This window comes from Podarcis melisellensis (genome assembly GCF_964234715.1).
Source record: "Podarcis melisellensis genome assembly, chromosome: 3".
Classification (NCBI taxonomy): domain Eukaryota; kingdom Metazoa; phylum Chordata; class Lepidosauria; order Squamata; family Lacertidae; genus Podarcis; species Podarcis melisellensis.
In genome coordinates this window covers 102,247,526-102,824,241 of record NC_138530.1, presented here as the reverse complement: position 1 = coordinate 102,824,241, position 576,716 = coordinate 102,247,526, and the positions used below count along the sequence as shown (strand labels likewise).

Here is a 576,716-nt window from a genome sequence, read left to right as displayed (position 1 = left end):
GATGTGCTAGATGTGTGGCCGAAGAATTTATGCTTTTGAATTATGGTGCTGGAGGAGACTCTTGAGAGTCCCATGGACTGCAAGAAGATCAAACCTCTCCATTCTTAAGGAAAACAGCCCTTAGTGCTCACTGGAAGGACAGATCCTGAAGCTGAGACTCCAATACTTTGGCCACCTCATGAGAAGAGAAGACTCCCTGGAAAAGACCCTGATGTTGGGAAAGATGGAGGGCACAAGGAGAAGGGGACGACAGAGGACGAGATGGTTGGACAGTGTTCTCGAACTACTAGCATGAGTTTGACCAAACTGCGGGAGGCAGTGGAAGACAGGAGTGCCTGGCATGCTCAGGTCCATGGGGTCACGAAGAGTCGGACATGACTAAACGACTAAACAACAACAACAACAGATGTGTGGCAATAGGCTCTCTCACTGCACATGTCAGAGCCACATTTATTTTTAAAAGATGGAAGAGTAACACGAAGGCAGTGAGGGCGAATAATTAACAGATGATGGCAGTTGTAGTCTAACAACATCTGGAGGGCCACAGATTACAAATTTTACATTAAGGTGATCTGCAGCTGCAGAGGCTGCTTTACTCTTCTTTGTTTTAAAAAAAATCAGATTTTCTGTAGTCTGAAATAAAGATCAGAAGAGAACAACAATTTGGTGAATGTATCTTATAGATGCTCTCTAATTAAAAATAAATAAAAATGAGCAAAGCATGACTATTACACCATAAACACCTAGTATGGAATCATTCTTGGTTAGTACTGTGGTATTATAGAGGTTAGTTTATAGTTTCCTCTTGGTACTTTAAGCAGATTACTTCATCCTGGTGAATTTAGGGCTGGCCTAACCAATTTGATCCACTGGGAAATGCCAGCTCTTATTTTTTTGTGGTAGGATCTTTTCTTATTCTGACTGCCTCGCCATTTTTAGCAGAAACACTTAAACTCTATAATCTGCTTCCATATTCATAAAATGACTTACAGGACAGGATTGAAAGAAATGGTTTCACAAAGTATCTTGTCAATTGAAATATGTTACTTTGGCTGAATGAGAAATGTTTTCTGGTTGACGATGAAGAACTGGTCTGAAAAGGCAACAGTGACAGGGGCAATAAAAGTTATGAAGTGGTTTGGATCACATCAGACTCCCTTGGTGGATCGTTCTCATTTTCCTCGGAATATGAGACACTTGAAGAAGTTGCTCATAAAACTGCAATGGCTCTGGGGCATGAATGAGCTGGGGTTCATTTCTTTCCTTACTGACCAAGATGTAAATCTGAGCATACATAAGTTAGTTTCAGCAGAGACCTCAAAGCTGTTCCTATTAAGTGTTGGTGCGGGCAGCAAGAAAACAGAGCAAGCCACGATTGAGAGAAAAAATGCTGGCGGAGTAAAAATCACCCAGAATATTTAGCTGCCAAGCTGCATAAAACGTACAATTTCAGTGTGCAAGGCCCTAGGTTCAATCACATTGAAAGGACAGTTGTACCTTGGAAGTTGAATGGAATCCGTTCCGGAAGTCCATTCGACTTCTAAAACGTTTGGAAACCAAAGCATGGCTTCTGATTGGCTGCAGGAAGCTTCTGCAGCCAATCAGAAGCCCCATCGGACATTCGGGTTCCAAAGAACATTTGCAAACCGGAACACTCACATCCGGGTTTGCAGCATTTGGGAGCCAAAAGGTCTGAGTACCAAGGCATTTGGGATCCAAGGTATGACTGTATACCAGGAATATATGGTGGAGAACCTCCTTGTGCATTGGGTTATGCTCACCTTTTCCACCCCAACTTTGCAACTCACTTTGAAAACCATAAAAGAAAAGCCCACCTCATGTGTTGCCACCTCTGGTTGCACATATGCTAACAGAGGTCTTCCCTGGTACCTGCAAGCTCCCATCCCATCCACTATGAAATTTGCATACCGCTCTACACCTGAAGATCTCTGGGTGGGTTCATGGCATAAAAATGCAGAATAAAACCACAAAGTGCATAATAAAAGCAAGAGCAAAGCAAAACATTACCCCCTTCCCCTGCCCTCCTACAATACATTTTAAAAGACATAGACCGTTGAAGAGTCTGAATGTTTTCACCTGGTGCCGAAAGATAAGTAATGAAGGTGTCAGGCAAGCCTTCCTGGGGAGAGCAGTCTACAAGTCGGAAGCCACTGCGGAAAAGGCTTGTTCTTGTGTTGTCACCCGCCAGACCTCTTGTGGAGGAGGCACATGAAGAAGGGCCTCAAATGATGGTTGCAGGGTCCAATTTGGCTTATATGGGGAGAACCAGTCACGTATTAGGAAGTTAACATGGCTGTACCTCTAATAGTCATGCTGACAAGGGTTTTTCATAAGGTGTAGGCTTTTTTTGTTCTTCCGTGAGCAAAATTTAGCTCATTCAGCTTGGACTGGTATTCCTTAGTTCAGCGGTTCTCAACCTGTGGGTCCCCAGATGTTGTTGGACTACAACTCCCATCATCCCTGAGCTCTGGCCTTGCTAGCTAGGGGTGATGGGAGTTGTAGTCCAACAACATCTGGGGACCGACCCACAGGTTGAGAAAGGCTGCCTTAGTTTAACGTAGCACCTGGCTCCAACTGAAGATAAAGGCTGCTCATAAAGAACCCGCCTTCTTCGAGATGTTGCCAATTCATATTGAAATACACCAGCCCAACTGACAGACATGGCACACCTGGAGCACTTGTGAGCGTCATCAAGTTAAGAGAGGCAGAAGGAGAGAGGGAGCAGCCAGAAAGCCCAGATGCATTGGGGCTGAGGTTAGCAATTAGTGCCCTGCTAAATTGCAGGATGCTTTAAGGTATGCTCACTTGAGGGCAATGCCCTAGACTTTGCACTGTGTGGTCCTGGCAGAGAGAATTAAACAGTCATTTTCCCTGTGTACCTTGGCTCCAGTCACATAATTATCTCGGCGCAGCAACTGCTGTAGCAACGGCCTGAAACACCCACCCACTTGACTAATCCTTGCAGCAAGGAAGAGTCACGGCTGCTTACCTTCCTTGGCTGAATTACAAAAATCAAGACCATCCTCTTAACCTTACACATGATGATCGTAAGCGAAAAGTAATGCCAGATCAACAAATCTGCTTGCCAGCCCTCTAACCACCTTCCAGTGTGGTGTAGTGGTTAAGAGCGGTAGTCTCATAATCTGGGGAACCGGGTTCGCGTCTCCGCTCCTCCACATGCAGCTGCTGGGTGACCTTGGGCTAGTCACACTTCTTTGAAGTCTCTTACCCCACTCACCTCACAGAGTGTTTGTTGTGAGGGAGGAAGGGAAAGGAGAATGTTAGCCGCTTTGAGACTCCTTAAAGGGAGTGAAAGGCAGGATATAAAATCCAAACTAATACTCCTCCTCCTCCTCTTCTTCTTCTTCTTCTTCTTCTTCTTCTTCTTCTTCTTCTTCTTCTTCTTCTTCTTCTTCTTCTTCTTCTTCTTCTTCTTCTTCTTCTTCTTCTTCTTCTTCTTCCTGGTAAGCCATAGGGTGGATTGATCTATGGGAAGTAGAAGGCGCATTTGATAAATCTCGTTGCTCCTTTCTAATTCAGGTGAACTTCACCTGGGGCCAAGATCAGCTCAATTGAATTCACTGAGGCTTCCACCTTCAACCTGATTTACCAGGAAAGCAGTAGGCAGCAGATATATCACAGCACAGAGGGTCCTATGTGTAGATTATTTGAGGTGCATCCTTTACAAAGTGCAGAATGCTGCAATCATTAGCCAGCCTGTGCTAGATAGGAAGAGTGTCTTTCCATGATCAAATGGGCTATCTGCTCATCAGTGTTTCTGCTCTCTCTGGTGTATGTCAGCCCTGCAGTGCTGAGCTAATTTGCCTTCCACATGGGAACATGCCAAGCATACCAACTCCCCTCCCTCTCAGTAAATCACTGATAACAATCTTCCATTTATTCTCAAGGGAAATCTGCAGCTATCTGAAGCAATCAGATCCCACAATCGTAGCTTTCCCCTGAAGAACCCACACATAAAGCAAGCTGGAGTCCCCAGATGGCTTTTAAAATCGGGGAAAGAAAGAAAGAAAGAAAGAAAGAAAGAAAGAAAGAAAGAGCAGGCATTGAAGTGACACCTCGCCACCAGACATTTCAAGAGAAGACGCCGGCTGCTGACTTCCACAATTTATCGCGAGAGTCTTGGGATTCGGCTGGAAAATGGTAGAATTTCATTGCAAGAAGAAGTGGCACTTCTAACCAGAATGCACACGGGAGATGAGATTTCCGTTCCAAGTTGGGGGCTGGGGTGGATTCCCTGCTCCCTGGCATGCTGGAAAATATGCACTGAAAGCCCAAACTGTCCATTAAGGGTGGTAGACCCAGATTTCCAAATACAGTGGTCCCTCAGGTTACATACGCTTCAGGTTACAGACTCCGCTAACCCAGAAATAGTACCTCGGGTTAAGAACTTTGCTTCAGGATGAGAACAGAAATTGTGCGGCATGGCGGCAGTGGGAGGCCCCATTAGCTAAAGTGGTGCTTCAGGTTAAGAACAGTTTCAGGTTAAGAATGGCCCTCCAGAACGAATTAAGTACTTAACCTGAGGTACCACTGTACAGGTCTGCCACACAGGTGTAGGAAGCAAGAGGTGGGGTGCGAATGTCATGTTTTTAAAAAAGGGAGTTTCAGCAGGTGCAACTGGTCATGCAAGGTGAAGGGAAGCTGCAGCTACTGAAATGTCCTGCTCGGCACGACTCTCCAAAAGTGCAGGATCCCTGCGCCCTCCTTAGCCTCCAGCCAACCTCATGCTGTGTCAAGATGCAAGCAGAATGAGTAGGCAGGTGGTTAGGTTTGCTTTGGCAGAAGTAGGAGTGAACTCTGCCACCTGTCCACCCTTCCCCCTTATAACTGTAGCTCACCACTTTTACAAGCCCTGACACACACACATATACCGGTATATATATGTAACTTTTTTCTCTTTTTTGGCAAAAGAAACAAACCAGGAAGAAAGTAGGGCAAGGATAATTCCAAGTCAACTGTCAACGGAAAGTAGATGCTAAAAGGCCCTGAAGATCTGGAACAGCGCTATACCAGCCATCAACAGATGTTTTAGACTACAGTTCCCATCAATCTCAGCCAGCATGACAAATTGTAGTCCTCAACTACTAGAGGATTCCATGTTGTTGACTACCCCTGAGCTATACTAAGGCTTCACTAGAGTAATAGTAATAGAGTAATAGTCAGCCAGTCGGAACATTAACCACCCAAGCAAGCCATTGGTGAAAACTGGTCCTGGCCATTTTTAACCATGCCTATGAAGCCAATTTCCGCAGGAGAGTTTTGTGGGTGTGGTTCTTATATTCACCTCCAAGATGCACATAACATAAACAGCTTCCCATCTCTCCAGGGAGTCTGTATAGGGAGTCCTTCTCTGCTCAAATGACCCAGGAGATTGTAAAGGTAAAGGTAGAGATACCCCTGCCCGTACGGGCCGGTCGTGTCCGACTCTGGGGTTGCGCGCCCATCTCGCTTAACAGGCCGGGGGCCAGCGCTGTCCGAAGACACTTCCGGGTCACGTGGCCAGCGTGACAAGCTGCATCTGGCGAGCCAGCGCAGTACACGGAAACGCCGTTTACCTTCCCGCTAGTAAGCGGTCCCTATTTATCTACTTGCACCCGGGGGTGCTTTCAAACTGCTAGGTTGGCAGGCACTGGGACCGAGCAACGGGAGCACACCCCGCCGCAGGGATTCGAACCGCCAACCTGATGATCGGCAAGTCCTAGGCGCTGAGGTTTTACCCACAGCACCACCCGCGTCCCAGGAGATTGTAAACACACCCAAAAAACTGCTTACACCACTCTAAACCATCAACAGTTGTTTTATGTCCAACTGCCTTCATCATACAATGATTTCTCAAAAGACTTAAACCTCATCATTCCATTTTGGATAGGTTATACATATGAATGAGGACGGCTTTTTATGTCGTTTAGGTCTTTTTAGATCAGATTTGTTGCACTGTGGGTGAATTCTGCAACATGCTCTTGACATGACAAATGTACAGGGGATGCGGGTGGAGCTGTGGTCTAAACCACTGAGCCTCTTGGGCTTGCCAATCGGAAGATCGGCAGTTCAAATCTCTGCGACAGAGTGAACTCCTATTGCTCTGTCCCAGCTTCTGCCAACCTAGCAGTTCAAAAGCACACCAGTGCAAGTAGATAAATAGGTACCGCTGCGGCGAGAAGGTAAACAACGTTTCCGTGCGCTCTGGATTCCGTCACAGTGTTCCGTTCCACCAGAAGCAGTTTAGTCATGCTGGCCACATGACTCGGAAAGTTGTCTGTGGACAAACACCAGCTCCCACGGACTGAAAGCAAGATGAGCCCCGCAATCCCATAGTCACTTTTGACTGGACTTAACCATCCAGGGGCCCTTTACCTTTTTACCTTTTATATTACATTATTCTGCTCTGTGATGCTTCTGCAATACAGTGGTACCTCGAGTTACATACGCTTCAGGTTACAGACTCCGCTAACCCAGAAATAGTACCTCAGGTTAAGAACTTTGCTTCAGGATGAGAACAGAAATCATGCTCCGGCAGCGTGGCAACAGCAGGAGGCCCCATTAGCTAAAGTGGTGCTTCAGGTTAAGAACAGTTTCAGGTTAAGAACGGACCTCCGGAACGAATTAAGTACTTAACCCGAGGTACCACTGTACTACCAGATTACTGCTGTCTGGAGGAGCTGTAGCACAACAAACGTGGGACAAGGAAAAACAAAACAAAACAAAACACAAAACCAGAATATTTGTGGTATGAAAAGCTACGGGATTTCAGCAGAAGTTACAGGAGATGGACTGATTGGAAATGAAGCGGTATGGCTACCCCAAAGCCTTTGCAGTCACAAACTGTATTGAAAGTGAGATCACTTATGACCACCCTGATAACATCAGGAGCACAAATCACTACGAATGGGCAATAAAAAGGACACCTGGACAGACACTAAAGATTAAAACCAGCATTCTGAACCCAAGAGAGAATGAAATTGGCAGCCAGTGGAGATGGAATAATATTGGAGTAATAGGCTCCGTAAATCTTGCTCCGGCTAATACTCAGGTGACCAGATCCCCCATGTTTTAGCCAAGAGCTGCTCCTTCTTTCTGCATCTGTTCTTTCTTTTTACCATTAAAAACCAATATCAGATTTATTTCATCTACAATTGGGAATGTGAGTTTGCTGGAAACCATGGGAGGGGAGAGTGCTCTTGCTCTTGAATCCTGCTAGCAAGTTTCCTAAACATCTTGTTGCTCGCTGTGAGAACAGGATACTTGAACTAGATAGCTTGATCCAGCTCTTCTTATGTTCATACATTCTTAGTTTTTCTATTTTTAACAGGAATAGCCCACAGCGTAGTTGTGTCCCTTTGGTCGGAAACACCAGAAATTGTACTAACAAGCTGACCCTTTCAAAACATGTTTTGGAAGCCTTTGTTTTGATGAAGAAGGTTCCGAAATAACCATTATGACATAAATTTTAACAGCCTGCCACCACTTTTTAAGGAAGGATAATTAGACATTTCGCAGAACCCTTATGACACCAGGAGGGACTTCGACATCAGGCATTTACAGTAGTAACTTGTTTTTGAACAGCTTAGTTCTCGAATGTTTTGGTTCCCAAACATCACAAACCCGGAAGCGACTGTTCCGGTTTGTGAACTAATTTTGGCAGCTGAACATCCAGCAGGGCTTCCACAGCTCCTGATTGGCTGCAGGAGCTTCCTGAAGCCAATCAGAAGCCGCGCTTTCGTTTTTGAATGTTTTGAAAGTCGAACGGACTTCCGGAATGGATTCTGTTCGACTTCCAAGGCACGACTGTGTTGTGGAATAGCCATGATTTGATCACTCACTTTTTATGGAGGGTCTGTATGGCATCCTCATCAACAAACCCTTGACCTGCATTTTTTCCATGGTTCTTCCATCATTTTTTAGGCCACTAAAAAAGAAGAACAACAACATGACAGGAACATAATATCTGCAGGTATGGATTGCCTTAGCTCTAGTCTGTCATCTTCATTAAGAGATGTGGTTTTGACATGTGCCGTGATGTGCTCTATTTACCGTACTTTTCCGTGTATAAGGCTATGTTTTTTTACTCTAATTTTTTTTAAAAAAAAAATGGGCTCATTTTATACACGGATAGTATCTCCCCCCATTTTCTTAAATCGGAGCCCCCCAAAATAGGGGGCATCCTATACATGGGGGCGTCTTATAGACAGAAAAATACGGTATTTATTTATGCTGAGGGTCTTCAACCACTTGGGCACACCTGAAAAGCAGAGAGACTGTTATGGGCACCACGCATGTCAACAGCTCTTCAATCCCCTGCTGTAATAAGGGAATTTTTCAACTTTTAAATTCCCAAACGGAGGGGTGCTTTAAAGTTCTAACATAACTTGGGAATTCAAAACATGTTTTGGCTAAATCAACATGATTCACTTTTGCTTGGTAAGTAAAAATGTGTGTAGAATTGCATAGAATTTTCATTTTTTATTATGTATTTGGTTTTTATTTTTATTAGGCATTTTTATGTTTTTATATTTTGATTTTTTCTTGTGAACCACCCTTTGAGTATAGATCGGTAAACAAATTTTAACAACAACAACAATAATATGAATAAAACTTTTAAAAAGATTGCCAAGTACTTGCAGTTATGTGTTAACATTATTTATTTTCATTTAGCATTCTCTGACATTTTCGGAAAGTAAAACTGACATTCTTTGGCTTTCCAAAAGCAGTTCATGTGCTTCTTTATCAAAGGTAGACTTGCCAAGCTAAATGTTGTCCAGTCACAAAAATAATAGCAGATTTGAATTTCTAACACCCAAAAACATAACTCTATGATTCTGTGATTCTAAATACAGGGACAACTAATGAATATAGAAGACTGGGGGGCATGAGCAAAGCCAGGATTTATTTTAGTGGGGGACAGGACACCCACCGATGAGCATCCTTTGTATGGCTCTATCACTCAGTCAGGTTGCCAGCTGATTATTTCTATTTTTAGTTGAGTATTTTTATTTATTTACTTGATGGGGGGGGAGTCAACTGGTCCCCCCCCCCCGGCTTCACCCATGCTGCAGGAGGCAAAAGAAGAGCTTCACACTTGAGATGCAATATGCAGATCATTTGTGCCGTCCCAAGTCCCAAGTCTCCTTTCAAGACGCACAATTTCCGATGTAATCATTTAGCTGTACCTCGAAACACAACCAGTGGCAGCCAATTCTTCACATGCATGGCATGCAAAGGGCCTTTGGCTGCCAAGTTACACACACACACACATCCCCACAGAAGAAGTCGAGCACAGCGATAACGTTTCCATGGCAGCCAAACTTCGAAGCTTTTTCCGCCCGGCTCTCAGGAGGTGCTTGAGACAGCAGAAACGGATTGCTTGTTGACTCACAATTGATTTGTTCACTCCCAGCCTTGCATGCCACTGACAAATCACCATTGTTTGCTAATTCATTAATAAGCGCTTGAGAGCATGCCCGCATTTCAACCCGGGCTGTGTTGGCACAGATTCATTACTTCAGATTTAGCACAAACGCCTTCCCTCTTCACCACGGCATGCACAATTTCTCAAGATGGAATTCTGCTGTGGGAAATCCCTGCGCGCCCAAGATATGTTCAAATCAGCTAGAAAGTAGTTTAACTGCCCAAGGATGCAGTGCGTAGTAATTTTCTGAGGGTGCTGATAGTCCTTTTTTAGAGACTAGCAGCCTCTTTTTTATTTGTTTGTTTCTTTATTATTACAGTTCTTTCCCACCTTTCCTTCAAGGTGGCATAAAGGATTATCCTCCCATCTCCATTTCATTCTCACAATGACCCTGTGAGGTAGGTTTGCCTCAGGTAGGCCCAAAGTCATGCAGTGGCCTTCATGACTGAGTGGGGATTTGAACCAGCCAATGCTCAGTGATGATGGGAGTCCAACATATTGTTATATGCAATATAGAAATTAATAAATAGTAGGCTTTTGATTTGAAGGGACGTGGGTAGCACTGTGGGTTAAACCACAGAGCCTAGAACTTTCTGATCAGAAAGTCAGTGGTTTGAATCCCCGCAACGGGGTGAGCTCCCGTTGCTCAGTCCCTGCTCCTGCCAACCTAGCAGTTTGAAAACACGTCAAAGTGCAAGTAGATAAATAGGTACCACTCTGGCGGGAAGGTAAACGGCGTTTCCATGCACTGCTTTGGTTCGCCAGAAGCGGCTTAGTCATTCTGGCCACATGACCTGGAAGCTGTATGCCAGCTCCCTCAGCCAATAAAGTGAGATGAACGCCGCAACCCCAGAGTCGTTTGCGACTGGACCTAATGGTCAGGGGTCCCTTTCCTCTTTACACTTACCTTTAGGTTTTTGATTAATTGGGATATGGATGAAAGTACAAGCTGAAGAACTGTGCCAGACAAGGAATCCCTGGCTTATGCAAACCAGCCTGACTGGCCTAGCGAAGAAGACATCTGTTAATATTACAAAATGGGTTGATGGGCCATCTGAGGGGAATCCTTTGGCCTGGGGAGACAGATGTGCCAAGGTGATGGGGTGTGTGTTTGAAGTGACAGGGAAAGAGTTTTTGAGCAAGGTGTTCTGGGAAGAAGAGCGGAGAGAAAAGACTGGGATCCATCTTGGGCAGGTTGGCTGAAGGCTGGCTGGGAGAAATACCTTGGACTCCAGGGCTGCACTGCTGTGAGGAACAAGCCTCTCTAAAAATGACCATGGTGTAAGATCTGAATTCCCTCCATGCAGACTAAAAGTGTAAATAGGTGAATAAACTATATTTTTTAAAGCTACGACAGTCTCCGCCATGTCTCCAAAGGAACACAGATCCTGGGTGAGTGCTTGAAACCTCCCTGGAGTCTTGCTATCTTTTGGCAGGGAGTGGCACCCAAGTTTTGTAGCAATGTGGATGGTGCCCATCTGTCAGAGACCAGGCTGAGGAGTACAACTCTGGTGATGAATGGTGGGAGCTACGCCTCCCCCTGCTCACGGCCAGGATCCTGAAACACCACAGGAGCGGTGTAGTAGTATTGATTTGGAACAGTGGTTCGCTGAGGGACACAGCTCAGAAGACAATAGTTGGGCAGAACTGGGAGGTGAACAGCAAGAAGAACAACAACAACTGGAAGAGAGTGAGCTAGCCTCTCAGTCCCAAGGCAAGGAGATTAGATAAGATGCCTTCGCAAAAGGCTCAGTGGTAGAGAGATCAGGTGGCCAGGAGACGAGAGGATGGAAGTGACCAGAGGGAAGTGGGCAGAACCTTAATTGGGAGCACGTGCACTCTGAGAATGGTGGCTTGTTCTTTTGCCGCGTTCATTAAACATTTCTGTTACTGGTAAGAGACTGCTTTCTCTTTGTACTGCTTATCTGTAGCCAAGTGGGGGGGAAGCTGAGCCCCCAAAGCCTGACACCGTCCCTGTTTGGGGGGATCTTTCCCAGTCCTACCTAGAAATGTCACATAATAAACATGGCACCTTCTGCATGAACTGAGCTACAGCAAGTTGGGAAGACACATTCCACCTGACTGGCTCGGCCACATGAAGAGATTCGGCGTCTGCCTGGCCCTGAGGCAGGACAATTGAAGAGGCACCTGCCACACCAGAACCCATGTGCAGGTGGAGCCTCTCACGTCATTTCTGGCAGGGATGGCTCCTTGAGCATCCAGAATCCTCTGTCGCATTACAGAGAATTGGGTGTGGTGCTTAATACGGGTAAGAAACCAGCCCATGTGTTTCTTGTTGCTTTTCATGCAGGGATGCCTCAACTTGGGCAGCTGAAATTCCTGAGCTAATTCTGCCATTCCCAAATTTCCCACCAGAGGTGGAAAGGCCCATTTGGGGGGGGTGACAGATGGGAAGATACATGCCCAAGCTAATGATGCAATAAATAAGGGAAGGTTTAATCTGTTTTCAGCAACTATTTCTATGTAACACAAATGGGTCCAATGTCTATAGCTGAAGCAGAAGTCAAAGGAGCAGGGAGCTGCAGCTGTGCTGTGGTTTGGAAGTTTCTTCACTTCTGTATCAAATAAATGTTGGAAATGCAAACAGTCCATAAGGTCATTTTCCTCCATATGTGGTGGACTTGTAAAAAAAAAAAAAAGCAACAGGCTTTTGGGAAATGATACGCAATGAATTGAAGAAGATGTTTAAAATAGTCATCTCCAAAAAGTCTGAAGCATTTATTTTGGGATTAATAGGGACAGGGTTAAATTGGTTAAATTGTTTGTGTATGCTACCACGTCAGCCAGAATATTGCATGCACAGAAATGGAAATAAGAAGTTCCAACAAAAGAGGAGTGGACTTTAAAATTATATGGAGAAGGCGAATTTGGAGGCAAAAATAAGAGACCAAAAATATGAAATGTTTGTGAAAGGTTGGAGACCGTTTTTAGATTATCTGAGAAATTATTATAGCCAAATGAACTGGAAATATAAGCAAAGGAATGAGAATGATAAAGGAATGCAATATAGGATATATGTTAGAGAAATAAGTATTTAAGGCAGTAGATAAATGGATTTGAACAGAAACATCATGGAACTGATGGTGGGAAGCCAAAATGTTAAGGGAAGATAATATGGGAACTGAATGGAATTTGTTAATTTGTATGAAAATCAATTTTAAAACTATGATAAAAAAAGGAAGTTTCCCTGCTCCTTTGGACCCGGAAAAGCCTTCTGAATTAGCATGGAAGAATTACAAAGGTAAAAAATGTACAGGTTGGATATAATCACATATTCATCATGTTCCCCAAAGTGGAGGAGAGGGGAGGCACTGCTCAGTTTCCCCCTTATGCCCTAAATGTACAAATATGTGCATGGCTTAGGCTCCTCATTCACAGCACTCTGCGACTAGACAGAAATCCCCACTAAGTGATGCGTCTGCTGCTGTTACAGACACCGAATGCTGCTGTTAGCACCTCTGTGGTTGCATCAGACTTATTTTGGCTTTTACCGCAAGTAAGCAAGCACAGGCTCTTTTCTCTCTCTCCCTCCCTCCCTAGGTATGAAGCACAGCAAAAGACTGCATGAGGTGCATTTGAATATTCACCATGAAGCAACTAGGAAAGTGCTTTCAAACATGAAAGGTCAAAATCTTGCTCCAATGCAGAGACAGATAGACAGAGACAGAGAGAGAGATTAACTCCTAGGTCAGAGGTTTTCAACCTTTTTGAGTCCACAGCTTCCTTGACCAACTACATTCTTTCTGTGGCCCCCCTGTGGGGCTCAAGAGCCCAGTTATGTCACCCCTTGCCTGAGGAGCTGGCAGTCTCTCACCCTTTTTTGAACACCCTCCCTTTGGGGGCCCCAAGAGAGTGGGGCCCTGTGCTATAGCTTGTTTAGCTTATACGTAAATCCGGCACTGAGAGGAGGGTATAGACCCACCCCTGAGAGTCTGTGCCGTAATCTTCAGCCAGTTCCTGATGGACTGAAGCTTGCAAGCTACATGCACCGTGTTCTTAATAAACGAATGAATGATAGTGCCATCACCCAACTGGAGATTCAAGTTCTGCACAAGCCTCCTGGAGGTCCAGGCAGGGAAACTTGTGTACTCCAGGTCAGCCCTGGAGGTCTGGCAACCCTAGCTACGGACCATCCCTCTCCATACTCTAGACCATGGAAAACACCACTATGAGAATCAATAGGTCAAGCAGGATATCAGTGTCACTTCCTTTGGGATGCTGCCTTTCCATAAAGAAAATTACAGTGGTACCTCAGGTTACATACGCTTCAGGTTACAGACTCCCCTAACCCATAAATAGTACCTCGGGTTAAGAACTGTGCTTCAGGATGAGAACAGAAATCGTGCTCCGGCGGCGCGGCGGCAGCAGGCAGCCCCATTAGCTAAAGTGGTGCTTCAGGTTAAGAACAGATTCAGGTTAAGAACGGACCTCCGGAATGAATTAAGTACGTAACCAGAGGTGCCACTGTATGCTCAAAGTGGGCTTACAAGGAAATCAACAACCACAATAATAGTTTCATAATAACATCCATGATCTGGGAAGTACCTCCTGGCTCTCCAATCTGCAGTAGGAATTCACTAGACACACCCCAGTCAAGCACACCAATCTGCAGTAGGAATTCACTAGACACACACCAGTCAAGCACACCATACTTGTCCCTCTTCAAATCCTCTTCCTGCATTGCAGGGAACTGGACTAGATGCCCCTTGAGGTCTCTTCCAACTCAGTTGGCATCTGTCTGTCTCCAGAGACAATGGAGTATGGAGTACAGTGGTACCTCGGGTTACAGACGCTTCAGGTTACAGACTCCACTAACCAAGAAATAGTACCTCGGGTTAAGAAATTTGCTTAACCCTCTCCCATCTTCTATTCCATCGTTCATCCTTCTTCCCCTTCTCCTATAGAGCAGTTCATTCACTTGTGGCACAGAAGATCCTCTAAGAGGATGGGGGTGAGGAGATGTGCATCAGTGACCTCTCCCACTTCATGTGTATGAAAGGAAATGTTGTGATCTCTGAGCTGCAACCTGGCAAGGCAAAACTTTCGGACTAGTGCCGGGGATTCTCTGTTCATGCTGATGCCTCTCCCTCCGGCTTGGAATCCTGGTCACTTTCTGCCTGTGAGAGCATTCACTGAAAAGACTATTATGAAAATGAAATACAAATCAACTGCCTACGGGTACCTGAGCACATTTCTGAATTACTGATTAATAATATTTTCTTTTATCTTTTTTTTTCCTGCTTCAGATCAACTCCAGACTTGGCTTTCTTGAATAATCAGAGATTTCCCTACCTGATGCCTAAAAATAATTGCTCCCCTAAGGCATCAGTCCTCTGACAGTGTCTCTTGAGTTTCTCTGTTAAAGCCAGTGAATTACTTGAGAATAAATGCAATGAGAGCTGAACTTGAAAGTGTTTCTCTCTGCTAGTGCCTCTGGAAAATAGAGAGGATCCCTTTTTCAACATGGATCCTTTAGAACAATATGTTTCAATTGAACTGTGGTTGAGCAGGGGCCTTCCATCCAGTGCCGTAGTGTGGGGGAGGGGGCCACAGGGGTGTTTGCCCTGGGCTCAGAATTGTTAGAGGCACAAAGTTTCAACACCCAGTGCTGCCTTAATGCAGCTGTGCACTTTCATTGCTGAAAGGACTTCTCCATACAAACCAGGAAGTGACCTCTCCAGACAATGGAACGACTCTTCTTTTCTTATCTCTACAGCTGCAATCTCCTGTCTGACATGGATGCCACTAAGGCAGTTGAATGCGCACGCGTACACCGTCCATTTCCCTCCTTTCCATCCCTTCTCCACATGGCCCCGGATGCTGGCAACACACGCTACGCCACTGCCTCCATCTAAAGTAGGGTTGGGGAAACCCGTGTTTCTGCAGACATTGCTGAAAGCTGCTCACATGGGAGTGTGGCCTTTGGGCTAAAAGAATAGGTTCTCCATCTCTGCACTAAACAGAACTGGGGAAGCTGGGAATATTGACACAATACCTGCAACCTCTACTGTTAATATGCTGTTGTCTTCTTTTCCTTGCTTCTATTTAAAGTTGTGCCGAAGTAGTATAAGAGTGCCTCAAAATGTATGGTGTTAACTGCCTTGAGATCTATGGGTATACTATTACTACTTTTACTAATAGTAATAATGGTGCTTTGGATGGGACCACGGTTTTTCTCCAACTTGCCAGTGCAATGGCAGAAGGCTAGCCTCAGATGATCCCTGGTGTCAACATCACCATGTGATCATGAAAATGACATCACATCAAGGGGAATGCAGTGACAGAGGAAAGGGAAGATCTTTGAGAGCAAGCGAGGCATGTGATGAATTGTCTGTACTTGGGAAATTGTCTTAAAATAGCTAATATTTTCCCCCACAAAAACCTCAGTGTGTCATGCAAGCACAGAACCTATTTATCTTCTTCTGCTTCATCTCAGAGGCAGCTGGCACTGGACCATGGATCACTTGCTTTCTAAACACTGATTGGCTGAAAGCCACTGGGAATTCATTTAATTACTATTAGGTTGTTTTTTTTCAAAAAAATCTCCCCCAAGCCCCTCTACACTTTAAGTTAGGGAGTCTATTTCCCTCTTGAAGTCTTAGGGCAGTGGATCAAAAACAAACATCATCAAACAATTAGGAGCATAGGAATTTGCCTTCTGCTGAGTTGCAACATAGTTCTGTCTGCTTTGGAATTGTCTACACTGACTTGCAATGGATCTCAATGATATCAGACAAAAGCATACCCTCCGACATTTCTCTGATGAAAACAGGGACATCCTATTCTATTATTATTATTATTATTATTATTATTATTATTATTATTATTATTCCCCACCCATCTGGCTGGGTTACCCTGGCCACATATAAAAACATAATAAAATATCAAACATTAATAGTAATGATCTGATTCAATATAAAAAGTCACAATGACTTCAAAATAAACAGCTTATACCAAACAAAGCAACATTCAACCATCCTTCAGAATCTAATAGAAAACAGTAAAATTAAACATGAGCAAATAATAATTAAACAGTTGGTGTTTGACTGTTAACCTGGGAAGAGCCATAGCTTATTAGAACAGCTAAAAATGTGACAAAACATTTGTTCATTAAAAACAATCCAAAATGGAAAAAAATGAATTTACACCAAAACAGAGAGCAGGGCAGGTCACAGCCCCAATGACTTCATTGCAGAAGATGGAACAGATGTTGTACCAATCAAGAATGGGTTTTGAATTTGATGCTGAGTCCCAGTTCACTGGGTCCAGCGAATGGTTTGTGAACATGCAGCACTACAGCACTGGTGTTGTGGCTTGCTAGACCAGCATGGGTCTGATCCGTAAATGCTTCTGAGTTTTCAAAAAGAAAAGCCGCATGCAAGTGTGCATTGCCTCTGTGATTGCTTCTTCTCCATAGCTAAGTGAATCCTATGTAAGATCTTATAATGCAATTCTTCTTTGGCTATCACTCGTAGCCAAGTAAGATTGTCTTCCATGAACACGGTCTTAACAGTTTGTCCATAGGTGACTGTGGAGGCCAATTCTGGATCCACACGTCCTTTCACAGTGGGGTCCTAGGTTTCTGGGTGGGAGTTGATCGCAGTGAGGGTTTGCCAAGCGTGCCTTCCTCTTAGCACATTTCTCCATTTCCTGAGTTCGAGCATCTTCAAAGCCCATGATACTTTTGGTAAAGGCTGTTCTCCAACTGGAGCGCTCGCAGGCCAGTGTTTCCCAGTTGTCAGTGTTTACCCTACATTTTTAAAGATTTGCCTTGAGAGAGTCTTTAAACTTCTTTTCTTGACCACCAGCATTACGCTTTCCATAATTAAGTTTGGAATAGAATAGTTGCTTTGGAAGACGATAATCAGGCATCTGAACAACATGACCCAACCAACGAAGTTGCTGTTGAAGAATCATTGCTTCGACACTGGTGATCTTTGCTTCTTCCAGTACACTGGAGTTAGTTTGTCTGTCTTCCCAAGTGATTTGTAAACAGTTTCAGAGACACCGTAAACCCTTCTGAGTTTTCAGAAAGGAAAGCCGCATGCAAGTGTACATTGCCTCTGTGATGTGGATCCTATGATAACATCTTAGAATACAATTCTTCTTTGGTAGCCAAGTAAGATTGTCTTCTATGAACAAGGTCTTAACAGTGTGTCCGTAGGTGACTGTGGAGGCCAATTCTGGACCCACACGTCCTTCCACAGTGGGGAGATAGGTTTCCGGGTGGGAGTTGGTAACAGTGATCCTATGCTAAGTGGATCCTATGATGATGCTGCGATAACATCTAAAAACCATGGGATTTTTAGAATGCAATACACTATACCAGCAAATTCTCACCACCATCATCATTAACTAGCATGGCTTGATGGTGCCCCCAAATACATTCAAAGTGTGAAGGAATCAGATGTGCCTGATCTCTGAACATGGAGCCGTAAGACCAGGCTCCATAGGACAACCTAAGTCTGTTAGTTCTGCTCAGTGCAATGTGTGAGCAGCAGTAGACTTTGGGCTTTAAAAGTTCAGCAGCATCCTATTCAGTGCCAAAATTTGGCACCCCCACCTCTCGCTTTCCGTTGCTCATCACTGTTGCGGTGGCTCCTGGGGTGCCCTCTCGGCTTGGCACCCGGTGTGGGCAAACCAGTCATGCTCCCCGAAATCCGCCTCTGGTGTGAGGCTGTGGCGGAGCCAACCGTACATGTAAATTCTGCCTTTCCATGAGCTCATTCATTGCCCTGAACCATCCGCTGCCACACTGGATACATAATCTTCAATTACTTGAGATGGGAGACTGATAACTGCGCAAACAGGGAAATAAAGGCATCCAGACTCCACACCCTTGCAAGGCAGACATGCTTCCCTGATCTACAGATTTTAACTTGGGGGCCCTAGAGCCTCAAGGCTTTCTCCGCAAGGGAGGTGGGAAGCCAGCAAAATGGTGTCAGGTGACTGTCGTTTATATGAGAGTTAAACTTTACATCTCAACCTCTAAACTTCAAATCTCAAAAATGTACACTTTGGTTTTCTGGCCCCAAGTCTGCCTATTGAAACAGTTGGATGGATCATTGATTCGCAAGTCCAAAAAGGGAACGAGGGGGAAAGAAATCCTTGCTAATAAACATCCTGACAAGTGAAACAAAGCCCTCTTTTCATGGAGGAATCCAGCTGAGACATGCTACTACTTCCTCTTGAAAGGAGTATCAAAGAAAAAATACACGGTAGATTAAAGGCAAGTACCTGCCTGCTTATGACAAACAGAGACTGAATGCTAATAAGCAGTTTCAGGAAAGGCAAAATTGAAGAACGTTTAGGGAGCGCACACACAAACACCTTTTTTCTCCAGGCCTCATGTGCAATTCTGTCTCTCGGCACCCAGATGCTGAGCACCTACTCCTGCCTTTCACAGGCATCCTGAAAAGATCTTTGGAAATCTCGCTGGAGTCCAACCCTCACTTGGCATGCTTGGTGGGGGGGTGGGGGAGAAACCTCTCTAGTGACATGATAATGCTTCAGCTCTATTGCATTTGGACGGCTGTTGAGGTCAATGCAAGCTATGAACCAGAGAAAGCATTGATAGCTTTGGATTTCATCTGGCAACCTTGTTATGTCTGCTTGCTTTGGTTGTGATATCTGGTGGGTTAGGGAAAGCTGTGCAAAGGTGACATGTCGTTTAATTGAATTTTACATGTGTTGGCTTTCTTTCCAAAGTAGTTATTGGAAATCTGGCTTTTCTCCCCATCTCTGAGGTATGACATTTCTCCCCACACACTCCATTCTTCGTAGGGTTGCCATATGTCCTCTTTTTCATGATGGGAGTCGTCACAGAGATCCATAGTTAAAAGTAGAAGTCGGCAAATGTGTTCTCGTTTTACCTCTTCAAAATATGGCAACCCTACCAGGGGGACAAACAACAAAAAAGAAAAAGCAGGAGATTTTTTTGGTTAATGTTTTGTTTTCCTCACATAAGAACAAAACTCAACAAATGAAAATCTTATCAACAGGGTGCTTTGATGTCTTCCCGAAATTAAAGATTCCCAAAAATCGTTTGCTAAGAATAGATTTGTTGCACATGCTGTCCATATAGGTCTGAGATGAAATTTTTAAAAATTACAATAATATAAAACTATTTAATTTCAAAACATACATCATAGACTCTGGGGAGATTATAACATGTTTGCAGTTCTTCTCCTTATTCCAATCTCCAGATGACCTTGGGCTAGTGCTGGGTTTCCCAGACTTGGGTCTCCAGCTGTTTTGGGACTACAACTCCCATCATCCTTAGCTAGCAGGACTAGTGGGCAGGGACCCAAGTCAGCTGGTGGGCCCAAATCTGGGAAACACTGGTTCTCTCTCAGCTTTGTAACTAACCTCACTTGGCTGTTGTGAAGATAAAAGGGGAGGAGATACAAGCATGCTGATTACAGTAATTTGGAAAAAGTACTGGCTGAAAAAGTGCTATCAAACTCCCTTTCATAGAAGGCTTTTCGTGGATCATCTTCTAACCTGAAGCAAAGGAGTTTCAGATTTCCTGATGGCTCTGGTCTTTCTCCAAAAGCATGATTCTAGCACAAGTTCAACTTTCTCCTCATGTGGGTTGAAGTTCCTGTTGCTTAAAATATGATTTGTCTAATCCCCAATCCATCACAATGATCGTCAGTGATAAACGATAAACATGCGTGTGAGCCTTACCTTGTTGACCTTCGTAAATCTCCTCTGAGAAAAGCCCTTCCTTTGTTAAGAAGTCAACAGATGCTAAGCCCTTTCAGCTGGATGTTGCCCAACCTCCCTTACAACTTTCGCTAGTGCCTTGGTGCAAAAGATTGCTCCTTTCACTACCTGAACTTAGACATTTCTCTTCCGGTTGGTGGAGGGATAAGACCACTGGTCACACCTGCAAACAGCAGACCGTCTGCTTACTAACACTTTGAAGGAAGGAACCATGGCAGCTGTAGAAAGCTTTCACTGCCTTTTCGCTTATCCTGTAAATCAGTGGGTTGTATTCTTCACTCCTTATGGGTATGTTTAGCCTGGAAAAGAGGAGACTGAGAGGCGATGAGATAACCATCTTCAAATATCTCAAGGGCTGTCACATGAAAGAGGGAACAAGCTTGTTTTCTCCTGCTCTAGAGGGCAGGACATGAACCAATGGCTTCAAGTTACAAGAAAGAAAATGACGACTAAACATCAGGAAGAACTTTCTGACAGTAAGAGCTGTTTGGCAGTAGAACAGTCTCCCTTGGGAGGTTCTCCTTCCTTGGATGTTTTAAGCAGATGTTGGATGACCATCTGTCATGGATGCATTAGCTGAGATTCTTGGATTGCAGGGGGTTGGACTAGACTTGTACTACATAGCGGAGGCAGAAAGTGGCGTGCCCTCCCTAAGTTGCTGGACTACACTCCCCTTACCTTGGTGGTCAACATCTGAATGGCACCACACTGGCTACCCTCCCAGGTGAGAAACACAGCCCTTCTTAAAGCAGTAGATTCCTCCCAAGCACCATCCAATTCCCAGCTGTTTACTTCTGCATGCCACCAAATATGTCCTCTTAAAAATATATAAGGTTGTCTCTAATTGGGTAGGGTGGCCTCATAAAGTCTGCTGGGTTTGTGAAGAAGAAGACGAAGATGAAGACGAAGACGAAGAAGAAGAAGAAGAAGAAGAAGAAGAAGAAGAAGAAGAAGAAGAGGAGGAGGAGGAGGAGGAGTAGTAGTAGTAGTAGTAGTAGTTTGGATTTGATATCCCGCTTTATCACTACCCGAAGAAGTCTCAAAGCAGCTAACAATCTCCTTTCCCTTCCTCCCCCACAACAAACACTCTGTGGGGTGAGTGGGGCTGAGAGACTTCAGAGAAGTGTGACTAGCCCAAGGTCACCCAGCAGCTGCATGTGGAGGAGCGGGGAAGCGAACCCGGTTCACCAGATTACGAGTCCACCGTTCTCAACCACTACACCACACTGGAATTTGCTTACATGAAGTTGTGAAGTCTTTAAGATGCCACAAGACTCTTTGTTGCACAAATTTGCTAAGTTTGTCTGCTACATCCCTGATATTTGTCAGTTTATTTTTTTAAGCACAAGACTCTTAATTTCGGGTTTGTGAGTTCAAGCCCCACGTTGGACAAAAGATTCCTGCATTGCAGGGAATTAGACCAGATGCCCTCGTGGTCCCTTATAACTCTTCTACTTTATTTATTAAATTTGTATATGGCTCTTCATCCGAAGATCACAATGTGATCAGAGTTCCAATGTCATTAAAAGGCAAGGGAGTCCTGATGATCTATTCCAAAATGAATAAAATAAATCGCCATTTGATTTGAAAGGGCCAGCAGTCCTCTCCGCACAGGTCATGCAGAGCTGGGATGACTTGGGGTTCTTGTGTGACTCATCTCTATGAAAGTACAGTCATAGTCAAGACCTCACTGAGGATCAGACACAATTCTGGCTGGGAACAGAGTCTGGGCTGGTGATCACTTCCCACAGCAAAACAGGCCACGGCAGAAAAAAGTTGCACAATTTTTCAAGAGACTAATCCAGAAAGCTGCATCTTAGGGTAATGAGCTTCAGCATTACAGCTTGGGTGCAATTTTCCCATAGACGTGTTTTTACAGCTGTGGTTAATGTGTGACTAATCCTTACTGTGGAGTAAACCACATTACCACTCCTTAAAAAACTGGGAAACTTCGTTAGTATGTTGCGGGGGCGGGGGCAGGGGGGGATGGGAATAGACCAAAAGGGCAACTGCTGAAAATGTAAGATGATTCTCAATTATTTTTTACTGGTTTGAGCTGTGCATGTTTTATGATGAACTATTATGTCTTGCTACAGTTACTTTATGACTATATATATATATATAATGGAAGTAAAAGCAAGGAGAAGCCTTTGACTTACATATAAGCAAATGCCGACAAATATTAATGGCAGTAATAAAGTCAGCTTGCTTCTTGAGCTGACATTCCTTCAAATAATTACTAAATATTCAAGCTCTCTGGCCCTGCAAGCAGACCACCCAAAATTACTTTCCAAAATTATATTCCAAAATTACTACAGTGGAACCTCGGGTTAAGAACTTAATTTTTTTTCTGGAGGTCCGTTCTAAACCTGAAGTACCACTTTAGCTAATGGGGCCTCCCACTGCTGCCACGCCACCGCTGTGCAATTTCTGTTCTCATTCTGAAGCAAAGTTCTTAACCTGAGGTACTATTTCTGGGTTAGCGGAGTCTGTAACCTGAAGGTACCACTGTACATTCTTTAGTGAAGTAAGAGGGCAGGGAGAAGGTTGGGGAACCCAACCTAGAACACATTCAATGTTATATCATCACTTTAGCATATAGGTATATAAAGAAAAAAATCATTGAATTTGGATGGGACCACAAAGGTCATCTGGTCCAACCCCCTGCAATGCAGGGATCTTTTTACCCTATGTGGACTTCAAAACCATGACCCTGAGATTAAGAGTCCTGTGCTCTACCCTCTAAAGAAAAGTTTCAGTTCGCATAAAAATCCAGCACCAGAAGGACTACCAAAATTAAAAAGAAAAGGCAGCACATACCACAGGACATTTCATCAATCTGGTGTCCTCCATAAATTTTTGACTATGACTCTCATCAACCCCAACCAGTATGCTGAAAGGGACTGATGGGAATTGTCGTCCCAAACTTCCGAAGGGCACCAGGTTGGGTAAGGCTGTAACCAAAATGTTAAAAGGGAACAAACAAAGAAGCACCGAAACATCAACTACCAACAATTCCATATAATTATATATAAGGCCTGGATATACATTTGCATATACATTTGGATATACATTTGCAAACTGCAGGAGGCAGTGGAAGACAGGAGTGACCATGGGGTCATGAAGAGTCGGACACGACTAAACGACTAAACAACAACAACAAATGCAAATGTATATTTGAGCTCCCATTGCTCGGTCCCTGCTCCTGCCAACCTAGCAGTTCGAAAGCACGTCAAAGTGCAAGTAGATAAATAGGTACCGCTCCAGCGGGAAGGTAAACGGGATTTCCATGTGCTGCTCTGGTTCGCCAGAAGCGTCTCAGTCATGCTGGCCACATGACCCGGAAGCTGTGTGCCAGCTCCCTCGGCCAATAAACGAGATGAGCACCGCAACCACAGAGTCAGCCACGACTGGACCTAATGGTCAGGGGTCCCTTTACCTTTACCTTTATGATCACAGAAGGAAAGGTCATCCTTAGCAAAGACTTGTTTTTTGATGTCTGATGTAGAGAAGTATACATCCTTCAGAATATCTAAATTTCTTGCTAAGGCTCTACAAATCTGGATGTATAGGAAATGATTTATCCTTTAAGGGTTAAGGAGCAGAAATGTACAGTGGTACCTTGGGTTACAGACGCTTCAGGTTACAGACTCCGCTAACCCAGATATAGTTCCTTGGGTTAAGAACTTTGCTTCAGGATGAGAACAGAAATCATGCTCCAGTGGCACAGCGGCAGTGGGAAGCCCCATTAGCTAAAGTGGTACCTCAGGTTAAGAACGTTTCAGGTTAAGAACGGACCTCCAGAACAAATTAAGTTCTTAACCTGAGTTACCACTGTAAATCTCTATTATTACTTAGCATTTTCATGCGTATAACAGCTATCTGCTAAAGCACAAAAAACTGACTTGGGCTGATGGGTGCTGGAAGTCCAACAATGTCCGGAGGTCCCCAAGTCACCCACACCTGCAATGGGACAAGTGCAGTTTGGGCAGGAGTTCTTCAAGAGAGCAGTTATGTTGATAAAGTAATTGCAGGACTCCTTTCCTAGCTAGTGGCTCAATAAAGCCTTCTACAGCACACACAACTAACACCATCACACAGAAATATATTTTAAGAGCTCACGCTGCCGGTCTTCGTTACCAAGAAACTTTGCCATAAATTGAAAGTCCCAATTGACCAATACTATGGACTCATGGTTTATTATCAATAGAAACGGACAATGAGTGGTATAAATGCAGTTACTCTTCAACTACTAGGGATCACTCTGGACCAGAAGGGAACCACCAGACAATCTTAATTAAGGAATGTAACCCGGCTAGCCTTGTTGCAGCAAAGAATTTTGTTTACTACCCAAGAACACAAGTACCAATGAAGAAGTGGTGCTTAGCAAATAGTGCAAAGTTTTCCATGTGCAGAGGGAAAGTTGTTGTTCTGCAAATAAAATGCTTCCAAGTTCAACCCCATGTCTTGCAAGCTCACTTAAAGCTTTAAGTTAGCAACTATCTACCACACAATAGAAGGAAAAAATGTTTCATTGCAACTGTGTGGTGTCAGGCTTGAAACACTGGAGGAGAATGGTTTTTTCTTGTTACCTGCCCTGAATATATTAGTACTTCCAGGTGGTAAATATATGCTCTTTTTGGTTGTTGTGTACTATTTTACTGTTGTTATTTCATTTTTAACTAATTATTTCTTTTAATGCTTTTATTTTTATTTTACTGTTGTAAGCCCACCCAAGGTCTGGGAGGACTAAGGACAGCAAAGTGAGTAATTTAAAATCTTACTCATCTAAGATGCAACATGAAGCAATTTTACCCTCATTCCACACCCACACATTTCTACTCCCCAAATCAAATATGCAGTAAGCAGCCAAAATGGCCAATACAGCAAGTGGTACATTTTGTGTTTCCCCAACAGCACCACCGCACTCTCTGCTTTTGTAAATCCCTTTCGTTTTTATTAGAAAGAAAATGTAGCGGAATACTTTGTAATTCAAGGCAGCAATTATCACAAAATTGTAAAGTTGGAAGGGATCCCGAGGATCAACTAGTCCAACCCCCCTGCGATGCCGCTGTCCAATATGGGGATTGAACCTGCAACCTTGGCATTATCAGAAGAGGAGGAGTTTGGATTTGATCACTACCCTAAGGAATCTCAAAGTGGTTAACAATCTCCTTTCCCTTCCTCCCCCACAACAAACACTCTGTGAGGTGAGTGAGGCTGAGAAACTTTGAAGGCTTTGAAGTCGCTGAACAGAGAAGTGTGACTAGCCCAAGATCACCCAGCAGCTGCATGTAGAGGAGCAGGAAAGCAAACCCAGTTCACCAGATTACGAGTCTACCACTACACATAGGCGCCGACTCCATGGGGCCTGAGGGGGCCCGAGCCCCCTCAAAAATTCGTTTGGGGGGGCTCTGCCCCCCCAATAATTTAAGAAAATTATTAGTTATATTATGCTTTGTAAAATCACAAAATTATGTTGGTATTTTTTATTTTCCTTGTTTGACGATAGTTACCTTTTAAAATACATTCAGTAATGAGTTAAAACAAAGCCACTCCCGATCTAGAGAGGGGGTGGGGTTGCGGGCTCTCGACCCATCAACAATCTCGCGGGGCTGGCGTCAGCCCCGCGAGAAGCGGGGATTCCCCCTAGCTCATTAATATTCACCGCCCACGGCGGCAGCCAATCGGCTGCCGCAAAGGGCGGGCCCTCACAGGTTCACTTAAGGTCGGGGCAGCCCGGGGCTCGCCCCTTTCGTTCCCCCAGCAGCAGCGGTTTGGAGGTCTTGGGCCCCCCCAATATGTTTTATAAGTCGGTATGGGCCCCCGCCCCCCCCCCAATATTTTTTATAAGTCAGAGCCCCTGCCACTACACCACACTGGCTTACCAGCATCACATTCTAACCAAGTGAGCTACCCAGCAGATTCTAAGCATACTTACTGGTCTTATTGAACAGGTCAGCAGGTCTGTCTGTGCAGCAAATATAGATAGGTCCAGGCTCCATGTGTTTCAGACCAGTTCTTCCATCTTCGTAGCAGAGCAGTTGTCTGGATATAGACTGGATGGGCAGTGTTTTGTGTCTTTCTGCTCCATTTTCCTGCCTTTATTGCCACTGACATTCTGCATGTTCAGTAGCAGACAAAGCATAGTATGGGCCTCCAGAAATTGCTGGACTACATGCACCAACCCTGACTATTGGCTGTGCTGGCTGGGCTTGAGGGGAGTTGGAGTCCAAACACAACATCTGTAGGGCCAGACATTCCCAGCTCCAAATACTTTGCTAACACACTCAGTTTCAGGTGCCCAGGAGAATTAATAAGCCTTTGGTTAAGGGCAATAGAGACATCTTAAAGATAAAAGTAAATCAAGTGGGCAAAACAAGACTGCATTCAGTACACAGAGCTGCAACTCTGTGTTTCTAGTGCATTTTTCTGAGGAAACAGCCTTGCAACTCAAAAGAAGAAGCTGAAAATAAAAATTTGGGGGATGGACAGGTGGTTCAGGTAATGACACGAAACAGATTATTTTGGCAGACTGCCTTTTTATTGCATGTGTTCTGTTTGAGAAGTACAAAAAGAACCAACTGAAGGACTTGCGTTTCAAAATTAGCAGTTTGCAAGTTACAGAATTCCAGTTTTTGCTCGACCGTTAAAAAAGCACACGCCAATTTTATCACTCAAGTCTTGCCCAAAAGAAGTGTGTTTCCTAGATCCGAGAAAGGCAGTGATATCTTTTTTGTACATAAAAAAGGGACACACAATCACTTAAAACCTCATTGTAAAAAGGTAGTTATGGGTAGCTGAGTTGTATTGAATGCAAGTCAGGAGTTGACAGCCTGGTTTCACATGCTGAAAAAAAAAAAGTATTCAGCCTATCAAATATAAAGAGCTTTGCGGCAGTGATATACGGAAGGCACCAATTGTTTGGTTGAAAACTCACAATTATGCTTTATTTGAAAGGTTCTTACTTTACTGTATGTATTTACAGTGCCCTAGTGTCAACTCATTCTTCTGCCTACACTTTTTGCTAGAAACAGAAGCGGCTTGCAAGCTAACAAGTGTAAATGGTGAAATAAAGAAGAGCCTAAAACAGTGATGTATGTGGTTTTCCCCCCACCGCTAAAAAAAACAACCCCAAAGCCTTTACCAAAAAACACACACAAAAAAACTGTTCAGCAGAGAGATAATTCACATCCATGTCATCCTGTACATTACAGAAATCATATACCTATACTTATTCTACACCAGCTAGCTGTTTTTCAAGAGAGCTCCGCCTCCCTCCACACACAGTGTAACTTAACACACATTTAAATACTGCTTTGGAAGTGCTGACATTCACCAGTTTTGGTCCTATCGATACACATTCCCAACAAGACCCCCAACTTCACTCTTTGGGCATGCAAGGGAGTTGAAGGCACCCTATCCATCTTTGACCTCCTCTTCTACACAGAACAGCTTCTGAAGACATTTGCTCTCCAAACTCTCTTAATGCTCTGACACAAGTTGGACCGAGATAAAAGCCAGCCGCGTACATTAATAGATGCTAACTCCCTTAGGCTCTGCATGTTGAGCCTGCGCTCCCAGAACCTCGACTACAAACGCCAGTCTAATATGATTCTAGTCCCTGGGACTTGGCAGCAACAGAAGCTCTCATCACCCCTTAACAGGCTCCGTCCTGTACGCTGAATTCCACACCCTGCATTTTAGGTGCCGGGTGGCAGAGGGAGTTTGGAAATCCAGTGGAGAAGTAGCCACTATCCCAAAAATGCAATGCAGAAGAGGTAGATAACAAACGGTGGCTCCGGGACTACTATGTGGACCTGGTACACAGGGAACAAGGACAACACTACAGCCATTAGGACCAGAAGTAACTGGAAAAGTGTGCACACCTCAATGCTTCCACCTCTATGTTCCCTCATATTACAAAGCACAGTGTATAAAATTTCTCCCGCTAGAATTCCAGAGGAGTCATACGCCTAACTTTTAAGAACTCCATCTCTTTGGACGAACCTTTTAATTTGAGGGGGGTCTTCGTTCACACACCATTCAGCTGCAATAGAGTGACCGAGTGTTACCGTTGAAAAGGGGGTGGGAACATTGAAAGCCACATAATAACCAGTTTTATTATTATTATTTTAAAAAAGAAAAGAACATTCTCTAATGCACACAGGGATGGCTACTAAGTGTTGGGGCGCCGAAATGTCTTAAGCATACAGACACGCACATATTATACCTTACTAATTTCTTGGTGCATGTTCCTAGGACGTCAAGACTATATACAATCGGTTCCTTTTCTTTTCCCCAGGAGTCCTTAGACTAAGGCTAAGGTTCCACTTTAAAGGTAATCTTTGTGCAAGAAAGCAGGTATGGTTTTAATTAATCCAGATTGACTTTGGAAAAATAGAGGCGTTCCCAATGGCAAGGAGGCAGAGGCTTAAGCTCAGTCCTATGGCTTTTAGTTCCCCCCACCCCTTTTTAAAACGCAGTGAGAACTCATGATGTCCAGGAGACATCCAAATGTCTTTTAAGCTTTCTTTGTTCATGCGTAGAATTCTTCTTGTTTCTGTGGTTTCTGATAGCCTCCATTTGACTGTTTTGGCTCATCCAGTGAGTAGCTTCCTTCATCTTTTTTCTTCATTCTGTACAGCATGAACCCAACTAGGAATCCAGCAAACAGCAGACCTACTAGTCCGCCAGCGATGACCCCTGTGGAAAAAGCAAGTGCCGAGTTAGATGTATTCAGATTAGGAATAAATGAAGTGATAAAGTATACTTTTCACACGAAAAACCCAGTAGCATTCCTGCTCGGTATCATGCCCTCGGAAATCAAGACAACATGTAGACCACTCTTTATGTATGCCACCACAGAGGCAAGAATTCTCATAGTGAAAAATTGGAAAAGCAACATAATCCCCATCAAATCTGACTGGTTAGCTAAAACGATTGAATATTTACATCTTGCAAAACTAACGGGGAGAGTAAAAGGAAACACTGTTCAAAAAGTTAACAAAGAATGGTTAATTCTTAAAGAATATCTTAAGAACTATATGGACAATGCAAATCTCCTAGCAGATTCAGACTAAATCTTGTAAATAGAGGGAAGATATGGTAAAGTATATAGAGAGAAACAAAAGGAAACTGTGACATGCGTATTGAGTTAAGACTGATAACAAAGCATTAAGGGGAAAGTTGAAAGTCAAATGTGTGTGGTGTGGTGTCCAGTGTAAAGGTACGAGGGTAGGTATTGTATGAAATGTATGTACTGTGTATTGTGTAATATCTGTTGAGTTTTATGCCATTAATGTGTGATAACAATAAAGATTATCTTGAAGCACAGGCCCCAATAGCAATCCTTGAGGGACTCTACTTTCTACATCTCTCCATTTGGAGAACTATCCATGGCTACAAGCCATGATGGCTATGGTCTGCAATTGGAGGCGCTAACACAACTGGAGCTGCTAACACTTCCAAATACTAGTTGCTGGAGACCACAGGAGGGGAGCATGTCCATGTATTCAGACCCTACTTGAGAGTTTCCCACAGGCATCTGGTTTCCCCCCACTGATGCTTCTTATGTTTCTCCAAGAGCGACCAACGCTTCGTAAAAAGAACAGCCAACCAGAGGCATGCTACAAAGAGTTTTGTTTCTGTGGAATCTACAGTCTGGATCAGGGCTAGACAACATGATGCCCTCCAGATATTGTTTTGTCTATAAATTCCCACCACCTGCCATGCTGGTTGGAAATTGAGAAGCCAACAAGGCCTGAGAGCCTACAGATTCCCCATTTCTGGTCCAGGTGAAACAATCCAAGTGTCCAGCTTTGGGGGTTCATCTTTTTCCTCCAAGCTGCTAAGAATGGGGCATGCGACAGTATTCTCCATTGAGCACAGCCTTCTGAACAGATATTTAAGGTCCTGATCATGTGCCCTCTACACAAAGGCCCTGCTCATCCTCCACATGCTGAGGAAGCAAGAGTGGGGATGCACTAGTTGTGCTTAGGCTTTGTCATCTGTTGTCACAAAGCCATATAGTAACTTCAGCCCATAAGATGCTTGCCATAGTACTGGGTTGCCCTGGGAATAATTAACCATACAGTGATGCCAATGTGAGCAGCTAATCTGCAGCTGCTGTTGAGGTTGTGACAAGTGTAGAGCTCCTCAAGTTCATACTGCGGCTTTGCTGTGCAGAAAACAGTATGGCAGCTCAGCAACAGTTGTCAACTGAGATAGTGCTAGAGGTTGCACAATAAGTAGTTTTAAACTAAGCAGGAAAGAGGGAGAGGGAGGGGGAGGGGGAGGGGGGAGAGGGAGGAGAGAGAGAGAGAGAGAGAGAGAGAGAGAGAGAGAGAGAGAGAGAGAGAGAGAGAGAGAGGAGATCTTCTAGTTTCACATACCTCCTAGAACTTCTTTCCTGTCCATTATTCCTTGGGCGGTTCCTGCAGATTTTGCATTCTTTGTTTCTGTATCTACTGATTTATCACCGGGCTGAGATCCCACTCCTAGTACTGAATTTTCTCCACGTAGATCAATTGAAAAGTCATCCTGCATAGAAGAACAATCACACCATTTTAAATTTCCCTTCCACAGATTCAGTGCATGTATGTTGTTCACACAGCTACAAGAGTTTATGAGGCAGCGTTGCTACTCAAAGTTCTATCATGACATGTGCTCAAAGTCTGCATTTAAACAGTCTGCAAGCTATAGCACAGGTCAATGGCAAAGCTGAAGGTCAATTAATTGCATTTCGGCGTAAGAATTTAATTTATGTAGCAGCATGGTGAGCAGCGTCTCGTTCTTACCTTACTTCCAGAACCATCCTCAATTAGAATGCCTCCGTCATCAGGCAAAGAAGGGATTTCATTCTGGTCACCAGAGGATATTGTAGTGGGACTTGCAGTATCCAGACTTCTCTCACTAGTCGGCACAAAGTCCAAAGCAGGTGTTGCATCATCAGTGCTTGATGCTTGATGGACATCTTGGTAGACCTCTGCCTCAATGAAGTGTGTGCTAGAAATTTGCGACGTTGTGGTTCTGACTGTGGAAATGTGGTGAGTTGCTGGGATTCTAGTCGTTATGACTGGAGACCTTGTTGTTCCTTGTTCAGTAAATGAGTCCAGCTCATATTCTGTAGCTACTTCTGTCTTGTCGGTCACCAGATCCATCAATGGGACTAAAGGTATGCTCGTTTGGGATACAGGTCCTCCTGGATAGTCTTCTGTAGGGCTGTCTGTTTGCTGTACCTCAGGCTGCTTATATTCCGAGTCAGTTGAGGATTCGGGCAACGAAGACATATTTGTTCTTCCTTGTACTGAAACTTTTACGAAGGTTGCAGGATGGCCTGTCAAAGAACCCAAAGCATCAGTATTTGTTTTAGTCAGTACACAGGAGGCCTCTAAAAACACACTACATTGCGTAAGAAAAAGCTCACCCAAGTGGTTCAAGAAGTCTGAGGAATCCCTATCTCTTCAATAGCCAATTCCCACCCTGTGGCCAATTAATTATGATACAGTGGTACCTCGGGTTAAGTACTTAATTCGTTTCAGAGTTCCATTCTTACCCTGAAACTGTTCTTAACCTGAAGCACCACTTTAGCTAATGGGGCCTCCTGCTCCTGCCGTGCCGCCAGAGTACGATTTCTGTTCTCATCCTGAAGCAAAGTTCTTAACCCGAGGTACTATTTCTGGGTTAGCGGAGTCTGTAACCTGAAGCGTATGTAACCTGAAGCGTATGTAATCCGAGGTACCACTGTACTCCTCTCCAGTTGTAGCACACACACACACACACACACGTTGACTATATTGGTCTCTGTCAGGGTACTTACTTTCATTATTAATTTTAATGTTCTTTCTAGAACAATGAAATCCCTACTTACAGGGTCTTAATATTTTAACATGCAGTCAATTTTAAATGAAATCTGAACTAGCCACCATTTAACTACCATAGCCTTTATTATATTCTGGTTATGGCAGGCACTACAATATTCTGGATGGCCCCATTTGATAGGTGTGGGGAGGCTTTGGCCATCCCAATGTTGCTGAACTACAGCTCCCATCAACCTCAGCAAGCATGGCTAATGGGCCAGGGATGATGGTTGCTGTAGTTCGGCAACATTTGGAAGGCCAGAAGTTCCCCAGACCTGCCATATGGCCTCTGTCAAACTCACTAGGCGGCCCTGACTCCCAGCCTAACTTGATAGGCAATAAAGGCACAGCAGAGTTACTCTAAGGAGGACTGAGAGGCAGGATGGATTGTGAAGCAGGAAAGACCCAGATTCAAATCTCCACTCAGCCTGAAGCTCACCAGAGTGTCTCTCTCTCTCTCTCTCTCTCTCTCTCTCTCTCTCTCTCTCTCTCTCTCTCAGCCTAACCTACCTCACAGAGTTGTTGTGAAAATAATAAGTGTGTGCAGATCCATATACACTAAGCAATGTGGCACTAGGCCTTTAGTTAACTATAAGCTTACGGAGTTAGAGCTGTTCAGAACCCAAGAGTTCAAGAAGTGCTTTGTTCACAGCTAAGCAAACACTGAAACAAGCTTACCTGCTCCAGAACCAGAAAAAGAGTCGTAATCATCACCAGATGAGTCCATGTCTTCAGGTGGGAAACTGATGTCTGCTGGTTGCTACAGAACAGAAAACAAAGTACATTTAGAATATTCTCCGTTGATTGTTTCCTGCACACATGGAAGCACACATTACAAATCCTAGCAAAATGCCCATCGCTATGCTAGGTGGGATGCCATATAGAGGAATACTTTTTATTCTGCAAGGACTACAGGTAGGGCAAGAGGACACAGTATGTGTCCGCAATACCCTTACAAACAAAGACAAACACGTACTCTACACATATAAACCCTGATAGACCCTTCTTGGCAAAGCTGGACCATTCAGCATTGAGAACAAAGGGCAGTTAGTTGCACTGTAAAGAACACTGCTTTATTCCACCTCCCTACTCCTTTCTGAATATACCCATACTGTAAGCTACAAAAATGAAGCTTACTGCACAGCCATAGTGAATAATAATTACATGAAGAACAAAGATTGGAAGAACCACAGAGGAACTTATTATTATGATGATTCATTTTTGCATAGCAATAAGACACAAAGATTCAGAATTATGCAAGGCACACATGGAAGTTTTGTATAAGGGTTCCAATTTACACTCTTTTCTGCAATGTGTCTTTTAGACACTTACACAAGCGATACTGGAATCATTTCACTCCACTATTTGTTTAGAAAAGTATTGGCATGAGAGAAGAGATGCAATTAGTATAATTAAACAGATACACATGGTCAAATAAGAAAGTAAGTAAGAGCAGGGGAAAAGTAAGAATTGGAAAATTTTAGAGCAACTTTCATTAGGAAAAAAAAATGGTTTACTATGTAAAATGTTCTGATGCCCTAGAGAGTGATCTAATTTAGCAGGTTTACTTTCTTTGAAACAGAGAAGCTTGGCCAATATCATACTTGCAACTGACATCTTTTTATGTTTATGAAATGCGGGGGGTGGGGGGGAGATGTGGAAAAATAAAAGAACTGGAAACTTTTCTGCTCCGCATCACTGCCTGTGGGCCATGAAAAAGGCACACAGAAACTCTACTCTGATACTAGAGCTTGTGGTGAACGTGTTCAGAATACCCCTGAAGCCATTAAATTCTTTGGCTGCATTATATCAAATGTAGAAATTTGATTCTACATTCTTTTCAAGCCATTTGGCCAGCTGAGAGCCCTCAACACAAACTTCCTTATCCAAAAACAAGCCTACAATCCTTGCTAAGTGATGGTCTTTTTATTGGTGATGAGATCAAACAAGGGTTGTACTTGGGAGCATCCGTTGAACTCCTTCCCCAAGTCCCTTTTCACAAAACACTGGACACTACAGAAACACAACATGCCCTTGTTTGGGCAGACAGGTAAAGTAGGTAATGACAGCTTTTCACATGTATTTTGGGCTCATCCTCTATCTAGAGTGCTGCAAGGCTGTTTTCTGCAAACCTTTAAGTTATATTTCCCTTTGTATGTGTGCCTATCTGCACTCTTTGCTACATCAAGATAAACACACACAGAGAGAGAGACCTTCCCTGCAGCGCTATCTTATCTATACGGTTTGATTCCATTTCTCCATTGTGTTCCAGCTATGTCAGCATGCCTCTTAAGCATCCGTTCTACTGCTAAAGAACAGCAGTTTTCCTGCCTTCAAGAGGATATCAAACTAGACAGAGCAGAGCTGGGGAACCTTTTCACTCTTGAGGGATGCATATCCTCCAGTCTATCCTGCCAGGGGCTGCCGGAGCAAAAAGTGGGCAGAATTTGCAGCCCTGTGCTACTCTGTGCCATCGCCATATCCCTCCTTCCCTCCGGCGCACAGTGAGAAAGAGGTTTCCCAGAGGGGTGGTCTGGGAAGTCAAAGTGGGCCTGCAGCATCTGGAGGGCCACATGAAATTGAGCTGGGTGGCGGTAGTGGGAAAAGGTTGCCCACTGGAGGGAAGGATCAGTTGGGATAAATGGTCACCAGCACCAAGACAGATGATCCTATCTGCATGAAGTTGCTTCCATACAAACACAGTTAACAGCCTTGGTGGTTCTGGTGTGTCAATGCACAGCCTCTGAAATAGCACTTTGTCTCTTTCACATACCTCCACAGCCGCATCACATTGCTGACATCTGAGGCAAGGATTAGGAGGCAACCGATTTTGTGCATTTTTATGTCCTTAACCCTACAGGGTTTACAAGGCAACCTTTCACATTTGGGCTAGCAGCACCAAATGCTTAAGGCATACACAACCCATTCTGCTGGCATCGAAGAAAGCTAGTTACAGATCATTGCTTTGGAGGTCTAAATCTGCCTAGAAGATCAAGAGAAAGTTCCTCCAAGGATGAGAAACCAAACACAGCCCTGGGATGTTTGGCAGCTTTCATTCCCAACGAAAGGTATTGGAAGCTGTCTTAGAACTTATCTCATGGATAAGTTCCCTCATCTCATAGATATCAAGTGAAAGGTTTCAAATACCAGACACTTTTCAGTGATACTAAAGCATGCAATGTGGATTCTGTTCTGAACACTTTCTTGTAGAAGCTTGTTTTATGCAGGTGTTCAGTTTGTTAAAATAAAAAAGCATCTCTATACTGGAGCTACAGGGGAGGCTTCTGGTAGCCCTACACTCTTCTCATGAACTTGTGAGAAGCGCTTGTTACTTTTCACCTCCAGGCAATTTGACTGCACATGCATACCTTTAAAAGTAAAAAATATATAGTGTTACAGGTTCTACGATTTTGGCTCTCAAGATATTGAACAGTGTTAGAAACTGGTATAGAAAACTAGGAGTCCAATGGCTAGGTTGTGGGCACTAAAACAGAATATCTAATCACCTATTTTTTTGGCTTTTTATTATTTTGATAAGCATGAACTAATATGCAATTCACATAAAAGACACATTGTTAATATCACTTTTTTTTCCAGAAACTGTTAATACATTTTAATTCCCAAGTGCGAATTCCAAAGGATCAGCACACCCCAACCCACGCATTATTGTAGGAGTTGCGGATCCAGCCTCTTTGAATTGAAACCTCCAGAAAGTTCTTTGAACGCTGTGGGTTAAACCACAGAGCCTAGGGCTTGCCGATTGGAAGATCGGCGGTTCAAATCCCCATGACGGGGTGAGCTCCCGTTGCTCAGTCCCTGCTCCTGCCAACCTAGCAGTTTGAAAGCATGTCAAAGTGCAAGTAGATAAATAGGTACCACTCCGGTGGTAAGGTAAACGGCGTTTCTGTGCACTGCTCTGGTTCGCGAGAAGCGGCTTAGTCATGCTGGCCACATGACCTGGAAGCTGTCTGCTGACAAACGCCAGCTCCCTCGACCTATAGAGCGAGATTTGCGCCGCAACCCCAGAGTCGTCCGCGACTGGACTTAACGGTCAGGGGTCCCTTTACCTTTACTCTCTGGTTGGGTTTCTTTGATAACAAGAGATTGACACAACTATTTCCTATTAAGAGTCTCCGAATGCTGTCCTTGGTATAGCAAATGTTTTTGTTGGGTTTTCCTTATACTTCCAGCATATGAAGACACTCTGAATACATGTGTTTCAAGGGTGTCTCAACTGGAGGGCTGTGGATGGGAAAGATGTATATTCTCCAGGTGGAGACAAAGTAATAGTCTCTTCTTTCCCACCCCATTTCAAATGAGACATGTGTGGGAAGGATTTTAAGATACATATGCTTTTTCTTAATGCTTTCCTAAAACAGCTGGATTATCAGCTTGAGTTATGGCCATAGTAGTTACATCAAAACGGGGGGGGGGACTCCAATATTTTACAGGCTACATACTCAATATCTTGGGTAGGTCATTATGCCATGGACTATGGTCATTATGGCAGGGATTATGCCTTGAGGTAGACCACAAGGAACCTATTTCAGAGCTGACTGAAGGAAAGAACTTGTGTCCGAAAAGGTACAGCAAGATCAGTGCTGGCCCTAGGAAGGTGTGTGTCACTAAGGCTCTGCTTCAGGCACCAAAATATATTGGATTGGTGCCAACTCCATCACCGTAGTTCCAAGAATATATTCTGTTGAGTTCAAGCCAGACCCCTTGTGGCATTCAGACCAATGCAACCAAAATTATCTTCCCAATTTAGTCTTTTTTTAAAAAACAGAAAACCCAGCAAATCATCTTGTAGGAATTAAGGTTGAGATCAGCTATCTCTGAGCTTCAATAAAGGACAGCTGTATGTGTGGTGATGTTGGTCACCATCTGCTAATTTTAGCTGCTCCAAGTTTCCAAAAGATTCTGAAGTTCAAGAACAAGGAAGGCGATAAGAAAGCTTTGTAAGCTTCACCACTTTAACCCACCACTTTGCAAACTGTGCAGCTGCTCATTTTACTCAGTGTGCAAGTTCTTAATGAGCTACAGTGCCATGCACTTTGCTCAGCTACAGCCTGTTGGGCTTCAAGCAGAGCAGGTCCAACTGCTTAGACAAATCGATGGCTCTTAATGTGGGTTGCTTATTAAGCAGCAGCTGGCCTTCAAGGGGGGAAAACAACAACAAGCTCTATTGTCATTTGGGGTTCTAACAAGATTGTCTCTAAATTCTAACCCTCCCTTAGCTGCCCGCTGATAATTCCACTCTGCAAAAAAAACAAGTTCTAGAAAGTTATTTGACTGAAGCAACAGCTGCCTTTGGGTGAAAGCAGCTGACACAGCGGTGATTGGACTGTACCACTTCAAACTGCCTGAGGAAGATTGCATAGTTGGAAGCCATCCCATGGGGTAGGTGGAATTCTGTACTTGCACATCAGGAGGTAGAAGCTAGATGAAAACTCTTCACAGTATCTAATTTTCTAGCCTCAGCTGCTTTAATACGGAGGAGCCTTCAACCATGAGATCTGGCAGCTGTAGTCTGATGTGGCATTATCCAGAAACCGATCTTATCATCCCATCAACTATTACTGTAAGCTAGACCAAAGACATATTGTGATGTGTACAAACCATTCAGATCTTGTATGGAGACTAAACATGCTTGAGTGGCTTCTGTCAATTCAAGGTTGAGTTGGTAGATGAAGGAATACCAGAAACCCCATTAGCTGGGCTTGGAAGAGTGTGGAGAGCACCACACCTTTTTCATTTAACTATATCTAAAAGTGTTTAAATTTGAACTTTTTTTTAAAAAAAAAAAAAGGTAAAGGGACCCCTGACCATTAGGTCCAGTTGTGGACGACTCTGAGGTTGTGGTGCTCATCTTGCTTTACTGGCCAAGGGAGCCAGCATACAGCTTCCGGGTCATGTGGCCAGCATGACTAAGCCGCTTCTCGCGAACCAGAGCAGCACATGGAAACACCGTTTACCTTCCCGCCGGAGTGGTACCTATTTATCTACTTGCACTTTGACATGCTTTCAAACTGCTAGGTTGGCAGGAGCAGGGACCGAACAACGGGAGCTCACCCCGTCACAGGGAGTCGAACCACTGACCACCTGATTGGCAAGCCCTAGGCTCTGTGCTTTAACCCACAGCGCCACCCACGTCTTTTTTCTTTCTTTTTTTCTTTTTTATTGCAACCCAATGTTTCAGATTGCTACAGTGGTACATTGGTTCTCAAACACCTTGGTACTCAAACAACTTGCAACCCAAACACTGCAAACCTGGAAGTAAGTGTTCCAGTTTGCGAACTCTTTTTGGAAGCCGAACGTGCTCTGTTTTGAGTGTTACACTTCCTTTTTGAGTGCCACACTTCTGCTTGTTTTTGCTATTTATTTTGCATTTTTGTTTTTGCAGCTCTTTTTTGTTTTGTTTTTGTGACTGTTTGGAACCCAGTTCAGCTACTGATTGATTGTCTGACATTGTTTATTGCTTTCATTTTATTGCTCAATGGTCTCATTAGAAAGTAAAAAATCCATGTTAAATTGCTGTTTTAGGGGTTGTTTTTAAAAGTCTGGAACGGATTAATCCATTTTGCATTACTTTCTATGGGAACGCGCGTCCTGGTTTTGGAACAGACTTCTGGTACGGATTAAGTTTGAGAACCAAGGTACCACTGTACTGTGCTGTCCTTGCTTGCTTTGCTGTGACGCTGCTAGACTTGCCTCCCACGTGAATAACATTTTAGCAGGTGTCTGATCCAGACCGTAGGTTGTCCTTGAGAGGGAGACACCAGGCAGTTTCCATGCTGACTCATTGCTATCTCTCTCAGACACAGCAAGGTAAGCCTGGACACTTGATATCAGGAGATCTATTGGCAGATACGGCATCTTTTGAGCAAAGCCCATCAAGGTGACAGATTAGGATGTTCAGACAACACCCACATCCTCCTAGTCAAGCTTTGGCCATGACTTTAAATCTAGATTATTTCCCACCTGAAGGATTTGCCTCACCACTTACTGCAAAAAACAGGAAGCATGAGCCAGGAGTAAGCAAAGCGGATGCAATGAGGTTTTCCATTCATGGAATCATAAAATTATAGCACTGGAAGGGACCATGAGCCTCATCAAGTCTTACAACACAAGAATCTTTTGCCGAACATGGGGTTTGAACCCACAGCCCTGAGATTAAGAGCCTCATTCTCTACCGACAGAGCTATCTCCATTCCTTTCATTCAAAGGTGAGAGGGAAAGACTTTTAAAAGCAATTTACTGGGATAATTCACCATTTCTCCCAACAGTACATTAAAGCCGTAGCTTTTATGTACACCATTAAGATACTATATAGGTCAAGATGTCACAGCACAATTATAGCATGACAAAAAGTATGTCGGAAGAGGCAGGTTAGCCCACACTTTGTCCACAAGAAACAAGAGAGCAGCCACCCTTTTCCTTGGGACATTTCCACATACTATAATTCTGGTGGTTGCACAGTCCGCATGGCTGGTGGCAAGATGGGCTGTTGAGATCACAAGTGCCAAGAGTGTGCCAGGTCATCCAAAGTTAAAAGCCAAGTAGGAGCACTCCAACTATTTGCAAACATGGGGTTGTTCACCAAGACACTGGTGTAGTTCATTGTACCACTAACGAATACTTGGAAGCTCACCATTTCCCAGGCACTGCACTCTTCCCTTTGAAAAATTTGAGTACCCAGTTTGGTCCAACCAGGACCTATCCTTATGCTAGTTGCACGTCAACAATATTTTATCCTGGGAACCTGAGAATAGTTACCAGTGTTTGAAATTAGCCAGGCACCAGGTCATTGGATCTGGACTGTTTTCACACACTAATACCCCACTCTGTAGAATTCTATCAGTGATATTTTATCTGAACTAGCCAAATGTTTAATTGAGAATCAATCACAGTCAGTCCATCATTTGAAAAATAAGACTTTAGAGCTGCCTTGCCCCAAAATGGCAACTAGACATTCTGACTACCCTCGGTTTAAGGAGCCATTTTGGCACCTAGCTTATATATCTTAAGTTTCCAACACTGATAGTTACAGTTCAGAGCAGGTTTTTAGATGGATGTCATGGTGGACACATTATGACAGCTTTGTTAATACTGTATTTTTCGCACCATAGGGCGCACCGGACCATAGGGCGCACCTAGTTTTTAGACGGGGAAATCATTAAAAAAAAATATTTCCCCCCCCAGCCCCAAAGAGCAGCATACAGGCTGCGCACAACCTCTCCCTGCCGGAGGGGTTGTGTGCAGCTATGGAACAAGCCAAGGCAGTGAGCGGGATGGATCCCGCTGGCTGCTTTGGCTTCCTCTTTAGCCCCGCGCAATCCCTCCCTGCTGGGAGAGGCTGTGCAGGACTAAAGAAGCCATAGCCCCGTGCAGCCTCTCCATGCCAGAGGGGTTGTGCATGGCTATGGCACAAGCCTGCATTCACTCCATAGGACGCATACACATTTCTCCTCAATTTTTGGAGGGGGAAAACTGCGTCCAATGGAGCGAAAAATACGGTAAGTTTCAAGTTACTAGCTCCCAAGAATCTCAACTAGCCCACATGGCCACAGATACCAGCTTCAGTTGTATGTGGTTCCAAGGACTTAGGGAGAGGTGAAGACATGCATTCCTCATAAAGCTTCCCTGTCTGGTCACCTGGACACAATTCTTACTCACCACAGGTGACCAGGAGTGTGACTATTTTACACGTCTCTGTTCTAAGTCCGCCAGCCAACTCTACAGTGCCAGTGCTCTACTGCCAGTGCTCTACAGTGGGCATACAGTATTTCCCCCTTTTACAGACATCTGTTCCTACTTACAGTTAAAGAAGCACCATATACTAGTCCTTGGCTTCAGCAGGATGGAGCTGTACATTTAAAAAGACAGTTTTAAAAGGTGCCATTTCCTTATGCAGACCTCCATCTGGGGTGTTCAAAAAGCTCAAAGAAAGGACTTGGCATATTATAACTCGTTCCTCTGAAAGCTGTGGCATTTAAGTACCTCCCTGCCCCCCCCAACCCTCGCAAATGATCTTCTAAAATGAAGCAAAAGTCATTAATAGTTTTGCCTGTTTAAAAAGTTCTGCTCTTTGAGAAACATATACCAAGACATTGACGGACCTCCCAGTTTCTCCTGAACACAAGCCAAGAATGAATGGAATAATAGGTAGCATAGCCTATTCCACATAATGTGCAAAGTGATGGAGGAAACTGAATTTAACCCAATATAGCCATCAATAAAATATATTAGGGTTTTTTTGTAACTTCACAGCAAGTACTGCTCTCTCCTGCTGAGCTTGTATGACCAGAAGGGGAAAAGGCAGTTAAGCATTTCAAACAAGAGTTGAGTCATGATTTACAAAGGCTACAAAATGGCAAAAGAGAAGGTAGCATATCACTTCAGACTGCAGGTGGGACGGTCGTGGTTTTCAAATGCTCCCTTGCATAAAAGATTCCATGCAAGTAGAAAACTGGCACAGCAAGAAGTGGGCTGGGATAGTCCTCCTCTTCTTGCTATACTTGGTTTTGGGCAGGGTTGTGTTTACCGTGTTTAACCATGTTTTAATTGCTGCAACCCACTCCGGGACCTCAGGCTGAAGGATGGGTGATAATTGTAATATTAGAATAATAATGGGGTACCATAATACACACAGGATTCCTGCCTGCAATCTGAAGCTCTTGTCTTCTACCACCTGCTTCTTGTGTAGGCCAGGCTTTACGGGTATTACACAACCAAGAAATGAAGTCTTGCAGTTGTTTGGAGTTTTTCCTTCACCTGAATCAGAGACATTTATTTACTCTTTATCATTGCCTATTCAACCCAGGGGGTAGGGGCAGATCTACTGATGGATCTCTGCATGATTTCCAGTAGGTCAGCAAGGGGTTTTAACAGCAGCAACAAAAGTACTTTTCCCTAAAGTAGGCTTCCGATATGAAGGAAGCTAAGGAGGAGGGGACATGTGAAATAGCTGGGAGCTCAACTTAGTGCTTTAAATGTATGTTGTGAGTGTGACCTAACAGTCATCTCTTCTTCCCAAAGAATCCAGGGAACTGGACTTTGTTGAGGCTGTTGACTTCACAGAGCTATACTGTGGTACCTCAGGTTACATACGCTTCAGGTTACAGACTCCGCTATCCCAGAAATATTACCTCGGGTTAAGAACTTTGCTTCAGGATGAGAACAGAAATCGTGCTCCGACTGCGTGGTGGCAGCGGGAGGCCCCATTAGCTAAAGTGGTGCTTCAGGTTAAGAACAGTTTCAGGTTAAGAACAGACCACTGAAACGAATTAAGTACTTAACCTGAGGTACCACTGTGATTCAGCATCCTTGAACTACAATCCCCTGGATTCTCAATGACTGCTGAAGCGGTACAATAATGTTTTAGATGCATGATGTGGACGCTGACCTCAGTTAAGTTCTGGTACTGAAAGCAAAACTCTAGACTCAAGAATGTGTTCAGAGGCACCGTGATCTTTAAACTGCATTTCCTTTGCTCTTGGCTCTCGTGGTTCTATTATAAGTGTATCTGACAAGCCTGAGGTCTGCCCATGCACGATTTAGCCTAGCGTTTCCCCAGCTATTGTTGGACCACAATTCCCATCATCCCTAGCTAGCAGGACCAGTGGTCAGGGGTGACGAGAGTTGTGGTCCAACAACAGCTGGGGACCCAGCTTTGAGAAACACTGAGCCTACCGTATTTTTTGCTCTATAAGACTCACTTTTTCCCTCCTAAAAAGTAAGGGGAAATGTGTGTGCGAATGCAGGCTGCACAGCTATCCCAGAAGCCAGAACAGCAAGAGGGATTGCTGCTTTCACTGCGCAGCGATCCCTCTTGCTGTTCTGGCTCCCGAGATTCAGAATCTTTTTTTTCTTGTTTTCCTCCTCCAAAAACTAGGTGCGTCTTGTGGTCTGGTGCGTCTTATAGAGCGAAAAATATGGGACTTGTCCCCCTACTCCTTCAACCAACCAGATGCTTTTGCCTCCTGGAGCCGTGTCAGGCCCAAATATTTAATTCTGCTACCTCCCTCCCCTTTTTGTGCTTGGCACGCAAGTCCCATTATGCCAAGGACCAGACAGACTCTTTGGCTCACAGGAAGTGCATTAGTAATCGCCACAAAATTACCCCTCAGTGACCTGAGGATCAAGGCCGATAGTTAACACAAACTCAATTAGAGTAAAAGGATGACAGAGACATCACTAGGGGCATAATCTTACAAAAAGTAGTATGTGAACACTCAGCCATCTCCACTTATTACATAAGTAATCCCTTTCACCACCCCAGAGGTGATTAGGCTAGCATTAATTCAACTTTTAGAAAGCAAGGGCTGAAGCAGAAAGACACCGAAACTGGCTAAGGGTTTGCAGCAAATTTTATGACAGAGCTGAAAGGGTGATCGCAAGCTGCACTTATCCCCCGTGGTTGGAAAAGCACATTAAGCCCATCAAGCTAACCTATTATTTTTTTTACTTTAAGACTCCTCCCAGCAGAGGTGACGGCTGATTCCTTTCTACTTAACAAAGCATATACAGATGTCTTTCCCATCAGACCTCACAGAGGAAGACACAAACACACCCACATGCTCTTATCTTTCAGCTCTGTGAGGCCTGCTGAGCTGTGAAGGTTATCTCTGATCTGAGCACAGCAGAGCCAGCTGCATGGCACTGAGCAGTCTAGGGAGCTGTTTACGTAGGCAAAGGACCTTCTGCTGCTGTATTCCACAAGCAACCTCCAAGGCTTACAACTAAGGCTCCGGAACTAACAATTTCACAAGGAGCCACCTTCTGCAAGCTTGATGTGGCACCGTCATGCTTATGGTAGAAACAGATCTGACCTACAAAACAATGGATAAGCTGAGCGCATCTGTATGTGGCCTGGATACTAGAAACCCTCCTCCTCTTGCACAATTCTACCTGTGCATTCAGATTATATTCTGGAGACTCTCCAAGTCCCCTGCCATCAGAAGTAATGCGGGTGGCAACCAGAACAACCTTTTTCAGTCGAGGCACCTTGTCTATGGAATTCCCTTACTAGGAGTTTTCTACTGCACCATTCCAGGTTTTGGGGCACGAAGAGAACATTTGGCCAGGCATTAGACAACTCTCACACTGAAATTCCTAATTCTTCTGCTACCTTTTTGCTTGAATTTGATTTCTGATTTTATTTCGTTTGTGTACTTGAATTTTCAACAAGCTTCTGACACAGTCTTCATCAGAGACTCCTTAGTGAGCTTAGCAGTTATGGGAAGATAGGGCAGGTGATCTTATGGACCAGGTTAAGAAACAGGAAAAAGCTGACAGTTCTCAAAATGGAGGGATGGAGAAATTGGAGCCCCCCAAGGATCTGGATTTGGGATCCCTTTTAATTACCCCCAGGGCTCAATTAAGCCCTCCGGGCATCTGTCTGACCCTTGAGTCTCTCTCCAGGCCAGATTCCTCACTTGCCTTGCTTCACACACTTAAGCACTTTGGTTTTTTGGCTCGAATGTGTCCATAACTCTTATACATTATTTTCGATTGCCTAGATAGAGGTTAGCAAGGGAGTTTATGTAGAATCTGGCCAACTGCACAGAAGTAAAGCAGTTGCAAAAGGAACTCTCCAAACTGGATGAATTGGGAAATAACAACAGCAAACACTGTTCAGTGTAAGCAAGTGTGAAGCGATGTACATTGGGATGCAAAAATAAAAATCCTAACTTCACATATATGCTAATGGCATCTGAACTGGTTATAAGAGAGAAGAGGTTTGGGTCATATTTGCTAGCACAGTGAGGAACATAAGAAGAGTCTTGCCAAAGACCCATCAAGCCCAGCATCCTATTCTCACAGTGGCCAAACAGGTACCTGAATAGGAAGACCCCAACCTAGGTCCTATGTCTATACGCAGCACCATTTTTCCTCACTTGGTATTCCCAGGAACTGGTATTCAGAGGCATGCTGCCTCTGACACTGGAGACAGAAAGAACATAACCTCATCCTCCATGAACATGCTTAACCCCCTTTTACAGTCAAAGGGACGCGGGTGGCGCTGTGGGTTAAATCACTAAGCCTACGACTTGCCGATCAGAAGGCGGGCGGTTCAAATCCCCGTGACGGGTGAGCTCCCGTTGCTCGCTCCCTGCTCCTGTCAACCTAGCAGTTCAAAAGCACGTCAAAGTGCAAGTAGATAAATAGGTAAGGTAAATGGCATTTCTGTGTGCTGCTCTGGTTCGCCAGAAGCAGCTTAGTCATGCTGGCCACATGACCCGGAAGCTGTACTCCCTCGGCCAATAAAGTGAGATGAGTGCCGCAACCCCAGATTCGGTCACGACTGCACCTAATCATCCCTTTACCTTTACCTTACAGTCATACAATTGTAGCAGCAAATTCCAGTTTTAACCATGCACAGTGCATAGGACTGGGGTACAAAGCCTTGCAATACAAGGGTCCTAGGGAAGCTCATCAAAATAAGAAGCTACTCCTTAGCCCCACCCTCAATAAGATACCATCTTGCTTTTATTCAGTCTACAAACTTGTCTGGAGCTTCTGGCTGGTTTAGATTTCAGTGTCTAGCATGCAGCTTAGCTTTCAAACTGCAATGTTACTCAAATGCTAGAGGAGTGATTCAGATGATATACAAGACATTGCCTTGTATCACTGATAGTACCTTCAGGATGCTGCATGCATAGGTTTCATGCTTGGCATCAATGCTTGTTCTGAGAGCTCGCATAATTTCCCCCCCCTTGTGATATTCTAATCAGTTAGTCCCAGCAAAAAGCAGGTAGTATACAAAGTGTTGCCAATGTAAACTTTTAATATTTTTTGGACACTTGCAGACTGGCTGTCTGAAACAGATTCTCATCTACTCACTCACACGCCCCTCCTGAATTTAATTAAACATGGTGCTGATTGAGTATGTAGGCCAATTTTCTCTCGAATTAGTTTTAACCTTGAGTCAAAAGACATTTTGATAGACTTAAGGTATATAAAAAATGAGTTCCATTGTGAAGGACTATTGTGTATTTAGTCATGCCTCAGCATGCCATTTTAAGCCACAGTTCATTGAGTAAAGCCCTCAATTTAGTGCAGAGAAGAGTACAACATTCATTGTGCCTCTAAGCTTCTCAATTGAAGGGTGGGGTTGAGAATTGGGAATTTCAGATGCAACCAAAACATAAGAGGCCAAACTTGGCATTGAGGCAGCTACAATTGCAGGAACTGACAAAATACTAAAGGAGACAAACTTGAAATAACATTCAATACTCTCTGCTATTGGTGATTAGGGATGTGAATCTAAATCTCAAATATCCTTAACTATAATCCCTCATCCTCTTCTAGGTTACCCATAAAATGCAGCCTTCATGCAACTATGGAGCATGATTTATTTTATTTTAAAAAGACATCCATTATACCCAAGCACCACATTGGTAAATATACTTGTTTCTGTTGTCTAAATTGATGATGGGTTTTTCCAAATATAAATACCTGTGATATGCAGTACCTGCAGTTAGCACTGTATATCATTAAATTAACATGTAAGGATGGGGCTGTGTGTGTTGAGTGTTAATAATTCACCCCTCGTGTTTTCCTGGCTTAAAATTGTCCCCATTGGAAAACAGATGTGGAAGGTTGAAACTCTCCTCACAGTTCCAATTTGGGGGGAGGGAATCGGCAGCTGTTAAAAAATCATGACAGATGATAAGAACTCTTATATCATCGCTAGTTTGGTATGAAATTGCAAACTAGGTTCTTTTCTCTGTGATATTACTGAAATTTCTGCTATCACATGGGGAATCTATTCAGATAGTGGTTTTTTAAAAGGGGGGGAGGAATAACCACAGACCAAGTAAATCTAAAATACTACAAAAGTCAGGAATGAATGTGCATGTGATGTTTCACTCCCCATCATTTCCATTCCCTCAACAGGACAACCCTATGCATGCTTGTTTATTCGTAAGAAAATACCATGGAGTTCAATGGAATTTACTTCTGGAGCATGCATGGCGTTTTGAGCAGGAATATGTCTCAGCCTACAAATCACTTGAGGCAATCTACAAAAGGCAAGTTTTCAGTGCTATTCCCCCCCACACACTTTTGTTATCATGCAACCTCCATGTATTACAGATATCTATGGTCAATATCTGCATTTTCAGGCAAACAAGAGGCCATGCACTCTCACCTGTGGAAACCAGTTAGGAGACTCTTCTATCCTGTTAGCCACCATATATCCTATTACCCTTATGGAGCCAACAGTCTTTGAAGCTGTGTTGCAAAACTGAATAGCTCACCACTAGAACACTATGCTGCCCTTTTCAGCAAAGCTTACTCCTGCCTTTCAACACTATATATTCTTGCATTCACATTTCACAAGGTGCAATATTAGCAGAATACCCAGACATTAAATAATAATAAAAACCATGTAAAGCTTGAGATGGCAAGAGCTGTAGGGTAAGAAAGGATTGGGGGGGGATTGGTCTCCAAATCTGTTGCATAGCTTACCTGGGAGCAAGTTCCATGGAATTCAGGGACACTTACTTCCAAGAGGACATGTACAGGATTGCACCGTCATCCAGCTTTGAGCAATGAATCCTCCCCGCTTTGCTGGAAATCCCACCCACCTTCGTACAAAAGTGTTTTCTCCAGGGAAGAAAACCAATGAAAAAAGCTGGCTGCGAGGCTCTTCAGAGAAAAACTATAATGACCCTTCAAGTACAACTTGGTAAATGTGCAAGGTCCTCTTGAGAGCTCCCTTATCATTTACTAACAGTTAAGATGGCATGGGATAGCTGCACTTTTTGATATCTAATCAAGTAGCTTCCCCATGTCCAGAACTTGTAATGGCATCAATAGTTTTATACTGTGCTGGAGAACTTCCCAATAACAAGGAGTTGTGTGTCACCTTCTCTCTTGCAGCTAGAACGCTCATAGATTAGCCTGCTTTGTCAGATGAATTTGTAGAGTGCAGGGCCTCTTATCAATCATTTTCAATCAAATGTGTTGAAAGCCTCTACGCCAAGTTAGCCAAAAGGTTCCTAGAAGCCAGAAGGTGCTTCACCATCGAGTCTAAACAGGCCTTAGATCAGAAAGGAACAAGCACTGCCTGCTAGACAATGTTTAGATCATCCAATAGCACCTTAGGCGTTATCTCATGCCAAACTAGATCAGCTGAACTCCCACAATGCCTGGCAGTTCCAACTGTGGGAGTGTTGCAGCCTAGAGCTGATTTTCGGTTATTGGTAGAAACTGGTATTATCAGTTTGCTCAGTACAATAGCCTAAACTTTGGACTAAAATGGTGCTTTCATGACCAACGTTTCGTTTGCATGACTTTAATCCTGACAAATTCTCAAGATACCCCATATCAAATTTTAAAGACAACTACTAATTTATTTTTTGCTCCTGTAAGCACTTCATATTACTAAGGAAGAATGATAAAGGATGCTCCGTGAAGCTTTATTGATTGTAATATATGTTGTGCAATATTCTAAAGAGTCACACTACCTCATCACACAAAGGCAAATACCAATGGAAGTGTCTAGACTAGGGTAGTCAGAAGTATATGCTTTACTTCTCGACTGTTCACACAATATTCCCAAGTATTTTCCCTCCTTATAAGAAAATAAGAACTGCATTGGCATTGTGCTCAGTCACAACAAGCAAAAAAGAGGTGGTTTCAGAAGTCGCCGCTCTTGTGCTTTCTATAGTTTTCACTAATCAGACTCCATCCATTAGAAGCTATCAAACATTGTTTCCTGAAAAAGGGTGGGGGGGGAGAGAAACCGTACCCCTAATCCTTTTCCTTTTTGCTTTCCTGTTTTGACGAAGAACAGATGGAGATCACACTTTTTAATGGGAGTCTATGTAGGTGCAAGTCCACGTAGGAGTTCACTCCATCAAAACAGGATGGGGCAAACCCTTATAATGAGAGCCAGTGTGGTGTAGTGGTTAAGAGGGGTAGACTCGTAATCTGAGGAACCGGGTTCGCGTCTCCGCTCCTCCACATGCAGCTGCTGGGTGACCTTGGGCTAGTCACACTTCTCTGAAGTCTCTCAGCCCCACTCCCCCCACAGAGTGTTTGTTGTGGGGGAGGAAGGGAAAGGAGAATGTTAGCCGCTTTGAGACTCCTTAGGGTAGTGATAAAGTGGGATATCAAATCCAAACTCCTCCTCTTCTTCTTCTAAGCAGAATGCATTGGTTTTAGCGGCACACAGTATTTTGGACAGACTCTTCATCTATATGGGACTATAAAGGCAGTTAGAAGATTCATAAGCATTCAGGCAGAGTTGCTTTCTTCTCCTCCCTACGTATTAAAAATGGACAGGGAGCAGGATTAGCTAAGCCATGATTCATATAGCCACCACGTTTGAACCAGGAAGTTAGTTAGCTTCGACTGCAATTGACAGCGGCCTTTCTCTTCCCATGTTACCAAACCATCAAACTGTTTTAATAAAAGCCTTCGGTGCAAGTCAGCATCCCCAGGGTGGCTTGTAAGATGGAAAAACAGAATGCAAACAAATGCATAAACATGGTACAACATCCAGGCTGAAATAAATCCCAGGAGATAAGAAGTTTAGATGAACTGCTGGATTTCCTTTCCCGAAAGCTCAAATTCTGAGCATTTGAGAAAATAAAGTTTGGGCGATCGAAGTCTTGCAACCAGTTTACCCTAGGTGCAAATCTGAGCTAAACTTCATTCCTAGCCAACAGCCTACAACATTTGCGTTTAACTATGAGGTATGTTTGGAGAACATGGAGCACAGGGACTCCAACTACGTAAATCAGGCTCCTTGTGATACTACTAAAAACATTTTGTACCTTAAGACAGGCCTGCATGAAGGTCATCTACACAGGACAGGAAACTCCCATTCCTGGAGCTCAAGAACCTGTGGCAATTCTGCTTACCATACCGAGATTTCTCAAGAGTTTTAGTCCTGCACAGTCTCAAGGTAACAGAAAGGCTAATCCAATCCACAAATTACACAACTTTACAGGGGAACACAAAAGCTAGCACCGCCTCTTCCCTTGTTAGATTGGTACGTTTTTACCACACTGTCATATGAAGAGATGTAATTATTTTAGGATGCCATTTTGTTGGCTGGAAGACACCAAGTACATGCTGGTGTTTGTGTTTCAAGCTCCAAGTAACCCTTTACCTATCGTTCTGAGGCACTTGGGTTACGCTATGCAAGACCACACACGCTTCAGAAAATTTGGGCCTGCTTGCCAGGCAGACTGTGAGATTATTAAGAGAATCATTAAATTAAAAGTGTGCATTCATCAATTGAACTGTTCCTTTCGCCAACTCTTGACAGCTTCTGTTTAGGTTATAGTGTCCTTGTGTGTTCTACACAGGACAACAGGATAGTCTCTATACAAAAGAATCCATGAACACAAATCTGACATCAGAAATAATGTATCATAGACTAGGAAAGAATTTCTGCTACTGATCTTAAGGGGGACCGTAACTGAACAAAGCAACTTATTTCAAAGGGAGATACCAGCACAAAATTGCAAAGTTGAATTGTATTTATTTGAGTCTGTATAAAGGCAACTGTTTCACCTCCCACCACAGACAATCCCAAGATGACTGATTTGCTAGTTAGCCACTGCTGTCGCAAAAGGACACTGACCTTATTTTCCAGGAACACATTCTAGTTCTGATTGAATTATCATTATCTGTACTTCATGCCTTCCAGCTCCCTCTGGTCCTACTGCTTGCAACTTAAATCTCCCCTCATCCCTTACAGTTGTATGCCTGCAACTGAAGACGACACTTCACACAATCACATCTGATGAAGCAGACTCTAGTTCACAAAGCTTTTATGCCGTAATACAATCAGCTAGTCTTTAAGATGCCAGGGTTTCCCAAACTGGGGTCTCCAGCTGTTTTTGGACTACAGTTCCCATCATCCCTGACTACTGGTCCTGCTAGCTCAGGATGGGAGGAGTTGTAGTCCAAAAATAGCTAGAGATGCAAGTTTGAGAAACCCTGGGCTACACAACAGCATGAGTATGCTACCATTTAATCAGCCAGGCATGCTGCTAACCACACAAATTCAATATAATACACTGACAGGTGCAAATATGAAGGCTCAGAATTATGTCAAGTGTGCAGAACTCCCTAAACTACTATTTTCCCAATTAAGTTAAGCAGCTTCGATCTCTTCTCTAATTAACTGTTGACCGAGTTAGGCTCCGTCTGTAACCCTTGGGAAATTAACCTTTAAACGAGCATGAAAGTTGCAGAAGTGCAAACCCACTGCCATTTCTACAACCGCTAAAAAGGTTTTATGCTGTTATACGTTTACAATTGCACTGTGGCAAAATGAGGAGGAAGGTTGGAAGAATTTGGAGTTGTAAGGTTGGAAGAATTAAGGAAGAGCTCATTTCTTGAGAGTGTAGAGAACTGGGGTAATTTTGAGGGGGCATGAAGACAGGGGAATAGCTAACCTGGTCATTTATCGAACCCACATTCCACACAGGAACCTTTAAAAAGAAAAAAGAAAAAAACAGAAGTTGCTGGGGTGTTTTAAGTTCTCCCCCTGCTGCTTCTGAAATACTGTGGACTGGAGTACTGTTTAGCAGAGATACCTTTAATATCCTACTGAAGCTGGTGGACAAGCCTTGCAGTATGTTCTCCAATGCACTATTACATTCATGCAGATTTTCAGAAGTCCTGTTTATTATGCAGTGATCTCCCTTAAATCAAAGGTAACTCATACTGGCTTCAATCAAACGGCCTCAGTCCTGTATACATGAAGGAGCGTCTCCACCCCCATCGTTCAGCCCGGACACTGAGATCCAGCGCTGAGGGCCTTCTGGCGGTTCCCAAGTGAGGTTACAGGGAACCAGACAGAGGGCCTTGTTGGTAGTGGCACCTGCCCTGTGGAACGCCCTCCCATCAGATGTCATGGAAATAAGCAGCTATCCTATTTTTAAAAGACATCTGAAGGCAGCCCTATTTAGGGAAGTTTTAAATATTTAATGCTGTATTGTTTTTAACACTCAATTGGGAGCTGCCCAGAGTGGCTGGGGAAACTCAGCCAGAGGGGTGGGATATAAAGAATAAATCATTATAACATTATTACTATTCAACTCAATTTCACATGTGCACCCACAGATTATGCGTACTTTGATGCAATATTTAAAAGAAACTAAAGTTGAGTAAGGCCAGCAAGCAAGTTATCAGTTACAGATACAGAACTGTGCAGCCAGGGTCAAGGGTTCAAGCGTTCAGTTTTCTCCCCCCCCCATATGGATTTGACACATCCTTCCAAGGAGAGGCCGTTGATTCATAATTTATACGCACTGCAATCAGAGTTGTGGTGGCCAATGGTGACAAGAGGCAACCTCTGAACATAAACAATGAGTTAAATGTCAGAATGAAAAGTCTCAGAAATGAAAAGGTGCCTATAAAATATTCACCCACAGTCATTTCTCAGCACCAGTCCTCAGACTGGAGAGGTGGCAGCAGAGCAATGCTATGCAAACTCTTCTCAGTTGCCTTTCTGTTCATTTGTATCCATCTTCCAAACGAAGCAGCAAACTGAGCAACCACAGCTTTGTCCTCTAGATGCAACATTTGTCCTCCGGGTGCAAATGTTACTGGCAACAATTATAAGTGGACAAAGAGTTTCATGTTGGATGAAAGCTATTCAGACAGGAGTCATTACTGAGTGTTTGGATGTCAGAGATCCCCCTCTACTCTCAGAGCTCCTAAGAACTTCCCAAATAAGATGCAACTCAGAATCAGCAGCTGTACATGATGCAGCTGACACTGGACTGAACCATTTCAGTGAGTGGATGGAGGGGAGACTGAATGTCTCTCCATAAATGCTCTGCCCATTCAGAGCTAGCATTTCCCAGAAAAATGCCGACCACCTGAAATCTCAAGAGGCTAAGGTAAAGTCTTGAGATTTCTGGCTATGATTGCTTGCTGAAATTTTCTAGTTGGATTTTAGAGCACAACAACTACTTCTAAAATCAAGTGAAATTCACCTGCTGCTGCTTGAGACTAGCTAGCCCCATTATTTTAAAGCAATGGAAGTGTTAGGAGCTCATCCAGTTCCTCTAGACAAGCCTTCGGAAATGTGGCAAGATCCATAAGCTTTGGGCTACCATTGCCATCAGCCTCAGACAGGAACAGGGTGGATTAAAATCAATGATTTTTTTAAACAATTTTTTTTAAAAAATCAGTGTTGTTGTTTTTTTAGTTTAAATCGGATTTTTAAAATAAAATGCTTCTGGAGGAAAAATCTTCCTAAAGATCATTTTCTATTTAAGTTACATTATAATCCAAAGTAATAAGGATTTGATTTAAGTTTTTCATGTGTGCTAAAACTCAATCTAATGTTTTGTTTTGTTTTTTTAAAAATCATTTAACCACATCAGTTAACAAACATGGATACATGTGCTATAATGTTATTGTTTTAGTTAAACTGCTGAAATTGTTAAGGAAATGATTATTTTCCTCCTTCCAATAAAGTACAGCAGAAAAGTTTGTCCAAATATAAACAGTTAACTTATTGAACCTCACAATAATTTCAAAATTATCTATGTATTTCTAATAGTATAACCAAATCAGTATTTTTTTGATATAACTGTAAAAACTACTCTGAAAATTTATTATTCCAAAAATGAAACTTTGTCTTTCTGTAAAAAAATAAATTAAATTAAATCAAGTCTTTCTGACTAGTGATTTAAATTGATTTGATTTAAATCAAATCCACCCTAGTCAGGAATAGTAGAAGCTGTTGTTCTGCATCTGGAGAGCACTAGGACACTTTCCCCTTCTCTACCAAAATGGTAGAGCTTTACTGCTTTGTCTCTTCTGTCCATAAGGAAGCAATACTATACTGGATTTCTTGGTTGACCTCCAGGTAAAACAGATCTAACCATTTCAGATGAGAAGAATCATTAAGGTTGCAGCAGTAAGGAGTCTTTCAGTTTCAAACAATAGTAAACTACTCAGTCTGTACATACAGTCATACCTCGGGTTACAGACGCTTCAGGTTACATTTTTTTGGGTTATGGACCGCCGAAACCCGGAAGTACCAGAACGGGTTACTTCCGGGTTTCGACGGTCATGCATGCGCAGAAGCACTAAATCGTGCTTTGCGCATAAGCGCCGAATCACAACCTGCGTGTGCAAAGACGCGCTGCTGCGGGTTGCGAATGTGCATCCCACATGTATCACGTTCGCAACCTGAGCGTCCACTGTAGTTGGGTAGCTATAAAATGTTGAGTCACCACTACAGTTGAAATTATGTTTTAAAGTGAAATAGGAGGAAAGGCTATATAGGCCTACGTAAGGGTAGAAGAGATGGATCAAACCTCCTCCATACCCAATACCCAGGTAATGGTGCCACTAGAAAAATATCACCTTTCCTTACTAAGGTCCTCTGCTGATTAAATTCACCTTTACTCAAACCACCACAAAGCTCAGAATGCAGGCAAAAAATGGGGGGAAGGAATCACAGCCAATTCCCACTTAATTTTTTTAACAACCCAACTCTTAACAAGGTCACTCTACAGGAAAGGAACTTCACTGGAGAAATCAATAGACTTGCTTGGCAGCAAGTAAGGATTTTAGTGTGGGAATGTTTAAATGCAAATATAAAAGAGAGAGAGAGAGATTGATTGATCCCAGGAAAGATCATTCAGAGCCCAAAATCCTGGCATACTTACTGCGAGTATGCCATTTTACATATAAACAATACACAAGGAAGAACAGACTGGTGGATTATCTCCCTCAGTAAATAAATGAGGTAAGTTTGTTGCCCAACACTGAGTGAGTTTGAAGGGTTTGCAGCAACTAAACCTCCAGTACTTTTATCAAGACCTTTTGCCAGGTATCTCTCCACTTGTATAAGCAGGAGGAGGTCAACTTTCCGTGGGCATGACTCTTTAGAGCCAGTGTGGTGTAGTGGTTAAGAGCGGTAGTCTCGTAATCTGGGGAACTGGGTTCACGTCTCCGCTCCTCCACATGCAGCTGCTGGGTGACCTTGGGCTAGTCACACTTCTCTGAAGTCTCTCAGTCTCACTCACCTCACAGAGTGTTTGTTGTGGGGGAGGAAGGGAAGGAGAATGTTAGCCGCTTTGAGACTCCTTAAAGGGAGTGAAAGGCAGGATATCAAATCCAAACTCTTCTTCTTATTATTCTTCCTGTGAGAAGTAGGATCAGATTCAAGGAGCCTCCATAAGTTTTCAGCAAATCATACCCTGCTCTTTGATAAAGCACGTATAAAGCCTAACCAGAATTGAAACTAGACAACTTACAGTGGGGATGATTTGTAAGTGAGTCAAGTCTAGCTAAAAGGTTGCTAAGTAATTATTCACTTGCCATGTGCAGCACACGTAAGCAGAGCTCCGACAGATGAACTTGTTCCAGATGTGCATTCTACAATCCAAGAGTTTAACCCTTGAAACAGTTTGGGGAAAGCGTCCCCAAATATGCACAGCAAGACTCCAGATTTATTACCTCTAACTTGAAATAAATAGTACTGGCACCAATGGGCCTTAAGAGATAGTTAACATATGTGTGTTCTTATCACGATGGCCTGCTCCGCTGAGTCATGAGTTGCATGCGTGAATGAACCCTGCTCTGCCAGATCAGCAGAGAGAAATTTCATGCAATCTGCCAAGATGGCAAACAGAGGGATCAATTAACACAACCAACCCTGTTGTCTTCCAGGTGTTGTTATTATAATTATAATTTATTAAATTTGTATACTGCCCGTCATCCCAAGATCCCAGGGTTGTTCACAATAGAACGATGCAAAATGAGAATGCAAAATACGTAACAAAAATAAACCAGTAACCTCCCTCCCACAACACATTTTAAAAGCCATAGAATGTTAATCAGCTGAACGCCTGGTTGAAGAGAAATGTTTTTGCCTGGTGTCTAAAGAAGGTGCCAGGTGGGCCTCCCTGGGGACAGCATGGCACAAACAAGGAGCCACTGCAGAAAAGGCACTTGCTCGTGTTGCCACCTTCTGGACCTCTCATGGAGGAAGCACACAAAGAAGGGCCTCAGATGTTGATTGCAAAGTCTGCGTAGTTTGCATGGGTCCTTTTGAGCTTTACAGGTCAAAAGCAACACTGTGAATTGGGTCCAGAAACTATTTGGCAGCCAGTGCAGTTGGGCCAGGATCAATGTACAGTAATATGCTCAAACCATCTTTCCCTGGCTGCTGAATTTCTGCACCGTTTTCAGAGGTAGCCCTATGTATAATGCATTGCAAGATGATATTTGATTCCAACTCCCTTCAGCCCCAGCCAGCATAGCAAACAGTCAGGGATGACCGGACTTGCAGTTCAACAACATCTGGCTAATGGGATACAACACATCGTCATCGTCATCATTATTATTGCAAACTGTTTTAACTGATTTCAACAGAATGCATCTTATATATATTTACCGTATTTTTCGCACCATAGGACGCACTTTTTCCCCTCCAAAAATGAAGAGGAAATGTGTGTGCGTCCTATGGTGCGAATGCAGGCTTTCGCTGAAGCCTGGAGAGTGAGAGGGGTCGGTGCGCACCAACCCCTCATGCTCTCCAGGCTTCGCACACCTCTCCGCAAGCAGCAGGAGCCCAGCGCTGGGCTCCTGCTGCTTGCGGAGAGGTGCCTGCATGCCGAAGCCTGGGCGCACTGAGCTCAGTGCGTCCAGGCTTCGCGGACCTCTCCGCAAGCAGCGGGAGCGTTCCCGCTGCTTGCGGAGAGGTGCCTGCATGCCGAAGCCTGGGCGCGCTGAGCTCAGTGCGTCCAGGCTTCGCGGACCTCTCCGCAAGCAGCGGGAGCGTTCCCGCTGCTTGCGGAGAGGTGCCTGCATGCCGAAGCCTGGGCGCGCTGAGCTCAGCGCGTCCAGGCTTCACGGACCTCTCCGCAAGCAGCGGGAGCGTTCCCGCTGCTTGCAGAGAGGTGCCTGCATGCCGAAGCCTGGGCGCGCTGAGCTCAGCGCGTCCAGGCTTCGCGGACCTCTCCGCAAGCAGCGGGAGCGCTCCCGCTGCTTGCGGAGAGCTGCCTGTTTGAGGGCTGGGGTCGGGGGAAGCTCTAGCTTCCCCCGCCCCAGCCCCGCACCTGGGGGGGAAATAATTTTTTCCCCTTTATTTCCCCCCCAAAAAACTGGGTGCGCCCTATGGTCCGGTGCGCCCTATGGTGCGAAAAATACGGTATCTCAGGTGTCAAAACATCAAGGTAGGAAGGTGATTTTTCAGATATTTGGGACACAAGTCATTTAAGGCTCTAAATGTCAACATATTGAATTTATGCTCTCAACAATGTAAACCTCTTGAATTAGACCCAGAAACAAAGTAGCAACCAACCAGTGCAGCCGGTTATAGGAGCTGTAAATGGGATTGTGGTCAGTTAACTGGCTGCAGTGTTTTGAAACAATTGAAGTTTTTGCAACAATGTAGAGCATTATTGCAATAATCTCGCAGGAAGTTCAAAAGAAGTCAAAGCTGATGAACCAGCTATAGATTGACATGACAAATCTGATGCTGGCTCCCATGGGGAACATGTGGGCATGTTATGTAGCATAGAGGGTTAGATGGAACCCTGCAGTACGTCACAAGACAATCCCCATTACCCTGAACAACAGGCCTCCCAGTAACTACCGTACTTTCTCAAAAGAGCCCTGAACCACATTAATGCAGCTTCACCCACCTCTCAGTACCATTCAAGAAGGTCAAGAACAAAGAGGGAGGTCACACTCCTCCATCTCTGTTCCAACAAATATTATCAACCAGGGCAGTTGCAGTGCCATGACCAGGTCAGAAACTAAATTGAAATGGGCCAAGTTAATCAGTTTCCTCAAAGCATACCCAAAGGTGGGCTGCCAAAACAAAGGGGACAGTCGCCACTGTGTGACACGTGTGATAACTGACAAGAGAACCTCACTGGGTAAGGAAGAGCTCAAGGAAAAGACCCACTATTCCTACCCACTTCTATTCCTGCAATGACGCATTAATCACCCTCTAGACCCAAACGCGGGTGGTGCTGTGGGTTAAACCACAGAGCCTAGGACTTGCCGATCAGAAGGTTGGCGGTTCGAATCCCCGCAATGGGGTGAGCTCCCGTTGCTCAGTCCCTGCTCCTGCCAACCTAGCAGTTCGAAAGCATGTCAAAGTGCAAGTAGATAAATAGGTACCACTCCGGAGGGAAGGTAAACGGCGTTTCCGTGCGCTGCTCTGGTTCGCGAGAAGCGGCTTAGTCGTGCTAGCCACATGACCCTGAAGCTGTACACAGGCTACCTTGGTCAATAAAACGAGATGAGCGCCGCAACCCCAGAGTCGGTCACGAATGGACCTAATGGTCAGGGGTCCCTTTACCTTTACCTAGACCCAAAGAGTCACTCTCCATCAGCTAGCTCTAAGATGACAAGAATGCAGGTCAAGGGTGGTTGACCACACTTCTCCAAGCAGCTTGCTCACATCCTCAGTCAAAAGTGACACAGCACAGATGGAAAAGACAGTGCTCCAGATTCCTCATTACGATGCCTAATTCTGCCTGAACCCCGCAAAACTGACGCAGCAGACTTCCAAGACTGTCGAAGCAACACTTTCTTAGCTAGGTAATTAAAAGCCCATTCACCACATCAAAAAAGGCCTGCTAGACAGGCACTTTCCTTGCCACTGCCACCACCCATGGCAGAAGCAAAAATGTGCTCTCACCTACACTGAGTCATGTTCAGACAGAAATTTGCACCACCAGTGCTCAACCGTTGGCTGTTTTATTGCATGCAGGTCAGTAGAGTACACACACCAAACTCTCTCTTTCTCTCTTTACAGTACATACTGCCTTGGTTGAGCAATGGTACAGATCAATTTTAAGATTCTACAAGTGAAACAAATTAAATTTTGCACGGGGCACAGACATGCTGTAAAAGTACGAACATGTGAATTTCCAGATTTGTTAAGGTAGACGCTATGGGAGTGGCAGATAGAAGACGGGCATTGTTTATTCAGTGGCGACATCTGCTGGTGCAGTGCTCAGAGGGGGAAAAAGATAGTATTGAGATTTATTATAGGTTCTAGAGTTTGAATACGGTCTGTTTTCACTTACAGACTAATGTTCTGTGGTTGTAATTTTCAAAGCAGACAACTCATTATTTTGCTTCGGATGTATAGCCGCAAAAAAATTCTGTCTTTAGTTTTGCTGCAACTGTACAAGTATCCAGAATGATTGCCTGGAACTTGAATTCAAAGTACATACTGCCGTTTTTAAACTTTTTAATGATGCAATTCTCTGTGCAAGGTAAATAGGCAAAGGGGATGCCAAGTGGCACATGATAGGGAACATCAAGCAACAGGTATTATGAAGATAGGGGTGTCTGTTTAAGCTTTTAAAACCATGTTTCAGGCTTTAACTGCACAAGCCATAGAAATAGATTTTTAAAGTCACATGAGGCACGGAAAGAAGCCAACAGATTCTAAAGTCATACAGTATTATATCTGCTGAGAGGTGCCAGTGCAGAAAGGTGCAGGTACCCAACAAACTACCTATGCCCTCTTTTGATTATAACTAGTGGGACCAAGTTAATTATTAAGTTTAATCCTGCCCAACACTAGGAAAAAGAAGTGTTCTTGAGAACTATCCTGTCTGCAATTTAGTTTTAAGTGTCATTTTATCAGCTGGTACCTGAACTATTTGATTAAACCATCTTAGAAAGGAGGGGGAAGAAGAAAATTACTTCATTTAAGCATAAAAGAGAAGATTCTTGCTTGTGCAAGCAAAAGGTGGGGGGAGAGAGAAAGAGTCTCTTTGAAGACCTATTAGTGTTCTGCCTTCAAGCCTGGGTGTTGAGCAGTTCCGCTGTTTCAGGCGTTTTGAAAACCAGAGCCCTGCCCCTTGTTATTTGGACCCTTGAAACAAAATTCAAGATCCGTCTTAAGGATCCAGGCATCTCAATAAGGAGAAGCTCTTCCTTTACCCCACCATCAGTGATGAAGACAAACAAAATTGTACAGTTGGAAGGGACCCTTCAGGATCCTCTAGTCCAACCCCTCCCATACAGAGATCAAACCTGTAACCTTGACATCTACACCTCTTGGGAACAAAGCCAATGGTAGCTCAGGTCAAATGGCTGGGGAAATGCAGGGAAGTTGTGTGGGTGACTTTGGTCAGCAAAGCATCTCACAAGATCTACTTGGCAAGACTAAGTAATTGTGGTGGCTCTGTCAGCACTCTTTTCGCCAGGCTGTCACAAGTTTATAGGAAGAAGTCTGCCTATTCCAGAAGCAACCTCATCTTTTAAGTTCTCACAGGGGCATGAATTAGCAAAAGTGCATTTGCCCCCATCTGCCTTAGTTCCAGAAATCCTTGCTCTCCCCCCCCCCTCCCATGTGAAAAAATCCAAGTCCTTCACACATCATCTGTAGGATTACCATATGTCGCAACTTCCCCACCCATGATGGCACATCAGCGCCTCCAGAGTCACCTCCCACAGAGAAGCTTTGTAACGTGTGAACCGGCACAGCCCGCCGTGCCTGTTTGCTACTTCTCCAGCTAGTCTATTCCAAGGAAGCCCCTTAATGAGAACCCGGGACTTCTGCACACCAAAAAAAAAAGGGGGGAGTATAATTGAACAACTATTTTGGGGAGGAGGAGAGCAGGAGAGCCGCCCTTAAGGGGGACAAGGCGTGCCAACTCCTGGCTTAGGTAGCCGAGTTGCAACCTGCCCTTCGGAGTTTGAAAAAACACCACCACAAAAAACCAGGGAGCAAAGCGGGCAGGCCGCTTCCCAGAGCAAGGCAAATATCCGGCTAAGAGCAGGGAGGTGGAGGAGGAGGGGGAAAGAAGGAGCAGGGCGGCACAGAGAGGGAGAGAGAGGCGCTTTGAGGTGGAGGGGAGAAAAATTCCAATCAGGTTATGAGCCTCCATGGTCTGGTTTGAATTAAACCCTTCAGGCTCTGGAATCCCCCCGCCGACACAATAGGCTGGTCTTGAAGCCCGCTAAGCTGGGCTTTTCGAGAGGGCTCTGCGCCCCAGAACCTGTTGAAAGGGGAGGGCGCACCGGGGGGGGAGAGATGTGTAAGGAAGGAGGGGAAAGGCGCTTGGGGGTTTCCACCATTCCCAAGACACCAGCTGGAACCGCTTTCCAGGGCAGAGGGAGGAAAAGGCGCGCGGGGGGGGGGGAGGTCCCGCGTTTCCCTCCAGTTCAGGCCAAGAGAGGGGAACGAGGAGGACGGGGAAGCCGAGAAAAAGAAAGTGCCCCCGAGTCCCCCCGGAGCTCTGGGCTTTCTCTCCGCCGACCACGTGGAGCCAACCATCCCTGCCTCCCTGCCGGGGAGCCCGGGCGGCGCTCCAGCTCGCCTCCCGCGCTGCCTACTCACCGCCGAGAGCGCCTGCGAGCAAAAGACCAAAGCGCACAGCAGCCGCGCCACGCTGACCGCCTTTGCCATCGCCAAGGTAGGTAAGTAGGTAGGTAGGTAAGGCAGGTAAACCCTCGGCTGCTGCTGCTGCTGCTGCTTCCTCGCTGCCTTCTCGCCACCGGCGGCTGCGGAACCAAAGCGCACCGAGACGGAGCAGGACCAGCTTCTTCTGCCTTCTGATATAAATCTAACCTTCACCTAGAGCCCAGGCGCCGCCCCCGGGCCGGCTGAGGCGCCGCCCCTCGGCCCGCCCGCCACGCCCCCTCCTGCCTGCCGCTCGGACCATAAGGAGAGCTTCCTTCGCCCCGCCGAGGTTCCCCCCCCCCCCTCCGCCCTTGTCTCTCTCTCCCTCTCCCGCGTGGCTGACGAAATCCTCCCGCCTCGCGCTCGCCTTCAGCCGGGTCACGTGGGTCGCCGGACCTTGGCTTCGAACCCCGACGGCTCCGCGCATTTTAGGGGAAGAAGAGCTTGGAAGCGTGTGTGGAAAGTCCTCCCCCCCCCCTTGGTCCCTGTGTGCGTTCAATTAATTGCAAGAAAAGCGCGTTAAAGATAAAAGAGCGGGTCTCCAGCACCTGGGAACGATAAGGCGAAGCGAACAAAAGAGCAGGGAGTTACTTGAGGGCGGGAGGGAAAGCCAGGGAGACTCGACGCCTCAGAGGCTGCAGCCGCCCCTCAGGTGTGCGGCGCGCGACTGGGGCTGCCCCTCGTTCGCTCCCTGCGCTTAGGAGGACTTTGAAGTGAGTCCAAGCTGGGAGGCTTTGTTGCCATGCGCGACTTGAGAGTTCGGTTTCCTTAATGGCCCCACAAGACGGGCCGGTTTCTGAGGGCTTGGAAAGCTGGCGAAGTCAGGTCTGGCTGAAGAGGCGGCTCCTTCCTCAGCTCCTTTGCTTGTGGATTTTGCAAACATTCCCCTTTGTTTGGATGACTTGCAGGATTTTCTATTTTTTAAAAAAAAATTAATATTTATTAAAGTTTCCATTTTAACAATGCAATAAAAACCACATTAAAACATTCCAAATTATGATACAATCAAAAAAAGCCAAATTATATATCTTTGGGTGCCTACCCATGCTCTGCAGAGCGGATTTTCTAGAGGTGCAGAAGCTCCAGGCCTGCCTGGAGGAGAAGAAATCTCCTGGTAACACAATCTCTCTTCCTAGGTTGCCATGCTGTGGTGGTTGTTGCCTGCCAAGCTTGGAAAAGCTGCCTCTTTGGATAGGAGGTTAAATTGTGAGGAAAGCTTTGCCAGCTGTCAGGTAGCTGTTCAATGCACGAGAGAGAAATAACTAAGAGCTAAGAGATGGGTGTGAGGTTATTGGCAGCAACAGTGCATGTTCAGTTCTCCTGAATAAAGCATGGCAGTCTGTGTGTCTCACGTGAGCTGCTTATTTACGAAAGCCGGGAATCTGATGCTGTACAATTCTATGATTCTTCAATAGTGTTTGAAATAGGCACATTTTGCACCTGGGTTTCGACCACTTACGCCCAATGAAGATGCCAGGATCTGGAGGTGCATGCCTGGGGAATATTGGATCTGGGCTGTTTTCACACACTCATGCCCCATCTTGTAGAATTCTATATTTTATAGGCACAGTCAGTATGAATTTCTGGAACCAGAATGCTGCTTCTGTGCAGTCCGAGTAGGAGCAGTTACCATTAAGAAGAGGTCAAAATTGGCCAATATGTGGACTGTCCCTGGATCAAGTGACTTTTCGTCTTTAAATTCGCAAAGCTCTTAACCTAGCTCAGTTTTGTCATCTGAACTAGCCAGTTGTTTAACGGAGAATCAATCGCAGGCGGTCCATCATTTGGAAAATAAGGCTAGAGATATCTTGCCCCAAAATGGCAACTAGTCATTCCATTTTGGTGACTACAACCTTGGTTTAAGGAGCCATTTGGCGCCTTACTTATAGTATACCGGAGTTTCTAACACTCTTTCAAGGAGCACTGCATCTTCTTCAGGGGAAAAACATAAGGAATGTTGATATTATCGGTGCTATGTATTGTTCACTGAACTATTGGCATGTTTTGTGATTAAAGTTCTGAAATGCAAATTAACTTTTTCATATTGTTGTATTTGTTAGTTGCCTTTTTAAATACAAAACTAAATAAAAACACAGTTCAACGAAAAGGCAGGACTACTGGGATGGGGAATCCTGTGGCGCTCCAGATGTTGCCGGACTACAACTCCCATCATTCCTTGCCATTTGGCCATGCTGGGTGTGGGCTGGTGAGAGTTGCAAATCAACAATACCTGCTCACTTTAATGCCTTGTTGAATTCCCAGTATTTATATTGAAATTCTTTAGAGCTTTCATTGTGTATTTATGGTTATTGCGCTGTCAAAAGCACTTAAATTGCTGCCTCTTTTCCGTGCAGGCTTTGAGCGCAGTACATTTGTGTAAAATGTAGCATAAAAATAAACTGACAATGGCAAAGGGGTGTGTGTATGGAGATATTTTCTCAAAAACTGAGCTGAAAACCTATGGGAGCTTCACTTACACCAAATTTATTAGGCAGAAATTCCAGGTGCAGTTTTACTGCTTTCAGATAAGAACATAAGACATGGCCCATCTAGTCCAGCATTCTGTTCTCACAGGGGCTGACCACATCCCTGTGGGAAACCAGCAAGCAGAACATAAGCACAAAAGCACTCTTGCCCTCCTGTGGAATCCAGCAACTAGTATACAGAGGCAGGGGCGTAGCGTGGGGGGTGCAGGGGGACCGGCCGCACCGGGCACAACACCTGGGGGTTAGGGTTAGGGGGCGCAAATCCACGGGTTAGGGGGCGCAAATCCACGGGTTAGGGGGCGCAAATCCACGGGTTAGGGGGCACAAATTACTTGCCTTGCCCCGGGTGCTGACAACCCACGCTACGCCACTGTACAGAGGCATTACTGCCCACAAGCCCTCTCCTCCATTAATTTGTCTAACAATCCTCTTTTAAAGTTGCTGGCCATCACTGCCTCCTGGTGGATCAGTTTCCATAGTTTGGTGATGCTCTGCACAAAGATGGGTGGTGAGACATCCTGCATAGGCTTAGAGAATCTGTTGCTTTCTTCCCAAGTTGACTATGGATAGCTACTCCCCTTTTACCATGTTAGAGAATAAGAGAGATTGGGAATGTTGCACAGCTGTGCATCATGAATTAGGAACCTATGGACTTCCAGATGTTACTGGGCTCCAACTCCCATCAGCCCCAACCTGTATGGCCAGTAGTTAAGGATGATGTGAGTTGGAACCTACTCCCTAAAAAGTGTAAGATAGGTTTACAGCATTAGGTTCACACATCTGAAGCTTGAAATAGTTCAGTATTAACAAGTGTAGCAAACAAGCTACAAAACCCAAGGCTTGGGCATGCCTAGGGAGATTTTTTAAAAAGAAATATTACTGTACTTTGAACAACATATTTTAATCCAAACTGTCCCCTAGTTGTTTACGGACCTGGCATGTTGCATGGCTATCTACTAGAGCTTCTTTCGCTGTGGTTCCTGCATTGCAAGGACTGGAAGTTCCCTTCTATGATTTATGATTACAGTGGTGCCTCGGGTTAAGTACTTAATTCATTCCGGAGGTCTGCTCTTAACCTGAAACTGTTCTTAACCTGAAGCATCACTTTAGCTAATGGGGTCTCCTGCTGCCGCCGCACTGCTGGAGCACGGTTTCTGTTCTCATCCTGAAGCAAAGTTCTTAACTCAAGGTACTATTTCTAGGTTAGTGGAGTCTGTAACCTGAAGTGTATGTAACCTGAGAAACTACTGTACTCAGAGGGCTGCAAATCTGAGGTTTTCTATTTTTGCCCAGCATACCTTTACACAGCTCCATTGATCCCAGTGTAAATTACTTCAAAGAGATATGCTTAGGGAGGGCTGCCAGTTGCTTCAATCCTTTATCTGGAGCAATTAATATGCAGATACAAGGCCCTTTGAGGAGATAATCACCCTTGTGGTTCAGGCTGCCCATGCGGCAGGGAGGAAACCCAACAAATTTGTCAGATTTGGGGAGATGGGAAAGTCACTGGAGATGCCCTCCAACAAGTGATCAAAATAACCATCAGTTCGCAATGCAGCATGCTCCTGTCTCTGAGGAAGGCTCTCTGGCAAAGTAATTGCTTTGGTTTCTGCAAGACTTTTGTGCTAGTTGACATTTTAGGAATATGTCTAAATATAATCCAGTTAGCACTGATATGAAGATGTGAAAAAAGAAAGAAAAGAAAAGATAGATAGGCAGTGGACTTTAACATTTTGAATGAAAAGTTTTGCGTTTGAAATCAAAATCCCAAATAAGACATTCCTGTGTGTACTGTTGGCATCCCATGAATACTTTAATTGTGGACAGTGGCGTATACAAAACCTTCTAAGTTGTCAAACTGAGTAAATGAATACTGATGCTGCCATCAAAAATCGTTCATTCACAGCATAAGAAGTCTGTTGGACTGAACCAAGGATGGGCATCTGGTCCTGTAGCAGCTAGCAAAATGCATCTTGGCAGCTGATAAGCTGGGCATAAAAAGGAACAGCATTCCTCCACAATTTGTCACAGATAGCATGATAGTTAGTATTTTGACAATATTTTGGATGCTAACATTCCACATTCCTTTCTTGTTGACGCTCATGATGACTAGCAAATCTAACTAAAATATAAGGGATGGCCCAAGCCATGTAAGTGTATGGCCAACATTTTTTCCACAGTGCATTAAAAATGTGTCATTATCATTATGTTTTAAGGCCTGCTTCTTAATTATAGCTACCCTTTTCCTTCCTTCAAATCCTTATTTCCAGACTTTAACACCAGTGGAGGTTTCGCTTCTTTGCAATTAGACAGCAGCTGGAGCAACCTACCTTTCTGCAATATTGAGCTACTGGGCTCTGTTTCTTGGCCAAACTAATAGGAAGTGTGATGGCTCTTCCCCCCCTCACCCCAGGAACCCTGGAGTGAGAATCCTACAAAAGATAAGCATGGTTTTGCATCTTAATAGTCAATTTTATGAGATGGTCAAATTTACCTAGAAATACCTCTGCATCATGCAAACTGGGACCACAAACAATATTTGTTTTGATTTATACAGCTCACTCTGTTTCAAGGGCACGTTAATGTGAAACAGTGATTCTACATAAATAAATATGACCCTCTCAGTTACTCATTTTGCATTAAAAAAAGTAAGCCCTAGACTCCTGATTGTGAATTACTAACAAACCTAAGAACTGCTTTTTACAGTTTGTACTTGCAGTATCAACAACCAGCTACAAAAGGCAGAGGCTGTGCACTTGCCACTTTCCATTTAAAATACATGCACATTTCTGACTCTTTATTCAAACATATTTGAAAGATCTACCTGTGCACTCTTCAGAAATGTGATACTGTATATCTTTTGTACTTGTGATATCAGAACCCGAGTACAAAATTATAAGCAGCAAGCAGTCATAAGTTAGTCTGGGTCCAGCATGAAAGAGGAACTGGGTTTATTAGGTAAGCACTCCTTGACTCAAGCCATTCTGGTGGCAGAAGAAGAGGAGAGTTTTGCATATTCCCCTCCTCTATCCCAAACTGTTCCCCAAAAGTTTAGGGAACTTTCTGGAACAGCATGGGAGGTGTTGCTGGAGGCTACAGTGAGAAGGGCAAATTGGCGAACATCATGTTCTCTCCTGCTGCCAGATCCACTGGACAGAATGCACCTTTCCCATCGTGGAAGGCAAAGTCTGGATCCAACTCGGAAAGAAAGACATGTTTCAGATTACTACTCCATTCTTCCTTTCACCCCAGTGTCCAATAGACATAAAAAAGGGTATTGCAGGACCGGAACAACAGACCACCTATCTCAGCATCTGGTTTCCAAGAGCAGTCAACCAGATTATTCCCAGAAAACTTGCAAGTAGGGGAGGAAGGCAATGGCCCTTCCACATTGCAGGCATCGCCGCAACTGGTATATTTAAACATGGTGACAGATGGGTTTGTGGCTGCCTGCATTCGCAGGAGAAGGTACTAGCACAGTCCATTGCAAAACTGTATTTTTCCATCTTTCTTTGGCTTATCAAATTATGCAACCTGCTAGGATTTCTCACCTTCAGTCTGCCTAGCAGCAGTCTCCCATCTGGTAGGCGAACGTGCATTTTGCGTATCCTGTTGAAACAATGCAGCTTAATCACCATGCAGGCAGTCTGCCTACTGTCCTGTTGCTAGTGAGTCATCTGTCTAATGCCCTTTCTGTAAGGCTGAGTGGAAGTGGGGTGAAAAGGATGAGGAAGGCAAATACCCCTGTGCATCTCTCTTGGCATTGTCTCAAGTTGAGTTAGGTAAGGCAGGAGATGGAGACAATGGAAAGTGTGTGGGCAAGACTATGGTCATGTGAGAGGCTGGATGGAGGTGGCAGAAGGCTAAAGAATAGGGAGGCAGAGAAGGAAGAGGGGAGAGGGCAAATGATGGTGTTGATGGACTAGGAAGGAGGAGGTGTAAACCAGAGTCTGAGATGGGAGTAAATCTACTTTTGGGGTTTTTTAATAATAATTTTGACTGTTCAGAGCACTGGGTGACCTTGGGCTAGTCACACTTCTCTCTGAAGTCTCTCAGCCTCACTCACCTGTTTGTTGTGGGTGTGGAAGAGAAAAGGAGATTGTTAGCCACTTTGAGACTTCTTAGGGTAGTGACAAAGTGGGATATCAAATCCAAATTATTCTTCTTCATGTGCATACGCTGCAGTAAGCCTTACATACAACAACCCCTAACAATGCAAACCCACCAAGACCTAACTTCCGAGGAGGCTTGTGCTCTTAAGTCATCATCGTAACTCCTCCTACCAATTTCCATACTACAGATGGAGGATTAGATAACACAGGCCCAAACTCTATGATTTTGGAAGACTCATAGAGTTGGAAGAGAGGCAAGGTTTAAGTCAGGAAGGCTTCTCAGCCGACCCTTTTGGCCACTGCACGGCAGCCCCAGGATCTTGTCATTTCACACACACACACACAACATAAACATTTTTAACATGTGAAGAAATAAGTTGCTAGTATGTCAAGACAGCCCACAACCATAGGCTTGCAAGGATACTGGGTGGTCCAGGAGGAGGAGCATGACGGAGGACCTTCCTTAGCTAAGTTACCAACTGGTCCCTGTCTATTTTCACTTTCAACATTCAGGGGTGGACTTTGGTAATGTGGTGCCTTGAGCGAGGACAAAATTTGGCAATCCCAGCCACCCCATATTTCTTATTTCCATAGCAATTCCTTTTGGTACCCATATAATTTACCTGCTGCTTTGTGCTTTTCATTTTTTTCCCTACAAGGCATCTGTTTTTGACAATTGAAGTTAGCATTCATTTATTTTTGAAGGAGAGGGTTCTCAAGCCTTGCTTAGGGCACAAAATAGACTTGCACTGAGTATGAGTTTCCGCTTTTACCTCCGATGATGGCTCTTTGGACGGGTTCCTTGGCTCTTGTGTCCATTGAGGCATCTGCAGAATTGAAGTTCTTGTTCATGGATCCATGTGGTGAGATCCATATAGGAAACCTGAGATCAGAGATGTCAATCATGCTGTGCTTTTTTGTGTTCGTTCTGAGCTTGAGCTTGTAGCATGTGTGCAAGTGCTATCCTTGATATCTCTTTCAACTGTCTTATCTGTCACCATTCATTTACCCATCCTGTCGCTCCTATATAGACTCATCTTGTGCCACCCAGTGGCAGCACTCTTGCATGACTTTTTTCATTTGGCAGTGGATCCATGCGTTCTCTCCCGGCAAGTCCTGCCAAACATCCCATGTTCAATTCCCAGCAACTTCCTAAAACGAAAAGCAAAAAAGCACCCAATCTATCAGCTTCTCCTACCCTATCAGCTGTGCATGTGCAAATATTGATTGACCAGATTATGGTCAAAAACATATAGAGAAGAACACAAATAATCCTTCTGGTCTTCTACTCTTTGTTAAGACTTCTCCCAAGATCTTGGAGAGGCGCTGCTGCCAGGCAGAACCTCGATAGACTAAGGCAGCTTCCTATTTATGGTAGATTCTAATGTCACCCCTTGTAGGGACGCGGGTGGTGCTGCGGGTTAAACCAAAGAGCCTAGGACTTGCTGATCAGAAGGTTGGCAGTTCGATACCCCGCGACGGGGTGAGCTCCGTTTCTCGGTCCCTGCTCCTGCCAACCTAGCAGTTCGAAAGCACGTCAAGTGCAAGTAGATAAATAGGTACCACTCCGGAAGCAAGGTAAACGGCGTTTCCGTGCGCTGCTCTGGTTCACCATAAGCGGCTTAGTCATGCTGGCCACATGACCCGGAAGCTGTACGCCGGCTCCCTCAGCCAGTAAAGCAAGTTCAGTGCCGCAACCCCAGAGTCATTCACAACTGTACCTTGTGGTCAGGGGTCCCTTTACCTTACTTTAATGTCACCCCTTATTTTATTAGAGTCTTCCCTAACCTGGTGCCCTCCAGCGGTTTTGCACTGCAGCTCCCATCAATGCTGGCTGGCTGTTGTAATCCAAAACTGATGGAAGGCACCCAGTCGAAGAAGCCTGTTTCCTTAAGACAATCCTCCCAACAGGGCATCTGCATCAAACAGGTTTTTGCTCTTTTCTTCCTTGCTGTAGTGCTTTACCTCTTGCCACGGGGCATGTATGTGTCTGCTTCCATGCCCAAATCCTCTCTGCACTGGGGAACTGAGCACGTAGGTGGAGGCTTGTAGGTCTGCCTGTGGAAATGATCCGTATGACAGGTTTGTTGTCTTGTGTTCTGTGTGTGTGGGTTTGCCTTCGATGCTGTTTGCCAGACTTGCTTATGTTGACATCTACCCTGCATAAAGTCTAGGTGGGGCGAGGAGAAGTAGGACGGTTTTTCTTCTTTGAGGAAAATATTTTCCTTTCTCTGTATATTACACCACATGTTACAGACTTAAACTCTTACTGTCATTTGGAGAAAAGAGGGACAGGTATTCAGAAAGTGCTCTGAGAAAGATACAGCTACTGTTCCTTTCTTCCCTTGGGGGAGCCTGATGGTGATGAAAATACGGATGCAGCTTAATTCTTCCAAAGAGGAGCTATCAAGATCTGGAACCCAATGATCCTTTGACTGTGCAAGACTTCTTCTTTCGCTTTCTATTTCTGGGGTTTTCCTGCCTCAGCCACAAGTCAATTTCAGGGGCCACATCTGATGTGGGGGGGACCCCATTGCACAAGTGAAAGTGCATGTGCAGGGCTTCTGCTGAGAGGGCTGGTTTGGTGAATCCCATTTGTGTGTGTTTGTATGTGTGTATTTGTGTGCGCACACACACACACGAATGAGAGACTGAAAATCAGTAGTAGTTGTTAGTGGTAATAGCAGTAGTGTTTTGATTGCTTATCTGTCAGGGTGGGTTATAGAAAAAGAGTTTGGATTTGATATCCCACCTTTCACTCCCCTTCAGGAGTCTCCTCCCCCACAACAAACACTCTGTGAGGTGAGTGGGGCTGAGAGACTTCAGAGAAGTGTGACTAGCCCAAGGTCACCCAGCAGCTGCATGTGGAGGAGCGGAGACACAAACCCAGTTCACCAGATTACGAGTCTACCGCTCTTAACCACTAGACCACACCGGTTATAGCAATTTAAATGTACAATAGCAAAAAAGAATTTAATACAAATAAGAGGAAGAGGGAATAAAAGGCTGCTGCTGTGTTACACAGTCCACAAACTCAGTTGTCAAGGTGCAGGAGTTTCTGTTCCACCAGAGACAGCCATCTCACGCAGAAAAAAGACCTGCCACAAACATTCATGCTCCGAGAGCAGTAATATTGGAAGGGAAATACCAGCAATCACACAACTGCAGGCCTTCTGCTGCTGCAGCACATTTTAAAATACTGTTTGCTCTTTAATCTTCCATGACAATGTTCCTTTTTTTTTTTTACAACTTCATCAGGTTTCCTGACGAAAAGGTCTATCTTCTTGCAATTTTTTGTAGTTTTTATTGTAACAGGGTTGGGGGTGGGGGGCTCGCGGGGCTTAAGCATGTACAGCTGAATATCCCTGGGCGCGTGGTTTTATTATGCACATTTTAAGAGATGTGCATACTTTGCTACTATTATTTTGTAACTGTTATTTCGCTTGTGGTGATTTTTCTGAACCACAAAGGAGTAAGTCGGCAAATATGACTTGCACTCCTCACCCCTCCCCACTTCCCAACACAAATCAAAGCCACATTGTTAAGTGAATTTAACTTTTTTAAAATTAAAAACAACAACAGCCTACCCATCAATAGCAGGATTGGGAAGGGGGACTCAGCCAGAGACTCAGCAAGCCCTCTCCTATCTGCAATATAATTGCCAACCTACTTTAAAGTGTCATCGTAAGATTGCTGAGAATAAAGCACAGATGTACACAGATGGTGCTGGATACATAAATAAGTACGTGGAAGACTTTGTCGTTCATTATAGCAGGCGTGTTATTAATAGCAGGTTATGTCAATGAGACAAAATGTTGGCCACATGTGGGGTTTCATAACACATTTATGAATTTATGAGGTGCGCCCTTAAGCAAGGGGAGAGGGCATGGCAAGTACCCCTGCCAACCCCCATTGCTGGACCCCTGTGGAAATTATAACTTGAAATTAAAACAATGATGCAACCCTAAGCATACTTCCTTAAAAGTTAAAACCACTTTTTTAAAAACAAAACAAAAACGCCAATAGGCTCTGCTTCCAAGAAATTGTGCCTAGGAGAATATTATTATTCTGAAATAAGTAATTCCTTTTTCACAAATTCAGTGGGTAGGACAAAAACTCCCATACTTCCATTGCACTTTGGTCTTTCTGTCCCAGTCCCTTCTCTCTCTCTCTCTCTCTCTCTCTCTCTCTCTCTCTCTCTCTCTCTCTCTCTCTCTCTCCCCCCCCCCCGCATTATTATTATTTTTTGTTAGAATAATTTTTTATTGAAGATTTAAACAAAACATATTATCCAGAAACATAGCATCCTTAATTTCCCCATTTCCCCCCTCCTACACAACCCCCCCCACTTCTCTCACAAAAACAAAACACAACCCCCCCCCCCCACTTCTCTCAGTTCCAGTCTTTGGTTTCTCTGTGAATGCTGTTCTCTGCATGTTACAAAGTTGTATGAATCCTTAAATTATTTAACTGATTATTGTCAATAAAAAATTTGTGAATAGTTACAGATAGGTAGCCATGTTGGTCTGCCATAGTCAAAACAAAACAAAATTTCCTTCCAGTAGCACCTTAAAGACCAACTAAGTTAGTTCTTGGTATGAGCTTTCGTGTGCATGCACACTTCTTCAGATACACTTCTTCGTGTATCTGAAGAAGTGTGCATGCACACGAAAGCTCATACCAAGAACTAACTTAGTTGGTCTTTAAGGTGCTACTGGAAGGAATTTTTTTAAAAAAAATTGTGAATGTTTATTCAAAACCTGCCAAGGAGACCAATTCACTTTGTTGCGCCTTCAAATATTTTGTAAAGGGTTCCCATTCATCTTGTAAGCCACAGTTATCCTTGTCCCGTAGCTTATGTGTCTCCCCCACATTATTTTTGCTTTTGTTTCTGCCACTCTCAATGTGCTCCGCAGATATTATTCAAGTTATTCTGTCTTTTGGGCAGGGAAGGGGGCAATGGGCGAGGGCAAGAGAGATAACCCAACTCAGCAGTCTTCAGATGTACTGACTTAATTCGTGCATGAATTATGGTGAAGACCGACACCAAGTAATGATTTGCATGTAGGAAATACTCACCTGAGACAGAACTTCCCTGTCACCTGATACATCAAAGGCAGTATGTTGCAAGAGAGGCTGTGCATGTATCCGGCTGTGAGTCATACTGATTGATGAATCAGCACAACTTCACAAGTCTTCACAGGTATCCACAGGGAGACCTGAATAGCCCTCCAGCTGAGCCTTTAATTGATGGCTGCTTTCGTAATCCAGGCTTCCTGTGGTGAGTCAGCAGCTTCTTAAAGCCATCCTTAGTTTGGGACAGGGATTCTCTGACTTCACACACACACACACACAAACACAAACAAGCATTTTAGCAAAGCATTGCATGGTCTCTCTTGAAACTGCAAATGCAGGAAAGCCCAGAGCTATTAAATACTTTTATCCAAGAGAGGATTTTGCATCTTTAAAGAAGATATTCAAGAAAGTGCTTTGGCAGCAGTAGTGACTGGACCATGTCACATTCTGGCATGAGAGGTAACTGTTCTTAGAAGAGAAGAGTTTGGATTTGATATCCCGCTTTATCACTACCCGAAGGAATCTCAAAGCGGCTCATGTTCTTCTTTCCCTTCCTCCGCTACAACAAACACTCTGTGAGGTGAGTGGGGCTGAGAGACTTCAGAGAAGTGTGACTGGCCCAAGGTCACCCAGCAGCTGCATGTGGAGGAGCGGGGACGTGAACCCAGTTCCCCGGATTACAAGTCTACCGCTCTTAACCACTACACCACACTGGCTCTCCCCACTTCTGAGCAGAAGATGTTCTGGAGTCAGTCGTACTGAGTCTAGTGTCATTTGGATGTACTGGAGTATTGGATGTTCTAGTGTATTTGCAGGCTTTGCTCTATGTACAAATATACCCACAAAGTGCACACTGGAAGCAAATATACACTGCTTCATAAGGCAGCCAATTTTGGGAGAGCAACACACCTCTGTTGTGCTTAATTCAGGCTAGAAACTCACCTCCAGTACGTTTCCAAGCACAATTCAAAGTGTTGGTGCTGACATTTAAAGCCCTAAACGGCCTCGGTCCAGTATATCTGAAGGAGTGTTCTACCCCCATCATTCTACCCGGACACTGAGATCCAGCACCGAGGGCCTTCTGGCGGTTCCCTCACTGCGAGAAGCCAAGTTACAGGGAACCAGGCAGAGGGCCTTCTCGGTAGTGACACCTGCTCTGTGGAACGCCCTCCCACCAGATGTCAAAGAGAACAACAACTACCAGACTTTTAGAAGACATCTGAAGGCTGCCCAGTGTAGGGAAGATTTTAATGTTTGATGCATTACTGTATTTTAATATTTTGTTGGAAGCCGCCCAGAGTGGCTGGGGAAGCCCAGCCAGATGGGTGGGGCATAAATATCGTCATCATCATCATCATCATCTCCCTCTACTGTAAATTCATTCAAAGGGAATTTTGTTCCCTTTGTTGTATCTTCTGCTCCTCCACTCAGATGGAGGTGTGTCATCTCTGATAGGAATCCTATTCCAAAATATGAAGGGAAATAACAACAGCAGCAACAAAAATTGTATACTGCTCTTCATCTGAAAATCTCAGGGCGGTTCACAGCATACAAATACAAGATACGTAATATAAACAACCAAACAGTAGCACCCTTCACCCCTTCCTACAAACACATTTAAAAGTACAGTATATATAGGATCCTCAGAAAGCACCTGCCGCAATAGCTCCAGCACTGATGAAACATCAGCAAATTGCCACGGGGTATCAGGCAGCTGAATGAAGGAATGAGCAGCCACAGCGCAAAACTCACAATTTAAGCAAAGCAATCAGGCAGGGGTATTTACCACTCAATCCTATCCACATTCAGAAATCGGTCCCACTGACTTCAGTTGGTCTTTTCCCACAGATGACATGCTTTGGATTGCATCTTTAAGCATTTGTTTCATTTAATCCATCTTTCTAACTGATTGGTCTGGTATTCTGCATCTGTATCACTCCACTCCCACCTCCAAAACTATCTGGTTAGAGCTCCTCTCCCTACAAAATATATATTCTGGTACAGATCAGATTTAGAGCACCTGCTGCCTGCTGGCATCCCCAGGTAAGGCTATTAGGACGCATTTGCCAGTTCCCCTTGCGTTCAGTTCTTAAGATGTACCTTCGAATTTAAAAAAATTACAGCAGGCACTACAACACATTCCATTGTCCAGCTGCCACAGATCTTAAGCAATGTAGCTGGAATCTGAACAGCAGAAATCATCACTGAATTATGAAGAAGAGTTTGGATTTGATATCCCACTTTATCACTACCCAAAGGAGTCTCAAAGCGGCTAACATTCTCCTTTCCCTTCCTCCCCCACAACAAACACTCTGTGAGGTGAGTAGGGCTGAGAGACTTCAAAGAACTGTGACTGGCCCAAGGTCACCCAGCAGCTGCATGTGGAGGAGCAGAGACACGAACCGAGTTCACCAGATTACGAGTCCACTGCTCTTAACCACTACACCACACTATGACTATGCATGAAGAGTCCACAGTCTTAATAGAAACCACAGAGCCAGCATAAAATCACTAGCAAAGTCTCTGGGAAAAGGGATGGCCCATGGGATAGCTGTAGGATGTTTTGGCTATGAAAAACCTCGTTCATTAGGTTTCCCTGTTCCCTTGCAGGAGCGGTAATGGAAAGAAACAAGAGTGCTCTGAATAAATGCAGAGACCTTAAAAGAAAACAAAATAGGTGTGGCTCTGGAGGTGTAACCTGTGACTCAACATTGCAGTCCAGAAAAGGGCGGAAAGCCTTGCAGCAAAATGCAAGCAAGAAACTTGCCAGCACACTGTATATGGTCATAAGGAAGTGTGTTGGTGGTTTCCCCATTACTGAGTTAAAGCAACTACTATAAGGTCACAGTTAGGAAATCAGGTGGACCTGCTTATCTTATGTCTGCTAAAACTCTGAGCTCCACTACTTTGCTGAAGAGAGAGAATAGTGTCATCTAAATAAATAAGTCAGCCAACCAACCCACCAGCCTGGGATGCAGTGTGACCACCTAGGCCTGGATCCAAAGGACTAGTTCCACAGGGAGCCCATTTCTCAATCTGCAGCCATCTGGTGAACTTTGTTTCAATAGCAGCTTGATGCAAAATCGGGCCAATGCTTCTCAAATGGGAAAACTCCACTGGGGGTCATCAAGTTGATGTATGTTTAACAGTCTGGCTGAAGATTCTGCTTCTATAAAGGCTGGCTGACCAGTGGCCTCTTACAACTTGCTTAAGTACCGTTCCCATACATTTGGCCATTAGCTATTCTAGTTGAGTCCAACAGCAACTGCAATTCAACGTTTTGAGGTCCACAGGTTAGTTGCCCCATTCTTATATATTACTGTAACGTATTTGACCATTTCTGCCAAGTCTTATGTGATAGGGTAGCGACCTAGGGATGTATCTCTGCTCTGGCTTGCAACTAAGGCTCCATTGCTAGTTACTGTTTGACACTACCAAGATAAAATACCTGAAACATTGGAGTCTCTGGAAATGCTGTGGTGTGGATTTAATGGTGAAAATGCTGACAGACACTTCAGGGAAGGGGAACCTGTAGCCCTTGAGATGTGGTTGGCCTCCAACTCCCATTAGAGCCAGCCAGGTAGTTGGAATATGGGTCATAGGTTCATTGGTATTTATCTACAGCAGCCTTACATGACATGGTGCCTCTCCGGTGTCTGGGACTAAAATCCCAGCAACCCTAACCATTAGCCACACTGGGTGAGGCTGGTGGGATTCTAACCATGTCTGAAGGGCCAAAGGCTGAGAAGACCCAGAAGTTCCTGTGAGCAGGACTGCACGCATGGAACACTCTCACTGAAAAGCGGGCTGGGGAAGACAATATTTTTTGGCACTTACCACCTTGCTCCTCTGCTGAAAAACTGCTCTGGAATTTCAAAGGTGGTAGTACTGAGCATTATAGGAGAAAGGGGAAATTGACAAAAAATCACCTTCCGCACTCTTCCTCTCAGGGGTGCCAACTTGAAGAAAATATTGGAGGGACCCAGATAATCCCTGCCCCACATAATCAATCACATGACACGGCACACACACACCATTGGAATGGCAATGCCCATCAACTTTGGGGTCCCCCAGCCCCCTCAAATCTAGATGAAGCCTCTAATGGACACACAAAGGCCCACTTTTACTGTGACTTCTACAATGATTTGCTCAGTTTCACCAAGTTATTAGGGTCCAAAGTCAGACAGTTAAAATACTGTTAAGTGGCTCTTCTAGCAAATGGAAAACTGTAGAGGTGATTAAAAATTCCACAATTTTAACTGATTAAACCCAGGAAGAAAATACTGATAGAAACTTCCTTTGGAGATCTGCTAAGCCCAGAAATGAAAGTAGCAATTTTAGTCGAGTGTTTAACCCAAGGCTTTTTGATAAGAATCAAAACATAAGACCAAGCATATTGCATAAAGTTATTCACACATTTTCATTTTGTTGTTTTCTTTACAGCATATTACAAGTGAACATTACATTATTCAATATGAACTAAGAGCAGCCTAGAGGCAGAACAGACCTAAACAGACTAGGGAAAAATGTTCCATAACCAAATCTACATTGGGAATAGACTGTAGGGGGGAGAACATCCTCAAACCTAGAAAGCTTATCATGTGGCAAAGTATGTTTGGTTTCCTACACTACTTCTGCAGAAATATACAACTGATTAGAGAAAGTATTGGTCAGATTAACAGAAGATAAAATATTATTAGAGTATAACTATGCCACTTAGGCCAGCCAACAGGTTACAGAACAGACTTGAAATGTACCAAAGAATACTGAATTATTATAAGACAAATGGAAGAAATTTTAACTTGGTAGACTAGAGGTATTACACCCCTCCCCTCTCATGAACCACCATATCCAACGGCAAACTCCCTGGAAAGATTAGTAGTTTCCTGTATCTACTGGGAAAATGTTCTATAGCTGTCATTAAACTTAAATTCAAAAGTTAAATATAGGGAAAGGAGGAAACTACTATATAAATTCAAATTGCGAGAGATACTTGAGTTATTTTAAGGTGTAAGTAACTGTTGAGCAGTTGTGTTAAATTATCAACATACTAAATTTTGTTGTAAGCCAATGTCTGTATGCTGTGACTGTATTTTTAATAAAAATGAGCGTTTTGTAAATGGGATGACATGTTGCTCTCCTATCTTCTCTCTAGGCCTCTCCACAAAAGGTTTCAATGCAATCTATAGTCAAATCACTACTTCCAGCAGCTTTGAGACAAAGCACCTATGTTATGACATCAAAATGAAGTGTTTACACAAAATACTGACTTGAACAAAATACAAAGCACTTTATCTTTCCGAAACTGAATATACAAAGTAAGCTTCTTTCCAAAATATTTTCATAGGCAAAGGATTAAAAAGGATTTTAATTATACACATATGGTCACAATTCTGCCTTAAAAAGGAAACTGGGAAATGTACATAAGGCCGCTTGTAAATGTACAGCTTTTATCTTACTGTTACAGTGTCTTGTTCAGAGAAAAATTGACAGTATCATACATATTTGCTTTAGGATGAAGTAAGCTGTCCAAAAATACAGTACTCTTCTGTACAAAAACAAATCGTGCCACGTTTAAGATGGAAGAAGCACTGGTTTGTGTGGTCAGTATTTCAGTCCATTAATTTGCCTTTATTCTCATTAATGTTTAAACTGATTAAGTTCCCCAAATATCCATATTAACAGAACAACTATGTTAAACAAAAACATTTCCTCATAATAGATAAAAGAAAGCTGGTTCGTAGTTCTGAAACCATATAAAGATAGAATCTTTTTAAAAATCAGTCTTGATTTGCTGAAATAAATTTACATTATACAACACTATGTCAGGGCAAAAAAGGGACAGGGGTATGAATATACACTAAAATGCAAATTTTCTTCCCAAAAGGGGTAAAACAAATTACATTTACAGCATGGAGGTTTACAAATGTACATCTGTACAACCAAAGTAAGCGTCACTACTCAATTAGCAAGGCTTGTAAAACATTGAAAACAAGAAATCTGCTTACAAACGGTAAACTTACATCTATTAACTATACTTATATAATGCTTATATTTATAAGGAAGCAAAAAGTTATTTGAATATTTAATCATGCTTTAGATGTTGAGCTATCAAAGTCTCAGTAGGCCTTTCCTCCACCATTAACTGCCTACCGTTTGCAGCTACCTGTGAGAACACAAAGCCTATCAACACTTTCAAATCCTGTATATGCAAAGCAAAGCACACACCTTATGCCCACTGACTGCCTATTATTTTAATGCAGGTTTACTCTTTTCCCAGACAGTACGTTGCTGGACCAAAGTACCACCTTGATTTTTATTCCCCTATCTTGCACATCAATTAAATATTTAAGTATATACATGGCTTTTATACACTGCTAGAGAAAAGGGCACATTACATTAAAAGAAAAAACAATTGTTTCCAAAGTAAAAAGGTAGAAACTATTCCTCAATGTTCACATTTTATCATTCCTTACTGGTATTCTTCAGTGCCCTGATTGCTATTTGGATTATAAAATTGTGAACCACCAAAATACAGAACTTAACTTTCTGTAATATGTTAAATAATAATTATGCAATCATCTATTTTCATCTGTTATAAAAAAAGGATTCCGCACAAAGGGGTGGGGGGAGAAATTAAACTAATTTCTATATACAACTATATAAACATGTGCTGTGATGTTGGGGAGACCTACCAGATTGTGAGCCAGTATATTAAAAGAATACTGTACTTTTTTCCCTTTAAAAACTATTTTATTCAATGACTTTACAAGGTAAAAATTTACAAAATGTGAGAGCTATTCGGATAGTTACATCATTTACAGGCATTCTGTGCTTTGTGAGCCACACAATCTGATAGGTCTCTGATAAGAAATGGCAATATGTTGCAATTCATTCCCCAAAAATATACACATGAATAAAATTTTTTACAAATGCATGAAGAGTCAATAAATAGGGTTTTTTTTATATAAAAAAAATCACAACGTTTTGAGTTAAGTTGTATGTTTTGATAATTCACAATAAAATTCATCTTCAAGATTTTCTGAATGTGTCCTTAAAGCATTCCATTAGTTGGCCCTCCAACTGGGCCCAGGTCAGCACTGTTCTTCAGGTAATACTTCTCCAGCTTGGCAAGGATATGTTTGCCGTAGGTGTATTTGCGCAGGGTGGTAATATGGGGGCGAATCTGCAATAAGAAAATCCAGGTTTTAGCCAAAACATTCCTACCGTGAAGAGAGCAGATGATAAACTGAAGCAGAATATTCAAGACATCTTTGTTAGTTTTACGTTAATGTTTGTGAACTCCGAGATCAATGATAAAATGTTCAGAGACAAATAATATTTAAGATGAACCCAAGTGAGGACCAGGCAAAAGAAAAATTATAGTGGTACCTTGGGTTACCAAACGGCTTATTTGTCAAACAAATCGGCTCCTGAATGCCGCAAACCCAGAAGTAAGTGTTCCGGTTTGCGAATGTTTTTCAGAAGCCGAACGTCTGCTACAGGAAGCTCCTGCAGACAATCGGAAGCCGCGCCTTGGTTGTCGAACAGACTCCCAGAATGGATTAAGTTTGAGAACCAAGGTACCACTGTACTACATTTTGATCCACTGCTTCCTAGCAAGGAACTCTTCTACTGGGGCAGATATGTCTTCCTTTAAGCCTTCCCTTCTCAAGAGTTCACAGACAATGATGTTCACATCCAAGCTAGCGGTTTGCTTCTCTGAACAAGCAAGAGGTAAGCCAAGAACAAAATTTGGCTTCTGAACATGGTTTGTTTGGAGAGGAGGAATGAATCCAGTTCAGGCATCACAACAAGCCACGTTGTGGAATGTTTCTGGGCAGTGCAAGAGCAGCACCTTGGAGACCAGGATTCAAATCCCCACTCAGCACTGAAGCTCAGTGGTTTGGGTCAGCCACTCACTCTCTGCCTAACTGACCTCACTGTGAGGCTAAAATGGGAGAATCATGTATTACATATACCGTATTTTTCGCTCTATAGGGCACACCAGACCATAGGGCGCACCTAGGGTTTTTTTGGGGGGGGGAATAAAGGGGGGAATTATTCCTCCCCCCCCACCGCCCCAAAGAGCAAAGAAGCCAAGATCCATCCTGCTGGCTGTCTTGGCTTCCTCTTTAGCCACGCACAACCTCTCCAGCCGGGAGAGGCTGCGCGCGGCTTTGGCAGAAGCCAAGACAGCTAGTGGGATGGATCCTGCTAGCTGTCTTGGCTTCCTTTTTAGCCGTGGGGCTGGGGCGGAGGAAGCCCAAGCTTCCCCCGACCCCAGCCCCCAGAACGGGTCCGGGACCTTGCTGCTATCCGCAAGCCCTCTGAGCCCGGCGGGAACTCCTGCTGGGCTCCGAAGGCTTGCAGATAGCTGCCCGAAGCTCGGGGTGCACAACGCTGGGCTCCCCAGGTTTTGGGCTGCAGGCGGGAACTCCCGCTGGGCTCCGAAGGCTTGCTGATAGCTTCCTGAAGCCTGGAGAGTGAGAGGGGTCGGTGCTCACGGACCCCTCTTGCTCTCCAGGCTTCAGCGAAAGCCTGCATTCGCTCCATAGGACGCACACACATTTCCCCTTCATTTTTGGAGGGGGAAAAGTGCGTCCTATAGAGCGAAAAATACGGTAACCAGTGGTTTTTTTCTTTAAAAAATGTTTAGGGGTACTCTCATTTTCCTACTCATATTGAAATAATGCCCCTCAATGAGGCCAAAGCACTGCATATAAGTAATAAACAAAGCATGGAAAGAGTGAAGCAGGCATTACACACAAGCATGCTGCTTGTTCACATTTAGCTATCGTTTATTTTTAACTATAGTTCAACCTTATTTGCAACCAGGTGTGTATCTACAGTCAAGTAAAAAAGCATGGTTATGGCTGAATCATAAGAGATGGAAGAACTCCTGAGGATCTTCTAGTCCCTGCAATGAAGGAATATGCAGCTGCCCCATACAGGGATCAAACCTGCAATCTTGGCATTATCAGCACCACGTTCCAACCAACAGAGCTATCCAGGTGGATAAATTATCATTTCCATCCATATGTATATGAACCTGAGCCTCTTCGGCTTGCTGATCAGAAGGGTGGTGGTTCGAAACCGCATGATGGGGAGAGCTCCCGTTGCCCTGTCCCAGCTCCTGCCAGCCTAGCAGTTCAAAATCATACCAATGCAAATAGATAAATAGGTACTGCTGCAGCAGGAAGGTAAACAGCATTTCTGTGCACTCTGGTTTCCATCATGGCATCCCGTCGCACCAGAAGTGGTTTAGTCATGCTGGCCACATGACCCGGAAAGCTGTACGCGAACAAATGCTGACTGTCTCAGCCTGAAGTGAGATGAGTGCCGCACCCCATAGTTATGTTTGACTGGATTTAACCATCCAGGGGTCCTTAACCTTTACCTTTTTCATATGAACAACACAGAAATTTTAAAATAACCTATTCGAAATCAGTATCACTAACTTTCATCCTATTTTCAATTATGCTACTTACAAAATGAGGAATTAAAACATGGAGTTACTGGGTTGTCGGGGAGAGAGAGAAACTGTCAGACACAAAAGCATGCAAGAGTCCTCCAAAGTTTGCAAAAGCTGGGAAATAATTTTTAAATTAAGAGTTCTTTCAAAGTCTGGAGCAGATAGGCACAATTACCTTGTGCATTATAATCTTTCGCTGAGCAGGTTCAGCCATGTCAATCATCTTCTGAACAACGTAGTTTGCATATTGGTCCTTCATCATGGTGTATAAGGCACTGTGAGGACCGTCATTCTGGCAACACACTTCATCAATAAGTAAAGCTCTTTCCGCACGAGATGCGTGAGTGACACATTTTTCTACCACATTGCTGAAAAAGATTACAGAACAGAATACAGGAAAGATTACTGAATGGAATGGAATAAAGAATAGATAAAGAGACAAATTAGATCCAGCTAAATACATTACTAAGCAGATTAAACGCAACACATTGAAATGAAATACATGGCACTTAAACTATGAGACAACACAACATTACTGTATCGTGCTAATCTATCCCTGTGGCCTCTCCCGTACATTAACCTCTGAGGTGCAGATTCTGCTGAAATGACTTCTCCTTGTGTCAGAGGAGGTAACATCGCAAGCTCATATCCATCAGAGAGAAGTACAACCGCTCCCCATGGCGGTGTTGTCCACTTTTTAGGAAAGGCGATGCTTGGAAAGGGAGGAATCCCAGCTTGGGTTCCTATCACGTGGCCCAAGTCTTTTGAGTTATCCCGTGGAGCACTTAGAGTAGCAATGGCTAAACTGACCCTATTATATTTCAGGTCTGGGTTTGGTCGGTGCCTTAAAGGGGTGACTGCCTTAGGTTCCAAGATGAAAGAAAGGCAGATATAAAGGCACAGAAAGGAATAACAAAGCAGTCACTTACTGCCCAATATTAAACAGCAATTAGTAATTTACTGTTAACTATACCTGGCAAATTTATGCTGACTCAGAGTTAGAACCTTCCCTCTGATTTCAGACACAATTTTACTCTTGTCTTCAGGACGTCCATGTTCCAGCACATGTTGAATAACATAGTTCCCATATTGATCCTGAAAGTAACACACTTAAGTTGTCTCAAGCATATACATTAGTTTAGCATTTTTAACGCACCCAAAAAACCTAAGTTAAAGAGGAGGCCACTGTTACATAACCATGTTTTGGAATTGTAGCATTTAAAGTTCTATAGGGAAACTGATAACGCCCAACAGATACTACACGAAAAATCTAATAAATGAAAAGGTTGACATGATCTTTTTTTTAAGAATTTATTTCCAATATACCCAAACTCTGATTAATATTTGCTAATAAAAATACAGCAACACAATATATTTTGTGCTCCCCAGAATATTTCAGTGTACACCAACCTGCACAAGCTGTTCTGTGTGCTGATGCAGTTCTTCTAAAATGGGAAGTGTCTGTTCAGCGGTGCAGTGCTCCAGAATACGTTGAATTACTCTGCAGCCATAAGGATGAGTTGAAAGCACAAACACCTTAAAATGACAGGATTATAATTATTAACACATACTGCATTAAATTTGCTCTATTCCAGATGAAGATGCCTCAGGTGTCCAAAAGGAGAAATTGCCACCTTTAATTACACCACATTATTGAAAAACATTCGATGTAAACATGGTTTTTGGAAGGAGGGAAAACAAGTGACTTTTACTTTTTAATATATTGTGTAACACTGAACACAGATATTCGTGCATTTTCCCTTTGGCAAGAAATTACACCGCACCTATAGGAAAATTCTGATCCCCACAAGACAGGAACTTTTTCTTCACGACCCATTACAGAGTTTAATATGTGAAGGGGTCTGTATTCTGAAGACCACTACTGTGGGGTAGGGCAGCTGAAAAAAATTCACATCTGGGAACCAATGTGCCCTTTGGTTTCAGGTAGTACAAGGGTAGATGAGTCTAAAAAGCCAGGGACACAAATTTTCATGGCCCTCTAGCAGCTATGGTGGCTCATTTACCAGAAGTAATGTATTTAGTGTTAACTCTGAAAGTGTAGTAATAGTAGTAATAAAAATAAAAATTAGTAGTAGTAGTATTCATTCATTCATTCATTCATTCCCCAGCCACTCTGGACAGCTCCCAACAAATGATGATGATGATGATGATGATGATGATGATTATGTACACTCAGTATGACCAAACTAAGCCTCCTAGAGCACAACATACACCAGGAGGCTTAGTTTGGTTATAATTGAGTGTACACTTCCCAAGTTAATGCCTAATACATTACTTCTGTATTTAGGCTACGCTAAATACTTCTGTATTTAGGCTAGATGGTTGTGTCCCAGGCTTTTTATATTTCTCTACCCATGTACCATCAGAAACCGAAGGGGTGCATTGGTTGCCAGATGCCAAATATATTGGCATTATTTAAAGCTCTCCGACCCCGCTACTGAAAAATAACCAGGAGTCTTCATGAAGCAAAGCCACTTATCTAAACTGAGATTCTGTATGACAGGGAAGCTCTTCCCTGTTCAGAACCAACCTGGCAGGGCAGAGCAATGCATGCAGACTCCAAAGCACATGCCACTCTCATCATACATAGGTAAGCAAACTTTTCTTTCTTTGGTGACTCGCTACAGAGAAAAAAAAGGGGGGGGCGACTAGCAAGCTTTTCTTATGGAGAACAGTATACTGCAATCCCAAGAAGCAGCATACATCCCAGGCTGTGTGTACCTCCTGATGGCAGTAACAGCCAGACCCAAAAGCAGCAAGGGACATAGTGAGCTTCTCGCCCTCATCTGCCTGCCACCCCGCTCATCTGCACTGCCGTGGTAAGCACAGAGCCTGCCAGTGGATGCATGCAACCATATCCCTGTAGCTGATGAAGTTGGTGACCAACCAGAACTTCTGGATATAGGTGGGCCATGCTCCCTCTGAGCAGAGGGGCCTGTGCAGGGCTGGCCCACCCATGAGGCCAGGTAAAGCAACTGCCTCAGGCGGCACGATCCACAGGGCAACAGATCCCGATATAGATCTTTATGCCCCCTTTATTCCTGACATCTATCTTCACTCCCCGTCTCTTCCCTGGCAGAGAGGGGGAAGCCATTTTGCAGTTCGCCTCAGGTGGCGAAATGTCTTGGCTGGCCCTGTGTGGCAAATTAAAGGTTGCATCCGACCCTGTGTGCACACAGTTCTGCTCACACGGTGGAGCTTCCCTTCCTTGGCCTGCTGCAGAGGGTCTTCCAACCCCCTGGATCAGATTTTGAGGGTTCGGGGGGGGAGGGGTTCAGGGGAAATAATGTTCCATTGCACCAGCAGAACAACAGCACTGGATAGGACCCTAAACAAATGAGACACACTTAGGAAGACTATATTTGCAACAGGGTGCTAACCAATGTTATCTGAAAAGCTGTGATTATGGATAGCAAGGGTAAAGGGACCCCTGACCATTAGGTCCAGTCATGAGCGACTCTGGGATTGCGGCGCTCATCTTGCTTTATTGGCCAAGGGAGCTGGCCTACAGCTTCTGGGTCATGTGGCCAGCATGACTAAGCCGCTTCTGGTGAACCAGAGCAGTGCATGGAAATGCCGTTTACCTTCCTGCCGGAGTGGTACCTATTTATCTACTTGCACTTTGACATGCTTTCAAACTGCCAGGTTGGCAGGAGCAGGGACCGAGCAACGGGAGTTCACCCCATCACGGGGATTCGAACCTTCGACCTTCTGATCGGCAAGTCCCAGGCTCTGTGGTTTAACCCATAGCGCCACCCACATCCCGACTATGGATAGTAACCACTCAGTTAAATAAAGTAAATATAAAAAAACCTATTTACCTGTCCTTTGAAAGCATCAATAATAAATTGGAGTGACTGGGGCTGGACACATTCTATACATTTTTGTACCACGTGGTTTCCATTTTGATCCTTCACGCATTTCAGGACGTGCCCATCGAGCTCCTTCACCATTTCATTCTACAGAGGAATAATTTGGTATTACCAGGTTACACAGGTCCGTAACAGGTTACTTTCCCCGCAAGTGTGCATTTCCCAATTATGATTTAACAAGAATAGTGCCTTCTATAAAGAATCAGACTACAGTGGTGCCCCGCAAGACGAACGCCTCGCAAGACGAAAAACCCGCTAGACGAAAGGGTTTTCCGTTTTGGAGGCGCTTCGCAAAACGAATTCCCCTATGGGGTTGCTTCGCAAGACGAAAAAAATCTTGCATCCCCCCGCAGGTTTTTTCCACTTTTTCCGCCCTTTTCTTAAGCCGCTAAGCCGCTTATCAGCTGTTCCGCTGATAAGCCGCTTAACAGCTGATCGCTGGAAGCCGCTTGACAGCTGTAGCGCTAATCCGCTAAGCTGTCAATGGGCTTGCTTCGCAAGACGAAAAAACCGCTATACGAAGAGCCTCACGGAACGGATTAATTTCGTCTTGCGAGGCACCACTGTACTATATTGTTACAAGCATGTTTCCCAGCAAAGCAAAACAGGAAACATTTTACATTTGTGGGTTTTTTTGTAATGGAATACAAAAATATTGTTCTAACTTACAATTACCTGCTGGTCAGGGGAGATAGACTCGAGGGCTTTCTGAATTACACGGCAACCGTACATCTGCAGAGCTAATGGGAGAACATGCCCACGAATGCGCGTAGCAAGGGCTAACTTCTGGTCTATGCTTCCAAACTACAAGAGAAGGGAAGGCACTGTTAACAAAAACCAAGCACACCTCTCTGCGTGTTACTATGAAAGTCATCTCACGCCACTATAAGAAATTTAAATCACCTATCAGTAGATTATTCAAACCTGTAGAAAGGTGGAAAGAAAAGCATGTGAGCAGCCTTCAACACCACAAACACGGGAGTCGTAATATAGTCTAGGTTTCCCCTCATCAGAACAAACTCAGAGGTTAAAAACCTTTAAACAGCTTCCTTTACGCACTTACCTCAAAGAATTTCTGTATGACATAGTTGCCAAACACATCCGTCATCAGCTGATATGCTGCTTGCAGAATCTCACTAAATACCATTTGACGTTCAGCTGGAGTGGCTCTTTCTAATTTCTGCTGTATAAATCTGTAAGCACCAGAATTATACATAAGTAAAAACCTCAAGTTGAATAGAAGTTGAATAACTAGAGCAAAGTAGTTTTTTAAAAAAGCTGAAAATAACATAATAATAAGAATTTTTTTATTTATACCCCACCCATCTGGTTGAGTTGCCCCAGCCACTCTGGGCGGCTCCCAATTGAGTGTTAAGAATAATGCAGCATTAAATATTAAAAACTTCTCTAAACAGGGCTGCCTTCAGATGTCTTTTAAAAATAGGATAGCTGCTTATTTTCTTGACATCTGATGGGAGTGCGTTCCACAGGGCGGGTGCCACTACCGAGAAAGCCCTCTGTCTGGTTCCCTGTAACCTTAATTCTCGCAATGAGGGAACCACCAGAAGGCCCTCGGCGCTGGATCTCTGAATGATGGGGGTGGAGCCGCTCCTTCAGGTATACAGGACAGAGGCCATTTAGGGCTTTAAAGGTCAGCACCAATACTTTGAATTGTGCTCAGATACGTACTGGGAGCCAATGTAGATCTCTCAAGACCGGTGTTATATGGTCCCGGCAGCCACTCCCAGTCACCAGTCTAGCTGCCGCATTCTGGATTAATTGCAGTTTCCGGGTCACCTTCAAAGGTAGCCCCACATAGAACGCATTGCAGTAGTCCAAGTGGGAGATAACTAGAGCATGCACCACTCTGCTGAGACAGTCTGTGGGCAAGTAGGGTCTCAGCCTGCATACCAGATGGAGCTGGTAGACAGCCACCCTGGACACAGAATTAACCTGCACCTCCATGGACAGCTGTGAGTCCAAAATGACTCCCAGGCTGCGCACCTGGTCCTTCAGGGACACAGTTACCCCATTCAGGACCAGGGAGTCCCCCACACCTGCCCGCCCCCTGTCCCCCAAAAACAGTACTTCTGTCTTCTCAGGATTCAACCTCAATCTGTTAGCTGCCATCCATCCTCCAACCACCTCCAGGCACTCACACAGAACATTCACCACTTTCACTGGTTCTGATTTAAAGGAGAGGTAGAGCTGGGTGTCATCTGCATACTGATGAACAACCAGCCCAAACCCCCTGATGATCTCTCCCAGCGGCTTCATATAGATAGTAAAAAGCATGGGGGGGGGAGGATGGAACCCTGAGGGACCACACAAGTGAGAGCCCAGGGGTCTGAACACTCACCCCCCACCACCACTTTCTGAACACGGCCCAGGAGGAAGGAGAGGAACTATTGTATAACAGTACCCCCTGCTCCCAGTGCCTCTAGACAGCCCAGAAGGATGTTAAGGTCGATGGTGTCAAAGGCCACCGAGATCCAGCAGAACTAGAAACAGCTCTCACCTTTGTCCCTAGCCCGCCAGAGATCATCGACCAGCGCAACCAAGGCAGTTTCAGGCCCATGGTGAGGCCTGAATACTGACTGGAAGGGATCCAAATGGTTCACGTCCTCCATGATATTTGGTTTCTTTATGAAATTTTAGTTAAATAGTAACTGGTAAGCTACTCTGGCATAGTCCTAGAAGGGATTACTGTAAATTCATATCTCCATTATTTATTATGACTACACTAGGATGAAATCATCAACTTCAGTGGAATGAAATCCGTATAAATTGATTGTGATTCATTACTGAGAATGAAGATTTCTCTCAGCCTTTTTTTTAGAAGACAGGGCTTGAAAGCCAGATGGCCACGCCTGCTTACTCCTAAAGTTCCCAGGTAACAATGCATTGTCTGAACAGGCCCATTAAGAAGCTCTAGCTCTTTTCACGTTGAGAATTAAAATGACAAAAATTCCATGTGTTTCCCCGCAAGACCCAATTAAAGGGAATGTTTATCATTGTAAGTGTTCTCCAAACTCATCAGCATAAGTTACAAATACTAACCTAGAGCCATGCTGGTCCCGTGAAAACTCAACTATGTGTCCAACTAGATCTCTTAGTTGAAGATTAGGGAAGCGATTGTTTCGGAAATCTTCCAGTAACCTACTACGTCCAGAAGGCATAATGTCAGACCGACTGTAACGGAGGCGCGAAGGAGGAAACAACTGGCTGCTGGAGCTAAAAAGACTGGAGGTGTTTGCTGCACTGCGATACTTTGCTTCTGCTCCAGGGGCTGCAGAGATATAGCGACCACTACCGTTGGTCAGTCCTCCTACAATGAAGCAGCCGTGTTAGTAAGAAGTCTTAATTATGCCGTAAATACTAAGAATATAAATTGTACAAGAAATCAGGAAGACTAGAATAATGAGCGTCTTCTCGCACTTCATTTTCATTAAATTTCGAGTAAAGTAGTTTCTACCACTAGAAAGGAACGAGCAAATCTTTTTTTAAAAAAGAAATATAGTAATAATAATAAAGGTGAAGCAGCAATAAAATTGAGACAGCTCCAACATAAAACAAGAACCCCACAACTAGCTTTCGGACACCAGTGCACTTTGCACAAAAGAAAACTTGAACTTTCAACAATGGGCAACTAGTATACACGCTATGCCAACCACAGGAACTAAAGCGAATCATCAGCTACTCTTTCCGGACTCTCACACTTGGCACGCTAAGTTGTATCAATTGAAGTCATACTCTGATTTAAATCATACACTGATTTAAATGAGCATGACTAATCTAACTTCAGTGATTTCAGTGGGTCCGTTCTATGATATAAATCGAAGCAACCCTTCACACTTCCTCTCTTAAGGATTAACGTGAAAGTTCAGTAGGGCAGCTTCTTAATATGCTATCAATGTTTGTATAGAAAAAAGAATCTGGAAGTCTGATTTTCAGAGGTTTTCAGAAGAGATACTCAAAGCCCTGCCTTGACTGCTATGTTATTGCTTCTCCCAAAACAGCCACATCGCTCCCGCCTCTACAAAGCACAAGATCAACTGCTACTAAGACAACATCAAAATTGGAAGCTTTTGCAAAGAAGACATCTTAAGCCACATTGATTAGCCAGCACTCACCATGCCAATTTGGTTCATGTTATTTAAGCACTAGTCTAAAGACTTACAGATAGTCTACAGCAAACATTTGCTGATGGTACTAGCATGGAACCAAGCCTGTGAGGTAACAGAGGGGAGGCCAATCCAGCATTCACTGTGTGGGATGTGAAAGTAAAGTATGGCAACTTGTCATCCACACGTAAATTATATTGGTTTAGAATCTTTGATGCAAATATGGGGGGGGGGAAATGGGGGGTGAGTAATTAATTTAAATAAAATACGGATCATATTAAACATACAAGTCTAACCAGCACAGCTTAATTTAGCTGATCACTTAGGAAAGGTGATAGAACATTTCCAAGCTGACACTGGGATAGAGCCACAGTCTGTATATGAGTTGAAGACCACTCATGCAACTGGTATTTCCTCTTAGTCTGCATCTCCGCAAAGCGTCTCTGGAGGGCTGGGAGTCCTCCTGAACAGCATGAGCTGTGGCTACAATAAAAAGATTGGTTGCATGAGCTGTCTTCTGCTTGTGCAACCTTTGGATTCAATCAATTGCTTTTTTTAAAAAAAAACACCCAAACCTATAGCTACATTATCAACACATCAAACTTACTGCACGCTTACTAGACCCAAGTAATGGCAGTGATTTAGCAAAAGACACCCCCCCCCCCAATTGCTCAATTTAAGAAAATAGCTCATGCTGAATTATTTCCCCCCAGGAATAGGAGTGAGGAACCTGGATGCGGTCTCCCAGACCTCTACTTGACACTCAGAACTTTCTCCAGACCATTTTTCGTCACTGGCCCCTGATTCACACCCTCCTTGGGAGTTTTTCCCTGTCCAGAACGTGCCCTGGACAACACCTCTGGCTTGCCCAGGTGGAGGTCAGTGGTCGGTGCTAGGGCTGGGCAATATATATCAATATATCATCCAAAACAGGTTTAAAGTCCGTAGCATGATATCGGCTTTTAGCAAATCTGAAGAAAGCCAGTGAGATAGATAGTGATACACACAACAGCTTAGAATGTACATATTGAACAAGTACTGCTCACAGCGAAAGGCCAGCACAAAGATTTAGTAGCTTGACTACTATGTTAGTTACAAGATGGGGGTAGGGTCCAGAGAGCCCATTGTGGAAACAGATTGCCCCTTTTTGCTACGTCCCATGTTACTGCAGAGGGGCCAGCAAATTCCCTGGCACAGTTCATAGGAAGAAACAGAGGCTGTAGTAGCAAAGAGGCAGTGGGGGAAAGTCTCTTCTGTAAGCAACAGTTCCTTGGATCCCGCTCAATGGACTTCACTTATATGAGCTACTCAAATGACCAGATCTCTTTAACCATTGCTTTTATATAGATTTTACAAACAGCCGCTGTTTTCAGAGATAGAGTGACAGGTAAGTTATGCACAGGTAAAACACAGACACATCAGTTTTGCATTTCTTAAACATCCACAGAAGAGGAAAGGACAGAATAGTAGTGAAGCAGCTTGATGTGTTAAGAATATAACCTGACGTTTCCTTCTGCCCTCTTTTCTGAAGGTACAGAGAAATAAAAATGACCAGTCCTTGTCCTGGAAGTCAGCCTGCATGAAGAGGAAACTTACTTTGCAGTGTTATTAATATGGACATCTGAAGACTAAATGTTGATTTAAATCTGGGAATACAGGCACTAGGTTCAATGCAGTAACAAGGTGAACGCCACCAGGTGGCAGCAAAGTTAGCTTAATAATCAAGTGAAAAGAATTAGGTACCATTTCCTGTAATTTAAGTGCACAGACTCCAAAGTCTGTATTATTGATCTGCATAAAAATTCTTATTCATAAGAAGAATTTAGTTTGCACCCACTTTGTGGTGTTATTAGCGCACACAATCAAGGCATAACAAATGAGGAATATCTTGCACACAATTTGTTTTTGTTTGTTTTTTAAACAAAAGCCCGTGAATTTAAATCATAACATTTTTCCATTTTAATTTACTTGATAGCCAAAGTTACTAAATATAAATGTGTGATCAGATTTGCATTTAGCATGTGATCCTTCAGGCTATGAACAAGTTGACTTGCTAATCTTATTTGGAAAATAGTCCCTGGAAACAATTTTTTCTTTTAGTTATTTAGCAGGTAGTGGCAAATACAAAAGGGGAATAATCTTGTTTTGTTCTCCATCTTCTACAGAAAATCTTGCCCCAGTCATTTTATAAAATGTGACATGAAATAATCTGTTGATGTTTTTACCACCAACGCTGTAAGAAATCAAACTAGCTAGATCAAGACTTCTGTATATATTCAGGTATGTGGAAGGAAAGCAGTGACAGAACGATGGCAGAAATAATAAACACAGCAGAGGTGAAAACAGCATCTCTATATCATGGTGAAGATGAGGGCAGGTAAGGTAAAGAAATAGAGCAAACACACTGGGAAAAACAATTCATAAAAAGGGGTCAAGAAAGGAGCGATGCACAAAAGATAAAATGAGATTTCTATTCTGAGATAAACTATTCTCACTAGTTTGGGCCTCTGAATTTTCTCTAAGACAGAAAATAATACAATATAAACAGGCTAAGAAATCCTTTTTGTGATATTGAAAAAAGGAGATACCCAATGTTCCACCATCTTAAGAGACTTCTGCTTGTAGAACAGAACTTTTCCTTCCTATCCCCTTTCCTGAAGCCATCCTTTAAAGTCAGATCCCACCAGAGCAGATTTTTGAGGCATTCAGGGGAGAGGAAGGGAAAGCCTTGTTGCATGAGTGGAGTTCTGCTCACAAAGCACTGAGTACAACCCAGACACATTCTGATATTCTTCTTTGTAGAGCTAACAAAGAACTAGAGAGGTGACAGTCCTGATCCATAAGCAATTCAAATCTGATTTTTTTAAATGTTTTAATGTCTGAAAGCTGGAATAATAAGTACAAATACAGATTCTCATGCAGCATAAATTTTGCAAAGATGAAATAATGAAGCCTATTCTCTCTCTCTCTCTCTCTCTGACTAACCCATTTCTGTACAACTCCAAAAGCTAGCACTTATTCTCGAGAGAGAAACTCTCCATAAATCTTGATGGTGTATACCATTTTAGGTACTGAGAATTTTGGGGTGAGAAACCCTCATCTACTTTAACTGCAGGTTTGACTTTTCTCTTAACCTGAGCTTTTGGCTTTTAATCTGAAGCATGCCATTACAGCCTCTTTTAGTGGGATGCAATCCCTAAGTCTGCATCTTTTATCTGTATAACTGTGCTTTTAGATGTTTATAGGATGTTTTCAATTGCTTTTATTATAGCTATCTTCAAATATCTTAAGGGCTGTCACATGGAAGAGGGAACTAGCTTGTTCTTTCCTGCTTTCCTCCTCTGGATGGTAGGACTCAGAACCAATGGCTTCAAGTTACAAGAAAGGAGATTCCTACTAAACATTTGAAAAAACTTTCTGACCAGACCGTAAGAGCTGTTCGGCAGTGGAACAGACTCTCATGAGAGGTGGTGGACTCTTCGTCCTTGGAGGTTTTTAAACAGAGGTTGGATGACCATCTGTCACGGATGCTTTCGCTGAGATTCCTGCATTGCAGGGGGTTGGACTAGATGAACTCTTGGGTCCCTTCCAACTCTACTACTGTATGATTCTATTGTAAGTTACTTTGAGCCACTATGGGAAAAGTGACTCATATACTGTATATAACAAAGAAAAAAAACAATCTGCAGATAATTTAACACGTTAGCTACTTTTTCATCCACTTGCAAGGAATTCTCAGTTTGAAACCTTATTAATATGATAACTGGGCATATTAATTCTACACCTCCTGTCAGTGTGCAGAGGTTCCTTAATCAAAGCATTTTTGTCTATCCAGATACTATGGGTGAAATTTAACACTATGGGTTATTTCCGTTCATAAAACAGGGCATCCCCTTTCTCTCCTCTTCTTTGCAGCCCCAAATCTGCTCCATGGGGTGTCCCGCAATTTCCCCCTCCCACATCAAATTGAGGGGGTGCATGTCAGGAACAAAAGAGGAAGAGGAAGTTCTGTTGCATGAGCAGGTGTCTGTTCTGCAAAGGTATGAACACCCCTGGGTTCAAAGCACTCTTCTGCATCAAAGACCTGTAAAATTTGTTCAACTAACTATTTAGAAGGAAAATGTGCACGCTTCAAATTGTCACTGAAATTCTGCGCAAAGTTATGCTTTAGGAAATTCTCACATCATCATCTGAAAAGCTAACATTTTAATTTCCTAGATGATGTTTTAAAAATTGATTTTTAATGTAAAAAGCGTCCACACAAAAGCATCCTTCAGAGCAGATGGCTAGACAGTCATAAAGGCGTATTAAGAGGTTTCTGTTACTGTACAAAAAGACACAGTCTAATTTGAAAGCTGGAATTATTGTAATTAAAAATGCAGCAGCTTTTACAGCCTGCTTGGATTATCATAGAATCATAGAGTTGGAAGAGACCACAAGGGCCATTGAGTCCAACCCCCTGCCTGATTGAGGGCCTCTATATTAGATTGCCTCCATTTTGAGTCTTTTTGTGTTTGTGCTTTATGTAGCCCACACTGTACCATCAATGCACAAGCTGGAAGTCTCGGCAGGCTTGAGACTAACCTCAAGGTGTACAAAAGCATTAAAAAATCCAACAGAAAACTCTCTTTAAAACCTCAATACAGCACTATAACTCCTCAGTGGAACTGACAAGTGGGTGGGAGGAGGGAATTGACTGAACATGAGAACAGAGAAACAGACGTCTCCAGTAACAGACGTCTCCAGTATTTTTTGGAAAGCTGTTTTTTGCCACATATCTGAACACTTTTTAAGAGATCATAACCAAATTTTGCATGATCATTACATGTTTTTAGGTGCCAGGCAAGAACATTCCTCTTTACCCAGCCCATTCACCATTAGATAATACATGGCTTGTTAAAACTTTGGGGCGGGGAAGGAGAGACACTATGATTATTTTATTATCCTTTTATTTTTATGCTCCATAAAATGTGTTCTTAATGTTGCACACCAACCTGAGATCTTTTGATAAAGGGTGGTATATAGTTCCTATTATTATTATTTATTATTATTATTATTATTTCCTGAGAAGAAGCAGGTTGCCTTCTTTGTTTGGATATAACTGGCTGTTGTTTGGAATCCAGATGGCGGATTGGACCTTTCAAAACTACTGATTTTAGCCACTGATGTCAAACTTTATTACAGCAAGGTATGAAGGTGCAGGTATATGTATAAAAGGGTAGAAAGAACCATCTTACTGGCTGGATAGATCACTTACTGGTTCACAATGAGAAGCTATTTCTCAATATCCTCAAAGGCTGGAAGACAGAGCTGCCCATAGACAACAATGGAGAAAATAATAATTTAATATAGCTGGGATTGGGCATGAGCATCCAGATGACTCCATCTCTTCCCTCCCCACTACATCCATCTATCTTTCTATCCATCCATCTATCTATGGAGGGGGAACTCCAAGAAGCAGCCCAACAAGGGCTTTGTAGGCTCAGTGAGCATAGAATGCTGCCTACCTGGATGAGGCTGGATACAGACCTTCAGGACAGGGAGGAATGGCATTGAACATCTAATCCTAAATGACAATACTGCACACTGTGACCTTTGGGTACAGGTTTGAACAAGGGGTCATGTTCATAGCACAGTGTGTGCCTGCTATATTTCTGATCAAGCAGAAAAAGCCACAGAAGGTGTACTGGGTGCAGATTTCATAGTGTTATGAATCTCACCTTTCATTTTTAGACATTTCAGAATTAAATGAAGTGTCTAATGTATGGTAAAATATCAAAAGCCTGAGGAGTTGCTAAGTTCCAGGCTTCCAGCAGGCAGGGCTTAATAATAATAATAAATAATAATAAATAAATAAATAAATAAATAAATAAATATTTTGTGTCTTCCATGAATATTCAGAAGCAGAATAAAAAATGCAGCACAAACTATGCAAATTAAGAACCACTTAATTCATAACTTGCACAGCTATAGAACAGCTTTTGTTGTAGAACTTGGGATTATCCCAATGCAGAATTTTAAAGTTTTTGCCAGAGTACAGCCGGCCTAATCATATGTCATTTAGAGGGGAGTAATGTCAAACCAAGAAGCGCCTCAGGTCACCTTTGCTCTTGACTACAGAGAATAAATAATGTCTGATTCTGGATGGAATCTAAAGAGTGGTGTGCTATTTAGGCAAGTGCTTCTTTTGCCAAAAAATAAATTTCAAAAATCACACTGAATTCCACTTAGGAATACAGTCATACTTTGGTTTTCGAACAGCTTAGTTCTCAAACGTTTTGGTTTCAGATGCTACAAACCCAGAAGTAACTGTTCCGGTTGGCGAACTATTTTTGGAAGCCGAACGTCCAACGGGGCTTCCGATTGGCTGCAGGAGCTTCCTGCAGCCAATCAGAAGCCGTGCTTTGGTTTCCAAACATTTGGAAGTTGAACAGACTTCCGGAACGGATTCTGTTCGACTTCCGAGGTATGACTGTATTTAGTAACAGCTTTTCTGGGTGTGCCAAGCATTTTGGTAGGAAATGGGCTTGGAAAAGCCTGGGTATATGCACATAAGTCTCTTGTCAACCACTGTGCTTACAGGAAGCTAGTATTTTTCCTTGCGTTGTGACAGAGAACCTCAGTTCTTCCTGAGGACAGATCAAGAGGCAAGATGCATAACCCTACTCAAATGTAGCGGTGCAAGAGAACCTGAAACACATTCCAAGTAAAAATGTCTCCAAGTAGAGACAATATTCAAGTACCAGGCCAGACAACCTTGAATACTGTTTTACATCTGGTAATTTTGTTTCAATGCAGTTAGAACCAACTTAACTTCACGAGAATGGGTTGAGTGCTACCTTCATCTTCTAGCTATCTTATTTTAGGAAAAAATAAACAAAGAAAAAACATAGAATGGATAATAAAATCTATCTTTTTATTTGGGGCTTATTAGTCCAGCCTCCTGTGCTCACAATGGCTGCCTATTGTAAGCTTACTATCAGGACCTGCTTTATAATATAATTTATTATAAATAAAATGCCAATATTTTAGACTGAAGCCTCATTTTAATAAGGATACTTTGCACTTTATAATCTACACATCTTAACATAGGTTTATTTAGTACTACTTCTAAATGCAGCACTTTTAAAAGTACTTTATTTTCTATATACAGCCATACAGGGCCAATAAATATATGCCCAAACTGCCTGTTTTTACAAGTCAATGGGAAAGACCAAAGAGCATTTATTTAGGTACTGTGCCATTATAGCACAAGTAGATTTATAATATATATGACATTTTAAAACATGTCTGGTAGTCATATTTTCAGATCTGTGTGGTAGAGAAACCCTTCTCTAGCAAAATTCCCAGTGCCTCTACAGTTCACAAGTGTAAAGTATACAACCTTCAGTTACACAGCTTATGCTAACCTGAAGTTACATAGCTCACAGCATTACTAACAGGAAAGTTCAGAATTGCAAATTGCACAAAAGGCCCCCACAAATGTATGTAATTCAATCTTTTAAAAATAAGCCTAATACCATGCTAAATAAAACATTTATCAGCATAAACAAAATTTGATGAAAATATTACTAATGCAGTAGGTGTGATGGAGAGGATGTATTATAGACTACATATCACTGCTGTTCCCCCTCCAGCTGTTTTGAAGGCAAGTTTCTAAAAGACTTCCTGCAAAACCATTCTAACCTGTTGGTTCAAAAAGCAGGATTTTTCAGTACTGCAAACTTTGCATGTGCTTTTCTTTAACAAAGATATAATAATTCATGTCACTACCACGCACCAAACATTAGCCTAAAGCCGACTCCATAAATAGCAGACATATGTTTAACACAGAAACAAGAGGAATATATATACCTTTTCCTGTCGTACAACAACAACAACAAAACAACCCAATCTTGGTTTGTTTTTCTCTCTCTAGAAATCGGGCTTTCGTTCTGATGCGGCAAGGGTGGTTATGGAAAAACATGTTGCTCCAGGGGGCTGATTTAACTTTCGGTAACTGCATCCGTTAAAAGATTTGACTGTGCTGAGCAACACACTGGGACCCGGCCCGTTATGCAACATTTGTTTCCTTTACTGAAGAGGCAAATTGACATTTAACCCAACATAAAATATTTAATATACATAGAAAAATACATATACACACATACATACACAAACAAAAAAGGGCTTTTGTTTTTTTTACCTAAATGCAAACTGGATGAGGATCCATGTGATGAAAGTGAAGGCGGAGGCGTAAGTGAATGTCCAGGAGTTTGGCTTGGCAGAGGCATGCCTATTGGGCTTGGAGAGGAGGAAAATCCCAGACTATTGTAAAATGGCTGCCCTATGGGTGCTAGGCTGCTACTAGATCTTTTGTACAAGTCAGAGCTAGTAGATAGAGACTCTCTCCTTGTGGCACTACTACTTGCAGAACTGCCAACTGAAGGAAGAAATAAAAAGACCCTATTACATACAGCGTCAACCAAGGAAAACCTAGCCCCAACCTACAGCTGGGTCATAACAGATGTGATCACAATCATTATAACAATCAAAATTATTCCAAAGACAAATTAACTGTGATAACCACACATGATTTAATATAAATCACAAAATGAGCACAAGCATCATCCCTCAAATCAGGAAGGATTTTTAAGCAATCGCCAAGTCTCGACACACTCAAGACTTAGTAACATTTCTGAGGTTATTTTGATACACTGGAGTCGGGCTTTGGGACCAATAGTCAGGTATGTCGTACTGTGTTAAAATGAACCAATGAAGCGGAGTATTAATTTGAAATAATTTCTGTAAATGGTGTCCCCTCCCCCCTCCAGCTGAATTACTATATTGACAGGAGCTCCCCCCGCAACAACCCCCAGCTCAGTAGTGCTACGGGATTTGGTTCTACAAGAGAACCCCTAAGAGACATTTTGTTCCATGCTACTTCACAATTGCTACCAAATTTTTTTTCCTGAGATTCCATACTTCTCAGAAGCATTCAAATTGATCACACTCTCTAAGTAAGCACTCTTTTAAAAAAGAAAAAGTCCAATGACATTTTGAAGGCAGATCATAACGGGATTTGAACTGCAATAGCCAAATATATGTGGTCACGTTTAAACAAGGAACTGGGATATGTACTTAAAAAGTATGGACTAATAGTTCAATGACGTACTTGAATTTTGTAGGATAAATGTCATACCATTTAAAAAATCTTAATCTGTAACTTTATGTGAAAGTAAAGGCAATGGGCAGATGTTGAGATTACCTAAACATATTTGAAGACACTAGGTAAAACTTTGCTTCCCTGTTTAGCAAATGCGAGCAAATATCTTGAACTGCTTCACCTGTTTGTTAAGAAGCAGTCAAAATTATTCTGCTTTTAATTCAGAAATGCAGTGTATGTCCAGATTAACTGCCACTCATCATTATGTCAAATTAAATACAGAAGCAGGCTGGTGTCTATCAATCATCTAGGACTCAAGAAACATATAACATTTGCCTGAGAGGATTAATATACTACCCACCCACAACCTGGAGATGTGTGCTATATCCCTACTCTGCTTTGTAGAACCTGATTTTAGCACACTACAAAGGACTAATCAAGTAACAAGAAATAAGTTGCAGCTAATATTTTAATTCTAATTTAGGATAGCATTATTAACAAACATAATAACTGGGGAAACAATTTATCAATATGAAGAGCTCTTTTAAAAATAGTATATGCATAACACTTTCAAACATAATTGGGGACTTGAATGGACTTCTGTTTATATAATCTAACCAAGATTACAGGATTAAACTTGGAAATGACAAATGGCTGCAATTAACTAGTTACGGGGTACAAGGAGCACAAGACTACAATAAGGTTGTTTTTATAAATGGGCACATCTGTATCATACTCAGCTAAGGGAGTGAAAAACAAAACAAAACTTTGGAAGTCTTAAGGGTATTCTATGTAAAAATCACATGGACATAATTCTCCATTTTGCCATTCATAGCTTTCTGTTGAAAGCATTTTAAGATTTGTACAAAGGGCACCTTTTTTTTTTACACTATATTATATCTCCTCATTTAAAAAATGGAATTTACTGGCTAAGATAAAAACAATCCTACAAGACTAAAAAGGGAAACTGCTTATAACGGTCAAAACTGAAGAGTTTTATTAAATTCTCCAATACATTAAAAAAATTGTTTCACATGGGACATTTTCCACTGTCAGGGTGTGCAAGCGCACTTCTATTTTGTAACGTGCGCAGAATTGTGTGTGCTTCACACATACCTTCTTCTATGCAATGCAAACAACAAACTACTCATGTGTGCTTCACCATACATTCAACACTTCCTTCAATAATAAACCAATTTCCACAATCTTAACAGCCTAACAAATTCTATAAAGGTGTACTTGTGTTACCAAAGCTGTGAATAAACAGTAAAGATCATTGTCCAATGAAAATAAAAAATGGCTATTCCTAAACATTTATAAACTAAAGCAGGTCCAATAGGAATGGGAGGGCGGGAATTTCGCTTGCCCACTGCTCAGCCCATAGTTGCATTTAAGGGACATAAACTTTGAAAAGCACAAGACAAATCAACCACAATAGAGAATTGGTTTGAAAAGCTCCAGATGTGAGCTGTCTGTGAAAGGCATCAACACGCTCAACCCTGTTTCTCATGTACAAGGCCTAGCAGGCTAAACTGCCTTCCGTTGAAACTCAAGATGTACCATTTTTGATGCATGTAGGAAATAAATATGCAAAAACAGGATTTTCTTTCATCCACAGCAATTCATGCAACCTGTTCAGTTTTCCTTCTTTAAAAATGTAACTTACTAGATGCGCCAAATCCACCGAGTGCAGAGCCAATGGCAGCTCCTAAGGAGCTGCTGCTTCCAAAGCCAAGGGATGTGCTTCCTGGTTGGCCAGGACCATGCGAAAAGAGTGAACTGCTCTGGGAGTTATTGGTCAAAGTATTGTTGCCATAAAATGAATTGGACTGTAGGCTACTGTTTGTTTGCTGCTGCTGCGGCTGCGGCTGGGCACCAAGGGGCCGGAAAAGCCCGTTTGTGGCTGCTGTGAGGTTGTTTGCTGTTCCTCCAGCTGAAGCTGCTGCTGCTGTAAAGAGACATGGTTTTCAGTCATCAGATTCTAGAACATTTCAATTTTAGAAAAATGAGATTACTATTTTCATGACTCTCTCCCATAAAGGCAAATCATCAGTGAACAAAAGAAATATCCAACGCAAAAACGATCCCAGTTGCATAAGGTGTTAAGTAGATGAAATGAATTTTAAATGAAAATACAAGAGCAAATTGTTGGGGAAATGAAAAGGGGTCTACAAATTCAACAGCCTTTCCCACTGTGGAAAGCTGTCTTGCCTTGGATACGATCTTCACAAACTGTAAAGAGCTTGGAGGAGTGGGATCTCCCACTTGTATGCTGGTCTTTCACAGAAAGCTGCAGGATTAAGAGTAGTTATTGCTTTCTGCAAAGGACAAGCAGCAAGGAATTAAAAAGACCTTTCCTCCTTTCCAAATCTTCCACTCCACTTGCAACATAGGGGTCTTATCTCTTTGCCTCAGGTGCTGTCATCTTTCTCACTGCTTTCCCCCTTTCAATGTTTGCTGTTAGGGTGAATCTGATGGGCCATCACTTCACTTCCCTGCTCACTGTTGAGGGAAAATTGTATTTGAAACCCAGTCACTATCATATACTCTTTTCCCAGTATGGCTATTCAATTTCCCCCACTTCTTCTTCATGGGTTATTACAGTAAGCACAGGAATAGGATCCATGTACCTTTCTGCCTCATCCAAAGCAATCTCTTGAAAACTAAAGGCACCCTTAACTTTAAGCCAGATTTGGGGGGTGGGCGGGTGGGGTTTGATGCCAAAATTTTCTGAACGCAAAAACAAAACAAAAAGAATCAAATCATCAAGCCCGGCATTAGAAACCACTCAGTTCCTTTCTTATTATTCACTCTATAGCTACACCAAGCTTACCTGCAAGACTTTGAAGCAACCCCCACATTAGGAGAGCAGAACAAAGCAAAACACTCCTTTAACATTCAGCGATTACCCTTCCTCTCCCCAAACCACTTCCTGGGCATGGCTTCCTATGTTATGGTAAAATGTCTGTGTGTATTAGACTGAGCATAGAATCATATCAAGGTGAAAGGGACCACAAGGGTCATCTAGTCCAACCCCCTGCAATGAAGGAATCTTTTTGCCTAACGTGGGCGTATCTACAACTTAGCAATGGCAGGAGGTCCCTTCTGTAATTGCAACATGCTGCCATCACAGAAATTACTACCAACATGTATAGCGGCTGGGGTGGGGGGTGGTAATAAAAACATGCTAGGTTGCCTTATACAGAGCCCAAATATTGCTACATCTAGCTCATTACTATTCACACAGTCGGAAAGCAGTTCCTCAGGGTTTCAAATCAGAAGACCTTCTCATCCCTACCTAGAGATGCCAGGGAATGAGCCTTGGAACTTATGCATGCAAAGCATGCAAGTTACAGCACTGAAGTATGGCAGATTTAATTTTGGGATTTCTACTTAGGTTTTTAAATACAGCCAAGTACAAAAAAGGAAAAAACCAAGGTGCCTCTGAGCACATTCTGAGCCTCAGCATTTCATTTCTGTATCAGAATTGAACCGGGCTAAGCTCCCAGACCATTCACACAATGGCTTTCTTTATTTCAGCAGTTTAATTCAAGGTGAGAAAGTCATTTTGTGGCTGATATTTTTTTAAGAACTGAGATTCAAAAACCCTTGCAGGTCTACTGCAAATCTCCCAGAGCATTATCAGCAGATCTCAATCTACTTTCTGTTCACCTATGTACAACCTGGTTCATACAATCATTTCTCCACATGTCCAATATCTAAAGAGGGCTGCATTTGGTGGTGGTGGTGGTAAAAGGGAATATCTGAAACAATCCAGGAAATAGTCCTTCAGTAATTTAGCATTTTATGCTTGGGAAGGGACAGGAGATGCAAATCTTGAGAGAAACAACCCGAACACAAACTTTCTTGCATATATGCGGGAGCTACGAGCAAATAATGCTAGCTATAAAGCAACACTATTTGAAAGAGTGCAAGCAGGGGGTTGAGAACTGATTACTGTTAGAATGTTTCCCCATCAAATTGTGAAAGTGTTGCGAAAGATCTACCTACCTGCTTGTGCAGCTGCAGAACTGATGATGACAGGTGTTGAAGCCACCAATCTGACAGGACCTCCAAGTCCAGTTCTGGCCCCAGGACCCACTACCAATGCACCAGTCTGATCGTAATAGGCAGTGGGGGCTAAGACTTGATAGCCTAATCAATACAAAACAAACACTAGTAAAATTTATTTATTTTGGGATAAGCGTTTTATTTTGGATCTATATGACGGATCGCTTTTTAAACAATGAGCAAACTGACAGCTTTTTTATCTCCGAGAAAAGATGAACCAATTCTATTCCAAATCTAGTGGCAAAGGTTTGGCTCGGACGAACAGTTTGCCACACACCTGCTTGTCTACAGACTAGACAGAGGAACTGTCTCCAAAACACTCCCCCATCTGCCTTCATCTATCTGCTCTCCTCACTGTCTGCCCCAACCTTTCCAAGCAAGGAAAAGAAATGCAAAATAACTGCTTTTCTGAGACAGTGGGAACAGATGTAACAAATGCTGCACGAGCCGCCTAACATGACCTGAAAGAGTGCTGCTTTTATACAGCCAAGGCAGAGGCATCTGTTTTTAGAGAACTGGTGACACCCCCACCCCCACCCCAAGCAGCAACACTACAGAATCACAGTGGAGGACACTTCAGCATAACAGGTTTTTTTTTTAATTAAAAAAACTTATTAAAAAGCATTTTTTTGGAAGGGGGAACAACCCCCCCCCCCAAAACTTAGGGGAGTGGGGCTGATCCATCCTGCAAATCTGTCACCTCTACAGACATGTAAAGGTGCTGTGTATTTGTCACAACGTGTGTGGAAACCCAGGGCCAATCAAGGAGATGGGGAAAAAGGTCAATGGTTTCTTCTGAAGTCCCCCTTCCATGCATGTAAGGGCTGCATGCAAGTGGCAGCTTATGCCCAGGAGGCTCTGTGTTTTGTTTTGTTGTAAATACAAGCAAATAGTGCACATTAAATGGGGAGAAAGGGATACTGGAGATCACATGCATGTTCATAGGCATGTGACACCATACCATTTGAAATCAACAAAGAACTATATATAGTTACAGGGATACTGAAACCTTCTGAGGAACAGGAGAATTGCAGTTTCATATTACAAATGCATATTCAGAACTAGACTGTGCTGTTCTTTTCTACTACCTTCACTACCATTTTCACATGCTAGCAAATGGGTCAGGCTTTCACTGCACTCTGCTTTACTGCTCCTCTGTAAAGAATGCAGAATAGGCCGTTAGAGAATAAATGTTACAAGTAATATAACAAAAACTCTTTCACAGATAAAAACTGCTCTTTATCAGATAGATGGCCCTTCTCTAGAACAAACAGAGCCAAGAACTGGTTTATTTTTTGTTTGTTTTTTTTGCATAAAGAACACTCCTCGGGAAATGTACCTGCTTTTTGAGGTCAAGCACATCACACAATAGTGCAATATATCACTATAAATATGCATGATACTGGAGGCTCAATTTTTTAAATGTATGAGTGCCAATATAAAGGTTGAGAGCAATGTAGGTGTTGTGCAAGTTCCTTTGTATGGTACAAAATAGCATTTGCATTTTGTTTTGTGAAATTTTAATTACTGTACTGCAGCCTGACAAAAACTTAGGTCATTTTGCCTAGTGAAATATTTATTGAAAATACAGTGGTACCTCGGTTTTCGAACGCAATCCGTTCCGGAAGATCATTCGGCTTCTGAAACATTTGAAAACCAAGGCGCAATGGGCAACCTGCAATTTCAATGGAGAAAATTTTGGGGGAAACTCAGCGGAATCCGTTCAACTTCCGAGACGCGTTTGAAAACGGAAGTATTTACTTCCGGGTTTTTGGTGTTCAAAAACTGAAATGTTCAGCTTCCAAGACGCTCAAAAACCAAGGTACCACTATAGTTAAAAGATTTAACTTAGGTCATAGAGAAGCTACTACAGTGTTCTTCAGTCTTGGGCTCCCATCTGTTTTCGGACTCCAACTCCCATCATTCCCAGCCAGTTAGACACTGATCTGGGATGCTGTGAGTTGTAGTCTTGCAACATCTAAAGACCCAAGTTTGAAGGTGGCCAATCTAGAAGACCCTAGGAGTTTTATAGAACACTGTGTATGATCATACAGCAGCCCACCCTCCTCACAGCAACTACAATGGATGCTTTAACACCTGTGCTCTGTGCCCCCTCTGATGATGGATGCATGGGTTTTCTCCATGTTTCTTGCAAACTGCAATTCTGATCAAAGCAGCAGCCAATTACAGCATACAGCCAATGAAAGCTATGACGTGTGGGTCAAGAGGGAAGTGGCTACTCCTAGATAATGGGTGTGAAGAAGTGCAATCCTGATTCCTCTAATTGCTGCCATTTTTAAAAAAGAAAAAGAATGTATTGACAGAGTCAAGAAGGGAATTCTTGACTTCAGAGAATTATTTGTTTAGTCAATTGACTGCCTTTCCGGCCCTAACAAAAAGGTGACCTAATAATCATGTACATCATTATAGTACGACTTTAATACCAATCATTGCTACATTAATGACAGCAAATTCAAAGGCACACTTGTGCTATGGGTTAAAGATGTTATTTTGTTTAAAAACTTTATAAATCATGGCAGCAGAACAGGCACTGTAGTGATCTTGCACAAAACAGAAATGTTATTTTCATTTATCTGATCTATCACCTCCAATATTCTGAGCTAAAGGACCTTGATCCTTTACCTTTCTATGTGTCAGAGGTTCTCAAACTCTGGTCTGCAGAAAGCTGGTGGTATGTAAGTTTCATTTAAGAAAGGTTACGGAACAGTCAAGACTATCTGGCCTTGATTTTTTTCTTCTTCTGACAAATAGAGGCCATTTTAACCCAACCCAGAATTAACAAACAGGCTAACGAGGCCCTGACCTAGGGCCTGTGATTTTCATGCTATGGCACTTGTGTAGCCTAATTTATTTTAAACATCTACCAGTTAGTTGAAGGTCCCTAGCTGGCCAGGGCTCCGTGATTTTCATATCACAACACTGATTTTGACAAAGCTGGTACTGAAGGAAATTGAAGTTTATTGTGGTCCACCAAGACCTCCAGTAATGTTTAAGTGGAAATTTCCTTGGAAAAAAGGTGTGAGAATTGCTGCTTTATATGAAACAGAGAAGTTGTTACTATTTCTGTACCATTTATTCTTTTAAGGTATTTACAAACTGCCCTTCCAGAAACTTTCCAAGGCAGCCTTTGAATCTGTCTTAAATAATTTGGTATATTTGCTAATATTAATTCATTAGTTAATTACTGTGTCAGTGTTCATTTCATTTACCAAGGGAGTAATTCAACAAAGTGCAATGGCAACTGTTCCATCAGCACAAATATTTCAGCTTACCAGACAAGATAATCCCCCTTCCCAACCGCTACGTGCTATTTAGGGGGTTCTCCCGATCCCCGAACCAGTTTTGGGGGACACAAAAGTGGAAAGCCCCACTGTGCCAGCAGAGGTCCTTATGTGGGCTTCTGGTAGCGGGACTCATAAGCTGACTCCTGCCCCATATCCTGAGTTAGGTACAACACACTTATACAGTAAATACTGAGCTAGTTTCTGTGATCCTTTCCTACAGCATTGTCATTTGTTGTATTGGTTTCTGCTTTTCCCTAGTACAAAACCTAAGCATTGCCTCCCTAAGACAAATCAGCAACCTCACACCAATCAATTTTATTAGTCTGGCCTCAGAAGTTACATTGATTCTTGTCCTTGCCCACCATGTTGAGCGGAAATCTGTTCCACTTCTGCAGGAACACCATTGAACAGAACCCTACACAAATTAGATGTTACATATGTAGATAACAAAAAACAAACCACCTCTACTCCTCTCCAGCTACAGGTGTTTAGTGATTGAGGCTCCAGTCCTATACCCAAATACACAAAAGTAAGTCCCATTGAGAACAGTAGGACATAGAACTGTGCTAAGCCGGAGCTTTCCAAACTGTGTGTCATGACATGTTAGTGCATCGGCTGAACTGTGCAGGTGTGTCACACAAACGCTCCCTGCGCTCCTCCTGGGGCTAGAAAGGGTCCGTTCAGGTTTGCTAGTAAAATTACTGGCACGAAATGCAAAACTGAGTTACTGTGTTGTGAAACGATGCATGTCCTAAGAGTATGTCAGCAACACGGAAAGTTTGGAAAGCTCTGTGCTAAGCAGTGCAATCCTATGCCTCTTTACCTGAATTGTCCAATGGGGGCTACTCCCAAACTACCTTCATGTATGCCAAAAGATGAAGTTGCAACACAACAGAACCAGAGAACGTTCCCATCTTTGAATGCCAATCAGTTCTTTAGATGTTCAATAATTATAGAGAATAGAGTCAAAGAAACACTCCAGAGCAAATGATACCAAAACTGTGTTATAATCACACAGTGGCTTAAGTTCAAAGGACTTCCCAAGCAAGCTTATGCCAGGAAAAAAAAAAGTTAAGCCTGATACTTCAACAATCCTACTTGTAGTGGCCACTTTTTTTTTCTTCGGTCTTTGAAAGATCATCTACCACATTCACCACCAGCCCAAGGTGCCATTTTCACATGACACTAAACCCATAACAAGGTTACAGCTTCAACTGGACCAGTTCAGATGACCTATTCACCAGAGAGCCAAAATGTTTAGAAGATGCTTTGTATATATAGTCAAAGTAGCAGCAGCAAAGCTCTAAAAGCATCTGTATATACTTAGCACTTTTGAGCTGTCTTAGAAATATTACTGTTGTGCTACTAACCAATCTATAAGTATTAGATATTCTGGACTGCTTGATGACCAATGATACTTTGTAGCTTGCATAAAAGCAGACAATAGAGAAAATCAGTGTAGCTATCCTTAAATGTCATGCATGCAAGTCTAAGTTCTTAATGTAAAAATGCATGTGACAAATTTAAAACATCCATTAGCCAAAGGTGAAGCTCTTCGAAGTGCATATTCTAATGTAGAAATATATTATGAACCAATGTAAGGAATGTGGTTTCAAATCTGTTTTTCTGAAATTCAAACTTTCCAGAATCAACACCAAAAACCTGCTAACAAAACACTAAGCTGTGTGTTGCATATTCTCACAAACAGTAAATATTACATAGTAAGATACACACAAAAACTACAATGCCTTGGATCCAAACAGCTCATTGCACAAAAGGAAAGCATTTCTGTTTGTACGAGGAGATTTTCTCTAATAGCTGGCTTTCCTTCCCAGCTGCAGCTCCCTCACCTCAGCAGATCCCATCCCATAACTCTCTCATAACTCTCAGCAGTAAATTTTTGGCAGCTGCGAGGGGCTGAAGCACGAAGGAGGGATGGGAAAGTGCCACTGCACAACTGGAATGCCACTCATGTTTCTTAAAATACAAGTCATTATTACTCCTGATAATCTGAAGGTGTGATAATTAAGAGATTAACACTGGACAGTTGATTTAATTCTCCCATGGAGAGGGCACAGACAGACCACTTCACGTTAAGGGGGCTGGAAGCAGCCTACATTATTCTCCCCCATCTTGTACATACATTTCTTCAGCCAGCTGTAAACACGGTTAATGAAAGTCACATTTCAATTTTTTACCGAAGCTTTAAAAAACATGTTACAAAGAAATTGCATCTCAGCAGTCTATTACTGTGAACACAGAAGGATTTTTAGGATATTTAGCTTGAACTCATTCTTAGTTTCCTTAACTCATCATTAGATACCTGGCATGCCTGTGGCAAGACCCTGACCAAAAGCCAAAGTTGGATTTGCTGCCGCAGCTGCTGCAAGTGACTCTGCCTGCTGCCCTTGCTGACCCTGATTGGGAGTTAGAGGACGTTGACTTCCTCCAGTACGAAGAACCTACAAAAGACCAATGGCGACACTAATTGCTTAAAATGTGAAGTATAAAAAGGTAATATAGCATAAAAACGCTGGAACATGTTGTGCATACTTTGGGGTGGTGATTTTTAAAAAACAACAACACCCCCCAACAACAGTGTATAAATACCGTATTTTTCGCACCATAGGACGCACTTTTCCCCTCCTAAAAAGCAAGGGAAAATGTGTGCGTGTCCTATGGAGCGAATGCAGGGGGGAGGCAGGCGGGAAAAGCCCCCAAGAGCTGCACACAAGCTCCGTGCGCTCTTGCGGGTTTTTCCACAGGAGGGAGAAGGGACTGACTGGCCGCATCAGTCCCTTCTCCCACCTCCCAGAAAAGCCAGGAGAAGCCGTGATCTCTTTAAAGGAGTTGCACGGCTTCTGCCGGTTTTGCGGGAGGTGGGTGAATCCCCCCACCTCCCAGTAAAGCCAGGAAAGCCCTGCGCAGCGTCTCCCGGCAAGGAGAGGCTGCACGGGGCTATGGAGTTTTTGGCCCCACGCAGCCTCTCCCGGGAGGCAAAGGCTGCACGGGGCTAAAGGGGAATCCAAAACAGCGAGCGGGATCCATCCTGCTCGCTGCCTTGGCTTGTGCCATAGCCGCGTGAAACCCCTCCGGCAGGGAGAGGTTGTGCGCAGCCTGTACGCTGCTCTTTGGGGCTGGGGGAAATTTTTTTTCCTTGATTTCCCCCCCTAAAAACTGGGTGCGCCCTATGGTCCGGTGCGCCCTATGGTGCGAAAAATACGGTAAGTTAAAGTAAGCAGGCATAGACTAGTTCAATGGAAGAATTTTGACACAAGAAAGGTGCTAGGCCTTTTGTAATTCAGTAACACTGAAAAGTAGTTTAAAAATAGCAAGGAACCTAAAGTGGAGACATTTAGTAGGTTAAGTGTGGTGAGGAGGTTATCGTTTTAACAGTCTTTCTACCCACTTTCAGCCTGCAAATTTTAAATACTGAACATTTTAAAATGCAATTACTGTTAAACTGTAATTATGGAGTTTAGCGATCTATTTAGAATTCAAACCTTTGCAGACAGCACTTGCCAGCCCTAAAATGTATTTAAGGGATTGTTAGCCGACCGTGCAATGACATACTCCATTCACCAGTGCCTCTCCGCTTATGAAAATTCTTACTACCGCCTTTAACCATGGCTCCTTACTGTATTACCAGTATCAAGCATATTCAGTATGAACCAGGCTGTGCTCCTAAGCTTCAATTTGAACCTTGTAGTGAGCAAGGTACAGTGGAACCTCAGTTTTTGAACTTAATCCATTGCAAAAGACCATTTCGACTTCTGAAACGTTTGAAAACCAAAGCGGAAGCCTCAATAAAATAGGGAAACTCAAAATGGAAGCCACGTGGGACGTTCAGCTTCCGAAATTCATTCAAAATCTGAAGCAGTTACTTCCAGGTTTTTGGCATTAGAAAGCCAAAGCATTCGACTTCTGAGATGCTCGTAAACAGAGGTTCCACATTCTGGTACTGATTTTGCTATCGAAAGAACACACCCTGCAATTGCCCGTGTTTTGCTCTAAATATCCAAGTCAAACGCAAATTTCACTGGAATGTATAACTAAGGGGTTTTTTTATTTCATTTCAAATATCCTTAATGAATTTAAATAAGGACAATTTTGCTTGTAAGCAAAGCATAGCACTAGTATCACTATGTTGCAAGTTGAGATAATTTTACTATTATACTATTACTGAACATATTGCAACTCATTGTCCAGAAAGTCATCCAACTCTTATCTCTGCTCACTGAAGCTTCATATGTGCTTCATGAGATATGGGATGGTATGCAATTGAAGTAACCACTGAACTTAAGAAACATGACTAAGTTAGGTCCATTAATTTTACTGGGTTAGCTCTTAGCTAAGTAAAACGTAGCCAAATACTGCCCAAGAATGCTTTTAGCCAGAAATCCACTGTTGTTCAATATGGCAGCTTTCCCACAATCTGGATGGCCCTGCCAAAATAAATACTTGTTATATTGTGTTCTGAAGTTCCTAAACATGGTGCCCCTTCTCAAGGCGTACATGGTTAGCTTAACAAAGCCTTTCTCAACATGTGGGTCTCCAGATGTTGTTGAACTACAACTCCCATCACCCCTAGCTAGCAAGGTCAGATCTCAGGGATGATGGGAGTTGTAGTCCAACAACATCTGGGGACCCACAAGTTGAGAACCACTGGCTTAACAGATTCTTTTTAGCGTAGTGGCTCTTGCAACTACTCCATATCACACCTTTCTTGTTACCCAAGGAACCAGGCAACACTGTATATTACTCAAAACTAGGAGACAAGCTAGACTCCTTGCCACCTTGTAAAGATAGGCCTGTTTCCATGTTCCAGCCACCCCGATTGCACCTAGCAACTGCATACTCTGGGAATGTAGTTTTTAAAGAGATAAAGGAAATGGTCTTTCCCCTATGCGGCTTGTGGATGGAGGAGTGTATTTCTGCACAGGAAATTAATAGTGGCGGCCATCTTGGGTTCCAGATGTGCCTCCCTCTAGGGCAGTGTTTTTCAACCTTTTTTGGGCAAAGGCACACTTGTTTCATGAAAAAAATCACGAGGCACACCACCATTAGAAAATGTTTAAAAAGTTAACTCTGTGCCTATATTGACTATATATAAAGTAATTCTCTTGAATAGGAATCAAATAAACACAAAGAAAGTATTTTATAATTACTTTATTATGAAATAGTAAGTAAACAGAAATATGAAAAATTATAAAATACTTTATTTTTAAATCTTTCTAATTTTTCAATTTTTCCCACGGCACACCAGACAACATCTTGCGGCACACTAGTGTGCCGCGGAACAGTGGTTGAAAAACACTGCTCTAGGGAACCCAAGCTTTGTCCTCAGGATTCCTTGAAGATGTTACCTACACTGAGATCCAGCGCCGAGGGTCTTCTGGTGGTTCCCTCATTGCGAGAAGTGAGGTTACAGGGAACCAGACAGAGGGCCTTCTCGGTAGTGGCGCCCACCCTGTGGAACACCCTCCCTTCAGATGTGAAGGAAATAAGTAGCTATCCTATCTTTAAAATACATTTGAAGGCTGTAAAGGAAGTTTTTAATATTTTATGCTGTACTGTTTTTAATATTTGATTGGGAGCCGCTCAGAGTGGCTGGGGAAACTCAGCCAGATGGGCGGGGTATAAACAATATATTATTATTATTATTATTATTATTATTACCTAGTAATAATCCTACTACCTAGGATGTCTGCATTGCATTATGCCACTGCATTGCTGACACAGACTGCTTTGTGGTCCTTGCTAGGTGGAGAAGTGAGAGTTGCAGTGGCAGAGCACACACAGTTTCTGGTCCACGCAGGACATGAAAAAGAGGTGGTGGTACTCAGCTGTCCTGAGGGCAATGCTCCTCAACTACATTTCCTTCCGACATATGTGGGTAGAGGCAAAGTGGGGATGGGGTCAACAGGAGGAGGCTTTTCCCTTCAGAGCCAGCACTAATGTTTTAAGCAGGTGGAAGGTTTCAGTAGGAGACATCCTGACAGCTTGTTTCATACTGGCCTCTCTGTTCCCTTCTCAGTTTGGGCTTTGCTGACTTGTTGCTGTTATTTTGGCAGGCAAACTCGCAACACTTAACTCAGATGAAGCCTGCCTACCCCAATAACAAAGCCAACTAAAAAGCAAAAAGAGAGGCCTGTCTTTCAAGTTATAAACTTTAAACTGACCTTTGTAGTTCAGAAGGCAAACTCAAATTTTAACCTGAATAGAGGCTTTCCCCCATCTCTGAGGGATGAGCTGCCCTCATCCCTCAGAGAACTGATGTCTGCTGATTTGATAATGAAATACACTGACAACATTAAGCTTATGGACTGAATAGACTGCTGTCCAGCATGGCAAACACACAAACTGTGCACTGTTAGGTATACCATTATTTTTTTATTCAACAATACGCATTGCATTCAATAAAACTGCATAAGCAGACAGATATATTAATTCCTCAGGTGTGTCCACCCAGCTTACCTGTTGCTGGCCTTGTTGTGCCTGTGACGCAGCCTGTTGATTGGCTGTGTTGTTTGCTGCAGCTGCTGCTTGCTGCTGAAACAAGTTGGCTGGATACACTCCCCAAGGAACTCCGTAATACTGAGGAGGGACCACTGCTGGCCCTAACAAAACAAAACAAATGGCTTTACACGCAAATATTTACAGTCTCTCCTCAAAAGCCTCAAGATCAGTGCTAACTTGGTTGTGTGAAAACCACACGTATAAACAAACCCAGTATCCTATGCCAAAAAGGGAATCTCTGCACACATACCTGAAAGCAGAACTCCTCCCTCAGGACAGATTTTCCCCCTCCCTCCCTGTAAATATTCCAAGAGGACCATTCTCACCCTCTGATCAGAAGAGGGAGGAAAAGAATTACCTTCCCATAGAGAAATAAGCAAGCACAGCAAAGAGACCAATAAGAAGGGGTATACAATGGTACCTCGGGTTAAGTACTTAATTCGTTCCGAAGGTCTGTACTTAACCTGAAACTGTTCTTAACCTGAAGCACCACTTTAGCTAATGGGGCCTCCTGCTGCTGCCGTGCCGCTGGAGCACGAGTTCTGTTCTCATCCTGAAGCAAAGTTCTTAAGCCGAGGTACTATTTCTGGGTTAGCGGAGTCTGTAACCTGAAGCGTATGTAACCTGAAGTACCACTGTACCAATAGTGGAAGAGCTACCATTTAGCTAACACCTTTCTTCCTATATATAAAAAACAACCTACACCATTTAATATATTGGAAATAATCCTCTTCTGCACAGGGGCAGGAGCCCTAAAGAGCCATCCCTGTAAGAACTAATGAACATGCTACTTCACTCATCTTCAGTACAGTGGTACCTCCGGTTGTGGACGGGATCTGTTACAGAGCTCTGATCAGATCCAGGTTTCCACAACCAGAGGGAGAGCTTCTGCGTATGCATGCAGTGTGGTAGAATGCTTCTGAGGATGTGTGCGCGGCGAAACACTTCTGGGGTTGCCGCTTTCGCAATCCAAAGTTTACGTTACCCGAGGGTAACGTAAGCCAAGTTGCTACTGTGTATCTGAATTGGAAGTGCAACACAGAACCCCAACAATTCAGAGATCTTCTCCTCTCAGAGTTACACAAGCTCCAGAACTCATGTAACATGAGTGAGGAAAGGGGGGAAACTGCATGTGGTATATAGGAGACATGCAAAGACCGTTAACAGGAACAACCTGTGGTCCAAAGATAGTGGTAGTGTACAAACAGAGCTCTACTAAATTCCACAAAACCTCTCATATCATTTATGATTATCAGCACAATTTTTTAAAAGATCACTCCTAAACAAGAGCATTTTAAAAATGTTCTCACATGCTCTCTCACGGCTGTGGTACTATGAAAATTAGCTATTTTATATATCTTCTAAACTGTTTGGATCATGCATGCATGGACTCAAAGTGCTAAGAAGTAGAATCAGCCTTGCAATCTGCCACAATGCCTTATTCGCGCCCAGGGTGAACAGCATGCCAATTCCCCCAGGTAGCAAAACCATGCCTTAAGGTAGCTATTTAAGTCTCTAAGAAGGGAAAGATTTGCACATCCATGAGAATATCACAGACTGTTGCCATCACAATTTGCCATCTCCTCATCCTTTAAGGGCTACTAGCTATTCAAGCCAGAATAAAAAGCTATTCAGAGCCAAATGTATAGTACACAGTGGTACCTTGGTTCTCAAACTGAATTCGTTCCAGGAGTCTGTTCAACTCCCAAAACTGTTCGAAAACCAAGGCGCGGCTGCAAGAGCTTCCTGCATTCAATTGGAAGCCATGTCGGACGTTTGGCTTCTGAAAAATGCTCACAAAGCAGAACACTTACTTCCGGGTTTGCAGCATTCAGGAGCCAATTTGTTTGACAACTAAGCCATTTGAGAACCAAGGCACCACTGTATATCTACTCCCACTTCTCTCACGACTCCCAATTCCTCTGCTCCTCTTCACTCAGCTGCAAAAAAACCAAGCTGAACATAGGAATTAATACCCTATGCTTCTCTTCAATCTGCAAGACCCACTGGTGACAAGGTGAACTCAAGAGGGATGCATGACCACCCTTGGTTATTAGTTAAAAGGCTGTAGACCATAAGAAAGGCAATTTCTTTTAAAATGTTTCAGTAAATAGATGTTTGAATCCCTAGTGTCTGACAACCCCTCCAGGTAAAGTAGGAATAATTCTTGATCCAACATCGTTGTTCCTCACATTTAACATGAAATCCAAGTCTTGGGCAACAGGAGCAAATGGGAAAAGAGTACTGTGATGTTATATCTAAACTAGTTCTCAGTCGTACCTTGGAAGTCAAACAGAATCCGTTCCGGAAGTCTGTCCGACTTCCGAAACGTTTGAAAACTAAAGCACGGCTTCTGACTGGCTGCAGAAAGCTCCTGCAGCCAATGGGAAGCCACGGAAGCCCAGTTGGATGTTCAGCTTCCAAAAGAACGTTCGAAAATTGGAACGACTCCAAAGGCATTCAGGAGCCGAGGTATGACTGTATTTCAACCTTCTTGTGCGTTTTTGATGGTTTGTGCCCAAACACTAAAGTTTTCAAATTTCTAGAGAAAAAGAGATTGTTGTAATTGACTTGAGCGATGGTAGTTTCTTACCTGCTAATGTAGCTGCTGCAGCTAAGCCTGCTGCCGTGTATGGGTCAGCACCCGGTGGAGCAGCACTGATAATGTATGGGTTTGGCACAAAAGCAGCTGGAGCCAAGCCTGCCGAAAATACACCTGTTACAGTAACAAAAAGTTCAATTTCACCAAAAACAAGACACCACACAAACCCACACCATTACATTATTCAAATTGTAAACGCATTAGCTTTAGAAATTTATGCCACCTGTTCTTGAAGAGGCTTCAAAAGGTAATTAAGACTAAAGTATCTCTCACTTCTCTCATTAACTGTCAGGTTCATGCTCTACTTTAATTCATACCATAGTCCTGAGTTACTGCTGCCATTTCTATAAAACTAAATTTATAAAACCAAATACTTTTTAAAAATGTATCACACTGCCAGAACAGCAGCTTTTTAAATTATTACTATACCTTTAGAACTTCACTTTTAAGCAATGAAAATTCCAAGTTTGTCAAAAGGTCTGCCCAAATTAGCAAGCTTTTAATTAAAAGAAAAGCAGCAATCATACATTGCCAGTTTTTTAAGCTTGAAATTTAAGTAAATAAACTTGGGAAAATGTCTCACCTATGTGTGGTTGCTGTGCCGCTGCCAATGCGTATTGTTGCTGCTGAGCTGCTGTTAACTGCTGAACAGTGAGAGGGTTAGTCCTCTGAAAAAGCTAAGAACAACAATTTAAACCTTTTAATTTTAGCAACAATCCCACATCAGAATTTAAAAACCAACTGTGTGTAGATGCATTCACAGGATTGTCCAAGATCCATAGTACTATGTATGAAGTTTAAATTCAGGTGTAATTCATTCTTAAGCAATATCATGGCAGAATTACACATTATAATAAGCATGGGACTACAGTAAAAAAAAAAAGAAAAATAGGCAGCTCTGTGTTGCAAGCTTCTGATCTTTTACTGTTAACATGCAGTCAAATATAGCCATGTCCTAAGGTGATCACATTTTTAGCTTCCCTACCAGCCAATGATGCAGAACTGATGTTGGGAACTAACCATGACTCCAGGACATAGGTAAGAACGTGGGAATAAATCTCTACAAAGCTGCAATTTTCAGTGGCAGCCTGTGATTGCCAAAATGTTGTAGTTCCACTTTTTAATGTGGCTGTATAAAAACACTAACCTGCTGCTGTGAATTGTAATCAAAGAGTCCCACAGTAGCTCCTGAAGAGTCCATTTGTACCTGATTTCCAGGATAATCAAACTGCAGAGAATCAAGACCCACTTGTTCCATAGCATCCAAATTCTGAGATTCAGAGTTTGAAAATTCTTCCACCAGTGGCTTGTGGGTTGCAGGATTAGGAAGGGAAGCCAATCCTTCAGCAGCGCTTGGGTTCGGCCCCAGACGCTCAGTTACTTCAGTTGGGGAGGCTTGCCGACTTCCAGGAGTACGACTGCTTAGGAAAAGAATGCAAAATAGATGTCAGCTTCATTGCTTAAACAACAGCATTTGTGAAAATGCTTCTTTAATTAGTATCAGCTGTAGTTGCCTGATCTAGGGGGAACAGCATACAGCTGGGCTGAATGGCGTTAACAGAACAGTTTGAAATGCTGGGATTATGTTTGGAAACGAAAAGAATTAGTCTCTATAACAGCAAGCTCAGGTGGTTAACTACAAAAACAGCCCAATGAGGACTGATGGCCTTCAGGAGCCAGAGAATGTTAAAAGTCAACCAGAAAAGAAAGTTGGGAATAGGAGAGAGTGAATTGAGCCCATATTGTAGCACTCCTGTCAGAAAGGATACTCTGCAACATTTAGTTGCAGGATGCTCTTATCACTACTGTATCTGAAGTGAATGAACAAATCTTGTGGACGGAACAGAGTGGTCTAATGGGGGGGGGGGAGGAGACACCATTTAACACGGAAAGCAACAAGTGCAGATGGTAGAGAGAACGTAGAGGGGGAGGATTAAGAAGAGCTATTCTATCAGCTCTGCTGAGAAGTCAACTCCACCCTATTTCTCTTGCTCTTCAACTGTCATCCAGCAACAGCCACTCCACCAGACTGCAGTATAGAGCGAGAGAGAGAGACTGTAATCAAGGCCTCTTCATCTGTTCACCTGGAAGACCACTGGCAGCCCTGTTTAGGGACGTTTTTAATGTTTGATGTTTTATCGTGTTTTTAATATTCTGCAGGGAGCAGCCTAGAATGGCTGGGGAAACCCATTCAGATGGGCAGGGTATTATTATTATTATTATTATTATTTCTAGTTGTCATCAGCCACCCACCCAAAAGAGCTTCCTGCATAACCCCTTCTTGCCCTTTTCAACATACAGAGGCCAAGTAGACCCTGGCAAAAGCTGTCCCTGCTCCAATAGGTCTCTAGCTTAAAGGAACAGAACTCAAACCTCCTCTATGTCACTCCAGATGTGCCTAAATCTCTTACTCATTTCCCCACTGGAGATCAAGAAGGTGCTCACCTTGGAGCTAGGGTTCTTTTAGATCCTTACATTGCCCCAGATATATTGCAAAGTTTTTGACACTGCTGGTAAAGCTGCCTCACCTGCCTAGAAATTTCCTTCAGCCAGTGCACACACATCAGAAGGCAACTGAGGCTCTTGGGACATGGTAAAGAATCCTGTCAATTACATACGAGTGAAGATCTAAACACATCAAATGTGTGAAGAGGGGGAAAGAGAGGCAAGCAAGCAGCAAGAGTGATCCTGGCTGGGGAGCATTAAATAGAAAGATCTGGATAGACAACTTGTGTGCACAAACCAAGGCAAAGCAGGACAGGGGATCAGTCAAGCATATTGCCACAGAGTAGACATGCTGGTGGCCCATGTAGAAGGATCGTTGAACAGGGAGCGGCCAAAATCATACCCACAAACTTCTAATACAGTAGTCAAACAAGCCAAAGTGAAATATGGAGACAGACTCTCCTATGTCCCCCCAGCCATTTATTTGGCTATGATGGCTTTAAGACAACCTTAGAACAGCAAAGCCTTTCGACTTGTTTTATAGCCTACACAAATAGAACCTTAAACTATTTAAAGATGACCTGTCTATTTAAGGTGAATTCAGAGAGAGAGAGAGAGAGAGAGAGAGAGAGAGAGAGAGAGAGTGCATGCAAGAGGCTGAGTATTATGCAAAATAGGAAGGTAGGACTTGAATCATCCATATGAAAATGAAACTCAGAATTTTTATTTCTTAAAAAATATACTTTGTATCTTTAGAAAAATGTAAATGCCTACTTAAAATCTTTGCAGTCAGCATCCATTCCATTTGGCAAACCTCTGCCATTTATTTTAGTAACATCATCATCATCATCTCCTTGTTTAAGATCTCTGTTTTTGTCCTCCTCAAATGGAGAAGCCTTGCCTTTCTGGTCTCCTTTCTCAGGTCCATCTGTTTCAGCTTCTCTAGTGCCCTGAAGAAAAGAATGTTTGATTCTGAATTTGACATAATGCAAGAGCACCACCACAAAACAATCTAATTCTATGTTATACTGCACACTGATTCATATAACACTCAGTAATATACCTTGATTGAGGAAGTTTCAGTCTTATACAAAACAAGCATGAAAGCAAACTGCTGGGATAAACAGAAAGAACTGCTGGGCTTACCTGCAAAAAGTATTTTCCTTTCAATGAATTTTTTTTTATATATCTCAGGTGGGATGTGAGCTCCCTCTAGCATCTGAGGACAGGATTACAGTTGAATCAGAGTTTTGCTCCCAATTGGCTAGGCCCCACAAGTTTACACAACTGTCCAAGTTGCATCCACCCAACATAAGAAACAAGTAACACCACAAAGAAACAAACTATTTTTCTTTGGTAGTATTAGGAAATATTTTCAACTATTGCCTAATGATCCCCGGGATGGAACTTGCCTCTTTCAAGCTGCCACATAATGGGTCAACTCTTTCATCAAGCTATCCACACATTCCTGGTCAGTTACTGCCAGTATAGAGTCCAGACCCCATGAGTGTATAGGTGAGATTCTTTGCTCTGGCAAAATGTTCTATTCAGCTGTAATCCTGCCTCCAAGCATTAGAGGAAGTTCAAATCCAAACCACGAGCATCTTCACTCAAAGGAAAAAGTCCAACTTTTGCTAAAGCAGTGTAGCCCTTTTCATCCGTGGAAGAGCTGGTGATCTAAGAGAATCCCGTACACACAGAGGCAAGGAAAATTTTGCTGATTCACCTTCTGCCTTCTCCCACCTGTGGCCTCCTCCCACAAGGTTCAATAAGGTCTTCTGCCAACCTTTCAAAACTGATTTGGGAGAGGGGGACAAGCAGGAGAAAATTGGTAAAAATCAACTCCCCTCATGGAATCTCTGTATCTAACCCACTGTCATGAAGCTGTGGGATGAAACTTATTTTCATACCTATTATTTTTTCATTACTGACTGTTCTCCGTAAATATGGAAGTGTTAAATAAAATACAACTTTCAGCTGAATACGAATAAAAATGTCAAATAGTTTATACCCTGGTGAACACATAGAATCTTAGGAGTTCATCTAGTCCAACCCCCTGCAATGCAGGAATCTCAGCTAAACATCCATAACAGATGGCCATCCAACCTCTGATTAAAAACCTCCAAGGAAGGAGAGTCCACCACCTCCCAAGGGAGCCTGTTCCATATGTGTAAAGTGTCCCATATGGAGTTTCTAAACACAGCTATTATTTGGAAGTAAATCATAAAGATTTCAATGAAACTGAATTTCATACAAGCAGAGACTCATGCGGTTATGCATACATAATTCTTGTCTACATATATGCTCAAATGCCCTACAGGAAATAATCATGTTAACACAAAACACTGCTTCCCACAGGTCAGAATGGGAACCAAAGTTTGCTAGTCCAACTTCTTATTAATACTGATTTGGAACCAGTGCGGCATAATGGAGGATCCAGCTTAGGATGGTCTAATATTTTGTTGATGTAACCAAGTTACTTACAAAAGCTCCTTTTCTAAATCGGGAGTCCAATTTATCCGCTGGAGAAGAACTTAACACATATTCTACCATGCTCACGCCAAGGCCACCACTCTCTGATCGAGGAGATAAGACAGCATTCACTTCACTGTTTCCATGAAAAACATGTCCAGGCTTTCTCTGAACCATAATAGGCTGAGACATAGAGTGGTCTGTTTAAAAAAAATAAATGTTACTTGCATGAATATATATAAAGTTTTTAAATACTTAAGTTAATGACACTTTGTTCAGTGAGCTTGTTTAGATCACTAAAGCATAATGAGTGTGATTCCTTCCCCCAGTAATTTCTTTCCCAAGTGATTTCTGACCATAAGTTCCTTAAATGCACATCACTTACGAGGTGCTCCCCAGGCAGTTTCTCTCCATTCATCACCAAGGAATATGCCTTTTTGTCCATCCTTTGCTGGATCATCTGGTTCCCAAAATTTTTTGGCAGGTAGCAGCTATTTAAAAAGGATATACCACAGTTAAAACTGGTTAATTTTCAGTTTATTTGTAAACTGGTGCTGACACAAACCTGTGGAACAGGCATGCTTTGCTTAACAGGAGGTGTTTAGAAGAGTGAAGCAGTGGTATAGCCCATTATAAGTGAACCTTGCTAAATTTAGTACTAGCATGCATTAGTACATAAAACTTTAGAAAAAGGATGGGAAACCTGTGGTCCTCCAGATGTAGTTTAGCTACAACTCCCATTATCTCTGACCTAGTGGCCTAGTCTGATGAGAGTCAAACAGGGTCATAGATTCCCACTTTACATAGTTTGTAATTAAGACTTCAACCCTATCTCCAGGTACCTGATTTAATAACATCTAAATTAAACAGGACAAAATGCACAGAACTGCAGCATTACAGGTTAGTTCCTTACCTATCCAAACTGAAATACATTTTAATGAAAATCAAACCAGAAACATGTCTAAAACGTATTACACTTCAGCACCAGTATACATGCCTGAGGGCCATGGAGAATGTAACACCTATAAAAAGCTCCAAAAAATAAAGATGCACTGGTCCCTTCAGCCAAGGCTGCTTCCGAAGGATTATTTTCCATTCAGACATAAAACTTGTTTGTACAAAGTGATCTATGCTACTCTTTGTCAGGTGCAATTCTTATAAAAATCTTGCTACTCTCAGTCTTAAAAAGTGTTATACACAAATGGCTGCAATTCTCAGCATTCACTCATTAAAAGTATGTAAACTGATCTGGCTTTCATGCAATATTTGAAATTCAGTTAGCATCTTTTTCTATATAGACCTGGGGTTTCCAAGTAACTAATTCAAAAAGGGTGGGGTGGGATGATTTGATCACCCTGGATGAATCTAAACTGCTAGCACTCAACATGCAGCCCTTTCCAAGCAAGTCTCTAAAATCAAAAGTCAGAGATATGGGGCAGCAGTAAACTTATGAGTCCTGTCAGCAGAAGCTGTGCAACAGGACTACGTTTGCACAATAGGGTTTTCTCCCCTCCTTCCCCAAACGTGGCTGGGGGGGTGTCAAAACAATCACCTTAGCACAGCACTGAATTCCTTACACTGAGCTTTATTTAGCATTATCATTCTGTATAGACATGAGGTTTCCAAGTTACTAATTCTAAATCCAGGAAAATATGTCAGCTATTTCAATACATTAAAAGGTTCCGGTTTAAAGAAAAAATACTTGCTGGAACCCTGTGCATGTGTCCAACTGAAACAGATGCCATTCTCCATAATATAAGCAATGTTTGCTTTCTCTGAGTGCTTGCCAATATTAACAGTACCTCATTTAAAACTGATATACCTCTACCCAGTAATTTTCACGTAAGCATTCCAATGAACTGAGGAAGAGCTCTAGGTTCGTTTAAAAGTGTAGAACAGGAAGCAAAAGGTGAATATATTAGTACACTTTAGTATTTCACCTTTGCCACAAGCACCAGAATATTTGGAGACATGGTACTATGATTTTGGATCTTGAAAACTGTGGCTTGAAGAACTCACGTTACTGATAGCTTTGAACACTAGCTTGACACACAGAATCAATCCTTCATCAGATGATGAACTTTCTAGAAAAACTCAGTCTTGCCAACGCATTCTCTCCCACAATGTATGTGCTATTTGTGTTAAGGCTTTCGTGCCGAAAGTACAATGCAAGACTCAAAGTGTACTTGCATAAAAGGTGACTTGAAAATTCCTCCAACAACAGAAGATACATATCCTAAATTGTGGTTCTTTTAAGTGATGCCAAGATTAACAGAACGGTGATTTATAAATTCTTGCGACAATCCATTCTATACATTTCAATTAAAGTTATTTACCTCTCCCATTCCCCGAGATTCTAGTGCAAGAGCTTGAAACTCATGATTCATTTCATCCACAGAGCGAACCTGGAGAAAATAAAAATAAAAATTAGATTTCACTAGAAAGCTATGTGCTATATTTTTAAAATTTAGAAGTAGTTTCCAAATTGTTATGCCCCTGTTCACTATGCCCCATTTTTTATTAATTGAACTTCCTTGGTTGAAGAGAAACAGACAATTCTCTTGAATATTCACTTGGTGAATGAAAAGAACTATGAAAAATATTTGAAAGTACATTATTTAGTCACCATGAACTGCTGGTATAATACCCAAATAAGTAAAACTGATGTGATAAACTTCCTAAGTAATTTATTTCAGGCAGTTACTAAGCACTCAGATGAACCTTACAACAATAAGAAATGCCTTGATAAAAACAAAAAGCACCGAAAACATGATTTATCATCTCTCCCACAACCCAAGCATGCCTTAAATATATTAACTAATATAAATCATCATAGTACATTTTAAATCCCTTGTTTGCATCCATTTGTACCCTTCTACAACCAAAAATAGCCATTCAATTTTCAGAAGAGTCTTTGAAACCATACCTAGCTTTGCAAATATGCTAGCAGTTTTACTACTGCACCACTAGAGTGCAAGAGGAGGGGCAGCAAATTTGCCTGTCCTCCTATTTCCAGCAGCCTTTCTCAACCTGTGGGTCCCCAGATGTTGTTGAACTACAACTCCCATCACCCCTAGCTAGCAAGGCCAGAGCTCAGGGATGATGGGAGTTGTAGTCCAACAACATCTGGGGACCCACAGGTTGAGAACCGCTGCTTACAGCCTTCCCCAATCCCCAGCCCAACCTTCCGGGCTGTTCTGAACAGTTCTCCCAACACCCTGACACCCTGGAGCAGATTTTCAGAGGGAAAGTAGGGAAAGCTGCTGTAAATTGCCTCCTTCCTATTCCATTAGTACAGGCGTCCAATGGATCAAAAGCTCTTCCACTAACCAAACAGCACAACTGGATTCAACTTACTGGCTACCTCTGTGACATTCAAATGCTAAGGAACATCAGTGAGCAGATATATATTATTTTAAAAGCAAGGACCCAAGACTCAAAGCTCTGCTGATTAAGTAAATTTACTGCTGGGTTTAAATGTTACACAAATCAAATCAATGTTTTATAATCAAATTGTTGCATTATTAGTGTATTTTCAAAACACCAAATTAAATTCGGAGTTAACAGTAATCAACAACAAAAAAAGTCCTGTATAATGAAAATTAAAACCTGAATACACTGATTCTCATTAAAAAGCATTTTAGTAAAGTAGTCATCTTCTCTTCTATCATTATAGCAAACCTGCTGCCCAGTCATGCAAAAAATACTGGTTATTGTTGCTGTTGCTATTATAACACAACATAGAGTTAATGTCATCATTTTGAACTTTGAGCTCCAGGTGAAAATGCTGACAGTGCCCCCACTACTAGCTTGGAGAACAATGGGCACAGAGAACTTGAATCAAAATCTGAAGGAGACATGGGCTCTATTGTCCATTTCCAGAGCAGAAACTCCACCTCTTCAGATAAGGAACTGGATCTCTAGTTGATGTCTCTGGTTGAGCCCCAAAATATGGTGAAGAAGGATATTGATTTATATTGCTCGACCGGCAAACACCAAGACATGTAAAGGATTTGCTACAATGATGAAGGAATCAGAACTGAGCTAAAGAAAGGAAAGCATGTGTTCAAAGGACAACCCTATATGAGGTGCAAGAGAACAGATCATAAAGTTAGCTCCTGAAACAAAGAAGCTAGAAGGAGGATGACATGACATGAGTAACATTAGGAGAAGTCTTAAAAAGATAATCAACACAGAGTGCTGCCTTTTCTCTTCATAAAGAGCAAATCTGAACTGCTAAGATCCACTAGCTGTTTGATCTACCCATCTCTAAACAAGTGCAGGTTGCTGGTTGTGGTTTGTTGATGAATACCATAACACCCTGTATGCAAGGCAGTGAAAGCACCCTTTTCAATATTTACAATTGGAAAATGTAATTTACACGTTGACCTAACACAAGCTGCACAGCAGTATGCTCTTGTTCAACGTTCCAGGCAGCCAGCCATGCCTTCCCTGAGATACTCCATTCCACTCTCCCTCCTCCATTGTTTTTCCCTTCTCAGGCAGAAAGATTTAGCATTCTGTGCCAGCCACGCATGCTCCATCCCGCTGTGTTAAGGCTTTTTGTGCTTCTGCAAAGTTCAGAGTTCGCCCGAGCATGCCAATACCTCTCTTAGTCACTACTGGTGCTGTCTTGGCTACATAGGCAACAGAACTTGATGAATGAGTTCGCTATTAGTATACAGAAACAGGGTTACATACAAAAATATTGCAGTGCAACTGCTGGAACCCACCTCATGGTCAAGCATGGATATCTAATCATCATCATCATCTACTGGAAGAAACAATTACAGCACCCTAGTTTGTAACTAAGTAACTTTACACTAATGAGGAACATAATCCAAACTTTCTAGCTGTGCAACCCACATGATTTCCCTAGAGTTTGCATAGGTTTAGACACTTGGGAGCAAATTCTGTGATTCAGGATTACTGTTTAGAGCCATGCATGGACACTTCATTTGAAGACTTTACAGAAGCACTGGCTATATTACTGGGCAGAATTTTTGATTATTTTTTTTTAACTTGTGAAGCGTGGTCAACACTGTCCATACATTCTAATTTTTACTTGATGATGTGTCATTAACACAACTTTCAAAATCAGATTTTTTATCCTGGTCTTACATAAAAGCATGTTTTAACATAGGGGTTAGATAGAGGTTCATAATTTGCTTTATGGGTGACAGCCAACATTATTCACTCTCACAGAAGACCCACTTAAATCACAAAACTAATGTTGACTTATCATTCTACGTTTACTGCATCCAAGACAGACATGAACTCTGAAAACTAACTACAGTGGTACCTTGGTTTGCAACCGCTTTGGATTACAACCATTTTGGATTACAGCCACGTCAAACCCAGAAGTGTGTGTCCCTTTTTTTGGATTACAACCCTTTTTTTATTGTTACAGTGGTACCTCGGGTTAAGTACTTAATTCGTTCTGGAGGTCCATTCTTAACCTGAAACTGTTCTTAACCTGAAGCACCACTTTAGCTAATGGGGCCTCCCGCTGCTGCCGCACCGCCAGAGCACAATTTCTGTGGTCATCCTGAAGCAAAGTTCTTAACCCGAGGTACTATTTCTGGGTTAGCGGAGTCTGTAACCTGAAGCGTATGTAACCTGAAGCATATGTAACCTGAAGCATATGTAACCTGAGGTACCAATGTACAACCAATTGAGGGGGGGAGGCTCCATTGGCGAAAGCACACCTTAGGTTACAACCTGCTTTGGCTTACAACCGGACCTTCGGAATGGATTATGGATGTAAACCAAGGTACCACTGTACAATGCTAGGACCTAGCTCAATAAAAAAAATTAAGAGCACTAAACAGATCCATGCAAGAAAGTAAGTTTTACCCCAGACTACAGTCACCTTTATATAGTAAAAACAACAAATATTAAAAATAATGAACTTTTCTTAATTTTGTTAGGAAAAATCAGAGCAAGACAAAACCTTTTAAAATCAAGGATTCCTAGAAAGACTGCATTCCAAAGGTATAAATCAGTATGCAGAAAAAAATTATTTGACAAGTCAATTATTTCACTCTTTGTCTTCTCTTGAAACACTAAATTCAGAATCAACTTTGTGTCCTTGGTTACCATGTCATGTTCCAGAAAGCATGGTGCCTTTTGCACTCTCTTTATTCTAAATATTTCCAGCACTCTGCAAGATACAAACAATTTGCATACCAAAGGAAAAGCCAAAAGCATGCTACAGTAATGAGAATAAATAGGAAGTGTGATCTGCAGGACTATAGAACAGTAATTCATTCTATCTGCTAAGCTTACTTAAGCAACCAGAGAGCTGGTGAGGAACCTTAGAGCCAAGGCTGGAATGTGGCCCCTCTACTTGACCCTTAGAGATCTCCCCAGGAAACCTCACCAGTTCCACTTCACACGAAACATTTCTGCCTAGCTGGAATGTGTCCTTGAACTCCAATACTGCCTTTTGCTTCTCTGGATGGAGGACAGAGCACTGTGTGAAGCACCTTGCCTCCTGTGCAAGGGCAAAATGTACATTTATTGCTCTACATACTTTTGCCTCAAGACACGCCCACCACTGAAAAATGGCCCTCGGAATTTTGTCTAGAAGGGAATATGATCCTAGAGAACAATCAATTCTGATCTCTATAAAGCTCTTCATAGGAAATAATTTATACAAGATGTCCTATTCAGAAGTGTAGTTGTTCATGCAGCCATAGATGTTTCTGCAGGAACCACGCAATTACAATGGAAAAAACAATTTCCTCTACAGCAAGAAAGTTGAAGATGAGTACCCCTGAGTTATCGAGCCGCTACAGACCTATCAGGTATTAGCAAAGAAACTCTTTTAGGAGTAGAATCCTGAATTTAAAGAAAAAAATATTCACATCTTGAGTAGGTAAACTCAAAGCAGCAGCAGCAAGCTGTACTTGAATTGTTCCAGAGACTAAAGGAATCTCTCTAAAATGCCAACTACAATAAACAAGGCATGCTGAAACAAAGTACAAGAAAGGGTGGCATTCAACTAAGTTTTATGCAGGTACAACCACTGAATTTAATGAACATGACTAAAGGTAAATCCAGAGTTCAGTGTACAGATCATGTGGCTGTAGTCTACATGTTATGCTGTACCACAGGGGTGGCAGGTCTGTGGCTCTCCAGACTACATTTCCAACAGCACCAGTCAGTATAGCCAATGGTCAGGGATGATGGGAGCAGGCCCAACAATATGTGGAGGGTTCCCTACCCCTACTGTACACATAAAACTCTAAATAAAAACGTCAGTCCAACTTACGGGCATCTGGGTAGGCAGATGCAACCCCAGATGTGACATCACGAGTCTCCAAAGCATTAGAAAAATAACATTCAACAGGATGCAATATTGTGTACAATAAGCTTATGATGTAGGTGTTATTACTGAGATTCAGTGAATCAGCAACAGTTAGCCATGGCTAAGTAACATGCAATGGAAATTAACCATGATCAATTTATTCTGTACTGAATGTAGGATATAAGTGTAACAGGCAAGATTACATGCAAAATTCATTTTTAATTTCATCCTGTCACTTTTCTTTGATTTGTCAAGATGAACCACTTGGTACCACCTATCCACCTGCCATGAAGTCTAATACTTTAAAAACTACTAAAAGTATCCCTGAGGGGGAAAATACTAGGTATTTTCATATTAATGTGTATCATGCCTTAAGCCAGTTACACTGAGAAGTTTAACTTCCAACAGCCATGATTAAATGCTGTGCTTATGATAAATTAACCTATACATATCTTTCTGAAAGATATGAGTTAAAGGGGGGGAGACTATAAGCAAAACACAAATAAGCTACCTACCGAATGATCTACATGAATGCTATCTCCTGTGGGCCGACGGTGCTTACTGAAGTAGCCACTCAGTTGCTCACCAGCCTGCCTCTGGAAGACATATCCAACTGTGGCATCATCCTGAGACCATCCACTGAAGGGTACCTGGACACTGGAAGCACCTGACACTGCAGATGTAGGGATGGAGTGAGGATTGGTTCCACCTGAATTGGGCCCTGAAGTTGTTCCACCTACTGTTCCAGCTGAGGTAACCCCTTGTTCAACCCCTCTGGTTTCCTGACCAATGTTCACATGCATCATTCCTCTGGTCTCCTGCCAGGACACTTCATTCATACCTAGGAGGACACATGTAATTTCATACCATGTAGATACCTAAAAAGAAAAAGGATAACGTAAAAGGCTTTCCACAGAAGGAGCGTAAAATATTCAGTTCTTATAATTAGGATTTCAAAGCTAAAAATCCAAACTATAAGGAAGAGGGAGTTTGCTATGAAACACTGGCTTCTCTTTGGAAGCCCAACACAAACGTCTGACGTTACCCTAGAAACAGGTATAGGCAAACTCGGCCCACCATATGTTTTGGGACTACAACTCCCATCATCCCTAGCTAACAGGACCAGTGGTCAGGAATGATGGGAATTGTAGTCTCAAAACATATGGAGGGCCAACTTTGCCTATGCCTGCCCTAGAATATGTAAGGTAATATACTAAAAATGTTCTAATCCATCTGCCTGTCAATCTTCTAACCAATGCTTTTTGGTGGGGGTACTTAAGGGAATGTAGTACCAACCTTTTTTTCCTAGAAGAAAAGCACTAATTAAAAGTGCGGCACTTACTATAACAACTTCGTGGTGAGTACCGGTACCTTTTTTCTAGAAGAAAAGCACTGCTTTTAACTATTCTTCCAACAAGCCATACCTTTCAAATCAGGAACTCAAAGTAGTTACTCATTCACCATGTATCAATAAATGAAAATTAAACCTCACTCCCCTCTCTGCATAGGAGCCTAAGAGCACTAAAGGGTTGGCATGCCAGTCAACTACAGTGGTACCTCAGGTTAAGAACTTAATTCGTTCCAGAGGTCCGTTCTTAACCTGAAACTGTTCTTAACCTGAAGGACCATTTTAGTTAATGGGGCCTCCCGCTGCTGCTGCACCACCGCCGTGTGATTTCTGTTCTTATCCTGAAGCAAAGTTCTTAACGCAAGGTACTATTTCTGGGTTAGCGGAGTCTGTAACCTGAAGCGTATGTAACCTGAAGAACCACTGTACTGACCTTGGTTACATAGTTCATAAAGCCGTAACACTGATGAATTGGTCTGCTGCCTACTTAGTGCAACAACAAACAGGCTTCTGCAACAGATGCCGTTGCTTTATTTGTTTCGAATTATTTTCTTTTTAATTTTGTAACTATAGTCTGTTCAAAGATAAAAGTCAAGAAGTGGGCTGTATTCAAAACAGCAGAGTTTCATTGATGCAGCGGCACTTCTATTTCCACTCCCCACACCACGCTACAAAAAAACTCCTTTGAAGAGTCCCCAAATCCCCCTAAGCCAATTCTGAGTGTGGGGCGGGGGGGGGGGGGGTCCGCAGAGGAAATGTGTATGTGCAATGGGAGCCTTGGATACCGCCCATTGTTCAGTAAAGCACTCACCTTTATACAAATCTTTATTTCAAAGGGTCTAAAATTTTCAGAAATTACTGAAATTTTTTAAAGGAGTAATAAAATTAGCTTTTGTATTGTATTTTATCTCACACAAAACAAATGTGAGAGTAAGAGCATAGGGAACATGAAAATCTCCTCTTTCTGGAATTACTAAAAGGGAACCACGATAGACCAGAATTAATAAAAAGGCACCTATAGAAAAATCCTAGAAATCCATGCTTAGTTATTTAGACCGAGGGTAGGCAACTACCAGCCTGCAGGTCAAATCTGACCTATGGTATACAGTGGAACCTCGGAAGCTGAACGCCTGTAAACTCAAATGTTTCGGCTCCCAAACGATCAAAAAACGGAAGTGATTGTTCTGTTTTTCGAATGATTTTAGGAAGCCGAAAGTCCAGTGTGGCTTCCGATTGGCTGCAGGATGCTCCTGCAGCCAATTGGAAGGCACACCTTGGAAGTCAAACATTTTGGAAGTCGAATGGACTTCTGGAACAGATTCCGTTTGACTTCCAAGGTACGTTTGTATATGGATCTGGCCCACAGTCTTTTCTACCAAGTAACCATTAGGATTAACAAAAGCTGTGGAAACTACCAATTTATGACTAATCTCATTGCATGCAAATTATTTCACCACTAAAAGTTCCATCCTATTTTGGCAGACCTCTTGCCGAGTTGTTCCTACCATCAAGAAATTTCTACTCATGTTAAACTGAAATCTACCCTCCTGTAACTTAAGTCCATTATAGTTAGTTCTGTACTATAGGACAGCAGAAAACAAATAAACATACCCTGTTATTTCAACTTTTCTTCAAAGGACATTTTCTTATCTTCCTAACCACCTCTAAGCCCATTACAGTTTGTTTACATCCATCTTCAAATGCAGTGCCCAAGACTGGAGGATTACAAATGAGGTCAGAATAAAGTGCAGCCACTTCAAGACTTGGAAATTATAGTTCTATTAAAACAGCCTAGAAATAGCACCAGCCTTTTTTGCATCCCCACATGTTGACTTGTGTTTAGCTTGTGATCAAATACAATCCTGAAATCCATTTCACATGCATTATCCTCAAGTCTGAGACTCAATATTCTGCACTTGCTTATTTGATCTTTTGTGTAATAGCAAAATTTTGCATTGGTTTCTGTTGATTTTCCTGGAAAGTCTCAGTTCAGATTCACATTTATTCTAAATTTTATTCCTTTCCTCTGTGGTGTCACCTATCCCTACCAGTAGGGTCACCTACTGCAAATATGATCAGGATCCTTCTACCTGTTCATCTAAGTCACTGCTGTTTAAGTTTCATAAAATGTTGACGAGTTTAGATTTCATAAAATGTTTAGGTTTCATTAAAATGTAGACAAGTACCAGGACCGAGCTCTCACTCAAAATTCTCTCTCCAGGTTTTTTCTGGCATGGAGTACTCAAGAGACTAGTTTCCCAACAATATCATTATCTAACTCACATTTACCCAGTTTCCTAACTAAAATGTAACAAGAAAAATATACATTACATACAGTTTTCCAACACCCTTTAAGCTAATAAAGAGAAAAATGCAGTTTGTGTGGCAAAATTTATTGTTAAACCTATGCCACCTTCTACAAACCACTACATTATTAACAAGGCACTCATTATTAACAAGGTTTGTGGTTTCCTAGATTCTCTTCTCCAACCACCCCTTTCTTAAACTGTCTCAATCTCCAGGATTTTGGCAACTTGCGTTATTAGAATTTATCAAATATGGCAGAAAGAAGTTCTAAGAGTGCATCAACAAATTATTTTATTAGTCCATGATGCAATTATCTTACCCAGATCACGGGTTCAACTGGCCCAACATTTTGTCCCCAACAGTGGCCATCACATGCTCCTTGGAAACTCAAGAGCTGGGCATGACAACAAGCAGCTCCTGCAAGCTCAACCCAGCCACTAGCCCCTATTGTTTGTCACCTAGCACCTAGAACTTAAATGTTGGTAGTTATTTTGGGCTAAACCATGTCTTTTCATGCTACATTAACAAACCTACCCTCCTTCCACTTCCCCATCCTCCTAACGCAAAGCCAAGAGGCGTTGGGAAGCTTTTGCTTCCATTTTTAGCTCATTTCAACTGTCAACTACAGTGTCATTTTAACTAGGAACTGTAGTTACCGTTATCTATTGTCATAGTTTAAACAATTCAGCTTCACAAACTACAGTGTAAAGTTGGCTTATTTTAACCTAACTCCACATTGTTAAGAGTTTGAAGGAAGAGGAAATGCACACGTGTGGAAGGGGGCTCAGCTTGTTCACATAGCACTAAACAAGGGCTAGTGCTAAATCCATTACTAGGATCAGCTTACCTGTTGAGTTTTTATCACAACTATTGTACTTTCCATTCAAGTGTTGAAGACTACTTGTTTCTGTTTGCATTGCCTCAAGTTCTTTTCCAGAAGGGAGCAGTGTCACCTACTCAAGGAAAACACTCATTCCCAAATGCAGGCAAGCCTCTCCATTGGCAAAGCCCAGGCACTAGAATCTAACCACTGTTACTGCTAGCCAAACACTCAAGCACTTTTGCCTTATCAGATCACAGCACAGATAAATGAAGCTGACTGAACTGTCATTGCACACAAGAGTTCCACTACAATCCAAAGGGATTTATTGACAGAGTCACTGAAATCCCCCACCTCCACAGAGAGTTGGAAGGCCAGGAAAGAGTACTGGCAGAACACTGAATTGGCACTGCTCAGCTTTCTTGTTTCCTCAAAACACCTACTACTTGTGTGCACAGGTCAGGGTGTTCCAGCTACAGGCTGTTTGCCTATTATTATCTCCACAGGTCCTCTCCCAATGGAACAGGACCTACCAACACACAGTACCACAAAGGAGATCCATGTCATTATGGTCAACCATAAGCAGGATGCTCCCAGCTGTTCCTCTATGATATGTTTTCCAAGCAGGCTCCTCACAGGTTATGTGCAAAAGTTATGTCAAAAGTGAATATATTCCTAAATGGAGTGTTATAAAGGTGCTAGTGCTATGACTTTCCCATGTGCATTGTTCCTTTCTAATTTGGGATTGGTAGCTAGGGACACCTTTTCCATCCCCAGATGCAATCTAGCTTCAGCTGGACTCAGGGTGGGACACGTAGCTTGCTACCAGTGGCCAGAGCCAGAGACCCTCTACTCTCTGATCAATCAGGTTCCCAGGATGGCAAAAGGACATGCCACTCAGGGTGCTGTGGGGTAAGTGCTGATACAAGGGTGTATAGAAGCACCCAGTTTAGAGGAGGAAAGCATCAGTCAAAAGGTGTATGGGACTATTCAGTGTTCATGCATATTGGTTAAGATGTTCCTGAATGTCAAAGTCCCTTTCCTTTTCTAGTGATACCTGGATTTGAACACAGTATCTCCTGCATGTGAAATTTCAGCTGCTTTACCAGGGCTCCTCTTGCAACCTACAGGAACCTGGTGTTCATAACTGGGTCTTGACATTGGCAGCCCAATGATATCTGTTTCCTGCCTGCTGGCTGACCAGGCAGGCACTGTTCTGTAATTTTTGAAGAATTGCCTCAAATTGAAGGAGCTTCCTCTTGTGCCTGTAACATGACTGTTGCTAGACAAAGCATGTAAACAGCGAGGGAGCCATTTTCTCCCCTAGCCCCACCTGGAGCTACTGCTCCAATCTCCTGTTTCCCAACCCCATGTGGCAGGAGTGAAAAACCTGTGGCCTTCAAGATGATGTTGGACTGCAACTCCAAATAATCCCTGACCACTGGTTGCACTGACTGGGTCCAATGGAAGTTGCAGTCCAACAACAGTTCTCCCTTTGGCAAATATTTATTTTCTGCCACAGTGTGTCTTGAATCCTGGGAGCGAGGAGGGACACGAGTCCTCTCTGCAGATCTCCTGCCAGTGGGACAATGCAGGTACTATACTCAGCAGCCTATCCTTCATTCCCCTTGTATGTGGTTAAATGCAATTATTTTGAGCAGTATGCAACATAATGAGACCCAAACACCTGCCTGAGGAGGAACGGTGACATGAGTGTGTATGGATTGGTAGAGGACTGTCCTGAGGCATGTATCACCATCAGTGCACTGACTCCCTCAATCATAAGAGTGGTATGGGGGTCAGTACTACAACAACCCATGATTAGCGGATACTGGCAATATTGTCATAGACAAAATATTGCTCAATTGTATGTTATTCCATTTTCCAAAGCAGTTTTTTCCTCTCTCATGTATGGGGCTGACCCCATATAAGATGCAACAGTAGCTGCACCAACATAACAATGGCTGCTCACTCTCACCTCCCAGCATGAGAGGCATATAGGATCACACCCTGAAAATAGTTTTTCAATGTGGACTAGAGAATATACCATGTTTCCTATAAAGCTTAATCCAGAAAACAGCAAGCATGAGGATGTTTCCACAAGAGGCCTTTCCCACTCTATTCCTAAAAAGCCATTTTCCAAACTGAGAACAGTATGCAACAAGTGAACACTGGTACAATGTGGCAATTCCATGCTATTTTGGGTGGTTCCTAATGAGGCTTTCTGAGGGGCTCATGAGATTTCAAATGAAGACAGAAGGGAAGTCCTCTTGCTTGAGCATCCTTATACACATATATTGGTGTTAAGTTTAGGAAACATCTACAGAGACATTAAGTGCCACCCATCTAGTTCAGATGTTTATGGAACAAACCAGAGAACCTTTGTGCTATGGGCCAATCTTGGCCAGTGAGGCCATTCTGCCCAAACCAAACCCACCAATTTACATTATTTATGACATCACATAATAGGCAAAGATAATTTCTAAATCAAGAAGGCGTTTGCTAAAACAAAGAAAACAAACATCCGTTTTAGCAGAGGATTTCACTGCAAACACGTTCCCTGCTAAAACAAAGGCTCCTCCACTCTCCATTTTTGCAGGAAATTCCTCCCCCGCTGAGAGGGGAGAAAATAGTCCATTGTAGGCATGGCCTGCCCATTTCAAAGTTGCTGCAGCAACAGTAAAATTTTGGGCTCTTGGTGCTGTTTGCTTTGCCCCTGGACAGACGGGCTGCTCCTCAAGTGTGTAGTATCAACTGTTCCCATTCTTGCTGCTCATTTCTGAATAGTTGCTTTTGCCTTCTGCATACTGTGCATTCCTTGGGGCAGCCAGTCAGTTGGCACTCTCTCACTCTTGCCTCTTGGTGTGCATCAGCAGCAGCAGTAAGGACTCAAAAAGTATCCATATGTATTTGGGAAGGAAATTAGAAAAGCACCCAGGTAAGCTCCTTTCAGTCTCTTCCATTGTTTCCTGTGGCAAAGTAGTGGGCAGAAGGCAAAGAGGTTCCTTCATTCCAGGAGCTGAAATGTTAGGGGCCTTCTGAGAAAGCCTCCTCACTGTCTCCAGAAGATTTTTTTTTTAATTTTTGCATATAGGTCATAAACCCCCTCCTGATTCAGCAGCACCTTGCAAGTTGTTTTGAAGTCTGTACTTCAAAGCACCTTGAACATGACCTCATCATAACATTTGATTGAGAGGTGGGTGGCCCCACCCACCTGTCAAATTTGTCCCACAGGGTTGATTCTGATAAGGATCTGTCCCATGGAGCCAAAAATATTTACCACCTGCCAGAGAACCAAGCTATTTATTTATTTTAAAATATTTCTTTTAAACTCTGGAATTTTACCTTCCTATATCACTAATCTGGAATTGGGGGGGGGGGGGAGTATTCTCAAAACTCATTACAGCGTTAAATACATTAGAACATATGCTTGTTTACCAGGTTTAATAAAAATGAACAAGCTGTCAATTAGCCCTCCTCAATATACAACAGAAATGTATAATGCACTGATAGGTCTGAAAAGTTGCATGCTCCAATATAATTTGCTGCAGAGGAAGTCAACACTTAAACTCACATACCCTACCTAAAAAACTGTTTCCTTAAAGACTAAAGGGGGGGAATGCTGTATGTGAAACCACATTTACCAGAATGTATAATCAAATGTCAGTTACTCATTTCATGCAAACTGCTTCCTCACACAGATACTATATTTACATTTTTTCCTAAGGCACATTATTCAAACCTTCTACTGAACAAGAGAAAATCTGCCTGTATGACCACCACATGTCTTGCATATCCGACTCTTTCCCTTTTTTCTACTCAGCATCTTACCATACCTCCAATAACCAAACTTGCTCACAGTTCCCCCACACTAGTTCCTGTTTTGCTGACTTCTCTTGCGGCCTTCACCACACTTCTTGCTGATCCTCCCACAGAGACGTGCTAAGTTTTTCTTCCCCAGACACCAAAATAAGTTCACCTCACAAATTCTTCCTAACTAGACTAATTTCCAAGTCACCATGTTCCAGATTCCCCGTGGCATCTCTTTGGCTGGCCTTTCAACAAATCCCAAGGACTCACACTTTAAGCCACATGGATGCTTCCAGCAGACCCAAACACCTTCTCAAGTGTCTTCCAATCAAGAGAATCCCATCAATTTGTAACCTATTTCCTCACCTGGAATCATGTCTACGCTATACAAGGGGCATCCACACTCTTTCTTCTACAGGGGGAACTGACAATAGGCATCAAACCAACAACCCACAGAACCAGGATTATTATGTCAATGAATGTTTTAAGACATACTGTGCAATAAGTCTACAATAAGTCTTTGCACACCCTCCCCTAGAGCCAGTGTAACAGAAGAATGTTCCAGTTTACCATCTCCACTTCTTTAGTTGCCATTTCCCTTCTGTGCACCCTTTTGTTACATCTCTCTCCTTTCTCAGGTTACCAATCCATCAAATACAGTCCCCTGGCTGGAAGGGACCAACACCACAACAAGCACCCATCCACAATACCCACTTTCCCTAAAACACCCCACGGTTCAGAGCCTCCTCGCTACTACCTTAGTCCCACAGCAGAAGGCTCACCAAATTTGGCTGAGCGTGTCAGACCAGTTTCTGCAGGCAAACATTTAACCTTTTTGCTTCGTGCTCTTTGCTGTGGTTAACAGTCCTTTGGCTGGCACCTCCAAAAAAACCCTCTCGCCTCTTTGCAGCCCCACAATAGCAGGCCTTCAAACACGATTGGGGGGGGGCAAACCTACACAAACCCTATTCATTCCCCTAACCCTCTCTGTTAAAGAGGAGAAACTGAAATCCTTCTCCCCCACCCAATACCAAAAACAGGGGGGGGGTCCCTCTAACAACCCCCCTCTTTCACAACACACTGCCCCACCCACTTCCAAAATTATCTTTCTCGCCTGTCCCGCGCTCCCCGCTTGGCAGAGACGAAGCAAAACGAGACGTTTTAAAACGGAGAGGGCGAAACAAAACAAGCAGGAGACGCGGCTGCCCGGATCAGGACACGGCAGCCCGCCCGCCGTGCAGACGTCGTCCTCAGCACCATATTGACTCCTTCCTCTCTTTGCTTCCAAGCAAGCAAGCAAGGAAGCAAGCAAGCACCACACCCACACAGGCGCCCTCCTTTCTTCTCCTCCTCCTCCTCCTCTCTCCCCACCCCGCTTTCCCCTATGGCTTCCCCGCCGCCTCCAGCAGCGAGGGCCTGCCCGACGGGCCTAGTGCTCGCCAACACAAAGGGAGGGCCGGAGAAAGAGGTTGGTGTGGGGGGGGGGTGGAGACAGAGGGCATCGAAGACGTGCGCTCAGGCCCGGAGCAGCTGCAGGAGCAGCAGCGGCCTATTCTCCTGGTCTGTCTGTCTGTCTTTCTCCCCCCCCAAAAAAAGAAAATACTCCAATCCCCGGGTCTGAAACAATAGGACGTGGGTGAACGACCGTGCGGCGGGCGAGGATAATAATGGACTCGCCCTCCTGCTCCTCCCTCAATCGCGCTCCCCCTCCCCCGCCGTTCCATGGGCCGTTCCATCCCCTCCCCCACCCACCTCATCTCGTCGCCTCAGCAGCCGAATACTCACGAGCTAGTGTGCCTGTAACGGACACACGGGGGGGGGCGGGCTCCCTCCTCCTCCTCCTCCTCCTCTTCCTCCTCCTCCTTCCTCCGGGTACACCTTCACCTATAATTACCCAACCACCCCGTCGCCTTCCCGCCTCCCCCTCCTCCTCCTCCCCCCGCCGCCGCCGCCGTCGTGGTCCCTCCCCCTCCTCCACCCTCGCCGCCGTGAGGGAGACTCACAACAACATGGCGAGCGACTGAGAGAAAGAGAGGGACGGGCATAGACAGCAGCAACGGCGGCGGCAACGGCAACGCGCTACGGCGCATGCGTGCCGCCGGCCCGTCCGTCCGTCGACGCCGGGAGGGAGGGAGGGAGGGAAGGAGGAAAGGGAGCGTATCGGGAGCCGCGTGCGTCGCCGCCCAACGTGCGCGGCGCGCGCTTTGCGCCTGCGCACAAGGCGCGAGAGAGGAGGAACGGCTTCCCAAGCACAAAGGCATTGTAAAACCAAAGAGGTGGTGAAAACGAGCCGGTGCTCATTACTTCCGGTTCTCTGTGGGCACGTCCAGCGGGCATTCGCGTTCCCAGGACCCGTTGCAAATCCTAGAGTTGGGAGGAATTCTCTCTAGGGTCATCTGGTCCAGTCCCCTGAAATGCAGGAATCTCTGCTAAAGCACCCATGACAGGTGGCCATCCACCCTCTGCTTAAAAGCCTCCAAGGAAGGAGAGTCCGCTACCTCCCGAGGGCGACCGTTCAAATGCATGGGAACGGTTTGGGGGGCGGGGAGGCGGGGACTCCAGTAAATGCAATGCACTTTCTCAGTTGCGGTTCTTTGAAACCGTCATGCTCAAAACCAACACCGAAACTGCTCATGGGGACTGGCCCACTCATCAGGCAAGGTGAGGCGACTGCCTCGGGCGGCAGCGTCCCTAGAGACGGCAGATCCAATGCTGCCTCTACAGCGGCCCCATGGCGAATAGGAGGCGCAGCTGGTCTCCTCCGTCAGTTGTTCCCATTGTGCAACATTGTGTATGCTTCCTCTGAAAATTTAACTCTCATGGCTCTTAGGAGAAGTTTCCATGGATGGAGCTGATGTAGACAGAATGACTTTAGCCGGGCAGGGGTGTGTGGCCTGAAGTACACACACACTTTCCAGAGGCAACAGACGCCACTGTTTCCATATAGCTATGATATATAGGTCACAGTCAAGGTCACAACCACCTCTGTTTCCTTGATGATGAGATCTGAAATATACTCGGAGTCGAGAGTGGATTTCATGCTCTTTATTTGCAACTCAGTACATAACAAGATCTGTACGCCCGCTTCCGTTTCATTAACTAATAAAGTCAAGGTTTGTGGTTGGTGCAAATCGTAAACTGCTGGCAATATATGAGTGTACTACAAACATCGTAGCAAATGGATTCTTTCTCATACGGTTGTCTTCAGCAAGTGACAAAGTTTGTGATCATATTGGTCTGGCTGGCCCATCCTCTCTAGACTGAATGAGCCAACGCTGTTCCAATCCCATTAAAAAAATCATTGCATATTACAGCCAGCTCTTTACCAGATGGATAGCGCAACAACTTATGGGGTCTGTAATAAATGCTTAAAGAGAGCTCAGGTGCCTTTTCTAGAAAAGCTCTTCAGTGCTGCTTCAAGCAAGCAAGATGGATTGTTGGTAAGTTAGGCAAAAAATTGCTGCAATGGTTGCTGCAGCATCTCCACAGAGATTTTACTCTGAGGTGCGATCTTAGGCACAGGAACTACGTACTGTACCTTAATTCATAGGATCATAGAGTTGGAAGGGACCCTGTGGATCATCTAGCCCAACCCTGTGCAATATAGGAATATGCAGCTTTCCGATATGGGGATCAAACCTGCAACCTTGGTGTTATCAGCATGTAACGAACTGAGCTTGCTTTTATTTTGTACATCACAGGGTGTAAACCATGTACCTCTCCTGTATATTCCCAGAATGTCATTTCTGGTAGGAAAAAAAAGAGCATTTATTCAACCCCTGGAATTGCCAGGTAGGGATGGCAAAAGATTCTATGTCTGAAACTCAAGAGAGCTGCTACCAATGAATACTGAGCTAGACAAACTGTTCCTTGGTGACCCTCCAGCATTGCTTTACTCCAGGGGTCAGCAACCTAAGGCCTATGGGCCAGAAGCAGCCCGCGGAGGTTGTTTGACCGGCCCACGAGCCACCCCCGAACTGAGCCGCCTGCTAAACCACTGCGCTAAACCGGCACAGCGCGGTGCAGGGACTTGCTTCCACAGTGCCGGAAATAGCGTCTGCGCAGACGCCGAAAATCATGGACAAGCACAATCCAGCCACAAAGGGATCTCCACGGGACCAGGCAAGATAAACCTTGCCAACCCCTGCATTACTCAAACATCTGCGTTGTTTAAAGCAGACATTTCCCCCACTTTCAGTGTCTTCTTACTTTACTCAAAGTTCTCCATCTTCCATTTCTCAGCTGCATCATGTGAGAGAGATAAAGGATGCTGAGCACTCTTATATTCCATAGTGCTTTACTCAAACCTCTGCCATTGTTTAAAGCTGTCATTTACTTCCCTCCCTGCAGATATTTTAAAACATGTCTTTCCCCCTCTTAGTATCCCACCCTCCTGACTCCCATGTCATTGTGCAACTTGCCTTCTCTTTCCCTCCCCTCTCTCCAGCCCTGACTGGGGAGAGTTGTGATGCAGCGCTATAGAACTTCCAAGGGGAGCTGCATGGCGACAGCATTTTTGTGTATATAGGAAAATAAGTCATATCATTATATATGAAATAGTGAGTCAGCATTTCACAGGGCAAATTGTCAGATGTGGTGTTGTTGATTAAATGGTGGAAGAGTTCCTAACGTGGCTGCCGTTATCTTTCAGCAGCTGTCTTTATCTTGGTCACAGCGAGAACAAACATGCATTCCTATTCCAGGACTCTACAGAAGAAACACAAGAGGACAAAATTTAAAAATGTGAAACCAAACCTTATGTCATATGATGTTGTAAACAAAATCTGCCCTTCTTCCCTTATAGGGTATCCAAGAGCCCCTATAGAGTCCTTAAGTGGGTTTGCTATTGGTAGGAGAAAATAACAGAGGCCAACCAGAGAATATTGAGAAGCAAAGCAGCTAGTAAGCCTGATGTTTATTAAAGCTGTTGCAAGAGGGTGCTCCCCTCACACGCAGGAGAAAGGAGGAGGACCCAGAACAAAGGTGTGCCTGCTCTTATATAGACATTTTAAATTCCCTGCCCTGGAGCTCAAGACCACCCCTCCATACATCATACATACATCACAGAAGGGGTGTAACCCAAGACCACCCCCCACAAACATCATACCTACATCAGAAAAGGCGGTCTACAACAGAAAATTGAATGTTGTTGTTTTTCCTGTCTGCCAGGTTATCTGACAATGCCTTATCTGATTGCCTTTCCTGGTAGTCTGGCCATTCCTTTGAGATGGTGATTACCCAATTCCTGAGACAATGAGAAGGTTCCCTCACCCCCCCCCCTCCTTGCAGAGAAAACATTTGGTCAGTTGGGGAGTCAAAATGGTTTCAGGATGGTCTTCCAGACATGTGGTCCACATATCTATGTACGTGCTTGGTTGGTGCATTTATGAACATTTATTATATATATAAGACCTTAATTATTATTTTTTATTACAATGAGAATAGAAGGAAAGGCATAGAGCTGCAGGAGCACAAGGGGCTGACAGCAGATGAATTTGTGCACAATAGGCATGGTGGAATGAACAAAGAAAGTTAGAAAGCCTTAAATGTAAGGGGAAAGCATTGGAGCCAATACAGAAGCCAACATTGGGCCAATAAAAAGTTATAAATAAAAGCAGACCTATATCCCCACTCAGGTATGAAACTTACTGGGTGAAGGGGGAATCCCTTTTTCAGCCTAACCTACCTTGCAGGCTGTTCCAAATATAAAAATCATGTATTATACACTATTTATTTATTATTACCTTTATATCCCACCTTACCCCCAAGGAGCTCAAATAAGTGCACATGGTTCTCCACCAAATATATCCTTACAACAACCCTGTTGTAACTGTAACTGGCCCAGGAAACTTCAGGGCTGACTGGGGATTTGAACCCAGGTCTTAATCCAGTGCTCTTACCACTACACCACAGTGGCTCTTTTGGAAAATATTTTTTGGTGAGAAAATACTGCTTGGCAGGGGGTTGGACTCGATGGCCCTTGTGGTCTCTTCCAACTCTATGATTCTACTGCTGAGCAACAGGCCAAAGAGGCTCAGAGGAGGGTGTCTCGCTCTCATTGGAGTCTACGGCTCCTTGTGAGGAGTCTAGAAGGAGAGGGCTTGAGAGGGATGGAGGGGCCAGGTGCTACTGCCAGCAACATCTAGAGCAGATTAGCCTAGATGGACTTTGTTGTCTTTTGACTTTTGTGAGTAAAAGCTGATTGCACTTCACACCTCAAGTCCGTTTCCTGACCTATGGGTGAAACTGCATTCCTGACAGCCCCTTGACACTGATAGCGGAGATAGCACATAAGCAACACGGCTAGGAGTCATTGATAGCCTTATCCTCCAGGAACTTGTCTAAGCCTCTTTGGACGCCTTCCAAGCTGGTGGCCATCATTACTTATTGTAGAAGCCATCCAAGTTGGTGACCACCATCCCTGAACTCTGGCTAGGGCTGATGGGCGTTGGGAGTTCAGTAACGTCTGAAAGGCCATAAGTTCTGCTTTAATTAAATAGGCATGCCTGTGCGCCTTTAATTTGAAGCTATATATGACACACACATAGTACAGTGGTACCTCAGGTTACATACGCTTCAGGTTACATACGCTTCAGGTAACAGACTCCGCTAACCCATTAAATAGTACCTTGGGTTAAGAACTTTGCTTCAGGATGAGAACAGAAATCGTGCTCCGGCAGCGCAGCAGCAGCAGCAGGAGGCCCCATTAGCTAAAGTGGTGCTTGAGGTTAAGAAGAGTTTCAGGTTAGGAACGGACCTCCAGAACGAATTAAGTACTTAACCCGAGGTACCACTGTAGTCACATTTTGTAAATTCTGGTTGCTTTACTAGTTAAAGACCAGTAGATGGCAACAGGTGGATGGTACAAAGGGAGTTTAGCTGCAACCACAGAATCTCTATGGGATGTACGGATGCTTTTTTAAAAACAACAAAACCAGAAATAGCTGTTTTTAAAATGTGGGATGCCCAACCTTTTAGGTTTTGGCCATGCCTTCATTAAAAGGTGCAAAAGGTCATAAACAGATAAAGATCACATGCAAGTCACTGAGTTCATTCAGAGCCATCATGACATTCAAATAATCCCCATGCAAAATGATAAGCTCACATTCTTCCCATGGTACATCCACTCTCCAGAAACATGAAAATAGGATAGGTCAGAGATGTCCAACCGGTTGACTGCGATCGACAGATAGATCCCTGTTAGATTGTGGTCGATTGCAGTTGATTGTGGAATCATTGTCGATTGCTGGATAAAAAAGCTGTGGAAGAAATGTCTCCTCTCCCAACCCTCTGTCCCTCCATTGCATAAAGTGGATGGTCATTTGCCCTCTGCTGCTGGCAACTGGTGAGACAATAGTTTGCTTTAGCGCTGGATACGTTTTTTAGCGGCGGATAGGTTAGCGAATTATGTCATTCCCCCTAAGAAAAGCAGGGTAGTAACAACAACAACAACAACAACAGGGTATGAGGTTGCACAACTCTGTTCTACATAAATAAACTTCTTGAACGCGTTGTGCTCATTTTTTGGTTTCATTCACATGATCAGGCATAAAATGGTGTTTGAAAACATAGTCGTAAATGTTCTTTTATTTTAATGTTATTTATTTTATGAAGTATTTTAGATTTTCTAATGTATGCTTTTCTAACTGAAAGTTTCTTTGAGACATTTTTGTAGTAAGTGACAAATAAAGGTAATTAATACTAACAGAATAACAATAATCTATATCTGTGGTCACATCCACGCAGCACTTTTAAAGCATTTTGAAAGCACAAAGTTTTCCCCAAAGCAGGGGTAGGCAACCTAAGACCCGTGGACTGGATCTGGCCCAATCGCCTTCTCAATCCGGCTGTGCATGGTCCGGGAATCAGTGTGTTTTTACGTGAATAGAATGTGCCCTTTTATTTAAGATGCATCACTGGGTTATTTGTGGGGCATAGGAATTCATTCATTCCCCCCCCCCAAAAAAATATAGTTCAGCCCACCACATGGTCTGAAGGATGGTGGACCGGCCCACTGCTGAAAAAGGTTGCTGACCCCTGCCTCAAAGCCACCTCACAACTGCCATTTCTTAAGGGTCCTGGGAACTCTAGCACTGCAAGGGATAAACTCCCCTTCCTAGAATTCTTTGCAGGAAGCAATGTGCTTTGATGTATGGTGTGTAGTGAACACAACCAACGACAGAGCTGGCTGTGAACTATCCTCAAATGGCTTTTATTAATCAGTCACAAAGAATAAAGTACAGGGAAGGTGGCAGCTTATCTGTCGCCAATCTCACCAGAAGCAGGAAGCACAAAACTCACCAGCCTGTGAGACCCAAAAGAGAGAGAGAAAAATCCTCTTGCTTTTTTTTTTGCTTGCACGATAGGTCTCAAGGTGAAGACATCAGTAGGGCCTGTGTCAAAACGAAACAAACACTCTTGTCTCCTGCCTCCTTGTAATTTTCAGCAATTCTTAAAACAAGCCAATACGAGGAAATACTTCAAGGAACTCAATTGCCAGAGTCGCACATGGCAAGACACTTTCTTTCTTTTTTTGCTGGCTGCATATAATCATTAACTTAGAAGGGAAAGCTCTCTTTTTATTATTTCACTGCTGTCATGTGCTGATTCTCAAGAAGCAAGTTCGACTAGTTCCATCATGGGAAAGGGAAGACCAAGCCAACCAGGCTCAGCCAACGCTCAGCCGAGCACAGCCACGGAGATGTTGAAACTGAAGCGAGAGATTGGGCTGGCCAGCGCAGTGTCATTAATTGCTGGCACTATGATCGGTTCGGGGATTTTCATGTCCCCGGAGTGGGTGCTGCGTAACATAGGCAGCCTGGCCGGCAGCCTCATCATCTGGGCATCCTGTGGGATATTGTCCACTTTTGGGGCCCTGTCCTATGCTGAACTGGGAACTTTAATTAAAGAGTCGGGAGGCGAATATATCTACATCCTGCGGACCTTTGGCTCCCTCCCCGCTTTCCTCTTTGCCTTCACCTCTGTCATTGTCGTGAGACCCGCCGGCGTGGCAGCCATCTCCCTGAGCTTTGCTGAATACACTGTGGCTGCCTTTCATCCTGAGTGCCCTTCTCCCCAGGTAGCAGTCAAATGCACAGCTGTGGCCTGCATCCTGCTTTTAACTCTCCTCAACTGCCTCAGCGTCAGGCTGGCCACCTACGTCATGAACGTCTTCACGGTGGCCAAGCTGTTGGCGTTGCTGGTCATCGTGGTGGGAGGCGTGGTGCTGCTCGTTCAGGGGGAAACGCACCGTTTCCAGAATGCCTTTCAAAACACAAGGTTGGAAGCCGGGGTTATCGGGATTGCGTTCTATCAAGGGCTTTGGTCTTTCGATGGATGGAACAACCTGAATTATGTGACTGAGGAGATTAAGAAGCCGGAGGTGAGTGGAGAATAATTGATGATAGATAGATAGATAGATAGATGATTGATAGATAGATAGATAGATAGATAGATAGATAGATAGATAGATAGATGATATATATAGATAGATAGCCAGATAGCTAGATAGCTAGCTAGATAGCTAGATAGATGATAGATAGATGATAGATGATAGATAGATAGAGATAGATGATAGATAGATGATAGATAGATATAGAATACTGAATTGTTTATATTTTATATTGTGTATATGTGTGTATTTGTACAGTGGACACTCGGGTTGTGAAAGTGATCTGTGCGGGAGGCATGTTCGCAACCTGCAGCGTTCGCAACCCACAGCAAACATCTGTGCACGCATGGGTTGCAATTCAGTGCTTCTGCGCATGCGCATAGTGCGATTTAGCACTTCTGTGCATGCACGACCACCGAAACCCAGAAGTAACCCGTTCCAGTACTTCCGGGTTTCGGTGGGTCCATAACCCAAAAAACCCGCAATCTGAAGCGTCTGTAACCCGAGGTATGACTGTACTTAGATTGGCAGATTTCACACCTAGAGTTGCTATATAGCCCATGTGTCTGAGTTTAGCTTGCATTCTGGACATGCCAGTCGATAGCTGGCTGGCCTATTTGTGGGCCTGGCTTCATTTTTAAAACAAAACAAAACAGCAAGTAACTAGCCCTTATGAAACCAGATCAGGGAGCAGGCATGTCCCTTTGCATCTCCAACTTAACTAGAACTAGAACCCCTTTACTATCTAAGCATGTATTTCCTATAATAAGATTTGGTGTGATTGCTTTAGAGTTGATGAGGGTCAGCACAGACAAAGGACTGAGATACTTTCGGAAGTTTGGAGGTTCCTCTCTCGGTCTCCTCTTTCCCCATGCAAACCAGTACAATCTGAGCTGCATCCCAACACTTCCAACAATGAGAGAAAGAGAGCCATTAAAAAAAAATCTCTATAATCTTGAAGACAAGGGGGAGGAAGGGTGCTTCATTTTTCCAAATCAGGATTCAGACGCAGACCAGACTCAAAATGAACAACCTTCTGACTGAATCAGGCTGCTTCCAGAGTGCTAAATTGGGATCTGGACCAGTTCTAGTATACATACCGATGGTTGTGAAATTATGCATATATAAGAGCCATGCATACCTAGGCTAGAAAAGCATCTTAGGCAGTGGGTTTCTACACATGGCAAAATGCTCACCATTAACCTTGCATAATGTTGTCCTCTGGCATCCTGTATTTGAAATTTCACTGACACCCAATGTGCCTGTAGAAATAAAGTGTGAAGTTACTCTAGCTAAAACTCTTTTATCCATTCAATTCAGTCGGAATTCTCACTTACCTGGGTGGATTCCCTGAGTTATAGATTACTGTACTTGTTTTCAGAGAAGTGTGGTAGTATTTGATTCAATTATGTTACCTTGATGGCTTTAATTTGCAATGGATCACTTGCACATCTCTGTGCTGGGCACATTCTCATGAGTGGTTATTTCTGGGTTGTATTATTCGACTTGCACAGCAGACGTCCGCTTTTGCCAGGCAACTTTCCATTCCCCCCTTTTCCCCTACAGCTCCATGTACCCACAAAAATCAGCTCCAGAGGGTTGGAGGAGATGATTGGAGTCATGTAGGGAGAAGACAGTGAATCTGCAGGAGTGGAATTCTGTTCACACAGAGCTGATTACAGCTCTAAATTTTTTTACATGCCATCATTTTCAAACACTGCAAATTGTTTACTTTCAGCCCTGGGCTGACAACTTTGCTCCCTTGTTATCTTGTTTTTGCTGTTTAGAGAGATGCGATGGGAGCCTCCTTAAATGAGAAAAATGGTTGGCAAACTATGGGGTTCCTGAAATTTTGCATTTATGACATGAGATGGCAGCACTCAGTCGCAAGGCATACAAATATCGTAACAAAAATTCTGAGTTCACAAATCATGAATCTATGAATTGCAGCTTTCCAAATGGTGTACAATACCAGGGGTCAACAATCCAAGATCTCAGCTGGGATTTGAAGTTCAAACTTGTAAAGTGCACCTTACAGCTCTGATACATGTGCAAACTGAACATTGATACTTTTTACCACTTATAGCTTAAATAGCAAGCAAAGTCTAAAGTTATAGAATGCCTAAGTTTTTAGTCAATCAGTGTCAGCTTTCACTATTCATTTCCTAAAGATGTGCAGATTATACCATCAGCTAAGTAACTGACAATGCAGATGCATTTGCGCTAAAGGAGAGAGTGGAGGAGTGAGGAAATAACTATGATCCGTTCAGGAAAACAAGATACTAGTCCTAAGAATTCAAAACTGGACAATACAATAAAAATGTCCCAAAATAGTGAGCAAGCTTTTGAATTTTCCTGAGCTCTTAACTGGGCTAGATTTTAAGCCAAGTGGGTGCATCTGAACTGTACTTTTAAACCAGTATGCTACTACTTTAAACACTTGTGCTTTCCCCAGATAAATCATGGGAACTGTGGCTTGAACTGTGGGAGATCCCTATTCCCTTCACAGACCTACAGTTCCCAGAATTGACTGCTAGAAGTAAGTCCTCCTGTCGTCAATGAGATTTACATAAATCTAAGTGTGCCTAGGCATGTCTGCTCAAAAGTAAGTCCAACTGAATGCATTAAGACTTACTCCCAGGTAAGTGTACATGGGACTGCAGCCTTAATTATGCAGTCTACCTATCTCTCTATAACATTATAAAAGTATGACCTCCAACTAGTGAAAATGAGCAGTGTAGAAAGGACTGGGAAGCTTTCTAGTATCATCACTAGTTTGTATATGCGTCTTAGTTCCCTGGAACCCGCAATCTCCTGGCTTGTATCAAATGCCTACCATGGGGAAAACAACTCTCTCTCTCTCTCTCTCTCTCTCTCTCTCTCTCTCTCTCTCTGTGTGTGTGTGTGTGTGTGTGTGTGTGTGTGTTTTCAGTAAAAAAGATCAAATACAGAGGTGCATATCAGGCCTTGTTTGCTTTTCTTTACTCTTTCTCCAGGTGAACCTTCCAAGGGCCATGATGATTGCTATTCCTCTAGTTACCTGCTTCTATTTGCTGGTAAATGTGAGCTATTTTGCAGCCATGACTCCTGCTGAACTTCTGTCTTCAGGTGCTGTGGCCATTACGTGGGGGTGAGTGACGCTCCAGAGCTCTGAAGACTTACCTACATATTCACCAAAAGCAACCCAATATTATTCATTCTGCAGTTCCTGCAAATCTACGTTCAGCTGCAGGCTGGATGAAAGTGGCTTTTCTGTTACTGCTGCACATCACCCCACATTGTTGCAACTGATCAGGAAATAGTATTTTTCCTGAGTGTGTCAAGTATCTACTCTCTAGTATAGAATCCTGGAAGAAATGCAGACATGGGTGCAAGAGTGATGGAACTACTACTCTAGCTTCCCAGCAGATGAGATGCTGTTGCTTGCCAAGAGGGGGAGCAGCAAGGTGATGGGGATGTTGGCAGGGTGCGAACACGCCAGCAGGAGCCCCCGATTCTCTCTGCCATTGTGTTTGCAATGCATCAACCTCTCCTCCACTTTATGCTTCTCCCTCAGGATTAGTGAGTCACTTGCTAGGAACCTAGCCTAAGGCTCTGTCCCACCAGGCAAGCTGCAGAGGATGGCTGTGGTTTGGAGAAAAGGAGGAAGGGAAAGCCAAAACCACACTGCCTATGGGGATCTTGTCATTGGAATACTATAATCCACTTGTCACAGGAATACCATAATCCACCGTGTCAGCCCTCCAGCTTAGAAAAACTGGGATGTGGAACTGAGGAAAGTAGAATTGTGAGAACAGATTGTGAAAGCCAAACTGAAATAAGACACAGAGATGTCTGTCTTGGTTAGGGGTTGTATCCAATCAAGTCATCCCTTTACTGCAAGAAATTACACCTGTGAAATACAACTCCCTCTCCTTGTTCTCCCCCCATTTCCCTCTGCTTCCCTAAAGCTTCTCCAGAGGACTGGGGGGGGGGGAGACACAGAACAGATTTTTTTTGTGGTGTCACAATACTTAGGGGTGAGAGGGAGAGGAAGTCCTGTTCCACAGGCAGAAGTCCTTGTGCTAACAGGACGACTTGGTTGGATGCAACCAATAGTTAAGGCTATTTCAGGCTTTCAAGTTTCCCTGAACTCTCAGTCAGTCAAAATAAAATGAGTTGGCAAAACCAAGTCGCATCAGTTATTACATGCCTGTGTTAGTATGCACGTGTACACACACACACACACACACACACCTTTAGCTGCTGCTGTCTGGAAAAAAGCAACAAAGCATCCTGTGTCACCCTGAAGATGATTTTGTGTGTGTGTGTTATGAGCTTCCCTGGGGCTGATCCGTGCTACACAAAGTGGGCAGTGAAGGTGTTGGGTTTTTACACAAGCCGGGGGTCTGAGTGTGCACGAGACGCTATGGTTCTGCAAAGACAACGGAAGTGAAATTGTCAATTGCAAAGCATCAACCTGCCTATATATAGGGATCATCTCAGAAACGTTCAAGCCTTTACCAGCTGGTGTTCAGTCTGCGCCTTATCAAACTTGCCCCACATAATGCTTATGATGCATCTTTTTATAGAGTTTATGTTAATACCCATTCACATGATGAATATATACTGAGACAAGTGACAAAGCTCATTTCACTGTGTCAAGACAACTTTTCCATGCACCGCCTTCCCTATTACTCCAGATTAACAAGTTATTTGTTACTGTTCTTCTCTGTTACAGTTCTCTGCCCCACCCCTTTAAAGTCCTACACCCTCTTCTGCCTGATTAATCTTGTCATTCCAGGGAGACGGCAACAAGGGGGTAGAATGACTAAATGGTGCATTCAACAGAACTGGGTATTTCCTAGAGCAGATTAGGGTGACCATTTAAAGGTAAAGGTAAAGGGACCCCTGACCATTAGGTCCAGTCGTGGCCGACTCTGGGGTTGCAGCGCTCATCTCACTTTATTGGCCGAGGGAGCCAGCGTACAGCTTCCGGGTCATGTGGCCAGCATGACTAAGCTGCTTCTGGTGGACCAGAGCAGCGCATGGAAACGCAGTTTACCTTCCCGCTGGAGCGGTACCTATTTATCTACTTGCACTTTGATGTGCTTTCGAACTGCTAGGTTGGCAGGAGCAGGGACCAAGCAATGGGAGCTCACCCCGTCACGGGGATTTGAACCGCTGACCTTCTGATCACCAAGTCCTAGGCTCTGTGGTTTAACCCACAGGGCCACCCGTGTCCCTCTTGTGACCATTTACAAGAGGAAACTTGTCACCCAAAGAGAAAAGAAAAGAGGATACCAGATTTGCACATAATTTGTCTATGCTAATTTATAAGCATAGATGAAAAATCATAACCGTAATTTCAGCAGAATAAAATGCATCTAACTTCATCAAGGGAGACAGATCAGGTGAGCTATGTGCCTGTGTTAGTTTTATGATGTTAGCCACCATGAGCCCGGGTCTGGCCGGGGAGAGCAGGGTACAAATAAAAATTTATTATTGTTTATCATTTATTATTTATTATTTGAAGGCTGCCGTCTTGGTGCTGCTAATGACAGACAACCTCTGAGGCCTCTCTCTTCCTCCTTAATGTTCTTAATTGGAGCTGGACCAGACAGCTCTTTAAACAGGAGACTCATTATTTATGAATTTTGCACTAATATGTGCATTTTCATTCTCATCTTACCCTAATATATGCATTTTGTATGCAAAATTGTGTTGAGAAATGCAGGGATGTGCAGATCTTGAAGGCTATCTGTGTTTTTATTTGCTGATTGTTCCAGGAAGTGTAAGCTAGGGAGCTTCACATTCAAATTGCCTCCACTCCTACTGGCTTGCCTTTCAAGTAATACCTACTGACGCATAAGTTGAGTGTGTGATTTAACAAAACAAGGCTGCTGCTTTCCCTTCTTAGTCATACTATCATAATCCCTTCTCCATCCCCCTCTTTAGGAACAAGGTCCTCGGTAGCTGGGTCTGGCTGATGTCATTGTCCGTTGCAATGTCTTCATTTGGATCAGCGAACGGAACATTCTTCAGCGGAGGCCGCATGTGTTATATTGCGGCAAGAGAAGGCCACATGGTAAGGGCTGTGAACCTACTAATATTCCTGTGTGTATGTGAAACAATGGTTTAGTCTCTTACATCCATTGCAACGCAAGCCAAGCGAAACCCATCTCTTACTATCACATGTATGTTTGACTCTTCTGTGTAATGTTCTGGTCTGATTCCAGACCCTACAGAGAAGGCAGGTCAGGAGTAGCAGCACCATGGAGAGCTCAGAGTGAAGAGACGTGAGCCCTTTTAAGCTTCTGCCTCCGGACAACTCTCCCAGGCCTTGCCCTCTTGTGACTTAACTTTATATTCTTAAAGGGGCTACCGTCTGGCCTAAAGACGGACACTCCTCCTCCATTCTCTAGCCTCTGGTATGGTGTACTTTCTGTTTCGTTGGACTGGTGAGATTCTGTGGGAGGCATTATGGTCTATAGGCTCAGGCAAAGGTGCCTGTAAGGGTCCAGGCTCTGCCCTGCAAAAATGGGAGGTTCTTCTGATGGTTCGTGTTTGTCAGCCTCGGGCTCAGGCAGACTCAAAGCCCTGCACCTGGTCTTACTACAGTGGTACCTTGGGTTACAAGCGCTTCGGGTTACAAACGCTTCAGGTTACAGACTGCACTAATCCAGAAGTAGTACCTTCTGTAGAGCCAGTGTGGTGTAGTGGTTAAGAGCGGTAGTCTCGTAATCTGGGGAACCAGGCTCGTGTCTCCGCTCCTCCACATGCAGCTGCTGGGTGACCTTGGGTCAGTCACACTTCTTTGAAGTCTCTCAGCCCCACTCACCTCAGAGAGTGTTTGTTGTGGGGGAGGAAGGGAAAGGAGAATGTTAGCCGCTTTGAGACTCCTGAAAGGGGAGTGAAAGGCGGGATATCAAATCCAAACTCTTCTTCTTCTTGGGTTAAGAACTTTACTTCAGGATGAGAACAGAAATCGCACGAAGACGGCGCAGCGGTAGCAGGAGGCCCCATTAGCTAAAGTGGTACCTCAGGTTAAGAACAGGTTAAGAGTGGACCTCCGGAACGAATTAAGATCTTAACCAGAGGTACCACTGTATTTAGCTGGAGCTTCTGCAGCCTCCGACTCCTAGTCATGATAGTCGCTGGACTCCTGGGTCATAACAATACTCTGTGGACTAATGTGGCTGCTTACCAGCCAGCTAGGGCAGCAGTTGCTTTTCGCGGGGAAGGGACCTATATAAAAGGCTAAAAATACGAGACATTTATGAGGTGAGGAATTCTATACTGTACTCTGATTTTCCTTCCCTTTTTAATTGCTCACATCTTTTCTCTTTTGTAAGAGAATTATCACTGTGGTAGACAACCTGTGCCAATAGTCAAGTATAACAGTAGCAGCAGCAGCAGCAGCAGCAGCAGTAGTAGTAGAAATACCCCCCATCTGACTGACTGCACCAGCCACTCTAGGCGATTTCCAACAAATATAAAAGCAAAATAAAATGCAGTATAACATTGTGGTTCTCTTGTGCACACATATGACATCCCTGGTGCCTTGATGTGGTTTCTCTTCTGATCTGACTAGATGACCTTCAGGATCTCTTCCACCTCTATGATTCTATGATCCAATGAGCTCCCATTCAAGTCAAGTTTCCAGAGAACTAGGATTTTTTATATGAGGCCTGACTTCAAGTTTGCAGGCTGTTGGGTAATACAGTGACAATCAAAATGAAACAAATGTATAGCAACAGAAATCATCTGGTGGCGATTTCTGATTATTTCTCAAAGTTCAACAGCAATGTTTACTGCTCTTTTCCTAATCAGAGCCTTGTGTTTGATCTTTGGAGAAAGCTCCGCTGAAGTGAAGGAGAAAAAAACAACGTTTCCAACATGTTGATGATTGCCTTGTACTTTGTGCCTTCATTTTCAGCCAGACATTCTATCTATGGCTCACGTAAGATACCTTACACCTTCTCCTGCTCTGATATTCACTTCTGCTGTGTCGATAATTATGGTTATAGCCGGAAGCTTCAGTCAGATTGTGAACCTTTTCAGGTATGTATGTTTAGTATTCTCACCACTCCATGGGTTTCTCAGTATCATATTAATTCTATTTTTGCTTCCACCGTCTTCCCTCCCCCCCCCCTTTGTTTTAAAAGCGATGAAAGAATGGGTATCAACTTTTTAGCCATCATTAATTTCATTAAGCATGCCAATGCAGTATAACCATAAAAGCAACACCAGTAAAAAGAAGAAAAGTGAAAGTGAAAACAATTTCAAAAACTCTCCTCTGAAAAGCCTTGTCGGAAAAGGATGGTCTTCAAAGGGTAGCAAAAAAGATAAGAGAGGCAGGGCCTGTCAGGGATATAATGTGAGCATGTTCCAAAGACTCAGTTCCTACATTTCATGGAATAGACTGCCTGATGAGATAATCTTTGCAAGATGAAGAGAGCAATGATTGACTGGGTAGATGACTCTCACCCATTCAAGCTGTGTGCATGAGAGAAGGAAATAGAAGTGTAATTGTGTGTGGTGTGTCTGTGTGTGTGTGTTAGTGTTATAGGACTACAGCCCCACTTGACTCCGACTGTTGGCCATACGGACTGGGGCTGAACTGCATTGGAGCCCTACAATGCCAGAAAGGCTCATGTCTAGAGTAAATGCTACTAACATTATTTCTGCACAGTTTTACAGCTTGGCTTTTTTACGGGATAACTGTTGCTGGTCTCCTGTACTTAAAGATTAAGAAACCAGAATTGCCAAGATCTTACAAGGTGAGACTTTAAAAAGAAGACTTAAACACACTGCTTTCTTGATTAAAGAGAAAAATGGCCCTCCAGATTTTGTTGGACTACATCCTGTGATTTTTAAAAAAATATTGTTACCGGGGGGGGGGGGGGGATCCTTCTAAAATATATGGCTATAATTCTTTTTTACAATTTTTTTTTACACAGGTACCAATCATCATACCAGTAGTTTTCCTGATGGCATCTATATACCTTGTGTTGGCACCCATCATTGACCAGCCCCAAATGGAGTTCCTTTACGTCATCCTATTCATTTCCAGTGGAATCATCTTTTATTTTCCCCTGATTCACTACAAGTACCACCCCACCTTCTTAAGAAAATTTACTATGCATTTCCAGCTGTTTCTGGAGGTTGCCCCAACTGAAAAGAATGTGGACTGATCAGTCCACATTGTCACATGCCTGCTTTGAGAGATGCGCGGCAAAATCTTTATATCTGGTCTGAACTGTCGGTATAAACATTTCGGATCAAGGCACCATAAGCCAGGCATGTTCAAAGTCCGGCCTGCTGGTTGATTTAATCTGGCAGTTTATTTCTAGAAAAAGCTTGGCAACTGCAATCCTAAAAGAAGTTCAACAGCTTTGGGGTAAAATCCTAAAAAAAGGTCAACTTTGGTTGGCCCTCACGCAGGTTGACTTCATCAGATCTGGCCCTCTTTGAAAAAGGTTTGGACCCTACCATAAGCCACCATTCTTTCCAAAACTGGAGAGCAATTATTTAAGTGACCTGGATGTTTCTGAAACAAGCCTTTTAAATTATGGTGTGTGTGTGTTTCTGAGTGTGTGCATGTACACACACACACACACACACACACACACACACACACACATTTTCCCCTATCCACTATAGCCACTGATATTTAATACAGTTAAAAGCACATAGAAATCAAGGGGAGGTTTCGTATTTAATGGCTTGATAGTTTTCTGCTGGGGAAGATGCAGATCTTACCATAGAAACGTACCATTTGTAAATAATAAAAATGAAACTTTCTAAGCATATGCCGGCTGTTCTTGAATCTGTAAACGGGAACTGATGAGGTTGACCTCCATAGAGGGTGTTTGTAACAGCTCCCATTTCACACTTTTGTACAAATTTTGGCCTAACTCCTGCCACTACCTACACACATGCATCTGTCACTCTGAAAAGCTTCTTCGTGTGAGTTTTCTTCTGCAAACTGGCATGACACGAGTGCTTGTGGGTAGCTTAGGCTTATGCCAAGGCATTTCTGCTCTTTGCTAAACATATGGTCCCAGGAGAACAGTCGGGAGGCGTATTAGCTACCGCAGAGAAGGTAGGCAGATGTGTAGGAGGGTGAAGCTACAGAGTGTTGGGAAATGTCCTGGGAACTTCAAAACATAAGAAATGAAATCAGCAAATGAGGACTGAGGAAGAAGACGTAAGCTGGTGGCGGAGAAGAACAAAGGCATAAGATTAATTGTGTAGCCGTGTTTGGGATTTTGCAAACGCACGGAGGAACACATTGGGACAAAGTGGATTAAAGTGGTATCTCAGGTTACATACACATCAGGTTACATACGCTTCAGGTTACAGACTCCGCTAACCCAGAAATAGTGCTTCAGGTTAAGAACTTTGCTTCAGGATAAGAACAGAAATCATGCTCCAGCGGCGTGGCGGCAGCAGGAGGCCCCATTAGCTAAAGTGGTGCCTCAGGTTAAGAACAGTTTCAGGTTAAGAGCAGACCTCTGGAACGAATTAAGTACTTAACCTGAGGTACCACTGTAGAGATGCCAAGATGGTTACAGTCAAATAAAAACAACAAAATGAATTTGGGAAGGGAACTAATGTAACTGAGTCCTCTGTGAGGAGACCGTAACATGATTTGAAGTCACTGATATATTCCTTTCAGTCACCTGAATTAATGACAAAGCTCTAGTGGTTCTTTAACTGAGTCAATATACTCTCTGGGTAGAATACAACTCAAGAATCTTGGCTCCCTTTATGGGGGCCAAAGAGGCTGGTTGCATAGATTCTCTGCTGTGACAGTGTTATAACCCTTTGGCTGATATATCAAAACACACTGCTGGGAAGCATTTTGACCGGACCTACTAATCCTTGTCTTTGAAGTCAGAAGTCATGTGCTGAAGGGACTGCTGGAACAGTGAAAAGTACAGAACAAAACTGAATTGATGAAAGCATTGTTTCTGCATGACAGTGCTCAATTGCCTGGAGGAATATTATATATTTTCCTATTATACCTAGAGTGTTTTTTTTAATAAATAAAAAAACTTTTTTAAAAAACAACCCTAGTATTTTCCTAGTTTAGGCCATGAATTTAGATTGTGTAAATTAAATATTGATTCTCCTAGCTTAATAAATGGGAACAGACTCAAATCTTTTTGCTATGCTGGTAAATAGGAATTGATCTACACGTTAACCAGAAAGGGGTAGATACAAAAACTTGCGGAATATGCATACCGGAAGAATAAGAAATCAAGATAACAATTTATATATATATAAAAGAATAGAAATGGTTTATTGAATATTTACAGATATATTATAAACAGATAAAAACATTGGCAGGGTTATTGTAATAATCTGCAGTTTCATAAGAGTATATATTTAAAGATGAATAAATGAGCAAATTAAGTTAATTTGGATATGCAGAAGATACTAAAAACAAATTTAAGGAACCAGAGAAAGAGGGGGAAGGAAGTCAAGTTTTGAAATGTCAAAATGATTGTAAAATTCATGAAATGTATAAAATTAGTGAAATGTATAAACTTGAAAAGTACAAAATAAAAATACATTTAAAAAAAACCAGAAAAGAGTGCTAGATTGAAAAAGGAAGAACTTTTACCTTTGCCACTCTATAAATACTCATTGTCTTAAAAATGTTCATCTTTAGGAAGGTTCATCTTTAGGAATGTTTCCTTAGCAAACTGCTCCCAGCTACTCAAAACCTTTCTCTCTGCGCTCTTAACATGAGGCAGCATTGAAAGATATGACTCACCCTGCTACAAATCTGCAGGCTGAAGCAGTGCAATCCAGAATTCTATCGCCATGCTCTGAATAATGTGCAAATGAGGGGTTGCCAAGTGGATCTTTTATTTTTATAAAATCAAGAGGTGATGCCAGGAAAGTACTTTATAGAGTTCTCTGCCTTTATTGTATTGCATTGTTTGAAGCTGTGCTTCATATGCTGTTTCACACTGTGTTTCTTATTGGATTTGTGCTTTGTCCATTATATGTTTGTAAGCTACTAACAAAGGATATTGTCCTATCAGGTGACCTAAACAATAATTAAAATAATAGAGCATCAACTAGACAGAGCTTGGCGGTTTTTCGTGTGTGTGTGTGTGTGTGTGTTTGTGTGTTTGTGTATATACACACTGTGTGTGTGTGTGTGTGTGTGTGTATTTGTTGATATGTAAAGTAACAGAGTAGCTTACAGCTAGGAAGCTAAATAGCTCTTCTAAGTGATTGATAACTTCTTTCTAAAGACTATACAGTGGTACCTCGGGTTAAGAACTTAATTCGTTCTGGAGGTCTGTTCTTAACCGGAAACTGTTCTTAACCTGAAGCACCACTTTAGCTAATGGGACCTCCTGCTGCCACCACGCCACTGCTGCACGATTTCTGTTTTTTTCATCCTGAAGCAAAGTTCTTAACCCGAGGTCATATTTCTGGGTTAGCGGAGTCTGTAACCTGAAGCATATGTTACCTGAAGCGTATGCAACCCGAGGTACCACTGTACAATGTCCAGACTCTCTATATTCAAAAAGAACTTTCATAAACATATAACTGAAAAGAACATATTTGCAATCTTGTGCTTATTCACTTTGTTCCTTGCAGAGAGCTCCTGCACAGGTTTCTCCCTATTAACTTTTATTTTATTTATTTATTGATATTGAGGGATCTTCCTCTGTCTCTTTCACTTCAGACAGATCACACTAGCACAAATTGTCCTCAGCAGTATCCCGAGAAGTCTGCCTCAGCAGCCATTCTCCCTCACACAGAGAGAGAGAAGCAGAAAGACAGGTAAAAATGACAGCTACTAGAATAACAGTCACAACAGAATGGAATGCCTCTGTCATATAACTCAAAGTCAGCCAATCACATGAGAGCTACTGCCAGAGAAAATGCCCCATGATAAAAGTACACAGTAATTTAACCTGAGTAAACATCCCCATTTCAGAAAATTAAACCATTATCCTTAATATGCGCACAGTAACCTAGTGAGTTTTCACACACCAGGAAGAGAAGCCTAGTGGTTCTAGATGTAGGGTATGGTAAAGGTAAAGGAACCCTGGATGGTTAAGTACAGTTGAATTCAACTATGGGGTGCGGTGCTCATCTCTGTTCTCAGGCCGAGGGTACCAGCATTTGTCCGCAGACAGCTTTTCCGGGTCATGTGGCCAGCATGACTAAACCGCTTCTGGTGCATGGAAGACTATGAGCAGTGCTTTTTTCCTGGGGGAGACGCAGGGGTACGCATACCCCTAAACTTTTTGCGAATCTAAGTTCGACCTCATTGAGTGGCAGTATTTCAACATGAGTAGGAAAATGAGAGTACCCCTAAACACTTTTTTTTTAATAGAAAACAGCACTGGGTAAGAGATTCCTGTTGTCTGGCCAGTATAGGATTTTGAGGGAAGAGCTTCATTCTCATGAAGGCAGAGATCTGAGATCCCTGACTTTCTGTAGCATCAGAAGCACTGAGTTTGGAATAGGAGAAATTTCAGACCCCGCCAAGTGCCCCTATTTTCAAGGGACAGTCCCCGATTTACAGAAGCTGTCCCAGTTTCTGATGTGATCCTGGAATGTCCTGCTTTTCCTTAAGACCTCCCTATTTTAAATGTTCCCTAAGACTCTCATGGAGCGTTACCAGCACAGAATGCAGATGCTGATGAGAAAGTCTATTTACATCTCCATCCACTTTCTCTCTCACTCGCTGAATGATCAAACCAAAGGAGATCACTATGCCTCTAGAGCCCCAGTGACCAAGGAGCCAGCAGAGGGAGATGTCACAATGAAGGGCGTGTCACAAGGACCTCCGCAACCTAGCAACCACCAGCACTCAACTGACACTACTCTCAACTGACACTTCTAAGTTTCCTTATATGGCTTTTAATCCATGTTCAGCCCCAACACATTTTAAAAGGGCATTGGATGTCAATCAGATTGACGAAAGGCCTGGTTAAAAAGGAACCTTTTTGCCTGGCGCCTAAAGGTGTATAATGAAGGTGCCAGGCAAACGTCCCTGGGGAGAGCATTCCATAGATGGGGAGCCCGTTCTTGTGTTGCCTGAGATCATAAGAAGATGATCTCAGGGTCCAGGTAGGTTCATCATGCTTTGAACAATTATTTCCCTTTAGAAAGTATATGAATCAAACACAAAGTTTTTTCCGTTGCAGATTGAAGGGAAGTGTGTGATATATACCGTCCTATACCCACAGATGTCAGGGCAGTTCACAGGATAAGATCACAATATTAAAATACAAAATGCATAATAAAAACAAAAACAGCCCAATAACACACACCCCCAACACAAAAGGGCATTGGGTGGCAACAGGGCGAGTCTTGAAAACACAACTCTCTGGTGTCAAAGGCCAGGTAGCAGACCCCCTAAGTGCCTCTATTTCCCAGGGACAGTCCCAGATTTACAGAAGCTGTCCCAGTTTCTAATTTGATCCTGGAATGTCCTGCTTTTCCTTAGGACCTCCCTATTTTAAATGTTCCCTAAGACTGTCATGGAGCATTATCAGCACAGAAAGCAGATGCTGATGAGAAAGTCTATTTACACCTCCACCCACTTTCTCTCTCACTTGCTGAATGATCAAACCAAAGGAGATCTCTATGCCTCTAGAGTCCTAGTGACCAAGGAGCCAGCAGAGGGAGGTGTCACAAGAAGGGCGTGTCACAAGGACCTCCGCAACCTAGCAACCACCAGCACTCAACTGACACTACTAAATTTGCTTATATGGCTTTTAATCCATGTTCAGCTTTTTACAAATATATAAAATGAAATTTATTGCTTTATATTCAAGCTTCCGTTGTTCCTGCACCTGCTAAGCATTAGCTAGCTAATCTACCTATCTGCCTCTTTGGTCCTATATTACTGAATGGTGGAAAACCAGAAATCATCCCTTGTGTATTTATTCATTTTATTACCGTTCTTCTAGGGCTTTTTTTTCAGGGGGGACGCAGGGATACACATACCCCTAAACATTTTGTGACTCTAAGTTTGACATCATTGAGGGGCAGTATTTCAATATGAGTAGGAAATTGAGAGTAGCCCTAAATATTTTTTTTATTTTTAGAAAAAAAGCACTGGTGACGAGACCCAGAGCGCACGGAAATGCCATTTCCCTTCCCACCACAGTGGTACCTATTTATCTACTCACGCTGATATGCTTTTGAACTGCTAGGTTGGCAGGAGCAGGGACCGAGCAACGGGAGCTCACCCTATCCAGGGGATTCGAACCAGCAACCTTCTCATCGGCACGCCCAAGAGTGGTTTAAACCACAGCGCCACCTGCATGCCTGCTGGTATAGACAAAATTGAGCTAGATGCCTGCTGCACTGATTCAATTATAAGGCAGCTTCCAATGTTCCTGTAATTTCTCATATCAGGCCAGACATTATCATCACCATCATCATACTTGTACCCAGCTTCTCCAACTGCCACTCTGGGTGGTTTCCAACATATACTGTATATAAAATCGTAAGACCACAAGATGGCAGTAAACTCCAACAAAAATCAACAGTATTAACTCCTCTTGTATACTTCTAGTTTAAGTAAGACTACATGAAAATATGTCACAGAATCGTAGAATAACGGAATTGCAGATTTGAAAGGAATCCCAAGGATCATGTAGTCCAACCCCCTGGAATGCAGGAATCTTCTGCCCAATGTGAGATTAAGAGTCTCATCATGCTGTCCCAACTGAGCTATGATTGGTGGTTTCCCATAAGCAAGCCAAATTGTCTTTGAAAATGAGGCATGATTTGTGATGGTCTTAATAATAATATCTGCGCAGTAAATGTTCTACAGATCAACTGGTCTATTTCTTAGGAACGGAAGAATCTTTACAGGCAGGTTTGCTAATCCCCCTCCCCCACAACCTGCCATGCCTCCATGTCTTTATCAGCAGACTTACATGCAGAATATATATATATATATATATTGCTGCAAAGAGAACTCACCTGAGTTGCAGTTGGTGGTAAGAGTGCAGCTAAAGGCAGGAGACAGCCAGGCCCTTTATTGCTTTGTAGTAAGAAGAGAAGGGCTTTTCAACCTATATATTCCCAACACTGCCTTGGAAGCAAGCAGATGATAGAACTTTCAGACTGCTACAATTCAAGATATGCTGCTTTTATTTACATGAGCCTCAGGAGCTAGGGGTCTATATTAAGACAGGTGTATAACAGGAGCTTTTGAATTATGGTGTTGGAGGAGACTCTTGAGAGTCCCATGGACTGCAAGAAGAACAAACCTATCCATTCTTAAGGAAATCAGCCCTGAGTGCTCACTGGAAGGATAGATCGTGAAGCTGAGGCTCCAGTACTTTGGCCACCTCATGAGAAGAGAGGATTCCCTGGAAAAGACCCTGATGTTGGGAAAGATGGAGGGCACAAGGAGAAGGGGACGACAGAGGATGGTTGGACGGTATTCTTGAATCTACCAGCATGAGTTTGACTAAACTGCAGAAGACAGTGGAAGACAGGCGTGCTCTGGTCCATGGGGTCACGAAGAGTCGGACGCGACTAAACGACTAAACAACAACAACATAACAGGAGAAACCTGTGCTTACAGATGTTGTTGGACTCCAACTCCCATCAGCTCTAGCCAGCATGGGCAATTGTCAGGGATGATGGGACTTGCAATAATAAAAATAAAAATGATGATGATAATAAGTTATGATTTATACCCGGCCCATCTGGCTGGGTTTCCCCAGCCACTCTGGGCAGCTCCCAACAGAATATGAAAAACACAATAAAACATCAAACATTAAAAACTTCCCTAAACAGGGTTGCCTTCAGATGTCTTCTAAAAGTCAGATAGTTGTTTATTTCCTTGACATCTGATGAGAGGGCGTTCCACAGGGCGGGTGCCACAACTGAGAAGGCCCTCTGCCTGGTTCCCTGTTACCTCACTTCTTGCAGTGAGGGAACTGCCAGAAGGCCCTCGGTGCTGGACCTCAGTGTCCGGGCTGAATGATGGGGGTGGAGACGCTCCTTCAGGTATACTGGACCGAGGCCATTTAGGGCTTTAAAGGTCAGCACCAACTTTTTGAATTGTGCTCGGAAATGTATTGGGAGTCAATCCAGCAACATCTAGAGGTCTCCCCCGCCCCCCTCCTGTACAGCAGATATACCTGGGAGAAAATCCCATCCCCTTTGTGATGTCAGAACACATTTGAGGACAAGAAACTTTACAGTGATGTGCTCTAAGCTAGTAAAGGAGCTCCATTAGAAAGAGATGGACAACCGATCCGTTTCAATGAAGCTTTGGACAGTATCTTTTGATCTTTAAAATTAATTTTTAATTTATGCTTAGTGTATTATATGAGATAAATAACTTTTAACACACTGTGGCTTTATGTTTCAGTTAGGGTTTTTTGTGATTTGCAAACCTGTAAGCTGCTTGAAAGCTTATGGAGACAACATATACACACACACCAAAAACAAACAAACACTGAATCACACACTTTCAGCAATTGTTTAGTAGAACTGCCCTGAGATCTACGAGTATAAGGCGGTATAAAAATACCCAACTAACTATCTAAATATTAATTTCCTGCTAAATAAATAAATAAATGTAATGCCGACTAACTGTAAAAAAGTGGGGGTGAGGTTTTCAGATTGTTTGTTTGTTTTAAGGCTTAGTCATTCTTCAAGAAACATATTCTTTTCTGGCACTGTAAAAAATAAAAATAAGATTTGGAAACTCCTTTCCTCAGCTGACCTCTCTGGAAATAATAAGCAAACAGCTGAGTTTCATTTTGTCACATCTTTCATGGTTAATTCTGCTGTGTGGTTTGCAGTGATGATATCTGGTGACAGGGGTGTGTGCCCCTGCCCCAGGTTTTGCTGCTCATGCAGGCAGAAGATTGGGTTTCATTGCCATTCCGTGTTCTAAATGAAGCCACATGGGCTGCAAATCGATGGGAATATTTTTATTGCTCTTGTAGGTTTAGGTTCTTATTAGGACACAATCGCTTTCCTGGAAATGTTGCTTCTCTCCCACCCCCTCGCCAACAGCTCTGACACTTGCAGAACAAAAGAAAATGACAGGACAAGATGATGATGGAAGTTGTGTGTTGGGCAGGGAGCAGAACCTATGAGCGATTCACCAACCTGTCAAACGGCTCAATAAATCCCAGTTGCCAACGCACCACTTATGCCGCAGCAGTTTCATTCCCTTCCACTGGGCAGTTTCAGGGCCATCTCCTTGACTTCGGCGGTGTTGCGCCTGGCAACAAGTGACCAGTTGCAGCTTGTGTACAAATACACACACACACAGCGAGAGGTGTTTGGAAAACAGCTTATGGAGAACTGAGCAACATTTCACGACCCTTTTTCTGAATGATGGAGCAATAGCTGCTGCGCACCTCTCAAGCAAAGAATAATAGAACTGGAAGGGACCCCAACCCCCTGCAATGTCAGAATCTAAACATACAGTCCCCCCCCATCCGATTTCAAACCACACTGTACTCTACGTTAGCTTTGCAAATGCTAAAGTTTCATTGCTAGCAGCTGAAATGCTAGCAGTTTCATTGCTGCATCAGAGGGGCAAAAATGTCTTTACCGTGGAGAAAAGTTGGAAGAAAACTCTCCAGCCCCGCGGAGAGCTCGTCGGAACTGGGGGCGCTTCCTAAGGGACGGGGGAGGTTAGAAACACAAAGGTGGAAGCCGTCTCCGCTTCTAGCTCTGCCGGATCCCTCCCCATCCTGCAAAAACCCCTCCTTGCAAATCTCAGCGCCTCACTCCGGAGCAGAAAGGGCTCCGCCCTCTTCCCATTGTTGGCTGTCAGTCACTCGGCACTTGGCCCCGCCCAAGCGCCTGCAGTCCCCGCCGCCAATCGCGGGCTTCCCGGGAAAGGATGACCTCACCCTCTCCGTCGCCATTGGCCAGCTATATTAAGAAAGTAGCCGGCGCCTTTAAATACCACAGCCCGAGTTGCCGCGGCGCCATGGAATAAAGTCGACGGGAGCAGTCGCTTGTTGGAAGGCGCAGAGGGCGAGGCGCGCGTCGTTGTTGCAGAACAGATCGCGGCCCGGAGGCTCGGCAAAGCAAAGCTGCGTCGGATTCCTTCCTGCGAGGGTTTGCCTGCCTCCACTGATCCCTTTCTCCGGAGCCGTCGGGCAACAGGCGGCGACGAAAAGGGCCGCGCCGGTCCAGATTTGGAGCGGAAAAGAGCAGCTCGACGGCGCGTCGGAAGAAGCCGGTGGAGGAGAGCCGCCGATAGACTTGCCCCGCCTGGACGTGGCGAAGTGGGCGGTTCCCGCGGCAAGGCCGGAGCCCGCAGGCGAGCCTCTCCCGGCCCCGTCGGCCTCTCTCCCGGCGTCGGTTCGCGACGGTGCCCTGCAGAAGGCGCGAGCAGACGGCTGCTGCCGATCGCGGGGAAAGGGTCGCCGCGGTTTCCCTGCTGGAGCAGTATAACCGCGCGGGCTTGGCGCAGCTAGCCATGGCGGCGATCCGCAAGAAGCTGGTGGTGGTGGGCGACGGGGCGTGCGGCAAGACGTGCCTGCTGATCGTCTTCAGCAAGGACGAGTTCCCCGAGGTGTACGTGCCCACCGTCTTCGAGAACTACGTGGCCGACATCGAGGTGGACGGCAAGCAGGTGGAGCTGGCGCTGTGGGACACGGCCGGCCAGGAAGACTACGACCGCCTGCGCCCGCTCTCCTACCCGGACACGGACGTTATCCTCATGTGCTTCTCCGTTGACAGCCCCGACTCCCTGGAGAACATCCCGGAGAAGTGGGTGCCCGAGGTGAAACACTTCTGCCCCAACGTGCCCATCATCCTGGTGGCCAACAAGAAGGACCTGCGCAACGACGAGCACGTGCGCAACGAGCTGGCGCGCATGAAGCAGGAGCCGGTGCGCACCGACGACGGCCGCGCCATGGCCATCCGCATCCAAGCCTACGATTACCTCGAGTGCTCGGCCAAGACCAAGGAAGGCGTGCGGGAGGTTTTCGAGACGGCCACGCGAGCCGCCTTGCAGAAGCGCTACGGCACCCAGAACGGCTGCATCAATTGCTGCAAGGTGCTATAATGGCGCGCGCAAAAAGGCGCAAAGAAGGGGCAGTTTTCTGGAGGGGCGCGCTGGAAAGCCGAGAGCCGCGCGCAGGACAAACCCGGGGGGAGAGATGGGTGGGTGCCGTCGGAATGCATGCTTCTAGAAGGGGGCGCGGGAGCATGTGTGAACCCCCCACTGGACACGGGGAGGCCTTGATCATCTTCGCAGAGGGCGGACCCCTCGCCAAGGCATCGCCCTGTTTGCTGACACTGAGAGGCAACGACTCTCCCCGCCTTCCAAAAGGGCTACTGTGAGACTTGAATGTACCGGGCTCCCTCCTTCCTTCCTTTCTTTCTTTCCTTGCTGGGGAGGACTGCAAACCCATCGCCAAGCCAAATATGGGAATCCATTTCTCGAGCCATTGTGATGGAGGCTATAGTAAGACTATGGAGGTGTCTCCCCACCCAGGACTGAACGGATAGTAGCTCTACAAAGAGACATTGTGCTGGACAGATTCGTTCTCTCCCCGCTCTCCCACGCCCAAATCTCCTGCTGTGAATTCGTATTTTCCTTGAGGCTTTGAAAAGGGGAGGAGGGTGGTGGTTTTCCGAGGGGAGGGATCTCTGCTGTGTGTACATATAAAATATTCTCTCGTTTAAACCGGAATACTGAAATAGTGTGACTTCTTTAACACTGGACTGGGCCGCAGTCTCTCTGGAGACTTGTTATGTTTCAGTTTGGGGAAATTGTGGCCTATTCTCTCGCCTGCCTCTGCTCCCTCAGTGTTTGTTCTTGTGATGGTTTTTTAAGAAAGGAGTTTGGAGGTATGGAGAGGCAGCAGAATGAGTTTGGGGGTTGGAGCAGGGGAAGTGGGTTGACAATTTTCATAAGCCTAGTGCCTGCTCTCCCTCTTGCTTCCCATCCCCTCCCCTTACTTTTTGAGTCAGCAAATGCTTCCCTGTGGTTTATTTAAATAAATTATCTTCCTTTGCAAAAAAAGAGCCTACTTTGCACAAACCAGGATGTTTTTGTTTTTTTATTTTAATTTTGAACACTATGCACTTGCTGATCTTCCATCTGAGCACTGTAGCATTGCAAAACGCCCTCTTGGAACCTCAGACCTCATTCTGAGCACAAATCAACTAAGCACTTTCCAGCAAAACACTTCGAAAACACCCCTGGTGATGTCATGATTTAAGCACCTAAATCACTTTCACCAGCTGGTGATCAAGAGGGGGCTTGAAAATGTTTAATTTTGACTCGATTGTGCCAACTTTGTTTTCTGTGTTACTGATTTACAAAGAAGTAAAACCACTGTAACTTCCTTTTGGTTGCCTTGAAAAAACAAGTAGGAACAACGTCTTGTGACATTTACTTGTCTTTTTAAAAGTTTTTTTTATATATAGTACTAAGTGCACTCTTTTGGGCTCATTTAAAATAGCAGTACACTTATTTTCACAGGGCAACTTGTAGGCCTGTGTAAGAATAATCTGTACTTCTGTTTTGGAGAACACCTTTAGTTTTCCCTTCCCCTTTACATTTTTTTTTTTACAGTGGTACTAAAGACTTCTAAAACACACACACACACTACTAAATCAACCTGGTTAAAAAGAGAAGACCTGTGTAGTTTACATTAAAATTATATAAGCTGTGTATGCAGGTGGTTTTTTTTAATGTAAAGTATTAAAAAAATTCTATGACTACACTCACAAATGCTCTTTGCACTTTTTTTGAGGTGTAATGAATCCTGGCCCTGGATTTAAAAAAGCATTAAAAGGCTTAAAAAGTGAAGCTGATGATGATTCTGGAGACAATATATTTATAATTCTGGCTGCAGAACTCTGTCCCAACTGTAATAGTGGGGCACCCTTGGAAGAAGCATTTATTCTTTAGGACAGATTGAAATGCTGTGCAGTGAATTGTTTTAAATCCCATTGACTTTGTGGATTTAAACAGCCTAAATGCATGCAGAGTTGCAGTTTTGTGGGCTGTGCTAAGCTTATGAGTATCTTGTAGTAAAGGAGAGTTTTCTTTCTTTTATGGGGGGAGGGGAAAGCTGCTTTAAAAGAGAGAGAGAGAGTGAGTATTTGAGGCTGATCTCTAGTTCTATAACAAGCAGCTGAAAAGCATAAAAAGCCTTTGTCCTGCTGGGGTGAAGTCAGTGCCTCTTCCGGGTCCTAAAGCCCGCTGACTTTTGTTTACATGCCGTAAATGGCAAAGTGCTATGGGAGCTGCAGACACTGATGAGATCAGGACTGATATGGGGCTGTTGCCAACCAGGCAGAATTCTTGTTCTGACAAAGATTTACGAGTTTTGACATGACCCGCTTTGCTGTTGTGCATATGTTCCTGGCGACTTGAGCTTAACTAAACTAAAAGTAGTGTGTGAATGTGAGCTTCACTGGCGTGGGCTTTTGCTACACTTTGCCCTCCCTGTCGAGAAAACATAAATCCCAGGCGGCGCTGGCATAACCTGCTGATCTGTCTTGATTTACAATACTAGTGGGAAGAAGCAAATCAAGAAGATGCCATCTCACTAGAGCAAACCTCTGGAAATAGTTTTCCAAATTGTTGCTGCTTTTAAACAAATTGAACCCAAATGATTTCATCTGAATTCATCCCGCTTGTATCAATGCAAGTCACTTGCAAATTGTTCCTGTAGGTTTCAGGTGGCTAACCCTAGTTTGGGAGCCTGGTCTGGCCCCCTGAGCAATTTTTTCTGACCTCCGATGCCCCACCAATTTCGGTGGCAGGGCAGGGCAGAACCCAACACCCTAATGAGGATGCAAATTGCCCTGTCCCTAGTCATCACATCGTCGTCCTTTTCGTGACCCCCTGGACCAGAGCATGCCAGGCACTCCTGTCTTCCACTGCCTCCCGCAGTTTGGTCAAACTCATGCTGGTAGCTTCGAGAACACTGTCCAACCATCTCATCCTCTGTCGACCCCTTCCCCTTGTGTCCTCAATCTTTCCCAGCATCAGGGTCACACCCTGATGCTGGGAAAGTGGCTTGTGGGTCCCTGAAGGTTGGTCAAGGGTGCCTGAAGTTCTCAGATCCTACTCCCCTTTCTTTCAAAAAAGTAAATACCCTTTGTTTTAGGTACAGAACCATCTTGCTATATACATGGAAGTTTGATTTTTACAGAGCTGCTAAAACAAAGTCCATTCTGTGTGATCACACAAGCAACTGGAAGCTTTTATTTGGTGGGGTGGGAGAATGGGTGGAGCAGATACTTCCCCTAACCCGGCACCTTCTGAATGTTCAATTCCCTTCAGCTCCAGCCAGAATGGCCAGTGTTTAGGGGTGATGGGAGTTGTAGTCCGGCAACACCAGCAGGTTGATGAAGAAACTCAGGAGAAGTTGACATTAACTGTTTTTAATTTTGGCAGGGATTTGGAAACCTCCCAGCCAATCACATGCATCTCTTGATATGAGTTAATTATACAACCTACAGAGGGTTTCCCCCCCTTCTTTCTGTGAAGGGCAAGGGGGATTTTGTCATTTGGAAGGCAAAGGGGTTGGCAGATGGTTCTATAAAAGGGCATTGCTGCTGATGTGATACAAAGGAAGCCTTCAGCACTGCCAACATAAGCTCAGATGACATTAGCCTACAACCTAAATGAATACACATAACTCTTCAGAGTGGTACTCTGAATTTAACATTCATGTATCTCTGGGTATTAATCGGGTCATGTTGGGATACCAAATCCTGCTAGATATGCACGGATCTGGACAAGAAAGCACAGAAGACCAAGAGAATTCGGGAGGTGTTGCCAGAATAGGTTTCTAATGGGCAGCTTGTGATGTTAATTTGAGATAGGATCTGTTTTTCTGTTGCCTTTAGCCTCAGCCCATAATGAACCCTTGAAGCTGATATGTTGGATTTGTGCTGTGCTCGCTTCATGATCTCCGTGAAAATTCAACTGAATGGAATCCTTGAGTGGTCTGATGAAACCAGCATGCTCCCCCACAATAATCTGCCCAGGGTCCATGGTGAAAAACTACAGGTGGTGTTTTGTTGGTGACAAGGGCTGCAGACCTTATCAGCTGCTTGATTTTGCCCTTATACCCTGTATGGGCTCCCCTCAACTGCCATGAAATTAGCTGAGCAAGCCCATAAGCTACTATAAGCTACTATTTAGGTACGCAAACAATGCAGGCTATAAATTGAATAAACAGCAATAAGTAACTCCCATTCCACAACAACAAGGAAGATTTGTATGCAGCAGTGCTGTGTATCTGGATGATTTTTCTGCAGGACTCATTGAGACCCCAATGAGCTAGCTGTGTGTATTTGCCATTCAGGGTCAATACTTCCTTTGCAAGATTAGAACTGAGTTGGGACAATTGTTATTAATCCTGGCCTGGCCACTTAATACACATTGCCCACAGAGAAAAGGAGCTTCTCTCCCCCTCCCCCACCCTCCTGCCAACACATGTGTTAGTCTAGTGTGTGTGTATGTGTATACACACACACACACACACACACACACACACACACACAACCCAGATTATCAATCAATATACCTATTTACATTTCCCCCCCTTTTTATCCCCTCCCCCCCAGGACTTCTCCGGTTTCTTTGCACATATAATCCTCTGCATGTTGTAAAATTGTACATATCATTGCCTTATCTATCATATATTCAACAAATAAGTTTGTGGGTGTTTATTCCAAACCTACCAAAGAGTCCAAATCATTTTGTTGTCTGTGTTAGTCTAGTTTAAATGAAGAAGACTGTCGTAATATTCATCGCTCCATGAAGCAATAGGGGGATTGGGGCACATTATGGTTGAGCGTGTTGCGGCGGATAGATTTCTTCAGCTTTGGAGAAGGTCCAGGTCCAGGTCTTTTCTTGGCCTTTGGAAGGGTTTCAGAGAGCCTTGGGCAATGCTCACACCCCTTCAGTTGAACCTGCTTTGCAAGGTTGCTTCAGTGACATGAAATAAGAATTGTGAAATGCTTTTTGTACCGTGCAAAAAGTGGCATTGCTCCTCCCTCTGTGTAAATTTAGATGTGCAGTATTTTAAGATACGATGCTAATACAGTGGCAATGGATTACCAGTTGAAAAATAAAAACTGTGCGTGTTTATTCTTTGCAGCTCTCCCATAAGTCTTGCTGTCTATATTGTGAGGAGCAAGCAAAGGCATTTCTGGACATGTTGATGTAGAAACCCCCTCAAAACCCTATGCATACTCTGAAAATTCAAACTATTGGCCTTCACGGTTTCCATGAGTAAAGTTTCCCTTCAAATGCAACTGTGCTGATCTAGGAAAGTAATTAGGCCTCTGATTTGACAAATGTACATTTAACACACTACAGTGGTACCTCGGGTTACATACGCTTCAGGTTACATATGCTTCAGGTTACAGACTCCGCTAACCCAGAAATAGTGCTTCAGGTTAAGAACTTTGCTTCAGGATGAGAACAGAAATCGTGCTCCGGTGGTGCGGCAGCAGCAGGAGGCCCCATTAGCTAAAGTGGTGCTTCAGGTTAAGAACAGTTTCAGGTTAAGAACGGACCTCCAGAACAAATTAAGTACTTAACCTGAGGTACCACTGTATTTCTTCCAAACAGAGTATCTTTTCCTCATGTTACTTTTTCAGTGGCTCTGGCTAACAAAGGTTACATAACTGAACTGATACATTAATCATCTTATACCAAACTCGATATTCTGTTTCCAGCAAAATTCTCTCATGCAGGTTTTATAACCCCTGCACTCCAGTGATTTGAAGTTGTTGAGTAGCTTAAGGAAGACTCACTGTTTGTCCACTGCTGGGAGTGGGGGAAGAAGAAGAGATATATTTTACCTCCATTGCCAGAGGGATTGTGCCTCTCAATGCCAACTGCTGAGATGGGCGGAGGCTTCCCAAGGCATCTGGTTTGGCCACTGTGAAGACAGGATGGCCATTGGCTGGATCCAGCAGGCTTGCCTTATGTTCTTATGAGCATGGGTGGATGGCTTCTGCCTCAGATGGTGCAATCTCTTGTAGTCATCCTCCCAGAAACATTTGAATGTGATGTGGAGGCAGGCAGGTGTACTGGAACATCTGGGAGAAGGCATCTCCTTTCCTTTATGAAGGTCTTCGTTGCCAGTGCTTGGACCAGAACAAATAAAGGAAGGGTCTATGTTTTCAGAAGCCACATGCTGAAGCCTTGTGTGTCCCTGAAAATTTTATGGAGAGCAGACTTGGGTCTTCAAGGGACATAGTAAGACACTTGTCCTCGTCTCTTAGTAAGACACTTGTCCTCTTCAGTATACCTGAAGGAGCGTCTCCACCCCCATCGTTCTGCCCGGACACTGAGGTCCAGCTCCGAGGGCCTTCTGGCAGTTCCCTCACTTCAAGAAGCCAAGTTACAGGGAACCAGGCAGAGGGCCTTCTCGGTAGTGGCACCCGCCCTGTGGAATGCCCTCCCACCAGATGTGGGAAAAACAACTTCCAGACTTTTAGAAGACATCTGAAGGCAGCCTTGCTCAGAGAAGCTTTTAATGTTTATTAGGTTATTGTATTTTAATATCCTGTTGGAAGCTGCCTAGAGTGGCTGGGGAAACCCAGCCAGATGGGTGGGATATAAATAAATTATTATTATTATTATTATTATTATTATTATTATTATTATTATTTCCTTCAAGGAATATCCACATTCCAGTACAGGGACAATCTTCTGTATATTCCTGGGTGGATGACGCTGGGATCTTGGTCAGCACATGGCAGTGTCTCTAACCCGATTCAGAACCACATATGGAACTTAAGGGGCAGAGGGGTGGAGCTCAAATAGTGACTACAGAGCAGTTTGCTTACCACCTGGAATTATAGGTGTGTTTTGGTGTAACCTCCAGAATGAGCATCAAGATGCTAGTACATTTTGGTGCATTTTAAGCAGGATTCTTTTAAATGAGGTGTTTTTTTAAAAAAACAAGAAGCTTTAAAATGCTGGTGAGCTCAAACAGGCACATCACACTCCCTGAACAAAACCTGCAGTTTCCCCCCAAAGCAGTACTTATCTTTGCACTTATCTGCCTTAAATAATCTAGACATTTGGCTTTACAGTGGTACCTCGGGTTACATACACTTCAGGTTACAGACTCCACTAACCCAGAAATAGTACCTTGGGTTAAGAACTTTGCTTCAGGGTGAGAACAGAAATTGTGCTCCGGCAGCGCGGCAGCAGCAGGAGGCCCCATTAGCTAAAGTGGTGCTTCAGGTTAAGAACAGACCTCCAGAATGAATTAAGTTCTTAACCCGAGGTACCACCTTATAGAACTCATGCAACGTTAGTGTTGTTAAGTTTGATGTAGCCACAAAATCCATTTTTCCAGTAGCTGGTAAGCAAACCACTTCAGATCTGCCCACGTAGCCTGATATTACTCGACATCTTCTAGTCACCAGGATGATAAGAGCCAACAGAGGCTTTTCTAATGTCGGAGCACTACTGTTCTTCTTGTAATAACTCTTTATAAAGTTAAGTGTAAGCAGAACACGAACTGTAGTTTGACAATTTCTTCCTTATCAATGAAAGAGGCTTCTATTTTCCTGCGTCTTTTGAAGGGCACTTTAGAATTTCATTATTCTTTTGCTGGGAGCAAGATTGAGCTTTCTTTAGCATTGCAAAGGGCCAGAGGCTCGTGTGAGTGGTTTCTCCTCCTGCTAAGCATTTTCCACTACTGTGTAGCCTCCGCCTCTGCTTGCACTTCCTGACTTCAATGAATTCTCATGGGAGGAGTTAACTCACACAGTCTTTCTCCAGGGTTTAACTGAAGCATGAGAACCCTGGGTGTGCAGCTGACAAGCACTTGAGATCAGTGCACTCAGTGATACAGTACTGGTTTTTTAAGGAATGTCATTCCGTTAAAAAAAAGAAGCACTGATTTGTTTAAAAGTAAAGGTATTTCACTTAAAAAGGAGATATGCATTTGCAGGGTGCACACCAGTGGAGATATGATTTGTAGAATGAAAGAAGGGACATCTGCATACCACCTCTTGGCTTCTAATCTAAAAACTTCTTTTTTTCCAAAAAAATTTTATCAGTTTTCACAATATTATAAACAAACAAACACATAAGACAAACAAACATAAATCATAGCCTTATTGAAAATTACACTTATTAACTTTGTTAAGTGACTTCCCATTGGTTGAATTTCATTGCATATCCTTTTAACGGTTTCCCAAATCACAATTCTTATAAAATTTAACTTAGACATTAACATCCTTAAATCTTCACTTTATGAAATTAAACATATTAATTCATCACTTAACATAAATAAAATCCTAAGCCAATTAAGTATCTGCAAGCTGTTCTCAGTTAATTTAACTTAACGTATTTAACTAAATAATCATTAAATTTAATCCACTCTTCCTGATACTCCTCCTCCTTCTGGTCGCGGACTCTTCCGGTTAGGTTGGCTAAAAACTTCTTAAAAGGTATTTAACTGTTACCAAAAGGACAATAAGTTGTCTTCCAGGTGTATGTTCTCTGAGCACAGCATTCCCACAAGTGGAATGCCACCATCATCACAAAGACCCTGCTTTCTGGTAGTCCCACCTCCTCACCACAGATGACAGGGCCATCCATAAGGTAAAAAAGGTAAAGGACCCCTGAACAGTTAAGTCCAGTCAAAGATGACTATGGGGTTGCGGTGCTCATCTTGTTTTCAGGCCGAGGGAGCCGGCGTTTGTCCACAGACAGCTTTCCGGGTCATGTGACCAGCATGACTAAACCACTTCTGGCACAACGGGACACTGTGACAGAAACCAGAGCGCATGGAAACACAGTTTACCTTCCCGCTGCAGCAGTACCTATTTGTCTACTTGCACTGGTGTGCTTTCAAACTGCTAGGTTGGCTTCAGCTGGGACAGAGCAACGGGAGCTCATCCCATCGCGGGGATTTGAACTGCCAACCTTCTGACTGGCAAGCCCAAGAGGCTCAGACCACAGCACCACCCGCATCCCCTTACCTTTCAGGGCCACCCATAGGAGACCCTCCACTGAAGAGCTTACTGTATTCGTAGGGACATATGGAGGCATTGTGCTGCGGTCCTGAGCTTTGATGAGCGTGAAAGACCAAAACGAAGACTTTAATTTGTGAGCAGAAACCATGCACAGATGTAATGAGATCATGATGCCCAATCCCAGTGCTAGCAGTTATATTCTGCATTGTCTGGACCCTAAAGTCTTCAAACAGGGCACTAACAGGGCAGGAATATAAACTGGAGCTAACTAAGAGCAGACTACTAAGTTTTGCCCTCTCTCTTCCCCATTTCCCCTTCCAGGATAGAAGCGGTGATTCTTAATGCAAGCACTAGCTCTCTGCCTGCCAAACTGGATGTGGTGGTAAAATCTCCCTGCTGCTAATCTAGAGACCCCCCCCCCCCCGGCTGAGTAAATAGTTATTTTGCTCATTGTGAATTCCTTTAGTTTTTTGGACTACAGTTCCCATCATCCCTGACTGCTGGCCCTGCTAGCTAGGGATGGTGGGGTTTGTAGTACGAAAACAGCTGGGAAGCTCTAGTTTAAAGAGTACTTGTGTCTGAAACAAGGGCATGGATTGGAACCTGTAGCCAAGATGTTGTGGGACTTCAACTCTCATTAGCCCCAGGAAGTATAATCAGTCGTCAAGGATGATGAGAGTCATAGCTCAACAACATCTGGAGGGCCACAAACACCCCCCTGCTTGGAACACACTCTTGGAGTGTGGTCACCCAATGAGTAAATGTACTAGATCCCAATTCACCCTTTCCATGTTATTACTAGCTGTGCATTCTTGTTTTCAGCCAGAAAGCTTTAGCGAAACAACCGGGACATTTCCCCCCACTACTGGTCTCCCCAGCAATCAGACAATGTCTGGCAGAATTTCAATTCCCATAACTGAAGCCTTATTTTTTCCTTTTACACAATGGATTTTATTGTCTTCTAAACAGGTTTGTCAAAACACAATGGCTGAATTCCCCACAGAATTTTGTTTATCAGGGCATTTAAGCAGTTCCTCATTTTTGTTATGGAGAAGCCCTGGTCACAGAGTTGATTCCCCACCCCCACCCCCACTGAAGACCACTGGTTTCTCAAATTTATTAATTAATTTGTTTGCTTTTTGGAATCTAGGTTGCTCTTTGGCTAATCTTTATTAATGTTTGGATTTTTAAAGTTTTTTTTAATGAATTTATTTAGTTTTTCAAATTTTGAAATTTACAAACAATTGTCAAAAAACCAAAATAAAAAGAGAATTCTGTAGATTCCACTGGACTTCCCTCCTCCCCTTTGTGGGTCCTTAGGTAATTTTTTTCCTCCTGCATCTTCTCTATTAACCCAAATCTATTAAATCTCCATTACGGCCATTATTTAACATTAAACTACAAGTATTATTAGATCCTACTAATAATTTAAATTGTTTACAGTGATTTTTAAGGTAAATTATACATTTCCCCATGGATTCCTTTACATTTGAATCAATTTTTCAAGAATATCCTGGTGTTCTTATAATATCTTGGCAGGAGAAGACTTGCTCTGTCTCGCTAAGCTTTTCCTTTCTCTTTTAATATAATTGTTATTAGTTTTTTAACACAAAATTTGATACTCAATTCACTTTCAATGTAATAATTTCTTACAATTTGGCTTCCCAAAACATTTGTGATGTTCCTGTTGAATTCCTTTATCTGCTGCCATAACTGCCATTGTTTCTCCATTCTTCACTTTTTAAAACTTCACACTGTGTTGAATTTCATGACAGAAAGGTGGGCTTTAGGTGCAGCACACAACTAAACAGGCTCATTGCATTGTTGCAATGTTCTTTTGCTGGAATCCCTAGAAGGGATTTCTTTGATCCATCGTGTGATTGTTTTCTCAGAAAGTAAATGCCACTGAGTTTCATGGGGGCTTATTCCTGGGCAGGAATGTGTAAGACTGCTGCCTAAACCTGGGAAATTGATGGTTGAGAGGTAGAGAGGAGAAGATGGCAGGAACTCTGGGACTTGGGTTTAAAACAGCTTGTTTTGTGTGTGGAGGAAGTGAGATCTGGACCATAAAGAAGGCTGATCGCTGAAGAATTGATGCTTTTGAATTATGGTGCTGGAGGAGACTCTTGAGAGTCCTATGGACTGCAAGAAGATCAAACCTCTCCATTCTGAAGGAAATCAGCCCTGAGTGCTCACTGGAAGGACAGATCGTGAAGCTGAGGCTCCAATACTTTGGCCACCTCATGAGAAGAGAAGACTCCCTGGAAAAGACCCTGATGCTGGGAAAGATGGAGGGCACAAGGAGAAGGGGGACGACAGAGGATGAGATGGTTGGACAGTGTTCTCGAAGCTACCAGCATGAGTTTGACCAAACTGTGGGAGGCAGGGGAAGACAGGAGTGCCTGGCGTGCTCTGGTCCATGGGGTCACGAAGAGTTGGACATGACTAAACGACCAAACAATAAAAGTGTGTGGAGCATTGTAGAACAATAATCCAAAATGGGTTTCGCGCATGCACAAAAGCGCCAAATTGCAACCCGTGTGTGACCTTCGGGTGCGGGGCACCCCCCCCCCACACACAGACAAAGCCACAGCTGTCTGAACATCATGCCCTCTGTCTAACCTTTTGCTGTCTTAGTAGTCTGCCATGCCCTGTGACCCCTGTCTCCTTCAAGTAAAAACATTGTGCAAGGGGAAAGTGACACGGTGGAAACAGGTGCCAAATAACCTGTACCACCCCTCGATCTCGGGATTGGAAGATGTGTAAAGGTCACAGTCCAAAAGTATCTGCCTGGTTTTGCATATTGTGTCAATAAAAGGAGCCTCTGTGGGCTTTAGCGAGCAGCTTGCTTCCACATAGCTCACCTGATGATCAACACCTGTCTCGTGCCTTCACTACAGACCACTGTGCCAGCCTCTGTGCAATACTACCCTGCTTCTGTATCTCCTCACTGACCAGTACTGCAAGACGACCATTGTGAACTCATCACCTTCTGCTGTGCAGTTTAACAGTATAGGAGGCTGATTTAGCTTGATTGTTGGTGGTAACAGAAGCCAATACAGTGGTACCTTGGGTTACAAACACTTCGGGTTACAAACTCTGCTAAGCTGGAAGTAGTACCTTGGGTTACGAACTTTGCCCCAGGATGAGAACGGAAATCGTGTGCCGGCGGTGGGAGGCCCCATTAGCGAAAGCGTGCCTCAGGTTAAGAACGGTTTCAGATTAAGAACGGACCTCCGGAATGAATTAAGTTCGTAACCCGAGGTACCACTGTATATCTTTCCTTTATACCTAAAGTGGAGCTAGAAGCCCTCTGGAGTCAAGTCTCGTCTCTAGCTCATTTTGCCTACTTGTTTATGAGCAGCTATGATTCAGCATTTTCCTTTTTTTGTTTAGATTATTTTCCTGCTACCCCACCCAAGCCTTCTCCTTTGGTAATCTTGGCACATGCTCTGAAATTTATTTCAGGCTCATTTCACTTCTGCACTTCCTGCCGCAAACTCTTTCATGCTGTATCTACGGATAATCAGCTTCTGAGGATGTCTGGTCATGTAAAATGGGGGTTGGGGGGGGTTGGACTATCTTTGTAGCTTGCTTGTGGGGCTTCCTGGAAGCACCTGGAAATGGAAAACAGGATGCTGAACTAAATGACCCCTCAGTCAAATCCAGCGGGGTTGTTTCCACTTCATTCTACAGCCTTTCTGACTAGAAGACAGAAGATGACCTTCCTCACAAATGACCACTTAGCTTAACACCTGAATATAACTCTATGGAGGAAGGGATGGGCAGGGAGAGTGACATCACATGATATCGTATTACACTGGGCTGCTAGGAATATCCCGAGTGAGAATCAGTGGCATCAGATCTCAAGAGTAGATCAATGGAGGGAATAAAAACATCCCCTCTAACAAGCCACTGCTGAAAATTGGGACACGCATCTTTTGGGACCACGATCCTGAGCAAGTCATGTGAGATCACGTCCCCAAAAGATGTGCATGGGGATGGGGTGGGGGCTGTGATCTCATACGAGTCACACAACTTGCTTAGGATTGTGGCCCCAAAAGTTGTGTATCCCAGTTTTCGGCAGAGAGCCAGTGTGGTGTAGTGGTTAAGAGCGATAGACTCGTAATCTGGGGAACCGGGTTTGCATCTCCGCTCCTCCACATGTATCTGCTGGGTGACCTTGGGCCAGTCACACTTCTCTGAAGTCTCTCAGCCCCACTCACCTCACAGAGTGTTTGTTGTGGGGGAGGAAGGAAAAGGAGAATGTTAGCTGCTTTGAGACTCCTTAGGGTAGTGATAAAGCGGGATATCAAATCCAAACTCTTCTTCTTCTTCTTCTTATGTGAAAGCATGGCCCACCAAAATTTAAGAGCTCAAACAGTTCATCCTGGGATCCAATCAGAAGCTAGGATGGCTTTTGTGATTCTGGGGTGCCCCGCTTAAAGCTGGACAGTTTAGGGGTATGCAACAGATTGACCCATTTGCCCGACTATCACTCTAGCCATGGGCTCACAGTGGTGCCTGGGACAAGTTGCTTCTCTCAAGCTCTGTTTCCCCATCTGTGACACAGGATTTCCAGCAATTGACCTCACAAAATTGTTCTGAGGATGAGGACCATCTAACACTTTGAACACTCACAAGTTTCTCAGCCAGGTCTTCCAGTCTTCTTTAGCACAATAAGGATAGTTTTAACTTTAGAGTTACAGATAGGTAGCCGTGTTGGTCTGCCATAGTTAAAACAAAACAAAATTCCTTCCAGTAGCACCTTAAAGACCAACTAAGTTAGTTCTTGGTATGATCTTTCGTGTGCATGCACACTTCTTCAGATACAACACTTCAGCCATCCCAATTTGTGGGTCATGCTGTACAATTATTGGAGACTGACTCCGATTGAAGGAGTCAAGGAGTGTGTATCTGAAGAAGTGTGCATGCACACGAAAGCTCATACCAAGAACTAACTTAGTTGGTCTTTAAGGTGCTACTGGAAGGAATTTTTTTTGTTTTAACTTTAGAGGTTATCTTTTTTAAGTGGGTTGTTTTTAAGTTTGTTTTAAATACTTCATTTGTCTCTTCAGAAATAAGCAGCCATTTTCTTTTCCCACATAATACAATCAAATTTGCATAAAACAAACTCATAGGAAGGAGTCTTATCATATTTCGTACTGGAAAGATCTATGTATGACGAGGACATATACTAAAAACTGGAACGATACGGAGATTACCCCATGGTATCAAAACACTTCAGCCATCCCGATTTGTGGGTCATGCTGTACAATTATTGGAGACTGACTCCGATTGAAGGAGTCAAGTAAGGTCAGTGTAGACAACCCTTTACAAGTTAGCTTTAGTCCATTGTGCATGTAACCACTCAGCAGAATTATGAAGGAAGGACATTTCTGTGCATGTTCAGTAGAGAGTTGAAGCATGGAGTAGCCACCTTTATGGCAGTGAGTCTATAGTGAAAAAATGAGATTTTTGTTCTCTCAGCACAATTAGGAACTGGTTGTTAAGCAAGAGAGATGCCTGCTTATGTCCTCTCTGAAAAGCCCTGAACCCATAGGAAAAGCTTGCTGCCGAGGTTTTCTTTACAGGCTTTCAAAATAGTTGTGAAATACCCCAACAACATTGCAAGTTCCTTGCCTGCCTATGTTCCTTTGTGTTATAAGGGGCTTGTAAGTTTCCTTTTCTTCCTGAATCTGTTGGCAACTGGCAGCCATTTTAAGGAGACTGCTTTGTAACTGCAGCGAGTGAAATTGAGCCAATTTCCCCTCTTTGTTACCAGCAAAGACCAAGCTTCAAAAGAGAACGTCTGGTACTGTTGGGGGGGTGAACCAATTAAAAACATGATGTGGTAACAGTCTGAAGAAAGAACTTTAAAAGGACAGCACTCCATTTTTTCTTTTTGTTTTATTAAGGCATTTATGTGAAATCCATATTTACACCTACATACGATTAAGGCTGCCCACACGTTACGCCTTTAGAGCACATTCAAAGCACATCCTTTCCCTCAAAGAATTCTGGGCACTATAATTAACTCCTCACAGAGTTACAATTCCCAGAAATCCTTAATAATACTGATGACCAGTTTACCAAGTGGCTATATGCATGCTGTTCTATGTTAATACTTGGTAAACGACTGTCATGTAATTCATCTTATATATCTGAACCTCCTCAATGTCTAGATTAGTCATATGAATCCATGCTTTCTGCCTCCCACTGAGACAAATTCTCTGCTTACTTATGTTTTTGAGGTTACTGCACCAGTTGCTAGCTGGAATTTATTTTTCTATAGTAACACTAACAGACATTCCAGTTGCTTTATTTTGATTTTATTGTACTGTTAGCTACTTTGAAATTTCTTAAGGATATAAAGCAGTGCATGCATTTGATAAAGAAATAAATGAAATCTCCATTCAAAAAATGGTACATTTTCAGATCATCCAGCTAGCGCCTCTCCATCTCTGCAAGATCAGGGCTGCTTTCCTCAAAGTTCCTTTGAAACTTACATGTGTGGTCTGAGACTCTGGACTCAGCTACACTGGCAAAGAAAAAGCGCTTTATATGCATTGTTTATACATTCTAACACTTGGACCTGATGGCACTGTGGAGTTCCATTTTTGCTAACCCGATTTATAATATAATAATAATAATAATAATAATAATAATAATAATAATAATAATAATAAAATTATTTGTACCCCACCCTCCTCAGCCGAAGCCAGGCTCAGAGTGGCTAACATCACACAAATAACACAGTATACATAAAACCGGGCATCAATTAATTAAAATACATCTTAAAATTAATTCAGGCAAATTAAAACCTGGACAAATGGCAGTTATCGGTTAAGATTGAGAGCGGTTAATACTTGCCAGGACCAACTGTTTTCACTGATCATATACAAACCTATGAACAGGCTGGGAGGCCTCCTTCATGCTTGTTCTTATTCACAGGAAAACAGGTCAGACTGCCCCCTAGCCAAAGGCCTGGCGGAACAGCTCCGTCTTGCAGGCCCTGCAGAAAGATGTCAAATCCCACAGGGTCCTAGTCTCTTGTGGGAGAGTGTTCCACCAGGCTGGGGCCACAGCCAAAAAGGCCCTGGTTCTGGTACAAAGTTTGCAACGCATTTAATAGAAACACTTCTTTGATGTGTCTGGATCCAGCCTAAGTAGCTTTGATTTCCAAAGATCTATTGGTTCCTGGTCTCCAGTGTTAAGCTTGTTGCTCTTAAAGAGTCCCACAAGCTCACATATCTTGCTGATGTATTGGGGTAGGGTTGCTTTCTTGGGGAAACATCTGGATTTCTAATGCATTTTTGCAGCCTGATTCCCGGACGTATGGGGGCCTCGGCTCCCTCACTTATATATTTAATAAAGTCAAATGACATAAAAAGAGACTTTTTCTAACTTTCTTTCACATCCTTGTGTGCAAACAAGCTTTTTGCTTTCGTTGTCTGGTTCTGGCCATGTCAGGAAATCTCTGATGAAGGAAAGGATAATGCCAGTCTACAATGCGGACTATGCAGCTGCATTTATGCCTTTTCTGCTGTGCAGTGAAGCCACGCAATGATGAACCTAAGAGGAGCCCAGCAGATCAGAGGTCAATCTAGTCTCACATCCTGTTTCCTACAACAACTACAATGGTACCTCAGGTTACATACTCTTCAGGTTAAAGACTCCGCTAACCCAGAAATATTACCTCGGGTTAAGAACTTTGCTTCAGGATGAGAACAGAAATTGTGCTCCGGTGGCGTGGCAGCAGCAGGAGGCCCCATTAGCTAAAGTGGTGCTTCAGGTTAAGAACAGTTTCAGGTTAAGAATGGATCTCTGGAACGAATTAAATACTTAACCTGAGGTACCACTGTAATCAAACGCCTCCAGGAAGCCTACAGTAGCCCTCTCCTTTTGTTGCTCTTCAGAGACTGATACCCTGTCTCTGGTGCAGATCACACAAATCAATTCTACAATGGCATGTAACCAGTTGGAAAACCAACCAATGGATGTTTGATCAGCCTTGAAGGCTTCTCATCTTAGGCCCTATAAGGCAGCCTTTAAAAAAAAACAAAAAACCACAAACTTCCAATGCTAATGAAATAATAATAAAAAAGGTCTTATACACACACACATTAAATATTCATAATTGCATATATAAACCACATGTCCGAAGCAGCACAGGAAAACAGCCCTGAAACAATTCTGACTCCCAAACTGACCAAATGATTTCTCTGCAAGGTCGAAAGAAAATGGAAAACCCTCTCCAGTGTCTTTTCATTCACAAATCCTGTCTTAAGGGTATGTCTGTGTATGAATAGGGTGAGCCTGTGACCTGGCTCAGGAACTAAGTATTTATCATTACAAAAGACTGGCCAGGCTCCCCAGGGTATCCATCAAGTGACCATTAAACAGGTAACCTGTCAGACAGGAGATAAACAGTGTACTCAGATTTCTGTTGTAGACTCTTCTGTGATGTAGGTATATTTCTTATATTTCTGGGACTCCAGGGTGGGCAATTAACAATGTCTTTGTAAGGGCAGGCACATCTTTGTTCGGGGTGGTCCTCCTTTCCTGCGTGTGAGGGGAGCACCCTGTTGCAACAGTTCAATAAAGATCAGGCTTACTAGCTGCTTTGCTTCTCAATATTCTCTGGTTGGCCTCTGTTATTTTTTCTGACCACTGGAGAACCTGCAAAGGACTCTGTAATGGCTCTTGTGTCCCCCATAAAGGAATAAGGACAGATTTTTGTTTATTACACTAATAATATTAGGCAAACTATTTTCCTAACTCTTCCTCGCATCTCCTCTTAAGTCAAAGCTCAGTTACCGTTCTCCCACTGTATCTGAAGAAGCTTATTTTTAAAATCTCAGCCTAGCAACAGATATCCAAGTTGGCATTGGAGAACAAATGGACAGTCAGCCTAGTTTTTTGCAAGAGACTATTTTTTTAGTTAGCAATAGGCAATAAGCTCCTCACTTAGCAATAATCACATATTGGGTGAACTTCAGAGGCTGTGGTATTGCCGCCATACCTTAACAAAGGAAAGATTGGGGAGTGTGTAACCTTGATCTATATCAGTTTTCGGCGGGTGGGGGCAGAATACTGTCTCTATAATGACCATTGTTTGTTCATGCTGTTGCAACTTTGATAATGACCAGTTTATACATTTTTCCTCCGTCTGAGGCACTTTGTTGGACAGATCTCAAATGAGAGGCTGGAGTGTTTTATAGAAGACAGATGCCTTGCTTTTTCTCCTGGGAAATCACATCCCTATAAGTCTTCATTTCTGCTGACATTCCAATTTGCAGCTTCGGTGATGCCACAAGAAAGGCTTTGAATTTTAGCTCCTGTTAATAAAAGCCAGGATGGGAAGGAAAGAAAGAAAAAGAATTGGAGAAGGTTTCTCTTCTTCTTTGCTTAGCTACAACACCAATATGCAAATCAAGGACCTGATCCAAGCCAATATTGCCTCTGAACCAAGGCAAAAACACAATGGGGAAATATGGCAATCAAAAACACATACTGACTGCCTTAAAAAATATATTATGGAGTCTTGAAAAAACATTGCATCCAGTCTTCTGCTGAACATTATGGTAGTTCTAATACTATACATGCAAGCAGCTATCTATTTTCATTGGAAAGGTTTCCCAGGTTTCTTGTAGAGTGGGAAGGGAGATGCATAAGCTTTCTCCTGATTCACATGTATATTCCACCTTTTCTCAAAGGAGCACACGCCAGCATGCATAGCCTCCCCTCCCCCATTTTATATTCACAACAACCCTGTGCAGTAGGTTATTTTTACTCAACCAGTGAGCTTAATGGCTAAGCAGGGGTTTGAACCTTAGTTTCCATGCACCAGAGCGCAGGGAAACGGCGTTTACCTTCCCACCGCAGTGGTACCTATTTATCTACTCGCTCTGGTATGCTTTCGGACTGCTAGGTTGGCAGGAGCTGGGACAGAGTGACGGGAATACACCCCGCTGTGGGGATTTGAACTGCTGACCTTCCAATTGGCAACCCCAAGAGGCTCAGTGGTATAGACCACAGCGCCACCCGCGTCCCTTTCTCTCCACTTCTAGAGATTGTCATCTCGCTAGGTGGGCTGGGTGGTGGGATCTTCAGATTGCTGGGTTTGTCTGTCTCTCCCCTCCTCTTCCTGAGTCCCACCAGCAAAAATAGCTTGTGGGGCATAAGCCTCCTTGCCTTCTGAAAGGCAAAAGAGGAAAGGATACACATGCCCCAAAGCTGAAATGGGACAAAACAGGAAAAACATTCAGCTCACGCATATTTGTCTATCCCTGTCTGCTTCCTGAACTTCACAGCCAGGTCCGAGCCCCCGAAGCACAACTACCGTAACTCTGAAACATTCCTTTGGCAACTGTGAGAAATGATAGCAATGCACAGTTTTGTCATATTTTCTTTTAAAATGTGGCACACGGAAAATACCACATCTCCCGGGGCTTTCAACTCATTTCTCAGTGGAATAATTCTGTATCATTTTGCAAGGAGAAAGACCTTACTGGGAACAGGGTATAAATGTGTGCATCCTGTTTTGTGTCGGGGGAGGACATCGTCCCTAAAGGCTTTTCTGTTCTTTTCCAGCTATTTTTATGGTGGGCAGTTTCGCTTCCATTGACGTTTTGCTGGACGTGTGACAAAAAAGTGCATGAGGATTATTTTAGGCACTCTGATATTTGTGCAACGCTTCCTGCCATCCCTTATTTACTATCCACAAATACATACAGGATATTGCAGTGTCTTTGGGGTTTGGGGACAATTTTTGCATATTATTCACCATGCTGAATCCAATACAATATCCAAGGAAGTTCTTAGGAACATGACAGAAGTACAGTTAGAACCCAAAGCCCAGTGCAACAGCCACAAGGAGGTTGGCTGGATGCATGGGGAAATGAGAGATTTTACATTCCAAAGCTTAAAGTGAGAGAGGAATTATGAGGCAGGTGTTTTGTGGGAACCACTCTCAGAGCTGAAATCTTTGTTGCTCTTTAGCAGCAAGAGGAGAGTGGGAATAATGGCTGTGGGTGGGCAGCTGATGACGCCAAACTCCTTCCCCTCGGGACCAACACCTGGGCTAGATGGTCAGCTGTTGGGGAATTCCCAGGCCGGCCACTGGAGATTGCTGGGCTTTCCTGTCCCCTGTTGATCTGAATTCTGGCCAATCCAGCTGGACCAGGTGGGCGGGGCTTGGGGCCCAATAAAGGCTGGCTGTCCTCAACCTCAGGGGCAGCAATTAGCTGAAGAACAACCTTTCCTACCCCTTCCTATTAAATGATGCAGCGGGTTTATACATGGTAACCTTTTCCTTCTAGGGACTGCGTTCAGTGACAGGAAGCGTTTTCTGTGGTTCAGTAATGGTTGCCATTTTCAGAGCCGGGAAGGAATTTTCCTCCAAACAGATTGGCCCAGTTTGGAGGTTTTGCCTTCTCCATAGGAATACAGTGGTACCTCGGGTTACATATGCTTCAGGTTACATACGCTTCAGGTTACAGACTCCACTAACCCAGAAATAGTACCTCGGGTTAAGAACTTTGCTTCAGGATGAGAACAGAAATTGTGCTCTGGCGGCGTGGCAGCAGCAGGAGGCCAAATTAGCTAAAGTGGTGCTTCAGGTTAAGAACAGTTTCAGGTTAAGAATGAATTAAGTACTTAACCTGAGGTACCACTGTAGTCACAACTTTGGTGGATAAGGAATTGGGTGGAATCCTTTACATCTAACAACATTCGGGTGAAATTATGCATCATCCCCACCCCTGAACGGTTAAGTCCTGTCAAAGGCAACTATGGGGCTGTGGCGCTCATTTCGCTTTTCAGGCCTAGAGAGCCGGCGTTTGTCCACAGACAGCTTTCCAGGTCATGTGACCAGCATGACTAAACCACTGGTGCATCCGTGACAGAAGTCAGAGCACACGGAAACGCCGTTTACTTTCCCGTCACAGCGGTACCTATTTATCTACTTGCACTGGTGTGCTTTCAGACTGCTAGGTTGGCAGGAGCTGGGACAGAGCAATGTGAGCTCACCCCTTCGCGGGGATTCGAATTGCCAGCCTTCTGATCTCCAAGCCCCGGGTGCTGACAACCCACGCTACGTCACTGTGTGCGCCTGTCCCAATGACAGATGAAACACAATGACATAGCAAGGCCAAGTGCAAAGCCCTAAAAGTAGGGAGAGGTGGGCGGGTGTTCCAAATGCACGCACCAAAAGAGGAAGCTCTGGGCCATGTGCATGGGTATAAATAGGTCCCTCAAACCATTTGGACTGTTTCCCATTGCCCAGATTGCACCCAGCTACGAGGGACCTACCAATGGGGTGTTGTGGCTGACCAATCGGACCCACCCACAACACAGGGTGTTGGTTTCCAGGTCTGACTGCAATACGCGCCCTCTTTAAGGGAGGACCCGCTATATCAAATATGCCGCCACTCTTACATTATTACAATCTCCACCAGCCTTTCTTTCTGTAGCTTAGCTGTTTTGTTCAATTTGACTACATTTGCAAAGTTATGAAATGATAATATTTTTAGTCCTCTGCATGCATAGAGCCTACGCAGAGACAAATTGTACCCTCACAGCCTCTGTTCACAGAGGACTTATCAGTGTGTGTAGGTTGCAGGGAGGTGGAGACAGCAGGTGTGATCCTGCTCCCCTACTATGTGCACCAATTTGCAAAGAGCTGAAATGGAACTCTTGCCATTAAACTGAATATGTGGGAGGAACTCAGTTGACAAGCTCTTTGGCTACCTAGGATAATACTAGCAGGAAGAATTTCAAACAACCAGACAGGGCTTTATTATATCTCAGTTGAGCCGGAAACTGCACATTCTCAGAGAGACTCATATTACATATGGTTTCCTATAGAGCAGGGGTCAGCAAACTTTTTCAGCAGGGGACTGGTCCACTGTCCCTCAGACCTTGGGGAGGGGGAGGGAATGAACAAATTCCTATGCCCCTAAATAACCCAGAGGTGCATTTTAAATAAAAGCACACATTCTATTCCTGTAAAAACACGCTGATTCCTGAACCATCCGCGGGCTGGATTGAGAAGGCGATCGGGCCGGATCCAGCCCCTGGCCTTAGTTTGCCGACCCATGCTATACAGTTACAGGAGTAGACTAGTTTCAGGCTCTTCCGGAAGCAAATTTAAACTTGGACTGCTCTACCATATTTCAGCAAATAGTGCACGGTGAACCAATAAAATTCTGCACCACAATAGTAGCATCGTATGATACTGCATGCATGCTGCAATAAATAGTTAAGAAAATTCTCAGAAATGGGATTTATACCAGAAACGGCTTGGCAGAAGTTTTGATCATCCGGACTTAGGTTTTTGCAGCTGAACTTCACAGTTTTAGAGACTCAGAACAGAAAAAGTATTCTCTGATTACTAAAGTAGCTACCATCAAAGCAGTAATGGGGGCAGAAAGCCAATATGGCAGCCTCCAGATGTGGAGTGCAACTCCCGCCACTTCTGACTGTTGGCCATGGTGGCTGAGCTGATGGGATTTGGAGTCCACAATATCTGGAAGGTGCTAGGTTGGTTCCCCCTGTTGTAATGGATAGCCCATTGATCTTGATGTTCTTATGGATTAGCCTAAGAAGAAATCTCACAATCCATCCAAGAACTGTGCATACGTTCTAGATGACAAAACGAAAAAGGCCAGGGCTTCTACACCTTTAATAGGAATTTATGATAAGCTACACCTAGCAAAATTTCTTGTTCTACACAATTATTAAAGGTACAGGACCTCTGACCGCTTTTTCATCTGGTTAGCTTAGTAAGTAAGGATCCTTCATTGCTGATTTCTTTATCCATGTGTTCTGGAGCCACACTTGGAAGCAATTCTCTCTCTCAGTTTCTTCCCAATATAGTGGAATTATGATTGAAAGAAAATGCACGTGACACGTCTTTTTTATTAGGGCCATGGCACATTTTAAAAACAAGAATTCTGTTTGGTTTTTTTCCTGAGAGAGTGAAATACATGTTGTTCCATCTCTTTAGGTCTTTGTTTATTTGTCGCCACAGGGGTTTGTAGTTGTGGAGGTATAATTTATTGAGGTTTCTGGTTATTTGTACCCCTAGGTACCTGAATCTGGTGTGGCAAAGTTTTATCTTGGTGACATTAGTGAGTTCTTTTTGGGTGTGGGGAGGGATGTTGAAGCACATAGCTTCTGACTTTGCAAAGTTTATTTGTAGGCCCAACACCATTGCAAATGTGTTGAGTTCTCTGATTAAGGAGGTTGCTGTGTTTATGGGGTCTGGTGTTGTGACCATTAGGTCATCTGCAAAGAGCCCTAATTTGTAGGTTCTGCCTTTTATAAAACAATAATTCTGTGTGAATGACTACAAATTTGCTTAACTGTTGGGTGGGGGCCAGGAAGAGGGAAAGGGCACCCACCTTGAAACAATATGGATATCTTCCAGCTCGTTTGGCCTATGGATGTGGACAAACTTTTTGGAGCAGTGAGGCCAACCACGTATCTGCTTGGTTCTTGCTCTTCATGGCTTTTGAGACCACCAAGACTGGGGTTGGGTGTTTGGATCTTGGAGGTAGTTAATGCTATTATTCTTGAGGCAATAGTAAGACCACTCCTTAAAATGCCAAAAATACAGTGGTACCTCGGGTTAAGTAGGGTACTTAATTCATTCTGGATGTTTGTTCTTATCCTGAAGCAAAGTTCTTAACCTGAAGCACTATTTCTGGGTTAGTGGAGTGTGTAACCTGAAGCGTATGTAACCCGAGGTACCACTGTAGATCCTTTAGTCACGAACAGCTACCATCCACAATCTAGTTTGTCTTTATTTGGAAGAAGAGCAGATAGTGATCTTTCCACTCCAGGCAATTTTGGATTATATTGACTACTTGGGTCCATTCTAGTTTGGGTTTAGCCTCAGTTATGGGACATAATCCACACTGGTCACCCCAGTGGAGGACTTAAACTGGAGGATGGATAAGAGAGTCCTACCTGGTTAGTCTTCCTGTACCATCTGCCAGCTTTCAGTACCATCAACCATGGTGTTCTTCTGGGTTGACTATCAGGATTGGGTTTAGGAGGTCCTGTACAGTGGTCCTTATCCTTCTTGGATGGTTGTACTTAGAAGGTGGTGTAGGGGGACTTTTGCTCTGTCTCGTGGCCATGGGCTTGCAGATTGAGTGTGTGTTTCTGTTTTGTTCCCCATGCCAAATAACAGCTACATGAAACTCCAAAAGTTTGGGCTGCAGTGCCAACAATACGCTGAGAACGTTCAGTTCTACCTTTTGTCTCCACCCTCAAATTCCAGGGAGGCTTTCAAAATCCTAAACTGATGCCCAGAGGCAGTTGTGGGATGAATGTGAGCAAACAAGTTGAGGTTGAATCTGAGCAAGACAGTGGCTGTGGGCAGGGAGATCTCTAGCTCCAGAAGATGGTTTGCATCTAGTGTTGTTGGTTGTGGGAGAGGGACAACCTTCCCACTAAAAGACAAAGGACACAATTTGGGAATGCTCCTGGGCTTGGCTTTAAATGAGGAAGCCCAGGTGGTATCAGTGTCTAGCAGTGCCTTTTACCAACTTTGACCACTATGCCTACTGTGTCCCTGTTTGGGCAGGACTGACCTTTCCCCATGCTCTCTGGTCACATCTAGCCTAGACTACTACAATGTGCTTTACATGGGGCTGCCTTCATAAATTTCAGCTGGTCCAGAATGCAGCTGCTGCTGGACTCCTATTGGAGGCGAAACAGTCAGCCTCTGTAACACTTCTAGTATAGTAATTGCACTGGTTATTGTTGCATTTCTAGGCTCAATTTAAAGTGCTGTTGTCTTGTGACCTTAATTGTTTGGACCCAAGCTATTCAGAGGACTGGCTGCACTTGCCCTATCCTGCCCATACTTTCAGATTCTTCATAGGCTTTCCTGGCATGCTCATTCCCTAGGTAAGTGATACAGGTGGCCATGGTGATGAGGTCATTCTCTATTGATTTATGTTTTATGAAAATACATATATACTGCAATTTCATTTCTGTATAAAAACACACTGATTACAAACGTTATACACACACACAATAACAGCACATAAGATTAAAATAACAACCCAGCAGCTAACTACGTATTACAGTGGTACCTCAGGTTACATATGCTTCAGGTTACAGACTCCGCTAACCCAGAAATAGTACCTTGGGTTAAGAACTTTGCTTCAGGATATGAACAGAAATCGTGCTCTGGCGGCACGGCGGCAGCAGGAGCCCATTAGATAAAGTGGTACGTCAGGTTAAGAACAGTTTCAGGTTAAGAACCGACTTCCGGAATGAATTAAGTATTTAACCCGAGGTACCACTGTATAGTCAATGCTTCCTTAATTATATACATAAGCTTGGTAGCATAATTCCCCACCAGCCCCAGAAAACACTTAGAAGTTGATACAGAATACATCTCCTGAATCTCTAATGCAAGCCCATTCTACAGGGTTGGTTTGTGTCAATGTCCAATGAGCTTCATCAACTTGGTGGATAACAAGTGACATTCCGACAGATGATCTACCGTAAGTCATCGAGCTAGGATATATAGGTTTAGGCAGTCCCTGAGGTACCCTGTACCTAAATTTGGTTATGGACCTGAGTTGGCAATAACTTAGGTACCATTGACCTAAGTGCTCTCTGTGGTGGTCCAACAGGTTTGGAATTCCCTTCCGTTGGACCTGAGTCAAATTTCTACATTCTAGGCTTTTCAGAATACTTACTTTTCTTCCCCAATCGGCCTTCCAGGCATTATTTTTATTAGACGGATGATTGAATTATGTTCTTTCTGGCTCTGTTAATTCTTGGCTTTAGTGCTAGTTTAAATTTTTTAAAAATTGTAATTCTTGTTGTTTTATCTTTTGTTGTTTTTAGATGGGCCTTTGCCCAGAAAAGCAGCCTAATTTTTAAATAAGCAAATATCGGAAAAGCTTTGTCTCATGTTTGCACATCTACAATACTGCTATCTGACTGTATATTGTCAACCAGCCAGCAACAGCAAACATTAAACAGGACAGGGAGCATTTCTGAGACTGATCTCAAAGAGCCATTGCATCATAGGTTAGGTCAGGTTAGTAAGATTGACTTCTTGGTTGGAAAATATTGCCTGGAATAAGAACACAAAATCAAGTCCTCAAAACATGTTGACAGCTGGAGATAAGTTTTGAAAATGGCTGTTTTAAAGCTGTAGTCCTTTTGGGCAGACATGCATGCGATTACGCACTGTAAAGCTTGAATCCTAAGTGTAAATATACACCTGTATATTCACAGGTGTAAATGCCACAGAAACCAATGGGACTTACTTCCAAGTAAACAAAGTAAAGAATGGAAAGAAAGCTCACGTTGTAATTCACTTTTTCCAGATGTAAATGTGGAACAGGGTAGAGGTAGCCAGAGTCTTGCACACTTCAGAGCCTTATTTTAGTTCTATGAGAGACGGTTTGGTACTTAACAACTCAGAGATTTACAATTTAATCGTGTAATCGTCAGCTCAGCAGAAAGCCCCATTGACGCTAGTGGGATTTCAAGAAGTTCTGTAAATGATAGAGGACTATTGTATTGATGAAAACTAAGTGTGTGAAGGTTTATAAAATGCAATATAAAATTAGGAAATGCGTATTTAAAAAATTGAATAATGGATGATTGTCAGAGAGGTTGAAGGAAGTCTAAAAGAGAAAATATGTGATAAATTTAGATTGGATACTATAAATGTATGTTGGAAAATTTAATAAACAATTAAAAAACAAAACAAAACAGAAAGCCCCATTGAATTTGAAGGAACTTACTACCAGTTGGTGTGTATAGGACTGCAGCCTTAAATAGGACACCACACTTCAAACACAGTAAACCTATTTCTGCTAGCACCCAGCATGAAATAAAACCTTTTTAAAATTCCATTCCTATAATTCAAGCAAGCATCTCTGGGTGGGTAGCCTAAGGTGAGTGATTATAACAGAATTATGTTTCAGATAGAATATACATCCTACTTGCTGTATTAAAAAAGAGCACATATTTCAGAGACCCAGAGGTCATGCTTATGGCAGGTTTAAGATGTTTTTGGAGTGCCATTCCCATCATCTCTGACCATTTGGTCATGTTTGTTGGGACTGATGGGAGCTGGAGTCCAGCAACCCTGAGGGGCACCATGTTGATTACCCATTCAGTATCATGCACAATACTCAAAAAAAAGCTATTTTTTACATGGTAAAATCACCACAATATGATTTATAAAATTCTACACGGAGAGTATTTCCTAACTGCATTGTTATGTGACGAGATATCATATTCTGCAGGCACACTGAAAGCCAGTGTTCTCAAGGACGTGGTAAATCTCGCATTTCACCAGATGGGATATATTCGCGAGAAGCATGTGTGAAAAGCAGGAGATGAAAGTTACTTTGGTGATGACTTCTGCCATGGCAAAAAATATATGGGAGAATGAGATTGTGGGTCTTGTGAAAACATAATGCATTGCAGTTGGTGTACAGTGGTACCTCGGGTTACAAACATTTCGGGTTACAGACTCCGCTAACCTGGAAGTAGTACCTTGGGTTAAGAACTTTACCTCAGGATGAAAACAGAAATCATGCACTGGTGGCGCAGTGGCAGTGGGAGGCCCCATTAGCTAAAGTGGTACCTCAGGTTAATAACGGCTTCAGGTTAAGAACGGACCTCCGGAATGAATTAAGTTTGTAACCAGAGGTACCTATTTGTACTCAATTACAAAATAACTCCTGCAAAAAGTAACATTATTTGGTGATTGTTGGGTTACAGTTTAGAGATGCTATCTATCTATCTATCTATCTATCATCTATCTATCTATCTATCTATCTATCTATCTATCTATCTATCTATCTATCTATCTATATCTAAGAGTTGTTAGGAAACCCTTAACTAGCAACAGTTCCCAAGATTGTTTGGGGAAAGCCATGGTATAGCGGTGCTTTAAATGGATGGTGTGGGTGAGCCCTTTGCTTTCATCTCAGGTCACAAAATATCTTGAGCTGACCCTGATAATCATGTAGAGTAAGTCAGTATTCTTATACCCCTTTGCCAATGGAGGGGGGTGTGATCTGAGGGGTTGATGCCTTGCCTTCTGTTCATATCTGAAAGGAAGCGTCTCTGCCTGCACATGTATGTCTATAACTGAGTGCATACATATATTTGTGTAGTAGTGTAGCATGGGTTGCCTGTGTCCGGGACAAGCACGCTCATGTATGGGGGCAGGGCACAGAGCCTGAACAGAGCCTGTTGTAGCAGCCCACCCTTTGCTGCTGATGCTGCTGGAGTGACCGAGCTGTGGCGGTCTGACAGGTTACACATCACCAAGAATGCCAGTTTTGACTGTGACTGTGTGCCTTTATTTTAATGCAAGCGAAAGTAAACATGGGCAGCAAGGAGGGCGCCAAAACCCGGCCACAGGAAACTATCAGCTCAGCCCGTGCACCTTCATATTCTTACGCTTTGAGATTGCTTTCCCAAATCTGTGTCTCAGGTAGAAATAGGGACAACACTCTTCAGACATCCCTGCTGGTCTCGCTGCCAGAGCCGTCTTTCCCATAGGGCTTAGTGGTGTGTCGCGCCAGGGCGCTGGCCTTTCAGGGGCACCCCAGCAAGTGGGGGAGCTGCACAGCTTTGCTGGCAGCCTCCCCTTTCCCTGCACGCCCACCAGCTGTGCCCCACCAACCATAAGGCTGGCAGGCACGTAGCTTCCCTCCCAAGCCCCACAAGCTCTGCGGGGATCGCTCTCCTCCTGAGGAGGCTTGGGAGGGGCGCAACTTCATTCCCAAGCCTCTACGGGGATCACTCTGCGACAGTGGCATGGGGGAGAGTTGTCCCCCTGATGGCTGGCAGTGCACAGCTATGGCCACCCCAACACTATCTGTGGTAATTTGGGGGCGCTGGCTGGATATTTGCACCCTGGTGTCGCATCTTCTAAAGATGGCCCTGTTCGCTGCAAAGCTCGCTGCCTCTTCTCTCACTTGCCCTTTGCTCGCCTCCCATGCCCTCCTGCATGGGGGTGCCTGGTTGTGCCCACTCAAAATTGTATGCCCAGGGCCACAGCCCCCCTGCCAACCCCCACTACGCCCCTGTGGTTGTGTGAAGGACTTTCCATCTGATACCCTTAGCTACTACAAACCAGCCCACTCTCTCCCATTGCCCTCCCATAATGCAACAAAGAAATGGAACGTAACGGTGCAGACTTTAATGAAGAGAAAAACAGGATGCCAGTAAAGCAAAGGAAAGGTGCCAGACATAAGTGTTTCGCCATTGCAGGAAGCGATATGTTGTGCTACTCAGTTTAGCTGGAGACACGACCTCCTTGCCTCTTGTTTGTGGGCTAACAGCTCAAGGCAGAGTGTCTGAATTGATAATATGGGCAAGCATTCAGTAAGCAGAACTGTGTCGAGTTACTGGAAGGGAGAACAAATCAAGCTGTTCTTTCAGCGCTGGTCAATACCAGACTCCCTGCAACATGGGCTTCTCCCTGTCTCCTCACAAATGCCCATTCTGCTGCGTCTTGTGCCAGACGAAAGCATGTGCCCAAAGAATGTACATTGTTCACATAAAGTACTTTAAACGCAAAGCAAGGAAGTTGGCGATATAACATAACGGGAGCCAACACAGAGTCCAGATGATTTGTTCAAATCTTTAAATTGGTCCAAGAGACTCTGATCTGTTATAGGGAAAAGGTCTCTGAAACTATTTTGAGCAATTACCAGCCAACCTGATAATGAAAACACACATTCAGAAAAAATGAGAAATGGTTGCAAAGCAGCAAATTTATCTTAAAACAACATAGCTATTTTTAAAGAAGTTTTGCCTTGGCTTCACTTTCCACAACATGATTTTTATTTTTTATTTTTTGATAATTCAGCTATTTCTAGAACACTTTTGAGCAAACATCAAATCTGAACATGATTTTGCAGAGGTGCACTTCAAACAAAGGGCTGATTTTTGAAGATTTTTAAACTCTTGATGTCAGCGTATTTTTTTGAAAAAAAATATTTATCATGAAGAACATATGGAAGCTTTCTCTTCATTCTGAATTCAGGAAAAGACTTTTTGCTGCTTTGAATAAACTGATAGCTCTGCAAAAGACAGACAGAGAGAGAGAGAGAGAGAGAATGGATTAAAAGGTAAAAATGTAGGTAAGAAGTTCAGAATAAAATCCATTTTGAGTAATATTTATTGTTAACTACTAATAGCTGCAGAGCCAGAGCACACCTTACAGCTTCTACATGTGATGGTGACTAAAATGTCCTTCTGCTTGGCAAGCGGAACTAATCCTAGCTATAATAACTAGGGCTGTGTGTGGACTGCTCAATCCACCCTGTGGCCCCTATCTGTGGTCCCCAAATAAGGGTGATTCTCCTGGTGCAACACTAGGGGTACCCACTCCACCCCCTGGATCCATCCCCCAAACAATTCAGGGATAAGACTAATGGGTTATTTAAAAATGGATTTTTAAAATAGGGTTTTGAAACAGGGGTAGGCTACCTAAGGTCCATGGGCCACAAGTGGCCCATGGGAGTCATTTAACCGGCCCATGAGCTGCAGAGTCTCCCACTTGGCGAGGCCCCACATGCTGAGCTAAACTGGCGCAGCATGGGGACTCACTTCTGCGGTGCCAGAAATCGCGTCTGCGCATGCTCAGACACCGAAAGTTGTGTCTGCACAGATGCAGATGCCGGAAATTGTGGCTGCATGCATTCACAGACGCGTGCGATCCACCCCACGGAGGGATCTCTGCTGGAGTAAACCAGCCCAGGTGAGGTAAACCTTGCCGACCTCTGTTTTAAGAGGTGTGGGGAATGTGCAGGAGGAGCTCATTCTGCATGGAACTGCTTCCAAAGCAGCATCTGCAACCCACAGGAAAAATGGCTGCACTCAATAGCGGTTGGACTTCATGCCGTGTAGATAAAAAATGGGTTACAGCACTATTTTGAGGTCCCTCTTCCCCACCCGCTTTTAAGACTGCAACCTGACAAAGGGATAGGCCTCATTTGGTGGTACAGTGCTATATCGGGCTAAGAACTTAATTCATTCTGGAGGTCCGTTCTTAACCTGAAACTGTTTTTAACCTGAAGCACCACTTTAGCTAATTGGGACTCCCGCCGCCGCCACACAATTTCTGTTCTCATCCTGAAGCAAACCTCTCAACCCGAGGTACTATTTCTGGGTTAGCAGAGTCTGTAACCTGAAGCGTCTGTAACCTGAGGTACCACTGTACCTGTTTCCTGAGCCAAAGAATTCCTCTCAGCCTTAAATTGAATGAAATAACTGAGAAGCAGGGTAAAGATTCCTCAGAGACTGCGAAATGGCAAGCATGTGAGCTGAGCCATTAGCTTTAGCCATTAATCCAAACAGTTATTAATTAAATGTCCAAATGATGTAGTTCTTCCATAGATGACTTGGCCAGGATTTATACTTGTAATAATACATTGGATGGGGGAAGTGGAGCAAGATACAAGTCTAGCCTTTCAAGCTGGCGGAATGCGGCCTTGCTTTATAAATGAGCGCATTAGAAGTCAGAGCACCAAGATAGGAAACTGACATTTTCATGGCACAACAAGGCGTAGTGTTTTGTGAACAATAACAACAAAAAAGAGGACTGAAAGAAAGAAAGCCAGCAGTTTACGCATTTGAAATATTACAGAAAGAGGAAAATGTGAATCATTGTCTACGTTTATATTTTGGAAAGCAGATTGTCTGCCTGTATGTCTGCCACCTCTTGAGATATCATTGCCAAATTTGCCACAATGGTTCCCAAGAAAGAGGTAGAAATGGCTGATGATGTTTGGACACCATCCGCCATTTTGAATCAAGATAGTAGACCAACACACCACCCTGGCATTACTTTGTCTACCTTTTTGGCATAGGTTCAGTTTCCTCTTGAGATATTTTCACCAAACTTCATCCCAACAAATTGGTCATGTCTGGACCAAAGAAAGTAAAGAATGACCCTACTTGCTGCCCAACAAGCTAACTATTGGGGAACCAGTTTTTGAGGACATCTTACCTGATCTGCTCCAGGATGAGCAATCTGGATATACCGTAGATTACAGTTTCTTCACAGAACTGAAATTCAAATGAAAGTCATGATCATTTTGGTGTATACTCTTGTTTCTTTTCTTCCACCACTGCAGTGCTTAAAAATCCAGCAAAACTTTTTGAACAGAGGCAATAATGGTATAAAAGCAATTTAGATGTTTACTTCAGGGAACAATGGCATCATCAAACTATCCTCAACTCTTGGGTTGGTGGTGTGGAGGGAGATCAACTGTCTCTTCTCAAAGTTTCCTTTTATACATGCATCCAGCCTATATTTATTTTAGCAACACCCACAGAGGCATAAATTAAATCAAAACAGGGAACATCCATAAGAGAACAGATTGTTAGTGGGTGTTACAGTGTTTTCTTTTCTTTTTTTTAGAATGGTTGTGAACTATTTGGAAATTAAATAGAACACTGTGTAGGTGAAAGATAAATGCTGAAAGTGTCGACTGACCACAATATTTGTTTCAGACCCCTCATTAAGTGCTTCAGAAAACAGTCCACCTTGGTTTGAGGCATTTCATAGACGGCTTGATTTGACTCAGGCTCTATCCAAGTTTGCTTTGTTATTCTCCTCCCACCCCCATTTACTATCGGGACATCAAATGCAGCTGTATCATTTTTTTCTTTTTACAAAAGTGGATGAAATTTGCAAGCATATTAGTACCTCAGAGTGGATAAAGCTTGCCAAATCATGCACAAATGGATCCAGGAGCTTTCGGGCTGAACATCTTTAAAGTGTGATTATTATTCCCCCCCCCCCAAGGAAATGTCTCTAATCTGTTGTATTTTGGGGTAGTATTCAGTTGTGGCACCTACCCCGTAGAATGCCTTGCCAAGTGATGTGTACCAAACCCCATTGCAGTGGTACCTCGGGTTACATATGCTTCAGGTTACATACGCTTCAGGTTACAGACTCCGCTAACCCAGAAATAGTACCTCAGGTTAAGAACTTTGCTTCAGAATGAGAACAGAAATCGTGCTCTGGCGGCGTGACATCAGCGGGATGCCCCATTAGCTAAAGTGGTGCTTCAGGTTAAGAACAGTTTCAGGTTAAGTACGGACCTCCGGAAAGCATTAAGTACTTAACCCGAGGTACCACTGTACTGTACCGTTTTGGGTGGGTGACAAAAACTCTGCTGTTAAAATGCTTTTGGTTGATTATTCTCCTTTCTATGATTTATCTTTGATGTTAGTTTCAATAGCTATTTTAGATTTTGTTGCAAGCACTTGGCTTTTATCCAATTGTTGTAATTTTAATGAGGATTGCTATATAATTTGTTGCTGTTTTTGTGTTCTGAATTGTAAGTCACCTTATGTTTCTTTGACTTTTAAATAAATAAATATTAAATGTATTTTATTTTTATTTTCTTGCATTCTAGCTGGAAGGCCTCATACAAACCATAGTCTGCCAGTTTGGTTGTAATGGCTAACTATGGTTTGATTGTACCAAGAAGTTTTTCATTAAACTTAGTGTGAGAGCGGAAGAAGAAATATATGAGCACAGAACATATTCCCAATTCTCCAAACTATGGTTTGCAGGATCAGCAACATTACATCTGAACCAAATAAGCTGCGGTACTACAACTAGCCAATTTTGCTCCATTGACTTAAATCCAAGGACATAAACTTAACAATATGTGGACGAGATACTATATTTGGCCATTTAGAACGGCTCAGAGTTTAAACAACCACTGTTGAAATAAGGAGCTTTAAACAAAGAATTACTCATAAAAAGACAGCTAATTTTTCAAATGATATGTGTGGAAAAGAACATCTACTTGTGAATGATTCATCAAGGAGGGTGTTCTGACATTTTGACTTGTTAGTCATTTACCTTGCTCCAGTCTGTCAATACATCCAGTCACTTGCACTGTCTCCGGTACTTTCTGTGTTTATAACACTCTAGAGGTAACCGAACAAGCTGTATGAGCTGAAATTAAACCACACAGGGAGCTGAACGTTCTTTGTGCTGAGCACAGCAGGCTGGTTCCAAGGAGGCTCACATCTAGGCCTCTTGGAAGTGCTTACAAACTACCAGATCTACCGTATTTTTTGCTCTATAAGACTCACTTTTTCCCTCCTAAAAAGTAAGGGGAAATGTGTGTTCATCTTATGGAGCAGCTGCAGGCTGCGCAGCTATCCCAGAAGCCAGAACAGCAAAAGGGATCGCTGCTTTTGCTGCGCAGCGATCCCTCTTGCTGTTCTGGCTTCTGGGATTCAGAATATTTTTTTTCTTGTTTTCCTTGTCCAAAAACTAGGTGCGTCTTATGGTCTGCTGCGTCTTATAGAGCGAAAAATACAGTAGTTCTTATCTGGGCAAGGATTGCATAGAAAGCCTACTCTGCTTTATCCAGTTCCGGGTATCATACTTTAGAAAAGCAAACAGGCTCCAAGGAGATGGTGGTATGAAAGATGAGTCATATCGGGGAAGGAGTGGAGCACATGGCACGGGGAGAGGAAAAATATAAAGGAAAATCCTTCTCCACTGGAGCAGCAATTTTGCCTAACATGTAGCAGCTGAGTCACAAGATTTACAAATGTCTGTACGGTCATACCTCGGGTTACAGACGCTTCAGGTTGCATGTTTTTGGGTTGCGCACCACGCCAAACCCGGAAGTACCGGAACGGGTTACTTCCAAGTTTCAGTGCTCGCGCATGCACAGAAGTGCTAAATCTCATTTTGCGCATGCGCAGAAGTGGCGAATCACAACCCGTGCATGCGCAGACATGGCGCTGCGGGTTGCGAACGTGCCTCCTCATGGATCACGTTTGCAACCTGAGCGTCCACTGTACTTCACCTGAGGAAAGCTCAGCTATGGGACTCCTTGACACAAGGGAAATGCTGTGGCAAAGGGTTTATCCATTTCCAAAGAGGGTTAGATATCTGTAGAATGTGACAGCAGTGATTGGCAACTGATGATGCCAATCTCTGCCTCTGTCTGCCACCATCATGTCATCATGTGACTGGCTCTAGCACTGTACCACCATTTTGTGACCATTGGGCCTCAGTAATTTTCATCACGAAGTTCAAGTACCCAGCTCTACAACACTCTCCTCAGTGCTACAGCCTCACCTCTAAAATCGTACCCAATTTTCACCTTCCCTGTTGTGTATTTCATTTCTTGGTGTTATGCACTGAGTTGAATAGGATCCAAATTGCAGCAGTCTGATTGGTCCTAGAACAGTAGGATTCAGAATGCAGCAGTCTGATTGGTCCTAGAACAATAGGATCCAGAATGCAGCAGTCTGATTGGTCCTAGAACAATAGGATCCAGAATGCAGCAGTCTGATTGGTCTGCAGGAGCCACCCAATCCAACTCCAGGTGGAAGTGAATCTGATTGGTCTACAGGAGAATCCCGGAATTAGCCAATCACATGGGGCCCATTGTGTAAATAATGTATATAAAGCAGACATTTTGGGGGAACTTCCATTCCTCACTACTATGAGCATGAAATCCACACTCGACTTCGAGTAATACATTTATATTTCACTTTGCCACTAAGCATACCTGTCTGATTTAGGAATGACTCAAGAGTGGCGGATGGGGACTAAGAATGGAAGAGATTATCTTAGGTGCTAAGGGCGAATGGAAGCAGACCTAAAGATTTCGATTAACCTTTGATAACCTCCTTGGGGAAAGGAATTTTACTCAGGAAAATATACCCTTTTCCCAGAAGCCAGTGTCTGAAAACAAGTTGCAGCTTTCCTCTTTCTTATCTATATGAATCACCATCATTCGAGAGGTCAGAGTTATGCCAAGCGAGACATGGCCTCTGTCTTCCGAGGTTGTTTATATATGAGACTTAAGGCAGCTCTTGCCTCAGCTAAGCTTATAATGCAGAATGTAACGCTACAGTGGCCGTTCCAAATGCCTCTTCTTGATTTCTCTTCCACATCACAAGCAACCAGATGTTAACACACACGGTGTGAGATTCAGGCACAACTGCTTTGCTCCTCTCTTCATGCAAGCGATGACACAAACCAGGAAGCTGCAGTAAACCATAACTTCCTGCGTGTCCAAACTTGGAACTGTGGCTACTGGTTTCTCATCAACCCATGCAACAGATGTTAGCTTTAAATCATGATTTCATATTATGGCTTGTCTGAAAGCCATAAACCAGAGTTTCCCGGTTGACACTTAACGGGACGAGTTATTATTTCTGACTTCCTGGCTTGTTCACTCATTTGCATGGAAAGAGGAACGTAGTCGCTGCATGTGGGTGCCTAAAACTAACGCAAATTTCAATTAAGCCACTCTTGGATGTCTGAATCAAAGCCTCTGTGATGGATGGGTGCTGCACCAGCAGAGTTGGAGAGTACAGATTGTGTAGGAAGCATATTGCATTTGAAGTACATCCACACCTTGAAAAATGTTCAGTAGAAATCTAGTTTCGGGCAACAAATCAAAACCAACAGGTGCGACAAATTCTTGCAGTTGTGCAAAAATCCCATGGAAAATTCCAGAATTCCCTGCTTGTTTGACTGTACTTCTTAAAGGAAATGGCTCATTAAAGTAATTTTGGCCACTAGTGTAAATGGCAGTTAGGTTTCTCTTTTGGTCAATTCAGATTGTAGCTGGTTTGGCGGGAAATGCATTAAAACACACTGTTTACGCAGTTTCCAGTGTGCTCCCACCTCTGGTTTGAGAAGTGGTTTACACACAATGTTCACCGCAATCCTATTCTGTAATTTCCTATGAATTTTGATGCATTCTCTCCCAAACTGAGCCACATTTTAAGCTGGTAATGTGTACACAGCCACAGTATTTCATAAGAAACAACTGGATAGATATGGATTGTAACAAACGTTGCATTTAAACTGTTTCCCAAGCAAGCAGTGGGGACACACTGGATGTGGAGTAAACAGAAGTACCCAACCTTATTTTACAAATAAACCGGATGTGGTCAACCAACACCTTGCAAAATTGTAGTAACTAGCATGCAATACAGGCGTGTCTGTAAGGGCAGGGGAAAACAGAACCTTTTTACTTTTATGTTGCTGGAGGTTCATAACAGTGCAATCTGTTGAATTAAGCCATTCCTGCTAAACTTTCTGACAAAGGAGCACAGAGATCCAGTCCATAACATAACTGTCTGTGGTTTATAAAGCGAAGCTGAACTTTTTCTGTCCTTTCCAATAGGTAGAGTTGGATTCGTAAGGTGATTGCATGGCTATCTCAGAGTCCTCAGTGACAGAAAGCAGAACTGATGATTATCTCAATACTGACTACACACAAAATTTGTTAGCCTTGTTTGGATTTCACAATATTGACATCACTTGTTTCCTGCTCAGAAAGGTCACATGAAGTTCACCTCTGAAGTTTAAAAGTGAACCCTGCATGATTTGTTTTGTTTTACAAAATGCAATGACCACCCACCACAAAAAACTCTATCCTAAAACAATATCTATAGGACTAGTTGTTACAAGTCCTGATTTTTACATTTTTTAAAAACACACAAGTTTCATGACTTTTCTGCTCCCCCCCCCCATTTGAAGATGACAAATGGTACTTCTCTGATTGGTGAACCAATTAGATTGTATTTCCAAGATTGTTGAAAGAACCTATTGGTTAATTGGCAGGGAAGCAAACATTAAAAATAACTGTTTGTGAAAGTTACTGTGCCGTTTCAATTTTTCAGTCAAGCAATACATCTTTTAAAAACAAACTATAATTCAAACAAATAAACAGAATTTGTTTCCATGTAAACATACCCAAGACCATACTATTAGGCTGTAATCCTGCATGCATTTACCTGAGAGTAAACACCACAGAACTCAATGAGATCTACTATTGAGCAGATATGCATACGATGGCACTGTTAGGCTGCTTCCACAAGAGACATTGCACAATCCCATACATGTCTACTCAGAAGTAAGTCCCAATGAATTAAGTGGGTCTTACTCTCAGGTAAGTGGGTATGGGTAGGTGTATAAATACCATTTCTCTCCATGGCAGTATCAGATTAACCTGCCTCATATTTTCCTCAAGAATGTATATTTTTCTATGCGCTGAAAGCAAAGCACCCATGAAGTGTTTTCAGGGCCAATTTGCAACCGACACACAAACAATAACAAGAGCTTCTTACCTCTTCTTGCTAAGCCCTTTAGTTTATTTATTTCCTTACTTGAATTTCTATCCTGCAGTCTGCCCCAAGTGAGTAACCGCGTGTTGTAAAGAGCAAAATAAAACAAGGCCAATTGAAATAACCAGCTACAACAAAGACTGCATCTCATCATAAATAACTGGGGGCCCGAGGGGAATTAAGGAGCAGAGAGCAGCTCACATTGTTTATGGTATCGAAATGCCTGATCAGATGCACAGCCACACTCCTCTTCTTTCATCTTGCACGCAGTCCCAGAAGTAGGGAGAATCTGCTTATTTCTTCTTCTTTCAGTTGTGAATTCTCCTTGCTTCAGAGAGCAGCCATTCACTTTGAAAGGAGCACCACACTAGCAAACATAAGCCAAGAGGAATGAAAAATACTTGGGATGCTATCAGGGGCATGGCTGGCGTGAAAGCAGGCAATAGGAAGGTGGTGCTTTTAACCTTCTGCACTGAACAAAGGAGAAAAGTTGTCTGAGGTTAGAAGAGAAGTAAGTGGAAAACACACCAGAAAGCATGTTGCCAAAATTAGATACAAGGAAAGGGCTGTTATTATCTGTGTAGTGACGGATAACGCTTTTCTGCCAGCTCTCATTTGTCTTACTGTAGTCATCCCTACTCCCATCCCAGTCGTTCACTGCTCTTTATCTTAATGGGCTGGAGATGGGCAAGTAATAGATTTTGCAAATGGGTGCTGCCAATCCTAAACTTCATTTTTTATTAGTTGACAGGCAGTATTCAGGTTTAAGCAGGGCTCTCCCTCCTCTCCTCCTTGCATTAAGTAGCAATCACCCTGCTCTGGCATCTGTCAACTCCCCTTAACTGGATTGCTGAGGTTTGTAACTCAGGTCCTTCCAGGGTGCATAGATTCCCCGGTCTGATCACACCACCCTGTTAGGGCAACAACATTAAATTATCACCTCTGCTGATTGGGAGGAAGATGAACAGAAAGCAGGAACCTGGAGAATATTAGAGACACTTGCAGTGACATGGAAAGGAGCAAATGGAAATTTAAAGCCATTGGACTCAGTTATACACCCACAAATAAAATGTTGTAAAGTGCAGTACAAAAATGTGGCACTAGGTGGCGATGGTGAGCTATGGTAAATTCAATATATTTTTCAAAATGTTTTTTGAAAACAGCTTTTTCAACTGTGTTTTTTTTTATATGTGTGTTCATCAAAGGCTGTGAAGAGCTGTAAAATTAAGGGGCAAAAGCCAAGAGGCTCATTGTGTCATCTTCCAACAACTCATTCATTGTGAACTCATTGAGAAAAGGCAGAACCTGTAGCAGTCACTCATTCATGGCATCATATCATATATTATTTTATTTGAAGTGGCATCATAGAATCTTTGAGTTGGGACCCAAGGGTCATCTAGTTGAACCCCCTGTAATGCAGGAATCTGAGCTAAAGCATCCTTCATCTCATAGGGCAATCCTTGACCCTATGAGAATACGTATCATGACACCTTCTATAAGACCCCCAAAGAGATGAAGTTCACAGATCCAAAGTATTCTGTGCTCAGCTCATGCCAATTCCTGAGATTTTAAGCATGCTACAACATTTCCTCTTCGCATTTAATGCATCTATAGAGGAATGTAATCTCCATTTCCCATGATGTGTTTGGCCTAACCCTTAATCCACCACCACAATTGAAACAAAGCTCAGATTCAACCCATTCTTCTGCCCCTGGTCTCCCGCCAACCCACCTGTGAAATTTAGGTTGCAAGCTTTTCTTTGTTTCTTATTGCAGTGCAGAGACTAAAGCCACAAGGAATTCCTGAAAAATGCACTTCCAATGGGTGGGGGGAATGGAATAAAGCAGATACAAAGAAATGCCTAACACTGTCCACCTGCTGATTGCAAAGCACATTCGGAGGTTTTCTTGGGTACAGAGCTGAACTGAAACACACACACACACACACACAAATGCCTTTTTGCTTCCTGCTCCTGCAGAGTGAATGATGGAGCACTCTCATCTCCTTAAGAACTCAAAGGCACAAGGTTGTGGCAGGTAGATGCTCCTGCCGCAGGGTTCGCTACTGGTTTGGCTTTGATCGGAAGTTGGCCCTTGTTGTTGAAAGGAGACGTTTCCCCTTGCCAGCTTCTCTAGACAGCCTGCTCATGTCCGCTGCCACAGGCCTTGTCAGACAAGAGAAAGAGCAATCGCTCTCTCCTTCTCCCCCAACACAAACACACACCGCCCCGCCTTCCCGTTCCCAAACAACCACCGAACAAAAGCACGCGAGCTGCCAAATTATAGTTCATCTCTATCAGGCACAAACTGTCTGAGCGTGACTCACGTGTTCATTATATTCCTGTGTTCTGCGAGACATTATGCAGGTGTTTCTGATTGTTACGGACTGTTTTATTTTGACAGGGAATACCAAAGCTGGCTTTCAATGATCACCCATGTCCTCATAGCTCTGTGTCTGGCATCGTGCATCTCATTGTTCCTTCAGCCAAGATGATAATTGGAGTCAGGTTACCCAGTGTGTTAAGTGCAAAACACTCCTCTACCCCTGCTTCATATTAATCAGATTGCAGTGCAGACAAGTCTTTCTGGACCTCCTGTGCTTTCTCATCTGTCACTGTCCAATGGTTCGACAACATATTGAGCCTTGTGTGAACAGGTTTACCGTTGTTCGCTCCTCAAAACATCCTGTGGTTAAATGTGCTGCCAGAAGGGTGGAAGGAATCTGTGCAAAAATATATACCTAAGAGAGGAGGACAACATTTATTTTTATACAACCCTTAGGAGCTTAATAATAATAATAATAATAATAATAATAATAATAATAATAATAATAATTGTTATGTACTGAAGTTCTCACCCTGGGCCAGCAGGGAGAATACTGTAGATAGTTTTCACTCAGGTCAACATATGCAAATAAGGGATTGAAAGTGACCTTCAGTGATTGGATAGTTACAGAAAGTGTTACAGTTGCGTTGTAGTGGAGCTTTATATAAGCAGGCTGGCTGAACCCTTCAAGTTCAGTTCTGTTCTGGCCTGTGAATAAAAAAGAGCTGTTTGAAAAATCGCTGTGTCATCTGATATGTTCATCCACAACTTAACAACAACAATAATAATAATTTATTATTTATACCCTGCCCATCTGGCTGGGTTTCCCCAGCCACTCTGGGTGACTTCCAACTGAATACTAAAAACAATACAGTGTCAGACATTAAAAACTTCCCTAAACAGGGCCGCCTTCAGTTGTCTTTTAAAAGTAAAATAGTTGTTTATTGCCTTGACATCTGCTGGGAGGGTGCTTAGGACATTAAACAATGTTCTTCCTCTGTCTTCACATTTTTGTTGGGGACTGGATGGATGTAGAAGAGTGGTGGAATCTGCCCAACCAAGAGCCCCTCATGGAAGGCACAGAGGAAGATGATTTTGAACCTCGGGATTGGTGGTGGGACGCCGGCCACACCTCAGAGGAGTGGACGAGCTGGGAAATGCTAGAATCAGGGCCCTTGAGGAATAGCGAAGAGACAGGACAGGGTGAGGAGGTTTCCACTTTGGACGCAGGCAGCAATGACAGAGGGGAGGCAGGCCCTGCAGTTCTCCCTCAAAGGCACCCTATAGCTTCTCTGCTGACAGCTTGCCACTCTCCCACTCTGGGAACAAGGCATTTAAGGGATGTTGCCGTGCAGTGAGCCAGGCAGATACAGTGGTACCTCGGGTCACAGACGCTTCAGGTTACAGACTCCGCTAACCCAGAAATAGTACCTCGGGTTAAGAACTTTGCTTCAGGATGAGAACAGAAATTGCGCAGTGGCGGTGTGGCGGCAGCAGGAGGCCCCATTAGCTAAAGTGGTACCTCAGGTTAAGAACAGTTTCAGGTTAAGAATGGACCTCCAGAACAAATTACGTGAAATATACTCAGAGTCGCAAAGTGATTTCATGCTCTTTATTCAGCTCATAGTGGTGAGGAGGAATGAATGAATGTCCCCTCAGAGTATCTGCTTTATATACATTATTTACACAATGGGCTGCACATGATTGGCTAATTCCGGAATTCTACCGTAAGCCAATCAGGTTGTGGATTCACTTCTATCTGGAGCATGATTGGGTGGTTCCTGCTAACCAATCATACTGCTGCATTGTTCTAGGACCAATCAGACTGCTGCCTTTTGGAGCCTATTGTTCTAGGACCAATCAGACTGCTGCAGTTTGGATCCTATTCGACTCAGTACATAACATTACGGTAAATTCTTAACCCGAGGTACCACAGTACTGAATTATCTGCCTACTGAATTTTCTTCCCAAGCACATTAGGGACAGTCTAAGGAAAAGTGAAACATTCCGTGATCATTCCGGGGCCTGACACAGAAGGCTAGAGAGTGAAGATGGGGCTACATGCCATTCCGAACAACTGCTTAATTAAGACCGGTTTTCCCAAGAAAAGTCTCTGTGTGTTCTTGATTTGCTTTCCTTAATAAAGCCAAGCGTCTCTCTCTCTCTCTCTCTCTCTCTCTCTCTCTCTCTCTCTCTCTCTCTCTCTCTCTCTCCTGCTCTGCCTGTTGGCTCCTTGACAATTTTATCCTTAGGAGAAAATAATAATAATAATAATAATAATAATAATAATAATAATAATAATAGTTTATTCTTTGTACCCCACCCATCTGACTGGGTTGCCCCCGCCACTCTGGCCAGCATATACAAAAACATAACAAAACATCAAACCTTTAAAAGCTTCCCTATAGAGGGCTGCCTTCAGATGTTTCCTAAATGTTATATAACTACTCTTTAACATCTGATGGGAGGGCATTCCACAGGGTGGGGGCCACTACCAAGAAGGCCCTTTGCCTGGTTCCCTGTAATTTTACTTCATGTAATGTGGAAACTACCAGAAGGCCCTCGGTGCTGGATCTCAGTGTCTGGGCAGAAAGATGAGGGTGGAGAAGCTCCTTCAGGGATACAGGACCGAGAATGCAGACTGAGTCAGACCATTTATCCATCAAGTTCAGGAGCACTGGCTGGCAGTGGTTTTCTGGGTAATCTTTCAGACAAAGGCCTCTCCCAGCCCTTCCTGGAGGTGCCAAGGTTTGAACCTGGGAACTTCTGCATATTAAGCACATGCTCTACCACTGAGTTATGGCTCTGTGAGGTAGGTTAGATAGCGACTAGCCCAAAGCCACCTTGTGAGCTATGTGGTTGAATGAGAATTCAAAGCAGAGGGACGGGACGTGAACCGGTTATTTTCAGACATGGAAGAGAGGAGGACTTTAAGCACTGCTTTGTCTTGAGAGGAACTGGCTTCTCTTGAGAAGATGTCATCGCAAAGAGAGCTCCCAGCAACCTCCTCTTGCGCAATCCTTACATTGCGATTCCAAAGAAATTTCAGCACAAGCCCTGAGGCTGCCTTCGAAGACCTGTGGGTGATGTCATGTCTGCAGCAAACGGGATGACAACAATTGCCCATTATATGACCCTGTTTATTTTTGCAGGGAGACACACAAATGCAGCTTCAGAAAGAAGCCTCATGGGAGGCCGTCTCTCAGCTCCCTTCTGTCCCTGGCCATGTGGTTTTGTTAAGAGGAAGCCATTAAGTCTATCATATTTAATGGCTTCCATCAGCAAAGCTGTTAATATGCAAAGGTTTGATAAACTTGGGTTTATCTGCCATTACAGCACCCCTGAGTTGCATAAAACAGATTCAAACATCAGGTTCCAGGCAGGTGGAGTGATGGTTTATCAATGTCAGACATCACCATTTGGAAAATGTTTATTAGAGAAGATGAGGAAAACCAGTGTTGTGTTGCAATTTGGAAAACAAACACAAAATTGATCCACGCATGTTTGCAATGCATGCACGCCTAGAGCACCCAGATTTTATAAAGCAATTTGCCGAACAGCCAATGATCCTTAAGCTGTTTTGGAGGAGGAGGAGGAGGAGGAGGAAGAGGTCTTTAAGCTTGTACATGTTAAATCACAGTTCAGGATCACTGCACACAACTGATGAGCTCTAAGCAGAATGGATTGTAAGCGAAGTACCTTTAGCATAATGCATAAGGAGTCTCTGCAGGCTCTGGAATAGGGGCATTTATCACATTAAATTCATGATCTCACAAAGACTGTTACGGAGACATTTGTAGCTCTGCCTAATTTAAAAGCAGGGATGAAATCCATTTTAAATCCATTTCAGGGTCTGCTCCCATTTGAGTTGGCGGAGCAACGTAAACACAGGGCAAAGCTGTTATAGAGCAAATTAAATCAACCTTTCTGCAGAGCAGAATTGCTGTGTGTGCGTTCCTTAGCATTTGTGTGTGTGACTTCCATTTCAAAATATGCGCCACAGAAATTTGATTCAGAAGCGATTCCTTGGTTCTTTGCTGTGTCTATTGCCCATGAAGATAAACAGTGGATTGCCATTAGGGCTGTGAGTGAGAAATAGATCTGGAGAGGCCTTCTGTACCTTTAAGATTCATATAGGAAGGGAGGGGGGAATGGTGCTTGGTTACATTTCCCCCCTCTATGCATTTTAAAAGGTACAGATGCCAGGTCTGAAAGGGGTCAGATTGCCAGTGGTGTAGCATGGGTTGTCAGCACCCGGGGCAAGGCAAGTAATTTGCACCCCCTAACCCGTGGATTTGCGCCCCCTAACCCGTGGATTTGCGCCCCCTAACCCTAACCCCCAGATGTTGCGCCCAGTGCGGCCGGCCCCCCCTGCACCCCCCACGCTACGCCACTGCAGATTGCAGTTCTGCATTGCATAGGTTTTAGTGTGGTAATGGTCACTAGTAGAGAAATTAAATGCCTTCTCTGCTGGGGAAAAGAATCAGACTCTGCAAGTAACAAAATAGTGGTCTTTAAACACTGGACAAAATTACAGTACATACCCCTGCAGCAGTTATGCTGCCCTGAGGTCAGATATCTCATAGATCCTATGAAGCACATATAAGTAATTGTCAGGAGCTTGTCCTACACTAGAGTAGGACCCTGGCAGAGACACATGCCCAACTGGCATGTTCCCTCCCTCCTGGTCAATCGTTCGGGAGCTTCAAAAGCTTTCTTCAGCCCGAACATCACAGCAACCAATGCCAACGGACATCGGCACACTTAGGGATCTGCAGAGTCTTTGCAGCTTGCGGGACAGACCTCAGCAACTCAGCATTTTTGCTAATCTACTTTATTTACTGTATTTTTTGCTCTAGAAGGCTCACTCCCCCCCCCAAAAAAAGTAAGGGGAAATGTGTGTGCGTCTTATGGAGCGAATGCAGGCTGCTCAGCTATCCCAGAAGCCAGAACAGCAAGAGGGATTGCTGCTTTCACTGTGCAGCGATCCCTCTTGCTGTTCTGGCTTCCGAGATTCAGAATATTGTTTTTCTTGTTTTCCTCCTCCAAAAACTAGGTGCGTCTTGTGGTCTGGTGCGTTTTATAGAGCAAAAAATGGTACATATAAACACACACGGAGCACTGCAACATGGCTCCCTCTCTTTCTAGCATCAGGCAGCAAAGAGAAAAAGAACAAAGGATAGTACAGTGGTACCTCGGGTTACATATGCTTCAGGTTACATACACTTCAGGTTACAGACTCTGCTAACCCAGAAATATTGCCTTGGGTTAAGAACTTTGCTTCAGGATGAGAACAGAAATCATGCAGCGGCGGCACAGCGACAGCAGGAGACCCTATTAGCTAAAGTGGTGCTTCAGGTTAAGAATAGTTTCAGGTTAAGAACAGACCTCCAGAACAAATTAAGTTCTTAACCCAAGGTGCCACTGTAGTCCCACTTCACGGAACACAGTAACACAAACATCCTGTCTCCGTCACTTCCCACTCTGTGGAATCAAAACATCTACTGTCATGTGATAGACAACAATCCCATGACTGCAATTGTGGAGCAGGAATTCTAACAGTAATAACTGTGCATATGTTGCGTGTTTAAACAACAGGCTTTCAGAGTTCTGTTTTTAGAAAAATTATTCTCCAATTCATTCCACTGTCGGAGCAAAAACAACAAACTGCTGCATTTCTCTTCCCATGACTCATCTGGAGCATTTTTAAAAATAGATGCTTGGTGCATTTGGGCTTTTTCCAAAGTACATATTTCAGAAGTTTGCGATAGGTGCAATTTCTGTGCAATCACAATGCTTCAGAGGAGAAGCACAATTCATTACTTCTTATCTCTACCGATACAAGGCAAAAGTGGAAACCGCCTCCCATTCTTTCAGTTCTGTTCCAGGCATTTGGGGTTGGTTGGTGAACATTAATTGCTTCTTTGTGACTGAAATAAATGGCGCCTCACACCAAAGCCATTTCTCTGGGAACAGGAACAGCATTTCCCAAGTGTATTCCTCCTGAGAAAAGAGTTGATGCAGGTCTGTAGCGGATGCTTTGCAGAGAAACAAAAGGAATCCTGGGCAGCCAGAACCATTTGCAGAATCCACATGGAGCTGCTAGAAGAAAAATAATTCAGGCTTTATATTAACTCTGCCTATTAGAAGTTTTGCTAATTCACCAACATCTGCCTTAAGTAGTCATTGTCTTTAGTAGCAATTAGACTCTCATCTCTCTAGAGAATCTAAACTGAATTCTGCTCCAGGTTCAGCTGAAACCTTGCCTCCTGGGACTCCATTACTCTGAACGTTTTTCTCACATAAACATGAAGAGCTTCCTGGAAAATCAAAACCCAATTATTCTTACTGTGGGTCACCAGTCCCCTTGATCGATACATACGCAAACAACTTTTTAATAATAATATTTTAAAACTTTGAATCTCTCGCTACAAAAAAAGAAACATTGGGCATAACCCAAGCGAAAGTCATTGTAACTCTGTAACTCTCTCCAGCTAAAGTTAAATCTGATTAGCTCTCATATGCTACATGATAGCTAATCCTGTTGTTAATGTCACATATATTTAGGCCCTAAATTGCACGCACTGCCCCAAGCACAGCTGCTAAAACAAAAATGGGGAATGCATAGACATTTTCTCTACAGGCAGAACAACACCTCCAACTACAGGCTCTGTCCTGGGACATGCAATCTGTCCGGGGAGAAAAACATTGTTATATTTACCATTCAGAGCCTGGTTGCAGCAGGTATTTTATGGCTGCTGCATGCTAGGCACCATGGGATGAGAAGCAGATGTTAGCATTTGCAAGGGTTTTCCGGTGAGTTAGTGTCAAAGACTTAGGGCTTGGACATACAGTGGTACCTTGGGTTAAGTACTTAATTCGTTCCGAAGGTCTGTTCTTAACCTGAAACTGTTCTTAACCTGAAGCACCACTTTAGCTAATGGGGCCTCCCTGCTGCCGTTGCACCGCTGGAGCACAATTTCTGTTCTCCGCCTGAAGCAAAGTTCTTTTTTTTAAAAAAATATATTTATTAACAGTTTAAAGATTACAAAAAGAAAGAAAAAAATTAAACAAGACAATACAATACATTACAAAAACAAAAACACTACATAAAACATTGAATTAACAAAACAAAACAAAACAAAACAATTAAAAACACATCCAATAATTTCAAAATCTTATCTTTCATTCACTTGTTTCAGCGACCTCCTCACACCTCCCTTTTTGTATTCCACTTCAGTTAACTGTTTCAGCAATTCCTTTCCATCTTCCTCTATTTTCTGTCCTGTAATTTATCTTAACATATTCTAACCTTATTTTTCCCTTTAATGCATTAACAATCTATTTGTACTTAATTCCTTATAACATTTCTGCTAAAGCCATATAACTTCATTCCAACATTTTTCTAACATTCTGAAACAAAGTTCTTAACCTGAGTTAATATATCTGGGTTAGCGGAGTCTGTAACCTGAAGCGTATGTAACCTGAAGTGTATGTAACCCGAGGTACCACTGTATTTAACCTGAAACTGTTCTTAACCTGAAGCACCACTTTAGCTAATGGGGCCTCCTGCTGCTGGAGTATTGGCGGTTAGGCATTGGAATATGTGTTGTGCGTTGGTGGGCGGGGTTTGTCCATCACCTACCCCGCTCCTTGTAGGGTATTCTGTTAAAGGAATCCGGCGGTCATGCATCCTGTCCAATGCCCTGCTGGTGGCTAGGGCTAGGGCACAACCCCCAGTGACATCAGGGGACGCTTCCAGTTGTATTTGCATCAACAAGCTCCTCCCACTGTTTGTTAACCATCAAAAGACCTAGGCCAATACCACTCACATACTGTAACCAATAAATGTTGTGGCCTCTTTCAGCCCATTAACCTGAAATTCTTGTGTCCTTGTTTCTTATTTACCACCACACGAGAGCAGTTCCTCGACTCACAAGCATGGGTGAAATATACTCAGAGTCGAGAGTGGATTTCATGCTCTTTATTCAGCTCATAGTGGTGAGGAGGAATGGAAGTTCCCCCACAATATCTGCTTTATATACATTGTTTACACAATGGGCTGCATGTGATTGGCTAGTTCCGGGATTCTCCTGCAGGCCAATCAGGTTGTGGATTCACTTCCACCTGGAGCTGGATTGGGTGGCTCCTGCGGACCAATCATACTGCTGCATTGTTCTAGGACCAATCAGACTGCTGCATTTTGGATCCTGTTCAACTCAGTACATAACACCGGGTCTGAGAGCTTTTCTGCTTATCCCATTCTTTCTAGGTAAGGGCCGAAGCGGATTTGCTTTTGTCCCGCAGTTTCCCTGCCTCGCTCAACCCTAGAAAGCCCACGCTTTAGTGCTAAATCGTAGCAAACATCAATCTGGAGACAGCGGTGGAGCAAGCCGATCAGACGCCTGGGGCTGCGCGTGTGCCCTGTGCCCAGGGGTGGGGCCAGCCGGGGCAGGACACTCTGTGGGGTCTCTGAGGAGTCTGCCTGCCTCCTCCCACTCAGCTGCCCTCCAGGAGAGACACGTGGCTCAGGCACGCTGCAGGCCCCGCGGTGAGTGCCGCCTGACATTTTGTCACCCCCCATTGGTGACACCGGGGGCGGACCGCCCTCACTGCACCCCCTTCCTCCGCCCCTGTCTGGAGAAAACCCAATTGACATTTGCTCTGATTCAGCAGTAAACAGCAGGGCAAGTGAAAGTGTGGATGAGCCCAGTATATCTGAAGGAGCGTCTCCACCCGCATCGTTCTACCTGGACACTGAGGTCCAGCACTGAGGGCCTTCTGGTGGTTCCCTCACTGTGAGAAGCCAAGTTACAGGGAAGCAGGCAGAGGGCCTTCTCGGTAGTGGCACCCACCCTGTGGAACACCCTCCCTTGTCAAAGAGAACAACAACTACCAGACTTTTAGAAGACATCTGAAGGCAGTCCTGTTTAGGGAAGCTTTTAATGTTTGGTGCATTACTGTATTTTAATACTTTGTTGGAAGTTGCCCAGTGTGGCTGGGGAAGCCCAGCCAGATAGGCAGGGTATAAATAATAAATTATTATTATTATTATTATTATTATTATTATTATTATGAAGGATCTCTTGGATTGTCACCACCATCCTTTTGCTGTGTATTATTCAGATATCACAGATTTATGGAGCTGGAAGGGACCCCATGGTTATCTAGTCCAACCCTCTGCAACGCAGGAATCTCTCACCCAATGTGGGGCTCAAACTCACTACCCCGAGATTAAGAGTCTCATGCTCTACCAACTGAGCTATCCCTCAATATGTATATATTTGGTGGGAAATGTTTTAACTGGTTTCAATACTGCATTATTGTGTTATTGTAACTCATCCTGGAACCATGTGGTGAAGGGTAGATAAGAAATTCCATCCAAAAACTGAATATAACGAGATTCATGGGTTCTACAGACAAGTTAACAAGATCTGTCAGTCAAGGTGATGAAGAGCTCAATTCATCTTTCTTTGAATAATTTGCCCTTAGTTAACGTTGTTGTTAGCCATTCTAGTGGCATGCAAAATGGGCAGGCAACTTTACGCAGCGGTATGTATAAGAATCAGTATCCAGTTATATGTCTATAATGCACATAGGAGTTGTCTTTGATGCATTCTTGATGCATCTTCCATAACTTTGAATTTTTATTGCCACAGCAATAAAAATTATCCGTCAACTGTATAATATGAAAATATAATTGTATAATTATAACAAAGGAATATATAAATCCACTGATATATGCATCCTTAGTAAGCTTCTTTTTAAGATTTTGAAGTTGCAATCCCATTTAATACTTAATAATAAGTAATCCCATTGAATACTTCATAAGGAAACACGCTAAGGATTTAAGCGCAGAAATATTAGCTATTTATTTGGACAATCTACTAATCTACTACATTTTTATGTGCCTTTACTCCTCCAATGGAACATATATAATTAAAATTGTTGATGTTCCTGACAATTTTAGTATCTGCTTAAGAAAACCAGCATTATTTTTTTTTTTAAAAAAAAAGTCAACTTACAATGTCATTCCTGAAGTGTGTCATTCTGACATTTTGGACAGCGTGCTTTATATTGGAAAGATCACAGTTTCTGTCATTTGCATTTTTAAGAGAAATCAGTTTTAAAACAGTCTGGTTTAAAATTGACAACACTTTTTTTTTAAGCTGCTGTCGATGAGAAGTTCATCTCAAAATAGTGATGCATCTTCAAAATTATGTGACTTCCTCCCCAAGCCCCAACCAGGTTGGATTACCTTTTCACGAGACCAGAGTGTAAGGACTCTGCCACAAATGGTTTGGAACATGTTAAACTTGAAATAGAACTTCATGGGGGGCAGGGGATATTGTTCAGATTGACAGTGTCCACCTATCTCTTCCAAAAAGAGAAACATACACCTCGTTTTTTCATAAGCAGTGATGTCAGAAGAATGGACTTACTATCTTATATCCATCACATTGCCTTGGGTATTTTGTGTCAGAAGTATGCAGGGGCTGAACATGATCACACACACACACACACACACACACACACACACACACGTGTCCAATCACTCAACCTTAAAAGAAAGAAAAAGGCAGCTGGAAACATCAAAATGACATTAAGTATGCTCTTTGATGATGAGTGGGTTGAAGAGGAATAATGAAAGACCCTGCATGCGAAATCATCTCACTGCTGGAGGAAGATCTAAGAACCCCTTCACTGCTCTACTTTCAAACAATAAGCCTTAATTCATTGGTGTAGAATTACAGAGGTCTCATCCCCTCACCCCTTTCCATTCACAAAGGCTTCTTTTCTTTAAACCTTCTTTTTAGGAAACAACATCCTTTAAACAAGGGAAGTTTTGCTTCTGTTGCCACTTTAAAGGAATTTTGCAGAAGGGCCCCCATTCCCTTTAAGATTATCTCGACAACCTTCCCTAGATATTTTAAAGGTGAAATCAAATGTTTCCATTGTTTCGGTCTTCATAAATGGTTTAATAATGTTTTGTTCAAGGATCCTCAGTAATGAGGTTTTTTTAGGGCTCATCAGATATGGGTTAAAGATTACTGGTTGCGTTTAAACGGATCTGATGACAGACACTGCTCACTTTTTGTGGATGGGCAGAATTTGAAAGCTTCTGGGCTATTCAAAATTTGATATACAGTGATACCTTGGTTTGCAACTGCTTTGGATTACAACTGTTTTGGATTTCAACCACTTCAAACCCGGAAGTGCGTGTCCCTTTTTTTGGATTACAACCCGTTGTTTTTTTGGATTACAACCCATTTGGGGGGGAGGCCCCATTGGTGAAAGCGTACCTTGGGTTACAACCTGTTTTGGTTTACAACCGGACCTCTGGAATGGATTATGGTTGTAAACCAAGGTGCCACTGTAACATGAGCATGAAAAAACTGCTCCAGATATCATCCCTCTGAATTCAAATGGGGTGAATTTCATAGTCAGTGTGCATCAGATCATAAGCTGAGTTTAAACCCAGGGATTTAAACCCAAGTCTGAGGCCCACTGATTCTCCATGGATAGAGACGGAAAACCTGTGACCCTCTGGGCTCCAACTCCCCAGGCCCAGTCAGCAGGACCCATTACTAGGAATGATGGAAGTCTAAAATCTGTTCTCCATTCCTGACCTAGAAAGTGTGCACAGGATAGCCTTCTACTATAATTATCTACTGATACTTGTGTATCCTACACATGTATGCTCAGAGGTAAGTACAATGGAGAATGTTTGGCAAATCCTCACCTTGATCAACTCCTGCCTGGAAACCTGTGTCCCTACTGTGGAAGGGCAGGTGGATCAAGAATTGGCCTCCACAGTCATTTATGGACACACTGTTGATACCCTGTTCATGGAAGACAATCTTACTCAGCCACAAGTAATCGCCAAAGACATTTGAGTTCAATGGTTCTTGCTCACAGGTAAGTGGGCATAGGATTACAGCCTAAGTCATCTAAGAAGAATGTGTGTGAGAGAGAGTGTAGGGGGATGTTTTTTGCTTGTGGTAACTGAGATGTATGGAAGTGAGAGCTGGACCATAAAGAAGGCTGATCGCAGAATTGATGCTTTTGATTTATGGTGCTGGAGGAGACTCTTGCGAGTCCCATAGACTGCAAGAAGATCAAACCTATCCATTCTGAAGGAAATCAGCCCTGAGTGCTCACTGGAAGGACAGATCCTGAAGCTGAGGCTCCAATACTTTGGCCACCTCATGAGAAGACTCCCTGGAAAAGACCCTGATGTTGGGAAAGATTGAGGGCACAAGGAGAAGGGGACGACAGAGGATGAGATGGTTGGACAGTGTTCTCGAAGCTACCAGCATGAGTTTGACCAAATTGCGGGAGGCAGTGGAAGACAGGAGTGCCTGGCGTGCTCTGGTCCATGGGGTCATGAAGAGTCGGATACGACTAAATGTCTAAACAACAGCAAAACTGAGATGAACATTTAGTGAATATTAGTGACTGGTAAACAGAGTTTTCTTTCCTCCTTTCTCCACCAACTGATTGGTTGCAGGTGATTGTTTCTTCTTGCTGTGTTTTTGCTGCTGCTCTGTACAAGATGTAGACTGAAATATTTTGACTTTAGGTTTGATTATAGTTTTATTTTAACTCATTAAAAAGTATCATTAAAATCCTAGGGAAATGGTTTTAAAGCAAACAAATCCATGAGCAGTAACAAAGGTCATTATATATAAAATTCATCCCATTATAAACTGACCATCCTTTATACATGTCGTTCTGGCTATAAGTTATAAGAGAGGCCCTGAGATTTGTGTTTCAGCTTTATTAGCATTTAAATGCCCAGTTAAATAAGCAGTGTTGGTTTTAATTGCATGGAACATGGAATGCTGATGTTTATTTTGCTTCCAGAGATCTCTCTACAAAGCAGCAGACTGTGTATGCCGTGAACAATGATGTTCTCCAATAAAGAGATGGTCAGTGTCACCAGTCCATCTGTTGGGGAGCTAGGAGAGGAAACAGGGAAGATGAAGCTATTCATGGCTCCTAATCACAATGGCTATAGAGCACCTCTAGGTCAGAGGGAGTATGCTTCCGCATACCAGGTGTTAAGGAACAAAGGCAGACCCTCCAAGTGTCCCTATTCTCCAGGGACAGTCCCAGTTTCTCTTTTGATCCTGGAATGTCCCGCTTTTCCTTAGTACATCCCCCAAGCCAAGGAGATAAGTAACTATACAACCTTTAGAAGACACCTGAAGGGAAGTTTTTTTTTTTTAAAAAAGTTCCATGTTTTATTATGGTTTTATATTGGTTGGAAGCCACCCAGAGTGGCTGGGGAACCCAATCAGATGGGTGGGGTATAAATAAAATACTAGTACTAGTACTAATACAGTGGTACCTCGGGTTACATCTGCTTCAGGTTACAGACTCTGTTAACCCAAATAATTACCGCCCAGTCAGTCTGACATCAATACCAGGGAAGATTCTGGAGCAGATCATTAAGCAAACAGTCTGTGAGCACCTAGAAAGGAATGCTGTGATCACCAATAGTCAGCATGGATTTCTGAAAAATAAGTCATGTCAGACTAACCTGATCTCGTTTTTTGACAGAATTACAAGCCTGGTAGATGAAGGGAACGCAGTGGATGTAGCCTACCTTGATTTCAGCAAGGCATTTGACAAGGTGCCTCATGATATTCTTGTAAAGAAGCTGGTAAAATGCGGTCTTGACTATGCTACCACTCAGTGGATTTGTAACTGGCTGACTGACCGAACCCAAAGGGTGCTCATCAATGGTTCCTCTTCATCCTGGAGAAGAGTGACTAGTGGGGTGCCACAGGGTTTTGTCTTGGGCCCGGTCTTATTCAACATCTTTATCAATGACTTGGATGATGGACTCAAGGGCATCCTGATCAAATTTGCAGATGACACCAAACTGGGAGGGGTGGCTAACACCCCAGAGGATCACACTTCAAAATGACCTTGACAGATTAGAGAACTGGGCCAAAACAAACAAGATGAATTTTAACAGGGAGAAATGTAAACTATTGCACTTGGGCAAAAAAAAATGAGAGGCACAAATACAAGATGGGTGACACCTGGCTTGAGAGCAGTACATGTGAAAAGGATCTAGGAGTCTTGGTTGACCACAAACTTGACATGAGCCAACAGTGTGACGCAGCAGCTAAAAAAGCCAATGCAATTCTGGGCTGCATCAATAGGAGTATAGCATCTAGATCAAGGGAAGTAATAGTGCCACTGTATTCTGCTCTGGTCAGACCTCACCTGGAGTACTGTGTCCAGTTCTGGGCACCACAGTTCAAGAAGGACACTGACAAACTGGAACGTGTCCAGAGGAGGGCAACCAAAATGGTCAAAGGCCTGGAAACGATGCCTTATGAGGAATGGCTAAGGGAGCTGGGCATGTTTAGCCTGGAGAAGAGGAGGTTAAGGGGTGATATGATAGCCATGTTCAAATATATAAAAGGATGTCACATAGAGGAGGGAGAAAGGTTGTTTTCTGCTGCTCCAGAGAAGCGGACACAGAGCAATGGATCCAAACTACAAGAAAGAAGATTCCACCTAAACATTAGGAAGAACTTCCTGACAGTAAGAGCTGATCGACCATGGAATTTGCTGCCAAGGAGTGTGGTGGAGTCTCCTTCTTTGGAGGTCTTTAAGCAGAGGCTTGACAACCATATGTCAGGAGTGCTCTGATGGTGTTTCCTGCTTGGCAGGGGGTTGGACTTGATGGCCCTTGTGGTCTCTTCCAACTCTATGATTCTATGATTCTAACCCAGAAATATTACCTCAGGTTAAGAACTTTGCTTCAGGATGAGAACAGAAATTGTGCTCTGGCGGCACAGCGGCAGCGGGAGTCCCCATTAGCTAAAGTAGTGCTTCAGGTTAAGAACAGTTTCAGGTTAAGAACAGACCTCCAGAACGAATTATGACTTAACCCGAGGTACCACTGTACTTGTTATAGAATAGAACGTTCCTATTTCCATGGGAGAAACTTAGGAAGGTTTGCAAAGGTTGGGGCAGGGCAATTGCCCTCAATTTGCTTGCCATTCTTCTTTTGTTGGAATGTTGTCATCTTTTCATTTTTGGGCTAAAACACCAAACTTGTCCAAGACCATTTTGTTAAGGATCCAGAAGACCCAAAGTCTTTATGGACCATTTTTCACATCTAACGGCTAGGCCTGCCATTTCATATCTAACGGCCAGGACACAGGACTGGCCAGGATGGTCTTCCTGTTATACTCTCTGGGCTTTACAAGGCATCTAACCCTCACCTGAGCCTACTCCAGCTGAGGCATCACACACCTACTCCCCAAGCTAGCGAGGCCCACCTAGGCTATATCATATTCAGGTCAACTTTACCAGGTTTCATTTCCATTCCTCTCAGCAAACCTTTCTTTGGCAGGTCTGCTATAATCCTGAAGTTTCTGTGTCCAAGCCTCTTGTACCACAGATGAACACAGGTTGCACTTGCACAAAAGGACATAACAAGAGAAACTAAATACAGTAATATGAGGCAAGCCTGAGGCAAGAAACAAAACGAGAGAGTTGGTTCCCTCTTAAGTGACATTCTTAACTGAACACACCAGATACCAAGCACTCTACTATTCAAATTAGGCCCCAGTGTTTTTCTTACAATCCCCTTCTCAATGTGCCTATTTTTAATCCATCAGTTTTAATCTACCTTGTAAATTCTCAAAACTTTCTTATTTGGAAAATCAAGAATTTTTTAACAATCTTGTTTGTTCTCAGTAACCAAATTTATATTCTCAACATATCCAAGCAGGAAAGTTATTTCCCCATTTTGTTGTTTTCCCCATGAGACATCGGTTGAATTGGACCACATATATCAGTATGAATAAGTTGCAAAGGCTCTTTCCTGGTTTTGCTTGGGGATAGAAGGTCTTGTTCCTTTGCCCACCAAACAACTTTCCCATATTTCACTATCCAGGCCAACTTGACATGCTTTCATTTCTGTTCCTCTCACCAAACCTTTCTTTGGTAGGTCTGCTCAAATCCTGAAGCCTCTGTGTCCAAGCCTTTGGTGCCACAGATGAACACAGGTTGCACTTGTAGCTCCTTTTCCTTGCACAGATATTTTGTTTGTTTGTTTTTTAATAATAAATTTTATTGCGTTTTACAATTTTCATATTTGACACAATCATCATAAACACAGTAAAAAAATTAAAAATACAAATCTCACCCACTCACCCCTCCCTTGACTTCCCTCAACCTCCCCTTCTGGTTCTTTAAATATTTGCTACTTCTGCTTATTTTATTTTACCTTAATTTTAAAATCTGTCACCTAAATATTCTTATCATTTTTATCACCTTCCCAAATTACATCTTGCGCTTTGTTGTTTTCCCAATTGTTGCTCCTTATCTTATACACTTTCCCCCTTAATTGTGTTTACTCAAACCCTGCTAATGACTCCAGTTCTTTACAGTATTTCTGTAAGTACATCATAAATGGTTCCCAATCTTTTAAAAAGTCTTTATTGTCCTTGTCTCTGATTCTTCTCATAATCTTCGCCATTTCTACGTACAGTGGTACCTCGGGTTAAGTACTTAATTTGTTCCAGAGGTCTGTTCTTAACCTGAAACTGTTTTTAACCTGAAGCACCACTTTAGCTAATGGGGCCTCCTGCTGCTGCTGCGCCATTGGAGCACAATTTCTGTTCTCATCCTGAAGCAAAGTTCTTAACCCCCATCGTTCAGCCCGGACACTGAGGTCCAGCACCGAAGGCCTTCTGGCAGTTCCCTCACTGTGAGAAGTGAGGTTACAGGGAGCAAGGCAGAGGGCATTTTTGGTAGTGGCTCCCACCCTGTGGAACGCCCTCCCTTCAGATGTCAAGGAAATAAACAACTATATTACTACTACTACTACTACTACTACTACTACTACTACTACTCCCCTTGGTGTTTGACCTGGTGACAAGCTGATTCAGAAAGCATATTCCTCTCCAACCTTCTGACCTCATTTTACTGAGGTGGTGCCATTTACTCTGGGTCCAGTGCACTTCTGGCTTTTTGAATCAAGCTAGCCTGTAGTTTCTTGAGAAATGCCACTGCTTGATGTATTTCCCCTCAAGTCCCAATCGCTGTTAAGCTGAGGTGGTACCATTGAGAAAGCCATTGCACTTGTGCTGAGGACAGCGCACACAGAGGTAATAGCTTTGCGAATAGGAGTCAGGGGCTGTTTGGCTCTAACTAGCCATAGTTTACCACCTTTCTGTTTAAGTTTGGTTACGTACCACTCTTCCATTCAAGTAAACTGCCAATGCACCATCTTGCGGCCCACCAAGCCAAACCTGGGCCACTCACATATTTGGATCACTATTTGCGAAGAACATGAGCACCTCAAGCCTTGTTTTTAAAACTCTCTGCTTTTAAAAGAAATCACTTTATGATTTAAATATTTGGATCTTTTCATACCAGCTTTCAAGATTGCTCCGGATTAAGATGCCTCAGCGGCAGAGATGGGTTATGTTACGAGTTCCAGAATGTTAATTGCTACATTTGTTCAACTTAAGCTTGTCATCCTGCACTTAGTTTTGCAAGCAAAAGGTCACTAGAGCTTATATGCAAGAAACAGGTGCCAGGATCGCAAGTGTATGGCTATGATCCAAAGAGCTGGTTTAGTCGCCACGAGGGATTCTGAGCTTTCAGTGTTTTGTTTGTAACTTAATTTCTTTCTGGGAGAGGTACCCAGCCTGTAATACAAATTGCCTTGGAAACTCACATTTTCATGAAAGGGATTTACCAGCAGGGGCAGAGAAAGGGGGTGTGGGTGGGGGCGGTGTGCCCTGGGTGTCTTTGCTGAGGGGGGTGACATTTGGCACGTCACCCGTGCTGGACATTGTGGGCATATGTTCCACCGCTGTTTACCAGGTTGCAAGAGTGGAGGTGAGAGCTACCATTTGAGAAATACCAGCCAAAAGCCCACTTGGGATGGCTTGTAACTTATGCTTTGTTCTTCTTCTTGTACTTTTTGTCATGCTAAATCTCTGCTCAGGTTCTCTCACTAAAGAGTATTTGACGCAAGGGATCTTGGCTTCCAACATTTCACATGCTTTCTGAATGCAAGTAAAGAGGAATACTATCTAGAAGGGACAGTGGCATATCATGGGTTGCCAATGTCCAGGACCATACGGTGTGTGTGTGGCGGAAGGGAGAGAAACGGACACAGCATGTCTTTGCATTCAACTGCTTAATGGCATCCACATCACCCAGGAAATCACAACCTTAGAGTTAAGAAACAAAGGGTGATGGGGCAACCCAGCCAGATGGGCAGGATGTGCAAATAATAAAATTATTACTGTTATTATAAAGAGTCGTTCTGTTGTCACTTCCTGGTTCGCATGGAGAAGCCGCTTTCAACAATCAAAGCATCTGAAGAGCACAGCTGTATTCAGGCAGCAATGGGTGTTGAAATTGTGTGCCCCCTAACCATTTTGCACCTGAGGGCAACCACCCCTGTGCCCTGCTCCCCACACTCCACCACTGGGAAGGTAGTTTCCCAGTTGGGGTGTGACCACTGAGGAGGCCTTGTCTCTGCTGCCCCATTCCATGGGCTATTCTTACTGGTGGGACTACAAAGAGAGCTGCTCCCTAAGATGACAAATTTTGGCTTGATGTGTACTTGAGAGAGTGCCCTTTATATTGCACACAGCCTGATTCTATCCTTTTTACTTCAGAATTAATCAGCAGGGTGATCCCAAGTAAGTGTCGTAGGGTTTCACCTTCAGATGAATTAATTCTCCCCCCCCCCCCGCCCTGAGTGTAAATTTTCACTGGTGACATCCAAGCTACAAATCAAGTTGACTTTTGGTTTGCGGTGCTCAGAGAGGTATTTTAGAGATTGCCCTTAACCTTTTCATCAAGAGGAACAACTTCTTTTTTTAACAGCAATGTCAAAAAAGAATTTGCTATTATATATGCAGGCTATTGAGTTGAACAATTCTTGGAAAATGGTTCTGTAACATCCATCTGGGGAATATAAATTTGTGAAGCCTGTGTGTGTGTATGTGTGTGTGTGTGTGTGTGTACACACACAGAGAGAGACACACAGGAGTCTATTTTGAACCAAATATATGGGAGAGGCTTTCAGACTCTCCTAAAGTTAGAACCTCATTTCTGCCAAAAGAAACAATGCAGCAGAGAGTAGAATACCTTAGCTAGACAGCTGTCTGCTAGCAAAAATGCCCTGTTCTCATGCCCAGTGGTCCGGCTAAGCATATATACATCAACAACCTCTGCTTGATGGCAACAATAGATTGGGGTCTTCCAAGCTGATGTACCCATTAGATAAATGTAAGTGGTACAACATGGAACAATTAAGCCAGGCTGTGTAGCTCTTGTGTAGGCAATGGAGGTACTGCGTATCAGCTGCAGTGCTAGCTCAGTTGGTAGAGCATGAGACTCTAAATCTCAGGGTCATGGGTTTGAGTCCCACATTGGGTGAAAGATTCTTGCATTGCAGGGGGCTGGCCTAGACCATGGGTAGGCAACCTAAGGCTCGGAGGCCGGATCCGGCCCAATCACCTTCTAAATCTGGACTGCGGACAGTCCAGGAATCAGTGTGTTTTTACATGAGTAGGATGTGTGCTTTTATTTAAACTGCATCTCTGGGTTATTTGTGGGGCATACGAATTCGTTCTCTCCCCCCAAAAAAATATAGTCTGGCCCCCCACAAGGTCTGAGGGACAGTGGACCGGCCCCCTACTGAAAACGTTTGCTGACCCCTGGCCTAGACGATTCTTGTGGTCCCTTCCGACTTCACTATTCTATGTCAGGGAAATCCAGTTTTTCCTCTGGTACCCTTGGGTAGCAGCCAGGACCTCAAAGCCCTGCCAAGTCTCACTGCAGGTTCCCCTCTACCAAAAAGCTCTGGGCAGCTGGTTCTATCTGCCATTTACATTTTCCCCAATGCCCCACAGACAGTGGCGTAGCGTGGGTAGTCAGCACCCGGGGCAAGGCAAGTAATTTTTGCCCCCTAACCCGTGGATTTGCGCCCCCTAACCCCCAGATGTTGCGCCCGGTGCAGCTGGGCCCCCCTGCACCCCCACGCTACGCCACTGCCCACAGAGATGTTACATTGAGGGCATCGGGGGGGGGGGAATGAAACGAAATGGGTGGCTGAACCCAGCCATCTGGCACTGTCTGGATGCTATCTGCTGATGGAAGGGAAGACCACCAAGGCCATACCTTCCAACATTCCTCAGATGAAAATAGGGGCATTTCCCACTCCCCCACAACTGAACCCCACAGTTTTGTGCCCCCACCCTGAGCATACCCTATCCGAAGAAGGGCAAGTGCCACCATCAGTGGGATACAAGACACACCCTCTCCATCCTTCTGAGAAAACCACTTATTCCTGATTTCCTTTTATTCTTTGGTAGATTTACAGAAAGAAATAAAATGGTCGAAGAGAAAATTACCGTATTTTTTGCACCATAACACTCACTTTTTTCCTCCTAGAAAGTAAGGAGAAATGTCTGTGCGTGTTATGGAGGAAATGCCTACGGGTGGCATGCCTACGGATTTTCCTTCTCTAAAAACTACGTGCGTGTTATGGTCGGGTGCGTGTTATAGAGCGAAAAATACGGTATATGAAAATGATATATCAATGGTATGTAACACCGAGTAAGCTGGCAAAATGTATAAATCTAAATCAAATAAGCGTTGGAAATGTAAAGAGAAAGACGGTCCTTTTTATCGTATGTGGTGGTCTTGTAGTAAGATTAAAGCTTACTGGGAAATGATATATAATGAATTGAAAAGATGTTTAAATAACGTTTGTAAAAACAAACAAACCAGAAGCTGTTCTTTTGGGAATTATAGGGACAGAACTACCAAAACTGTATAGAACCTTATTCATGTATGCTACTACAGGGACAAGAATGTTACTTGCCCCAAAATGGAAAGAAGCAGAAGTCTCAGCAAAGGAAGAATGGATATAAAAACTTATGGAATATGCAGAAATAGTGAAACTTACTGGAAGAGTAAGACATCAAGATAACAAACTTTTTATATATATAAAAGAATGGAAATGGTTTATTGAATATTTACAGATAAACTGTAAACAGATAAGAACATTGGCAAGATTATTGTAATAACCTGCCAATTTTTGTAATTGTAAAACCTGCAGTTTTGTAATTGTTTATATTTAAAGTAGATGAATAAATGAGCAAATTACCAGTAAATTAATTTGGAAATGCAGAAGGTATTTAAAAAAAATGTAAGGAACCGCAGAGAGAGGGGGAAAGAAGTCAAGTTTTGAAATGTCAAAATGATTGTAAAATTAGTGAAATGTATCAACCTGAAAAGCATAATTAAAAAAAGAAAAACACCAATGAAAACCAATAAATAAATTTTAGGAAGTGGTTGCTTTCAGCGGAGGACATCTAGATTATGTACAAATGTCTGCAGGTATCTTGGGACAATCTTGATTGCCTTCTGCCTCTTATTGATCACACTGTGACATTGGAAATCAATGCATAAGGATAGGTCAGGCTCCCCATTAATACCAAGAGAACATGGTATTCAACTTTTTATTAGGGAGGTGTATGTGTCAGTTCATGCTATCACTTCACTTGTGGTCTGTCACTCTTTTCCCCCCGGCCACAGACACAGCAAATAGCATCATTTGCCAAAACCCCAAAGCCCACCATTTTTCATGCCGCTGCCAATTCCATTCGTATTGGTGGAAATGGAAGCAACAGGAAAAAGCATTTTTAATTTTGATGTGTTTTAAATGAATATATTATGCTTCAGGGAAGTTTTTAATATTTAATGCTGTATTGTTTTTAAAACTCGATTAGGAGCCACCCAGAGTGGCTGGGGAAACTCAGCCAGATGGGCGGGGTATAAATAATAAATTATTATTATTATTATTATTATTATTATTATTATTATTATTATTATTAGTTCTTAGGAGATAGACACTTTTCAAAACTTCAGTACCACTAGGACCTCATTACCAGTTGACTGCAAAATGTTTCTGCCCCACTTCCTGAGATTATATTTCCACGAGTAAGAGCTCTAACCAGAGAGGCTATGAAGGAAAATCAAAATCACCACTGACTGGCAGAAAAAACTATTCGCATCCTGCCAGAGATTTAACATAGAAGAAGAGGTGAGCAGCTTTTTCTGGTGGCTATTCTCTAAACATGTTCTTGAGAGTTAGTGCTGTGCTGCCAAATATCAAACCACAGAAAGACCTGTTGTTTTCCTATAACAAGTATCCTGACTCTTGACCACAAAAATGGTTTATTTGTTTGTTTGTCTATTTAGCTGTTGTCTCATAACAGCTTTCAAGAGGCTTGAAAGAGGTATTTTGTTGGGGATTGTAGAGAAAGACCTGCCAAAAAGGTTGAAAAACATCTTCATGTATGCGACAACGGCCGCGAGAGTTCTGGGAGCACAAGAATAGAAGACTGAAGAAACCCCAACTAAAGAATCATGGCAAGAAAAATTGATGGACTATGCAGAACTGGCAAAACTGACATATAAGCTACGGGACAAGGATAACTGTGACTTTAAGGATGAATGGGAACCCTTTACAAAGTATCTGAAGATGCAACAAAGCGAACTGGACTCCTTGGCAGGTTTTGAATAAACATTCACAAACTTTTTATTGATAATAATCAGATAAATAGTTTGAGGATCTATACAACTTTGTAACATGCAGAAAACAGCATTCGTAGAGAAACTAAAGACTGGAACTGAGGGAAATCGGGAGGTGGGGGTGGGGGTGGGTGGGTTTTGTGTGGGAGGGTGGGAGGAGGGAGGAAAAAAGTGGGGTGGGGGTGGGAAACAAGGATGATATGTTTTTGGATAATATGTCTTGTTATAATTTTAAATAAATAAATAAATAAATAGAAAGAGGTATCCCAAGTAACACAAATAAGACATTTCTTAAAGGGAATCATAATCATTGATTATGTTTGATGTTATCTCAACATCCATGATGAGTTGAGGGTCTTTAAAATTCTGGTTTTCTCCTTGCTCCAGCATGTCTCAAAAAGTGATAATTTGTGAATTAGTTTCACATGGATGAAGCTCCCTGCTTTCAGGGTGGGATGTTTCAAGGAATGAACAAACACATTTTTTTGGAAACTCTTGTGAGAGCCCTTGGAATTGGGGTGAATGGGGCCAAACCCAATTTCCCAGTCTCAGTTTTCATGTAAAACAGTAAAGCAAGGACATGCCCCAAATTTTGCAATGATATATTGAAAGAGTGCAACCAATGGCGTATCAGAAACCAGAGTGGTTCCTTAATAAGATTTTTGGCTGGAGGACAGGGGACATTTTTCTCAAAACAAAAGGATGGTCACGTTTTTCTCGGGATGGGTGGCAACCGTAGAGGGGAGCGAACTTCAGTGCTCAACCCCCAATGATTATAAGCAGTCTAAAGTGTACAATATCCCAATTGGGATCCAACAGGCTCAAGTCTGCATTTATTTATTCTGTGGAATACAGCAAAGTTGGGTAAAAGGATGGCTGCACCCTTAAGAGACAACTTCCTGGTTGTTAAACCTCTGGTGTAAACACAGGATGTGTGTCCGTAGGCCTGTTCTGTTGCAAATGTTCATTTCGCTGTCATCTTGCTTTTTTATGTTCTTTGCTCTTCTAATAACTTTATCAGACAGCATGTGATGTTTATTGTCTATGCATAATAGTCACAGAATCCAGCTTTTCCTGAAAGAGGCTTTGGTGCAGAATACCTAGGACTTTAACTCTCAAAATACAAACATTATCAGCATGTCACGGCCTCCTGCATTCAAAGGGATGTCTTTTGTTTCTGACCCGATGTTGCAGGCAATTTGGTTTTTAAATGACATCTCTAAATGACAGTTTCATGGTAGTATTTTTTAAAATAAACAAATTAAATAACTGATAGTTTGCTGCACCATGATCCAGAGGGCTAGCTGTATGTATAATAATAATAATAATAATTTATTTATACCCCGCCCATCTGACTTTGTCTCCACAGCTACTCTGGGCAGCTCCCAACAGAATATTAAAAACACAATAAAACATCAAACATTAAGAACTTTCCTAAATAGGGCTTCCTTCAGATATCTTCTAAAATTCAGATAGTTGTTTATTTCCTTGACATCTGATGGGAGGGTGTTCCACAGGGCAGGTGCCACTACCGAGAAGACCCTCTGCCTGGTTCCTTGTAACCTCCCTTCTTGCAGTGAGGGAACCACCAGAAGGCCCTCAAAGGAGGACCTCAGTGTCTGGGCTGAATGATGGGGGTGGAGACGCTCCTTCAGATATACTGGGTAGACGCCATTTAGGGCTTTAAAGGTCAGCCCCAACATTTTGAATTGTGCTTGGAAACGCACTGGGAGCCAATGAAGATCTTTCAGGACTGGTGTTATATGGTCTCGGTGGCCACTCCCAGTCACCAGTCTAGCTACAGCATTCTCGATTAATTGTAGTTTCCAGGTCACCTTCAAAGGTAGCCCCACATAGAGCACATTGTGGTAGTCCAAGCAGGAGATAACTAGAGCATGCACCACTCCAGCGAGACAGTCCGCAGACAGGTAGGGTCTCAGCCTGTGTACCAGTGTATACATGTACACTTGCAGAAAACAGTTAGCAGCACATCTCAATGCCCAAGAGGTTTGTTATAGTATTGGTGGGCTACAGACCACAGCATAGGAACACAGGAATGCTTTCCTACGTTGGCAGATTATATGTGTGTTAATCACACACACAGAGAGAAAAATATGTAAACACTGGAGGCAAAAGGCCACAAAATGCACAAATGTACACTCTGGAATTTTTTTATCCTGTGAGTCATCCAGAGAATGTTTTGTTATAGGGGCAGCTTGCAGATCAACAAATAGCACCTGCAAGAGCCTCATTTGAATGTCGGCTGCTTCCTTTGCATCTTAAGATTGTGAGCAAATGAAGATTTATTCCCATTAGCTAGATTTGTGCATAAACTGCAAGTGTCCATGGAAAACCGGGACATCCTGTTTTCCTCCATGAGAACATGGCAGCCATTTTGGTCGCCATCATTTCGCGTCATTTTGCCCTGAGATCTCGCCCTGAAACAGCGCTTTTGGGGGGGAGAGCACGGTCTCATGCAGTGCACCCAAACACATGTTTTGGGCTGCTGTGAGAGCACGTCCCCCCAAAAAAGCATGTCTTTTGGGCTCTGTGACCTTTCGTGGGTCATGTGACTCGCATGGTAGCACAGACGGGCTGTGATCACAAGGCTGTGATCTGCCCTGTCACTGTGGGAAAGCTGCTACATCTGTTTTCTGTATTCTGTCAAAAATCTCTGAGATTGCGGCAAGGTTCAACACTGGCTGACTGCCATGGAATGGCCCAAACCCAGCGGATCCATCCCATCAACATCGTGTTTGTGGAATGATGAACTGATCCTGGGACTCAATGCCCTTCCCTTACTTGCTGCTGTCAATAAAGATTTGGCCTGATTTTATCCCATCACCGTTATACAGTCTGGTTATTTTGCTGCTCTCATGGGTCACATAATGTGCCTACCTGGACAAACTAGGCAGTTTTCAGGGGCAGCAAAGGAAGCCCATTCTGAACTGTGGGGTTTGCCCTGCTTTCCATCAAGCTCTTTCAGCAATGCTGTGATCCGCCCTGTCACTGCCAAAAAGCTGCCAGAGATATCCTTTCAAACATGACTGAGATTGCTAGCCTTTAAGAAGAAACACATCAAGTAGACTCGGCAAACGGCACATCAGTATTGCGTTCTGCAGAAGGAAGAAGCCTGGCTTGTTGATGCCTGAGGTTCACATCATTCCAGAGTGCAAGGCGACTCAGCAATTCAGTCAAAACTTCTTTGGGGATTTGCATGTCAGCTGTGACTCTCAGTTGATATGGGCAGAATTTAATTTGTCAGAAGCTGCTATCTCCCTCAGCCATGATAATGAAGTATAGCAGGGAAGTAGTTTTGTCTCAAGGGGCGGGGGGAGTGTCAGATTGGCTGGCTACTAGTTACAGAGCATTTGTGGAGTATCCCATGTGGGCTGTCACTTTTGATAGGCAGGTCTTTGCTCTCTATTGTTGCGAATCAGAATTGCTCTGCAGTATTTGTAGCCCTACACCTGCAAAGGTGAGGGACGCGGGTGGCGCTGTGGGTTAAAGCACAGAGCCTAGGACTGCCCGATCAGAAGGTCGGCGGTTCGAATCCCTGCGATGGGGTGAGCTCCCGTTGCTTAGTCCCTGCTCCTGCCAACCTAGCAGTTCAAAAGCATGTCAAAGTGCAAGTAGATAAATAGGTACCGCTCCGGCGGGAAGGTAAACGGTGTTTCCGTGTGCTGCTCTGGTTCGCCAGAAGTGCCTTAGTCATGCTGGCCACATGACCCGGAAGCTATACGCTGGCTCCCTCAGCCAATAAAGCAAGATGAGTGCCGCAACCCCAGAGTCGGTCACGACTGGACCTAATGGTCAGGGATCCCTTTACCTGCAAAGGTAGCAAAATGGGGTGGAGATGAGCTGTTAGGAACCTGAGGAAATGGCTATTGATGGTGCCAAGCAGTTATCTCAGGGCTGGCCCACCCATGAGCCAGGGTGAAGCAGCTGCCTCAGGCAGCAGGAACCAAAGAGGTGGCACCTCTGTGGGCACCCTCTCTACCTCTGGGGCTGCTGGAGAAGCAGTGTTGGCTTCCGGCGAAATTTCACTGAAATCTAATGGAGAGCACAAGATCTCATGAGTTCGGTGCGATCTCACTGGAACCACTGCTTCATGGGCGCCTTTGCAGAAGCCCAATAAAGGAAGCGTTGAGGGGACAAAACAGGATGTGCCACCCCAATTAGTGTTTCTATTGCAGAATAAATCAGGGCCCATGAAAGGACCCTGTTGGTCTCCTCACTCATAAGCCTGTGCAATTCTTGGGAACAGATACAAGAATCCCTTTGCAAGCAGTCATGCTCTTGGGGTCAACAGTGCTGTCAGTTGGCAACTCAAGTGTTTCCTCAAAAATAGCTCAAAAACTTTATTTTTCTTGGAGATTTTGCTTCTGAGCTTCCCCATGGCACCTGACCACACTGAGAATAAAATGCTGGACTGGGTGGGTCGTTGGTCAGACAGATCAAAGCTCCTCTTCATATGTTTTCAGTGCTGTAGTGGCAAATTCTGGAGTGCAGGTGATCTTCATGACAACCCCTTCTAAGACTGTACGCCAATACTAATTTTTTCATCCCATGTAGAAATTATGGGTTGAATAATGAGCTAACTTTTTCACCCCAAACCACCACCCACTTTGCTTATTGCCCAGCCAGATGAAGAGTTCTGGTGGACTCAAAAGCTTGCTAATTTTTATGGGACATTCCGTTGGTCATAATAAAGGGACTCTGGCAATTTGTCAAATAAAAGTACAGTGGTACCTCGGGTTAAGAACTTAATTCGTTCCGGAGGTCCATTCTTAACCTGAAACTGTTCTTAAACTGAGGTACCACTTTAGCTAATGGGGCCTCATGCTGCTGCTGTGCCGCCGCCACGCGATTTCTGTTCTCATCCTGAAGCAAAGTTCTTAACCCAAGGTACTATTTCTGGGTTAGTGGAGTCTGTAACCTGAAGCGTCTGTAACCTGAAGCATCTGTAACACAAGGTATCACTGTAGAAGTTTAAGCCTTAGCCCTGCATGCTGATAGAGCCTCCCTCTTTAGCTTAGGTGTGCTACTCTGGCCCCACAACAAAGGGGGCCAGGGGCCATGAGACATCACATAGCATGCTGATGTCACGCACATCTCAGGGGCACATTGCCACCAGGGTATATTCACTGTTATAGGCAGAGGAACCAGGAAAGGACATTGCACTCTTGTTAGGAAGTTAGGTTTCTTAACTGGGCATTTTATTCATTTGCAATGAAAGTGATTATGATCGCAGTTCTGTTTGATGTTATATTCCATATTTATAATCCAATTTCTTCCATTCTCACTTGTACAAATAATAATTTGAACTACCGTAACATTCAGAGGAGATGATCAAAATGATCACCCTCCCAAAACTAACCTACCTATTCCAAACCCTCCCAATCTGGATTCCCCAAACCGAACTCCGCAGATGGCAGAGAAAACTACACTCCATTATCTTCTCACACAAAAAAAAACAAGAATAAGCCCCAAATGCCTGCAGCTCCCCACCTCAGAAGCATATTACAGTTCCAACCAAATACGCCATATAATCCCATATATACTAGAAGATGAGACAAAACAATGGATACACCTAGAGAGGGACACAATTGAAAATACCTGCACCACAGCATACCCCCTCCTCCTAACATTCAGAGGAGGGTTGCCAAATCATAAATGCAGAGAAGAAAATTTTAAATAAAGAAACCGTAGGCTCCCCTCCCTGCTCACCATCTTTTGCACTGAATAGGGTCTTATCTCAAGTTCAAACCTTACAGTCCTTGCAGTTGGTTTGTTACACTGTTTGTGATCTCATCTCTTCTAACACACGCCTGTACTTTAGTCCAATTAAGCTCTAATTAACAGGAGAACCTCTGTTTCTTAATGGCAGTGTAGGAGGGTTTTCGGCAGGCAAAGTGCTTTTACACTCATGGCCTCCCTGCCTCCCGCATTCCATGCTGGAGCGAGATCCAGGTACCAAGATGAACTGCGAGTGAAGCCCATCCCTCCCCATCCCTGGGGGGGAATTTGCAGGGATAATTAGACTCAATCATCCTTGTTTTTCTTTCGCCAATGATCTCCCGCTGTCGTGGGGGCTCCATTAAGGCAGAGTGGAACCGGAAGCCGTTTTGTACACAGTCTTGGCTCTTCAGAACTAACTACCAGAAACCTCTTGAAATTGAGGTTAGTCCACACTATTTAAGCATCAGGTAAGGTTCAATCAATTACGGAAATTAACTTGCTTTATCACTGACTACTTCTAGGACCTCAAACAAGAAGAGGACGTCAGTGACATTTACTGAAAGCCACTTGACGCAGGCATCAAGTAAGATTGCTCTGACCTGCACCTTAGCAACCAGTTGGTGGTTGTCTAAACAAGACGATTCTACAGGAACCCCCAAGAAGGAAGAGAACTAAATAGAAGTACTGCTGGCTTCAAGGATATCTGCCACCTCATCTAGTTTGTTGCTTCTCTGTTTTATTTTATTGGTACTGAATTATCTGGCCACTGAATTTTCTTCCCCAGCAGATTCAGGGACATTCTAAGGAAAAGCGAGACATTCCGTGATCAAATCAGAAACCAGGATTGCTTCTGAAAATATGGGACTGTCCCTGGAAAACAGGAGCACTTGGAGGGTCTGTGATGTTACTTACACATGTGTGATCCATGTCATTGCTAACTTGAATACAGGACAGACTTCCTGGCAGCCATCAATTGTTTTTCTCAACCCTCAGTTCTAGTTTATAGTGTTCTCTTTCTCCCTTGATGTTTGCAATTCTTTACTTGTTCCCTCTGTATCCGGGAAGTGAATTTAAGGCCTCCATGTTCCTTTTGGTTAAAATGGCCCAAGAGTCTCTTAAATGTGAAAGTGCGTTGGGAACAAGTTGCTCACTTGGAAAGTCTGCGTTTATCATTACTTCACTCCTGTCCATTGCTTTTCTCTCTCTCTCTCTCTCTCTCTCTCTCTCTCTCTCTCTCTCTCTCTCTCTCCAGTACAGTTGTACCTCGGGTTACATACGCTTCAGGTTACATACGCTTCAGGTTACACACTCCGCTAACCCAGAAATAGTGCTTCAGGTTAAGAACCTTGCTTCAGGATAAGAACAGAAATCAGGCTCTGGCGGTGCAGCAGCAGCAGGAGGCCCCATTAGCTAAAGTGGTGCTTCAGGTTAAGAACAGTTTCAGGTTAAGTACAGACCTCCAGAACGAATTAAGTACTTAACCTGAGGTACCACTGTACTGGCCTAGCAGAAGGGTTAAAATTCTGGCCTGTTTAACAGATATAGATGTTGTCACCAGCTCAGCCTCTGTTATTGATTGTTCTTCTGTCTGACCTTTGGAAAGGCACTGTGCAAACACAGTGTAACAAAAAGCCTTCATCTCCAATGTTTCTCTCTTCCTTTCTTGCAACACATTTTTGACACAGAAATGCATGAGTGGCATATTTACTCCAGAAGTGCCAGCTTGGCCCTGCGACTGTGGGTGCTTAGGGCCGTGGGTGCCATGCAGTGTGCATGGCCCTGACACCGAAATTTGTGGGCGCCCAGCCCCTTCATGGGGAATTTTGTGGGTGCTCAGGGTGTTTGTGGGTGGTTTTTTTTTCTTTTTTCTGCTTTTTTCTATTTTTTCTATAAGTTAAATGTTTGTATTTTTTGTATTTTGTAACTTGATATTTTTATTTATGTGTTTTTTCCTTTTTCTGTTTGTTGTTATTCCTAAAATTTAATAAAATATTATTTTAAAAAAAGAGAGAGTTGGCACCTATGCCCTGCTTCATTATTTGTTCTGGGATTTGTTCGTGCTGATATTTGAATATTCCCCAGTGTTAGAACAAATAATCAATGAACAACCCTCCCTGCACACAGAAAGCAAGCATGTCAGGAAGAAAGATAGCCAGGAACCTTCTCCTTGACATGAATGTTTATTATTTGCCATGGAGATTGCGTTTTGTTTTCAATGTGGAGTGCTTTCACACGTGTGATCCTCCCAAACCCTCTGGGATGGCAAGTGAGCCCCAGCCAACTCAGCAGGACTTAAACTGCATTCAAACACACAGGGTCAGTGCAGATACCTGACTCACTTGTGAAATGTCCGCCGTGAAGTTGCACTGACGATCTGTGGAACTCCAAAATGTCCCAGTGGGGGTGCTCAGTTACAGACTGCTTTTCAGATGTAGTGTGTTGGATCCAGACTTGGATACATTTAGAGTAGGCCCACACTGGAAGCAACAGGACTTGGTTTTAGTGGGTTTGCTCTAAATATGAGTAGGTCCGGATCTAACTCAACAAGGATTCCCTGCATGCAAAGAAAGGCCGGGGGAGCGGAAGAGTGGAATGGGAAAAACGTGGAATTTCCAACTCAGCACAGACATTGCTAGCACTATACATCCTGTGCTGGGATTTTCTGAGACAAACTTAGCACAACATCTTTCAGACTTTCCTGTTTGGGCAATCCGGTCTCCCTAAACAGGATTCAGCAGATTTTGTTTCAACACTTCTCAAATTGTTTGTAGTAGAACTGGTTTGCTGTGGTATTCAGCTGACGAGCAAGCAGTATGGACCTTACTTCTTGGAACCTGTAGATCTGGCACATGTTTGGGGATGCTTCCTGGAGATCTGCGTATACCGTCTATTATCCACAAGCAAATAAACGTCCAGCACAGTCATGCCTTGATATCAGGGACATAGTGTTCGCAGTGAAATTCTATTTCTTTTTATTTTCTCTTAGGAGATGACTCCATTTCCTGTTGCTCCGTCTCCCTGGACACAATAAACAGAAAGCAGAATAGATTAATTACCGGTCCGTTTACTAAAGGAGAGGTTATCAAGAGGCCTGCCTGATGCAAGGCAACCTCACACCCTCCAACATTTCCCTGATGAAAACAGGGACATTCTATCCATATTCTCCAACATATCTCTAATGAAAACAGGGACGCCCAATGCTATTTTTGGTAGAAAAAGAGGTGCTGGAATTCACCATGAACACCTTCCTTGTTCTCTTAGAATGGCAATAGTGCCCACCTGAGAACTGAATTGTGGTGAGTTCCAGCTGAAAAAACACACTGTGGACACCCTGTTCCATACCCCAGTGGCGTAGCGTGGGGGGTGCAGGGGGGGCCGGCCGCACCGGGCGCAACATCTGGGGGTTAGGGTTAGGGGGCGCAAATCCATGGGTTAGGGGGCGCAAATCCACGGGTTAGGGGGTGCAAATTACTTGCCTTGCCCCGGGTGCTGACAACCCACACTACGCCACTGCCATACCCTTCAACATTCTCTGACAAAAATAGGGATATCCTAAGGAAAAGTAGGACATTCCAGGATCAAATCAGAAACTGGGATGTAAATCCAGGACTGTCACTGGAAAATATGGACACTTGGAGAGTCTGTGGCCTTACTCCTAACTTCCTCATTCCAGAACACTCCAGATGTTGTTGGACTATGAGTTCCATTATCTTTGAGCATTTGTCACACTGGTTGGGGCTTGTGGGAGTTGCACTCAAAAATATGAGGAGAGCATTAGGCTGGGGGTGCTGCCCTTGCACCTAAATCTCAAGTGCATGGTTTGGGGATTGTATCAAATAGTCAAAGGCACTTTGCATATGCACAGATGCATGTTTCTTTAATATTGGTTTGCACATTCCAGGGCTAAATCCAGGAGCTGCAAATAAGATTCTGGAGCTCAGCTCCAGTGAGTTTTGCCTGAAATTAAGCCATATTGTCACTCTTTTTCAGTACGCTCTTTGGGAAGCAAATGCAAGAGTGTTCTCAGCTCAAGGGGAAGTGGGGAAAGCAGGAGGGCCAAATCCCAGAAACCTTCATTCAGAAGAAATGAAAATAAAATAGATTGACTGGAAATGATAATTTAGTATGGAGAAAAGGAGACTGGTAATCTGACTCAAAAACTCAGATTATTGCTTCTCTATGGCCTCCTATGTAAAATGTAAATACGTGCATGTTTGATTAATTTGTTTAGCGACAGGAAATTCTAGTAAAAGATAAAGGGCCCCTAAAGAGTAAAGTCCAGTCAAAGGCGACTGTGGGGTGCAGCGCTCATCTCACTTCAGGCTAAGGAAGCTGGCGTTTGTTCACAGACAGCTTTCCAGATCATGTGGCCAGCATGACTAAACTGCTTCTGGCACAACGGAACACTGTGACAGAAACCAGAGCGCATGGAAACACCGTTTACCTTCCTGACACAGTGGTGCCTATTTATCTACTTGCACTGGCATGCTTTGGAACTGCTAGGTTGGCAGGAGCTGGGACAGAGCAACCAGAGCTCACCCCATCACAGGGATTCAAACTGCTGACCTTCTGATCAACAAGTCCAAGAGGCTCAGTGGTTAAGACCACAGCACCACCCTTAAACAATGCTGTAAATATTTTTCAAGGGGTGAATATTTTGGTAGATTTTTGTTTATCAGAATTTAGGCTACAATTAATGCAGTATTGTACCACTTTAAAAAGTCATGTTTTGCCCCAAGGAATCCTGGGAACTGTAGTTTGTTAAGGATGCTGAGAGTTGCTGGAGACCCTGTTTCCCTTCACAGAGATACCATTTGCATTGTGTTTTAACATTTCAACAGGTCTACTCTGAGCATGCCTAATATTGTATATCACACATATTATTCTAAGGACTTGGTGTCTTATTTTCTGCCAAATAATAATGGCATTAGAACCCTGAATATTTTGAGCACGGAAGTTGGTGTCTGAACAAAAATGTTCTAGTTATAACTCTGGCTGCCAGCATTGCATTAACTCCTTCCCCAGATATCTCCCTAATTTGCTTATACAACAGAGCAGATTTATGCATATAAACATAAAACAAACATCTCCCTCTTTTTCTCAAATATGCAGAGATTATTGTAGTTTGCATTATGCAATCACATACACTTATGAATTGCATCACATGAATACTTTGACAAGGAAAAATGCAAATGTTGCATCCAAATGAATGTTTGGTCATATAGACAAGCATAATTTTGAAGGAAGATGGAGAAATGATTATCTGTCTCCTGACAGCCATTAAGGATCCATATTAGCTATAATTGGAAAAGGAAGGAACAAACAACTTTTCAATACTTATTGAAAATTTTGGATGCGTTAAGCATGATGAAGCTTATAAATTATGTCAAACAAGGGAAGGAAGAGAAGATGCAGTTGTGAACAAATGGAGCCTGTTTTGCTATGTTCTCAAAACTGAAATCTACTGTTGTATACAGCCATAGGCGGTGTTAGGTATTGCTTTAAGAACATTGTGAGAAGCATTATTTAATGAAGGAGGATTAATTTCCTTTATTGTATCTCTGGAAGTATTAATATTCTTGATCTGACATTTTATAATTTATCCATTTATCTTCAATTAAGGATAATATGTGCAAACATTCATTTTCTGTTGTAAACAAGAGAGAGAGAGAGAGAGAGAGAGAGAGAGAGAGAGAGAGAGAGAGAGAGAGAGAGATTAAAATAAATAAATGTTTGCCTGTGCATGGACTACATATCTATTTCCTCTCTGAAATAATCCCAATCTCTGGCAGAGATATGTACACACAGGTCCTGCTTTATGGAAGTTAGCTATGTGAAAATTCACTTATCTGAACACAAAGCATTGGTACCCAAACCTCGCTATGCACACCACAGATTCAGATATCCAAACAGAGAGCATTTTTCACTTCCTTGTTGCTTATTGCTGTTTGGCTGAGAAACGGAAGGAAGAGGAATAATCAGACAAATTAGATAGATAGATAGATATATCTTTATTGTCATTGTCCCATGCAGGACAATGAAATTGCAAAACTACATAAAACTACATAAAAACTACATAAAACTACGACAAAACTACATAAAACTACATAAAACTACATAAAAACTACATAAAACATTCAAAACCCCCTAAAAACTCTAAAAACCTATTTTAAAATACACTATACTGTAGAAACCCCTTATGCTGCGTTTAGAACCAGAATTGCATTTGTGTAGAAACTGTTTCTCAGGCGGCTAGTCCTGGCCTTTATAACCCTATACCTTCTTCCAGAAGGCAGAAGCTGAAAGAGATCATTTCTGGGGTGCGTACTATCCTGTGCTATCTCTGCCGCTTTCTTATGGCACCTGGCAGCATAGATTTGATCTAAGGTGGGAAGAGTGCACCAAATTATTCTCTCTACAGTCTTTACAACCCTGGATAGCATTGGTTTTTCCCTGGCCGTGCTGCTCCCAAACCACACACACAGACCATAAGTTAGTACACTCTCCACAGTGCAATGGTAAAATGCCATCAACAGGTCCTTTGAGAGATTGTTTTTCCGGAGGATTCTCAAAAAATATAACCTCTGCTGTGCTCTCTTCACCAGGTCTTTGCTGTTCTTTCCCCAGGTTAGGTTTTCCTCTTTCTTTCTTTCTTTCTTTCTTTCTTTCTTTCTTTCTTTCTTTCTTTCTTTCTTTCTTTCTTGTTTGTTTTGCTTTCTGGGGCCAACATTCCACAGCTGAAAACACATTAGAAACTTTTGCATCTGAATCAATGGACATCATTGAATCATTTTGCAAACTCTCGCTAATGAACAACATCCAGGCAACGGCATTGTGTTTGGTAAGCAGGTCCTGTTTGTAATAACAGCACTTTAGCGTAATAAAAAGAAAATAATACTAATGGTAATAATGTATTTCTGTCTCTGTTTTCAAATGTAAGTCGCTGGGTAACACTGTAGGTCACAAGCGACTGATGAGTCTAATAAACGACAACAACATCAACAGCTGGAGAGCCAAAGTTTAGGCACCCTTGTTCTGTAAGTGGGGTGTACGTGTGGGCAATATGTAAGGAATGTGATTTATAACTAAGATTGCCATGGGAGGCAACTTATTTATTTATACAAAAGAAGTTTAAACTTCACTTTTGGAGGAGTGAAGGCCAGAGGAATTGTTAGAGAGTGGCTAAAAAGGGCCTGAATCCCAGGACCTTCCTTCTCCTGTGCCTTCTCCTCTCTTTTAAACCTTTTAAAAAAACAAAACAAAAACAAAACACCTAGGTTTTCTTACAGTGTGACAATTGGCACATTGCAAACTACAGAGCCAATGAAATCACAGCCACTTTCCAACTTAACCTGCCACACGCAAATTATGAATATTTATGACCTAGCATATACATAAGAGGACCTCAGCAGCAAAATCTAAGCCCTGGCAGCAAGAGACAGAGTCCCCCCTGCCCCCCCAAGCTCTGAAAGGCTACCAAAATTTGCATATGTACTTCAAAATTAGAATATGTTTATGCAAATTTTCATTGCACGCCTGTGCTCCGAGTCTGTTAAGTGCCTAGCAACCCCCTTCTGCAGTAGATAAGCGCCTACAAAAAGTGTAAACAAGCATAAACCACATTAACAGAAACACATTTAAAATCAGCAATAAATACAATCATAATTTAAGCAGCATGAAAAGGGAGAAAACCTTCACAGTTAGTCACAGGATCAGGCAGAATACCTCAGTCAAGCATGGAGAAACAGTTAAAGTTTAACTGATGGGCTAGCCAGTTTGAGAGCCTAGTTGCAAAGGCGCCCATGCAGGATTTAACAAGCGCAGACACCGAAAATCGGTCACCTCGTGCTTCAATCCGAAATGCACTGCCTAAGAATTTATGTGCTGAAGCAGAAATAAGTTTGGGCTCCTGGTCAACTGCAAATTATACTCAACATCAGCTTAGACAGGAGTCTTCTCTGAAAGAGCCAAGGGCTTTGTGCAATTGATGTTAAGCTGCGTTAAAGCTTTGGGACTCCTTAGCCAAGATCAAAGAGGCAACGAAGCTGAGGGTCAAGGCGCAGGCCCTGGGAGTGTTTCATCCTCCATTGCCGTGCTCACTGGAAACGTGACCTGTTTCTCGCTCCTTTGAAGTTTCAACACAGCTTGGTTTATTTCTGATCATAGACTGCCCTTGTGTCATCTTCAGGCTCCCTTTTCCTTTGATAAATAATGTGAACCTAGAAGAAGCAGTGCCTTGTACAACCCCAATGTAGGTGGGGAAACAGTCTTCTGGCAAGAACAGGGCTGTATCCAAGCACCATCGGTGATGATCTGTGTGTGCCTTTTGATGGTTTAAAGGTAAAGGTAAAGGGACCCCTGACCATTAGGTCCAGTCGTGGCTGACTCTGGGGTTGCGGTGCTCATCTCGCTTTATTGGCCAAGGGAGCCGGCGTACAGCTTCCGGGTCATGTGGCCAGCATGACTAAGCCGCTTCTGGCAAACCAGAACAGCGCACGGAAACGCCGTTTACCTTCCCGCCAGAGCAGTACCTATTTCTCTACTTGCACTTTGACGTGCTTTGGAACTGCTAGGTTGGCAGGAGCAGGGGCCGAGCAATGGGAGCTCACCCCGTCGCGGGGATTCGAACCGCCAACCTTCTGATCGGCATGTCCTAGGCTCTGTGGTTTAACCCACAGCGCCACCCGCGTTCCCATTCGATGGTTTAGGGGGAGCCTAAGGAAAAGCGGGACATTCTGAGATCAAACCAGAAACTAGGACAGCTTCTGCAAATCTGGGATTGCCCCTGGAAAATAGGGACACCTGGCAGAGTCTGCCAGGGTGGGCATGAACCACCATTGAAAAGGTCCAGCCAGCTGGGCATCACCAACAAGGCCTCACCTGTCAATCAGAGGGTTTAAGAAGATTGAAATGGGGTCTTTTAGATTACATGGGTCTTTTAGATTACTAGGGTCCCAAGCCGTTTAGGGTTTTATGTGCTATTACTGTCACCTTGAATTTGGCCCAGTAACTCACTGGCAGCTAGAGCAACACTTTCTGGACTGGTCAGACATGTGGACTGTGGGTTTGTTGTGCAAAAGCTCCAGAACAGCTATAACTGCATGACCAGAATTTGCCATTATGCGATCTAATCCCACCTGAAATCAGTGACAGCCTGGAAACGCCCTGCGTCACCCAGGAGATTGTTATTTGGTTTTCCCTGTGCCACTTTAGTATTCCAAATTGCAGCGCAAGCATTGCACTGTTTGCTATAAAGGTACAACATTGCATAAATCATTGCAGCAGGGGCCCCTGGCACATTTGCCCGATTATGTTCCCGCCCACAGGTATTTGAGCAGATGAGTACTGGGCAAAGTTCAGCTCATCCCTCTCTCTCAATCTCAACTCTCTGGAGACCGTCCTCTTCCTACCTTCGAAATCTGGGTGGTCTATGGCAATGTTCCTTTTTGTCAGTGCATGAGGAATAAATAGAGGAGAGAATGTTTCAGCACCGTAAGACTCCACCGTTCAATGACAGGTTGTTGGCAGGAACATATTTGCCTGAGGAATAACAGTCCCTCTCTCTTCTGTTCTCCACCCTTCCCAGCTTTGGATTGTCATAAACACTGAAGTTGAATACCACACTTTCACCAGGACGCAAAGACAATTGAAAGATCATAGGACGTCAACAACTTCTAAATGAGTGTGGATACGAGAAACAAAGAGGCGAGATTCGAGTTGGTTGAAAAAAGTACTTTTAAATCGTTAAAAGTAAGCATAATGAATTAAATCCTTATCTCACTTCTTCACCCCCAACCATATGTAATGGGAAAACAGTGACTCAGCCTCTCTCCTCTTCATTCTCATATCTGGGAAACTCCACCTTGGCTCAGAACATCAATTTGTTGCTAGCTCTGCCCAAGGAACCCTGCAACTCACACATATCCAGGCATGTATTGAAAAAGACCTGGTCTTCTTGTGTAAAATGTTCCACTGGAACTGGCCTGGAATCAGTGACTGCATATGCGTTCCCTAAAAACCCTGGCAAAAATCAGTTCACCACTCCCCAGACTTTGTAATCTTTGTAGGCACAGCTGGACTTAGTGCTACAGGGGAACTAGAATGGCTTTTTCTGGACTGATGGGCCTTAGGACCCTTCCAGACAAACTGTTTATTAGTAAGCATGCATCCCGAGTTGTTTGCTAGGAGATAGATAGCCTTGGCTTTTTAATGAGCATTCATTTTTATTTGGGAGGTATGGGGACTGTTTCCAGTTACCCCACACTTTCAAACTTTCACTCTGTAAACATATGCCACAGAGAGATTGGCTGCCGTTAGATCCCTTGAAATGAAATCTAGCCTGTGCTAGATTGAAATCTTCATTGTTACTGAGGTTTTTTTTTTAATGTCCTGAAATGACAAAAATTAATTCTGCTCGGGAAGAAAATTCAGTGCAAATAATTCAGAACTAATACAATAAAACGGAGGAGCAATAAACTAGATGAGGCGGCTGATTTCCTTGAAATCAGCAGTATTTCTGTTTGTTCTCTTCCTTTTTGGAGGTTCCTGTAGAATCGTCTTGTTTAGACAACCACCAGCTGGTTGCTAAGGTGCAGGTCAGAGCAACCTTATTTGGTGCCAGCGTCAAGTGGCTTTCGGGAAACGTCACTGACGTCTTCTTCATGTTTGAGGTCCTAGACCTAGTTAGTGATAAAGCAAGTTCATTTCCATAATTGATCGGACCTTATCTGACATTAAAGATAAGCAGCTGAGGCTTAAATAGTGTGGAATAACCTCAATTTCCAGAGGATTCTGGTGGTTAGTTCTGAAGAACTAAAGCTGTGTACTGTTTAAAGGTAAAGGTAAAGGTACCCCTGCCCGTACGGGCCAGTCTTGACAGACTCTAGGGTTGTGTGCCCATCTCACTTAAGAGGCCGAGGGCCAGCGCTGTCCGGAGACACTTCTGGGTCACGTGGACAGCGTGACAAAGCTGCATCTGGCGATCGAGCGCAGCACACGGAAACGCCGTTTACCTTCCTGCCAATAAGCGGTCCCTATTTATCTACTTGCACCCGGGGGTGCTTTCGAACTGCTAGGTTGGCAGGCGCTGGGACCGAGCAACGGGAGCGCACCCCGCCACGGGGATTCAGACCGCCAACCTTTCGATCGGCAAGCCCTAGGCGCTGAGGCTTTTACCCACAGCGCCACCCGCGTCCCACAGTGTACTGTTTACTCAGCAGCCAATGTGCAGTCATTGCTGATTTTGGAAGCAGCATACACAAGGTGTTGTGGGCCACAATCCACATTTTTTCCTGTACTTATCCTGCTATTCCTTAGGAAATGCTTCCTTCTAGTGTGTTTTCCCCGCAAACCAGCTTCAACCCAAATTGAGAAACAGAACGACTTAACTTAGCTGCCTTTTAAGTCTGTAACGTGTACACAGCCTTCATCTTGATTCGGCTCCTTGTTCCTTGTTGTGATAGATTAGGAATCTTCAGCATTTGCAAGGCTCCGATTCTCCGCTGTGTGCGAATGATCAAAGATCATCGATGATTATCTGCAGGGAAAACCTTTGAGTTTCTCTCTCTTTGTGCATAAGAATGTGAGGGAATGTTGTTGTTTTTTTAAAGAATGCTGGGTTGTGAATAATGCATGCCTAATCTCTCTCTCTCCCTCCCCCCCCCCACTTCTTCTAAATTGGAGCGTTTTCTCTTTTTAATGACGCAAAGAGATTTGAGGCAGGGAAAAAAGACATTCCCTCCGGAATCTGCTGCCCAGGAGATTCAGGACAGACAAACGGCACATAATTAATGTGTGGAGTGTGGCAACTGCCTCTAGCCTGGATGGCTCTAGAGACTGGGAAAATTCATGGAGAATTAGTTAATCAATGACTTCTATTCCTGATGAAATGCAGCAGCACGTTTATACCTCCAGGTTCAGCGACTGCTGGATGCCAGCTTCTAGGAGCGATAACAGGAGTGGACAGTTGCCCTCGTCTGAGCCACCTTGTGGACTTCCCATAGGCATCTGGTTGCACATTGTGGGAAAGAGGATGTTGAATGAGATAGGCCTTTAGTTTGATGAAGCAGGACTGTTCTGATGTTTCCCATTGCTTCATGGTTGACCCAGATTGTGATGGAGGTGCCAGTGAATGGACCACTAAGTGAATATTGCGTCCATGCAGGGGCAAAACTAGACTTTATTTCGCCCGGGCCAAAGACCCAGTTTGAAAACAACAACAATGCACACAGGCTGGGAGCCTCAATAGCATCCCTCATGAAGCTGAGGCTCCAATACTTTGGCCACCTCATGAGAACAGAAAAGACCCTGATGTTGGGAAAGATGGAAGCCACAAGGAGAAGGGGACGACAGAGGACGAGATGGTTGGACAGTGTTCTCGAAGCTACCAGCATGAGTTTGACCAAACTGTGGGAGGCAATGGAAGACAGGAGTGCCTGGTGTGCTCTGGTCCATGGGGTCACGAAGAGTTGGACACGACTAAACGACTAAACAACAACAACACCAGAGGCTTCACTAAGGACAATAAAATCTGGCTAGCTCCCCCCTGCCTGCAGCTACAGCACTGCATCAGCATACATATTTCGGCTTGTGCAACTAACCCTAAATCTGTTCCGGGGGTTCCCAGAACCATAGCAGATTTGGGGAGGGCACTGAGCACACACAGAGGGCAGGGAGTCTCATTGCAGAAACAGAAAACCTTGAACTAATGGGAAATGTTAGTTGAACACCACCCAGTTCTGGCCAGGGCTCATATCATTGCAACTATTCAGCAGGTTCCCGGGTGTCCACTGGCCAGCAACTATTGGTGCTGCAAGACAAAGCAGGCTGGGGAAGAACCCACATGGGTTCAAACAGAGGACAAATCTACTTGCGTTGCCTGATCCTTGGAATCCATGTGCTCTAGGCTTCAGCTCCACCTGTCTCCTGCCTGAATCAATGGCTGACAGGAGGCCAGTGAGTTGGGAGGGATCTGTATGGCTTAGCTTCCTGCTGCCCTCCTTTGCACCTGTCTACTCTACTGCTGTGCTGTAATCAATGTATAAAGTACAGCTTAAAACTTCAACGGGAATTAGAAGGACTGAAAACGTCCCCAAAATGACAGCACCTCCCCTTCGTACAAGTACATGGGTAGGCAAACTAAGGTCCGGGGCCCGGATCCAGACCAATCGCTTTCTAAATCCTGCCCGCAGATGGTCTAGGAATCAGCGTGTTTTTACATGAGTAGAATGTGTGCTTTTATTTAAAATGCATCTCTGGGTTATTTGTGGGGCATAGGAATTCTTTCATATTTTCTTTTTACCAAAATATAGTCCAGCTTTTTACCAAAATATAGTCAGCAGTGGCGTAGCGTGGGTTGTCAGCACCCGGGGCAAGGCAAGCAATTTGTGCCCCCTAACCCGTGGATTTGCGCTCCCTAACCCTAACCCCCAGATGTTGCGCCCGGTGTGGCCGGCCCCCCCTGCACCCCCCACGCTACGCCACTGGTACTCAGCACTCCAATTCTGCATATTTCTTCTCAGAAGTTAGTCCTATTGAGTTTGGTGGGATAATAATAATAATAATAATAGTACAGTGGTACCTCAGGTTAAGTACTTAATTCGTTCCGGAGGTCTGTTCTTAACCTGAAACTGTTCTTAACCTGAAGCACCACTTTAGCTAATGGGGCCTCCTGCTACTGCCGCGCCGCTAGAGCATGATTTCTGTTCTCATCCTGAAGCAAATTTCTTAATCCAAGGTACTATTTCTGGCTTAGCGGAGTCTGTAACCTGAAGCGTATGTAACCCGAGGTACCACTGTAATAATAATAATAATAATAATAATAATAATAATAATAATAATAATAATAATAATAATTTATTATTTATACCCCACCCATCTGGCTGGGTTTCCCCAGCCACTCTGGATGGCTTCCAACAAAATATTAAAATACAATAGTCTGTTAAACATTTAAAGCTTCCCTAAACAGGGCTGCCTTTAGATGTCTAAGACTAAGAATTCTTGACCAGGGTTGCTTTGCTTCTTGAAGAAACAGCAGCAGCAAAACGGCAGCATCAGATCAGATTTTAGAGCCAAGCAGGGCACCATCAAATGGTGATTCAGATTCGGTGGTGATTTAAAACAGATTCCTGGCAGGTGACAATGCAGTCCTTCTCTGTGGGAGGCTGTTATAGCACAATCTTCCTTTCTGCAGGACAGAAAGTGTATGTGCACATACAAATTCCCTTCTTTTGTTTTTTTCCAAAGGCTTTACTTCCTCAAACGCTTGTAGGTTAAAGTGCTCTCGCTTTTGTGAAGGCCAGACAAGAGAAACCCTTCAGGAGTGCCTGACATTTTTATGCCCAGTTGCACAAGGACCACTGTAGTGCCTTGGTTCAAATGTTGGGCTTGGATGAGTGAAGGTCCAGGTCCAAATTTCCCATCCGACTTACAGCTCAAGGTAACTGTGTACGTGCACCCACATATGTGCCTACACCGAAGTAAGTCCCATTGACTTCAATGGAACTTACTCTCTGGTAATTGTGTATAGGATTCAACATGCCTAAGCTAATGTTCTCTGCTGGGGGCAGAGAAACACATTTTTGGAGGAGGAAAATAAATGCATTAAATGACTAAATACCGTATATAGCTTATATTTCTTGCATGCAAATGACCACTCATTGGGCGAGGGAAAGCAACCCCCCAACACACACACACACACACTAGATACCGTAGGTTTGGGGGTAATTAAATGTAAAGGGACCACTGACCACTAGGTCCAGTCGTGACCGACTCTGGGGTTGCGGTGCTCATCTCGCTTTATTGGCCGAGGGAGCCGGCGTACAGCTTCTGGGTCATGTAGCCAGCATGACTAAGCCGCTTCTGGAGAACCAGAACAGTGCGCGGAAATGCCGTTTACCTTCCCGCCAGAGCAGTACCTATTTATCTACTTGCACTTTGACGTGCTTTCGAACTGCTGCGTTGGCAGGAGCAGGGACCGAGCAACGGGCATTCACCCCGTCGCGGGGATTCGAACCGCCGACCTTCTGATCAGCAAGTCCTAGGCTCTGTGGTTTAACCCACAGCACCACCCGCGTCCCTTAAGTTTGGGGGTAGTAATATAAAATAGCATATTGTCAACGATGAAGCTCATTATAATATTTTTATCACCTATGGGTATGTACAAATTTTCTGTCTCAGGAACCAAAACACTTTGTGCTGTCTCTGACAGTCATAAAACATTTTGTTTACTAGAAAGTGCTGTAAAAATTGTGGATGATGGAATGTGTTGGTTGTTGTAAACCAAGCTACCCATCTGCCCCCCTCCCCAGTAATGTTAATCTTACTATTTTTATGTCTGCAGCATTGAAATATATGCCTAAGAACATGGAAGGTTCATTCTGTGTTATTTTCCTGCCCTCGACCCATAGATGTTTAAAGATTTTCAAGAGCAACAAGGCAAATTGAAGTGTTTTGCTGCAGAAAAAAATGAGAAAAGGATCACTCCTTGAGAACATATTAGGGATATTTAAGCTCTAGATAAAGAAGCATTTCTGAAGGGAATTGGGCTGGCTCCTTCCTTAATAGCACTGCATTAGTGCAGTCCAGAATTTGTTGCCTGATGATAATAATGATAGTGATCATGATAATGATAATAATAAAATAAACACTATACAGATGTTAATGGAGGTTGCTGCAGGAAAGCCTTGAAGACACAAAGTTGCAAATCCTAATCCTACACAAATCCTACACAAAAAAATGGCCTGATTTTTGCACTAATGCAAACTATATCTTAGCACAAGTTTGATAACATGTGAGCTTCAAGATTTTGGGGAGAAATGTTATTTAATATGCATTTAAAGTCAAATCTACTTCTATTCGTGATGACACATTAAATGATTTATAGAACTAAAAGTGAGGCACTCCAACTATATCCTTGTTCTTCCTGTGTGTGGCAATTATTCTGTCCGTGGTGTTTCTTCCTTTCCTTGTGAAATGTTATTTCTATCTTTTCCCAATTGTTGCTGTCATCATGCCTTGGGCAGAGCTCATATCCCATTGTTGTTCCAGAGAATTCTCCATGCTTTCGTTGACTGCTTGGGACTTCGAAAATGAGGATAATGTCAAAGCACCCAGGAAGCCAGAAGACATGGCTGGTGCACTCTTTGGCTTGGTGAATTACAAATTCTGCAGGAACTAATGGCGTTGGATGTTGTGGTGGTGATGGTGGAAGATTTGTAAGCAATTTTGAACCGGGAAAATTTGAATTTGAATCCCACCTCCCATTATTTTCTTCTCTACACAGAAATGCGATGCCTTAAGCTTCCCTAGGAATCTTGTGAAACAAGAGAGAGGCTCCCTATTATGCCTGTGGAATGCTGGGAAACTGCCGGGCCTTCCACTCTGAAGCGCTCCTGGTGATCATGAATCCACATATTTGCTATTACACTCTGTACCCTCACTGCCTTGACACACACAGCCCAACGGGATGTGCGCTGGGTCATCAGAATAATTTGTAACCTTGTCCATTAGGATGATCCATGGGGCCGGCTGCTCAGCAGCAATCCCCTTTATGATGTTTCGCTTGAGCCATAAACAGCATTCTTGGCAGCAGAGCTCATTCAAAAGCAGGGAGCAGGAGGAACAGGGGGAAAGCACATTTTTCTCCAAGGCCTCCTGTCATGCAGGAACTTTTGATACTTCCCAGACCACTTGATCTTCCATTTCTCAGAAGCAAAGGAAGAGGCAGGAAGCTCCAGTGCTTTTAACAGTATAGCCTGTGTTCTTCTGAATAGTTGGGATATCAAAGCTGTGTGTGCCCTTTGGACATGCACTCTCAGTTTTAAATGGGCTTCACTCCTTAGAAGTGACTGAACTGGGCTCAAAAGGCACTGTGCAAATTTTTTAAAAACAAAATCTATCTTTGCTAGTTTTGCTGCAACGTTTAACGACGGCTCCTCTATTGGAATTTGTCACTGTGGAATATATTGGATTTAGCAATATGAGGACAAAATACATTTGTCTTAGTTGCATCAGATGAAACATGTTCTTTTTTAAAAAAATATTTTTATTAATTTTTCCAAATTATTACAAATCAAACCAAATTGCTTAAATTTAATACAGTTTCTTAAAATCAGGTTTCCCGCTCCAGTTGTAGACATATGTCAATCATTTCATATCTTATTTAATGTCAAATTGATCCTTCACTTGTTGTTAGTCCATTCTCGCAGCTGACCGCATTTTCCCCCTCCTTACAAACAGCGCCTCTGTTACATCTTATAAATATAAAATCCATTTCACGTTTGTAGTCCTCCATGTATGTTGTTGTTTCAGACCTGGTGTGCTGGGAGAATTAATTACTATCTCCCATTGTTCAGTTATTTGCAGTGTTTACCTGGATGGTACAAGGTCACATCCCATTCCTTCCACTGTTCACCAACCAGCGTACGGGCTGTGGCCATAAATAACTCACGGATTACATATCCAGTCTTGGCTATTAAAATTCTGCTCTGGAGTTCTTCCTCAGCACACGGTTAAAGACAAAATCTTTTCTGATGAAACATGTTCTTGTCCACTAAAACACACAGAACAAGGTGAGATTACTTGTCCATCTATTCCAGGATTGTCTGCTTGCACTAACTCAAATTTCTGGGTTTTGTGCACACGCAATAAAAGAATTTAACCGTGCCTCGTGATATTCACGTACTTTGGAGACAGACAGACAGAGAATATGTTTGAGATAGAACAGTGTTTCCCAACCTTTGGTCTCCAGCTGTTTTTAGACTACAATTCCCAGCATCCCTGACCATTGGTCTTGCTAGCTAGGGATTATGGGAGTTGTCAAAAAACAGCTGAAGACCAAAGGCTGGGAAACACTGAGATAGAACAATGTCTTTCTCCCCCTGGAGAAATAGGGGAAGGGCTGTAGCCCAGGGATAGGCCATCTGCTTTCCAGAATCAGTCTCCAGAATCTCCAGGTAAGACTGGGAGACACCCCAGCTGAAACTCTGGAGAGCAGCAGCCAAGCTGTGCAGGCAATACTCAGTAAGGGTGACCAATGGACTGGGTTGGAAAGAGATTCCAGGACATCTAGGGCCCTTAAAGCCTATGATGTATCTGATCAAATTTGTCAGGCTAGGCTATAAGCCTTATCAATGTGATCAGCACATTCTGAAGCTCATCTGGTGTGTACATCCTCCTTAGGCTTGCAGATTCCTGCTATGAGTGATTTCATGTAAGTGCCATTAAGAATTTTAAAGCATCGGGTTCTATTTGTGGTAGCAGATCCTATGTTTCACACTGCTTCTTTTAGAGCATTTTCCTATTATGTTGATAGCAATATCCATCCCTTTTTAGTGTCCCTGTTTTCCTATTTATTTTACAAACATTTGCCTCTGTTCTGAATGCCAGCACATTCCACACAGGATTATAACATCATAAACTTGAAATGGTGATTACATAAAGCAGAAATAGCTAAGTGATTCTAAAAAGGAAGCGAAGTACGGTCTTAGAAAAATGACTCGCATTCCGTTCCGCGATAAGCGTATATCATCATTTATATATAAATGACCCTTCTACGTTCACCCAGCACATGTCTCAAAATTGACAAAGAAACTAACTTCATAGCTAGGACCAAAGGCAGGACACAAAGGAAGAAGGTCTGCAGTCCCTTCCCTGAATCACTGGGTAAAAGATCTGTACAGTTGTCCCTGATGACTGGTGCCCACTGGGGCTGGTGAGACTGATTGCAAGTAGGCCAACAGTGACAGAGCCAATGACAGGCGGAGTCAACTTATTCTAATTCTGTCCCCACCCTCCTCCCTGCTGAGTTCTACAAAGGCAACACTAAGGCTGTGTACACTTTGCCATTTACATCAAGGGAAGTAATAGTACCACCACTCCACAGTGGTACCTCGGGTTACAGACACTTTGGGTTACTGACGCTTCAGGTTACAGACTCCGCTAACCCAGAAATAGTACCTCAGGTTAAGAACAGAAATCATGCGGCGGTGGCGTGGTGATGGCAGGAGGCCCCCTTAGCTAAAGTGTTGCTTCAGGTTAAGAACAGCTTCAGGTTAAGAACGGACCTCCAGAATGAATTAAGTTCTTAACCCGAGGTACCACTGTATTCTGCCTTGGTCAGACCACACCTCAAGTTACTGTCTCCAGTTCTGGGCACCACAATTCTGGAAGGATGCTGAGAAGCTGGAATGTGTGCAGAGGAAGGCAACCAAGGTGATCAAGGGTCTGGAAACCAAGCCTTATGAAGAACGGTTGAAGGAGCTGGGCATTTTTAGCCTGGAAGAGAGGAGACTGAGAGGAGGAGAGATACCAGCCATCTTCAAATGTCTGAAGGGCTATCACATGGAAGATGGAGCAAGCTTGTTTTCTCCTGCTCTAGAGGGCAGGACTCGAACCAATGGCTTCAAGTTACAAGAAAGGAGATTCCGAATAAACATCAGGAAAAACTTTCTGATGGTAAGAGCTGTTCGGCAGTGGAATGGTCTCCCACGGGAGGTTGTGGACTCTCCTTCCTTGGAGGTTTTTAAGCAGAGGTTGGATGGCCATCTGTCATGGATGCTTTAGCTGAGATTCCTGCATTGCAAAGGGTTGGACTAGATGATCCTTGTGATCCCTTACAACTCTATGATTCTATTATTCTACTCTGGCTCCAGTGTGACCCCACCACTGGTGTTTGAAGTAGAAGACACATGATGCTGGTCATAATCTATTGGTATCCCGCAGTTTCTTGAGAACAACTTCTGTTTCATGCGTTTTCCCGCAAACCAGTTTGAAAACATAAGCAGCAGTGAAGCTGAGGTGTGTACCTTTGAGACAGCAGTTGCACATGTGCAGATAGCAGCTTCACTGAAGATGAATTTGGAGCAGTTGCAAGCAAATCAAGTAATGTGTGAAGACAATCTCATCTGTACAGCAGCATAGAAATGTACTTGATAAGGAAAAAGAAGGCACCTTTTATCATATGTGGTGGAAATGTAAGGTAGTAAAAGAATCTTGGGAAATGATATATAACGAGTTGAAAAAATGTTTAAAGTAACCTTTTCCAAAAACAACAACAACCAAAGCCTTCTTTTTAGGAATTCTAGGTGCTGAAATCCCAATGGAGCAGAAAAGACTATTTATGTATGCGACCACGACTGCACAGGTGTTACTGGCCCAGAGATGGAAAGAAGATAAAATCTCTACCAGAGAAGAATGGCAGATTATGCCAAAAGGACTAAAATGACTGGAAGAATCAGAAATCAGGAAAGCCAAAATCTTAATAAAGAATGGGGGAAATTTATAACTTATCTTAAAAACCATTGTAAGCAATTAAAATCGTTAGCAGGATTGGAATATCACTTGTAGTTTAATGGTGAATTTTGGACACAATGGAGATGTAAAAGATATGGATTATTATAAAAGATGCAGGAGGAAATGATTAACAATAAGATCCAAAAAGGGGAGGATGGAAGTCTAAGAGATTCCTTGGAATCTTCTTTTTATGTTGTATGTTGGATATGTGACTGCAAAATTTTAATCTGAAAAACAAAAACAAAAACAAAAATAAATTCTTGAAATGCTGGGGGGGGGGGGAGAGAAATGACCTTGCTGCCTTTTAAGCCGCTAATGTGTACATGATCTATTTTTATTAAATAAATGAATAAAATTCCATTACCCACTAGGAAGTTGGGACTGTTAGGATGCCTGAATCTCTAAAGGGAAGCTATGCTTGGTAACCAAAACCAATCAACCAACCAGCAGCTAGAAAATCAATATGGAAAAGACTGTGCTAAATCTTGCTGTTTTTCTAGCAGCAGAGCTTGACAGCAACTCACAGAAAGGGGTAGAAAACTGGGTGTTTTATGATCTTTTGTCGAAGAGCTAAGGCTCGCTGTCAGCTGCTGACAGCAGTCGCAGGAAAAATGTGCAACATGCTTACTTTGAAAGCCAACATGTCAAAGCAAAAGAAAGTAGGCTGCAAATCAGCCTCTGGTTTGTTCTGCAGTAGTTTACTGGCACAGTAAAAGTGTCCAGCTGCTTGACAATATTACATAAAATGGACCTGAGCAGAGCACACAATGTGCTCTTTCTCCAGGTTCTGCAGTAGATGTGACTGAATGCATCTGCAGGTGCAGTGCCTCTGTTTGCTTTGCTGGAAGCCTTCGTTTTCTGCAAGAGACAGCCATGCCCTGCATCACACAGTATAGCGACTATTAGCGGACTGGTGGGACTGCAACAAAATGTGCTAGTGTGGAGTGCTCTTTTTCAGGGCTCTTCCAGCTGTGATCTGCAATATTCCCTTCCATTCTCCATCACCCCAGTTTTGCAATAAGGTAAAGGTAAAGGCACCCCTGACCGTTAGGTCCAGTCACTGACGACTCTGGGGTTGCGGGCTCATCTCGCTCTATAGGCCGAGGGAGCTGGCGTACAGCTTCCGGGTCATGTGGCCAGCATGACTGTTCTGGCGAACCAGAGCAGCACACAGAAATGCCGTTTCCCTTCCCGCCGGAGTGGTACCTATTTATCTACTTGCACTGGCATGCTTTCGAATTGCTAGGTTGGCAGGAGCTGGGACCGAGCAACGGGAGCTCACCCCGTCACGGGGATTCAAACCGCCAACCTTCTGATCGGCAAGCCCTAGGCTCTGTGGTTTAGACCCCAGCGCCACCCGCGCCCCTGCTAGTTTTGCAATAGTCCACCTTAAAAGACACTTGGCATTGGCTGTTTTTGAGAGGGGGGGTTGCTCCCTTAGGGTCCCCCCAAAAAAGATGGACACACATCTCCAAGCCTTCTCCCAGGGTGGATCTTAACAGAGAGAAATTAGTCAGAAATTAGATCATTTTAACAAAAAGAAATCTCTATGGGAAATCACACTTTAAAATTTCCTGCTCTCTGGTGCCATCTGGTGCTGCATGTTTATAGTGCACTCAAATCGCTGTTTCTTTACTAATGTAGCTGAGTCTCTACTTTGCATATTTCACAAAATGAAAATCCGGACACAAAAGTGGTTTGAGGTTTTTTGTAGGGTTTTTGGCCAAAGCTATTTGCAAAATCTATTATCTATTTCTGCCACATCTCTAATGTTCTGAGATTTTGGCAGTTCTTGCTTACTTCTTCACAGGCCAAATGCCCAGACAAAGCGGTGAGGGAGAAATTTGATTCAGTTCACAATTATAGACAAATCTACCTAATCCACACTTTCCACAATAGCATGAGACCCCAAAGGCAGCAATCATCCTTCAAAATTTGCACTTCCCACACGTTGAATTTTTCAACTTTCAAATTTCAAAAATGAGAAGTGCTAAAAAGTTGTAATGTGACTTGGGAATTGAAAAGATATTTTGGTTAAATTAATATTTAGTTTAAGAATGACTGCCAAGTACCGGTACTTGCAGTTATATTATATATTAATCTTATTATTATTATTTAGCATTACCTGACATTTCCAGAATTAAAATTCTTTTGTTTTCTGAAAGCAGCTTATGTGTCTCTCCATTAAACATAGACATACCAAGATAAATGTCGTTCAATCACAGAAACAATTGCAGATTTGAATTCCTTACACCCAAAACCATATTTTCGAGTCTCCTCACTGAAGAAATTCGCAAATGTGACGTTTCACCCCATAAATGACATGTCCTGCTGGGGCCTTCTCCTGTCACCTTGTCACAAGAAGTGCAAGGTTTTGGAGAAGCAGGTTTGCACAAGACCTCCTTGTTGATTATAATTGTGCAACCTGAATACAAATTCCATCCAAAAGATTGAATCTCATCCCCAAAGAGCAACAGCCTCACAGATTCTCAGGAAGATGAATTCAGCAACAAATGCCACATTTTATCTGACGGGCAGTTTTTGGTGTCGGGGAAGTCTCGCTGTCCCCCCAGGCTTTTGATAGACTGAGGTGGTTGTGTTTAGTGACTAGCCTGTTGTCCAAGCTTCTGGTGGCAGCTATAGGAGGTTGTTTTATGTGTGTATTTATAATGGTGCAATGTATTTATGGTTATATTTATGGTGTAAATCACTTGAAGACTGCAATTTCCTAAGGGGAGCCCTTTGGAGATGCCTATTTGACCACAATTCAGAGTTTCCTGGAAATAAGGATGGACTGTCAAATCACTCTGGGAATTGCCATTCTGTGAGTGGAACAGGTGTTTTCTCACAACTCTCAGCACTCTCAACGAACTGTAGTCCCCAGGATTTTTTGCGGGGAAGCTATGACTGCTTTGGTACCGCTTTAAATGTATAGTGCAGATTGGGGCCAGAGACGGGTGAGAATGGTTTTCTGGAAAATACATGAAGATGAAATTGTCTTGGTTAATTTTGAGATCTCACCAATACAGTGTATTATTATTTTTAATCAAAAACACTCACTTGCAGTTTGATGTTTTTTATATGTAAGATGAGCTCCCCTTCCATATTTACAGTTATGGGATTTTTTTTATCACTGATCTCAGTGATAAGTGGCATGCATTTAGGCTTTTAAACTGGAGCAGAGTTTAATTTAAACCATAAGGGGGTAAATATTTACAGTATCCCTTAAACCTCAAGCAGGAACAGAATGTGTGGGTGGGGATAATCTCTTTATCTCCATGACCAAAAATAAATAAAGAAAAACAACCAGAGTGAAAACTAATATTACTTTAACTTAGTCCCACCCACCCATGCTGGGATGAGCAATTCCAGAATAAATTGTGCAGGGAAAGGTCCAGGCTGGCATTTTGATGACAATTCTTATGATTTAAATATTTTTGTTTCTTTTTACGGAAGAAACTTAAAGCGACTTACAATATAAAACAGATAAACAAACAGACACATTAAAAGTGGCAAAGAAAAATCAAAACAACAAATTTATTTTTTAAAAGCTATATTAAAACATCCCACCCACTCACTGAGGCCTTAGATAATTACAGGCCAAAGGCCTGACAACAAATACTGTACATGTTACTGCTTGGTGCCTAAAGATACATAATAATGGCACCAGGTGAGCCTCTCTGAGTAGAGCATTCCACAAGTGAGGAGCCACCAGTGAAAAGGCCCCTTCTCATGTTGCCGCCCTCCAAACCTCTAGTTGGAGGCACACAAAGAAGGGCCTCAGATGATGATAGCAGGGTCTGAGGTGGTTCTTATGGGCAGAGGTGGTCCTTGAGGGACTGAGGTCCTGAGCCACTTTATATACTTTTTTTTTTTTGAATTGCTAATTTGTTTTTATTCGGCATTCAGTTACAGCTCCCTTCCCCTCACAGCTTCTGAATTCGGCCTGGGATTTAACCATTTTACAAATCTGCATTCCGACATGGAACAAGGAACAGCTATTCCCCCAGTCCAGGGTGCCTTTTCTGGTCATGAAGACACTTGCTAAAACTCATTATGAAGCCTGCCTCTTCTGGGGGAATGGGGCATAGTCTTTTGCCCAGAGAAAGCCCATCCCAATGAATATATTATTTGAATGCCCAATTAAAAACCACAGTTATAAAGACAACTCAAGTTGTCAGCTGAGGGGCCGGACAAGTAATTTAAAAACCTGCCCAATGAAGTAATGTAAAGAAGAACATCTGGCCAATCAAAGTTCGGCAGAGAAGCCCATACCCTCCAACATTCCTCAGATGAAAACAAGGGATTTTGAGCAGCTCAGTGCCAGAGTTGACTGTACCATTGCACAGCACTTTTTTTTCTTTTAAAAAATGTTTAGGGGTACTCTCATTTTGACTCAAGAAAATCACCCATTTTATAGTTCAAATTGGGAAAAATAAATACAATAAATGGACAAAAGTACAAAGATTTGCAAAATGTTTAGGGGTACCCCTGCGTACTCCCAGAAAACAGCACTGCCATTGCAGACCACGTTTTTGGACAGGAAGCAGGGCAGGAAGGAAGAGGAGAGGGTAAATCTATTTTTTTTAAAATAGATATTTATTGGGGTTTTTAGAAAAGAAATACAATAATAATAAACAGTGTTGCTTTGTTTTTACAAAATTTCATAACATCCTTAGACTTCCTCACGTCTCCCGCTCCCACTTGCATCATTACTAAATTTTTGTCAAGCAAATTATTTCCAAATTTATAACCACTTATTTAAATACAATAAAATAATTCTCCTACAAATTTTATTTCTCTTATTCTCTCTTATCATCAAATTCTGATCTATTTTAGTGATGGCCAATTATTTATAACCAAGCATCCTTCTTAACATTCCACTAAATCACAATGTTTCTGTAAATAAATCTTGAATTTCTTCCAATCTTCTTCAATCCTTTCTTCTCCCAGGTCTCGGATTCTGCCAGTCATCTCCGCCAATTGCATATAGTCCATCAGTTGCATCTGCCATTCTTCCAGTGTGGGTAGATCTTGAGTTTTCCAATTCTTAGCGAGTAGTATCCTTGCTGCTGTTGTTGCATACATGAAAAATGTTCTGTCTTTCTTTAGCACCTTCTGGTCGACAATGCCCAGAAGAAAGGCCTCTGGTTTCTTAGTGAAGGTATACTTAAATACCTTTTTCAACTCATTATATATCATTTCCCAGAAGGCCTTCACTTTAGGGCAAGTCCACCAGAGGTGGAAGAATGTTCCTTCATTTTCTTTACATTTCCAACATTTGTTATCAGACAAATGGTATATTTTGGCAAGTTTAACTGGGGTCATGTACCATCTGTATATCATTTTCATTACATTTTCTTTCAAAGCATTACATGCGGTAAAGTTCAACCCAGTGGTCCACAACCTTTCCCAGTCCTCAAACATAATGTTATGCCCAATGTCCTGTGCCCATTTTATCATAGCAGACTTAACCATTTCGTCTTGTGTATTCCATTTCAACAGCAAGTTATACATTCTTGAAAGTACCTAATGTCTTTCAGGAAGGATTACCCAAAAATAATAAAATTTAATGTCCAAAAGCCTTCAAATGTTAAATTTTTGGCAGAGTTGGTGTTAAAAAGACACAATGTCTCAAAACAGTGCTTGCTGGTACTTCAGTTGGTGTTATAAAGTAACAAAGTCCAAACCTCTCAGATTTTCCCAGTTTATGTATCAAAATGCTTGAGTCTGCAAACTGACTGCTACTGTTACCAGGCAGTTCCAGCCCCTGGTTTCCTTCTTTAAATTGTAACTTCAACAGAGGAAGATTTCACAGTCCATGCTAACACATAAATCCAATGCTTACACTCCTTTTCTGCCTTTAGATACAGTTCAGTAAATGCTCAGATCCAATCAATAAAAGATTCACTCACAGCCTCCACTCCTCCAGCTCTTTGCTTTGAAGTTCAATGGCAGCGGAAGACGGACTTCCTTTTTCTTTTCGTCCTCCGCTTTCAGCCAAATTCAGTTGCTTTTTAGTCTCTAATTGATTAAAAGTCTCTGTTACTCACGGGTTGCTATTTTTCAAAGTGCCAAATCCAGGAAGAAAGGTCAGCGCTCACCGGCAACAGCTTCGCGGCTTCTCTCCGCCGATTGCGGAACGACCCTCAGCGCCGCTGCCTCCTCCGCGATCCGGAGCCCCTTACGGGGTTCCTTCAACGTTTCGGGGGCAGCTTCTGGCGCCCGCTGGGTCCCAGGACTGCAGGCTTCTGCCGCCTGCAGTTTTCCGATGTGGGTCTCCGCTTCGCCGTAGCGGACGACCCGTTTTCGAGCGGAGCTCCCTTCCCGGTTAGGAAAGGGCAGCCATTACCCTTTGCGCCGCCTCCGGAAGCCCACTTTATATACTTTGAATGGGGCCCAGAAACAAATTGGTAGCTGGTGCAGTCGGGCCAGGATTGGTGCTGTGTTCTCAGACTGTCTTGCCCTGATGAGCAAGCCGGCTGCTGAATTCTACACTAGCGGCAGATTCTGAAATATCATCAGAGGCAGCCCCACTTATGATGCACTGCAGTCATTGAAGCTTGAGCTTACAAGAACAAAGGCAATAGAAGTTAGGCTATCCTTGTCCAGATAGGGGCATAGCTGGGTCGCTGGCTGAAGCTGACTGAAGCTGGGGGAAGACAATCTGTGCCACTGTGGTCACTTGAGGCTCAGGCTATATTGATGAATCCAAAAGTTATATATATATATAATATAATATAATATAATATTATATATATATATATATATATATATATATATATATATATATATATATATATATATATATATATATATATAATATAGGTTTTGGTGTCCTCGGGTGTCTTCCCGTGTAAAAGTTGGGGTGTCTAGGCGACGTTTCGACGAGGTCTCACCCGTCATCTTCAGGCTGGTGCTTTCGGCTTCTTGTTACTGGAACAGAGCAGGATCTCAGTGTTTGAGTTCCTATAAATACTGTTGAGGGGGTGTGGTGTATAGCCTCCAATGTTCTGGGCAGAGAGGAAGTTCCCAGGCTAGTGTGCCTTTTCTTCTTTTGTTCCTTAATTACTTGAGGGATATCTTGAGTGATTTCTTGAGTGATATCCTGAGTACCACTTAGGTGGGTCATTAGGTGTGGATTAGTTGCTAAAGTCTTTGTGTCTTGACCTCTTGAACTTTGTGAAGAGTTTTTCTGAGAAGAAGCAAAACCTACATCCTAATGACCTACTTGTGAGCTTCGATGTTGTATCTCTCTTCACACAAGTGCCCATTAATGAAGCCTTGACAGCCATTCAAAACAAATACAATCCCCCCGAATACATCTTGGACCTGACCAACCACTGCCTAACCAACACGTACTTCATCCACAATGGACAAAGATACAAACAGATAGAAGGAGCACCTATGGGATCACCCCTCTCACCGGTCATCGCAAACCTGTACATGGAACACTTTGAAACCAATGCTTTAGACAAGTCAGAACACAAACCCAAACTTTGGCTCAGATATGTTGACGACACCTTTGTAATTTGGCCACACGGGAAGGAAAAACTGGATAGCTTCCTCACACATCTCAACAGCCTACACCCCAAAATACAATTCACTATGGAAATAGAAGCCAACAACCAACTTCCCTTCCTTGACGTCCTAATCTACAAAAAACCTGATGGCTCCCTAGGACACACTATCTACCGGAAAAAAACACACACCAACCGCTACTTACATGCACAATCACACCACCACCCTGCACAAATAAACTCCGTAGCCAAGACTCTCATCTCCAGAACCAAACGCCTGGCTGACAAAGACCACTTGACAACTGAGTTACAGAATCTCTCAAATGTGTTAATTGCCAATGGATACCAGCAAAACAGGGTTACGAAGCTAATCCAAAAAGAAACACCCCCCAAAAACCAAGACACAGAAGAAAACAATGGCATGGCCCTCCTTCCTTATATCAAGGGCACTACAGATAAAATTAGCAAAATCCTCCATAAACACAATATCAAAACAGCCTTTTGCACCAACCAAAAAATAGCCAATATCCTCAGAAACCCCAAGGATAAAATCCAGTTGGAAAACCAAGGGGTCTATGAAATACCCTGCAAAGTCTGCCCAGCCACGTACATTGGACAAACAAACAGACGAATAAATGCACGTATCGCAGAACACAAGAATGCCGTCAAAAAAGAAGAAAAAACTTCCTCTCTTTTCCAACACATGAAAGAAACAGGACACGAAATTAATTTTGCAGATTCCAAATTGCTCTTTAACATGGAACATCACCACAAGAGAATAATCATGGAAGCCATCGAGATAGAGAAACACCCTCACAACATGAACAAGCGTGACGACACATCCCGCTTGCCAGACATCTGGAAATTAGCCCTCCCCACAAAAACTGACACCAGATCCAGAGGCACACAGAACGCTATCACCAATCAACCACACCAGACCCAAACCCAGACCCTCTCCACAGATAAATTACAGACACCATCCAGTAGCCAAACCATGGTGGCACCTCCGGATGCTGCACCCCCCTGCAATCCCTACACAGATCTGGCTGACACAGGCCACAAAACCACAGCTCGCCCCTATACACGAAGCCAAGCCAGAGCACAACTAAGTGCAGTACAGCCATCTTCTCAGAAAAACTCTTCACAAAGTTCAAGAGGTCAAGACACAAAGACTTTAGCAACTAATCCACACCTAATGACCCACCTAAGTGGTACTCAGGATATCACTCAAGAAATCACTCAAGATATCCCTCAAGTAATTAAGGAACAAAAGAAGAAAAGGCACACTAGCCTGGGAACTTCCTCTCTGCCCAGAACATTGGAGGCTATACACCACACCCCCTCAACAGTATTTATAGGAACTCAAACACTGAGATCCTGCTCTGTTCCAGTAACAAGAAGCCGAAAGCACCAGCCTGAAGATGACGAGTGAGACCTCGTCGAAACGTCGCCTAGACACCCCAACTTTTACACGGGAAGACACCCGAGGACACCAAAACCTGCATTCCTGTACCCGTGAAAATCTACGAAAGCATATATAATATAATATATATATATATATGGATGAGGAACACAGAGACAACAATAAAGACCTGTCTAGAAGCACCCACAGAGCAAAAGCTTAAACAAAAGCTTAAATTAGTGCATGCCATGGTTGTATAGGAGTCTTCATTAGTAAAGGTATGTTGTTGTTTACTCTTCGTGACCCCATGGACCAGAGCACGCCAGGCACTCCTGTCTTCCACTGCCTCCTGCAATTTGGTCAGACTCATGTTTGTAGCTTCGAGAACACTGTCCAACCATCTCGTCCTCTGTCGTCCCCTTCTTCTTGTGCCCTCAATCTTTCCCAACATCAGGGTCTTTTCCAGGGAGTCTTCTCTTCTCATGTGGCGGCCAAAGTACTGGAGGCTCAGCTTCATGATCTGTCCTTCCAGTGAGCACTCAGGGCTGATTTCCTTAAGAATGGATACGATTGATCTTCTTGCAGGCCATGGGACTCTCAAGAGTCTCCTCCAGCACCATAATTCAAAAGCATCAATTCTTCAGTGATCAGCCTTCTTTATGGTCCAGTAAAGGTATAGGAGTCTTCATTAGTAAAGGTAAAGGGACCCCTGACCATTAGGCATAGTTGTGGACAAGTCTGGGGTTGCGGGGCTCATCTCGCTTTACTGACTGAGGGAGCCGGTGTACAGCTTCTGGATCATGTGGCCAGCATGACTAAGCTGCTTCTGGCGAACCAGAGCAGCGCACGGAAACACCATTTACCTCCCTGCTGGAGTGGTACCTATTTATCTACTTGCACTTTTACATGCTTTCAGACTGCTAGGTGGTGTAGCAGGAACCCCCCACCCCAATCATTCAGTTTGTACAAATTTCACACACACTCACACTCACACACTACATGCGCCGCGCTTCAACCATGCATCGGATTTGCACTGTTCAAATTTGCACTGTTCAAAATCAACCATGGATCGGATTTGCACTGTTCCACTTTTGTTTTACTCCATGAAGGAAAGACTACAAAATGGGGAAGGTTTGATACAGGGCACCATAATCCCTTCATCATCCCAGCACATCCACAGGAGCCCTGCCCAGTTGCTAGGCCAACCCTGATGGTCCTAGACAGAAGACAATCAAGATCACAAAGAACTTCCATATGGGAGTGGATTCAGCATGGACTGGAACAAAGGACAATGATCAGATCTTCCCTCAGGGGGCAGGAAACTGTGACTACCTTTTGTCTTCAGAAAATGACTCATGGGGGTGGGGGAGAGAAGAGAACCAGCCAGGTGACAGGACTCTCAGGTTACTACCACAACTCCTCCCTCAACCCCTCCTTTCTGTAATGTATGCATGATGTTTCTGGGGGTGGGCTTGACCTAGAGGATGGGAATTTCAAAAGTTTTTATAAGGTCTTGCACACCATTTTTCTGTGTCTTTCCTCTCTCCTGCAAGTGAGGGGAACACCCTGTTGCAACAGTTCAATAAAGGCCAAGCCTACGGGCTGCTGTTTTGCTCCAAGTTATCCTGGTTGGTGTCTTTGTTTTTGTCCAAGGGAGCCCTCGGATTTTTCCGGTAACAGTGGGCAGGAGTTGGGACTGAGCAACGGGAGCTCACCCCGTCGCGGGGATTCAAACCCCCAACCTTCTGATCGGCAAGCCCTAGGCTCTGTGGTTTAACCCACAGCGCCACCTGCGTCCTGAGGGAGTCTTCGTTACGAATACATAAATTGAAATCGAGAATGGATGAAGTGAATCTTAACAGTCTGGATTTCACCTGGCTACAGAGAAACTCATCTGTAACTCCCACCACCACCACCAAAAAAAGAGAATTCCACTACTGAAAACAAACCCTCTTGAGTCTAAATCTCACCTCATGATTATTCAGGAGCCCGGCATCTGCAGGCTTTTGAAGCATTTTCATATATACAAATTCTGATTAAATAGGTGCAGCAAAATCTATATTCAGCTGAATATGGAAATAGCTACACTCTGCTGCTGCAAGTAAACAGCATAAATTCAGCTGAGAGCATACTGCTACGAAATGGGTATGTGTGTGTGTTAAACTGTAGCCAGATCCTTCTAATCCCTGGATCCAGCAAGTGTTAACATCTAAGCAAGGCTTCTAATTCTTGGAATAGCCGAACTTGCCTCCTGGTGAGGTGCAAAGGAAGGGACTCTGCAGGAGACAATGTGTGGGACCCCTCTCTCAGTTTGAGGATCGTGAAAAAGGCAAAAGCCAGAGTTGAAAGGTGTGATGTGATCTGGAAGCAAAGCAGCAAAAAGAGAGAGACAAAGAGAGAACGCCATGTCAGAACTCTCCTTTGAATCCAAAGCTGTAGGTATAGGAGAAACTAGACCCTCTTGGGATGTTAATGCTGTGAACCCCTCCATCATAGCCTCATGGTGTGTGTGTGTGTGTGTGTGTGTGTGTGTGTGTGTGTGTGTGTGTAAATAAACCCCATATCATAAAGACACCACAATCTCTGCTGTGCCTCATTCTGAAGGAAGCACAATTCCTGGGTAAATTCCTGGGACCCCTGGGATCTTGCACTGCTTGGAGATTGGGGTGGCATGCACTTAAGAAATAGGGAAAGGTGGAACTGCATCTTCTCTAGGAAACAACAGTTGCCTAAAACAAACAACAAATTTATCATCATTAGAAGCAGCAGGTGGTAACAACATTGTCTTTGTTTTCCTGTGCTAGGAAACAGAAATTGTAGCCATCAACCACTCTTTCATACACACACACAGTGCTTTTTTCTGGGGGGACACAGGGGTAAGCATACCCCTAAACATTTTGTGAATCTTTGTGATTTTCCTGAGTCAAAATGAGAGTACAGTTGTATCTCTGGTTAAGAACTTAATTCGTTCCAGAGGTCCGTTCTTAACCTGAAACTCTTCTTAACCTGAGGTACCACTTTAGCTAATGAGGCCTCCCGCTGCCACCGTGCCGCCGTTGTACGATTTCTGTACTCATCCTGAAGTAAAGTTCTTAACCCGAGGGACTATTTCTGGGTTAGTGGAGTCTGTAACCTGAAGCGTATGTAACCTGAAGCGCCTGTAACCGGAGGTACCACTGTACCCCTAAAATTTTTTTTTTAATGAAAAAAGCACTGTGTGTGTGTGTGTGTGTGTGTCCCATTTCCTTTTGGATGTTCAGTCAAGAATTTTCCAACCTGACAAATTGTATGCATGTGTATTTCGCATTTCCCCGTGAATGAAAAGCTTCATCTAGTTAAAAACTGCATTTGGCTTAAAATATCCCTCCATAGGTCTGTGCTACATTAACACATTGGGGGCGGCATTTTCCAGACGCAAAGATGTTCTAAGGGTTGGTTCACACATGTGGTGAAACTAGTTGCCTGTTTGGTGAGGTATAGCTGCAGAGCCACCTGACTTCCTGACTCCAGCATCCCTGCAGTTTACCTGGAGTGGCCAAAATGGCTACAAGGTTAGCTTGTGCAGGTGCACTGACAGAGACAATTCGGTCCTGTCTCTAGTGCAGTTGTTCAGCCTTGATCTTGCCACTAGTTTGCCCCGGCCACATGCAGGTGAGTTGCAGAACACCACTTGTTGGGAGGGTGGTTCTGTCAGGCCACATGGTCTACCAATCCACTAGTATTGGGATGGCTTATACGTGTGAATGAGCCATCTCCAATGAATAATCATGGATGGGCTTGGGCTGGTAGATGTGGCAGTCAAAAAGACTTTGGCGAAGACTGGAAGATAGCTTTCCTTTCAACACAGGCAAGTATGTTTTCAAGCACAATTCAAAGTGTTGGTGCTTTAAAGCCCTAAACAGCCTTGGCCCAGTATACCCGAAGGAGTGTCTCCACCCCCATCATTCAGCCTGGACACTGAGGTCCAGCTCCGAGGGCCTTCTGATGGTTCCTTCACTGCAAAAAGTAAGGTTACAGGGAACCAGGCAGAGGGCCTTCTCGGTAGTGGCACCCGCCCTGTGGAATGCTCACCTATCAAGGAGATAAAGAACTACACAACTTTTAGAAGGCAGCTGCAGGCAGCCTTGTACAGTGGAACCTCGGAAGCTGAATGCCTTTGAACTTGAATGTTTCGGCTCCCAAACGATCAAAAACCGGAAGTGATTGTTCCGTTTTCTGAAGGACTTTTGGAAGCCAAACATCGGGCGCAGCTTCCGTGGCTTCCGATTGGCTGCAGGACGCTCCTGCAGCCAATAGGAAGTCACACCTTGGTTTTCGAACTCAAACGGACTCCCAGAAAGGATTAAATTCAAAAACCAAGGTACAACTGTATTGGGAGGTTTTTAATGTTTGATGTGTTATCATGTTTTTATTTTGTGTTGGAAACCACCCAGATGGGTGAGGTATTATTATTATTTCAGCAACTGAAAAGTCTCACATTGAAGGATTTGTAATTTGTGCTCATAATTACATTTTGCAATATAGAAATTGTTCCTATTAAATTGTTTGTGTGTGTAGGGGTTGGGTTTGTTTTTTTTTAACTAGCTGGCAAACAAGCTTGCTCCAATTAATTCTGTTATCATTATCATTCCTGAAGCTAGGCTCCGAGGTAAACAAGGAGAAACCTGACAGCTGGGACTTTAAGCTCCAGGTAAAATGGAGGGCTTTTACAAGCTCACATGGCACAAATCTCTATTGTTTTCCATGGAATAAGGAAAGCGAAGGAGTAAAGGGGAATCTAATCTCCCCGGAGACTGACTTTCTCTGCTTCACCTCTAATAAATCCTCAGCTTGCAGTGTCTGCCAAGTATATGCAATGTGCAGAAACAGGGGGGAATAGAAATGAGAATAAAAATTCAGATGAGAATAAAGATTCAGAACTGGGATCCAGCCAATGTCTTCCTGCAGGAATTCTGCTGCTATTCTGCCTCTGTATTGGGATAATTGGCTTCTTGCCATTGAGAGTGGAGGAGTTTCAGAGGTAGGACTTAGGTGTCCCCACACATACACCCAGTACACCTCCTTTCTGCTTCAAATATGATGCGGCAGTGGAAAGGCTTTCGAATGCCAATGGTGAAAGATACATAAAAGAACTCAACACCAATGCCTACACTATAGGATTGTTTTGTTTTATTTACCGTATTTTTCGCTCTATAAGATGCACCAGACCACAAGACGCACCTAGTTTTTGGAGGAGGAAAACAAGAAAAAAAAATTCTGAATCTCAGAAGCCAGAACAGCAAGAGGGATCGCTGCGCAGTGAAAGCAGCAATCCCTCTTGCTGTTCTGGCTTCTGGGATAGCTGTGCAGCCTGCATTCGCTCCATAAGATGCACACACATTTCCCCTTACTTTTTAGGAGGGAAAAAGTGAGTCTTATAGAGCAAAAGATACGGTATGTATGTAGATTATCATTCAAAAATGATTGCTCATAACACCGCTATGAACACTTGAAAAATGGTTCTCCTGAATTGTAGAGGATGTAGGAAAAAAATTATTATGAGCAGCTTTAAACTGCCTAAATGGATGAGCCCTAAATATATTTTCATATAACCCCTTTTCAGGGCCAGTCTGAGCAATCTGTTTTGGGTGCATGCCAGCAGTGGGTTGGGCCGGAGCCAAAGATGAGTGAGCCCACCCCACATTTATCTCCTGCTTAGTCATAGCCACTTCATAGATTTAAAGTGCATTTAAAGTACACAGAAAGGGACGCGGGTGGTGCTGTGGTCTAAACCACAGAGACTAGGGCTTGCCAATCAGAAGGTTGGCAGTTCGAATCCCCGCGATGGGGTGAGCTCCCATTGCTCGGTCCCTGCTCCTGCCAACCTAGCAGTTCCAAAGCACGTCAAAGTGCAAGTAGATAAATAGGTACCACACCGGTGGGAAGGTAAACGGCATTTTCGTGCGCTGCTCTGTTTCGCCAGAAGTGGCTTAGTCATGCTGGCGACCTGACCCGGATGCTGTATGCCGGCTCCCTTGGCCAAGAAAGTGAGATGAGCGCCACAACCCCAGAGTCGGCCATGACTGGACTTAATGGTCAGGGGTCCCTTTATCTAAAGTACACACACAAGAATTCTGGGTAGTTTAAATTGTAGTTTACTCCTTACAGAGCCACAGTTCCAAGCACCCTTAACAAACTACAGTTCCCAGGATTCTTTGGGGTGTTAAATGTGTAGGGTCAACCTTTTTTCCAACCTCTGTTTTTCACCTGCTGCCACTTCCCTGAAATTAGGCCATGGATCAGTTCCCCACTCCTGGGCTGGATCTATACCCGGGGGGGGGGGACCCCTGCTATAAATAAGTCATAAATTTAATTGTTATAATATAAGAAAAAGAACCTCTATGTAAAATCGCATAGAAAAGTTTTGTGCTCTACAGCGCCATCTGCTGTTGCATGTTTATAATGCATTCAAAACACAGTGGGTTTTGTTTTTTGTTTTTTTACAAATGTAGCTGAGTCCCTAGTTTGACATTTCCTTAATCCTTTTCCATCTTACAAATCCCTTTAGCATGTGTTAAGGTGAATACATCTAGAACTACAGTGGTACCTCACGTTACATACGCTTCAGGTTACAGACTCCGCTAACCCAGAAATATTACCTGAGGTTAAGAACTTTGCTTCAGGATGAGAACAGAAATCATGCAGTGGCGCCACGGCAGCAGCAGCAGGCCCCATTAGCCAAAGTGGTGCTTCAGCTTAAGAACAGTTTCAGGTTAACCTGAGGTACCACTGTACTAGGTATAATTGAGCAAACACCAGGACAACAGTACTGTCTGAGATAAAAAGAGAGAAAAGACCCTCTGAGTCTAGAATGGAAGCCAGTTACCTCTGGACATTCATAAAAACAATTCCAGCAATTGAAGTTGACTCGGGAAATATTTCCAGCAATGTTAGTGCGTTCTTAGTTTCTGTGGACCATTCCTCTTCAGGAATGCATCATTGTTTCTTGTGAAAGATTCAAATAATGGGGGTGTTTCATTTATAAAATGACAGCTGCTGCCTGAACGCCATGCCCTTTGACCTTGAAGTCTCAGCCTCAAGTGCCCTCATCCCACGCATGAAGGAATCGGTTGTAAATTGTCATCAGACGGTGAAAGGGAAAAAAGCCACATGCTCAAACTCATCATTTGCATTGCATCATTTGGTAACTCATTGCAATATGTAATACATCAAATGCTCAGAGGCTGTGGCTTATAATAGTAGATTTACTATTACAATCCTGTACATGTCTACTCAGAAGGGTGTGTGTGTATGGATAGATACTGTAGATAGATTAGATAGATAATGGATATAGATAGATGATCGATAGATAGATATAGATGATAGATAGATAGATGATAGATAGATAGATAGATGATAGATCTTCCCATGAGGCCTCCTGAAACAATTACCAATTTAAACACCAGCAATAAAAACACACATAGGAAGCAATTTCAAGTCCAATATAAATGCAGATGGAGATAAAAATCTCCCCTTAAAGGTATTGTTGGAAAAGGAAGGCTTTCAACAGGCACCCTGGCTGATAGATTATGGGAGGTGAAGTACATTGGTTCTCTCTTTCTCTCTGTTCCTAGTCCACAAAGAAATATTCTGTGTGCCTCAAAGGAATCCTATCCTTGCCACCAGTGAAAAGTATCGTGATGAGGATGTGAAATGCTAACTTCTTTAATATAAAACTCCTACAGAGTGCAGTGATCCGGGTGAGATTGTCTTTTAGGTCCACTGATCCCAAGCTGTATAGGCCAGCACCATGGGCATGGCTTGTGTGAACTGACCAATCGCATCGCGGGTAGCTCAGTTGTGTCCTGCTCCAGAACTGAGCTACCTGCGATGCGATTGGTCAGTTCACACAAGTCATGCCTATCGCTCAGGTGGGTTGCCAGTTGGGTCACCACAAAATCATCCAAGTGAGCTCAACAGCATTTCAGTTTCAAATATTCTGATTTTTTCTACTTTTAGTACAGTCCTTTTATTTATTTATTTATTTACTTCCTTCCTCTGCTTCCTCAGCTATGCCCATGGCCAGCAAGTTGTTCAATGGGTCTTGCTGCCAGGAAAGTGACCTTAGGATTGCAGAGTTGGGTGAACTGTTGTCACAAAATTAGCCCTTGTTACGTTGCACCCTGCTCTGCGCCAGTAACAATGAAGAACAGACTAGAAATCTTCTTGTAAATAAATAAATAGGGAGTAGGAAATGGGTGCGGAATCTGCCCCGCTCCCATTAACTTCCTTTCCTTCCTTCAGTTGGCTAGAACTTATTGGAAATGCAGAACGACAGCATCAGAGGCTGGAGTGAGGAGGAATGGTGAACTTTCCCGAGAACAGGAGGACAGTATAGATTTAGAACAGTGGTTTGCAGAAGGTTCAGAGGCTGCAGAGCGGAGAAGCTGGGAAATATTGGGAGAGCAGGAAGAAGAACCAGGGGAGAGAGAACTGACCAACTCAGTGTCTTTGGAAAGCATTCCTGACTCCCCCTCTCAGGACCAGATGGGCATTGAGAACAGAGATGGGCATGGTAGAACAGAGAGCTCAGCGGAAGAAAGCTCAGATTAGCTGACGTAGGAGTGACGTAGAATAGGAGACACGTAGGGGGGTGGGACTTTGCTTGGAGCAACGCCATTATCTGAAAGGCGGCATCATGCATCTCTCTCTGTGAATATTGAATAAAATACCTAGGTAAGAACGTCTTGTTTTCCCATTTCTGGCTACCAGCCATGAAGGAGGAGGTTCAGATTCCCAGAAGCCTGACAGGCAATGGGCCTTCCATGAAGAAGTGTGCATGTACACAAAAGCTTATACCCAGAAGGGCGCCGGTTCGAATCCCCACTGCGGGGTGAGCTCCCGTTGTTTGCTCCCAGCTCCTGCCAACCTAGTAGCTCGAAAGCATGTCAAAGTGCAAGTAGATAAATAGGTACCGCTCAGGCAGGAAGGTAAATGTTGTTTCCGTGCGCTGCTCTGTTTCGCCAGAAGCGGCTTAGTCATGCTGGCCACATGACCCGGAAGTTGTCTGCGAACAAACGCTGGCTCCCTCGGCCAGTAAAGTGAGATGAGCGCCGCAACCCCAGAGTCGTCCGCAACTGGACCTAATGGTCAGGGGTCCCTTTACCTTTAAGGTGCTACTGGACAATTTTTTTTAATTTATTAAGGCAGTGGGCATGTACTATGGACTCTCTCTCTCTCTCTCTCTCTCTCTGTGTGTGTGTGTGTGTGTGTGTGTGGATCTAGACACATCCAAAAAAGCGTTTCAGAAAAACGCATTGTAAACCTCAAAGTGGAAATCAGATTGGCGAAAGAGGAACTCCACAGCGCCATCTGGTGTCACAGTGTTATAACACAAATAAAACACTTTTCCTTTACTAATGTTGCTGTGTGTGTGTGTGTGTGTGTGTGTGTGTGTGTGTGTAAAAGGGAGCAGGGGACACTGGGGGTCTTCAGGCACAGCATTCTTAGTGGGTCCCTTGAACTTGGAAGGGGTAGGAGATGCAAGCTGACCATTTCACAAAATGGCCTGCACCTGAATTTATTGGATGTTCTGTACAAACTGACAGTGGGACCACTGATAGGGCAGTGGGTTCTCTGCTGGTCTTGGGGCCCTGGCAAATGCCCGGTGTTGCCACCCTCTAGAACCAACCCTGAAAGACAGGAGGAGAATCCATCCTTGTCAATTCGCTTTAGTCTGGAAGTCAATTTTTTTAAAATTTTTATTTTTGCCTTAAATAGGAATGGCTTGTTAAAGATTTCTGGTGTTTGCCAACAAGCACATACTGGGCCATCTTGAGAAGGCATTCTTGCAAACCAAACAGGAGAATTATGTGCACAGTATATAAGACAAAGAGCAGCAAAGCATTTAATGGGAAATGTTAGAAACCTGCATATTGTTAGCAGGAGAAGCGCGCGATGAGGTTAAAGCAGACAATATATCTGTTTTACTGACTGTGAAGTAGCAAGAGACAGAAAATAAAAGTGAAATTGCCCGCTTCTCCCTTTGCAAATGTGAGCAATGCCGAGACCACTAAATCTTGACAAAGTGTTGGCAATTTGAACTCTGATGGCAACAGTCTGTCAACTGAAATGTGAATGATTTTACAAGCGCTTTCCCTGTCTTATGGTGCTCTTGGTCTATTGAAATAAACAGGGCATTTTATTTTGATTACATCTTGCATTTTTCTCGGGTACTTTTGGGTAGAAGACATAAATCTATTACTGGGAAGAAAGCACAACATCCTGCATAAAGGAAGCCTGAAAAACGATGTGGCAAAGTAATCAGGGCTGAGACTGTCCATCATTTAGCCCCTGAATGGGCAACAAGGTTGCAGTGTGTGACTCCCAGTTCCCTAAGCCAGGGGTTGGCAAACAGGATACATGTGTGCCCATAGATGCCTTCCTTGGTGCTTGTAGGGTCCTCTCCCCTTGCTGAATTTTCGCTAGAAAGAAGCTTTCTACTGCAGCCAATAGAAAAGGTTGTGGTGCCTGCTTGGTTTTAGTGTTTGTGGTGCCCAGTAGGACTGGTCGATATTTGGTTTTCAACATCATGATATATCACCAAGCCTTGGCTAGAATCCCGGTTGTTCCTGCACTGTGATTTTTGCATAGCACACACATATTCTGATTTGTGAAATATTGTCAGATCCAAAAATTATGTTTGCCCCAAGTGGTGACAAGTTCTGGGGGACAACAGCACCCACCATTGGTTTCATATGGGTGAAGATGTACTGGAGACTTGCTGCTTTGTTTGCCAGTCTCCAAGCAGTTCATAAGTGGAAGCAAAGAGCAAACACTCCTATAAGGGTAAAGGTAAAGGTAAGGTTAAAGGCACAGGCCATCAGCAACATCTAAGGGTTGTCTAGGGTCAAGTTCAGGTAAGCAGTAGTTCCAGTAAGGATTCAGGCAAGAGGCAAGTTGTGGGGCAGTTAGAGGTCTTGGTAAACAGGGGTTCACATGCACAGAAGGCAAGCCAATGGGCTATCCAAATTCAAGGTAAGTAAAAACCCATCCTCTGGTACACAGCATATGTAAGGAAAACCTCATTCCAGCATCTTTCTCAGCTTTACAGTGAAGCATTTAAACCAGAACTGCCAAAACCCCGACCCTCGGCCCAGCAGCAACCTCTTACAGGTTTCTGCAGAGAGCCCTCCTGATGAGGAGGTCCCTCCTGATCATGAGTAGCTCTTTACTGTCTGTTTCCTTAAGTGCTGCTGCTTAGATGGGCTTGGTGGTGGTGGTTCTGTCTCTGTTTTGGCAGCCTAGCTCCCATTCTGTAGCGAGTGATCCCTTACAATCTCCCAGCTCATCCCCTGCTTTTGTTTTGGGCTGTTCCTGAGTTTCCGGGGGCTCCAGATCAGAGAATCATAGACTCCAAGAGTTCGAAGGGCCCCCATCTAGTTCAACTCCCAGCAATGCAGGAATCTCAGCTAAATCATCCATGACAGATAGCCATCCAAACTCTGTTTAAAAACCTCCAAGGAAGGAGAGTTCACCACTTCTCTTGGGAGTCTGTCCTACTGTCAAACAGCTCTTACTGTCATAAAGTTCTTCTTGATGTTTAATCAGAATCTCCTTTCTTCATCATCCTTGGCCAGATCCTCAGAAGAGGATCTAGCTGGAGCAAGACCCTATGTTTTAGCAAACCAGGATCACAGTGCCCAACAGATGTCTTGTTTTGCTTTCTCATCACTGGCTCTAGAAAGAATTTTAAAAAGAAATACCATGGCAGCTGGTCCCTTATACCTCAATCTGTCTTCAGCCAACCCCCTGCCTGTCTTTTTGCATACATCCAGTCTAGGCTGCCAGGTCCCTCCTCCTCCTGAGTCTCCATGTTGTCTTTGTTGAATGAAGCATGGAGGAGGAGGAGCCTGAATTCGTTGGCTCTGCCTATCCTATTGTTGCCTCTGGCTCCACCTGCTGTTGACCTCCCTGCTCACAAACTCTCATTTTGCACTTGTCGAAAGCTTTTCAGACAAAACAGGCATAGGTTTGATCGCTAGCAAATTTCAGAAAAGTACCAAACTTATTTTTATGAAGGTTAACAAAACCAACATATCTGATATTAATGCAGCAGAATCTGGACGGAAGATAATGACTTAAACAGATGAAGCCAACCCTAGCAATAGGCTTTATTTTAGAGATGAGGTCTGGTCTGTTTTGTGCTCCTGCATGTATTGTTCCCTACTGGATAAATGTGCAAAACGGAGAGGTCGTCTTTACATTTTCCCTATCTGCGCATGCAAGGATGCGAGTGCTATGTAAATTAAAGTTCATGCTTATCTGGTTTAGAATGGGAATTTGTCCAGCTGGAAATGCTCACCTGCCTAATGAACAGATCACCTTTGTAGGAATGTGCATGAAATGTTCAACACCTTACATGAGCAGAAACCCTCTTTGTCCATTGTTAGGCATATGCGGGAGATGTGATTTGGTGTGAAACCTCTGACTCACCCTGAAACTCCCTTTGATCGCTGTGAGAGACTCAGTGAACTACAAAGTCCATGGCTTTGTAGAGCAGCAATGTTCTTTCATGTTTACCCTCCTCTCTGAATGCAGCTTGCCTTGGCTCTTGTGAACTAAGTGACCAGACTATGACCTGGCTAATTGGCCGTTTGTTTGGTTTCTCTCTGTTTGGGAGAGTTCTTTTGATTGCTTCGGGCAAATGTGTGTGTTTTTTCTTTGCAGAGGCTTATTACCTCCTTCCAGATCTAACTCACAGATCTAACTAGGCTCTAGTATGGGTGTTTTGGGAGAAAGGTAGGGGTGGCTGTAATTCCCAAGCTGCTCACTAACATAGGAATGGCAATATCAAGGGGACTAATCAAGAAAGTGTCCTGCCCCACCCCCACCCCTTGGCTACACCCATGTTGAGAGGAGTACCAGTATGTCCACCATTAAGGCACACAGAAAATACTTAGAGATTGGCCTTTTTCTGGCTTTTTCCTGAAATCTGCCTTGTTTGACTTTTCTGGCAAACATTTTATGTTGATAGTAGGCTTGGATATTGAAGTGCAAGTATGGTGAGTTCCAACTGCTCCTCTTTCGGCAGGTTTGAGGAACCCTAAGTACTTGGCATGATGGAAAAACGAACTGTAGACACCATCACCAAAGATACCACACCATACATTTAAAGCACATTTACAGCACTTTAATATACAGTGGTACCTTGGGTTAAGTACCTAATTCGTTCCGGAGGTCTGTTCTTAACCTGAAACTGTTCTTAGCTAATGGGGCCTCCTGCTGCTGCCATGCCACTGGAGCACAATTTCTGCTCTCATCCTGAAGCAAAGTTCTTAACCCAAGGTACTATTTCTGGGTTAGCGGAGTCTGTAACCTGAAGCGTATGTAACCTGAATCGTATGTAACCCGAGGTACCACTGTACATGGCCTCCCCTAAAGAGCCCTGGAAAGTGTAGTTAACCCCTCACAGAGCTATAATTCCCATCACTCTTAACAAACAACAGATCCCAGGATTATTTGAGGGAAACCATGACTGATTTGGGGCACCTGCATGATGATGATGATTGGTTCAGGCAACAAAGCATCCTGGGCTGGCTGTGCTTTGTCTTATTTGGACCTTCTGAGTCCTCACTTCACAGCCATGGGCAGGCTAAAGTTTTCCCTCTTGGAATAGCTGCCCCTCTTCTCACCCAGCCCCACACGGTCAATTTCCTGCTCCTCCCCGCCCCCTTGAATCAGCCTGCATGCTGAGCTTTCTGTTACCTGACCCCGTTTCCCACCCCTTTCTTCTCCTGTTCTCACAGGCCTATCAATCTATGCAAATGACTTTCCTTTCCTTCAACGTGAATCTTGAGAGCAAATCCTTTTTAAGACGTCTTGGAAATGGAAGCTTGAAAATGCCTTGGCGATACTTTCAGATGGCTGATTTGCATATTCATAAGCCAAGCAGATTACTCTGGCTGGAGCACTAACATCCGTTTAATGCAGATCGCAGGCTGGAGAGTCCCTGAGAAATAAATCACCTGATTGCATATAGGACAGCTTTATTCACATTCCCCCCCCTTCCCTATATTTGATGCAGCGCCTTCTCCCACACCAGCTGTCCCATGCTCTGCAGTTGGGTTGTGGGGTGCAAAGAGGCTCTTTTTATCATTCCACCAGTGGGATTGGCCCACTGAGAGGTGCCACAAGAGAGGGTCTTCTCTGTTGTGATCCCCTAACTGTGAATGTCCTTCTGCTGGAAGTACAGATGGTGGAAACACTGCTCAGATTCTACCTTCAAGTAAAAGCAATCTCATTTGGAGTAACTAATAATAATTACTCATTGTTTTTGATACAACTGTACTCTGTTTTGCTTTAATGCCTGCTTTAATTTTATTGCAGACCCACCAAGTGTCCCTATATTCCAGGGACAGTCCCGGATTTACAGAAGCCATCCCAGTTTCTGATATGATCCTGAGTTGTCCTGCTTTTTCTTAGGATGTCCCTATTGTCATCAGAAAAAATATTGGATGGCACGGTAAAGGTAAAGGGACCCCTGACCATTAGGTCCAGTCATGGCCAACTCTGGGGTTGCGGTGCTCATCTCGCTTTATTGGCTGAGGAAGCTGGCGTACAGCTTCCGGGTCATGTGGCCAGCATGACTAAGCCGCTTCTGGTGAACCAGAGCAGCTCACAGAAATGCCATTTACCTTCCCGCCGGAGCAGTACCTATTTATCTACTTGCACTTTTGACGTGCTTTCGAACTGCTAGGTTGGCAGGAGCTGGGACCGAGCAATGGGAGCTCACCCCGTTGCAGGGATTCAAACCGCCAACCTTTTGATCGGCAAGTCCTAGGCTCTGTGGTTTAACCCACAGCACCACTCGCATCCCTGGGTGGCATGGTAGCACATCCCTATTTTCATCGGAGAAATGTTGGAGGATATGGAGTAGGACGTCCCTATTTTCATCGGAGAAATGTTGGAGGATGTGAAGCAGCTTTCTATGCTTTGGCAGTTGGGAAATTTAGAGCAAAAGAACCAGATAAACTAGTGGTCAACTGCAATGGGGATTCAAATATTTAATTTGTAAATTTTATATGAGAACTACCTTTTATTCTATGTAACAAATAATTTTAGTAGTTTGGCTGTGTGTTTAGTGACTGTTGATGTTTTGGATGATATGGCCTTTGGCTAGGGCAATGAAAGTTTACAATGATGTAATTTTATTATATGTTTTGTGCTTGGGATATGTCTGGAAACTGCCCTGGGATCACTTTCAAGGAGACCCATTAGCAATAAAAAGGTTCACATATATATATATATATATATATATATATATATATATATATATACACCTTTTAAGGTCCTGAACTGAGCTCGGAATGAAGGAAGAAAAGTTTGTAGCATGCAAGAGACAAATCAGTTGTGCGATGGATGCCTCAAAAATGTAACCCTTCTTGATGTTGATTTATTTGGGGTAAAGGAACAAAAGAACACAGATGTATATACATGCTGCTTTTCTATATTTTAGAAAGCAACACAGCACCTGAAGCAGGAAGCAAAGGCGAAACCCAGAACAGGCACAGTACATGTTAGATGTGCAAGGCAAAATGTGAAGCTGTGTGTTCAGGTGAAGAATGTGCCGTCGCTGCTGTTAAGGAGGTCTTTTATCGTCTCGGGCTTTGCGCCTCTGAAAATGTGCCCTTAGCGCCATTTCATAAACGTGAAGGAAATTAATAGGCAGCTTATTTGCAGAAAGGGAAACTGGAATAATCCCATCGACAATAAAGCTAACGGCTGCCGTGAAGGGAACATCATCCTTTGAAGAGGATAGAGGTGGGGTCAAAACTGGGCAAAGTTAGGCATCTGTTGAGCGCTCACATCTCAGCAGGGTGCTTCATGAAAAGAACTCCCTGGACCTGCTGCACCCAGGAGGCCGATTCAATTCCCTTAGGGCCCTCCAAAACCCAGTGCTGACATTGAGAGAGAAAAAATATCTTCACATGCAGAATATTTATTAGTCAGTCTGGCTTTTGCAAGTACAGTAGGCATATGCTTAGCAGATGGAGACATGGTGACATTTCACTGTTTACCTGGAAGGCAAATTTCTTTCTCTTTTTTTCTACAGGAACCTTGGTGCCACACGCCTACAGAAATAGTTGCACAGGTGCTGGAAATATATATTTTTAAAAAAATCAAAACTTTGGCATCTGAGAATTCATATCTGCAGGAACACAAAGAGCACACAGCTATGAAAGAATGCAAGAAGACAGCATGGCGCAGTGGTTAGAGTTTTCAACTATGACCTGGAAGACAGGGGTCTCAATCCCCACTCAGACATGATGCTCACTGTGTGAGCTCCTCAGCTGTTCAGAGGATAAAATGGGCTGGGAGAGAACCCTGCATGCCACCTTGAAAGCCCTTGAGGAAAGGTGGGGAATAAATGTGATAGTGAAGAAATGTACTGGAAAAACAAAGCTACTCTCACATGATGAGCCATTGAGTATATCTTAAAACTATTTGTACAATACAGTACAGTGGTACCTTGGGTTAAGGAATTAATTCATTCTGGAGGTCTAGTCTTAACCTGAAATTGTTTTTAACCTGAGGTACCACTTTAGCTAATGGGGCCTCCCGCTGCCGCTGCGCTGCCGCCGCATGATTTCTGTTCTCATCCTGAAGCAAAATTCTTAACCCAAGGTACTATTTCTGAGTTAGTGGAGTCTGTAACCTGAAGTGTCTGTAACCTGAGATACCACTGTACATGAATGGTGTTCCTACACTATAGGAAGTGGGGGGGGGGGCTTGAAATCCATTGTTCATTTTGTCCAAAACCAAAACAAATTTCAGCCTTTTGTACAAAGTCAATCCTGTTCAGGTGCATGATTCTCCCAAGCAGTGTTTTCCAAGATGCAAGCATGTGATTCGTGCAAGGCTATTAATATTGGTATGTGTGGAGACAAATGTTTCATACTGAGCCTAGATGTGGCTCAGAGTCGAGATATACCATAACTATAGACCAGCAACTGCCCTCATGCACCAAAACAAAAACAAAATTGAAGCAATAAAAATGATTTCCTTAAAGGGTGAGGTTTTTTGGAGGGAGGGGGGATTGTTTTGCAAATCATATATTAGGAAAAGGGAGTCTGTTTCTACTCTCTCTATCGCCCACCCCAAACTTTAGAGATGGTGAAAACCCATGCCCAAACTACATGTTGCAAACAAATGCACGTAACAGTAGCCCAGTGGCCTCCTTAAATGAGAAGAAGAGGTCCCCTGAGCAACTATGAAGCTGACAGAGCAAATGTTGCCATCACAATGCCTCCCTTTGTTAAAAGTTAGCTGTACAATATAGACCACAGCAGCTGCATTGCCCTGACAGGATAAGAATATGGGCAAAGAGAAGATAACTGTGTTTGGCAAAGGATTTGGAAAGTTAGAAAAAGGGCATTTAGACAAGTAGACTCCTTTAACAGATTTAGATGTTTAGAAGAGCTATATTTTAAACAACAACAACAACAACATGGAGTTATTCAAAAAGTGGGTCATACACTGTGTGGGAGATTAAGAATCAAAGCCATTGATTGTATAGCATCCCCCCCCCTTTGAATAGTATATTTTCAGTAACAATTATGAATAAAGGTTAAGGTTACAGAGGCATGGAAGTTGATGCCAACCAGTCGGAAGGAACGATAGATTAATCTTTTGGTTAGATAATTTTTTATAATTATCAGAGAATCAAGGTACAGACAGTGAAGCAGAATATTTAAACACACATTTAAACACATCACTTCCTCCAAACAATCCTGGGACCTGTCCTTCCTTGCCCCCCCTCACAGATCTGCAATTGCCAACATCCTTCACAAACTACAGTTTCCAGCATCTTTTTTTTGGGGGGGGGGAACAGGTGCATTGGACGCGCTAGAAAGGTATTTGGTTGCAAAAGCAATAAAAAATTGCTTCACTCCTTCAAAGTGTACTGAAGCACAAATTGATGTGGACTGGAGGAGTCCATTTTATCACTTCATAAAACTTCACAAATCCGCTGAAATGAATTCTAGCCTACAAAAGCTGTGCCATAATAAACTGGTTAGACTTTAAATATACTTTTGGTCAGTCTTAACTCCTCTTCCTCTCCCCCTTTCCTTTGTCTCCCTTCTCCATCTCCTGTCCTTTTGTTCCCTAATGCAGAGCTTTTCAACCTTTTTGAGCCCACAGCTGCCTTGACCAACTACATTCTTTCTGCAGCACCCCTGTGGGGCTCAGGAGCCCAGTTATGTCACCCCTTGCCTGCAGAGCCGGTAGCCTCTCACCCTTTCTCGTTTTCAAAAAAATGTTATTATTAACCATTTCAACATAACAAATTATCAAAACATATCATATTCATTGTTTTCCTCCTAACAAAATAATGATAATAAAATCCTTCCAGTAGCACCTTAGAGACCAGCCAAGTTAGTTATTGGTATGAGCTTTTGTGTGCATGCACACTTCTTCAGTATTGTGCCTGTTCACCATTTTCTTAACACTTTTCTGTCCTGGAAAGGTTTGTCTCTCTTACACTTGAAAGGAACTTCAAATGTAAATTGGAACGGAATGAAGTAACCTTGGAATCCCTACCTTAAAGTAATCCAATGCCCTAAGTTACTAAGTCCTTGTTAAATGAAATTTGAAAGGCAAATGAAAGCACGGTCTCTGGAGATTCCATTACATTCTGCATTTGCTCTCAAACACCAGCAATCATTTTACTGCGGTGCAATTGAGACATCCTTAATAATGAGTTGTTTAAGGAAAGCATGAATAACAGCAGCAGCACCAATGGCACAACGGATGGCCTTTGCTCTGCTTCTTTAGAATAATCCTCCAGGTACAAGCTTCAAATACATGAACTCTGTGATTTCCCCCTTTTCAGGCTTATCACAGTGCTGCCTTTTACTGTCTTCTTATAAGTACCCATCCCCTTGCTTCTATCTACTGAAGATAAAATCCTGCATATTCCCTCAGTTATAGAGACCCGTTCAATTTGCATATTTTAATATCACCTTAAAAACATAAGGGATGCTGGTGGCGCTGTGGGTTAAACCACAGAGCCTAGCCCTTGCCAATCAGAAGGTCGGCGGTTTGAATCCCCGTGACGGGGTGAGCTCCCGTTGCTCAGTCCCTGCTCCTGCCAACCTAGTTCAATTCTATGAATTGTGGCCTGAATCGAAATAACTGGATTTTCCTCACCCCCCACTACAGGCATTAAAATTAGACAGGACGTTGCTTTACCATCAACAGCGCTTTATGAATGTTTACTGTAATCATTTTAAATGCATTTCAGCCTTAATACAATGACCAAAGTCTGTCTTTATTGCAATTCCTTTTGCTCTCTAGGGTTGCCATATTTTGAAGAGCAAAAAAGAGAGGACGCTATGACGACTCTCATTTTAAATACCCCTACTATATGTAGGCTATAGAAGCTGTGATATATTGCCGGGTGGGGGGAGAGAAGAGAAGAGAAGAGAAGAGAAGAGAAGAGAAGAGAAGAGAAGAGAAGAGAAGATGAAAGCATGTCTTCAACCGCCAATTATGTCTACGTCCAGAAAGTATAGCCAGAATCATTTTGGCAAATTTAAGAAATCCAGCCGAACAGAAATTTTACCCCTGAAAAAGAGGATGTGTCCTGGAAAAAGAGGATACATGGCAACCCTACTGCCATTTTCCTCTTTCTACAGTCACCTACCAGCACAGGATTTCAGGGCAGTTGTTGTCATCCATCTGTCTCAGCAGACAATGGAAGAGTGTGCCTTTGGTGGCGAAGTCAAACCACCAAAGACATGTTTCGTTGCAGCTGGGGCTGATGAAGGCGTCCGGTTGTGCTGCTGCAGAGGCACCATGATGTTTTTCTCTCTGAGCTCCTCCCATGGTCATTTCTCCTCTGGTCACTGCTATGAATGCATGACCTGACTGCAGTCTCCATGCACTGCAGTCATCTGCAAGGCAGTTTTGATGTTTCGTTTGCAGACGTCTTTGTAAGGCAGAGTTGGTCTGCCAATGGCCTGCTGCCAGGATCCTGCCACATTTCATTCTGTGGACATGGCCAAGGCAGTGTAGACGTCACTGGGACAGAAATGAGGACATGCTGGGAACGAGGGCTTGGGAGAGCATATCCTGTATCAGATGAACCCGATTCCAGTTCATGAAAATGTGCCATAATAAAATTGCTATAAGGCAGCAGCAAGGCTCTTGGTTGCTTGTGCAGCAACAGACCAACACAGCTTCCTCTCTGGAAATCAAATAACTATACAGTGGTACCTCGGGTTAAGTACTTAATTCATTCCGGAGGTCTGTTCTTAACCTGAAATTGTTCTTAACCTGAAGCACCACTTTAGCTAATAGGGCCTCCTCCTGCTGCTGCGCCGCCAGAGCACGATTTCTGTTCTCATCCTGAAGCAAAGTTTTTAACCCGAGGTACTATTTCTGGGTTAGCGGAGTCTGTAACCTGAAGCGTATGTAACCTGAAGCGTATGTAACCCGAGGTACCACTGTACAAGCCAGAAATCAGGGGCTGTATTTTCTCTTCCATAAATTTCAAAAGAAATAAAATCGTTAACGGTCAAAATGGACAACCCCACCACAACCTTACAGACTAGGACACAAAGTACTCTAACATTGTTTTATTCTTTCTTTCTGCTTTCCATCTGCCATTTAAGCCATCATAAAGTTTGACTTAAGTAATACATGTGCTTGTTGTTCTCCACAATATTCGCACAGACTTTTCATCCCCTCTACGGAAGGTTTGGTAAAATCCCAGCTGATGCTGTTTATTCAAGCCAAAGATCAGAAAGAAAAGATTTAGGGAAAGTGGACTTGCAGAACAGAGAAGTGCCTTTACATTGGGGAACACAGCTATATTCCTACATGTTCCTTTTCTTTGTTTGTTTTGCTAAGCAGAGATGAGTCATTCATTGTAGCCTAATAACCTTTAAGTTGGCAAATTTTGCTTCTGGTAAGTTAGCTTTCTTAATGCAGGCTTTTCATCCGAGGACTGTTGGAAGCTGTGCAAATTGTTGGAACCCATCCTGTGACTTGCTGCTGAAAGGCAGGTACCTTAATAATAACAGTAAGAGTAATAATGGCACTTCACCACGCTTTCCAGAAACAAGTAGTTGAGCAAGGCACGTTATCCAGCCTGCGAAATGTTCCTTTTTTCCCCTTACCACTTGCACCGTCACTGCTTGCCCCAGAGAATCCTAGCTTCTGTGGTTTGGCAAAGTGCTAAGACTTCTCTAGAAAAGAGACTTAGTCCCTCCTCACCAACTATAATCTCACGGTTCCTAAAGGGGAAGGAGCGACTGTTAAAACTCGCTTAAGTCTGTGGTGCAGACACGTACCAGAGGCTAGAGGCCTTGTTTAATGCATCTTGAGCTGGAGTTACCCTGCCTGTTACAACAGGCTTTGGTGTATTTGGCCCAGTGTTTCTATGAAAGGGAGGAAAAGACAGTAAATCTCTGCGATTTAGGTGATCTTCAGGTTGCAAAATGATTTGCGGGCGCTGCACCTGGACCCCCATCAAGAAAATGCCTGTCTGTGGACCCTGCCTTCCCGGATCTTGCAAAGCCAGCCTCGTTCCTATTGGCATGCAATTAGCAGCTGGAGAAGAGCATTATGGATTTATCAACTTGGACCATCTGCTGTTTTGGAACATTGCCTGCTTCTTCCAGACGTGTTTGTCTTTGGGCTTGCCCCCTGAACAGTCACTCCTGGGTCTTTGAGGATATTAAGTGTTCTTTCCTTTTCTTCTGTGTGTCAAAACAATAACATTCCAGAGGAAATGTCAGCATGACCAAATTATTCAAACTGATTTGTTTTGCAGGTGAGTCTTTGTCTTCTTTTTAAACATGAAAAAAATAAAACAAAAACAAAAGCCAGATACTGTATTCATCCAGGGTGGGCAGGAGGTAAAGGGACATATAGTTGCAATTGAAATTATTCAGCCCCCGTTGCAAATCAGGTTTATTATCAACATTTACAGACTTTCAGCTGTTTGCAATGAGCAAATCAAACAAAAGCAACTGAAATAGCTCAGCGCAATGGATGCTTCAGATGGTTTCCCCCAAATTCAGCTCAAATTGCAACTTATACTGCAACTTGCATAATGCATACTAAAATGAGCCATTATTACCAGTGTGTTGGATAGCTGCTGCCAGTCAGTGCTGGGTGTAGCCACGATCTGACTCAATATAAAGCAGTTTCCTATGTCCATATGTACAAAATTAAAATATTCCGCACCTTTTCCAAAAGTTACACACAGGCAGCCCTTTATTTGTTTGGAAAAAATATTCATCGCTTTATACTCAAATGAATTTAAAAGTGATGCGCAAAATTGAAATCAAATACAGGATCATATGCTAATAATAAAACAGAAACCTATTAAAATAGGTTTGGGCTGGATGTTCATCAACATGCAGATGATACCCAGCTTTACCTCTCTCTTAAATCGGAACCAATGAGGGCAGTGAAGGTCCTGTGGGAGTGTCTGGAGGCGGTTGGAGGATGGATGGCGGCTAACAGATTGAGGTTGAATCCTGACAAGACAGAAGTACTGTTCTTGGAGGACAGGGGGTAGGCAGGTGTGGGGGACTCCCTTGTCCTGAATGGGGTAACTGTGCCCCTGAAGGACCAGGTGTGCAGCCAGGGAGTCATTTTGGACTCACAGCTGTTCATGGAGGTGCAGGTCAGTTTTGTGCCCAGGGCAGCTGTCTACCAACTCCATCTGGTATGCAGGTTGAGACCCTACCTGCCCGCAGACTGTCTTGCCAGAGTGGTGCATGCTCTGGCTATCTCCCACTTGGGCTACTGCAATGCGCTCTACGTGGGGCATTCTTTGAAGGTGACTCGGAAACTGCAATTAATCCAGAATGCAACAGCTAGACTGGTGACTGGGAGTGGCCACCAGGACCATATAAAACCGGTCCTGAAAGACCTACATTGACTCCCAGTACATTTCTGAGCACAATTCAAAGTGTTGGTGCTGACCTTTAAAGCCCTAAATGGCCTCAGTCCTGTATACTTGAAGGAGTGTCTCCACCCCATTGTTCAGTCTGGACACTGAGATCCAGCGCCAAGGGCCTTCTGGTGGTTCCCTCACTGCAAGAAGTGTGGTAAGAGGGAACCAGGCAGAGGGACTTCTCAGTAGTATAGGGAAGTTTTATTAATGTTTAATGTTTTCTCGTGTTTTTAAATGTGTTGGAAGCTGCCCAGAGTGCTGGGGCAACCCAGTAAGATGTGTGGGGTAAAAATAGTAAAATTATCATTATGGAATAAAAGGTAAAGGGACCCCTGACTATTAGGCCCACAGCGACTCTGGGGTTGTGGCACTCATCTCGCTTTACTGGCCGAGGGAGCTGGCGTTTGTCCGCAGACAGCTTCCGGGTCATGTGGCCAGCATGACAAAGCCGCTTCTGGCGAACCAGAGCAGCGCACGGAAATGCCATTTACCTTCCCTCCGGAGCGGTACATATTTATCTACTTGCACTTTGACGTGCTTTCGAACTGCTAGGTTGGCAGGAGCAGGGACTGAGCAACGGGAACTCACCCCGTCGTGGGGATTCGAACTGCCGACCTTCTGATCGGCAAGCTCTAGGCTCTGTGGTTTAGACCACAGTGCCACCCACGTCCCTGGAATAGGACGTCCCTATTTTCATCAGATAGATGTTGGAGGGTATGTTATACAGTGTCATCCTTTACATAGGTACTTGGAAGCAAGTCCTATTAAGTTCAATGGGACTCACTCCCAGAGAGGTGGCTATATGTTTACAATCTTTGAGAGTGAAGTACAAGGGTTGCTCTCACTTTGCAAAAATCTGAGGCCTTGATTCAGTGTTCAAGTGCACATCTGGCATAGTCTCCCACACAACTGTGCCATCTCAGAATGGAAAGTCATGTGCAAAGCCAAGTCAACGCTTCCCAGCCCATGAATCCTTGACTGAACAGGAGAAAATGTGTTTTTCTCCCTGGTATTTAAAATGTTGGAACAGAGGGTTGTGCTCATTATGCATTCAGCACTGACAGTCTGTTTGTCAAAGAATGCTTTTCAGAGAGAGGAAGAAGTGTGTAGAAATAATCCTTCTATAGCATTTCCTTTATTTCCGCCTCCTCCAAAAGCTGCTTTCGACAATGAACCTCTTGAGAATTTCAACTATCTCTGGCATGCAAGGAAAGCAACCCCGACTCCAATTAACGTGAGGTCTGGAAAAGACAGAATGGAAGCTTAGAAGCCTTGACCCCGCCAAAGAATAAGCAAACATTCTGCACAGTTTTGGTCTTGATGGACGAGGGGTTCCCCAACAGATAGCCCTGATGAGATCATTTGCTTGTTTAAAGACCCCCTCCCCAAGCCCCCTGGCTAGATTTTGAGAAACGGGAGTAAAGCACACCGAAAATTATCCTGCATGAGTCATTGTCGCTAGAGATGAGTGTGGGGGGTTCCTTCCTGTGTTTGAGAAAAGAAACCAGACATGTCATCATCACTGATTTCGACAGCTTGGAACAGAGTGACATGAACTAAATAGAGCCTGGTGATGTAATTTCGGGAGCCGCCATCGTGGACTTTGTCAGCTGTGAGGTTCAGCTAAGCAGAAAGCCCAAGCCCAGCAGCTATAATTGCTTCCTTACACTTCAGCACACAAACAGAATCACAAAATCGCAGCTCTCAACAATATATTTCCAGCAAACAACGTGGCTTCTGAAATGCAGTTTATTTTTATTTTTTTAAAAAAAATACTTTTTAATTTCCAATTATACATTTCCCAACATTAAATATCCACCATTATTATAATATATTAATCAAATTCCCTTCTTCCTCTTCCATGGTTCTTTTAGTTTTCCCATTGTTTCCGCATATTCTTTTACGACCATTTAATTGCCCCCCTTTTTATATTTCCTCATTTTACTTTATATTGTTATAACTGCTAGCTTTTTCACTTGTTTACAATTATTTTCCAAATATTGCACTCCTCTTTTTAAGCTCAAACTTCTTGTTCTCTTATTCTGCTGGTTAGGCCTGCTAACTCTGCATATTCTGTCATTTTAATTTGCTATTCTTTCTTCTTAGGGACCTCTCCCTCCTTCCATTTTTGGGCTAACAAAATCCAAGCTGCTGTAGTTGCATACATAAATCATCTCTTTTCTGAAATGCAGAAGTTTAAAAGTCTCCTGAAGCATTGTACACATCACTTCGTGTTGTGAGCCTGACCGTTTCTCCTTAAGGGTTTTTAGCCAGTGCTCCTGATTCTTCCTCCGCTGCCCTGTTGAGACTTGACGGTTCACTGGTTGGCTTTATACAAACTGGCATTGTTCTCCCATCCCTCCCCATTCCTACTGCTTAGGGTCGCCAATTAAGAAGGGCAGAGGGAGAGACAACCCTTTTTGCATTTCTTGTGATCATTCAGCAAGTACACCCCTGCCTGTGATCAAATCACTAGGGGTGGGTCTACACACAGAGAAAAACACTAAAAATATGTCAGAAATTAGATCGTTATAACAAAAGGCGGGGAGAAACCCTATGGGAAATCACGTTTAATTATTTCCTGCTCTCTGGCACCACCTGGTGTTGCATGTTTATAGCACATTCAAATCGTTTCTCTACTAATGTAGCTGAGTCCTCAGTCTACATAGCGAATGAAAAATAGGTTACATTTTTAATCAGGGAGGAGTGCTAAGGGCAAATCAGTGGGAAACAGCAACCTAAATAGAAGTAGTCAAGTACTATCTTGTCATAAGGACATCTAGTTCAGTATTCTGCTCTCACAGTGGCCAACCAGATTTCTATGGAAAGTCCCTAGAAGGACCTTATTATCCATGAATTTGTTTAAACCCTTTTCATGCCATCACTGCCATTGCCATGACAAGAGAACAAGGGAGGCATTCATGGTGGGTTCCGGTTCCAACACCTCTTTTTCGAGAAAAATAGCACTAGGGATAACTGATTTTTATGTGTTCCTTGTATTGCATTGCATTGCATTGACTGTGGGACGTGGGTGGTGTGGTGGTCTAAACCACTGAGCCTCTTGGACTTGCCAATTGGAAGATCGGCAGTTCAAATCCCCATGACAGGATGAGCTCCCGTTGCTCTGTCCCAGCTTCTGCCAACCTAGAAGTTTGAAAGCACACCAGTGCAAGTAGATAAATAAGTCCCACTGCAGCGGGAAGGCAAACGGCATTTCCATGCACTCTGGTTTTCATCATGGTGTTCCGTTGCACCAGAAGCGGTTTAGTCATTCTGGCCACATGAACCTGGAAAGCTGTCTGTTGACAAACACTGGCTCCCTTGGCCTGAAAAGCAAGATGAGCACTGCAACCTCATAGTTGCCTTTGACTGGACTTAACCATCCAGGGGTCCTTTACCTTTACCTATTGTATGAACTGTTGATGTGTGGCTGGGTTGTTGTTTTTTTGCTTTGTTTTTTACTGCTTCAATTGTATTTTTTTATATTCTGTAACCCACCCTGACACCTTCTGGCAAAGAATACAATTATCAACCACCACCATAGAACAACAACAGCACACCCTAGTTAAATTTTTATTCTTGGAAGGAGAAGGGATGCTAGGAAGCCTTTTTCTTCCTGTGACATTGGCTGGTGACGCTGGTGTGGTTTTACACACCATGATAAATCTACTTGACAGACTGCAGATCTTGAAAGCATTTCAAGAACCATGTAGTAAAATCTATTTTACCACAGTTGGATCTTAAGAGTCAGAACCCCTGCAATGCAGCAAATGGAAAAGATGAACATGACTGAATGATTGTGAAACAGAAGAAAATGCATCCAGGTATTTTAAATATCACTCTAGATTTTCTCCAACAGAGAATTAGAGGCAAGTGCCATTGAGGCTGGGGAAGGATACAAGGGTCCCTGTCCAATAATAAAACACTGGTGGGTAAAGGACCCCTGGACGGTTAAATCCTGTCGAAGGTGACTATAAGGTTGCGGCGCTCATCTTGCTTTCAAGCCAAGGGAACCGGTGTTTGTCCACAGACAGCTTTCCGGGTGATGTGGCCAGCATGACTAAAGCGCTTCTGGCGTAACGGGATGCCATGACGGAAGCCAGAGCACACGGAAATGCCATTTACCTTCCTGCCGCTGCGGTACCTATTTATCTACTTGCACTGGTGTGCTTTCAAACTGCTAAGTTGGCAGAAGCTGGGACAGAGCAACAGGAGCTCACCACATTGTGGGGATTCAAACCGCCAACCTTCTGATCGGCAAATCCAAGAGGCTCAGTGGTTTAGACCACAGTGCCACTCAATGAAGAGACTTGTAAGGGGTTTCAAGGCCTCATATATGTAGGTCATTTCTTTAATATTCAGCGGTAACCAACATGGGGCCCTCCAGATGCTGCTGAACTACACCCCTCACCATTGGCCAGCAGGGCTGGGGCCCCGAATAATGTAGCTACCCTTGATTTATGTAGCTGTTACTCAAAAGTCTGCCATTTCACAGCTGTGTGGAGACCCAGGTGAAATCGGCTTCAGGAGTCAAGCTGCTAGTACAGCAGAAGCAATGTGGTACATAAAAATACCATCTTCCCAAATGATGGAGATTACTGTTTTTGAGCCACAGCATGTCAGCAGTCACACACAAAGACACATTCGCCCCCAGAGCACACTGATTTTGGCAGTGGCAGCAAAAGCAGGAGAGAATTAAAATAGACAGTGCTGGGGTATGTGCGTCTTTGATACAACTTGATGCAACCAAGCACCTGGAGAGGTATACAAGTAAGTCCTTCCCACTCATTTGATCGATCATTTGATGAACAGGGAGGAGTCATAACACTCTTCCCAGTGGTGTAGCATGGGGGTGCCACAGGGGTGGCTGCACCGGGCGCAAAATTGTTAGGAGTGAAAAATTTCAGCACCCGGTGCTACCTCAGTATAGCTTCCATCGCTGGGCTTCATTGAAAATGGCTTCTCTATACGAACCAGGAAGTGAACTCTCCAGATAACGGAATGACTCTTCTTTTCTTATCTCTGTGGCTGTGATCTCCTGGTTGATGCGGACACCATTAAGCAGTTGAATGCACATTAGTACTCTTCCGTTTGCCTCCCACCCCACCCCCCCCCCGGGCTCTGGCAATCCACGCTACGCCACTGCCTCCTCCTCAGCTGTTCTGCAGGAATCAGTCCATCTTGTTTCCCTGCAAAAGTCTGTATTGCTTCCATACAATTGCTCCCTTCCCTCGGAGTTCCCACCTAATTGACCTATCTGAATATTTGCTCTGTCTGCAGGCCTCACTGCAAGGTAAACAGATTATTTGTTAATTGAAGAGGATAAACTTTCATCTATGCCTTGCTCTCTTCTTCTTTTAAACTGAGGGAAAATATCCTTATTATGGATTAGATGTTTCCTCTTGAATGAAACTCAGTCCCGGTTTGAAGATGGCTAAATCGTTTAATCTCTACTAAAAGGCCATGTGTGGGAATTTAGCAGCGATTAACTGGTCCACATTAGATTTACCGTCCTAATTAAAGTGGATTAGGACTGCAATCCTATGCCCATATTCTGGGAACAAGCCTCACAGAACTCAGTGGAACTTCATTCTGTACAGGCATGAATAGATCAGACTATTAGGTATATATTTTGTATTTTTGTGTAGGCAAGCCTGACTTACCTCTATAGAACAAATCTCACTAGGTAGTTTCGGAACCCCCAACTGATGTACTGGTTATCAGAGATTATAGTGCAAATAAGTAGACTGAAATGTAGAGACCTTCAACCAGAGTTAGGTACATAAAATAAAAGGGTCTTATCAGCAGAAGCACTGAGAACTTAATCCAATGGAAAAACCCACTGGATTTTTCAGGAGGGATCGACTTTGGCTTTCTATAAATATTTAACTGATTTCTATAAAAATTAATCCGAAAGCCTATAGACTTTGGGGATTTGAGTGTTGTTTCTTCTTCTAGAATTCTGTGTCAATAGAACACGTCATTACTCAGAAGTTATACATGACTACCAAAGAAACTCTGAAGAGTTTTGCCGTTGGTACATGCATACAAAACAAAACAAATAAAGCTCTCCAAAAGATGCATAACAGACAGGTCCGTAAATATAAAAGAGCACAGAAATATGGTAACAATAAAATGCAAAAAGTACAGCACATCGTAATTGTATATAGCATCAGATCTGACATATAAGTGCAATTGATATTAAATATTTTAATGTGAAATGCCTGAGAATTTAATGTGAGGGTGGTTAAGTCATTTCTGTGTCTCTTGCCACTTAGCCAACCATAGCATGAAATACATATAAGCACCAGACTGCTCTGGCCTGCAGACAGAGCAAATATTCAGATAGGTCACTTACCTGAGTCACCCAAAGCACAATAAGTTGACTTATTGCTCTGCACTTTTGTTTCAGCCCAGGAGCCTTCAATGAAGCATAGCCAGACCTGTCCTCTTCTTTCTATCTCTTATTCTGGAGTGACTGAATCCACAGGGCTTCTGTACTTTTCCAGAGATACACATAACAGCAAAATCCCCTGTCCTTCAGAAGTAGGGAAAGCATCCTTTGCTAGAATTCCTCCTCTTATATGAGACAAATGCCATATCCGCTTTTGTATGTGGTATAGAAATAGCCTGTCTTGGTTGAGAATATCTCTCACACCCTCTCACATATTTAACTGGACGCCTGAGACTTCAACCCTAAACACACTTACTTGGGTGTAAGCTCCACTCAGAGGCACCAGCTCGCAAGGGCGATTGGGGGGGGGCAATGTCTCACATGTGATGCCATGCATGACATTGACGTCCCAGTACATTTCCGAGCACAATTCAAAGTGTTGGTGCTGACCTTTAAAGCCCTAAATGACCTCTGCCCAGTATATCTTAAGGAGCATCTCCACCCCCACCGTTCAGCCCGGACACTGAGGTCCAGAACCGAGGGCCTTCTGGCTGTTCCCTCACTGCAAGAAGTGAAGCTACAGGGAACCAGGCAGAGGGCCTTCTCGGTAGTGGTACCCGCCATATGAAATGCCCTCCCATCAGATGTCAAGGAAATAAACAGCTATCTGACTTTTAGAAGACATCTGAAGGCAGCCCTGTTTAGGGAAGTTTTTAATGTTTGATGTTTTACTGTGTTTTAATATTCTGTTGGAAGCCACCCAGAGTTGTTGTTGTTGTTGTTGTCCCAACGTCTCACCTCCTCCTGATGCAGGAGGAAGAGGAGAAGGAGCCAGCTCCATGCTTTGCCTCCATACCTTTTGAAAATTGAGGGTGGGGCATACCCTACCCCAAAAGTATTTGGGGGCTTGGCCTCCAGGAACTGGCACCTCTGGCTGCACTGAACACAGTGAGGCTGACCTCTGAGTAAAATTGTAGAGAGCTTCAATAATAGGTTTATTTCAAAATATCTTGGGAATGGCTTGCTATTTAAAACTTCTGAGCAGTATACAAGAATGCAGCATAAAAACAGGTGGACATCGTGAAACCAGTAAAGCTGGTTGCGCTGCCAGTCAGTGAAATAAATGGGCAGCAACCACATGGCCATTTATTCCATTTTTATGTCTGTTCCATAAATAGAAAGCTCTATATTATATTTGCGCTTTGACACAACACGAAAGCCACTTCTAGAACTATAGTGGAATATAGTGCAAGCTTAGTGCTCACTTCTGTGCTGTTTGCTTCCAGGAGGAAAAAAAATCTGTTGGCAAATAATATGGAAATGAGTTCTAAACTTGTGCTATATACTACGGTGTAATAATTGGGTCATAGGTACCCTCCTGCTGAAACCTGTAGCCAGCCAGCCAGCCATTTACATGCATAATCACATAGTTTCCACAGTTTGCAAGACATACGAGCAATAATTCCACTTTATTCGACTCTAGTCAGATATCACTATGCGGTGTCCAATTCCGGGAATCGCACTTCAAGAGCTGAATGCAGGCAAACTGGAACAGATTCAGAACAGGGCAGTGAAGCTGGAAAGGGTTATGGAAGAAAACAAGTCATCATACGAGGAAAGGTTGAAGGAAGGAAATGGTTTTGTTTAGTCTGGAGAAGGCGGAAGGAAGACATGATAGCACGAGGGGCCATTTGCCTTTTTCATTGTGTTTAGCTGTGTCTAACAGCTTCTGTTCACTGGTGTTTTTAAGAACAGGCTTTCGTCCTACTGATGGTTGTTTATAATTCATTTTAATGTTATAACCAGTGCTTTTTCAGAGGGGTACGCAGGGGTTTAGGCATACCCCTAAACATTTTGTGAATCTAAGTTTGGCCTCTTTGAGGGGCAGTATTTCAAAATGAGTAGGAAAATGGGAGTACCCCTAAACATTTTTAAAAGAAAATAAACACCTGTTATATGCCTGTCCTGGTACCAACAGGCTTTGAAATAACATTAAAAATAGTATTCTTCATAAACCCAAACTGCTGAAAAGGGCAATCAATGACTTATCCTCTGCTACTCCAAGAGCCAGGACTCGATCTAATGGGCTTTGGTTGCAGGAGAGTAGATTTCAGTTGGATCTTTAAGAGAAACCTTATTAGGAAGAGCACTTTGACAATGGGACCAATTGCCTTGGGGAATGGAGTGGTTCTTCCATGACCAATGGAACCAGTTGCTTGGAGAGTGAGGATCCAACAGTGTCAATGAGCCTATTCTGAGTATGGCATCAAGTCAGGCTATTGGTCCATTGAGCTCAGTATTGCCTACACTGACTGGAAGTGCTCTCCAGGGACAAAAAGGAGATGACAAGGATGGAGCCGGAGATGTCCCACAACTCAAAGTGTTGGTGCTGACCTTCAAAGCTAACCTCAGCCCTGCATCTCCACCCCTGTCGTTCTGCCCAGACACTGAGGTCCAGTTCTGAGGACCTTCTGGCAGTTCCCTCACTCCAAGAATGGAAGTTACAGGGAACCAGGCAGAGGGCCTTCTCAGTAGTGGCACCCGCCCTGTGGAGCCCCCTCCCATCAAGTGTCAAGGACATAAAGAACTATTCAACTTCTAGAAGACATCTGAAGGCAGCGTTGTATGGGGAAGTTTTTTTATATTTGATGTTTCATTATGCTTTTATATTTGTTGGAAGCTGCCCAAAGTGGCTGAGGCAACCCATTTAGATGGGTGAGGCACAAATATGCTGCTGCTGCTGCTGCTGTTGTTGTTGTTGCTACATGCAAAGCAGATTCTCTACCACTAAGCTACCAGCAAAGCTTGCCAATTATCTCTCCTTAGGAATAACTGCTTATTGTTCCTCTCCAGCTTTGTTGACTGGTTTGCAGAGTGTTACTTTGGAGGGGAGCACTGTGGCGATTTGTGAGGAGGGAAAAGTCCTGCAGCTGCCTGTCTTTGCCAACGGCATGAGGCGGCAATTACAACTCTGCCAGACAGCGTGGAGCCCCTGTTTTTAACACAATTAATTATGTCATGGCTTAATAAATTCATTGCAGTGTAGAGCAGTGAAAAATATGGTTGCACAATTGCAGCGGTGAGGGAGATTGAAAAACAGGGAAACGTTTCCTCACTCAACCGCTTTGTTTCTGAAAAACAGCAGATAAGAGGCAGCTTTGAGCTTATACAGTGTTGTGCTATAAGGATATATGTGACTGCATTTTGAACACCTCCCATATCTAGTTTAGAGTGGCCCATGCTTGAGGCAGAGCTAGAAGCCAGAGTGAAAAAGCAATTTTTCAATAATAATAATAATAATAACAATAATTTTATTATTTGTACCCCACCCTACCCAGCCACTCTGGGGGGGAGTCACTCAGGGAGAGGAAAGTTGTTATATATAGATCTTTAGTAAAATTGTTTCTTGTTTAACTTCTCTGACCTGCTCATCATTAAACTGAGAACATTACAAATGTTATATGTTCTCTTGGAACATACGGACCCAGTCCCAAAAACATTCCCATTCGTGTCACAAATACTATTTGTTGTGGGCTTTGCAGGAAGTTGCCATCGCTATATTCTTAGCCTCATTAAACTTGATCCGTATAAAAATAATAATAATCATAAAAAAACACCTTGCAACACAATTCTATAGCTTTTGCATGGGAGCAAGCCCCACTGACAATGGTGAAATTTTCTTCTGAGTAAGCAGGCATACGGTTGCACTTCAGAAAAACAAAAAACTCAAGGACGTGGCCTGAAGTGTTTTGAAATAAGCAGACAAGAGGCTGTGCTGGCTGAAGGAAGCAATATGAAGGGAAAAAATCAGAACACTGCATGGTATTCAACTAGGTTTTACTCAGAGTAGACCCATTGAAATTAATGCACCTAACATAGTCATGTGACATGTCTATGATTTCAGTGGTTTGATCTGGGTGCAGCTTGCCCAATTTGTCAAGTTCATATAGCAAAAAATTGAAGTTTAATGCGAAATTCAACTCTATTTATACTATGGAGAACAGACATGGAGCAAAAGAGTTAATCCCACCCCCCCACCCAAATTCACTACTACTGTCCGGATTGATGGAAGTGGGGGGTGGCAGCTGCTTTTAACTTTTTTAAACCTTTAACCATCTTGGGGTTTTCTTTTTGTTTGCTATCTAGCTAAGTTTTCAGAGCAGTATAAGTCATAAAAACAAACAGGAACTCTGTAACCGGGGATGTTGGTGGGAGAATTTAAGAAGAGAACAAGGCACTATTTGTGACCAACATATCAGCAGAATTTCATGATAGACAGTTCCCAGAATCTCTGTAAACCTAAGTGGAATGACAAGAGTACAGTTATACCTCAGGTTACAGACCCTTCAGGTTGCACGTTTTTGGGTTACGGACGCGCCGAAACCCGAAAGTACCAGAACGGGTTACTTCTGGGTTTCGGCGCTCACACATGTGCAGAAGTGTTAAACTGCACTTTGTGCATGCGCAGAAGCACCGAATCATGACCCACATGAGCACAGACGCGGCGCTGAGGGTTGCGAACGTGCCTCCTGCGTGGATCACGTTCGCAACCTGAGCCTCCACTGTACTGATATTGGGAACTGTATGTTTTCACTGACTCTTTGAAAACACAGTTGTACAGAGGCTATAAAGTGCTGTGTCTCTGATGGGTTTCAGAGGGTGGGAAACTTATTAGCTGGTTTGCTTGTTTGGTTCATTAAATTTATATAGTGCTTGATAACAAAAAACAAAAAGCCTTGAAGCAATTTGAAAGCTCATTTGTCTAGCCAGGTTTTAGCAGTCCCCAGAAATAGGTAGTTTTCATTTGGCAAACCAGAATTTCTTTCCCCTTATTTTCAAGCCTAAGGTTTTTGTCAAATAGCTTTTTAAAAAATCTGTAGACTTGTCCACCCTGAAGCATCCTCTCTCCATCTCAGTGTTGTCCTGGGCCGTCCCCTATTTAAATATGGTTGGTTCCCCCCACCTCCCCAATCCGAGCCATTTTTCGGAGCCATAGGGGAATAGAAGAACCATGAAACTCCTGAAAAAAATATAACCAAACAGTTGAGGAGCAGCTATAAACTTTGTTCCCCTGAGGGCATTACAGAGGCTGCGGAGAGCTAATCTTTTGACTTATGTGAAAACAACCACCTCCAGTGCTTTGTAAAAAAAAAACCACAACCAAAAAAAACCCAAACCCTCTAAGTGCAAGTCAGTGATTCATAGCCTTCTTGATGTGGAAAGGCATGCAAAAATTTGAAGGTCAATGGCAGGACCTCCCCTGGATACAAACTTGAAACAAATACCACTCCATATTTTTTTCTGAAAATGCATTTTCCTTCCCTACTTAGGGAGAACACACCCCTAGGGTGCATTTTATTTAGATGTGTCATGCTTTGATCAGATGCCTGACCTGGTGATTTTCTAAAGAAGAGATCAGACAACCTTTTCTAAAAGGCTGCCTCTTCTGTTGACGTATATGCGATGGCACCTTGGAATGCACATACCTGCTTTTATGTAAGGAAGGAAGGCCAAAGAGACAAAACAAACACAGCTCATTTTATTCCTTCCTCTGTAAAATAAATCAAGAGCCTCGGAGATTCGTTTATCTTGCAGGAAATGGGATGAAGTTAGCAGCAGTTGCTGGCCTACTCAGCTGGATAACATCAGAGAAAGCCAACAGTTGTTTGAGTGTTCTGTTTTCAGCACCATCTGGGATCAGTGCTCCAACTGCAATGGAAGCATGTGCCTATGTGTCTGTAATAAACGAAAATCTGCCCTTATTCCCTTATGGGGGACAAAAGAGCCCTTATAGAGTCCTTTGTAGATTCTCCATCGGTTGGAGAAAAGAACAGAGGCCAACCAGAGAATATTGAGAAGCAAAGCTCTTGGCCTGATCTTTACTGGACTGTTGCAACAGGGTACCCCCTTCACACGCAGGAGAAGGAGGACCCAGAACCCGGGTGTGCCCACCCTTATATAGACATTTTAAATTGCCTGCCTTGGAGTGCAAGACCACCCCCAGATACATCAAACCTACATCACAGAAAGGGCGGTCTACAGCAGAAATCTGAGTGGGTTGTTTATCTCCTGTCTGGCAAGTTACCTGTTAATGCTTACTTGACTGGATACCCTGGGGAGCCTGGCCAGTCTTTTGTAATGATAAATACTTAGTTCCTGAGCCAGGTCACAGGCTCACCCTATTCATACACAGACATACCCTTAAGACAGGATTTGTGAAGGAAGAGACAATGGGGAGGCTTTTCCATTTTCCTTTGACTTTGCAGAGAAAACATTTGGTCAGTTTGGGAGTCAAAAATGGTTCCAGGGCTGTTTTCCTGTGCTGCTTCAGACATGTGGTTTATATATTTATGTACATGTTTGCTTGGTACATTTGTGAACATTTATTATATATATAAGGCCTTAATTTTTTTATTTCATGTCCAAGGATCACATGAGTCAATCACAGCACTACCAGAAGATGCTGAGTTAACTAACATGGATGCTCTGATAAACCTCCAACATTTCTCCGATGAAAATAGGGACATCTCAACATTTCTCTGATGAAAACAGGGATGTACTATACCCTTGAACATTTCTCTGATGAAAATAGGGATGCCCTACCATACTCTCCACTATTTCTCTGATGAAAACAGGGGCATCCTGGCACTTCCCTGAGGAAAATAGGGACATCCTATTCCACATCCTCCAATATTTCTCTGATGAAAAAAGGGATGTCCTGCCATACCCTCCAACTTGTCTCCAATGAAAATAGAGACATCCTAACATTTATCTGATGAAAATAGGGACATCCTTTTCCATGCCTTCCAACATTTCCCCAATGAAAATAGGGACGTCCTAAGGAAAAGGAAGGGACGCGGGTGGCGCTGTGGGTAAAACCTCAGCGCCTAGGACTTGCCAATCGCATGGTCGGCGGTTCGAATCCCCACGGCGGGGTGCGCTCCCGTCGTTCGGTCCCAGCGCCTGCCAACCTAGCAGTTCGAAAGCACCCCTGGGTGCAAGTAGATAAATAGGGACCGCTTACCAGCGGGAAGGTAAACGGTGTTCCGTGTGCTGCGCTGGCTCACCAGATGCAGCTTGTCACGCTGGCCACGTGACCCAGAAGTGTCTGCGGACAGCGCTGGCTCCCGGCCTATAGAGTGAGATGAGCGCACAACCCTAGAGTCTGGCAAGACTGGCCCATATGGGCAGGGGTACCTTTACCTTTACCTTTAAGGAAAAGTAGGAAATCCTTGTAGTGTTTTTCTCTTTTCTTTTAGTAGGGGGAGAGACCTTTAGTACGCTTGTAGTTTGTGTAGAAAAGAGATGAACACATCACCACTGCCACCTCCTTTTAAATATCAGTAGGCACCTCAAGTATAAAGATGGGGAAGGACATTGTCTTTCAGAGGCACTTTGTATTTTATATTTCAGTTTTTAAAAACGGGGTGTTATACTAAAGCCATTCACGCAGAACGTCTCTCTTGACAGCCCAGATGGATGGCGTACCGGGACGGAACATCATCAGGCAGAGAGACAGCAGAATAGAATGTTCTAGCCAAGCAGAAGGCAGTGGGGTGAGGAGAAGATGCAAGAGAGAGACCATCTATGGTGTGAACAACCCAACAAGCCATAGCACTTCTTTTCAAACTTGAGAGAGGTTGACTTTGGGTTCTGATATGACAGATGTACAATTTAGCTGTTTTTTGTTTTGTTTTGAGATCAAAGGTTTTGAAAGCTTCCAACTATGCTTCACACGTGTTCACATCACTTGAACTCAAAGGGGAGACTGTCTCTGGTCATTGGGTTGGCGTATGTTTTTAACCTATCATGCTTTCGTAGTCATGCTCTGCTTCTGGACGTCCCATTGAAAAACCAGGTTGGCCACTGTGGGAATAGGATACTGGAAAAGGCGAGCCCTTGGCCTAATCTAGCAGGCTATTCTGATGTTCACAGTGATTTGCTGGGACATTGAGTTTTTAATTCCTCCCTGTCATTTGATGACCCACACTTTGAAATTTGTGTTTTAAATCCAAGCTGTTTATGCTGTCTGTGTTGCAGTGAATGCTTTTGGCTTCACAGTCTCTCATTGTTTCATTCCTGATTTTCATCTGGCTGCATTGTATATATTTATAGCATCAGTCGGTTTGTGAGCCACCCAGGGAATATGTACTGATGGAAAACCAATTGTCCTTCTAAAATAGAATGACTTACAGATGAATGTGTGAACTCTTTGGAAAAGGCCTGCAATCCCAGTGTTGGCAGGGAGAGTAAAGTCAACAGGGAGCCGGAGCCAATGCAAATTCCTGACTTGGATAACAGTACTATAGATGCTTTTGCAGACACATACATTGCAATTTTTAAGTCTGCTTATTCTGAAGGGGGGGGGGACCAAACAAATTGAGCTGTTTTGCATGTAATACTAAGCCAAGCTATAACTTGGCATATGGATGCACCATCTCACAGTTCTAGTGGCTCATTACAGGCAAGGACGCTGCTTCCTCCCAGTTCTAGCCTGGTCATTCCTCACAATGAGTGAATTTCAGTAGCATGTCACTTTTCTCAGCCCTATATAAAGGTAAAGGTAAAGGTACCCCTGCCCGTACGGGCCAGTCTTGACAGACTCTGGGGTTGTGCACCCATCTCACTTAAGAGGCCAGGGGCCAGCGCTGTCCAGAGACACTTCCGGGTCACGTGGCCAGCGTGACATCGCTGCTCTGGCGAGCCAGAGCCGCACACGGAAACGCTGTTTACCTTCCCGCTGGTAAGCGGTCCCTATTTATCTACTTGCACCCGGAGGTGCTTTCGAACTGCTAGGTTGGCAGGCGCTGGGACCGAGCAGCGGGAGCGCACCCCGCCGCAGGGATTCGAACCGCCGACCTTTCGATCGGCAAGTCCTAGGCGCTGAGGCTTTAACCCACAGCGCCACCTGCGTCCCTATATAGGAAGCAACAAAAGCCCCTCTTTTCCACCATCATTACAGACCAGGCATCCCCAAACTTGGCCCTCCAGATGTTTTAGGACTACAACTCCCATCATCTCTAGCTAACAGGACAAGTGGTCAGGGATGATAGGAACTGTAGTCCTAAAACATCTGGAGGGCCAAGTTTGGGGGTGTCTGTTACAGACTTACAAATGCACTACATGCATCTCTGAAAGCTTTTGGAATAATAAATGTGTTAGTCTTTAAGTTGCTACCACACTCTTCTTTTTTGGTCATTGAGGCAGCAGGTTACACCAACCTATCCTAGAATCATAGAATCGTAGAGTTGGAAGGGACCCTGAGGGTCGTCTAGTCCAACTCCCTGCAATGCAGGAATCCCAACTAAAGCATCCAAGGCATCCAACCTGTGCCCAAAAACCTCCAAGGAAGGAGATTCCACCACCTTCCAAGAGAGACCATTCCACTGTCAAACACCTCTTATGGTCAGAAAGTTCTTCCTGATGTTTAGTCAAAATGTCCTTTCTTGTAACTTGTATCCACTGTTTTGGGTCTTACCCTCCAGAGCAGAGCAGAAGAAAACAAGCTTGCTCCATCTTCCAAGTGTCAGCCCTTGAGATAGTTGAAGATGGCCATCATATCTCTTCTCAGTCTCCTCTTTCCCAGACCAAACATACCCAGCTCCCTCAACCGTTCCTTAGAAGGCTTGGTTTCCAGACCCTTAATCATCTTGGTTGCCTTCCTTCTGCAAAATACAGTCATACCTCGGATTACAGACGCTTCGGATCGCGCGATTTCAGGTTGCACACCATGCCGAACCGGGAAGTACCAGAACGGGTTACTTCTGGGTTTCAGCGGTTGCGCATACGCACAAGAGCACATGCACAGAAGCACCAAATCACAACCCACACGTGCACAGATGCAGAGCTGCAGGTTGTGGATGCTGCGGGTTGCGGACGTGCATCCCGCACGGATCACGTTCGCAACCCGAGCGTCCACTGTAGTAAAAATCTGGAGAGAAAAGTGGTTTTTGATAATTTCAGGACATTCTGCTCCTGCTTCTCTGCCCCCTAATGCCTATGTTTGTATATATGTCTCCCACGGTCTCTCCCATAGACTGCCCTAATAGAGGCCGCTGAGAGCTTCCCATCACCTGGAAAAGAGATAAAGTGAAACGATGCAATAGGGTGAACATTCAGCCAGTCTGCATGTGCATTTTTATCCCAGAGATAAATACTAACCACTTCCCTTTAGTGTGACAGTAGAGGAGGAGCAGCAATAGGCAGCTGAGCTGTGGAGTCTGAAATCAGAAGTGTGTCCTCCTAAAAGCAGATTGAGTGTGACACATGCATGAAGCACCGTTGTATTAAAGTGACTATAAACTGCCACGCCGTGTCCCTGGAGTCTGGGCAACCTCGATGCCGCAGTGCAGCATCAGGCGGATAACCCTCATTCACTCCGACAGTTATTCCGCTTCTCATAGCCTCACAGCTATGGGAATTGGGAAGGAAATTGTTTTCAGCCACAAGTGGCTGCCATTGTAAACGTCAGATGTGTGTGTGAAAGAGGCTAGGCTCTTGTTATTACTGCCTCAGTGATGTATTCATTATGTCCAGGCACAGTTAAAGAACCAACTCAAAAAGTGAAAAGAGCATTTTTAACAGCTCCCACCTGAATTCCCAACTCCTTCCCTCTTTCTCTTTCTTTCTTTCTTTCTTTCTCCCCCTCCCCCCATTGTCTGTGTGTTGCTAAGGAAAGCGGAAGCCAAACCAGTTAACCTAAATCGTTTCAAATGTATCTCATTTCCCTCTGTCAGGGAATAAAAGCACAGGTTATCATAGAATCATAGAACTAGGGTTGGAAGCGTCATCTAGTCCAACCCCTGCAATGCAGGAATCTCAAAAAGCATCCATGACAGATGGCCATGATGATTTTTGCTCGTGATGTTACTGGGCAGGTTATAAGCGATCCTGCTTTCAGTACCTGTCTGTTACTGAAAAAGTTCCAGAGCAGACATTCTGTTTGTTCAGTGGCGTAGCGTGGGGGGTGCAGGGGGGGCCCGGCCGCACCGGGCGCAACATCTGGGGGTTAGGGAAATCCACGGGTTAGGGGGCGCAAATCCATGGGTTAGGGGGCGCAAATTACTTGCTTTGCCCCCGGTGCTGATAACCCATGCAACACCACTGTGTTTGTTTCCAAAAAGTGCATGTCCCATAGCTTCCTGCTAAGATGCTGTAACTTTTCATACCACAAATGTTTAGGGGGCATTTGTCCAGCTTTCGTTGTGCTGTGGTGTTGTGCCAGATGGCAATAATGCAGCAACATTGGGGAAGCATCGCACAACTAATGAAGAGAAATGAGTGGATGGTTCAGTACAAGTCCACCATTCATACATTCTTACTTATACCTGAAGGAGCGTTTCCACCCCCATCGTTCAGCCCGGACACTGAGGTCCAGCTCCGAGGGCCTTCTGGCGGTTCCCTCACTGCAAGAAGTGAGGTTACAGGCAACCAGGTAGAGGGCCTTCTCGGTAGTGACTCCTGCCCTGGGGAACGCCCTCCCATCAGATGTCAAGGAAATAAACAAGTATCTGACTTTTAGAAGTCATCTGAAGGCAGCCCTGTTTAGGGAAGTTTTTAATGGTTGATGTTTTATTGTGTTTTTCATATTCTGTTGGGAGCCACCCAGAGTGGCTGCAGAAACCCAACCAAATGGGCTGGGTATAACAACAACAACAACAACAACAACACAACAACAATATCAATGACAAATACAGTCAGAAAAAGGACCTTTCTGGAGGGGCCCACTGTGTTCATTACCAAAAAAGGGGGTAAAAGGAAAAAAATCCTCTTTGGGGAAGGGCTGTACCTCAGTGGTAGAAAACACAGCAATGGGAATATACACACTGTCTGGACCAGGCTCTGCAAAAGGTCCCTAATTTAGTGTCTCCAACTAGACTCTTGCTTGAAAACTTGCAGAGCCACTGGCAGTCAGGGTTGACAATGGCCCAATGATCTGGCATGGTATGTTCCCTGGAAATTATAGGCTTGGAGTTTATAGGTGTTCAGATCATTGTGTAATGTCCCATTTTTGAAAAAAAGAAAGAAAGATCTGCTGTATTAAGAAAAGTGAGGCAAATATGAAGGCTTAGCTAATTATCTGAAAGCAACCCTACAAACTAGTATTACGGGATCATCAGCTCCTCCCTGTGACTGTTTAAATCCAGCCTTTGTGGCATTGTGAAATATGCTGCTTTGCTCATTTCAGATCAGATGGGAACAATGCATGAATAAAGGCAGCTAAAATAGCTCCCAATGTACTGCGACTGTCAGGTTATCTGTTTCCATCTGTAGCAAACTGCTGTACCAGCAAAAAAATGCCCACTAAGCTATTATGCTTCATTGCTCCAGATATAGCTTCAGTTACTTAAAGGATATTTAATTACTGAGTTTTCAGGAACACCCACACTCTTCTTGGTGCTTCATAGCTGCCCTTCAGCTTTATGTTTCAAGATTGTATCTGGCCATTGCTCTCCTTGCCTCCTGTGGGCACTTTAACTCCACTTTGCTGCCTGCCTCTCAGCTGCGGCTTGCGTCAAGTCTGTTGACTTCTCAGGACCAGCTGAAGGCTCTTTTATCTGCCTCTACATTTGGAGGAGTCACCTGAATTTGTTTACCTAACTTGTTTATTTATAAAAGTATTTCTGTGCCACCATATCATAAATTATCAGGGTGGTGTACAACAATAAAACACAATTAGAAACCATAGAAGTGTAGAGTTGGAAGGGGTACTGGGGAAAATCTAGTCCAAACTCCTGCAATGCAGGAATCTTCACTAGATCATACACGACACATGACCACCCAACCTCTGCTTAAAATCATCCAAGAAAAGGAGAGTCCACCATCTTTCACATGGGGGTCTGTTCCAGTGTCAAACAGATCTTACTGTTGGAAAGTTCTTCCTGATACAAAAAATTGATGAAGTGACTGGCTAATTGGCATAGAAAGGTCTTCGAGAGATGACTGGAAGTCAAAAGCAAGGATGGCTGCCGAATCTCTGCCAGAAAAGAGTGTTCTTCTGCATGGAACCCATTGTTAGGGTGTTGTCAGCCGCTCCTGGCTGGTTGCCCAGGAAATGATAAAGACAAGGGAAAGTTTCTTACATTCCTTTTTTTAATTCAGACTTTACAGAGAGAGGCTATAGACCCCAGCCTCTTGGCTAATGGTGTTATACCCCTTCCTCATTCGTCATCATCTCCTCTACGGGTGCTAAGTGTCCTCTGCCTTAGAGCTCTTTGCTCTCCTACTTTTAAGGCTTGCCAGGTTCTGGGAGATGGCTTTCTAGTGACAACATATCAGCCAGCTGCTGCTCTGGCTCTGCCTGCTGCTCCTCTCCCATTATTTCCTAACTTTTGCCCTCATCTGTCTCTGTGCTGTGACCTCCCATAAACAACTGTTGTAAATCTATACTGTCTTCCTCTTCCTCCTCCCTGGAAAGGTCAGGCTAGGGAGGCAGTCTCCACCATTCCTCCTCTGCCCCATCTCTGAAACCCATGATCCTAAATGCCTTGCAAACCTGACCTCTGTAACATGGGGGGAAATTCTTCATCCTGTTTATTTGTTGCTTTTTACATAGGAAAGTCCCCTATGTCAGCCCATTGGTCCATCTAATTCGGTATTTTCAACACTTATTGGCGTTGGTGTTCCAAGTTTTCTGGTAGGAGACACTTCAAATCCTAACCAGAGATGGAGGGGATGGAACTTAGGACCAGTGCTGAATTACCCAACAGGCAGACTAAGCATGCGCTTAGGGGCCCCTGGAAGTCATCCAGAAGGAAATGTGGTCCTTGGGTTGCAAAAAGTTCCCCACTTCTGTTCCAGGGCCGGGCCCTTCAATGTTAAGGGGGCCAAGCATGGAGATGAGTGTAGCACAATTCAGGGTACTGGCTCCTCCAGAGCATGTGAGAGGAAGACACACTGTGCTGGGCTCTACGCTCTGCATCCTCTTGACTGGATTTACACTAAAATCCTATAAGTCCTCCTCCTTTATCACCACCATCATCTTGTTGTTCACAGGCCAGTCCCTAGTCTAGGTACCTGACAATCGAGTTTAAAAACGCACCTGGTAGAAAGCAGCTTTGAATGCCTAACGGTGCTCTCCTAGATATATTTCTGAAAAGGTTTATTACAGTTCCAAAGCTTGTCCCACTGCTTATTTTTGTTCTATTCTAGTGTCCTTTTGATTAACTGTAGGGTCTTCAGAAAATTATACCCACCACAATACGCCCCCACTTCCTTTAGCAAATTCCAGGATGTACAACCTACACATAATGCCTTCTCCATATAGTGAGAAGTGTGTTGACCTTTGAAAAGTCTATTTTAGGAGCTTTCTATATTCTTCATACATTTGTAGCTGCAGTCTAGCAACTGCTAGCTTGTGCAAATAAAAAACAATAAAAAATCAATCATAATAATACATGCCTTTTTCAGTATTATGCCTAGATAAACTCTTGCCAAATAATCCTGCTATTTGCTTTTGCTTTGAGACTATTTATTTCCACAGCGATTCCACCAAATCTCTTTTTGCTTCCAGCGATCATCTGCATTTGTATCTTTGTTAGTCATGCTCTACCACGTAATAATTTTGCTTGCTTGTTTTTCCATTTTCCGTCTTCTGTATTTCGACTGGGGTTGTTATGCCCCCTGCCATGGAACAGTTTCCACCTAGTTTAGAAGAAACAGGAAAAGCTTCCTGACAGATTGCTCTGTGAACTTCACATACTTAGCAACTCAAAGAAAAGAAATGGGATGTGTTATCTGAAGTTCACCGAGCTCAAGTTCCATTGGTAAAAATAAGCCAAGTGACTTATAAACTTGTGCCACATAATATTTGGGCAGCCCATAGAGTATCTGATTTTTTTTGTTTTAGAAACAGCAACCTTTAGAAATGTTTAAAAATTGATGGTTTTATCAGAAAATGAGACTAAAGAGAAACAATATTTCCTTAAGATAATAATAATAATAATAATTTATCATTTATACCCCATGCATCTGGCTGGGTTTCCCCAGCCACTCTGGGCGGCTTCCAACAGAATATTAAAAACACAATAAAATATAAAACATTAAAAACTTCCCTAAACAGGTGTCTTCTAAAAGTCAGATAGTTGTTTATTTCCTTGAAATCTGATGGGAGGGCTTTCCACAGGGTGGGTGCCACTACTGAGAAGGCCATCTGCTTGGTTCCCTGTAACCTCACTTCTCACAGGGAGGGAACCGCCAGAAGGCCTTGGAGCTGGACCTCAGTGTCCTGGCTGAACGATGGGGGTGGAGACGCTCCTGAAGCTGAAGATAGTAACTGATGGGGCATCATTTCTCTTAGTGCGTTCATGTCTAGTAAACTAGGTTTTGCATGATTTTGTAGGGCTTGAAAAACCTCTCAAGCCCATTTCCTTAACATTGACAGGAGGACCAAAAATGAAATAAATAACAGCACTCACACTATCTTCAGTTCTCTCCATAATGATGGCCCATCTCTGGTTATGTGTGTTGAGTTTCCATCCTCTGCTGTCAGCTCATGATGACCCAAGATTCCCTTTAGAATTTCCTGTGATTCAGGAGGCTGACTCAAGAGCAGCAAGCCACATATTTGTTGTTGTTAAAAGCAATAATCAATGCAACATTTGACACCTGCTCCCCACAGCTGTCACACTGCCTTCCCAAAGCCGAGGAAGTGAGGTGCTGGACAGTGGCGTAGCGTTGGTTGTCAGCACCCGGGGCAAGGCAAGTAATTTGTGCCCCCTAACCCGTGGATTTGCGCCCCTAACCCCCAGATGTTGCACCCGGTGTGGCCGGCCCCCCCTGCACCCCCACGCTACGCCACTGGTGCTGGACTTTGGGAAGGAGGCGTGTGGGCTCTGACAGGGTCCTAGGGTCCTTCCTTCTCCTTCTCAAATCTAGTTAGCACATTCCTGGTTTTGGGAAGGCAGCTCGATAGCTGGGGGGGGGGGAGGATGTCAAATGTTTGTCTCACCACCACCCCATGCGTGCAACAAGGCAATGTGCAGCTTGCGGGTTCTGGGTCAAAGTACTCTTGTGGACCACTTAGGCTGCCCTGACTTAGGTAATGACCCTCTTTAGAGGGAAATAGGTATACCTTCACTTCCTTCAGAAGGTTGTCAGCCAGCCTATCTAATTTGCTGGGTCTGGGCTTCTGCCCTAAAGACCTGCCCTGATGTCTCCAACAGGAGACACCATGGCTGTCTCCAACTGTCTCCAACTAGACTATGATTGCAGAAACAACCCTCAGTCATAATTCACATTTTCAGTACAGATTTCACACTGTCAGTGATTTCCTATGTGGGTAAACAATATTTACATTTGTTAATGGAATGCTGTCAACAAGACTACAGGAGATGAGGGCAACTGGAACATCAGACTCTTGAACTGAATTATCATGCTCTGAGTGTTTTAGATGGCGCACTCTTTCTTTCTGATTAATTTATATGTGTTTTCCAAGAGCCGTGCTTCCTTCAGGGATTATGTTCTCCTTGCACTTTTTGGATAAAGCAATTTTCATGACAACAGCTTGAGTTATTGTCATGGAAGGGAGGGGATTATGAGCTTCCATTACACAAGACGTGGTTTTATTCTGAAAGTTCAGGAGACTATTTGCAATCAGAATGACCACCAAAACATTCAGTTTCCATTAAACAAGAATATCTTCATCCTCATCAAAGTAGAATTTTAATGATTCAGTTCTTTGTCATGGAAAAGGATTATAAATAGCCCCTTAAGGTTTAGCCTGGCAGAATTAACAGTGTACATTGATTAAACATTCTCCTTTGAAACTAATGGTCCTTAAGTAGTACTTGCATTTTAGTTTAAAGTATGTTTAAATTACACTAATAGAATAATTTCAGTGGTCCTGTCCCAGCCTCTAAAGCAACAACAGGCTTTGTACTCACTCTAATTGTAAAGCACATTTGAAGCACATTCATTCCCTCAAAGAATTCTGGGTACTGTAGTTTGTGAAGAGTTGCTGGGAATTGTAACTCTATGAGGGGTACCCACTTTAAGGATTGGAACTAGGGCTGGGTGATATATTGAAATATTGTCCAAAACCAGTTTGAAGTCCACCTCATGATATCAGTTTCATAATTTTTGACCTGGAAATATATCATGAATAATGTGTGTGTTATGGAAAAATCACGTGGGGAAAAACGTGAAGCCAGCCAAGGCCTCTACATAGCTTCATCCTCATTTCAGACATCATTTCACAATATTTAGCTGGTGATATATCACAATGTTGCAGACCAGATATCACCCAATCCTAATTGGAACATGCTATGGCAATTAGGGCATGTCGTTTTAGGGGGCATTAAGCACTGCACATTCTGTGGCCCATGGCTTTCAGCACTGAATCCCAACCCTCTGAAAATCAGTGACCATCACAAAAGACTTGAGCCATTTGAAGCATCTTGCTTACAACAAATAGGTTCTAAGCAAGAATTCACAATGCCAGTCAGTAGCGGCCACCTGGTATACCATTCAAGGAGTCGATTGCTTTTTATGTAAAAGATTGCACCACCACAATTAATTATCGGGTTGGTATTTTCAAACAAGACTTTTGTGGTTTTCTGACATAACAACTGCACTCAGTTCAAGGGGCTGCAAAGGAAGGTTTGAATAATACTGTATACATAAGCATCTAATCCATTTTGGGGGCAGGCGAGATGAGCATAAAAGGCAAGTGTGCACATAATTATTATCACTACTGCAGAAAAGTGTTTCACATCCTGAGATAAAGGTTGAGTTTTATCTCTGTTGGAAGTGATCAGGGAACTGGAAGAGATACAAAGCTGTGAAAGGTAAATTCACGAGTATTCAAAGTGCCTGGCGAAAGGCATTGCACTGTCTACAAAAAGCTGTCTGTTGACTGTGGCGATCACACAGGGTCTCTGGACATTTCACCGTCTATGGATCTCTGTGCCACCACTTTATTTCTCACTGCCATCACCCAGGCCCTACCTGGTACAATACTGAGTCCAGTAAGGGTTAAATTGGAACATAAACTTTTGTTTATTTATTGCAGTTTAACAAGCGTGTGGTTTCATAAACGGTATCGGTCCACTACAATCATGGGATGCCTATCCAGACCTATAACTTCCGCTACCTGCTCTCACTCACTAAACCACCTCTCAGATATTTACTTGTCTTCCTAGCCCCTAACTGTTCCTGACTCAGCTTATTTCGCTACACTAACTCAACCTACCTACAGACTCTATCCAAATTCACTCCCACTCCAACCAACCAACCAGCTCCCACCGAACTCCTGCCTCCACCCCTCCCAGAGCTGGTTTTATAGTCCCTCTGACTCCACCCCCTGGGTTCTGATTGGGTAACTTGTTTAACTATTGCACCTCCAGCACTCTCATATGTTAACGTCACACTTATGCCAAAGAAGATAAAATCTAAAACAGCATCACAAATACGAACAGAGTTATAACTTAGGGTGGCCCTCAGCAACATTTGATGCGCCCAGCCCCAGCCCTCACACTGCATTCCCAAAGTTAGGGACGGAGGCCCTGGGCTTTGGGAAGGAGGTGTGAGGGCCCTGGCAGGGTCCTAGAGTCCTCCAGTCTCCTTTCACAAAGCCTTGTTAGTGCTTTCCTCCTTTAGCCAGCTTTTTTGAAAGGCAGCATGGGGTGTGTGTCAAATTTTGGCCTCACTCCTCCCTCCCAGCCCTTTTTAGGGTGGGTTGTTAATTTCCCCCATGCATTAAACAAGAATGTCAAGGAATGAGAACAGTCCCATAAAAAAAAAACATCTTGTTGCACCCTGTTTACATCTAACCCTTCTGGGGCCCAATGATAAGGTCTTTATAACTTCCACTGAAGAGGACGAATTTACCCTCATTTACTTGTGGTTTTTTTAATGGCTCAGTCTATCTACTCTATTATCTACCAGTGCCCACGATCAGGAACTCTTGCCATATACAAAATCCCATGGGAACTGAGGTGATGTTGGGTAGAAATCTCAATACACTCATGGCCAAGGCTTTGTTTTTAGAACAGTGTTTTTCTTACTGGATTCTACATTTCAGAATTATCTGGGTAATTGGCCTTAAAAAAAAAAAGGATACTAGCTTCCGAATCAAATCAGATGTTCTTAAAGTCTATCTTGGCAAGACAAAAGGCTTTAAACCAAACAAATCAAGGGGGATGGGGACAATTCCCTGGTTCAAAGGAGATTTAAAACAACATGCTAGAACAGGAGCCTTAATGGAACAGGAGATGAGAGGTTCTTATTTGACTAATAATTAGATGGATCACATAAGATAGTTTATTATACTCGCACACAAATTCCCTCTAGAATTCTCTGTGGTTTTTTTTTGGGGGGGGGGGGTTGAGTCAAGAGCAGCAAACCATATATTTGTTGTGGGGGGGGGGGAGGTTAACCAAAAATAGTGACATCAATGCAGAGATCCATTAGGCATTAATCCCTATTTGATGTGGGTAGTTTTAATTTTGTTGTGTTTTAGGAAAAACACAAGATAAGCCTCTGGGACCAAGGCCATCCCAGAAAGCCGGGAAAAGTCAAAGGAGTCTTAAAGCACCATCTGGAGAGGCTGTCATGAGGACAGCTTTCTTCCAAAGACAAAACAAGCCAGGGCAAGTGAGCAGCAGCCGCAGTCCACTTGGCGTTGCCAGAGGAAGTTCTTTGCTTCAGTTGCATTCAGAAGAGGCAGCTGTTTTTTTAACCAGAACTCAAGCTATCCCACTGTCTTCTTAAAAAAGAACAACAACAAAAAAAACTTTTTAAAAAAGTAAGTGAAAATATTATGGGGAAAAGTTGAGGAGCGTGTGCTCAACTCCTCAGATGCCTAAGCCATTAGAGATGATCTAATGCAGGGCAAGGGATGCAGGTGGCGCTGTGGTTTAAACCACAGATTCTAGGACTTGCTGATCAGAAGGTCGGTGGTTCGAATCCCTGCGATGGGGAGAACTCCCGTTGCTCGGTCCCTGCTCCTGCCAACCTAGCAGTTTGAAAGCACGTCAAAGTGCAAGTAGATAAATAGGTATCACTTCGGCAGGAAGGTAAATGGCGTTTCTGTGCGTTGCTCTGGTTTGCCAGAAGCGGCTTAGTCATGCTGGCCACATGACCCGGAAGCTGTACGCCGGCTCCCTCAGCCAATAAAGCGAGATGAGCGCCGCAACCCCAGAGTTGGTCACGACTGGACCTAATGGTCAGGGGTCCCTTTACCTAATGCAGTGCAAAGGGTTGCAGAAAGAAGGAAAAATTCTTTGTGTGCCCCTTTTCTCATGCAGAATCCCAGGATCCCAGTCCTAGTGTATATACAGTGGTACCTCGGGTTACATACGCTTCAGGTTACAGACTCCACTAACCCAGAAATAGTACCTCGGGTTAAGAACTTTGCTTCAGAATGAGAACAGAATTTGTGCTTCGGCAGAGCAGCAGCAGTGGGAGGCCCCATTAGCTAAAGTGGTGCTTCAGGTTAAGAACAGTTTCAGGTTAAGAACGGACCTCTGGAATGAATTAAGTACTTAACCTGAGATACCATTGTTTTGCTCCAGATGAATGATAATTTTACAACTGATAACTATGTAAACAGCAATTGGATTTTGAATTGCCAAAAATCTCAGCCCTGTTTTGATGTTGGATGTTTATCTTTGCTTTGGTTGTTTTTTAAACCTTGTGAAAGGTTTTTAATAGCTGCTGGTACAATAAGACATCTAAACCTGAATAAACCAGCATTCAAGGGTTGATTATAGACCTGTACTCACTCTTGCATGCTAGCAATATTGAATATGAACCTATGTTATGGAAACCTCTGTGTCGTAAACAGAGTCCGTTTAAAAGCAGATTAGGCTTAAGAGAAGCAGATATCATGTCCCATTTCAGTCATGGTGAACCACTAAATTTCACTGGCTACCACTCTGGTTATATTCTGTGCTGGTTATATTCTATTCTGTAACAATGTGGGAAGCTAAATTACATATTTTTATGTGAAGAGATGTTAGTGAAATGAAACTCTTATTCAGAACGCAAACCAGGAACAAAAATCATCATGTATGTAACACCTGTGAAGTAAGCAACAAATGTGAGAAATGTAAAGAAAAAGAAGGTACCTTTTTCATATGTGGTGGGAATGTAAGAAGGTAAAATGCTTTTGGGAAATGATTTATAATGAATTGAAGAAAATGTTGAAATATACATTTGTTAAGAAACCAGAAGCATTTTTACTAGGCATTACAGGTAATGAGATAAATAAGAAAGAAAAGAAGTTATTTTTATATGCAGTGACAGCAGCAAGAATATTGATGGCCCAGAAATGGAAACAGGAGGAATTACCTACGATAGAAGAATGGATAACTAAAATGATGGACAATGCAGAACTGGACAGAATGACAGGAAGGATCCGGAATCGGCGAGATCAAAGATTTACAAAGATTGGGAAAAGTTTATCCAATATATGCAAAAACTGAGTGATAATAATATTACGTTTGTAAGCTTTAAGGAAGCTCTGTGAGGGGAAAGGGTTAAAAGGGCAGAAATGTGTAAAAAGTAACAATAGGAAGGAATGGCAGACAAATTGAGGGAAGTCAAAAAAGAGAAGTAAGATGTAATTAAGATGTATGGAATGTATAAATTTCCTTTTGTATTTGAAAACTAATAAAAATATAATATATATATTTAAAAAATCATCATGGTTCCATACCTGGAAAGAAAGAGAATGGAAGGCAAGCTGCCTTGAGACCAGGAGATTGCCAGTAGACAGCCATACCGGCTGCAGTGTGACGATAGCCTTACATTTTTATGCATATAGGAAGATATAAGCATAACAGTTGTTATCATACTAGGACTGGGGAAATCCAAGTTCTATCCTGACTCAGCTCTGAAGCTCACTGGATGATCTTGGGCCAGTCATGACCTTTCAGCCTAACTTACCTCACAAGTCTGTTGTGAAGACAAAATCGAGGTGGGTGGAACCGTATATTTCAGCTTCTTGGAGGAAAGATGGAGACATAAATGTAATAAGTTTGATGATGAGAAAGGAACCTTTTTCTACAGCCAGACCATAATTTGAACCAGGGCATCCTCTTCTGAGTGCACCAAGTCTTTTCATCTCCACAATCAGAGGCCAGAATGAACCACTTCCCCTTCCTTTATACCTGATGAATAAATGGTTGGGATTCCAGGTCAAAAATCTTCATGAAGTCCTGGCAGGCTTGAGGCCTGAAGCCTTTCTGTTTAGGCTGAAGGCAATTCACTGGTAATATATGATGACCCACATTTCCCTGGCTTTGGTGCATGCCTGGGAATGCAAATTTGCTAACTGAGATTGCTGAGCAGCTGTCAATAGATGGCTCAGCAGGTCATAAATTTTAGAAGGAAGCCTTGGCCGCCCACTTACTGTGTGAGAAATAGCCTTATTTCTGCTACTTCTCCCCCTACAGCTAACTCGCAAAAAAGCCCCTACCCATTAGCAATGACCATCAGCTAATGTATCATCTCCTTAGAAGAACACCAAGCAAATTACTGGCTTTTTTTCCATTCCCAAGGAGACAGGAATGATGTAGTGTTGATTCTCCAGGCAGAAGTTTATACATTTTCTGCAAAATGAAATGGAAGAGGGTGGGGTGGCTGACAGATCTTTGCAGTGTAATCTTGCACTGACAATATGGCTTCCTGTTAATATGCCTATAAATAAAGCTTCTTCCCACCCCCTCCGCAAATTTTCATACTTGCTTGCATTTCATACTCTTATCAGGACAGATCTAAATTGCTGTTCGCTAATGATGTGCAGTAATTAAATCCAGCTATCCGGAGCTGGCCTGTGTAGATTGCAAACATCCCCCAAACAGTTGAAATTTGGAGAAGCAGCTGCCATGGAGACACAACAAAATCATTCCCTGGAGTTTCCCCCCACCTACCCACCCAAAGGTTGTTTAAATTAAACTCCATAACTACTTTCTAGATTACAATTAGCACACAGACTCGCCATACTCTTCCTTGTGGTTACATTCCACTGAGGTCAATTCCTGGCAAAGTTTACAATTTAAATGAAGGCCCGTGTTCTCGTAAGGTAAGGTACCCTAGAACTGGTCTTTATACTGGTTAAAGGTAAAGGGACCCCTGACCATTAGGTCCAGTTGTGACCGACTCTGGGGTTGCGGCACTCATCTCGCTTTATTAGCTGAGGGAGCTGGCGTACAGCTTCCGGGTCATGTAGCCAGAGCAGCGCACGGAAACGCCATTTACCTTCCTGCCGGAGTGGTACATATTTATCTACTTGCACTTTGACGTGCTTTGGAACTGCTAGGTTGGCAGGAGCAGGGACCAAGCAACGGGAGCTCACCCCATCGCGGGGATTCGAACCGCTGACCTTCTGATCGGCAAGTCCTAGGCTCTGTGGTTTAACCCACAGTGCCACCCACGTCCCTTATACTGGTTACTTGTTAATAAATTCACCTCCCAAACCCTCCAAGCACACCTATTTTCCAGGGACAGCCCTGGATTTACAGAAGCCATTTCAGTTTAATCTCAGAATGTCCAGCTTTTCCTTCAGACTTTTCCTCTGTTTTCATCAGAGAAATGTTGGAGGGTAGGACCTCAAAGTGGCAACCACAAATGTATATATTTATTTTTATTCATTTGTTGGTCTTGCATTTATACCCCGCCTTTCTTCTGTCATTTGCACATCATGGCTTCCTCTCTCTCCTCCCCCCATGTACCCCACACCCCTAAAATTAGTTCAATGGGGATTGGAATAGCCCTCAGAACAGCCTGTGGGGAGACAGTCCTATTCTATGGGGACAGCCCTATTTACAGTAATCAGGTGGCAACAATATTCCAAAGACAGATGCAACCAACTAAGTTCCTGTTAAATATGCATGCTTGCAAATGCCTGTATGCCATGTGGTTATTGGTCCAGAGGGTCTTGCAAACCCTTATTTGCTAACCCTGAGGCTATTTTGCTATAGCAACATCCCCAAGTCCCTGATTGTCTTTGCTTATATTGATGACCGCCATGATTGTTGAAATAAGGCTGTCCCAGTTATGATAGGGCTGTCATACGTACCGTCGTATGGCAAGAAGGGCAATTTTTTTAAAAATAAAAAAATGCTATGAAATTTCTTTGACATGCCCCCTCCTCAAAAAAGCTCAACTTTTGGGAATATGGCAACCCTATATTTTTTAAATATATATATATATATTATTAGATTTTCTTCCAACCATACAAAAGTGAAAATCACCATAACAGGCAGACAAGAGTAACAAACACACACAAACAACTATATGCCAAAACAATTTCAAATCCAAAAATAGGGATTCTCTGAACCCCGTGACTTCCCTCCTCCCACCCCTGGTTCCTTAATTTTTCTTTTCAACTGCATATTGTTACTATTCCCCCAAAAAATTCACCCAAGTTTCCTTATTACGTCTCTAAAATTACAAGTGTTCTTTATATCCTGCCAATGTGTTAACTTGTTTACAACACTTTTGCATATGTACAAGAAACATTTCCCATTCCTTTCTGAATTTCTTGTCATCTTGATTCCTGAGCTTTCCAGTTAATTTTGCCATTTTGGCATATTCCATTAACAAGTTAAGTTATGATGCTTCTTCCCAGCCAGTGGCGGAGGAACGGCGTGCGGTGGGTGCGGTCCACCCCGGGTGTCATCCCTGAGGGGGGTGACATCACGCCGCTGCCCCCCTGGGACGCTCACCACTTGCTGCTGGCAGTGCCCCCACGAGTGGCTAGCCCCGCCCCCAAGTGCACAGCTCCAGGTGCCAGAGCAGCTAGCTCCGACTCTGTTCCCAGCCTCCCTTTGGGCAATTCAAAGCTGACCCTTTCCTTTCATTAAACAGTTTTGCTCCTTGACAAGTGCAAGGAGACATTGAAATTGCCTTCCTGAAAAGTTACTGGTTTGTGGAAGGGGGCCTCTCATGGGCTGGAGGTGGCATCAGCATAAGATGCAAATCACATATTTGATAGTCTAGGACATGGGTAGGCAAACTAAGGTCCAGGGGCTGGATCTGGCCCAATCGCCTTCTAAATCTGGCCTGTGGATGGTCCGGGAATCAGCATGTTTTTACATGAGTAGAACGTGTCCTTTGATTTAAAATGCGTCTCTGGGTTATTTGTGGGGCATAGGAATTCGTTCATATTTTTTTCCAAAATATAGTCCGGCCCCCCACAAGGTCTGAGGGACAGTGGGCCGGCCCCCTGCTGAAAAAGTTTGCTGACCCCTGGTCTAGGAGCTGCTCACTGAAACTGATTTTGAATGCTTCCAGGTGCATATACCTAGCTACAAACCAGGGTTTGCATATAACAATTTTGCAAACTAACTCCCACCTAATCTCCTTCACTGCTGCATTGCTGTACCATCTTATTTTACTTTGGGTAATCACCGTCCAGTTATATACACACACCCCATAATACAAATTAGAATACACATGACACCCATATGCACTGAAAATTTGTTGTTGTTTTTCGCAACTATACATTGAAGCAGCAATGGGACATTCTGTTCCCTCTACTGACTTGATTAGCAATATCATAAGGTGATGGTAAACATAAGTTGTTTCTTTGTTTGTCTGCAGTCCATCTGACTGGGTTGCCCCAGAAACTCTGGGTGGCTTCCAACAAATGAAAACACAGTAAGACGGTAAGACAGTTATGTCTTCCTTTTGGTTAATACCAGCAGGGTGTTGCTCCAGTTCAGACGTCTGATGCCAACCTCCATTAGCAAACATTCCAAGCTGAACAATTATTTTTGTAAACCTGTTTGGGGTGGGGAACAGGGAGACGCAGGTCTGATTCTGAATCTAGTTTGCTGGCATTTGTAACAGTGCTGTAACACCAGGAGTCCTTTCCATTCCAGACTGTTGTTTAACCCCCTTTTCGCCACGGACAGTATGAACAGTTATTAGTGTTACAAGAGCTCCACCTGCATTCGGTGACAGGGACAACAAAAAGCTTTATGAAATAGGCGAGGATTTCCGCAGCCAAAATGCCTGCATCTGCTCTAGGATTTGTGGCTTAAGGTGATAAATAGGAAGATGGGAAGGGTCTCTGTACCAAGTCAGGACATTTTGCTCACCTGGCCTTGTTTTGCCTATTTTGATTAGAAATTGCTCTCCAAGGTCCTAAACAGGGAGCTTTCGCAGCACCTACCAAGTACAGATGCCAGAAATGTTTTCATGTTTGCTTTTATTAAAGGTAAAGGACCCCCTGACAGTTAAATCCAGTCACAGAAAACTCTGGGGTTGCAGCGTTCATCTTGCTTTACAGGGGAGCCGGCGTTTATCTGCAGACAGTTTTTCCAGGTCAGGTGGCCAGCATGTTTAAGCCACTTCTGGCATAACAGAACACCAAAACCAGAGCAGCCCATGGAAACGCCATTTACCTTCCTGCCCGAGCGGTACCTGTTTATCTACTTGCACTTTTTGCGGGTGCTTTCGAACTGCTAGGTTGACAGGAGCTGGGACTGAGCAATGGGAGCTCACCCTGTTGCGGGGATTCGAACTGCCGACCTTCTGATCGGCAAGCCCAAGAGGCTCAGTGGTTTAGACCACAGCACCACCCGCGTCCTTTGCTTGTATTAGTATTTCTAATTACTATTTAGGTTGTTGTTTGCAAGCCACTTAGAGGTTTGTTTGTTTTTCATTGACTAAGCAGTACATACCTTTTGCCAAACAACAAAAATAAAATAAGTGTAAAGTAAAGAGGGGAGAAGACAAGCTATGCCAGAGTTCAGCGAAACTTAGTGTGATCAGTGTGAATTGGCTTCTTTTAGATGAGAAAGGAGACACATGAAAGTGCTTAGTTCACCCAATTTTCCAGACTGACAAAAAGGCAGCGCTATAATTTAAAGGTCTATAAAGCTTAGAAGCTCGCACATTCATTAGAGGAGCTTGTAATTTAAATAGTCAAGTCCTAACTTATTTTCTGGGAACAATACATCAAATTGCTCTCTGTGAGAAAAAGTTGCAAGAGCCTACCATCTTTTGGAAGCAGTTTCATGTCCGTTTACCTAGGAGCAAGTCCCATTGAACTCATGGGGCTTACATCTGAGTAGACATGGATAGGTTTGCCTTGTGTTTGCTTTTAAAATTGATCAAATTTACAACAAATTTATAAATATAACACTATTCGATAAAAAAATTGAAAATAATAATCTACTGCGGATCTATAAGAAACGGTAGCCAGTTTTGCTTCCTTGCTGTCATATTCTTGTTCAGCATGACAGAATCTATAAGAAATGGCTACTATTATCTCAGAGGCATGACTTTTGTCAAAAAATGGTTGTGCGGAGTTATGACAATAATTCAATTTCTATTTAATTCCCAGGAACTGGTAGTTAGAAGCAGTGCTTCTTTTCTGGGGGTAAACAGGGTAAACACATACCCCAAAATATTTTGTGAATCTAAGTTTGGCCTCATTGAGGGACAGTATTTCAATATGAGTAGGAAAATGAGAGTACCCCTAAATATATATTTTTAGAAAAAAGCACTGGTTAGAAGAATGCTTGTCACACCCACTATTCAGAATCTTCCACCTGAGGCAGCTGCCTTACTATACCTAATGATAGGGATTGCCCTCTTCAAAATATCCCCCAAATACCCTATGGGAATAGTGATTTGCCAGGGACAATAGCCAGAAAAAATAAATACAAATAGCCAAAGTATTTCATGGAACCTCTTCTGTTTACTACAATGTTTGGTTCCTCCATTCTGGACCATGAAGAAGAAAATATCCCCAATCCTTTAAAAAGTATTTATTTCCCATCCTTAGAGCACCCAAGGACACCAGAGAGGGTGGAGTAAGACAACTGCTCCCATATTTTCTCATGACACTTTCCCCCCTGAAGCTTCTGCTATTGTCCATTTTCGGAAATCAGGTTGAGAACTGGAAGGATCCTAGCTCATGCCATGACTCATACTACCCATCCTTGTGTTGAAGTGTCAGGCATACCATGAGATGGCTCTGGGCCCGCAAAAGATTTCACCCAGGAGGTGATAGTATGCTCCTTTGATACCAGACACCAAAGCCTGACGTCTTTCCATTCCACTCTCCGCCTGAAACTACATTTCTTCATCTGCCCCCAAATTCCTGCTGCCAACTCTAGTTTATTTGGGAGGCCTGGCAGCAAAGATATCAAAAGCTATCCAAACATTCTCTCAGAATGCCAGTCCGGTGTTACTGGCACCAGTCCTCCGAGATCTTCTTCCACCAACAACTTGCTTGTCATTCAAAGTGTTCCCTGCTAATACTTGGGCAATGTCTGCATTGCTGGAGTCCTGCTGGCCTGGTATGGGAGGAAGGTAGAGTTCACTCTTTAAATCAGGAATGGATTGAAAAGTTTGATCTAAGAAAAACACGTAGACCTATAGTAGATTAAGGTCTGGTTAAGTACAACAAGTCCCCCCCCCCTTTTGTAACATACAGTGGTACCTTGGGTTACAGACGCTTCAGGTTACAGACTCCGCTAACTCCGCTAACTCCGCTAATAGTACATTGGGTTAAGAACTTTGCTTCAGGATGAGAATAGAAATCGTGCAGCGGCGTGGTGGCAATGGGCGGCCCCATTAGCTAAAGTGGTACCTCAGGTTAAGAACTGTTAAGTTGTGGGTGAACATATCAGACAACACAGCGATTCTTCAAACAGCTCTTGTTTATTCACAGGCCAGGACAGAAATGAACTGATGGGTTCAGTCAGCCTGCTTATATAGAGCTCCAGTACAATGTAACTGTAACAATTTTCTAAAACTATCCAATCACTGAACGTCACTTTCGATCCCTTATTTGCATAGCTATCTACAGTATCTCCCTGCTGGCCCAGGGTGAGAACTTCAGTACATAACAAGAACAGTTTCAGGTTAAGAACGGACCTCCAGAACTAATTAAGTTCTTAACCTGAGGTACCACTGTATCTTTGTTGTTGTTCTGTTTTCTACATGGGTACTATTTCTTGTTTCTTCTTCTTATTTGTGTCTTCTCTTGCTCTGTGCTCTCTGGGGTTTCAGACAGGAGTCTTTCAAAGCCCTACCTAGAGTTGCTGGGGATGGAAGCTGAGACCTTGAACTGTAGTCACAGAGCCACAGTCCTTCCTATATGCCCTTCCAGCTTAGTCTTTCACCTCAGGGGAAAGTCTCAGGGAGAGCTCTGTAGGCTCCTAACCAGCACGAAGGCCTAAACTTGGATAAAACCCAGTCAATGAAACAGTGAGTGTGAGATGTCCGAGTCTGAAGGCATCATAACACAAGTGTGCTCAGAACTGTCCAGCAGCATTGGTCTGCCACAACAGCTGCTGGTAGAAAGATCATGTTGCTTCTTCCATGGGGAACAAGCATTCGAAACTTGCCCACATGAACTCAGCTGGGGATTGTTTGGCATGAATTGAAAGCAGCAGGTGCCTAGATGAAAGGACTTTTAAAACAGTTACAGTCTTTGCTATCGCCAGCAGCCACAAACAATTCTGCTGTAACAAATCATTAAAGGAAGCATGGAATGGGGTGGGGGATCTGTGGTCCTCCAGATGTTGGTGGAGTAGATGTTCCATCATCCTGAACCATGCTGGATCCTGATAACATCTGGAGCAAGTGTTCTGGCACTGAGCTACGGCCTCAACCAGTTAATGCCAAAAATGCCTATGTGGAGCCTGAACTCCACAGTCAAGATTCCACACATGGAATATTCCAGCCTTTGACAATCTTCCAAAGGCTGTAGACTCCAACTCCCATCAGTCCCAGCCAACATAGCGATGGGAGTTGCAGTCCTAGGTCTTTTGACTCTGTCGGGTTTGTAGTACAGTGGTACCTCGGGTTATATACGCTTCAGGTTACAGACTCCGCTAACCCAGAAATAGTGCTTCAGGTTAAGAACTTTGCTTCAGGATAAGAACAGAAATCGTGCTCCAGCGGCGCGGTGGCAGCAGGAGGCCCCATTAGCTAAAGTGGTGCTTCAGGTTAAGAACAGTTTCAGGTTAAGAACGGACCTACGGAACAAATTAAGTACTTAACCCGAGATACCACTGTATTGACATTTCAACAATTGTTTTGACAAATCTGTGCTTATTAGAAAAGCCTTTTGCAGTCCAATGCTCTGCCACATTTCATAGGTGGTGGATCGTAAGTATGCAAGGGTATTTTGGGAAATGATATATGATGAGATAAAAAAAAAGATGTTTAAAATGAGTATACCAAAAAAACAAACTAGCAAACCCTGAAGTGTTTTTATTAAGGATTATAGGGTCAGAAATCCCCCTAAATATGTTAAAGTTGTTTATGTTATGCAGCAGCTAGGATTGTATATGAACAGAAATGGAAGGAAGAAGTTCCTACCAAAGATGAATGGATAATGGACTATGCAGAACTGGCAAAATTAACAGCAAAATTAAGAGGATCTAATGATGAGTGTTTTATGGAAGAAAGGATGCCTTTTTCGGAATACTTAAAGAAATATTACAGTATGATGAACTCGTGAGCAGGTTTTGAGCCATGAACAACAGAAATAATTAGATTATAATATTGTGATTCTGATTTAATAGATAAAAGATAGCAGAAGGGGAGAAATAACAACTCCTTTGAAAATGGGGTGGCAAGGTGACAAAAAGAAAAGATGTGATTGTATTTTGATTGTTAAAAATATTGAAACTTAATGGAATATAATTGGGAGGGGAAAGAAATGCCTTTTGCAAATGCTCATTTGGAAGAGAACTGTATCCTTCTCAACAGACATCCTTCTGACTTTGATTACCGGATCAAATCTGAGGTTGTCATCTCTGAGCGCATCAACATGGCCCACGCTAGGCAACACTTCACTGACGATGAGATGCATTATCTTACATCCAGACATTGCAACATAGTAAACAGGGAAATTACATGGTACCCCTAGCTGATAAACAAGCTAAGAAGGCAGGATTTGTATTAGACTACGACTGGAAAGTGTGTTGGAACATGCCTGCAAACATGTGGTAAGATAGCATTTCTAAAACATTCCATGGATAACAATTAGATTTGCCACAGTGACCTAGAGGAGTCTACTTCTCATTGTTAGCACGGCTCTGTTTACAAAGAGTCTGGTCACAAATTTTAAATCATGGCTTATGGCTAAGTATTTCATAACACTGAATTATTGTCTGACAACATTCATTATCAGGATTTTACATCTTTACTCAAAACACTCAGTTATCGGGGTTGCTGTCTCCACTATTCTTTCAATCTTTGATCTGTGGCTGTAGATTAGTAAAGGTAAAGGGACCCCTGGCCATTAGGTCCAGTCGTGACCAACTCTGGGGTTGCGGCGCTCATCTCGCTTTACTGGCCGAGGGAGCTGGTGTACAGCTTCCGGGTCATGTGGCCAGCATGACAAAGCCGCTTCTGGCGAACCAGAGCAGCACACGGAAACGCCATTTACCTTCCCGCTGGAGCGGTACCTATTTATCTACTTGCACTTTGACCTGTTTTCAAACTGCTAGGTTGGCAGGAGCAGGGACCAAGCAATGGGAGCTCACCCCGTTGCGGGGATTCGAACCGCCGACCTTCTGATTGGCAAGTCCTAGGCTCTGTGGTTTAACCCACAGTGCCACCCGCATCCCTTGGCTGTAGATTAGGGTTTCCCAAACTTGGGTTTCCAGCAGTTTTTGGACTACATTTCCCATCATCCCTAGCAAGCAGGACCGGTGGCCAGGGATGATGGGAATTGTAGTCCAAAAAGAACTGGAGACCCAAGTTTGGGAAACCCTGCTGTAGATCAAGGGCCTTCAACTTTTTAAAATCGAAGACTCACCTTTAATCTGAAACTGCAATGGGGATTTAGTTTAAAATACAACAGCTGTTTCTTCTATAGCAGGGGTAGAGAGCATGGTGACCTCTGGGTCTTTTGGATTACAATTCCTCTAATTCCTGCAAATTGAGCATGCTGCCTGGGGCTGGTGGGAGTTGTATGTCACAGTGTCTTGAGGGCACCGTGTTGGCTGTCCCTGTTCTATGCCAGCCTGCCACTCTGCTTCCCAATCCTATCCCAGTACTGGGAATAATACATATTTGCTCCACTCTTCAGAGAACTCTAACACTGCACATGCCACTTATTTCAATGATGCTTCTCCTGCTACTTGAGAATGAATTAATGGCCTAATTTGTGCAGTCCTTAATGATGTGTCAGTGTGGTGCTAGCCCGTTGTGCAAAACAAAGAGATAGGTTGGGGGCTTTATTCCTCTAGATTCTTGCATAGTATGATTCTTGATGGTGAAGAAAGGCTGTTTCCGAACAGTCAATAATGACCCATCATGGTAGTTTGGTCAGAAAAAAAGCTTGAGGCAAAATTTACTGCCTTTCATAGAATCATAGATTTGTAGATTTAGGAGGGACCACAATGGTTATCTATCCCAATGCCGAAATATTTTGCCCAACACAGGGCTCGAATGCATGACTCAGAATTAATTTTGGAGAAACAGAACCTACGCAGGGCACCCAAAGGCGTGGGAGAAGTGTGGCAAGGAAATGGTCGACGTGAGAGGGAGGGAGGGTGCTTGGCCTGCTGCCACCGCTCCGCTCCCTCCCGAGCTCCGCTGCTGCGGGAGGATGAGGGTACTGCTGCGGGATGGGACGGATCTGGGTAGGGCTAGGCAGGGTGCCCGACGGCACAGGAGGAGAAGCGCAGAAAGGAAAGGAAATGGGTGGGGTGCGGAAAGGAAAAGCTCTGCCCGCAGTGCTGGGTGGAGGCGGACTAGCCACCGTGCTGCACCCACAGCACTGGGACCTCTGTGCCCTTACCTGGGCTTGCACGCCTTCCCTGCATCCATCCACAGTGAACAGATCTCCCCTCTAAAAGTTCCTAGGGAGGGGGATGTCCAACTACAGCCTCCAGGGCTGTCTTTAGCATTTGGTGGCCCCCAGAATTTGGTGCTGGGGTGCCCCACACTCCTTGTACCCTGGGTAAAGATGGCCCTGTTCCTATGTACCCTACCTGTAGATTTACAAAAAACATATACAAGTCTTCAATCATCTAGTCTTCCAAGGAAACAATATTCTCCAAATCCGGCTTGCAATTCCCTACTTCCAAGAAGCAGGAAACACAGTCACGCACAGAGAATATCCTGAACATTTGTTAACTAGGACAACAACAAACTTAATCTAGTTTGATGTCCTAGCTAATAAAAACAAACGTTAGCCAGTTCATTTCTTGCCAGCTTTGTAGGGATGCTGTGTTTTTGAGGCACATACTAATAATCCATTGCCAGCTTTCAGTTGATGTGTAACTGTGGATTTAAGCCTCGCTGACCACATTGGATGGGATCCTTCACCACTTTCTTATTATGATCTCTTCTCAAACTTGGCGTGTCAGAGCACACACGTTTCGCAACACGGCTAATTATTTAGAAATTGGATACACCAGGTGAAACACACTGTATCAACAAACCCAGCGGTTTCTTTTACAGGAGAATCCTGGGTCTCTGAAAAAGAAAAAGCGGAGAGCCTTCAGGAAAACAGAAGGAATAGTACAATAGAGTCAGAGAGCAAATGGAACCTTTGATTCATTTAATTATTTCTCAAAAACCCAGCCAGCACCAGCAGCGTTGATAGCTCTAAGCCAATGAATCAATTACGTGATGCTTCTGGAGCAAATTTTTTCTCTCTTTGCATTTTTCACTTAATAAGAGGGCAGGATATGACCTCTTGGCATTTCTGGGTGGATACATCTGATCCATTCACTTCAAAGATAACAAGTATTGTTCTTTTCATATTCTAAAACATTCTGCATGTGTTTTCCTTTGCCCATGTGCTTGCCAGACAAAGATAGGATTCCTGTGCCTTTTAAAGTTAACACTGTCCAACTAACCAGTGGTTAAACCACTGGTTTCAGTGGTCTGGATGCAAACCAAGCATGCAGAAAGTGCCAGGTTCAACATCTGGCATCTCCGTGTATGCTGGGTGGGCCCGTGCCTGTAACATAGCTGTCAACTTACGGATTTGAAAATAAGGGACCAGCAGCCTCAAAAATAAGGGATCAGCAGCCAAAATAAGGGATTTTGCTTAGCTTATACATCAATCCGCCACTGATGGAGCCATGCTGCTTTGGCTGCGACTGACTGTGTTTTGCAGGGGGTTGGACTAGATGATCCTAAGGGTCTACAACTCCCACCAGAAAATACTGTAGTGACAGACAAAACTGATGAATGATGTCGAGATGGCAAAGCTTACAGGCAGAATTAGAAACCAGGAAGAGGACCTATTTAATAAAGAATGGGGAAAGTTTATAATTTAGTTGAAAAGCTATTGTAAAGAGTTACATACATTGGTAGGATTGACAGAAAACTTGTAGTGAAAAATTGAACTATGGATGGACAAATGATCTATAAAAATAGAGTTATGAAAGCGATGCAGAGGGGGAAATCGCTACATTAAGATGTTGCACTGGTTGGAGGGGATGCTAAGCAGCACGTCGGGGCTGCTGTCATCCCAGCGCAAGGAGTTCCATCGGCCCTTCCCTGCCCGAGAGAGGGAGGGAGGGAGACTCTCGCCCACACTGCCCGCGAGCCTGGCTTGAAGTGGTTGCGGTGCCGCTGCGGCCGCTGAGGCGCTGCCCTTCTGCGTCCCTCCCCATCCCCTCCTCTTCCTCCTCCCTCAGGCCGCCTCCTCAGCTGCCACCGCTGCTGCCGCCTCCGGCTTCCCCTGGCAGTGCAGCGGAAGTCTTGCAAGAGAAGGGCTGCCCACCCGCCACCACCCATCTCCTCATGACACACCTGAGGGGGGAAAGGGAGAGACAGAGATGTGGCAGCTCGTGCGCGTGCTCTCTCTCGCTCTCTCAAGGCAGAGGACCCCAAGCCGCTGCTTCTCGCCTGAGCCGGGCGAGGATGAAACCCAGAAAATTTAAGGGACATCATCAATCCGGGACAGCAGCGGGACACAGCGCTGGGATAAGGGAGTTTCCCGCCAAATAAGGGACAGTTGACAGCTATGGCCTGTAACCTTGTAGAACAGCTGTCTGTCAGTATAGACAAGGGTTTCAAAAACTGCTTTTGGACAAAATTTCCCATCACCCCGGCTACTGGTCCTGCTAGCTAGGGATGTTGGGAGGTGTAGTCCAAAAGCAGCTGGAGACCCCAAGTTTTGGGTGGATTGGTGTAGACAATAGTGAACTAGGTGGACCGACAGTCTGATGCTGTACAACTTAAATTCCCAGGTGACAATAGCTATTTTACAACGGAGGATTGCCTTGGAATCTTTGCTGAATCCATAGTTCCATGTGTGTCTTGGCCCGAGTTTGCCTCTGCCTGACTAAGCTGGGGTGTAGACTGGGCAGTGCAAGGTTAGGAGGCAGGAGGGTGGGCCAAACTCTGTGCCATAGACTGGCCCACAGGATCCAAGCTTCAGTCTGGTCACCTAAGGAGTATGTATGAACAAGCAGCAGAAACTGTTTGTGGCAATCAAGATGTTCCTATGCATTAGTTTACCCATCTGTATTCACAAGAGTGTTTCTATTTACTCTAGAACATCGGTTTAGTGTCAACATTATGTACTGTACTTCATGAAACATACTATTTCTACCTTTAATGCTTTACAAATGTATGAATAAATAAATAAACAAACTGCACTGTGCATAAAGAGGAAAGATGTTACTAAACAGTCTAACAGACCCAATCTAAATTGCACTGCTCATTTGCTCTTATAATATATAATAGCATATACAGGTAATTTGATCTACGGGGCTATTTGCCTTTCAAATCTCAATTTTCATAGTGCTTAATACTTTTATTCAAAACAGAATGATGAACATTATACATTATAAACACAACTCATTTAAAGTGCTTCAATATTTTCCCCTCCATTCATTCTGGTGTATATTCAAAAGGCAACAGAGGTAAGCTTACTGGCTTGGCAAGTCTCTTGATATGGCTTAACTTCTCCTCAAGAGATATTTGTTTTGTGGGCCTCAGTTACCCAAGAGAGAATGAAAAAGACATAGGATAGGTTCATATAAAAAGAGAAAAACAATTTAAAAGCACTTTCGTCAGCTGTCTAACTGAATTATCAAAATACAGAATCGAGTTGGAAGCAATCATCTCGTTCAGGTGTGCAGAATCTTTGGCTCTCCAGTTGTGGTTGTTGTTGTTGCTAATTAAATTTCAATACCACTCTTCATCCAAGGATCACAGGCTGGTTTACAACATAAAAACACAAAAATATGTAACATACTAACAAAGAAAAACAATAACCCTTACCACACACAGTTTAAAAGGCCACATAGACTGCTTAATTAGCCAAAGGCCTGGGAGAAAATTAATGGGGTTTTTTCTGGCACCTAAAGATATGTAGTGAAGGCATCAGGTGAGCCTCCCTGGGGAGAGCATTTGACAAGAGGGGAGCCGTCACAGAAATGGCCTGTTCTTGTGTTGCTGCCCTCCAGACCTCTGACAGTGGAGGCACATGAAGAAGGGCCTCAGATGAGCACTGCAGGGTCGAGGTCGGTTCATATGGGAAGAGGTGGTCCTTGTTCAGTTACAACTCCCATCCTTCCTGGCTACTGACAACGCTTGCTGGGACTGATGGGAACATCTGGAAGGTCAAAGCATTCTCCATGCCTGATCTAGTTGAATGTCTTGCAAGAAATCCACCACCCAGTTGTGGCATCTGCTCAAAATCCTATAATTATGTTCATCTTAATGTTTAGTCCAAATATAACCCTTCTTTTGCAATTTGAACCCATTGGTGCAGGTCATATTTCTGTTCCTTTTCCTAACCCTCTTACAAACAGCATAGGCATCTATATCAAGGGCTTGACATCTATAAAGCTGCAGCTTTTAAATAAACTCACAAAATGCTCGTGAACGTTGTCAGAGATGGATTTACGGGGCTTTTAGCTTACACTGTTCCATATACAACTTAATCTCTCCTCACCCAAAGTGATAGCAAGAAATGCAAAAATTTCAGCTTGTAAAAAGAAGTCTGCACCTACCTTAGCCCTAGGAATGGAGCTGAAGAGACGAAAACCAGATGCCATGATCAAAACTCCCACATTCCCCCCCCCCTTTTCCTGCTACGTAACAAGCTGCTCCTGAAACTCTGGGGGCTATTGAGCATAGTCTCCAATACACCACAACAAACTATGGTCAGAAGAGAAAATCTAGTGCTTCTCATGAAGAAGCATTTGGACACCCCATACACATATAAAGGTAAAGGGACCCCTGACCATTAGGCCCAGTCGTGACCGACTCTGGGGTTGCAACGCTCATCTCGCTTTATTGGCCGAGGGAGCCGGCGTACAGCTTCCGGGTCATGTGGCCAGCATAACTAAGCCGCTTCTGGCGAACCAGAGCAGCGCACGGAAACACCGTTTCCCTTCCCACTGGAGCGGTACCTATTTATCTACTTGCACTTTGACGTGCTTTCAAACTGCTAGGTTGGCAGGAGCAGGGACCGAGCAACGGGAGCTCACCCCGTCGTGGGGATTCGAACCGCCAACCTTCTGATCGGCAAGTCCTAGGCTCTGTGGTTTAACCCACGGCACCACCCACGTCCCATCTACACATATAAATACCATAAATATGGGGCAATATGGGTCTGGGGGTAAATGCTCTATGTGCCCTGTAGCCAATCAATCCAGGGGGTGAAGGGGTTTTTTGGCATATTTTCTAGAAAGTTGTTTCAAGGAGATATTTCAACCAAGATGATTAAAGGTCTGGAAACCAAGCCACATGAAGAATGGTTGAAGGAGCTGTGTATGTTTATAGCCTGCAAAAGAAGAGGCTAGGAGGAGATACGAGAGCCATCTTCAAATATCTAAAGGGCTGTCAAATGGAGGATGGAGTAAACTTGTTTTCTTCTGCTCCAGGACTCGAACCAATGGCTTCAAGTTACAAGAAAGGAGATTCTAACTAAACATCAGGCGAAACCTTCTGACACTAAGAACTGTCAAGTAGATAAATAGGTACCACTCCAGCGGGAAGGTAAATGGCGTTTCCGTGCACTGCTCTGGTTTTGCCAGAAGCGGCTTAGTCATGCTGGCCACATGACCCGGAAGCTGTATGCTGGCTCCCTCAGCCAATAAAGCAAGTTGAGCGCCGCAACCCCAGAGTAGGCCACGACTGGACCTAATTGTCAGGGGTCCCTTTACCTTTACTAACTTTCTACATGTGAAAAGGATCTAGGGGTCTTGGTGGACCACAAGCTTAACATGAGTCAACAGTGTGATGCAGCAGCAAAAAAAAAGCTAATGCTATTCCTGGCTGCATCTACAGAAGTATAGCATCCAGATCAAGGGAAGTCAGTCCTACTGTATTCTGCCTTGGTCAGAACACAGCTGGAATACTGTGTCCAATTCTGGGTGCCACGATTTAAGAAGAATACTGACAAGCTGGAATGTGAGCAGAGGAGGGCAGCCAAGATGGCCAAGGGCCTGGAAACCAAGCCATATGAGGAACAGTTGAAGGAGCTGGATATGTTTAGCCTGAAAGTCTGACTGCCATCTTCAAACATCTTAAGGGCTGTCACATGGAAGAAGGAGCAAGCTTGTTTTCTCCTGCTCTTGAGGTAGGACTCAAACCAATGGATTCAAGGTACAAGGAAGGAGATTCCAACTACACATCAGGAAAAACCTTCTGACACTAAGAACTGTTTGACAGTGAAACGGTCTCCCTTGGGAGATTGCGGACTCTTCTTCCTTGGAGGTTTTTTAGCAGAATTTGGATGGCTATCTGTCATGGATGCTTTAGCTGAGATTCCTGGATTGCAGAGGGTTAGACTAGATAACCCTTGTGACACCTTCCAGCTCTACAATTCTCTGATTCTAGGGACAAGGAGAAGCAGTTAAAACTATTTCCAATTAAGAAAAAAAAGTTATTTTACTTTACCCAACCACCTTACTAAGTCCGCTCCCTTTATCCCCTCTACCTCTCAAATAATCAATTTGCCCCAAATTATGTTGCATGAATGTATTCCAACAGTTTGAACTACAACTGTAGTACAAAACAAAACAAAACGAGATAGCACTCTCACTTTCAACAAAATTCTAGGCTTGCTCTTGAAACTCCCTGAAAAAAAACAAACATAAGGCATCTTTGATCAGATCCCAGCTGCTCTGCAGTCAGAACACACACAAGCCGTTCATTGATTTGCTGCTTACAAATCGGCTCTCTTTGCCATAATGAACCAGCAGGCAAGCTGTCAACCGAGGGCGCTGGGCCAAAGCCTGCTCTGTCCAACCAGATGCAGAAGGCTGGTGGAAGTTCTTCCTGAAGAAAAGTCTGGCATAGTCTGTGTTTCAGAACAGGCTTGGTTCTTCACTGCTGGTAGATTCGTTTTCTTGAATGTACTGGAGGATATCAACTTCGCCCATGGTCTGAGCCTTTACTTCAGTTGGCTTTGTTTTGGGGGCTGAGGAGAATGGGGGTTTTGCATCAGTTACTGCTGGCTTCTTTGGCAACGCTGGCTTAGGTGGTAGCTTGGGCTTGGAGCTTAGTTTCCACATCTTCTCAAAATCCTCTTCCACTCTGAGGAGGAAGAACAAGTTCAAAGACGTGAAGCAAATCTTATTGTGGGGGTGAAGGAATATTTATTTTTGGGTTAAAGATGAAACTTCTACTTCAAAACCTCACCAACACATAGTAGTAGTAGTAGTAGTAGTAGTAATAAATCATTTTTTATTTGTATACCGCCTTTCTATCTTACAATACTCAAGGCGGTTAACAAGCTGAAGAAACAAAAAATGTACATCTTATAACAATCTAATGCAATACAAAAATGTGATAATAAAACATAACTTTAAAATAGGCAACCTACATCAAAAAAGTAACATTCAACAATCATTAGAATAGTATAAAATTTTATTTATACCCCGCCCTCCCCAGCCCCGACCGGGCTCAGGGCGGCTAACACCAGGTATAAAACAATTGATTAAAATACAACTTAAAAACAAGATTAAAATACAACATTAAAATGCAGCCTCATTTCAGTAGAAACTCAAATCAAAAACTTTTTGGGGATGAAAACGTCATATCTAAGGCCAAGGCCAACTATCCAGACTGGTCCTACATTGGCCTGGAAAAAAGCCAAGGAAGTCCCCAAATAGGAGTTCCATCACAGAAGGAGAAAGGAAAAAGGATAGATAGGAAGGGGATCAAGTTGATTCCAAGCCAAAGGCCAGGTGGAACAACAGTACTCCTGCTACATTAGACTTTTCATACAAGTTTCACTTTATCACGTAAACCCTGGGAAAAAAATTGGGTGATTTCCAGTGCCCTAATTCTATCCACAGAAGGATTTCTGCTTGTGCAAAGGACCTTCTCAAAGGTACAGATTTAGGTTTGGTCAAACTGTGTGCAGAGCCTTGGGGGCATTGTAACCAGTGCTATTTTCCTAGAAAAAGGGGTGCCGGGGCTCACCACGAACTTCTCCTTTGTTCTCTTAGAATGGCAGAGAGGTTCCAGAGCTGTGAGCTCCGGCTGAAAAAAGGCCCTGGCTGTAACAATGATGTAGAATGGAAAGCGAGAGGCACCAAATTTTGGCAACGTGCAGGGTGCCGCTGTAATTTGAGACTCCAAAATCCACCACTGTTTCTCCTCTCTCCCCACCCCCACCTTCCCCAAATCTGCTCCAGAGGGTTGGGAAGAACACCTAGAACAGATTGAAGGGTATGAGGGGGGAAAGTTTTCTGTTACACTGATGGAACAATAAAAAGAAGAAGAAGAGTTTGGATTTGATATCCCGCTTTCTCACTACCCTAAGGCGTCTCAAAGCGGCTAACCATCTCCTTTCTCTTCCTCCCCCACAACAAACACTCTGTGAGGTGAGTGGGGCTGAGAGACTTCAGAGAAGTGTGACTGGCCCAAGGTCACCCAGCAGCTGCATGTGGAGGAGCGGGGAATCGAACCCAGTTCACCAGATTATGAGTCTATTGCTCCTAACCACTACACCACACTGGCTCTTAGCACTACTTTGCATACAACTCGTGACTCCTATGAAAGAACGAGATACATCAAACCCAGGCCAATAGAGAACAGTGTTTTCTGATATTTTATGCACGCTCCGTAGAACACAGGAGGCAAAGTAACTATCTGAAAAGTTTAAGAAAAGGAAACAAAAAGTGTATCTCGTTGTTTATAAGCGTTATAAAGAAACATGGGCTTATGCTGTCTATTTTTAATTTTAAAGGTTTATAAAGAGCACAGAAACCCACATTCTATTTTTAAATTTAAATATGTTAAGTTTGGTTTAAAAAAGGAAAGCATGTGTTAGAACTTCTTGTCATAATGCTGTAATGGTTTACTAGCAGCTGGGTTTGCATGGAAAATATGGGCACTTTCTAAGTAGGTCAAATAAGCTAGAAACAAGAAGTTGGTTGCCATGCCAGTTCCAAAGATTCAGCATCTCCACCACCATTTAAAAAGAGAGCAAGAAACAATTATATTTGTCGTAAGAAAATACCAAAGGATCACACCTCAGGGATCAGGAAAAGAAAGAGTGGTTCTAATCTACACCACAAGTTTCCCTATTCTGCATAATGGATGGATGAGGTTGAATCCTGACAAGACGGAAGTAATGTTTTTAGCAGACAAGGGGTAGGCGGGTGTGGGGAACTCCCTGGTCCTGAATGGGGTAACTGTGCCCCTGAAGGACCAGACGTGCAGCCTGGGAGTCATTTTGTACTCACAGCTCTCCATGGAGGCACAGCTCCAGGGTGGCTGTCTACCAACTCCATCTAGTCTGCCAGCTGAGACCCTACCTGCCCCCAGACTGTCTTGTCAGAGTGGTACATGCTCTGGTTATCTCCCTCTTGGACTACTGCAATGTGTTTTACATGGGGCTACCTTTGAAGTTGACTCAGAAACTACAACTAAATCAGAATGTGGCTGCCAAACTCGTGACTAGAAGTGGCCGCCAGGACTATATAACACCAGTCCTAAAGGATCTTCACTGGCTCCCAGTACATTTCCAAGCAGAATTCAAAGTGTTGGTCCTGACTTTTATTGCCCTAAAAACAGCCTCGGCCCTGTATACCTGAAGGAACATCTCCACCCCCATCGCTCAGCTCCGAGGTTCAGCTCCTCAGAGACCTTCTGGCAGTTTCATTGTTGTGAGAAGCGAAGTTACAGGGAACTAGGCAGAAGGCCTTCTCAGCAGTGGCACCCTCCCTGTAGAACACCCTCCCACCAGATATCAAGGAGATAAAGAACTACACAACTTTTAGAAGACATCTGAAGGCAGCCCTGTATCAGAATGTTTCTAATGTCTGATGGTTTCTTACGTTTCTGTACACTGGAGCCAACTGCTTTGGCACCCACAATTTGTGGGGGCTGCCCTCCAAGTCAATGCGCAAAATTGAAGCCTTTCATTGCGGGCACCCGCAATATTTAGCACAAGATGGCACCTATGTTTCTATATGTTTTGGAAGCCACCCAGAGTGGCCTTTTTCTTACTTTACCAAGGTGAAAGAATCAGTATAATGTGATGCATATTCATCTGACAGATGAAGAAGCTGTTTGCAGTGGTTTATGTTTAATTCAAAGGTTGCATAAGGTGGTGTTTTGCCCATACAGACAAAATGTCCATCTTTGATTACTGGGGGTGAGAAAGAAGAAAAACAAAAGATGGCAGCTAATGACTGTGTGTGTTCTTCCTTCTCAAATATTCCACTCCAGTAACAATCAGGCTGTGCCCTGAAGACATCATGCCTTAGAAGATCAAATGTGTTGCCAATGCATAAGACAAATTTTTTACCTCCGAGTAGATTAAGGTAGGTGTTGCTGATGTGACTTGTTAATAAAAGTACTCTTTGTATAAACAAAGGAAGGCCCACAATCACATATTCCAAGGGACCTCACACAGTGGATTCCCCACCCCACTCACATTAGTAAGTAATCATTAAAGCTTTCGGAAAGTCACTCAAAACATGACTTTTGGCCTGGACATTTTGCATGCAAGTGCATTCTTGTAGTTAATGAAATGTGAGTCTGTAAAATCTCCCGGATCGCTAATAAAGTGCGCCATTTATTCTAGTCACCTGAAATTCTAAATCATGTTATCGTATGTCTTTAACCTGCAAATAATTGCGAAGCCAAAACTGACCATAAGGATTTGTGCTATAGATGATGAGTAAGGTTGGTGCCACAATGGACAAAACTATTAACAATGGGTATTGTTACTCAGAGTAGGCCCATTGAAATCAACAGACCTCACTTAGTCGTGTTCATTCATTCCAATGGGTTTAACGCTGGATAAAACTAAGTTGCATACTACCTCGTTCACTATGAATCCTAAGGCCTAAGGGTGGCATCCAGTGAACTTATGCTGCTCACCCAACAACCTGTACAACAGAACTTCCTCTCCGTCTCCCTTTGTACCATGTGCCCCCCCAAATACATTGAGGGTTCCCAAACCCCTCCAGAGCAGATTTACAGGGTCACAAGGGGGGGGGGGAGTTCTGTTACACAAGTGGAAGTTCTTGCACCAAAAAGACAACTTTGTTGGATACACCGTAGCACTGAATACACCTCAACGCTCAGGCTTCATATACAAGTTATTTGGGGTTTTTTGTTTTGTTTTTAAATGCTTTTTATTGACTTGTTCCAAAAAAACTAAATAAAACAATCTTTACAGTCATTTTTACTGTCATCTTATTTACATTGCGTAGAATCACGCCTCGACTTCCTTCCTTCCCTCCCAGTTGCGGTTTTCTTAATATACATCTTCTCTTACAGTTTCTTCTACTTTTCTATACAGGTCACAAGAGTTATGTTAACCCTGCTGTAGTTCTTAAATTTCTACAGTTGATTCCTATATACGTTACAAATTTACCCCATTCTTCTACAAACTTTGCCCCTTTTTGGTGTCGAATTTTATATGTCATTTTCGCTAATTCCGTATATTCAAAAAGTTTAGCCTGCCATTCCATAACTGTTGGGATCTCCGATGTCTTCCATTTTGGGGCTACAAGAACCCTAGCTGCTACCATAGCGTATTGGAATAATTTATGATCCTCCTTTTTTATTTTGTCCCTAGTAAGAATGCCTCCGGTTTTTTTGGGGAAGTGTACCTAAAAAGTTTCTTAAGTTCATATACAAGTTATTTGCATCATGCGTTAAAAAATACAAATTCTTAGTAAGGGCTAGATCAGATACCAATTTACAGATAAAGAAAATCAAAGTCTCAGGCTATCGTTTAGCCTGTTGACATTTCCAAATGCGAACCCTTCCAGCATAAGAGTTGCTACATGTTTGTTGCTCTGCAAAGCTAGGGAACACTGAAGACCCTACGACTTCCGATGCATCCAAGATTAATACCGTACCTCAAGAGCTCCTCAGTGTCCTCCTCAAGGCTACCGCTTAATGCATGTTTCGTGCTTGCACAGGCGGTTGGCAACAGCAGCGAGTCACCCAGAGTCACCAATCCACCAAGGTCTGGATCTTCAAACAATTTCAGATCTGATAATTGAACAAAGAGATAACAGCTACATTTGACTTGTACACAGCAGTAGCCTGAATATCGGATCCTCCAAGTGTCCCTGTTTTCCAGTCCCGGATTTACAGAAGCCATCCCAGTTTCTGATTTGATCCTGGAATGTCTCATTTGTCCTTAGGATGTCCCTATTTTCATCCGAGGAATGTTGGAGTGTGGGGGACGCAGGTGGCGCTGTGGGTTAAACCACAGAGCCTAGGACTTGCCGATCAGAAGGTCAGCGGTTCGAATCCCCGCGACGGGGTGAGCTCCCATTGCTCGGTCCCAGCTCCTGCCAACCTAGCAGTTCGAAAGCACATCAAAGTGCAAGTAGATAAATAGGTACCGCTCCGGCGGGAAGGTAAATAGCGTTTATGTGCGCTGCTCTGGTTTGCCAGAAGCGGCTTGGTCATGCTGGCCACATGAACCAGAAGCTATATGCAGGCTCTCTCGGCCAATAAAGTGAGATGAGCGCCGCAAGAGTCGGCCATGACTGGACCTAATGGCCAGGGGTCCCTTTACCTTTTTATGGAGATATGGGACCCATAAGTAACTATATAACCTTTAAAATACAGGCAGGTTTTTAAATATCTGATGTTTCATGATATTCTTATATATGTTGGAAGCCACCCAGAGTGGCTGAGGCAACCCAGTCAGATGGACAGGGTATTAATATAATAATAATAATAATAATAATAATAATAATAATAATAATAATAATAATAATGGATGCCCCTATTTTAATCAGAGAAATGTTGGAGGGTATGGAATATTGGCTTCCCGTCTTCCACCCAATGGGCATAAGCCACCACTGGTGACCTCATTCAGCTTGATTCTGAATGCGTCCTCCCCACTGCTGGTCTGTAGCCACTGGAAGAATATCCCTAAGGGAATGCAAAAAGAAGGAGATAGGGGTCTTCGCTTTTAACTCAACTCAACCATTGGAGTCATCACACATATCTAAATGAGTGTACTAAGGCATTTTCCATCCTGGAATAAATAACCGTATGCACAAGCTGGCAAAGAATGATTTGGAGTTTTGCAACTAAGCTTTGCGAAACTTTGGCACATGTTTTCGGAGCGCACATCAAGGAGCTGACTACAAATACGCTTACTTTTTTCGGCTGCCAATATCCTCTTGCTGCCGCTGAATGAAAACCCTTTAACTGAGCCAAACAGTCCTTCATCGGGAACAGCTTCTTCGTCAAAAATCGTTAACTTGGGCTTCCCGTCTTTGACTGGAGGAGGTGTGGGTTTCTTAGTCTTTTTTGATCTAAAGGTTTAAATGACAGCAGAAAAATCCAGCAGACACTGTTAAGAGTGTTTCTTTTCCAGGAACAGCCACCCTGTGGACTTACAAATTGAATTTTGGGGAGGTGGGAGATTTGTGGCCTGAAGGAGGTGCCCTTTAACATTCTCCCCCATGTCTCTAATCAAAAGCAGCTATTAGCCTATTAGCGGCAGAGAGGAAAACACGCTGGCACAATTCCACTCGACAGCTGCTTTTCTGAGAGAGAGAGAGAGAGAGAGAGAGAGAGAGAGAGAGAGAGAAGGGAAAAAATAACAGTGGTATTTCTTACTGTGCTGGAAGATAAGAAGAAAGCAGTACAGAACCCTGCAATGTGCTCCTAATGGTATGAAAAGAACTGGCAGCCAAAATTGTAATGGAAGACCATTCCAAAAAGAGAGCCTTCTCTGTGCTTTCTGGAGAGGGAGCCACGGAATAAAGCTCATGTGAATCCTGCAAAGGATGCACGATCAACCCCAAGATGTTATCTTAAAGTAGGCTTTCCATAGTACTGATCCATCAGGCTGTTTGAACTGGAAGGGATCGAAGCTAAATAACGCAAGGTCCGAACGGCCACCCACTGTCAAGCCTTAACAAAATTCTCCCCAAAGCTTGTGCTCATTCCAATCAACGTCATATTAGATTTCAATAGCGATCCACCTTAGCTTTGGACACAACTGCCACAGAACTTCTTGAAATGTTGCAATGATCACACTATGCTCTCCTTATTTACCATTGACACTTCCACTTCCCAAATCTGATGATACTGGAGGTTTCAAGTGCAGAAGAAATTGGCATATTAATATTCTACAGCTTTTAAAACATGTCTTTGGGAAGGGGGGAAGTTGTCGTTTTGCTGTTTTGTTATACAATGGTACCTTGGGTTACATACGCTTCAGGTTACATACGCTTCAGGATACAGACTCGGCTAACCCAGAAATAGTGCTTCAGGTTAAGAACTTTGCTTCAGGATAAGAACAGAAATCGTGCTCCGGCGCCACAGCAGAAGCATGAGGCCCCATTAGCTAAAGTGGTGCTTCAGGTTAAGAACAGTTTCAGGTTAAGTACGGACCTCCGGAACGAATTAAGTACTTAACCCGAGGTACCACTGTACTTATTTACTTGTCTTTATCCTATATTTTGTTCTGTGAACCGCCCTGAAATCTTATGATGAAGGATGATATATAAATCTTAATAATAATAATAATAGGGCAGTCACAGACACTTAAGGTCAATGGAAGTTTTTTTTTAAAAAAAAACAACCAACCAATAATCCATCTGCAAAGTCGAATAATTTGCTGGTTTAGTGACACATCTATTTTTAGATATGCTGAAATAATAAAGACACTCGCACCCCAATTAATACATTTTAGCTACATTTCTGTGTGTGTAAAGGAAGAAATAAAAGTTGTGTGTGTATCAGCATTGGCAGTATTTGCAACCATGTTTCATCCTGCCGATTCCCTTCTATGGAAGGGAACCTCACATGAACTGCTCAGTGACTAACATTTTACCAGCGACACGGTTCTCCTGAGGTCACTTCAAAACAAGGAGGCACCGTTCCCACGAATCTGCATTGAGAAAGTAAGTGCCTTCTCTCCCAACCTATTGCAAAAAAGAGTATCTGTCAGCAGTGTAAAATGTACAAATGCAAAATTGTAGGGATTTGTGGGAGAGATGAATGGCGAAGCCAGCTGCAGCCAAAGGGGGATGTCTGTCCTGCTCTGAATAAGGGTAGCTGCTGAGTCAAAATCCAGTAAGAGGGATTAAACTGAGGAAGTGAAATTGATCAGAAGTGCCACCGAGCGCCCAGCATGACGTCACCACAAAGAGCCAGGAGAGCACAATGTTCCGTGGGAACAGACAGAAGCCCTCACAATTCGCCCTGGCGCTGGTTTATTAATAGCACTGTTTGCAGCTTCCCTGAAGTAGCCCTTGCTTTTCACAAAACTGGGCCTTTGTCAAACTTACTTCAAGAGGCTTGTTGCTGGTGGAGAGGCAGAAAGTTGGCTCTGCCAACATCCCAATGTCGTTTTTACCATTATTGGCTCATTGGTGCTATTTTCCGGAAGCAAAATAGTGGTGGGTTCACAGAACGCATTCAAGGTCTAATGCTGCAATTCTCAAACTTCTTTTTCTCTGGGTCAGAATAAAAATTTGCTCACACTACACAGATTTTTTTTTTAATTGATAAGAAATACCTTGGAAAGCGAAAAGGAACAACTCTTAGCAGTGATTGATTTAAAAGCATAGAACACAACCACAGTGGTACTTCGGGTTAAGTACTTAATTCGTTCTGGAGGTCCGTTCTTAACCTGAAACTGTTCTTAACCTGAAGCACCACTTTAGCTAATGGGGCCTCCCGCTGCCGCCGTGCCAGCAGAGCACAATTTCTGTTCTCATCCTGAAGCAAAGTTCTTAACCCGAGGTACTATTTCTGGGTTAGCGGAGTCTGCAAACTGATGCGTATGTAACCTGCGGTACCACTGTACTTTATAATATGATCATGGGAACTCCAAATAGTATAAAACAATGCAACGACAAGAACATGACGCATTCATTGGGGGGGGGGGGACAAAAATGTTACACAAAACTCTAGCTCTATTTTTAGCACTCAACGTTTCTTGCCCATCCCCCACTCTCCTCCAAACATTTGTCATCTGCAAGATGCTTTATGAAACATGACAGGCCAACCTCGTTAGCTGGAAATTCTATGATGATTTCAAGCATTCCCCTAAAATTGTTTGAATGTGTTCACAACTAAACAATTGTTCACAATAAACTGACTGGGATGGGGAGACATTTCGGGTTCCAGCCTTCCCTAAGCTAGTGCCTTTTGCATGTTGTACCTGAAGGGCACCGGGTTGGGAAAAGATGCCTTAACGTGTTGAAACATGGAAGCCCTGTGTGCCAGTCTCACATCTAGATGACCCTTGAAGTCCTTTCCAGCTCCATGATTCTATGTATATCAACTCTTCTCAGGATCATAGACATGACAAAGGATACCCTTGCAAATAGCCACTTGCCTGGTAACCAGTGGTGACTCTTCAGGACACCAATACAGATGACTAATGTAGCCAAATGGCCTGTGTGGGCTTATTTGCAGGAACATTTGCAAAACACTGAGAAGCATGAGGAAATGCCCATCGCAAACAGTCAAGACCAGACTTCTGCTAACCTACATACACTTTCGCTGCTGTGAATAAGCCTTTTCAAAAGCCAAGCCAGTTATTCATTAAAGGCTCAGCAAAAGAGGCCACTGAAATCCACCCCCATTAAGGTTTACCATTGTCAACAGAACCCACTCTGTGAATCCAGTGATTCAACATTTCCTGTTCCTTGGGAAGCTGGTGGATGAGGTAATGCCCATTCCAAATTCTATTTTGAGAGCTGAGTCATCCTATTATTGCAAAGTCCCTAAGACAAAAGGTGCTTCAATCTGCCCAGTTTGCTCAATTCCAAAGCTGCAGAAAGAAGCAGCCTTGAATTGTACTTAGCTGTGGCACTAAACCTTCTTAGCTTTTTTTAAAGACTGCTATCCTATTCCACATAAACTACAGAGTAACTGCCAAACCTGTATCTGGGCTCTTCAATTTCAGACTGCCAACGCTCCCCTACTTCATCCCCATGTTTCGTTTCGTTTTTAAATAATGAATTTCAAATATATCCCTATTTTCCATCTGTTCATTCGTCTAAATATCTAATATGTCATACAAAAGCGATACTACATACTACTTGTGTGATGTGCAATAAATAGGATATAATGAACACACAGAATATATTTTGTTATCTTTGCTTATAATAAAACTTAAGTTCTCTCTTTTTTTCAAATAGTGCAACAGGCAACCATTCACCTAGTCTTTATTTACCATTTCCATTTTTCTTTAGAGTGATTGTTAATATGACTATTGTCATCAGCTCCCATGAATGTCGAAGCAGTTCTCTTTTGCTCAATTTGTGCTCATCTTTCCATTCTTTTGCATGGGACTCTCTCCCATTTAAACACAATAACTCTGCGTTAAAGAAAACCCTATGCTTTCGGTAGGATTAAAGCCTCACCTTTTCCCATACAAGACTAGCATTTCACATGTAGGAACCGATTTTACGCAAGGGGAGTATTTCACAATGTGAGCCCTGCTGCTCACCTTGCAGCCTGAAATGTCCACACAGGTAAGTGTGTCTGGCTGTTAACCAGAAGGTTGATGGTCCAAGCTCACCTAGGGACAGCTTGTGGGATGTAATACATTGGAGCAGTCAAATACAACATTCCTTAGTTCCCTAGAGTGGACACATGCAGGGGATGTTACTCCAGCCAAAATAACTTCCTGTTTCACTGGTCTGGAACATCCTCCCCCTGCATGTGACCAAGCAGATGGGTGTGACCCTGGCTGCCATGCTGCTATCTTTCTCTTGATGCCATTTTCTTCTCTTGATGCTGTTCTCTTAATGTATTTTGCTGTCTGCTGGCTCTTAGCCAGCAGCACAGGGGCTCAATCCCCATACGGGATGAGCTCACACTTTGTTCTGTAACTACTAGCTAAAGCCTGCCTTCAGGGATCATACTGTGAACTGAACGTGAGTAAACTTCTTGTTACTTTTAAGGAAAGTCTCTTGTGTCTTCATTCTTTTAAAAGAGATCAACGGGGACTTAACAGGAATAATCCAATCTGGGCAAGCCAGAGTGGATTGCTTAACTAAAGAGATTCAAACAAATCTGCAAACTAGCTTCCTGCTACGTGACTCACTAGCGTGAATGAAGGAAGGATGATATTTAATCAATATATCCTCTCCTACTATCCTTTACATTCCCACACAGCTGTGGGCAGGTTTCCTGCATTGCAGAGGGTTTCCTTCCAACTCTACAATTCAGTTCAGTTCTGAGGTACAGCTTTGTCACCTCAGCAGCTGTTTGTGGAAAACAGACTTTACAGGGATTCTCTGTATTTTCACAACAACAGCACAGGCCTTGGCGATTCCGTTTTTTCCACCCAGTGCAAAACTTTCCCAAGCTACTTGCAAGGACGTTAGCTCAGGCTTTATCTAGCCCTCACATCACCATCATGTCATCTGGTTTCCCAAAGCTGCCAAGCTACAAAATGTGTGATTGTTGCTAAATATACTATGAAGAGAAGGGGAGGCAAAGGGGATACAAAGACAGCTGTGGACCTGAAGCGACCAGCAAGCATTACTGCTGCCCTACTCTACATAAGCAGATGGTGTGGCAGTCCTGGGTTGGATGCACACACAGGAAGAAAAAGCACTATAAAGCACTATAAATAACTCAAAAATTAAATTGCTATAACAAAAAAAAACGCTATGAAAAAATTGCACAGATTTTTTTTTGCTCCCTGGTGCCATCTGGTGTTGCAGGCTTATAACACATTGGAAATGTTGTTTTTTGACTAATGTGGCTGAGTGCCAGGATGATGCCATTACAGCAGAGGCAAGGTAGATACAGCGTTCAGCATGGGTGAGGATTGGACAGGCTGTTCAGCCATTACGAAAACAGAACCTCACTCATTAAGTGGGGAGGACTTTGTACAAATATTTAACGACTACCTTACCTCACATCTGAGAAGAGTCTTAAACTGCACATTTAAATTATACTGGAGAAGGATCCCCCACTCATATGTCTCTTTTGTATTAAACTAAGGGGATTTGCAGAGACATCACCTTGCCAACAAAGGTCCGTATAGTTAAAGCCATGGTTTTACCAGTAGTGATGTATGGAAGTGAGAGCTGGACCATAAAGAAGGCTGATCGCCAAAGAATTGATGCTTTTGAATTCTGGAGTCCCATGGACTGCAAGAAGATCAAACGTATCCATTCTGAAGGAAATCAGCCCTGAGTACTCACTGGAAGGACAGATCCTGAAGCTGAGGCTCCAATACTTTGGCCACCTCATGAGAAGAGAAGACTCCCTGGAAAAGACCCTGATGTTAGGAAAGATGGAGGGCACAAGGGGACGACAGAGGACAAGATGGTTGGACAGTGTTCTCAAAGCTACCAGCATGAGTTTGACCAAACTGCGGGAGGCAGTGGAAAACAGTACCTGACGTGCTCTGGTCCATGGGGTCACGAAGAGTCGGACACGACTAAACAACTAAACAACAACAAGGGGATTTGCACAACATAAAACAAAGTACCTAGTTCAACGGCTGCCCGATCAAAGTACATTGGTGTGCCAACATGTTTGGAGGGGAGCAAGGAAGTCAGGAAGCGACTCTGACACAAAAGGGAGTGTCACAGGGTTGACAAAAGTTGTCTAAAAATCTGACAAGCAGCTGGGATTCAAAGCACTTGCAAACACTTGCATCACTTGGCACTCGCTCAATGGCCGAGTGAAGGCTTCGGCCTGTAAGGCGGCGATTGTCAAAAGCGGGGGGGGGGACCCAGAGGCTTTGCAGCTGTGCGTGCTTGAAGATGTGGAACCCTTTTGAACAGGTGGCCATGTAAGTTGCATGCTTTGCACTGTGCCTCAGGACGGAGATAAGTTTTCTTGTCATTATTGGAGGGTGCAATCCAGGCTAAGTTAGCTCGTTCCTTTATTTCAACCATTTACTCCCTCTCCTATTTTGAGGCAGCCTACTCATTGACAAAAATCAGTTAAGAGGGTGACCACCCATGCTTGCAACTAGGAGGGCAGGACCGGAAGTCAAGTAATTCAGGTCCACATCAAAAGCAAATTAGTAGATACATGCATCGTTTTACAGTGGTACCTCTGGTTAAGAACTTAATTCGTTCCGGAGGTCCGTTCTTAACCTGAAACTGTTCTTAACCTGAAGCACCACTTTAGCTAATGGGGCCTCCCGCTGCCACTGCGTGATTTATCTTCTCATCCTGAAACAAAGTTCTTAACCCGAGGTACTATTTCTGGGTTAGCGGAGTCTGTAACCTGAAGCATCTGTAACCTGAGGTACCACTCTATTTGTATGCTGTCTTTCCATAGTTAGAACCATGGCCCCTGTGGCAATATTGGGGCTCTCTCATGTGGCCATTGGGTCCAACATATTAAGCCCACTTTGTTTTGGATGTGAGGGGTATGTTTAGCCTGGAAGAGAGGAAACTGAGAGGAGATGCGAGAGCCAGCTTCAAATATCTCAAGGACTGTCACATGGAAGATGGAACAAGCTTGTTTTCTCCTCTCTGGAGGATAAGACTCAAACCAATGGCTTCAAGTTACAAGAAAGGAGATTCCGACTAAACATCAGGAATAATTTTCTGACAGAGCTGTTTGACAGTGGAACGGGAGGTTGTGGACTCTGCTTCATTGGAGGTTTTCAAGCAGAGGTTGGATGAGCAACTGTCATGGATGCTTTAGCCGAGATTCCTGCATTGCAGGGGCTTGGACTAGATGATTAATTGGCTTTTCGCTACCTTCCCTGAAAAGGAGATATTTGTGACTGGTTGGTAGATAGTCACAAATATCTCCTTTTCAGGGAAGGTAGCGAAAAGGGTCATGGCAGGCCAACTATACATATTCTTGTATGATATGAATCATCTAGCCCAAATTAAATCTGAGTTTGGGCCTGGTGATGGGACTGAATCAGCCTTGGTCACCCCGATGGATGACTAAGAAGAGGACAATCAGAAGACGATTCTGTTCCTCCTTGATTTCTCTGCAGATCTTTATACCATTGACCACTCCATCCTCCTGGACAGGCTCTTTGAGATGAGTATCAGGTGCATAGCAGTTCTGTTCTCACATATGGGGTTGCATGCAGAGAACCATGTTGGAAGAGTGCTCTTTGGACCCCTATCTGTGGGGTACTGCTATAGGGTATCACTATGATTATACTCCCAATGCTGTTTAACATCTACATGGAGCAGTTGGGAGAGGTCTTTAGAAAATACAGGGCAAGATGCCATCACAATTCTGACGACACTGTGCTCTATTACTCCATAAAAACTGAACTGAGAGAGGCTGCGCAGGCCCTTTGCCAGTGCCTGGGTGCAATGTTTGTTTTTTCAAGCCAGAGCTCCACGCTCCATTGATGTTTACAAAAGTTTGCCCATGTTTCTGGAGTGGCCTGTTGAATGAGGAAAGGTAGCAGAGGCTTCACCGGGAAGAAGGCCTCCCTCTCTGAGTTAGAAGCTTTTCTATGGTCCTCTGAACCCTGAACAAATGGCTTTTAAGAAAACAGATTGGCCAAAGCCCAAGAAGCAGGTTTTCTGTTTCTTTGGACATTGGGATATTATTATTATTTTAACTACATACCTTTCGTTTCAGCAGAATATCCAGGAAAACAGTTCAGAAAGACCTTTTTCCTATCCAAATAAGGACACTCTCTTTTGTATATGCCTGCAGCCAATGACCATTTCACGGAAAAACAATGCTTTATCAAGGTTCTCAGCAAAAATAGCAACCCAGATTGTGGCGTGTGTGAGAGTGTTTTAAATCCAGGCATTCTGGAATTTTAGATATCCAGAGGGACAGTTTCAGTGTTGAGCAATAAAGAAGTTGTTAAATGAAAATGCTTAGAGTGCATAATGACTAGACAGAAAATGATAACCACTCAGGAATCTTTTAGGAATTGTAAAATCATTGCAGTATGGCTATATACCTTAAGCAAAAAAAATGGGGGAACCCATAGCAATTCTTAATTACCAAGTAACATTTTGTTCTTATTCTGAGCTGCCAAAAATAAAAAAGCATTCCTTCTTCCTTCCTTCCATTTTCCATTTTGCAGTGGAACATATGAGGAAATGCCTTTGTTTTGGGCCAACATGGATGGGTGCAGATTTTGGAATTAACTGAATACCTTTTGTCAGTGATGTGCAAAAAACCCACAAAGAAAAGCGAAAGAAGTGAAGACACACTATAGCCCCAAGTTGAAAACTTCAAAGTGCTATTTACACATGCTTAACATTGTTTGGGATTTGCCCTAGTTATGACCATCATGCTTGCTCATATGTTTTCATGTAAATAATCTAGTCCAGCTTGTGAGGGCTTCTCATAGAGAATCCAGAGGATTAATCAAGAGCTCCTGATAGCTCCATCCTTGGGTCTGAGACCCACATTGCGCAAAAGATTCCTAGGTGATCTAGGTGCCTTCTTTGATTGCTACCAGCACTGAACACAAGCAAATATCTTTAAGCACCTGTCAGGTGGTGGTGTGGTTGCTCGAGAGCAAACAGGCAAGACCCCAACCTGTCTTTTCCAGGCTTTATTATCTGTACAAACTATTTTATAGTGCAGAGTGTCGCAAGTCCATGTCTGCTCAGTCGCTAGCAGAATCTGGAAGTGGGCGGTCCTTATACCTTCCCCAGCATAACAGTTGTGTGACCCCCACCTCCCCTCTCTGCACGCAAACCTACTGCACAAAGTGGGCGTTGGCAAAGGGGGTCTTGCCTCCCCTAGCATCTTCTGATCCCTGCGCCCCTTCCCCACTGGAGGCGGGGCTTCCCTCCTCGCCAGAGGAAGAACTGCTTCGCAAGATCTTCAGAGGCTCCCTATAACATAACTGCCCTTCCACCTCTTGCCTCTGAGCTGATGGCAGTTCCCTGACAGCACCTGAATTGGAGATGCTGTAAATGGAGAGATCTTCCCCATACAATTGAGTTGTTTCTCTCTCCTTTCTCAAGCCTTTCTTCTTTATTGGGCATCAACGCAGCTACTACACCTCAGAAGTACACACTAGGACAGTATGGCAGAACAGATTAAGTTCGAATTACTGATGGACATTTTGCATAAGGAGCACGGTAAAATTAAGAAGTCATACTTGATAACACCAAGTGGGTCTCCATCGTCATCCCCGTCCTCCTCTTCCTCTTCCTCTTTTTCTTTTCTCTCTTTAACACCCTGCTCTTCCGAGGATTTGAACAGGGGAACGGGGTCAGGCGTCCTTTCCTCTTTGAAGAAATCAAAGGCTTCGTTTTCATCGTCCTTGTCTTCCGCATCGGGGAGGTTTTTACTTTTGATGTCCGTGGCGCTGGTGGATCTGGTTCCTGCAGAAGCACAACATGGAAAACTGAATGCAGAGGCTTCAAGAGAGGGTATTCTGGTCCCGTGCCAATGTCACCAACTTCTGACTATTTGGCAAACAAAATGGAGAACTATTTCATCATCAGCATCAGCATTAATTAGACTTGTTAGCCACTGGTTGGCCAAAGGTCTCCAAGCGACTTACAACACATTTAAAAACATTAATATAAATACTTAGACAACAAAAATAGAACAAAACAACCCTCATAGCAGCTGCAGGAATCTTGGCAGCACATTAGAAAACATAACAGCATCTCAGTCTACTAAAAGCAGATGGGGGAAGACCTCACTGACAGCATTGTATATGGAATTATATTTACATTACATTACATTACATTACATTAATTAACCTACCCATATGGCTGGGTTTCCCAAGCCACTCTGGGTGGCTAACGCACATTAAAAATTGTAAAACATCAGACATTTTAAAATTTCCCGATAACAGTGCCTCGAAACAGTACATTTGAGCATCATAGAGTTTGTTTGCTCAGTTGTTAGTTGCCTGTCATTTTCAGCTACTCTGATGTAGGATTTCAAAGAGTGCCATGGACACATTACAATAAACCACCTAGAGATCTCAGAAAAATGAGATAGGCTTCATTTTTGTAACCTTGCGTCAGGGCACCAACTTTAATAAAATATCTGGGGGGAGAGGGAACAAGTAAGCCCCACCCCACACAATCAATCACATGACATGATGCACCCACATCATTTTAAAGGCAATGTATATCAACCTTGGGGGCCCAGTCCCCTCAAATGTTTTAGGGAGGAGTAAAGAGACCTCAGCCCCTAGGAGTTGGCTCCTATGCCATGTGAGATGGGACGATGAGCTGCTTGTGCGTAAAATGCAAGTCCCTCAGAGTTTGATCAGGTTTTCAAACCTCTGCCTGTGACGGAGCCCCTCCAGCATGGCTGCGTCAATCACTAGTAGAATCCGAAAGTGGCTGCTTTCGGAATCTTTTCCAACATAAAAGCTCTTTAACGGAAACACGTCGTCTGGCCTCTCGGCGTGACAGTTTCCGGCGAGGTGTGGGTGTCCCTATAGGAGGTCCTGAGACCTCCCCACTGTTTTCGCTGGAAGTGTCTCTGAGCCATCCCTCCGACTCACTTTCCCTTGGAGTTCTTGCTCGCCCTCTACTGGTTCCCTCTTCCGCTGCTACTCCTCTCTCAACCTCAGTGAGCCTTTGCGCCCCCGGCGCTTTAGATGGCAGTTCCCTGACATCCACCTCCCCTCCAGGGCCCCCTTCACCCCCTCCCGTCTCCTCCCCTACTGGCGGTGAGGAGGTAAAACCCCTGAAAGAACCTCCCTCATCTTCCGACGTCGCGAACACTTCCCTCCACTTGTTGCTGTTCCTACTCTCTCGGTAATCTTCGTCATCGGAGTCCACTCCCTCTTCCAACTCCGACTCCGCGAACCCTTCCATTTCCTCTTCCTCATCGGTGGTGCCGAAATACTCCCTCCTAAACCTTGCTATCGGCTGAGGTTTCCTCGGGAACCTTTGGTGGAACGTTTCTGTTAAAACCTCGTCATTGACTTCCTCTGCACTTACCCAGGTGTTTTCTGACTCCGGTTCCCCTTCCCACGCCACCAAATACTCCACCTGATTTCCCTTCCACCTGGAATCGAGGATTTCCCGCTACATGGTTGCGGCGTTCCCTCTCTTCCAAGGCTGGTCCCCTGACGTACTCCCCTTCACGTCCCCCCCTGTATGGTGACAGTAACGACCTGTGGAACACTGGGTGCAATTTCATGTGGTTGGGTAATCGGAGTTTGAAAGCTACCGGGTTGACCTGCTGAATGACCTCAAAGGGTCCCAATCTTCTGGGCCTCAATTTCTTACAACCCCCTTTGAACGGCAACCCTTGGGTTGACAACCACACTTGATCCCCCACCCTTATGGTTTCACCTTCCCTTCTGTTCTTGTCTGCCTGCTTCTTATATTGTGCCTTAGCCCTTTCTAAGTTGAGCTGGAGCTGATGATGGATCGCTTCCATCTCTTCTACAAAATGTTCAGCCGCTGGGACGCTCCATCTCTCCCCTCCTTCCCCTGGAAATGCCCTGGGGTGACACCCGTAATTAGCCAAAAAGGGACTCATCCCTGTGGACACATTCTCCGCATTATTGTAGGCAAATTCTGCCAACGCCAACTTTTCGACCCAATCGTTCTCTCTGTCATTGACATAACACCTCAGATATTGTTGAAGAATGCCATTTGCTCTTTCCGCCTGCCCGTTGGTTTCAGGGTGCCGGGCGGTTGAAAAATTGACTTCCACGTGCAGCAAGCTCATGAGCTTCCTCCAGAACCTGGAAGTAAATTGTTTGCCGCGATCTGAGATCACCCTCAAGGGAGCCCCGTGCAACCTAAAGATGTGTTCTACAAACAACTTCGCTGTTTCTTCCGCTGTGACTGCATGTGAGCATGCTACAAAGTGGCACATCTTAGTTAACAGGTCTACTACTACCATGATGGCTGTTTTCCCCTTGGACTTTGGCAGATCCGTCATAAAATCTATTGATATCGCTTCCCAAGGCCGTTCTGGTGTGGGTAATGGTTCTAATAACCCTGCCGGCGCCCTTCTTTCCCCTTTGGCTCGCTGACATTGGTCACACCCTCTTACATACTCCCTTCCATCTTCCCTCACCTTAGGCCACCAAAATTCCCTGGTAACCAACCACATGGTCTTGTGTTGTCCAAAATGTCCCGCCGTGGGGTTATCATGCAACTGCTTGAGTACTCTCCCCCTCAATTCACCTTCGGGTATATACAGTGCCCCTTTGTAATACAATGCCCCATTTCTTTCCTCAAAACCTCCGGGACTCTCGCCCTCCCCCCTGAGACCTCTGAGCTTATCCTGGGCATATTCATCATTTTCCGTTTCCTCTACCAGTTCTCGTTGCCCCACCAGCGCCGCCCCACACACCCAGCGGTCCTCAGGGATGACATGTCTCTCTTCGATCACCCCCTCCCCTTCCCAATACTCTGGTTTGCGTGAGAGCGCGTCCGCCCTGACGTTTTCTGGGCCTGGCACATAACAAATTTCAAAGTTGAATTTGGAGAATTCCTGTGCCCATCTCACTTGTCGTTGGTTGAGCACTCGAGCTGTTCTCCAATACTCTAAATTCTTGTGGTCGGTGCACACTTGCACCTTGTGTTGTGCCCCAATTAATAAATGTCTCCACCTCCGGAATGCTTCGTGAATGGCAAGTAGTTCCCTGTCATACACCGTGTAATTCCTCTCGGATTTATTCAGCTTCCGCGAGAAGAAGGCACACGGTCTCCACTCCGACGCACTCCTCCCCGGTTGAAGAAGGACCGCCCCTACCGCCCGGTCGGATGCATCGGTTTCCACTCTCATGGGTTTTCGTAAATCCACATGCAGAAGTTGTTCTTCCGAGGCGAAAGCCCTTTTCAGTTCTTCAAAGGCTCGATCCGCCTCTACCGTCCAAACAAATTTCTTCTTGCTGCTGAGGCAGTCGGTGATGGGCGCCGTCAAGTGGGCAAAGTTCTTGATGAACTTCCGATAAAAGTTCCCAAACCCCAAGAATCTTTGCACGTCCTTCTTGGTCTTCGGTGTCTTCCATTCCAGTACCGCTTGGACCTTGCCTGGATCCATGGCCAATCCCTTGTCTGACAAGCGGTACCCCAGGAATTCCACCTCCTTGGTATGAAACTGGCACTTCTCCAGTTTCACCCACAGCTGGTTGGCTTGCAGCCTGCCCAACACTTCTCGAACGTCCCTCACATGCTGTTCCTCATCTTCCGAATACACCAACACGTCGTCTAAAAAGGCCACACAATTCTTGTAGAGCAAAGGTCCCAGAACGTGGTTTATAAAAGCTTGAAAACACGCGGAGCCCCCTTGTAGACCGAAGGGCATAACGAGGTATTCAAAGGCTCCCAAAGGGGTAAACATGGTGGTCTTCCATTCATCTCCCTTCCTTATGCGTATCAGATTGTACGCCCCCCGCAGGTCCAGCTTTGTAAAAATCTTTCCCTTCCTTACTCTGGTCAAAATGTCATCAATTCGGGGCATAGGGAAAGCCAAGGGCTCCGACACTGCATTGAGGGCCCTAAAGTCACACACCAGTCTCGGTTTGTCTGTGTTCTTTTTGTCCACAAAAAACACTGGGCTGCCCCCCACCGCTCGGGACTCTCTGATGAAACCTCGCTTCAGGTTTTTGTCAATGAACTCCCTCAGCTCCTGCATCTCCCTGTCTGACATGGCGTACAGCTTGCCTACTGGGAGTTGGGCCCCAGGGAGTAGGTTGATTTGACAGTCAAAGGGTCTATGCGGTGGCAGTTTGTCTGCTTCCCTTTCGCTGAATACGTTGCTCAGATCTGCGTATTGCGGGGGCACCTTCCCTTTGTCCATTACTTCCATCCCGGCTAGGGTGACTCTGTCTCCTCCCGAAACCTTCCCCTCCTTGCAGTGTTCTAGGCAATGCGCTGACCCAAAGGAGACCACCCTCTGATGCCAGCCCACTAGCGGATCGTGTAGCGCCAGCCAGCTCATCCCCAAAATGATGGGCGCTCCTCCCAGGATGGCCACATTAAACGCTATCTGTTCGGTGTGCCTTGCCACCCTCATTATCATCGGGACAGTCTGTTGGCTAACTTCTCCCCCCAACAGCTCTCTGCCGTCAATCGTAGTCACCTGCAAGGGGTTACTTAAAGGGATGGTCTGTATCTGATGCTCAGCTGCAAACTCCTTACTCATGAAATTACAGGAGCTGCCTGAATCCAAAAGCGCCTTGATCTTTAGTGGGTGTCCGTTTGGCAGTTCTAGTAACACCTCTATCACTAAAGCGGGTCTGGGAGGTTCCGGCGTGGGCACTTTCACTGCTCTTTGGCCTGGCTGCTGTGCCCCGACGGTGGCAGCCAGGCGTTGGCTTTTACTTGCTCCTTGCCTTCCTCTTCCTTTCCCCCAACAGCTCCTGCCATCCCTTGCCATTCCTTTCTTTGTGGGCAGACTCTGGCAAAGTGCCCTGGCTGTTGGCAGAGATAACATCTCTTGGCGCTCTTTCCCTCCTTCTTCCGCCCTTCACTGGGATTTGAAACTGCGCGCGCCCGCGCTGTTCCAACTTCCATCGGCTCTGCCGGCGGGAAAGGTGGCTCTGGAATATCTGGAATGCGGAACTCCCTCCAACGGTCTCCTTTCCCTTCCCGCTTTTCCAAAGCCCTCGCCTCCTGGCGCGCTCCTATGGACAGCGCAGATTTGGTTAACTGATCCATAGACTCCGCCCTGGGCCCCCGGGAAAGCTCATCTTTGACGGTTGAAGAAAGCCCCTCTTCGAAAAGCATTTGGATGGGCTCCGCCGATAGGTCCCACCCCAATTTATGAATCAGCATAGTAAATTCAGTCCAGTACTCACGGACAGATCTGCTTCCTTGCTGGCAAGCCATTAACTGCCTTCGCACCACCCCCTGCTCAATATCGCTGGAAAACATCAGGTCCATGGCACGAAAAAACTTCCTCGTGTCCTTTAGGATCTCATTATTCGCTGCCATCAGGGGTCTAACCCAATCTTTCGCCCCGGATTCGAGATGGCCAATCACAAAAGCCACTCGCGATTCCTCGTCGGGGAAGTCATCAAACTGCAAGTTTAGAGCGTATTGCATCTCTGTTCTAAAGGCATGATAGTTCCTGGGATCCCCCCCGAATTTCTGCACCAATCCTGGTACCTTTCTGGCGAGCGGGGTGGTTTTCTCCTTTCCCTTTTCTGCATCCTGAGCCCTCCTCTCCTCAAGCCTCGCCGTTTGCAGCGCCAACTGGATCTCCAACGCCCTGTACCTTTCTTCCAGGCTTGGACCCCCTCCAGCTGCTCCTGCTCCTCCGGTTCCGGCTGGGTTGCTCATGATGCTTCTCCCTGCACAAGCTGGCTTTCGGTGACTTTCGGATTGCTGAGATGGGACGATGAGCTGCTTGTGCGTAAAATGCAAGTCCCTCAGAGTTTGATCAGGTTTTCAAACCTCTGCCTGTGACGGAGCCCCTCCAGCATGGCTGCGTCAATCACTAGTAGAATCCGAAAGTGGCTGCTTTCGGAATCTTTTCCAACATAAAAGCTCTTTAACGGAAACACGTCGTCTGGCCTCTCGGCGTGACAGTTTCCGGCGAGGTGTGGGTGTCCCTATAGGAGGTCCTGAGACCTCCCCACTGTTTTCGCTGGAAGTGTCTCTGAGCCATCCCTCCGACTCACTTTCCCTTGGAGTTCTTGCTCGCCCTCTACTGGTTCCCTCTTCCGCTGCTACTCCTCTCTCAACCTCAGTGAGCCTTTGCGCCCCCGGCGCTTTAGATGGCAGTTCCCTGACACCATGTATGGATGCGGGTGGGACACGGGTGGCACTGAGGTCTAAACCACTGAGCCTCTTGGGCTTGCTGATCAGAAGGTTGGCGGTTCAAATCCCCGTAACGAGATGAGTTCCCATTGCTCTGTCCCAGCTCCTGCCACCCTAGCAGTTCGAAAGCACACCAGTGCGAATAGATAAATAGGTACTGCTGTGGCAGGAAGATAAACGGCGTTTCTGTGCGCTCTGGTTTCCATCATGGTGTTCCATTGTGCCAGAAGCGGTTTAGTCATGCTGGCCACATGACCCAGAAAGCTGTCTGTGGACAAACGCTGGCTCCCTTGGCCTGAAAGTGAGATGAGTGCCACACCACATAGTCGCCTTCGACAGGACTTAACTGTCCAGGGGACCTTTACCTTTTTACCTTTATACACACCAATGGCAGTGTTATAAATTGTTGAAATAAATGAATACTTTCCTGTAATTCAGATAGAATTTTAGAGCTGGAAGGGACCGCAAGTGTCATCTAGTCCACCCCGCTGCAATGCAAGAAGGTATAACCATATGACGTTAGAGCCCCAGACCAGCCGTGTTATGGAGGCTGCTATGCAGATGGTTGACTGCCACCCAGTTTCAACCCCAAAGAGAGACTTTAGTTTCTGCTACTCTCAAAAGTAACCAGGCGCCTAGTCTTCCCACAGTGCATTTGAAGCAGGGGTGACGAACCTGGAGCCCTCCAGATTTTGCTGGACAACAGCTCCCTGTCCCACCTGCCCACACTCGGCATACTGACTAGGGCTGGTGGGAGTTGGAGTTCCCCCACATCTGAAGGTTCAGAGGTCAGCCACCCAATTTTAAGCCATGCATACATATAATGAGCAGCTGTGCAGGTCCACCACTGGTAACATCACCACATCAACGGCAGTGCGCGTCCTGCAATTCTGCTATCATCTGGTGCAAACATAGTGGCTGCACTCCATGAAGAACTCAGTGTTTTGAAAATGTCAGGGAGGGTTTTATATAAAAAATAAATCTGGCATCTAATTCATTGTGTGGATAACGCCTAGAGAAACCTCAGAGGTAAGATCCTGAGTGATTCAGACAGGGATTTTACACTTTACATCACTCTCTGCCCTCCGTACAGTGAGCAAGTTGTATGGAATAAATTATATAAAACAAGAAAATACACACACACAACATTAAGGCTACAAACTCTTACTGGAACACTTGGGTTACCTTAGTGTAGAATTCTGGCCTTTTTAAAAAAGAAAATTACACAGCCCATGTTGCCTAGATCGTTTCTCATATTAATAACGAAGGTGTGGCTTTTCCCTCTTAAATCATATTACATGTCTAGGTCATGGGGTGCTTTTACAACGAAATCTCACAATGAGGCAATGGAGTATTTATGAAATTCAAGACCAATCTGAGCACAGGGTTTGTGGGAAAGCAAATCTAGCAGGTTGCAGAGGTGCTTGGACATGAGAATTTAATACCTGAAGGGGGGAAAGTGTCTTGAAAATTGATAGATGCAGCTGATTTTGCGAAATTTCTCTGGTATTCAAAAGCTTAAAGGGTCACTGGATACTGAATAAACGACATGTTACCATTACAGAAACGTGCTTGGGAGTTACCTAGGAATTCCATTAACTCGGGACTTGTTGCTAGATCTGTGTCTTTGGAAATGGATCTCATGATCTCATTGAACGCAGCTCTCCGTTCCCGGATGTCAAACTCCCCAACAAACAGCACTTTCCTTGGCAGCGGTGGCAGAGAGGATTGTGGGTAACGTGTAGCCAGCTTCTGATAAAACTCCTCAATCTCGCTGTACTTCTTTGAGACCTGTAAGCAGAATAGGCAGAATTTGTCTTTGTTGTTAAATGACAAATATGGAGAAGCTTGTCACGGCGCATAAACTTGAAAAGCATAAATAAATAAACAAAAATCGAAAAAAGGAAAGAAATGAATGCTTGCAAATTTTATGAGCTTAGGAAAGCAACGGTTGCCCTGAAGAGCCCATTCTTCTGCTATATGGGTCCTTCTGGACACAGTTTCTGCCTTGTTTACAGAAGTGCCTTTGTTTGTGGCCCCAGAAATGCTCACAAGGGATTATCTGTACAAGGAGCAAAAAGCTTCCGTGGATTTGCGTTGACCACTTTGACAATCTGTTCACATTTAAGGACAAGGCCATTTCTTGGCTGACAGAACTAATCAGCAATATGCCGAGCAAGATACTTACTAAGTGATAAATGAGTGATACTTATTCAGAGCATGGGTGGCCAATTGTCAGGAATGCTATATTGCAGATTCAAAGCTCCTTCCAACTCTATAATTTTAAAGACTGAGAAGAAAACCATAGCAGCACTCAAACAAAAACTGAATGTGAACACAGATCCATAAATCTCATCTTGTATTCTAGGATGTAGCCCATGGGTAGGCAACCTAAGGCTCGGGGGCCAGATTCGGCCCAATCGCCTTCTAAATCCGGCCCGTGGATGGTCCAAGAATCAGTGTGTTTTTACATGAGTAGAATGTGTCCTTTTATTTAAAATGCATTTTTGGGTTATTTGTGGGGCATAGGAATTCGTTCATTCCCTCCCCCCCCCAAAAAAAATATAGTCTGGCCCCCCACAAGGTCTGAGGGACAGTGGACCGGCCCCCTGCTGAAAAAGTTTGCTGATCCCTGATGTAGCCTAAGTTCACCACCAAACGATTAGGAGCAAATCTGGTTCAAACCACCACCAACTTTTAGTTTCCAAATATGCTTGTATTTAACCTTAAAGGGCAGATCCAGATGAGCTGTTTATTCACACAAATTTTGACTGCTACCTTGCACTTCCTAGTACAATCATTGCATGATTTTTCTTACTGGAAAAAACTCAGATAACAAAAATGATAGAAAATTGCACTGGAAAAGTGTGAGGTAATCACCAGAACCTGGCAATTTCATATAACGTCCATGATAATGTATCAAGATGAATGTTTAATAAACTGGTGGTGTTGAAAAACCTCCGTGAAAGCTTTATGCAAACATGTCAGCTTGAATTCTCAATAAACAGCCACACTGGAAGCTCCTCTTCTTATAAATTCACAGGACAGAACTCCTTCACCATCACATTGGATAATAAACATATTGATTGGTGTAGAAGATCCATTGATTTCAAATAAGAACAAGCTGGGGTACCTCAATCGGTAGAGCATGAGACTCTTAATCTCAGGGTCATGAGTTTGAGTCTCGCACTAAGGGTCATGAGTTTGAGTCTCGCACTAGGCAAAAGATTACTGCATTGCAGGGGGGCTGGACTAGAAGACCCCTGGGATCCCTTCCAACTTTACCATTCGGTGATTCTACCATTCCAAGCACAAGCACTCAGTGCATTCCCTGTTCTTAACATCACCAGAATGAACTCTGTCTTTCTGGTCACCTCCAGGCCTAGGTAAGTATACTCTTGAATGGTGTTTGAGTGCCCTCTACTGGAACCACCCATCATATACCGCTCAAAAGATTCAGGCTCTTCTACATTTCTTAATTTTGCTACAGAAATGACGTCCTTAAAAATAAACCTGTACACACAGAGAACAGCACATGCTCCCTATTAATGGACGATCCAGGAAGATACGTCACAGTAGAGCTTGTCACTGCATCAAGGGTGCTATAAATATGTCCCCAACTCTAAAGTACAACATAGGAAGAATAATAGCTGGGAGAAAGTTTGCATTAAGTTTAGCAACTTAGGCAGCAAAGTGGGTGTCTCCTGGTCTGAAACCACCGAGAGCTAATGGTCTCACTTCTGCACAAGGCAGGGTGGCCTAGGGAGTCTGAGGCCCATATCTTTTGGTCCAGCCCCTTCTCACCCCTTTTTAACTGCAATTTTTTCTAGGGGTGGCTAGTGACATGGCAGCAGATTCTGGCACCCTCCATGCTGATCTGGCCAGAGGCAAATTTATCCATGCATCCAAAGTCTTTTAAAGTACCTAAAATGATAGTATCATAGAATTGTAGAATTATAAGGGACCACAAGACTCATCTAGTCCAACTCCCTGCAATGAGGGAGTCTTTTGCCCGACGTGGGGTTCAAACCCACGACCCAGAGATTAAGAGTCTCATACTTGACGGACTGAGCTGTAACGCCTTCAATCCTATACTCACTTGCTGGTGGTCAACGAAAGAGGTTTAAAGATTCTCTCAAGGCAAATCTAAAAAAAAGTAGTATAAACACTGACAACTGGGAAACACTGGCCTGCGAGCGCTCCAGTTGGAGAACAGCCTTTACCAAAGATGTCATGAACTTTGAAGACGCTCAAATTCAGGGTGAAAGGGAGAAACGTGCGAAGAGGAAGGCAGACTTGGCAAACCCTCACCGTGATCAGCTCCCATGCGGAAACCTATGTCCCCACTGTGGAAGGACGTGTGGATCCAGAACTGGCCTCCACAGTCACTTACGGACTCCCTGTTCATGGAAGACAATCTTACTTGGCTAAGAGTGATCGCAAAAGACGACGACTTGCCTGTGTGTAAGCTCCACTGAACTCAAGGGCGCTTGCTTCTGTGAAGACATGTATGAGAGTCTAGGCCAGGGGTCAGCAAGGTTTATCTTGCCTGGCCTGGATCGGTCCCACAGAGATCCCTCTGTGGGCCGGATTGCGTGCCCCCGCAATTTTTAGCGTCTGTGCAGACACAATTTTCAGAGCCACGGAAGCGAGTCTCTGTGCTGCGCTGCACCCGGGGCAGCTTGTGGGCCGGTCAAACGACCTCCGCTGGCTGCTTCCAGCCCATGGGCCTCAGGTTGCTGAACCCTGGTCTAGGAGGCTGGCTTTGTATGCTTTTTACAGTGGTATCAGAATCATAGATAAAAATGCCACCTAAATGTGTTAGGAGAAAAAGAGAGAAAGAAAAAAGAGAAGGAAAAGAAAGGATCAAATTCAATACAGCAAGGAAAAGAGTAAGGAATTTCCAAGCATAATTTGGGGAGGGGGACCTGCAGCTTTTGCAAGCGATGAGGGTTCAGGGCAACCTTATAAATGTTTACTCAAAGAATCATAGAAATGTAGAATTGGAAGGTACCCTTAGGGTCATCTAGTCCAACCCCCTGCAATGCAGAAATATGCAGGTGTCTCAATGGGAATCGAACCTGCAACAGTGGCATTATCAGCGCCACACTCAGAAAGTAAAGCCCACTGTGTTTAATGGACCTTACTTTCCAGATAGTATGCACTGGATTCTGGTCTCAGATGTGCTACAGTATATAATTGTGTGGCGTGCTCTGGTCCATGGGGTCACGAAGAGTCGGACACGACTAAACGACTAAACAACACAACAACATAATTGTGTGGATTTTTATTTCTGAGGGTGGAAGCATACATTGCACCCAAAAGTATCTCAGAGAACCCAGCTATCTGATAAGCCCACCAGCAATTACATGAAGGAAACCCACACTGAAAGAATGGGTGGCGAAACATTGGCTAAAGACATAGCCCTGGCATAAATGCTCTTGAAAACTCACCCTGTTCCCAAGGAGAAGAAATAGAGAAATGAAAAGAAGGGTGGTGGGATTAAATGAAACTACGAGGAAGAACAAGCCCCTGAGACAGAAAGAACACACTTGCCTCCATGGGTACCTTTGGGAGAAAGAAAGGGAACATGCTGGGGAGGAAGTAGAGTAGAAGGAGAAAAATCCCTCTTGCCCTCTGCAATTTCTTTTCAGACTTCACTTGTGTTAGACTAACCAGTGTTAGAAACTCAGATATATTAACTAGGTGCCAAATGGCTCCTAAAACCAGGGTTTCAGCCGCCAAAACAGAACGTCTAGTTGCCATTTGAGGGCTGGATGGCTCAAAGACTACTTCCTGGTTCCTGAAATTCGTTCTGAATGTGCAGATAAATTATCGCAGAGAGAATTCTAAAGGATGTGTTGTCGGTGTGTGAAAATAGGCAAGATCCTAGGTTCCCCAGGAATGCACCTCCAGATGGGGGAGAGGTCAGGTGCCATCCTGGCACCCGGGCATCGTCACGTGGTCGCAAGTGGCCTATAGCCAGGCACTAAATGCACCTGGCGCCTGGCAAATTTTGAACGCTGCTAATCTCTCCCATAAGGGACACGGGTGGCACTGTGGGTTAAACCACAGAGCCTAGGACTTGCCGATCAGAAGGTTGGCGGTTCGAATCCCATGACAGGGTGAGCTCCCATTGCTCGGTCCCTGCTCCTGCCAACCTAGCAGTTCGAAAGCACACCAAAGTGCAAGTAGATAAATAGGTACCACTCCGGCGGGAAGGTAAACGGTGTTTCCATGCAATGCTCTGGTTTGCCAGAAGTGGCTTAGTCATGCTGGCCACATGACCCGGAAGTTGTACGCCAGCCCTCGGCTAATAAAGTAAGATGAGCGCCACAACCCCAGAGTCGGCCACGACTGGACCTAATGGTCAGGGGTCCCTTTACTTTTACCTTAATCTCCCCCATAGGACTTCTACTGAGTCAGGTGACTGCTCCCTCTAGCTCAGCACTGGTTACAATGCCAATCAGGGCCTCCCTAGGATTTGAGACAAGGCTCTCTCTACCTGGAGATGCCAGGGACTGAAAGTAGAACCTCCTGCATGCCAAACACAAGCCCTGCCCCTGAGCCCTACCCTAGTGCCTAGGAGATCTCAGGTTCGTTATTCCAGCTTTTACTTATTGCTTAGGCTTAAAATCAAAAAAATAATAATAATAGAAGGAATCTTACTAAGTGTGTTGCTGTATATAATTACAAACATACACAAGACTTCAGAGGTTGGTGGCTGGCAAGATGAAGCTGCTCAGATAAGCTTTAAATAGCTCTGGATAATGTAACAGGTCATGGTGAAACTGAGTAGGTTTTCATGCCACAACTACTTTGGTTGGAAACACCAACAAAACAGAGTGTGACATCTCTCACTCATGTGGGGAAAGAATACCTTCTTTCCCTTTCAACTGCCTGCAACAAGCTCAGGAATTAAGATTAGCTACACCGGCTAAACTATTTAAGGTATTTGACCATGCCACAGTGACCCAAAAATATTTCACAGGATGAAAATGCCATTCCAGTGGGGGACTGGAATGTTTAAATTAATTATCTCCTGAGAAAGGGATGGAAATTGGAGCAGCCGAGGTGTCTAACAAGGAACCAAGGAACCAAGTCGCTTTAATGTCGCATGGCTTTGTGCAAGTATAGGGGACATGTAGTGTCATCAGTGCCAGATTACCAAATAGGCAGAGTAGGCACTGCCCTATGGGCCCCATGCCTTTTAGGGACCCTGCAACAAGGGATCAAAAAAATATTGACTACAATCAAGTATTAGGAGATAATCTGCAAGGCCAGATTTTGACTGCCTAGGGGCCTCCACAGGGTTTAATCCTGCACTGGGTGTCAATAGGACTACACCTCCCATCATGCTTTACAATGCTGGCTAGGGATGATGGAACTTGGAGTCCAACAACTTCCAGAGGACCACAGGTTCGCCATGCCCTGCATAAAAACTGAAGCTGAAGAAAACTTAAGCACTGTTCACTGCCGCAGATAGGGGTGTTGCAAGACTCCACTTCCCATTTTCTCTGGTGACTGGGCATATTGGCTGGGACTGATGAAAGCTGGAGACTGACAATATCTGGAGGTTGAAAAATTGTCCATCCCTCCATTAGAGGCAAAGGAATGGTTCACAAGCATTTTCCTCACTTGATGGCATCAAGTGATGGGTTGCATGTGTGTGAATGAGTCATGACAGAATCCTTCTTCTCACATTAAAGGTAAGGGTAAAGGGACCCCTGACCATTAGGTCCAGTTGTGACAGACTCTGGGGTTGTGACGCTCATCTTGCTTTATTGGCCAATGGAGCCGGCGTACAGCTTCCAGGTCATGTGGCCAGCATGACTAAGCTGCTTCTGGCGAACCAGAGCAGTGCGTGGAAATGCTGTTTACCTTCCCACTGGAGTGGTACCTATTTATCTACTTGCCCTTTGATGTGCTTTGGAACTGCTAGGTTGGCAGGAGCAGGGACTGAGCAACGGGAGCTCACCCGGTCATGGGGATTTGAACCGCCAACCTTCTGATCGGCAAGTCCTAGGCTCTGTGGTTTAACCCACAGTGCCACCCGCGTCTTCTCACATTACCTCCATGCAAATCATTGTTTGACAATACGGTTATCAAAGGATGGGCATGTATGTAGGAACCAGCTTACAATTATCCATTAACATAAACTGCCAAAAAGCTTTTGGTTTCCTCTGTGCTACAGGCAAACATCTTAATTTGTCTTCTAAAATCAAATGCTTTCTTCACACCCAAAGTCTATTGGTGCAAGATATAGATCTTTCCCTATGAAACAAGAAACCTGCACAAATGGCCGTTTTCTTAAACCGATCTGCTTCAGATATTTCGCAGTATGAGCATTTGTTTGCAGGGTGTGCTATCAACATAAGTAGCTGCTACATTGTTCCACTGAATACTTAAGGCAACTCTTCTTCTTTTTTTAATTGAACCAATTTTTGTAGCAAAAGGGGATACAATCTGTCATGTTTTCCCTCGAAATACAGTCACACCTCTTGTTGCATTTGCTTCACGTTGCGGCTTTTCGGGTTGTGAACACTGAAAACCTGGAAATGTATACTTCCGGGTTTCACCCTGCGCGCACACACAAAAGCGTTCTGCATACTTTGTGCATGTGCAGAAGCATTCTGTGCATGTACAGACGTGCTCTGTGCTGCGCTCCGTACTTGTGCAAAAGTGCTGCTCTAGTTGTGGACTTTTCAGGGTGCGAACAGCACCCTGTAATGGATTCTGTCCGCAACTAGAGGTACCACTGTAGAAACATAATGCCTTAAATCAGTGATGGCCAAACGTGGCCCTCCAGCTGTTTTGGGAGTACAATTCCCATCATCCCTGACCACTGGTCCTGTTAGCTAGGGATGATGGGAGTTGTAGTCCCAAAGCAGATAGAGGGCCAAGTTTGGCCATCACTGCCTTAAATCCTAGGAGAAATTACCAGACAAAGGTCCTTTAAAGTCCAGGGTCCCTTCCTCCCCACATTGTTCAGAAAGGGGCCCCAAGCCCCCAATGAGGCTCCAGTCATGAAGTTAAAAGGTAAAGGACTCCTGGATGGTTAAGTCCAGTCAAAGGTGACTATGGGGTGCAGTGCTCATCTCACTTTCAGGCCGAGGGAGCCGGCGTTTGTCCACAGATAGCTTTCTGGGTCATGTGGCCAGCAGGACTAAACTGCTTCTGGCACAACGGAAGACCATGATGGAAACCAGAGCACACAGAAACGCTGTTTACCTTCCCACCACAGTGGTACCTATTTATCTACTTGCACTGGCGTGCTTTCAAACTGCTAGGTTGGCAGAGCAACAGGAGCTCACTCCATTGCGGGGATTTGAACCGCCAACCTTCTGATCAGCACACCGAAGAGGCTCAGTGGTTTAGACCACAGTGCCATCCACATTCCTACACCCGCATCTCTAGTCATGAACATCCTAGATTCACAGTGTCGCTCATGAATCCATATGCACTTTCTCTGTTACATAACAACAGTTCAACAGAAACAACAACTGATTCATAATGGATTACCATAAACTGAATTATGTCTTCCGGCTTGTGCTTTGCTGATTTGAAAGCAGGCAGCTGCGTCACGGCGACAATATTATATTCCACATGGCCTGACATCATCTTCCCCCGGATTTCCTGGTACTCTGGAACGGACAGATCGATCCCTGTGTGGGTGTTTTGAAGAGGTCTGCGAATGAAAACACAGAGTTCAATCAGAGTTCAATGCCACATTTCAGTGCCAACTGACTCCCAACGCTAGCATCCGTTTTTGATCCAGAGTTGGGCAAAAGGTTCAGATCTGGTCAGTTTGGATGGGGGACTCAGTGTTGCGATTCCTACATTGCAGGGGGTTGGACTAGATGACCCTCAGGGTCCCCTCCGCTACAATTTTACAAATCTCCATTCAACCATGAAGCTCACTGGGTGACCTTAGGCCAGCTGCTGCCTCACTGCCTAACCTACCTCACAGCGTTGTCGTGAGAATTAAATGAGGAGGATCCCACCGAAGAAGAATGGGTAAGTAAGATAGCAGGTGGTGCAGAACTGGCAAAATGAACAGCAAAATTAAGAGAATCTAATGACGAGTGTTTTATGGGAGAAAGGATGCCTTTTTCGGACTACTTAAAGAAATATTATAGTATGATGAGAGCAGGATTTGAGCTATGAGCAACAGAAGTAATTAGATGATAATAATGTGGTTATGGTTTAATAGATAGAGGACAGGGTGCAGCAAAAGGGGAGAGATAAGAACTCCATTGAAAACGGGGTGGGAAGTCGACAAAAATAGGAGACAATAGTTGATTGTGTTTTGATTGTATATGTTGAAAATGTCGAAAGAGTAACATGTAACTGAAAAAATAGAATTTGAATTGCTACGTAACAGTCCTAGCCATGATATGAAAGGGGCCGTTTCTTTAAATATCAGAATATTCATTTAAAAGGTAAAGATAAAGGTATCCCTGACAGTTAAGTCCAGTCGCAGACGACTCTGGGGTTGCAGTGCTCATCTCGCTCTATAGGCCAAGGGAGCCGGCGTTTGTCCACAGACAGCTTCCAGGTCATGTGGCCAGTATGACTAAGCCGCTTCTGGCGAACCAGAGCAGCGCACGGAAATGCCATTTACCTTCCCACTGGAGTGGTACCTATTTATCTATTTGCACTTTGACATGCTTTTGAACTGCTAGGTTGGCAGGAGCAGGGACCAAGCAACGGGCGCTCACCCCATCACGGGGATTCGAACTGCCAACCTTCTGATTGGCAAGCCCTAGGCTCAGTGGTTTACTTTAGACCACAGCACCATCCGCGTCCCTCCAATATTCATTTAGCCAACCTTAAAATATCAGTGACTTCCCTTCTTCTCTTTCCATGGTTCATTTTGCATAGCAGAAATCCCTGCATGTTTCATATAAACTTCAGTATTCTATTGTTTCTGAAAGGGGCAGTTTCAGTGATATAGGGTATGATATTAGACAACTTTGTGGGCAACACAAAAGATATTTGAATGAGATGGGAAACTGACATAGAAATTTGAGTAAGTGAGAAAGCATGGGAATCTATATGCCATAATCCATTTTTTAAAACAATTTTGGCTCACCTTCAGGAAATTTCCCTTAAAATTTTGGCGGTATTGGACCCCCACATGCCTTGCAAAGATAAATTCTTCAAGCTCACCATTATGTTGGAAGGGCTGTAGAGATCAAGGGTCCTATATTCATGTTTGGTGGGGGCGTACCATGGTCCATGCCTTTTGGGGAAAGGTTTTTATCTGACCTCCAGCAATCAATCCCTCTTAATTTGGCACTTGCCTTAATATCACTAGATTTGACCCCAAATTCTACCTTTAAATCTAAAGAATTAATTTCCTTCCTGTTCAACCAGTAGACTAGTTATTGTCAATGATGAAAGGAAACCTCTAATATACCAATAGAGGCTTGGGTTAATAACATATGGAGCATTGCTCTATCAGAATGCCTCACATACCATCAATGACTAATCAACCAGATTGGTAGTTGGGTTCCTATTGAGGGTATTTGGGGAGCCAACATGACAGTGATGTGGGACTGAGGATTGGAATGGTCATTCTGAGATATTATGGCAGTGGAGAAAGCTGTATTGTAACATTTGAATAAACGGGGGAAAGAGTAAATTAAATGAGGCGGAGAACCATAGTGGGGGGGGAGTACTGATTTTGTTTTGTTACTATGTAATGCATTTTGTGCTTTTCTATTGCAAACTGCCCTGTGATCCTTGGATGAGGGGCGGTATAAAAATGTAATAAATAATAACAATAAAATGCACGCCCCCTCCAGCTCCTTGGAGAAAAAGGCGGGGTGGTACCAATGCACCGAACAATAAATTAACCCCCCACCCACCCACCCAAGGCTAAGATGGAGGGAGCTGGCTGCCAGTTCCACACCCTCTGGACTTGCTTGTAACCGAAGCAGGCGGACGGGTGCGCAAAGATCCCCGTGCGCCCTGACGCACCAGCTACCCTTTGGGACGAGGGAGAAGGAAGGAAGCGCTACTGGAGAGGCAGGAGGCGCAGGCAGCGAGGCTCGTCCTGCTCGGCAGGAGGCGGAAAGGAAGCCCATGCCAGCTGCTGCGCCGGGCCCAAGGCGCACATCTGGATCCCGGGGATTGCTCGGCCAGGAAGGCTCCCCTGAACTCTCCAAGCCCCGCGTCCTTCTCGCTTTGGGAAGCGGCAAGAGGCAGGCCGGCAGAGCAAAGCGAGGCCCCTGCACTGCAAGCCGCCTTACCTGGTGGTGACCAGCACGGCAGGCCCCGAGCTGGGCTGCATGGCGTCGCCAAAGCTCCACCGGCGCAGCGCAGACTTTGCTGGGAGTTGCGCGCAGCGAAAGTGCCGCTGCTGTTGCAAGGCTGGAGAACAGGAGGAGGAGGAGGAGGAGATCGGCGTGTCACGAGTTTCCCTTCCCAAGAGCTGGGCTTACGCTGCCTCTGGCGGCCCCAGCCTGGTTCTTCCGGGAAACCCCCGCCCTGCTGGGATCCAGGCGCTTCAATTAAAAGTTTGGCCCTTTGAAAAATAAATCCGCGCCGTAGTCGGCAGGATTCGAACCTGCGCGGGGAGACCCCAATGGATTTCTAGTCCATCGCCTTAACCACTCGGCCACGACTACTCCTAGTGGTGAAGGATTTCTGAACAAGTCTTTTTAAATTCTCCTTTTCCCCAACTCCTCCTCCTCCTCAAGGATTTTTATACAGTTGTTAACAGTATAGAATGGAAGAGTTGGAAGGGAACGTAAATTGGAGGGTGATCGAGGCCAATCTCCCAGTATCGCGATTCGTATATTGCAGAAGGAAATGAAAGCTAACCCCCTTGTCCCAAGAAAACGTTTAAATCTGCATTGGGGAAAACCAAAACGCCTCCACGGAGAGCAATTTGCACGGAGCTATTTACTATTTTGCCACGTCGACCTTGCTTTACATTGTGAATTCGGGTAAGGTTCACCAAACCCTTTGCAATATCGTAGTTGTGCCTCTTCCTTGAAAGCCGCATGGTATCATGGGCGGAGGCAGTTGCCCGCCTTCCCTCAAGTAAAACATTAGAAATACTTAACTAACTGACCAATCATGTCGGTTCTGCCTCCCCTAACAAAAGTCCTGCCCCGCCCCCGCCCCTCCCCCACAACAAAAATCCTGGCTACGCCCACGCGTGGTTTTTCATTCTTTCATTTCTTAGTACAGTATTGCTGCGGATCTGGAAGCGTCGCGTTCGGATAAAGCAAGCCACTTTATCCTGATGAGTGTATTAGTTGGGGTTGGTCCAGGATCCGGAGGAAGTGGCTTGTTTGCGGACGGCAGGTGGAGCAAGAGAATTCAGAGAGGTCAGCCTCAAAACGCCTTGCCTCTGGTTTGGGAACATTATGCGATTAACACTGTGATTGCATGCCTAAGATCCTTTTTTTAAAAATAGATATTTATTTATTTTTTTTTATAAATATTTTATTAGGTTTTTAATAAACAAATTTCCACTTTCAAATACATACTTCCATAGATCCAATAGACTCCCCCCATCTCCCGAGCACTGCATTCCCTGTGTAACCAAAACCTCAGCAATTTGTTAACTTATTTTATACATAACAATATATCTTCCATTTTATCGTGTTATCTGATGTAAACATTTCAGTACAATTGCATTAATTTTTAATTTCCACACAATAAAAATATTTCATTATCTCACTTCTGTCTTATAGTGTCTTATTTATCAATTCAGAAATTTGCCGATACTGAAGCTATACCTTCCTAGAAAGGAGCATTTTTTAACATTCATACAACTTATAATGCTTTTTCAAATAGTCCTTAAAATTTTTCCAAACTTCCTCCGTTTCTTCTTCTCCCGAGTCTCGAATTCTGCCAGTCATTTCAGCCAACTCCATATAGTCCATCAGCTGCGTCTGCCATTCTTCCAATGTGGGTAGATTTTGTGTCTTCCAGTGCTTTGCCAACAAAATCCTCGCTGCTGTAGTAGCGTACATAAAGAAAGTTCTATCTTTCTTGACCATCCTCTGGTCTACCATGCCCAGAAGGAAGGCCTCCGGTTTCTTAGGTAAGGTGAATCTCAGCACCTTTTTTAGTTCATTATGTATCATTTCCCAGAAGGCCTTCACTTTCGGGCAGGTCCACCAGAGGTGTAAAAATGTCCCTTCCTCTTCCTTACATTTCCAACATTTATTATCGGACAGGTGATATATCTTTGCAAGCTTGACTGGGGTCATGTACCACCGGTATATCATTTTCATAATGTTTTCCTTCAAGGCAGTACATGCCGTGAATTTCATTCCGGTGTTCCATAACCTTTCCCAGTCTTCAAACATAATGTTATGCCCCAAGTCCTGTGCCCACTTTATCATAGAGGATTTGACAATCTCATCCTGTGTGTTCCATTTAAGCAGCAAGTTATACATTCTCGAAATTAGCTTAGATTTTGGCTCAAGCAACTCTGTTTCTAGTTTCGATTTTTCCTCCTGAAAACCCACTTTTTTGTCTGCTTTAAAAACTTCCTGGATTTGAGCATAATGCAACCAATCTCGCACCTTGTTTTTTAACTTTTCCATACTCTGTAACCTCCATTTATCTCCAATTTTTTCAATTATTTCCCAATATTTAGGCCAGTGGGCCTCCATATTGAGTCTTTTACGTGCTTTGGCCTCCATCGGTGAGAGCCACCTCGGAGTTTTACTCTCCAATAAGTCTTTATATTTTGACCAGACCATGAAAATTGCCCTTCTGACAATATGGTTTTTGAACAATTTATGAACTTTAACCTTGTCATACCACAAATATGCATGCCACCCAAAAGCATTATCAAATCCCTCCAGGTCAAGGACATCGGTGTTCTCCAATAAAATCCAATCCTTCAACCAGCAGAGGGCTGCAGCTTCATAATATAACCTCAAGTCCGGCAGGGCAAACCCCCCTCTTTCTTTCGCATCTGTTAGTATTTTAAACTTTATTCGGGGCTTTTTGCCCTGCCAGACAAATTTAGATAAGTCCCTCTGCCATTTTCCAAAACATTCCACCTTATCCACGATCTGGAGGGCCTGAAACAAAAATAGCATTTTCGGCAATACATTCATCTTTATAGCAGCTATTCTGCCCAGCAAGGAAAGTTTTAATCTTGACCATATTTCCAGATCTCTTTTGATCTCTGACCAACATTTCTCATAGTTGTCCTTAAATAAATTCAAATTTTTGGAGGTCAAATGGACCCCTAGGTACTTTACTTTTTTGACCACATTTAGTTCTGTTTCTTTTCTGAACTCCTCTATTTCAGTAGTTGTCAAGTTTTTTGCTAAAACTTTAGTTTTTTGTTTATTCAGCTTGAATCCCGCCACCCGACCAAAGTCAGAAATTAATTCTAACGCTCTTTTAGTACTAGAGGCTGGCTCCTGTAATGTTAATACCAAGTCATCTGCAAAAGCTTTCAGTTTATATTGTTTCTCTCCGACCACAATTCCCTGTGTCAACCGGTCATTTCTAATCATGTTCAATAGCACCTCCAGGACTGAAATAAACAACAGAGGAGATAGAGGGCACCCCTGTCGTGTCCCTTTTTCAATTTTGAACTCCTCTGTCACCACGTTGTTTACTATCAATTTAGCTTTTTGTTCTGAATAAATTGCTTCTATTCCATTTTCAAACCCCCGCCCTACTCCCATCCTTTCCAAATTTTTCTTCATAAACAGCCAAGAAATGTTGTCAAAGGCCTTCTCCGCATCAATAAAAATCAACACCGCTCTTGTGTTTGAATTAATCTGTAAAAACTCCAAAATGTCAATGATGTTTCTTGTGTTGTCAAATAAATGCCTACCAGGGAGAAAGCCTGCTTGGTCCTTATGAATCACTTCATTTAAGACTTTCTTAAACCTACTTGCCAAAATGTCTGCAAAAATTTTGTAATCCACATTTAGGAGTGAGATAGGACGGTAGTTTTTAAGTTGAGTTTTTTCAGATTCTAGTTTTGGGATCAACGTGATGAAAGCTTCTTTCCACGTTTCCGGTGCCTTCCTCCCCTCCATAATCTGGTTGCAAACTTCCAGCAATGGTTGTATCAATGAATCCTTCAGTACCTTATAATATTTGGAAGTAAGCCCATCAGGTCCCGGAGATTTGCCCAGTTGAAGGTTCTGAATGGCGCATTCAATTTCTTGAGTTGTAATATTACAGTTCAGGATTGCTCTCATTTCCTGGGGTATTTTTTGTAATCCATTAGTTATAACAAATTGGTCCACCTCTGAGCTTTTTTGTGGCCTTTGAGAATAAAGTTCTTTGAAATATCTCTGGAAGGACTTTCTAATTTCGTCGGGTTTCTGAACCATTCTCCCTTCAATCTCTAGATTTGTAACTGTGTTAAGTTTTTGTCTCTTTTTCAACTGCCAAGCCAACAATTTTCCACATTTGTTAGCAGATTCAAAGGATCTTTGTTTCATTTGTTTAATTTTCCATTCCACCTCTTGATTTATCAGTTTCGAATATTGTGCCTGGAAAAACTTCACTTCTCTCAATACTTCCTTTGATTTAGGCCTGGATCTCAGTTTTCTCTCTCCTTCTCTTATTTTCTCCAAGATCTTCTCCTTCTTTTCATTCCAGAGTCTTTTTTTAATCGTGTTCTGTTGTATTAGAAACCCTCTTATAACTGCTTTGCTTGCGTCCCAGATTATTCTTTTTTCCACATTTGTCTTTAAATTTATTTCAAAATAGTCCTTTAAAACTTTTTGGGCCTTCTTAACAATCTCCTGATCTCTTAACAAAGCGTCATTCATTCTCCATCTGAACGATCCGGTTGTATTTAGTCTCAATTCCATTCTCAAGGCGTTGTGGTCGGAGCAGGTTTTTGGGCAGATTTCCACTTTTCTGGTCTTAGGTGCCAGCCCTCTAGTTATCCATATTTGGTCGATTCGCGTCCATGTCATATGGGCCTCAGAAAAAAAAGTTCCTTCTTTCCCTAGAGGGTTCTTGATCCTCCATATGTCAATCAAATCCAAATTGTCAGTCATTTCAAAAAAGGTTTTTGGTAGTCTGCCATCTTTCGTTATATTAGCACTTTGTGACTTATCCATATTCACTGAGGCGACACCGTTCATATCTCCCAACATGATAATGTTGTTATAGTCCAAATAGTCCAGCATAATCTCGTGCAGCTTCTTAAAAAATTCCGATTTTCCATCGTTTGGGGCGTAGATTCCTAGAATTAAAAACTTTTCTCCTTGTGTCTGGATTTCAATTGCCAAAATTCTGCCCTGTTCATCTTTAAATACAAATTTTGGGGACAAGTTCTCCTTTGCATAAATCACCACTCCTCTTTTCTTAACTTTATCCGATGAAATAAATTCTTGGCCTAACCTTTTATTGATTAACACTTTTCTGTGGAGTCTTGTCACGTGCGTTTCTTGCAGGCAAATAATGTCCAATTGTTCTTTTTTCAAAATATGAAATACTTTTCTGCGTTTTTCTGGAGAATTCCCGCCATTTATATTCCAACTAAGAAGCTGTAGAGACATCCCGGCCTACTTCTTGGGTATCACAGTTGGGTATCTAATTTATCGTCCTTTTCCGGAAGCTGTGGTGCCGGGCCGCCTCCAGATGGTATGGATCCTGGTGGTACTCCCGGTGGTGGAGGCCAGGAATCTGCAGCTCTCTTTTGGAGGTCCTCCTCGTTGTCGTGTAGGAACTTCTGGTGGTCTTCTGGTGTTTTAATTCTTACCTTCTTTCCTCTATAGGTGAATGACAGACCTTGAGGAAATTCCCACCTATAAGGGATTGCGTTGTGTCTTAACAATTTGGCCAAGTCTGTGTATGTGGCTCTAAGGTCCAACAAATATTTAGGAATGTCTCTATAAATTTCTGCCCTTTTGCCTTCAACTTCCAGGGATTTTTTAAAATGTTGGCCTAATATCTTGTCTCTTTCCTCTCTTGTTCTCAAACAAACCAAACAGTCTCTGGACTTATCTTTCTTAACCGATCTTCCCAGTCTGAAGGCCGTCACAATCCTGAAATCTTTATCTTCTTCAACCCCCCAAAATTTAGAAAACAACTCCGTCAAGAATTTCTCTAGGTTGCCCTGTTCCAACTCTGGGACAGCCCTCAGCCTAAGATTACATTCCTTACTTTTCAGTTCCACCATTGACAGGTAGGCTTGCTGTTCTCCTACCTGTCTTTTCAAAGGTCTTACTTCCCCTTTGATCTCTTCCACCTTCTTGCACGCTTGCTCAGCTTTTTGATTGGCTTCCGCAGCTAGTTTGTAGTTCTCCGCCGTAGCTCCTTGCAGTTTCTCAATAGCCTGAGTGTGCTGCGAAACCTGATCTGTTAACTTGCTGATAGTAGATGTAGCTCTATCAATTTTAGATGACTGATCGTCCACCTTCTTATTCAGAAGTGCCAGTTGTTCCAAAATTTGTTTCAAGACTGGATCAGTTCCTCCAGCTGCCATTTCTTCTGTAGCAGGCGTTTCAACTTCTTCCTCCTGCGCCGTCAGCACAGTTGGCACCGAGGATCTACGATGATGAATCAAGGTTGTTTGGACAAGCTGCCCAGCTCTCTTATCTTTTTTCTTTTCTTTAGCTTCCTCAGCTAAAGCTTCCTTAGCTTTAGCTGCTCTTGTTTTCGCTGGGCCACTCATTCCCCAGCTGCTGTTCAAGGTCGAATAGTCTTTCAATCCATGAGAAAGGCAAGCCCAGAGTATAAACAATTAAACCACAAAAAATCCCAATAGGATACAGTTCCCAGACCTCAATGCCTCCGCAAATCCACTAGGGGGGGTTTTCATAGGAAAGAAAGTTTCTTTTCCACCATCAAAGCTCCTATTTCAACTGAAGTCCCCAAGTTCAAAAAGGAGGCTTTCAGAAAGTTCTGTTTCAAATTAGTGCCACAAGGTAACGGAGAGGTTTCAATGACAGTATTAAAGCGATAGTGTATCCATCAATGCAACAGTTTATGTTAAGAAAAAAGTTTCAGCAGCCTGACAGTACTCCTTTACAACACTGGCAGTCCAATAACTCGGTTATCCCCTTCAATTCCACATCTCTTCACAGTAGGAGGAGGATTCTCTAACACAATGAACCAAAAAATTTACTTCTTCACTCTTTTCAATTTCTAGAAACACACAGTCTATTAATGCCCCTTCTTACTTCTTTCAAAGTCTCTTTTTAGCGCTTCAGCCCGCATCGGGTTCTTTTGCTTTGCTCTGATTAGCAGGACCGGAAGGCGGACTTCCTGTTACTCGCCTCCCGTTTTCAGCCGAAATAGACAAATTTAAATTAATCCTTAATCAGTTCTTTGGTACCCCTTACTCACGGGTAGATTGCAGCCAATTTCGATGTTTTTCAAGAAGAAAGGTCGGCGCTCATCAGCAACAGCAGCGCGGCTTCACTTCCGCGAAAAGAGCGATGAACTCACAGCGCCGCTCCCCCGTTCACGATCCGGAGCCTCTTACGAGGTCCCTTCCTCGCTTCTGGGGGGGCTTCTGGCACCCGCCGAGTCCCACGGCCACAGGCTCGCTCTGCCTGCGGTTTATCTGAATGGGTCTCCGCTTCGCCGTAGCGGACGACCCTTTTTCGCGGAGCCCCTCTTCACTGAGTAAAGAGGACCGCCATTGCCGTTTTGCGCCGCCTCCGGAACTTCAAAAAAAATAGATATTTATTAAGGTTTTGCAAAACAGAAACATAAGTAAAACAGACATACAACAAAAACAGATATATCCAAAAAAGAAAAAAAATCTAATTTTTTAACTTCATAACTCTATAACCCTCTTTCCTGACTTCCTCACATCTCCCTTTTTTGTGTTCCCCTGTACTCAATCAAGTTCAGCAAATTCTGGCCCTCTTTCAAACCTCGTTTATAATTATATGTTTCAACCTATTATGTCTCTAATTTTTCTTCTCTTTCCACATCATTTTTTATATGATCCTTTATATCTTAATCCTTTATACCACTTTATATACATTTGCCATAATATTACTCTGGTCTTTCCCACCTTTTCTTTTTAATCATTTTTGCATACTCCTTCTAACCATGTCACTAATGCCATATTGCCTTTATATCCAACATCATTTTAACATTCAAACATTTTACAATGCTTCTGTAAATAGTCTTTAAACTTCTTCCAGTCCTCTTCCACCGACTCTTCTCCCAGGTCTCGGATTCTGCCGGTCATTTCTGCCATCTCCATATAGTCTATCACTTGCATCTGCCATTCTTCCAGGGTGGGCAAATCTTGTGTCTTCCAGTATTTTGTGATAAGTATTCTTGCTGCTGTTGTTGCGTACTGCATGCCTAAGTTCCACCGAACTCAATGGGGCTCCCTTCCCCTGATTAAGCAATCATCTGATCTGGCATCAGGATTCCCAGTGGAGGCAGCTGAGAGAGAGAGAAAGAGTGCCGCTGCTTTGAGCATCTCCTTTGTGCACTGTCTAGGTATAATGTAGTAAAATAAATGCATTGATATCCCAGCTCCCTCTGGATAACGACAGCATATTTTCTGGAATAATACACATTGAAACAGAATGCTTGGCAAGGTTTCATTTCATAGTGTAGCACACCAGTGCCCCCTAAACTAGGGGTGGGAACTGTGTGGGCCTCTAGGTGTTCATAGAGTTGGAAGGGATCCCAAGGATCATAGATTCTAGTGTAATCCCCCTGCAATGCAGGAATCTCAACCAAAGCATCCATGAACCTCAGGGTTCTGTCCTCTCCCCCATGCTTTTTAACATTTATATGAAGCCGCTGTAGAGTTATCATCAGGGGGTTTGGGCTGGGTGTTCATCAGTATGCAGATGACACCCAGCTCTACCTTTCCTTCAAATCAGAACCAGTGAGGGCAGTGAAGGTCCTGTGTGAGTGTATGGGGGGCAGTTGGAGGATGGATGGCAGCTAACAGATTGAGGTTGAATCCTGACAAGACAGAAATACTGTTCTTGGGGGACAGGGGGCGGGTGGGTGTGGAGGACTCCCTGGTCCTGAATGGGGTAACTGTGCCCCTGAAGAACCAGGTGCACAGCCTAGGAGTCATTTTGGACTCACAGCTGTCCATGGAGGCGCAAGTCAATTTTGTGCCCAGGGCAGCTGTCTACCAGCTCCATCTGGTACACAGGTTGAGACATTACCTGCCCGCAGACTGTCTTGTTGGAGTGGTGCACGCTCTGGCTATCTCCCACTTGGACTACTGCAATGTGCTCTGTGTGGGCTACCTTTGAAGGTGACTCGGAAACTGCAATTAATCCAGAACATGGCAGCTAGACTGGCGACTGAGAGTGGCCAACGAGACCATATAACACCAGTCCTGAAAGACCTACATTGGCTCCCAGCACAATTCAAAGTGTTGGTGCTGACCTTAAAGCCCTAAATGGCTTCAGCCCAGAATGAAGGGGCATCTCCACCCCCATCATTCTGCCCAGACACTGAGGTCCAGCACCAAGGGCCTTCTGGTGGTTCCCTCGCTGCGAGAAGTGAGGTTGCAGGGAACCAGGCAGAGGGCCTTCTTGGTAGCGGCACCTGCCCTGTGGAACACCCTCCCACCAGATGTCAAGGAAATAAACAACTATCTTAATTTTAGGAGACATCTGAAGGCAGCCCTGTTTAGAGAAGTTTTTAATGTTTAATACTGTATCATGTTTTTAATATTCAGTTGGGAGCTGCCCAGAATGGCTGGGGAAACCCAGCTAGATGGGTGGGGTATAAATAAATGATGATGATGATGATGATGATAGATGGTCATCTGGTATACATTTAACCTGTATACATTTAACCTGTTGAGCACGACTAGTAATCTAACTAACTAACTAACTAAATAATACCAGTGGGGATAATAGCTCTGAGAAAAGCCTTAACATCTGGTCATGTATTATCTAGGGTGGCAGGGCAGAATTATGCAGATGCAGAAAATTAGAAGCAACAACTCACCACTGAATTGAAATCCTATTAAACCTCATTTAAATTCTATTTATTTCAATCAAGTTTTTGCTAAATAAGTGTGTTTGGGGCCGATGTGTCTCTCATGAAAGCTGTCTCTGAGAGAATTGATATCAACTACCTCTCTGGATGACAGTTACAAAAGCCAGATGTGAACTTGTATAGGGCCTTTTTTATTATTATTATTACATCAGGCCTTGTTTGGTTGAATTGCAAGATTTAAAGTCTGCTGTTTTATAATGTGGTAAGGCTATTGATGGTCTGGCAAGTCTGTTTTGTGTGTGTTTTTTTAGTCTATGCACACATTCTCAATGTAGGCTGTATTTATGGCAGAGAGCTGGGAGAACTCGCCCCCGCTGGTGTTCTCCATTATCTCTGATGTTCTTCCATCTCCATCCTTAAACATTTCACTTTTATGCCATGCAGAACACGTCGGTTCCAATCAAGGCAAAGTCCTAAGCAATCCCCCTTGAAAAATAAACCTGCCACTTGCCTGGCTTGAGACATAACTCCCGTCTCAAGTTTGGGATGCCCCATTTCTGACAGCCTTTCAGGGGTCTGCCTAAATCACCCAACACATTTCAGGGCACCTGCGATGCAGAAGAAGCTCACGTTTCGTTGCTTGCCGCAGATTAATACAAGATTCCTGCGGAACCAAGTCCCTGACTGACAGTATTTGCAAGGGAAGGACTGTGTTTGGGGGTGAGAGAAAAAAAGGGGGAGCCTGACAAGGAGGTGTTAAGGGCTTGACTGAGCTGTTTAACTGAGCCTTCTCGCTGTCAAATTATTTTTCTCAGTGCATTGGAGTCTGAGGTCCAGCTCCGAGGGCCTTCTGGCGGTTCCCTCACTGCGAGAAGTGAGGTTACAGGGAACCAGGCAGAGGGCCTTCTCGGTGGTGGTGCCAGCCCTGTGGAACCGCCCCCCCAGCAGATGTCAACTATTTGACTTTTAGAAGACATCTGAAGGCAACCCTGTTTAAGGAAGTTTTTAATGTTTGATGTTTTATTGTGTTTTTAATATCCTCTTGGAAGCTGCCCAGAGTGGCTGGGGAGGCCCGATCTGATGGGCGGGGTATAAGTAAATAATAATAATAATAATAATAATAATAATAATAATAATAATAATAATAGTATATTTCTCATCCATCCACCACCACTTATTTTTTTCTCTTTCTCTTTTTTTTTTTTTTGCAACCTACCACAGACCCTCCAAGTGCCCCTATTTTCCAGGGACAGTCCTAGATTTACAGAAACTGTCCTGGTTTCTGATCTGATCATGGAATGTTTCACTTTTCCTTAGGACATCCCAATTTTCATCAGAGAAATGTTGGCGGATATGGAGTTATGCAACCTTTGAGCCAAGGAGATAAGTAACTATACACCTTTACAAGACATCTGAAGGCAGCCCTGTGTGGGGAAGGTTTTTTATGTTTAATGTTTTACTGTGTTTTTATAAATGTTGGAAGGCATCCAGAGTGGCTGGGGCAACCCAGTCGGGCAGGGTTTAAGTAATAAAGCTATTATTATTATTATTATTATTATTATTATTATTATTATTATTATATAGGATGTCCCTATTTTCATCAGAGAAATGTTGGAAGGTGTGCCTATCACCTGCAGCCTGATGTGATAGAGTCCAGGAAAAAACTTTATTGCTTGTGTAACTAGCTCTTACACCAGTACAATCTGAAAGCAGTGACCAAAGGTCTGGATCTTTGCAAAAGCAAGGTTTCCTTGATAGCAATCTCAGTGTGCAGAAAGTTGAAGAAGAAATCAGCAACGGGAAAGTTTTCAAACATTCCCACTACAGTCATACCTTGGAAGTCAAACGGAATTCATTCTGGATGTTCGTTGAATTTCCAAAACATTCGGAAACCAAAGCACGGCTTCTGATTAGCTGCAGGAAGCTCCTGCAGCCAATCGGAAGCCCTGTCAAACATTCGGCTTCTAAAAATAGTTTGCAAACCGGCACAGTCACTTCCGGGTTTGCGGCGTTCGGGAGCCAAAATGTTTGAGAACCAGGCTGCTTGAAAACCAAGGTACAATTGTAATGACAATTTCTAGCATGGTTGCTGATGGGACACAAACGTTTCCAAAGCCTCTCACGATGGGATTGTAAAATAAAAATGCAGTTTCACTTGAATTAACGCTGCAAAAGTCTGACAAAATAACAAAGTGGTTCTCTGCAGCCGCTTCCCCAAATAGCTTTATTCAATATTTACAATGACTCACCTTGCGAAAACATGTTTCGGGATCTAATTATTAACGGCAGCATGACTAACGTTTGCAAAGAAACGGAAGGCCACACATCTAAATTTCTCAGAAATGGGGGCAGCAGGAAATTTGGAACATTGCATTAATGCAAGAAAAAAACACTAACTGATAAAATAAAAGCTACAGAGAATGGCATGGAAGCAGGCAAATTTGCAGATGTTTGGCACTGCTCTATTGAAAAGGCATCCTGAGTAGAAAATAACTTTATGTGAGTATGACTCCCATGGAAACTTATAGAAGAATGACTTTGGTTAATTACATAAACAGACAACTGGAAGCCTACCATAAAACCTAATGTTCTTGCTATACTGTTGTGATAATAGGTTTATTTCTCCAGACATTGTATAATGATAGCTGTTTTTGTAATGTTCAATTTGTCTGAAAGTTAAAAATCTCATAAAGTCTTTTTTTATTTTTTATTTTTAAAAAATCAGTGGTAGACCATCGGCTTTGCATGCAGAATGTCCCAGGTAGCACCTGGGAAAGATTCTCTGCCTAAAATCCTGGATAGCTTCTGCAAGTCAGGGCATCAATCTGAGAACAGAAGAACTGGAAAATAAACATTTTTCTTATGTTACATTGGATGCTAGTTTGTCCAAACAGCCATAGTCAAAGAAATAGCAATATATATTTTTAAAAACAGTTTTATAAGTTCTGCATTTTTGTTTCTCAGCTTGATCCTTTTAGATGGCTTTGTATGTATTGTGGTATTTTTATTATATCGTGACTTGCAGTTCTTTTTATTGATCATAGTTTAGTAACTAGTTATTGTAATTGTTCAGAGTTAATTTCTGTTTAATTATTATTTGCTGATGTTTTGAGAGTTGATTTTATTGTGTGCTATTAGATTCTAATAGATTATTGAATATTACTTAATTTTATAAAAGTTGTTCCGTTTTGAAGTTGTGTTCTATTATGACTTTCTGTATTGGATCAGATTATTGTAAGGTATGTGTTCTTTGTTGTATATTTTGATGTTGTAAACTTCCTTGTGCATAGTAATATAGAAAGGCGGTACACAATTTAAAAGTGAAATGAAATGAAGAAATAAGAAGAACTTCAGTTCTGTACCCACAGTGGACCAGATGGACCTACTATCTCTTGCTTCACAGATCCTTCTTGTATAATTATTGTTTATTCTTTAATATGGAGCATGTATTTAAGGATGAGATAGACACCATCAGCCACCCGGTGGAGCTCTTTTCCTGTGTATGACTTGGGAAAGGCTTTTCCTTGAGCAAACTTCTAGGAAGAGTCTTAAATTCAGATGCTATCAGTTCTGGGTGCTGATGTTTGAAAAGGTTTGGTAAGTTGTCTTCTCATAACAGGAACAGTTGTACATATTTTATACAAAGGAGCTTATCCAGTTCAGTGCCAAACTGATGTTATTAGAGGCTGTAGACATGTACAGGACTGAAAACCTGTAGGTCATCTGTAATGTGCATTCTGAAAAGCTCTGATGGTGCATAAATAATATATATTTTTTCATCCTAATTTTTTCATTTTTTTAAATAGAATTTCCAAAAATACAATACAATTAATCAAGCAGTTTCCCTTACTGATCAAGTAAGTTTCCCTTAATTAATCAAGCAGTTTCCCTTAATTAATCAAGCAGTTTCCCTTACTGGTTTCCTCTTTTGCCTATTGCTGCTGCATATTATGATTAATCTATTCCTTCCTTTTCTCCACCTGGTTTTCTGAGTAGCTTTTACTGCTGAGCTTGCTCCAAACCAGCTAGTGTTTTAACATGTCTACAGTCATTTTTAAAGTACTCTACAGTTTCCAGCCATCCTTGAAGGTTGTCTCATATCATTCTCTAATTATTTTACCAATTATTTAGTACCCAGAGTTGTATTGCGGTCCTGAGCCTTTATAGGTCAAAACCAGCACTTTGAATCAGGCCCAGAAACTAATTGGCAGCCAGTGCTGTCGGGCCAGGATCGGTGTAATATGCTCAAACCGCCTTGCCCCAGGGAGCAACCTGGCTGCCAAATTCTGCACCAACTGGCGTTTCCAAACACCTAGAAAACCACAGGTTCCCTTTCCCTGGTATAATGTAACTCATAGGGTTGCTGGAAGTCTTATTGATTAATTCTACCACAGACTCAGTTATGCAGACACTATTCGTAGGCAAGTAGAATTTCTTTCGTCACCCAGACTAAGCTTAGTGGGGGACCAAGATTTGTGACCACTGTCACAGAACCCAATAAAGTTTTCTCTGTTAGGATATAGGGGTTTTTTTCCCAGAGAAAGAAAATTGTGCATTGGTTGCCTGCATTTATTTACTTACTTACTTACTTACTTTTCATTGTAACTGTGCTTTCAGTAGAATTCTAGTTTTATTTTAACACTTTGTTGGCTACTGAGAGAGCCTGTGCTCAAGAATAGTATATAAGTATACTACTCCTATCTCACTTTATTGACCGAGGGAGCCGGCATACAGCTTCCGGGTCATGTGCCCAGCATGACTAAGCCGCTTCTGGCGAACCAGAGCAGCGCACGGAAATGCCGTTTACCTTCCTAACGGAGCAGTACCTATTTATCTACTTGCACTTTGACGTGCTTTCGAACTGCTAGGTTGTCAGGAGCTGGGACCGAACAACAGGAGCTCACCCTGTCATGGGGATTCGAACCGCCGACCTTCTGATCGGCAACCCACAGCACCACCCATGTCCCTTCTTTTTATTCTTTTTAGGAGGGATAAAAGGGGAATTTACCAGGAACAAACCCAATCTGGGCAAATCCAGACTGGATTGCTTAAGTAAAGAGATTCAAACTAATCTACCAACTAGCTTCCTGCTATATACTGGGGAATGTACTCTGCTACTGACTCACTAGCGTGAGTGAGGAAGGATAATATTTAATCAATATATCCTCTCCTACTATCCACAACATTCCCACAGGAAGCAGAAGACCAGGTAGCAGAGGTCGCAGCTCTGAAGACCACTTGCTCAAAGGATTATTTCCCACTCTGGGGATTGACTGGCCACTTGGGGAAACAGGACGCCACATGAGGTCTGGCAGGGCTCTGCTTGTGTTTGACTCTTCACATTCGCTGGCTTAAAATGCAGCTAGGTCACTTTTTCAGATTGAATTGAAGCTGGTTTGGTAGAGATGCATCAAAATGCAATGTGTCATAAGAGGAAATATAGATGCAGGCTAACACCATACGTCAACAGCTTCCCAAACCACAGATGTGTACATAGCCTTGATCTGAATCATCACTTGATTTGACCAGAGAAGGTAACAGACAGCCAAACTGTGAGACCCACTTACCTGGGAGGAAGTCCTATTTAACTCTGTGCAGTGCTATTTTTCTAGAAAAAGAGGTGCCAGAACTCACCATGAACACCTCCCTTGTCTTACAATGGCAATGGCACCCACCCAAGAGTGCCGGTGAGTTCCAGCTGGAAAAAAAGCCCTAACTCTGTGGGAATTACCCTATTTTTTGCTCTATAAGACTCACTTTTCCTTCCTAAAAAGTAAGGGGAAATGTGTGTGCGTCTTATGGAGCGAATGCAGGCTGCGCAGCTATCCCAGAAGCCAGAACAGCAAGAGGGATTGCTACTTTCACTGTGCAGCAATCCCTCTTGCTGTTCTGGCTTCTGAGATTCAGAATACTTTTTTTCTTGTTTTCCTCCTCCAAAAACCAGGTGCGTCTTGTGGTCTGGTGCGTCTTATGGAGCGAAAAATATGGTACTTCTGAAAGTTGAGGTGTGCAGGGTTTTTGTCAAGGGGAAAGAGCGGGAACTCTTAAGTTGTGGGGAGGAATCCCTGCTAGTTTCAGTTCCATTTCAAGAGTGACCAGGAGGACAGTTAAATGATTTATCATCTGTCGGAGAGTGCTCCAGAGAATGTGTTAGTACGAAGGGAAGGAGATGGGCATAGACTTTTGGCAGTCAATGAAGCCTTGGAGAGGGAGGTTTGCCTACATCTGATTAAGGGCAGGTGTCGGGGATTAAGGCTGAGACTGGCAAGTCCCCCGGAGTGGAAAGGGATGTTATCCTGAGCTGGAACAAGTTTCTGATTGTTGGAAAGTTCAGATGAGTCAAAAGAGAAAAGTAATAAGGCTTGGCTACATGTGTATATGTCCCCCCCTCCCCTGTCCGTTAACTCACTAATTGAGTTATAAAATAAATTGCAGCTTTTCCTCTCCAATTTCTGTTATGGCAATCTGTTAATTAGGCTTTTATTTTTATATAAAAAAAGAAAGGGAGTGGCAGGTCCAAGGAAGCGGTTTGCCAACACAACAGTGTATGTATACACAAAGAAAAACAAATGTTTGTGTTATTACCCAAAGCAGTCCCAATCTGTCCCAAGGAGGGGCGGCAGAACGGGGGTGGGGAGGGGGAGGGGAAGATTCGCTTGAGGAACTTCTGAGCCACAACAGTATTGGAAGGTCCTGCAGCTGGCCTAGGCTGGGCAGAGTAGATGGAAATTTAAGAAAACCCAAAAGGGTTTCGATGGAGCTTCAATGCAGAACAGATGGGGGAAACGGACTGCGTTTCCTCGTTTTGATGGACACTCTGGGACGGAGAGGACAGAATGTTCAGTTACCACGTGCATCCCTTAGAACACATCGGCGGAAGATGGAAGGGTGGCGATGGTTGACTGTCAGCATAAATCAGAAGAAATCTCGCTGAAGTCCATGGGATGCGGACTGCGGAGCAACCAGTGGAATTATTAATCAAGCCACATATCCAGACCTGTATGAAGGGACTTCCCGGATAATCCAGCTGGTGGGTCGGGCATAGTGATAAAGTAGCACAGGCGTTCTGTGAAGGGGGTCTAAAATTCATTGTTCTCCAGAAAGGAGAGGGGTGGGTGGGTCTCGGACAGCAAACCTGGGTTAAATCTTGGCCTGAGAACTTGGAGAGCTAGTGATAGCAGACACGACGACAGGCAAACAAGACCAGTAGCTTGACGTAGGCCTAACCACACAATGTATTTAAATCGCTACTTCTCCCAAAGAATCCTGGGAACTGTAGTTTGTTAAGGAGACTCCAGATACATCGATTAAAACTTGGGTGTTGCTCCTTCTCTCTGCTGAGCAGTGGGAAAAGTCTATGGGGTTCCAGTCACCCAGGGTCTGTGTTCCTTTGGAGAACTGAGACAAGATGGAGACTGGCATAGCTATGAGAAATGTGGTTCATTCACCCATTTACACATTCACTCTTCATGGAGGTAGTCCAGAACTTACACCATGGTCATTTCAAGAAAGCTTGTTCCCCACAGCAGGGCATCTCTCTCAGCCAACCTGCCCAAGATGAATCCCAGTCTTTCTTCTTCCTCCTCCTTCCTCCCAGAACACCTTGCTAAAAACGCTGTCCCCTCATACCCAGTTATGCAGGCAACCTTCCAAATCCCCTGTCTGAGGTCACACCTCAGGGCAAGGGGGAATGAGTTCTCTTGCATTGCCAATGGCTCTCAATGGCCCTAGCTTGGCCAGGTCATTTTGCATAGGCCAGCCCAGGGATTCCTCTGGAGCTGGTATTTCTCCCTTCACACCCCAAATAATCAAAATCCTACCATTTATTCATTTCTAGGGAATTGGGGGTGCCCCAAATCCATATGTTAGACTCCACCCCCCCCCCCACTTCAGCCACCATGGGCAATGGTTGGGTTGTTGGGGAATTGATTCCAGTGTCCATGGAGGAGAACAAGCTCTCAGTCTAAAACAAGGAATCTCTTTAGGGATAATTGGTACAGAGATACCAAAAAGAGCAAAAATAAATAAATATGTGTTTATGTATGCTACGACCGCAGCCAGGGTGATTTATGCTCAGATATGGAAAGCAGTTTCTGTATCAGCCAAGGAAGAATGTCAGACTAAATTAATGGACAATGCCAAAATGGCAAACCTTACGGGAGCATTCAGGGAGCGAGAGGAAAGTTTTGTGGATTATCTGAAATGTTATTGTACCATTAGCAGGATTAATTTAAACCAAACAGTTAAAATTAATGTTAAAATATAACTAGGGAGTAATTATTACAGTGGTTAAGTACTTAATTCGTTCCGGAGGTCCATTCTTAACCTGAAATTGTTCTTAACTTGAAGCACCACGTTAGCTGATAGGGCCTCCAGCTGCCGCCGCACCACCGGAGTACAATTTCTGTTCTCATCCTGAAGCAAAGTTCTTAATCCGAGGTACTATTTCTGGGTTAGCGGAGCCTGTAACCTGAAGCGTCTGTAACCTGAAGCGTATGTAACTCAAGGTACCACTGTAATTGGAGGAATGAAGGAGATACAGTGTTATTCATCTAAAAATATAAGAAACTGCAAAAAAAGAGCAGGGGAAAGTCAAAATACATATATTTGTTGGGAAATGTTGGGTTGTATTTTTGTCACTGAAGAATTGAAAAGAAAATATAAAAATTAAAACAAAACAAGGAATCTCTGCACTTTCTGCAGCTGCGCCTACCCCTTTGAAGAAACAGCTAGCCTAGGCTGTGTCATAGATGGTCCAGCGTGGCGACTGATGCTCACAGAGCGCCTCTCTCTATCCGTGATGGAAGCATTTCGGCGCCATGGGAGAGGGAAAGGCCGCGGGGATGTGTGAGGGAGAGAAGCGGAGGAGGAGAAGGAAACGTTTTCTCCTTTCGCCGACCCTTCCTCCGGCCTGAGACTCTTCTGAAGGCTACAGGCAGCCTTCAGCCACCTTCTTTGCAGCAGCGTGCGCCCTGAGCCTCTTCGGCTGCCCAGCGCCAGATGACCCGACGTAAGAGACCCGTCACTTCGAGGGAGGAGAGAGCAGGAGGCGAGGCGGCGGGACCTGTCGTCGGGGAGCCTCGCGATGATAATGAAACACCTTCGGGGGCGCAAGAGAGGTGTTGGCGTCTATCTCACTCGCACTCCCGAGAGGAAGCGCTGGAGATTCTCCCCCGTGCGCAAACGGAGGCGTCCAGTTTCTCTCTCCCCTCTTTGTGCATCCCAGATTTCGGGGAGCTACTAGCGCATTGGCCATTCATGGTTTTTGGTTTAGCGACTTTAGCCATTAAGGGATGATCTGAGGCGGAGAACTCCCCTCTCCTCCACCCAAACAGCGCCCCTTTCTCTCCTGCATACAAAGGCATATATAATTTTTTTATTATTACATTTTCAGAAACTTTAACAAACTAACTTCAATTTCAATATTCTGACAGCCTAGTCAATGACCTCCGGTTGTCACTGCCATGGCACAGGTCAAGTCTCCTTCCGCAGGGCGACTCCACTTTCCGTGAACCTCCCCGAGGTAGAAACTTAGAATCACAGAGTTGGGGTCCAGGGGTCATTTAGTCCAACCCCCTGCAATGCAGGAACCTTTTGCCCAACGTGGGAACCGAACCCACAACCCTCAGATTAAGAGTCTCGTGCTCTAATGACTGAGCTAACCCAACTTTTTTATTTGTTTGTTTGCTTGCTTGTAGTTTCTAACTGTTGAAGAGGCGTCCTTAAAAGGAGTAAAGAAAGAGGATTTAAGGCTTCTGGTCCGCCTCAAGCACCCTGATATAACAACAGGACTAAAAAGCAGTGGTGAAGAATCAAGTTTCCGTCTTCTTTCCCTTTCCCATCCTCTCCCCCTCTCATTACAGTGGCACCTCGGGTTACATACGCTTCAGGTTACATACTCCGCTAACCCAGAAATAGTGCTTCAGGTTAAGAACTTTGCTTCAGGATGAGAACACAAATTGCGTGGCAGCAGCGGGAGGCCCCATTAGCTAAAGTGGTGCTTCAGGTTAAGAACAGTTTCAGGTTAAGAATGGACCTCCGGAACGGATTAACTACTTACCGGAGGTACCCCTGTATATGTAAAACCTGCTTTTCCGTTTAAAGCAGACACCGCGGCTCACCGGTGTTTTGCACTGCTTTGTAGCATAGACCACAGAGAGTTCCCTGGCACCTTAAAAGCCTTAGCAGCGTCAAGCCCGATTGAACTCTATGGGCAGCCCAGGTGGTTAGAGCATGGGGCTGATAACGCTTGGGAGTAAGCCCTGTTGGGCAGAGTGGGGCTCCCTTCTGCGTGGGCACTGGTAGGATGACACTGTCAGGCTGCGCTCTATTGCTTTCACACCTGGAAGTAAGCTCCCAGGAAAGACTGACTTCCGCTGCAAGAGAAGCACTGGGGCATGAGAGCATATATTCGAGGTATGTATGTATATATATCCCCTAGCCTTTAACTTATCTTACTAAGAGGTTTCCCATGGCATCAGCTCAGGAGCAACCTCAAAGGAAAGTGCATTTGGGTCTGCAGTGAACTCCGTTGCGCGGCGATGTTTCTCCGTGGCGCTTCCGTTCGCTCAGATTTGCTCGAAGGGCGTCCCGAGGTGTCCAGGATAAGCGCGCAGAAAATTGTCTTGAAGGGAGAGGCGATGCCATCGAAAGCACTGAGAAGCTCTGTATGACTCCAAGGAAACTAATCTCCCAGCAAGCGTGTGTTGGCTGCCCTTGTTAGGCTGACACCCAAACAAGCAACCGGGCATTCATGGACATCTCATTGCTGATGACTTGAATTGTGGGGCCGAGGCTCGGGTTCAGAGGCGCCTAAGTAACTTCTGTTGGCATCGGCGGAGCTTAATGAACGAATAGATTTATAGGCTGCCTTTGCAGGCTCAGGTCTACCCGTCTAACTGGCTGGCATACTCCCAAGTAGATAGAGACCAAGATAGAGAACTAGTTAAGGTGGTCTGTAAAGCGTTTGGAAAATCAAACCCCGTTTCGGGTTGCGAACTGGATTGGGAGGCTGGAGAAAGACTACCTGGATTGCTAAACTCGCTTGCAGCCCCAACCACAAAGTCTTGAATGCAGGGGGCGTATTATTTATTATTATGTTATTTTTACTGCATATGGGATTTACAGTAGGATTGCATACCTCCTTTGGGGCTAAATGAATCCCGTGGGATTTTTAAAGCATGGACTGGGTTGTGTGTCGGGTTAACATCGGGAGCCCGCTGAAATAATTTATTGTGTGTTTACTTATCAAACAAAGAAACGTACGTGAAGGGCGTTCAGACGCGACGATTGCTACCCTTCGGGGAACACAGGTGAGGTCTCAGAGGAAGCTTCGCGAGGGCGGGGGTGGGGAGTGTAGTTGGCTGTCGCTTCTGTCCTTGGGGTTCAGCCTAGGACTGAAATGCGAAGGGTTCGCTTGTGTTCCTTTCCCATGGTGTGGTCTAAAGATACGTGAAGCCAACGCTTAGCTGAGATGCAGCAGGAGGAGTGGTTCTGGTCCTGCACTTAGATGGGAAATATCCTGGGTACCATTCTGGAAGACAGGCGAGACAGGCAGGCAGATATTCATTTAAGTCTGAGACAGCTTCAGCCTCCATGTTAAGAAGGGCCTGGTAGAAGAAACGCGGATATTTCGTCTCTTTCTCCCTGTTCTGCTTTACCCGACGGTCAATTGCTCACGAATCACCAAGCAGATTAAACACAAAACGAAACAATGCAGGGCAATCGGAAGTTTCCTGGGGATGCAACAAGGCCATCCACATGGCGTGGAAGAGAGGAAGCGCCATAGAAATCCACTGGTGGCTTCCACATGAAATGGTGTTTTGTTGTTGTTTTTTGCAGACTGTGTGGTTTGGATGGACTGGGCGAAAGGCCACTCTCCTCGCTCGGCAGAACTCGCCATTCCTCTTGCTGACTGCATTATATTTTTATTATACAGGAGCATCATTTAGACAGAAGACTGCTCTGGTGGTAAGGAATCCAATCACGGCAGCTTGTGCCAGGGGCACGAAGACCCCGCAAACACCCACCAGAGAGCCACAAGCCCTTAGCGTGGCCAAGCCCTTGCAGAATGAGCGAAACGAACCCTGATCTCTCAAATCTGTTCCCTAGCAGCGCGCTCCCAAAACGATTGATGGCATTAACCGCCGCCGATCTTGATGCTTTGGGTGTTGTTTTATTATTTGTGGAGAAAACAGACATTCCCCATCTCTCTCCTTTCCCCCTCCCTTCCCCACTCCGCCCTCCACACACACACACACCCCGCAAAGGGCTGAGAAAACTTGAAATAACATCCGAGTCAATACCGCGGTTTGTTATTTTAACTGGGATCCAAGGAAACATCTGAATTTTACCAAGGAAGCCCTCGAGAGGAGAGAAAACAAAACATTAACGCTCAGGCAGGCGGGAGGGCGGCTTTGCGGGGGCGGAGAGAGAGAGATTTGAGCGACTTCATTTCCCCCCTTTCAAGCGAGGATCTCCTTCTGTCCTAAAGATTAACGACCATTTTCTGCCAGCATCACCGACAAACTCTTGGTTTAAGGACGGCGGTGCCAAACAGGCCACAGAAGCGAGGAACTGGCTTCTGAAATTCTGAAATACTTTATTTTGGCTGGTGATAGAAACCAGCCTCGACTTTTAAAAAAGATCCCTTTTCTCAGTCTGCCCCTGAACATACAGACTCGGTAAGAAATGGGTCCCACTCAATTGAAGAGGAGGAGGAGGAGACAGGCCCCGTGGCCCTACACCCTGGAACGATTTTTGTTGTTGTTATTTAAGGCGTGTCCAATTTGGGTGCCACTGTTTCCTGCATCATTCAAGGTTGGGGTCTCCAGAAGTTGGCCTCCAGCATAGCTTTTACTCCAGTCACATCTGGAGTCACACAGGTTCGTCCCCGTCTCCGTCCCCCACACGATCTCTGCTTAAATGAAACGCTTCCAACTTGCACCCGCGCGCGAAATGAAACAGGTTTAGGTTGGTTCGAAATCAAGTTCGCAGGGGAACGAATGCGCGCTCCTTGTGGTTAGGGTGGTGGCTGTTCTGTGGCTTAATGAGTACGTATCCACAGCAGCAGCATTTAAAACGCAGCAAAGATCTGTGGAGGAGGAAAAGCACAGCAATAGCACTACAGTGGTACCTCGGGTTACATACGCTTCAGGTTACAGACTCCGCTAACCCAGAAATATTACCTCGGGTTAAGAACTTTGCTTCAGGATGAGAACAGAAATCGTGCAGCGGCTGCGCAGCGGCAGCAGGAGTCCCTATTAGCTAAAGTGGTGCTTCAGGTTAAGAACAGTTTTAGGTTAAGAAGGGACCTCCGGAACGTATTAAGTACTTAACCCGAGGTACCACTGTACTGCAATACTGGTAGTAAGAGTAACAACCTTTCTGTCACTTTTTTACGCCTCTTTCATTGCAAAGGCGGCTTACAAAGGGCAATTAAAACTATCAGTTGTTGCCCCTACCCAAAGACACACACAGCCCACAATTGCACAGTGTGTCTGGCTGTTAATTGGAAGGTTGGAGGTTGGAGACCTCCCTCCCCCATTGGCTGTAGGCAGGATTCCTGCCTTACAGAGGGTTGGACTAGATGACCCTGGGTGTCTCTTCCAACTCTGCGATTCTATGATGAAAAACTAGAAACAGCAGCGGTTTAAATCGAGCAGCGCCCTTGGTGCAAGGAATGCTAGGAGTGGTCCTCTCTGCGACAGCCAATTCGAAGCATGATTCTTGCAAGTAACTCCTCACCGGGGCCTCACTCCCAGAGCAAAACGATGCCACTCCTCCTAACACACACACACACAAACACACATGCTTCTCCTGGATTAAACTGCCAGGGGGTGTCTCTCCCCCCCCCCCGCGCGCTCTTTTTTCCCTCCCCCTTTTAACATCTCTTTTGTTGGTGCTGGCGAAATGATCTCTGATTTCTATCGAAAAGGACACAGAGCAGCAGGAGGGGGGAAATCAGCAAACGCAGCGCGTTTCCTCTGCAAGTTCAGGGAAGTTTATAAAGTCTGTGTAACTTCCTCTCGGGTGCGTCCAATTCCTGCCACCTTGGGAGAAAGAGGGACCCCCGCCCCCTCGGGCTCCGGGTGAAAACCCCTCTCTGGACATCTCTCTGCCTCTTTCTCTGCACGATCCGCTTCCCTTTAACGTGTCCTCCGAGGCGCTCCTCTTGGCACCCGGCTGCGCTCTGCCCAGTTGGCAACGGGCGCACGTCGAAAACACCTCGGCCAGTTTGTTACGGGTGTTATTTCCGACGGATTCAGTTAAAAAGGGGGTTTTCTTTTTTCCCCTTTTTTTAGGAGAGAGAGAAACATTTTTTCAAAAAAAACCGAAGAGGGCAGGCAGGAAGGAGCTCTTGCAAAAAAAGCAAATATATGACTCAACAATGTTTGTGTTTTGGTTCTGGGTTTTTCGTTGCGCGCGCGGCGGAGCGGCGTCCGAGGGCTTGAGCGCCGTCGTTGCCAAGCGGCGGCCGCTCGGCAGGGGGCGCTGCGCGGGGTCCGAAAAAGCCTCCTGCCGCTGTCGGCGGAGTCGGCGTGGATTGTGAACACAATGTTAAAAAGCGGCCGGGGAGTCCGAGGAGCCCTCAAAGCCCCTGCGCAAGCCGCCCGGAGCCCGCCGAGCTCTGTCTGCTGCTGCTGCTGCTTCAGACGGCAAGGACGGCGACGGCGAGAGGATGGAGCTGAGAGCGGCCGCGGCGCTTTGCCTCTACTGCCTCTGGAGCGCTTGCCGCCTGCGCCCGTGGCAGCTGGACGCCGCCTCCGTCAGGCCCCTGCTGCCCGCCTCGGCAGCGCAAGCGGCAGCCGCCGACGAGGAGAACCTCGACGTCAGAGACGCCGCCGCCTCGGCAGCCTGGAAGGCGAAGCGCGAAGGCGCGTTCCGCAACGGCACGGTGGTGCCTCACGACTACATGGTAGCGCTTTACCACAGCCTGGCCCGGAGCAAGGAGCCTCCTGTGCCCGCCGTCGAAGGAGGCGGACGAGCGGACACCGTCACGGGCTTCGTAGACCAGGCGCAGCCGCGAGGTGAGCCAGCCCGGGTAGGGTGGTGGGTGGGATGGGTTGGGATGCCCAGCGCGCACCTGCGCCCTGGAGCAGGAGCCGTCGAGCCCCGCGCGAGGGGACAGGTGGGACTGCCCAGGACAGGTGGGATCCTGTTTGTGGGAGCCGGTTCTTGCGCTCATTGTCTCCGAAGTGAGTTCCGCTTCGCTTGAGACGCTTCCCCCTCTCCTCCTGTGGTCAAATCCCCAAGTAAGCGGTTTGCGTAGGATTGCAGGTTTCACCCGCCCCCTCCCAGCGAACAAAGAATCTGACCGGGATCGCCCCAGTTAAACCCAGTTCTTGCTTTAAACGGTGGAGGAGAGAGAAGGAAAGGACCTCGATTTGCCTCGGGCAAGCGCCCGACCTTCAGTTACGCCGGGTGTTCCGATTTGGATTGGATACCTTGCAATTCCACTCCAAAGCGAGAATCGGGATTCTTGCTCGGAATGGTTAGTTTGAAATCAACATTGCCAACCTCTTGGGGTAGGGTAGCGGTCCAAATCTGATGCAAAGTACTTGGAAAAGTTACTCTCGGTTCTTTCAGCTAATACTCTCTAAACGATCTGAAATATTAATCTCGATTTAATGCCAAGCAACAAACGCCCCTCGACTGTGTAATACTGACCTCGTCTCTCTGCACTCTGCGAGTGAGAGGTTGGTCTAAATATTGCTAATTCGAAAGAAAAAGAGAGTCGCTGCTTGGTTGTTGTTGTTTTTTGGTGGTTTTAAATAGCAAAACATTAATATATATAATATTTGTGTGTACATCACACCCCACAGGTTTCGAGAAAAATACCCCGTGTATCCTCAAGCTGGGGCGGGACGGACTTAATGTGAACCCAAACTGTTAAATAAATGTTGGCCCGAAGCAAAAGCATATAGGGAGAGGACGGGGAAACCCAGAGAATTGCTGCCGCTACAGTCCTATGAGCGTGCAATTCGACCATACGAAAACAGCCAAGGAAATGTAAAGCTGGAAATAGTTTTGTTTTAAATCCAAGCCGCGAAAGCAGAGGGGTCTATTTAAAACTGCGGTCAGCCCAAACCTGATAGGACACAACCCCACAACTGCGGAGGATTTGCTCACCCCAAATCCAAGGGGTTTAATGGGAAGTCAAATGTTGGAGTTCTGCTCAAGAGCTGCAAAGATTTCTGCAGAGGCTGGCATTCGTTCTCTGACAATCGGTTGCTTTTGAGAGCCAAAGGGAGCTTGAGGAAGGAAGGAAGGAAGGAAGGAAGGAAGGAAGGAAGGAAGGAAGGAAGGAAGGAAGGAAGGAAGGAAGGAAGGAAGGAAGGGAGAGGGGGGAGGGAGGGAGGGAGAACTGGACCAATATTTTTTTTGAGAGCAGAAAAGAGGTCAGACCGGACCAGATAAGATTTTTCAGCTGAAGCGAGAAGCAAGAAAAATCTGTCCAAATGCACTGTGTGGCGGATTTTCTGCAGACTGCAGAGGGCTCAGCGCTGTCCCGCCGCTTCCCTCTCCGGGCCCTCTCTCTTCTGCCAGTGGGTGGGCCAGCTTTTGGCACCCAGCGAGCGTGACAGCTCAGCGGCCCGCTTTGACTCGGGAGGCCACCTGGCGTCGGGCAAAGAGAGCTGAGGTGCTTCTGGTTTGCTGGCTGGACGACGGAGTGGGTGGAGATAGCAGGTGTAAGGCAAAGGAGGGAGGGGGGAGGCGGCGGTGGCCGCCGGGCGACCAATCCTCGGGGGCGCCTTCTTCCTCATGCAAATACAGCTCCGCCGCGGAACAGAGCGCAACCTGCCTGCAAGGGTCAGGAGGAGGGTTGAACCACCTTCTTCCCCAGAGCATCGCTGGGCAGGCGGGACTCTTGTCCAGGCAGTGCGCTCCGCGCTCCTGCAAAAGACGCACGGTTCCAGTCGCCTCCCCACGCGTCGCGCGCCACTTTGCGCCCTCCTTCTTCCTGGGCTGGCAGAGCCAGGTTGCTAGGGAGGGGGCAGCCCTCTCACCCCGTCACCTGGGGCGGTAAGACCAACGTAGAGCAACTTTATTCCCCCCGCACCCACCCACGTCGCTTCCCTTCCTTTAGCTTTGGGGGGGTCCTAGTCTTGGGTGGTGGCATTCCTGTTCCCCCAACTTTGGCAAGGTACGGAAGCGGTGCGGTGGGGTGGGGGAAGGGTGCGCGGGCTCGCGCGCTTTGTTTTACAGTTTGGTTCATCTGGAGCGCATTAATCTGCGCTGGAGGAGCCATTAAAGTGTGGAGAGGTTCAGGACGCTGTAAACGCATTTCGAGTTGGGGGGGGGCGCTTCAGCCTGCCTCCCACCGCACTGCCTCCCACCGCAACCCCTGTCCCGCTTGCCCTGCCCGGAGCCATTTGGCACGCGACCCCTCTTGGGAAGAAGGTGACACGCAGGAACTGAAGGGAGAGGCCAATTTCTCACCAAAAACGTAAAAAAATCCAAAAGCAAAACAACCCACCGCGCCTGCTCCGCGGGGCGGAAATGGTTTGTTTTCGCCTGCAGCGGACTAACCAACATCTCAAGCCGCTTTTGAGTGCTCCACTCCACTCTGCTTCTGACAGCAGCTATTTTATTTACTTAACCGGCCACAATCCAGCCAGTTTTAAAACCATCAGATTGAAGATGGAGCGATGTAAACACGCGCTCAGTAGCCATCTGTCACGGATGCTTCAGTTGAGATTCCTGCAGTGCAGGCGGTTGGGCTGGATGGGCCTTGAGGTTCCTTCCAACTCAACAATTCTGTGATTCCTCTGCAGAGCCCCGGCGCTTAACGGCGCTTTAATTGTGTTCGGCTTTGGGACACCTATTTATTCGTGTGAGTCCCCTTCCCATGAGTTTGCGCCGAGGCTGACGCACAAACCCGTGTTTCAAAACGGGATCAAATGAAAAATAAACGGCGAAGTCGCAGAAATAAGAGAGAGAACGCGCGACCCAACCGAAGTTAAGCATTTAAAAAAATAAAATACAACTGTGTATCTACTTAGGCTGTAACCCTCTCTGCCATAGGAGTTCCGGGACATTATTCGTCTTTTTGTCAAAGGCTGCGCTGCTAAGCATTCTTATTGGGGAGCAAACTTCCCGGTAAACGCGCGCGGTGCACCCCAAGTCGTTCTTTATTGCGGGTGGTGGAGAGGAGACCATAAGCCAGGAGTTAATTTAGTTTTGGGGTGGGGTGCGGGGGAAGCGCCAGAGTTGCGCGCTATTTCTAGCAGAACGAAAAACCCAATTTTTCAGGCTGATGGGGGCAGTTTGCACCGATCAACCTGGCTGGTGGAGACATATAAACGTGGAAGGGTTCGATACGCTTCAGAATAGAATACAAGCGAATTAAAAAAAGAGAAAGGACAAAAGGGGATCCCGGGCTATATAGCTGAAAGGAAGTGCTATGTGAGTTCGGCGAAGTTTTGTTCTTTATGGGTCCCCCAGCACCCATGAAGACGGTCTGCCTCAGGGAGAGAGAGCCCGGAGCCCTCAAAGGGAGGCGAGCGCGCGAGTCCGTGGTTCGAGGTTCCGCTGTCCTTAAAAAATTAGGGCGCCGCCAGGCTAACCATAACTCCGGCTTGTCCCTTTTGAGCTGAAAAGGAGGCATGTGGGCTTTGGGCGCAGGATAACTGAATTTAGCATAACTGAATTCAGGGTAACTGAAGACTTAGCACGCACACACATACGAAATTCCTCCTGAAATTGTCGTGTCTGAATGGGTTGAATAGCAGGTCATCATCGCCAGGCGCTGTTGGAAAGATCTCCCCGTTCGTTAATGATTGCTCGCAAATAATCTAGCGGCCAAACCCAGCTCAGCATGGAATATCAAGGGGGGTTAACTTCCTAGTGAGAATGTTTAGGAAGGGATCCAACCTATATCCCTTGGTGGATATAACCTAAGGGGGCATTTGTAGCTATGGTGTACCAGTAAGTTTTCCCATAAAGGATGCTATCCGTCCCAGGAGGACTGAAAATGCTCCTGTTGTATCTGATTCAGACTTCAACACTGAAGTTAACGGAATTAGACCGATTTATGCTCTGCAATTTCAGAGGTTTAAACGGTAGATCGGTGACCTGGTTTTAAAGAGAGGCATACCGAGAGATCTTGAGTCGCACGAGCTCCAACCGTGCAATATTTAGTCGTTTGATCGATTGATTTAATTACGCACCGAGGTTTGCATCACCGAGGTTTGCATATGAACAAAATTAAAGTACGTATGAGTGAAATAAAAGTGAACTTCCTTTCCAGAGGAGATATATAAAATCAATCTCATCTATCAGCTAAATCCAGGGGTGGGGATTGGGGAAAATGTCCCATCCTCCCTTCTGATATTGTTGGACCACCTGCCCATTGGCCAGATGTTGGTTGAGCTGGAAGTCCACCAACATCTGGAAAACCATAGCTTCCTCGCTCCTGCGTGTATCTAGGTCTAGGGGACCAGCTGCGTGGCTGGACCCTCCCGTTAGTAAATATCATAAGCAGCAGCTTATTTCTTCCCGTTTATACAGTACTAGAAGAGTAAACACGAAAAAGTGGGTCTGTTTGCATTCCGGTCTGCGAGTTTACGCACATTCTAAACATATATAAATTAATCCACCCCACCTGAGAGAGTTGAACAGGTGAAGCACCTGCTGAAAGCAATGGGTTTTGTGAGAACTTAAAAACCGGAGCCATTTATTGCAGCATAAGCTTCTGAAGACTGGAAGCTTATGCGGTTCCTGAAAACTTTCGCCGCGGTAAAACTGCCGGCATTTAAGGTGTCTTAATACCCTTTTGGCAAGTTTTTGCGGCAACACGGGAAAACCCCCACTGTGAATATGGTTACTGGAATCTCGTGGGACTTGGGCTGGGTCGCGGCTCTGCTCAGTGCCAACAAAGGAAAAGGAAAGCCTTCGTCGGAAGCAGCCCGGTTTTCAGGGGGGGGGGCTGAAACCGAGAAGCCCTCTGTGCAGGCCCATTGGCTTCTGAGAGGGCCCCCCCAAATCTCTCTTTGAAGGCCAAGAGGAAGGAGGACTCGACGCCGGGGAATATCTGTCCGAGCTGCTTGCTTTCCCTCTTAGGAATCTGTTTCCAAGAGCGCAGCGCAGGTCCCGCAGGCTGCGGTTTCTGGGAGTTTCAAAGCAAAACTGAAACCAGCTGAGCAATTCAAAGGGGTCTCCTCCTCTCCTTATCTGTTCCTATCCAAACTTTTACGTCAGATTTTTTGGGGGCGGATGGGGGGAGCAAACAACTCAGCCCGGTGTTTTCCACCCTAGTGGAGATGTTTTCCACCCCAGTGCGTAAGGGGGTCTTTGATTTGAGTTCCCCAGGAAAGCCCTGGGCTATATGAATTAAGACATCAATGAAATGTTCCTTCTTATCATAGAATTGTAGTTGGAAGGGGTCCTTGAGGATTCTGGTCCAAGCCCCTGCAATGCAGGAATCTCAACCAAAGCATCCATGACAGGTGGTCATCCAAACTCTCCCCCAAAACCTCCAAGGAAGGAGAGTCCACCACTTCCCGATGGAGTCCGTTCCACTTTCTAACAACTCTTACTGTCAGAAACTTCGTCCTGTTATTTAGTGTGAATGTCCTTTCTTGTGCCTCGAAGCCATGGATTCGAGTCCTACCCTCCAGAGCAGGAGGAAACAAGCTTGCTCCATCTTCCATGTGACAGATTTTTGAAGATGGCTACTGAACAACCAAAGTGGGACGCGGGTGGCACTGTGGGTTAAACCACAGAGCCTAGGACTTGCCAATCAGAAGGCCGGCGGTTCGAATCCCGCGACAGGGTGAGCTCAGGTGCTTGGTCCCAGCTCCTGCCAACCTAGCAGTTTGAAAGCGCATCAAAGTGCAAGTAGATAAATAGGTACCGCTCCCGCGGGAAGGCAAACTGCATTTCCGTGCGCTGCTTAGTCATGCTGGCCACATGACCCAGAAGCTGTACGGCTCCCTCGGCCAATAAAGCGAGATGAGCGCTGCAACCCCAGAGTCGGCCACGACTTGACCTAATGATCATGGGTCCCTTTACCTTTACCAAACGATCAATACTCTAAGCGTCCGCCCCACCAGGTATTTAAAGAGCTCCACTTTCTCTCTCTTCCAAGATATGATCACTTTTTAAAAACAGCAGCAACAACAACAGATCTTTTAAATGATTCTCAGCAGCTCTCCATTCTTTCCCGTTCTCAAAGTCAAGCTGGAAGGGTGGGTTATCATCACCCTTTCAGGATTTACTTAGCAAGGGAAAAATGGAAGAGCGAGTCAATCTGGAACAGGGAGAAGGTCAATTGAAATCCCTGGACACGTATCCTCTCAAACGCGAAGCTGTGGAGCCAATACAGGCTCTTGGCTCCTAGTTGGAAGACCCAACTTCGATCGGACCCAACACCCCCCCCCCCTCTTTGAGAGTGGCTTCCCCAGCAATACACTTAAGATCGTGATTCGGAGGCAGCAACCTATTGGAGCCAATGAATAGGATCGCGCTGTAAGAATGATTCCAATAGACGCTCAGCGTATTTTCAGCAATGCCCGTTTTGTGCGTGTATATAAGAAGCGACGCGTAGTGGTGCTGTGCCGGAGGGGCCGCATTTGAGGAAATCTTCTTTCCCCTTCTCCTCCTCCCTCCTTTTATTTATTTTAATCCGATTGTGTTTATTTGTTGTCACGTCTGATGGGTTTAATCAGTCCCAGGAAAAGGGCCACGTCCGGCTTGGAACATTTACCTGGGAGGGCGGGTGGGAAAGGGTTAAGAATATGTGCGCAGGGTCAGACCCCTTCAACAGCAGTCAGACCCCTAACTAACGCGGCTCGTCCTCTTTCTCCTCTCTGCGCCCCCAACTCCAAGGATATAGATGGACACACACGTGAACAAAATGATCTTTGGCAGATTGGGAAAATGTTTAACTTGGCACGGAGGAGACAAAAAAGACATGAAACAACCTTCCAGAACCTGCTCGATCCGAGGGCTGGGAAATAAATACAGATGGTTACTGTAAAGATCTTTCTCATTGTCTCTCCCCGAAGGAAGGCGCGGGCTGGCGAGAGGAGGGAGGGACCCAGGCTCGTCTGTTTCAAAGGCAAGCCTCTCCAGGGGCTTGTTTTTCGAAAAGGAGACGAAAAGCAGGTCCAAAACGCACGGCCCTTTCCCCTCAGCTGCGCTGTCCGCCCGGCAACCTTAGACCGGGTTTTCTGCACACGCTCAGAGGTGACGTTGCACATTCCACCAGGCCTGAGCAGCGAGAACGAGTTTAGGAGGAGCTGCTCTGTAAACAGTCCCACAATTGCCCACCCTGTCTATACATGAGAAGCGCGGGGCTTAACTGAACTGTCAGACGCATCCCTTCCCCTTGAATGTCCGGCGGAGCAGCAGTAGGGATCAAATAAGCCCTTTCTTTCTCCCGTAACAAATAGAATCGTAGACTTAGAGGGGATCCCAGGGTCATCTAGCCCAACCCTCTGCAATACAGGAAACTCAGCGAAAACATCCATGACAGATGACCATACAGTCTCAGAACTGGGGCGCTACTGGCCCGGCAACTGACAAAGTAGAGTTCGCTTCATAGGCAGCAGCTTCCTATCAGCCAATTAGGCGCATTCAGGGGCCATGCCTGGCAGTGGCGTAGCGTGGGTTGTCAGCACCCGGGGCAAGGCAAGTAATTTGCGCCCCCTAACCCGTGGATTTGCGCCCCCTAACCCGTGGATTTGCGCCCCCTAACCCTAACCCCCAGATGTTGCGCCCGGTGCGGCCGGCCCCCCTGCACCCCCCACGCTACGCCACTGATGCCTGGTAAGTACGCATAGCCTGATCCAGGAGAATCCAGACTCGCGGCAGAGGGTTCCCGGGATCCTGCTGGACGACAGCTCCCACCACTGGCCCTGCTGGCTGGGGTTGATGGCAGTTGAAGTCCCCAAGAGACACTTCCAGGTTCCAGGTCTTAATTGGAGGGAGAGGCCCGGGTAACAAGGCAACCGCGCCGTCGGGCCAGACGCGGCTTTTAGGGCGCACAGCTCTGCGCTTGCTCTTGATTCACGTTTCCTTCTGTCCCCCTCCTCTCTTTCTGCAGATGACTCTCCGTCGGAAGCGGCGCAGCGCTACCTCTTCGACATCTCCAGCCTGCCCGAGCTGGACGAGGTGGTGGGCGCCGAGCTGCGGATCCTGCGCAAGCCCCCGGGAAACCGGAGCTTGGCCACCTCCCCAGAAGGCCTCCTTCACCGGCTGCTGCTCTCCTCCTGTCCGGAAGGGGAAAGCCACCAACCGGGCCTCTTAGACTCCAGGGCCGGCGACCTCTTGGACTCCGAAGGCCTTTCTTCCTCGTCGCCCAACAAGTGGGAAGTCTTCGACGTGTGGGCAGCCTTGACGGGTGGGGCCGAGGAAGGCGGCAGCCCCCGCCACCCCCGTCCGTCGCTTTGCTTCCTCCTGAGGGTCGTCTCGGAGCAGTCCGGGAGACTCCTCCCGCCGGGACAGCTGGGCTTCCGCAGAGAGCAGCCGTCGGAGCCGCACGAGAGGGCGCTGCTGGTGGTCTTCTCGCGCACCAAGCGGAAGGAGAACCTCTTCAAGGAGATCCGAGAGAAGATCAAGGCTCTGGGCGGCGTTCCCGGGCTCTTGCTGGAGCCCCCTGACTCGGGACAAGATCCCCTAGCCAAGCAGCAGCGGCGCCGCCGTCGGAGGACCACGCTGGCGGGCCGGGCAGCCGGGGGGCGAGGCCACGGCAAGAAGGCCAAGAGCCGCTGCAGCCGGAAAGCCCTGCACGTCAACTTCAAGGAGCTGGGCTGGGACGACTGGATCATCGCGCCCCTGGACTACGAGGCGTACCACTGCGACGGCGTGTGCGACTTCCCTCTGCGCTCGCACCTGGAGCCCACCAACCACGCCATCATCCAGACGCTCATGAACTCCATGGACCCCGACGCCACGCCGCCCAGCTGCTGCGTGCCGTCCAAGCTCAGCCCCATCAGCATCCTGTACATAGACTCCGGCAACAACGTGGTTTACAAACAGTACGAGGATATGGTGGTGGAGACGTGCGGCTGCAGGTAGCGGCGTCGGAAGAAGCGAAGGCCTCTCCTCCTCCTCCTCCTCCTCCCCCATCCTCGCCTGCTTCGCTTCCCGGCTCAGTGGCGCGCCTCTTGCATGCAGCGAGTTAAGAAGATGCCCAGATTCGCCTCGATATCCTGCCTTTGGCTGCCTGGTCCGACGGCACTCGTGCATTGTGCGTGTGTGGCACAAAGAGGAGCCATCTTCTTAGGACCCTTCCCCATATAATATTCCAGGGCGCCTGCCCCCTCCCCAAAGTTGATAGGCATTGCCATTCAAATGGTGTGCCTGCCCATCATCATCTGATCGATTATGTGAGGCGGAGCTTCCCTGCCCCCCCCCCCTCAATATTTTGTTCCAGGTGGCACCGCTGGCATGTGGAAAAGGGGGGATTTTGCAGGCTTCCTCTCTTTTCCTCCCTCCCTCTGCAGATGCTAGTGACCTTTTCCCCCTAGACAATGAGTGAGTGACCTAGCACCCTTCTGTAAGTCTGCACCCCACCAAATGGGCACTTTAAGAGAAGGAAATGGGATGACAGTCTCGAGAAACACCCTTGCCAACCAGTCTAGGAGGTTAGCTGAGGTGAACCGTTGTGCGTGTGTGAGTGTGTGTGTGCGTATGAATAATCAGAAGTAGTGGTTTTCAAGCTTTTTATCTCCAGTGAAGCCATTTCATATTCACTTTTGCTCATGGTTTTGTTTTGTTTTGAGAGTGTTGGTGGTAGATTGTCTAGGCGGCACACAGTTCTCAATAGTCAGTTTCCTGTGTGAATAGAGGCCTGCAACCCACCAAACATATCTCTGGGGCTGCATGTTATGGGGGAAGATTGAGAGTGGTGGACCAGCCATCTTTTAAAGCAGTTTGTCTGCCATTACCCATCTGCGATAACGTTTCGGAGGAGCCCCTGAACACAGTTTGGACACCACTGCTCTGTGACACCTCTCTTTTCCCCTTTTCCCTCTCTCTCCCCCCACATTCCTTGACTTTTCTTTCTTTTGGAAGATTGCTTGCCTCTAGTGGCATATCAAAGAAACGGGCAGTATGTTGTTTAGCTGCACAATCTCTTAGGCATAATCACCAGGAAGTAAGTGGTTCCCTCTGCGTTCAGTGGAGTCTGCTCTCAGGTGAAATCTTGAACGCTTACATGGAGGCAAATCCCACTGAAATAAGAAGGTCTTACTTAAGTACCGTGGTGCCTTGGTTGTTGAATGGCTTGGCTCCTGAACAAATTGGCTTCTGAACGCCTCAAACTTGGAAGTAAGTGTTCTGGTTTGCGAACGTTTTTTGGAAGCCGAACGTCCAATATGGCTTCCGCAGCTTCTGCTTGAGTGCGGGAAGCTCCTGCAGCCAACTGGAAGCTGTGCCTTGGTTTTCAAATAGTTCCAGGAGTTGAACAGACTCCCAGACTGGATTAAATTCAAGAACCAAGGTACCACTGTACACACATTTCATATTGCAGTGTAAGGCTGATATTGTTGTGTGCGCATAATTGCCTGGGAGTGCCATTGAATTCCTTGGGATTTCTGAGTCAACATGCATAGGGATCATGTGTTGCTAATCAACAAATCCTTGGCCGCCCCCCGAACCCTGGTGGATTTTCATAGGACTTACAGTCATACCTTGGGTTACAGACGCTTCAGGTTGCGTTTTTTTGGGTTACGGACCCGCCAAAACCTGGAAGTACCGGAACGGGTTACTTCCAGGTTTCGGTGGTTGCGCATGCGCAAAAGCACTAAATTGCTTTTTGCGCATTCGCAGAAGTGCCGAATTGCAACCCGTGCATGTGCAGACATGCCGCTGCAGGTTGTGAACGCTGCAGGTTGCAAACATGCATCCCGCACGGATCATGTTCGCAACCCAAGCATTCACTGTATTTGGAGATGAAAATCCACTGGCCATGCTTGGTGGGTGGCCAATTTCTGAATTCTCAGGGCTTCTCTGATGGTTGTCCTGGCCTGGAAGTGTATTGTGAATACATCCCCTATTCCCTGTTAGATATAAAGCTGCTACATGTCAATGAGGGTTTGACAGTTAAAGAGCGCATGTTCTCAGAATTTATCCATGCCCGGAGAATGACTCACAAAATGCGAAGACAGCAAATGTGGAATCTTTTGTCTGCCCATCTCACTCTCCCAGCTTGGAAGACATTTTCCTGCTTTTTCATAAGTGATATAGGTTATCATGTCTTTGTACCAAGGCTCTCAGTCTAGGCAGGCAAGGCTTCCACGGGCAAGAGCAGGGGCTAGATTGTGTTCACAGGCTGCTAGCTGACCATTCCTGCTTTAAATTCCTCTATACCCCTGCCAGATGTTTCTTCACTGGCCTGCAGATGGGAGCAGGTTAAACAGCATTTGGGGCTGAGGACTCCAGATGTTGGCCTGGGCCCCTCCAGATGATATTGGACTCCCATCAGTCCCAGCCAGCATGGCGAAAGGCCAGGGGTGATGGAAAATGTTGTAGCAACATCTGACCAGCCACAAGTTCCCCATTCCTGCCATAAGAAATCCCTCTTTCCCTGATGTTGACAAAACCTAATTGTATAACTGGCCTCATCTAGGTTTTCTGTTTCTTGGTTACATTAGAGCAGCAGTCTTCAGTTCTTCAAAAGACCCAGAATCCGCCGTTAACTCAAAGATGAATTTGAGACCTGTTCCATATAAAACCATATATAATTGTATGCTATGTTCGAAACTCAGACATTTAATCTAATAGCCAAATGGCACCTTAAACCGAGGTTGCAGTTGCCAAAATGGAATGCCGAGTTGCCGTTTTGGGAAAGACTTATTTTTCAAAGGATTGACTGGCTGTGATTTATCAGTTAAACATCTGGCTAGTTCAGATGACAACCTTGAGCCAGGTTAAGAGCTTTGACATCTTAAATAAGAAAAGTCACTTGATCCAGGGACAGTCCACATACAATATATATTGGCCTATTCCAACCTCTTTTTCTTAATTGGTGACACAGACCATTCATAGGTGTAGGAATATTTTTCACAATGGTGAGCAAGGCAGTTGGTTGGGGTAAGTGACGACAAGCTACAACAATTCACTATAACACTGTTCACCGCTTCTACTCAGGCTGCACAGAAAAAGCATGTTGGTTCCTGAAATTCATTCCAGTTGTGCGGATAAAGTATAACTGATATAATTCTGAAAAATGTGGTGTTAGTGGGTGAAAACAGTCCAGAACCAATGACCACCAGGCATGCACATCCTGATGGTGGAGATGCCAGGTACCATCCTGACACCCAAGTATCTTCACTTTGTCGCAAGTGGCCGATAGTCAGGTGCAAAAATACACCCAGAGCCTGGCTAATTTTGAACACTGTTTGTATGCTGGTAGTGTTGGTGTTCTGACTCACCTTAGATCAGGCTGCAACTTGGTATAGAGTAGCTGAGGAAACCCAGCCAGATGGGTGGGGTATAATTAATTATTAGTAAAGTAAAGGGACCCCTGACCATTAGGTCCAGTCGTGACCGACTCTGGGGTTGCGGCGCTCATCTCGTTTTATTGGCCGAGGGAGCCGGCATACAGCTTCCGGGTCATGTGGCCAGCATGACTAAGCCGCTTCTGGCAAACCAGAGCAGCACACGGAAATGCCGTTTACCTTCCCGCTGGAGCGATACCTATTTATCTACTTGCACTTTGGCGTGCTTTCGAACTGCTAGGTTGACAGGAGCAGGGACCGAGCAACGGGAGCTCACCCCGTTGCAGGGATTTGAACCGCCGACCTTCTGATCGGCAAGTCCTGGGCTCTGTGGTTTAACCCACAGCGCCACCCGCGTCCCAATAACCTGCATCATTATTGGTAGTGGGTCCCAAAGCCAGCAGCTAAAGATCAATGCGCTAGAGTATAATGGCATGCTAGGAAACAACTTTTGTCTGTTGTCTAGATCTGTTGATATAGATATAGCAGAAAGCTCACATTCATGGCTACGTTTATTGCCTTGCTGTTAAGAAGAATGCTTTAAGTAGCCCAAATAGCCTTTAAGCCTAGTGGCCAACTCTTCCTAAATTATATTAAATAAATAAAGGTGTTTAGGTAAGAGACCTGAAATATTCAACATTCGAAAACAAAAAACAACAACAACAACAACAACAACAACAAAAACAAATCCATATCTTACAAGTTTATATTATAAAACTAAAACAACAAAAACAAGACATTGACTTCCACCAATCCCACAGCACCTCCTTTATCTCTCATTGTGTCTTCCTGTCTTCCTGTTTTCTTTATCATCTCTATCCTAACATCTAGATATAAATCCTTCTTTCATATCCTTTCACTTCACAAGGTTATTCCAGACTCAGCCAGATTTCTGCCCTCGAACCTTGACTTTTGAGGTATTCATGTAGGCACTCCCATTCTTTTTTTACATCACTTTTTGGTTTTTGTCTTATTATATCTGTCAATTTGGCTATCTCTAAGTATTCTGAGAGCTTACATAGCCACTCTCTCCTAGTGGGTAACTGATTCCCTTTCCAGTACTTAGCCACCAGGATTCTTGCTGCAGACGTTGCGTATAAGAAAAAATTAGTTTTGTCTTTTGGAATATCATCATTTAAAATTCCTAAGAGGAATGCATCTTGGCCCAAGACATTTTGGCGCCTGAGGCCAACCACAAAATGGTGCCTCCTTCCCACCAGGGAAGAAAAGGTGAGTAAAGACTTGCATCAGGAACAAGGAGGGAGTAATGGTCTACATCAGGATCCCTATAGGATCTGCTGCGCCCTGAAGCAGTCGCCTCACCTTGCCTCATGGACGCTTTTCTTGCATGTTCTTCTTTTCGCTCCAGGCCTGCATGGAAGTTCTCGTCAAACCCTTGCGTAGCAAAGAATTCTGAATGGATAATAAGGATGCTAACATGGCGATTCATTACTTGCATCTTGAAAATTCGCCAGACGCATTTTGCACCTGGCTATTAGCCACTTGTGACCGAGTGAGGATGCTTGGGTGTCAGGATGGTGCCTGGTATCTCCACCATCTGGAGATGCATGCTTGCGGATCCTTGGATCTTGACTGTTTTCACACACTAGCAACACATCCTGCAGAATTCTATCCGCTATATTTTATCTACACAATCAGAACGAATTCCAAGAACCAAAACGTTGTACAGTAGTACCTCGGGTTACATACACTTCAGGTTACATACGCTTCAGGTTACAGACTCCACTAACCCAGAAATAGTGCTTCAGGTTAAGAACTTTGCTTCAGGATAAGAACAGAAATCGTGCTCTGGTGGTGCGGCGGCAGCAGGAGGCCCCATTAGCTAAAGTGGTGCTTCAGGTTAAGAACAGTTTCAGGTTAAGAATGGACCTCCGGAACGAATTAAGTACTTAACCCGAGGTACCACTGTATTGAAAAATGCAACTTTTGAGCTGTCTGGCCCAGAAACAGCAACTAGGCTTTCCTTTTTGGTGACTGTAATTTTGGCTTAAGGAGCCATTCAGTGCCTAGCTTATATGTCTGAGTTTCCAAACACTGTCATAGCTGTCAACTTTCAGATTTGAAACTAAGGGATCAGCAGCCTCTAAAATAAGGGACCAGCAGCCTCACTTGTCCCGGGGGACAGTCTATGCAATGTCTAACAATCTGAGATAGCAGCGGGAAATGGCGCTGGAATAAGGGAATTTCCCGCCAAAAAGGGGAAGGTTGACTGCTATGAACACTGTAACTAATATATTGTTCTCCCTTTTGGAGGTAAGACACATGGAGGTATACAATAAAACCTAAGGCCTAGTGCTACTCCCTCAAAGCGATATTTTGTCATCAAATTTCTGGTGTCCAGAAACTGTTAGTTTTTCAGATAGGAATTTTGTTCCACACTAGGCATGAGGGAGAAGGAAGACAGAAAGCCTGTGCACACTTCAAATTCAGGGGAGAGGAGAGGAAGCCAGCACTGGAATGGACATCTTGTCAACTTGTTTGATGTTGGTCAGTCGGTCCCAGGGAGTGATTATAGAAGATAGGGGATATCTTTTCCCAATGAGCTTCCACAAGCAGAGTCATACAAACCTTTTACAAATAGATTCCCTGCTGTGAGTGCATTAGAACAACAGTTCATATTACTATATGGTTTTAGAAGTTTGTTATCAGCATTTTGAATGACACAGTGCTTCTTTGCAGGCATAAAACCAGTGTGTTCCGTGTCTGGGGTTGCGGCGCTCATCTCGCTTTATTGGCCAAGGGAGCCGGCGTACAGCTTCCGGGTCATGTGCCCAGCATGACTAAGTCGCTTCTGGCGAACCAGAGCAGCGCACAGAAACGCCATGTACCTTCCCGCCGGAGTGGTACCTATTTATCTACTTGCACTTTGACGTGTTTTCGAACTCCTAGGTTGGCAGGAGCAGGGACCGAGCAACGGGAGATCAACCTGTTGCGGGGATTCGAACCGCTGACCTTCTGATTGGCAAGTCCTAGGCTCTGTGGTTTAACCCACGGTGCCACCCGCGCCACATTACTGACAGGCTAAAACCTGTTATAAGGAAAGGGAGAATTGATGATGTGGATTAAACTTTTAAAATACATTCCTAAGAGGAGAAAGAATTTTAGGATCATTCTCTTTTTATGAACACAGCAATGGAACATGAGCAGTGTTTGGGACTGTTGATGCCATGCTAAACAGCTGGAGCACACCATGTTGGAGGAGACTAGCTTAAAGTTTTTGCAGTTGAAAGCCAACTTCTGTCATGCTCGCAACCTGCAAAGCTCTGCTTTCACACCAGAGGCCTCGCTAAAGTTTGGGATATATGTAAAGGCTGCTCCACACAATATGCATTTCCTGCACAACAGATGTTGTGTGTCACTATAGATTTACAGATTGTGATTTAGCCTCATCTATGATGAACAGGTTTTTACAGAGGTCCCCTGTCCTATTGAAATTGGTGGAACTCAGCCATATGTGCCAACTCCTAGGGGCCAAGGTCCCTTCACCCACCCCCCAAATATATTTGAGGAGGTTGGGCCACCCCAAAGTTGGTGGGCATTGTCATTCAATTTGTGTGCCTGCACCATGTCATGTGATCAATTATGTCAGGCGGGGCTTACCTGCCCCCTCCAATATTTTATTCAAGTTGGGACCCCTGAACTCAGCTGTGCTGGACTTTTCTCTTTTGATTGCTCCCATTGAGATGAATGGGAATCACCTAATGGGAAGAAGGACTGTGGCTGCATTCTTGCAAAACCTGCAGCTAATGAGGCATGCATGCATGTAGTGGACATTTGGTTTTTTAAAAACAGTAACCCCTGGCTTGCCATTTAAAGTCTCACAGAGAGCCAGTGTGGTGTAGTGGTTAAGAGCAGTGGCCTCGTAATCTGTTGGCCTCGTAATCTGGTGAACCGTGTTCGCTTCCCCGCTCCTCCACATGCAGCTGCTGGGTGACCTTGAGCTAGTCACACTTTTCTGAAGTCTCTCAGCCTCACTCACCTCACAGAGTGTTTGTTGTGGGGGAGGAAGGGAAAGGAGGTTGTGAGCCGCTTTGAGACTCCTTAGGGCAGTGATAAAGTGGGATATCAAATCCAAACTCCTCTTCTTCTTCACATGGCATATGCTCCTTGGACATACCTACAGAAGCCTTTCTGAAGCTAAAGAAACAACAGTATAGTAGCCTAGGTGTTTTGCAAAGCCATCTGCGCTCTTGCTTTTGCAACAAGCGTTAGGCTGGATCTAGGCACTAAAAAAATATATCAGGAAAATTCATTGTAAACCTCAAAATGGGAAATCGCATTGCTGAAAGATGGGAACTCCATAGCGCCATCTTGTGTCAAATTTAAGACGCTTTCTTTTACTAATGCTGATGAGTCCCTAGACAACCGTTTCAAAGGTAAAAGAAGAAAAAAATCTGCTAAACAAGCTGCAGTCTAATAAAGTAGGTACAAATGCAAGCAGACATATAGATACACATGATCCCCTCTGCTCCCCACCCCAGTGGTTGGAATCCAGCATAATTTCATTGACTTTGCTGGAGATACGGCTGATTTACTGTGAGATCGGAATCAGGTTCCATGAATGCAACTTATTTCAAAACATGACCAGAGGGGAAGAGGGTGAAAAATATCTAGAATTAAAAATAGTGTTGCACATCTTGACATTTTTCACATTGTTGGGTTCCAAATAGTTTTAACTATAACCGTGGTCAGACCTCAGGAATGCCTCCTCAGTGAAGGACTTCTGTTGCAGAGCTTTTTGGCAACCCTCCTGGCTTTTTAATCAGCATTTTCTCCAGTATCAATTATATACGTTTGAGGGTTTCTTTCTGCAGTGAGTGCAGCTACTGTTCACCGGAATAACTGTGCAAAGGGCTAAGCATGTTTGGAAGTCAAAATATCGGCAAGGAGGCCCTAAAGCTCTCAGTATTAGGAACAAGGCCATTAGCATCCGGATCTGAAAACTGCGGCCAAGGTTGGGACTGTTGTTCCTTGTGTTTTTCTTTCCCCCTTATCAAGAAACTAGATTCCATTTTTGCAGGAAACAGGCTGCATTCTCGTTGCTCCATATTTTTAATGACCCCTAGAGAAACGTTGTCAGAACATATTTCTCCAACTGGCTAAGGCAAACGCTTTTACTGCCACCACACTCCAAAGTACAAAAACACTGCTTGCCATTTTACCAAGAAAAGAGAGCTCCACGCCCACCGCTCCACATTTTTAATTCATACATTTTCTTCTCTCGTGTGTAGAAAACCCACAAAGAATTTTCTCTTTCTCCCTCTTTCCTATTTTTCATTCCCGTTGAAACTATCGTTTACTGTATTTCCATGTGTGTCTTTTCATTTTAAAAAAGCCTATTTTTCTCTGGATAAAAAAATATATTTGGGTCTGAATGTGTGAAATGTTCTATGGAAGAGAGAAGTTAAGTGATGGTGTAAATGCATTGTGTGTATGTATTCTAAAATTTAAATAGATTGTACATATTGGATTGTAAATGAACTGTAAACAAGCAATATATATTTTCTTGAACATATATAGTGGTATATATTTGTTAAATAAGCAAACTTGTATACTCTTAATTAACCTTTTAAATATTTTGTACAGATAAGTTTATTAAATATTTTATTGATATGTGCTTCATTTGCCTTTTTTGATTCAAACCTGAAGCAGCGCAGTTGATTTTTCTTCCAACTAGAAATGCAATTAGTTTCACTGATTGCTAAGTTTTCCCAATAGAATCCTCTTAATATTTATCCATGTTTACTGCACTTTTCATGTGCAAATTACTTTACATTCTTGTGTGTTTGTGTGTGGTGCTGGTTGGGCTTATCCTTCCAACATCTTTGTGAGATAGGACACTATTTTTTTTTCTTCAAATCATTTTACACATAAAGGACCCCCAAAGTATCACTCAGTTTAGCTGTGAATTCTTTGTACTTGTGTCTGTCATGCTCAGGGCTTTTTTCCCCAGCCGGAATTTGCCAGAACTCAGTTCTGGCACGTCTCAGGTGGGAGCCATTGCCATTATAAGAGAACAAGGCACCTCTTTTTCTAGAAAAATAACACTGGTCATGATGGAACATCCAGGAGTTTAGGCATGAAACTAAACCAGGTGTGAAGTCTGAAGATACTGTTCCCTAAATGTGCTTGGAGTGAAGGACGAAGAATAAGATCCATTCTAACAAGAGAGCTAATCTATGGAATGGATGGTATATGATAGGATTATATAGACCTCCCTTCTGTGAAATAAGTGGTAGCACTTTATGTTTGCTCCACTTCTCCAGTACCTTCCAGGTATTGCTGGACTACCACTCCCATAATCCCAGTCCATTGGCCATGTTGTCTGAGGCTGATGGGATTTGTAGTCCAAAAAAGCATCTGGAGGACCACAGCTTCCTCATCACTGACATACCGGAAGGAAAGTGGATTGAGCAATGCTGGTTTTAAAACCACTGAAGGTGCTTTGATTGATGGTCAAGGTGCATTCACAAACTACTTTTATCCCACTGTCTCCTGTGCTGAAACAGGTTTCTGAACCAATATAAAAGCCCAGGAGACCATTTACCGGAAGAGGATAGTGAGGATATGGCATGAGAAAAGGGCTCTTTTCAAATGAACTTCATAAGATGCTAAGTTAGCTCAGTTGGTTAGAGCATGGTGCTGATGATGCTATAAGGTTGCAGGTTCAATCCCTACGTGGGGCAGATGATCCTCAGGGTCTCTTCCAACTCAACAATTCAAAGATCCAGCTAACTATTTTAAGTTTCCTACCTAAGATTAAGATGTCTAATGGGGATTTCCTTCATCCCACCCAAGTCAGGCTTGGCCTGAGCCTGTTCATTTTTTGAGATTAGGCATGTTCAGGGTGTTATTACTCAGACTGTGACCATTTCAATTCTGAATAACTTTGCAGATGGCTTTTTTAGAATGCACCAGTCAGAATAAAAAAACAAAAGCACAAAAACCCAGGAACCTCTGCCATTCTATAATTATGCAACATTTTTATTAGTTATTGATTTTAACTGTTAATATTTATTAAGTCTTCACAGTAACATGAAAGAGTATTTGCAAGCACTTTGGTACAAAATACAACATGGAGAAACCCATTCCTCGAATCATGAAACCAACAGACAAACTTAGATATTTACCATGCCTTATTATAAGGCTACTACTGAACACCAACCATTTATTATATTATTATTATTATTATTATTATTATTATTATTATTATTATTATTATATATTTTATTATTATATTATATTATTATTATTATATATTTTATTATTAAATTATTATTATTATTACTTCCTTAAAGCAAAAACAATGGCATTTTCTCTCCAGCATTCCACTTACACACGTGCTATTTGCTCCATATAGGTAAAGGTAAAGATAAAGGACCCCTGGATGTTTAAGTCCAGTCAAAGGTGACTGGGGTTGTGGCACTCATCTCACTTTCAGGCAGAGGGAGCTGGCGTTTGTCCACAGACAGCCTTCCAGGTCATTTGGCTAGTATGACTAAACCGCTTCTGGCACAAATGAACACTGTGACAGAAACCAGAGTGCACAGAAACACCGTTTACCTTCCTGCCACAGCAGTACCTATTTACTTGCACTGGCATGCTTTTAATCTGCTAGGTTGGCAGGAGCTGGGGCAGAGCAACAGGAGCTCACTCCGTCACAGGGATTTGAATCGCCGACCTCCTGATCGGCAAGCCCAGGAGGCTCAGTGGTTTAGACCACATTGCCACCCACATCCCTTTACCTTTTGCTCCGTATATTCTGCATTGGGATGTGGGTGGAGCTGTGGTCTAAACCACGCTTGGGAAACTCCCTCTGGATGTAGAGATTTAGAAATTCCTCCATGAATTGGTTTGGTCCCTTTCCATACCAGCTTCCATCATCATATCACATGGCTTCTTGGTCACCTAGAGGAGATATCTCACCGGTTTCTCCGAAAGTCAGAATGTGTGGAAAAGTGGCTAGGAAAGTTAATGTCTAAAGCCCCCACCGGGTACTATGTGTTCTTTCAAAACCACTATTAAACAATTTCCATAATAACGAAAATTGGTTTCAAAATAAACTAATAAATAGGACCGGTGCTTATTTTTCTAAAAAAATGTTTGGGGTACTCTCATTTTGACTCAAGAAAACCACCATTTTATAGTTCAAATCAGGAAGAATAAAAACAGTAATTGGACAAAAGCACAAAGATTCACAAAATGTTTAGGGCATGGGTAGGCAAACTAAGGCCCGGGGGCCAGATCTGGCCCAATCGCCTTCTCAATCGGGCCTGCAGATGGTCCGGGAATCAGCATGTTTTTACATGAGTGGAATGAGTCCTTTTTAAAAAATTGCATCTCTGGGTTATTTGAGGGGCCTGCCTGGTGTTTTTACGTAAGTAGAACTTGTGTTTTTATTTAAAACGCATCTCTCGGTTAATTGTGGGGCATAGGAATTTGTTCTTTTTTTCTTTCTTTTTTCAAAATATAGTCCAGCCCTCCACAAGGTCTGAGGGACAGTGGACTGGCCCCCTGCTGAAAAAGTTTGCTGAAGGAGTATGTGTCCCCCTGCGTCCCTCCAGAAAAAACCCACTGAATAGGACACAGGGTGGACTGTTGATGAATGACAACCCCAAAGGGTGAAAAATGCACCCAAAATTTAGCATTTCTTGCGTATAATTTGCAAAACAGGCTTAAATCTATGAACAATCCAATGCGTGTATCATCTCAATAAGCCTACCCGCAGTAAGCACGCCATTATACTGTGCTTCATGTCAAGAAAACAGAAGTTCTATGATTAAATTTGTTGGAAATCTAGATGTAGAGGCTTATAGTGAAAATCTTGCAATTATTCCAAGTTAGGTTCACTGAGATGATGGGATTGTAGCAAAAATGCAGAACCACCACATACAGTACTTGAATAAGGCTTTCTTGGCCAATGTTGCAAAAGGACAAGATTTCCCTGCTTTAATATACCGGAATCATAATCTACGTAGGCAGGATGTTTTTAACTAATCGTTGAAACATTTTAAGGGCTGGATTTCCCTCTTCTGTAGGTAGGCAACTCTGTTACTATGAACACACAAATATTTCTCTGCCGACTACATCTGACACACAGAAATATTGTAGGAATGCACACAGCTGTGTAAATGTTAATTCCTACACTGAAGAACAACACGCTTAAATTCCAAAAAACCCTCCTTCAAATTAAAACAAAATATTAGTCAGTAGGTTTTCTTTTCGACCAACAGATTTTTGCTGAAATAGACCAGGGGTCAGCAATCTTTTTCGGTCATGGGCCGGTCCACTGTCCCTCAGACATTGTGGGGGGCCGGACTATATTTTGAAAAAAAATATGAATGGATTCCTATGCCCCATAAATAACCCAGAGATGCATTTTAAATAAAAGGACATATTCTACTCATGTAAAAACACGCTGACTCCCAGACCGTCCGCGGGCTGGATTGAGAAGGTGATTGGGCTGTATCCGGCCCCTGGGCCTTAGGTTACCTACCCCTGAAATAGACCAACAGCCTTCTTATCTGCACAAGCAACAATATTTACAGAGATGAATCAGAACATTTAAGACAGCAAGCATATCACCTGGTCCAACATTATGTCCCCGTGAAGCACGGGTGCAAGTTATCATCATAAATATTCCAGCACCGGTACGAAGGGACAAGGAACCCCTTTAATCCACTTCCTGACGCTTGCACACGAAATCAGACCATTTAGCTCAGTATTTTTAACACTTGACTAGTGCCACACCACTGGGCCCTCTCACGCTGTTGTGAATTGGCACAACAATAGCTGGAAATGGGGCATGAGATGAATGGTCATGGGTCGAATCACTGTGTGTGCCTACAGAGATTTCTCCTTTCTTCCACACAGGATTTTGGGCTCGTGATGTCACTGCCTGCCATTTTGAGTGCCGCTGCTGGCAACCATTTCAAAATATTCGGTCTTAAGCAACAATGATTCTTCCTCAAAATTCCCAATTCATGATTGTGGCGTTTGCCCTCCTATGTGTGTGACATCATACTGGGTTCATAGGGAAAGGTTAACTAATTGTAAAATGACTAATCAATGGGAACCCAGGGGGCAGAGTTAACTGTGTATAAGGTTTAAGCACAGAGGTTTTTCAGTTAGTTAAGAATTGTTGAGAAGACAGTCTGGAGTTAGAAGAGACAGAGAAGATAAGTCTGTGGGTTGGGCTAGTCTGGTGTGAGAGAATTTGTTAAGATGAGTCAGTCAAACAGTTGAGATAATCAGTCAGAAGGTATTAGGAAGGTCTAGGCCAGTAAAGAAACTAAAGTTAAGATACTGACAGGAATATTATCTGAGAAACGATAAACTTGTTAATGTTTGTAAAAGAAACTTGGTTTTTTGGTTCACTTTTAACAACTGACGGGACTCAGTGTTTTACCAGAGAGTAACTGGTTGGTGGCAGCGGGGAAGGGAGCACAGTGGTGGCACAGGGATCAATAGACCGTTAAACGTCCGAGGACCCTGTGTGATCGCCACAAAGATGTCCAAAACTATTTCCATTCTCAGATTTTTGACAACAGCTTGGCTAATGCAAATACTAATACAAGGTTTTAAGGTGTTTGGTGTGTGTGTGTATGTGTTGTTATACTTGGGTAAATACATTTTTAGGGTCTATTTTTAGAGTCACAATGAATTCCAGAGATAAACCACTGACTATTGGAATGAGCATAAAGGTAAAGGTAAAGGGACCCCTGACCATTAGGTCCAGTCATGACTGACTCTGGGGTTGCGGCGCTCATCTCGCTTTATTGGCTGAGGGAGCTGGTGTACAGCTTCCGGGTCATGTGGCCGGCATGACTAAGCTGCTTCTGGCGAACCAGAGCAGTGCACGGAAATGCCGTTTACCTTCCCACCGGAGTGGTACCTATTTATCTACTTGCACTTTGACGTGCTTTCAAACTGCTAGGTTGGCAGGAGCAGGGACCGAGCAACGGGAGCTCACCCCGTCTCGGGGATTCGAACCGCTGACCTTCTGATTGGCAAGTCCTAGGCTCTGTGGTTTAACCCACAGCGCCACCCGCGTCCCTTAGAATGAGGAATGAGCATAGAGGTGGGCAACTAAGATGACCAAGGATCCAGATGCCAAGCCTTATGAGGAACGGTTGAAGGAGCTGCACATGTTTAGCTTGGAACAGAGGAGACTGAGAGGAGATATGATAGCCATCTTCAACTATCTCCAGGGCTGTCACATGGAAGAGGGAACAAGCTTGTTTTCTCCTGCTCCAGAGGGGAGGATTCAAACCAATGGCTTTAAGATACAAAAAATTGAGATTCCAACTAAACATCAGAAAAAACTTTCTAACAGTAAGAGCTCTTTTGACAGTGGAACAGTCTCCCTTGGGAGGTGGTGGACTCTCCTTCCTTGGAAGTTTTTAAGCAGAGGTTGGATGGTCATCTGTCATGGATCCTATAACTGAATTGCAGGGGGTTGGACTAGATGACCCTTGGGTCCCTTCCAGCTCTACAAATCTATGACTCTATTATTCTATGCAGTGCTTTTTCTTTAAAAAAAAAGCTTAGGGGTACTCTCATTTTGACTCAAGAAAATCACCATTTTATAGTTCAAACCGGGAAAAATAAATACAGGAAATAGACAAAAGTACAAAGATTCACAAAATGTTTAGGGATATGCGTACCCCTGCGTCCCTCCAGAAAAAAAGCACTGATTCTGTTATTCTTCCCCAAATGAATGAGCACTGATATACAATGTCAGGTGCCAACTGGTCAATGCCAGCTTTTTGAGACTGGGAAGAAGTGTTCTGGAAGGTATAGAAAACCACAGTCTGGCTTGAGAAGAAAGCTACTCAGCATTCTTAATTTTTCAGCTAGCTTGCCCCAGACAAGTAGGAACCTGTTAATGAAACTGACAGCAGACCTCCTTTATATTATTATTGTTATTATTATTATTATTATTATTATTATTATTATTATTTAACAATTCCCACCCTGCATTTGGAATACTAGCAGGTAAGGGGAGAAACAATAAACTAGGTTTAAAAAACCCTGATGGCTAGGTTTTTATTTGCAAGGCCACATTTTTGTATGGAGGAGCATTCAATCCATCATATGAGTCTGCTGCTGCAATCCCAAGTATTATGGTCCAGAAACAGGTTTCTTTTCTCACATGCTGAAAGAAAAGAGGCCCTTAAGAATTGAGGACAGTTTAGAAGGCTTATTCTCTCACCCAGTTAATTTTCTTTCTTGGGTCTCCTGAAAAGTGGATATTTTAAAAAGTGGAATTGTTTGGAATGGAATTAGGAGACTGAAAAAACAACAACAACCCAGTAATTTGTGGCTTATATGTACTCAGAACTGTTTCAGATATTTTTTTCTCTCCTTGCCTCTTTTAAAATTTTATACAAAAAACTTTTCAAGGAAGTATTTGCACCAAAAATAATCTCCCTGGCATTCTTTGAGAACAATTTTTTAAAACGTGAGATAAAAAAGGAATTTAGAGCTTGGTGCTGTGGCCAGCAAATGATTAGCTTTATCAGGGTTTTGCTACACCATACTGAAGTATTTTAACATTCTGATCTTAGGGCAGATTCACACATGAAGCTACATTCATTAACATCTCACCCTCAGTGATTTGCCCCTGAACACATACATTCACAGTATTGCATTGGAGGGGATAGGAAAGCTTTGTTTGTGATGCTTGACCTGCCTTGACTTTCTCACTCAAGTCTCTAGAGGTTGGGGGAAAACAACAACAACACATAATTGCATATGCATGTCTGAAACTCAACCTCAACCACTCCTTCCACCGAGGGGATTGCTCCCAACTGGTAGCAGTGATTTATCTCATGCTAGTTTAGCGTTCAGAAGCCAAGGCTGGTAGCATACTCTTGTTTACGGTATTGTTTTGCATTTGACAAAATCCATTTGAGGCACTTAGAACCACTCCTTTGGGATTCAGAGGGTCAATGGGACTATCTTTCAGGCCACAAAGTATAATCACACACCCATAAAACAGCTAAAATACTTCCCGTCCTGTTGCTATTTGCTTCACCCCTGTTTACAGCCTAGCCAGATCATCTCGCACCCAGTCTGCAACCATTTCCGCCATCTCCTCGCTGGAACCAATGACGAAAGCATGTCGGAATCCTTTCTCACACAGTCGGATGTCTCCATCTGGGAAATCCCTCTTCATCTCTTCATAGTATTGCCGAGGACACCAGAGGTCTATAGTTCCATAATAAAAAGTCAGCTGAAAAACAAAACAGAGATAGGCTAGGAGAAAAAACAAACAAACCCCACACGCAAACCAAGTAAATATATCAGAAGAAAAGACAGAGATAAATCTAAGGGTCAGATGGGAAATGGAAATTTGGCACCCTGGGATGGCTCAGTTGGTAGAGCACGAGATTCTCAATCTCAGGACTGTGGGTTCAAGCCCGACGTTGGGCAAAAGATGCCGGTATTGTGGTACCTTGGTTCTCAAACGCCTTGGTACTCAAACAAGTTGGAACCCGAACACTGCAAACCTGGAAGTAAGAGTTCCGGGTGGCGAACTTTTTTTGGAAGCCAAATATGCTCCTATTTGAGTGCCACACTTGCACTGTATTGCAGTTGTAGAGGTCCCCGTGGTCCCTTCCAACTCTAAAATTCTATGATTCTATGACTCATTGGACTGCCTTAGCCTCAGTTTCTGTTTAATGCACAAACACAACAGTGACCTGTACAACAACACTAGGGAAGTAGAGACATTACCTTGCCAACAAAGGTCCGTATAGTTAAAGCTATGTTTTTCCCAGTAGTGATGTATGGAAGTGAGAGCTGGACCATAAAGAAGGCTGATCGCCAAAGAATTGATGCTTTTGAATTATGGTGCTGGAGGAGACTCTTGAGAGTCCCATGGACTGCAAGAAGATCAAACCTCTCCATTCTTAAGGAAATCAGCCCTGAGTGCTCACTGGAAGGACAGATCCTGAAGCTGAGGCTCCAATACTTTGGCCACCTCATGAGAAGAGAAGACTCCCTGGGAAAGACCCTGATGCTGGGAAAGATGGAGGAAACAAGGAGAAGGGGACGACAGAGGACGAGATGGTTGGATAGTGTTCTCGAAGCTACCAACATGAGTTTGACCAAACTGTGGGAGGCAGTGGAAGACAGGAGTGCCTGGCGTGCTCTGGTCCATGGGGTCACGAAGAGTCGGACACAACTAAACGACTAAACAACAACAATAGGGAAGATCAGAAAGCATTGTGCATACTAGGAATTCTATAGCAGTGTTTCCCAACCTTGGGTCTCCAGCTGGTTTTGGACTACAACTCCCATCATCCCTAGCTAGCAATACCATTTGGTCAGGTATGATGGGAATTGTAGTCCGAAAACAGCTGGGGACCCAAGGTTGGGAAACACTGTTCTATAGCATCATGATGCTCACAATTTCTCAGACAAAGAAGATGAAATGCGTAGAGCGCTTTTCAGCAAAGGCCCCAACCAGAAGGCAAACACACATTGCACAGGGCCAGAAGCCTGGAAGGGCAGGTGTGGGTACAACTCTGCATTGTAGGACAAGGCTGCATGCCAAAGCACAACAAGGGGGAAATTAATAGGATTTGTATCAAGCTTCCCCTTTGGCATGTTGGTCTCAACCATATATGATGCTACATGGGTTGTTTGCTATCGCAATTAAAAATTAAAATGAATGAAATGATAAAATAAAACAGCAAGGCGTTGGGGAGGGGAGGTTTCCTTTTCCACCAGAGTCCTGAGGAAACTGGAAAATGTTTGTAGAGTGTTTTAAAAATCAGTACAGTGGTACCTCGGGTTACATACGCTTCAGGTTACAGACTCCGCTAACCCAGAAATAGTACCTTGGGTTAAGAACTTTGCTTCAGGATGAGAACAGAAGTTGTGTGGCAGCAGCGCAGCAGCAGCAGGAGGCCCCATTAGCTAAAGTGGTGCTTCAGGTTAAGAACAGTTTCAGGTTAAGAACGGACCTCTTAACTCGAGGTACCACTGTATAAACAAGTGAACAGATTAGCAGGACTTGACTAATGTCCAGCATGGTAAGAGGAAGGAGGAGACGAAGAATAGAATTTGGTAATTTAGCGTATGCGGGGAGAGGTGGAAAACAAAAGATACCAGAGAAGGAGAGGAATGGAAATCCTTACATGTTCTGTTTGTTTGCCCTTAGTTTGTCATGGTTTCTTTTTCATTTTACTCTCCCCAGCCCCCTTTCCTCCTTCTTTTTGAATTGTATGTAAAAACGCAAATACAAATTTTTATATAAAAAAAGAAACTTTCCTCAGCCCCTCCATTAGAGGTGATAAATCTAAGAAACATCTAACAGAATCAAAGGCTCTAATCCAGCGATGGCCAAACTTGGACCTCCAGCTGTATTGGGACTACAGTTCCCATCATCCCTGACCACTGGCCCTGTTAGCTAGGGATGATGGGAGTTGTAGTCCCAAATCAACTGGAGGGCCAAGTTTGGCCATCACTGCTCTAATCTTAATCAGGGTTACTGAATTCTACTGAATTCAATAGGACTTATTCCCAAGTGAGAGAGGGCTAGGACTGCAGCTGGGCAGAACAATCCTAAGTAGAGGAGGCAGACAGTTAAGCTGGTGGAAGCAGTGGCATAGAGTGGGGGGTGGGGTGGGTGGGCACAGGGGCGGTTGCCCTGGGTGCAAAATTGTTAGGGGGAGCAAAATTTCACCACCCGGTGCTGCCTCAGTACAGCTGTTTGCTTCCGTTGCTGGGCTCCATTGAAAAAGCGTGGCCCCCGACACTGGCAACCCATGCTATGCCACTGGGTGGAAGTTACCCCTATTATAAGCTCTGCTCAGTTACTGCCACTGCTGCCTGAGCTAGCCTAACCCTAACAGAGGGAATGCAAACATTTAAAAGAGAGTTTGACTTAAACCACCCTTTTCTGCTGGTGTTAAGTTATGCCAAGTTGCCAGATCATGTGACTGAGCTAAAAGAGGTTTGGAATAGGTGCAAGTCTTTCCTTGCCCAATCCTGCACCTTTTTGGGGACTTATCGAGTAGCATAAATTTCACCAGCTAAAGTTCTCCTGGCTGAGCCTCATCTTAGCTAGGATGTGGGAGTGTGGTCCTGACTTATTTTATTTTTATTTATTTATTAAGATTTATATACCACCCTTCATCATAAGATACCAGGGCGGTTCACAGAATAAAAAACAGGATTAAAAACAAGGAAACAAGTAAAACTAAACTAAACTGACTGAGCCCCTGGCTTACCTGCGACCGATTTAGGTCTGCCTGTTTCAAATCCTGACGGATCTTGGGTTTAGATTGCTATGTAAATCTTGAAAGTATGTAAATAGCTCTACAAACCCAGCCATGTGGATACATAATTCACTATAAGAATAATAAGAATAACCAGACATATTTTCAGTCTGTACAGCAGTTCACGCCTCAGTGCCATCGATAAAGATTAGCTAGCAGAAAATTGCTCTTAATTTAGACCTTGTTGTATTCCAGTTATTCCCATCTATCTTCTTTTTGCCAGAGCGCAATTTCAATGCTCCCCTACTTTTTGGCGTCGGGTCACGTAATCAAATGCAATGTCCATAAAACATGGCATGAGGATTCAGATATACACAATGATGGCAGATGCTGTGAAAACACCATAGGAATCAGAGATTGGTATCAACAGGATGTTTAGATTAAAGAGTTTCTAAGAAAATAATGAAGATTTCCTGCAGTTCATTCTGACTGGCACTACAGTTATGACATCTTGAGAAAGTGCAAGTTACTGACAAAATAATTCTGTCTGGAAAAAGAAAGCAACTGTTTAAATGTACAGCAAGCATAGTCCTAAGAATTAAGTGTCCTTGATTCAGACATGAAGCCTCATGGCAACTAGATTAGATGGCTCCTGTTACTGGGTGGTTTCCAAATCCTCGAAACTGTGTCTCTGAAAATTTTTACACATCACCTGGGAAGGCAGATGAACTAATGCCAGTGTACTGGAAGAAGCAAAGATCACCAGTGTTGAAACAAAGATTCTTCAACATCTACTTCGTTGGACTGGTCATGTTGTGCAGATGCCTGATTATCATCTTCCAAAGCAACTACTCTACTCCGAACTTAAAAATGGAAAGCGTAATGCTGGTGGTCAACAAAAGAGGTTCAAAGATTCTCTCAAGGCAAATCTAAAAAAATGTAGTATAAACACCGACAACTGGGAAACACTGGCCTGCGAGTGCTCCAGTTGGAGAACAGCCTTTACCAATGGTGTCATGGGCTTTGAAGACTTTTGAACTCAGGACAAAAGGGAGAAACGCGCTAAGAGGAAGGCACACTTGGAAAACCCTCATTGTGCTCAACTCCCACATGGGAACCTAAGACCCCACTGTGGAAGGGCGTGTGGAACAAGAATTGGCTTCTACATTCACTTACAAACTCACTTTTAAAACCGTGTTTATGGAAGACCATCTTACTCGGCTACGAGGGACTGCCGAAGAAGAAGAAGAAGAAGAAGGAGGAGGAGGAGGAGAAGAAGAAGAAGCAGAAGGAGAAGCAGAAGAAGGTTTTCAAAATATGACATGTAGCTGGGGGTAGAAACTGTGGTATGGAAAGAAGGTTTTTTTTTGCATCCAATATTTTCAAGCTTGGGACATACTTTCTGCTTGGAACCTCAGATTCTGTTGGAATCTGGTTGGCTACTGCAAGAAGAGAACGCAGGACTGAGAATAATTATTACTTTGCTTTATTACTTGCCCTTCAGCCTAAGGTCCCTAGGTGGTCACACCCATTGTGCCAGTGTGGTGTAGTGGTTAAGAGTGGTAGATTCGTAATATGGGGAACCGGGTTCGCGTCTCCGCTCCTCCGCATGCAGCTCTGGGTGACCTTGGGCTAGTCACATTTCTCTGAAGTCTCTCAGCCCCACTCACCTCACAGAGTGTTTGTTGTGGGGGAGGAAGGGAAAGGAGAATGTTAGCCGCTTTGAGACTCCTTCGGGTAGTGATAGAGCGGGATATCAAATCCAAATCCATTTAAACCACATTAAAAAAGAAATTGCAAGAAACATAAAAACCAGAACTTTTTTTTTTTGGTAACTCAACAATAGCCACTTTCTTCCATTTCCCAAGAGCTCGATTTCTGCCTACCCTTGTGTTCCAATGCTGCTTTTCAAATCTTGTGTATGTCACAGAAGGATTAATTTGAGCATGTGGTGCAGAAATTTCGGATACTGCCGCATGTGCCAGAGCACATGCTTAAATGCTATGCGCGACAAAACCCTCATGTGCAGCTTTCCTAACTTCCATTCTGAACTTCAGCAAAACGCAGTCCAAAAAGCATACGGGAGCTGCCAAAATAAAAGGTGTTCCTGGCTGCTGAGAGCATTTCAGGCCTATTCATGCGGCGTATTTGAAAGATTTTCCACAACTGGAGGCAAGTGATTTACTCTGGCTGTGGGTAGAGAGACCGCATCTGTGGTGTCTTCCGTACTGCTGCCTTCCAGATTGTGAACCTTTCAAGGGCAATAACTATTAAACTGCTATGGACAGCTTTGGACACTGGGTCAAGAAAACTGGGCAACACCAGGCCAGCTGTTTCAATAAAACCAGCTCAAGGTTGGTTTTGGCTGCTTTGGTTTGCAATTTTCTTCAAGCTGGTTTAAACAAAATGAGCCCGTGCTTTAAAAAACCTGAGTGACGTTAATTTGAAGGAAATGAGAGAGAGAGAGAGAGAGAGAGAGAGAGAGAGAGAGAGAGAGAGAGAGAGAGGCTTCTTCAAAGGCATTTTGGCTGAGATCCTTAAAGGGCGGTATATAAATTTAAGAAATACACAAATAAATAGCTAATACGTTTTTGCATTGCAAAATGGATTTATGAAAGCCCTCGTGATTGAGAAGAACCCCTCAGTTGCTTAGAAAACTCAGGAAGCTGCCTTATACTGAATCAGACCATTGCTCCATATAACTCAATATTTTCTATACCAGCAGCAATTATCTTGGGTTTCACAGCCAGGCTGAATGTGAACATAAAGGTCTTCTACACATGCAGCGGCTCACTGGAAGGACAGATCGTGAAGCTGAGGCTCCAGTACTTTGGCCACCTCATGAGAAGAGAAGACTCCCTGGAAAAGACCCTGATGTTGGGAAAGATGGAGGGCACAAGGAGAAGGGGGCGACAGAGGACGAGATGGTTGGATAGTGTTTTCGAGGTTACTAGCATGAGTTTGACCAAACTCTGGGAGGCAGTGGAGGACAGAGGTGCCTGGCGTTCTCTTGTCCATGGGGTCACGAAGAGTCGGACATGACTAAACGACTAAACAACAACAACACACATGCAGCGAGGGTTTACCTTCTCACTTCCAACAGGAAATGTCAGAAGCTGCCTTATCTTGACTCAAGACCATTGGCCTCGGCTCAGTATACCTGAAGGAATGTCTCCACCTCCATAGTCCAGCCTAGACGCTGAGGTCCAGCTCCGAGGGCCTTCTGGCAGTTCCCTCACTGTGAAAAGTGAGGCTACAGGGAACCAGGCAGAGGGCCTTCTCAGTAGTGGTGCCTGCCCTGTGGAACGCCCTCCCATCAGATGTCAAGGAAATAAACAACTATCTGACTTTTAGAAGACATTTGAAGGCAACCCTGTTTAGGGAAGTTTGATGTTTTATTGTGTTTTGAATATTCTGTTGGGAGCCGCCCAGAGTAGCTGGGGAAACCCAGCCAGATGGGTGGAGTATAAATAACAAATTATTATTATTATTATTAAATTATTATTGGCCTTTTGATATCAGTACTGCCCATTTGGGCTGCCAATAGCTCTCCAGAGTTCTAGACAGGGATCTTTTGCCATCTATTACCTTAAGGCAGCAGAGATCGAACCCGCAAGTGCCTGCATACTCAGCATGAGTTCTACTTTGGAGTTATATTGGAGACCATTGATTTAAATTCTGTGTGGTGAGATGGTGATGGGGGAAGGTGCTTTCTTCCCAAAAGGAAGAAACCCAAAGCCTATAGCTGTGTGCACGAAGCCAACTGCATTCCACTCTGAACCAGGAGAGGATGTTTACATTACACAACCATGATGCAATAATACTCAAAATACTGAATTTGCCCAAACCAGGTAAAAACTCACGCCTGTAAATGCAGACATCTCTTGCAGGCTAGTTAGGGATCCTATGCGCACGGCTGGAGGGGCACCTAACACCGTGGATACACAACGATGTGTATTCATATACATTTGCCATCATCACGGACACATTTTTGTGTGTGAGAGCAACACAATTGTGTACGTTTGAAGCACAGCAAGCTGGCTGAAGGTGCCCCTCTTTACCCTGGCTTTGAGGAGGATATTTTTTAGGACCCAGCTTATTTTTGTGCTTTTATGTTGTGAACCACCCTAAGCGGTATACAAATTAAACAAAGAAATAATAAAGTTGTTTTAATCAGTTTTAAATACAGTGATACCTTGGGTTAAGTACTTAATTCGTTCCGGAGGTCCGTTCTTAACCTGAAACTGTTCTTAACCTGAAGCACCACTTTAGCTAATGGGGCCTCCTGCTGCTGCCGCACCGCCAGAGCACGATTTCTGTTCTCATCCTGAAGCAAAGTTCTTAACCTGAAACACTATTTCTGGGTTAGCGGAGTCTGTAACCTGAAGCGTATGTAACCTGAAGCGTATGTAACCTGAGGTGCCACTGTATAGTGTTTTAATGCTGTAACCTGGGACCTTAGAGTGAAGGGCAGGTAAAGGATGATGATGATGATGATAATAATAATAATAATAATGCTCATTTGTCATGTTATTTTTTATACCTTGTGGGATGTGCACTGCTGCCTACGGCGTGGACAGGACCCCCAGTTAATAAGGGCATAAAATGTTCTCAAGCATGTGAAACAGCCAACACTGCCCCACATGATTTGTTTCGGGATCTCTCAGAGGCGGGATCAACACTTGGCCTTTAAATAGTCTACTTTTGCACCAGAAACAGGGCAGCGACTCTTCCTTTTCGTTCAGCATTTGAAGCCGAGGGTTTAAAACCTAGTGACCCACTTCTGCTAAAACGCCTCCAGCCCCCTTACCTGTCAGCGTTTGCTGCACCTGAGATGCCCAGCTCCGAAAAGGCCCATATTTTCTCTTACTCCCTCCTCGACTCCTACTAATTATGCTGTAAAACTGGGCTTGAAAAGGCAGGAATAATTTAGTGTCTTTTTTCTCTCACCTCCTTCAACACACAACATGCAAATGGGATCCAGAAATAACTTTTCTCTTCCCCAGCAGCTGGCACCGTCAGGTGTTAAGATTGGCTTTACACTTATGATCACACTGACTACTAAGCAGCATAAATTTCTCAAAGTGACAACTTGCCAACTCTATCGCAACTTGGGCTCCAGTTCCTGTTCTCGTCGGCTTCCAACCCTTTATTAGTCAAGCCCTACTTTTAACGTCAGTACACTTCAGGTTGAAGTCTGTGCCAACTCACATTTCTCCCCTAATTTTCACATTCCTAGAAATTATTAGAAGGAAGAATTAGGGGGGAAAGTTGAGAGTGTGGGGTGGGAAGTAGAAGTAGAAGAAGAAGAAGAAGAAGAAGAAGAAGAAGAAGAAGAAGAAGAAGAAGAAGAGGTATTTAACTCCACACTTCTAATCTGTCCTGGTCTTGCCAGCTTTCTATAACTTTGCCTCAATTTTAAAAAATAAAAATAAAATAAAAATTCCCTGGGTAGAGCACACCACTTTAAAAGTGCAATGACACAGAGGAACAAATAAAACACAGGTTTTCAAAGTAGGCCTCCAGGTGCAAAAGCATTGCTCAGGTTGACGTAGTCAAGGAAAACAGATGGAAATAGACAGAAGCACCTGCGAGGCACTTGCTGCCTGCCATAGCCTTTAATTCAGAAAGGAAAGTAAGCATATTTTACAACTATAATGAGCAAAAGGTGAATGGCGCCAAGGTCAAACTGGCTCGCACATCTTGCATAGAGATATTCTGAGGTGAATGTATCATTGAGAAAGTGGACAGGGGTCAGCAAACTTTTTCAGCAGGGGGCCGGTCCACTGTCCCTCAGACCTTGTGAGGGGCCAGATTATATTTTGAAAATAATAAAAAATGAACCAATTCCTATGCCCCACAGATAACCCAGAGATGCATTTTAAATAAAAGGACACATTCTACTTATTTAAAAACACGCTGAATCCCAGAACATCCCGGGCCAGATTTAGAAGGTGATTGGGCCCAATCTGGCCCCCAGGCCTTTGTTTGCCTACCCATGAAGTAGAACAAGTGTTAACTGGCCTGTATCAGGCAAATGTCAGTGTATATGCATAGCACATCAGCCCCATGAGAAAGCAACATTCTGTTCTCTTGCAAATTCTGATCGGGCTGTTGATCTCAACATAGCACCAAAGAAATGTGCTATTCAAATAATTCTAATTTGATTCTGGAATGTCCCGCTTTTCCTTAAGGTAAAGGTAAAGGGACCCCTGACCATTGGGTCTAGTTGTGACCGACTCTGGGGTTGTGGCGCTCATCTCGCTTTATTGGCCGAGGGAGCTGGCGTACAGCTTCCGGGTCATGTGGCCAGCATGACTAAGCTGCTTCTGGCGAACCAGAGCAGCACACAGAAACGCCATTTACCTTCCTGCTGGAGCGGTACCTATTTATCTACTTGCACTTTGACGTGCTTTTGAACTGCTAGCTTGGCAGGAGCAGGGACCAAGCAATGGGAGCTCACCCCGTCGCGGGGATTTGAACCACCGACCTTCTGATCGGCAAGCCCTAGGCTCTGTGGTTTAACCCACAGCGCCACCCGCACCCCACTTTTCCTTAGGACGTCCCTATTTTTATCTGAGAAATGTTGGGAGGGCATATGGAGTTATGCAACCCCTGAGCCCAGGAGATACAACCCTTCGAAGTCATCAGAAGTCAGCCCTGTATAGGCATTTTTTTAATGTTTAATGTTTTATTATGTTTATATATATGTTGAAGCCACCCAGAGTGGCTGGGGCAACCCAGTCAGATAGGAGGGGTATAAATAATGAAAATTAATATTGTTATTATTATGGAGTAGGATGGCCCCATTTTAATCGAAGAAATGCTGGAAGGCATATAGAAGACCTTTAGAAAGTAGCATAAAGTGTTGCTGATTAGGCTGGCTCTCTTAAGATTTTTTTTTTTTTAATGGGTAGTATAGTGTCTTACTGTTTTTGATAGAGCACCTAAATATTTAGACATTTAGCTGAACTTTCTGGACTTTGTCAGATGTTTCTGTTATTTTGTCGTTTTTATTTTGTGATATTTAAAAATATTTATTATAGGTTATGTGGAATAAGGCCAGAGACGCAAACTCTTTCTAACCAATAAATGCAGACAAACTATACATAACTGGCCTGAGATCAGAACAGAATCATTTGGGTGCTGAAAAGTGAGACAGTGAAATATCTGCAAATGGGCAACTCATTAGAACTGGGAAGAGTAAAGAATTACCTTCTTTAAGTGCTTTCTGATGGCAGTGTTATCTCTCTCTACGACCATCTTCATCTCTTGATTTCCCATGTATACGGCGTTTACTGCAAAAATAAGAGACCCGCATGCAATTATGGCAGTATAAAAACAGCTTGTGCAGAAAACAAAAGATGCTGGCTGGATTTTCCAAGTCAAGTTGAGTCTAAAACACGACTGTCCTCAAAGAAACTGTTCAAGACCTGAAGTCCCATAGCAGCTTGCCATATTGGGAATGCCACCGAATCTAGGGTTGCCATTTTTCAATAAGTAAAACGTTGTTCAGCTTTTTTGGGGGGGGGGATTTTGCCCATTAAAAAAAAAAAATCCCACGCAGATGGGATGGAAACCCGGACGTGTCCAGGAAAAAACGAACATATGTGTATTTTTAAGAAAAAACTGAGAAATTATATGATGCAGTAGAAAAAGATTTACAATGGAACCCATGGAGGGGTAGAGGGAAGTATAAGGCTTCAGGGAATCCTATATGTTTATGTTTATGATTATTGTTTGAATTCAAATGTAAATGGTAAAACTGAATAAAATAATTATCTAATCTAATCTAATCTATCATCTATCTATCTATAGAAAAACCGGACATATGGCAACCCTAGTGAATCCGTCATTATTAACAACAGCAGCTCAGTTCAAAGACAGTGAATGGACCTTCTGTACTCATTGCAGGGTGAATGATGTTGACAGTGCAATGTGCGCCATGGCAATTTCACACAACCCTCCTTCTCCTTCATGGACAGGGGTGTATGAAGATGGCACAAATCAATTGGTCATAAAAGAGCCATCCAACCGAACACCGCAGGAGAGTGGAAGCACCCATGCTTTCCCACCATGCTTGCCTTTGGACGCTTCTCAGTAACACGTGACGTGTGGCTCTCTCAACCCTCAACTGGCGAAGAAGAAAGAACCTCATTCATGGTCAGAGTTCAACTGTGTGCGATTGGCCTTGCAACGGACACCATGGTTATTGTTATTCATTTAATTATGTGAGGGCTGTGGTGCCAGTTTTGACCTATAAAACAGTGAACTGGTTCAACATGGCATAGGGCAGCGTTTTCAAACGGGAGTTCCACATTGCATTGTTTCAAATTGATTTTAGCATCTTTCGTTTGTTTTAAAATAGTTGAATATGCATTGTTAAGACTTGCTACCTACTCCAAGGCCCTACAGATGTATGAATAGAAAGTGAAATAAATCTGTGGGTTTTATCCAACACTGCAGCTCCATTCTTGGAGCAGATTCCCTTTCTTGCCATCCTTAAAATTGAGGGACCCTCTGGGATCCGGGGGGCAGAGAGTAGGAGATCTGCTGCATGGATGGAAATCACTTGTGCAGTGTGAAATAAAATTATTTGCAGCTGCCGCATATGTTTATATAGTTTATAGCCTAAATTGGTTACTTACTCAAATGAGAATGTTATCAATTCTGCTTTCCGAAGGGAATTAATTGATCAGAATTAAAGGGTTTGATCATCCTTTGCAATCGCAAGGTAACTAGCTTCCCACAAGTCCTTCTGTGCTTGCCATCTAATGGGTAAGGCTGCCTTGAAACATTGGAAATTTAAACGGATTTCTTCACTGATTAGCAAAGGGGACTCACAGACCGTCCTAGTGTCCCTGTTTTCCAGGGACAGTCCCAGATTGTTACAGAAGCTGTCCCGGTTTCTGATTTGATCTTGGAATGTCCCACTTTTCCTTACGATGTCTCTATTTTTATCGGAGAAATATTGGAGGGTATAGAGCAGGCATGTTCAAAGTCTGGCCCGGGGGCCTAATCCAGCCCCTATGACAGTTTATTTCCTGTATTAAAATCCCGAAACAAGGTCAACAACTTCAATCCTAAGACAAGTTCAACAGCTTTGGGGGGAAACCAGAAAAAAGCTCAACAACTTTGGGGAGCCCTCACACATGTTCATTTCATCAAATCCGGCCCTCTTTGAAAAAGGTTTGGGCACCCCGGGATAGAGTTATGCAACCCCTGAGCCAAGGAGATGTAATTATATAGCCTTTAGAAGACATCTGAAGGCAACCCTCTATAGGGAAACTTTTATTATGTTTTTATATATGTTGGAAGCCATCTAGACTGGCTGGGGCAACTCAGTCAGATGGGTTGGGGATAATAATAATAATAATAATAATAATAATAATAATAATAATGGAATAGGATGTCCCTATTTTCATGAGAGAAATGTGGGAGGACATGAACTCTCACGGCATATGCCATATGCCTGGGAGTAGCAGCTGGCAGAGTTTCAAATCGCACGTCACTGGTATGGGCAAGAGCAACACACTGTCCCAACAGGCAGAGAAAAAGGAAACAGCAATCAGACAGATCCTTTTGAGTGACCCCAAAACATTACATTGAGCAAATTCCTGAAGCACTTGGAGGAAATGGAAGCAAATGACACTAAGGAGGGAGAGGTGAGAGCTCAATAGATCTCTATGCCAAAAGGGAAAGTTTTCTGTAGACAGACACAGTTGGAGAACCCAGATCAAAAGCTAAATGAACAAGGTGCTTGGAGCTAAGGAGGAATTAGAGAACTGAGTGGCTCTGCATAATCATAAGCAATGTATAAAACCCCGATCTGTTATCTGTTATTTACCAGAAGAGTTGCTATTTTCTGTGACAGTTTCTTTATTGGGTAGAATTTTTCCTTGGTTTCCTTGACACCAAGGAAGAACTTAGATATTCTCCTGGATGTTCCTTCCCCAAACTAGCAGGATTGTGACTGAGAAGGGGGTTTGGATTGCATTGTTTTGTTTTTAACGTATTTTTATTAAAGATTTCTTAGTTTACAAAAGTATGTGCAACGTCTCTTTTTTCAAGTTACATTTTCTACAGATCAGTATCATTTGTTGAGACATTAGTGTTACATTAGGACACTGGTGTCCAAACTTTTTTCAAAGAGGGCCAGATTTGATGAAGTGAAGGGCTGTGGGGGCCAACCAAAGTTGTTGACCTTTCTTTAGGGTTGGAGTTGTTGATTAAACCAACTGGCCCCCGAAATGGACTTTGGACACGCCTGCATTAGGAAGAAAAGGGGGAAAGAAGTGGAGGGGGGGAATGGTGAGTGGGGGTGAGGTCGGGTGGCCTATGCTTCTATTCTACTTGGTGTATGTATGGGGTTTTGTGTCAGCATCGCTTGTGCGGGTTCCCTTTACTATTCGCTTGTATTCCTTTGGTGGTGAGAAAGGTTGATTGGCCCCCATGCCAGTTTCAGTTTATTGGTTAGTTTTTCTAATAAGGCTGTTTCCCATACTATTTGATACCATTGGTCCATGCTTACTCCTGACAGGTCTCTCCAGTGTCTGGCTATGATGCTTCTGGCTGGTGAGAGTAGGTGGCTTATGAGCTCTTTATGATGTGAGTGGGCCCTATTATCTTGGAAGATGTTAATCTAATATCGACACCTACATGATGGGAGTTGGAGTCAACAGTACCTCTAGAGCCACAGGGCTCCCATTCTTGAATTAACCCGAAATGCCGGTGTGGCGATCACACAGGGTCCCCGGACGTTTCACCATCTATTGAGCCCTGTGCCACCACTTTATTTCTCGCTGCCACCACCCAGGCCATACCTGGTACAATACTGAGTCCAGTCAGGGTTAAAAACATTAACTTCTGTTTATTTATTGCAGTTTAACAAGCATGTGGTTTCATAAATGGTATTGGTCAATTACAATCATGGGGTGCTATCCAGACCTATAACTTCCACTACCTGCTCTCTCTCTCACAAAACCACCTCTCCGATATATACTTGTCTTCCTAGCCCCTAACTGACTCAGTTTATTTTGCTACACTAACTCAACCTACCCACAGACTCTATCCCAATTCATTCCCACTCCAACCAACCACCCAACCCCCAATAAACTCCTCCTTCGCCCCTCCCAGAGCTGGTTTTATAGTCCCTCGGATTCCACCCCCCTGGGTTCTGATTGGGTAACTTGTTTAACTATTTCACCTCCAGCACTCTCATATGTTAACGTCACAGCCAGTAACAGGGAGTTGGCACTCAGGGACAGCCTCAGCTCCTCTCAAAAATATTCCAGAAAAGCCAGACTTTCATCTGGCACACGAAGTCATGCAATGTTAGTGCCAGGTGGGCCTTCCTGGGTTGACAGTATTTGTCTGCACCAAGCAAAAGAAAAAAAGTTTTAAATTTGTTAAAAAAACCCCAAACAAACCAGGGCCAGGACTGTGGGGTTTTTCTTTCACAGAATGTCTATTTTGATTTTGGATTAGATTGCGATCCTCATATTTTTATCATACCGTCCATTATTTCTCCAATGAAAACAGGGACGTCCCAAGGGAAAGTGGGACATTTCAGGATCAAATCAGAAACCGGGACGGCTTCTGTAAATCTGGGAATGTCCCTGGAAAACGGGAAAACTTGGAGGGTCTGGTCCCACAGAAGTGTTGAGAAAAATCAGGATTGTAATATAACAATTAATCAGTCTGTGGGTATCAATTAATCAGTCTGTGGCTTGGGCAATCCAACAGCTTGACAAAGCTATCTCGAACTGATAAGACTTGGGAAGATCATATATTTCTAGTCATTTATACGTGTCATATGGGAGGAGGCAATGAAAGACTAGGAGCTTGAAGGCTTTCATTTGCTTCTAGGTCAGGTCTAGTGCACTTAGATATAGGGGGGGGGGGGAAACCACACTATGATCCTGCCGGTGACCTCTCTTCTGACCTGGAAGATGAGATTGCTGGCTTTCACCCTCCTTTTCTTCCCAACACCCCGACAAACGGAGGTGATTAAGCATTGGTGTCAGTTTAGTCACATGCCTTTGCTAAACAGAGATGGCTAACTGTGCCAAAAGGCACTTGATTTATTCCTGATGCCGCAACGTTGATGGGACTCAGAATCAAGGACCATGAGAAGAAAAGAGAGCTTTATATCACCAGTAGCTATTTAACCCAAAGTGTCATGGCCAAAGCTTAATATCCACATCAGCTAAATTAATAGTTCTTCCCCCACCCCACCCAAACAAAGCATAATGACTGAAATCAATCAAATCCCCCAGCCTTAGTCTTTAGGGCTATTTGACACCCATTCAATTAACCACCAATTGTCTGACAAACAAAGTTGCATGTACAGCACTGAAGTTCAAAACCATTCATACACTTAGACTACACAACAAGGCAAGGAAACTCGACATTTTCAAACCATATTAGATCAATTTCAAAAATTAATTTAACATTAAATGAAGAATGACTTCTGCTTTGAGGCAGCAACGGTCTAGTAAATAAAGATTTAGTGGTCAAATTTTCAGTTGGAATAGCCTTTATGTATATATGGAGAGACATTGATGGACTGCCTTTTTTTTAATAAAAAAAATCATGTTCTTGGTCACAGACCAAACAAGAAATCTATTACATTCCCTCTAGGGCTGCATTCCCACCCTTCCAAACTTTAAAGTTCGCCAATGGATAGTTTTCAATTTGCATAGATTAGAGTGATTTGCACAAAGGAGCAATCACCATTTCTCTTCCTCTGGGAGAAGTGGTAACTTTCATTCCATCGACAGAGGGATTCATCTAGCAATTTAATCTAAAATCTGGAACCCACTTCCATGGTCCATAGTTATATCAGCCACAGTACACATGTTTGTTCTCTGGAAGCCCTCAGGTTTCTGCTTGATTAGAGCAACTTCCCAATGCCACCTGGTTGCTGGTCTGCAGCAGAGAAAATTGTTAGCGGAGAAGTTAACTGAAAACTCTCATTGGAAGTTGAACAGTCATAATGTGTTGCTTGCGGCTATGTGCACTGTTAAGTTAGAAATTTGTCAGTTAAGGGGGGGGGCAGGGATTCCAAACAAATGTGGTCTACACATGTCAAACCAATTTAGGAATACAGGAGGGTTCAGCATGACAGACTTAAATTTAGAAGTGGATGTGAGCCCTGCGCCAAGCAAAAAATGTACGATACCGCAACCGTTAGCTCTTGGTCCCCACAGCACAGCGGCGCAAGAGACAATGAAGAAACAAACAAACAAACAAAATCATATCTGATTCCTAAGCCAAGCATCTGCATTCCTCTGTGACATAAAACATGGATACGAAGTGATGTCACACTAATGGAACAATACAGAAGTTCCAAGTAAGATTGTTTTCCACTTGGTTAGCCAAAGCATCTGAGGGGCAGAGGGGAAACGACAAAGAAAGAAAAACACAAAGAAATTTCCAACAAAGATGCTCACAGCGATAGCTCCAGCCTGCCACCTTTTACAAAGTCGTTCTTGCAGATACAGACAACCTAGAAAGTTTGCGCTATAGACTATAGGCATGTGGAGAACCAAAGAGCTACTCAAAACCAGTAGCCTATCAATTTCCCTTTGTGCAAATTTGGTGTTTCGGAGACTGTTCTCTCTAGGCAACCTCTCTAGGAGGTTGTTTCTTTAGTGTTTTCTTTTCTTTTTTGGAATCAGTTGTGTCCAAAGGATTTCCTTACCTTTATTGCTGGGTTGACTAAAGGTAAACGTAAAGGGACCCCTAACCATTAGGTCCAGTCATGGATGACTCTGGGGTTGCGGCGCTCATCTTGCTTTACTGGCCGAGGGAGCCAGCGTACAGTTTCCGGGTCATGTGGCCAGCATGACAAAGCCGCTTCTGGCGAACCAGAGCAGTGCACGGAAATGCCATTTACCTTCCCGCTGGAGCGGTACCTATTTATCTACTTGTACTTTGACGTGCTTTCGAACTGCTAGGTTGGCAGGAGCAGGGACCAAGCAACGGGAGCTCACCCTGTCGTGGGGATTTGAACCGCTGACCTTCTGATCGGCAAGCCCTAGGCTCTGTGGTTTAACCCACAGCGCCACCCGCGTCCCTGCTGGGTTGACTAGCACAGTCAAATGATGGTTAAAATGTTGCACTAAAAGTTGTTGAATGCAGACAGGTAGCTGTAGGTGGTAGGCTCAATGACAGGTCCCAAGCTCCAGCATTTCAAGATAACAAGGATCTCAGGTTGATCAGCTCAGAAAGGTTTCTCACAAAGGACCCCTTTCCCTATATTTCTCCATCATCAATGGCACAGGATACAGCATGAGGGTGCTCCTCTTCTGTGCTGCCTTTGACTTTGCTCAGTCTTAGCTGTCTATCTGGCACATATCTGCTGGCAGAACGGCTCCAGTGGAAGTGCATTTTGCCTGCATATCTGCAACGATGCCAGTGTTTCTTGCATTCTACCTGTGCAGTAGGACTCCCAGAGCCTCACTGTTGATGCAACATTGGTATAAGATTGCATCCTTAGACTTTCAAAAATTTGTTTTCTTAGGGGCAACGTACCACCATCTGCTAACATTTTTGCCTGGTAAGCTGCCCATCTTATTGTAGAATTCTTTCAGAGGAGCGTAACACTAGTTTTCTTTCCAGATTATTATTTGCTTCCAGGAAGGAATGCTTTGCCATTCCTCATACATCCCCCCCTCTCTGGTAAGCAGAAAACTAGCAAGTCAGGAAGGGTATAATTCTTCTATATGCTAGCTTTCTACAGGGTTTTGATGTGGGAAGGCACATAGGCATCTGATTCCCCCACCCTGCCGCCATTTATGTTCAGAAGTCACACAGTCCCAGGAGGAGCATTTTATGAATGCCACAATTCAACTGTTGAACAGCAATGGAAAAACTGAAGCATTCCCTTGATTCATCCTGGGCCTGTTTGATTTTTTTATTCTTTGCTAACATGAGATTTGTTCTTGACAACTTTCCGCCTAAGGACTGATTCCCATTCCTATTTTCACACGGTCAAAGTCGGAACAAATTGGCATTTCTGACAAATGGTGCTGAATCTGAACCAGAGCTGTAAACAACCCCGCTTTCGAGACCGCAGTTGAGTACAGTCAATCCTCAGTTCTCGAACGGCTCCGTTTTCGAACATTTTGGCCGTCGAACGCCGACAACCCAGAAGTAACTGCTCTGGTTTTCGAACGCTGAATGTGCTACATGGTTTCTGTTTTGAGTCTCCCCACTGTACTGAGGCTTCTGTTTTCAGTTTTCGGTTATCAAACGTTTCAGAATTCGAACAGTGTTCCGGAATGGATTACATTTGATAATTGAGGTTTGACTGTACACCCAGGTTCAGCAGTGGCTGGTTGTGGTGAGGGAGAGCCATGAAGTGTCTCTTCTGGCACTGGGCTAATAACTACAGCTTATCTGGACTGGGCTGGGTGGGGGAACTAAGTAGCAGTGAGGTCAAGGCTGTGGCAATCATGCAGATGTATCCATACAGCCCCAAACCCACCACATCTCAGCCCCACCTCAGACCAAACCCACCCAGGTAAATTGTGGTGATGCTGGTGTTGAGGGGAATGCCCCACAGCTCTGATTGACCACATCTGTCAGGGGCTGAACTGAGGAGGAATGGTGGGGACCACCCTCCCTTCTCCAGGACAAGAGGACAGTATAGATTTAGAACAGTGGTTTGCAGAAGGGCATAGTTTGGAGGCTGCAGAGGGCAGAAGCTGGGAAATATTGGAAGAGGAACAGCAAGAAGAAGCACCAGAGAATAGACAGCTGACAGACTCAGTGTCCTTGGAAAGCATTCCTGACCCCCCCCTCTCAGGACCAGATGGACATTGAGGGTAGTAGAACAGAGAGCTCAGAGGCAGAAAGCTCAGATTAGCTGACGTAGGAGTGATGTAGAATAGGAGAGAAATAGGGGGTGGGACTGTACTTGGAGCAACGCCATATTTAGGGAAAGCTGCATTCCTTAGTCATTCTCTGTGAATTATCGAATAAATTGCTTGGTTATAATTTTTATGGTTTCTCTGATTCTTGGCTGTTACTGCGGGAGGGATCTGGATTCCCCAAAGCCTGACAACACCAGTGGTTACTGCCCTGATTCAACAGGGATACTAATATATATTTTCCCCAGAACCCAGCAAGTGATGACACAGACAAATATTCATATAATTGGATCAACATTTGGTGGTAGAAGGAAACTGTATAAAGACGCTGCTATAACTGTGGTTGGATCAGCCTTCTATTATTCATTTAGCTCTGCAATTCAGGGCACAGCCTGACCCCCTCCTTTGGCAATCCTCACAGAATTCTAGCTCAATGGTTGTCATTAATTTGATTTGAACTGATTTTAGAATGAACTGATTTTAGAATGTTGTATTATTTTACTGTTGTTGGCCACTCTGAGCCCAGCTTCGGCTGGGGAGGGCAGGATATAAATAAAATTTTATTATTTATTATTATTATTAATAATAATAATCCACATCATCCCTATCTCTCGAAAGAGTCCCTGGAATTCTTGAATTCATCCTTGGACTGGTCCTTTAGTAGTTAGGAGTCTGGCTGTGATAAAGGCATTTTACCCCCCCCCCCACCCCCCAAGCAAGCTCAGGTGTTATAACTTGGAGTGGTTGTGGTTAAATAGCATGTTTGATATAGGCTTTGGACGAGGTAGTATGGCCAATGTTTGCCTCCTGCCTCCTTTTTCTGTGCCCTGTCTCCTTGTGCGTCACAAACCCATTCAAACCACATGGCCCTACTGGCATTTTTTGTTGTTACCAGAGGGAACTCTGGAGGTTCCTCACTGTGAGAAGTGAGGTTACAGGGAACCAGGTAGAGGGCCTTCTTGGTGGCGGCACCCTCCCCGTGGAACGCCCTCCCATCAGATGTCTAGGAAATAAACCACCACCTGACTTTTAGAAGACATCTGAAGGCAGCTCTGCATAGGGACATTTTTCATGACTGATGTCTTACTGTGTTTTAATTTGTTGGCCAAACTGGCTGGGGCAAGCCGGTCAGATGCATGGCAAATAAATAATAATTTGTTGTTGTTGTTCGGCCAAACAATGAAGCCCATATCTGACTTGGGCTGGTAGGAAGAGGAAGGGCTAAGTCACCACTGCCAGAGGAGGTGAGACTGAGAAGCCCTTCCATCTTGACCTCGCTTCTCTCTTGACATGAAATTTATGATATCTGGAAGGGAAGGGATAGGGCAAATCCCAAAGTAGAAAGGGTCATTCTTCAGACGAACTCCTCCACCACAACAGGAAATTTTAGTTGCTGGAAATGAGGCCTTATTCAGATTTGGTTACACCAAATGACATCAGCAGTGGTGAATGGGACCTTGCTATAGCACTTCTCCCTTGTGCCTGAGGCACTGAGGACTGCTGATTCCCATGCTTTGACACCTGGCATAGGGGCCGGCCCTTATATTTAACTCATTGTACACAATGTTTCAATTGTCATTAACACAATTCGTTATTTATTTTATTTGGCAGGATTTATAACTTTTAATAGATGGGTGGGGTATAAATAAAACATTATTGTTATCATTAATCACTAACTAGTTTACTATAGAACAGTATATTCATCAACTATATATTTTGGAAAGCTTTTTTTTTTTGGCTCTTTCTGCTGTATGCATTTGTACACCTCTTAATAATAATAATAATAATAATAATAATAACAAACTTTTATTTGTATCCCACCCTCCCCGACAGAAACCAGGCTCAGGGTGGCTAACAACAAATATATAACACTGGTATAAAATCAAACAATAATTAAATTACCTCCTAAAAACAGGTCAGGATCAAAGATATTATACTCTATGGTGGTCCTAAGATGAAGGAACAAGTTTATGTCAATGTCTTGACACAATTTGATTCTGTTTTGAATCATGATATCAGACAAAACCTTTCAAAACTGCACTGATATATATTTTTTCAAGTCTTAGAATTCCCGAACACCAGGCACTTTCTGCTCGTTAATTTTTTAAAATTAAATTAAAAACCAGTAGCCATATGAAAATTATCAGATCTATAAATAAAATTAATCAATGTTGTAAGCAGCCTGTGGCGCTACAAAACTCAGAAATGTTAAATTAGCACATGCTTCTTTAAGGATCTGCAAGCTTTCGGTTAGTCATTCTATTATCTCTTAACGTTGATGCCAAGAAATTTGGGAGTAAAAAAAAATTGAAAACTGAAGCCTATGCATTAAAGGTCAGACAAATTTTGCCGCTCTATAGATGTGCTGCCTTGGAATGTCTTACAGTTTTGCAGATATGCCGGCACACAAAACTCTTAGAAGACCTGCTACTTCACTATTTCCCCTAAATACTACTGCCCCTAGAGACTGTGTGGGGTGCTTGGGTGCAGTTAGGCTGGTCCTGCCTAATGACCCATATCTGACAGAAGTATTTCCGCATATGGGTCTTTTTCAATATCTCCTCAATCTCACCTCTCTCTCTTTCCTTCCTTTCAGCACGGTGCATGACTCACTGCAACTGAGTTCTCCTTCAAACGGGAACCTCAGGAAGGATGTCAGAAACCCCCAAACTGTGCTTAATATTTCTTGGAAGTCATGAACCGTTTTCATTATCAAAGCATTCAAGCTTCATGAGCAATATTTATGATGGAAATAAAACTGACAGCTTTTAATATTTTTTTATTTGAAAAAACAAAACAAAACCAAAACCCCATAATTATGGAAACCAAACCAAAATGGGGTTTTGTTTTGTTTTTTTGACACAGGGCATCTGTAGGGAAATCAAAGCTCTTACCAGCAGTAAAGTGACCTTGTTAAACTTTCCCCTCTTTCTCTATTTCGGAAACAGGGCAAATTATAAAGCAGAGTCACTTTGACAAATGAATAGGTACGTAAACATAATAAATCCTTTAAAAGCCATTCACTTCTCTTCACTAAGTTAATATGAGCATCGCACTCTTAAATAGGGAAAACCTTAGTTCACTTGCAAAAAAAAAAAAAAGAGGGAGGGAGTGAGGGGGGACAAAGCAGACCTGGAGTTTCTTTCAAGCCACACTTAAGTGCCGTCTTGGGAAGGTGAGTTGTCCGACAACATTAAGCAAACATTTTAGTCAGGCATCACACAGGAAAATAAACAGTAGCAGAGGAAATGTGAAAATAGTAGAGGCTGCTATTCCTTGGCCTCCTTTCCTGGAAGGCAGGTGGTAAAATATAACGTGTTTCCACAGGTAAGGGAAACACTCTCCTGAAACTATATATTATGGAATATCATTCCTAACGTCAAATAGCATAGCTAACAACTGTGGAAGCGCAGGACCATTCAAGCTATGCTGTCACTGGGTTTTCTAGCAGCTAGGTATAAGATGGGAGCTGCAAAGGCACTTTAATGAAGAAGGCACTCCAATTTGCAGAAGACTGTGGGCATATCCACTTGTTCTGGGGTAATGACTCGGTATATGCTTATACAACTTCTCTCTTTGATCAAATGTACCTTGGAGCTCAGCCATATACCATGCCATTCAGAAAGCACAGAAGAAGAAGAAGAAGAAGAAGAAGAAGAAGAAGAAGAAGAAGAAGAAGAAGAAGAAGCAGCAGCAGCAGCAGCAGCAGCAGCGGCGTTTGGATTTGATATCCCACTTTATCACTACCCTAAGGAGTCTCAAAGTGGCTAACATTCTCCTTTCCCTTCCTCCCTCACAACAAACACTCTGTGAGGTGAGTGGGGCTGAGAGACTTCAGAGAAGTGTGACTGGCCCAAGGTCACCCAGCAGTTGCATGTGGAGGAGCAGGGAAGCGAACCCGGTTCACCAGATTACGAGTCTTCCGCTCTTAACCACTACACCACACCAGCTCAAGGTGAAAGGACACCAAACAGGAGTGCCAGCTTGGCCCTGTGGCCATGGGTGCCAGGCAGCATGCATGGCCCTGGCACGAAAATTTGTGGGTGCCTAGCCCCAGGAAGTTGGCACCTATGGCACCATAGGATATCTGAGTGGAAGACATATGAAAAAGGTAGCACGGGAATGTTTCTACACCAGTGTTTCCCAACCTTTTTTGGGCAAAGGCACACTTGTTTCATGAAAAAAATCTCGAGGCACACCACCATTAGAAAATGTTTAAAAAATTAACTGTGTGCCTATATTGACTATATATAAAGTAACTCTCTTTAATAGGCATCAAATAAACACAAAGAAAGTATTTTATAATTACTTTATTATGAAATAGGACGCACCTACTTTTTTGGGGGGCGGAAATAAAGGAAAAAATTTTTTCCTTTATTTCCCCCCCCAAAACCAGGTCGGGGGACAGTGGGATGGCGGTGCTGCGCCTCCCCGCTGTCCCCGAGCTTGTGGGGCTGGCCCATGTCTGCCTGGCGCGGGCGGCAGGCTACAGTCCGCAGCATGGGGAACCCTCTGTTTCAGGGCGCCCCACGCGCCCCCAGGTGCGCAAGGCTTGCCAACACGAGCGCGGAGTGCTCCGCGCTGCCAGCTGCCGCCCGCAAGCCTTGCGCTCTCGGGGGGAGATCCCCCGAGTGCGCAAGGCTGGCCAACACCAGCGCGGAGCACGGGGCGTCCTCCAAAGGGCGCCCCGTGCTCCGTGCTGCCTGCTTCCGCTCGCAAGCCTTGCGCTCGGGGGGGGGGAGATCCCCCGGGTGCGCAAGGCTTGCCGACACCAGCGCGGAGCACGGGGCGTCCTCCGAAGGGTGCCCCGTGCTCCGCGCTGCCAGCTGCTGCCCGCAAGCCTTGCGCTCCTGGGGGGAGATCCCCCGGGTGCGCAAGGCTGGCCAACACCAGCGCGGAGCACGGGGCGGCCTCCGAAGGGCGCCCCGTGCTCCGTGCTGCCGGCTGCCGTGCGCAAGCCTTGCGCTCCCGCCGCCCGACTCGCCTGCCTCCCTCCCACGGCACACCAGGCAACGTCTCGCGGCACACTAGTGTGCCGCGGAACACCGGTTGGGAAACACTGTTCTACACCACCATGGAAAGGGCCATTTACAGCAAGATTATGAAAGTTTGTACATATTTTCCACAGTGTAAACCCACAAAACTTTTGTAAAAGGTTGTACAAAGCTTATTAGATCCATGCTTAGACACTGTCAGAGCTCTCATTTTTGGAACTGAGATTAGTTGTTCCAATGAAATAAGCAAAACCTATGTCCAAGTGAATTTACTGAGAATCAGGGCATCACTCTCATACTGCTGCGTTCTCAACGAATACCCACTCTTTTCACAATTCCTATTTGTTAGCTCTTAGTGTTAACCAAACAACGGCTGTGCATTACTAATTCATGCATGAATCACTGTGATGCACAGTACTGTATAATGAATCATGCTTAACACACACAAGATACACTCCTGGGTTTCCGCTTTTCTTTTTCTTGAGGTTCAGCTGAAATAAACAAGAGGTCTGTGTTGAAAAGACAACAATATGTGTCCAGGGGGAATTCTGAAAAATCGGCACAACTTTTTTGGCAATTTTCCCTCCCCCCCCCCATGAAAAGCCCAACAACTTCTTTTGTGTCCAGATTTTTACTTCTTGAAATACGGCAACCCTAATTTAATGCTTAAGAATAAAAATTTAAATATCTACTACCATAATTACTTTGACCATTTCCTAATGGTAGCACCAGCAGTGCCATGGAAGGATTTTTATTATTTTTAACCAGCTCCTGAAGCTTAAAATCTTATCTGAGCACTGGCGGTGTTTAAAAAGCTCCGAACTAGAAAGGATAACATCCCACCCACCATTGTTTCATTCTAGCCAGAATTATCTGAATCTGAAGGACTTGAATGCTGAAAAGTACCAGCTCATATTACAAAACTGGCCTATTCAACGTGGGCTGAATGGATCCCTTCAGAACTAGCTGAAGCAGTCATCTAATGGTCTTGTCACGTCGGCAATATGTAAGTTAAGCCACATTTATTATCAAAATGCTGCGTAATGGACATAAAGTAGGGACATATTAGGAATGAAGGAAGATGCCTTAAATTGAACTAGACGAGGGGTCAGCAAACTTAAAAAATAAAATAAAAATAGAGTGCCACACATGACCAGCAGTCGAAAAACTTAACTGTCCCAAGTGGACATTTATGGTGCCTCAGACACATATTTCAATATTAAATATAAATCAGACTTTAGACTGTGTTAACAGAAAGTTCCATTCCTGATTCAACACTCATTGCTTAATATCAGTAATAGGCAACTGGTGGCCTGTGTGCAAAAACCACCACTAACGCACATCTTGTAACAAATCAAAAGAGACCTTTTAGCTTCTGCTAATCTCTTAACTACAGGCTTCAGAGAGCCAGGACTTTCTTTCTGAAGACTCTGTCTTCAACCCTGGAAAAACGTTGCGCTGGCTTTTAACCTCTCCCCAAGGCCAAAAGTGAAAGGAGGAGGAAAGGAAATGAGAAAGCTATGCTGCTCTGCCCAAAACTGGCCCTCTAATTGCCAACTATTAGGCTTTTATACCCATCAATATGATTTTCTTAATATACAGCAGGAAGAAGAAGACTGTTACTCAAAAAAACAAAACGGAGCAAAGAAACCATTTCAAATGCTGTTTCCCAAGATAAGATTCCTCCCCGCTCCCTGGTCTCTTCCACCATTTCCAAGTATCATAAAATAAACCGTCTCCATTACTCCCCTGGTCAATAAACAGGTTAAACAAACAAGGAAATTCCTCAAGAGAAGCCACAGATTCAAGATTGCAAAGACCAGACACGTATAGGCTATTCAGAGGGAAGGGTTGGGTTTTTTTTTTCCATTTTTGCTTACTGTGCTTATCTGTATCTTCATTGTCATCCAGAAGTTAACCTCTGACCTACAAGCCTGCCTCTCAAAAAAAGAGAAAGACTCGCAATGTTTATCCATTATGTAATGTCTGTGCTTTTGTGGAAATTTTACCGAAACAAATGGAGGAAGTTTGCCCGTCAAGCTAGTGGACAATAAATCCTGTGCTGTATAGACACAGGCCTGTCTGCCCTCACCTTAAAGACCAATACATACATGTTTGCGGGAAAATATTTTTTCAGGTGGTACATTAATAAAATTGATAGAAATATGTACTGCTCTTTTAAAGCATGCTACAAAGTAACAATGCATTGCATTCAACCAAGCTGTCATACCGGACTCATTGCAATCGATGGACATGATCAAATAAGGTCCATTGATTACAGCAGATCTACTGTGAGTAGGATAACTTGGTTGGATAAAATCCAAACTACATTGCAAACTGTTTTCTTTTTGTAGAACCCCACATTCTAGAAGAGCTTGCATCTAGCAGCTTATACTGTTTCTACAACTGGAGAAAAAGACTTCTGAATAGACCAAGTTGGGAAGTTCCATTATTTTCCAAGGGGAAATGCTTGGGGATTTCATCTGGGATGCAATCTGTGTAAAAGTGTAAGGCTGGAGATGTCTACTGAAGAAGCTATTTTAAAGAGTCATGGCTTCACCCCAGAGAGTTCTGGAAGCTGCAGTTTGTTAAGGATGCTCAGAGTTCTTAGGTGTTATGTACTGAGTTGAATAGGATCCAAAATGCAGCAGTCTGATTGGTCCTAGAACAACAGGATTCAGAATGTAGCAGTCTGATTGGTCCTCCAGGTGGAAGTGAATCCGCAACCTGATTGGCCTACAGGAGAATCCCGGAATTAGCCAATCACGTGGGGCCCATTGTGTAAATAATGTATACAAAGCAGACATTCTGGGGGGACTTCCATTCCTCCTCACCACTATGAGCTGAATAAAGAGCATGAAATCCACTCTTGACTCTTGAGTATATTTAATTAGGAGACACCTATTTCCTTCACAAAACTACAACTCTCAGAGAGGTATAAGCATCCACCCCTCTTCAAAGGGAAAGAATCTTGTTAATGTGAGCGTTATCTGGATCAGCACCAGGATTGTGTAGTGAGGAGCACAGGCTAATGCAATTTCAGTTGTTGAGTCTTCCTATGTACCTGGGAGCAAAATCTTGATTTTAGCAAAAGTCTCCCATTAACCAACAACACAACCAGAATCATGCCTCAGGTCCCGCTCTTTCTTAATGGTGCTTTGCTTTTTGGCCTGGGTGGAAATAGGGCTGGGTGCTTAGGTCTTGCTATAATTAAGTTTTCTAAATCTCATTTCCTTTTCAGAGGAGAGAAAACATATTGTTGTGAGTAAGCTCCGGACGTGGTAACGAGTCCCTGGCAGGTTAGTTTGTTCTGACAGATGCATAACTTTTAAGGAAACTTTTTACCATCTTTTCTGCCCTTCATCGTGGTTTTTATTGCAATTACAGCAATGAGGCAGATGTTCGTGCCAAAGGTAACACACATACATTTTTTCATGAGTTGACACAAACTTCCTGGAGAGGAGGAATAAATTCATTTGCTGAATATTTCTGAGCCATACTTAGCAGGTTATTAAAGGGCAAGAGGATATGGCCCTAACAAAGTTTGTTCCCATTTTCTTTCCCCGTTCAAATTCACAGAGGTAAAGTGGAGTTAGAATAGGCAAGATCGCCGACCAAGATACTGTCAGTTATTGCTAATCCAAAGCATGTGCTACGGGCCACGCCACTTCCTAGATTACTTACCTATACAGGAAGGTCTAAGAGCTTGTTGCTATATAAAACTCTTTCCCTCTCAAAGTCTTAATGTTTGTGGGCATTTCCTTTGAACTCAGTCAACCACAATGATTCATTTCCAGCGAAGGCCACTCATTGAAATCAATGAGTACTTAATTTTATTTAAAGGCAGCTAGCAAAGTACAGCCAAATAAAACTAGTCACTCTCAATACTGGCTAATTACGTAAAGAGATTTCGAAAGCTGTCAGAGAGGGGACCAAATCCCAAAATGGTGTAACGCTATTGGAGCCAAAGGAGCTCTCTTGCTGCATTGCAACAGCGAAGTTTCCAATGCTTCGCCCAAATACCACAGCGTTCTCTCTCCTTGTGCCTGAAATCATTCCCTTAGCCAGAGCAAAGCCATTTCTGAGTCCCAGGTTGCTTAAAATAAGGTCTGTCTCTGGCCTGTGAGTCCCACCTCAGGTATGGATGGAGAACTGTTGGCCCAAAATTGTCACGGAAGAAGGTTCACCTGGCCATATAGGCTTTACCTTGTCCTTCCTACAAAATTAATCATTAACCTCTCATAGACTTTTTGCATGCAATACACACACACACACGGTTTTGCTGGGTGTTATACTAGATATGAATATTGTCTTCATATAGCGGACAGATGAAGAACTGGGAGTTGTTTATTTTCTCAATTTTATTTTGCTATCTTTCTTTTTTAACCTATTTTTGACACTTTTAAAAAAGTTATTTCTCCCCCCCTCCATTTCTTTCTCCCTTCCCTCTCTTTTTTGTATTTTTACAGTGGTACCTTGGTTCTCAAACTTAATCCAAAGCATTCCAAAACCAAGGTATGCTTTCCCATAGAAAATAATGCAAAATGGATTAATCCATTCCAGACTTTTAAAAACAACCCCTAAAACAGCAATTGAACATGAATTTTACTATCTAACGAGACCATTGATCCATAAAATGAAAGCAGTAAACAATGTACTGCAGTCGCAGAATCAATCAATCAGTAGCTGAACTGGGTTCCACATAGTCACAAAAACAAAACAAAAAAGCCGCAAAAACAAAAATACAAAATAAATAGCAAAAACAGAGAGACCTCAGCATAACACTCAAGACAGAAGTGTGGCACTCAAGAAGGAAGCACAACACTCAAAACGGAGCATGTTTGGCTTCCGAAAAATGTTTGCAAACTGGAACACTTACTTCCAGGTTTGCAGTGTTTGGGTTCCAAGTTGTGTGAGTACCAAGGTGTTTGAGAACCAAGGTACCACTGTATTGTATTTAGATAAAAGTCTTGGTTTGGTTAAAATAAAGGAAAATATATTAAGTTTTGTATTTTCCTCTTTAAACCATAATAAAATTTATTTTAAAAATAAATTAATCAAGGGGCGTTGAAAAAGACAATTCCTCTCAGCATGTCCCGATTTCACTTGAGCAGTAAGTCTGCATGCATTCTGCCAAATGTGGTCTTTCTGAATGCATGTTTTTTCCTCTGCCATCCCAATTGATGACGTAACACTACCTGATGATGTTTGAGACACAACTGCCATATCTTTATTATAAAGCTAAGTTGGGTGTGCTTTTTCTGGTTTCTCTATTACTGACTGTTATGAAGTTTTCACTGCACTCCAATGCGGGGGCTGGAGTGGCCCATGTTCCCATCCATGGTGCCCTGCAACGAGTTGCGCCCGATCGTCACCGTCGCCTGGCGCATCATGAACTCCACATCGCAGCCCTGCAGGCGGTCCAGATCGGGGATCGGGGCTGGCACCAGGCCCTGGGAGGAGAGGTGGGCACCCCGGAGGCAGCGGCAAGGGTGCGGTGTGCTGCAGCGCCAGCAAGTCCCTCGTGCCGGGCCTGTCCTCGCCCGCGGCTGCAGCCATTTCCCCAGCGCAGTGGGCAGCCGCAGTGGTCAAGGCAGGCAGGCAGGGCCACTGACTACGCACTGCTGGCCTCTGGGGCGGGGAGGTGGGCGGGCAGGCAGGCGGGCGGGGAGAGGTCTGCATCTGCGCGGGTGGGCAGGAAGAGGCCCGGGCTGCCCAGTTGGTGCGCAGGCAGACGGGCGGGGAGGCCGCAAGCAGGAGAGGGGGCACACGGGGTCCAGGGCACGCGGGGTGCCTCTCTCCTCTGCAATCTCCTCCCGATCCCAGGCAGGCCGGATCCAGCCCGCGAACCATAATTTGAGGAACCCCAATCTAGTCCAACCCCCTGCAATGCAGGAATATGCAACTGTCTCATACGAGGATCGAACCTGCAACCTTAGCTTTATCAGCACCATGCTCTACCCTATGGAGCTATCCAGGCAGATCTTGGCTGTGAAAGCAGAAAGCAGGACTACATGAGGTTTTGTCTAATCCAACAAGGCTCTTCTTAGGTAAACGCTGCAGATCATGGAAAGAATGGCACTCAGAAGGCTATTCTGAAAATCCACGAGTTTTCCCTAAAACAGCAATTTATTCCCTTTTTTGGAGACAAGGCATTTTCGTTTTTCTTCAATTCTGTACTGAGGAAAACAACCAGATCCACCGCTATACGCTCAAATCCTTAAAAACTTCTTATCCCTAGGTTATTGTCCCCTTAACATCCATATCCTTCAAAACAGCATGCTAGACAGGAATATTTAGGGGAAAAGAGGAAGTATTACTCGCTGTTTCTACTTACCAACAGAATCGAAATTGAGAAAATCTATAGTAGTTGCTAGTGTAGCGTCATCTAGGTGCACTATGACAGATGCCAAACGTAACATGAAGTGTTTTATTCTGTCTGGGAGAAACGATGTGAAGTAGGAAAGCATGTACAAGGGATAACGAAACCAGGTGAGCAGGGGTGTCATGAGCTTGCCTTGTGGGGACGCAGCCATACGTTCCACTGTAGGAAACAGCAGCAGACTGCGGAGAATCTGAAAAGACATGAAAGGGAAAATGGTCAAACAACGTGCGACTCAGAGAAAAGGCAGAATTTGACTAGTTCTCACTCCCACTGCCCCAGATGAATATATTCCTGAATGGAAGCTTATGCTGCAATCCAATATACTCTTACCTGGGAGTAAGCACCATTGAGCTCAATGGGACTTACTTCTGAGTAGACACGCATCTCACTGCGCTGTAAAGTAGCAAAAACATCAAACTCCCTCCCTAGAGTCACTAAGGTTTCTTCCAGTCTTGAGATAACAATGGGTCACAGTGCCTCTTTGAGTTCTTAGAAACAAACCCCTCCCAAACTCGATTCACTTTCCCCTGGGAAAATATGTACCCTCCACAACCAGAAGTCAAGGTAAAGGGACCCCTGACCGTTAGGTCCGGTCGGGAATGACTCTGGGGTTGCGGCGCTCATCTCGCTTTACTGGCCGAGGGAGCTGACGTCTGTCCTCAGACAGTTTTTCCGGGTCATGTGGCCAGCATGACTAAGCCGCTTCTGGCAAACCAGAGCAGCGCACAGAAACGCTGTTTACCTTCCCGCCAGAGCGGTACCTATTTATCTGCTTGCACTTTGACGTGCTTTCGAACTACTAGGTTGGCAGGAGCTGGGACCAAACAATGGAAGCTCACCCCGTCGCGGGGATTCAACCGACCTTCTGATCAGCAAGCCCTAGGCTCTGTGTTTTAGACCACAGTGCCACCCACATCCCAGAAGTCAAGGTACAAACATGAAGACATATTTCTTGTCCATGGGGCCATGAGCCCAGATCACCCCTTCGAGGGTTTGAAAAAGGGCTTCCCCCCTATTTTACTGAATTCTCTTTCCTTGATCTAAGCAAAATCCCCTTCTTCAACCTAGTAACTCAAAATTCTGAAATACAGTCAGAAAAAAGAATCATCATAATGTATTTTTCATTTATTGTTATCAGTTTTTTCAATTTGTCCCACAGACTCTTGCCAAATAAGAGCTTCGGAATTCCTAGCTGGTGACAGTCAAAGCTTAGCCCCTGGTAAATCCAGACAATAGTAGCCTTCCTTACACCTAAGTAAGCACGGCATGCAAATATCGCAGCGAGGGATCGCTGGATCATGTCCATCGGAATGACTTGGGAAAACTGGCAGGCAGGGAAAGGCAACGAATGTTATCAGGGGGCGCTGGCATCAAGGACAGATTGCTCATCAAAGCTTCGGCAGCCACAATCATGCATGTGCACATGTGTTTATGCGTGTCTATTCTCTTCTATAAGAGCAAACTGTTTTGAATATGAAATAGGAAACATATGTGGGTGTGCAGATCATTTCCCTCTCATCGAAGGGAATGCAAAGTCCTGCTTTTGTTATGAGCTGACTGGCAGGTGGTTGAAAACGCTTGGAGACTGATATGAAATTCTTAACGTTTGCAGATTTCTGAATCTGCACGAATGTTTTGTTTTAGAGTGCCTGGGACCACCCAGCCAGATGGGTTGGGGTATAAATAATAACATTATTCTTATTCTTATTGTTATCTTGGACTCTTCGCTTGAGACCACCACCTTGGAGAAATGAACAAATTCAGCTTTTGCCCTTTGCTTGCTCTCCTGCCCATTCATCGAATGTTAGGTGGCATGTTCTTCATTGAAAATGTAGTTATAAATAATAATGTCAATTACAGTGGTACCTTGGGTTACATACGCTTCAGGTTACAGACTCCGCTAACCCAGAAATATTACCTCGGGTTAAGAACTTTGCTTCAGGATGAGAACAAAAATCGTGCTCCGGCGGCACAGCAGCAGCAGGAGGCCCCATTAGCTAAAGTGGTGCTTCAGGTTAAGAAGTTTCAGGTTAAGAACGGACCTCCGGAACGAATTAAGTACTTAACCCGAGGTACCACTGTATACTAAATTTTAAGGCTGCATAAACTACTATTTTTTTTTGGAGGAAAGCTTATACTTGGAGAGAGCAGGGTGGGGCTCCAGGGTAACAGAAATTCAGTAGGTATTCTGCTTTGTGGTTCAGCTTTCAAGCATAAGGTCTTATAATTAGGCAAAATGGAAAACAAAATGGGAAATGTGTGTGCCATATCACGCTTTAGGAGAGAAATATTTTTGAAAGGCTTTCTTCTGTCAGCACAAAGGAGGAGGTCAATTACATCTGAAGGACTCTGCACAACATCCAACACAACACACTGCGTTGATTCTGGATGAAGAAAAATGCATTCTGCAAAGAAAGAAAGAAAGAAAGAAAGAAAGAAAGAAAGAAAGAAAGAAAGAAAGAAAGAGAGAGAGAGAGAGATATTGAGCTCCCCCGTCTCCTCCCTTTAAGACATCCAACAACTGAAGCAGGAGAATACAGTGCTGTACTGATATTAGATTATATTGTGGTTTTATGCAATTAAATTTAGAAGCAGCTCTGTTTCCGAGGCAGATTTTGTCCTCTTCTTGGGCACATCATGGTCTACAGATGGGGGGAATGGCATGCCACACTTACAACTGGGGGGAAAACCAACAGACCTAATCAAAGAAACGAGGACCATCAAACATTGTAAGCAGCTTCAAGAGCCATATTTTCCACGTACAGTGGTACCTCGGGTTACATACGCTTCAGGTTACATATGCTTCAGGTTACAGACTCTGCTAACCCTTCAGGATGAGAACAGAAATCGTTTTCTAGCAGTGCAGTGGCAGCGGGAGGCCCCATTAGCTAAAGTGGTGCTTCAGGTTCAGAACAGTTTCAGGTTAAGAACGGACCTCTGGAACGAATTAAGTTCTTAACCCGAGGTACCACTGTATCTGGATCTTTAGCCGACTCCTTCCAATCAGAAAAACTTAAATAGAAAACTTATACTTAATCAATAGCTCACAATGCATCTTGAATGACTGAAGTTAAAGAGACTTGCAGGCATCCTTTTAACCATGCTCACTGAGAGCCAGTTTGCAGATGATGGAGCTTTTGCACGTCTTCCTCGGCAGGGATTCCATATAAACGGAAGTGGCAAAGTGAGAATTGCCTTTTTATATGACCTCATAGAAGAGGGCAATGAGGGGGAAAGGCTGACCGGCCTCTTAGGTGTGGGCAGAAAGCTAAGTGATTTAAAACAGATAGGCAAGGAAATGTGTAATCTCTTTTGCTCTTTAACGGTATATGATGTATCGATAAAACAACAGCTGATGGGAAACGGGAATTGAACATAAGGAATGGATTGTGAATTATAGATGCCATTATAGATGCCATGTGAATTATAGATGCCATATCAAGAAGCAAAGGGGGGGAAAAACCTGAGATATACCTAGGATGAAGAGCAAAAAGTCAATTTTTCTTTTAAAGCTGCACACACAAGATGAAAAGAAGATAGGAAAGGGAAATTAACATAGAAATAATAAGCAATGATTTAGAACAGATAGGCAAGGGGTTGTATAAGGGTATACAATATTGTTTGGTAAATATACAAGTAAAGGTAAAGGGACCCCTGACCATTAGGTTCAGTCATGGCTGACTCTGGGGTTGTGGCGCCCATCTCGCTTAATCGGCCAAGGGAGCCGCCGTACAGCTTCCGGGTCATGTGGCCAGCATGACTAAGCCGCTTCTGGCAAACCAGAGCAGCGCACGGAAACGCTGTTTACCTTCCCGCCGAAGCAGTACCTATTTAACTACTTGCACTTTGATGTGCTTTCGAACTGCTAGGTTGGCAGGAGCTGGGACCGAGCAATGGGAGCTCACCCCATCGTGGGGATTCAAACCGCCGACCTTCTGATCGGCAAGTCCTAGGCTCTGTGGTTTAACCCATAGCGCCACCCGTGTCCCAAAATATACAAGTAGGTATGGATAAATCAACAGTTGATGGATAATGGGAGTTGAACATAAGGAATGGATCGTGAATGAGGGGAAAATGTGCAATACTAAGCTGTAATGGGGAAAAACCAGGAACGCGTCTAGGACGAAGAGAGAAAAGTCAACTTCTTGTATTAAATTTGATGTAATATGATGTAGCTTGGCATTGATTCATTGAAAAAACTGGAAAAACCAATAAACATCAATAGGCAAAAGAGGTGCAGGCAGAAAGCAAGGGGATGGAAATGCTCAGCGGGGGACAAAAATGGGTCGAGGAGGGTCAGTTGGGGAGGAGTGAAAAATGTCACTATTTTCATCTGAGTAATGTTGGAGGGTATGAAAGTATAATCCTGAATTGGCAAGGATATATATGCATGGCTGGGGTACAGGGTCCGTGGGGAGGAATGTAGGTGATTGAGGTCAGGTGGAAATGAAATGCAAAAAGAAAACTGCCAGGAAAGCGCTTTTGGATCACATTTAACTTTAAATAGGAATGATAAAATTTCTATGAAAATATTAATATTTAATGCGTTCCATTTAATTATGAATGCACCCGGCAATCTACCAGCATACATAAATTCTTGAATACGACATAGCTCTTTCTTGCCCTCTTCCAAGGATGTTTCAAAGATGTGAAGAGGCAAGTAACACACCATTGTGTGTCGTCTCATGTGTGGCTTTGACGCTAGGCTTTGCTACGTGTGTTTTGACTATTCAGTGTACAAATGTTTCACTTAGTACAGTGGTACCTCGGGTTACATACGCTTCAGGTTACATGCGCTTCAGGTTACAGACTCCACTAACCCAGAAATAGTACCTCGGGTTAAGAACTTTGCTTCAGGATGAGAACAGAAATCGTGTGGCGGTGGCTCGGCAGCAGTGGGAGGCCCCATTAGCTAAAGTGGTGCTTCAGGTTAAGAACAGTTTCAGGTTAAGAACGGACCTCCGGAATGAATTAAGTACTTAACCTGAGGTACCACTATTCAAACGTTTCACTTAGTAATCAATATGTGTTGGACCAAATTTTAGACCAATTTACACAAATTACACCAAATTTTAGCTTTCTGACTTTAACAAATGCAGCATAACTATTCTGACCTACAGTGATGCCCAAGTGTCTTTGAAGACACTTCTGTTAATCATAGATGTTATATTTCCATCTCGTTGCAGATGACGTCAGAAGACCACAAGTCTATAAAATATCCTAAGCAGATATTTCAAAACTTGATATAGTATTTATTTAATCACGTTCAGAACCCCACACATTCCTTTAATATTTGCATATTTAGGTCAGCCAGTTAACTGCCACTTTTAAACTCGCCAAAGCTTTAAGAAGATTATAGATTACTCTTTCAAACCATTGGCATATTTTGGGGTGGAACTCAGACCTAGCTCTTCATTTTAACATAAGGAATCTATAGCACCACCTACGTTCCTATGAACCAGTGCACGATCCCTCACGAGATTCTGAGCCCCCCAGAACTTTAAAAGTCATAGTCCAGGCTTTCTCCTGTTGCCCACACTCATTATTAATGTATTTCCACTGACTGAGAGGCTTCCTAGATGTTTCTGCCTTGAAGGCCCAACAATTTTTTTATAATTTAGGCAGAATATTTGGACTATTTGATATGCATTTGTATACAGTGGTACCTCGGGTTAAGTACTTAATTTGTTCTGGAGGTCCGTACTTAACCTGAAACTGTTCTTAACCTGAAACACCACTTTAGCTAATGGGGCCTCCCACTGCTGCCGCACCGCCGGAGCATGATTTCTGTTCTCATCCCGAAGCAAAGTTCTTAACCCGAAGCACTATTTCTGGGTTAGCGAAGTCTGTAACCTGAAGCGTATGTAACCTGAGGTACCACTGTAATTTGGAACATTAAATGTGATTTGATTGTATTGTTAAAATGGGAAACTTAATAAAAATGATTTAAAATAATAATAATAGATTCTTCTGCCTATCTCCTCTGTTTACCAATCAAAACGATCATTACAAGTAGGCCTCACCTGTGTCTATCATCTCTCTTCCATAAAAATGGCTTGGGGAGGGCAATAGATTCTACTGACATTTGTCCTTTTTAATCTGTTAGAAGCCATGGGGGAGAAAAAAAGCTAGAAGATTATAACTGAGGTAGGGTGGTGCATGAGAAAACTCATATCACCCTAAGCCTAACAGAACTATGTGTTCTTCCTGCGGGTGTTCATCTTTTGGAGTCTGCAGGGAGAGATTTTCCTCACAGAACACGCTGTAGAAGAAGCAATCTAGCCAGCCTTGTTTCTGTAGGAACCTTTTAAACTTAAGGTAAGGTAAAGGTAAAGGAGACTCTGGAGAGTCCTGTGGACTGCAAGAAGATCAAACGTATCCATTCTTAAGGAAATCAGTCCTGAGTGCTCATTGGAAGGACAGATCGTGAAGCTGAGGCTCCAATACTTTGGCCACCTCATGAGAAGAGAAGACTCCCTGGAAAAGACCCTGATGTTGGAAAAGATGGAGGGCACAAGGAGAAGGGGACGACAGAGGAAGAGATGGTTGGACAGTGTTGTCGAAGCTACAAACATGAGTCTGACCAAACTGCGGGAGGCAGTGGAAGACAGGAGTGCCTGGCGTGCTCTGGTCCATGGGGTCAGGAAGAGTCGGACACGACTAAACAACAACAACAAAGGTAAAGGACCCCTGGACAGTTAAGTCCAGCCAAAGGTGACTATAGGGTTTTGGCGCTCAGCTTGCTTTCAGGCCGAAGGAGCTGGCATTTGTCCACAAACAGCTTTCCAGGTCATGTGGCCAGCATAACTAAACTGCTTATGGCGCAACAGCACACCGTGACAGAAGCCAGAGCGCACGGAAACGCTGTTTACCTTCCCACCACAGCAGTGCCTATTTATCTACTCGCACTGGTGTGCTTTCGAACTGCTAGGTTGGCAGAAGCTGGGACAGAGCAACGGGAGCTCACTCCGCTGCGGGGATTTGAACTGTGACCTTCTGATCGGCAAGCGCAAGAGGAAGTGAGTACAAAGAGTGTCCATGTTTTTTCTCTCTTCATACTGTGCTTTCTCACTTCTCAGAAAAATGGGACAAACAAGGTAGGCGTTTGTGGTGCGTTCTGGCACCCCTTTTTCTAGAAAAAATAGCACTGGGGCAGGGGCAGATTTTCTGTCCACTAACCATATCTCACCGATGCCAATTAGAGGCATCGGGACTGAGCATTAGACCTGCCAGATTACCGAGTTCACGGACGAAACTGAAATGCTCCATCAGACACTAGAGCCAAATAGCTTGTTGGCTCATGGAATGTCAGCAACAGATTCAGCGGTGGTTGAGGTTCACTTCCACTCCTGAGGAGGAAATAACTTTGGAGCTTGATCGCTTGCTTTTGCCGAATAACCTGCTTTGAATTATTGGGGCGGGTGTGCGCGCACAAACAGTTAATGTAATCAGCATCAACCAACAAGAATGTATGACTTGGATTCCATGCTATATATGTAACTTGCAGTTCCCAATGAACTTCAGACTTTGATCAAATCAGCTGGCAGGAACAGGAAGCAATCCATTATTTTTATAACTGATGACCCCAGAAAGAAAAGCTTTATCCAAATGCAGCACTTGTAGCTGCAGAGCACCGATCCATATAAAAGAAAAAGCCTCTGCATGTAAAACAAAAAGCATAATTTAAAACAGTGTCTCCCAGACTTGGGTTTCCAGCAGTTTTTGGACTAAAGTTCCTATCACTCCTGACCACTGGGTCCTGCTAGCTACGGATGATGGGAGTTGTAGTCAAAAAACAGTTGGAGATCCAAGTTTGGGAAAGAGATTTAATATAAGACAGCTTGCACGGGGGTGGGGATAACAGTGTGGAAATTTCACAAGCGCTCATAATAGATCACTAGCGATTGCCAACTCTTTGAAGAAACCCATGGAAACCAAAAAAAGTTGTGTCTGTCAGATATAACACTTAATTTTGATATATTTCTATTCACTTCCGTGTCCACCAGCTGTGCTGGCAGCAGGAAAGTCCTTATCTGTCAGGTAAAACCTGATGCAGTTTTAAAAGGTAATGTAATGATGTATTTAGTGCTAGTTTATGGGCCACTTTTGACTTAACGTATCACACAAATCACCTTTTTGTTTAAGGCACATAGAAACCATTAGGCATCATCACTAGGATCAAGAGAAAATATTTTATTATGAGAGACGTAACATGAAGGTTTCTATATCATAAAAGAACTCCCACACTGATCCTTTATCAGGTCAAGATTACGGTACATCAAAAGCAAGCTTAAAACCTGACCTTGCCATTTATATAAGCTTGTAATTATATAGATTGGAATACAATGAACCAATCACACCAGTTAGAGAACAAACAAATGACTTCACAATGAATCCAGTCAGTCCCACAAATGCACTGCACATTACTACTACTACCACAACAACTACAACTACTATTAAAATTTGCATAGCTCCCTATACCCTTAAGTCTCAGGGCAGTTCACAACATAAAATCACAATATAAAACGCAAAATACATAATAAAAACAAGAAGAATTCAACAATCCCCATTCCCCAACCCATTTTGAAAGGGCATTGAATGTCCAGCCCAAAGCCTGGTTAAAGAGGAACGTTTTTGCCTGGCGCCTAAAGGTGTATAATGAAGGCACCAGGCGAATCTCCCCGGGGAGAGCATTCCACAGATGAGGAGCCACTGCAGAAAAGGCCCATTCTTATGTTACGACGCTCTGGACCTCTCATGGGAGAGGCACATGAAGAAGGGCCTCAGAAGATGATCTCAGGGTCCAGGTAGGTTCATATGGAGAGAGGCAGTCATTGAGTTGTTGTGGTCCTTCTGTTCCACAGCCTAACCCTTCCCTCCCATGGCCACAGCTACACCAACAATTCCTCACTAACAGACGTTCAAGAACAGGCTTGAGTAAGGGAAGTAACCTGAAGTTTCATCTCACCCCTTACTAATCCAGTAGTTCAGGTCAACAGGCCTATGGGCCAGTGACCACATCTGCCACCCAGAGTACAGAATGGAGAAGCAACCCATATACTTACCCTTCCTGAGCAAGGGGTTATCTAATGGACATTAAAGGGCATGCAGCTTCTTACATACTAAGCACCATGCCATTATTTCTTGAGTCTATTCTATTGGGGTCTGGGTTTTTAATTTACTGTGTGCGTTTTTAGTGATAATTTTTTTAAAAAAAAAAATTGTAGGCTGTTTTGAGGGTTTCCCCTACCATCAAGCAGTATCTAAATTTTATGAAATAAATAAACATGCCATTATTTCACTGCATATGGAAGACACATGCCAGGACCATGTGTTGCCAGGTTCATAGCACACAGCAGATTTTACAAAGCTCACAGCAAACTGTTTGAATAACTTTTCTTGTTTTTTTACGAATACTACTTTAATATCAAATTAAACTACTGGCATATCTCAGTGCTTGCTCTCTCTCCTGTGGGCCTTTGAGGCTATAAATTCCTTGTACTCGCTTGTCTTCACTTTTACATGCGATACGAGAAACAAGCTGAATGGTGTCTCTGTGTAAATAAATAAATAAATACCACCCCATAAGCATAAATTGAAAAATTGCATTTGCATCTGGGTTCGTACGCTAGGCTATCAAGACATGTTTATAAACAATAAGTCAGCCCAGCTTTACTCTGCCAATGAGTGATGCAAATCTTAATGTGCTCAGAACATGTTCATCCAACTAAAGGAACCTTGTTTGTTTTTCGAAAGCAATCAGCGAAGATTTCCATGCAAAGAGAAACATTTACTACTGTTAAGGCAGGCCAAACCAGTTAACAGACTTAGTCATTCTCAATTATTCACCCCATCTTTCCCCTTGTGTTTCTAGAAGGTGCAGCTATTTGATTTTCTTTCAGCCCATCTTTGTACAATATGTAAAACTTAGATTAGATCTCTTGGGATCCCCTTAGGACATACACACCTGTGTTTCAGCAGACCTCTGACAATACATTTGCTACCCTGCGCTAGCATCACTTCAAAGAAAGAAAAAAAACATTTGGCACAAAATCAACTCTCTTGGAATCTGACAGAAAGCCTGAAAGGTTTCCATTCTTATTTCAGTATTAAGTTAAAACGACTATGATTTATTTCACAGAAGAAACAAATCTTCTGTTGGAAAGGCTTCCTTGCAAACCACAAATGTGTTTTGTAACTAAACCGAAGGAGATATGCTGCGTTTTGGCATTACAACCTAGCTTTACTTAGTGATACCGCAGAAACTTGAAATCAGGCAGTTCATAAGTCGAACTTTGCAGGCTCACAATTCCTAAATGTATGTTGAACCCTGGCTTTATTCCCAGAAACTTTATATATATTTTTGTTTTTCAAACCAATATGGGTTTTGAGCTAATGTATATTTTATCTGCCTGTGTGGCACACAAACTAACCATTTTTGTGCATGTTCATATGTTAACTGCTGTAACCCTTTACTTTATGAAGGAAATGGAAAAAGTTGTTTGCACTTGTTCTGTCTCTGCAAGCTAAAACACTCCCCTTAAAATCCTATTCCACTGGATGCTGGAACTAGACACCCTCCCATTCACTCCAAACAGAGGAAAGATGCAAAAAGCTGCTCTCTGGGGTAGCTCAGTCAGTAGAGCATGAGTTTCTCAAACTTGGGTTTCCGGCTGTTGTTGAACTACAATGCCCATCATCCCTGGGCACTGCTCCTGCTAGCTAGGGATGATGGGCATTGTAGTCCAACCACAGCTGGAAACCCAAGCTTCAGATCCACTGGACTGGGGTGTGGCAGGAGGTTCATCTTGCCTACTGGCGACCTATACAGCAAAGATTCCCTCTGATCCCTTGCAGCTTGTCAGCAGTCACCGAACCTTGGTGATGCAGCACAAGGCATAGGCACAGTGCAGAATAAGCCTGCCATTAAAAATAGGATTAGAAGTCATGCTTTTAACGGCCCATGTGGAAAAAGAACTGTGTTTTCCTAAAATCTCACAGTAAAGCAAAGTTTGCTTTCTCATCCCAGAGGGCCATGTCACTGCTCTGATTAACAGTCAGAAACAACACTTTGCATTTGGTCAATGTTTGTGGACACGGTCTACGAGCTACAGATAGGCACCCCTCAGAAGAATTTCCTAATTGCAGCCACTAAATTCCTTTTATTCCCCCTGCAGTGAAATTTCACCTTTCCATGAATGCAGTGCTTCAGCAAATGCCAAAGCAACTTTTCAAGGTTCCAACTCGAGCACCTGTAGCAAGATGCTTGCCTTACGCAAAAGGGAAAACCAAACATGTTCTCTTCACAATGCAATCAAGTGCGGTGGTGTATGTGCTTCTGCACGTAAGCGAGAGAAATGGAGCAACAGGTACCATTATCCACCGGCACCAATAGCAGAACTCGGTACCTAAGTTTAAGTTTGCGTCAACATCTGAAATACGCACACACAAAAATCCATTACAATAAATCTAAGTTTAGAATTAAATATTCAGCTTTACAGCATAGGTCCTATTTTGGGGGTTCCCATAGGCATCTGGTCTGGCTGATGAGAAAACAGGATGCACAAAGGAAACAAATCTAACCAGGGCAGAGAGGGTGAAATGGCTGCTGGGTGATACTGATGACCCTGTGACTTATAAGGTGGCTCTCTGTGCCTTGGCAGCTAGGAAGATTAGAAAGAAAGAACTGGATGGGATGGCATTCAGTTGCAAAGGGGACTCAGAGATGTAATTTGCACATTTGAGAATTACTTATTATTCTGTGTAATAAGAAAATTTGGTGGATTTGACCATGGTTTTATTGCATATGTAGTGATTGCTGTTTTGTTTTTTTTGTCTTTGAATGATGCCATGGTATTTGGCAAGAGCAATTAAATTTTATCTCATGGGAACAGGACGCTGGACTAGATGAAATCTCTAGTGAAACTCTAAAATTGCACTGTGTCCATGAGCCGTGGGCCTGATCCAGCACGTTCCATTCTTATGTTCTGGATAATGGTTTATGGATATGATAAAAGCCAAATCAAACCAGAAGGCCTTGCACTTCTTCTAATAACCTTTCAAATGAGAAAGTAGGCGTTTTATGGCAATCAATCAATCAAAACCATTCAAAACATGTTGAGACGCTAAATTGAGATGCTAGAGAATGCCCTGGGTTGAAATGATAAATGAGAAAGAAAAAAGAAATATTTGTGAGTATAAGGAAATATTTAAAATATATATTTCATGATCTCTCTGCAGCAAGGGGAAAAACAGCTTAAATAGGTCTCCCTTCCCTCTCAAGCCCAATTTCTTTCCAGTGTTTCTAACCTACATGCATATAAAGGCCTCAGGTAAAGAGTACATGCATCTTTCATCTGAGGACAACTATACTGAGAACAACATCACCATGAGGAATATTTAAAGTAAATTGGAATCATTTGTTTTGCTTTGATTGCATTTTCTCATTTGCCTGAGTTGGCCCGTTGCCTTCTGCACTTGCAAAAACTGATCTCCAACACCTTGCAAGGCTTCTTGAGGAAGGCACACAGGCAAGCAAAAAAATAGTGTGGGATTTCTGCACCCACCTATAAACTAAGCAGATAGGACTGCGATGAGCAGGGAGAAGATATATGCATTAATAACCTGTCATATTTCCTTCACCCTCCTCTCTGTTGCAGCCAGCCTTTATTGTCTTTCAATAAGCAAACAATAGACCAGTATGCATCTTACAAGTGCAAAGCTGAAATGATGACTGTCTTCACAAACTTCCCATTGTTCTTCTTTGGCAAGTCTGTCACTTAAGGGTCAAGCAAGAGCAAACTCAACTACAGCTCAGGGAAAGGGGAGGTGGTAGCCAAACTCAGGTCAACTGCTCCTCTTGGGAAAACCAGCGTGCAACACACAGCATGCTGTCAACGAAAGAAGAAAATGCATTCCTCTGCTATATTGCACAGCACACACAATCAAAGCTTCCAACTGGCCACTTCTGGGCTATCTATACTTTGTCTGGGGTCAGAGGTAGGAAAATAGAGAGCCATCTTCTACCGTTGGTCTATCTAGCTCAAGATGGTCTACAGATAAGTAGCCCTTAAGATGTTTCTTGACCCCAGCTCCCATCAACCAGACCACTGGTCATGGCAACTGGGATTGATAGCACTTGGTGTTCAACAACATTCAAGCCAAGTTTGCAGGTTCAATGCCTGCATGAGACAGTTGCATATTTCTGCATTGCAGTGGCTTGGAGTAGATAATCCTTCGACTGCCTTCCAGCTCAAAAATTCTATAATTCTATGATTTGGAGGGTCAAAGGCTCCCTGCTCCTGGTCTACAGGGGGCAGCTCTCCAGCATTTTGGATAGGACTCTTTCACTGCCCTGCTCAGAGATTAAACAAAAAAAATCCTTCCAGTAGCACCTTAAAGACCAACTAAGTTAGTTCTTGGTATGAGCTTTGTGCATGCACACTGCTCAGAGATTGCCAGGGATTGAATCTACGGCCTTTTGCTTGCAAATTGTGCATCCTACAATTAAGTCATAAACCCAAAAAATGGCATTTTACTATGAGGTGAATAATGGGGGCAAGGTCTGTTGTTTTCAAAATGTGTTCCTGGGAAAACCTTGGGAGTCCTGGAAGACTTATCAGACGTTTGGAGCAGCGATACTAGTCCATAGCTGCACAGGTTTTTCAGAGTATGCAAGGTTTGACCACAGGGTGGGGAGGTAACAGGAAGGTTATGCTTCTGGGAGATCAGTAGTAATAGCATGGGGAGATAGTGGTAACCTCTGCCTGCTCCCAAGAGCAAAGTGAGGCCTGCAGTGTATATAAAAGAAGGCAGGAAATAATTGCAAACTCCTCAGGTTCCAAACACTTCAGGTTACAAACACCGCTAACCTGGCAGAGCTACCTCGAGTTGAGAACTTTGCCCCATGATGAGAAGGGAAATTGTGTGCCGCTGGTGCAGCGGCAGCAAAAGGCCCCATTAGCGAAAGCAACGCCTCTAGTTAAAAACAGTTTCCGGTTAAGAACGGACCTCCAGAACGAATTAAGTTTGTAACTAGAGGTACCACTGTAAATGAAAGTACCCGGGGCACGGTCAGTTTAATTTTAGTATCTCTTACATATTAAGCCAAGCTATTTTGCAATTCCGTATGCCAGAGGTTTTCAATCTTTTTGAGTTTATGGCACCCTTGACCAACTACATTCTTTCTGTGGCACTCCTGTGGGGCTCAGGAGCTCAGTTAGATCAAGGGTGCAGAGCTGGCACCCTTTTTTGAGCACCCTCCCCTGTGTTCCCTCAGCCTCCTCTCCTCTCCTCTCTCCTTGGGAGTCCTCTGGGTAACCAATGCTGCCACTCCTGCTCTCTGAGCTGCCTCCCGGTCCCAAAGAGAGGTGCCTCCTCCCACTGCCTGGGAACCACCCCCGTGGCCAGCCCCAAAGGCACCATTTGCCTAGGGAGCTTGTAGCCAGCTGTGCAAGCCTTCGGGAGGCAGAGACACAAGAGGACATCAGAGGAGGGAGGGAAGGAAAGAGGGACAGAGGCCAGTGTTGCCTGCAGCACCCCTGACCATTATTCAAGGCACCCCAGGGTGCCACAACACCCTGGTTGAAAATCACTGCCTTATGCCATGGGCAGACTGATCTGACGACCCTGCTCAGTGCTATTTTTCGGAAAAAAGAGAGATGCCAGAACTCACAATGAATGTCTCTCTTGTTCGCTTATAATGACAATGGCGCCCAACTGAGAGGTACCGGAAGCGAGTTCTGGTGAGTTCCGGGTGGGGGGAAAAGGCCGTGACCCTGCTTTCATACCAAAGTTGCCTACTTCTTGAGGGGATTTTACATTCAGAGCTAAATCCCCCCCAAAAGCAGACAACACCATTCTGTGGAGAAAAGGGCTGGTATTCACAATGGTATGGAAGATGGGCACAGAGAAGCTTGTGGTATCACAGCTGCACACCTTAAAACTTCCGGTCACTCTCATTATGGAAGTCTGAGAAAGAAAGAAAACCAACCGTCACTTTCCTGTTGGACCTTGAGCCTCTCCAATGGAAAAGTTTCACAATACACTTTTGGAAGGAGAACCAATTCAAGGCAAGTTCTCTCTCTCATACACGCATGCACTCATCCCATACATCACTGCGTTCAGTATACGTGGTGCTGAGCATTAATAATGCCACACAACTTCCTGTAGATGGGAGTATTGGCCACCGATTAAGCCCTCAAATCAGTGCCATGTTAAATGGCAAGGAGAGAATGCCTTTGTGCATACAAAGAGTGCCTTCCCCCACAAAATGAGCACCCTGTGCAACCTTTTCCCATTCGCAGTTAGAACCAAATTATTCGTTTAATACACGGAGAAGCGGGAAGAGAACCATTTTACAACACTAGGAAGTGACACAGTGAAAGACTAAAAAGGACGGGTTTGTTTAGCCTGGGAAAGAGAAAACTGACGCATATATCCAAAAAGCTGTTTTCTTGGTGCTCTCTTGCTGACCTCAGAGCCATACCTAGGTGATCTTGTGCCCCTGGCAGAACCACCCAGATTGCGTCCCCTAGCCATGGACAAATTAGCTCTTCTTTCCACCTCTCCTCCAACCTCGCCCCCATTCAATTCACCCTCTATTTAAAACCATTTTTTATAAGGCAATAATCAATATTTATATTTATGGACATATTTTAAAGCTGATTTTTGCACCCCCCCCAATAGCCTGCGCCCCTGATGGGAGCCCAGCTCACCACCCCCGAGCTACGCCCCTGGCTGACCTACATAGAAAAACTAAAAACTGATTATTTCAAATAGCAATTTAGGTGGAACACACTTTTGGAGTTGGCGAGTGAGGCAAAGAGGCTTGCGAATAAAGCCTCTTTCATTATGTTTAAGAGGAATATGCAATTGTGCCCAAGAGGAACAGAAGCGTGGGCTCTCAAAAGGAAGATTCAGGGAAGGAGTTTCCTCCACTGTGCCACATTCTTGTCTCACCTTTCCTTTCCCTCCAAACACTTCCATGAAATTCAGCAATGTGAGTTATCAGTGGTCACTTTGAAATACCCTCCCATGGTCCAAAGGGTGTGCGTGTGTAAGAAAAAGTGGTGAGAAACACACCACTGTTACCCAGAAGAAGAAGCAATGGTCAGCCTGCTGCCCAGCTGATGGCAAGAAGCTGAGGAACTGAGCATGGAAAGCTGGGAGCTTGGTGCCGCTAACTCCAAGGTTGCAGGTTCAATCCCCATAAGGGACAGCTGCATATTCCTGCATTGTGGGGGGTTGGACTAGATGATCCTCAGGGGCCTCTCCAACTCTATGAGTCTATGATTTGCAACTAAGGCTCTCAATCGCAATCTGTTGGCTTGCCCACCAATTTCTAGCAAGTGTAGGTAAAAGGTAAAAGAGCCCCTAGACAGTTACGTCTGGTGCAATGGGACACCATGACGGAAGCCATAGCGCACGAAAACACCGTTTACCCACAGTGGTACCTATTTATCTACTTGTACTGATGTGCTTTCGAAGTGCTAGCTTGGCAGGAGCTGGGACAGAGCAACAGGAGCTCACCCCATCCAGGGGATTCAAACCACCAACCTTCTGATTGGCAAGACCAAGAGGCTCAGTGGTTTAGACCACAGTGTCACCCACGTCCCAGCAAGTGCAAGGCTTTGTGGTGGATAAGAATGGGAAACAGGGCTTTCAAAGCCCCCTCTGCTCCGGGGTCATTTCCCTAGCTTGGAGTCTTTTCCTGCATCTAGAAGACCTTTTTGCTCCTTAACGCCGCTTGTTCAACGAGGCTGCCATTCAAAGGTTCCTCTGGAGAAATCAGTGGACCCTTGTCCTTCCAGGACTTTGCTTCTCTGAGGTTTTGCTGAGCTGAGCAGTTGCAGTTTTTCCTCCAGCTTTAGCTGGCAAGGATCTTGTATTAATCACACTTACTCAACAACCGATTTGGACAGTTCATTATTATCTGGCACGGAGTGATCCTCACATCTGCATCCTGATTAATAATGCAAGATCTGAATTGCTGACACGCTGATCTCAGCTGCTGTCAGATGCATGTGCTCTGGGGTTCATTTCAGGAGACCTACAAGTCAGCAATGTGAATGTTTCCCCCCGTAAGTTCTCAGGTGTTTGCAAAGCACACGAAAATGCAATGAATGCGTAAGTGTGCCTTAAACAGACGGATGACCTAGAAAAGGCGCAATTATATATCCTTCATCATTGAAACCCGAGCCTTACATTTAACATACCCTTATGTTAAGCCTGTACTAACATGAAGGAAACAGCAGAAAGCCACAAAAGCAAATAAATTAATGCATATAGAATTACAGATGGTTGCTAGATTATTGATTATTGCTATGCGGAGACAGAAAACAGGAGAGGGAGCCTAACAACAGCCGCTCAGAGTGGCTGGGAAAACCCAGTCAGATGGGCGGGGAGTATAAATAATAAAATCAGCAGCAGCAATCCCAGACTACATAGTCAAACGTCAAGTATAATGAGAGTTGCATGGGATCTCTGGGATGTTAAGGGAGGGGTAGTTCCTCTGATCATGCTCCTTTTGGAGTAGCATGTCCTCCTTTGGTCCCCACTGCACCACATTGAGCTCTCACCTGCGGCTCCTAAAAGTTGTATGCATGTGGCAGCGGCCACACCCTGGGGACAGCTTTGACTGGCTGGCTAAATCAGGTGATGGTAGCCGATGGGTCTCAAACCCTCAGTGAGTTAGGGACCTTCCCTGCATGCAAAGACAGGCTCGGGTGGATTGTGAGGATGAGACCACTGGTGGGTCCAACAGCCAAGAAGGCGGTTTCTGCATGTGCTATAGGGGGAAGTAAGGGGCAGATGGGGCTCGTCAACCTGGGAAGGTAGTCCATTTAGGAGAAGGAAAACTGTGATCCTAAACCTTCCCTGCCTTACGGGACATCTTTAGGAGGGGAAAAGGCTAAGGCGTGAACCCTGAACAAATCTGAAGTGAAGTCCCTGAGGCGGTCGGGTGGTGCCTTGTTTGCCTCCTTAAGGCAATTCCTGCAGCCAAGCTTTGCTCTGCTTTCCTTTGGACCACAACAGCAAGGCTGAGAGAGGGGTCCTTTCACCTGGACAGCCCAGGACCTCCATACACGCTGCCCAGGCTTGCACCCCTGGAAGTGCACTCCATTGTCTCTCGAGACAGATGGCTGCCTAAAATGTGGAGGCAGAAAACAATATAAGCCAGTGGGAGCCCAACAATATCCAGAAGGTCCACAAGTCCCATCAAGCATAGACAATCATCAGAGATAAGAGGAGTTGAAGCCCAATATGCTTAGTGTCAAACTAGGATGTGGGGGGGTTGATATCCCCACTAAGCCCACTGGGCCATGAAACTACTGGGTGCCCTTGGGCTAGTCAGTACCTCTCAGCTTAGCTGACCGCACAGGGAAGGGGAGAACCATGTCCCCTTGAGGTTTTTGGAGAAAAAGGTGGGATATAAATGCAATAAACAAACAAAGAAGCAATTGGAGGATACCCCATCGACTATCCTGATATAAATCGAATATCCAGATAAATGAATTCCCTCTTGCCTAAGTAATATTATAACCAATGTTGTAATAATCTCATTCATCTCACTAAAACAAAACACAAAGTGGTTGTTAAACAGATTGCTTAATGAATTCTGCTTACTACTATTTATTTTACCAGTCATTTGGATTCTAATTCTTCATTTCCCCTTCAGTGTAATGTTGCACTTGGACTACTGCAGCGGAATAACAGACTTTTACTTTTATGTTCTATTTTGGTATGTTTTGCTATTTTAATGTCATGTAACTTCCTAGAAGTGTTTTAAGTGGGTTTTTAAAAAAAAATGTAGATTATTTTTTTTAAAAAAGCACCCAGATGAATCACGAGTAATATTTTATTAAAAAAAACAGAGAGGGCCAATTCCCTTCACAGAGGTGCTCCAATAGATCTTAGATATTTCTAATGTCTTTGCCCCTTTTTACTAGGCTATACAATTACTGTAAATTTTAAAACAGATATTTCCAAAAGCTGCAGTGATATTCTTTTTGCCATGTTTTTTTTTTTGCCTGAGTGAGCTGAAAAACAAAGAAGTGGTAAAGGGAATTTGCTAGATTCCAGTGAAATCAATGAGACAGAGGCTCGCTCCCAACTCATTTGGTGAACCACAATCTAATTGTTTTACAGGATGTAAAATAAGGAAAGCCTCTGATAAATTTCCTGTTTTAAGAGTTCTGCTTTAATTGGACCCTGTAGAATATCAAGACCAAACTTGATAGCCTTTAAAGATATGAGAGCAGAATAAATATATTCTGTGAGAGTAGCTTGCAGAAGAATAAAGTAATAAACCCAGTCAATAACATCTGTCTCACAATGCTAAAAGTCATCTTCAGTTATCTATAAATAAATGCTAGCTCACAGGTGGTCAATCTGCTCCAACATCTGTGACTCTTCTGGTTGATTGAACTCCACTGCCCTGGGCTGTAAAGTTAAAAAGAACCTCAAAAGCTAGAAAATGTTTTCTATCAGTTTCAAGTGGGATTTACCCACTTCAAACCTCCTTTCAGCATTCCTTTGTGTCTCAAGAACTAGCATATGTCCAAACCAAGAGTTGAATTTGTTATTGCAAATGGTGATAAAAACCTCACATAATCTTTTGCTTATTTGTCTATGGGTCAGGTCCAACCATTCAGCCCATCAGCTTCCACTTGTGCAACAGGATTCCCCCCTCCCTCTCTCCCTGCACCCCCCCCCCAATTTGGCTGGGAGCATCCAGGAAAAACCCCAGAACAGCACATCCGTGTGGGGTGGGATCATTTCATCTGGCAAGCTGAAATGCTTCAGCTGATGGAAAGTATAGAAAAACACAAAGTTCAGTTCCATCCAGTGACATAGCATGGGTTGCCAGCAGTCGGGGCAAGGCAAATATCCTCAGCACCACCCACTGATAGGCTGGAATGAAGGGGCAATAGCTTGGCGGCCTACCTGAGTGGAGAGCACAGTGGAGAGTGGGACGGGGGATTGGCCGGGGGTGGGTATCTTTCTAAAGCCCATGCAGAGGGCACCCTAGCCACTGGTCACCACCGAAATCTGCTCTTCAATTTGCTCACACGAACATCGGGAGATTTTCTATGTGAGGGGGGCAGTGTGCTACTTTTTATTGAATTATCACTACCTTTTTTTTTTCCTTTTGAAATTTTGAGCCAAAGCAACTACCACTGTGGCCCTGCCCACACTATCTTATTGAAATCTCGAGGGTAGGATACATGATAGTTACAGAATTCTTTTGTGCCTGAAGAAATTCTTCACTGAAGAATTATGTTTTTATCTTTAATGTTCTGTAATGTGTTTTTAATGTTGTATACCACCTTGGGAATCTTTTGATAAAGGGTGGTATATTATTATCAGTGGCGTAGCGTGGGGGGTGCCAGGGGTGCCGGCCGCACCGGGCGCAACTTCTGGGGGGGCGCGAGTCCAGAGGGAAGGGACAAGTTCCTTCCTCCGCCGGGCTCCCCACCGCCGCCAGCCTTGCTCCCTAGTGCGCGCGCGCCCCCCGCCGCCGCCGCTGCGGCTGCGCTCCACTCACTGCTCGCAGGAGGAGCAGCCGCTGCAGCAGCGCCGCCGCCACCACCAACGCCTGGCCGGCACGGGCAGCCTCCGCACCCCGCCGCCGCCGCCATCCCCTCGGCCCAGCCACAGGCGGTGGCTGCTTCTGCCGACTGGGGGGGAGGAGAGCTCCGAGGGGCCTCGCCGCGCCCTGCGCTCCCCAACACCCTCCGAGAGGAAGCTGGCGGGCGGGCGATGGTCTCCCGGCGGAAGGGGGCGCCGCTGGCTCCGGCTCTCAGCGCAACTCTCAGCTGCGGGGGGGGGGGTCGGGCGAGGACGGAGTACGGCTGGAAGCCCCCGGTCCAGGCCGGGGGGGAGGAGAGGCGCTCGCCAAGCCCCGATCTGCAGCGCCTCGGAGCGCGGGCTCCACCTACAGCCCAAGGAGAGGAGGGGGCGGGGAGGCGCCCGAGGGGAGGGGGCTTTGGCTGCCTCGGCCCGCGGGGGCGCCGCAAATAATAAATTTAATAAATTCCTGCTGAGCCTTAAGGGGGGGTCCTTGGCTCCTTGGCTCGCCCCCAGCCCCAGTGGCGTAGCGTGGGGGCGCAGGGGGGGCCGGCCGCAACATCGGGGGGGGCGCGCTCGCACTCGAGTGCTAAAATCCAGGGGTTAGGGGGCGCAAATTACTTGCCTTGCCCCGGGTGCTGACAACCCACGCTACGCCACTGATTATTATTATATTATGCCTCATTTATACTTACCTTAAGCTCTCATCATTTTTTAAAAAATTGGCAAGCGGAAGAGATAGAAAGCAGACTGAGATTCAGTAGCTGCTGGGACTGGATTCTCTTTTTCAAACATTTAATATGTCTTGTTTAGAAGCTAAATAATTAGCATTAATTAACACTGCTGCGTAACTGAGTTCACACTTCACTGAAACAAGTAGGTTCAATTCACACTCAAATATTACCCATTTCCCAAAATGAAAAATTATGCAAGCATCACAAGAATGGGTACATGTTTAAAATGCATTTCTGCATCTCCGCAAGGAGTGCAGTGATACAATTTTTAAAAATGAGATCATGTGTTTCTGGGAGACAGTCACGTAGGAGGGCAGGATAATCCTTTAAGCCTGGGTTATATCACAAGGCTTTAAAATGAATCAATTTAATTGATGAGAAAAGGTGACCTATGATCACATACACAGTTAACACCTTTGATGACAGACATGGGAACAGTGATACAACTGTACCTTGGTTCTCAAATGCCTTGGCTCCCAAACGCCGAAAACCTGGAAGCAAGTGTTCCGGTTTTCGAACGTTTTTTGGAAGTCGAATGTTTGTGACTATTGTTTCTGGGGTGCCTGTACCAATCAGAAGTTGGCTTTTCCAGGAGGTTTGGGAAGGGACAGAGGGCAGCCCGTCAGTCCCTTCCCCCACATCCTCGGAGAAAAGCCCCCAAGAGCCGCACACACACTCCACGCGGCTTTTTAAATGAAGCACTGAGCAGAGCCTCCCTCCTGCATTCGCTCCAGAAGAAGAAGAAGAAGAGGAGGAGAAGTTTGGATTTGATATCCCGCTTTATCACTACCCTAAGGAGTCTCAAAGCGGCTAACATTCTCCTTTTCCTTCCTCCCTCACAACAAACACTCTGTGAGGTGAGTGGGGCTGAGAGACTTCAGAGAAGTGTGACTGGCCTAAGGTCACCCAGCAGCTGCATGTGGAGGAGCGGGGATGCGAACCCAGTTCACCAGATTACGAGTCCACCGCTCTTAACCACTACACCACACTGGTAATGCATACACATTTCCCCTTACTTTTTAGGAGCGAAAAATACGGTAACTTCCTACTGGATAGGCGTGCCAACTCCCGGGACACCCCCCCTCAATATCTGCTGGAAGGGGGCCCGGGCCCCTCAATGTCGAGGAGGCTGAGCATGGTGCAGTTCAGCGGCTGGCTTCTCTTAAGTGCAAGAGAGGAAGCTACATCACTCTGCGCTCTGGGCTTGGCCTCCTCTCAACAATGCAACATTACGCATTATGTGCATGATGTCACATGTGCGCAATGTACCCCCGGCACCCACAATCTTGGACGCAAGACGGTGCCTCTGTTACGGGAATGCTTTCAAGTAATGTGTGGAAGCACGCTGAAGACATACTTCAATCCTTGGCTCCAGGCAACCAGTAATTTATGTGACGAAATCACACCCATCCTTCCTTATCTGCATTAAAGTACCGCAAAGAGAAGCCGGGATTATCCTAACAGCAGCAGCAAGAGCTTTGATGTCATGATCCGCCCACATGACAATACGCACTTGTTGGATGTCCTATTTTCACAAGGCCTTAGAGGTGTAAACCGCCTCTTCCCATATGAACCTACCCGGTCCCTGAGATCATCTTCTGAGGCCCTCCTTCGTGTGCCTCCTCCTCAAGAGGTCCGGAGGGTAGCAACACAAGAAGTGGCCTTCTCTGCAGTGCCTCCCCGTCTGTGGGATGCTCTCCCCAGGGAAGTTCGCCTGGCGCCTTCATTATCCACCTTTAGACGCCAGGCAAAAACATTCCTTTTTAACCAGGCCTCTGGTTGACCTGATCAACATCTATACCCTTTTAAAATGTGGCTCTTTGCAATATTTTGCTTATATTTTGTAATTATTATGTTAAATAAAATTATTAAAATAAAATAAAATGTGGCTCTTTTTTGGGGGGGGTATTATTGGGTTACTGCTTTTGGTGTGATTTATATGTTGTGGTCTTGTTGTGAACCGCCCTGAGACCTCCGGGTATAGGGCAATGTACAAGTTGAATAAATAATAATAATGATGGCGATGATGACGATGATGATAAACCTAGGGTTGCCATACACCTGGATTTTCCCGGATACGTCCTCTTTTTCATGGTTAAAAGTTCTGTCTGGGCGGATTTTTAAGATACAGTAAAATATCAGTTTTTTTGGTTTGGTTTTGTTGACTGGCCTGGTGGCAGCGGCAAGGGAACACAGGCAGGCAAGCAACGGTGGTGTCAGGGGCTGGAGATAACAACAGCAGCAGCGGTGGCAGGATAAAGAGGATGGAGGCCTGAGAGAGAGGGTGCAGAACTGAAAATAGGTTGGCAGGAGGAAGAGGCAGGGGCAGCAGGCGGGAGCAGCTGCTTGGACCCCGGTCACGAGGAGGAGACTGTGGTGCGTGGAGGAATATCAGTGACTGATTGAGGGGAAAGCAGGTGGGCGGGAGTGTGAATGGGTCCTTGTGTAGTGGGGGAGAGAGATGCATGAGGGTTGGCCATGGATGCTTGGAACAATTGGCGCTGCAAGGGGTGTATGGGGAAGGACGTGCAAGATGCTGGGTGTTAAAAGCGAGGGGTTGTGCAGAGAGAGGGTCCCTGGGTTTGGCTAGGAGGGTGCTGGAGAGGGTGGCCAGAGGCCCAAGGGACTGGAAAGCGGAGAGGGAGGAGGGAGGAGGAAGCGGGGCTGTGGGGCCTTTGTGTAGGGCAAGGACGATGCACAAGGAGTCGCCAGCAGCGAGAGCCAGTGTGGTGTAGTGGTTAAGAGCGGTGGACTCCTAATCTGGGGAACCGGGTTCGCGTCTCCGCTCCTCCACATGCAGCTTCTGGGTGACCTTGGGCCAGTCAGACTTCTCTGAAGTCTCTCAGCCCCACTCACCTCACAGAGTGTTTGTTGTGGGGGAGGAAGGGAAAGGAGAATGTTAGCTGCTTTGAGACTCCTTAAAGGGAGTGAAAGGCGGGATATCAAATCCAAACTCTTCTTCTTCTTCTTCAGCCAGGGGAAACAACTTCTGCTAAGGCATAGGAAGGCTTTGGTACCAACAAAAGAAGAGTGGCGGATGAAAATGATGGACGTTGCACAACAGGCAAAGATGACGGGGAAAATCTGAAACCAGCAGAATCAATTATTCCAAAAAGACGAGTAAATTTATACAATATTTGAAAGATCAGTTGTAAGCAATTAACAACACTAGTAGGGTTATATGAAGATTTGTAATGAGAATTTTTTTACCTTTCTATATTTATTTACATTTTGAGGTATTTTGTGATATTAGAATTGGAAAATATAGAAAATGCTGTGATATAAAGGTTAATTTTGAAAGCCAAAAGGTGGGAGGGAAGGAAGTTGATAGGCTCTAAAGAACCAAAGAGGTAAAGTGGATAATAATAATGTGATTATATATGTTTAAATGGAAAATTAATAAAAAATATTATTTTAAAAAGGGCTAGGAAGGCTTTGATTTTAGGGAATGAGAGAGGACCGGGGGAATCTGGAGTCGCATCGCCAGGTGAAAAGGCGGAGCTTCTGCACATTTAGCAGAAGGTGCATTTGTGGCAAAAGGAATTTCAGCTGGTATGGTTGGAGTCTGCAAGTTTGTCCTCTTTTTTGCTCTTCAAATTATGGCAACCCTGTGTAAACCTCGTTGCATGGAAGCTTCATTTGGGCATCCCCATTCCAAAGTATATAGACTGTGCAACTCTAGTGTACAAATGCCCCCCATGTAGATATGGTAAGTAAGATGAGCAGATGTCAGGGGCGTTGAAAGGGGGCAGGGACAGCTGGCGTTATCACAGTGCCCAAATAATTCAGATAGAACACTTGCATGTCACTCAGAACAAAGACAGGATTCGTCTCTGTTACCCCAACTATGCAAAGGATTGTTTTCTTCCATATCACCCACCAAAAGGCAGTTTCGGCTTTCAGCAATGTTCTATAATTCCCCCAAATTATGCTTTTTCATAGCGTATTACTTCTGGGTTTCGCCGCTTGTGCATGCGCAGACGCTCAAAATGACACCAAGCGCATGCGCAGAAGCGCCGAACGTGACCCGGGCACGCACATAAGCGCGGACACAGGTTACATTTGCTTCTAGATGCGAATGGGGCTCCGGAACGGATCCCATTCGCATCTAGAGGTACCACTGTAGTGCAATGATTAGAGAAACCTAGAGAGTGACTAAAGTAATGTTACATTCTAGTTCAGAAAATTAAAATGCAGCAGCTTAAAAAAACAAAACAAAAACAAACAAACCCACAGTGCATTTAAGACTAAACCAAAACTGGAATACTATAATAAAGGAATATAGTGAAAGCACTCACAAGCACACAAACAAATGATCCAGCTACTAAACTACACATATGAGCTGGAGCTCTACTGGGAATAAAATATTCCAGTAACAATAAGAAAAGAGACAGAAACACAAGTTTCTTATTATCACACTTCATATGTCATAAAACATAACAGCTAACTTATTTCTGGCAAAGGGACAGGACTTGCGTAGCAATTTGGCTTACAGAAATATTTTCTATTGTTGAGCACATCTTAAATGCGGCGTGTCGTAAGTTAACTTCAAGCAAACTGGGCTCTCTCAAAGTGTCCTAAACATACCTTATAGTTTCAACACACTAGCAAATCATTACTCTGCCAGCAGCATCCATGGAGCCAGGTAAAAGAGAGAGAAAAGACAACTCAACCATTCAAATATAATTGAAACCAGGTAGTACTATGTGAGCAAAATATCCTGGCCAAAGAAGCATTCTTATTTTCTAGTTTACTCCACTGCTTAATATTGAATGTAATTATTAACTTCCCCACCCCCTGAGGGTTACAAAAACAACTCTTTTGTGGAAACCTAAGCTTTCTAGTTGGACTGACCTAGGACTTGCCAATCGTATGGTCGGCAGTTCGAATCCCCGCGGCGGGGTGAGCTCCCGTCTTTCGGACCCAGCTCCTGCCCACCTAGCAGTTCGAAAGCACCCCTAAAGTGCAAGTAGATAAATAGGGACTGCTTTCTAGCAGGAAGGTAAACGGCGTTTCCGTGTGCTGCGCTGGTGCTGGCTCGCCAGAGCAGCTTCGTCACGCTGGCCACGTGACCCGGAAGTGTCTGCGGACAGCGCTGGCTCACGGCCTTTAGAGCGAGATGAGCACGCAACCCTAGAGTCGGACACGACTGGCCCGTATGGGCAGGGGTACCTTTACCTTTATCTAAGCTTTCTAGTTGGACTGACCATCATGTATTATGTATAAAATATATGATATGGTCATGATACACTGTTTTGTAGATCTGGTCAGAGCTTGGATGGGTAAGCACTGGTAATGACATGTTCACTGCCCAGGGTTCCATGTAAGCTGCTTTGAGGGTTGCCTGTTTGCCTGTTTTACATTCAAATGGTGTTTACAGGTTATACTACTACTAATTATTATTTGTACCCCGCCCAAAGGACTGGGTTGCACCAGCCATGCTGGGCAGCTCCCAAAGGAATATTAAAAACACGACAAAACATCAAACATTAAAAACTTCCCTAAACAGGGCTGCCTTCAAATATTTTCTAAAAGTCAGATAGTTGTTTATTTCCTTGACATCTGACATCCACAGGGCGGGCGCCACTACCGAGAAGGCCCTCTGCCTGGTTCCTTGTAACCTCACTTCTCACAGTGAGGAAACCGCCAGAAGGCCGTCGGAGCTGGAATTCAGTGTCTGGGATGAAGGATGGGGGTGGAGACGCTCCTTCCAGTATACTGGGCTGAGGCCATTTAGGGCTTTAAAGGTCAGCACCTACACTGTGAATTGTGCTTGGAAGCATACCAGGAGCCAATGAAGATACTTCAGGACGGATGTTATATGGTCCCAGCGGCCGCTCGCAGTCACCAGTCTAGATGCTGCATTCTTGATTAGTTGTAGTTTCCGGGTTACCTTAAAAGGTAGTCCCACGAAGAGTGCATTGCAGTAGTTCAAGTGGGAGATAACTAGGGCATGTAGCATTCTGGTGAGACATTGCTCAGGCAGCTAGAGACTCAGCTGGCATACCAAATGGAGCTGGTAGACAGCTGCCCTGGACCCAGAATTAACCTGCACTTCCATGGGCAGTTGTGTGTCCAAAATAACCCCGAGGTGTCACCTCATTCAGGGCCAGGGAACCGCCCCCCCCCGCCCACACCTGTCCCCAAGAAACAACACTTTCATCTTGTTGGGATTCAACCTCAATCCGTTATGAAATAAGGAAAATAAGTTCTGAAATAAGTAAAATAAATAAATAATAAGGGTGTTTTTTTTAAAATGCAACACAAATAAATTTTTTAAAAAGGTAGGTCCTGTTTGCAAGCTCAGTTACCACAAAAGGGTTAATCCTAACCTTTGAGTGCAACCAGAAACCATTCTTAACCTGAGGTACCACTTTAGCTAATGGGCCTTCTGGTGCTGCCGCGCCACCGCCACGCGATTTCTGTTTTCATCCCGAGGTAAAGTTCTTAACCTGAGATAATACTTCCGGGTTAGCAGAGTCTGTAACCCAAAGTGTTTGTAACCCAAGGTGTTTGTAACCCAAGGTACCACTGTATATAAATGGAATAAATAACAATAGTAATAATAATCATTTACAGGTTGTGATGTCAACTTTTTCGCATTTATACCCTACGTAATCATTAGATCGGGATGTGGGTGGCACTGTGGGTTAAACCACAGAGCCTAGGACTTGCCAATCAGAAGGCCGGCGGTTCTAATCCCCCTGATGGGGTGAGCTCCTGTTGCTCAGTCCCTGCTCCTGCCAACCTAGCAGTTTGAAAGCACGTCAAAGTGCAAGTAGATAAATAGGTACCGCTCCGGCAGGAAGGTAAACAGCATTTCTGTGCGCTGCTCTGGTTTGCCAGAAGCGGCTTAGTCATGCTGGCCACATGACCTGGAAGCTGTACGCCGGCTCCCTCGGCCAATAAAGTGAGATGAGCGCCGCAACCCCAGGGGTCCCTTTACCTTTACCTTTAATCATTAGATCATCAGACTTCTGCACTAAATATCAGTAAAAGCATTACCAAACCATCAAATAAACCAACAGGTTTCTCAGCACATCTTGAGCAAACGAAAACAGTTGCTAGAAAATTACACAGTGTGTGGAGAAGGGTCAAGGGGAGGGGAGGGGAGGGGATGGCAAGAGGTCAACATGTTCAGGCATCTCTGACATACCTCCACATCTTGTGCGCGCTTCATCATTTCAATGATTATGTGGGCACCGATGGAATGGCCAATGAGCACAAGCTTCACATCTTTTGGTACATTCTTTCGAATAAAGCTCAACTTGTGTTCTATTTGTCCACGAAGTCCAAAGCCATCATCTAGTTTATTAACATCCGTCTCTGCAAAGAACCCCAAAACATATTTCATTTCCTTTGCTTTGAAGAGGTTTAATCTCATTCATTCTAGCTTCTTACGACCATTCTTTGAAAAGACCGCCAAAACATTTCGCAACTTATTTTAAGATGACATTAGCCGTGATGAGTGATTGATTAAGGAACGAAAGGACCAAGTTCTCTTGAGAAAGGCCAACTTTATGCCATGGGATTCCATGTACAACAAGGGTGCCCTCCATCAAGAGTGGACTACAACTGCCCTCAGCGTCAGCTAGTGCGGTCAATGGTCAGGGATAAGGGTCGCCATAGTCCAAAACTTGTGGAAGGCACCATGTTGGCTACCTCTGACATACAACATTACCTAATGTTGAGAGCCAGTGTGGTGTAGTGGTTAAGAGCGATAGACTTGTAATCTGGTGAACTGTGTTTGCGTCTCCGCTCCTCCACATGCAGCTGCTGGGTGACCTTGGGCCAGTCACACTTCTTTGAAGTCTCTCAGCCCCACTCACCTCACAGAGTGTTTGTTGTGGGGGAGGAAGGGAAAGGAAAATGTTAGCCGCTTTGAGAATCCTTCAGGTAGTGATAAAGCGGGATATCAAATCCAAACTCTTCTTAAACCGTATTTTTTGCTCTATAAGACTCACTTTTTCCCTCCTAAAAAGTAAGGGTAAATGTTCACGCGTCTTATGGAGTGAATGCAGGCTGCGCAGCTATCCCAGAAGCCAGAACAGCAAGAGGGATCACTGCTTTCGCTGTGCAGCGATCCCTCTTGCTGTTCCGGCTTCTGAGATTCAGAATTTTGTTTTCTTGTTTTCCTCCTCCAAAAACTAGGTGCGTCTTGTGGTCTGGTGCGTCTTATAGAGTGAAAAATATGGTACCTAAAATTATGGCAGCTCCATGCTGTGACTTCTCCCGTACATGGAATTACATTCCATGGAAGGGCATATATAGGGCTTTAAAAGCTGACTCACGAACTCTCTCCTTGTTCCAGAGGAAAACTCTCACCCCACTTTAGCAATGTTCACAAAGGAAATACCCAGTGTGTCATAATGGATGGAATTCCAGACTAATACACGTCCTATACACATTTACCTGGAAGCAAACCTCCTTGAATTCCAATGGACTTACTTCTGAGCAAGAGTTGCCGGGGAAACCCAGCCAGATGGGTGGGGTAGAAATAAATTATTATTATTATTATTATTATTATTATTATTATTATTATTATTATTATTATTATTATTCTACTATTAAGACCCAGGTTCAGATCTCCACTATGCCATAAATGTAATATGCCACTATGTAATAAGGGCTAGCCACCCTTATGGGGGGATTGGTGGTTGTGGGGTGGGGTGGGGGGCATGGAGAAAACTGTTGAATGGTCTCTTTAAATTTGAAGGTTCATTATTGTTCCATTGTGTATTTCTTTAAAGGCCAGAGTAAATAATGTGACCTAGTTTTACAGCTGTGAAGCAGAATAGCAGGTGCTGTTAAATTGTGGTAATTAGGCTGTTGGGTATGTTATATAAAAGGGTGGCACTGTGGATTAAACCACAGAGCCTACGACTTGCTGATCAGAAGGTTGGCGGTTCGAATCCCCGCGACGGGGTGAACTCCCGTTGCTCGGTCCCTGTTCCTGCCAACCTAGCAGTTCGAAAGCACCTCAAAGTGCAAGTAGATAAATAGGTACCGCTCTGGCGGGAAGGTAAGCGGCATTTCCGTGAGCTGCTCTGGTTCGTCAGAAGTGGCTTAGTCATGCCGGCCACATGACCCGGAAGCTGTGCGCCGGCTCCCATGGCCAATAAAGCGAGATGAGCGCCGCAACCCCAGAGTCGGTCACGACTGGATCTAATGGTCAGGCGTCCCTTTACCTTTACAGTATATAAAGAGCAGCATGTAGCTCTCTCAGTACCCTGGAGAATGGGTCATGCTTATTGATATATTGTAATTTAGTGTAAAAGGAGTTTTTGTTTTTGTTATTAAAACCTAGCAAAAGTTATTTTGTGTTTCTTGAATGTGTGGTCGCTTGGCCCATGGAATCATCTCCCTTCTCTTTCCCCCCATGGGCTGTTCAGGGGATTCTCCTGGTCATCCATAGTTGATTGGGGGCACAAGAGAAGGGAGAAGCCCTGTTGTGCTACCACAACTATCTAACAGAATCGGGGCCCATGTTTGCTGTCACGAAGTCCCATCTCCTGCATCAAAGAAGCCACCCTCAACTATACCTCTGGATTTTTAAAAACAACAACAACAGTGGTATACAAAATATAACTGTTGGGTATAAAATATGTGCTTCAATGTTGTCTTCTAATGACTGATTTTCAGCTTCTTGTTTAAACCTTCAGCAAAGGAAGTGAGGTTCCTACAGAAAGAGCTCTGAGCAGGCCTATTAACGCAGCTATTAAAGCTGTTCATTGTCAGGCTCCCGAATCGTGGAGAGAAGCATTCATCTCACTTATACCGAAGACAGAAACTGAGAAACATCAAGTTAAAAACTACCGCCCTATATCACTCTTGAATGTGGATTATAAAATTTTTGCAGACGTTTTGGCAAAAAGATTTAAGAGAGTTTTGGTGGAGGAGATTCATAAGAACCAAACAGGCTTTCTCCCAGGGAGACATATGTCAGAGAATGTGAGGAACATTATAGACATTTTGGAGATGCTAGAGGTAGACATTAACAGGAAGGCAGTTCTGATCTTTGTGGATGCGGAGAAGGCCTTTGACAACATTTCTTGGAAATTTATGAAGAAGAATCTCCATGGGATGGGGGTAGGCCAAGGGTTTGAAAACGGTATAGGTGCAATATATTCTGAACAAAGAGCGAAGCTAATTGTGAACAATGTGGTAATGGATGAAATATCAATAGAGAAAGGTACACGACAGGGATGCCCTATATCCCCTTTACTGTTTATATCTGTCCTGGAGGTTTTATTAAACATGATTAGGAAGGACCAGCTGGTAAAAGGAATACAGGTCGGATCCAAACAATATAAGTTAAGGGCATTTGCAGATGACTTAGTGCTAACTTTGCAACAGCCAGAAGCTAGTACCAAAAGAGTTTTAGAATTAATGGAGATATTCGGCCAGGTCGCAGGATTTAAATTGAACAAACAGAAAACAAAGGTGCTGGAAAAAAATCTAACAAAAGAGGAGAAAGATAGGTTTCAAAGTGAAACTGGGTTGGAAATAGAAAAAAAGGTTAAGTACCTGGGGGTAAACCTGACATCAAAAAATGTGAATCTATTTAAGGATAACTATGAAAAATGCTGGACAGAAGTTAAAAAAGATCTAGACATATGGTCTAGGCTGAAACTTTCCTTGTTAGGCCGAATTGCTGTTATCAAGATGAATGTATTGCCAAGAATGTTGTTTTTATTTCAGACGTTGCAGATTCTAGACAAAATGGATTGTTTCAAGAAGTGGCAGAAAGACATATCTAAATTTGTCTGGCAGGGCAAAAAGCCCAGAATAAAATTTAAGATCTTAACTGATGCAAAAGATAGAGGGGGCTTCGCCCTGCCGGACTTAAGACTTTATTATGAATCAGCAGCTTTTTGCTGGTTGAAGCAATGGCTACTTCTTGAAGACACAGACATTCTTGATCTGGAAGGATATGACAATAGTTTTGGTTGGCATGCATATCTGTGGTATGACAAGGTAAAGGTTTACAAAAGTTTTAAAAACCATATTGTCAGGAAAGCATTGTACAATGTTTGGAATAGATATAAGGATTTACTGGAAAGTAAAACCCCTAGGTGGTTGTCACCAATGGAAGCGAAAGCAGTGAAAAAAATTAATATGGACTCAAATTGGCCTAAGTATTGTGAAATTTTAGAACATGATGGCGAAAAACTGAAGTTACAAAGTTTTGAGAAGCTAAAGCATAAAGTTCGAGATTGGTTACACTACCGTCAGATAAATGAGATGTTTAAGCAGGACAGGAAACTTGGTTTTCAGAAGGAGAGGTCAAAGTTAGAAACAGAACTGCTAGAATCCAATACTAAAAATCTATCTAAAATGTATAACTTGCTGCTGAAATGGAACACACAGGATGAAACAGTGAAATCAGCTATGATTAAATGGGCACAGGATGTTGGTCATGACATTATGTTTGACGACTGGGAACAGTTATGGACCACCGGTGTTAAATTTACGGCATGTAATGCCCTGAAAGAGAATATAATGAAAATGATCTATAGGTGGTACATGACCCCAGTCAAACTTGCAAAGATCTATCATTTGCCCAATAACAAATGCTGGAAATGTAATGAGGCTGAAGGTACTTTTTACCATCTTTGGTGGACCTGCCCAAAGATTAAGGCCTACTGGGAAATGATCTATAATGAAATTAAAAAAGTCCTTAAGTGGACATTTGTTAAGAAACCGGAGGCTTTTCTCTTGGGCATGGTCGGCCAACTGGTATCAAAGAAGGATAAGACATTCTTTATGTATGCAACCACAGCAGCAAGAATCCTGTTGGCAAAGTATTGGAAGATGCAGGAATTACCTACTCTGGAAGAATGGCAATCGAAGGTGATGGAATATATGGGACTGGCAGAGATGACCGGCAGAATCCGTGACCAGAGGAAAGAGACAGTGGAAGAGGACTGGGGGAAATTTAAAATATATCTAAAAAACTACTGTAAAATTGTGGACTGATAAGATGTTAAGGGGTAGGAAACAAAGAATTACAGCTGTAAATCTTAAACTTTAAGAAAATTCAAAAGGGACTTGACTAAAGACTGATCGATGAGTTGCTCGAAAAAATGGTAAAACAAGGATGTGGCGAAGGGAAGGCATGGGGAAGTCAATTTTTGTTGTTTGTTTTGAATGTTTATGTTTGTTTTGTTTGTCCTTTTATGTGTAAAAACCAATAAAAATATTTAAAAATAAAATAAAAATAAAGCTGTTCATTGTCACACCGCGGCGGTATTTATGTCTTGTTAAAGGAATACTGGCAAAGTGGATAAGGGCACGGAGAAAAAGAAGTATAAGAATGCACACACCCGCCGCAAAATGAGAAGCAACATTTTCATCTACAAGGCTTTAAACAGGTAATGGGAAATGATAAGGTTAGTTCTGGGCCTAAGGCTGAAACATTGTTTTCAAACTAATGTCTGTTTTTTAGTCCAAGTTGCTTCATTTTTAAAAAAAATGTATTCCATAGCCTTCTCATGCACACGAATTCGCTGACCACCTAATTCCCAAACTTGGGCTTCCAGCTGTTTTTGGACTACGACTCCCATCATCCCTTGCTAGTAGGATCAGTGGTCAGGGGTGATGGGAACTGTAGTCCCAAAACAGCTGGAGACCCAAGTTTGGGAATCCCTGATCATTTATCCCATTCAAAGTATACGTGCAGTATGGAACATGATACATAAGATCCATTGAGTCACGGAAGATAACAATTTCCGTCCATGCTTTAATGATGGCAAATCTCATCCATCCTCTTTTGCCTCATCAACCCAGCAATATCATTTAGCTGAATGATACATGGTTCAGCCATACAATCAGATATTTAGGTAAAAAAGGAGTTTTAAGCTGCAGCCCCATGCAATAATTTTTGCTAGCTATTTCCCCCAAATTGCAGTTGTGTATACCGCTTTTATGGAGATTCGCCTTTTACACATTCTGCATCACAGAATTCGGAGAATAATAATAATAATAATAATAATAATAATAATAATAATAATAATAATTTATTATTTGTATTCCGCCCATCTGGCTGGGTTTCCCCAGCCACTCTGGGCGGCTTCCATAGAAACCAAAAATACACTAAAATATCACAGCGTGAAATTCAAAGGAGAGCTGCCTTTTGGTTTGTGTCTTGGTTCAGGAACTGCACCTTTGATGAGTTCATATTTAGATGCAAACTGTCCCTAGTCGGGAGGCAAGCAGATTCTGGACTAGGCATTCCATCTGTTTTGGAATGGGCAGCACTCCCCTTGAAGAATCAGGCTGTATTTAACTAACCATTGTTTCAATTATTGAATGTTGATTAATTTCTATCTATCATCATGGGGCAGTTGGTTGGGGACGAGGACAGAATTTTCAGTCAACTTTTAAAAATCCCTATAGATATCTGCGGGCAAGGTATGAAAGCACTGTGTTTTAGATTAACCCTGAGACCTTATAAAAGCCTCCCCACCCTTGGGAAATGTTCCTGTGACTTCCAATATAAACACCCACTTCATTAGTGTTTATTGGGGTAATTACTTTTGGTAAAAGTATCCTCTACAAATAAACGAACATGTGCTCAGGATTCTCAAACAGGGTGCTAAGAGAATTGTTTACTGCTGAAGGCAGACCTTAAGTTTACCAACCTCTGTTATCGACAATAAACTTCAGTTTGCGATATTGGTGACAACTGTTCAGCACCAATAGCTAACTTATACAGGGAGATTCGAAATTGATAGTACTCCTTTGGATTAATATAGACAGATTTCTTTGTGTGCTCAAAGGACTTGGATTAACTCAGCATTCCATACAATGATAGATAGTAGCTCATATTATTATATATTATCACTGTATTATAATTATTCGCCGAAGAATTGATGCTTTTGAATTATGGTGCTGGAGGAGACTCTTGAGAGTCCCGTGGACTGCAAGAAGATCAAACCTATCCATTCTGAAGGAAATCAGCCCTGAGTGCTCACTGGAAGGACAGATCCTGAAGCTGAGGCTCCAATACTTTGGCCACCTCATGAGAAGAGAAGACTCCCTGGAAAAGACCCTGATGTTGGGAGAGATGGAGGGCACAAGGAGAAGGGGACGATAGAGGATGAGATGGTTGGATAGTGATTTCGAAGCTACCAACATGAGTTTGACCAAACTGCGGGAGGCAGTGGAAGATAGGAGTGCCTGGCGTGCTTTGGTCCATGGGGTCACGAAGAGTCGGACACGACTAAACGACTAAACAACAACCTTATAATTATTTCAATTTTTAATAGCTCCGCATGAGGCATGCAGAAACAAAGTACATTGTGATTATCTAGGTTACCCAATTAGCTCATGGCTGAAATTTGAACAGAGGAGGTCTGGATCTCAGTACATGCGCTACATACCAGGCTCTGACAAATCAAACGATAAGGCTTGTGCAAGTACTTAGGCAAACAAACCAAGAGCTAAGGCAACATTACAATGTGGCTGTTTACAATGGTTCCCTTGCGAAAGCAGCCTCAGGATGAGATGATCAGCACAGAATGAGCAGGAGAGGAACCTGTGATTTAACCCTGTTACCAGCATTCATCTCAACTTCTCTCCATCAAATGCTCCATCTCACCCTTGGCATGCAACTGTGAGCAGGGGAGAAAGTGTTTCAAAGGAAAATGGGACTGTGAGGTAAAGTGTCAAGCACCCTCCCCCCTCCCTTTCAACTGCAAATCGCTGCTCCTCATAAAGTGCTTTGTGAAACAGCCATGAGGTCCAGCTACACAGCCATATTCTCACATTGGCTGACACTCAAAGGCTCCTCGTCGGGCAAGTCAGCTCATTCCTATTTTTATTACGATTACAAGCAAGATGGTGGGGGGTAGAAAGAGAAACAATTTTAAAATTGAGCTAATCGTAAAGGTAAAGGTAAAGGGACCCCTGACCATTAGGTCCAGTCGTGACTGACTCTGGAGTTGCAGCGCTCATCTCATCTCACTTTACTTGCCAAGCTTCCGGGTCATGTGGCCAGCATGACTAAGCCGCTTCTGGCAAACCAGAGCAACCGCACGGAAATGCCATTTACCTTCCTGCCGAAGCGGTACCTATTTATCTCCTTGCACTTTGACGTGCTTTCAAACTGCTAGGTTGGCAGGAGCAGGGACTGAGCAACGGGAGCTCACCCCGTCGCGGGGATTTGAACTGCCAATCTTCTGATCGGCAAGCCCTAGGCTCTGTGGTTTAGACCACAGCACCCATGCTACATAAGCAGTAACAAATGCTGAGAGGTTAAAAAGAAACAGCTCAGGTGAGTGCAGGTTCAACCACAAACAGCTTCCAAAGAAGATTAGACACCTCTCTTGTAATGTTGACCAAACTATTCTTACTTATGTCCTTTCTGTCGGCCTTCTGCCCTCAAAATCTCGTACATCTTTTTCAAAAGGCTCCAAGCCAATAATAAAATAATATATTGTCCAGACAGGGCTTTTTTCCCCCAGCCGGAACTCACCAGAACCAGGAGTGCCATGTTGGCCCTGCAACCATGAGAGCACAGGGTTGTGGGTGCCATGCGGTGTGCATAGCCCTGGCACCAAAATTTGTGGGTACCTGGCCCCTTCATGGGGAATTTTGTGGGTGCCTGGGCACCCAGGGCCCCAGGACCAGCACCTATGACCAGAACTCAGTTCTGGCAGCTCTCAGGTGGGCACTATTGCCATTATAAGGGAACCTCTTTTCTATAAAAATAGCACTGTGTCCAGATCAGATTAACTCTTACTAGTTTAGTGATGTTACTCCCATAGACGGTTGTCTTCACCATTGCAGCATGGGAAGAAGAACAATATGCTAAGGAAAAACCTTCCTGAGTAACCACATCAAGGCAATAAATCTGTTACCCCAGATTATTATTATTTTTAAATATGTTAATCGTACTTCCTTTGTATCATTTATCTGCACAGAAAGCAGATAAGCACAGGAATTACATACTAAGGACCTGGTCTAGCAAGTTGGGAGCAGCCACCAGAGAGTGAAATTAACAATAATTAAAAAAACAAGCCACACAGCTAAGATGCAATTATATGTCATTTCTCAATCTTAGTGCCTCCACTTGAAAAGAATAATTCTCATTTGGTATCTCATTACATAGGTACCTTGCCAGATGAGTTATTTAAACCAGCTGGATGAGAGAGAAAAAAGAAAATAAATTATCTTCTAGCTTCAGCTCCTGAATCTGACTTTGGTATTCAAGGTTCAGTAGGAATTCAGTTTATTTATTATCCTATGTAATTCCTTTAGGAACCATCCAGTGTTCTTGCTCTTTCTCTCTCTCCCGGCTCCCCCTCACCCCCTGGCTAGACTAACATAAGCATGCCCCTGTTTTAGCAAAGAATTTGTATCTTGGGTATCCAACGATATTGTTTATTATTCAGATGTGTAATATATTATTTCATGAGCAATTATCTCCAACATATATACCTATCTACACCCACACCCACAGTGTGTGTGGGGGGGGGGGTCATTCTCACCCTGCCCCTAAGAAATCTTGTTAGAATAGAGGAAATGCAATATGAAACAAGGCATAAAGTTGTATTCCAAGGTAACAGATAAATGCATAAGTGTGAGGATGGAGTTTTACCAACTATTTCAACTCCACAACACCAGCTGAAATGGTCACAAATATCACGATACCCACAAATTACTTTAAGAGGGAACTTAAAGACCATTATTATTATTATTATTATTATTATTATTATTATTATTATTATTACTATTCCAGCTTTTCCCCTGATAGGGACTCAAGGTGGCTTATGGATAAAAACAGAAACAGCTGAAAACCTAGAAGGAAACAATAATTTAAAAACAATAAAGCATGGATACAATTAAAACTATACAGAGAGAGACTTTTAAAAACACACACACAATAACAATAAAAACAGCACGGCACTAGTCTTTTCATTAAAAGTTGCCCATTCCCACAAGTCTGTTGGAAAAACAAGGTTTTCACCTGCCAGAGGAGGGACAACAAGGAGGGAGCCAGTCTAGTTTCTCTGGGGAGAGAATTCCATTATCTGAGAGCAGCCACTGAGGAAGCCTTGCAGCACCTCCTGCCATTGTCTGAAGCAAACGTGATCAACTTTGTGCTGCCATCTTGCTTTTTGATTGTTGCTTTTTACCCACTACAAAAGCAAATGGATAGCACAAACAGGTAACCAGATTACGGCCCTTAATTTTGGGAACCAAAGTTTATTAACTCAGGAATTAGCAAATTATATAGTCCAGGCTTGTCCAACTTCCAAGAGACCACGATCTACTCCCACTATAACAAAATTGACCAAAATTGTTGAGCTTTTTTTAGAAAGTCAAAGTTGTCAAGTTGTTGAGCTTTTTTGGCAAATCATAGTTGTTTTGGGAGAGGGGTGGGAGGGGTCCTGCAATCTCCCGCAATCTGTCACAGACACCTCACAATCTACCAGTAGATCACAATCTACCTGCTGGCCGTCCATCTGAGTTGCTTTTTTAAAAAAGTGTCTGGGAAAATAACTGTTGTCCCCCCCAAAAAAATACTAGTGTTTTATTTTGTGGTTGTCCATTTTGCTCAAGTTCAAACTCAAGATCTGGGGACTATCCTGTAGTGTGGTGAGCCAGTGTGGTGTAGTGGTTAAGAGCGGTAGTCTCGTAATCTGGGGAACTGGGTTCGATTCCCCGCTCCTCCGCATGCAGCTGCTGGGTGACCTTGGGCCAGTCACACTTCTCTGAAGTCTCTCAGCCCCACTCACCCCACAGAGTGTTTGTTGTGGGGGAGGAAGGGAAAGGAGAATGTTAGCCGCTTTGAGACTCCTTAGGGTAGTGATAAAGCGGGATATCAAATCCAAACTCCTCCTCTTCTAGTGATAGATAAAGAGACACAAGTGTGGATGTGATGGTGGAGGGAACACCAGGAGAATTGCTTTTGGGGGAGAGACAAGATGGCTTGTGTGTATGAAATGAAATATGACAAGAGATAATCTAGAGTAAACTGTTTAAAAAGACTAATCGCCATAAGAATCTGCAATGAAGACAATCAAGCAGATCTGTCTTTGGATTTATGCATGGATGGATTTGCAAGTAGGGCACCTTAGTCAAGAAAGAAAAAAGGCAATTCTGAATTAGGCATATTTCTAGAAGCTGTAAGAATATCACTTCACATTCCTTAAGACGCAAGGCAGGTCTCCGAGATGTGAAAAGAAACACATTATAGATTTGCAGTAGTGGCTGAACTTTAAAAGGCTCCTTTAATATGCATAACTGCATGCTATGCATAATCCTTTTATAATGTCTAAATGTGTAACAGCTTTGGAGAAGGTGCAAGCAAGACAAAGCTAAGAAAAGAAAATGGTTTGGAGAAGTGGTGGACCTCTTTATCTGGGTAGCCCACAACATGCAAGTAAGTTAGCCACACATTTTCTGGACCAGAAGAACACTGGTGTGGTTGATCTTCCAAAAATGGTTCTCACAGTTATACTCAGATATTCTAATGCAGAAGCATATCATAGCACCAGTGCTTCTTCTTTTTTTTCCCCTAAAAAAATGTTCAGGGGTACTCTCCTTTTGACTCCAGATAACCACCATTTTATAGTTCAAATCAGGAGAAATACAGTAAATGGACAAAAGTACAAAGATTCACAAAATATTTAGGGGTGTCCATACCCCTGCGTACCCCCCAAAAAGCACTGCATAGCACTCATTCTGAGACACAGTAACTTGTTGTTGTTTAGTCATTTAGTTGTGTCCGACTCTTCGTGACCCCATGGACCAGAGCACGCCAGGCACTCCTGTCTTCCACTGCCTCCCGCAGTTTGGTCAAACTCATGCTGGTAGCTTTGAAAACACTGTCCAACCATCTCGTCCTCTGTCGTCCCCTTCTCCTTGTGCCCTCCATCTTTCCCAACATCAGGGTCTTTTCCAGGGAGTCTTCTCTTCTCATGAGGTGGCCAAAGTATTGGAGCATCAGCTTCAGGATTTGTCCTTCCAGTGAGCACTCAGGGCTGATTTCCTTAAGAATGGAGAGGTTTGATCTTCTTGCAGTCCATGGGACTCAAGAGTCTCCTCCAGAAATGTAGGGCAGGATAGCCAAGATAGTAACCTGACATTACTTTAAGGTAGGTGTTTGAAATTTGCTAGGTGTATTTTGCTATCGGCCACTTGCAAACAAGTGAAGATGCCTGGGTGCAAGGATGGCAACTGACGCCTCCAACATCTGGAGGTGTATGCTTGCGGGATCCTTGGGTCTGGACTGTTTTCACACACTAGAAACATACCCTGTAGAATTCTGTCTATATATATATATATATATATATATATATATATATACTTGGTACCTCGTCGAGCATCCAGGATCCGTTCCAGAGCCCCGGATGTTCAACGGAAGAGACGCTCGACAGAGCATCACTCTGCGCATGCATGTGGAGCGGTTTTGTGCTTCTGCGCATCCACGAAGCACGATGTAGCGCTTCTTTGCATGCGCGAAGCGGCAAACCTGTAAGTAACCCATTCTGGTACTTCTGGGTTTGCCGCGGACGTCTGCCGAAATGGACGATCGAGGGGTTGGACGTTCGGAGAGGTATGACTGTATATATTTAACTTTATTGAGTTTTTCATCGTACAGAAAAAGAAAGGAAAATACACCCTGCCGATATAAAAAACACACAAAAATAAACTACTATTTACACAGACATAAATCCTTCCCACCCCACGACTTCCCGCCACCACACCTTCACTTCCTTATATTTTAAATTCAATACTAACATTGCGATCCTTAAGTTTTAGATTTTGGCCTCTTTATAACATTCCTAATTAATGTTTTCCTTCTGTTCATTATATACTGATAAAATTTAATTGCGGTCCAAGACCTGTAACATAGAATAAAATACAGATTCATACAGACAACCCCTTCAGATTTACCCGGCTGATTTGCCATTAGGGGTTTAATCAATAGATCCCTAGCTTGCTCATATTGTCCGCAATGAAGTAGGAGATGCCTCATACAATCGCCATCCTGAGAGCATACACAGAGCCTATTCTGATTAAGAGATCACTCTCAGTCTGCCATTTAGCACTTCTGATGGAAATACATTTACAGTGGTACCTCAGGTTAAGTACTTAATTCATTCCGGAGGTCCGTACTGAACCTGAAACTGTTCTTAACCTGAAGCACCACTTTAGTTAATGCGGCCTCCCGCTGCCGCCGCACTGCCGGAACACGATTTCTGTTCTCACCCTGAAGCAAAGTTCTTAACCTGAAGCACTATTTCTGGGTTAGCGGAGTCTGTAACCTGAAGTGTATGTAACCTAAAGGTACCACTGTATTTTCTCTGGACAAAATAGGTGATATGTGAGTGCTTGTTTGTTTACTTTTTTCAAAAATATTTCAAACCGAGAATTTTCTCTTCCACATTTATTGAGAAACAAGTCATACTCAGAGTTGCAATTGACTAAGACCTGAAGCGTATGTAACCTGAGGTACCACTGTAATCTGGCTTTGGTAAAAAGACGCCAATATGTTGGTACAGACAGGTCCGTTATAATTTATCTGCGCAATCAAAATGAATTTCAGGAACCAAAAAAGCCATATTGAAAAATACGACTTTTGAGACATCAAAAATGGCAACCCGGCATTCCGTTTTGGTGACTGTAACCCTGGTTTAAGGAGTCATTTGGCGCTCCTTAAATTATATATGTGAGTTTCTAACACTGGCTTAAGGGCTTGTTGTCCTAATGTGAACACATATATGTTACTTTAAAGCAGGAGTGGTGGGGGTGTTTAAAAAAAACGGGGGGGGGGGACAATTTCTTTCCTATGGCTACATCCTGTCCACAGCAAGTTTCCTTAAGCTCCATGGACTTCAGTGGGATTAAAGCAGTTTAACCATATTAAAACTGGAGCCTGTGCAAAGTCCTCTACCTACTTCCTCTCTTGGTGGCAAGCCTATGGTAAACATTATGCTAATGTATACGTGCGATTTACAGACCTCAATGGCAGCTCTGCATGCCTGACACTGAAATAATTTTACCACGTCGATTACAATAAATAAATCTTAAACAGATACACACACAAACAAAAGCAAATAATAATAATAATAATAATGAAAAAATGAAGGCATGTAGCATTTTGCAGGCTGTTTGCTTCCACACATTCTTCTTGGGGCAAAAATGTTTGCCCACTTCCTTAAAAATAGACATCTGGTAATGAAGTCCAACAAGAAAGTGAAATAATGATGCGTTATGAGTATTTGCACTTTGAAGTGTCCCTTTAACCTTCCGAAGGGAGGGACAAACTGCCCAGCAAACGCTGTAGCATCAAGATGGACAAAAACGACTGTGCTGAGATAGTTCCTGAGACACACAAGGGAAAACAACCAGTTCCTCTACACACACATTGATGTGGGATACCTCAATGTTGACGAATATCTTACAAAATGCTCAAAGTGAATCATTGCTTCTTGCAGATGGTTCTATAAACAGGAAGCTCACCCTCTGAACTGAAATAGCAGAAGTATTTTGCAGGGAAAATCTGTCCCCACCCCCCATATATTTGTGGCAAACAGTATGTAAAAAAAGGTAGACCTTTTAAAAAAATAAAAATAAAATAAGATACACTAATTGCTAACGTATCAAGAATAGCACCGTCAGCATCGTAGAAATTTCAGGGAACAGAATTCTGGGCCAGATGAACTTTTGGTCTGGCCCAGGACAGCTCTTTTTTATGCCCTCTCTTTTTTCTTTATTGCATTATAAGAGAACAAGAGAGGTATTCGTGGTGAGTTCCGGCACCCCTTTTCCTAGAAAAATAGCACTGCCTAGGACCTTTACTAGTATTGAAGTCAAGCTGACCAGTCAGTAGTTGCCTGGGTCCTTCCCCACCCATCTGATTTCTGAAGATCAGACAACATTTGCCCACCTCTAGTCTGCAGGGACTTCACTTGTTCTCCAGGAATTCTCAAACACAGAGGCTCTGAGATGACGCCTGCAAGTTCCTTTAGCACCCTTGGGTGCCGTTCATCAGGACCAGGAGATCTGAATTCATTCAAAGTAGCAAGGTGTTCCCTCACTGCCGCTTTTCTGATCCTGGGCTGTAACTCTCTCTCTGCATCATTTATTCTGTTACCACTGCTTTCCTTTTGGGTGAAGACAGAGGCAATTCCATCTTCTGTCACCCAAAAACATTTCTTTATCTTCTCCACAGAAGACCCACTTCTCCCTTCTTCCTCCTGTTTCGAACATAACCAGCCCCTTTTTATTAACATTTTAAACTTTTCATTTGAACTTTAGCCTGTCTGACCTTCTCCCCGAAAGTGTTGATTACTTGTTTATAGTCTTCATTTATGATTTTCTCCTTCCATTTCCTCGGCATGCCCCTTTTAAATCCCAGCTCATTTGAAAGCTCCTTATACAGCCACGCAGGTTTATTTAGATGCCTCCCACTTTTCTTCCTTAGTGGAATTGTTTGTGACTGTGCCTTCAGTATTTCACCTTTAAGAAACTTCCATTCATGTTGACCTCCCTTCTTTTTCAGTATTTTTAATCAGTAGTTCCTTAAGCTTTTTGAAATCCATTTTTTTCTAAATTCACATGACTACACTCAGCTTTCCCTTTCCTCTGTGACACTTAAAAAACACACACCCCATAATACACTGGTTGTAATGGACAAAACTACAGGATATAAAAAAGAACTTGGTGTTTATAAGATTATAAAAAAGAAGCTGTTCAGAGGTAGTATCTGCACACTGAGTCAAGCAAACTAAACCTTAGGAAAACTTATGAGTCAAAGTGTCAATATTGGGCACCAAAAAGGAAAAAACAACATTTAAGATTTTGCTAATGTTTACTCAGCATGTATAGATTGTTTGTTTTTAAGCAGGATAACAGAATTTTGGCAAGTTCCTTTCTCCTCTGCCATCCTAAATAATGTAATACAAGCACACGTGTACACACACAGAACTTTAGTGATGTATATAAAAATACAACTAATATATCCTATAGCCCCATGACTAGCATTCTATGTGCAATAACACATGTTGCCGGTGAAGCTAGAAGATGCATTTGGGACAGAAACTGGTAACTGGCTGGAACGTGTTAGTGGCGGAAAATTATTATTATTTAATCAATCAATCAATCAACTTCAGAGTTTGAGGCTAAGTAAATACACATGCACAGCTTAAATTATTCCAAAGGGAATAATTAAAGAACTGGTTAAGGAAAGGGTGCTGAGAAGCTTTAAACCAACAGCCACTTAAAAAAATATCACATTCTGCCGCTGAATTTCCAGCAAATTACTATCCTAATTATTTGAAAAAAAATGTTGAACAAAGAGGTTCCATTGCATCTTTAGATACATTTGAACACACCTTCATTAGTTACAGCAGTGAAATTACACTTTGTAGGTTGGTTGTTCTCAATACAACAGGATACAATTATTCCTAAATTTCTTTTGCCCCCCTTCCCCAAAGCCCTTTATTGGCGGTCAAGTTCTGTGGTGTGCTGTGAACTGGAAGATTGTTCAGTTGTCCATGAGATCTCTTCTAACAGTCAGGCAACCAGCCACAGAGGCTGCTTATCAGTTTTCCTGAGCCCTTTTATGCGCTCAATAGATGTTATAATTAAGTTTCTAGAGCCCAATAATAGAAAGCATTAGGAGGAATTGGAACATTTATCAATACATACAGTCTGTGTGATGCAAATAATATCCCATGAGTTACCGTACTAAAATCTTGTACGCAAGAAAGCCACCATTAAAAACTGATCTCTGGCAGATTGTTGTTCTTTGGCGATCACTCGTAGCTGAGTAAGATTGTCTTCCATGAACATGGTCTTAACAGTGTAGGGGACTGTGGAGGCCAATTCTGGATCCACACATCCTAGGACAGTGGGGACATAGGTTTCCGGGTGGGAGTTGATCACTGTGAGGGTTTGCCAAGCGTGCTTTCCTCTCAGCACATTTCTCCCTTTTGTCCTGAGTTTGAGCATCTTCAGAGCCCATAGCACTTTCTCCAATTGGAGTGCTTGCAGGCGAGTGTTTCCCAGTTGTTGGTGTTTATACTACGTAACCTATGGTACACATCCAACAAGAAAACTGAAAAACTACAACACAACCTAGAAACTAGTTCAAATAGTTATTTTTCCCTTCTGCTGCTGCAACATAACAACAGCAGCAGCATTAATATTATCCTGGCCATTTGGTTGGGTTGCCCCAGCCACGGACATATCAAGGCTCTCCAGGTTGCCAAATGCCTTGCTCCAAGGCAAAGGACCCCAGAAGACACGTGGTCATTCTGGAATTGGCAATGGGTGAGGTTGACTCCCATGACTGCCTGCTCTGCTGCCACTTTGCCAAAGTTGATGAACTACTCAGGCAGCAGAGAGGACAGCCCTTCAGTCAACCACTGCCTATTTTGCCAGAGTTATATTGACTGCTATTTTCCCCTTTGCAGGTATTATGTGGGTGGGCGGCGGAAGGAAGCTTATAGAAAATGCTTGTGTGCACCCATTCTTATGCTTTTAAAGTCACCAGTCGAGCAAAGAGTGGAAATATATAAGGCTACACTCAAGTTCTCCTCCTCTGAGAGCACCTCAAAGCTTTTGTCCCTGAACAATCCACCAGTTCTACCACCAAAAAAGGAAAGGTTATTTTAAGGCAATTATTTCCGCACTGAGGTATTTTTTGAGGACTGACACAACCGATAAATACACACAAACCCATCTAAAAGTGAAAGTCACATGAAAATTTTGCTTGAGGTCAACATATCATGCTTTTCTACACTGTGTGTGGGGTCATGGGCTTACCGGCAAACATTAATTCTCAAGATCTGCTAATAGTTTGAAGCCTAGGGGGTGTCTCTCCCCCCTACCGCCTCCCAGTGCCAAAGTGCTAATGTTTGCCTTAGAGCCTGACATTTGACCACAATGATTAGCAGCAATTTGACTAAAATATCATGAGGTATTGGGTTTCACTTGTCAGCCTTGAAACCACAGGAGGAAGAGTTCAGGTGCAAAAAGCCAAGCGGTAAAGGAAAAAAAGCTAATGTCAAATATTAGCGCTTCGCTTCAGAAACTGGATCTCATAAGTGGTTTGAACAAGACACTAGTTCTGAGAGTTTCACAGATTCTAGCAACAACAGTAAGTTAATACCTGTATTAGGACCAACTGTCTAAGTAGTGAGCAAATTCAGCCAATCTCATGTTTAGATATTATTCTGAACATCTGAAGTCAGCTCTGCATGGGGAAGTTTTTGATGTTTGATGTCTTATTGTGTTTTAATTTGTTGGAAGCCACCCAGAGTGGCTGGGGTAACCCAGTCAGACAGGTGGCATATAAATAAATTACTCCTACTCCTACTACTACAATACCAGTATATTTGAGGGTTTTTTTTCTAATGTTTTCTCCACCACTGCACCTTTGCACTACTTTTGACAGAAAACAGTCTAGGAAACAGCAAATATATATTCAAATTTTGTTTCAAAGCAATTTGATCAATATAGTGGTACCTCGGGTTAAGAACTTAATTCATTCTGGAGGTCTGTTCTTAACCTGAAACTGTTCTTAATCTGAAGCACCACTTTAGCTAATGGGGCCTCTAGCTGCCGCCACACGATTTCTGTTCTCATCCTGAAGCAAAGTTCTTAACCCGAGATACTATTTCTGGGTTAGCAGAGTCTGTAACCTGAAGTGTATGTAACCTGAAGCGTATGTAACCCGAGGTACCACTGTACTTCACTTTCTCGTAGAAGGTATCTACCAATTCAAATATTCAAGTTATACAGCGTAGCATTCATGTATGCTTTCAGAATGTAAGCTAAACTTCAGCAGGCAAGGATGTTTCCAACCCACAGTCGAAAATGTTGAAACTTTAGTAACTCGACAATATTGTTCTTTGAATGTCCTGTCTTCTCTGAATGTACCGTGTATAAGACACCCCCATGTATAAGACAGCCCCTATTTTTTTGAACCCAAAATTAATAAATCTGGCTAGAACCCAAACCCATGCCAAAGCCTGGACCTGAACCCAGACCACCCACGTCAGAGCCCAACCCAAGCCCAGACTGCCCAGACCTGAACCCCTGTGCATTCACTAACCGTATATAGTGGTACCTCTGGTTACATACTTAATTCGTTCCGGAGGTCCGTTCTTAACCTGAAACTGTTCTTAACCTGAAGCACCACTTTAGCTAATGGGGCCTGCTGCTGCTGCCATGGCGCCACTGCACGATTTCTGTTCTCATCCTGAAGCAAAGTTCTTAACCTGAGGTACTATTTCTGGATTAGCGGAGTCTATAACCTGAAGCATATGTAACCTGAAGCGTCTGTAACCTGAGGTACCACTGCATAAGACAACCTTCAATTTTTAATTATTATTTTTTTAGCAAAAAAATCTGTCTTACACATGGAAAAATACTATATACTGGCTGTAGATGATCACTGCATGTGTGTATCAATCGTAGCTGATCACTGTATTTATAAAAATCCCTCTCACATTAAAAAACCCCCACCTCCTTTCATATTTTATGTTTTGCCTTCTACTGCCAAATGTCTGTCTTGGCTGACCTGTGCCAGTAATCTGAGTCTATCTGTGCTGTATGAAGTTTGACATGATGCTTTGCTTTGCTGCTGCTCTTTTGGATTACACAAGCTGACATGCATTGATTATACACGTCTAACATGCAAGCCTTGGGGCTTGAATTAGACTTCCAAATTCATTGCAGCCAAGAGCCTACTACTTTCTCATGGGTCAGTGGCAAACACAAGCTGATTGAGCCCACAGCTAGGAAACTCTGTAGATAGCCATGCGAAAATGGATTTGCATGGTTATACCCGTTTTGGAAATCTACAGAACACACACAGATCTAGGAAGGAAAGAGAATTCTCCTGCAAGCTGGCGCAGTTGCTGCTTGTGGGTTCTCATAATCTTGTTGCTTTTTACATTTCTGTCATTCCTTCAAGACGCAAATAGTAAGTATTATTAAAATAATTATAAAAATAAGTATTCCCCCTGCCCCAAACAACAACAACAACGGTATACAAAATATAACTGTTGGGTATAAAATACAGTGGTACCTCGGGTTAAGTACTTAATTCATTCCGGAGGTCCGTTCTTAACCCAAAACTGTTCTTAACCTGAAGCACCACTTTAGCCAATAGGGCCTCCCGCTGCCGCCGCGCCGCCAGAACACGATTTCTGTTCTCATCCTGAAGCAAAGTTCTTAACCTGAGGTACTATTTCTGGGTTAGCGAAGTCTGTAACCTGAAGCGTATGTACCACTGTACCTCCTTTCCCCAGTTATTTCATGCACAACTGTGCATCTGCTTTTACATGAATCATTGGCAGCCGTCTGTCTCGAGAGACAATGGAGTGTTCCCTTGGGGGGTGAAGCCTCCCGCCTTTGCTGATGTGGTCCAAAGGAAAGCAGAGCAATATGCTTGGCTGCAGGAGTTGCTGGAAGGATGTGCAAGGCACCATCCAACCATCTTAGGGGCTCCACCCTGGATTTGTGAAGGATTTACTCTTTAGCCTTTTCTTCTCCAGAAGATATCCCCAAAGGCAGTGGAGGTTTAGGATCAGTTTTTCCCTTCTCCTGGATGGGATACTTTTCCAGGTTAGCGAACCCCATCTGCTCCTCACCTTCGTCTATCTACAGCTTGCGCAGAAACCGCCTTCTTGACTACTGGTCTATTCTGCTCAATCCACCAGAGCCTGTCTTCTCATGCAGGGGAAGTCCCAAACTCACTGAGGATTTGAGACCCATCAGCTACCCTTGCCTGGTTTAGCCAGCCAGTTAAAGCTGTTTCCTGGGGTGTGTCTGTTGTCATATACTACCAACTTCTAGAAGCCACAAGTGAGAGTTGAGTGCAGGGTGGGGACCAAAGCTGGACAAACTACGCCAGAAGGACCATAACCAGAGATACTACCCCTCCCGTAACACCTCGTACACCCTTTCAATATGAACAGTGTCATCTTTACTTCAGAAGGACATGGAAAAAAGGGGAAATATGCAGTCATCAAGAACCTACTAAGTATATAATAAAAACCTGCTACAGTCAAACCTTGACTGTCGAACGTAATCCGTTCCGGAAGCCCGTTCGGCTTCCGAGATGTTCGACAACTGAGGCACGGCTTCCGATTGGTTGCAAGAGCCTCCTGCACTCAAGTGGAAGCCATGTCAGATGTTCGGCTTCCGGAAAACGTTTGAAAACCAGAGCATTTACTTTTGGGTTTTCAGCTTTTGGGAGCCAAAATGGAGAAGTTCGAGAACCAAGGTTTGACTGTACTATCAACCTTTGGACAACTCAACACTTTTGTCCCAACATTGATTTTCTTTATATATATATATATATATATATTTGCTATATATATATATAATGTCCCAGAGTTCTCCAAGGTGAGCCAACTGCAAAATATTTTAATGTTGCTTATAAGATATTTATTCTCATTTCGATACCTTCTTACCTTGGAATATATAGTCTACGTCCTTATATTCTCTAAGGAGGATAGTCTTGGGCATATAAGTAGGAACTGTGATAAGATTTACAGTACAGTGGTACATCGGGTTAAGTACTTAATTTGTTCCGGAGGTCTGTTCTTAACCTGAAACTGTTCTTAACCTGAAGCACCACTTTAGCTAATGGGGCCTCCTGCTGCCGCTGCGCCGCCGGAGCACAATTTCTATTCTCATCCTGAAGCAAAGTTCTTAACCTGAGGTACTATTTCTGGGTTAGCGGAGTCTGTAACATGAAGCGTATGTAACCCAAGGTACGACTGTATGCTTCAAATCTCACAGAGGACAGTAAAAAAAAGAGATAGCTATATTTTTGCACACACAAAGCAGTCACAGATGTCAATGGAGCAAGTAACAGCATTGCAAGATGGCAGCGTGTTAGCAAGTCAATTCCACAGTACCTTCTATTATTTTCATGCCTTGGGGGAGTTTACAGTGTCCAGCATGCCCTACAACCCAGACCGGATACTGTTGATTCAGGCAAGAGTACAAAGCTTTCGAGAATGCCCGGTAGTAGCCTGGTAAACCTGGATTACCTGGAGGAAAAGCAGAGAGGAAAGTCTATTAAGACTAAAGGTCATAAACTGAAACGCAATGGTCAAAAGACTGCAAAAGCCACATCATTACTAATAGACCATTTGGACTTGCAGCCAACTCATGCATCGTCGCCACATGTTTTTCACAATGCTGACCCCTTTGTACTTAATACAGTGGTACCTCGGTTTAAGAACATTCCGGTTTAGGAACGATTTGGATTACAAACCCCGCAAAACCAGAAATAGTGTCCCAGTTTGAGAACTTTACCTCTGTCTAAGAACAGAATCTGAATGGTGGAAGGGCACAGGCGGCGGGAGGCCTCATTAGGGAAAGCGCGCCTCAGTTTAAGAACGGATTTGGTTTAAGAACGGACTTCCGGAACGGATTAAGTTCATAAACCGAGGTACCACTTTACAGTGGTACCTCAGGTTAAGAACTTAATTCGTTCTGGAGGTCTGTTCTTAACCTGAAACTGTTCTTAACCTGAAGCACCACTTTAGCCTCTCGCTGCTGCTGCACCACCACTGCACAATTTCTGTTCTCATCTTGAAGCAAAGTTCTTAACCCGAGGTACTATTTCTGGGATAGCGGAGTCTGTGACCTGAAGCGTATGTAACCTGAAGCGTATGTAAGCCGAGGTACCACTGTACTTGAATTCAACTATTGAAGAAAGAAACACCTCAATTGTATGCTACCATTCACAGAGGGTAAGATGTTTCACTTTAAAGTTAAGTGACCCAATATAGATCATAGAGATTGTGATGCTACATCATCAGTCAGATTTAGATCATAGAATTGTGGAGCTGGAAGGAATCCTGAGGATCCTCTAATCCAACCCCCTGGAACGCAGGAATGTACAGCTGTCCCATACAGCAGGAACGTCCAACTTCCAAGAGACTGCGATCTACTCCCACTAAAAATAAACCGGCAGTGATCTACCCATTGGATTGGCCAGAGCTTTTTGGGGGGAGGATGAGTCAATGTTGTTGGGCATGCCTGCCATACAGGGATCAAACCTGCAATCTTGGTATCATCAGCACCATTTGTCTACGTGATGAGTCTACTAAAAGCATTTACGCTGAAGAATATGCCTCCTAGATGAGAAAAAAATGAAGTAATTACTCTAAAACAATATATCCAGCAAATAAAATTCTGGGCTTAACCATAGGGACATGTAACACTAAAATCCCCCTCCCCATTTTTTTAAAAAGAATGGTTTCCATTCATTTTTTCTGGTATTGAAGCATGTGATATTCTGGTTCATTTAGACAAGTTCAATTAGCTTTAATTAGCCTTTTCTTTAAACACACACACGTTTCCAAAGACCTCTATTTAGCCAAACATACTTGGATTGAATAAAAATCTTGCAAGGTTGTGTCTACCAATATGCAACAAAACCTGTAGATTCGTGTAATATTGAGGCAATTTCTCGTCCAGTGACAGGGAAAATCAAAATGTCCAAGAGTGAAACACACTTTTAAAAAAATTGTATCAAAAGTGCATCCTTGCTGTCCCTGGGTTTACTGCAAACTGGTGTGTTCTCCTAAAAAAATAATAATTCATGCATCTTCTGAAGATTATTATTATTTCAATCATATTCCTAGCACCAGAGAAAATATAAAGGTTTACATTGCCAAAGCTTTCCACCTCTTTTCACTCTTTTCCATTACCGGTAATTCTATAGGGCAGTATACTGAATATTTTCTCACTTCCACAATCAGTTAAACAGTGAAAGGAAGAAGTGTTTGCATAATCCTTGTTAAGTAGTATTTAGATAATCCTGATAAGCTTTGTGTTCAATGATGCATGCAATTTATGGCACCTGTGAGGTTTTTAAGGGTGTGTGTGGGTGAAATACTGTTATCCTGGGGCAAATAGTCACCGCCTGAGATCTTCTTTGAATTTTGGATTATCTTTTTTACTTCTTGCTTCAGAAAATGCGTTTCTAGTGTGACTAATTCTGTATAAACATCACTTTGATATTGGAATTGTCAACTGGTGGCAATATCGGCTTTTTCAACCTGAATAAATCTTCATAAAGCTGTTGAAATTCAAATGAAATTTCTTGTCCTAAAATTTCTTTTAGAAAGGAAACAGCTAAGACCATATAAAAACAGGCACAATTGGACAGCATCTGCTTAGTCAAATATATGTATTTTTGTGTATGTTTGTGTATACAGTGATACCTCGGGTTAAGTACTTAATTCGTTCCGGAGGTCTGTTCTTAACCTGACTCTGTTCTTAACCTGAAACACCACTTTAGCTAATGGGGCCTCCTGCTGCTGCCACGCTGCCAGAGCACAATTTCTGTTCTCATCCTGAAGCAAAGTTCTTAACCTGAAGCACGATTTCTGGGTTAGCTGAGTCTGTAACCTGAAGTGTATGTAACCTGAAGCGTATGTAACCCAAGGTACCACTGTACACACACACACACACACACACACAGTGTTCCCATCATCACCACTCATCTGTAGTGCCACTGTTTACCAATTTATGATTCCACAGCAGGGATGGCTAAAGTTGGAAGGGACCATGAGGGTCATCAAGTCCAACCCCGGGCAATCCAGGAATCTTTTGCCCAAGTTGGGACTCGAACTCATAACCCTGAGATTAAGAGTCTCAGGCTCTACTGACTGAGCTATTCCTTAGAATTGCTACTGACCCTGAAAACCACTCCAAACAGACAATGCCAGCAGAGACCAAAAATAATGCTGTCAGAAAACTGAACGAGCCCATAATATATTTCTTATTGAATTACCAGACTGTTTATTGAGGTTGGACCAAGGTTTTCCAGCGTTTCTGCCATGTATCTACAGCCAATATGTGAGCAAATCATCTTCAGAATTTGGCAGTGTGATATGCAAGCTAATCCCAAGCAAAGAAACTTCATTCTACAGTAGTTTGATCATCTGCGTAGGGATTTTTTTGGAAAGGGATCAAAGTAATGCAATCTTATTTGTCCTGTTCTACAGGACTAAAATCTAAGTCCACAGTTAAGAGCGCTGTCTGCAGAAGAAATTCTCAAATGTTTTGTTTCCTGTTAATATCCACCAAAAGAGTTTTCTTGCAATGGGCTAATTGCATCATCTCTCATTTAAGAAAAGACTTTTAGTCACTAACAAATTATGCCATTCACAGAGTCGTACAGTGTTCAAAGGGGCTGAAATACTGTACACCACAATCACAGCACTTCTGATAATAGAATAGCACCAACATTATCCTTATATTTCAGATACAGGATGAGAGAACAATGAGTTGTCCTAAGACCACCTAGCAAGTTCACAGCAGAGGCAAGGTTCAGCCCTGGCAGTTCCTTGTTCAATTTCTTCCCCACCATTCCACCTCGAAGTTTTTAGTTCAATGGAAGGATATGCTCATTATGCCAGTTTTGAGAACATGGTTCTTCACTAGGTTAAATCAAGGCAGAACAGAAGCAGATCCCTTGACAGGCAGCAGTGATCAGTAGTGATTTGCCACTTGGTGCCATAGGACAAACTTCTTCCCTACTGCAAAGGGCAAAATGAGGTGCCTAGCGATGACTTAACGGGAAGAGGGAATGGGGAAGAGGGACCCGAAACAGCATTTTTGTAAAATGAATCTAAAGCAAGAATGAACACTTTTTGGAATGCCAGTCTCCTATGGGTTTAATGTGAAACAGACTAGATTTCCCAGGATTCTGGCACAAGAGGCATTGTGATCTAAACCACTGAGCCTCTTGGTCTTGCTGATTGAAAGATCAGCAGTTTGAATCCCCGCAACGGGGTGAGCTCCCGTTGCTCTGTCCCCAGCTCCTGCCAACCTAGCAGTTCGAAAGCACACCAGTGCAAGTAGATAAATAGGTACTGTGGCAGCAGGAAGGTAAATAGTGTTTCCGTGCGCTCTGGTTTCCATCATGGTGTTCCGTTGCACCAGAAGCAGTTTAGTCATGCTGGCCACATGACCTGGAAAGCTGTCTGTGGACAAACGCCGGCCCCCTCGGCACCTTTGACTGGACTTAACCATCCAGGGATCCTTTACCTTTTCTTTTACTGAAAATCCAAATAACGGTTGTGCTAAAACCAGCAGGGCAAAGTCCCGCTTTTTTAAAGTGTTACCTATTTGACTCTAAAACACACCTACAACACTTTTGAGAGCAGAGCACTAGTTTTTTGAAAACAGAATACTTTGTTTCATGCCCATGCCGGAATGCTACCCACTAGCTCAAAGGACCATTGCCTTAGCCTAAATTCCCACCTTCCTGTGTGCCAATCAAATGTGGAAGAACACTGAAATGACAACACTTCCAATTTGGGTACATAAAGATTTCTGGAAGAGAGCAGCAAGGTTCAAAGGACCGCTCTTAAGTATAATAAACTACAACAAAAATCACAGTTTGTTCAAGAACATATGCTGCAATTTACTATATCTCAAAATTAACCATAGATATATATTTTTCAATTCCGAGAACAGGCTCATCAAAACAATATAGAAAACACATCCATGCTTATCTTTAAAACAGCACCATCTTCTGGTACTTCTGTTTCCGTGCTACAGTCAGAAAGTACAATTGTTTTGTTTTCATAATTACGTTGTTTTTGGTTGGTAATAAATGCTGCTCGCAAAGCCTGAATGGCAAGATTTGCAAAACGTAAACACACCAAATTCTAGCGTTAAGAAAGCTTCTGCCGCAATTTTTTTTAAAAAACAAAAGAAAACAGCAGCTGTTGGACCTTTTCCTCCCTACTGAAACTCCAGGGCCTTCTCACTGAAACAGTAACAACAACAGCAACAACAACAACACAGTCGTACCTTGGAAGTAGAATGGAATCTGTTCCGGAAGTCCGTTCAACTGCCAAAACCAAAGCGCGGCTTCTGATTGGCTGCAGAAAGCTCCTGCAGCCAATCGGAAGCCCCATCGGACGTTTGGCTTCCAAAAATAGTTCACAAACTGGAAGAGTCACTTCTGGGTTTGCAGCGTTCGGGAGCCAAAACTTTCGGCAACTAAGCTGTTTGACTTCCAAGGTACAACTGTATCTGAATAGAAAGAGAACAGGTCTTTGCTGGCTCTCAAAAGCAAGTCTAGATTTCGGGTAGCCATTTGGGTGCCTTCCAGATGTTGCTAGAGATAGGCACTGTGGCTGGCATTGTCTGAATCTGACTGCACTCTCCCTGAAGGAATAATAGAATTGTAGAGTTGGAAGGGACCCTGCGGGTTATCTAGTCCAACCTACTGCAATGCAGGAATATGCAGCTGTCCCATATGGGAATCGAACCTGCAACCTTGAAGAGCAGGTTCACAATTTGGAGGTTCTTTTGGGTCCAGCTCTGCCCCTGGAAGCAGGTGACAGGTTTGACTGCTATAGGCAAGGAAAGCCTTGCCACGGTAGCTCACGTGTTGGTTATTTCAGGACTGGATGATTGCAATGCACTCTGTGTGGGGCTCCCCTCATGCTCGATCTGGAAGCTGCTGTTAGTGCAGAATGCTGCAGCACAATTGCTGACAGGAGTGAGGTCTTTGCCAGATATAACAGGTGCACTCAGAGATCTGCATTAGCTGCCAATTTACTACGGTGTTACTATTAGTATAAAGTAAAGGTAAAGGGATCCCTGACCATTAGGTCCAGTCGTGGCCGACTCTGGGGTTGCGGCGCTCATCTCACTTTACTGGCTGAGGGAGCCGGTGTACAGCTTCTGAGTCATGTGGCCAGCATGACTGAGCTGCTTATGGCGAACCAGAGCAGCGCACAGAAGTGTGTTTACCTTCCCACTGGAGCAGTACCTATTTATCTACTTGCACTTTGATGTGCTTTTGAACTGCTAGGTTGGCAGGAGCAGGGACCGAGCAACAGGAGCTCACCCCGTGGCGGGGATTCGAACCACCAACCTTCTGATCGGCAAGTCCCAGGCTCTGTGGTTTAACCCACAGCGCCACCTGCGCCCCTTACTATTAGTATATAAGGTCCTTAAAAAAGCCGTTTACTACAAGTTCGCCTTACTCCACATGCTTTTCGGCTGACGGAATTGGTACGGCTACAGGTGCCATATAATACCTGCTTCACATTTGCGAGAACTTGATTGTTTAGTGTGGCAGCACTTTGAACTTTGGAACTGCCTGCCTATTGAGATTAAGCAGGCGTCTCGACCGTACGCTTTTGGGCGCCTGCCAAAAACCTTATTTAGGCAAGCCTACTCAGATGCTTAGGATGCTGAGGTAATTATAATCTGTTTCCGCATTTTAACCTTCGTATGTTTTGAAGTACTGTTGTCAATTTGTCTTGATTTAAAAAATACTACTTCTTTTTTGCTAAACCACTTTGAGGTTTCTTACATAGAATCACAGAACTGTAGATTTGGAAGGGACCCCGAGGGTCATGTAGTGTAAACTCTTGTGGCGCAGGAATCAAGCGGTGTTTATCAGTGTTGTGAAATAAATCAATTGGGTTAAGAAGTAGAGTTTACCAGCAAAGCCTTATGTAACCTGCAACTGTCATTTAAAGACACAAGACATACACAAGATTACAGGAAACATAAGCATTAAAGAAACAGAAACAAATTGAAGCATAGTGTTTATGATATCATTTATAATACAACAAATGAATAAGATCTTGTTACTTTTATTTAAATATAAAAGTATCTCTGACTGTATCAGTATCAAACGTTATTTTGGTTGCAGACCAGCATAAAATAAAACATACAGATAAACTGAACACATAAGACTTAAAACAGGTAAGGGATAAAAACTACTAATTAAAAGCTGATTATACTATACATAACTTAAAAAGATAAAAACATGGACAAATGGTTAAAAGTGAGTATAAGGGAGCCCTGTTTAGGGAAGTTTTTAATGTTTGATGTTTTATCGTGTTTTTAATATTCTGTTGGGAGCTGCCCAGAGTGTCTGAGGAAACCTAGCCAGATGGGCAGGATATAAATAATAAATTATTATTATTATTATTATTATTATTATTATTATTAACATAAAGGAGCACAGGTCTTGCATTTTGGGCCTTCAGTTTAGGCCTACAAAAAAAATTCCTTCCAGTAGCACCTTAAAGACCAACTAAGTTAGTTCTTGGTATGAGCTTTCGTGTGCATGCACACGAAAGCTCATACCAAGAACTAACTTAGTTGGTCTTTAAGGTGCTACTGGAAGGTTTTTTTTTTGTTTTGACTATGGCAGACCAACACGGCTACCTATCTGTAACTGGAGTTTGGGCCTAGTTTGTGGTGCAAGTCATCCTTCGACAAAGAGATCTCTGACTGGTTTTGTGCCACATCTACAATACCACAAGCTTATCAATTAAGCTTTCTATTAAGGTTTTTCAATTAAGCTATCAATGAACGTCATTCCTTCCTCCCTTTTTAACTTGCTCAACACAACCATACTCAAGTCTTCCTCCATCCAAGTCATGGCTTGGTTTAGTTTTTGGAATCCAGGAAGCACGCACAAAAAACAACAACCCCAAGTGTCAGAAAACTTACCTGGAATAACCAGAAGCAAGGCTTTGGGAGCACTTTTACGTTTCCAGAGATCTTTCCAAGGGCCACACTTAATGACTTGCGTAGCCATTCCATAAACGTAGGTGAACTCTTCGTGCAGCGGAACTTCAGGTTCTGATTTCATGCTTGCGGCTGAAAACAACAAGAAAAAGCCTTGAAATGTATCTAGCTAGACAATAATATGTCCTCCAACATGGGCTTTCTTGTAAGCAAAGGAAGAAGCGACTTGTAGCTCCTGTGTGGCCAGGCAACAACCACGGCAAGAGTTTCAACAAACGTTCATATATTTGAGAAGTTCAGAGCAGCTGCCAGATGTTCCCTCCCATCCAATTGCTGCAATTAGTGCAGAATGCTGCAGCACAGTTGCTAACAGGAGTGAGGCAATTGCTATACACATAGGTTTTTTTGCTTCAAGAGTATTACAACAGACCATATTGTTCTTTTCTGTGAACCACCCTGAGACCTATCTCTCCCATCTCTGCAATCACTGATCAGGCAAGGGAAATTACAGGGTGTCCAGATGCAACAGTGGACACAATAACAAATATTGGCAAGACAGAGGCATTGTGGGTGAGCAGCTCCTTTGTCTGAGAAATGGGTTAGTTTTCTACCCTGGATGGAATTGCACTCTCCCTGAAGGAGCAGATTCAAAGGGCTATTGAAGTCCGTGGCTTAGGAACAGGGGAACGTGGGCTGTCTAGAGTCCAAAGGATCAGGTGGAAAGGGTTTGAGGGCTACTTTTGGTGCCTGGGATTCCTCATTCCTGTTTTAAAGGAATAGATTTTCCTTGTGAAGTACTAACAATGTTAATACCTCAATGCACCAAGCCAGATTCTGAAAGCCAGAAGTCCCCAACAATTTAGAAGCATTTCAAGCATTCAGAAGAACAGTCATACCTCGGGTTAAGGACGCTTCAGGTTGAGCGTTTTCAGGTGACTTGGAAGTACTGGAAAGGGTTACTTCCAGGTTTCGCTGCTCGTGCATGCGCAGACGCTCAAAATGACATCACCCGCGTACGCAGAAGCGGTGAATTGCGACCCGCGCACAGGCAGATTGCGTTCTGCTCAGGTTGCGAACGGGGCTCCGGAACAGATGCCGTTCGCAACCAGAGGTACCACTGTACAAATATTTTATTCGTGAGAAGCAGAAAACCACGATCTCCAGAAACACTAGCGGACCGCACTTGTAATATATAAGTGTCTCCACTCTTGTCGTTCAGCCCAGACATTGAGATCCAGCTCCAAGGGCCTTCTGGTGGTTCCCTCCCTGAGAGAAGTGAAGTTACAGGGAACCAGGCAGAGTGCCTTCTCAGTAGCAGCGACCACCCTGTGGAACGCCCTCCCGTCAGAATGTCGAGGTAATAAACAATTACATGACTTTCTGGGCTGCATGGAGAATTAGAGCAAGCTTGTTTTCTCCTGCTCCAGAGAGCGGGATTCAGACCAATGGCTTCAAGTTACAAGAAAGGAGATTCCAACTGAACAGCAGGAAGAACCTCAGGAGGTGGCAGCCATCTATCACAGATACTTTAGTAGATATTCCTGCATTGCAGGGGGTTGGACTAGAATACCCTACAATTCTATGATTCTATGTCACATTCCAGCCAGGTCAAAGCACTTGAGGAAGGCATGGAGCAGGGTCAGAGGGATCATAGCCTGATCTGGGGAAAGTCCTATAGGCTGGATAGAGAACTCTGGGGTACCACACACAGCCCCTAGCCTTGAAGTCCCCCACCCCTGGCTTTTCTTTTTTTCAATTTATTTATTTATTTATTTATACTTTTCCAATTTCTACATTTCATTAATTTTATACATTTCACTAATTTTAATACAGTGGTACCTCTGGTTATGTACTTAATTCGTTCTGGAGGTCTGTTCTTAACCTGAAACTGTTCTTAACCTGAAGCACCACTTTAGCTAATGGGGCCTCCTGCTGCTGCCATGCCGCTGGAGCCCGATTTCTGTTCTCATCCTGAAGCAAAGTTCTTAACCTGAAGCACTATTTCTGGGTTAGCGGAGTCTGTAACCTGAAACGTATGTAACCTGAAGCGTATGTAACCCGAGGTACCACTGTATTTTGCTGGAAGCTGCCCAGAGTGGCTGGGGAAACCCAGCCAGATGGACAGGATATTATTATTATTATTCTCAAAGCTACCAACATGAGTTTGACCAAACTGCGGGAGGCAGTGGAAGACAGGAGTGCCTGGCGTGCTCTGGTCCATTTGGTCACGAAGAGTCGGACACGACACAACCACAACATCATCATCATCATCATCATCATCATCATTATTGCTTTTATTCTTGCTTTCCCCCACTGCGCAACGGAGAGAGAGAGAAAGCAAAGCGGCCAAGGGTCGGGGAGGAAACATTCAGCAGCCGAAGCGAGCCCAGCGGCCAGGAAACCAAACACGTACCTTGCCCGGATCAGTCCCTCCGGGCGCTTTCCGTGGTTGACAGAACCAGACAGGGCAGCTGCTGAGCAGGCCGGGCGGAAGCAGCGAAGCGGCCGGCCCAACTCTCCTACGGCGGTCGGAAGGAAGCTGCTGGTCGGCTCTTCCGCCAGGCCTGGAGAAAACTGACAGACGGGCTGCGGAGCCAATGCCGAGCCCAGACGTCACGGACATCCCGCCCTCGCCGAGGTAAGCGGAACGCCCCGAGCTGGCTGCGTGCGCTGGCGCTTCTTGGAGCCTTTGGCCACCGGTAGGTTTTGTCTCCCCTATGTTAGGGAGATCTGGGTTAGCTGGGCAGTTTCGCCATTCGCTTAAGCCCCTGTTTCCCACGCTTGGGTCTCCAGCGGCCGTCGGACTACAACTCCCATCATCCCTAGGTAGCGGGACCAGCGGTCAGGGATGATGGGAGTTGTAGTCCGACGGCCGCTGGAGACCCAAGCGTGGGAAACACTGGCTTAAAACTGCTTAGAGGCGGAGGGTGGGAGGGAATCCCATTGAGAGGTTATTAATTAAGATGGCAAAGGTGTAGAATGGGGTCCCCCTTCCCAGTCCCTGCTGTGTTGAGGGCTATCAGGATTTTGCTATTTATTTTAACACCGCATTGAAATAAATTCCAATTAGGTCAATTTAGGTAAACCCCTGTTATAGGGAAAAAAAGGGAGGGGTTAACATTTGAAAAATAAGCCTTTTTTAAAATTACGTTTCCAAAAAAAATTCCACATGGCTTTCAATACATAATAGCCCCGCCCGCCCCCCTTTTTACATCCTACTCCCTTTTCCATGGAGTTTGTGTTTCTGTCCCTCGGCTGCACCCTATCTTCTATCTCTTAAACCTTAACAGAACGACTGTAACCTTTAATCTCTTTAATGCTCATAGTTCCAGTCCTGCTCAAGTGTTCATCATTTTCGGAATATTTACAGAAATATTATTAAAGGGTTTCCGTTCTCCCACGAAACCTTCATCACTAGGTTCTCTTCTTTTAGCTGTTAACCAATTCCGCATAGTTCATCACCTTACTTATCCATTCTAGAAAGGAATATATTTTGTTTTCTTCTATCGCTACAGAGTTCCCCCATGGCCACTTGCAAGAAGGTGAGGACCATAACAAAGTGTGCAAGAACCTTTAAAGACTTTAGACGTTGTCCAACCCCTTAACCAAAGACCACCCAAAAACATCATACATGCGTCACAGAAAGAGGCGGTCTACAACAGAAATTTGAGAGTATGGCTTCTCTCCTGTCTGTCAAGATACCTGATCATGTTTTACTGATTGCATTACCTGGGCAGTCTGGCCATTCTTTTGAGATCGTATATACTGTACCTTAGTTCTTGAATCCAGGTTACTGGGGCCGACTCCACAAAATATGCTCTTAAAACAGGATTTGAAGGATTTGGAAGTGAAATAACAATTGGGAAGACAGCCCTGTTTAGGGAAATTTTTAATGTTTGATGTTTTATCGTGTTTTTAATATTCTGTTGGGAGCTGCCCAGAGTGGCTGGGGAAACCCAGCCAGATGGGCGGGGTATAAATAATAATATTTTCTTCTTTTTCTCCAAGGTATTTCCTTCTGCAGAGGAAGTTGGAGAGTAAAGATGACTTTTGGGGGTTCTCTGTGTGAAGTGTGTGTCTGCTTCGTGTGCACCCTAAAATCTTTACAGCACCTCCAATTTAGGTCAAATTAACTCATGTATGACTTTCTGTGTGTGCAGCCTACCTGCTCCTAAAGTAGGATAATGCTGCACATCTGATGACATAGCCTCTCAATTAAAGTCAAGAGTCAACCTGTGAGCTCAACTGAATTGCGTGTAGCAGGGCATGAAAAACAATAGCTGTTATTAACGTTATTAAAATCCAATGCTAATTTGAAATCAAATTGGCAGCCTGCTCATGTTACAGTATTACAAGGGTGTCAAAGGGTACATAATTACAATTTACTCTGTTTTTATTTTGTTTGTTATTGGTATGAAAATTGGGAAATTCGTGGAAGGGAATTTTGGTCGATCTTAGAAAAAATGTTTTAAGAATGAGTATTGATGTATAAGTATTGATGTTTAAGTTTGGATAAGGTAAAACTGGTTTTTAAAATGAATTAAATTAAATGAAAATAAGGTTAGCAAAAATAAATTGAGGAAATGGATGAAAGAGAAAAAGTAAAATAATAATATGTTAAAATAAATTATTAAGTTAAAGTTGAGAAATAAGTAACAAGGATTTGCTGAGCTAATAATTTGAATTGGAATACAAGAAGGGGAGGTGTGAGGAGGTCTGAGAAATAAGTTAAAAGAAAATAAGCAATTGAAATTTTATGTGTTTTTAATTGTTTTTAAGTTTTGTATTTTTGTATGTTTGTTATTTTTTTGTCTATTTTTGTTTTTGTTTTATTATAGAAAATGCTAATAAATATTCATTAAAAAACAAACAAACACAGTAATAAAATACTGCTAAAGCCCAACCAATTTCTAAATTTAAACTTAAAATATATAACCCAAGGCCCGTTCAGTCGTTTCACTCACAATAGCCTTCCGAGATATCATTTCCCTAACCGCCTCTAGCTTCTACATTGTACTTGTCAGCAGAACTGTCAATAATCTGTAAATTGCTATGTAAATAACAGTTTGGTCTCTATGAAGTTATATTGTTTTCAAATGCAGCAGTTCAAATTTTCATTTCCCATACCGTGAATGTGTCCCGTGTCATGCAAACACCCAGCAGGCAAATCTAGTAACAGTGGAAACAACTGCAAACTTGTAACCCCAAATATTATAGCGTCTTGGGTTTATTTTATATAGCCAAAGAACCCACTTTTAAGTGTGTTCATTCAGCTCCATTGAATTCCTTCCTGAAACATTTATATAGTGCCGCCAACACTCTCTATTCCTTCAAACCTCCACTCAAAACTCACCTTTCCAAGAAACCTTTGACTCAACTGCCTTAGGCCGAACTGTAGGCCATATTAAATGTGTGATTGCATTTAATATGTCTGTTTTGGTGCCGTTAAACAGCAGCCACGGGGAAGTCAATGTCGGGACCACAATGCAATGTACTGTAATTACCATTAGCACATCCGCTCTCTGTGGCAGCTTTGCAATAAGACAAAAAGTGCCATGTTAAATATGATCACACATGCATTATATCATGTATTTTGTCCTTCATTCCTTATCCCCAAGGGACCCGGGTGGCGCCGTGCTCTAAACCACTGAGCCTCTTGGGCTTGCCGATCAGAAGGTTGGTGGTTTGATTTCGAGTGAGCTCCCTATACTTGGTCCCAGTTCTTGCCCACCTAGCAGAAAGCACGCCGGTGGAAGTTGAGAAATAGCTGCTGCTGTGGAGGCAAGGTAAATGGCATTTCTGTGTGCTCTGACTTCTGTCACACTGTCCCGTTGCACCAGAAGTGGTTTAGTCATGCTGGCCACATGACCCGGAAAGCAGTCTGTGGACAAACGTCGGCTCCCTCAGCCTGAAAGCAAGATGAGCGCAGCACCCCGTGGTCACCTTTGACTGAACGTAACTGTCCATGGGTCCTTAACATTTTTACTTTTACCTTATCCCCACATGAGAGCCAAACGTCTCCCTGGTAGCCACCCAAGGAAGACAGCTGAAAACAAGCAAGGTCAGGGCAGGCAGGGTTTAACTTTTTACTCCTTAACTGGCTAAAACGATTCCCCTGAAATCTGCTGTTTGCATAGGGAGCAGGGGTGCCAACTTGAATAAAATATTAGGAGGACCCAGATAAACCCTGCCCCGCATAATCGATCATAAGACGTGGCACGTGCACACCATTTGAATGAAAATGCCTATCATTTTTGGGGGGAGGGCGCACCCCCTTCAAACATTTAATTGGTGGGAGAGCAGAGGTATGTTTCTGTAACAAGCCCCCCCCCAATACTAACCTTCCAGGCCCAAACGCCGCCATAATAAGTAACTGAATTTTGCCACAGTTGGAACGCAACTGGACTGAAGTAAGAAAACTAACCCCTTCCTTTAGGAATAAATGATGCCCCCCCCCAACTCATAACAGAGGATTCTAACTGGGGATATGCCGTGCTGGTGTTGTGGAGCTAAACTTCACCTTGTGCTTTTCAACTGCTGACAGGTTTGCCATTGTAGTTGTTTATAAGAGTTTTATCACCTGCCTTTTCTTCCAGACACATTCAAGTCCCCGAACTGTCTTCCCGGTATTGTTCTCTAGCCTAGGCAGGGCTGTGGAGTTCTTTGTTCCCAAGCTTTAATGCAACATCTGTCAAACGCAGAGCGGCAACAGGAATTTTCACATGAGACTAAAAGCATCTCTGAAGCTCACTTCTGCTACTTGTGTGCATATGTGAACACTGTTGATGTAGGACAGAAAGCAGAAGAGAGATATTTTTAAACTGCGTATGCATTCTGGCCAGGACACGTTTTATGTTGGCATTGCACATATGGGAAACTGGAAAGGAAAAGGCCATTTCAGAACCGCGAGGAGGAGAAATGTGCTCCCAGGACCTCACCCCAATTCATCATGTACTTACCTCTGAGTAGCTGGGAATAACATTTCAGCCTTAGCTGTAATTCAAAGCGTGCTTCCTTGAAGTTGGCATCTGTTTGTCTTGAGAAACAATGGTGTTCACCTTGGGGTGTGGAGTCAAAATGCTGGAGAATCACAGCGCCTGCTGTGGCTGCAGAAACCATTAACTTGTAACTACTGCCTCCTGCATTGTTTTTGCTGCATTAGCAACACCAAGGTTCTCAGGAAAGCAGTAAGTTTGGGACCAGCTTGGCTGTAAGGCTGGTGTGCAAGATGCCATCCAACTGCCTTAGGGACTTCATTTGGGATTTGTGTAGGCTTTCCTCCTTAGCCTTTTCTTCTCCCAAAGATGTCCTGCAAGGCAGGAAGAAGAAGAAGAAGAGTTTGGATTTGATATCCCGCTTTATCACTACCCGAAGGAGTCTCAAAGCGGCTAACAATCTCTTTTCTCTTCCTCCCCCACAACAAACACTCTGTGAGTGAGGCTGAGAGACTTCAGAGAAGCCCAAGGTCACCCAGCAGCTGCATGTGGAGGAGTGTGGAAGCAAACCTGGTTCACCAGATTACGAGTCCACCACTCTTAACCACTACACCACACTGGATCCCCCCCCCCCGGATTCACTCCCGAAGTCTTTCTCACAAATGAGTATGGCCACAAGGCAGCGGAGGTTTAGGATCAGAGTTTTGCTTCTTCTTCCTAGGTTGACGAGCCCCACCTGCCCTTCACTTCCATCTGCATCATCTGCGGAAACCGATTTCTTGACCATTGGATCCACTGTTGGTCTCATCTGCTGAGTCCACCCGAGCCTGTCTTTGAACGCAAGGGAAGTCCCTAACTCACTGAGGATTTGAGATCCGTAGGCTGCCCTCACCTGGTTTAGCTGGCCATTTCCCAGGGTGCAGCCATTGTCACGTGTTGATAGCTTCGAAGAGCCACAGGTGACAACTGAGTGCAGGGTGTATAGGATGTTAGGGGAGGGGTAATACCTTTGGTGGGGGGCACGTCCTGCTGCTTCCTTGAAGCAAATCATATTGAAAGCAAAGCCACTTCTGCCCTGCAGAGGAGGTGGGATTACGGGCGTCACGGCCCCACCACATGCGCAGAGGCTGGAGCCCAGTCCCCGAGCGATCAGGGGAACCCCAGCCGTGTCATCCCCTGGCCAGCCAATCGGCTGGCTCTGGGGGCATGGCCTGCCCTATTTAACGCAGGCACGGCTCATGATCTCCCTCTTTTCCCGCCTATCAGCTGTTCCTGTTTCCCACCCTCCCGCCCTTTAAGGTTTTCGTTCTTCGACCTTGCTATGGACCATGGTTGGTTGCCGTTGAGGGGCCTGGTAAGAATGTTTCCACTTGGCAAATTGGCACCAGCCACTTGGTTTTTGCCTACTTCGTAGCAAATCATCACAACTTTCTGGGTATTGGCGGTTAGGCATTGGTATTGTTTTGTAGATGGAAGAGGGGAGGAAGCGCCATCACCTGCCCCACATATTGAAGGGTAGTCTGATAAAGGATTCCGGGGGGGCGTGGCCCTGTCCTAAGCCTATGGAGGTGAGGGCCTAAGACACGCCCCCTATCGGTGACCCTGGGGGAGTTCCTAGTTGATGTGCATCAGCAGGACTCCCCCTACTGGTGGTTAACCCTTCCCGGACTTCAAGCGGACGGGCTGAAGCCGGATATAGTCGGTTAGGACCAATGCCTAAGCCAATACCGCTCATCACCTGTAACCAATAAAGTTGCAGCCCATTCACCTTAATAATTGTGTCATGTGTCTTTATTTCCACTGGGGGGGGGCAGGAACTCGCCACGCAATGGGTTTGCTTTTAATTAGATAGCTCACTTGGTTAGAGCATGGTGTTGATCGCATGACCAAGACAAACTGGAACGTGTCCAGAGGAGGGCAACCAAAATGGTCAAAGGCCTGGAAACGATGCCTTATGAGGAACGGCTAAGGGAGCTGGGCATGTTTAGCCTGGAGAAGAGGAAGTTAAGGGGTGATATGATAGCCATGTTCAAATATATAAAAGGATGTCACATAGAGGAGGGAGGAAGGTTGTTTTCTGCTGCTCCAGAGAAGCGGACACGGAGCAATGGATCCAAACTACAAGAAAGAAGATTCCACCTAAACATTAGGAAGAACTTCCTGACAGTAAGAGCTGTTCGACAGTGGAATTTGCTGCCAAGGAGTGTGGTGGAGTCTCCTTCTTTGGAGGTCTTTAAGCAGAGGCTTGACAACCATATGTCAGGAGTGCTCTGATGGTGTTTCCTGCTTGGCAGGGGATTGGACTCGATGGCCCTTGTGGTCTCTTCCAACTCTATGATTCTATGAGATCCCAGGTTTGATCCCCATATGGAACAGCTGCATATTCCTGCATTGCAGGAAGTTGGATTCGATGATCCTCCAGCTCTGTGACTCTAAAATTTTTATATTGCTTTGCCCAAATTGGATCTCTTCAGGTGTGAAGAACAACAGGGCTTTTATCAGAAGACAGGAGATCAACAGGGTTCACTTTTCTATGGCTGCAGCACTCTTGCATAGCTTGTTTTGCAGCTATCTATCCTCTCGTTCTGCCATTGAGCGCCACATTGCTTCTCAAGGTACAGTGACCATGTGGAACACAGCATTACACAAGAAATGAAACAAGACCAGCCTAATCTCCTTGATCAGCAACTCCTGCTGCATCAGCCCACTGGGATTTCTGCATGACTTCAGTGTCAGCAGGGCTCGATGTGAACATTTTCAATGCTCCGCTACCAATGAAGGCATGAGAAACATCAGTGTCCTAACAACCTGGCTTTGGGGTATTTTTTCTGGCAGCAAACCATCGGCACAGTGGCATACAGAACAGTTTCAGAAGTTTGCTGGTAGTATCTCAAAGCATCAAATCGACAGGAGATAGGTTATTCTGGCCAAAGATCTGGGGGCCAATAGGCTCTATGTGTTTGTAGTTTAGTAATGTAAATAATGCATTAATTGCTACAGCCTATACATTTAAGTCTATTTTTATAGTCCAGCTCAAAATACCGAATCCAAAAAAAGCAGAAGTGGCGTCCAAGCAAAATATAAAATTCCCTTTACATGTCAACAGTTGTGACAGAAAACTCCATCTGGGCACAGATGGCAGTCTCTTTGTTAATCTTGCCCCATGGATGTGTGGAAAATAAATTTAAAAGCAACTTGGGCAGGGGGAGAATCGAACATATGCAGTAAGAAACATGCAGAATGAGCTCGAACTGAGTAAATACATAATAAAATAGCAGTAGAGAGAAGCATTTGGTGCTTCAAAGCATCCAGGGGCATTAAAAGTTATGTGGAGATTGCTGTTTAATTAACGCAGCTGCATGTGCTGGAACAACTCGTATATTAACTTTTCTGAATTTATACCAAAGAACTGCTGAATGAAACGAGACACTGCATGCTTTAGAAACAACACCATGCTTCCAGCAGATTTGGGCTCCGGCCCTTCCTTCGAGGCAAGGCTGCTCTCCGTGAGCTGAGCTGGCTTTGTTTGATTTGAGGTGCACTTGGGAAAAAGGGTGGGTATTTTTGTCTTCTCGGTTTAGGGCAGGAGTTGGCAAGGTTTACCTCGCCTGGGCCGGTTCACTCCAGCAGAGATCCCTCTGTGGGCTGGATTGCGAGCACGCGCAAGTGTGCACAACTGCAATTTCCAGCATATGCATCTGTGCAGACACAATTTCCAGCATCTGTGTCTGCGCAGATGTGATTTCCGGCACCGCAAAAGCGAGTCCCTGCGCCGCACTGCACTGGTTTAGCACAGTATGCAGGGACTTGCCGAACGGGTGGCTCAGTTCGGGGGAGGCTCATGGGCCAGTTAAACGACCCCCATGGGCCGCTTGTGGCCCATAGGCCTTAGGTTGCCTACCCCTGGTTTAGGGTGACTCAAGTCAGCTCTGCACATTGTGAATGGCCGCTCACTCTTCTCAGGTGGGCGGCAGTTGCTTCACACCATTCACTGTCCCCAGCAGCTGAAGCCCATGGGTTGGCTGGCTGGTAAGGGAATTCTCCGGCTGGCAGAAGTACCAAGAGGGATTCCCCGCCAGAAAGTCAAGATAAAATGGGCCACTCGGAGGACTCACTGGAGAGGCAGTGCCTTGTCTTCTGGCTGGGCACTGGCTGCAGTCTTGATGGAATCTTTTCCTAGAAGCCAAGCTTGGGGCAGATGGGCCATAGAGCTTCTAGCAGCAGCCTTAAGATGGCCACCTCAGTAGATCAGCATTTTAGGGGGGGCCCGCATTCCTTGGCATGGCCCTGATGCAGTTTCACTCCTCCGGCAGATTAGGAAAAGTGCCAAAGATATATTATTAGTACCTTGGTTCCCAAACGGCTTGGCTCCCCAACAAATCGGCTCCCCAGCAACACAAACCCGGAAGTAAGTGTTCCGGTTTGTGAACGTTTTTTGGAAGCTGGACATCTGACGTGGCTTCCACAGCTTCCGCTTGAGTGAGGAAGCTCCTGTAGGCAATCAGAAGCTGCACTTTGGTTTTCGAACAGTTTTGGGAGTTGAACGGACTCCTGGAACGGATTCAAGGTTCAACTGTACTAGACAATTGTTAGCTATTCAAGCCTGAATGGCCTTGAATAATATATTTGGAAACAAACAAAATGGAAAGTTTATTTGATGGAAGGATACTGTCACTGTGTTGCATATTCTCATATGAAGAGTTCTGCAGGATTAATTTGAAGGCTTCCTAGTTCAGCATAATGTTCTCTCACTGGCTAACCAGAAGCCTGTGGGAAGCCCATAAGCAGCAAGTGAGCATAGAAACCAGGCATATGGTAGTTGCAATGGACTTCATTCATGCAGACATTTGAAAGTTATCTTGTAGGATTGAGGAAGACAAACATGCCAGCAATTATTACTAGTTTAGAATAGGGAGATGAGTGGGTTTGAGTCCACTTGCTTGCTTGGAGTGAACACAGAATATTATTAACTTCTCTGACTTTCCAGGAGAGGCTCATGGGAAGAAATTTGGCAGGTCATTGGGTTGCTGACAGCTGTACTGAAAAGAATTTCCTGCTTTAGATTTGGGAGATCTCCTGGAACTGCTTCCTTCAGTGAGCGGGCGCATTGTTCAGGAGATGTGAAAGCAATGCAAAGGATAGCTGTGTTTATAACTCTGTATAGCTGGTTGATGGTTTCAAGAGAAGGGAGTGGGAGAATTGCGGCATAAGAGACTTTTTAAAATTCAGGTTTGGGAATTAAGACACGTGGTATGCCCTATTTATTATACATTTTACTTTAAAAAATCAGATGTTTATAGGCTTTTAAATATAGCATCTATCATACTTATATCTGAACAGCATTAGACGAATTGGTTATTGTGTGCCAGATTACTCAGTGCTTGCTGCTATTATGTTAGCGCCATCTTGCTTCTTCCCAGATGACACAGGTGGAGATCTGCTTTGGTCTGCTTTTCTGTATGTTCCCTCTTCTATGAGGAAGTTAGAAGTTTGTGATTGCATAGAGGAATTCTTAGTGTAAGCCAACCATAACCATCTAGGATTTCCTGGCATCTAGCTGGAGAGAGAGAGAGAGAGAGAGAGAGAGAGAGAGAGAGAGAGAGAGAGAGAGAGAGAGAGAGAGAGAGAAACTATGTTGGTTTGGGGAAGAATACATCATTAAATATAATGGCTATAACAATAATATTGGGGGGAAAGTTTTGAGTATGTCTTAAACATAAGGTAGAAACAAACTTAAAACAGCATGTTCTGGTATGAAAGATGTTCAGTGAGTTCTCATGAACGTTTGTGATTATAAATGTATTTCATTAAGAGATCATTAGGACATTAAAAGCAATCCTTCCTAATCTATGCATGATCTAAATCTGGCAAGCAATGCAACCCAGACCTACTGCATAAATAAGGTAGCTTCCCTAGCCAAAAATGTGCTCAGATTTCACATGGTAGCATTTCAATTTTCAGCAATATCACAGATGAAATGCAAACTTTGATTTTTAGAAAATATCCCTTTCTAGTCCCATTACATCTCCCAGAGTTTGATCTAGTGCAGTTGTTGTTTCTGGCTTTTATGCCTTTGAGATCAACTGCATGCATATTACTTTGAGTTTGAGGAGGTCTTTATGCATAAAGTGCAAAAGATTTTTAGCAGGCTCTCCAGAAGAGATGCTAGGATGTGCGTCCGTTGATATGCAACTGGGCAGGGGGGGGGGGGAATCCTCTTGGTAAAGCGCTCTTTTCTTAACAGTGTGTGGGCATGTTTAAGAGCAGTTCTAAAGCCAAGATATGTAAGGTATGTAAAAAAATTAAGGTAGTATCTGATTGGATCATGAAGCTATTGGGAAAGATATCTGATCTGAAAGATATTTGGGTTGCAACAATTGAAAGAAAAATATCTGAAAGATATTTGGGTTGCAATAATTATGAAACCCAGCTTTGCCTTTCCACACCATCTGAAACGGGTGTGGTGGTGCAAGCAGTACTGGACAATTGTTTGGACACAGTAATGAGGTAGATGGATGGCGGCCAACAAACTGAAGGTACATCCTGCTAAGGCCTGGGAGTTGAGGAGCCAACCTGGGAGTTCTTCTTGATCGAACGTTGCCATCTGAGGCCCTTATTTCAGCCTCGGCTGGTTCACTAGCTGTGCCCCTTCCTAGATTGGGATAGCATGACTGTGTTGATTATGTTCCAGTGAGCCCAATACCTTTATGTGGGACGGTTCTTTTTTTTAATATAATTTTTATTAACAAACCAATCAAATCACATTAAAGCCAAATTACAAAGCCAAATTTTTAAATTTTTGTTGGGGGTACCCATGCTTTGAGCTTAGAGAGGGATCCAAACATCTCTCTTACTGCTGCTTTAATATTCAAAATTCTGTCCAAATAGTAATCACAGTTCTGTCCAATCTTCTCTTGATTGTTTTCCTCATCTTCTTGTTATATATTCCTTTATGTGGGGCGGTTCTTGAAGATGGTACAGAGGCTGTAGCTACTGCAGCTTCTGAACCAGACAACCAAATAGAATGGCAATGTGGGAATACCTAACACCTAACTTTTGTAAGTTCCAGTGTCAACTTAAAGGTAAAGGTAAAGGACCCCTGGGTGGTTAAGTCCGGTCAAAGGTGACTATGGGGTTGTGGCGCTCATCTCACTTTCAGGCCAAGGAGCCGACATTTGTACACAGACTGCTTTCCAGGTCATGTGGCCAGCATGACTAAACTGCTTCTGGCACAACGGGACACCGTGACAGAGGTCAGAGCACACAGAAACGCCATTTACCTTCCCTCTGCAGCAGTAGCTATTTCTCTACTTCCACTGGTGTGCTTTAGGACTGCTACGCTGGCAGGCGCTGTTGCGCGGATTTGAACCTCTGACCTTCTGATCTGCAAGCCCAAGAGGCTCAGTGGTTTAGACCACAGCGCCACTCACATCCCTATCAGTGTCAGCCTATTTGGCTCAGTTCAAGGATTTGACAACAGCACGGAAAGTCCTAAAATGACTTAATGCCCCAATATTTTAAGGACTGTCTCCTACCTTATCTGCCAAATTTTCCATGAGGAACGCCTACCTTGCAGTGCCGTCAATAAGTTCACCTTAATGTATGGTGTTGTGGGATGGGGTCTTCCCCATGACAGTGGAACTCTGTTCCTCTGGAGATATGATTGCCAATGCCCCAGACCCCGCCCCCACTGATGATCTTTGGAATTAAAGAGGCATCTGTTCATGCAGGCAATCAAGGCAGTCCAGGATGTTGTATCTTCTTCCTTCTAATTGGTGCTGAATTGTTCCATAGGTGGAACTTTGCCATCAATGTTTGGTTTTATGTCCTGTTTTATGTGTTTTTTTGTGCACCTCTCTGAGATTCTTCTGCATGAAGTGTAGTATAGAAGAAAAAAAAAGACTTAATTAATAAATTAATTTAAAGAGTCTTAGTCAATTGCAGCGGCAGCGGGAGGCCCCATTAGCTAACTTGGTACCTCAGGTTAAGAACAGTTTCAGGTTAAGAACGGACCTCCAGAACGCATTAAGTTCTTAACCCGAGGTACCACTGTACAGTAAACATGGACATTATATCAGGGCAAGCCTTAATTCAGCACAAGAACACATCTTTTGTATGTGGAATGAAGGTCCAGGCCATTAATCTCTGGGAATTGGGGAAGGGTTATACTCAGTGGCAGAGCACTGAGAGCAGATGATCCCAGTTTCATTCCCTGGCCATTGCTGATCAGTGTGTAGATAATAAACACTAAATACTAAGTAAAGTAAAGTAGAGTAAAGACAAGACAATAAATACTAACAGCACAAGGAAGCTTCCTGTATTCCACAGGTGAGTAAAAGCAATCCTAGTTCAGCTGCATGAGGAGTTGTCATTTCAACGGAACAAAATCTTAGCATTCTGGAAATGGGTCTTGGTGAGATGCCAGGAACGAGCAGTGTACCCAAGCTACAGCAGCTGCTATATAAAATCTCATTTGAGATTCAAGCGAGAAGGAGATTGTGAAGAGCAGAAGCAGGGAACCTGTGCAAGGAAGGACCAGGAAGTGGAAGGAGGTCATGCAGCTAGAAGGTAAATTTATAGAGCTGTGGAGTAGACAGAGGATGTGTGTATATATGTGAGTGAGCACTTATTGATGTGGAGTACTGACACTTCTTCTTTTTGCTTCCCATGGCAGCCATTTTGTGCTGGTACCCACTGTACCATAGGAGCTAACTCCAGGGGGTTGTGGGTGCTTGGGCAATTATCAATATATCAAAAACCTCATTTTTTTTATGCCCTGCCCCCAAAAGCACTGGAAGTGGGCAGAATGAAATCTTTGACCTCAGTGTTTAGAATGTGCTCTTCTTAAGTCATGGTTGAGGCCAGAAGAAATTTAGTTCTCTCAGAGATTGCAGAGAAACTAAATAGACTCTGAGGAGTCCAGTCAGAAAGGGAGCTTTTGGTACTTCTTACATCATGGAAATATACTAAGGGAATACTGTATAGAATTTGTTAACTTGTATGAAAATCAATAATAAATTGTAAAAGAAAGAAAAAAGAAAAGGAGCTTTTCAAAGGGTGGGGGGATTTTTGACAATACTGTAGCTAAGGAGGGGCGACTAAAACCTTCCCTCCCTATGCACTGTGAAGCTGATGAAAATCACACAACCCACCTGGGCAGTATAATTTTAAAACCGCAAGTGTGGTTAGCAATCGCTCTATTAAAGTGATGTCTGGTTTTTCCCTGGGCATAGGGAAATTAAATTTCCAGCCGGTTTCTTAGCACATTATTGTTCCCTTTCATCATCATAGTCATCGTTGTTATTTATAACCTGCCCTTCAATTTGAAGGTTCCCAGGGAAGGATATAAATGAGTGAATGAAATGTGCAGAATAATATCGTAGGCTGCCATTAAACTAAAAAACAACAACAGTAAACCTCTTAAAATGACAGTTTTGCAAAGGAAAAAAGATGATTTTAAAATCTGCCATGTCCATGCGTACACAACTGCTTCTATCTAGTGCAGATAGAAAGATACTAACTTCTATAGTCCAACAAAACCTGACTCTCTGCGGTGATCATTGGGTGGTGTTCGTGTGGTTAGCTTCTGATGGAACTGATACACACTATACAGGTGCAGAAATGAGGATAATATTTAAAGAAGCCACAGATCCTTCCAACTCAGTCCAAGGGCATCTTGACCGTCTATGTGTCTGGAACATCGCGAAGTAAGTCATAAACCTCTTCCCCTTGAAATTATGACTTCTGGCACCATCTGCTCAGCTACAGTTGATAGTTAAGAAGCCTTCCCCATCTCTGCCACAGAACCGACAGCACCAAGTCCAAACACTTCAGGACTGGAGACAAATGACCACTGTAAATCTGTGACAGGTAAGTGTGAAGGGCAACAGAAAGGCAGGTTGTTATTTTGTAACAGGTGAATTGTGCAATTTGTGCCTTAGGGTGCAGATTTCACTTATGTAGTCACCTGCAGTATTGAGATAAAACTGTTGTAAGATTAGTGAGAAAAGCAATGACAAACCTAGACAGCATCTTAAAAAGCAGAGACATCACCTTGCCAACAAAGGTCCGTATAGTAAAAGCTATGGTTTTCCCAGTAGTGATGTATGGAAGTGAGAGCTGGACCATAAAGAAAGCAGATCGCCGAAGAATTGATGCTTTGGAATTATGGTGCTGGAGGAGACTCTTGAGAGTCCCATGGACTGCAAGAAGATCAAACCTATCCATTCTTAAGGAAATCAGCCCCGAGTGCTGACTGGAAGGACAGATTGTGAAGCTGAGGCTCCAATATTTTGGCCACCTCATGAGAAGAGAAGACTCCCTGGAAAAGACCCTGATGTTGGGAAAGATGGAGGGCACAAGGAGAAGGGGACGACAGAGGATGAGATGGTTGGATAGTGTTCTCAAAGCTACCAGCATGAGTTTGACCAAACTGCGGGAGGCAGTGGAAGACAGGAGTGCCTGGCGTGCTCTGGTCCATGGGGTCAGGAAGAGTCGGACACGACTAAATGACTAAACAACAACAAGATTAGTGAGATAACACGTGAGTGTTAGTGAGCTAACAGAGGTGCATGAGGTGAGGTGAAGTCAGATGCCTCAGGAGGCGGATCTGCCCCTGCCCCTACCATTGCGCCACTGACAACCTGCCGAGGCTTCCCAGGTCACCGATTCAGTGCCCTTGCCCTCGCCACTGCATTCATGCCACTGCACTGTGGCAGTGGCGTAGGTGCAGCTGCAGGAGAGGGTACAGTTGTGGTGATGGAGCTGGTGGCAGTGCAAGTGTGGGGGCAGGGAGAGGAGGGCATCAGGGCGGGCTGCGGAGCAGTTTGCCTACAGTGGCAAAATGTCTCAGGCCGGTCCTGGCCAAGCCTGTTGAACGTGCTGGAAGGAATGCTTGCTTGCATAAGCCTGTGCCAGGCCACCTGAGATCAGGCAGGTGGCCTCTCAAGAAAGGGGGAGACCATGTTCCATCAGGAGCACCATGTTTACTAGACTAAGGTTACCAGATTTTTTCCAATGAATCCGGGGACACTTTAAATAAAGAAAGAAATATGACACGTTCGAGACGTTGACGCTGCAGCGATGGCGGTGGCAGAGGGGTGGCCGCCACCTTGACCTCAACCGCCATGTTTCCCCTTCCTCCAAGGCTTCTACAGTGGTACCTCAGGTTACATACGCTTCAGGTTACAGACTCCGCTAACCCAGAAATAGTACCTCGGGTTAAGAACTTTGCCTCAGGATGAGAACAGAAATTGTGCGGCGGCAGCATGGCAGCAGCGGCAAGAGGCCCCATTAGCTAAAGTGGTGCTTCAGGTTAAGAACAGTTTCAGGTTAAGAACGGACCTCCGGAATGAATTAAGTACGTAACCAGGGGTACTACTGTATCTCCTTTCTCCATGAGCCTGGGCAGCCCCTGAGTTGTTGATTCTTCGGTGGTGGTGGTGAGGGGGAAGCGGTGTGTGGTGGGTCAGGCATGGAAGGGTGAGAAGGAGGGCCAAGAGTGGTGGCGGTGGTGGCGGTGGTGAGGCTTGGGCAGCGCCATGCCTCCCTTCCCATCGGAGCAGCCCCAATCCCATTCCTACTTGCGTGCAAGCAGGATGGGGCAGGGATCTCTCAGGCAACGCAATGCCTCCCTTCCCATCGGAGCAGCACCCTGCCCCTTCCTGCTTGCACGCAAGCTCCAATAGGCAGCGTGAAGCCTCCCTTCACAGCTGAGCGATCCCCTGCCCGCTCCTGCTTGCACACAAGTAGGAGTTGGGAGGCTGCTCTGATAGGCAGCATGAAGCCTCCCTTCACAGCTTAGTTGCTGGGGTCAGGGAAGGTGGAGGCAGCCCGGAAGCTGCACCACCATCATATGGGGACTTCCGGGCAGCTCCTGAAGCCAGCCAGAGCCAACTGCTCTGGGCTGCTGAGACTGCTGCTGCATTTCCCGGGGACATTAGATGAAATCCGGGGACATTCCAAGGATGGAATTTGTCCGGAGACTTATTCGCAAATCCAGGGACTGTCCCTGGGAAATGGGGACATCTGGTAACCCTATACTAGACATTATCAATCAAATATATCCCCTCCACAGAACCTAGTAAACCAGATTGGTAGTTGTTTTCCTATTAAGAGTATTTGGCAAGACAACATGACAGTGATGAGGGACTGAGGATTGGAGTGATTGTTCTGTGGTATTATTGCAGTGGGGAAGCTGTAAAAGTTAATTTTTGACTAAATGTGCTTACACAGTGGTACCTCGGGTTACAGATGCTTTAGGTTACAGACACTTCAGGTTACAGACTCCACTAACCCAGAAATAGTACCTCAGGTTAAGAACTTTGCTTCAGGATGAGTACAGAAATCACAGTGGTGGCGCAGTGGCAGTGGGAGGCCCCATTAGCTAAAGTAGTACCTCAGGTTAAGAACAGTTTCAGGTTAAGAACGGACCTCCAGAACGAATTAAGTTCTTAACCCGAGGTACCACTGTAATATTTATTATACAAGTTGGGTTAAGAAGCAAGGAGGATGAAATGCAAAAACGACAGACATTTAGTTGAAGCTTTAAAGTATGTAAAATTGTTACAGTGACCATTCAAAAAAGAAATATTGAAGATAACACGAATATCATAGCATTGGTAAGTTCATTAACACCCACAGTAGGATAAACAAAAAGCAAGTTATCTCTATTCAGGCCACAGGTGATACAACTTCTTGTAATTCAGTGATTTCATGCTGGAGCCTCTCTCTGAAGTTCCTTTGTTCAAGAATGGCTACTTCAAGGTCAGAGCTGTCCATGTGAATGGACCAAAGGCTCATGTAGAACCAACCCAAATGTCCTTAACTCTCCTGCTGAAATCCATGTGAGAAACATACTAAGTTTGAGGTGCGGCCTACATTTTAGAACTATTTCCATTCCCCAGTGCTGAAGAGACATCAACTGAAGGTCCAGACCAACATGTCTCATGTTAGGAAAGGAAAGGAAAGAAAGAAAAGTTGCGGGAGATCACTGACATATCTGTTTCTCATCCGAAAAATTACAAAAACTCTCCATAAATATCGCACAAGACCTTTTATGTATGATTTTGTCCTGCGTTGTATGCAACGCTTTTGCAATTACATGTAATACGTGCCGTCTTTTATTAAAAGTAGACCTCCAGTCCAAACATCCTGTGTTCTGCAAAATTGTATGTCATAATACTTCCTTCCGTTTCCAAAGCTAGCTTGGGATCCCCATGTTTCTTTAATTTACTAACCTTTCTAAGCTTTTGGTTTTGCATATTGAATAGAACATTGGGTGCCTTTTAGTTTCGGGGAATCATGGTTGACTGGAGGTGTATGCTTTGTCCAGTGCTTCTGAAAACACAGAGAGGAATCCGACTTTGCACTAAGTTCTCAGAAATTGGGACGTCTTCTGTAAATCTGGGACTGCCCCTAGAAAATAAGGACACTTGGTAGGTCAGCACAGCTCTTTTCCCTCACTGGAGGTTGTCTGCCTAAGGACTGGGATTGCCTTACTTACCGTCTTTCTTCTTTCTTTCTTTTTTAAACATGATATTTATTAGGTTTTCCATGTTTCATTACATTTTCATATCATAAATCCATAACTTAAAACATTGCTTGCATAAAGCATGGACCTCCTCGCCTCCCTCTAACTGACTTCCACTTTACCAATTTCTTCACATTTCTATTACCATTTTTTTACCTTATACTGTATCTATCTTTTAGCATTCACCTTCTTATATGTAAATCAGCTCCTTATTTTCACATTACCAAACATTTCAACTCAAACCTACAAACGTTTTCAACTGTTTACAATTTTCTTTCATATAAAATATAAATTTGCTCCCGTCCTTTTGAAAACAGTTCATCACGCCGATTCCGGATCTACCCCGTCAGCTTTGTCAACTCTACGTACTCGGCCATCTTTATCTGCCATTCTTCCAGTGTAGGAATTTCTTGCTGCTTCCATTTCTGGGCCAGGAGTAATCTTGCAGTCGTTGTGGCATACATAAACAAATTTACATCTTTCTTTTGAATTTCCTCATCAATTAGCCCCAACAGAAAAGCCTCTGGTTTTTTACTGAAATTGTACTTAAATACCTTTTTCAATTCATTATATATAATGTCCCAAAAGGCTTTGACCTTAGTACAAGTCCACCTGCTTCCGCCCGGCCTGCTCAGCAGCTGCCCTGTCTGGTTCTGTCAACCACGGAAAGCGCCCGGAGGGATATATCCGGGCAAGGTACGTGTTTGGTTTCCTGGCCGCTGGGCTCGCTTCGGCTGCTCAATGTTTCCTCCCCGACCCTTGGCCGCTTTGCTTTCTCTCTCTCTCCATTGCGCAGTGGGGGAAAGCAAGAATAAAAGCAATAATAATAATAATAATAATAATAATAATAATAATAATAATAATGATGATGTTGTTGTTGTTTAGTCGTGTCCGACTCTTCGTGACCCCATGGACCAGAGCACGCCAGGCACTCCTGTCTTCCACTGCCTCCCGTAGTTTGGTCAAACTCATGTTGGTAGCTTTGAGAATAATAATAATAATACCCTGTCCATGTGGCTGGGTTTCCCCAGCCACTCTGGGCAGCTTCCAGCAAAATACAGTGGTACCTCGGGTTACATACGCTTCAGGTTACATACTTTTCAGGTTACAGACTCTGCTAACCCAGAAATAGTGCTTCAGGTTAAGAACTTTGCTTCAGGATGAGAACAGAAATCGTGCTCCCGCGGCGCAGCAACAGCAGGAGGCCCCATTAGCTAAAGTGGTGCTTCAGGTTAAGTACAGTTTCAGGTTAAGTACAGACCTCCGGAACGAATTAAGTTCTTAACCTAAGGTACCACTGTACTGTCTTTCTTCTTTAAGCCTTTTTGGCTACTGTGACTCGCTTGAGTCTCACTCTGCGAGGCCTCATGCAGAGGTCTTTTTCCAGGCCTGCTATCCACCTTCTGACAGAAAGGCATGCAAAACTGTGTCACCGCACTGTGTTCTTTAATCCACAATGTAGCCTCAGGGTGCTCCCAAACGTCTGCTCTTTTTCTGGTGGGGTTCCAGGAAATTTGGGTTGTATAATTACAGTTCATTCATCGGTCTTGTGCAACGAATGCAACGAATGCACTTCCCGCCAAAACAGGAAGAGTGTTGTGCTGGGAAGCGTGGGCTGACACTTGCTTTGATGCAAGATCATCTAAGCATCCGACCCCACAAATCAAAGTGAATGACAATTAAAGAACCAGCATTATCTGATATTGTTGGAAACAAATCAGAGCAATGGCTCAATAAGCAGGCTGTCCTGATGTTGCAAGAAAGCTTGCCGATCCCGTGTACGGAAGGACACGAGTCGAGGTGAGGAGAGAATCCAAACTTTATTCCCTGCGCAGTGAAGCATCCCAGTGGGATCACTCCCAAAGACTGGAACCCAGGGGTCCTTTGTAAGTTTTACACACAAAGGAACACAGTTTTAGCCAATCACATTTCCAGGACTCTTTCATTACCTCGTTTTAGAAAGCAAGCAGACTTCTGGTGAGATCTCACTAGATCAGGGTCAGCAAACTTACTGCGCCTTGGGCCGGTGTCTCCAGCACCGATCGCGCGGCAGGCCGGAGGACAGGGGAGCGCGTGCCCATACGCGTGCACACACTCTATTTCCGGCGCACTTTTGGGTCGGAGGAGCACCAGAAATAGCTTGTGTGCATGTGCATGGGCCTCCTTCGACCTGGATGTGCACCGGAAATAATGCTTGCGCATGCGCACAAGCTATTTCTGGTGCTCCTCCGACCTGGAATTGGGCAGCCTCGCGGCGCGGCGCGGGTAATAGCGGGTGGCGGGGGTCACTGCAGGCTAAATAAATGAGTCCCTTGGGCCTTATCCAGCCTGCGGGCCTTAGTTGGGGGACCCCTGCACTAGATCTTGCTGGAACCTACTTTCATTGCCACCGCCACTGCCATGCTACCTAGGTAAGGGATGCTTCAGTGGCTTGTAGAGCTGCCATATGTCCAGAATTTCCCAGACACAAAACAACTTTTGTGTCTGGATTTTCATTTTTTTAAAAAAACATGACAACCCTCGATTGACATGGCACGGCAGTGGCAGGGTGGAGAGTCGCTTCCAGTTTTGCCTCAAGTGATGAAACAGAACAGCCTCTGGAAACAAAATACAGTGGTACCTCGGGTTAAGTACTTAAAACAAAAAACACAAAACAAAAACAAAATGGGATCTTAAACGCATATCCCTTAAAAAACCCCCAATTTCTCTTACATTGTCAATTGACTTCCTCAGATCCCTCCCTTCTGAATTTCATTACATCTGCATGTAACAGCTCTCCAATAACATTCTTAACTAAAATTAATTCCAGGAATTAACTATCTTGTTCTCATTTCTTACTATTCTAAATCTAACTTACTTACAATCAAATCCTAATTTAATCCTAGGCCTATTTGGTACTTTCAGGTGACTTCTAATTATTTATATTACAATATTTATTCAAATAGTCCTTAAATTTCTTCCATCTTTTTGATATTCCTCTTCTTTCTGGTTGCAGATTCTTCCAGTCAGGTTGGCTAGCTCCAAAAAGTCTAACATCTTCATCTCAGAGAGAGAACATTTGCCTCCCCCCCCCCACTTAAACTCCCTCCTCCCATGTCCAGTTAGCCACCTCCTTCCGCACACATACCCCGCATGCATCCCTCCTTCCTCCAATGTCAATGTGTAGATCACTGCCATTTTTTTATACTGGGTGGTAGATCACAGCCTACTGGAAGTTGGATATCCCTGCTATAGTAGACCTGAAACTCAGCTAGACTGGTAAAGTAAAAGCATTGTATATGTGTTTTATATGCGATATAACACTGTGACACCAGATGGCACTGTGGAGTCCCATCTTTCCCAACCGGATTTCCATATAGAAGTTAACAACGCATTTAACTGAAACACTTCTTTGATGTGTCAACTTCCAGTTCTGGATACTGTAGCTTTATATGCATTTTAGCATTCAACATCATACGTGTGGACAGATCTTGAAAACCAGCATCCTGAACCCTGTGGTTCCTACTTAACGGAAGATAGAAGAAAGGGCTCTAGCTATGGAATGCCGCTTTTGAATCTATCATGGTGTGTGTTTCTTCCCTCCCTTCCATTGTACTAACAAAATCAAATCCTGGCTTATCCCTGTTTATCTAAGGAAATCTAATGAGCCCTCAGCACATTAAAGATGACTGCAGAATAACAGCTGTTCAAAAGGAAGAATGGTTCAGCATTACAATCTGTGTACAAGCTTTGCCGCATATGTGAAACAGTTATTGGGCACAATGGAATGGATTTAATTGTATTTAGCTATGCTGTAATTTGCAAAAGAATTGTTCAGACATGCTGCAAGATGTCAAACTCATATTTCTTAATACACTGGGCAAGCTATCAAATACTGTTCCTTGCTGCAGTCTTTTTTTGATTAGTAGCCCTGCAGACCGCTTTGGAAAGGTATATGGAAACAATACGGAGATGAACAAAGAAGGAAATGGAGTGATAATTTGAGAGAAAAACAGAGGAACCATTCAACTGGAGTGGGGGAGTGGAAACCATAGCTTAGATGGGACACGGCATGTATTGTTTTATTTTTCAAAGGAACATATCAGGACATTATGCTGTGCTTGAAGCCTGCTCATTTTGGGGGGGCTTTTGCACGCACCCGATTTTTAAATTCAGGATATCCTAACTAGAGTTTTATAATACCAGTAACATGCACGGATAATCTGTGTAAAAAAAGTAAGTTCACAAGTGATTTTGTCTATTCAAATTTCTACTTGGACACCTGCAAAAAAGCAAACAAAACAACAACAACAACAATAAACCTTGACATGTTGCCAATCAACCCATCCTCCCTGAACACCTTCAGGGCAAAGAATAAAATGCAATATTAATATACAAAGTAAAAATTAAATGCATCATCACCACCACAATAAAATGCAACAGAAAACTTTCATTGTCATTTTCATTTTTAAAAAATATATTTTTATTGGAAATTTTATTTACAACATAACATAACCCCCCACCTCCCAATACAGAAATCCACCCTCATTAAACGTGAGCATAACATACAATGAGCATAACATACAACAATACAAACAACCAAATAAAAGACTTTCTTTATCCCGTATCTGGCCTCCTTATTTACTTCTTATAAGCTGTTTCCTTTATGAATAATTATTAAGATTTTTCTAATTATAGCTTACATATCCACAAAGTCTCCTGCAGACATTAATCGAAACAAGTCCAGGTATGTATTTTAGGGCACTGTTGTGTGGAGTATTCTCTGCATTTTCCCCATGCTTTTTGAAACTCTTGTCTAGTGTGATCTCTAATTGCCTCTCTTAATCTCGCCAATTCAATATACTCTAACCGTTTGTCTTGCCATTCCTTTTTTTTGTTGGCACAGTTTCTTTTTTTCCAGTTTTTAGCAATTAGGATCCTTGCTGCTCCTAATTTTTAGAGAAAGAGAAGCACAATCAATTTAACATCTCTATAAAACAAAATACTGTATGCAATGATGCAATGAAAACCCAGTTTTCCTTTGTTTCATGTGCCAGCTGTTTAAACATTCAGCATGCTTTGCAGCAGAATGAGGAGGAGGTAGATAAGGAACTCCTAGATTGGCAAGGTTTTCCTCCTCCTATGACAGTAACAGCAGCAAGGAACTGACACACCCTGACATTATACCTCTGAGCGAGGAAGTTATCGAGGTGTGGGTTTTCATATGATAACACTGCAACCTCAGTTCAGTTTCAGGAAATATGTTAATAATAATTGCACTATTGCAATATGCTAATAATAATTGCATTATTTACATCCCGTCCATCTGGCTTGGTTTCCCCAAGCACTCTGGGATGCTTACAGCATATCTAAAAAATATAATAATTGGCTCTCCCTGTTCCAGTAAAAACAAATGACAAGCATGCAAAAGCCTGAAGTTTGCCCGTGCCTGCTTTGCACAATTTATCTCAGTAATCATTACCACAGACTTTTAAGGTAGGTCGGCCACATAGATAGGGTTGGCCCAATTCATTTTGCTTTCTGAGGCAAAGGGCAAGATGGTTGCCGGTCTCATTCTACCGACAGAACCAGCCTGAGCTGGCAGCTTAAGCAAACAGTGGCTTCCATTTCTTTCTTTTTTCTTTTTTCAAATAATATTTTTATTAAGTACAAATTAGAAAACATACATACCTACAACAAAAGAAAATACAAAAGAAAAAGAAAATACATATAACCAAGGGAAAAAAAATTAGAGAATATTTTGTCTCTTTTCGTATTTACAGTTATTTATACCTCTATAAAATGCTATTCACAATAAAGGAGTGAAATGAAAGATAAGATATCAGAAAAAGAAAAATAAAGAAGTAAAAGAAAAAGATCATAGGTGAAAATTTTTAAAAGTAGATAAGTACTCACAATATATAGCCGTTTCCCATCTATATTTATATTCAATTGTATAGTTTCATCTTGTCCTTATCTACCTTAAATAAAGTTTTTTTTTAAAAAAAAGACTTCCACCATTTGCCTCACGCGTTTTTAATAATCCGTTCATCAGATCCTCTGTTCTTCATTTTTTCCCTTTGAATTTCCTTAATGTCTCACTTTGTATTTTTTATATTACGCACAAGATTATTCTAAACACAACCAGATTTTTGTAGCTGAGCCCTGGTTTTGTAAATAATCATTTAAGAACCCCCATTGCTTCATAACCATAGTTTGGGATTTTCTCCTTATTATATCCATCAGTTTTGCTAGTTCCAGGTACTCGCAAAGTTCCCCCAACCATTCTCTTTTTGTTGGGATGCTGTCCTCTTTCCAATAGCTAGCAATCAAAATTCTTGCCACTGTTGTCGCGAATAGAAATAAGTTAGTTTTAGCTTTTGGGATATCTTTATCTAGAATTCCTAATAGATATGCCTCTGCATTTTTTTGGTGTGATGTCCTTATCAATTTTTTTATTTCCTCATGGATCATTTCACACTTCTGCTACCTCATCCCAAGCATAGTTACTCAGACCTAAGACTTGCTGAGTTCCAGAGGCACCAGCTTCCTAAGGAGACGTTGTGTGTGCAATGTCAGGACGTTGGAGGAGCCAGGGCAAAGCCGAACATAGCAGCAGTGTGGCTCCTCCACCTGCCTCCGCCACTGGTTGCCTCCCCACTTCTTGCCCTCCAGCCACAGAGCGCCTGGCTCCATGCGTGGCCACCTCAGCCACTTTGGGACATTGGGGGCCCCTGACCCCCTCCCCCTAAATACTAGAGGGGTCCAAAAGAGCTCGGGCCCCTAGGCGGTGGCACCCCTGCTGAGTTCAAAAGCAATTGCTCCTAACCACTGAGCCTAGGGCTTGCCGATCAGAAGGTCAGTGGTTCGAATCCCTGCGATGGGGTGAGCTCCCATTGTTCGGTCCCTGCTCCTGCCAACCTAGCAGTTCGAAAGCACGTCAAAGTGCAAGTAGATAAATAGGTACCACTCCAGTGGGAAGATAAATGGCGTTTCCGTGTGCTGCTCTAGTTCACCAGAAGCGGTTTAGTTATGCTGGCCACAGGACCCGGAAGCTGTTTGCGGACAAACGCTGGCTCCCTCGGCCTATAGAGTGAGATGAGTGCCGCAACCCCAGAGTGTCCGCGACTGGACCTAACGGTCACGGGTACCTTTGCCTTTACCTTTTAAACTAGCTTGTAACCTCAGGAAGCAATCCTGAGCGTGCTTTCTAAAGAAGGCTGATTGCCGAAGAATTGATGCTTTTGAATTATGGTGCTGGAGGAGACTCTTGAGAGTCCCATGGACTGCAAGAAGATCAGACCTATCCATTCTTAAGGAAATCAGCCCTGAGTGCTCACTGGAAGGACAGATTGTGAAGCTGAGGCTCCAGTACTTTGGCCACCTCATGAGAAGAGAAGACTCCCTGGAAAAGACCCTGATGTTGGGAAAGATGGAGGGCACAAGGAGAAGGGGACGACTGAGGAAGAGATGGTTGGACAAAGCTACCAGCATGAGTTTGACCAAACTGTGGGAGGCAGTGGAAGACAGGAGTGCCTGGCGTGCTCTGGTCCATGGGGTCATGAAGAGTCGGACACAACAGAAGAGCTAGATGGACCATCGTCTCGACTGAGTTTGAGGTGACTTTCCACATTCCCAAACTGTCAGTATAAGAAGTTGGAATTAAGCAAATGTGTAATGTGTAGTGACCTTAGAGTCTACATAACCTGTTTTATCCGTATCACACTTGTGCCACGCCATGGATGAATAACTGGTGTCATAAAACAAAACTGGCTTTTTGTCTTGCAAAGGCAGGTCTGCTGAAGAATGTCTGGCCCGGTTTCTTATGCTTGACTCTCAGAACAGGTGCAGAAAGTCATCTTTTGCCATCACCATGATGAATTGTCTGTGACTATGAAACTTTTCCTGAACAGCTTTCAGAATGTCTCAACTTTTAATATCATTGGACCCCTTTCTGTTGGAAACATAGGCACTCTATTCAGATACAAACTACAGTATAAACAGGAGAAATGTTTTCCTTAGGGGAGGTTTTGTAAAAAGGAGCTCTTAATATTTTCCCCATCTAGGCTCGGCTCCCAGGTTTTATCTTGTCCTATATGGAATAGTGATGTGAAGAATTTGGGGGAAATACAAAAATAGAAGAGGGGAAAATGAGCCTCTCAGCTTCTTCCCAAGCCTTCATACTAAAGCATCCATCCTTTGCCTACTGACACTCAACTCTTTTATTTTCTCAGAGTTTAATCAACATTTTGTGGCTGGTTTTTGAGCTGCTTTGGAACTTCTATTTTTACACTGTGTATTACTTTGTGTTGTATTCTCTGTTTTGTTGAAATTGTATGTAGCCATTTTACTGCATTTTTAATTAACATTTTTTAAAAAAATAGTCTCAAGATTTTCTGCTCTGAATTTGGCCAGTGAACATTAAACCACAATATGAAGGTGGATTCCATTGTGATTTATGATGTGCTGTGTGTGTGTGTGTGAGTGTGTGTGTGTTGGGCACTCCTGCATAAGGGTTTATCTTTGGGAAGTGTTTGTGTTAAGAATCAGAAAAGAAAGCAAAAAGTCACAATAGCTTAGTCCAATTTTCCACACTTAGTGAAAGATCAGGGATAAAGGAGTCTGCCAGTTTCAGTTTCTCATTCTCCCAATCTTAAATTCAGTTCCACATCAGTTTTAACTTTAAAAAAAATGATCACAAAAATTCACCAGTTTTTTTTAGTACACATTTCCCCCTAATGTACGCATTTTTGCAAGCTCTTTCCCTTGGTGCAATGCCCTTTTTGTGACTTGTTTTTACTAATATGTGCATTTTTGTGGACACTTTCCCCATACGTATGCATTATTTGGATGGAGAACTGCATCATAAAATTTGGAAAAGTGTGAATTTGAAAGGATAGTTGTGTTTTGGGTCGTGGATTGTAAATCATGGTAGTTTTGCATTAAAACGCTAACTGAAATGAATCTCCACCTCCATCCCTAGGGAAGAGTCTACCAAGTGAGGACAAGAGTGGCTTTCAGCATAGAAATGAGGCAATCTTTAAAATCAAAATAGAGGTTTTGTTCTGAAACGTCTATGTATGTAACTCCACTGAAACTTAAAGCCTCAATGCATAGTTTCTTGGGAGAATTTTTTTTTTTACCATCTGGATGATGCAGAAGGCAAATTAACTCCTGTCAGAACAGTGATTATCTTCTTGTGCGTTCATAACAGGTATAACTGCAGAATGCTGTGAATCAGCTAATAAAATTGTCACGGTCCCCCCCCGATCTTCCACAGACATAACCTACTGTGTTAATACATGGCAAATACTGGAAGATATTAACGAATTCTCACAAATTCTGTAAAATTCCTCAGAGAAGTGTTATTCTCTTCTGCTGTTTTCTTCTCTCTGGCATTTTGTTAATGTGGAGGGGAGAAAAGTCTTTGTAATATGAGTGTTACTTATTTGTTTTTGATTCCCCTAGGTTGGTCGAAACTTTCTACTGCGGTATGTGCAATTGTATTGTCATATTCTGTGTGTTTCCACACAACAGATTTACTCTGAAATGTCTCTTGTTTGCTCACTCCCTTTTTATGGGGCAACTCCATCAATGATGACAACAATGTCATCAAACCATTGTTCTCCCTTGGGCTCTTAAGTATCTTTTCAAATCTCAGTCAAGCTGGCTTCTTTTTTTGGAAAGAATGGGGGAGGTTGTGAGTTTTTTACAGTGATAAACAACCTTGCCACTCTTTTTAAGAGCTATGCGCCTGAGATGTGCAATTTGATGCATCAGATGGGTCAATCCACCGCCACACATCTGCTTCAACACATTAGGCCTTATCTATTGCCCCTCCTTATTTTTGGTGAATGTCATTTGTCAGCAAGTTTAATTTTTAAACCAACATTATAATTCGTGATTAAAATACCTTTCACCTAGACCCCACCTCCCAAATAATACTGCGATACCTCGGGTTTCAAACGCTCCAGGTTACAGACGCTTCTGGTTACAGACTCTGCTAACCCAGAAATAGTACCTCAGGTTAAGAACTTTGCTTCAGGATGAGAACAGAAATCATGCTCTAGCGGCGCAGCAGCAGCAGAAACCCCATTAGCTAAAGTGGTGCCTCAGGTTAAGAACAGTTTCAGGTTAAGAACAAATTAAGTTCTTAACCTGAGGTACCACTGTAATGAAAGGAGGCTAGCTGGTTGTAGCAGGAGGGGGAGACTGCCTGGCTTCTTCACCTGCCTGACTCATCTCTGCTTCCTCTCCAGCCTCTGCTTCTTCCTCTGGCTCTGAACTGCCACAGACTCTCCCTGCTCACAAAGCCCTGTTGCCTCTTTAGTTTCTGACACCTCCTCCTCCGAGTCTGCTCCCTCGTCTCCCTCTGACCTCTCATCATTGTCCCACCACCAATCCCTGGGCTTCTTCTGAGCCTTCTTCCCCCAGGGGTTCCCCAGCTGGTGCCTCTCACCACTACTGGGAGCGGGTGGCGCTGTGGTCTAAACCACTGAGCCTCTTGGGCTTGCCAACCAGAAGGTCGGCAGTTCGAATCCCCGCAACGGGGTGAACTCCCGTTGCTCTGCCCCAGCTTCTGCCAACCTAGCAGTTTGAAAGCACACGTGTGCAACCAGGTAAATAGGTACCGCTGCGGCAGGAAGGTAAACAGTGTTTCCGTACACTCTGGCACTCATGACAGTGCCCCTTGTGCCAGAGGTGGTTTACTCACGCTGGCCACATGGCCCAGAAAGCTGTCTGTGTACAAACACCGGCTCCCTCAGTCTGAAGTGAGATGAGCGCTACACCCTATAGTCAAGTTTGACAGGACTTAACGTCCAGAGGTAGTTTACCTTTACCTCCCATTTCTCTGCATCCAGCCCCTTTCCTTTCTCTTCTTGCTGACTGCTTTCATCTCCTTCTGCCACCACCCCTCTCTCTTTATGCCACCGACACGCCATTGGAACGTATGATTCTTCACCTGCACAGCAAGCCGAAATTAGAAATATATTATTCCTGCACAGGACTGTTTCGTTTTTAGAGACAACAGGAAGAAGGTATCAACGGAGGCCAATCCTTAATAAAAGACTCTATCTTCGATCATATCCATGATCAAGGGGAAGGCCGATAGTTTATATCAGTGTTAATAATGGCAAAAAAAGCCCCTATACTTAAGTCCACTAAAATCCAGCACACTTGGAACACCTGGCTATTTTTTCCTCCCCGTTTGTGAGGGGCACCAAATGGGAAGAGAAAAATATGATGTGACATTTAATTTGCTGCAGTTGGCGTGCGACTTGCATCACCTCATTTTCTAAGGTCATGTGTTTGGAAGGATGATATCATAACACCTGAATGGAGCTCTCTGTGGTCAGATTGTTTCAACCTACCTGCGTCGAACAGCTCACCACAGCGCTAAGGACGGCTGCTGGACCAGATTCCCGCTTCACAGCCTTTAATAAACGCAGTACCGGGAGAAGAGAGCGGAGCAGCGACCGCAGAGTCGATAGCAGGCGGAAAGCAAAGTCCTTTGCAGCCGATTGGTTAATTAAACCCTGAGACGCAGCTAACCCCTTGCTGACATTTTTATAGTCTTTTCATGAAACAACCTTCAGGGATGGTGGGGAAGAGAGATAATGCTTGCTGGGAGGACCACTGGCACTTGATCACAGGAAAAGAAGGGCATATATATTCATTCTTTGGGCTGCGTTAAAACTTACCATATGAAAATAAACCAGTGGCCTAAAAATAAACATCAATGAGCATTTTGTACATTGGAAAGCCACGAGGAAGGCAACATGTGAAACGCCAAGGATAAGAGTAGTTTGATCATATACAAATACAGTTGCAGATAACTTGGGGGCAGCTGGCTGGATCATTAAGCGAAAAGAGATATAGGGGGTCCGTTACCCAGGGACAGGACTGATGGAAGTTGGAGGTTAGTAGCATTTGGAGAGTTACGCACCCCTCAGCCCTGCTCCAAGCCTCACCACAGCCTGCAAATAGAATCCTGTCCTTTCACAACAAAACAAGCTGAGTCCTTCTCCTTCCTCTCTTGGCCAATTTGAATGAATCTTTATTTGCGTCAGCCGTCGGCCATAGCAATAAAACAACAATACGATATACAAAGAATAGAAGTACAAATAAAAAGTCGATTATATGAAATACATTTTAGGGTTTTGAATCAATAGTCAAATAGTGGATCTTATTCTGATTGCCCCAGCTAAAAACCTTGCAAGCTTTGCTGTCACCTGCTCATCTTGATCTGCCAAGAGAAAGGACACGGTGGCAGTGGCTGGGCAACCCGAAATGGACAATAAAAGAGGGGTGATTCCTCAAGTCTTTATAAAGAGTACAAGCAGAAGGACATGGCTAGTCTATATTTTTTTTTGAGCCAGTGTGGTGTAGTGGTTAAAGCAGCCTTCCTCAACATTGGGTTCCCAGATGTTGTTGGACTACAACCCACATCATTCCTAGCTAGCATGACCTAGTGGTCAGGGATGATGGGAGTTGTAGTCCAACAACATCTGGAGATTGAAGGTTGAGAAAAGCTTGGTTGGAGTGTTGGACTAAGACCTTGGAGACCAGGGTTCAAATCCCCACTCAGCTATGGAGCTCACTGGGTGAACTTGGGCAATCACTTCATCTTGGCACCACCAACCTACAAGGTTGCTATGAGGGATACTGAAATCAGTGAAGGGAGAAATATAAATATTTAAGGTAGAATTGCCACTGGCATAATCAGTGCTGGGGCTCATTTAAGGCTGTTTCATTTGAAAGTGAGTTCTCAGCTGAAGCTCCTACCCACACGGCCAATCAGATTTTACCACATCCTTTTCAGCCAATCAGAAATGTGAGTGGGCCTCCATCTTCACTAGGTGTGTGAATTGGAAGGATGACTGAACCCCTGCATAATTATCTGCTCGCCATAGCTGTGTCTGAGACTAACGCTACGTACACACGAGCGGCTCGAAGGGCAGCAAAAGCACCCCTCCTTCTCTGTATTTCAAGTTGCATTTCTATATCTCCACCTGATGTACATTACTTGATTTGTTTCCTTGCGCCAAATTCTGATTCATTGACAGTACAGTGGTACCTCGGCTTAAGTACTTAATTCGTTCCAGAGGTCCGTTCTTAACCTGAAACTGTTCTTAACCTGAAGCACCACTTTAGCTAATGGGGCCTCCTGCTGCTGCTGCGCCGCGGGAACACGATTTCTGTTCTCATCCTGAAGCAAAGGTCTTAACCCGAGGTAATATTTCTGGGTTAGCGGAGTCTGTAACCTTAAGCGTATGTAACCTGAAGCGTATGTAACCCAAGGTACCACTGTATCATCTGCGCATGTGCAATGCCTGACTGAAATGTACTCACCTCAGCTTAACAGTGACTTTCCCCCCAAACTGAAGGAAGCTGTTCTGAGGGAAAGTGCATTAAACTGGAGTATCTCTCAAGAGGTACTTGAGGATATACAGTGGTACCTCTGGTTACATACGCTTCAGGTTACATACGCGGCACGGTGGCAGCAGGAGGCCCCATTAGCTAAAGTGGTGCTTCACGTTAAGAATAGTTTCAGGTTAAGAACGGACCTCCGGAACGAATTAAGTACTTAACCCGAGGTACCACCGTAGAGAGATTGTGGCTAACATTGTGCGTACCCAGCTTCAAACATGAGCAGTGGGAGTGTAGCGGAGCTGGAGTAAATGGCAAGGTGCACACGGCCCAACAGTGCAAACCTGTGCGTTTTGACTCGGAAGCAAATCCTTCTGTGTTCAATGGGACTTTCTCTCTGGTAAGTGCATTTGAAATTTGTACAACTGTTCAGAACACTTCAGCCATGTTTGGGACGACTGAAGTGGTATAAAAAAGCTCTGGACATTCTCTGTAATGAGAAACACTAATTAGTCGAATGGAGTTTTTCTAGTGGAAAATTGACTTAAGAAGTAGCCTTGCATGTATAAATTCGGATGTGGAGGCCCCAACAGTGGGGGTGTGGGGGGACACAACTTCTGAGAGGTGCTGTTTGTGTGTTTGCATCATTGAATGATTGGTTTGTGTTCCTCATTTAATCTCCACAGGCATTTTCCTGCATGTGGAAAGCTAGCTCATCAGTGACTAGCCTTCTCTGTAGTGTGTTAGCTTTCCATGTGCAGGAGCTTTTGATGCATTCAATAGTGAAAACTTTGATCCAGCACCTACATCTGTTCTAAAGAAATGAACCAGGTTTCAGGTACGAAGATAGTATATCAGGGGTAGGCAACCTAAGGCCCGGGGGCCGGATCCAGCCCAACTGCCTTCTCAATCCGGCCCGTGGATGGCCCAGGAATCAGTGTGTTTTAACATGAGTAGAATGTGTCCTTTTATTTAAAATGCATCTCTGGGTTATTTGTGGGGCATAGGAATTCGTTCATTTCCCCCCACCCCCCAAAAAACATAGTCTGGCCCACCACATGGTCTGAGGGACGGTGGACCGGCCCACGTCTGAAAAAGGTTGCTGATCCTTGCAGTATATGATGTTTATACAGCAGGCTGCCCTATGTCAGGTGAGGCAATTTGCCTATCAAGCCAGTATTGCGCTCCTCTTTCTAGCATGGGCTCTTCAGGCGAAAGGAAGGTGAGTTTTGGCTACAGAAAAGATTATCACCACCATCCTAAGAGCAAGAAAAGTAATAAATGTTTTTTAAGAAAGATGCTTGAGACTTTGAACGGTTGTAACACAAAGACAGCAATTCACCTCTGAACTAAGGGTGCTACAAACGTTTTGGCTGTTAGAATTATCAGCTGCTTGATTGACAGTCTGTCAGAGCCCAGCTACATACATATTCAGGGAAAGCATATGGTAGAGTTTTCCGGAGATTTGTAGATAGCTCGGGAGTGCACGACTGAATGCAACGCAAAGTCAGCAATTCTTCATTAGGATGCGTCAGAGAGGAAAATTCTAGCTCCACTTAGCTTTCTCTCAGATACAGTTTTCTATGTGCCAGAAGTTTTCTTCAAAGCCCATTCCATTCCTGAACTCTAAAGGAGTGTTTGCCCAAATGCTTTTTCTGAGCATGCAGAGTGGCTGACAAACACTAGCTGATATCAGCTGTGTACACGTTACTGTCACTGGATAGCTCAGTTGGTTAGAGCGTGGTGCTGATAACACCATGGTTGCAGGTTCGATCCCCATAAGAAACTTAGATGATCCACAGGGTCCCTTCCAATTCTACAATTCCATGATACCAGATTAAAATGCAAATTGGGACTCATCCACCCTTCTTCTTTTCCCATGCCTAGAGAGTGTGGCTGAGTGGTTTTCTGCTTGACCCACACTTTCTAGGCACATATCTGAGTGGTTGTGCCTTTGTACTGTTTGCTTCCCTCTGGAAAATCCACTCTTCAGCACCAAATCAGAACAAATGATAATCCAGGGAAAACCCGATTGCTGTTTGTTCCAATTCAGCACTAAAGATTGGATTCAGTGGGGAAAAGTGGTGAGACAAATTGAGGCATGCATAAGCCTAGGTCATTCCCCCCCCCCCCCAATTTAGATCCAAGTTGGTTTGAGGGGAAACACATCCAAAAATGTCATTTCATAGGAAACAACAGGACAGGGATGAATTGTAGCTAATGTCATGTGTACACCACTTCCCAAACCAGCAGTGGGAGCACATTAGGTGCAGAGCAGACAGGAGTGTATACCCAGCCACGCAGTTTGAAGCAGGTGGGAACCCTGCTGAAATACCTCTCTAATATAATTCAGGATAGTCCTCTTGGTTTCACTGAATTGTTGCTTGTCCAAAACCGAAGAAACTTCTTCCATAAGTGCATGCCATTGTGATACGTTTCTTAAAAGTATTAATCAACTTCTCAACTGGTGAAAAAATGTGGAAAATTAGACAGAGGCTAGATCCCAGGAAAATTACACGAATTAGCTTCATTCCATGTGGAAAATTGGGGAGAAGCATGCATGCATTATGGAAATGAGCGCAGTAATGATCTAACTGTTTATCGTTTCCATGTGCTTATTTCTAAACAGCATAATTCAAGGAATATGCATTGCCGGACTTCTTACAGATGTGAAACCATGAATGAAATATGATGGAACGCACCGAAAACCCAGAAAGTGCTGAGTTTGCCTTTTAAAAAACAGTTTCTGGGGAATCAGACATTTACAGATAAAGCCAGTTTCTGAGCTCTGTCTCTTTGTCACATGCAGCGAGCATAAGCAAGAAATGGAACTGTGTGGAGCTATTCAGGTAAAGGGGTATGGAGCCGTGCATATAGAACGGGATTTTTAGTTGTCAGTGGATACTGGTGAGTTCAGAAGATGATGTACATAGTGAGAAGGGACAGTGTTAGCACCTCTTCAGTATGTCATGATCAAGGATATTCAGAGTTCAGAAACAGAGGCTGTGCACACATTAACATCTACTCTGGCCCAAGCGCACTTCCACTGCTGATGTTTGGAGCCATGTACACTTGCCATTAAAAGGGACGTGGGTGGCACTGTGGGTTAAACCACAGAGTCTAGGACTTGCTGATCAGAAGGTTGGCAGTTCAAATTCCCACGACGGGGTGAGCTCCCATGGTTCGGTCCCTGCTCCTGCCAACCTAGCAGTTCGAAAGCACGTCAAAGTGCAAGTAGATAAATAGGCGGGAAGGTAAACGGTGTTTCCGTGCGCTGCTCTGGTACGCCAGAAGTGGCTTAGTCATGCTGGCCACATGACCCGAAGCTGTACACCGGCTCCCTCAGCCAATAAAGCGAGATGAGCGCCGCAACCCCAGAGTCAGTCATGACTAGACCTAATGATCAGGGGTCCCTTTACCTTTACCTTTACCTTACACTTGCCATTAGCCACAATCCATAGATATCCCATAGTTTCTTGAGAAATACTGCTGTTTGATGCATTTTCCCTCAAACCGGCTTCAGTCCAAAAGGAAAACATAAGCCACATTCACTCCGCAGTTCAGATGCAGCAGATAAATTTGAGACGGCCTGCTCAGTCAACAGCTTCATGAATAGGAATTATGGGGGTGCAGGGACGTACATTGGATGAAGACACCCCTTTCCCCCTCTTTGGTGTGTACAGCAAAGTCCGAATACGACTTGAAACACAGCAGCAGGAAACGACATTTGCCTTTTCGATTCGCAAGGCTGTTGAAATCCTGGAGATGATAAAACGACACAGGGAAAGTGGATGCTTTCTTGCAGAGTACTTTCAGGAGAATCATGTGCTCGTCAAACCGACAACTCGTTTCAAAAGGTTCCAAGGAATGATTGCCGAGGAAGATAATGAGAAGAGAACTTCAAAGAGGATTCAGTGGTAGATAGGAGCTCTAGCTCTGGAAAGTCAACACAGACTGGCAGCATCTCTACAGCGTTTCCAGACAGGGAGTCTTTCCTAGCCCTATCGAGAGATGTTGGGGATTGAACCTGGGATCTGAAGGCATAGAGATTATTATTATTATTATTATTATTATTATTATTATTATTATTATTTGTACCCCGCCCATCTGGTTGTGTTTCCCCAGCCACTCTGGGCAGCTTCCAACAAAGACTAAAAATACATCAAAATGTCACACATTAAAAACTTCCCTGAACAGGGCTGCCTTCAGATGTTCTCTAAATGTAAGGTAGTTGTTTTTCTCTTTGACATCTGGTTGGAGGGTGTTCCACAGGGCGGGCGCCACTACCGAGAAGGCTCTCTGCTTGGTTCCCTGTAGCTTTGCTTCCCACAGTGAGGGAACTGCCAGAAAGCCCTTGGCACTGGACCTCAGCGTCCGAGCAGAATGATGAGGGTGGAGATGGTCCTTCAGGTATACTGGGCCGAGGCCGTTTTGGGCTTTAAAGGTCAACACCAACACATTGAATTGTGCTCGGAAACGTCCTGGGAGTCAATATACGACTTTCAGGACCAGTGTTATATGGTCTCGGTGGCTGCTTCCAGTCACCAGTCTAGCTGCCGCATTCTGGATTAGTTGTACAAGCATTATATGAGTGTGTAGCTGAAAAACGACAGGTTCCATATGAAATTTTGTTCTACTGAGTACAGTGTGAATTTGCAAAAAGTTCCTTCTTCCACTTACCCCGACACCGTCTTTGGGAGGAACATTAGCAGTTGCAAATTTAATGGTTCACTCTTTATTTCAACAGTCCTAGCAAATTGGTTTGGCGAAGCTTAAGAAATCTGGAGGACAAACTGCACCATAAAAAACAATTAGGATGGATATAAAGATTGAGCTGATAGGGAACTCTAGACTGAGGGCAAGGCTTTTTCCCTAGGAACGTGCGGTTTGGACAATGCCGAGGGACCATCCATCATGCCTTTAAAAATAGGCCCTGGAATTTATTTATTTTTTCAAAGCAAGAAGAAACAAGTTGCCCTTGTGAATTCAAACGGTTGCCTTTCACATGTGTTTTGAGACTGATTAAACGCGCAATCAGCCTTGCCTTTCATGAACTGCTGCTGATCTGAATCGCCACACGGAAGCTTCCCTGGAATACATTTCCAGCCTCAAAGACCGTATGCAAACTTTTCCAAATGTTTGAGACTACAGTTCCCACCAACCCCAGCCAGCATAGTCAATGGTCAGGGAGTGTGGGAGCTTGTGGTCTGAAGCATTGGGTGGGGGGCACCAGGTTGAAGAAGGTAGACCTACACACACTGAGACCCAGAAGAGAAAACAACACTAGTTTGTTGTTGTTGTTTAGTCGTTTAGTCGTGTCCGACTCTTCGTGACCCCATGGACCAGAGCATGCCAGGCACTCCTGTCTTCCACTGCCTCCCGCAGTTTGGTCAAACTTATGCTGGTAGCTTTGAGAACACTGTCCAACCATCTCGTCCTCTGTTGTTCCCTTCTCCATCTTTTCCAACTTCAGGGTCTTTTCCAGGGAGTCGTCTCTTCTCATGAAGTGGCCAAAGTATTGGAGCCTCAGCTTCAGGATCTGTCCTTCCAGTGAGCACTCAGGGCTGATTTCCTTAAGAATGGATAGGTTTGATCTTCTTGCAGTCCATGGGACTCTCAAGAGTCTCCTCCAGCACCAAACACTAGTTTAGGTAGACAAATATGGTCTGACTTCATACCCAGAAGATTTCTACGTTCTGTAGCTGCCCTTTTCTTGCAGATATGATGCATATACCTCTGCCTTTCTGAGGAAGTGACCTCTGTAACATGTCCAGGTCGCTGGCTTCCCTCCCTGTGTCCTGGCATGGTGGGCCTGTCCAAAGAGAATCATGGGTGGGTTGGGAAGCAAAGGGGCATGGCATCTGGCCATGCAATGTGCTCTAGTCTCTCACCTGTCATATAAAAGATGTAATCAAGAAGGAGAGAGTAGCAGGAGAGCTGGAAATAGCACGGCTCTCTCCAAGCAAAGGCTGAGAGTGCAAAGCAAATGGTGTGTGTGTGTCTGGTCAGCCACATTTCCACCAGGGAAGAAGGTGTGGGTGAAGATCTCAGCCCAGTATACCTGAAGGAACTTCTCTACGCCCATCGTTCAGCCCGGACACTGAGGTCCAGCTCCGAAGGCCTTCTGGCCATTCTCTCACTGTGAGAAGTGAGGTTACAGGGAACCAGGCAGAGGGCCTTCTCGGTAGTGGTGCCCGCCCTGTGGAACACCCTCCCATCAGATGTCAAGGAAATAAACAACAACATGACTTGTAGAAAACATTTGAAGGCAGCCCTGTTTAGATACATTTTTAATGTTTGATGTTCTATTGTGCTTTTAATATTCTGTTGAGAGCCGCCCAGAGTGGCTGGGGAAACCTAGCTAGCTGGGTGGGGTATGTATAAATAAATAAATAAATAAATAAATAATCATCATCTGTATCAGGAAAAAGGGGAAAATAAAGGCCTACATGTATGGTCAGTGGACTAGGGGGACTAGGCTAGTCCCCTAAATGTTCCGTGTTCCATTAGGTCCAGTCATGGCCGACTCTGGGGTTGCAGCACTCATCTCGCTTTACTGGCTGAGGGAGCCGGCATACAGCTTCCGGGTCATGTGGCCAGCATGACTAAGCCGCTTCTGGCGAACCAGAGCAGCGCACAGAAACACCGTTTACCTTCCTACCAGAGCGGTACCTATTTATCTACTTGCACTTTTGACGTGCTTTCGAACTGCTAGGTGGGCAGGAGCAGGGACCGAGCAATGGGAGCTCACCCGTTGCGGGGATTCAAACCGCCAACCTTCTGATAGGCAAGTCCTAGGCTCTGTGGTTTAACCCACATTGCCACCCGCGTCCCTGTAAATTAGATATTAAAGTATTAAAGCCTGGCACCTCCTTCCCAAAGCCCGGGAAGCATCTGCCCGGCTTAGGAAGGGAAGGGCGATGCTCCTATGGGGTCCGAGGGCCCTTCCATCACCTTCCCCAAACCCAGCCAGCTTAGGGAAGGAGGCAGGAAGGCTCGAACATCCTGTCCGAGGCCTTGTGACTCCTTCCCAAAGCCCAGGAAGTTTATGCCTGGCTTATGGAGGCGCAATGCTCACATGTGCAACATCGGGACACCACACAAGTGGCATTGCACCCCTTGAATCGCCCTCGCAAGCTTGTGTCTCTGGCCATAACTGTTCCCCAATGAAAAATTTCACTGCACGCCACTGATACATTGAGATCTGGTGCCCCCATGGTTCCTGCCACCTGAGGCGGTTGCCTCATAGGTGGGCCGGCCTTGGTTTTGCGTAAAGCTTAAGAGGAAACTGACTGAAGGATACATTTTAATGGCCCTACTGTCAAGGGCAGTTAACATATTATGCTCAGAGTTGCTGCCTATTTTTTCTTCTTATTAAACCGTTATTGTGCGCTGTGTGTGAGAGAGGGTTTTCCTTTTTAAACCACCCAACCCCTCCCCGTTCCATCACCCCTCAGGTAGTTGTTTGATGCTTCATCCGCCAATGAAATATTTATGAAGTTCTTTGTTTAGAAGTTTAATTGTAACTGTAAATGACTTTCATATGTTTACCGCGCTTTACAGTCCAATATAAATGCCATATGATGCTCTATCATACTGTCCGGAATAGTCATTACGCATTTCACCCTCACAACTGTTACATAACAATAAGCAGAGAATAAAAGGACAAAAGGATAACTTAATTTAAAACAGGCCCTATACATACTTATTTTGTTGGTAATACAGATCATATCTGTAGCAAAAAAAAAATGTGCTTCCAATCAGGTAAAGTTGCACAGTTATTTTAATACTTTCCACATTGAACGTTTCAGTGAATACAGACTATGGTGCTGAGACCCCCAAACCTGTGCTCAGAGTAGGTAGGATTGGTCGCAGAGTGGCCTAAGTTAAAGAGGACTGTTTTCTTGCTCCAGCCCTGCAAGATGGCTCAAATCTCTGCAATGGAGCAGCAGTCACATGGGTCTAAGCAAGAGATTTTTTTCACCCATACTTTGCCTTGATCGTCAGTGTTGGTCCACCACAGCAATCCCATCCAGAGAACTCTGAGTGCATTTGAGAAGGGCAGATCCCTAAGGAAATGTGGAAATGTGTGGAATGGGACCAGGCATCTTTCCGCCCATGGCTAGGATTTAAGGATGGAGGAGATTTTCCTACGGTCTGCATTTTAGAGCAAACAGACCAAATTGACACCTCCGAGATGAATCCGTGGATTGGAACAGAATTATACTTTAAAATTTGCACTACCCCAGATAATGCAAATTCAGTTCTTTGCTCAGAAATGTTCAAAAATGAATCAAAAATAAGTAATTTGGAATATAGGGAGGTGGGTGGCACTGTGGTCTAAACCACTGAGCCTCTTGGGCTTGCCAATCGGAGGGTCGGCAGTTTGAATCCATGTGATGGGGTGAGGTCCTTTTGCTCTGTCCCAGCTCCTGCCAACCTAGCAGTCCGAAAGCACGCCAAAAAGTGCAAGTAGATAAATAGGCACTGCTCTGGCGGGAAGGTAAACTGCGTTTCCATGCGCTGCTCTGGTTTCAGTGTTCCATTGGGCCAGAAGCAGCTTAGGCATGCTGGCCACATGACTCGGAAAAACTGTCTGGGGACAAACACTGGCTCCCTCAGCCTGTAAAGCGAGATGAGTGCCGCAACCCCAGAGTCATCTGTGACTTGACTTAACTGTCAGGGGTCCTTTACATTTAATTCGGAATATGTTTCATTCAAAACATTTTTATTTATATATATATATTTTAAATAAAATATGTATTGAAACATGAGTTATTGTATGGTGCCCTACAAGAGGTTGTCAGAGTATAACGCATGTCATTCACGAATTTTGGGCATGATGGCTAGGGCTTGTGGGAGTTTTAGTCCAGCAACATCAAGACAGCATTTGTTGGGTACCTGTGCAGAACTGAGATAAGGGTCAGCCCAAATAATTTTGCAGCTTGAGGCACAAGACAAGATGGTTTCCTCATATTCCATGTATAGAAATTGACTAGACTTGCAGATTAATCTTATTTCAACCCTGACAATGTCTGCCTTTGAACCTGGAGACAGCAAGTTAGTTTCGGGGGTGCAGAGCAGGTCACATGTCACACAATTCAGTCACCTGATTCTCTTCCACCACCCACCAGCTTCTGTTTTCCCATCCATCATCTGCTGGCTGCTCAAGTTTGCCCAATACTTTATTGGTTGAAAGCTTTATAACAGAAATATGCAATAGATGTTACAGGCAAAATAAGAAATGCAAAATAAACAATTATTCATTCTTAACTAATACTTGCTTTATACACCCATTTGTGATTAAGTTTGACAAGAGACCTCCGATCTTCCCCTTGTGTTCCCGAATTAAGTTCCTTAAATACGCGCTTAAACTTTACTTTCTCTATGTTATTTGATTTACTATAAATTTTATTTTATAAAATTATCCTACTTAAACACCAAAGCTCAATCAAGACTTGCTAACGGATTGATCTTTGGACAGTGTTCTTTTAAATATGCTCTGCATATTTACCCACTCTCTGATAAATTTTCCATCTGTAACGTCTCTAAACCTTGCTGATAATCTTGTCTCCTCAGCGTACTCTCTTATTTTGTTCTGCCATTCTAATTTAGAGGAAATATCCCTTCCAGCCTTTTGCCATTAGAATTTGGGCAGCAACTCTAACATATATAAAGACTCTCCTGAACTTTTTTGGGATCCCATTACCCATAATTCCTAGCAGGAAGGCTTCAGGTTTTTTAGGGAAGGAGCATTTTTTTAAAAAGTTTGCCCAATGATAGGGCTGGCCCTGGTGATAATCTTAAGAAAATTTAGACAGGATTCTCTTTGTTCTCCTGCTACGTGCAAACCTTCCCTTGACATCTTCTGCTTTTATTTTGGAGAAAGCACTCATGCCTCCATCTAGAGGCCCACTGCAACTTCAAGAGATGTATTTCCACACCACACATTGATTGAATCAAGCCTTCTTTTGTGTGTGTGTTTGTCTAGGAAGCATTTAGCGTTGTGTGACCTTACAAATCATGTGCCACTGCTTAGCTATATTTGCTTTAGGCATGCGGGGCTCCTCTTCTACTTTTGCTTTCCATGTAAATATTGTTTTGCTGTTTGGGTTGAGCTGTGCCAGCCTGGCGTGATGAATTTTCCAGCCTTCTTCAGTTCTCAAGCAGTCACTTTTGGTTGAAACCTGCTAGTCTACACATCATTCATTTGAGTTGATTTACACTGAGCTCTATCAGACACCCTTGCAACTTGCAAACAGAGATAATTTGGAAAAAATACAACACCATCACACACACACACAGTCATGTCCTACAAATCATAATATAGATTAGAAACATTTTACTATCAGGAAGTGTTTAAAAACAGTCATTTAATGATTCAATATATATATATATATATTTTTTTAAAAAACCCAATAACAACCCTGCTTTCTAATAAAAGAGTGCTCCTTTTTATTTTTTTATTTTTAAAGATGGTGATATGAGTCAAATAATAATAATAATAATAATAATAATAATAATAATAATAATAATAATAATAATAATAATAATAATAATAATAATTTATTATTTATACCCCACCCATCTGGCTGGGCCTCCCCAGCCACTCTGGGCGGCTTCCATAGAAACCAAAAATACAGTAAAGATTAACTACTCATTAAAAAATGTTAAGGCATGACACCAAACCCTACATACAGTAAGTAAAATAGAAACATCGCCACCCGACCCCACCCCTCCACCTCTTTCCCCCTTTTCTTCCCAATGTCTCAACAAATGAAACTGACTTGTAAAAATGTTACATGGGAAAACAAATGTATATGAGAGATAGACATTGCACACACTTTTGTAAATCTTTAATTAAAAAAAATCTTAAGGCTGATTATTTGTCTTGCTTTAAAGTAACAGAAAAAAATCAACACAAGAATCACACGGCCTAATGTTGTATTCAAATGTATGATATCCTCTACAAAAGAGGGCATACATTTATTAATTTTTATATTGTAAACTGAAGGGCGATATATAAAACAACCAAATAGCTAAATTGCTGAATTGGTTATCAAATGAAACAATGGCTTAGGAAACAAATCTCCAGCTCTGTATGCTATTTCAAGGTTACTGTTTTTAAAATAATAAAAAAATTGCGTTTTGGACGAGAGTTTATTTCAACAAACAGAATTCTACACAATTCATTCTGAAATATAAAACCATGTAGGCAACCAACAGGAAGCATAAGGCAGGCTTCTAGAGATTGCATCAATCACTTCTTGGGGTGGAAAAGAAGGAGGAATAAATTCCGTCTCCCAAAGAAAGTTGATCAATAATAAGGCTGACAACTGCATTGAGTTCAGGGGGACTAATTCTCAAATAAGCTGGTATAGGAATGCAGCCATGGGTCACGTCTGGACAACTTACTGAGCATTTGTTCTGAGTAGCATAATTAAAGCATAATTATCCCATGCTTTCTCGAGCATTTCCCAATCACTTAAAGGTAAAGGGACCCCTGACCATTAGGTCCAGTCGTGGCCGACTCTGGGGTTGCGGCACTCATCTCACTTTATTGGCCGAGGGAGCCAGTGTACTGCTTCCGGGTCATGTGGCCAGCATGACTAAGTCGCTTCTGGCGAACCAGAGCAGCGCACGGAAACGCCGTTTACCTTCCCGCCGGAGCGGTACCTATTTATCTACTTCATGCTTTCAAACTGCTAGGTTGGCAGGAGCAGGGACTGAGCAATGGGAGCTCACCCCGTCGCGGGGATTCGAACCGCCGACCTTCTGATCGGCAAGTCCTAGGCTCTGTGGTTTAACCCACAGCGCCACCCGTGTCCCTTTCCCAAACAGTTACCTTACTGCAAAAAGTTCCTTTTAGGGGGGTTTGTTGCACAAGAATACCAGAGTACTTAAGTCCGCTTGAATTGAAACCCTTCTGCAAAATAGTGACAATTTGAAAGTGTGCATGCACACAAAAGCTTACACCCAGAACAAACTTAGTTGGTCTCTAAGGTGCTACTGGACAATTTTTTAATTTTTTAATTTATTTCAACTGCATCAGACCAACACAGCTACCTACCTGAATCTAGAATTTGGAAGTGACAGTCTTGGTAAATGTGTATGTCTACCAGCTCAGCCTTGTAAACAAAATCATATATGTAGATCTGGGACAATGTCTTTCTGTTAATCAGATAGTTATTTCCTGAATCCAAGGGCCTTTCCTTACACGTTGGACACATTTGCATGCATGAGAATCCTCCAAAGGTTAGTGGGTTAACACGCACCCTGGAATGAACAGAACAATGGCCTCAATTAAGTGGGTGGAATGAAGCAGACTATAACAGGTTCTCAGGGTTGAGGTTAAGGAAGTAACCCATGCCAGAGAACACCACCCTAGTTACATGACAGGAGCGAGCCAGCAATAAATCACACAGAGCAAGTGAAGCTCACACTTTAGTAGAAGAAACAAGGCCTGCTCAGGAATGCCAGGCCCAACTCTTCTCGGTAGGTTTTGCCTACCAAGGCAGTTGTGGTGACTGCTTTCCCACAGCTGCCTAAGTCTCTTCCACTCCCAGGTCCTTCCCAAGCAATCTGAGACTACGCCGGCGCAATCTGCCTTTGTTCTGTCCTCTTCATACATCTCTTGGTCCTGGGAGACCAGTGGGGAGGGGAGCTTGTCAGAGTAGGAGGGCTTCTTCACCCAGTGAATTCCTCTTTGCCTCTTAGCTTCCCTCTTCTCTGGCTTCTGCTTCTGGATTACGCTCTGTCACAGACTCTCCCTGCTCACGAAACCTTGCTACCTCTTCAGATTATGATAACTCCTCCTCCTGATCTTCTCCCTCTGACCGGTCTCCAGGCTCTGAGCCTTCTTCCCTTGGGGATTCCCCCAGCTGGTTCCTGACACCATTCCTCAGCATCTTGCCAGTCCATGAGTAAAAGCATTTCCCTCCAGGACCAACAAGGTACAGTGGTACCTCGGGTTAAGTACTTAACCTGAAACTATTCTTAACCTGAAGCACCACTTTAGCTAATGGGGCCTCCTGCTGCCACCGTGCCGCCGGAGCACGATTTCTGTTCTCATCCTGAAGCAAAGTTCTTATCCTGAAGCACTATTTCTGGGTTAGCGGAGTCTGTAACCTGAAGCGTATGTCACCTGAAGCGTATGTAACCCAAGGTACCACTGTATGTTATCTTGAATGGACCCCTTTTAAAAACAGTGCAAGTACCAACCTCGACAAATGGTTCTGATATTGCCTGCCTGCCAAGAAACATTTTCTTTTCATGTTTCTTTCTGTTTCACATTTATCTACATTGAGAAATTGCATACGTAAGTGCTTATAGCACTAATTACATTACCTTTTTCTTGAGCCTTCTAGCTTGGCTGAACAAATTTAGGGTATTCTCCCGAGTAAACTACATAGGCTTGAGCTTTCTAAGGTGTTAATTAATTTCTGTTCCTGAAGCCCTGTCCTGATATTTCTTCAGTCACCAGGCAATCGCTTTATTTCACACTCCCTGTAACTTGACTTTCTAGTTTTCCCCTCTCTGTCCTCCCATCAGCTGTTTTCCAAGTGCCCTGTTAATAGAGCTGACATCACCCCAGCTGGAATTTTGGCAGTGTGGCAATTTAAATGTTGGTTGCACCTGTACCCAAAGAGTGCTTTGATGGTGGTTATTTTTTCCTTCCTGGAGGGAGAAGTAAAAAAATGGAAAGAAAGAAAAAGAAAACCCTCAACCCTTGAAGTGATTCCGCACTCCTCAGTTCAATTTGTTTTTAAAACAAATTGTGGTTACATTTACTTTTCATATATGACTTTTTTATGGTGTGTGAATGCAATGCTGTTGATGCTTTCCTCTTGGCTTTTTGACTTGGACCCAAATTTCGAGTCACCGAAAACCGATTGAAAAGCCTTATTTATTGAGATCCACGGAAATGTAATTGGGGAGATTCACAACACGCAGATAATAAGGCAATTGAATAAGCAAAACTTGGAGTAAATGGAAGGTCTGTGTACAGAGGATTTACACAGCAAAGATCTGGGTTTTTTAAAAAAGGATTTCAGTAGTATGAGTTCTGCAAAAATTATATCCTAATCTGCTTTTCAGGGTCTTCAGCAGATGTCCAGCAAATGGAAAGCAATGTTGTTTTATGGCAGTTCTGCTGATAATCTTCCTTCACATTGCTTGCCATGGCTTCTGTGCATGTATGAAGAAATTAAACTGATGGGTGCTCTTTCCCAATACAGAGATGAAGCGTTTGGAAAAGTCCATGAAGCGACAGAATGTTTAATCCCCCTCATATATTATGGGGGGATTCCCCTACTTCTGTCAGCTGCTTCAGGTTTCTCCCCATGATGGTTCTCTCACGTGGTGCTACCTTTCTGGATTTCTTCTCCCTGATTCTGTGAAACATATTCGTTTATCTTCTACAGGTGTATCCCACCATACCACATGCAGCGATGGGAAAAGCAGCTGCATCAATAGCCCCTATAAGTGTCCCTATTTTCCAGGGACAGCACTGGATTTACAGAAGCCATCTAGGTTTCTGATTTGATCTTGGAGTGTCCAGCTTTTCCTTAGGATGTCGCTATTTTCGCTGGAGAAGTGTTGAAGAAAATGGAGTTATGTGACCCCCGAGCCAAGGAGATAACTAACCCTACAATCTTTAGAAGACATCTGAAGGCAGCCCTGTATAGGGAAGTGTTTAAAAAATGTTATTTTTCTATTAAGACTTTTCATAATGCATTACAATAAAAAACAAACTAATAGAAACAAAAGGGATGTGGGTGGCGCTATGGTCTAAACCACAGAGCCTAGGGCTTGCCAATCAGAAGGTCAGCGGTTCAAATCCCCACAATGGGGTGAGCTCCTGCTGCTCGGTCCCAGCTCCTGCCAACCTAGCCGTTTGAAAGCACGGCAAAGTGCAAGTAGATAAATAGGTACCGCTCCGTCGGGAAGGTAAACGGCATTTCCATGCACTGCTCTGGTTCACCAGAAGCAGCTTAGTCATGCTGGCCACATGACCCGGAAGCTGTACGCTGGCTCCCTCGGCCAATAAAGCGAGATGAGCGCCGCAACCCCAGAGTCGGTCATGCCTAATGGTCAGGGGTCCCTTTACCTTTAATATAAACAAAAATAAAAACGGGGGGGGGGGAATGCAAAGACCTCTTAACCTTGTAACACTTATGGCAGAAAGAGATGAACTCTCCCAGCTCTCACCTGGGAGCTTCCCTTTCTTCTCCCAGTCTCCCACCCTGGGAGATCTTCCCTTCCCTGCCTCTCAGACAGGACACTTCACCAACCATCCATAACCTTCATTTGCATGCTGTCCCCTTCTTACCCCAGAGGCAAGTGCCTATTGTTGTTGTTTAGTCATTTAGTCGTGTCCGACTCTTCATGACCCCATGGACCAGAGCACGCCAGGCACTCCTGTCATTAAAAAAAACTTGTTGCCAGTGTCTGGGTCCCAGTCTTACTTGTTGTTGTTTAGTAGTTTAGTTGTGTCTGACTCTTCGTGACCCCATAGACCCAGAGCACGCCAGGCACTCCTGTCTTCCACTGCCTCCCATAGTTTGGTCAAACTCATGCTGGTAGCTTCGAGAACACTATCCAACCATCTTATCCTCTGTCGTCCCCTTCTCCTTGTGCCCTCCATCTTTCCCAACATCAGGGTCTTTTCCAAAGAGTCTTCTTTTCTCATGAGTTGGCCAAAGTATTGGAGCCTCAGCTTCACAATCTGTCCTTTCAGTGAGCACTCAGGGCTGATTTCCTTAAGAATGGAGAGGTTTGATCTTCTTGCAGTCCATGGGACTCTCAAGAGTCTCCTCCAGCACCATAATTCAAAAGCATCAATTCTTTGGCGATCAGCCTTCTTTATGGTCCAGCTCTCACTTCCATACATCACTACTGGGAAAATCATAGCTTTAACTATATGGATCTTTGTTGGCAAGGTGATGTCTCTGCTTTTTATGATGCTGTCTAGGTTTGTCATTGCTCAAGTGCCTATACTCTTCCATGTAGTGTGGCTCTGCAGTGGCACATATTGTTAAGTGGCATTGCTGACAGAGCATGAAACCTCGAGAAATGTGCCCTGCTGCGCGCTCTCTCTCTCTCTCTCTCTCTCTCTCTCTCTCTCTCTCCCTCACACACACACACACTCACAAACACAAACACGTCTGCACATTCTCATTCAGAATCAAAGCAAATGTATGAAAATAATCCACATATCTCAGAAACCAAGTGCAAACGCTGAAGCTTATAGACTAGCCGTGTAAAATAAACCAAGGCAAATACCTAGGCCAGAGATGCTCAGATTCGAATGAATGGAATCAACATCCTGCAGATATGGCCATACGACATCATTCTGAAGATGCATCTGTTTCAAGTACCGGTATTTGACAGCTATTGGTTTCAGCTGCAATAATAGGCAAGTCTCAAGTACTTAGTAAGCTAATCTTCTTACAAGTCCTACATTCCTATCTAGAGAACTGGTCTCTCTTCTCTTGATGCTGAATAAAGGGGAACAATCTTCCCTGCAGATGCTTTTGCATGTTGTGCTTCTTTTAGAGTTGCCAATGTCAAGACTAACGCGGATTGTTCCAGTTTGCTTTGTTTCCCCAGCCCACACTCTACCCATGAGAAAACTTTGGTGGGACAGAACTAATGGGGGTGGGAGGTTAGGGTGACATCTAGCAAGTCTAGCTTCTGCTCTTGTAGCCCCCAATGACATTTGATTTGCATTAGTTTCTTTTTCAGCATCCTCTCTCCATGGCACAAGCCAAGCTTTGCACAGGTCTGTATAGGGCTGGCTGCATTCACACATGCACGCTCATGCTTGAGGATCACATTTGTGAATAAGCAATCATCAGTTAGTTACCAGATGCTGATTCATAAAGAAATCTACGAAGACTGAATTCTGTGGGATGTGATACGTAAGTAGCAGTCAAGTACAACATTCCTTGTTTTCCTAGAGTGGACATGCGGTGGAATGCTTGGTCCAGCCAAAACTGCAGTAGCAGTCAAGTACAACATTCTTTGTTTTCCTAGAGTGGACATGCGGTGGAATGCTTGGTCCAGTCAAAAACTTCCTGTTTCCTCCTGGCTGGTACATACTTCATTTGCATGTGACTAGAGATGGGCATGGCCTTACCTGTCCAGGTAACAAAAGGGACAAGGCACGCAGCACTCTTTCTCTTTCTGACTTTCTCCATCGTTGGAGCAGCTTTTTAGCTAGAGATGCTTCCAGGCAACAGAGGACACATGTATATACTTTGTAACTAAGTCTGCCTTCAGGGATTCAACCGTGAACAGAATGTGAGTAAACTACTTTTATATACAGTGGTACCTCAGGTTAAGAACTTAATTCGTTCTGGAGGTCTGTTCTTAATCTGAAACTGTTCTTAACCTGAGGTACCACTTTAGCTAATGGGGCCTCCTGCTGCCGCTGCGCTGCCGCTGCATGATTTCTGTTCTCATCCTGAAGCAAAGTTCTTAACCCAAGGTACTATTTCTGGGTTAGCGGAGTCTGTAACCTGAAGCGTCTGTAACCTGAAGTGTCTGTAACCCGAGGTACCACTGTACTTTACACAAGATTGTGGTGTGTTTATTCTTTTAAGAGGGATATAAGGGAACTTACCAGAAACTATACAATTCAATCTGAGACAAACTGAACTGTATAATATTGCGAGGCTTACACAAGCCTGCGACCGGCTACCCGCTGTGCATTTAAAAGGGGAATGTGAAACTCTGCTGAGGGAAGAAACTTGCTGGCACAAGTTAGGAAGGATAATAATAAACAATATACAGTGCCTGTATGAATATACAATGCGGCTGCGCTGCTGGAGCACGATTTCTGTTCTCATCCTGAAGCAAAGTTCTTAACCCGAGGTAATATTTCTGGGTTAGTGTAGTCTGTAACCTGAAGCTTATGTAACCTGAAATGTATGTAACCCGAGGTACCACTGTATCCTCTCCTGCCTCCCTGAACATTCCCACAAATTCTTCAACCATCCCTGAGTCCTGAAAAAGTCAGTCATGATGGCTATGCTCTGCCTCCATGCTCAGAGGCAATAATGCTCCCAAACACAGTTGCTGGGAACCACAACTGGGGACATGGCTCTTGTGCCAGGGTGCTGCTTCTGTGCTTTCAAAAGGTATTTGATTAGCCTCTGTGGGAACAGATAACTTGATCTTATACCCTCCAACATTTCTCCAATGAAAATAGGGACACCCTATTTAATAAATAAATAAATAAATAAATAAATAAATAAATAAATAAATATAGCAGCAACAACAACAACATTTTTATTCATACCCTGCCCATCTGACTGTTTTGCCCCACCCTGGGTGGCTTCTGCCACATATAAAAACATTAATAAACATTAAACATAAAAAAACTTCTCCATACAAGACTGCCTTCAGATGTCATCTAAAGGTTGTATAGCTACGTATCTCCTTGGCTCAGGGGTCTCGAAGCTCCATACCCCCCCACATTTCTCCGATGAAAATAGGGATGTCCCAAGGAAAAGCGGGACACTCTGGGATCAAATTAGAAACCAGGATGGCTTCTGTAAATCCAGGACTGTCCTGGGAAAATAGGGACCCTTGGAGGGTCTGTGATCCAGCAAGTTCTTCATATGTCCTTAAATTCACCTCTTGCTTGGGCCTATGTTACTTACCACTTAGTAAGAAAGCATGTGAAAAACCTGCCTCTCTGCGGGAATATTTTTTAAATCCCCTTTTGTTCAATGAATAGAATAATGAAGAATTTAAATAAATGTGTGATATCTTCTTATGGAGAAAAGCAAGAATTCTTCAATGCAAGATTCGGGGAGTGCTAACCAACTGAACACATATGAACAGAATTTACACACCTTATCTTAGAATATTTGCAAATATCCTTAGTGTTATTGGTGTCCCAAACCCAATTCTAAAGAGCACCCTAACTGGTTTTCAACCTTATTTGTTACACAAATCTGTATTTTCATTGCTAAGCAACTTGTAGTGCCCACTTGAAAAGGGAGATGTGGTAATAACTCACTAATAATGGGTGCCATGTGGGGAAGGGAGGGGAGGAAAAGGCAATATTGCCTACCTAAGAAACATAAAATGTGGTTTATATTTTCAACAGTTTGAAAAGTGAAATGGAAACGGAATATTTGGTGCACCTGTAAAAACACATTTGATCATAACAGCAAGTACAGCATTCTTTGTATTGGATTCATATTTCATAAGTTGTGTTCGAGCAAGAAAAATGATGATAATATTAAGTATTTCCTGAGTTTATTTTGATGGATGGCAGCAGACGTATCTTTTACTTATTAAAATACAGATTGGTATAATTTAATAGTTGAGTGTAATACACAGATGTTCCAAGGTTGCTTGACTAGGGTGATTATTAATCAACTTCTTTTGCACAGCTCTTCTTTCATATTTATAAAGATATATGCAGAAGCCAGAATTTTTATTAGACCTGCATGCTAAGGGCTGGTATCAGATATCAAGCGCCTTATTTGAATCATGTTAGGGGATCAAAGTGACTTTTGATTAATGGATCTGTAAACATCCCATAACTTGTACAACTTTTCCTTTTGCTTTTGCAGGAACATCCCTTAAAACAGCAGCCGCTTTTCAGAAGCTACCACCGCTCATTCTGAAACACTCTCCTTCGTGGGGTTCCTAGCAAAACCCCCCTTCCCTTATCTGCTCTATTTTCCTCCCTCCAGTCTCCCAGATTGTTCTCCTCCACTCAATGTTCCCCATTACAAAAAAAGAGAGGTGTTTAATTTGACAATACCTGTGAAATAAAATATGCGCTTCCATTCCTGAATTTTCTTGTATACTTGCGGGCAGATTGGATGATCTACAGAACGATCCTGATGGAAAAACCACCAGAGATTTTTTTTTTTTAAGATGGAGGGATAGTATCCCCCCCCCCCCACCTCTTTTACACACATCCAAGAGAGTGGTATTAAGTCCTGCTGGAATTTGCCTGGGAATAACAGGGGGCAAATTAAATTTGTGTGTGGAATTTGGGAACAATGGCAATATTTCCCGAAAGCTAGTAATTCTAGCAGAGCTACTTGAATGGCCACATTCTTTGCAAGTTGCCATGGGAGATTAGCTCTTATTATATAATTATAGAACCTTTTTGTAAACTAGGTCTCCGGTAAACATCATCATTCTCCCCATAATTATTCGAAACACCGGGCTGAATCTCAGTTGCCCTTCGCCCAACTGTGTGAAGAGACAGGGCATGGCCCAATAATGTCAGAGGCCAAGGCAGGAATCCTACATGTTCTACTAAAGCATCATGGAATAATATATAGAACCATTGGAGGCTGGTCCATTAGAGTGAATGGGGCATTGCCCCACCAACTTTAGTCTGCAGTTCAGGACAGTGGGCAGGGTTAGATTCAGTTTTCCCCTTGTAGGACTCAAAGCTAAAATTAGTTGGCTCCACCAGTCATTGGATGTAGCGCCACCTAGTGTTGACTTCCCTGCTTTCTGTCCTACCAGATCCAACAGGCACCAGCCACCACCGTATATATAGTAGGTAAAGGTACCCCTGACTGTTAGGTCCAGTTGCGGACAACTCTGGAGTTGTGCGCTCATCTCGCTGTATAGGCATAGACAGCTTCCAGGACACGTGGCCAGCATGACTAAACCGCTTCTGGTGAACCAGAGCAGTGCATGGAAACACTGTTTACTTTCCCACCAGAGCAGTTGACATGCTTTCGAACTGCTAGGTGGGCAGGAGCTGGGACCGAACAACGGGAGCTCACCCCATCGTGGGGATTCGAACTGCCGACCTTCCGATTGGCAAGCCCTAGGCTCTGTGGTTTAGACCACGGCGCCACCTACGTCCGTATATAGTAGGTATAATACAGTATAACAAGTAGAACTCCCATATTGGCCAATGATGCTATTTGGTCATGTCTTGCCTCTTCACACAGTAGAGTGGGGGCACAATGACAACTACATTTTACAATAAAATTTTACATTGAAACAACAATCGACAGGTATAGAGAGAAGCCCAGTTTACAAAAAGATAAGAATGAAGAAAATGGGAGATATTTAGGCAGGATAATCTTTCACTTTCAACCCTGCAGAGAACAATACACAAGTTTCCTTTGGGTTTGTTGCACAGTATGCATAAGTAGATATTTGGTTTCATACCCTCCAACCTTTCTCTGATGAAGATAGGGATGTCCTTTTCCATATCCTCCAACATTTCTCCAGTGAAAATACTGACATCCTAAAGAAAAGTGGGGGCATTCTGGGATCAACTCAGAAACCGGGATGACTTCTGTAAACCCGGGACAGTCCCTGGAAAATAGGGACATTTGAATGGTCTGTGGAGCCTGTGATTTTGAAAGTGGGGGCATCTAAATTTCAGCTGTTGGAGCAGTTTTCAAGGCTACGTGAATGCATGTTTTGCACAAAGAAGTCCCCATGTTCAATGCCAGATATCTCCAAGTTTGGAAGACAATGTTCTGATACCCTAGAGCAGGCATCCCCAAACTCGGCCTTCCTGATGTTTTGGGACTACAACTCCCATCATCCCTAGCCAACAGGACCAGTGGTCAGGAATGATGGGAATTGTAGTCCCAAAACATCTGGAGGGCCGAGTTTGGGGGTGCCTGCAGTGCCATTCAGTGCAGATAATACCAGACAAGATGGACCAAAGTCTTTCTTGATACAAAACAGTTTCTTATATACCATACAGACCAGAAATAAGACCAGAAACGTTATTACCTCACATATCCCAGTACTAGACACCTGTGGCCCTGAAATGGTAATGGGGGGACAAGGGGAATGAGACTTCTCTGTCCAATCACTTGCAGGGATTCTGATGTGCCACTCACTCAGTGAGTGACAGTTTAAAGCTGGGATGGAGAAACCTGTGGTCTTCTAGATGTTGCTGGACTAGAACTCCCAACATTCCTGGCCATTGTCCATGCTGGTTGGGGTTGGTGGAGGTCCACAGGATCCTCACCTCTGCTTCAAAGCTTGGCATAAAAGCACAACATTGGATGCAGGACAGACATCTGTCAGCCCAACTTAGCCCCACTGAGCTCAATAGGATCTACTTCCTCATGCTATGCTTGGCTTCAGCAGACGACACAACAGTTGCTGTTTCAGAGCCAGGTTTGAAGCAGATGAGGTATTCTGGATGCCTTTTTTAATCTGGTGTCCAGCATTTCTACTGTTCCGACGGTGGGCCTTTAGACATTGTGCATTGTTTTTAAATTAACTGAAAAGCAATTGCTGTTGAAGGGTGAAAGCATGAAGAATTATGTGCAACCTGATTGGCCCGGTTTCGTTCCCCCCCTCCCAATGTCCTCTTGATCTCTGGTAGCTCTAAATCATTTTGTTGGAGGAGTTATCGCTTTGCAGAGTACCGGCTGGGTTTTGCTTATCGGGAAGCCTCTCCCCCCCTTTGTCTCTTTGTATTTGACTCTCTTCCTTGCAAGTGTTGCCTCTACTGACATCCACTGGTAGCTGCGGGAGAGCTGCGATGAGGTAGAAAGTGCTTGCAAGCCATGTCAAGTTGTTGATTTAGTACCGCACTAGATGTCAGCCAAAATGTAAGGTCAAAATAATGTAACCCTTCCTATTTCCCCCCCCTCTTCCTCTTCTTACTGGAGGGTGGAGAATAAATTTGAGAGAGCAAAGCCTGTTAGTAATATCTTTGGTTGTGCTCATCAAATAGCAATGCAGAGAAATCAATATATTTCTTGGTTCTTTAAAAACAAAGCAAAACATGAGCTATTGTTTGAAAAGCGGACTAGATTTTGGCCCCATCTGCACTAGACATTTAAAGCAGTATCATACCACTTTAAAATATCCCCCTCACAAGGTGGCAGTTCCCAGAGTTCCCTGGGGAAAGGGATCACCTGTTAAGCCATTCTGGAGAATAGGGGGTCTCCTAACAAACTCAAAACAAAGGGACGGGGGTGGCGCTGTGGGTTCAACCACAGAGCCTAGGACTTGCCAATCAGAAGGTTGGAGGTTTGAATCCCCGCGCTGGGGTGAGCTCCCGTTGCTCGGTCCCTGCTCCTGCCAACCTAGCAGTTTGAAAGCACCTCAAAGTGCAAGTAGATAAATAGGTACCACTCTGGTGGGAAGGTAAACGGCGTTTCCGTGCACTGCTCTGGTTCACCAGAAGCGACTTGGTCATGCTGTCCACATGACCTGGAAGCTGTACGTCGGTTCCCTCAGCCAATAAAGTGAGATGAGCGCTGCAACCCCAGAGTCGGTCACGACTGGACCTAATGGTCAGGGGTCCTTAACAAACTCTCAGCACCCTTAACAACCTACAGTTCTCAGAATGCTTTGCAGGAAGCCATCACTGCTTAAAGTGTTCTGATGCTGCTTTAAATGTCTAGTGAAGATTGTGCCAAATTCATAGAATATTCAGTTTATCAGTGGCAACTACTTGTGATGGGTACAGGCAACCTCCAAGTTCAGTATTGCTACAGCTCTGCCCAACTAGGTGAGCTTCCCTTGTATAGCCTGATAGAAAACTCAGATGCTGAGTAAGGGTAGGTGTGTCAACAAAACAGGACTGTCGAGAAACAAAAGGGAGGTATCTTCATGTATGAGAGAACCCCAAAGTTGACAGAAGTAGAAATCTATATTAGGAAAAGAAAACACTCCCAACACAACTGACTATGCACAATGACCACAAAATATTGAGCATCATTGCTGGGGGGGGGGGGACGACACAGAACACAAGAGAGGGAGGGAGGGAGGAGGGAATGGAATCTACTGAAATGGCAAGCTCGCTGGCTGGAAACGTAAACATGAGCATACCACACTGCAATGCTTCCTTGCACTTCTATTGCTCAGAAGCTCTGCCGAAGGTGGATCTTGTGTGTGAATGAGGTGTTTCTCTGCATGCGGACATGGACTGCTGATTTTGCCTTTTGACAGTTGTTTCTTGTGTCATACAGAACGCCATCCCTTCTCCACCTTCAGAAGCAACTCTACTTGGGAGCTAGGTCTGTAGTCAGAAATTGGACAGGAATCAGAACAGCCCTGGTAGCCTCCGTTGGACTATGGTTCTCTGTAGCTGTTAATGGGAGGTTCTTAAGTAGCATGTTACCATTCTTAAGTAGCATGTTACCATCACGGAGTCCGACAACAAAATGGAAGCTGTTGCTGTTCATAATTTGTGAATGCACTGGATGGTTGGTTTGTTTGGTTTCTTTCTTTTTTTTGCAAGAGAAACAACCATTTGCAACAGCTTTTGATATGAATTTGAAATGGAATCTTTGATTTAAAGCAGAGAAGCAACACTTAGGGACGACCGATATTCCATGTGCTGGGACATCCATTAATAGTTCGTCTAGTGGACACAGAAAAGGGATGTATGATTTAGACAGATTCTAAATTGGATAGGAACAGAGAGATTGTGTGTGTGTGTGCGCACACATGTTTGTGGGGGGAGACTGAGCATCAGGGATCTGAATGTGCCTTCTCCTCACAGAAAGTTCAGTGCTTGGGAGTTCTTAATCAAGATTGTCAGACATTTCCTGCTCCTTTTCAGCCACCAACGGCCAGGCTAGGTGACTCCCTCCTTGCTGCCGAGGGGCGGACCAAGCAGGACTGTGTGATCTGCTGCCCACTGAACCACCTGCAAGTCGTTTTGCTCCAGCTGTAGCCGACCTCATGCAGAAAAGCGTCCTAAAAAAGAGCTGGCTCTTAGCCAACGACACTGCTAGGGGTTTGCAGCTTAATTCTTTCGCTGACCTCCTCTTGAGGAGCATAATTCATTAAATACAATGCCATAAAGGCCACAGAGATTAGAGACAGAAGATGCTTTGCCACCAGTGAAGGCAATAACTATGACCAGTGTGCTTTTCCTAGAAGCATGTTTTGCACAGCAGACAAATACATATGTTGTTGTTGTGATGGGGAATAGCATGGGACAAAAGATCTCTTGCATCTTTGCATACTCGTGATCTACAGGTGCATAGTCCATAAACAGAAGTTTGCATAAAGTGAATTTTTTGAAACATTGTGCAAGCCAAAGCATAGCAAACCTTGAAAATAACATTTATCCAGAGTTGGCAATGCTGTTCTCCAACCAAGAAACGTGTACAAAAAAATGTGTATACTAGGGTAAAGTGTACATGTAAATGCATATATTAGTTTAAATTGTTTGGCTGAAAAAAAATGCATACAAAAACATGTTAAATTAGGAGAATTTTGTACAGAAAGGATGGTGAATTTTCACGAGGATTTGTTAGGTACAAAATAGATGGGCTCCACTTGAACCACATTGGAACTAGACTGTCGATGGCAGAGTAGCTTTTAAACTGATTGACGGTGGTGGGAAGCTGATGTAGATAGGGCTGGCATACGCCTGGGTTTCCCTGGACACGACACATCTGGGAATCAGGCTGCAAAATGGAGTCCGGGTGGATTTTTGCTTAATCAGCAAAATGTGCCAGAGGTATGGCAAGTAGGGCATTTTTTAAATTTAAAAAATGCTTTAAAAATCCACCCAAAGTCCCAAAATATCAAGACTTAATTGGGGAGGTGTTAAACAATTTTGGATTTTCACTTTTGGGAATATGGCAACCCTAATGTAGATGATAAATACTGGAATCCTAAGTGGCAGCATTTCACAAGGAGTCATTTTATTACAGGACCCCCTTGGAGACATAAACTAGAAGTTCATAACTTTCACCTGAGAAGTAATGGATCAATGGAGTCGTTCAGTTCTGCACACCCCAGCCCCCTGAAACCTTGCAGCCAATGGAAAACAGGACCACCCACGAGGCAATTTTGTGCAATTTCTTTCTTTTACTTCTATCTCCATTTTAAGTCATTTTGGATATCACAGTTCAAAGGAAATTGTCGGCGCAAGATGTGGTAGGTAGTTCCTCGTGTTTTCTTTCTTTCTTTCACCCCCACAGTGCAATCCTAAGAAGAGCGAGTTTCAGGAAGGCAGCCTGGAATAAGCTCATTCACCATTTCATTATTCGACGTGAGCCGGGTATCTTCATTAAAATGATAAGTCTCTCTAAAAGCTATGGGTGACATGTGACCTTCTAATGCAATGTGGTCCTACTTAGCCTTCAGGAAGATATTAAATGTCAGGACATTTGATTCCATGGATTTGATATTTATGAAGGTCAGCTGAAGTGTGAGTAATATAACATAGTATTCAATTTAAAGTAAGATTTGTGTTCATAAAAATGTGTTGGGTTTTTTTTAAAAAAAGAACACACACACACACCTGCTGCGACCACTACTGTGTTAGATTTAATGCGTAGTTTAAGTTTGCAATCCACTGGCAATTAAAAACTGACACAGTATTTCAGTTTAAATGGGGGTTAAAATATTAAGTCTGGCAAGCTTCCAAGGTATAGCCTTAAAAAAAGAGAAAAAAGTATGGCGACATACATCAGGTTGTGCGTGCATATGTTAAACAGGCTGAACACAAGACAAGAGCCTGTCTTCTGTATTTTGGAGATGTACAGAATTTTCCTTTTGAAGATCATATAGGCACAAGTCCAAAATGTTTTAGAGGTTTTCTGAGAAGAGACGGAGAAGTACGGTACTTTTCTTTTGAACCTCCCCTACAGTACATCGTGCATTTGCTCTTTCTCCCTCTCCACAGGAGATTTCATTAGCTGCTTCTGGAGAAGTAGAAATAGTCAGAGAGAAATCTAATAATGATGGATGTGAGGGTTCACATTACCCCCACCCGGAGGGGGAGGTATGCACTATCCATTAAGGTAAAGGTCTAAACCACTGAGCCTCTGGGGCTTGCTGATCGGAAGGTTGGCGATTCGAATCCCTGCGATGGAGTGAGCTCCCGTTGCTCTGTCCCAGCTCCTGCCAACCTAGCAATTCGAAAGCATGCCAGTACAAGTAGATAAATAGATACCGCTGCGGCGGGAAGGTAAACAGCATTTCCGTGTGCTCTTGTTTCCATCATGGTGTTCCATTGCGCCAAAAGCGGTTTAGTCATGCTGGCCACATGGCCCGGAAAGCTGTCTGCGACCTGAAAACAAGATGAGCACCAGAACCCCATAGTCTCCTTTGACTGGACTTAACCATCCAAGGGTCCTTTACCTTTTACCTTTTACCTTGCACTATCTATTGATAGGCATAGCTATTTCAGTCTACTAAGTACAGTTATAGGTAGGTAGCCGTGTTGGTCTGCCGTAGTCAAAACAAAACAAAATAAATAAAATTAAATTAAAAATATAAAAATTCCTTCCAGTAGCACCTTAGAGACCAACTAAGTTAGTTATTGGTATGAGCTTTTGTGTGCATGCACACTTCTTCAGATACCAGTACAGGCCAGTGTTGAGCAGTTTAGACCTGGATCTGTATTCAGGTCCCATTTCATTCATGGAGTTAGACTGGACTGTATTGACTGGGTCCTCTCCCCTCCATGTTTTGCTCTCACTGTTTGCTTGAATCCCTGTGATTGTGTTGGTGGATTGACTAGGCTACCTCCCCTCACTCAAGAACCCACTGCACTAACTGTCTCTCTATTTCCAACTGCCTGCCAACTGCTTTTCCAACTGCCTTTCCCAAGCAACCAAACAACCAACCAACTACCCACCAACAACTAACTCAAATCTCAGGCTAAGCCCTTTTATAAACAGGTAGGCTCCGCCTCCGGTTTTCCCATTGGTCTACATTTTAACCCTTTCTCCCCCCGTACAGACATTTTCTTTTTTTAAAAAAGTTTTTTATTTATACAACAAGAAAAACACACACACATAAATACCAAATTACACACAAATTACAAAAATAACCATAGGCACATAATTTTCTTAGCAAACAATAAAACATCTATTGGTCTTAACACTAAAGACCCAACCTCCCGTCTATTCCATATTTCAAATTCATATTACTTTTTGCCAGTATACGCTTTTATCATAATTAAACTTATACTCAATACATCTAATTTCTAATATCTACCTTGCGAGTATTACTGAAGTTCCTCGAATGCTGCAACAGAATTTAAACTACTATATTTATTTTTCAGATAATCTTTGAAAACCTCCCATTTTGAAACAAATTCCTGTTTTGATTTATTCTTTATTTTTTCTGATAAACCATCTAATTCGGCATATTCTGTTAGCTTTTGGATCCAATCTTGTATAGAGGGGATTTCATTACTCTTCCATTTTGCTGTACAGACATTTTCTAAACGAACGGGCAAACGCCACAGTGGCAAAAGATTCCTAAATGGAGTGGGATGTAATGATTGAATGAATCTAATGGGGGAAGCCATTAGCACCTCTCCCTGGGCTCTTCTGCCTTCCTCAGGCAGGAAGGATGAGTTCCCAACATCATCTTCACCCTTTCCACAGTGCATGTCAATGTCTGCAGGACAAAGGCCCTCTAAGTCAGCACAATCAGCTTCTCAAGGATCTGGGACCAATTGCAGTTGAGGCCTTGCCTGCCTACATAATGGTCACAGCTCTTGGCTGAGACATGGTTTTCTGAGCATTAGGGCCCACTGTGAGCTGCCAAGGGCTAGGACTATTACTCCCTAGCTCAGTTGGTTACAGCATGGTGTTGATAACACCAAGGTTACAGGTTCGATCCCTGTAAAGGGTAGTTTAATGGTTATAGGGGTTGCTCGTGCGTAAGTTGCCGCCGCTCCTGGCTAGGTTACCTGGTTAAACCCTTTCTGTCTGGACAGCCCTTCACTCCGTGGCTGTTTCAATCGCTGGCAGAATCCGTCAGTGGGCGTTTCTTGAACCTCTTCCAGCAAAGAAGTTCTTTGACACCAAGTCTCCGCCTACTCTCCCTGCGCGGAAGTCTTCTGTGCAGGGTGGGTGTGGGCAGCGGAGGACCCGTGCTCTCCCCGCTGGTCTCTGGCGAGGAGTCCTGGAGGCCCCTCGCCGATTCCCCCATCTGCCCCCCTTTATCCCTGGTGTTACGCTGATTTCCTTCCCCAGCCGATGAGCTGCCTCTCTCCCTGCTGGGCCCTTCTCCAGCATCGCTTTGGAGCCTTGCCTCCGCCTCTAGCTCCGATGGCAGTTCCCTGACAGGTAGCTGCATATTCTTTCACTGCAGGGAGTTGGACTAGATGATCCTCAGGGTCCCTTCCAATTCTACAATTCTATGACCCCATGACTTGAACTGACTTTGCCCAGAATTGACATGACCTGCTTGCCCTTACCGGCCCCAATCCCAAGCAGCAGAACAAGTGCCTGGTAAGATCAGTTGCAGATCGAATGTTGGACTGGGTGGATCTTGGTCTAGTCAAGCAAAGCAAATTTTAAATGCTTATGGAAGATCAAACCCATTTTTTTTAAGGGATTGGGTAGACAAAGGAGCTAATGTAAGAACACCCATAGTGTGTGAAGTCCAGAGTCCATTAGCCCAGCATTTCATCTTTGACGACATCCATATGTTTCAACGCTTTGTAACAGTGAAAGATATCTGTACAGTAATCTCTTTTTTTCTGTGTTCACTGCCAGGGTGCTTCTCGGCTTCACCAGTGCCAAATTAGGAAATGGACCAGAAATTAAATAAGGAAAGAGATACCTATTCTTGTTGGGATCCATATTTTACACAACGTGTGTGTGGTGTTTTGGGATTTTTTCAAAAAATAATCCTCCAGGATTGTTCCTGCCGGTAAGTTTGTTCAAGCAGCTGTCAGGCAGCCTGTGGGTGTTCAGTACACTGAGCCAAGCATTGCTGTGTTGCTCTCAAAATTTCTGTGATATGCAGAGAAAGCCAGTATCTGGAAACACCTCAGTGTGTTTAACATTTAAAGTTTATTTGAAACACACCGAGGTACTACATCATACAAGATACAGAACAGAGCAGTAGAAATTGGGTATGTTTAGCCTGGAAAAAAACGAAGATCATGGCCACTGGGCCCATCACCTCCTGGCAAATAGAATGGGAAGAAATGGAGGCAGTGAGAGATTTTACTTTCTTGGGCTCCATGATCACTGCAGATGGTGACAGCAGTCATGGAATTAAAAGACGCCTGCTCCTTGGGAGAAAGGCGATGGCAAACTTAGACAGCATCTTAAAAAGCAGATACATCACCTTGCCAACAAAGGTCTGTATAGTTAAAGCCATGGTTTTCCCAGTAGTGATGTCCGGAAGTGAGAGCTGGACCATAAAGAAGGCTGATCGCCAAAGAATTGATGCTTTTGAATTATGGTGCTGGAGGAGACTCTTGAGAGTCCCACGGACTGCAAGAATATCAAACCTCTCCATTCTGAAGGAAATCAGCCCTGAGTGCTCACTGGAAGGACAGATCGTGAAGCTGAGGCTCCAATACTTTGGCCACCTCATGAGAAGAGAAGACTCCCTGGAAAAGACCCTGATGCTGGGAAAGATGGAGGGCACAAGGAGAAGGGGACGACAGAGGACGAGATGGTTGGACAGTATTCTCGATGCTACAAACATGAGTCTGACCAAACTGCGGGAGGCAGTGGAAGACAGAAGTGCCTGGTGTGCTCTGGTCCATGGAGTCATGAAGAGTCGGACACGACTAAATGACTAAACAACAACAACAACAAATATCCTTTTCTCCCCATGATGCTCCAAATCTTCAACTTGGAAATCTTCTTCCAGCATTGCAACCCCCCTGAAACCATCATGAATACAATATGAAATACAATACAAAAATGGTCAGAAGCTTGCTGGTGTGGTAAGTAGTGGATAAAGGACTGAGGAGGCCCCTGTCTGTTTCATTATTCCGCCACAAAGCTCAACAGGTGACTTTGGGTCAATCATTGTCTTTCAGCTTAGCAAACCTCACAAGGTTGTCACAGGTAATAACCCCCTAGATGACATGCCACAGTACTAGTACAGCTAGAGCTGGGATCTTCACATGTTCCTTCCCTTGGGATTGAGGAACTGAGTGCCTCCTAACCTACTTACCAGTTTAGAAGACTTCCACGCAGGGAGAGTAGGCGGAGACTTGGTGTCAAAGAACTTCTTTGCTGGAAGAGGTTCAAGAAACGCCCACTGACGGATTCTGCCAGCGACTGAAACAGCCACGGAGTGAAGGGCTGTCCAGACAGAAAGGGTTTAACCAGGTAACCTAGCCAGGAGCGGCAGCAACTTACGCACGAGCAACCCCTATAACCATTAAACTACCCTTTACAGGGATCGAACCTGTAACCTTGGTGTTATCAACACCATGCTGTAACCAACTGAGCTAGGGAGTAATAGTCCTAGCCCTTGGCAGCTCACAGTGGGCCCTAATGCTCAGAAAACCATGTCTCAGCCAAGAGCTGTGACCATTATGTAGGCAGGCAAGGCCTCAACTGCAATTGGTCCCAGATCCTTGAGAAGCTGATTGTGCTGACTTAGAGGGCCTTTGTCCTGCAGACATTGACATGCACTGTGGAAAGGGTGAAGATGATGTTGGGAACTCATCCTTCCTGCCTGAGGAAGGCAGAAGAGCCCAGGGAGAGGTGCTAATGGCTAAATGACTAAACAACAACAACAACAAATATTCTTTTCTCCCCATGATGCTCCAAATCTTCAACTTGGAAATCTTCTTCCAGCATTGCAACCCCCCTGAAACCATCATGAATACAATATGAAATACAATACAAAAATGGTCAGAAGCTTGCTGGTGTGGTAAGTAGTGGATAAAGGACTGAGGAGGCCCCTGTCTGTTTCATTATTCCGCCACAAAGCTCAACAGGTGACTTTGGGTCAATCATTGTCTTTCAGCTTAGCAAACCTCACAAGGTTGTCACAGGTAATAACCCCCTAGATGACATGCCACAGTACTAGTACAGCTAGAGCTGGGATCTTCACATGTTCCTTCCCTTGGGATTGAGGAACTGAGTGCCTCCTAACCTACTTACCAGTTTAGTGGCACAGGGAGCACACGAGACACAAAGCCAGGGATCACAGAAGAATTGCCTGCCTGCAGGCCAGAGTGCTGGGCCTTTTAAGGATTGTGGTACAGTATACAATTGTATACTGTAAACCATTCTGTGGTCCTCGGATGAAGGGTGATATACAGTGGTACCTTGGGTTACAAACTTAATTCGTTCCGGAGGTCCGTTCTTAACCCAAAACCGTTCTTAACCTGAGGCACACTTTCACGCCGGCACGTGATTTCCATTCTCATCCTGGGGCAAAGTTCTCATCCCAAGGTACTACATCCGGGTTAGTGGAGTTTGTAACCCGAAGTGTTTGTAACCCGAAGCGTTTGTAACCTGAGGTACCACTGTATAAATTAAAATACATAAATAGAGGGGGTGGAGCCTAAGAGAGGTGAACAGGAGACTCAAAGGACTTCAGCCCATCTCTGACCTTTTTTAAAGCAAGTTGCTCATTTGGAGCTCTCCGTGGTGCTGCTACACTTGCCCTGCCTTGCTTGTCCCCATGGATTCCTTTGCTAGACCAGAACTGGATGGCATGTGTGCATGTGAACATGAGAGGGAGAGAAAGGAAAAACTTGCCCAAGGCCACTTAGTGAGCCCACAGCAGAGGCAAGATTCAAACTGGAGACCTCCTGATTCACACCTCAGTCTCTTAACCACTTTGCTACACCAGTTGAAATAGTAGATAATAATTTATAAGGCACAGAATTTTAAAAGCTAAGGAAAACAAAGTCTTTGTCTACCACAGGAACTTCCCAACCATGGTCTATGGACTGCCAATTGACTTCAAGTTTCTTTTCAGTGGTCCATGGCCCACTTTAAACATTTACTTTGATTTTTTTAATGTAATTTTATTGCTTTATTGCTCCCTTGTACTACATTCTGAATTCAATGGAATTCAAATTGTAATTAATATAATATAAGAAATAAGAGAAGCAATGGAAATTTAATTTAAAACAATGCAGCATTTAACACAGCACATTACAATAGCTACAACTGGCAGGGGAATCATTATGTGGTCCACCAAGTACATAAGAAATGTTCAAGTGGTCTGTGAGGTGGGGTGGAGGGAGTCCATGAACCACTAGCCTAGCACCAAAAAGACAGAGTGAGCATTGTGTGAGCCTCTGTGGGGGATGATTTATATAAGGGGATGTCACTACCAAACAACAACAACACCCTCTCTCTAGTTGCCACTCACCTTACCCCAGGTGGTAGAATCCTCCTGAGGAGAACTTTTCCCAATAATTTCAGCAAACCGGCAGGTGGTTTAGGGGACAGTTGTGTCTCCAGTTTACCCAGTTTATCCCAAGCCACATGAGGCATTAAAGGGAAGCACCAAATTGTGACTTGTGCATTAAGCATCAGTGTAATAGGATTCCAATTTCTGGTCCTAGTTAGTAGCTTAGCAGCCACAGTCTCAATTAACTGCATTTTCTTTAAAGGCAATTCCACATTATGTTACAGTAGTTGATCTTAGGTGTTACTAGCTAGAGCAAGGATAGCCAGCATGATGGCTTCTGGATGTTATTGCCAAATCTGGCTAAGGCTTATGGAACTTGGATGCCAACAATATCTGAAGAATACCATGTTGACTACGTCTAAACTAGGCCACGGGTTAGTGTATTAGTCTACTTCCTGCTAGTACAGCTGCCCACCCCATGTGATGGAAGAACGAAAGATAACACTGTGCATGTTGAGTGTGCCATGGCACTCACTATTCTAAACATGGAACAGTTGCAACATCTAGAAGCCCAGTTGATATTCAGTGTTGGATCACAGTCCAGTAGTTGGGAAGCACACATAGAGCAAGGAAATGTAACTCATGTTTCATAACTTCACATGTTGTATCTTGAACATCTGGAAGATGTCAGCGAAGACCGATTCATCCTGGCTGTAACTGCATCTTGCTTACCAAGTTTCTATTTAAAAATAAAAGAATTGGGAGGCAGTCTTTCTTTATGATTCACCTCTCTTAAAGATGACAACAGAGCTCTCCTAGCTGATAATGGGCTATCATATGATGGAACAAGATGTTCATTTATTGTTCTAATGTATGCTATAAAATAACAATTCTCAGCCTTCATATAGCACAGTTTTGCATGTCCAAAGTACTTTGAAGGAATGGTTTCAATGATCCCAAAATAATTATGCAAAATAGGTTGGTGATATTATTCCCATGTTACTGATAAAGGGGTGGGGCTACAGCCAAGTGGGACAATGACTTGACCAAGGTCATGAAACAAGTTTAGGAAATTTTAAACCAGGAACTCCATAGCTCAAATATGAGTCACACTCCAAGCTCTCAATTGTCAGGAGTTCATCCTACACTCGAATAGGACCCAGGCAGAGACACACGCCCGACTGGCATGTTCCCCCCCCCCCACTCCTGGTCAATTGTTCTGGAGGTTCAAAAGCTTTATTTAGCCCAAACATCACAGCGACCGATGCCAACAGACATTGACACACTTAGGGATCCGCAGAGTCTTCACAGCTTGCGTGACAGACCTCAGCAACTCAGTATTTTGGCTAATCTACTTTATTTACATATAAACACACATGGAGCACTGCAACACGGCTCCCTCTCTCTCTAGCATCAGACAGCAAAGAGAAAAAGAACAAAGGACAATAGTCCCACTTCACGGAGCACAGTAACACAAACATCCTGTCTCCGTCACTTCCCACTCTGTGGAGTCAAAACATATATCGTCATGTGATAGACAACAATCCCATGACTGCAATCACGGAGCAGGAATTCTAACATCAGTAAGTATTAAAGTAAGTGGTGGTGGCTGTAGGAACAGAGACTTGCCTAGTGAAAAGGTGGGTAATCTGGTGCCCTCCAGATCTTGTTGGACTCCAACTCCCATCAGTCCCTGGTGGCATGGCCAATGGTCAGATGAAATGGGAGTTGTAGTCGCCTGACATCTGGGCAGCCAATGATCTTGGAACCAGATATTTCCCAGCTTAAACATATTGCCATTGCGCCAGTTCTGGTTACTTTTGAATAGAAAGGCAAAATGTTGAGAGAGAGAGAGAGAGAGAGAGAGAGAGAGAGAGAGAGAGAGACCTATTATTGTGCTGGAAAAAAGCAGATGAAGACAATTCAGAGGCAGGAAAATTGTACATCAATACATTCTGAACACTCTAATATCAAAGGAAAATGGCTTTTCTGTCATGTTTCCTGACACAAAGAACAAGGAAAATGAGCACATATTGTATTGTGTGTTGCTGAAGCTGGTAACGGGCTTGTTATTCATGATGGTGATGGGGCTTGCTATTGTTTCATTAATAAGCAATTTCCTAGATTTCTACCAGCTGCACTTGAATGCATACAAGCAATCTTGCCTGTAATTTAACTTCATTTTTTGAAAGGGGTAAAATGAAACTTTAAAAAAATAATAAAAAATCACAGTTACTTCTGTTTTAACAGCTTGCAGTCAAGGACACACGATTCCCCCAACCCAACCTGTTTTTCCCCCCTTTTAAAATTTATTTTATAGCTTTAAAAGGATTTCTGTAATTTGCAGTCTTTACTCTGATGTGTGGGAGAAGACAAGGGAAGCATTTCCTTCAGAAAAGCCATGTGCTGCCTTTCAAAGGGAGAAAGATGGATATTAGCTTGGTACATGTGTGCTTTCCCCACTTTTGAGCTTTGCACAATGTTTGAGCGTTTTAATGGAAAGAGTTTCTTTGGGTTCTGCAAACTATGAAGTTTTCCTGCGCAAGCCCCATTGAAAAGGGATATGGGCAGTGAAACATGCTCATTCACTTCCATGCCATTCCCTTCCATGGCTCCTGAATTCATTTCATGAGGACTTGTGCAGGGTAACCTCTTGGTGCACAATGTCCATGCAAGAGTTCAACAAACAATTTTCAACCTCTTGCCATTTGGTGCAAAGATAAATAAAGAGAAAGAAAAGAAAAGAAAGACAAAGATTGAGGTTTTTAATATCAGTTCCCATTGTTCCTCTGTCAGCCAGGCAGCAATTGTATATAACTGAAAGACATCCAGTTGATAAAAAGAACATATTTTTTACTGGCGGCAGAGTAACATGAGTTCAAAGGCTGCACATGCCAAGAGCGCATAACTCTGTAATGGCCGACATACTTTTACAAGTGTTTAGTGGTATTACTGACAGGAGGACTGCTTTGGTCCAAGACAGATGTAAAATACTTCATTTACCAAATATTTACTCCACAATTATCTGTAAACGTAGAACGTACAACTTGACATGGTCAAATATCTAAAGAACCTGCTTAGAGGGAATTATTCCCACATAATTGTTCAAAAGAATAATTTTAGGGGAGGTGTTGTTAGTAATAGGTTCCCATATTTCACACCTCCTGAACAGTAATTCAAGTTTGTATCCACTGCAAGTCCTGGCTTAGGGAGAGAATGGTGGCTGCTTGAATAGAACTGATGGTTATGTGGTTACCTCAATCATTTTTCAGTTCTATACAACTAAGACTGTAACCGACCCCTTTTTATTATAAAAACAACTTATTATTAATTAAATATATTTCTTTCAAATCTCATATCTGGCTAGATGGGTGGAGTATAAATAATCACACACACACACACACACACACACACACACACAAATATTCTGGGGCAAATTCTCCTTCATTAACTACGAAAGGAGATTTGGGAGCATAGATTTCTCAGCCTTCAACTTTTGTTGAGCTCTTTTGCTGTGGGGTCATCGCTTCTCATTCCCATCTATGACAAATTGCTGTAAATATAGTCTACTTTCCTAGTACAATGAGTACAGCACAATACTGGGCATACGTGCTTAGCTGAAGGTGCTAGTAAGTGCCGTGGAACTTTCCTCCAGGTAGAAATACTGTAGGTGAATATGGCTATTTGGTTTTCCAAGCTTCTCATTTTTTC

At 43.9% G+C, this 576,716-nt stretch overlaps 7 protein-coding genes and 3 long non-coding RNA genes across 29 annotated transcripts; 4 read left to right on the top strand and 6 right to left on the bottom strand.

The window, feature by feature from the left end:
* Positions 1-26,719: 26,719 nt before the first annotated feature.
* On the bottom strand, positions 26,720-61,602 carry SDC1 (syndecan 1). Its single transcript, XM_081906505.1, has 5 exons — positions 61,373-61,602; positions 32,737-32,818; positions 30,997-31,535; positions 30,592-30,739; positions 26,720-28,903 (listed from the first exon to the last, which is right to left on the bottom strand). The coding sequence occupies exons 1-5, from the start codon at positions 61,439-61,441 to the stop codon at positions 28,737-28,739; spliced, it is 1,005 nt and encodes a 334-aa protein (XP_081762631.1). The 5' UTR covers positions 61,442-61,602; the 3' UTR covers positions 26,720-28,736.
* A 15,903-nt stretch (positions 61,603-77,505) lies between these two features.
* PUM2 (pumilio RNA binding family member 2) lies at positions 77,506-138,779 on the bottom strand. 17 transcript variants are annotated; one of them, XM_081906019.1, is made up of 23 exons: positions 138,543-138,676; positions 128,988-129,350; positions 123,497-123,565; positions 121,546-121,651; positions 121,173-121,360; positions 119,463-119,638; positions 117,391-117,664; positions 116,827-116,920; positions 116,235-116,357; positions 113,600-113,742; positions 109,446-109,584; positions 105,415-105,492; positions 103,758-103,901; positions 101,413-101,694; positions 98,787-99,023; positions 89,538-89,805; positions 87,541-87,670; positions 87,147-87,281; positions 86,427-86,564; positions 83,995-84,120; positions 83,558-83,679; positions 82,760-82,952; positions 77,506-80,295 (listed from the first exon to the last, which is right to left on the bottom strand). In XM_081906019.1, exons 2-23 carry the CDS (start codon positions 129,309-129,311, stop codon positions 80,164-80,166), a joined length of 3,621 nt encoding a protein of 1,206 aa, XP_081762145.1. In that variant the 5' UTR covers positions 129,312-129,350; positions 138,543-138,676; the 3' UTR covers positions 77,506-80,163. The 17 variants fall into 17 exon arrangements, with proteins under 17 accessions (XP_081762145.1, XP_081762149.1, XP_081762150.1 ...); XM_081906023.1 differs by lacking the exons at positions 128,988-129,350; positions 138,543-138,676 and adding an exon at positions 138,761-138,779; XM_081906024.1 differs by lacking the exon at positions 128,988-129,350 and having other exon boundaries at positions 138,543-138,687.
* Positions 110,930-113,593, bottom strand: LOC309367342. Its single transcript, XR_014167062.1, has 4 exons — positions 112,821-113,593; positions 112,438-112,488; positions 111,786-112,103; positions 110,930-111,645 (listed from the first exon to the last, which is right to left on the bottom strand). It is a non-coding gene; the product is annotated as an uncharacterized lncRNA (long non-coding RNA).
* Positions 138,780-145,181: 6,402 nt separating the features above from the next.
* On the top strand, positions 145,182-155,755 carry LOC309367081 (b(0,+)-type amino acid transporter 1-like). The gene is made up of 6 exons (XM_081906373.1): positions 145,182-146,139; positions 149,145-149,278; positions 152,086-152,215; positions 154,067-154,191; positions 154,823-154,910; positions 155,091-155,755. The coding sequence occupies exons 1-6, from the start codon at positions 145,396-145,398 to the stop codon at positions 155,322-155,324; spliced, it is 1,455 nt and encodes a 484-aa protein (XP_081762499.1). The 5' UTR covers positions 145,182-145,395; the 3' UTR covers positions 155,325-155,755.
* Positions 155,756-155,829: 74 nt separating this feature from the next.
* Positions 155,830-158,259, bottom strand: LOC309367325. The gene is made up of 2 exons (XR_014167042.1): positions 157,866-158,259; positions 155,830-157,835 (listed from the first exon to the last, which is right to left on the bottom strand). It is a non-coding gene; the product is annotated as an uncharacterized lncRNA (long non-coding RNA).
* A 6,827-nt stretch (positions 158,260-165,086) lies between these two features.
* On the top strand, positions 165,087-167,151 carry RHOB (ras homolog family member B). Its single transcript, XM_081906624.1, has one exon. It carries the CDS (start codon positions 165,596-165,598, stop codon positions 166,184-166,186), a length of 591 nt encoding a protein of 196 aa, XP_081762750.1. The 5' UTR covers positions 165,087-165,595; the 3' UTR covers positions 166,187-167,151.
* A 56,274-nt stretch (positions 167,152-223,425) lies between these two features.
* On the bottom strand, positions 223,426-508,690 carry LDAH (lipid droplet associated hydrolase). Of its 2 annotated transcripts, none has more exons than XR_014166943.1 (7): positions 506,142-506,430; positions 498,545-498,679; positions 476,806-476,975; positions 448,297-448,534; positions 428,303-428,385; positions 416,822-418,092; positions 223,426-223,468 (listed from the first exon to the last, which is right to left on the bottom strand). XR_014166943.1 is itself a non-coding variant. In XM_081906514.1 (7 exons), exons 2-7 carry the CDS (start codon positions 506,281-506,283, stop codon positions 417,901-417,903), a joined length of 960 nt encoding a protein of 319 aa, XP_081762640.1. In that variant the 5' UTR covers positions 506,284-506,291; positions 508,573-508,690; the 3' UTR covers positions 417,872-417,900. The 2 variants fall into 2 exon arrangements, 1 of the variants encoding a protein (XP_081762640.1); XM_081906514.1 differs by lacking the exon at positions 223,426-223,468 and adding an exon at positions 508,573-508,690 and having other exon boundaries at positions 417,872-418,092; positions 506,142-506,291.
* On the bottom strand, positions 329,167-367,894 carry HS1BP3 (HCLS1 binding protein 3). Of its 2 annotated transcripts, XR_014166940.1 has the most exons (8): positions 367,737-367,894; positions 365,002-365,167; positions 357,063-357,270; positions 348,879-349,104; positions 338,984-339,141; positions 337,720-337,855; positions 332,033-332,926; positions 329,167-331,330 (listed from the first exon to the last, which is right to left on the bottom strand). XR_014166940.1 is itself a non-coding variant. In XM_081906463.1 (7 exons), exons 1-7 carry the CDS (start codon positions 367,775-367,777, stop codon positions 332,698-332,700), a joined length of 1,164 nt encoding a protein of 387 aa, XP_081762589.1. In that variant the 5' UTR covers positions 367,778-367,894; the 3' UTR covers positions 329,167-332,697. The 2 variants fall into 2 exon arrangements, 1 of the variants encoding a protein (XP_081762589.1); XM_081906463.1 differs by having other exon boundaries at positions 329,167-332,926.
* On the top strand, positions 392,051-402,570 carry GDF7 (growth differentiation factor 7). The gene is made up of 2 exons (XM_081907247.1): positions 392,051-392,414; positions 400,436-402,570. Exons 1-2 carry the CDS (start codon positions 392,066-392,068, stop codon positions 401,407-401,409), a joined length of 1,323 nt encoding a protein of 440 aa, XP_081763373.1. The 5' UTR covers positions 392,051-392,065; the 3' UTR covers positions 401,410-402,570.
* On the top strand, positions 508,684-510,500 carry LOC309367321. Of its 2 annotated transcripts, none has more exons than XR_014167036.1 (2): positions 508,684-508,797; positions 509,675-510,500. It is a non-coding gene; the product is annotated as an uncharacterized lncRNA (long non-coding RNA). The 2 variants fall into 2 exon arrangements; XR_014167037.1 differs by having other exon boundaries at positions 508,794-508,858.
* The last annotated feature ends 66,216 nt before the right edge of the window (positions 510,501-576,716 follow it).

Coding starts and splice junctions, on each gene's coding strand:
- SDC1 (XM_081906505.1), bottom strand. CDS start 61,441: ATGGCAAAGGCGGTCAGCGTGGCGCGGCTGCTGTGCGCTTTGGTCTTT. Junction 32,819..61,372: donor GCTCGCAGGCGCTCTCGGCG/GTGAGTAGGCAG, acceptor TCTGTTCTGTAG/CAACCAGCAGACATCAGTTT. Junction 31,536..32,736: donor TTTTTCTGGTTCTGGAGCAG/GTAAGCTTGTTT, acceptor GTTCTTTGACAG/GCCATCCTGCAACCTTCGTA.
- PUM2 (XM_081906019.1), bottom strand. CDS start 129,311: ATGAATGAAGTGTCCTGGCAGGAGACCAGAGGAATGATGCATGTGAAC. Junction 123,566..128,987: donor GCATTCATGTAGATCATTCG/GTAGGTAGCTTA, acceptor TATTTTCTCCAG/GTTCGCTCTGTGGATGAAAT. Junction 105,493..109,445: donor TCTTGCCACAGGCATGCCAG/GTATCTAATGAT, acceptor TTGAAATTGCAG/GTTGCCCATTGCGCCTTGGT.
- LOC309367081 (XM_081906373.1), top strand. CDS start 145,396: ATGGGAAAGGGAAGACCAAGCCAACCAGGCTCAGCCAACGCTCAGCCG. Junction 146,140..149,144: donor AGGAGATTAAGAAGCCGGAG/GTGAGTGGAGAA, acceptor CTCTTTCTCCAG/GTGAACCTTCCAAGGGCCAT. Junction 149,279..152,085: donor GCTGTGGCCATTACGTGGGG/GTGAGTGACGCT, acceptor CCCCCTCTTTAG/GAACAAGGTCCTCGGTAGCT.
- RHOB (XM_081906624.1), top strand. CDS start 165,596: ATGGCGGCGATCCGCAAGAAGCTGGTGGTGGTGGGCGACGGGGCGTGC.
- HS1BP3 (XM_081906463.1), bottom strand. CDS start 367,777: ATGCAGCCCAGCTCGGGGCCTGCCGTGCTGGTCACCACCAG. Junction 337,856..338,983: donor GATATTGGCAGCCGAAAAAA/GTAAGCGTATTT, acceptor TTCAATTATCAG/ATCTGAAATTGTTTGAAGAT. Junction 332,927..337,719: donor GACACTGAGGAGCTCTTGAG/GTACGGTATTAA, acceptor CTTCCTCCTCAG/AGTGGAAGAGGATTTTGAGA.
- GDF7 (XM_081907247.1), top strand. CDS start 392,066: ATGGAGCTGAGAGCGGCCGCGGCGCTTTGCCTCTACTGCCTCTGGAGC. Junction 392,415..400,435: donor AGACCAGGCGCAGCCGCGAG/GTGAGCCAGCCC, acceptor CTCTTTCTGCAG/ATGACTCTCCGTCGGAAGCG.
- LDAH (XM_081906514.1), bottom strand. CDS start 506,283: ATGAAATCAGAACCTGAAGTTCCGCTGCACGAAGAGTTCACCTACGTT. Junction 476,976..498,544: donor AGGCATGAAAATAATAGAAG/GTACTGTGGAAT, acceptor GGTTCTTTGCAG/AGACGGATGTTAATAAACTA. Junction 428,386..448,296: donor TCTCAATTTCGATTCTGTTG/GTAAGTAGAAAC, acceptor TTATTTTTGCAG/TAAACGCCGTATACATGGGA.